General features: G+C 46.6%; 3 protein-coding genes and 2 pseudogenes across 16 annotated transcripts; 3 read left to right on the plus strand and 2 right to left on the minus strand.

Annotated features, from left to right (window-relative positions):
• The first annotated feature begins 12,091 nt into the window (after positions 1 to 12,091).
• On the plus strand, positions 12,092 to 88,418 carry IL20RB (interleukin 20 receptor subunit beta). Of its 5 annotated transcripts, none has more exons than XM_090024554.1 (8): positions 12,092 to 12,420; positions 48,564 to 48,690; positions 50,526 to 50,716; positions 59,677 to 59,801; positions 64,946 to 65,099; positions 65,694 to 65,839; positions 86,314 to 86,375; positions 87,731 to 87,862. In XM_090024554.1, coding segments are annotated over exons 1-8 (876 nt in total). In that variant the 5' UTR covers positions 12,092 to 12,350; the 3' UTR covers positions 87,732 to 87,862. The 5 variants fall into 5 exon arrangements, with proteins under 5 accessions (XP_089880680.1, XP_089880682.1, XP_089880678.1 ...); XM_090024556.1 differs by having other exon boundaries at positions 12,094 to 12,420; positions 64,946 to 65,096; positions 65,694 to 65,710; XM_090024552.1 differs by lacking the exon at positions 86,314 to 86,375 and having other exon boundaries at positions 12,094 to 12,420; positions 87,731 to 88,418.
• On the minus strand, positions 69,367 to 70,672 carry LOC149854733 (uncharacterized; annotated as a pseudogene).
• A 65,341-nt stretch (positions 88,419 to 153,759) lies between the features above and the next one.
• Positions 153,760 to 288,022, minus strand: KATNIP (katanin interacting protein). Of its 6 annotated transcripts, none has more exons than XM_090024850.1 (13): positions 287,848 to 287,924; positions 286,898 to 287,021; positions 278,280 to 278,356; positions 265,436 to 265,612; positions 256,584 to 256,678; positions 235,837 to 235,971; positions 217,248 to 217,370; positions 198,747 to 198,996; positions 194,420 to 194,503; positions 186,712 to 186,884; positions 163,388 to 163,500; positions 161,458 to 161,600; positions 153,762 to 158,894 (listed from the first exon to the last, which is right to left on the minus strand). In XM_090024850.1, exons 4-12 carry the CDS (start codon positions 265,443 to 265,445, stop codon positions 161,477 to 161,479), a joined length of 1,107 nt encoding a protein of 368 aa, XP_089880976.1. In that variant the 5' UTR covers positions 265,446 to 265,612; positions 278,280 to 278,356; positions 286,898 to 287,021; positions 287,848 to 287,924; the 3' UTR covers positions 153,762 to 158,894; positions 161,458 to 161,476. The 6 variants fall into 6 exon arrangements, with proteins under 6 accessions (XP_089880974.1, XP_089880976.1, XP_089880970.1 ...); XM_090024847.1 differs by having other exon boundaries at positions 153,764 to 158,894; positions 265,443 to 265,612; positions 287,903 to 288,022; XM_090024846.1 differs by having other exon boundaries at positions 153,764 to 158,894; positions 265,443 to 265,612; positions 287,859 to 287,945.
• On the plus strand, positions 198,004 to 198,076 carry LOC149854735 (small nucleolar RNA U3; annotated as a pseudogene).
• Positions 287,980 to 442,860, plus strand: GTF3C1 (general transcription factor IIIC subunit 1). 5 transcript variants are annotated; one of them, XM_090024838.1, is made up of 37 exons: positions 287,984 to 288,279; positions 290,985 to 291,194; positions 298,213 to 298,389; positions 298,966 to 299,109; positions 300,838 to 300,934; positions 302,009 to 302,132; positions 307,538 to 307,696; positions 313,125 to 313,240; positions 314,341 to 314,659; positions 315,482 to 315,693; positions 323,467 to 323,609; positions 325,761 to 325,914; positions 332,012 to 332,115; positions 333,315 to 333,502; positions 336,212 to 336,499; positions 345,588 to 345,733; positions 346,136 to 346,233; positions 349,074 to 349,170; positions 349,995 to 350,172; positions 352,701 to 352,842; positions 356,865 to 357,000; positions 363,841 to 363,922; positions 368,044 to 368,229; positions 382,583 to 382,740; positions 382,884 to 383,026; positions 387,106 to 387,187; positions 388,649 to 388,761; positions 389,872 to 389,934; positions 394,104 to 394,197; positions 403,463 to 403,635; positions 405,994 to 406,278; positions 408,282 to 408,535; positions 416,222 to 416,508; positions 418,446 to 419,088; positions 422,109 to 422,148; positions 433,822 to 434,014; positions 442,511 to 442,860. In XM_090024838.1, the coding sequence occupies exons 1-37, from the start codon at positions 288,059 to 288,061 to the stop codon at positions 442,730 to 442,732; spliced, it is 6,471 nt and encodes a 2,156-aa protein (XP_089880964.1). In that variant the 5' UTR covers positions 287,984 to 288,058; the 3' UTR covers positions 442,733 to 442,860. The 5 variants fall into 5 exon arrangements, with proteins under 5 accessions (XP_089880968.1, XP_089880967.1, XP_089880964.1 ...); XM_090024839.1 differs by having other exon boundaries at positions 323,470 to 323,609; XM_090024840.1 differs by having other exon boundaries at positions 442,500 to 442,695.
• The last annotated feature ends 20,338 nt before the right edge of the window (positions 442,861 to 463,198 follow it).

Raw genomic sequence — 463,198 nt, forward strand, 5'->3', positions numbered from 1 at the left:
TCAGGGAACTGGTTAGCAGGGTACTAGGAGCTAAGAACTTGGATGTGTTGAGGGTCCAGGATGGCTGGACATCCCTCAAGGAAACCATTCTTTGGGCTCAGAGTGAGTCAATCCCATGGCAGAGAAAAGGGGCAAGAGGGCCAGGAAGCCCGTTTGGGCAAAAAAAAGAGGCGTACAGGAAATGGAAGCAGGGGGTAGCTAGCAAAGAGGAGTATACTTCCTTGGCCTGCACCTGCAGGGAGTCAGTCAGGAAGGCCAAGGCAACTCCAGAACTCAGGCTAGTGTCAGGGATTAAGGGCAATAAAAAAGTCCTTCTTTAGGTATGTTGGGAGTAAAAAGAGGGTGTGGGTTAGCGTAGGACCCATACAGGATGGGCAGGGGTGCTTAGTGATGGATAGTAGGGACAAAGCAGAGCTCTTCAATGATTTTTTTGTCTTCTTAAAAAGGAATCTGGATGAACCCTCAACATACATCATGGACACCAACAAAGGGAACATTAGCCGACCAACAGTCAGTGCCAACACAGTAAGTAAAAAGACACTTGGAGGGACTGGATGTATTCAAATCACCAGGGCCAGAGGAACTCCACCCAGGGGTAATGAAGGAATTAGCGGAGGTCAGATCTGAACCACTAGCAAGGATATATGAGCACTCATGGTACTTGGGTCAGGTCCTGGAGGATTGGAAGAGGGCCAGTGTCATCCCAATCCTTAAGAAGGGAGGAAGGAGGACCTGGGGAACTATATAGATGAGTCAGCCTTACCTCTAGCCCTGGGAAAATCCTAGAAAATATTATTAAGAAGCACATCTGTGGGAACCCTCTGGCTAATGTGACGCAGAGGGGTTACCAACATGGGTTTTTAGCAGGCAGACCCTGCCTGACTAACCTCATTTCCTTTTATGACAAGGCCACCAAATGTTTAGATGCAGGAGTTGAGGTGGATATTATCTATCTGGACTTCAAGAAGGGCTTTGACAAGGTATCCCATACCATCCTTAAAAATAAACTCAGAGGATTTGCCTTGGATGATTACATAGTAGAATGGGTAGCAAATTGGCTCAAAGGTTACACTCAGAGGGTGGTAGTGGATGGATTGGTGACAACCTGGAAAGATGTGGACAGTGGTGTCCCTTGGGGCTTAGTTCTGGGACTGGTGCTGTTCAACATCTTCATCAGGGATCTGGATGAGGGGGTGGGAATCAGCCTGTCCATATTCGCAGATGACACAAAATTATGGGGTGCAGCTAACACCCTGGAAAGAGGGACCAGATCCAGGCTGGGAAAGTGGGCAGAGAGCAACAGGATGCAATTCAATAAGGACAAGTGCAAAGTGCTGCATCTAGGGAGGAAGAACTAACATTATGCCTACAAGCTGAGGGATGACCTTCTCAGCTCCACTGAGGCAGAAAAAAGATCTTGGAGTCACGGTTCACTCCAGGATGAACATGATTCACCAGTGTGATGAAGCAGTTGGCAGAGCTAATTGCACCTTGTTGTGCATCCATAGGTACTTCACAAACAGGCCCAGGGAAGTGATTCGCCCCCTATACGTGGCACTGGTCAGACCACAGCTGGAGTTCTGTCCAGTTCTGGATGCTGCAGTTCAAGCAGGATATGGACAACCTGGAGAGGTTCCAAAGAAGGGCCACTCAACTGATGAGAGGCCTGCAGGGAAGGCCCTATGAGGAAAGACTAAGGGACCTTAACCTCTTCAGCCTCTCCAAGAAAAGGCTGAGAGGGGACCTTGTGGTGGTATACAAATTCATAAGGGGAGAGCAACATGAAGTAGGTGACAATCTGTTTACCAGGACACCCCCTGGAATGACAATGAACAGTGGCCATAAGCTACTACATAGAAGGTTTAGGCTGGACATTAGGAGAAAGTTCTTCATGGTCAGGGTTGCCAGAATCTGGAATGGGCTCCCAAGGGAGGTGGTGCTTGCCCCATCCCTGGAGGTTTTCAAGAGGAGCCTGGACAGGCACCTGACTGGGATCACATGATCCTAGGTTTTGTGACTCTTTTCTTGCCTGCTAGGGGCAGATTAGATGGCCCACTGAGGTCCCTTCTGACTCTATGAATCTAGTGTATAGTGAATAGTGAATAATAGTACCTGGTGTATAGTATATCTAGACCAGCCTCACCAGTTATTTGGGAAGAGAGGGGAAACACAAAGTCCCTCCCTTGATGAGAATGTTGCTTGCCTAGAGTGTAAGTGCTAGGGTAGTGGAGAATAAGAAACAATAAAAGTCCAGAGGGTTGCAGATGCACAGGAAAGGGGTACTTGAAAGGGAAACAAAAGTGACAAGAACGTGCTGAATGTGGTATAGATAAAGACCTTTAGCAATTGCTTAGCAATGACAAAGGGAACCACTGCTCAAAGTATGGGGGGAAAATAAAATACCATATAGGGGTTATCACAGTATGCAAAGCAGGTAAACAGTAAACAGGGATGGGTTCATAGAATGGGAGGGAAAAAGGCAGGAGATGGGAGGAAACAAGGTGGGGTATATGTTAATTAAGTTTAATAAAAGACTGTTGAGAAGAATGCACTGGATCACTCCGGTTTTGAGTGTCCCAAGTGCTGTCATGCAATAAACCACAGTTTTGATAATCCAGTGAGTGTACCAGCCTGCTGCCATCTAGTCATTGGACATCACATGGACTCAGGGTCTAACAGTAAGTATGAATGTATGCATGTGTTAGGGTGACAATATTTGGATCTTGGGGAGCACTGGGTGTGCAGCTTCATAGAGTGGTGTACTTGGTAGCTTTTTCCTGTGTCTCATCAAAAGCTGCTAGTCACAAGGCAGGATGATATATTAAAAGTAACTAACTTTGGAAATGCTTAAGCAAGCAGTTTCCTAACAAAAGGATAGCGTGCAAGATGCACAATATGTTGTGTAAGAAGAACAAGATGCAGCCCACCAGCTATCGTTAGGAGATAAAGCAGAAGCAGGACCTTGGAGATGATGCTGAATTCAGCAAGAAACCAGAAAGAATCAGCATGAAACCACAATTGAACGGGAGAAGATGGGGTCAAAATCTTAGGCATGCGCTCTTAGCAAAGAGGCATGTAAATGAATGAAGTGCATAGACAATACCACGCTAATGATGCAAACAGTAAACAGATCTGGAGCTTGAGATCGGAGAAGAATTGGGCAGAATCAAAGGAGAGACATAGGCAGAGTAAATGTTAATGAGTATGAACCAAGGGGTATAAATATGGAAAGAACTTTGTTTGGGGCTTCTCCTCCGGTTTTACAGGCTTTGTGTCTGTGAGGGAGCTTGCCCGAAGCCGACTCCATTCTGAATAAAGCCACAAGGCAAGATGATATATTAAAAGTAACTAACTTTGGACATGTTCTGGGTGTTTGCTCCCTGCTTGCTCTGGCTAATGAGTAATAGGATTCATGAGCGATTGGATCGTGGTCTCCCTAATCATTGGGCACTGTATGGAGTTGGGGGTCTAACAGTATGTATGTATGAATTTGAATGTATGGAAAGGTAGGACCTGAACCAGAAGCAGGCCTGCCCACCCACCACCCCAACTTGAGCATGCTGACCAGACAGACCAAAGATGGTAGTGCTCCACAAGCTACAAAGGAGTGAGTTCATTCATTACTAAGATGCGGTGGCTAGAGTATTGTTATTATCAGTTAAGATTTTTACTAGTATAATTATTAATTTAATTATTACTGTAAACAGAATTACTTGGGCTCATTGTCCTCACAAGATACATATGAGCACAATCATTAGGCAAGGTTTTTCAGTATAATGACTCTAAGGATAATACGAGTAGCAATAGGCACCTGGCAGTGACAGTCCCAGCATTGCAAGTTGAAACAATGCAACTGTGTAGAAGGAAGTGGAGTAAGGTGTCCTTCTCAGACGTTGTAAGTGTAGTCTTCTCTTCTACTCAGTTCAGTGGGGTTGGGTTCCTCCAGTTCCCAAATCAGTCATACACACAAACACACACAGATTAACGTGATGCCTCACCTGGCCGGGTTGATCAGCATGGACAGGCTGACATCCTCATATGCCAAGAATCGGTTCATGAGAGCAACAATAACCACAGTCAGACACAAGCACACAGTTAAACAGAATACCTCTGTGTGGCAGGATGCTCTCTAGGGGTGCCATGAACTCCCCTTCTACTGGGGAGCTCCCTTGAGGCCTCCTCCACCCCTACAGCCTCACCCGGTCCTCCGGTGTAACATCATACCCAAAACCGAAACTCAAAGCCAGGCCAACCGGCCGTAACCCAAAATCAGCCTGCTGGCTATAACATTCCATGCCACCCTGGCTCTCCTTCGAGCCTCCCTGTCAGAGGCCTCTTCATCCCATACCAACACACAGCCGCTCAAACACTCAGGCTGCCCTGCCCTGCCCTGCCCTGCCCTGCCCTGCCGCAGAGCTCCTGCTTCTCAGCCTGCTTGAGGGGAACCACCTCCTGGCCTCAGCCTGACTGCTTATATAGGCCAGGCCCTGCCCCCTGGCGGTCAGCTGACCCAATCAGTTGCCCCGGCAACCTGCACCTGTGCTGCTTGGGTGACTGGCAGCTAAGCCCATCACCATTATCAGTAGCAGGCACCTTAGTGCCCTGCTACACTCTGAATCTGGCTGGGTGTCCAGATGACACCCTCATGGGCCAGCATTCAGTTCATTAGGGCATGTCTGAGCCAAACTGGGTCAATCAGCCTGTACAAGCTGATCCCCTTATGTGTTTTAAACTCAGCCCATCCCAATCTTTTAGCCTCTTGATGAGCAGACCCCACAGTATTTTTGGGCTTCACAGGGATCTTTAGCTTAGGTAAAAGAAGCGTTGCTGCAGAGCAAGTGGGGAAGGAAAAGTAAAGAAGGAAAAATATACCCAGTTACCACCAGTTTGACTATAAAAGTTATTTATTGCCAAGTATATGAAATATACAACGGCACTAACAGTAGTAGACATGCAAAGGAAAAACAAACACAAACAATCACAATATACCCTGGTTTCACTAAGTATTTGGGGAAACTTAGCTCAAGTTTAACTAATACAGTTCAGATTCAGAACTCTGTGCTTAGAGAGAGAGAAGAGAAGAGAGAGCGAGCTGGGATCTCACCAGTCCAAGGCGCTTGGGTTGCAAAGCTGACAGGTTAAAGTTCTCAGCACGATCCTTGAAGGGAGACAATCTGCCTCCTGCAGCCTCTCCAGAAGAAAGTGGGTGGTGTCAGCACACACACACTGCTGCTTCTTTTCCAGATGTCTAGACCCTCAGTTCAGCTTCTTTCAAGCATTCTCAATAGTGTAAATCAAATTGTCTTTTCTCTTGACAAGGGGTTATCTGGTTGGAACATCTCAGGAACCTGATTGATACTCAGGAAACACATACTTAGGAGCCAGCTTGACATTCCTACTGATGGGACATCTCCTGGTGTCTTCAGAAACAATAGATAGCTTGCAGCATCAGGGTTTTGGATTCTTACTTGCTGTGAACAAGCCTCAGCTTAGCATGACTTTACTATAGTCTTTACTATACTTTACTATAGATCTTACTACAGTCTTTTAACAGACTTAAGGAAATTATTGGACTGTTCATAACCTGTTATGGAGGAGACTTCCACCAGTCGATTCAGGAAAAGTATGACAACACTTGTGGACAGAGCTCCAACAGGCTGGACGCTGTGATGAACCCTGTACCATTGTTCAAATGTTGCCCATACCCCCTCTGACTCGATCTATTGCCTCAGCATTCCCTAACCCGGCAACCGAGTTTTAGCCAATTAAGTTTACATAGGCCTTTCATAGTGGGACTGGGGAATGTACAGCCCAAGATGCCTAGTAAACTTACTTCTGTTTAGAGGTGGTGGGGGAGGAAAATCCTTTGTAAATCCAGATTAGAACTTGTCTGATAAATGCTGAGCTGGGTGTGTGGGTTGATTAGCATTTGGAGCACAGATTCCCCATCATGCAGTGCTCCCCTGCTTTGCTGATCCCAGAATTCACTGCAGTCTCTGCTTCAGGTTTTCTGTTCTCCATCTCTCATGTAAATGAATGGTCATCTGGTCCCATCTCAGATGCAAATGAGACCTTGGGCAGTTGTTTCACTTTTGTCACCCTTCTCTGGAGGGCTTTAGGTGTGTCTCTCACTGCATTTTAATCAGTTTCTGTTTAGGTAGAGGAGGTGGGAGGGGCATTCTTTGTGAGTCAGACAGTCTGCGTCCTGTGTCAGGGTTCCCCAAGAACAGGTTGCTGACAGGTAACAGCTGACGGTTCTTCACTTATCCAGACTTGATCTTCTGCCTGGGTTTTTGGCTCCTCCCTCACTTTTCCCTGTGGTTCTAGGTCTTCCATCTTGCCCTCCATGAATGTGGCTCACTCCTCAGGCTTGCATCATTCTCTCAGGAGTTTTATGTGGTAGATCTGTCTTTCACGTTGGTGCCCTGGCCTGTGGATCTTGTAATCTACCAGGCTAATCTGAGTATCACCTCGAAAGGGCTTGCTTGTGGATATAGGTAGGAGCACCAGAATCCTCTGACCAGGCCTAAACTCCCTTTCCCTCATGTGCACATTACATCTTTCTGGTGCTGTTGTGCTTCCTGAAGGTGATCTCTGGCTAAGTTCTGCGCTGTTTGTATGTGTTGTTGGAATTCCTGTTGGTAGGTGGCTGGGGTCCTCATGTTACCCTTATCTTGTTCCCAGCCTGCTCTCAGTGCCTGCAGCAGACCTCAGGGGTGGTGTCCCAAGATGATCTTGAATGGTGATTACTTTGACAAGTCCTGTGGGGTGTCTTGGATAGTGAATAATATCAAGGGGAGATGTAAGTCCCACTTCTGAAAGTCACCCTGTATGCACCATTGCAACATCCTCTTTATGGTGGCGTTGAGATGCTCCATGAGACTGTTGGTCTGTGGATGGTACACAGATGTCTTTAAGTGCTTTATCTGCAGGGCATGGCATATGATTCGTAATTCTCTGGACATAAAATTCCACTCTTGGTCAGTCATGATCTCCTTGGGTATCCCTACCTGTGCGATCCACTTTATCAACTCCTCAGTGATTTGCAGTGCTGTCACTACCTGGAGTGGGATCACCTCTGGGTAACAGGTGGCATAATCAATGAACACCAGGCGAACCACCAGGCCACCTTGGTTATAGTTTTGCCACAGCCCAGGTGCCCCCCTGTGGGGCTCACTTGGGCCAGCCACCATATTAGCCAGCAGAACTGAGTGGCCACTACCAATTGGGCCTCCTCCTGCCCCATCTGCCACCCCAATACAGCAACTGGTTCCTTACCTCATATTGCAAGGCCCCCATGGCCATTCCTGGCTGGTCATCCTCCTCTCTGAGGACTCATGCCTGGATTGCTCAGAGTTCCTCATCTTCTTCTTGGGCTCCTTGCCAGCTTTTATTTCATCCAGGAGGTGCTTTTCAATGACATCATCTGCCCACACCACTCCCAGCTGGCAATAAAAACAGATGATGAACCACATGGGCAATCCATCCCAGTGTGGTTTGTCTGTCTCCCTTTTTCCTGAAAAAGGTAAGCTTGCTCTGTCTTCACAGTTTTTCTCTTTCTTGTTGGGATGGGTCAGCCCTGCCCCAGGTTCTGCCATGGGAGGGGTCTTCAGGCTCTCTGCCTGCATCCCCTTGCGACACACACTCAGAATAAGAGAATGGCCTGAGGAGCAGAGCCAGCCATTGCTGCAGGGATGCTGCCAAGTTAATATCACCAACTAGAGCTCTTCTGTTCCCAGGTACATCTGGAATTTGAGGGTAGGAACTATGGGGGTGGAGGAGGCTCTTAGGGACCCAGTGGGTCCCAAGTCCAGAGGAGAAGGCTTTGGGCCTAGGGAAGAGTGAGGCCAGCCTTTCAAAAGGGACTTAGAGTTGTGGACCTACACAGAGGCTAGGCAAGCCCCTGATGAAAACTGGCAGAGATGAGGTCAGGGGCTCACATCAGCCCAGTTGAGTGAGGGGATGCCTCATATAAGATCTCTGGGGCAACAGACCTTCCCAGGAAAAGATGGCTCTATGGAGGGGCCCTTAGGGAATAAGGAGATCAGCTGCTGCTGCACTGATACCAGGGAATCTAGACTGGTCATAGCAAGGCTGAAAGGCAATTAAGTCCACTATCGGGGCAGGCCAGGGCTGCAGATAATCAGCTGGCACCCCAACTAACCTGGAGGTGGGGAGAGAGCCTAAAGAAGCTGAAGGTACCTTTGATGTGGGGAGGCATCACTAACAGAGAATAGGCAGTCAGACAGTCAGCAAGCTGTAATGACAGAGACAGAAGTGCAGCCTCCTGATGGGAGGCATCCAATAAGAGTGCCTGAATGAGTTGGGGTCAGCAAGAGAGAGTCTTGAGATAGAGGCTGCAGTAGAGTACTGGAGTGAGTAGCCCAGAGAGAACACCCAGGAGCCCACAGGGGCAAAGAAGGACCAGGGCAGGTAGGCCTGCAATGGTCCTGAGGAATGATCTAAAAACACACCCTGCTGGGGAGAATAGTGTAGTGGGGTTGCCAATGGCAGTGCAATCCTCAGTAAATACTATGCCAGCACCTCCCTAGTGAACAAGTATGGGGTGCTGGAAAGCCTCAGCCCTTGCTGCTTTGTGGTGACCCTGAGGAGGGTAAAGGCTAAGGGAGCACACCCTGACAGAAAAGTACCAGGCTTGGGCAAGATCATGGAGGCCAGGAGGGCCTGAGATCCAAAGCCTGAGACTGAGGCTGGGGCAACAGCACAGGAGCCAGGAGGGCCTGAAGCCCAAGGCTGAAATGAGAGTGGGGTCTAGTGGGAGGTCTGAATGAGAGTGAAGTTCAGGTATGTTGGAAGATGCCTGAGGCCTGAATGGGCCATAGCAGAGAGTGAGATCCAGGCATGTTGACAGACACTTGAGGCCTAAGGGGTGTAAGGCCCTATAGCCCCATTGAGCGGGCAGAGTAGTTAGCCTAGTGAAGGGAAAGAATGAGAGGCTAGAAGCCTAAGGAGCGACAAGAAGCCCATGGTGCATGTGAGTAGAGGCCCCAGAGAGAGGGCATGAAGACAAGATAAGTCTTCAGATGCCTGAGGCCAAGTTTGGGGCAGAGGCCAAGTGTGGCCCAGCAATGGGGTTGGGGGAGTAATAGTTGATTTTGGATGCCATCTGCAAGACATGGAACATGGTATAAGGGAAGGTTCAGAGCTGTGTGTAATGCCGTAGGCATCAGGGCATTAAATGGGCAGCCTCCTGCATTGTTATATCTGGTATTATTACAGCAAAGTGTGGTGGGAGAATCAGGGTGAACTGCCCTAGATGGGTGGGTGGACTGACATTATGACTGGCCTTGAGACAGTCCCCATCACACAGACTGAAACAGCAACCTTGGATTAATTTGATCAACTTGGGCCAGTCCAGACTCCTCTGCATTAATCAGAAAAAGTCAGTCCAGACCAGAGATCTCATGATTTGATGGGTCAAATCAGGGCAGTCTAGCAATTTAGGTTTCATTTAAATTAGGCTACTCCAATGATTTTGGGATTTACTGGGGTCAAATCAAGCTAATCTGTCAATTTTAGATTTAATTGGTTGGGATGAGGACAATCCAGTGATTTGGGGATCAAGGGATCGTGTTGGATGGGTCCTGGACCCTCAGGATTATTCATGTTAAACTAGGCCTGTTTGGCCACTTTAGGATTAATCAGGTCAAGTAGGGTTAACCTAGGGATTATTTGGGTCAAGTTGGGCCAGCTCTTTATGCTCAGGATTATTTAGCTCAAATGGAGCCTGTCTGTTAACCTTGGAATTATCCAGGTTGTACTGGGCCAGGCCAGAAACCTAAGGAATATCGAACCTACGTGGCCTTACTCAGAATGAATACAAGGTGGTTGGACCTGGAATAACCCCACATGGCCTAGTTCTGTTTGAACTCCATATGACCTGAATCAGTGTGGTCTGACTCATCTTGAACTGATGTGGCCCCTCTCAGCATGACCAGTTTGGAATGACCTTGTGTGGCCAGACTTGGCATGACCCATGTGTTTTGACTTGGCATGGTAATCATGTGCCCCAACTTGTCATGGCTCCTTTGTGAGGTCTGACTCAGTGTGGTCTAACTTGACATAATCATGTGTGCCTGAATTTAACATAATCTTAGTGTGTCCTGACCATATGTGGCTGCACTCAGCATAAGTTCTGTGTAGCCTGATTTGGCATTACTGCCAGATGCCACAAATTTGTGAAATCCTGTGTTGCCTGACATGGCCTCGGAAATATTGCCCCTGACCCTCTCCCAGTGGCCTAAGTCAGTGTGGCCTGACCTGGCACAGTATGGGAACTTTGAATTGCAGGCCTTGGAGTCAACCTAACTTGGTTGTGCGGAGACAAAATATTTGAGCTACATTTATTGAAAATGGGGGAGGAAGCCCTTCCTTAATAATGTGAAGGCCTTAGTAGAAGCCCCACCAATCAAGGAAAAATAAAAATGAAAGTGTTCCTTGGACAGGCCAGTTATTATTGATGTTTTTGTTCACAGTTCTCCTCTGTTGGATAAACTGTGCATTACGGCACCCTGGTTGTAGCATATCCTGGCATCCTGGCATGTGCAGGAACATTTGGAGAAATCAAAAGGCTACTGTGCACTGCTCCAGTTTTGTGCAGCCTGGACTTTGATGCCTGGTTTATCTTACAAATGGATGCCACAGAGCGATCTGTTCTTTCACAGAAATTTGAAGATGGAAAACACCCCTTCTTCTTTATGAGCTAGAAGATCCTGACCTGAGAGCAAAACCATTTAGTCATTGTAAAGTGTCTCACAATAAAAGTGGGAAGTTGAGGCCTTTTGCTATTATTGTCTGGGGGTCCCCTTCACCATCATTACTTATTATTCCCATCTAACCTGGTGGAAGGCAATGCATAGCACCAACTCCAGACACATACATTGGCACCTGGTTTTGCAGCCATATACTTTTGAGGTATGTCCTTTACCTGGAACCACACAGACAAATGCAAACTTCTTCTCATACGAGGGAAGGGGTTAAGCACAGAAAAGCAAGTCCTCAACTTCACTTTTATGTGAGGAAGTATGTAGCAAGATGGTCTGTCTCCTTAAGAACAGTTAACCAGCCTGGCTAAGTTGCTACAGGTGTGAGAAGGCTACCAATGAGGGAGTAGCTTGCTGGGAGTTACAAATCCCAGAAAGCTGAGCCACTTGATGTGAAAGGAGGGAGAAGGAGTGGTGAGCTGAAGGGTGTGAAGGGAAAGTCTTCGATGTGGAGGCCAGAGACATAGGGGACCACTCCCGGTGCCTGGGGCAGGACATTTTATTTATTTTCTTTGTTTGTTAATGCTAGAGCCAGTTCAGAAGCTGCCCAGGGAAGAAAAGCCTGCCTGAAGAAGCTCACAGGTGGTAACATGCCTACAGTCATGAATCATCCCAGGACTCTCCAGAAAGAAGCCTTGACCTGTCTCCTTCCCAAAGCACCCCCTGAAGCCAACCCTGATGTGGCTTCCGGAGGGGCAATCTTCTGGCTTCAAGGCTGGCTTTTATTTGTCCCTGACTCCCTCAGAAATCCATAGCAGCTCCCACCTCAGATCTTTGCTCAGCTACTGGGAACAGGGGCATTTTTCTTTTAAACAGGATTCAGAATGCTTACATCCTAAACAGTATATCCAACAAGGCCACTCCAAACAAACAATCTTTAATAAATTGCACTTGTAAATGCTCCCAGTAGTATTAACATGGGGCGTAATATCCAACCACAAGAAACATAATACTGTGGAGAGCTAATCAAGGAGCAGTCTCTTTGACCTGCTGTCTGATCCAGCCTAGCATCTCCCTCATTAAACTATTTACAGAAGCTATTTATAAAATATATCCTCACTCTGAGCCAACCAAAATCTTCCCCACAAGAACAGCAAACTTAAATGCAATCCACATAGCCTCTTCTGTCAGATTACTGGGATAGCAGATTGCATCAGCAGAAAGCTGAGACATTAGAGGATTATGAACATTTGGAAAGAACAGACAAAGGAATCTGGTTCTACCTGTGCAACGGCCTACCTTAATTTCCTGCCCATATTAAATAGGGCAGCACTGACTATTGCAGTTGAGCAACTGCATAGGCTTTTAAAGTGATAACTGTATGAATTATCCCAATACCTTTGTGGCCACACCCTCCAAAGAAAAGCAGATGACTGATTAGGCATTGTGTAGTGTCAGCTCTGAGTGTTAAAGCAGCAGTTTTCACATTACAGTGACTCTGGCAAGGTCTCTATTGAGATTCAAAAGCTCCATTTTTTTCAAAGCATGGATGAACTGGATGGGTGTCCTTATCTGGGAAGAGGAAATTTAAAGCCAAACTTCATGACATGAACCTGGAGAAAGACAATGTGTGTCAGCAAAGGGAACATAAGTTTCATCATCTTCCTCTGCTCTTTCATTCTACCTATGCACTCAGGTAAATGCTTAAAATATTCAAAGGTGATGGGAATTTGAATAAGTCTGTGGGGACAAATATTTGTTAATTTTTAAGTTATTTTAATTAAAAATATTAAATTAAAACCACTTTGCAATGGTTTAAGACAAAGTACTTTTGAATTTGAAATATTTGTGTTCAAAATCCAGGGGTTAAGAGCTCCCTGAGGTGCCTAAAATTAATGTGGAGGAGACAGGAAACTGCAAAGGCACAATAAAGCCTTTGCTTGGAGTGGACCTGTTGTCTGTACTGTTTGGGCTGTCAGCACTCTTGGCTCCTTCCACCTGTTTGAAGAGAAAAACATGACCTTAGTGTTACAATCTCATTAAAAGGAAAATTCATGAACAAAAACCAGAAAGAAACTATAAAATATAAAGGATATTTTCAATTTTGGTGAAAGGAAATTAGGCAGCTAATATTTTACTAAAATTATGTTATATTAGTCCCAGATTTTTACTGCTCATGTCTACATGTACAAATGCTGCAGGATGAGTTTACTGCTGAGTAATTTGTTCTGGAACAAACCCACCCTGGGCAGGTGTCTATACATGTGCAAATTTGGGAGCAGTTTGTTGCTCTTGCCAGTATTTGCTCCTTCCCCCTCCACCTCTGCACAGGCCCCATGAAGTAGCCAGGGGGAGCCAGAGGCTCCAACCACAGATGCCTGTGGCCAGCAGCCATCTGGAAAAGGCAGCTCTGCTCTCTGATCCCTGGCTACCTGTCTTCCTGACCTGGAGCAGCCTGTAGTATGCTGACACAGTGCTCTGCTGTCAGACTGTGTGCCCACCAGAGTCTGTGCTGCTCCACTTCCAGGGCCAGGGAGTGAATTCCAATGTCCCAGGTTCCTGCTGGCCACGCTGGTCCCTGTGCTGTGCTGCCATGATGACCACAACCTGGGTCAGATCAGCAGGAGCCCTAGTAGCCCTACACACACAGTGTGGCCCCCTGCCCAGGCTCACCATGGCATTACAGGTCACCTGGCACCACATTGCTGCCAGCTGGACCCTGGCAGGGACTCTGAAGATGCACACCTGGATGCCACCAATGATGCTGTCCATGCACTCCTGGGGCTCCAACCCCCACCACCTGTGGGCCCACCTGGCTAACAAGGACTGGTAGCTGCATATTGCCCAGAGCACCTGGGACAGTGGCTGGCCTCCTTCTGCATGACCCAAGCCATCTTCAAGGACCTCCTCAAGTAGCTCTGCCCACACCATGTGGTGGCCCCTACTCGTTGACACCCAGTTGGCCATTACCCTGCTCAAACTGCCCACACCAGCCAGCCTGCATTTCGTTGTGCCCCCGCTCACCCAAAGTGATCCCCAACAGCCACAGAGCACCCTGCCAAACCCCAGCACAGTCGGAGGTAACTGGGGCCCACGGTGGGAGGGGGCTAACCCCAGGCAGTGGGAGGAGGCGACTGAGTGGGCTGAGGAGGGTCTCACCCCACCCCAGCCCCTACTTGGCCCAGCCCCCCAGCGAGAGAGTAGTGAAGGGGAAAAGGTACTTACCACTCCCTCTCTGATGGGGCAGGGTCTCCTAAATCCTGGGTAGGGTCCCCCAGCCCAGGAAAAGCAAACCACCGAGGGTGGGCCCACTGCACATGCACGCAGTTTAAAAGGGTCTGCCAAACCAAAAAACCCATCAGGCTCTGGGAGTGGTGAGAGACACACGGGTGAAAGCCTGCTGTGCCCCTGCTCCCCCGAAGCCCCCTAGTGACCCCCAACAGCTGTAGAGCACCCCGCCACCCCCCCAGAACAGCCAGAGGCAAGCAGGGCCTGTGGTAGGAGGGGTTTAACCCCAGGCAGTGGGAGGAGGTGACTGAGTGGGCAGATGAGGGTCTCACCTCACCCTGGCTCCTACTGGGCCCAGCCCCCCCAGGGAAAGAGTAGTGAAGGGGAGAAGGTACTTACCAGTCCCTCTCTGGTGGGGCAGGATCCCCTAAATCCTGGGTAGGGTCCCTCCTAGCCCAGGAACAGCATACCACCGATGGCGGGCCCACTGCACATGCATGCAGTTTAAAAGGGCCCGCCAAACCAAAAAAAAACAGTCAGGCTTCAGGAGCAGTGAGAGATGCGCGGGTGAAAGCCCACTGTGCCCCTGCTCCCCTTAAGCCCCCCAGCAACCCCCAACAGCCATGGAGCACCCCACCAACCCCCAGCACAGCCAGAAATAAGCAGGGCCCATGGTGGAAGGGGGTTAACTCCAGGCAGTGGGAGAGGCGGCTGAGTGGGCTGTGGAGGGTCTCATCCTACCCTGGCCCCTACTTTGCCCTGCCCCCAAGGGAGCCATGGGACTGGAGCCTTGCACACAGGCCATGAAAACAGGTACATGTATCTGCCCGGTGCATGAGTTAGCATGGAGTTTGCACAGGAGGGTGAGCAGAAGGGCCCGGGACCCTGCCTGTGTGCCCTCTTGGGTAGGCATTCCCAGCTGTAGCTGGCCTACCAGCGGCATGCCATGGATGGGCACACACCGCGACCCAAGGGTCCTCTTGGGGCCTGCAGCACCCCCCTCTGGCTCCTCAGAGGCCTCTACCCAGACAGAGCCCATGGTTCCGGGCTCCATGCAGATGGAGCCTCTCACTCTCAGCTGCGGGAGCTGCCTGTCACTTTTTCAGGCTCTGGGGTCTGGGAGCATAGCCATCTCCCCTTGTGAGCTCTGCTCCCTTTTGAGGTCTCTGGTGCACCAGCTGGAGGAGCGCTAGGCTGCAGTCCAGAGAATGAGTGCCATCAGGGACGGTGAGCAGGAGATCAACTCCTACTGCCAGGCCTTTCTGCTCCAGGAGATGGAGGGTAGACCACAGTCTCCCTCCAGGACAAGGGAGGACTCGGGGACCTCCCATTCTGTCCAGCAAAGGAGATGGAACAAGGTGGTCAAGGTCCGCCACACCACTGGAGCTTTGCAACAGGTCTGAACCTCTTGCAGCCCCAGCAGAGCCTGATAAGCTTCCAGCTCCCACAGACCACATGGGCTCTTCTGTAGCTACCGCCCCCACTCTCCCTAAGACCAAATGCAAAGTGTTTGTTGTAGGAGACTCCATCCTGAGAGGGACTGAAGGGGCAATCTGCCACCCTGTCCCCTTAGCCTAGGAAGTTTGCTGTTTCCTGGTAGCCTGTATCTGAGACATTGTGGAGAGGATCCCTAAGCTCCTCCAGCCCACTGACCACTATCCTATGCTCCTTATCCATGTGGGCACCGATGACATGGCTCAGAGCCAGGTCGTGAAGCACTACTGGGATTTGGGAGTGGGGCTAAAGGGTCTGGGAGTGTAGGTGGTGTTTTCTTTGATCCTCCCAGTCTTGGGCTACAGGCTGAGGGAGAGGAGTATCCAGGTTGTAGACCAAAGACTGCGGCACTGGTGTCATTGGGAAGGCTTTGGCTTCCATGACCACAGTCTGCTCTTTGGTGAGAGAGGCAGAGAGCTGCTGAGAAGGGATGGCCTCCACCTCTCTCCACTTGGGAGGAGGCTCTTCTTAGCCAAACTGGCTGACCTGCTCCACCAGGCTTTAAACTAAGCCTGCCAGGGGACAGGGGGACTACTGCCACTGCTGGCCCACTGAGCAACCCTTGCAAAGCCAGCAGGCCAAGGCACTTATGGCAGTCCACCCCTGCCCCAGCCCTAGAATAAACTGTAGGCAAGGCATGGGCAGACACTTGCCTGCCTGTAGGCTAATGCCAGGAGCTTGGGGAATAAACAGGAAGAACTTGTCCTCCTGCTTAACACAAATAATTACAATGTCATAGGGATAATGGAGACCTGGTGGGACTCCAGCCATGACTGGACCATGGGTATAGATGGCTATACCCTGTACAGGAGAGATTGAGTGGACAAAAGGGGCAGGGGTGTACCTCTCTACGTCAAAGAGAGCTACATGTCCCTGCAAACTGATATTGGTGACCAGGGTGGATGACTGGAGACCCTCTGGGTTAAAATCCATGGGGAACATGGCACAGGGGACACAATGGTGGGCGTCTACTACAGACCTCTCACCCAAAGTTAAGAGCTTAATCAGGATTTCACCAAGGAATTGGCTGAGGCAGCATGCTGCTGGTCCATGGTTGTCATGGGAGACTTCAACTACCAAGACATCTCGTGGGAAGAGCGCTTGGCTAAATTTGAGCAGTGACAAAGCTTCCTCTCATGCGTGCATAACCTCTATCTGACACAAGAACTCTATGGGCCAATGAGAGGTAAAGCACTGCTCGACCTGGTACTGGCAACTGGGGACAACCTAATCAGCAACCTGATGATCAAAGGGAAGCTGGGTGACAGCAACCAAAAGCTGATCACCTTCTCCATCCGCTGTAAAGCTGTCAAGTCAGTCAGCAATACAGAAGTACTCAACTTCAGGAAAGCTGACTTTGACAAGCTCAGGAGGCTTGTTGGTGAGTCCCTAAGGGACCACAACCCCAAGAGGAGGGGAGCTCAGGAAGCGTGGTTGCTCCTCAGGGGAACAATCCTCGATGCACAAGCTAATGCTATTATGCCTTGGAGGAAAGGCAGAAAAGGGCACAGCAGCCCCCTTGGCTCTCCAGGGAACTAGCAGATCTCCTGCGACTAAAAAGAAAGGCCTACAAAGGATGGAGGATGGGACCCACCTCCAAGGAGGAATATTCTGCACTGGTCCAGACCTACAGGGAGTGAACCAGGAACGTCAAATCTGTGACTGAACTTTATCTAGCTACAAGTATCAAGGATAATAAAAAGTCCTTTTTTAGACATGTGGGGAGGTGAAGGAAAAGCAAGGGCAACATTAGACCTCTGCTAACCAAATGGGATGATTGACAATCAACGCCCAGGAAAAAGCCAACCCACTAAATAGGTACTTTGCGTTGGTCTTCCATCAGGATGCCCCTGCCCATTATGGGACAGGGAGGTCTGCGTGAGGGAGATTCTTTGCCCTTCATCAATGCTGACCTTGTGACTGAATACCTTGAGAGGCTGGACACCTTCAAGTCAGCCAGCCTCTGACAATCTATACCCCAGGGTACTCAAGGAGTTGGCTAGCGTCATAGCTCAGCCCCTGACATGGGTCTTCGAGAACTGCTGGTGCTCTGGCAAAGTGCCCAAAGTTTGGAACAAGGCCAATATGGTGACTACCTTCAAGAAAGGGAGGAAAGTGGATCTGGAGAACTACAGGCCCATCAGCCTGACCTCTATCCTGGGAATGGTTTCATAGTTTCATAGTTCGTAAGGTCGGAAGGGACCTGAGCAGGTAACCAAGTTCAACCCCCTGCCACGGCAGGAAAAAGTACTGGTGTCAAATGACCCCAGCAAGGTGTTTGTCTAGCCTCATCTTAAAGACCCCCAGGGTAGGACCCAGCACCACTTCTCTTGGAAGTTGGTTCCAGATCCTAGCCACTCTTACAGTGAAGTAGCGCCTCTTGTTGGCTAGTCTGAATGTACCCTCTGCCAGCTTGTGACCGCTATTTCTATTCCTGGTAGTGCTCAGGGGAACAGGGACTCCCCCAGTGTTTGCTGGTCCCCTCTGACTAGTTTGTAATAGGCCACTAGACCCCCCCTCAGCCTTCTCTTGTGGAGGCTGAACAGGTTCAGGTCCCTTAGCCTCTCCTCATAGGGCCTGCCCTGTTGTCCCCGATCATGTGAGTTGCCCTCCTCTGGACCCTCTCCATGTTGTCCACATCCCTCTTGAAGTGCGGCACCCAGAACTGGATGCAGTACTCCAACTGCGGCCTGACCAGTGTCACATAGAGGGGGAGGATCACCTCCTTGGACCTGCTCAAGATGCATCTGTGGATGCAAGACAAGGTATGGTTGGTCTTCCTGACTACATCCCCACACTGCCGGCCTATGTTCATTCTGACATCAATAATGATTCCAAGATCCTTTTCTGCCTCTGCAGTGACAAGAAGGGAGTTCCCCAGCCTGTAGGTATGCTGCTGGTTCTTCCTCCCCAAGTGCATCACCTTGCATTTGTCAGTGTTGAAACCCATCCTGTTCTCATCTGCCCACCCCTGTAACCTGTCTAGGTCTGATTGCAGCCTATTCCTCCCTTCTAGTGTGCCCACATCCCCCCAAATCTTAGTGTCATCTGTGAATTTGAACAGGGTGCTTTTTACACCCTCATCCAAGTCACTGATGAAGATGTTGAACAGTGCGGGCCTGAGGACCGAGCCCTGGGGGACCCCACTGCCCACATCCCTCCAGATCAAAAATGACCCATCCACCACCACTCTCTGGGTGCGGCCCTCCAGCCAGTTAGTGACCCATTTGACTGTATAGGTGTCGACACCACAGTCCCATAGTTTTTTAATGAGAATGGGGTGAGAGACAATGTCGAAGGCCTTCCTAAAGTCCAGAAAGACTACGTCCACTGTTACCCCTGCATCTAAGGATTTTGTGACCTGGTCACAGAAGGCCACCGTGTTGGTCTGGCCGGACCTGCCTCTAATGAACCCATGTTGGTTGCCCCTAAGCATAACCTCCCCCGCTGGCCCCTCGTGGGCATGCACCAGGATAATTATCTCAAAAAGCTTACCAAGGATTGAGGTAAGACTAACTGGCCTATAGTCTCCTGGGTCCTCCTTCCTCCCTTTTTTGAAAATGGGAACCACGTTGGCCCTCTTCCAGGCATTTGGCACCTCTCCAGAGCACCATGAGTGCTTGTAAAGCTGTGCCATGGGTCTTGCAATGACCTCAGCTAATTCCCTCATCACTCTGGGGTGGAGATCATCAGGACCAGCTGATTTAAATACGTCCAGTCCATCCAGAAGTTCCCTGACTAGATCCTCAGTGAGCCTTGGCCTGGGTGCGCCTCCCCTGGGGCCTGAGGGGGTCCTGGTGGGGGGGGTCCTTGCTCAGGAAAATGGAGGCAAAGAAGCTGTTAAATAGGTTAGCTTTGTTGTCTGGTGTGATGACCAAATTTCCCAGCGTGTCTTGCAGGGGCCCCACGTTACCAGGTACCTTCTTTTTGCCTCCTGTGTGTTTAGAAAAGGATTTCTTGTTGTCCTTGATTCAGGTAGCTAGTCCCAGTTCCATCTCAGCCTTGGCCTTCCTGACCGCCCCCCTGCAGCTCCGGGCAACCAAGGTATAGTCCTCCCTGGTGATGGCCCCTCCCTTCCATTGGGTGTATGCCTCCTTTTTAGCTAGGAGATGTTCCCAGATGCTTTTGGTGAGCCATGGGGGCTTTTGCACCCTCTTGCCCCTTTTGATACATGTTGGGATTACCCCCCTTTGGGCTTGGAGGATCGTCTTCTTAAGGAGTGACCACTGTTCTTGGACACCCGACTCCCCTCCCCTCCAGGACCTCAGCTCCTCCCTGACTATTCTCCTTAGCTCATTGAAGTCCACCCTCCTGAAGTCTAGGGCTGCTGCCTTGCTGCAGGCCTTTGCCGCCTTGCGCTGGATGGTGAATTCCAGCAGGCGATGATCGCTGTTGCCCAGGTGGTCAAGCACCCGCACCCCCTCACCAGCCCATCACCTATGGCCAGCACCAGGTCCAACAAGGTTTCTTCCCTGGTGGGGCTCTGCACTTCCTGGGTTAGATGGAGGTCTTGTATTTTGGCTAGGAAACTACATGAACAGTCAGACCTGGCTGACTGCTCTTCACAGGAAATGTTTGGAAAGTTCAGGTCACCCATGATGACCATGTCTTTTGACCTAACTACTTCCATGAGCTGACTTAAGAATTCCCTTCTTTAGCTCTTCCCCTTGGTTGGGTGGTCTGTAGTAGACCCCCACCATTAAGCCCCTTTCCCCTCAACTGCCTTGTATTCTAACCCAGAGAAATTCAGTGTGCCTCTCCTCTGATCTTGTGCTACTTGAGGAGGATGTGTATTCTTCCTTGATGGAGAGAGCCACACCCCAACTTTTCCTCCTTGTCCTGTCCCTCCTGTACAGCCTATAGGCCTTGATATTCACTGCTCAGTCATGTGTTGGGTCCCACCACTTTAGAAAAGATTATCAAAGAGGCCATTTTTAATGGACTGCCTCATGGCAACATACTGAGGGATAGCCAGTATGGGTTTGTTGTGGGTAGGTGTTGCTTGACCAATCTTATTTCCTTTTACGACCAGGTGACCTATCACCTGGACAAGGGAGAGGAGATTGATGTCGTATATCTTGACTTCAAAAAAGGCTTTGATTTGGTATCCCATGATCACCTCTTGGCAAAACTGGCCAAATGCAGCCTGAGGTCCACCACAATCCGTTGGCTGGAGAATTGGCTCTGTGGTTGGACCCAGTGGGTGGTGGTTGACGGAAATCGATCATAATGGTGCCTTGTGACCAGTGGAGTCCCTCAAGGCTCTGTCCTTGGACCTATATTGTTCAATATCTTCATTAATAATACAGACATTGGAGTCAGAAGTGGACTGGCCAAGTTCGCCAATGATACCAAACTTTGGGGTAAAGCATCCACACCTGAGGACAGGACGATGATCTAGGCTGACCTTGACAGGCTCAGAAAATGGGTGGATGAGAACCTGATGGTGTTTAACACTGAAAAATGCACCTTGGGAGGAAAAACCTGAAGCATCCTGATAGGCTTGGCAGTGCTATGCTGGCTAGCACTACTGATGAAAGGGACTTGGGGGTTATGATAGACCACAAGATGAACATGAGCCTTCAAGGTGATGCTACAGATAGTAAAGTGAGCAAAACACTGGGTTGCATCCATAGAAGCTTCTCAAGCAAATCCCAGGACATCATTATCCCATTGTACTGGGCTTTGGTGAGGCCACAGCTGGAGTACTAAATCCAGTTTTGGGCTCCACAATTCAAAAAGGATGTGGAGAAGCTTGACAGAGTCCAGAGAAGAGCCACGTGCATGATCGGAGGTCAGGAAAACAGACCTTGTGATGACAGGCTGAGAGCCATGGGACTCTTCAGCCTGGAAAAGCACAGGCTCAGGGGTGATCTGATGGCCACCTATAAGTTTATTAGGTGTGTTCACCAAGATCTGGGGGAATGATTGTTCACCAGAGCTCCCCAAGGTATGGAAAGGTCAAATGATTATAAACTCCTGCAAGACTGCTGAGCCCCCAAGGTCTGGAAATTTGGATGCTTATCTTGCTGGGATCCTATGACAAACAAACCTGTGCTGGCTATCCCTCAGGATGTTGCCATTGACCTGTCCATTAAAAATGGCCTCTTTGATTATCTCTTCTAAGACCTTTCCCAGGATAGAGGTCAGGACCCACATCCTCATCACTTGGCTGCCTATCAGCAACCACCCCTACTACAGCCAGCAGGGCTTCCACTTTGTTTTGCTCCAGGCCATTTTTGACCACTGTGGTGCCTTTACTAATGTTGGTGTTTGCTGGGCAAATGACCACAATGCCTGCATGTTCAGCAACTCTAGCCTGCCATCCCCAGTGGAGAGCAGGGACTTCACACCAGGGGTGCTGGACCTCCAGCTGGGTATGGTGTTGGTGCTGCCCCTCCTTATCAGGTACTCACCTACCCTCTCCTCCCCTGGCTCATGTGGCCCTACACCAACCAGCTGGAGCCCTCACCAGGCACACCTTAGTAGGTGCCTGGGCTGGACCTGTATGCTGGTGAAGTGTGCCTTTGGCTGTCTGAAGACATGCTGCTGCACCCTCACTACTCACCTTAAGGTCACCCGGTACACATACCACAGTGAGACCAGCAGGCTTGGGGCTCATCCGAGAACAACAGCAGCCACTGCACTGCTGGCATGTGCAGCTCCCCCTCCTGCAGGCAGTGGGCTGGGCTAGCAGAACTCATTCATGGTGCTGTCCCCACTGCAGGAAGTTCCTGCTCCAGGGCCTCATAGAGCCAGGATGAGTCACAGAGCAGGGCCCAGGCAGATAGTCTGGCTAGCCCCAGGGTGGAAGCTGTGGCAGGGGCACGTGGCTGGTGAAGGTGCTGCTGCAGCTCAGTCCAGGTCCCCTCAGAGGCCTTCTGCTGGATGGTGACTGGCTGCCAGGAGACAGGTAGGGCTGCTGGGTGCTGGCCACAGGCAGCTTGACTTCCCTGCTACCTTCCCAGACTGGGACAGGCCTGGGTCCTGGCAGCATCTTCTGCTGAAGCTTCAAAACAACTTCCCTTGCTTTTCCTGTAGGCCACCCTGTCTCCTGCACTGCCAACCAGGCCCACAGCACTTGGGCTCATGGGGCAAGGGGCTCCTAGCCAACTGGGGCACACAGCTGATGGTGTTCCTGGCTTCCCACCAAGGGGGCCTGTTCAGAGGGACACCTTGGGCCACACCCCCTCCCTGCATGAGCCTGACTGTGTCCCTGCTGAGAGTGCCCTTCACGATGAGTGTGTCCCTGCTGAGGGTGTCATGGGCAAAACACAAGGAGCTGTTTGCATGGACCAAAGGGCACACCTGAGAACCTGGTGTGGGACCATGAACTTCAGTGGTGTGGCAAACAAGCCTGTGCTGCCTCAACCTCCACCACCACCTGGTGGCTGAACTACATGCCCCTGCCCTCCACAGCCAAGGATGACATCTCCACCAGTATTGATGCATTCATCCATGTGAGAGAAGCCCATACCTTCCTAACTAAGGGGCAACAGGCTGCTCTCAATTTTGCACTCCCTCCCTCCTTGCTGTTGGAAGGAATCTGAAGGCAGAGGCAGGGAGGACCCTCTCACTAGTACAAGGCTTACCATATGGGCATGACAGGTGTTCCAGGTGGCCCGAGTCCACCCCCACTGGCAGTGAGGACATGCAGCTCCTGGGGTGCAGGGGCATGGTGCCCGGCTGCCCAGGCAAAAGCCCCCTCCAAGGAAGAGCTGGGAGCTGGAGCTGGAGAGGGCAGGTAGTTCCATGGCCAGACTGGCCTCCTGGGCAAAGCTGCACACCTGGAGTTGGCAGAGCAGATGCTGGAACTGCTTGATAAGGCTGTGGGTGGCGAATGCAGTGTGACAGACTCCTGACACCATGAAGGGATGAACCCTGCTGATGCCTCATCATAGCTACCAGGCTACAGCAGAATCTCAGGCAGGATGCCCATGCAACTGCTGCATAAAGGTCATGCATTTGTGGGTAGCCCCCAGCTGCTGGTTATGGTGTGTGATGGTGACCCATTGTGTCCGCAAGGCCTTGAATTTATATAGCAGTGGTATGCCAACCAGTTATGACCCATGCTTCTGCATGTGTCCTGTCAGGCCACCATAGTCATGTGTGTTGCAGCACCTGCTCCAGGAAATTGGCTGAGGTCCTCAGCCTTGCCCCACAGCACCATGAGGTCTTCAGGCTCTTCCTGGGACCTGATGCAGCTGCAGGAGGTGGCATGCACCACTGGAGTTGATCCCAGTGTGGCTCCCCCAACAGCCCACTGGGACTCTGTGTGACAGTCCAGGTGCTGGTGGACTTTGACAGATGCATCCAGTGGCCAGAATAGAGGGATGGCATAGGATAGGCAGACATGCAGCAATGCTGTGCTGGGCACCAGTGGCAGGGTCCAGGCAGGCTGCTGCAGCTGGTTGGGGGCCACTGGTGTGGGATCTAGTGGCCAGGGGCTGGGTGCAGGTGGCCCAGGACCCTGATGTTCCCACAGGTTTTTAAGGACCAGGGTCTGGGGCAGGCAAAGAGCTGCCCCATCCCTGAGAATGGAGAAGATCCCAGCCTGAGGGCTATGGGGCTGGGAGGAGGGTAGCCCCCGGTGATGGAGCTGACCAGGAGCAAATTTGTTCCTGGTCAGCATCTACACATGCATTGCTGTGCAGTAAGTACTCAGGAGTTAAATTTGCTACTTGTATTTGCTGGCTGCAAATTAACTTACAAATAGACCAAATTACTGCTCAGTGGGCACATCTACAAATGACGCTATGTCCATGGGCAAGTACTGTGATGCTGCAGCTATGTTGCTGTAGTGACATGCTACCTCATAGTGTGTCACTACGGTGACATAATGTCTAAAAATAACCGTGGGCAGCACTCATGGCACAGGAAGGGGTGTTACTGCTCTGTCTTTTAGTAATTCCAAAAGGAAGTACTACCTGATAGTGCAATAATGACAGCACCATAGAGATGCATGTAGACATGCCAAGTAAGTCAAGTAAGCATCTGCACATGTAAACAATGATGCTTGCTGCACAGAAATTTGGTCTATTGCACAGTAAAGTATTGCATGTAGATGCACCCAGAGGACACATCTACACAAGACCCTTATTGCACATTAGCCTAGTAACACTGTGCAGCACGCATGGCACAGTATGGGCTATTACAGCTCTGTCTCTTAGTAATTACAAACCATGTAAGCCTACTGCACAGTATTATTAGATTAATGTGCAGTAAGTCTCACTAAATAACCATGCAGCAGTACTACTGCACAGTAACTCTAGCTACTGCACACTTAGTACTTTATTAAACAAGCACTAAATTAAATGTGCAGTATCTAAGGCATGTCCACTGTAGACATGCCCACTGATACCCAAGATTCTTTAAGCTTCTCACCTAAAACTAAAACCCTAGCATCGATAAACTCTCTGCAGGAAAAACTTCCTCCTCTGTTCTTCTTTTGGATTGACCCATGTTAGAGTCGTTGAGGTCGGAGATATAGAGATAGATTTGTTTTTAGGGTAAACATTAGTTGAAAAGATAAATACAAGCCAGGAGAAAGACCCTGGGCGAGTTAGCATTTTACAGCCTGTTTCCCTCTGGTGCTTCTTCAAAGATGATAATCAGTTCCTTAATATTTGGGCCCCAAATATCTCACACCAAAGAAAATATGTTGAATGATCCCATTGACCAAAGTGTTATTTGGACCTCCTTTTTTTTTAAGCCATGTATTCCTAAGATTTTTGACCCCACTGGGAAAAATCTTTACATACCTCTGTGTTCTGAGATTCTTTGGGTTGTCTTTCTGAAATCCTTCTGCCAGGTACTAGATGGTTGTAACAAGGGGTAAAGGTCAACTAAGGGGTTTTTACACAAATTGATTGTCTTTGGTCAAGCCCCCACCCAGAGAAATCTGGAAAAAGAATTCCTGCTTGGGGGTTGCAATGTGAACTAATTTCCCTGAATCACAAGTAACATTCAATTATGACAGGGTTTATTAACAGGGGAAACAAAAAGTTAGATGAAAAACAGATTTAGGAAAACCCATCTGGTACCAGAGACTGAGTTCACCCAAAGTTCACTGGTGTATTTCTTGGTAGGGACCCATGAACATGTTTACCCATTATGGGCCCTGGGTTTTATAGTCATGCTAAGTGTTGACTGTTTTTATTCAGTTTAACAATGGGTTTCCATTACTAAATGCATACTGCTTTTGGCAGCAGATTAATGGTAAAAGGAAACCTCATTAAATAGATTTTCATATGAATGTAAAATGAGGGCCTTTTCCCCCTAAGCTAATAGAGGGGGAAATATTGCCTTGCATTGAAGTAAATATAGTAATCAATAGCCTACTTCAGCTCACTATTAACAGTTTAGCCTGCTCAGTATCTTCAGAGTTCTCTCTTAGTCCCACACAGGGCGAACAGTGTAGCCCGTATAGCCAGTGTAGCTGCTAGTCCAAAGTTTCTTATGTCTCACCACCACTGGAGACACGACTCCAAGGCACTCCTCCACTGCTGCTCATCACCACCAGAAGTGAGGAGGGGGCACAACTGCACTGCTGTTGTACCTAATCCTTGCCACTGTTGGCAAGGGTGTGCAGCTCCTCCTCTGGTTTGAGAATCAAGTCATTTCTTTTAGACATTGAGAAACTGCAAGGATCTCAGCTCTTTCATAATCTAGTTGGTACAGGTTTCACCTAACATGTTAGTACCCCAAGGATTTCAGTTCTTTAGAAACAAATGGGCAACAGGTTCAGACTGAACTCACTATAGGGATTTGCACAATATCACCAGTATTTATCTCCTTACAGCTGGATGGTGAAACACAACACCATTCCCTTATAAGAACTCCAACCTAGAGCATCTCCTCCTCCCTTGGGGATCTCTGCTGAAGGTACTTTCACTTTAGACAAGTCACAGTGAACATTGACTCTTCCAGAACATTTATTCATGTTTTTTCTAAACAGGATCAGTCCCCATACGAATTTTATAATTTTAGAAGGCAGGACCAGTGCACAAATCGGACTTTCCTGGTCTCTAATGTTTTAACTGCTTTTAACAATTTGACTATATCATCACTGTCAAAATAAACACAAAAGAGTTTTTAACTCTCTCACTCATGCATAGCCATCATGGTGGGGCAGAGGGAGTGGGTCTCCATGGATGGCTGTGATGACCCTAGGGCTCCATGACTGTGCCTGCTCCGCCCTGCAGGTGCCTTCTAATCTTGCCTGTCAAATCTTGTTGGTTGAAATAATAAGTTGGGAGGCTTCCCACAAGTTTGTGTGGTTATGGTCCTGGTCCTGCTGAACCCTACTGGACTCTGCTGGTCTTGGATCCCTTGCCAGGTCAGTGCCTCCTGAGGCACCCTAAGCCATATGGGCTAGATGCATAGCTCCAAAACCCCCACCTTTATCACGCCCCATGCCTCACAGGTGGTATTTAAACCTTGTTCCTTCTTGATGAGGCCTCAGTCTGGCTCAGCCTCCTATTATCACTGGGTCTTTGGCCCCTGTCTCTGCATCCTCTCCAGTGCAGGGGTTCTCTGCACACCCGTCTCTACAGTCTTTCCAGCACTGGGGCTCTACATGGTAGTGTGCCCCAGTGAGGCCTCCTCCTCTCCAGTTAGCCTCATCTTAGTCCACTGGTCCAAATAATAATGTAAATATGAGCCCCTGGGCTACATAGCCATGACAATAATAACGACCTTGGAGGCCACACTCTTCCACTTTAAGAAGGCAAGCTTCTTCCTCTGCAATGTGTGTACCTCTGAGCCCCAGGTACTTTAGGAGCTTCTAGAGACCAGTCTTACCAGCAGAGCAGGCAACCCAGCATCTTTAAGTAACTTTTTTCTGGAAGCACTCCTTCCCTCAAGGCTGCTGCCAGCAAACTACCCCCTGCCATCCCCAGCTCTGGGGCTTTTATGTTCCCAAGTCCCTATCTTCTTTCAGTAAGTTGACTGGGTGCAGGTGCTACCTAATTCCCTCGTTAGCCTGCTGCCAAGGCTACCTGCAGCTGTGGAACATTGTGTAGCTGTCAGGGCTCTCTAGCTAGGCTGCTTCTGCTCATAAAGGAGCAAGCACACCTTAGTTCCCTGTGACAATACCAATGAAGGATATGCAGATAAGAGACACAGTCCCATAATCTGCCTTTGCATGCCAATGGTGGTATGCAAGTAAACCCCACAAAAAGATTATCGCACAGAGTAACATCCTTAAGACTGAAATCTCAGTTTCTGATTCATGTTATATCCTGTCTAGCTTATTTCTGCTCCAGGCAACAAGCAGAAGTGGCTTACAGATTTTGCATGAGTCAGAAGCATATTTTCCTGTGGATTCATTGATTACACACTGGGCACATCTACATGAGATATTTACTGCTCAGCAAACTAATTATCTGTGCAGTAAATACCTCAGCATCTCTGCATGTGTCCCTATTAGGCTGGAGTAAACTAATTTATTCTTGTATTTAAAAGTACTATCCTGATGCTGAGTGAAAAACTCTGCAGCAGCGCATGTGTATAAGCTGCCCTGGCTGGCTGAGGCACAAGGGCACTTCACTTCAGGGGCTGTCTGCTGATTAGTCCCATGCTGAAGTACCTCATGCCCCAGCTAGCCCCTCTGTAAAACACTGAGCTGGGGAGGAGCAGCCCTGGGCTGGGAGGCTGACCCTCTGTGTCCCTTGCCAGCCAGGGCTGCTCCAACTTGTCTCAACACGATGTGGTCCAAGTTGCATGTGTAAACTTGGTGCCTGGGAGAAGTAGACTCTGGTGTGATATGTGCCAGTTTGTTGTATTGCATGAATATGCATGTGTAGACATGCTTTTGAAGTGGCATTCTATTCCCCTTTGGTTGTCTACATCAGGGTGGCTAATCTGTGGTATGTATGCCACAAGTGTCATGGTAGCTTCTGTATATGGCAAGCAGCAGACTGAGGAGGGGAGAGGCAGCATAGTGGCACATAGGTTATGGAGCATAAAACAGAGCAGCAGTTTGGACTGGGAGCAGAAGGAAGGAACCAGAAAGCACAACAGCCAATTTAAAAATAAGAAAAATATATAACTTCTATATAACAGACATATAAGCTACAGAAAACAATTCCACAAGGCTTGGTGAGTTGAAGACATAGATAAAATAAGGTTATAGATCATTAAAATCTCCACAGTGACAATAGACAGAATATTGTTTTTGTGTAATACAGGAAACCCTCATATTTCAGGATTAAAATTGACCACTGGCTCACAAAGGGTTGGGGGTTCGGGAGAAATCTCTGTGAAGGTCATTCCATACTGATCACTTTTAAATTTCCCTACAAAACTGACAAGTTTCTCACTTTTTAAAGAAGTCATGGTATTCTTTTTTGTTTCATTTTCAGTGGGCGTGTCCACACATGCACTAACACACATTAAATCTAGTACCTCTGAGCATTTTTACACATACTCCAGGGGTGAGGGGGGGGAAGCACTTTAATTTGCTCTGAGAGCCACTCTAATTAAAGCACCCACAGCATCCCATATATCAGCATCCCTGCACTTCAGAATGGCAGCAGGAACACTTTAGATAAAGCACCCTTATTTAAGTGCCATTTTGAAGCATAGGGATGCTGATACATAAGATGCAGAGGCTAGCTGGAATGAACTAATTAGCATGCTCCAGCAGACTTGATTAATCAAGTTCACTCTGATGCACTGTAGTTATAGAACTTTGGAGCAACCTCCAGGCATGTCTATAGGCATCCTCCTCCATTGTGATGTACTAGGGAAATGCTTATTAGCCTGTCTTAATTAACTAAAGAGCACAGGGCATTTTTACATGTGCTCTGGGAGGTGCAGGGGGGGGGATGTGGTGCTTTAATTAGTGAGCTGCGCTAATTAAAAGTGCCTGAGCGTCACGTGTATCAGCATCCCCTGTGCTGAAAACCAGCGGTGGAGTGCTTTGAACTAAAGCTCATTGAACAAGGTTCAGTTCAAAGCATCCCACCACCATTTTTCAGCACAGGGGATGCTGATACATCTGACTCTAGAGTATGATGAAGAACATTTATTTCCATGCTCCAGCAGACTCAATTAATTGTGTTTGCTCCAATGCACTGGGTTTGCAGCATGTCAGAGCTAGCTCCCTGCACATCTATATTGGACCTCACGGTTTTTAAGTGTTGCTTAATGCTCATTAGTCTATTTTAATGTGCATTAACTAAATGGAACTTTCTTTTAGTGACATTGTGACAGGGGGCTGTCCCAGGGTTAATCACAGTATCAGCCCACCTACCTTTCTAGGGCAATCCACCCTGGTTCACCCACCACACTTTGATGTAACTAAAACAGATGAAAAATAAGGGAGATTGCCCATTTAATGTCCTGACACCAAGGATGTTATACACAGCTCTGACCATCCCTTTACCATGTCCTGTGCCTCGCAGATGGCATCCAAAATAACTCTATTACTCCCCCAACCCCATTGCTGAGCCCCACTTGGCCTCTGGCCCAAACTCAGCCTCAGGCATCCAGGGAATTACCTTGGCCACATTCCCCTTCACTGGGGCCTCAACTCATGGCTGCACTCTGGGCTTCCTACCTCTCATTAGGCTCCTAGCTCTTCTAACTCTAACCTTTCTCTGGGGTCACCACTCTGCCCTGTCATGGGGGCTGCAGGACCGTATGCCCCTTAGGCTTCAGGCATCTGTCAATGTGCTTGGACCTCACTCTTGGCCTATGGCCCACTCAGGCCTTAGGCATCCATCAACATACTTGGACCTCACTTTCCTTGCGGTCACCCACTAGGCCCCACTCTCCTTCAGGCCTCCCACTAGGCCCCACTTGGCCTTCCTGGCCCCTGTGCTATTGCCTAAGCCTCACTCTCAGGCTTTGGGTCTCAGGCCTCCATATTGTTGCTGTGGAAGAAATCAAACTTTGTGTTGTGTTTTGGTATTAGAATTAACAGACTCAGTCTGAGTTTATTCGTGTTCATACCATATGATTGTACGGAGGAGATCTAAACAGAACTCCCCTCTACAAGTTAACATACCTTTTTATACTGAAAATTGTGAAAACAAAGACATGATTTAAACAAAGCATCCTTGAAAAGAGACTCAAAGGTAGATCATAACAGTTGCTTGCTCAGCAACACATTTTGTTTTGAGAACTCTTATCACCTTTTTGTTTTTAGGAAAGAGAGAAACATTTGTTCTCAAGGACCTGTGCATGGAGACATAATAAGCAGAAGGGTTTTTCTTATCTTAAAACATTTTAAAATATGAAGCAAGAGCATTTTTTTTTCTTCACTCTGAAGTCAAGTTAGAGGCCTGGATAAATATATAGTCAAGTTAGAGGCCTGGATAAATCTACATTGCCCAATGTACCCGCCTCCACTCTATGGTTCATTCCCATGCCGCCTTCGCCCAGGCAATCCATCTTGTCTGCCTCGGCCTCATGTACAGGCCCCAGAGGATACTCCGGTCATCTTCCTGGAGACCCCCAACTCACCTGCCATGACTTTGGATGACTCAGGGGGGACCTGGTGGCTGTCTATAAACTCACTAGAGGGAACCAGCAGGGTTTGGGAGAGAACTTGTTCCCTCTAGCATCTCCTGGGGTAACAAGAAATAACAGCCACAAGTTGTTAGAGAGTAGGTTTAGACTAGACATCCAAAGGCACTACTTCACAGTCAGGTCGGCTAGGATCTGGAACCAACTTCCAAGGGAAGTGGTGCTGGCTCCTACCCTAGGGGTCTTTAAGAGGAGTCTTGACCCCTGGCTGGGGTCATTTGAGCCCGGTTTTCTCTCCTGCCCAGGGCAGGGAGTTGGACCTGATGATCTACAAGGTCCCTTCTGACCCTACTTCTATGAATTTTTTAATAGAGCCCTCTGCCCCCCCCCCCCAGCCTATCACCCGCAGCCCAGCCTTGGCAATACTGAGGAACCTCTGAAAGAAAGGGCTGAAGAAATTCTAGGAGGGCCATATAAAAATAAAGAAATGTAAAGAGTTAGCTCACAAACTGATGTGCTAGCCCAGAATCTATAACAGCATTGTGAACATAGTTAAAAACTCTTAACAGCTGTTTAAAATTTCAGCCATTTCATATCAGTAGGCCAACTGCTACAGCCTCTTCCAGGGCACATGAAAAAAGTTAGTGTTGATTTATTTATATGGAATTCAGAGACTTGTTTAATAGTTACACACTATTATTCCTTGTATCTAGAAGGATGCGCTGCATCTAGTACTACTGGGAAATTACTGATATCCAACCTGAAGACCATATTTGCAAGGCATAAGATTCTACAGGAATTTTTTAGACAAAATGGGCATTGATTCTTTGGTTTTGAATTTAAACAATTTGCTGAGGACTGGGACTTCTGGCATAGTACATCAAGTCCTAATTATCTCCAATCAAATGATCTTATGAAATGCTCTGTTAAGGTCATAAAAAGCCTACTAAATATATTATTTCAGTGAGGGTGATTTTCTGAAAGTATTGTTAGTGTATAAAAGTACACAACTGGCAAATGACTCATTCCCAGAACAGCAATTTGCTATTCATGGGTCAATGGATACATTCTAATTCACCAATCTGTGACAGCTTAGTGAAAGATCAGCAGGGATCCAGGTTTTCCATTTCCCACAGAAAAACAAGAATTTTCCCCTTTAAAGGAGAAATGCATGGGTCTGTGGGTCAGATGAAATTCATGTGGCTGGGGGAGCCAAGGCCTGCGGGGAGAGCCAGAAGGGCAGGCAGAGAGCAAGGCAGGAGTGTGTGGGCAGCAATTACCCTGTCCTATGCCACAGATCAGTGTTAGGACAGGTGTGGGCTGCCTTGTCCCTGGCCATGCTACCTCTTTCCACTATGGCTTATCCCAGCTCAGCTCAGGCTGGGGCTGAGGGAACTGCAGAGCTGGGGTGGTGGTAGCAGTGGCAGCAGCTTGGTGCAAGAGGGAGGGGGAGGGCGTGTTGTGCCCCTGACTGCCAGGCCAGTTACCCTTGAAGAAGTGTTGGGGGCACTCCCCAGTGGGGGTTAGGGCACTGGGGGTGAGTCTTGCCCATCTTCCATGCCTGTAACTTCATGGCTTCAGTGTTGGGGGGCCTACCAGTTAGCCCCACACTGAAGTTCTCTTGTGCCCTAGCCAGCCCCTCTGTCACATGTCGAGCTGGGGGGAGCAGTCCTGACCTGGCCAACTGACCCCTAGGGCCCCCTTCCAACCAGGGCTGCTCCAACCCAGGTCAATGTGCTCTATTCCCAGGAAGTTCCCTTGGAGTTTACTGCACTCCCAGGTACACATTCAGACTATGCCTGGGAGCTATAAACTCTAGAGCAATAAACTACAGAGTTTATTGCTTTGCATTAATTGCACATATAGACTCACCTCTAGAGAATAAAAATGAATGGTTCAGGAATGCAGAAGAGGAGGAATCATGGCTTACCTTGAAACAAAAGCTCATGCAAGAGTGCATCCTAAAATTCTATATTCCTGCAAAATCCATAAAAAATATTTTGTCAGATGCATCACAGCCAGAATTTGATTCAGTTATTTTGCAAAAGTATGATGATGATTAGCAACTAGTGGCCTATTTATCCAAATCAGTGACCCTGACAGAAATCAGATATGCACAGATTGAAAAGGGTTTACTGGGAATATTGTTTGCCTATGAGAGCTTTCACTAATATAGCTATCGTCAGACTGTGTATGTGGAAACAGACCACAAACCCCTAATACCATTGTTTAACAAGACATTATATGAATGTACTTTGAGGATTCAAAGAATCATGCTCAAGCTGCAAAAGTATGACTTAGTTTTGACCTACATACCAAGTAAATTTATGTTTACTGCAGATGCACTCTGGAGCTATACATCCTTCTATAAAATCAGAATGATAGAAAAGTAGGGCTGTAAGGAGGGAGGGAGGGTGTGCTGTGCTCCTGCCTACCAAGCCAGGCATCCTTGGGGAAGAATTGGGGGCACTCCCCAGTGGGGGTTGGGGCACTGGGGGTAAGCCTTGCCCAAATGCAAAAATCTGTACCTCCCAAATACAGTATTAAATTTACATAATTTAGAAAAAAAAATTGTGAGTTTCTTCTGAGAAAATCCAAAGGAAACATCCAATTTAATTAAAAATCATGCATTTGTGGTTTGGGATTCTCTTGGTGGCAATTTAAAAATGTTCCTGTTTGATAGCCTTGTTAAAGCATCTCAGATCAAGATATTTATGCAACTTGCCATTACTTTTTTCTGCAATAACTATGGAATTTACCCATTCTGTATGTTCCTGGATTTTCTGTTGCACTTGTAAATTTTCCATTCTTGCTAACACCCTCTTAAATCTACCACACAGAGCAAAATGAACTTTTCTGTTGCATGAATAACAGGAGGCACTTGCTTATTTATCTGCATTGCATGTTCAGTTGGCATACAACCTAGTCATTAAAATAAATCCTTGTACTATGACATGAGTGCCTCATATCCTGGGCCTGTGTCTTCCTGTATTGGAAGCAAACGCTTAATGAAATTAAGTATTCCCAAGAACCTGCCAAGGTCCACTAAGCCAGCTGACTTACTGGGTACTTATGGGGGTGGAACAGAGGATGGAAGGGGTAGGATCCAAAAGCCACAATTCAAGAGCCTAATACCAAGCCAGGGCTAGGAGCTGGGAAACAGAAGTTACCAAAACCAAAGGATAATCCACAGGATGAAGTACAGAAGCAAGCCAAACCAGGGTCAGGAGCCAGGAAAAAGGTCTTCAGGAGAAATCCAAAGCTGAAATCTAGGAAGAGGGTCAGGAAAAAGGAAAACCAGAAACAGTGTTAAGACAGGAGATGATCAGAGATGGAAAATCATAGCAGAGTGCATCAAGGCTCAGGTAATGAAGATGTTCCTTAAAAGCAGCCCCAGAACCATTCAGAACAGAGGAGGGAAATATTTGGGGTCCAGGGCCACTGAAGGAGCTTTGGTGAACTGTTGTGGGGGGGAGCGTACTGACTGGATATGGTGAGTGGAGAAGGTGCTGACAAGGCACAGTGAACAGTAGGGTCAATTGATCCTATCCAGCCCTGAGCCTGTCCATGCCATGCCCTCTGCTGGGGGTGATGGATGAAGCAGGTGAAATGTGCATGGAAACTAGTACAGGACCTCCGCAGGGAGGATGCGCTCAGTGTGCAGATGGAATGGAGCCATGGGCAGATGGGGAGCAGCATCTGACAGCAGGATAGGTGGGAGAAGCTGGGATCATAGGGCAGTGACAGTGAGAGCTTGGGGCCTGTACCAAAGTCATGATCTTCTCCCCACATGTTCCTGTGATGGTTTTATCTGGTTTCATGAAAAGGGACATGTGGGAAGTAGACATGGTTTCATGGGAAGGGACATGTGGCCTGGACTCAGCACTGTCACTACCCCATGATTCTGGCCCTAACCCTTCCCACCCATCCTGCTTTTGGATGCTGCTCCTCACCTCCTCAAAGCCCCATCCCATCTGCCCAGCCAAGTACATCCTGCCTGTGGGGGTCCCAAGTTGGTCTCCATGGAGACCCTGTCTACCTGCTCCGTCTTTCACCCCTGGCTGTGGGTGTGGGCTGGAGGGGCCAAGGTGCCTGTTCAGTGGGGCCAGGTCTGGTGTCAATGGTGGAGATACTGGCAGTGACAGCTGGGCAGAGTGATCTGCCACTGTGGGGGCCGCCAGGAAGCTAAGTCCATCCACTTTACTGTCCGCACCTAGCATGCATCTGGGGACAGCAGGAGCAGCAGCACATCCCATGGCCCAGGATTCCACCCCCCTCATCCACACCTGGGCTTGGCAGGGCCGAGGGACCTGCAATGGGCCATATAGAATCCCTTGGTGGGCCAAATCTGGCCCACAGGCTGTATTTTGCTCACCTCTAACTCAGAGGGAAGGGGAGGGAGATCATTTGGCCATGATTAGTTCTAACTGGGTTAGCCACACTTAACAAAGACTGCACAGCAGGAGCTACCTGAGCTTTACATGGTAGACCAGGGGTGGGCAATTATTTCAGCTGCAGGGATACTTAATGAGTTTTGGTGAGTTGTGAAGGGCCACAAGGGTAGCCCAGTTACCATCTTGGGACCAGAAGTCCTGCCCCAACCTTTGACCTTTACTGCCAGAAGTCCCTCCCCTTGCCCCTGGAAGTACTCCTTTTAGAAAAGGGGTTTACCATCCTGAAACTAGAAAATATATATATATATTAAAAATCAAACGTATGCAATAACATCTTTTTATTTTATTTTTAAAAATAGGGTTTTTTATTTGTGTGTATTTGCATAATGTACATAGAGGTACACTACATAATATAGCTGAAAATGAAGTCTTATTCTTGTATATTGTGGGGTGGTATGGAGGGACATGAGGGGTAAGAGTGGGTCAGTATGGGGCTAGTGGTGGGATGTGGGTGCATGTGTATGTGGGGTGAGGGAACATGTAGGTGGGGTATGTGGATGTGTGGGGGTTTGGGTGTGTATGGGGTTTGTGAGGGGCTGTGGATGTGGGATGTGCATGGGTGGGGGGTTGCCTGCATGTGTATGGTAGTGAGTGTGAGTGTGAGTGGTGGGTGCATGTGTATGGTGCATGTGGGATCACCCACTACAAACACACCCGCCTTGCACATGCCTCTGCTTTGCACACAGCCCTTGGCCACCAGTGGCAGCAGCAGGCAGTGAAACCTCAGGGTGGTCAGGACCCATGGCAGGTGGAGCTCACAGGCAGTTCATGGTCCCAGAATTATATGTGGCTGGGCTGCCAGCTCCATCACATGGGTCTCACATGCCTGAGCCCCATGCTGTCAGGGGGAGCCCTGCATGATGAAACTATTAGTGCAAATCATGGGGCTCAGCTCAGTGACAGGGAGAAGGACAGAGCGAGCCCAGCTCTATAGCACAGAGCTCCCTGCCATTTGCCATGACCTATGCATGGCAGTGAACGGGGTTGGGCTGCTGGCTCCATCATGCAGGGCTCCCCCTGGAGGTGCGTGGCTCAGGTGGAGAACCAAGGAACTGGATGTGAGCTCTGTGGAGCCCCACATGATGGAGCCAGGTGGGCCCCACACCCCTGGTCTCCATGCTCCTGCTGCCCTGCACTCCCACCCAGATGCCACTCCACTCCCACTCACTGCGACTGACCCTGCCTGACACCCTGCTTCCCCCCACCCCTGCTCCACCCATCCACCACCACTGTTGTCACTTTCCCCAACCCTACCCACCACCACTGCCATTCCCCAGCTGTTTCCCTACCTCCCCACCCACTGCCACTCACCTCTGCCCACCGCTGCTTCCCACCCACCCACCACTGCTGCTGCTTTCCCCCCACCATCCTTCCCCCATCTGCTGCCACTGCTTCCCTACCTGTAGGGATGGGGTCAGGGCCATCCCATGGCAGAGGGTGGAAGCACAGTGTGTGCTGCTCCCATGTGAGTGAACAGGGCTCAGCCTCATGCAAGCACAGCAGAGGCACCCCGGAGCTGGCCCAGATACAATTAATCAGTAGGCACCTGCCTGTGGGCTGCGAAAAATCACCTAGTGGGCTGGGTCTGGCTCAGGAGCCATATTTGTCCTGCCCCTGTGTCAGACCCAGGCTGTAGGGTAGAAGTCTTATACTGCCAGACCACAAATTGGTGTCACTCCTTAGGTACCACAATAAATGGATATTTATTCATACTTTTATACTGAATGCTAACAATGTATCTCCCTTTCACTGGTATATTTGTTCCTCAATAGCCACTTATTTTTATGCTTGATGGACTCATCTTTCATCTCAGTTTTAAATTTCCTATATTAATCTGTGGTAAAATATTAACCTGTGCTCTAGTGAAGATGTAAATTATACTGTTGTCCCATGCACTCCCACTGGCAAAATCCAGTTATTCTTATTGGTTTTAGTTCATTCTACCTTAGAAACATAGAGGGCTGCGAAGGTACTGTTAGACCCCAACTCCATGCAGTGCCCAACGACTAGGAAAATGACAGTCCAGTTGCTCATGGATCCTGGTACTCATTAGCCAGAGCAAGCAGGGAGCAAATACCAGCACACATTGCTTGCAACAGCTTTATTTAGAATGAAGACAGCTACAGGCGAGCTCCCTCACAGACACCCAGTCTATGAACATGGGGAGTAGCCCTGAACAATAGTTTTTTTCCCACATTTATACACTGGTTTATACTCATTAACATTCACTCCACCTCTCACCCTCCATCTGTTCCACCCATTTCTCCTTCCATCTCAATCTTCACCTCTGTTTATTTTTTGCTTCATTAGCATGGAATTGCCTATGCATTTCATTCATTTACATGTCTTTTTGCTATGAGCACATGTCTAAGACCTTGACTCCTGCTCTTTGGTCAATGGGTGGATTTTGACCAAAACCTGGAACCTTCTGGAGACTTCTTTATCAATCATCATTCACCTTTTTGCATATGTTCATCTCAGATTCTGTTACCAATTACATGTTGTTTTTCACATTCCAGTCTGTTTTTTAGTCTCAGGTTGTACCATCTTCCACATTCCTAAAATGTTACCTCATTCACAGCACACAGACTCACACAGATTCACTTGCTACATTTTCCTCAGAAAATGGTTGACACAGTTAAGATGGTTACTTAGCATAAGCAAATTGCTTGCTTAGATATCATTCTGCCTTGTGGTTAGCATTTTTTGCTAGCCACAGGTTAAAGCCTTGTTCCAGCTGCAGATTCAATGCTCCCCAAACATCCACATAGTGTTTCCCTAATAGGTACCTCCATAGGTCATCTAGTCCAGTGCCCTGCCTAAAGTAGGACCATCCCATACTAATCCATAATCTAACCTCTTAGCAAAACAGCTGATGCAACAGAAAACATAACGCCCTAACCTGCCACAGTAAAGCAAGGGGCCCATGGCGGCCAATATCCTGCTGGTGCAAGGTGGTTAATATATGCTTAAGAGACCTCAGAAACAGGACCACACCCCCTACTACAGGGGAAGGCAAAACTCCTTACAGTCCATATCAATCTGAATGGGGTAAAATTCCTTCCTGACCTCAAATATAGCAATTGGTCTGACCCTGATCAGAGGCAAGGCAAGACCCTCTAGTTGGGATCCTCCAGGTTAAGTTCCACCAAAAGCACTGGCACACCACTGGCTGAGGATGTCATCATCCCTCTACTTTGCCTTGGTGAGACCACAGCTAGAGTTCTGGGCACCACACTTCAGGAAGGATGTGGAAAAGCTCAAGAGAGTCCAAAGGAGGGTCACATGCATGATTAGAGGCCTTAGAGACCAGATCATATGAGAAGAGGCTGAAAGATTTGGGACTGTTCAGTTTGGAGAAGAGAAGACTCAGAGATGACTTGGTGGAAGCCTATATGTATATCAAGGGCATCGATCAGGGCTTGGGGGAGCATCTGTTCACCAAGGCCCCTGGGGAGGACAAGAAACAATGGGCACAAACTGATTGAGGATTGCTTCAGGCTAGACTTAAGGAAAATCTTATTTCCAAGCTGAGTGCTGAGGGTTTGGAACAGGCTTCCCCCAGAAGTGGTACAGCCATCCACCCTGGCAACCATCAAAAAGCATCTTGATGCCCATCTTGCTGGGGTCACCTAATCCCAACAGTCTTTCCTACCCAAGTAAAGGGGGGCTGGACCTGATGATCTACAAGGTCCCTTTCAGCCCCTAACAATTATGAAACTACATCCACAGCATTCCCATCACCCACCCTGGTACTTAGTTTGTAAAAGAAAGAGATTGTGTCTGTTTTACACAAATTGTTCTTAGTAAATCTATGCTGTGATCAACCTTTCCTTTCCAGATGCTTGCAAATGGACTCACTTAAGATATGCTCCAGTAACTTCCTGGGTATTGAGGTGAGGCTAACTAGTCTGTAGTTCCCTGGATGCTCTTCTTTTCCTGCCTTTTTAAAGTTGGGCAATATGTTGGCCCTTTTCTAGTCCTCTGGTACCTCACCCATCTCCCACCATTTCATGAACATCATTGCCAGGGGCTCCAAAATCTCTTTCACCAGTTCCTTCAGCACCCTTGGTAATAACAGAGATTTTCAAATATAGCACAATGTTTAGGGCCGTGTTGCTATCCGCATGTTGCTGCATGTGCACCTATAAGATTTTTCTCTTAGCATGTCCTTTGCCAGTGGAAAACCCTGTGGCAGAAAGCCACCTTGGTTTCTCCCTAAAATCTCTGCCCTGTGACAATGTGATAAAATCTCTGTGCTGTGACCATTTGAGTAGGGTGGGCTCAGCAGAGGAGACCACACCCTTACCTTGTCTCTTTAGGTAACTTGAGCTGGCTGCATTCCTGAGGGAGGGGGGAAACCTGCTCCCTCTGCCTACGTGACTGGTACCTGGGTGAGGGGCATCTACCTGGTGGGCTGGAATCTGCCCGGTAACAGGTGATGTATTTCAAATTGGTTGGCTGACAGCCAACCGGGGCTGGCCTCCACTGGACCAGGTGAATGAGGTCACAGGGGCTATATAAGTTAGGACGGGCGAGGAGGCAGGCTCTTCGGCCGTGAGGTGAGGCTGGAGCCATGAGGGGGGGACTCAGAGGAGCATAAACATCTGAAAGGGCCCTCTCCCCCAAAAACTCATGAACCAGGAACAGCTGGATGCTAGAAAGGATCTCACCAGCATCTGGATGAAGTGTGTGAGTAAGCTACTCGAGATCTGATAGATATCTAGCTGGCAGTGGCTCAGGTGCATGATCAAAAGGCTATCACAGCCAGACTGTTTGCTCTTTAGGATTTCTAGGATATTGCTCAATCTTGTACCCTATTTTCACCCTACCCCTGTAACCAATAAAGTCCTCCTTTGTGACTGGTGTGGGAGACTTATTGAGGGGTGGGTCTAAATTATGCCTAAGAGACCCCTTAAGTCTGTGGACTAAGGGAGACTGTACTTTTTGCCCCCAGACTTGGGGAAGTGCCCAAGTGCCTGTACTGGGTCGAGTACCCATAGGACATTAGGCCTGTGTTTCCCCAAGGACACAGGGCCGGGAGTGAGTCCATTCTTGGGGTGGTGGTGGCGACGTTACCCCCAGGCTAGCGTATGTGCTCCAGGAAGGGGTCGGGCCGAACATAAGGCGCCCCTAGGGAGGCATTCGGAGCCTGGCAGGTGGTCAGGCACAGGGAGGTGGGTGGCTCAACGCAAGAGCACCCCCTACTGGCCCACCACAAACCCCACCCTATAATCTGGCTTCCTGCCAGCAGAAAATTCCCTTATGAAATGACTTTCTCTGTCCATGCCTACAACCTTTTGTGGTGCATCTAGCTCTTCATCCTGGGCTTTCAAAATCTCTGCTTTCCTTCAGATTTGTTTAATCTTTTCTAGGGACAAATTTCCCTCACGCAATAGCCTTTCTTGTGATGCAGTGTCTGCAATGCCACAAATAATCCTATTTCTAATAATAGATTCTGTCAAGGTCCCAAAAGCACAGTTCTTATTCAATCTCTTTGTTCACTAACATATTGATCTATACTTTCTCCTGTTCTTAGTTTGCACATAAAAAAATCTGTCCCTTTTAAGGGTTTCATTCTTTTTTAGCACGTAGTACTCCACAAATGTTGACATTATTACAGTTGACTTCACATTTTGTCCTTCTGCAAAGGTGAAGGTCTTATAAATAGCCACAACTTTCTTCTCCATGGGTGCAGCTACACGAGATGCTAACTCTGTAGTAGCCTAATAACACTGCACAATAGCATGCTGGGCAAAATCCATGTTAATACCCTACTGCACAGTAGTATTAGGCTACTGCACAGTTAGCATCTGTAAAAACCCATGTGCCAACGCTACTGTCCAGTAGCACCAGTTACTGTAAACTGATTTAGTACTTGGTTATGCAAGTACAAAACTTAATGTGCAATAACTATGGCACATTAGTGAATGTGTAGATGCACCTCATGATGTACAAGATGACTGAGGATTTGACTTTATCATTTTTGTCTTATGCCCCTATGCCTGCTAAGTACCATACAAAACTGTGTGTGAATGCCCTCCAGTTCTCTGCCATATTGCCTGATAACAGAAGGGAAGGTAGAGGTTGCAATGCTTATATGAATAACTGTCCTTTTATTTAGACTATATGTCTGTGAAGATCCGTAACAAGGCCTTTGTTTTTCCATATGGCTATGTTGTACCACTTGCTTTCAGTTTCCAACTTCTTTTTTAGTCTGGAATTCAAATTCTTTCACTTCTTTGTCATTCACCACTGCTGACACCATGTAATGATCATCAGGTTCAATGAAGACAACTGGGAATGAATTAGATGAACTAAACTAATTTTACTGTAGAACAGTAGACAAGACTCTGCAATACTTTAGTGTCTCTAACTGGTTATTCCCTGAGGGACCATCTCACAATTCCCAACTCTTCTAAATTAGAGAATGTGCTCAAAGTATAACTTTTATCCTTACACACAGCTGTGTGCCTGAGGACATGCCAAGAGGCTGCTCCAGTGTGCTGTAATTACAGCACATCAGAGCAGACTCAATTGATTGTCTTTTACAGCATGCTAATTAGCACATTTTGGCCAGCCTCCATGTCTCATGTATCAGTGTCCCCACACTTCAAAATAGTGACAGTGGCACTTTAACTAAAACTTGTTCGATGAGCTTTAGTTCAAGCATCTCTCCTGCCATTTTGAAGCATGGGGTTGCTGATACATGAGATGCTGCAGCACTTTAATTAGAGTGGCTCTCAGAGCTGCTCAAAGCACCCATGGGCCACAGAGAACATGTAAAAATGCTCCATGTTACCCTGTTGAGGAAGCTAAGACAAGCCATTTTCACCCCATGCTACTTGAGGTCCCTCCAAGCCCTATTATTGGTTGATGTGAAATGGCATAATATTGGAGGCCCTGTTCTGGAGAAACTGTTCTAGATCTGTTTAACATATTTATTAATAAATCATGTGTAGGACTAAAGAGCTTCCTGGTCAAGTTGACAGATAATATATAACTGGAAAGGTTTGCAAATTTTTGGAGGATATGATCAGAAGTCAAAAGAATATTAGAGAACTGGGCTATTAACAAATGAAATTTTATTTCTGGCATGTAGAAGACTATATACCCATGCAGACTGGGTAAGCGGAGTAGGATATATGTGCCCCTGGCTACATGTATGTAGCTTTTGTTTGGAATCTAGGGCCTGACAAACATAGTTAGCTGAAATGCACAACTAGAAAGTGTTGAACAGAGAAGAAAGGCATTTCTGTCATCCTTCTGTCAGGAGGAGGGGAGCTCATCCTCCTGCTCAGTGCAAAGAAATACGATGTCATTGGGATAACAGAGACCTGGTGGGACTCCACCCATGACTGGACCACGGGTATAGAGGGCTATACCCTGTACAGGAGGGATCGTGTTGACAAAAGGGGCGGGGGTGTAGCTCTCTATGTGAAGGAAAGCTACATGTCCCTGCAAGCTGATGTTGGCGACCGGCATGGACAACTAGAGACACTCTGGGTAAAAATTCGTGGGGAATATGGCACAGGGGACACAACGGTGGGAGTCTACTACAGACCTCCCACTCAAAGTCCTGAGCTTGACCAGGAGTTCACGTGGGAACTGACTGAGGCCGCTTGCTCCAGGACCTTGCTTGTCATGGGTGACTTCAATTACCCGGACATCTCGTGGGAAGATCACTCAGCAAAATCCGAGCGGTCACAAAGCTTTTTCTTGTGCATGGATGACCTCTACCTGACTCAAGAAGTCTATGGGCCAACGAGAGGCAAAGCGCTGCTCGACCTGGTACTGGCTACGGGGACGACCTAATCGGAGACCTAGTGATCTATGGGAAGCTGGGTGACAGTGACCGTGAACTGATCACCTTCACCATCCACCGTAAAGCTGGCAAGTCAGTCAGCAACACAGAAGTCCTTGACTTCAGAAAAGCCGACTCTGACAAGCTCAAGAGGCTTGTCGGTCAGGCCCTTAGGGACCATGACCCCAGGGAGATGGGAGTTCAAGAAAAGTGGTTGCTTCTTAAGGAAGCAATCCTCAATGCACAAGCTAAATCTATTCCAACACGGAGGAAAGGCAGCAAGAAGGCACAGCAGCCCCCCTGGCTCTCCAGAGACCTAGCGGACCTCCTGCGGCTAAAAAGGAAAGCCTACAAAAGATAGAGGATGGGATTCACCTCCAAGGAGGATTATTCTGCACTGGTCCGGTCCTGCAGGGACCAAACCAGGAAAGCCAAGGCTGCAACTGAACTCCAACTAGCTTCAAGCATCAAGGACAACAAAAAGTCCTTTTTCAGATATGTGGGGAGCCGGAGGAAAAGCAAGGGCAATGTTGGACCCCTGCTAAACCAGATGGGGCAACTGACAACTGACGCCCAGGAAAAAGCCAACCTATTAAATAGGTATTTTGCGTCAATCTTTCATCAGTCCCATGGGACACCCATGCCTGCTATGGGACAGGGAGATCCGGGTGATGGGGATCCCCTACCCTCCATAAATGCTGACCTCATGAAGGAACATCTTGAGAAGCTGGACACCTTCAAGTCAGCTGGCCCTGAGAATCTGCACCCCAGGGTACTCAAGGAGCTGGCGAGGATCATAGCCCAGCCTCTGGCACAGATCTTTGAAAACTCCTGGCGCTCTGGTGTAGTGCCCAAAGACTGGAAGAAAGCCAACAGTGTGCCTATCTTCAAGCAAGCGAGGAAAGTGGATCAGGCTAACTATAGGCCCATCAGCCTGACCTCTATCCTGGGGAAGATCTTAGAAAAGTTTATTAAAGAGGCCATCCTTAATGGACTGGCCAACATCAACATCCTAAGGGATAGCCAGCACAGGTTTGTTGCAGGTAGGTCTTGCTTGACCAATCTCATTTCCTTCTATGACCAGGTGACCTATCACCTGGACTACGGAGAAGAGATTGATGTCATATATCTTGACTTCAAAAAATCCTTCGATTTGGTATCCCATGATCACCTCTTGGTGAAACTGGCCAGTTGTGGTCTTGGGTCAACCACGATCCACTGGCTGGGAAATTGGCTCTGTGTTTGGACCCAGAGGGTAGTAATTGATGGAAGTCAATCATCATGGTGTCCTGTGACCAGTGGGGTCCCCCAAGGCTCTGTTCTTGGACCCATATTGTTTGACATCTTCATTAATGATGTGGACATTGGAGTCAGAAGCGGACTGGCTCAGTTCACTGATGACACCAAACTTTGGGGCAAAGCATCCACACCTGAAGACAGGCAGATGATCCAGGTTGACCTTGACAGGCTCAGCAAATGGGCGGACAAGAACCTGATGGTGTTCAACACCAAAAAATGCAAGGTTCTCTACCTTGGGAGGAAAAATCTGCAGCATCCTTATAGTTTCAGCAGTGCTACGCTGGCTAGCACTACAGAAGAAAGAGACTTGGGGGTCATCATTGACCACAAGATGAACATGAGCCTGCAATGCAATTCTGCAGCTAGTAAAGCAACCAAAATGCTGACTTGCATCCATAGATGCTTCTCAAGCAAATCCCAGGACATCATTGTCCCCTTATACTCAGCCTTGGTGAGGCCGCGGCTGGAGTACTGCGTCCAGTTTTGGGCTCCACAATTCAAAAAGGATGTGGAGAAGCTTGAGAGAGTCTAGGGGAGAGTCACGCTCATGATCAGAGGTCAGGAAAACAGACCTTATGACGACAGGCTGAGAGCCATGGGGCTCTTTAGTCTGGAAAAGTGCAGGCTCAGGGGTGATCTGATGGCCACCTATAAGTTTATCAGGGGTGACCACCAGTATCTGGGGGAATGTTTGTTCACCAGAGCGCCCCAAGGGATGACGAGGTCAAATGGTCATAAACTACTGCAAGTCCAGTTCAGGCTGGATGTAAGGAAGAATTTCTTTACTGTCCGAGCCCCCAAGGTCTGGAACAGCCTGCCATTGGAGGTGGTTCAATCACCTACACTGAACACCTTCAAAAGTAAATTGGATGCTTATCTTGCTGGGATCCTATGACCCCAGCTGACTTCCTGCCCTTTGGGTGGGGGGTTGGACTTGATGATCTTCCCAGGTCCCTTCCAGCTCTAATGTCTATGAAATCTATGAAAGCTATGAAAAGATGAAAAGTGGGACCAGGAGAAACAAGAAAGTCAGAGTGTGTGAAGCTTGGTGTGTTGGCTGTTAGCCCTCTTAAAGAGAGAGCTCTGGGTTCTATTTTCGAGCCTGTTCCCAGTGAAGCCAAATGTTCTCTGTATTCCCTTCCACCCATTCTTTCCAATTATTATTAAATGCAATGCTTATCTTCAAAAGAAGCACAAGAGAAGGCACTACTAGGGTTACCGTCTGTCCCAGTTTTCCCAGACGTGTCCTCTTTTTGGGTCCTCTGATCTCTATTCAAGCAGCTTTTTGAAATCTGAACAAATGCCCAGGATTTTTCTCTGCTCCGCTGCTGGGAGCAGAGGGGGAGAGTGATTGGAGGCAGGAGTCACCACGTGTGTGCACATATGCATGAGGCTGGCATACAGCCAGGCAAGGTGTTGGGAACATTCTCAGCAGCTGGATGCAGGTAAGTCTATGGGAAGTGGGGATTGAAGGACCAGGGCTTGAGGACTGTCTGGGGTGTGTGTGTATGATGGGCCAGCTGGTGGTGGCTTGGCCTGGAGGTTTTCAAAAGTTCAAAAATGGTTGGGGGGGGGATGGATTTACTTCTCCCCACCAATCAGGCCCCAGAAAAGCCAGGTAGGGAAGCTGGACCTGAGAGTAGATTCACCTCTCATGTTGCCTGATTGGTCCCACCAGCCAGCTGGAGGGGGATAAAAGGGGCAGTGCACCAGGCCCTAGAGAGAGAGATCACTGAGGAATGAAGAAGAGGGGCCCTTAAGAGCTGGTGAGATGTGCCCAGGGGGTGAGAAGCGGTTGCTCCACAGGAGCTCAGAAGCCAGAAGAGGGTCCAAGCTGCAGGCAGTGGCTCAGCTCATCTCAGCAGCAGTAGCATGCACAGCGGATCCTCTGCTTGGATCAAAACCCCAAGCCACAGGCAGTGGCTCAGGCATCCGACCCTCTGGCATTGGGAGACCAGGCAGGTTAGCATGCAGATGGCATGTGGAGGATTCAAGCCCCAAGCTGCCCCCTGGCAGCGAGGCCAGGCTGCTTGGAGTGCAGATGACATGTGGAGGATCCCAGGGGGGTGAGAGCCTGGAATCACAAGCAGCTGCCCAGGCATTGATAGCTCAGTGGTAGAGCTTTCATCTTCCCTGTGGGAGCCCCAGGCTCAATCCTTGGCTAAGACACTGAGAGGGTAAGGTGTTAGGGAGAGGAAATCCCCACTGGATTGAAAGGTTTCCCCTCTCTGGGGTGCCTGCATCTTGAATCTGTTGTACCTGACATTTTGTGAAACCCTGTGCCTCAAGCTTGTTGTTGATTTGCCTCTGCTAGATGTATATGTGTATCTTACCTTTACTGAATCTCCTCTTGTTCTCCTGCACCTATTGCCTTCCCCACCTGTGTCATATCTTAACATGATATGACATGTTAACCCATATATGATTAAATTCCAACTGGTCTTGGCTCTAGTCTATAGGGGATAGGAGGGAAACAGCTACCCCTCCCAACAGAGTACTAGCACTTGCTAAATCCCTTCAATTGGAGAGGGGGTACTTTGTCTGAGTACCACCTGGGTTACATACATGTGTATGTCAGGGGAGTGTGGAGTGGATGGGTGTGTGTGAAGGGGAGGGTGCCTAGCAGTGCTGAAGGAAACTATCCAGGAACTGATACTGTGGCAGGACAGAGGGAGCAGCGGAGGAGGCACCTGCTCTTCCAGCGGGGAAAGGGGAAGTGGGGCTCTTTGAGGGCAGCAGAGAGCTCTGTGACTGTGGTGACAGCACCAGGGCCAGTGCCCATGCTTGTAGGGGCAGGGTGGTGACCAAAAAACACTGCCTGGGAAAGGCATGGCCAGGCCATCTGTTGCAGTACTGGAGCCCCAGCCCAGGGTGGGGGGGTGCCACAGGCCTCCTGTCCTCTTCCCTCCCACCCATGCCAGGGCCAGACATGCTCTGCTGCTGCTCAAAGGAATTGGAGTTGCCATGCACCAGCCTGGTTGCCAGCAGGCCTGGGGCGGGTGGGGGGGCAAGGGGCTGTGGGGTTGGGAGTGAGAGTTACTGGTGTGGCTGGAGGGACTGTGCCTTCGGAGTGAGGAGCACAGGCAGTGAGGGGCTGTGGATTGGGATTGCAGGGCACTGGCAGCACCAAGGGGTTGCACGTCAGGAGTGAGGGGCACCAGCAGGGATGGAGGGATGCAGGTTGGGAGTAAGGGTCACTGGCAGGGACAGGGGGCTGTGGGCTGGGAGTGAGGTCTCCCCCTGACAGGTGTCCTCTTTTTTGGAACTGGATACATGGTAACCCTAGGCACTACCTAATATCGGAGTGGTGGTTAGCACACTGTGTTAGAAAGTCACAAGGGTGTAAGAAAGTCTGAAAGGAAAATGGCTGAGGAGAAATAGAAAAGGAAGAGATGGTACATGGTGTTTTGTGACAAAGAGATGCTAGTTAAAGACATACAGATACATACATGAACTGGGAAGAGAAAGAGAATGTTTTGGCTTCAGTTTCAGTTTTTGTTGTGGGATGACAGAAGCATTAGCTATTGATGGGTGATAAATGAGAATGTAAGCATGGAAATACGAAGTGTGATGTAATAATTCTGTCATGATGCCGGAATGTGAAACTAAATATCTGACGATACAGATTGTGTTGATATTTTTTATTTTAATTATAGTGAAAATAATGAAATAGTGAAACAAAATGTTACTTCAAAATTTCCTTCCAAAAATGTAATATTTGTCTTGACTGAAATTTTCAGGTCTTTTCCCTGATCTGCTCTCTTTATTTTTGACTGAAAGGTTCTCCTTTACTTACTGGTTTATGAATGTGCTTCAAGAACTCGTAAATAACAAAGATGCATGGTTTTTATTTTAAAAAGCCAAGCTGACCTAGGTGTTCTGTGTTCCTCCCATCAGTAATCATTATGGCCTGTTTGTTTATTGTTAAATGCTTTCACAACTCTTGAGTGTCAATGACAAAGATAAATGATGAAGTATATTCATTAGTTCAGCGGGTAACATTCCATAATCCTCCTAAACTGTGATATTCATTTATCAAATTGTAATATGTAGGGTTTTTTCTTACTTTTTTTGTGGAAATCCTAGATAAAGAAGCTCTGCTGCCAGCTCCTCAGAATATCTCTATTTTTTCTACCAACATGAAGCACTTCTTAACCTGGAGTCCGGTGATCATCCCTGGAGAAACTGTGAGATACTCTGTTGAGTTTCAGGGGTAAATTTCATTTGTTTTTTTTCTCTTCACTGAACACTGCATTGACTATACATGTTTACATCATTAAAGTTGTCTCCATTATATGCTAGTGTTTTCCACACATACATGAAAGTACTACTTTTGGCACATAATTTTGGATTCTATTTTTGGCACATTGCAGACACACAGCATACATATACCAACTGAGCACAGGCAACATGGCTGCCTTCCGGATCAGGCACAATATTCTTGCAGTCTTGGAAACTCCCATGACTAATGGGTGACTGATACCAGAGGAAGAAAAGGACCCTCTTATGATTTAGCCTACTAACCAAGTGGTTGGCCACCTACCCCACATATAAAAGGGGTTTAAATCTGTATTTCCCAGCATAATGCAGGTGATAGCAATGCAAGTGGAAGTAGAATCTAAACTCTGTGTAAGTGCCAGAAATTGCACTTACATAACTACATAAATACCATTTAGGTACAGAACACTGCAAGTGAGTGTAGATGTGTAGGGAGGCTGCTTGCTCTGACATCCGGTAATTGAGTCTGCTGCAGTGTGTTAATTAGCATGCCTCCAACAGCCTTTGCATCTTGTGTATCAGCATCCCCACACTTCAAAATGGTGGCAGGGGCACTTTAACTAAACCTCTTTTGATGAGCTTTAGTTAAAGCATCCCCCACTGCTATTTTGAAGCACAGGGATGCTGATACATGAGATGCTATTTTGAAGCACAGCGGCTCTTGTAACCACTGTAATTAAAGTGCCCCTCCCCAACCCCAGAGCATAGGTACAAACACCCTGAAATTATATTTGATCATTCAAATGTTAGCTATGTTTACATGTTACACATTCACATTACAGGAGAAAAACATTGGAGAAGGCAGGTTCCTTTTGCAGGCTGGCAGAGTTCCAGCCTGTAAGGGGCTGTTTGGAGCTGGAGGGAACAGGATACAGGGGACAGAGGGTGCCATGTGCATGTGCGTGCACACACATGCATGTGGCAGCCAGGCAGCACAGAAAAACACAATACACTCATACAGAACAACACAGCACAGCAAACACTTGAACAGTGCAACGCAACAGAGCACAGCAAATACAAACAGCATAGTACAGCACAGCAGAGCACAAAGCACACATGCACAGTGCAGCACAGCACAATACAATACACACACTTGCACAACACAACACAGGGTAGCGCACACATCCCCAGAGCAGCACAGCAGAACACACATACTCACACAGTACAATGCAGCACAGCACAATACACACAAAGAGCACAGTGCATGCACTGGACAGCACAGCACTACCTATACACACAGAGCACAGTTCAGCACATCACACATATTCTCACAGCAGAGCAAAACACAACCAGCACAATATACACAGTGCAGCACACACACTCCCACAGAGTAGCAGAATACAGCACAGAAACAGCACAACACATACACAGCACCCACCCCCTCGCAGAGCACACATATACAGTGTAACGCAGCACAGCACACTCTATAAACAGTGCCGCACAGTACATACACAGAGCACAGCATGCTGAGTGCATCACAGCACATGCACTTGCACACTGCAGCACAGCACACTCATACAGCCCATCACAACATAGCGCAACACACACACTTGCAAATAGTAAACATTAGTGTTCTGTCTACACCAGAATTTTATCACAACTTAAAATGTGACTGAAAATTTCACCTATGTCCTCATAAATTCCTTATACGTGTGGGGAAGCTGATGCTTGATACAGCCCTTAGAAAATATAGCCTGATTAAGGGGCTGGATTACAGAACTACTTATGTGTTTTAAATCATTGTGTGGTATCTGCCTTTGCTTTCTCCAGGGAGTATGAAAGATATTATGCCAATGAGAGCTGGATTCCCATCAGTGAGTGCACATTCATCATTGTTACTCAGTGTAATGTGACAGAGGACATCTCTGCTACTGTGCCCTATAATCTGCGTGTTAGGGCAGATGCTGGTACTCAGGGTTCAGAGTGGGGCACCCTGAAAGGTCTCTTCAATCGCAATACAAGTAAGCTCCTTGGCTGCATTTGTTAGGCATATCACTACTTCATCTAAGCATGATAAACGGTGTTCATTTTTTAAATAATATTTTTTTTCATGCTCAAACAAGCAATCAAATCACAGTACTAGTGTATAAATGCTACAGTCTACAATCTAGTTACTATTTTAACTGTAATGGATAATTATGGCTACAAACAAACCAATTACTTGTTGTTTACTAAATAATCACTTTGTATGACTTAAAATCAATGCATAGTAACAAATGTTATTTTAAAATTAAATCTCTTAAGAAAAGATTAATACATAAGAAATTACTGAATAATTTACCTTTCTGCTTAAGCAAGGACAGGTGACATTACAATTACACATTACACTGATTAAACATTACATTAGATCTTGTTAAGGGCATTTAAAACTTGTAGGATTGCAATTTCAAGCTCCTTAACAAATGTTAAGTACCCACTAGGCATCCTGAAGTTATACCACATCAAGTGAGGATTATCTTTGAGCTGTGCTAGGTAGCTCAGCTTAAAGAGTGTGTTTACATGTTAAAATTAGCATCTGCTAACTTTAAGGAATGTTAGATTTTTGTTAAAATTAGCTTGTGCTGGGAGCTGTGTGAGAATGTATTCAGGGTTAATCCCCTCTGGGATGTGTACAGCTCTGAGCTCTCTTCAGGGGGCTGGCTGTACTATTCGTGCCTCCTGCGCAATGTGAATGTGTGTGTGCTGTACTGTGTATGCTCTGCTGTGCTAGTTTCCACTGCATGAGTGTAAGCTGTGCAGCACTGTGTAAGTGAGTGGATGTTGTGCTGTGCTGTATGTGTTGTGCTGCAATGTGCAAGTGTGTGTGCTGTGCTTAGCAAGTGTGTGTGTTGCGCTATGTTGTGATGGGCTGTATGAGTGAGTGCTGTGCTGCTGTGTACAAGTGCATGTGCTGTGATGCACTCAGTGTGCTGTGTTATGTGTATGTACTATGCTACACTGTTTATTGAGTGTGCTGTGCTATGCTGTATATGTGTGCTGTACGAGGGGGTGGGTGCTGTGCATGTGTTGTGCTGTTTGTGTGCTGTGTTCTGCTACTCTGTGGGAGTGTATGTGCTGCACTGTGTATATTGTGCTGGTTGTGTTTTGCTCTGCTGTGAGAATATGTGTGATGTGCTGAACTGTGCTCTGTGTGTATAGGTAGTGCTGTGCTGTCCAGTGCATGCACTGTGCTCTTTGTGTGTATTGTGCTGTGCTGCATTGTACTGTGTGAGTATGTGTGTTCTGCTGTGCTGCTCTGGGGATGTGTGCGCTACCCTGTGTTGTGTTGTGCAAGTGTGTGTATTGTATTGTGCTGTGCTGCACTGTGCATGTGTGCTTTGTGCTCTGCTGTGCTGTACTATGCTGTTTGTATTTGCTGTGTTCTGTTGCGTTGCACTGTTCAAGTGTTTGCTGTGCTGTGTTGTTCTGTATGAGTGTATTGTGTTTTGCTGTGCTGAGGGTGTGTTGTACAGTGCTCTGTGTGTGTCTGTATTGTGTTCTGCTATGCATTTGCTGTTTGTGTGCTGTGCTGCTGTGTATTTTAGTATTTGGGACTGTCTCTGTGTGTGTTGCTGTTTGGGGCTTTATGTTTTTGTGTGTTTTGGGAGTTGGGGCTGTCCGTGTTGAAGGTTAGGGTTGGGCGTGTACTGGGGGTTGTGTGTGTGTTGGGTGTATGTGTTGGGAGTTGGGGCTGTGGATATCTGTGTAGATTTTGGAGGATGTGTCTGTGTGCCTGTTGAAGCTTGGAGCTGTGTTCATGTGTGTGGTAGGGGTTGGGTCTCTGTGGCGGGACCGTACACCTGCAGGGAAGCTGCTCTGATGTGCTGTAATTACACTGCATTGGAGCAGACTCGATTAATTGAGTCAGTTACAGTGTGCCAATTAGGGTGCTCCAACCAGCCTCTGTGTCTCCCTGTATCAGTGTCCCCACATTTCAAAATGGCACTGGGGTGCTTTAAGTAAAGCTTATTCAACAAGCTAAAGCGCCCTGCCATCATTTTGAAGCATAGGGACACTGCAGGCACTTAAATTAGGGCAGCTCTTGGAGCCGCTCTAATTTAAAGCATCCTCCCCCCCACACACTCCAAGAACATATGTAAAATGGCCCAGTGTGTCAGAGGTTTAGGGCTCTGTGTGTGCTGGGGTTTGGGGCTATGTGTGGGGGTCAGGCTGGAGCTGTGTGTGTGTGCTTTGAGGGGTCGTTGCTGTGGAAGTCTGTGTGTGGGTGTCTGGTGTTGTGGCTGTGTATGTTTTTGCATCTGCTGGAGATTGAGACTGCATGTTTGGTGTTCGGCTTGTGTGTGGCTGGGGCTGGAATTATGTGTGTGTGCGTGCATGTTGGGTGTTGGGGCTGTGAATGTCTCTCTGTATGTTGAGGGATGTGTTTGTGTGTGTTGTTGAGAGTAGGTGCTGTGTGTGTGTCTTGGTGGTTTGCACTGTGTGGGTTTGTGTCAGGGCTTGGGGCACTTTTTGTGTACTGGAGTTCTGTTCATTTATTGGGATCAGAGGCATTGTGTGTGTTGGAAGTTAAGGCTGTGTGTGTGCATGGTGGGGATGGGGATATGTGTACTTCTTGCAGATTATGTCTGTGTCTGCATGTTTTGGGTGGTGTGCATGTGTGTGTCCATGTATGCTGAGGATTCAGGCTCTCAGTGTGTGGGTCAGAGGATTGGACTCTGTATCTCTGGTAGTGGTGATGGTGTGTGCATGTATAAGGGCTTGTGGCTCTGTGTGTGTGTTGGTTGTATTGGGGTTTGGGCTGTATGCATATGTTGTGGGGTTCTGGCTGTCTCTGTGCATGTATTAGGGGTGTGCAAAATGGGCCATATTCAATTCAGCTTTGGATTTGGCCTGAATTGGGGGCAGTGATTCGATTTGTTAATTTGAATCACGGTCCCTAATTCGGCCAAATCCAAATCTGAAGATTCAATGCTGATTTGCAGAATCAGCGATTTGGCCATGGACACAGCTTCAAATGTTTTTTCTACATACCTCAAGGTACCAGGCGCAGCTCATGAATGCTGTGATGTTTGGGAGGATGGAGTGTCCCACAGAAAAGCAAGGGGCCCCCCGTGTTCTTGGCAGCTAACCCAAAAGTGGACCAGAAGTACTTCCAGTCCACTTCTGGGCGCACTGGGGAGCAAGCTGGGGGGCCCTCCTGCACCCCCCTGGTTCAGCGATCAGCTGCAGGGGGATGCTGGGTGCCCCCCAAACCCAAGAGGCACCCGTTGCTGAGCCAGGGAGGCATGGAGGCGCCCCCCAGAACACTCCCCGAAGGACCCAGAAGTGGACCAGAAGTGCTTCTGGTCCACTTCTGGGTCTGCTGCTGAGCATGCTGGGGAGCCCCCCACACTCCTGTGGGATGCTCCATGCACCCCAGCATCTCAGCATTCACAAGCTGCCTGGTACTTTGAGGTATGTAGAAAAAAACATTGAAAACTGTGTCTATGTCTGAATTGCTGAATCTCTCTGAATGGATGCGGAGGATTCAGATTCATAGAGATTAAAGGGTCTCCTGATTCGATTCAGATTCAGAGATTTGGCCACTGAATCGGGCTGAATTGCCGTCGAATCAAATTGGGGACCTTAGCTTTGCAAAGCCCTAGCGTGTATGTATTGGGGATGTGTGTTTGCCTTTCAGGATTAGGCTCTATATAGGTTTGTGCTGGGGGATCAGGCTGTGTTTGTGTATTGGTGGCTATGTGTGTGTCAGAGGGGTTGGGACTTTCTGTGTTTTGGGACTTGGGGCTTTGTGTTACAGTTTGCGGCTGTTTGTGTGGCAAGGGTTCAGGGTGGTGTGCATGTATATGCCTCTGTGTGTGTGTTAGGGTTTGAAGCTCTGCATACATGTTTGGGTTGTAACTGTGTATTTTTGAGGGGTTTGACTATTTGTGTGTGTATGTCTTGAAGTATTGAGCTGTGTGGGTCTGTTGCGGGTAGGGACTCTGCTTTTGTCTTGCAGGTTGAGGCCCTGAGTAGTTTTGTGTTGAGGGTTGGTGCTTTGCACTTTTGTTGGGGTTTGGGGCTCTGCATGTGTGTGCTGGGGGGCTGTGACTCTCTGGGCTTGTGTCAGGGTTGGGGCTGTGTGTGTTGGTCTTGGGGGTTATGTGTGTATTTTGTTTGTGTGTTGGCTGCTGGGGCTGTGGATGTCTTTGTGTGTTGGGGATGTAGATGTATGTGGTTTTGTGTTAGGAATTGGTATTGTGTCTGGGGGTTGCATGTTTGCATTGTGAAATATCTGTGTGTGTTTTAGGATGAGTCTGTGTATGTTTCTTGCAGGTTGTGGCTGTGTGTGCATTTGTGTTGGGGGGGGTGTGCCCATGTAGGGTGTTGGAGCCTGGTATGTGTCTGTTGTGGATTGGGGCTCTGTTGGGGTCTGGGGCTTTTTGAGAACCATACCTCAAAGTACCATGTGTTTATGTTGTGCTGTGTGTGTTGTGCAGTGGGAGTGCCTGAGTTTGTTGGGCTTTGTGGTGTGTCTGGTGGTTGGGGCTTTGTGTGGGGGGTTGTGATTGTGTGTGTGTTTGTGTTGCAGGGTCTGCTGTATGTATTGCAGAGTTTTGCATGTTTGTGTGTTGTGGGTCTGCGGTGTATGTCTATTTCTGTTAGGGGTTAAGACTCTCCAATTTGTGTGTGTTGTTTTGTGGTGTGCTATTTTGTTTCTTGTGCTCTATGTGTGTTGTTTTCTGCTGTGCAAGTGTGTGTTCTGTTCTCTATGCATTGTGCTGTGCTGTGTCAGTGTGTGTTGTTTTATACTGTGCTGCAAGTGTGTGTTGGAGGTTGGAGCTGTGTGTCCATTGTGTTTGTGTGTGTTCTTTGGTTTGGGGCTGTGTGTATTTGTATATGTGTGTGGGAGGGAAGGTATCCAGGTTGTGGCCGTATTGGTCTAGAGGCAAAAGAAATCTACCAGGACGCATGGTCGAGGTGATATCTTTTATTAGACCAACTAGATTTTTGCAAAAATAAATTCTTTAATTGAAAACTTTCGGGCATAAACACCCTTCTTCAGGGATAGGAGAAAAGATTGTAAAAGTTTTCCTGGGTAGAAATAAAGGTTCATATTTCATAGGAGAGTTGAAGGTGTGGTAAAAACTCCTATTTGGAACAGTTAATTTTCTATGCAGATTAGGCTCAGAGAAAAATTGGAATAGTCTGTTTACCTCAAAGTTGTTTAGTGGTAAGCAGGATGTGGGTGCATTTTTCTGATTGCTGGGACTGGGTGGATGTGTTTCTGCTAGCGAGCCAGGCAGAAATGGAGCAGACTTGTCAACTCCCTAGCCATGCCCCTCCTCTCTAGCCCTCTAGCTACAGCTCAAAGCTGTGAATGTTATAGAGTGCTTTAACCCCACACATGCAATTTATCACAGCATGGTGGTATCTTTAAAGAGTGGTAGGCTCTTGTTTGAAGTTAGTATATGATAATTGTAACTTGTAAGCACATTCTCAGAGCAGGACACAGATTGAACAAGGCCTAGGAGACCCCATTTGGAAATACAGGTTTCCCTCACCAACCACTGAGGTTAGGTTCCTGGAAGTTCCCATGGCTGGCAAAACTGTGGTTAGCAAGACAAAAGGCTTATGGGAAAATGGCAGGTGGTGGGCTGATGTGTGGCCATGGAAAACCATGGTTACTCAAAACTGTATACTGTGCTAGCCAAAATGGTAAATAGAATATTAAGCGTGAGTACTCAAAACTGTGGTTGGCAAAACCGTGGTTGGTGAGGGGAACCTGTAATATGTTCTTCAAATTCTCACCTGAATTTTTAAACATGAAAAGTAATTCTCTTCTCCTTCCATTTATGGGGTAACTGCACATTGCTTAGTGTGTGCTTTCTTTTATGTTATCACAGCAGTGGGAGTAGAACTAATTACATCAAACACCTCTGCTCTAATAGCCTTGCTACACATTCAAATGAAAGATGGATAGAAACCAGTTGCAGAGTTGTTACACTTTTTCAAGCACTAATTTTATAGCTGGTTGGTTCTTTTTATAGCTGATTAGGCATTTTCATTTTGTAAAAATTACTTTGCACTTGTGGCCCATCTAAATTTATTGAGGAATTTACCATTGAATTGCATGATATTCAAACCTGTAACAGGGGTGTATGTTTGGCTGTACTCTTAGAGATGCCCTCCTCCTTTTGCTGGAGTGGATTTGAACGAGATTTTCAACTACTATAGCCAAAATGCATAGTGTGAAAACTTTAGACTGCAGAGTCTGCAGCAGTAACTTAGAGGTACTTTTTAATACAGGTGTTTTCAACTTCTTTTAGTAAGTGTACCCCCAGTGGCCAGGAGATGGGGAGTGGCGCACAGCTGGGGTGGGGGTGGTGCATGGCTGGACTCAGAGCGGGGGGGGTACACTTACTAAAAAATGAACAGAGCAGTGGCAGCATGGGGTGGTGGGAAGCGGTAGCATGGGGGAAGCTTCCCATTCCTGCATCTGGCTGGCCAGGCAGTGCCTGTGTGGCCCACAGAGAGGCGCCACCGCCCTCGCCCATTCCCAGCTGTGCTCCTAGGAGGTGGTGGTACTCCGTCCCCACCTGCCCACACACACCCCTTACCGCCCTCCCAAGCACTCCCAGAGGTGAACGTACCCCCGGTTGACAACCTCTGTTCTAATATCTTGATCTCACACCCAGTAACACAAGCTGTGAATTTCCCATGTTTGTTTCTGTATTTAGTGATGATATCCTGCTCATGTTTCACTCCTATAATATTGATGAAATGGAAATCTGAAATCAGACCAAACCATGAGTATTATAGTAAGCAAGAAAAGAAATAATTTACAATAGTACTTAGATACAGGAAAGAGACTATAAAAGTCACAGGCAGCTGACAGGGAACAGCCTGATTGATTTCCATTGATAATTCCCATCAGGGCCACTTGAGAGCTACATGCTTGAGAATCAAGGCAATAGAAAACAATGTCAGAGAAAGAAAAAATGATAAATATTTCCCTAAAATGAATCTTAGTTCTATATTTAAGAGGCAAGGATTTCTTAGAATGATATTTTTTTATTAGACCAACTAGGCATTTTATTTGGGATTAAGTTAGACAAGCTTTCAAATGCAAAATATTCTTCCGCAGTGGGTGCATCTACACAAGACACTTACTGCTCATTAGCCTAATAATACTGTGCAGTAACATATCACAGAACAAACCATGCTAATAGCATACTGCACAATCTTATCAGACTAATGTGCAGTAAGCGTCATTAAATAATCATGTGAGCTACTATGCAGGAAGTACTAAACTCAATGCACAGTATCTAAGGTCCATTAATGCATGTGTAGCTGCACTCAGTCTGATCACAAGCAGCCAGGCACAGCATAAACTAGGTGCCTGGCTCCTTGTGATCAGACCTGAGGAAGAATGTCATGAATTCAAAAACTTGTCTAGCTCTATCCCAGCTACATAGTTGGTCCAATAAAAGATATCACACTAAGAAATCCTTGCCTCTTGCATAATTTCTGGATTATTGTGGCTACAACATCTTTCTTAGGTCTACAAATACTCATTAATCAAGGCTCAGGATGAGAGCCAGTTTTAGGAAGAAGCAGCCAGGGTAATGTCTGAGGGTCCACAAGTGCTAGGAAGGTGCTCATTCCTATGAGTTAATTCATGTAATCTAAAATGTAGGTAGGAGGAGTCCATGCACTAGCCTCAAGTTTAGGGCCAACATGGACTTTTCTAAGTGCAGAGCATTTTCAGAGGTATAGTATCAAGCCTTCATTCTCCAGGGGGTCTAAGACTGTCTCAGTGAAGTATTTCTGGTTTGGGAGTGTACTAGAAGGTGCAACTGAGCACATACTATGAGTTTAGGGCCCTCAGTGCTGGGACTCAGTTAGGGTGACCACCTTTTCAAAGTGAAAAGGGGGGAGATATGCCTGCCTCTCTCACCTCCCCCACCCTCCCAGCTGGCAGTGCAGCCAGTGCAGGGCTCCTGGGAGAAGCATAGCAGAGCATGACACCTGAAGTCCACAGCAGGTAGCCTGCATCCACCCCTACCCCATGCATAAATCTGGGAGGCATGTGCCCTTCATACCCCCCGGGAGTGTGCTTAGCAGCAAGGAACCACCCACTAGCCCCCTGGTTGAGCCGCTCATGGCTGCAACCTTCTTCATGGGGCCTGGGGCTGGGTAGTGCCTCAGCCCCAGGCCCCATGCACTACCCTGGCTGGGCAGTGCTCACAGCCCCAGCCCCTGCCCCACTCCCTCTGTCACTGCGGGGACCTTAATCTGCCCCCCACACCTCTATACCCCCTTCTCCTTCCCCTTATAGACTTACCTGCAGGGAACTGCTCTCCATGCTTCCTGTCTATATTCCCAGCTGTGTGCATGTGTGCAGGAGCACACATGCATGTGGCGCCCCTTGCATCCCACTCCTGGCAGCCCCAAGCAGCCCCTTGCAGGCTGGAATACTGCCAGCCTGCAACAGGAAACCTGCCATTTCCTGCAAGGAATGGTTATGGATCCCTGAATGATACTGAAAATCCAATGCTGTCCCAAAGTTATGCAGCTGAGGACTGGGACATGATCTGATTTTCTCAGCTTCCTGTGCCCTCCTCCCTAGCTGGTTTTACTGATATTTCTAATATGGGGCCTATAGGAAAAGTAGGTCCTCCACTACAAAGAAAATATTTCCAGTCTATATAGTTCAACTATTGCTAAATGCCTGAACATGCTGAAAGAACCAAATTTCCCCTCCTCCTCAAAGGTTTTGCAGTTACTCCTGAAACATAACCAAAATGGTAAGGTAGACAGGGAAGAAAACTAAGGGTAAGCACTCAAATTAAGCAACTAGCTGCTATGTTATACATGAAAGGTTCTGTGTTTCATTATGTGATATAATTTTCTGCTGGTACTAGGTGATGACAGTTGCTGAGACAGAGGAGTATTGTTGGTGGTTGTAATGGTACTGTTTCTGTGTTGTTGACAGCTTTGCTCACCCCTCCCATGATAAAAGTTATTGCAGATGGTTATCATTTACTGGTAGAGCTGGAAGACATGGGGCCAGCCTTTCAGTTCCACATACTCTATTGGAAGAATGGGCAGGAACATTGGGTGAGTCTAGCCTTTGCTTTCTGCATGAGAATGGAGAACATCATGCATGCCAAAGGGAGAGGGCACAGAATATTTTTTGGAGATCAATGTTCCCTTCACCTTTTCTGTAACCATGCTGTAGCAATTACAACCATAACTTTATTACAGTGTATGCTACTAGAATGGAAGTCCTCTCTGTCTTGTTGCACTCTATTTTACAGAAGTCATAGAATGCATTATTTTCATTCTCAGACAAAATTAGTTAAACGTTTTTGTTAAATATGGTTAAAATTTTTATTTCAAAAGTTCATTCTGGGTTTATTTTTTTCCCTTAATGAGGTAAAAGTCATCCAGACTAATGTGTATTCTGTTCTTTTCATGTGTGAAACCTAGCAACCCATAATACATATCTATGAATACAATCATCAGAAGAAGAATCACATTGTAAGATGGTTGTTCCCACAATTCCTATCCATGCTTAGTAAGGCTGATTTACCCCTTTGCCAAGGTAGGCCAGGTTAGTTCTTCTTCAGTCAGTTCCTCAGCAATTATATGGACCATACAATTGGTTTATCAACAAGATCATTTTTTTAAACTATAGTTTTATGTGGGGCTAGGATTGTATACCACAATAATGGTAATAATATTGGAACCTGAATACGAGAGACACTTCAAGACTAATTCTTTTTGGAAATGCATCATTTTTGGAGGTTTTATGTTGTAGTGGATGAATACATCACACAAAAAAGCGAACATGGAGCCAGGCTCAAGAATTTCTAAACTATGTGTCATCACCTTGCTAAATGGATAACTATCTGAATCTTGTTTCATCTGCAGCTGTGCATGCTAAGTTATTCTGCAGCTTAGACCATGAGCTTTTGAATGCAGCACGCAGAAAATAAGGAACACACAAATAATAAACACCGGTGAAAAGTTTCATTCAGATAACTCTCCCAGTATAACACAAGATCTGTAGGATAGGCACAGATATAGAATACCTTATTTACTAGAATACAAGATGAGGCTTTTCTCCCCAGCTGGCATGGGGGAAAAAGCCCCTTGTCTTATAATCACGTGGAAGGAATTCTCACTAAATACGTTGTCAATCACTAAACTGCTGTCAAAGCAGCATGTGCTCATCAATGGAAATCAACTATGAAATTGATTACATGCAGTCAACACTGAGCACAACTGTAAAACACATAGCCCACACTAGGAAAACATTCTGATGGGAAAAATTTTTTGTTTTTTGTGTGGCCTTTAAAAAGTGGGCAGTTGCTCCCTCAAGGAGAGAATAGGTCCTGGGCCTGGAAGTACTGCAATACTAGGCTGGCACTCAAAGAGGCTGGAGAAAGCTCCAACACCCTCCCATGGTGCCAAAAATGTGATAGGAACCTACCACAAAGATAGGTGAATTCAGCCTCTTTTTTAAATTTCATATCTTAGCAGTGGCGAAGCATAGGGGGTGCATGGGGGTGCAAATGCATCCCCTGAGAGTGCTGGTGCAACTCCTGACAGCCAGCATTCCTAGGCAGGGAGGGTGGGTGAGAGTGCTGGTGCCCCCCTGACAGTGCCAGCTGAGGAGTGGGGGCACCAGGAGACGTGGTCCCCACCACAGCTGATCACACTCACTGGAAGTGCCAGCGGTGCTGCTGGAAGTGCCAATGGTGTGCTGCTGTCACTTGCAGGTTGGCAGGATCAGCTGTGGGGAACCCCCTGCCCCCCTGGGCTGTGGGATTAGCTGCAGTGGAACACCCCCCTGGTCGCTGACTGCCCAGTGGGGGACTGGGGCAAATGCCCCCCCAACTCAGCAGGCACCAGTTGCCCATGCATATTAGGTCAAATTAACTAAAGCAGTTCCATATTCTATTGACTGAACAGAGCACTGAAGTCTGAACGGTGCTACCACCGGCAAGCATCCTACCTCCCAGGTTCTTCATCCTGGGGTTTCAGATATTCCCAAATCCATGACAGATACCTATGTGCAAACCCCAAAGCCAAAGGGCTTGGTGTTCAGATGTCCCTTAGTTTTTCTTGCCCCTAACCAAAACACCATAGGAACAAGCTAGAGAAAAAGCCAGAAAACAGTCTCCCATCTCCATAAATTGTGTAGCTGAAATCCTTCCACTGACAGCCTATAGTAGATTGTCATATGGGGGCCTGCCTGCAGTGCAATTGACAAGTCTCCACTCCCAACTACACCACATCATTCAAGGCTGAGAAGAAGGTACCTCCTCTGCCAGCACAATGCCATCTAGCCCACTTTTTTTTCATGACATCATTTTTTTTGGTAAATGTTTTTGTATTCCACATCAGATTAGCCAAATCAGTTCAAAATCTTCTTGATTGAGCAACACTCAATAATTCAAACACCATATGTGGTGCTACAACCAGCAAGTATCCTCCACCCCAGACTTTTCAGCCTGGGGCTTCAGATACTCCCAAATCCATTGGCAGGCATCCTATGTGCAGGCCAAAGCCTGGAGGCTTGGGGTTCAGATGTCCCCAAGTATCACTTGCCAATGACTGCTCCACACTCCCCTGTCTCTTTCCAGATGTCCTCCCATGTCAGGTTAGGAGGCAGTAGTCCAAGAAATAGACAGGTGTGGAGTGGGCCTTCTTCACCTTCTACCCCTTGGAGAGGAAGACAAAGTCTACCCTGGACTTGGTGTTTCCTTCAGGGTCCCCTCGGGTGAAGTTTCCTCTAATTAGTCCTCTAGGTTCTTGGGCATCCTTCCCTGAGCACTAGGCCATGGTCACAAACAAGCTGTTTCAGCTGCCTGAAGGACCTATCCATGCCTGTCCTTTGGGGTCTGCTGACTCTATCCCCCTCGCTGATGATGCAGTTGAAGTCCCTGCAATCATCGCTGACTGGCCAGTAGGCATTGTTATGGCTATGTTGTCCAGGAAACTGCACCTCGCCTCTTTGTTGGCTTGTGCATACACCAGCAGAAATTTAAAAACAGTCCCCTTTGCTTTCAGGGTGACTTGAAACAGCCTGCCTGCAAGTATTTCTTTATACTGTAAGGGGTGCATGATGACTCCTTTCAGAAGTACTGCCACACCAGCTGCTCTATTGTCCTCAGCCTTGCTCCACATGTCTGCTCCATGTGGCCAGCCTTTGGAAAACAAAGGGTTCCTTGTATTGCTAGGGAACCCATATTCCTACAGGCAGATAATGTCTGCCTCTATTTGTTCTAGAGTCTGTAAAACCTGGCCCCATTTCCTTTCCCTACAAGGCTTCTTACACTGACAGAAGCTATGCTAATGTTTTTCATTGTGCTTGGTGTGTGGCGGGGAGGGGAGGTGGGGCTTTCTGGTTTCAGTTTTTCTTCCCCAGCCTCAGGCTTGAATCTTTGTGCTTCAGAGCCCAGGTTCTTGGCTTTACCAATCCTGCTGTGCTGTTTTGCTACTGAAAGGAGGTCCTTTTTGTGAAAGGAGTTGTTTTGCCGTCTCCTTGGTTTATTTACCACTTTCCAATCACTTGTCTCTAGGTTTTCTGATTGGATAATGGTAGGATTTCCTTATTTCCAGTTCCAAAAAAGAGGACACCTCTAGTGCATGTGGGGGTTGAGGATGGGTAGGGGTATATGATTGTGAGGGACAATGATAGAATGGTGGCCTGGCCCTGCCCATTCTGTTGCCCCTCACTTCCAAGCCACAAGCCCCCTGCTCCTTCCATCTCCCAGCAGCCCACCCCTGCTAACTTTTTCACACAGTGGGCTTCTGCCTACAACCCAGTCCCCTCCACAAGTTGCAGTCCCACACCTCATATTGATCAGATGCTGCTTCAAGAGGAATATATAGAAAAAGGCAGGTGCTAGGATCCTGGGGGTGCCTTCTGTCCAGAGGCAGAGAAACTTAACTGGAACATGGTAGGTGCTAGGACTGTGTGAAACAGCACCATTTCATTTCAATGGGACAGTGTTTCATTTCAAGTTTCATTTTGTTTTGAAAGCACTGTTCCATTTTGTTTCATCGAAACTGTTTTGCTGTTTCAACACTGTTTCAACACTGTTTTGATGTTTCGCCCATAGGTTATAATGGGGAACCATAAAACTGCCTATAACTTTGTCAGTTCTTGCCTGATTTGGATGGAACTTGCAGCAATGATAGCTCCTTGTGAGGCCATGAAGCCTGCAAGCTTTCAAAGAGAGAGGTGCAGGGGTTTCTGGGAAACTGCACCTCAGGCTGCTGACAAGCAAAACTCGTGACATGTGTGACTGTATGTGTGTTAGGGCACAGGGGGGTGAAAAATGCAGGAATGGTAGCCCCTGCTGCAGCCATGAAGCCTGCCAGGTTTCAAGTAGATAGGTGCCAGGGGTTCTGGGAAACTGCACCTCAGGCTGCTGACAAGCAAAACTCATGACATGGGTGACAGAAAGCGGGCCAGTTCAAACAATGCTGATTTTTATGCTGTTTTTTCCATCCCTCCCCCAGAGCACTGGGACTGGAAGGCACCTCAGGGAAGGACCACAGTCACTGGCCAGCTACACAGTCAATATGAGAGCAGTCCTTTTTAGCCTATCCTTCTTCTTACTGCTTTCCCTCTTCCTTCTAACATCATACTCCCCAAATTCAACAGGACGTGTTCCTATAACCACCAGGCCTTGATGAGAAAGTTTTGGCCACATGGTTAATTAACAATATACCTAGTGGGTGCAGGGGCCATGGAATTCAGGAAGCAACTTTGGCTCAGAAATCCATTCTAGAGCCTTCCTGGTCCCATAGAGGCATCTGCCCAAGGTCTGAAAAGGGCACCTGCTCCAAAGGAGCCAAGTACATGAGAGCCTGAGGGCCCTGGCCCCCCTTGGCTTTCACCTGAAATGCATAAAACTTTCCATATGTCCACCATCTTAGGCCCCCATCAGCAAAAATAAAAGTCATTCCCTATGATCTGCTCAGTTTGCTACTGAATGATAATGCTTTACCCCATGCCCATGTATCCATGCAGACCTTCAGCTGTACAGACCTGCTCTCCATTTGGCCATGTTTCCCACCCTGTCCCTCTACTTTCATTGTAAAGTTTCCCTCTCCCTTTTAGCCACTCCTCCCTGACTTCCTCTGTCCTGTTCTCCCTTAGCTTCACCTTGTGCTAAAAGCAAGTCTAATATTGATTTTGGAGCCCTATGATCTCATTTGGTTACTGATATTGTCTGTCACAGGTGCAAAAGATGGTGGTGAAGGAGATTACCTCTGCTGTTCATCTGGACACAGTGGAAGCAGGAACTGACTACTGTGTCAAAGTCCAGACATATGTAGAGGCCGTTAACAGGAGCAGCAACTTCAGCCAGACGCAGTGTATCAGGGTGCAAGGTAGCAGTAAGACTTCCTCATCATTTTCATCTAACAGCATTATGCAGTGGCTCCTCAGATATTACCTTCGATTTGTCTGTCATTCTGTTCACAAAGACCCTGCAAAGATTTTTTTTCTTGAGGAAAATAAATGATTCATTCATTTTCTCACTGATGCCTCTGCTTGAATTGACACCCAACATTTCTGATTAATATTGTACTGCTAGAAGTTATTAATTAAAGATGCTCCCTAACAGGAGACTGATGGAGTTGAGAATTGGGAGATTGTCCCTCAGTTAGGAAGCAGCTAGCCATTCTGTCAGTGCCAGACAAAGTGTTTGCAGAGCTTTCCCACAGCTGCACAATAAAGCTTGTTTTAATTCTTCTCATTCATGTACACCTGTGTTTATTGGACCAGGTGGTCACTACAGATTTGGACCTTGTGGCTTCTACTGAAGTCACTGGTAAGAACAGTTGAAGGACCTCTTTCAGGACTGGGTGCTGAATCTGGACCTGGGAAGCTTGATTCAAAGTTTCTCTGCTAAAATACTCTGCTACTATAAGGTGCTACACTGCCCTACTTTCTGCTAACATTCTGTCTTTTTTGTTTGTCTTTAGATGCCAGATCTACATGGGTAACTATTACTCTTGTCTCCTTTGCTGGTTTTATTTTGGCTGCTTTGGTCCTGCCTTTTCTTATCTGGAAAATAAGTCGAATCTTCGTGTACTCCTGTTGTCCAGTTGTTATCCTGCCGGAGACTCTGGTAATTTCTTTGTCTTCCTTGTTGTTTCTGTGATGAAATACAGGAACAAACTGATGGATTAAAAGAGAAGAGGAAGATGTTTCAGAAATTGTTTCTTCCAACATTGAAGTCCAGGTCAAACCCTGTAGGAAATAATTGTAACACATTGTCCAAACTGAATGCCTAAAGCTAGGTGGCTAGATACAAGCTGAGGCCTCAGTCAGCAATGAGACTGTCAGAGCAGGCAAGCACCCTGACTTAACTGGCAGGGATTCAGGAGCTTTCCAAATCAAGCCACTCACTGAGGCTCCTAAACATGGATTTAGGTCAGTATTAGGCTTTGGATTTAAAAATATTGTTCTGTTTCATGCCCCTGTTTGTGTGAATCTTTCTTAATTATATGGAGCGCACACTGGCAATGGCCTGGAAAACCTGAGCATGCCTATTTCTTCTCTCAAGCCAGGAAAGAGGAAATACTGTATTTACCTAAATCCAAGATAACGTTGAATTTAAGATTATCCCCACAATAATTAGATTCTATAAATGGAAAGTTATAGTTTTCCATGTATAGAATACAACTAGTAGAAAGCTATCTTTAATTTTGCCCTCATGTTGCTGTGGTAGGGAAAGGAGCCCTCTCCCTTAGCCCACCCATGTCTACCCTCCTGCTGCCTTTCCACCACTGCACCTGGCACCCCCCTGCAATGTGACCCATGTCCGTGCCTGCCTCCCCCACCATCTGCTGCCACATACAGCTTGACCACCTGTCCCCAATGCCATGCTTCCTCCCTGACCACTCTCCCCTCTTATCTTATGCTGCAGCCTCTGCTTCACATCTCACTCAACAGCAGCAGTGGCCCCATCCACCTTAGTCCAGCCCAGCCAGGTAGAAGTTGCAGCAGCTGGGCTGGATCAGGGCAAGAGGGACCGAAGGAAGGTAACAAGGGGAGGGGGCATCTAGGTGGAAGAAGCTGTCAGTGGAGGGAACAGGAGGTAGAGGGCAGACACAGTCATGGGGAACATGGGGTAGAGGTGCAGTTTGCAGGTTTCACCTCCCTCTGCACAGTCCCCGCTGTCACAGGCCCCCTCCCCCACCAAATCAGTAATTCAATCCTAGGGTAGGTAGCAGCTCATCTCTAACTTGGGCCTCAAATTCAGGCCCAAAGCCAGAGATGACCCACCCCCTGTCCTGGGCTCATACTTAAATCCAAGACAAAGGCTACATTTTCCCCAGGCAGATTGGAAAAACAAACCCTCATAGATTTAATAGATTTTTAGGGTCAGAATAGACCTCAGCAGATCATTGAGTCCAACCCCCTACCCTGGGCAGGAAAGAGCATTGGGGTCAGACGACCCCAGCCAGGTGCTTGTCCAGTCTCCTCTTGAAGACCTCCAAGGTAGGGGAGAGCACCACCTCCCTTGGAAGCCTTCTCTTGTGGAGGTGAAGAGATCCAGGTCCCTCAATCTCTCTTTGTAGGCCCTGCAGGCCCCTAACCATATGAGTGGCCCTCATCTGGATGCTCTCAAGGTTATCCACATCCTTCTTGAAGTGCGGCACCAAAATCTGGACACAGTACTCCAGCTGTGGCCTTACCAGTGATGCATAAAGGGGAAGTATCACCTCCTTAGACCTGTTTGTGATGCACCTGTTAATGCATTATAAAGTGTGCTTATTTCTATTGATCACTTCATCATGTTGTTGACTCATGTTAATCCTTTAGTCAACTGTGACTCCAAGATCCTTTTCTGCTGCTGTGCTGCTAGAAAGTCATCTCCCAGTCTGTATGTGTTGGTGATTCCTTCACCCTAGGTGCAGTACTTTGCACTGATCTTTGTTAAACTGCATCCTATTTTGCTCTGCCCACTTTTCCAGCCTATCCAAATCCACCTGAATCTGTTCCCTAGCCACTGGTGTTTACTTGGTCCCATAAATTGGTGTCATCTGCAAATTTGGACAGAGCACTCTTCACACCCTTGTCCATGTCACTGATGAAGATATTGAACAGCAGTCCAAGGACCGAGCCTTGAGGGACACCATTGCCCACATCTTTCAAGGTTAAGACCAACCCATTTACCACCACTCTCTGGGTGCATCCCGTAAGTCAATTCACCACCCACCTGACTGTGTAATCATCTATATCACATTTAGTTTATTTATGAGAACGGGATGAGACACCATATTCAGAGGCTTTTTTAAAATCCAAGTATTACCTCTACTCCTGCATCTAAGCAGTTTGTGACCTGGTCATGAAGGTTTGTCAGGCAGGATCTCCCTGCTATAAATCTGCCATGCTGGTTGCCCTTCAGCATTCTTTTTCCTGATGGGCTCCTACAAATGTAATTCTTACTAATGTTTTTAAATGTTTTCCCAAGGATAGAGGTGAGACTATAGTTACCCAGATTCTCCTCCCTCTCCTTTTTGAAAATAGGGACCACACTGGCTCTTTTCCAGTCCTCTAGGACTTGTCCTGAGTGCCATGAGTCCTCATATAGTCTTGCCAGTGGTTCTGCTATGACACTGGCTAAATCTTCCAGCACCCTTGGATAAAGATCATTTGGGCCTGCTGACTTAAACACATCAAGCCCCTCCAAGTGTCCCTTCACAAGGTCGGTGCTAACTGTTGCTGGGCTGGTGTCCCTCCTATGCCTGTCTATAGTCTAATTTGGAGATATGTCTTTATCCACGTTCAGGAATACTGATGGAAAGAATTTATTGAAGAGCTCAGCTTTGTCCCTCCTATCTGTCACTAACTGCCCTACCTGTCCTGTAGGGGTCTTATGTTACTATGCACCTTCTTTTTGCTTCTTGTATACCTGAAGGGCTTTTTGTTGTCTTTAATTTGTATTGTCAGCCTGAGTTCCATTGCTGCCTTGGCCTTTCTAATCAACTCCCTGCAAGTGTGAGCCAAGTAGGTATATTCCTCCTTGGTGGCTAACCCCTGCTTCCACAGTCTGTATGCCTCTTTTTTCATCCCTAGGCTTTGCTGGGTTCCCCTGTTCAGCCAAGAGGGTTTCTTGGCCCCTTTGCCCCCTCACCCCTTTATGTACAATGGGATTGTCTCCTTCTGTGCTCAAAAGATCATTCCCTCGAGGAATGACCACCCTTCCTGGAATCCCATCTCACAAAGGTCCTTGCCCTTCAGTGCCTCACTTACTAACCTCCTGAGCTCATTGAAGGTAGCCTTTCAGAAGTTTAGCACTTCTGCCCTACTGGTTATCTTTTCCACCTTTTGACGGATACTGAATTCTAACAATTGGTGGTCACTATCTCCTAGATTACCCTGTATCTACAGATCTCCCACCAGGTCATCCCCTGTAGCAAACACTAAGTCCAGTAAGGCATTTCCCCTAGTGGGACCGTATACCTCCTGTGTTAGGTGAAAGTCCTGTCTGCAGGTTAAGAACCTATGTGAACGGTTGGATCTAGCTGACTGCTCCTCCCAGCAGATGTCAGGGAGGTTAAGGTCACTCAGGGAGGTTAAGGTCACCCAGGACAACCATGCTCCTTGAGTGTACTACCTCTGAGAGCTGCCTTGAGAATTCCAGGTCTAGCTCATCCTGGTGTGGCAGTCTGTAATAGACTCCCACAACCAAGTCCCGCTCACCCCGACCCCCTTGCATTCTGACCCACAGTATCTCAATTTGCCCATCTTGATTATTGAAGAAGTTTATTGCTCTTTAACAGAGAGAGCAACACATCCCGCCCCTTTTTTCCCCATTCTATCACATTTATACAGAACTATAACCCTCAATACCTACTGCCCAGTCGTGGGTAAGGTCCTACCAGGTTTCAGTTAATCCAACCAGGTCAAAGTCTTTGTCTGCAAGAAGGAATGTGAGTTCCTCCTTCTTGTTACCCATACTCCTCACATTAGCAGAGACACTTAAGTCCCCCAATAGGTGTCTTTGGTACCCCCCCTGTCCTGGTGCCTATTGGGCCCCTCAGTACTAATGTGTATTGTTCCAGTGCATGGTTTGTGGTTCATTGTTCCTAGGCTCTCTCAGTCTTCTTCATCCCCATCCCCTGACAAACCTAGTTTAAAGCCCTGTGTAGGAGATCAGCCAACCTGTAAGAGAACAGACTCTTATATTTTGAAGAGAGATGGAGATCATCACATCCCAGCATGCCCCTTTCATGAAAGTGCAGATCATGGTCAAAGAAGCCAAAACCTGCACAATAGCACTAACTCTGGAGCTGCAAGTTGACTTTTCTAATACAGCTGTCTCGATGCTGGCCATGACTGCTGACCAGGAGTATGGATTAGAAGACCACCTGTGCCCCCGATCTCTTAAGCCTGGCCCCTAGAGCCTGTAGTCACTCATGATTTGGCCTGGACTACTCCTGGCCATATCATTTGGATGGAAGACCATGGGATAGTAGTCGGAGGGCCAGAGGAGGTCAGGAATCCTCGCAATGAGATCCTGAATCCGGGCTCTGGGCAGGCAGCATACCTCCCATGCCACGGGATCTGGGTCACAGATGACTCCCTCCATTCCTCTTATGAGGGAGTCACCCACCACAATAACTCAATGTCAATTGTCCCTCAGTCTGCATGGGGGTGGCTGTGGATGTGGCTTCCTCTGCTGCACTCTCCTCTAGTGTTGCCAGGGCCTCATATCTGTTCCCCGGTTGCACTGGGGAAGTTGCCTCAGCAGTGTGATGTCTGGTTTTGGAGGTGGCAGTCTTCAACATGTCTGCATTGGGTCCCTCCCACATTGACTTCCTGCTAGTTGTGTGGGCCTGCAGAGAATGAAAGTACCCATCGATCTTATCCTTTGCAGCCCTGATCCCCTGCAGACTGCTAATCTCTGCCTGGAGTTCCCTCACCTGCCTCTCCAGGGCTTCAAGCTGTGCACATGTGGAACAGGTGAGGGGATTCCTGCTCCCCCCCCAAACACACACACACAGACCACAGGGGCCCCACTAGGCGGGTCTTACAGGCAGGGGGCCAGGGTGCTGCTGACATTCCCCCACCAAGTGCTCTGTCTGGGTGGAGGCTTCAGAGGAGCCCCAGGTGGGGGGCACGATAGGGGAAGGGTTATTGTATTAAAGTTTCATAGTTTCATAGTTTCATAGTAGCTAGAGTCGGAAGGGACCTAGGTAGATCATCTAGTCCGACCCCCTGCCTTAGCAGGAAAGAGCCCCGGGGTCAGATGACCCCGGCAAGGTGCTCATCTAACTTCCTTTTAAAAATCCCCAGGCTAGGAGCCTGCACCACTTCCCCTGGAAGCTGGTTCCAGGCCCTAGCCACCCTGACTGTGAAGTAGCGCCTCCTAATATCTAATCTAAACTTACCCTCCGCCAGTTTGTGACCGTTATTCCTGGTCACTCCTGGCAGCGCACGGGGGAACAGGGACTCCCCCAATACCTGCTGATCCCCCCTGACCAGTTTGTAGCAGGCCACAAGGTCCCCCCTTAGCCTTCTCTTGTGGAGGCTAAACAGGTTCAGGTCCCGTAGCCTATCCTCATAAGGCCTGCCCTGCTGACCCCTGATCATACGAGTGGCCCTCCTCTGAACTCTTTCCATATTGTCCACGTCCCTCTTGAAGTGTGGCGCCCAGAACTGGACGCAGTACTCCAGCTGCGGCCTGACCAGTGCCGCATAGAGGGGGAGGATCACCTCCCTGGACCTGCTCGAGATGCATCTGTGGATGCATGACAGGGTACGATTGGCCTTCTTGACTGCCTCCCCACACTGCCGGCCCATGTTCATCGTGGAGTCAATGACGACTCCAAGATCCTTTTCCGTCTCCGTGCTGGCAAGAGGGGAGTTCCCCAACCTGTAAGTGTGGTGCCGGTTCTTCCTCCCCATGTGCAACACCTTGCACTTATCAGTGTTAAACCCCATCCTATTCTCATCCGCCCACCGTTGCAACCTGTCAAGGTCAGCTTGTAGCCTATTGCACCCTTCTAGTGCACCCACATCCCCCCACATCTTAGTATCATCAGCAAACTTGAACAGGGTGCTTTCTACCCCCTCATCCAAGTCACTGATGAAGATGTTGAACAGTGCGGGCCCGAGGACCGAGCCCTGCGGAACCCCACTGCCCACATCCTTCCAGGTCGAGAAGAACCCATCCACTACCACCCTCTGGGTGCGGCCCTCCAACCAGTTGGCGACCCATTTGACCGTGTGGGCATCGACACCACAGTCTCCCAGCTTTTTGATGAGGACAGGGTGAGAGACAGTGTCGAAAGCCTTCCGGAAGTCCAAAAAGACTACATCCACAGCAACCCTTGCGTCTAATGATTTGGTGACCTGATCGTAAAAGGCCACCAGGTTGGTCTGACAAGACCTGCCACTGATAAACCCATGTTGGTTGCCCCTGAGCATGGATTCCCCCGCAAGGCCCTCCTGGATGTGTGCCAGGATAATTTTTTCAAAGAGCTTACCCGCGATTGAGGTCAGACTAACTGGCCTGTAATTTCCCGGGTCCTCTTTTTTTCCCTTTTTGAAGATAGGGACCACATTGGCCCTCTTCCAGTCCTCCGGCACCTCGCCAGAGCACCACGAGTGCTCATAGAGCCGTGCCAGGGGTCCCGTAATGACCTCAGCCAGTTCCTGTAGAACCCTAGGGTGAAGATCGTCCGGACCAGCGGACTTGAACACGTCCAGCCTCTCCAGAAGTACCCTAACTAACTCCTCGCTAACCCTTGGCCCAGGCATGTCTCTCTCGGGGCCCGAGGGGGGCCCAGCAGGGAGGTGGCTGAACTGGTCCCTACTTAGGAAGACAGAGGCAAAGAAATCGTTAAATATGTTAGCTTTGTCATCTGGCGTGATGACTAAGTTGCCCATCGTGTCCTGCAGGGGCCCCACATTACCCGGGACCCTCTTTTTACCCCCTATGTATTTGAAGAAGGACTTCTTATTGTCCTTAATCCGGGAAGCTAGTCCTATCTCCAACTCTGCCTTGGCCCTCCTGACTGCCCCCCTACATCCTCGGGCGACTATAACATAGTCCTTCTTGGCGATGACCCCATCTCTCCATTGGGTATATGCCTCCCTTTTAGCAAGGAGACATTCCCGGATGCTCTTAGTGAGCCATGGGGGTTTATGTGCCCTCCTGCTCCCTTTGACCCTTGTTGGGATTACCTCCCTTTGGGCATGGAGGATCGTCTCCTTAAGGAGCAACCACTCACCTTCGACATCTGATGCCCTTCCCCTCTGGGTCCTCAGCGCTTCCCCAACTATCCTCCTTAGCTTGTTGAAGTCAGCCCTCCTAAAGTCTAGGGCTGTTGCCTTGCTGCAGCCCTTTGCCACCTTACGCTGGATGGTGAATTCCAGCAAGCGATGATCACTGTCTCCCAGGTGGCCCATCACCCGCAGCCCCCTCACCAGGTCATCACCCGTGGCCAGCACTAGGTCCAACAAGGCGTCTCCCCTGGTGGGACTGTGCACCTCCTGGGTTAGATGGAGGTCCTGCAGTCTGGCTAAGAACCGACGTGAGCGATCAGACTTGGCTGACTGCTCCTCCCAGCAGATGTCTGGGAAGTTCAGGTCCCCCATGATGACCACATCCTTAGCCCTCACTGCCTCTGTAAGCTGACCTAAGAATTCCAGGTCGAGCTCTTCTCCCTGGTTGGGAGGTCTATAGTAGACTCCCACCGTTAAGTCTCTCTCCCCTGGACTGCCTTTTACTCTAACCCAGAGCACCTCAGAGTGCCCCCCCTCTACCCCCATGCTAATTAACGAGGAAGTATATTCCTCCTTGATGTAGAGTGCTACTCCTCCACCTTTCCTTCCTATCCTGTCCTTCCTGTATAGCCTATAGCCCTTGACACTCACCGCCCAGTCATGCGATGAGTCCCACCACGTTTCTGTGATCCCTACTATGTCAGGGCTGGTGACAGCTAGGAGGAGGGCGAGTTCCTCCTGCTTCTTCCCCATACTTCGAGCATTCGTGTAGAGGCATTTGAGGCCTTCAGCGGTTGTGCCCACTGACCCCCTAGTCTCAGCAATGCCCCGTCCCCCATCGCTTACCTGTTTCTCCCTTTTGACCATTGGTCTGGGCTCGCTGGCTGTTGCTGGGCCTGGTATCTCATCGTCTCCTCCGCCCTCATCTTCCCCCTCCCCCGACGAGCCTAGTTTAAAGCCCGCCGAAGGAGGTTCACCAACCTGGAAGAGAACACACGCTTACCTTTAGGGGAAAGGTGGAGCCCATCCCATCCCAGTAGTAAATACAACATATGGATATCTTGAGAAGTGGAGTCTGCCTCCAGAATATCAACCAGAGAATTGTTGGTATCATTGTGGGGGGAGGAGAGAGGAGTACAGTCGAGGATCAAAACTGGCAACTGGGGCTGCTCTCCCTGACTCAGTGTGCTGCAGAGGGTCTAGCTGGGGCATGAGGGAGCTTCAGAGTGGGGCTAGCCAGCAGGCAGCCCCCACAATAAAGCATCTTTGTGCCTCAGTCAGCTGTGGCAGTACCTACACGTGCACTGTAATGGAGTAAATTAGTTTACTCCAGCCTAATAGGGGCATACCTGTAGTACTGAAATGTTTACTGAGCAGGTAATTAATCAACTACGCAGTAAGCATCTTGTGTAGATGCGCTCAACAACACCCATTCCATAAAGACCCTATGTCTCTTGAAACCAAGACAACCACAATCCCTTACCTCCTTGTGTCAGTCTCACATGTCTCAAGGGACCTGGCCCTTTTCCTTTTTAGTTTTGACTACCTTTCTTTGACAATTTCATCCCTTACATCAACTGTTGAAACTACAGATGGATCACCTTGCTGTCCTCAAGGCCAACTTAAAAAAATGCAGTGTTGATGTCACCTCCTGAGATACTATTGCCCAGGACCTCTCCAAATGGAGGAATAGTCTGCTGCAGGGTTCTCAGTACTTTGAAGCCTCAAAATCAATAGGAGATGGAAAAGTGGGAGTGGTAGAAACAATGTTTCATGAGACAAATAAAAATTCCAGTGCCACCCCCTTACAGGGAAATGCATATCCAAGCTGCAGTAGAGTTTGCTGATCCCAGATTATTTTATCTGTGTGTCTGAAGATGGCTGATAAGGCCTATCATGGAAGACAAGCATCCTTGACTGCAATGGATTGCCAAAGAAGAAGCTGTATGGCTATGGGGTTCCTGTGCAACAAGGGCCCTATTCTCATGGACTACCTGCTTCTACTTCCTTGGCCAGTCCCTGGACTGGCTGCTCTGGGATCTACACTAACACCAAAACCAATCAGGACTGCAGCAACAGTAGTCATTACTAACGGAAAACTGCTGTGCAGGAAATATTGTTAACAACTGAACTATGGCAGTATAAGTGTGCAAATGCTACACAATAGCCTACATGTAACTCTGCAAATGCTGTACTGTACCCCTTCCAGTGAAAAAGTGCTAATGCTTCACTAATGGGGGATTTCTATGGTGAGAGCACACTAATAAGCTCAGGGAACTAGTGGGCATAATTCCCTGGGTTGCAAATTTGAGGGTGAAAAGCATCCAGGAAAACTGGCTGTTCTTTAAGGACCAAGCCATCCTTATGTGACAAAAGAATGGGGAGTACAACAGGAGACCATCTTAACTATATAGCAGTCTCTTCAATATGTTGAAACTCAAAAAGGAATTCTCCAAAAAATGGAAATCTGGTCATAGTATTAGGGAACAATATCCACAAGCATGTAGGGAGAAAATAAGGAAGGTCAAGGCATAATTTAAGATGCAGCTTCAAGAGACATAGAAGACAATAGAAAGGGATTTTAAAAGTACATCAAAAGTAAGAGGAAGACCAGAGGAACTATAGATCCCTTGCAATCTAGTTATGGGTGATGCAGAGAAGGCTAACATCTTTTTTACTTCAGTTATCACAAATTGGGGCATGTAACAGGGAACCCTTGCCCTGTCACCAGAAGACAGGACCACCCCTTTTTGGGCACGGAGTGCTGGTAAGGAAGGGGTTAAATGCTGAGCCTGGGCAGCTAGTCAGCTGACTGGAAGGGGCAGGCCAGGACTATAAAAACCCTGGGCAGAGTAGCAGTGAGGGGCCAGCAGCCCAAGGGGAAGGAGAGCATCCCAGAGCTCCATGGAGAGGCTTGGTGAGCGGTCCAAAGGTGGGAAGAAGGGAACTACGGAAGCCCCGGAGAGGCGTCAGCTGCACCACAGCAAGGCCTGTAGCTGATGGTGGGGAGCCAAAGCACAAACCCTGCAAATGTAAGCTGGCATGCTGCTTTCCTTAATCACATTTTTTTTGTGGCAGTGATTGCCCACAGACAGGACTGTTTATTTTTCTTTTGGGTATTGAATAAGTCTGGTGGTTTGGGTGAGGCTATTAGGGGAAGGAAGTGGCCTCATTTGGGGACCCACTACAGAGTGGGGACCCCGGTGCCTGTGAGAGCAAGGGTTTTGGAGGTACATAGGCCCTGGTGCTAATGAGGGCATAGGATTTTTGGGTGCACTGGCCCCAGTGCCAGAGGGCGTGATGTTAAAAGGCCAGGGTGGCCTGGGGTGCAATCTTTTATTTATTTATATTTTTTGTGGACTGGGGTGGCCTGAGTTCAAGGCTTTTTCTCAGATTTGAATCTGTAGCCCCCCGGCTGTGGGGCTAGTGACTGGGCCTCTGGGCCAGGGAGGCCAGGCTCCAGATTGGAGTGGAAAAGAGGGCCACAAGCCTCAAGTCACCAGAAAAGGCTAGAGCCCTGGAGTCAAACCCTGTGTGGTGGGTTTACACAGGGAGGCCTAGCTAGAGAGAGACAGGGGTCAGGCCCGTGTAGGCGAACGGCCCCAACATACAAAATACAATAGGCAGTTGCCCACTCGCAAGAACATCGGTATAATAATTTCCATCAAGACATGGCAGGAGAGTAGAGGGTGGGACATAAGGCCTTCAAAGAAGACTCCAAGTGCGCCCCACATAGGGAAGATGGTGCTGGGGAGGTGACCTGCTACAGGCCAGTTATTAGATGATGAGTCCAGTTGGTAGGAAAGACAGAGAAGGAGACAAATAGCTTAGAATAATGACAGAGCTACTAGGACTAGGGAAGCTAAATACTTTGATACATAACGGCCAGATGGAGTACAACCTAGGGTACTGAATTGGCTGAAGTAATTTTATGAGCCATTGGCTATCCTCTTTAAGAATTTGTGGAAGTCGAGGTCCCAGGTGACTGCATAAAAGCAAATATAGTGCCCTTCCTTAAGAAAGGCAAGGAGAAGGATCCAGGGAATTAAGGCCAGTCAGCCTGACCTCAATACTTGTAAAGACCATGGTGCAGGTTCTCACAGAATCTACTGTGAAGCATCTAGAGCAGAACAAGGAGATCAGGAACAGCCAGCATTGTTTCACCAAGAGCAAGTCATGACTGACCAACTTTGATTTCCTTCTATGATAAGGAAATGGGCTCTGGGAATGGGGGCAGAGCAGTGGACATGAAATGCCTAGAACTTAGCACAGCTTGTGACATGGTCTCTCTCAACATTCTCATTAACATGCTAGGAAATACAGACTAGATAAAAGTACTGTAAAGGTGTCTACATAACTGCTTATGTTGAACTAGTAGTCATTAATGGCTTGATGTCTTTCTGGGAGGAAGTATCAAGTGGGGCTCCCCAAGGGTCTGTTTTGGGTATGATATTATTTAATATCTTCATTACGGATTTTGGTGATGGGATCAAATACATGTTTAGCAAATTTGCACACAACACTAAGTTGTGTGGGGTTGCAGTTATTCCAGAGTCTAGGGCATTGATCCAGAATGACCTGAATAGGATGGAGAAATGGTCCGCAGTCTATGAGATGAGATTCAACAAGGACAAGTTCAAAGTCCTGCACTTGAGCTGGAATAACCATATGCACAAATATAGAGTTGGGAATGGCTGGATGGGCTGCACTATTACAGAGAATGACCTGGGGGTTACAGTGGACCATAAGCTGAATATGAGCCAAAACAGGAAAAAAAAAAACAAACACAACATGCTGGGTTGTATTAAACCTGTCACTTGCAAATCAAGGGAAGTGATTCTTCCACTCTAATCACCACTGACAAGGCTTCACCTGGAGTCCTGAGTATACAAACTTTCAACTCAATCTCCTAGAGTAAGTGTACTAGTACAGCACCAGAATACCCCAGTTCAAGTGTGCAAATTATAATCTCCATTTCAACTGTGAAACTGCAGCTCACTACTAAGGTGGATGTGTAGACACTGTAACATTCCCAACTGTGAAGATGCAATCACTGTACCATGACTCTGTCATGAATGTTTAAATGCTACACTACAACCCTAATTATGTATGTGCAAAAGCTAGAGGCCATGACCACTCTTACCCAGAGTGCATGTGTGTATAAATGCTGTGCTGTGGTCCCTCATGTGATCATGAGAGTTCTGAATCATACTACTGGTAGGAGTGTGCAAATACTGCCATCCACAGAGTGAGCTTCAAATGCTGTACCACAGCCTCAAGTGTAAGTGATCAAAGACTGTGCCATAAATTCCAGTTGTCATGTATAAGCACTAGAGCTGTGTGAAGGCTTGGTCCCTGATTTGATTCGGTGGAGATTCAGCCTGATTAGGTGGCCAAATCTCCAAATCTGAATCAAATCAGAGGACCCTTTAATCTCTCCAAATATATCCAAAGAGATGCAAACAGATTCAGTGATTTGGCTGTAGATACAGCTTTAAATGTTTTTTCTATATACCTCTAGGTAGCAGGTGCTCTGAACCCTGCGGCGTTGGGGCAGATGCAGCATCCTACAAAAACATGGAGCGCTCCCCAGTGTGTTCAGCAGCAGACCCAGAAGTGGACCAGAAGCACTTCCGAGTCCACTGGGGAGCATGCCAGGGGGGCCCCCCCACACCCTGCCCGGCTTGGTGACTGGTGCCTCCTACGTCTGGGAGGGCACCCAGGGTCCTCCTGTGGCTGATTTCTGGGATGAGGAACGGGGTGCGGGGGGAGCACTGCACGCTCCCCGACAGACCCGTAAGTGGTTCTGGTTTCACTGCCGAGCCCCCTGTGCTTCTGTGGGATGCTCTGTCTGCCCTAGCACCGCAGTGGTCATGAGCCATGCAGCTACATGAAGGTATGTAGAAAAAAATTTTAAGCAGATTTGGCCAATTTGAATTGGTGACAGTGATCCAAATCAATCGATCGAATCTCTGTCCCCAATTCAGACTGAATCTGAATCGAATAGGGCCCGTTTTGCACACCGCTAATAAGTGCGGCATAGGAGTCACATAGCTAGCGTGCAGACATTGGACTTTGATCATCCATTGTGAACTGATAAATTCTGCACAGTGTGAATGTTCAAATGATGCACACTTAAGTCTCTGGTGCTATGGGTAAAACTGTGCAACAGCTGACTACTGCGAATATGGAAATGCTGCACCATGGGTCTCAATAGAAATGTGCAAATTCTGCCCCAGTTAATGTGGCCCAAGGGGTGTACACTGCTCCCCCACCTCCAGCCACTTAGAAGTTGGACAGCCCTGAGCTAGTATTTAGAGGAATTGCCTAGGATAAGAGAAACATGATTTACTTTCTCCATCCCCTTGGGAAGGTTTGAACCTACATCTTGTATATTTTAATAGTGTCTCCAGAAGTATTGTAATGGAGAATGGCATGCAAAGAATTTCTCAATAGTGTAGTCTGGGCATCTGTTCCAGCCCCTCGGGGAGGGAGTTTATTGGTGGAAAAGAAGACTGCTGTCTGCTCCCAGTGCTATTTTTGCACTTTTGTTCAGTGACTCGTTAATGTAAAAAACAGTGAAAGCCAAGGTTCATCACCCCTCCTCACCTCACCCTACCACATCCCCTTTCTAGGGCAGTAACTGTACCCCTGCAAAGTCAAGTTCCCTCTTGCCTGCGTTCTTTCTTTTCCCACTGTATTGTTCACTTTGGCTGCTCAGCATCCTAGTCTTATAATGAAAGTATTATAAGACCTGCCTGGGCTTTGGCCTGGTGATCATCAGGGATCCTAGTTTTCTGTTCACCATGGAAAACCACTGAAAAAACACAGAATCCATATTTTCCCATGACCTACTGAAAGTGCAGTGGCATCCCACAACAGCACCATTTCTTCTCTCTAATTTTTGTCACAGTTTTTGCTTCTTGGCCACTCAGTGGCTGAATGGCTTCTCAGGTGCTTCCCACTTTTTGCCTTAGTTCAGTTCACTGGAATTGCTTGCCCCCTTGTTCACAGTCTCTGAGCATCCAGTAGCCTCCTATCACAGTCCCTAGGTAGCCATTGTGTCTACTTCCCCTGACCAGCCCCTCCCTGAGTCAGCAGTTTTTCACAGGGTTTGAAATTAGCCCACAGATCAATTCTTTCTGCACAGCCAGCACTAATTTTTGCCTCTTGGGCCTAATCACAGCCTGTAGTCTTCCCCCATAGCCATGCCTATGCTTTTCAGGTCTTACTTTAACTCCATTCAGTCAGACTGCTAACCCTACACTGCCTTCAGCTGACCAGGTCCTTGACCCTTGAAGGGTTAAAAGCGTAGACCACTTTCCCTCCCCACACCATCCTTGGTCTTCAATGACCCCTTTAGCCACTCTGTAGGCCTCCAGTTAAACTCAAACAAGAATAACACAAACCACTTAGCTGCATATGGGCCTTTCTGCAAAGCTCCTTTTTTTCCACAGATCATGGCCAGACTGTACCTCAAACACCAGAGCTCTGTAAATATCCCCAGCCTGGCTCCACTGGTCAGCAGGCTCTTCTTAACTGGGTGCAGGGGTTGCTAATTACCTCTTCTACCCTCTCCCATTCTGCTACCTGCAATTATCCAGCCAGCACTGTTGACTGAGGTTTTACAGCCTGGACTAGGCTAAAACAGTTTTTCTGTTGGAAGTTTTCAATTAGCCATGTGTTGTGTTGTGCATCTGTGTCACAAATCCATCTGTGGGGGATCCCCGAACCCCAAATTTTCTCCCCACTGTGCTGCCACATTTTCCAAGGAACAGATCAAAGTTGCCCTGAGAGTTCCCTATCCCGGTACCTTTATTTCTTTTACCCTTACACCAGACTCTGCAGCTGCAGTGAAGGATCCTTGCCAGCCCTGTGTGATTTCCACTTCTGGTTGTGGAAGAGAATATAGGTCCCCCTCTTTCATGGAGAGCGTCATCCTGGAATATCACTTGCCCAGAAATCATTCTTTCTGCTGGCAAGTAGTAAGAAGTCAAACAGCAAAATGGTTTATTGCATAGGATGAAAGAATTTCACAAACAAAATAGGCTATAGGCTTGGAGTCAGAAAAAGAAAACAAATACAGATTTTTCACCCTCTCATCTTGCTACTCCTAGTCTCCCATAAGAGTCCTTGCCGGAGTTCTAGAGATCAGCCTTTCTGCTGACTCTTCCAGTCCTGGTAACTGGGGCCAGTGAACCCCCAAAGCCTGAGATTCAAAGACAAATATTCTATCTTAGATAATCTCTACATATCCTGCAAGCCATGCCCCCAATTACCATTATTCTGATGATCATGAATCGCCACAATCCTCCAAAATTCCTAGTGGCCTGATGGGACGTCACTCCAGATCCTTTGCTATTGTAGACTGGATTGCACCCATAATAGGTGGAAAATGCCCAGGGATGCCCACTTTACAAGTGGTCCCTTCCATCTCTTATTGAGCAATAATTTTCCTGGCACTAGAACACAATGGTAAGGGTTTGTTAGCAGTTCTGCCTGCTCCCTGAATTCCCTGGCTAAACTATTTTCAAACTCATAGCAATATTCATAGCCAGAATAACATAAAAGATACAGTGACAACAATAGCATGAATGGATACAGCATAGCATAGGCTTTCCAACAAGACCACACATGTTGTAGCAGGAAGCCACCTTTGTTTCTCCCCAAAATCTCTGTGCTGGGACAACTTGATTAAGATGGGCCCAGCAGAGGAGCCTTTACCCTATCTCTTTAGGTAACCTGAGAGAGCTACATTCCTGAGGGGGGGGGGAACCTGCTCCCTCTGCCTATGTGACTGGTATCAGCTACCTGGGTGAGGGGCATCTACCTGGTGGGCTAGAGTCTGCCCAGCAACTAGTAATGTATTTCAAATTGGTTGGCCGACAGGCAACAGGTGCTGGCCTCCATTGGATCAGGTGCTATATAAGTTAAGACTCCCCAGGAGGAGGGGGCAGCAGCCATGCAGGGGACTCAGACTTAGGAGCTTTACCAACTGGCTCTCTCCCCCATAACTCATGAGCTAGGAACGGCCTACCTCCAGAGGGGATCTCCAACAGCCTCTGGATGATGCTTGTGAGTAAGCTACTCAAGATCTGATTAGATATATAGTTGGCAGTAACTCAGGTGCGTGATCAAAAGACTACCTCAGTCAGACTGTTTTGCTCTATGGGATTTCTATGATATTGCTCTGTCTTGTACCCTATTTTCACCCTATCCCCTGTAATCAATTAAATTCTCCTTTGTCTCCGGTGTAGGAGACTTATTGAGGGATGGGTCTAAATTTATGCCTAAGAGGCCCCTTAGATCTGCAGACTAAGGGAGACTTTCCTTTTTGGCCCCTGATTTGGGGAAGTGCCCCAGGTGCATGTACTGGGTCAAGTACCTGTAGAACAATTAGGCCTGTGTTTTCCCGAGGACACAGGGCTGAGAGAGTCCCTTCTCGGGGTGGTGGCAGCTTACGTTACCCCCAGGCTAGCGAGTGTACTCCAGGAAGGGGGTCAGCCAGACGCGAGGCCTCCGTAGGGAGACACTCAGAGCCTGTAAGGTGGTTGGGCGCAGTGAGGTGGGTGGCTCAACACAGGAGCGCCCCCTATTGGTCTGCCACACATGTCATATCAGTAAAAATAAAACAGACACAAAAATATGATACGATATGCTGCAAACCCCCCAAACCATAATAGGGTTCATGATACTATGTCCTTGTGAAAACTTACAATTCTGGGAGAGAGGACTTCTTATCTCTCTCCTTCCCAATCTGGGAATGTTGCTGGACACGTTCTGTTTCTTCTACTTTGCTGACTGGGTTAGTTGTAACAGTTGCAAAAAGTCACTCTGGAACAGGCTTTGCAGCTTTCTACTTTAGCTGCACTTCTGCAGCTTTGCATAAATCCATTGAAAGTGGCCAAGACTGATAAGAAGTTAATAGAGACAGGGATTATTTCAATAGATTCTACTTGACTGCATACAATTCCATTCTTACTTTAGATTCTATTAAGCAGTTTTTGTAGAAGCAATTTATTCAGATTTGGCCTAGCCTAGCATTGATGAACAGACTCAAATTTTACTTTCCCAGGGTACTGCTCATACTTTAAATGTAAGGTTGCTGATTTATGGATTGTATACCAGCTTAAACACATTCATAACTGAAGCTTTTGCTCAGCCTATAGACCGTCTGTCATTCTGGTGCGTCAGTAACTGACCATGTCTACAGCCTATACTGTGCTTCTGTGCATTCATGGTAGAGCTGAACCCACAACTGAACATAAATGAACTTAAGCACTTCCAGGGCAGTACTGAATTGCTTTTGAGAATGCACAGTACTGTGATTTATCTCTAATTCAGAGGTGAAATAGAATGCTGTTGGGTGACTCACCTGAAGACTGCGTAAGTGACCCTTAAGTGTTCTAGGAGGGAAATAGAATTTAAGTCTCGGGTGTCTCCCACTTGCAGTGTAGGTAGGCAAATACCACACATGCCCCTGCATAGATGTGTACACATTGCATAGCACCCCTTCCCTTCAACTATATAAGTATGATGCTGTTGACAGGCATGTTATCTTCTCCTGATTTCCCCATGCAGACAAAATCTGCGTGTGAGCAGAGACAGCAGACCTTACATCAGTCCCAGATTTTAGTAGACTCAGTGTGTAGGGTTTGGTTTGGTACACAGCTGAATTCAATGTCTGACCCCAAGTGCAGTAGGGAGCAAGCTAAGGCTTCAGACTATTTACCTAGGTCTTTAATACTGAAGAGTATCAAAGCAGCATACCACCACCAAGGCTTGTCCAGCCCATCAGGGGTTGCTAATCTTTTACTTTGGGTTGCTAATCTCTTACTGCAATAAGGCAAGATCACTGGTGCAGTTGTATTGGGACCAACTAACTAAATGTGGACAGTATTCTTGAAACCTGTGAGAAGAGCTCCCTGAAGGCACACACATTATCTGGTATGTTATTCACTGAGTGCAGGGACAGCATCATCCTGGCTCCTTAAGATCATAGGGAAGTTGTGCTGGAAAAGACTTTGGAGGTCATCTAGTTCAAATTCCTGCTCGGGGAAGGATCAGCCCTGAATAAACCATCCCAGTCGAGTCTAACCTGTTCCTGAAAATATACATGTGGAGATCCCATAACTTTTCTATGTAGCTTGTTCCAGTGCCTAACTACCCACAAAGGAAGAAAGCTTTACCTAATCTTCAACCAAAAATTCCTCTCTTGCACTTTGAGGCCATTTTTCCTAGTCCTGTCCCCTACAGTCACAGAGATGTAATCTGTCTCCATCCTTTTAAATTTCCTTCAGGTATCTGAAGATTGTCATCAAAACTCTCTTCAGACTCCTATTCTCCAGACCCTAGTTCTTTCAACAAGTTCTCACAAGGCATGGTTCCCAGAACTCTAATAATTTTTGTAGCTCTCTTCTGGACTCTTCAATTTGTCGAAATCCTTTTTGAAAGTGTGGGGGCAAAACTGGGCACAGTATTCCAGGGGAGGCCTTACCAGCATTTAGTAAAGTAGAAGAATTGCTTCCCTTGACTTGCAAGTGACACTCTTATTAGTACACCCCAGCACACTGTTGGCTTTTTTTTTTTTTTTTTTTTTTTTTTGAAACAGGAGCACCCATTAGGATCATATTAGCTTATGGTCCACTGTAACCCCCAGGTCCTTCTCTGCAGTACTGCAGCATAGTCAGTCCCTCTCCAGTCTGCATTTGTGCATGCAATTATTTTGTCTCGAGTGCAAGACTTGGCATTTGTTCTTGCTGAATCTCATCTGATCTATTGTAGACCACTTCTCCAGTTTATCCAGGTTATTCTGGATCGTAGGCCTACCTTTCTGAGTGTCTGTACCTCTAACTGACTTGGTTCTTTCTTCCTCCTACATTTATTGTGAGGCTCAGCAATTCTTCCACTGCACCTTCTGGTTTGTGTGCCAGGGTGAGGTGTTCACCCTGTCACAAAATTCCAAGAAGGCAAAGAACAAAGGAATACTTACTGTACCAGCCAACCCAGCCAGGGAAAAACCCAAGCTGAGATCCCCTGATGTTAATTAGCCCAATCAGCTGGGAGAGCTGGCTAAGTGGGGAATGAGATGCTGTAACCGGCTTACAACTGATCAATGTGAAGGAATTGAAAGGAGAGCTGAGCAGGCAGTCAGTGTTGGCTGGGGACAGAAATCCCCAGAAGGAAACCCAAGGGAACGTGGGGAGATGGCAATGAGGGACCGACCAAGGGTACTCGGGAGAGAGGATCCTGAAGACTGGCTTACCTGCAGACATAGGCGACTGGTAGGGAGTGCTCAGGGGTGCATGTTCCCTCCCCTGACAAGGCTGGTGCCCTCCCTGATGGCCAACTGATACTGTTGGTAGGGCTAGTGCCCCCCCTGACAGGACTGCCACCATTGGTGGCTTCTGTAGGTGCCCCCCAAGATTCAGGAGACACCAGTCACTTGTGTGCGGAGGCAGGGAGATGAGGCAGCTGCAACATCTACATGGGTGAGTCCAAGCCCAATGGGTGTGGGCAGCCATGCCAGGGCGCTTACTGGATGGAATAGTAAAGTAGCAAGAAGCCAGTATATATGCAAGAAATCCAGTCAGTGAAAATATAAATTGAGGTAGTCCATGGGTGGGAGACAGGTTGGGGTGGAGAGAAGGGAAATGAATATAGCTGGTAAAAAGTGGAGAGGTTACTTGGAGTCCGATGTTAGGCAGGTTATAATGTGTCATAAATCCAATGTCTATATTTAGTCCATTATTTCTTTTTTCCAGTAGATTAAAGTGAAATTCATAGGCTCACATGTGAAAGGTGTTTTATAAATTCCCTTTGAGGATTAAAACAGAGAACAGGGAGAGAGTGGTTTTTCTTGTGAGAAATGTTCCCCCACATGTAATTGGGTATTCTTGTCTTTTGATAGATTTTTGGTATGTGTGCATTCTGGTATGCAGTTGTCTGGCTTCTTCTACATATCTTCCATCAGGGCATTTGGTGCACTGGAAGAGAGAGATTACATTTCTGAAGGTACAGGTGTAAGATCCAGGAATGTTGATGGTTCTTTTGTGGGGTGTAGTAACTGTGGGGGCAGTAGAAATGTGTTGGCAAGTTTTTTGCATTTCTTGTCATGGCATGGTCTGGATCCATTTGGTGTGTTTTGGGCCATAGGAAGTTTACTTCTGGTGATGAGGTTGGCGAGGTTTGGTTCTTGTTTAAAAGCTAGGATATCTTTCTGGGAAGATCCCCTTAAGAACTGGGTCGTCTTCTAGTATGGGTTGCAATTGTTCAAGGATTTTCTGTATTATCCCAGGGAGGGATGAGATGTCATAACTAGGGGTGTGCAATTCATGGGGTTCTTCTGTACTTCCACAGTTCTTCATGTGGTATCCATGTGGCTCTCTCAAAAGTGCAGTCTCTCTGGAGGAATGTCCTTGGTGAGTGAAATTTCTTTTGAGATTTGTGAGGTGACCATCACAAGTGTTCTCCTCAGTGCAAATTCAGTGGTATCTGAGGGCTTGGCTGTATATTACAGTTTTCTGGGTGTGTTTAGGGTGATTGCTGCTTCTGTACAGATATGTATGCTGATCTCTGGGTTTCTTGTATGTGGTCTGTATTTTACCATTCTGGATAGTGATCATCATGTCTAAAAAGGAAATGTTGGTGATGGAGTATTCAAGAGAGAGTCTGATGGAGGGGTGCTGCTTGTTGATTTTTCTGATGGACGTCAATCGGAGATTGCAGGTTTTAAGTCCAAAATGATGACTCCTCAGGTTACCTCTCTACTTTACCAGCTACATTCATTTCTCCCCCACCTGCCTATCACTCGTGGACTACCTTAGTTAACATTTTTACTCACTGGCTTTCTTGCATATGTACTGGCCTCTGGCTGCTTTACTATTCCATTCAGGAGAGCACAGACCAACTGCAGATGCTTTCTCAGCCTGACAAAGGGTATCTCTACCTGAAAACTTGCAAATTAATTTTTCCAGCTATTTGACTTGGTCTAATAAAAGATATTGGATTTACCCAAAGAACCTTATCTGCCTATGTCCTTAGACCAGTACAGCTACAACCTGCACCCCTGATATAAGCATGCACCCATGATATAAACATGCAAGCATTTTTAAAATTCTCTGGGCTTTCCAGGCAGACCCTTGACTAACTCCTGGACTAAGCCAACATCGGGAGCATAGCCTCTGATTTTGCTCCGCTCTGGCTGTCATCCTTCCCACCCCACACTTCCCCTTTCAAAAGTAGGGGACCTTTTGGTGGGCTTTTCTGACTTTTTTTTTTTTTTTTCTCCCCCCCCCCCCCCCCCGACTGCCCCACTTCAGGAGATGGGCAGTGTACCTTTTTTCTCTCTTTGCTCCTGTCCCCTCCCCACATCTTTCTATGAACTTTTTGCTGGCTCTTTGCCAGGTTTTTTAACGTGGCTGGTTTCTTGTGAAAGCACGGAGAACTGGCTTTATTTCATGGGAGACTTCCAATTATAAGATTTCATGGATTTTACAGAAATAGTGTATTTGTTAGGTTCCTAAAAATAAACAAGGGTTTTTGCTCCTGAGGCTGTAAAGTTGTCTTTTTAAAGGAGGCATCTAGTTTAAGTCATTTGAAACTGAAAAAGGCACTAGAAATTTAGACCATGGAAAGTTTCTAGTTTGGACAAGAGTTCCCTAAATAAACTATAGGGAGGATTAAGGAAGAAAATGTTCCAATTTTGGAAATCCTAAGAGGGTAACACAACATGTCTGTGTGGCCTGCACCAATGTATTTTATATTTCTTTTTCAGAAAGTAGCAGAGCCCCCCACAAAGTTATTCCTGCGTGGAACTGAGAAAGCTGAATACTGTGATGTGTCTCTGTGTGTGATGCCCCCTGAAGAGGTCCTCCAACTGTGGATTCAGGACACACTTTAATATGACTTATGAAGAATTGACCCGTAAAAAGCCTCTCCAAAAGCATCCAACACAAAGAGCTAGTCATATAATCCTACAGGTACTTGGTGATCTCGGAGACACCTGGTGCTGGCTGAAAGGACTTGGAACAATGACAGAACTGTAAGAAATAGATTTGCTCTCGTTCAAAGTGGAATGTGGAGCTTTACTTCCTTTGAAAATGTGAGCATCATACCACTGTCAATAAACAAAAAACAACAAAACACATTGCCTCTTCTGTTCAGGTAGGTAGTCAGGAAAGGTCACATAGTTAGTGGGCAAAGTCCAAAAACTGATTCCTACCCCCTTATGGACCCAATCCAGGGTCACAGTAAGCCAGGAAGTAAGACCAGCATTCCAAGTAAGCTAGGACTTAAAGCCCCTTCTACATGTTACAGGTATTGTGCAATAACTGGTTAATTTATACAACTACCTGAAGACCAGCTACACATGCAAAGAAGCTATCACACAATAAAAAGTTCCAACCAGCTATACAATTAGTATATTTTTGAGGTCTAACTTTATGCCTGGTTGCTATCAAGCTTTAATTTACAGATGTAGGAGGGTACATAACACCCCCTGGCCCTAGGGATCACAGCTGCAATGATCCTTGGAGCTCCAGGGTGCAGGAAACCCCTAGGGCCAAAGGAGTGCCACAATGTGCCCTCCCCCTGCCCCCCCCCAATCCAGAGATGCAGGAGATACTGTGGGCTGGAGGATTGCCATGATTTTCCAGACCCAGACTTCTGCACGCCCCTGGAGTGGGGAAGGGAGGAAATAACCCCTTCAGTGATCCTTCTGTTCCCCCAGGATTTCCTGAACCCCCTGGGGTGCAGGGGGACATCATCTTTGTGGTGATCCTCCAGTCCTGGGGGCTCTATACAGTGACAGGGCAGGAGGAAGTCAGTGCTGTGGCTATTCATCCTCTGCCCTGCAAAAGGGTTTCACATACCCATGGAACAGGGAGATCACCACACTTGTGATTTGGGGGCCCCTCAACTGGGGCACATGGGACCCCACCAGTCCCAGCCTTCCTGGGTATTTGAACTAATGATTGGATTGTTTTGATTAGAACAGACCTTGCTCAAGCATTCAGTTGGACTGTATGACCTCCTAAAGTCCCTTCCAATCACATATTCATTGATTCTATTATATGACCCCCAGCAATGTAGTAGCAGCAACTCAGGTCTGGGCCTAACTTGCACTTGCCACTTTTGACTGGTGTTGGTGGTAGAGCCCTGAAGTAAATGAATGACCTCTGGTGGTGAGGAGCAGTGCATTGTAATTTGTTCCCTCTCAGGATCAGGCCTAAGAGACTGGAGGCGGAGTGTTGTTTTTTTGTTTTGTTTTTTTTTGGTGAGGAATGTGCCCCTACAGTTAATTGGGTTTTGTTGTCTTTGATAGATTCTGGTGTGTAGTTTGTGGGGGTACTGGAGGTAGTTGGCAGCTTTTGTGTCTTGAGCTGTAGGAAATTGGCTTCAGTTCTGGTGATGAGGTTAGGTGCTTGTTTGAACATACAAACCACTTTTCAGAGCTGGACCTCTGAACTGAACTTCATCAGCCTCCTAGGTAGTAGGTACAGTAACTCATGGACTCGGTATAGACAGTGGAGTTCTGGTACGCTGTGACCAGCCAGACATCTGACATCCCAGGCACCTCTGCACTTCTACCTGTGCTGCTACATCCCCCACTACCCCTACCCCAGCCTGTCCCTCACCCCCTGATGCCTCCATTTCCATTTTCACTGACTGGCTATCTTGCCTGCATTGCATGCCAGGCCAGCCTCTGGCTTCTTTACTATTCTTTCCATCCAGGACCAACTGCAGGTACTTCCTTAGCCTGACAAAGGGGTTTTCAATCCTAAAGCTTCCAAAGATACATAATTTTTTTTTTTTAAGTACTTTTTTTTTTTCATAATATACACACAAACCTAAAAACACAAGATAAGCTGTCACACACCATGAATAACATCATATGTCCAGCACAACACAACATCTTTATTTCTTGCTGTTCATTCCTTTATAAAATGACAGGCTGTGTGACAGTTCCATTTGGGTACCTTTGATGCTGATGCTACTGGTGTTGAGCCAGCTAAATTATTGTACCTGTTGTCATGTAAAGTGGAGGACCAGGCATGAGGCTGTAGGGGAGGAGGAAGCCTCACTGGGGCACACTGCCATGTTGAGCAGAGGCCTCAGTACCAGGAAGGGTTCACCTTAACACACACACAGTGTCACCCACCCACATCATGAGTTTTGCCTAGCAGCAGCTTGGGGTGTTGGGCCCTGTTGCAGGGCTCTCAGGCACTCTGCAACTGGGAGCAGTAGTGGCTCAGGAGAGACCCCTAGTGTTGGGAAGAGGGAAGCACAGCTGCCAGTCATCAGGACTGCGCAGGTGCTGGTTGCCCTAGCAACTGGGGAAACCTAGGGACAGGAAGGGGCGGAGCTTAGCCCTTCTTAAGCCCAAGCAGAAGGCTAGGAGGGCAGTTCCCCTCCGGCCGCCGAGGGAGGAGAAACTCAGCCAGAACAAAGGTATCAATGAAGGTAATAATATCATCCAGATTTACCAGTATGAACTGGTTTAGGATGTCCCTAAAGATGTCATTAACATATTGCTGGAAGGTAGCATAGGTATTGGAGAGGCTGATGGGCATGAAAAGTTATTCATAATGGCCACATCAGGTGTGGACCACCATCTTCCATTCTTCCCCCTCATAGACACCAATTAAGTTTTAGGTCCCCCTCACTTAACTCAGCTCATGTAGTCAGGGGTTTGCTCTTGAAGTGTTTCTTGTAGGGGCTCTTCAGCCAGTCCTTTCAAATAAAACAGTCTTTAAATAAAGAAAACAAAAATCATACCATCCTGTCCCAAACACTGGGAGAGGAACCCCTTTATTTTTTACTCCAGCACAACAATCTGGTTTCTCCACACAGTAAATGGTTCACAGTGGCGTACTGACAGGGTGAGGGATGGGGTAGAGATGCCAGCCAGACCCTCCAGGGGGTACTTGATCCCCCAGCAGCACTTCTGGTTTCTCCACTGGTTATGTCACCAGTATTTCTAGACTCGGTGATCGGCTGGGGGGGGCACAAATGCAAGTATTGGCTTCCGGGTGCCAGAGACCCATGGTGTGCCACTGATGGTTCATCCTGCATCTTGCTTCCCCTTCTGCTGTTTCCCCTGGAGTTTTAAATTGCCAGTGGGATACTTCGTCATTATCCAAATGCCCTAAAGTTGGGTTTTCTCAACATGGTTAAATTTTCCCTCTTAAAGGGACAGATTGCCCTTTTACCCACCCTCAGATCCAATTTTCTGCATATATGTACTTGCCCCAGTCTTTGATTAGTGAAAGAAGTGCCCCATTCTCCAGTTTCTAATGCCTACATCTCCATACTTTCACAAGAATTCCATAACCTTTTTGGCTACAAAAATTCTAGTTTATTGGATGGATGAAAATGTCAAACCACAAACCTTGGTGCTGATCCCCTCAAACACACACACATTCACACACACACACACACACACACTCACAGTAGCTATCTCTGAACACTAAGCACTGGTGTCAAGATATACCTATCCCCAAGTGCTGGAGTCCGCTGTCAATGGCCAGTCAAGTCTTCTTTCAGTACAATGTTGCTGCAGAAGAGGGTCACTGGCTGGTCCTTTTAGCTGGACAGGCAGGGTGCTGGTCAGGTCAAAGAGGGTACCATTGGGGGTCATTCTTCGCTGCCTTTTATCCCTCTCTGGCAAACTTTGATGACTCCCCAATTCTTGGGCTTACCCAATCCAGGGATAGTTGACCTCGAGGGACATCCCTCTTGGTAGCTGCTGGATGGCATCTGTCAGCCCCAGAGGTCATGTCCACACATACGTGCAGTCTCAGGAGTCCATTGATGAATTTTGATTGATTCACTGGCGTGATGAATAGAGCTCTGGAAGTGGTTGATCAGGGGTATTTCAGCCCCAAGGGTCTGTTTCCAGCATTGATTAGTTCAAACAAAGGCTTCTGTACCTTTAACAATGAAGTTTCTGTGAATTCCTGGCTCTTTATTGATTCTTTCTTCTCCTTGGTCTCTGATTTTGTAGGTGTTAATTGCTGCTCATTAACATACTTATCTAGACTAGCTACTGTGTTACACAATCAATTCATTCAGAGACCTGCTCCATACAGAGATTCCTGATCTTGCTAATATTGTTACATGGTACAACTTACTTTTAAACTTAAAGTAAATTTGTAAAAGCATCTACAAGCTCTATTTTCACTACAAATACACCTTATATAAAAATAATAATGATATGATAAAAGAAAGAGAGAGAGAGGAAGGAAGAAAAGGTAGAAAAGAGAAAGCATCCCCAAAAGGGGGCAAATACTAAAAGAGGGGTTTTTGCCATATGTAGGAGCTTCCCACTTGAGTGGGGGCAGACAAAAGGGTTTCTTGGTACATTATTCCCCACCTTGACATCAGCTGTCAGGGTGATGTCACTATAATATTCAGCCTAATGCTTTAGCCTCATCTATGCTACACCCTTATCTGAGATCCTGTTTTCCAAGCCCCAGCTCTCCCTTCATGGGGTGGGCTCTAAGGGAATTCTGCAATAATGAAAAGTATCTGGGAATGCAGGTAAACAAAGGGCCAGATGAAAGCAGTAGTGATCCTCATCCACTTGGCACCTCCTCTGTGTTGAAAGGTGACTCTGTCATTATCTGAGCACTTAGCTATTGCTTTGCTTGTTTGTTTGTCTTTTCATTATTTCTGGAATCCTGCCCCAGCCATAGGCAAAACAAAGATGCACTGTGTGGAATGAAAGAGAGAGCAAGCCCTGAGCAGAACAGCTGACCCGTGGAGTTTGGTTCCTGTCAGTGTCAACACTTGGAGGCTGAAGAAACAGTTTCTTGGAGCTGTACTCACTCTGTGGGGTGAGCATGATTCCCCAAGTCTAAAGGTTTGTGGTTTCATTCTTCATTTGTGAGAACACCTGGCATGACCAATTCTCCATGTATGGGATTACCGTGTCACATGCATATATGCAAATCACTTGCCAGAGTGTCAAATAAGACAGGGCCAAGTGAAAGTTGAAGCAGACTACAGGGAGATGAGCTGTGGCTCCACTGAGTTTTGAACTCAGATTGCTGGATTCAAAATTCAGAGTGCAAACCATTATACCATGGAGCTTCATCTTAGCTCATTTGTTTACTTCACTGGAGGGTGAGTGCAGGATGGAGGATGCAGGATGGAGCTCTTTCAGAAGAGATTCAAGCAGATGAATAGTTCCCTGTGGTAGGAAGGCCCTGGAAGATTGGTAAGAGGCAAGGATATAGGCAGGACCACCACAACAGAGGGGTGTAGCTCAGTGGTACAGTGTCTCCTTATGTCTGAGATCTTGACTTCAATCCTGGTAGTATCCCTCCACTCCTGTTGAAGGAAGCTGTAGGATCCCCTACGTGGGAGATTTCCAAGCAGAGGTATATGGTTTGTGACAAGGCATCTTGCAGCTGAGGTTTGGCCTGTACCAAGTGGTCCTCAATGTTACTCTGACACAAACCTCTGTTGGAAATGGAGAACAGCCTGAATTCCTTCACGTTTTGCACCTTTGCCAACAATACCACACCTAAGCATGTTCTCCAGATGACAAAGTGAAAGTGCAAAGAGATCCCAGGATCTTAGGGGCACAATATTTTGAACAAATTGATAAATTAAATACTAGTAAGTCATCAGGACTGGATGGAATTCACCCAACAGTTATGAAGGAACACTCAAAAGTGAATTTGAAAAACTGTTGACAATAGTATGTAATCTGCCATTACAAATGCCCCCCCATGACAGAAGACTGGCAGGTTGCCAACATAAACACTTATCTTCATAAAGGGCTTCAGAGGCAATACTGGGAACTACAGACCAGTGAATCTCACTTCTGTCCCTGCCAAGTTGGTATAATTTATAATAAAGTATGAAAATCAGTCACATGGAAAATATGTTCACTGGGGAGGAGTCAGCATGGTTTTTGTCAAGGGAAATCCTCTCTTACTGCTTTTCTGGAGTTCTTTGAGGGTGTTAAGTGTGTGGACAATGGGAATCCAGCCGACATATATTTGGACTTCCAAAAATCTTTCAATGTGGTCTCTAACCTAAGGTTTTTAAAGAAACTGTGTCACCATGGAATTGAATTTTTTTTTTGTGGATTGACAACTGGATAAAAGGTAGGTGACAAGGGTAGGGCTAATGTTCCCTCTTTGGGATGGAAGGAGGTCAGAAGTAGGGTCCTAAAGGGATCTGTTTTGTTCCAAGTTTTTCTCACTGACCTGAAAATGGAGGTACACAGTGAAACCTCTGCCACCTAACCAGACGGCAGGGTGTAGGCTGCATATAAGCCTAGGGCCTGACTTTGGGAGAAGGATAGCTCAAGTTTTCTGCTCTTGCTGGCCAGATGACCAGGTCTCTTACCTGTCTATCACTACAGGCTAGAGGATTTCTTAGCAGCTATGTGTGAAATCTCAGGTATGAGGGAAGGGACTTAAACCCCTATTGTCTTAGCAAGGACCTCATGACTGGGAGGGGGGCTGGAGCTAGTCTATCCGGCAACCAGTGATGCATTTCCAATTGATTGGCTTGTAGCCAACTTTAGCTAGTCTCCATTGGACCCCAGAGTGAGGTCATAAGGTCTATATAAGTTAAAGGCTGCCCAGGAGAAGGGGTGGCATCCATGATGAAGACACTGAGAAGAGTTAAACTTCTATAGCTCTCTAGCTCTCTCTGTTGAAACACATGGACACACTATGAACTTCCTGCCTCCAGAGGAAAGCTCTATCAGCCTCTAAATGATACTTGTAAGCTACTAGATCTAACTAGATCTAGTTATATCTAACTAGATATATAGCTTGCAGTAACACAGATGCACGATCAAAGGCTACTCCAGCCAGCCTGTTTGCTCTAAGGTATTTCTCTGATATTGCTCTATCCTGTACCCTATGCCTAAACATACTCCTTGTAATCAATAAGGTTCCCCTCTGTACCTAGCATGGGAGACTTACTGGGAGAGGGTCTAGATTATGCTTCAGGAAGGGGGTCGGTTGGATGTAAGGCACCCCCAGGGAGGCACTCAGAGCCTGGAAGGTGGATGGGGGCAGTGATGTGAGTGGCTCAGTGCAGGAGCACCCCCTCCTGGCCCACCACATGAACTTCCTATGCACAGGACCTTTTTGATGTAGGCAAGAGAAATATCTGGCAGGGTAGGCTTTACCTCCTGGAGCAAGAGGTAGGGTTCATGAAGTATGGGCATCTCCATGCACTGGACCAGCACAGGGGGATTCACCCATGCCTGTCTGGCACAGCTTAGGAGGTCCCCAATACAAGTGATGTAGGCCAGGGAACTTCTGGCATACCCAGGGCACCTCTGTTGCCAGCACCACCAGCCACAGGTCTTTCAGGAGGGGCTCAGCTAGGAGGTCCGTACCCTGGGTAGCCATATCTGGGGGCCTGAAGGAGAAGATAAGCCTCCAGGCTTTGAGAAGGTCCTGGTAGAACTCCAGAAGTTCTTCTAGATCCTGCCTGGGGAGGCCTCATGGGTAGATGAGCTGCCAGATACATTGGAACCCTCAGAAGGTGTATTTGCAAATAGGGTCAGAGCAGAGTCAAAAACTCAGATTACTCTGAGTTCACCAAGGAATTTTTGCAGGCTGTATTATCTTTTTCCTCCTGAGCACGTGTGCAGAAACAGGAACTCTTACAGCTCATTTCCGTTTCATACAAACATATATGTGGTTACATCACTACATCCATCGCATGTATATTATAATTAACTACTTAAGTATGCAGGGCAGAGAGGTAAATATGCATCAGCTAATCAAGCATGCTCAGAGAATACTATAGGTCACCAAGAGTTTAAACCCCCCCCCCTTTCAAGGACACAGTCAGTTGAATTCCAGCTTCTGTAATCTGCATGAGAAAGGCTAGGGAGAAGCTGGGGGAGAGTCTGCGATTTAGTATAAGAGAAGCTGTGGCAAGGCTGGCCAAGGAGAAAAGTCCTTGGCAGTGTTTCTTTCTTATCAGGTGCAAGATGCAAGCTGTGCATTTCTAACAATACTCCATTTCTAACAATAACGCTTCCCCGTGAGGCACGCAAAATTGCAAAACTTCTTGCAGTGTAAAAAAAGGGTCAGATTTGCAGGGCAGCTTCCCAGGCCAGAATGCTTATCCACTGGATGCATACGATTGTGGAAATCCTTGTCCTGGTGAAACAGCCCAGCTATGCGGGGTATCTTCCTGGGCCAGAATGCTAACCCACATGTTGCAGAAAATTGTGAAAATCCTAGTCCTGGGGAAAAGGTCCCAGATATGCATGATAACTTCCTGGGCCAAAATGGTCACCTGTGGAGCAGAGAAAAAGGTGAAAATCCTTCTCCTGGGAAAGGGGACCAGACATGGAGGGACAATTGCCAGACCAAAAGGCTGACCCCAAGTGGGGGGGGAGTCAGAAACTGAAAATCCTTGTCCTAGGGAAGCACCAAGATTTGCAAGGCAGCTTCATGGAGCAAAATGCTGATCCACAGGGAGCACAACATTGCCGAAATCCTTCTCTTGGTGAAAAGGTTCTAGATTTACAGTCAGCACCCCAGGCTAGAAGGTTGACAATTTATGTGCAGAAAATTATGAAAATCCTTGCAGTACAGAAAAGGGCTCAGAATTTCATTGCAGATTCCCACACCAAAAAAATTGACCCAGTGTTTGCAGCCAATTGGCAACCTTGTCATGGAGAATAGGGACTAGATTTGCAGGCCAGCTTCCCTGGCCAGAACCCTGACCAGATGATGTAGAATATTGACACAATTCTTGGGTTGGGGATTTGGCCCACATTTGTAAAGCGGACTCCTGGGCCAGAAGGTGCAGTGTGCAGAACATTGTAAAAATTCTTGCAGTGGGGAAATGGGTCCACATTTGAAAGGCACATTTCTGGGGGTCCTGAATATTGCAAAAACCTTTGAGGAGAGTTAAAGAGTGCACACTTGCAAGCCACTTTGCCAGGCACAAAGACTAACCGGGGGGTGTGCAGAATATTGCAAATATTCTTCAGGTGGTGGAAGGCCCCAGATTTGCACAGAAGCTTCCTGGGTGAAAATATACCTGCAGGGTACATAGAATTGTGGAAACTCTTGCAATGGAGAACTGGGCACAATTGTGCAGGACAACTTTCTGAGCCAGAATGCCTACCTGCAGGATGCACAAAATAGCAAAAATAATTTTCCTGGAGAAAAGGGAACACTTTGCAGGTCAGTTTCTAGAGCCAAAACAATGACCAGAGGTGTGCAGAAAATTGGAAACATTCTTGCAGTGTGGAAAAAGGCTCATATTTGTAGGGTAGGTTCACGGACCAAAACGCTAAAATTCTTGCACTGAGGAATAGGGCACAGATTTCCTAGACTGCTTCTAGCAAAATACTTTGTAGTGGGGAGATGGGTCCAGATTTCAAAGGGCAGATTTCTGAGCCAGAACCAGTGGGTTGCATAAGATTGTGAAAATTCTTGTGGAGGGGGAAAGGGCCCAGATTTCTAGGGCAGCTTCCCCAATCAAAATGCTGAGCAGACAATCATGAAAAGGCCCTAGATTTGCAGTGTAGCTTCTGGGGCCATAACACTGACCCCCAGGATACAGAAAATACTGCAAATCCTTGTCCTAGGTAAAAGGGCCCAGATTTGCATGGCAGCCTCCTGGACCAAAATGCTGACATCAGGGCACACAGAATTGTGCAAATGATAGACATGGGGGAATAGGGCAGAGTTTTGCAGGCCTTCTTCCCAGGCCAAAATGGATACCTGTGGTGTACAGAAAATTCTTGTTGTGGGGAAAAGGCCCCAGATTGGCAGGTCAGCTTCCCAGGCAAGAATGCCTCCCTACTGGATGCAGGAAATTGCAAAAATCTTTGTCCTGGGGAAAAGGGCCTGGATTTTCAGGTCATCGTCCCGAGCTAAAAGACTGAACCAGTGGGTGCAGGAAATTGGGAAAACTCTTGCTTTGTGGGAAATGGCCCAGATTTGCAGGGTAGCTTCCTGGGCCAAAATGCTGACTCATGCAATATCTACAATTGCTAAATGTTCAGCATTGAGAAATAGGGGACAGATTTCCAGGCCTGCTTCTACACAAAAACAATGGATGCAAAAAAATGCAGAATCTCTTGCAGTGGGGAAATGGGTCCAGATTCCCAGGTCAGCTTCCCCAGCCAAAATATTGACCTGTGGGGGGTGCAAAATCTTGCAAATATTCTTGCAGTAAGGAAATGGATCCAGATTTCCAGTGCAAATTCTGAAGCCAAACAGCAGACCCATGAGTTGCAGAAAATTGTGCACATCCTTGTCCTGGGGAAGAGGGTCCAGACTTCCAGGTCACCTTCACAGGACAAAATCCTGACCCACGGGGTGCAGCAAATAGCATAAATCCTTCTCCTGGGGAAACAGACCCAGCTTGCCAGGGTGGATTCCCAGGCCATAACGAAGACCCACATGGTGCAGAAAACTGCAAACATTCTGGAGGTGAGGAAATGTGCCCTGCAAATCTAGACCCATTCTTGAGCAAAACGACTGACCCACAGGGTGTAGATAATTGCTAAAATTCTTGTGGTGTGGAAAAGGTTTGGAGGGCACCTTCCCAGGCCAAAATGCTGACTGGTGGGGTGCAAAACATTGTGAATATTTTTGAGGAGGGGAAAGGCCCCATATTTGCAGGGAAACTTTGTGGGTGAGAGTGCTATGGGGTTCAGAAAATTGTGAAAAGTCTTGTGGTGCATAAAAGTGCCTGGATTTCCAGGGCAGCATCCTAGGCCAAAATGCTACCCTGGGTGCAAAACATATCTAAAGTTCTTGAGGTGGAGAAATGGTTCCAATTTAGTATTGAGCCTCCTGGGTTAATGTTGTCAGGGACTCGAACCCCAACTTCCCAGGTCCATTGTCTGACCGCAAGAGACAGGCAACACCAGCAAAGTCTTATCTCAAGCTGTTTATTGAAGCGTGCACACAACAACAAAGAGTAGCCCGTCTTCTCCAAGAACCAGCTCCCCTTTGTTAGAAATATTATTAGAAACGCATAATGAATAGAGTGTTGTTAGAACTGCACAGTTTGCATCTCGTACCTGATAAGAAGAAACACCACCAAGGACATTCCTTCCCCCTCTTGGCCAATTTACTATCTTTTTCTTATACTAAATCACTCTCTTTTCTTCTTCCCCTGACAATTCACATGCAGATTACAGAAGCTGGAATTCAACTAACTGTGTCCTTGAAAGGGGGCAGGATTTCAACTCTTGGTGACCTAGAGAGCTTTCTGAGCGTGCGTAATTAGCTGATGCATATATGCCTATCCGCCCCACATACTTAAGTAGTTAATTATAATGCACATGCGACGGATGACGTGACGTAATCACATGTATGTTTGTATGAACCAGAAATGAGTTGTAAGAGTTCCTGTTTCTGCACACGTGCCCAGGAGGAAAGAGATAAAAGCCAGCTAAGAGTTTTCCTCGGTGGCAGAGTAATCTGAGATTTTCTGTCTCTGCTCTGACCCTATTTGTAAATACACCTTTTGTTCTGCTAATAGTGTGTGTCTGAGAGTTCTTCGCCTCCCGAGAAATGAACCGCAACATTTTTGCAACACCTTGATAACAAGTAAGCAAGTTTATATAGACAGTTTTGCATCACAGATTCTACACCTAATTGACTCAACCTCCATGGCTAATTAGAAACTTTTAGTGAGCATGACAAGATACGCGTGCAGGTGGGAATTTTCCACTGTGAAAGAAAGCAAGATATCAGATCAGTGTGAGAGAACTCCTAATTAGTTCAAACTGGCTTTTGGCTACAATGCTTGTTTTGATATGCTAAATAGTAGGGAAGAGGACTACATTTTCGGTTGTTTCAGCTCTGTCTTTGAAGCACTGAGTCTGCTTTGTAGTTAATTTCTACACTACTATTTATGGTTTTGTTAGTTTAATTTCTACAGGTACACAATAAGAGGCTTTGAGCAGTTCTTACATATAAGCATTTTCCTTATTATCAAACATGCAACTTTCTTTTCGGCACTGTTACTTATGCTAGTGGGTTCAAGGTAGGTTCAGTTTGTACCATCTCTGTTTATCAGTTCACATTGCAATTGTCATACTGCATACAGAGAGCTCATGATTATCCTGTTTGTGGCCTTTCAGCAGTATTTTTCTTTGTGGGCTTTTGGGCCTGCTCTCAAACATCCTATATCTCAATGTTGAAAAGTGGGCTACATACAATTGTGAACATTTTTGCACGTGGAAATGGGTCACAGTTCTTCAGGCCAGCTTCCCAGGCCAAAATGCTAAGCAGCGGGTGCAGAATATTGACAAAATTCTTGGGTTGGGGATAAAGGTCCATATTTGCAATGCATATTCCTGGGCCAGAAGCTGCAATGTGCAGAATATTGTGAAAATTTTTGCAGTGGGAAAATGGGTCCAGATTTGAAAGGCACATTCCTAGGGGTCCTGAATATTGCAAAAATTCCTGGAGAGAGCGAATGGGAACATGCATGCAGAGCAGGTTCCTGGGTTAAAACTCTGACCCATGGGGTGCAGAATAGTGGAAAAATCCTCTTCCTTGGGGGGGCCCAATTTTCTAGGGCAGCTTCCTGGGCAAAAGTGCTGAACAGCGGGCTACAGAGAATTGCTAAAATTCTTGTAGTAGGGAAAAGGAGGCACGTTCGCAGGCCAGTTTCCCAGACAAGAAGACTGAGCGGGGATGACCAGAATATTGTGAAAAGTCTTGTGCTGGGGAAAAGGGCCCACATTTGCGAGGCATATTCCTGAGCCAAAAGTCTGCCCCACACTGTGAATAATATAGTCAAAATTCTTGCAGTGGGGAAATGGGTCTAAATTTGCAGGCCAGCTTCACAGATCAAATGATGACCCACAGGGTGCAGAAAAATGCAATTAGTAATAAGGGTAAGACTTTGGAGGCAGTCCCTACAAGCAAATGCCTTATCACAAGAGAAATTTGAACATGACCCCTGGAGAGTCAGGAGAAACAAAGATGGAGGCAGTCACATGGTCTGTGCTTGAGGATCGTAGTGCTGTGGTATCATTAAAGGTCTTTTCTCTTCCTCTTTTCTAGTTGACAATATTCACTGCAGGACCCATATCATTACAGGGGGGAAATGGGCCCAGATTTGCAAGGCACCTTCCTGGCCAAAACATTAACGGATGGGGTGCAGCAAAATGGGAAAATTCTTGTGTTGTGGAAAATGGCCCAGATTTGAAGAGCAGTGTCTTAAGCAAAAAGCCGGCCCTAACTGTCCTGGTGATGCTTACTCACTCGCAACGGGGGAAATTGGATGGACCCACAGCACAAAGATGGCAATTCAGGATCTGCAAAGTCACAAGAGGTCCCCAAACCCTGATAGGGATCTTCAAATGCCTCCAATCCCTCCCTCTACTTGCTAATGCCCATAACTTGCCTGTAATACCTCCAGCCCTGCTGATGAGGCTTATTCACCCTTAAGCCCACTTTGAGCCCTGCTCATGCCCCTCCCACATGCTGACAAAGGAAAATTCCACACTCTTCTCATGTGTGTTGTAGATATAAATTTACCTAGGCCTCTAACTTGCCTAAGAACAAAAGAATGTAGAAAAAAAAATTGGAAAAGATGCTGATACTGTATGTTTAAGAATATTCTAAGATAAGAAAAACCCTTCTGCTTTATTATGTCTTTTACAGTGCTTTGGGAACAAATGTTTCTTCCTTTCCTAAAAACAAAAAGGTGATCACAGTTCTAAAAACAAAATGTGTTGCTGAGCAAGCAACTATGTGTAACAACTGAATGATCTACCTTTGACTCTCTTTCAAGGTTGCTTTGTTTAAACTATTTTCACAGTTTTAGGTATAAAAAGGTGTGTTAACTTGTAGAAGGGAGGAGTTCTGTTTAGACCCCTCCCTGCTATCACTTGTATGAGCTCCAATAAACTCAGACTCAGACTGGGTCTGTTAATTCTATACCAAAACACAAAGCAAAGTATGATTTCTTCTACAGTGTAATTTGAACATGATCCCTAGGGAGACGGTAAGGCTTAATCAAGATGGAGGGAGCCACAGGCTCTGTGATGGATGTACACTGTCCTGAGGTCTCTTCATCTAAGGCCTGTACTCTCCTTCCATTCTAGTAGTCATTATTCACAGAGCAAACTTCAGCAATACATGCTGTCAGAAGTGGTAAAGTGGAAAGATTGAATGGCATGGCAACAGAAACAAAGTAATTATGAGGTAGGAAGACCCAAACAGGCTCCAAGGCCCTGACACTGGCCACCAGTGCCCTCCAATCTATCCCCAAGCCCTGCACTTGCCCCTAACCTACCCCCAACTCTGTTGCTGAGGCTTTTTCACCCTGTGAGTCCAACCCCCTAGAATCCCTGCACTTGCCCCTAACCTACCCCCAACTCTTTGCTGAGGCTTTTTCACCCTGTGAGTCCAACCCCTACAATCCCAAGCCCTGCACTTGCCCATAAACCCTCAACCCTGCTGCTGAGGCATAGTCATGCCCTGAGCCCAACCAAGACCTTCTATAGGCCTGAAAACTGCCCCATCCCCAGTGGTGAGGCTTATTTACACTCCAAAAGAGTAAGATTTGATGGACCCACAGCATAAAGATTGCAGTCCAAAATTTGTAAGTCACAAGAGGTCCTGGAGGCCTCATAGGGATGTTAACACCCTATAAATCTATCCCCTATGCTGGCTAAAGCACCTCACTTGCCCATAACCCCCCACAGCCCTGATCATGAGGCTTATTAAGCCCTTGAGCCTACCCAGACCCTGCTGATACCCCTACCACATGCTGACCAGGGGAAATTCCACATACTTCTTAAGTGTGGAATTTCAACATGATCCCTGCAGGGGGAAAATCCACATGCTTCTCATGTGTGGAATTTGTACATGATCCCTTGGGATCTTAAACAAAATGGAGGCAGATATGAACTCTGAGCGGAAGGGACCCTTTTAGTGGGGTTTCTGCATTCCAGGCCTCTGTTCTATTTCATTTCTAGTTGCTGTTCTTCATAGTGGGAATTTGAAGAATATAGGGTGCAAGCAGAGCTGAAAGGACAACATTGGATGGCACTGCAGCAGAAAGAAGGTAATTAACAGGTAACAAAGCCCCAGTAGGCCCTAAAATCTCTCCCCCAGCTCTGCAATTACTCTTCACTACCTCCAACCCTGCTACTCAGGATTTTTCACCCTGAGTGCCAGCAAGCCCTTTAGAGACATGAAACCCAGACCTATTCCTTGTGGTGAGCTTCCCCACCCCAAAATGGTTCTGCAGTTCAAAGATGGCAGTTTAAAATTCACATCACTAGAGCTCTTGCAGGCCTTACAGGGACCTTAGTGCCCCTGCAATCCCTGCCCAAGGCCTGGTAATGCACTTCACTAGCCTGTAACACCCCCCCCCACACACAGACCTGCTCATGTGGCTTATTCAGCCCTTGAGCACACCCAGGCCCAAATGATGACCCTCACACATGCTGAACAGGGTAAATTGCGTACTCTTCTCACGTGTGGAATTTGCACGTGCTCCCTTGTGATATTAAACAATATGGCAGAAGCCACAAAATCTTAGCTGCATGGACTTTGTGCTAGGTTCTTTTCATTCCAGGCCTCTATTCACCTTCCTTTTTAGTTAGCATAGTTGACAGCAAGAATTCCAATAATACAGGGTGTCAGAAGACCAGAAAGGGTAAGATTGGAGGGTACTGCAGCAGAAAGAAGGAAATTACCGGGTTACAAAACCCCAAGAGGCACTCCAAACCTCTACAAACTCTCCCCCAGCTCTGACATTACCTCTCAACCTGCGCCCCTGCAGCTCTGCTGCTCAGGATTTTTCACCCCCTGAGCCCAACCTAGACCTTCAGAGCCACAATTCCTTGTTGTGAGGCTTCCTCACTGTCATGTATTGCAGTCCCTTGTGGACCTGTAGGGCGCCACCTCCTGCTCGACTAGGGTGTTATCAGTTCTAATTAAGGATTTACACACCCACCTTTCTCCTGCCACGACTTGGTGTTAATGGAGTTGGTTCATATACCTGCACGTGTAGTCCAATTAGTAGTCTCACCGATGTCCCGTGAGGTCCTGAGTTTCTGAGGGCTCCACCACCCCTACACCCTCACCGTTCCACCGGGTACTGGCCAGCCAGTTGATCCGACTATGTGTCTTCTGTTCCACACAAACGATCAACAAAAGGTCAAAAAGAAAACAGAGAAGGCTCTCCTGGCCTGTGTCACTGCTCCTACTGTTTGCAGCCACTATCTAAACTGAAATTGACCTTCATGTGTTCGGTCCCTCTTTGTTAGCTCTCACTTTCTGTGAGCTTCTCTTGTGGAGATTGCCATGATTTCCTTTAACAGCCTGAGTCCATCTTATTGGCTTTTGCCACTATTACATGTATTACGGTACACCAAAGTCAATAGTGCCCCTCTGTTAGGGTTATTATGGTACCCTTCTCACGCCGGGCTCAGCCAGCTCCCCCCCCACCGTAAACAACCAGTTCTACTCCCTGCAGAGGCCAGTAGACTTGGTTCTAAACCCCCGCTGGGGTTTTTACTCTCTGCCAGAGTCTCCTACCAGCACTCCACGTTGATTCCAGAGTTGCCTTCAGCGTGTGCCAGCTCGCTCCACCTCCTCCTCCTCCTCTTTCCGGTTTTGCATTCCTCCTGCTTTCCTGTCCTGGGCTCTTCTTTATACCGGCACAGGAGTTCTCGGCCCCTCCCTTCCCGACACACCTGGGTAAGGGAGATTTCTGCCGGGCTTCTTGGGGCTGTGGACCTGGGGCCGCTGAGCCTTCGATTAGCCCGGGAGCCTTGGAGCCTGGTGGCTCCTTCTCTCTCTCACACTTGCCCCAAAATTGTTTTACAGTAGAAAGATGACAGTTTAAATTTCACGAGTCACTAGAGCTCTGGCAGGACTCACAGGAACCTTACCACCCCTCCTATCCCTGCCCGAGGCCTGGTAATGCACCTCATGTACCCATAACCCCCCATGGACCTGCTCATGAGGCTCATTTAGCCCTTGGGCACAGCCAGGCTAAGCTGGTCTTCTCTCATGTGCTGACCAGGGGAAATTGCTCTCTTCTTCAGTGTGGAATTTCAACATGATCCCTCGAGGGGAAACTTCCAGTCTTCTCATATGTGAAATTTGAAAATTATCCCTTGGTAACTTAAACAACATGGCGGTAGCCAAGAACTCTGAGCTGGATAGACCCTGTGCTAGGGTTGCTTCATTCCAGGCCTCTATTCTCATTCCATTCTTGTTGCCATTGTTCACGGCAGGAATTCCAAAAATCCAGGGTGTCAGAAGAGCTGAAAGGACAAGCTTGGATGGCACTGCAGCAGAAAGAAGGTAATGAATGGGTTACAAAGCCTCAACAGGCCCTCCAAACCCCTACACTCTGTGCCCTAGCTCTGCCATTGCCCCTCACACCCCCAATCCTGATCAGGATTTTTCTCCCCCTGAGCAAAGACAAGACCTTCAGAGCCACGAATCCTAGTCCCATTCCTTGTGGTGAGGCTTCCTCACCCTAAGAGGGTCCTGCTGAAGCAAAGTGGCAGTATAAATGTCACGAGTCACTAGAGCCCTTGCAGGCCTCACAGGTCACCTTAACACCCGTCCTATCCCTGCCTGAGGCCTGGTAATGCACTTCGCTTGCCTGTAACCCTCCTCCCCAACCTGCTTATGAGGGATATTCATCCCTTGAGCGCACCGAGGCCTAATCACTTCCAGTTTTCAAGCAGGCTCTTAGTTGTCTAGTGTGTAACTATATGAAATGTCTATTCTTGAGTATGTTAAATATTTCTATTGCAACTAACTCATGCAGGAAGAGACATTCTCCATAGATATCTCCTTCTTATTGAGTACATTTTTTCTGGCTGTTAATGTTTCAAACTGGATTACCTCTTGTTTTCCAAAATGTTAATTGTTAATATCAAATAAACAATTTCTGATTACTAGTAATAAGCAGGTTTTTCCTTTCAAGTACTGATTGGGACTCCTTGATACACAACTAAAAGAGTGCTTTGACTTTAACTGGGGGTATACAAAGACAGTAAAACAACAAACAGCGTGCGTGCTACAAGAGTGAGGAATTGCTCTGACATCAGTTGCTAATCCACCCGACTTACTCAAGAAGGTGAAGAGAAACACACTGCCTCTTGATTGGATCCTTTTATGGGCAAAACGAGGCTGGAGAACATCTGATAGCAAGCCATGGAAAGAAATTACACTACGTTTGAATGCTAGCAAAACAAAGACCAGGGACTACAGAGTAAAGTGAAATCAAACCCAAAGTCTTGATGCCCAGTATAAGCGGATGAATTGGCAAAGGCAGGAGACTAGTTGCAATCCAAAGTAAACAGCTTCCTGATTTAAAATTTTTATAGGACTCAGATGTCCAAGTTCAAAAACTGGAAAAGCAAAGGAACCAGGGAAATTGGAAAAGATACCAAAGGCTTGGGACTAGCCAAAAACGAAGGAGATAATAATGTGTGGGTAAAAAAAAGAAATGATTGAACTAGCACAAAGATATGGACATTTTTGGGATTAAAAAAAACACTTGAGTGATTAAAAACAGCCGGATGGGGGCCCAGCATAAGCGAGGATGTGGAGCATTTTATCTATAACTGCTTACTTGGTGTTGCAAATAACCCCGATGCAAAAAGAATAAAAAGGCCACTGAGAACTTCCCCGCAGTTAAGAGGATTCAAATACTGCCTTGTAATTGTAGATGCCTTCACCAAGTGGGTTGAAGCAATTCCCAGTCGAAAAAATGATCCCGTGACTACTGTCAAGGTACAGGTAAATGAAATCTTATCCTGATATGGCTTGCCTGATGAAATTGATTCAGATCCAGGTTCTCATTTTACTGCTGAATGCCTTAAAATTCTGTGAGAGACCCAAAACATCAAACAGTGATTTAATATTGCACACCACCCACAATCCTCAGGACAAATTGAAGGAACAAACCAAACAGTGAAACTAGCACTGAAAAAGGTGCCTGAGCAGCAAGGAACAGACTGGGATAGAAAACTTGCTCTTGGATAAATGGCTGTGCGAGGATCTATGGCTGCGCATAGCTTCATGCCACATTGCACAGGTCGGAAAATGTTGGGGATCAGGTCGTGTATCAATCCCCAGATACAGATAACTTTGCTCCTATCTGGAAGGGTCCACTGTATAGCATCAAGTAAGTTAGCCACACTTTATATCAACTATGTATCCCTGAGGCAAAAAGAAAAATCCAAAAATGGTTCCACTCTTCACAGTTAAAAGACTGGAAAGGAAGCTGAAGGAAATACTATGATTATGCTGTATTATTAATTGGATCTGTTAGGCCTGATTTCAGATATTATTAAGATGTGGACTCTGTGGCTCAAGATTATCACACTACTGCTGATGCTTGTACCTCTGGTGCAAGGAGACATCCAAAAAGGAGAAAGCAGAGATTTCCACTTAGGCCTAGGAGTCTATGAGCAAGGCTATCATGGTTGTATAGTACTCCATTATTGTTGGAAACTACCACAGGAAATGCATTGTGATGCAGTTAAAACCCAAGTAGTATAATAATTAATGGATTGGCATCCAGCTGGACTAAATCTAACACCAGTCAAAGGAACTGAATACAGGGTATGGATTACCTGATTCAGCATAATTTGGTCGGGTGCTTAGGAATGATATTTCAGTGTAATGGAAATTGCACTTATGCTAAGCTAATATTTACTGATGATTATCCAAGTCTTGACATAGGACTCTATGCAAATCTAAAGAGAGCTCCAGATAATGAACCATCCTGTGCTACATACTGTACTACCAAAATGATCCCAACATCAAGCAGATTCAAGACCTTTTCCTAGAAAAAAAATCCAAATGATATCCTGGCTTTATGGTTTAAATAAGATCTCTCTCTATTAGACGTGCTTATATATCCTGCCATTGGTCCATGGTTCCCTGCTGGATTCCAGCTGGTAAATTCAATGCATCTTTCACAATGACTACCAATTCTTCTCAATCCAATTTGTTCAGAGATTATTCTAACCAAATATGTACCAAGATTTATCTGATGAATATAATATTGTTGACATAGCAGAGGGATGTGTATGCTTTAGAACCCTGTGTGATGAAGTGTTAGTTAAATCACAAGATATATCTTTAGAAGAATGTTCTAACTGTTTTTGTAAAATTGTCGAAATTTCAGGAGGTGACTTTAATTTCAGTAGACAACAGTTTAATCAAGAGTCTTTTACTTCGGATGTTCGTATGTTTGATAACATTTTCATATTTAGGAATTTCTTCAGAAGAGTTACAAAAATTAATCCAACATCCAGATTTATATTGAAAAGTTCAAGAGGTACAAAATTAAGCAAAGAACACTGTTGGCACAGGACAGCTTATAAGTAAGAGAGGAATCAATCAGCTGATTAGACAAGCTTAAAGAAGTTATGCAACATGGGTGGTGGGAAAACCACCCTGGATGGTCACCTACTGCTACTGATATTCTCAATCAACTTAGCAACTCTTTGTGGTAACTTTCATTATCGCCATACTGCTAGCAATATTACAGGCTTGTCTGGTGAGAAGATGTGCCCTAAGAGAGACCTGCTGAGGTATTTGCTTTGATGGTAATGCCAAAATGTCTAAGTAATGCCACATAAACGCACTGAGCATAAAGAGGAGTGAACTTGGGCCTACTCACAAAAGTTAAAATACAGAATGGTAATGCTAACTGTGTATTGCAAAAGGATCCAAGTTCATGGGTAGGCCATCTTAGAAGGACTATTGAAGTATCACTTCCAGCTTATCTTGCTATATTCAGAATGATTTCAAGCAGGCTCTTAGTTGTCTGGTGTGAAAACATGTAAGTAAGTTCTTGTGCAACTATTTCTTTTGCAACTAAAGGTTCAGGGAGAGCTATAGATATTGCCTTCATAGTGATTATGTTTTTCTTGGCTGTTAATCAGTTTCCTAGTATGTTTCAAATGGGATAACCTCTTGTTACTAAAGAAGTTAATTGTTAATTTCAAATTAAAAATTTCTGATTACCAGTAATGAGCGAGTTTTTCCTTTCAATTACTGCTTGGGACTGCTTAGGGATTTAGAAAATTAAAAGAATTGAATTAAAAGAATGAAGCTGGTACAAAGACAGTAAAACAGCAGACATCCTACAAGAGTGAGAAATCACTCTGACACCAGTTGCTAATGCGCTCGACTTACTCAAAGATGAAGAAAAACAGACTGCCTCTTGACTGGATCCCTTTACAGGCAAAACGAGGCTAGAGAACATCAGATGGCAAGCCAGTTATACATGCAAAGCAATTTTTGGAAGCTAGCAAAACAAAGAGCTTGGTAAAGTGAAATCACACCAAAAAACCCAAAGTATTGAAGCCCAGTATAATGCACAAGCAAATGAATTGGCAAAAGCAGGACCAAAAAAGGCCGAATATGTACTTGTTGCTCGCATAACTGCAATCCAAGGTAAACAGACACTGCTTCATGATTTAAAAACTTGAAAAGGCTTTACAACTTTACAAAAATTTTACCAAAGAATTGGTAAAACTAATTTATACTAGGTGACAGGGTGAAAGGGAATTGGGGAAAATATATTGGATAGCTTGGTGCCCAGGCAGGGGAAAATTTGTTAAAAGATGGGAAAAGGTTTAAGGGCCAGGTTTTTCTACCATGATCTCGTGAAATCGGGCTGGCTTGCTGCACTAGGGCACCTTGCTGGAGTAAATTATAGGCATCTGGACTCTGCTGCAGTTGGAAAGTGATATTGTCAGCAGGGCAGTGTTTACTCCTTCTACTTTTTCAAGGACATTACTCTTCCCACAATCTAATCTTGATTGGGCCCAAACTTCTGAAACGGCATTTGCAATACTTTGACCATCAGAGAATCATTCAGGTCTATTTAATATTTTAGGCTCAATAAGGGCTGAACTATGATGTACTGAATGGATAGATATGGTCTCTATGTCTCTATGATATATTTGCAGCTGTCCTACCAGTCTTAAAAAAAAGCTGTTAAAATCAGGTTTAATGCCTCTTGTAATAAATCTTGAAACTACAGTTTAACCATTGTTTTACCTCGTTCTTCAAAGATGAGTAAAAAGACAACTAAAATGGATTTCAATATAACACTTTTTGTATAACTATTACTAAAATTTTTATTCCAAGATATAGCAACACTGATATCAAAACAGCAAGAGAAACTGTACTTTCTCCAATTGTAGTAGGAGCCCGGCAGGCTGCAAAACCCAAAAACCGGATCCCGGGAAGGGATCCAGAGCCCGGCAGGCCACAAAACCCGGAAACCAGAGCCAGGGAAGGGATCCGGAGCCGGGTAGGCCGCCAAACCCAGAAATTGGATCCCGGGAAGGGATCTGGAGCCCGTCAGGCCGCAAAACCCGGAAAGCGGAGCCCGGAAAGGGATCCGGATCCCGGCAGGCCACAAAACATGGGAAGTGCAGCTGGGGAAGGGATCCAGAGACCGGCAGGCTGCGAAACCCGGAAAGCAGATCCTGGGAAGGGATCCTTACCCCGGCAGGCTGGTAAACCCAGAAAGCGGAGCCCCGGAAGGGATCTGGAGCCCAGCAGGCCACAAAACCCTGAAAACGGAGCTGGGGAAGGGATCCAGAGACCGTCAGGCCGCAAAACCCAGAAACTGGATCCGTGGAAGGGATCTGGAGCCCAGAACGCCACAAAACCCGGAAAGTGGAGCCCAGGAAGGGATCTGGAGTCGGGCAGGCTGCAAAACCCGGAATGCGGATCCCGTGAAGGGATCCTTAGCCCACCAGGCCACAAAACCCAGGGCGAAGCCGGAATCATGCCCGGGCTCCTGGAACTCCCATGCCCTCGACCTTACCACACCAGGCCCCTTCAGTAACGGTTCCTGGTATGGATTTTGTTACCTTATCTTAACCGCTATAGTTAACCATGCAATTTGTACAAACTCTAACCTACCTTTTAGTCAAAAAATACTCAGATACACCCAAGGAACTTTTTATCCAAAAGTTAAATGGTGCAAAACTAACCACGCCCGCCCCCCACCTAGAATTATTTTAGGCCTGTAATGATGGCCTGCTTCGCACGAATTTACCGGCCACACTAGACGGTATTCAATGTTTTCTTAGTATAGTACCATTCTGTCCGCCCCCTTTAAGCTACCACATCCCATCCTAGCAGCCCAACACTGCCGGTATAAATGGGCAGCTGTTTGGAGCACCCTAACGTGGCAGGAACGGTTTCAACAATACACAGAGTGGTGAATAGAGGACATCTTCCTCTGGACGTTTGGGATATAACAGATTTATTAGCAATTTTACGATCATTTGTAAAAGCAGTTTTTGAACGGTTGTAATTGCAGTTTTTAATAAAAGTTTGAATTTCAATTGATATAGTTATTATTAGCGATTAACGATTGCATTAAAACTACGACTACCAGATTTAACAGCAGTTGAAATAATATTACTAAGAAAAGAAATGTTCGATTTTTCTAGTACTCTACTAGAAGTTCTGATGACATTTTAAATAGATGTTGTTCTATCCGGTGTAACTTCATTAGTAATAGGACTTGCAGTATTTTTTGCTCCTGAAATACAGCAAACGTATTAGCAGTGATAGGACAAGTTTTATGAATAGCTGAGGGCGCAGTGGTTTTACCAGATATAAACGCTTGTCACGGAGTCACGGAAGTGCCCCGTGACTGTGAGGGTGATTGGCAGAGCTGCCAATCACCTGGGCAGCTCAGGTGCTGGTTACCAGGGCGACCAGGTGGTCACATGGCCAGAAGGGGGCAGGGCCAGGCCTTTATAAACAGCTTAGGCCGGAGCCTGACCCGCAGTTCCCTTCTGGCTGCCACAGGAGCAGGAGCTCTGCGGCTGAGCTGAGTGGCCTGAGTTAGTGGTCGCAGCCTTACCACACTAATCGGCTGCAATGATGCGGGGAACAAGATCGCCCTGAAGGGAGGTAGGACTGAGAGCCCTGGCGGGGCTTGGAGTTATGGTTAGGCATACGGAGCCTCTGTGTTTATGTTGCAGCCAGAGGGCTTGAGTTTACGTTACAGTTTGCACCGGAGGACCGGGTGAGGCTGTAGGGGAGCGAGGAGGCCTCACGGGGGCTCCCCAACAGCTTGGGGGTTCCCAGTGCCCAGTAGGGGCACAGGTGCCAGCGGGGCACTATTGTCTGTGCCGGGGAGGCACCGTATTGCGCCGGGGAGGCGCGGTGTGCGGGGTTGCAGGCCCCAGCCCATAAGGGCGGTGTTTGCCCCGTTGGGCAAATGGACCCAGAGAAGGGTCAAGGGGACAGGCACGGCGGTGAGCGCCTGTGCCCCTAGCATGAGGCATGCAGTGTCAGCCCTAGAGAGGGCAAGGCCCCAGAGCAGGGCAGAGACAGAGCGCGAGGCGCACAGCGTGTCGGCCCCAGAGGGGGCAAGGCCCCAGAGGGGGCGAAGCGCAGAGAGTGTGGTAGAGGCCCCAGAGGGGCGAGGCCCCGGAGCGGGCAAGGCGCAGTGAGCGCAGTGCAGGCCTCAGAGGGGGCGAAGTGCAGAGGGCGCGGTACAGGCCCCCAGAGGGGGCGAGGACCCAGAGCGGGGCAGAATAAGCAGTGATAGCGAGCCACCCAATGGCGCCGAGACTAGGGCGGCGATAGCGCCGGCCCAAGGGCGCCGAGACTAGGGCGGCAATAGCGCCGGCCCAAGGGCGCCGGGATTGGGGCGGCGATAGCGCCGGCCCAAGCGCGCTGGTAGAGAGGGCGGCAAGAGCGGAGCCGGCCCAAGGGCGTCGAGACTAGGGCGGCGATAGCGCCGGCCCAAGGGTGCCGGGATTAGGGTGGCGAGAGTGAGCCGGCCCCAGGGCGCCGAGACTAGGGCGGCGATAGCGCCGGCCCAAGCGCGCCGGTAGAGAGGGCGGTGAGAGCGGAGCTGGCCCAAGGGCGCCGAGACTAGGGCGGTGATAGTGCCGGCCCCAGGACGCCGAGACTAGGGCGGCAAGAGCGAGCCGGCCCCAGGGCGCCGAGACTAGGGCGGCGAGAGCGAGCCGGCCCCAGGGCGCCGAGACTAGGGCGGCGAGAGCAAGCCGGCCCCAGGGCGCCGGTAGAGAGGGCGGCAGTAACGCTCTAGACCCAAGGGGGAGCCGGCGATTAGCTGGACGCCGGCGAGAACCCGGCCCAGGGGGCGCCAGTATTAGGTGGCGCTAGCAAGCCGGATCCAGGGGGCGCCAGCGATTAGCTGGATGCCAGTGAGACAGGCCCAGAGCACAGGGAGCGGGCTGGAGATAGGAGCCCGACCCAAGGGGGCGCCAGGTGGGCGAGGAGCCCCGGGGGCCCGGGAGAGAGAACAAGGGCACCCAAGGGGCGAGGGACTATACAAACATCCCCCAGAACAGCTGCGAGGCTTGGGGCGTGCTGAAGGGGAGGTTTGGAGGCACGCATAGCCCTTAAGGCGGGACGCATATAGATACCCCAATCTGGAATAGGGACAGGAACACCAGTACCGTCCACTAGGGAAACAGGCAGCCTCCATACTATATATTAGTCATCAAAGTCGTGGCGGGCGAGATTCTGAGGGTGCTACGTTCACCCTAACGTGACGGTAGGGGGCGCTAGGGAGTTCACGGCCGCCCCTAGGCCCCGCTCCCTCACAACGCTCCTGTTCTAGCTCTCCTAATAAAGCTATAAAAATCTAGTGTCATGCTTCTTGTAATACGCATGAACATTACAGACGCTCCTTCTGGTCTGATATCACGCTTGCCAATTGGAATACCAATTTTAATAATAGTTATACTAAAAGTAACATATTGAATTAGACCTCTTACAATCCATTTTAGTTGTCTTTAAATTAGTCGTTAAAGGATGAGCTGAGACTGCTTATAGCAGTTGCAGTAAGAGTTCTACAATTATTTGCAAATGCAAATGGCTTGACAAATTTTTCTTAATAGTTGATGTAAGAGATGTAATACAAATAAATTTACCAATCCAAAGAAAACAATATTCTGATTACAATTTATCAGTTGCAAGAAAAGTGTTAACAGCAGTTGCAATGAACCTAGTTAAATCAGGTTAATAGGAGATTAAAAAAATTTGTGATATAATTGGTCAGAGAAATATTACTAATATGCAGAAGACATGCATGTAGTCATGTCTGACAGCCTTTGAAGAAACACTTGCAATTGTATTCAAACGATTCTTATAGCCGTTGACGTTGTATTTGTACTAAAAGTCAAAGGAACTTTTGTAATTACAGTCGCAGCACATGTTTTACCAAATACTTGATACAAATTTTTTTATACGATGTATAAGTACAGTTGTCTTCGTAGGTTAAATGGCATTTTTAATTGCAGTTAACTATTACTCAGTAATTACTAAATAAAAGTTGTGACTCCAGGTGCAATAAAGCTAGGATTGCCAAATTTACTAGGATGTGAAATAATAGTTATATTAAAAGAATATATTTAATAACTGTAGCAGCCATTCTAATGTTCATTTAACTGCAGTTTTTATACAGTTGCGCTATGACGTGTCCTAGCAGAAATCCTTTCATTTAAAATAGACGTCGAAAGAAAAGTGTAATTAGCTATAGGATTCTTGCCGTAATTAAACTTACAAGTGAATTCCTCTTTTAGAAATCCATATACCTACCGTCGAGAAGCACTTGTCCTTGAAGTATAGTTGAAATAATTCTTTTAGCTGTTGAAATATAATTGCCATAAAAAAATGCAGAGCACTTGTATATGTAGTGGAAGCAGCAAATTTTCCGCATAATGGCTAGAAGAGGTTTATTAGAAGGAGAAAGAGCAGTTGTTTTAACTGTTTGGATTAGCAGTTTTAATTGCAGGGAAAAGATATCGTTCTCAGTTGTTATAACAAGTATGAAAACAATTATAATAAAGTGAAGTTCAATTAATAATTGTAGCAGCCTGTCTAATAATTCTTTCAATGCTAGATTTCTAGAGTTGATCTATGACGTGTCCTAGCAGAAATCGTTTCATTTAAAATTGTTAAAATTACTGTTTATCCTTTTATCCATTAGTCAAGCCATTCTAATAGTTATTGCAATACCCGTTGACTAATGTCTTACTCTGATTGAAATATAGCAGTTGAAATAAAAGCTACAGAATTGCCGATGTAGTTCCAGTTAAAACTAGTCTTTTGAACTACTCTTTTGCCAATCCATTTACGTGACGCTGAAGAAACACTTGTCCTTGAAGGTTGAGATGAACTATGCATTTTAGCTTTTCAAATAACAATAATAGTAGCAAAGGAAAAAAACGTGCATTTCTCGTGGAATCAACAAATTCTCCAAAAACCATAGAGAAGAGGTCTATTTGCATGGGAAACTGGAGTGGTTTTAGCTATTTGGCCTAGTAGTTGTAATTGCAGGAAAAAGAAACATTTCTCAGTTGTAATAAAAATTATGAAAACAGTAGCTATGAGACTGGGAAAACCACGTGATTAGGAGTTCAAGCAATACTTACACTAAAAGTGGTCAGAGACGTTGACTTGGTAGATGTATAAGGCTTTCCTGTATTCATTGCACCAGTAATGCAATATAATTCTTTTGTCAGTTGAAGCAAGAAGTGTCGCTGAATGATCAGTTGAAATAATTCTTATAGTGTTTGAAATTACAATTGTGTTAAACTTGCAGAAACTTTTGTTATTTTATTGGCAGCACAAATTTTCCTGAAGCGTTGATATATGCAGTTCATTAGGAGTTGTAATACCACATGAAGCAGCATCTGTTTTGCATGTATTTAATACCAGTTGTTATTGCAGTTAACAGAATGATTTCTTTTTGACCGCAGTTTCAATAAATGTAGGAAAACTAGGGAAAACTAGGTTATTAGACTTTGTAAAAATACTTAGTCAATCTGTTCACAGAACTTGACTTTTTTGACTTATAAGTCAATCCTGTAGGTGTTGCAATAGGAAGTCAATAAAATTTTTAATGACCGTTGAAGAAACACTTGTCTTTCAAAGATTGGTTGAAATAATTCCTACTGTAGCTGTAATGAGAATTGTAATAGAACCTGTAGAAGCTTTTATAGTTGCAATGGCAGCAAAATTTTTTCCAAACAGTGCAGAAACAATTATTTAAGTAAGGACTTGCTGTTGCACGAGTAATCGCAGCTGTTGTTTTAATAGCATTTTTTAATTGAAGTTAAAATTCATGTTACTCAGTTGTGAAAACCTTTATGAATGCTGATGGTAAAAGACTAGGCATACCAGATTCACCAAGAGTTGACTAAGATTTATAATAAACGTGAAGTTCAGTTATTAACTGTAGTAGCCAGTCTATGATTCTGTGGACTTGGTGTTTTTGAACTGCTGTAGTAGCCCGTGTCCTAAAGTTATTGTTTTACCAGCAGTGGAAATTGCAATGCTGACAATAGCTGTAGTAAGTGTTCTAATACTTTTAATAAAACTTGTTCAAGGAGTTAAAATATTCATTGCTCAAGATATTCTAGTAATAATTGTACTGAAATAGAAGTTATAATTACATTTTTAAATCAATTTTGTTGTAGCCGGTTTAGTTACAGTAGAAATCGCAATTGCAATAACTGATATTATTGCAGTTGTTATCGTTCTTGTAATACGTCCCATTTCTTATGGCAGTCATGACAGGAGGGGTTGCCCCACATTACTTAAAGCTGAGATCAGTTTTAGAAGGAGTCGTACTGCCCAATATATTCGCAGCTGTCCTACCAGTCTTAAAAAAAGCTGTTAAAATCAGGTTTAATGCCTCTTGTAATAAATCTTGAAACTACAGTTTAACCATTGTTTTACCTCGTTCTTCAAAGATGAGTAAAAAGACAACTAAAATGGATTTCAATATAACACTTTTCGTATAACTATTACTAAAATTTTTATTCCAAGATATAGCAACACTGATATCAAAACAGCAAGAGAAACTGTACTTTCTCCAATTGTAGTAGGAGACCAGCAGGCTGCAAAACCCAAAAACCGGATCCTGGGAAGGGATCCAGAGCCCAGCAGGCTGCAAAACCCAGAAACCGGAGCCAGGGAAGGGATCCAGAGCCGGGTAGGCCGCAAAACCCAGAAATCGGATCCCAGGAAGGGATCTGGAGCCCGGCAGGCCGCGAAATCCAGAAAAAGGAGGTGGGGAAGGGATCCGGAGCCCGTCAGGCCGCAAAACCCAGAAAGCGGATCCCGGGAAGGGATCTGGAGCCCGTCAGGCCTCAAAACCTGGGAAGCGGATCCCGGGAAGGGATTCTTACACCGGCAGGCCAGAAAACCCGGAAAGCGGAGCCCTGGAAGGGATCCGGAGCATGGCAGGCCACAAAACCCTGAAAACGGAGCTGGGGAAGGGATCCAGAAACCGTCAGGCTGCAAAACCCGGAAAGCAGAGCCCAGGAAGGGATTCGGAGTCGGGCAAGCTGCAAAACCCGGAATGCTGACCCCGTGAAGGGATCCTTAGCCCGCCAGGCCGCAAAACCCGGGGCGAAGCCGGAATTGTGCCCGGGCTCCTGGAACTCCCGCCTGGCCTGGCCTGGGGATCGGGCCCGCCGCGGCGTTCCGGGTTGACATACACTCGCGGAGGGCTGCCTGGGCCCCTGCTGCCTCGGGCTGGGCCAGCCGCTCCTTGCCGGGGTAGCTGGGGGAAAGATTGGAGGGCAGAAGATATTTCAGTAGCCAGGAGGCAGGATTGAGTAACTTCTTTGTTTGTTTGGCTTGAAAGGGCAGTTCTGCTACTACAGAGTAAGAATAAACTGTTTACCTTTCTTTTTTTTTTGATCAGCTGCAAACTCCCCTCGACAGCCGCAGCGTCTGTCACTTTTTTTGAATCATCTGCAGTTCTGTTCAGCTGCTGAAGGATAACATTTTTACCTTTTAATTTTTTAAATATTTTGAAAGCAATGTTTGGTTTGAAATGGTCGTTATAATGTGATAACATAGATCTCGACAGTGTGTTTTCTCTTTTTTTCTTTGTTTTTTTAGCTTGCTCCACAACACACTTGGATGAAACCTTGGCAAACTGTTCATCTTGGTTTTTTCCGTTGGAACTGGATTCAGGTTGCAAATGGCAGTGCTGAGCATATTTCTCTTTCCTTTGTTACCTGTGCCTAAAACCCGCTTCAATTGCCAGAGAGCAGTGCTGAGCAAAAATGTTTTGAACTTGCATGACAGCCGTAATTCCTGGGTAGAACTGTACAGTTTTCATTTTTCTTTTTTTTTCAATTGCTTGGAAAGTAACTTATTATAGCAGAAGGAAGCACTAAATTCAAGATCATAAATAATAGTGTAGCAGTTAACTATATAGCAGACTCAGCCTCTGAGGACAGGCTGATAAGACTCTGCAATGACTGAATCCTAGTCACTTTGAAGTCTGAAGTATAAGCAAAGATATAATTTTTCTCGCTATTAGTTAGTCTTTCAAAACAAACATGTAGCCAAAAACCAGTTTTGAAATAATTACAAGTTTTCTCACACTGACCTAATATCTTGTTTTCTGTTACAGTGGAAAATTCCCACCTGCGTGCGCATCTTGTCTGTAAATTATAAATCGCCTCTAACAGTTTTATTCAGGGTCTCTGAGCTCACTCAGGGTGCCCAGCATGCTGGATAAATTTTGAGACTGACAGTGACTCTGTGTCTTTGGGAATAGTTCCGCAAGGGGTCATGAACTACTCAACACAGCCACCAGACATTATCAATATGTTTTTGACTGGTGCCTCTCACTTGCAACCTCCAGCCCCCCAGCCTAGGGGCTGCAGATGGGGAGTGAGGGGCAGCAAGGAGGCTGGGGGGCTGGGGGCCTGGAGGTTGCAAGTGAGAGGCACCAGCAGGGCTTGGGACTGTGGGTCATGAGTGAGGGGTACCTCTGGCCCCACCCTATCCTTCAGGCCCCCTCAGATCCCACCCCCTCATGTCCCACCCAGTCCCTCCTCCACCCCTGGCATCTCAGCAGGGAAAGTCTCACTGCTCTTGGCCAGTGCCTGCTGGGGAGGACAGACAAGCCCAGATCACAGATTTTAAAGTCCCACCCCAACCATAGATTTCATAGATATTAGGGGCTGGAAGAGACATCATAACACTATTTAATCCAGTTCCCCTGCCATAGGCAGGAACTCTGCTGGGGTCAAATTACCCCTGCAAAATAAGCATCCAAATGCCATTTGAATGAGTTCAGAGTAGGTGTTTGCACCACCTCTTGGGGAAGTCTGTTCCAGATCCTGGACACTCAAATCATAAAGAAGTTTTCCCTTATGTCTAGTCTAAATTTTACCTTCCAGAAATTTGTGGCCGTTAGACCTTGTTATCCCTTGGGGAGCCCTGGTGAACATCTGTTCTCTCAGATCCTGGTGCACCCCACTTATATACTTATAGGCTGCCACCAAGTTCCCCCTGAGCCTTCTCTTCCCCAGACTAAAGAGTCCCATTTCCCTCAGCCTCTCCTCATAAGATTTGCTCTCCTGGCCTTTGATCATGAGGGTGGCTCTCCTTTTGACACACTGAAGTTTATCCACATCCCTCCTGAAGTGGGGGTCCCAACACTGGACAGCTGCAGCCTCACAAAGGCTAAATAAAGTGGGAGGGAGTACAGGCCTGAGTACTGAGCCCTGAGCTCCATGTTGCTTGCTCCATGTTGATTTGCTTCCATCAACTATTACACTTTGGGTCTGACCCCAGAGCCAGTTTCCCAGCCATTGGACCATGAGATCATTGAGGTGGCAGTTCCCCAGCTTAAACATGAGGACATCATGGGAGACCAAATCAAATGCTTTCCTGAAATCCAGATATATGACATCAACCTCATCTCCCTTGTCCAGGCACTGCATCACCTGGTCATAGGAGACAAGGTTGGTCAGGCAAGATCTTCTAGCAAAAAAACCATGTTGGCTAGCACATAGAAAATTGCCTTCTGTTAACCTGTTGCTGATGGAACCTTTGATGATTTTCTCCAGGATCTTTCCTGGGATGGATGTCAAACTGATTGACCTTTAACTCCCTGGGCCTTCCTTCCTTCCTTCCTTTCTTGAAGATGGGACCACATTGGCAATTATCCAGCCTTCCACCTCTCCCAAACACCATGATAGTTCTCAAATATCTTTTCCATAGGACATGCTATGATGTCCACCAACTCCTTCAGGACTCTTAGGTGCATTCCATCCAGGCCTGCAGACTTATGGATGTCGAGCCTCTCAAGGTGTTACCTCACTTGATCTATTTCAATTGTGGGCCCATCTCCCACACTCTGTATGTTTTGCATCCTGTCTGACAGGGGGACCCCTTGGGTAAGTGGAAGACTGATGCAAAGTAATCATTTAGAGGACTGGCCTTTTCCTGAGCATCAGACGTCAGCTGCCCCATTTGATTTAGCTTCGTACAACAAGTACGATGTTGTATTCGTTCTTTCTCTGACTTTCCACATATCTGAAGAAGGACTTTTTGTTGTCCTTGATTCCCATGGCTAGCTTGAGTTCAGTTTCTGCCTTAGTTTTTATAGTCCGCTCTCTACAGGTGTGGGCTAGTGCTGTAGAGTCCTCTTTGGTGATGATTCCCACTTTTCATCTGATGTAGGCTTCTATTTTTAGTTTCAGGAGGTCCAAAAATTCCTTACTGAGCCAAGGGGGGTCCCAGACCATTGACTGCATTTCCTGAGGGATGGAATGGGCTTTCCTTGTGCTTCAAGGATTCCATTCCTAAGGAACAACAATTTCTTGTGGACTCCCCTTTCTGAGGGACCATGCTATCTTAATGCCTAACTGACCAGTCTTCTGAGTTTGTTAAAGTCAGCCTTCCCAAAGTTCAAGATATCTGTTTTACCTAGAGATTTGCCTACCCTAGTTGGACAGAGAAAGTGATCAGTTCATGGTCGCTGTTACCAAGCTTCCCCTTGACCCTCAGATCTTTCACCAGGCCAACCCCAAGTCTGTGCCTCTCTGATGGCCCCAACTGTACCCCATGAATCCAGGGTACCCCGCCATTCCCAAGCCCCAGAATACAGCCACCAGACCAAGCCACACACCTCTCCCCAAATGCAAAGTCTCCCTAAGCACCTCAGCCACTTACCACCCAATCTCCTGGCTACATCCAACCAGGCCAGGTCCCCTTTTCCCAAAAGCTGAGCCCCTAAGCAGCACTCAGAGCAGTCACAACCCCTTAAGTCTCCACATTCCTTCTGACCATGGCAGGCTGCATTGCACCAACCCAAACAAAATCCATATCCAAAAAAACCAACGGGTCCTCTCTCAAGCCCTCTCTCCATTCCTCCTGTCACAGTCTCACAGTCTTCTGTTTAAACCTTCCACTTGAATACCTACTATCCACCCAGTCTGATTCATTCTTGTCCAGGCCACATCACAAACACACCATGCCATGACACCTGGCCCTCAGATCTGTAGCCATCCAAGCCAAATGTGACCTGACCCACAAGTCTTCTACCAACCCAATCAACTGGGACCTTCCTCCCAAGCCATGGCAGTAGAGGCTCCACACTTACCCCCAGCTAAGGCTACATTCCATCATGCAACCACATCAATTCTGTAATTGTTCATATCAGTCAACTGCACCCAAGACAGAGAGCCCCAGGTGACTTCATCTAGACACAACCAGGCTTCAGCCAACAAGCTAAAACCCACCTATCTGAAGACCAAGGCAGCACCAAATAATTCTGGCTCACACTGCCCCAAGTTGAAGTAGGTACCCTGAATCTTCACAAGGCCATGACAGGTCATCCAAGACAGAAGCCAGTCAAGACACTCCCACCATCCAATTGCAGCCAACCCAGCCAACTGATTTAGAGCACTGTCCTAATATCCAAGATGCAGCCAGCCAACAACATCAGGGTTCAGACACCCCATGCTTACTTCCCAGCACATGCAAACAAAGTAAGCCTTTGTGCCCCAGAAAAACAGCCAGACACACTATACCAAACTCTGCCTCCCCACACACACATTTCAGTGAACACAAACTGGAGTTACCCCCATATTTGGCAACATCCAAGGCAGGCACTAAAGAAAAGGAGGCACTAAGGCTGTAGAGCTATTCCTAGGAGAGCACTGTGACAGAGCAGCCACTGCATTTCTATTGTTGTTATATCTTACTAAGAGAGGAGATGGGTGTTCTGCATCCTGTTTCCTTTCCCCTTTCTTCTGGGAGTGCAATAACTGGTGGTGAGCAGCCCCAACAGATACTGTAGTTGGCACAGCCTGCTCCCCATGAGAGACACTTTTGGCACGTCTATGGATGTAGCCTGGAGGAGTGATACCATGACTCTCATATGGCTCTGTTGTAAAAGCTGCTGACTTGACTGCTAACCAGTACTGTTGTAAAAGGTATTGACTCCCCTGCTAACCAGCACTTCCATCTAGTGCCTTAGGGAGTCTTTACATGTGTGCTCTGAGGATGGGGCAGGTGCTTTCACTACAGTGGGTCTTGGGTGCCATTCAACAAGCTTTAGTTAAAATGCCTCTGTGGCAGAATACCACCATTGTCTCTCCCCAAACTCTGCTGTCTGACATTTTGGTTACCATGGTCACTGGAAAAGCCAGACATCTTTGCTCAGTCCAGAATCTGGGTGGTGGCAGCATTGAACATATGAGAAGTCAAGGCTGCTGGAGAGTGCTAATTAGTCAAGTCTTCTCTGATGCACTGTAATTACAAGCATCTTGGATGATTTCATAGATTTCATAGACATCAGGGCTGGAAGGGACCTCGGGAGATCATCGAGTCCAGCCCCCTGCCCAAAGGGCAGGAAGTCAGCTGGGGTCATAGGATCCCAGCAAGATAAGCATCCAATTTACTCTTGAAGGTGTTCAATGTAAGTGCTTCAACCACCTCCGCTGGCAGACTGTTCCAGACCTTGGGGGCTTGGACAGTAAAGAAATTCTTCCTTATGTCCAGCCTGAAACGGTCTTGCAGGAGTTTGTGACCGTTCAACCTCGTCATCCCTTGGGGCGCTCTGGTGAACAAACGTTCCCCAAGATCCTGGTGGTCACCCTTGATAATCTTATAGGTGGCCATCAGATCACCCCTGAGCCTACGCTTTTCCAGGCTAAAGAGTCCCATGGCTCTCAGCCTGTCACCGTAAGATCTGTTTTCCTGACCTCTGATCATGCACGTGGCTCTCCTCTGCACTCTCTCAAGCTTCTCCACATCCTTTTTGAATTGTGGAGCCCAAAACTGGATGCAGTACTCCAGCTGTGGCCTCCCCAAGGCCGAGTACAAGGGGAGAATGACGTCCCGGGATTTGCTTGAGAAGCATCTATGGATGCAAGCCAGCATTTTGGTCACTTTATTAGCTGCTGCATCGCATTGCAGGCTCATGTTCATCTTGTGGTCGATGATGACCCCCAAGTCTCTTTCTTCTGTAGTGCTATCCAACGTAGCACTGCCGAGCCTATAAGGATGCTGCAGGTTTTTCCTCCCAAGGTGGAGAACCTTGCATTTTTCGGTGTTAAACACCATCAGGTTCTCATCTGCCCATTTGCTGAGCTTGTCCAGGTCAGCCTGGATCACCCGCCTATCTTCTGGCATGGATGCTTTGCCCCAAAGTTTGGTGTCATCGGCAAACTTGGCCAGTCCACTCCTGACTCCAGTGTCCACATCATTAATGAAGATGTTGAACAGTATGGGTCCAAGGACAGAGCCTTGAGGGACCCCACTGGTCACAGGGCACCATGATGAGTGACTGCCATCAATTACAACCCTCTGGGTCCGACCACGAAGCCAATTTCCCAGCCAGCAGATCGTGGTGGAGCCAAAGCCACAACTGGCCAGTTTGGCCAAGAGGTGATCATGGGATACCAGATCAAAAGCTTTTTTGAAGTCAAGATATATGACATCAATCTCTTCTCCCTCGTCCAGGTGATAGGTCACCCGGTCATAGAAGGAAATGAGATTGGTCAAACAAGACCTACCCGCAACAAACCTGTGCTGGCTATCCATTTAGAATGTTAGCTTGGGCCAATCCCTCAAGGATGGCCTCCTTAATAAACTTTTCTAAGATCTTCCCCAGGATAGAAGTCAGGCTAATGGGCCTGTAGTTAGCCAGATCTACTCTCCTCCCTTTCTTTAAGATCGCCACCACATTGGCCTTTTTCCAGTCTTCAGGCACTACACCAGAGTGCCAGGAGTTTTCAAAGATCCGTGCCAGGGGCTGGGCTATGACGCTCGCCAGCTCCTTGAGTACCCTGGGGTGCAGGTTGTCAGGGCCAGCTGACTTGAAGGTATCCAGCTTCTCAAGGTGTTCCTTCACGAGGTCAGCATTTATGGAGGGTAGGGGATCCCCATCACCCGGATCTCCCTGTCCCATAGCAGGCATGGGCATCCCGTGTGACTGATGAAAGACTGACGCAAAGTACCTATTTAATAGGTTGGCTTTTTCCTGGGTGTCAGTTGTTCAGTTGTCCCATCTGGTTTAGCAGGTGTCCAACGTTGCCCTTGCTTTTCCTCCGGCTCCCTACATATCTGAAAAAGGACTTTTTGTTGTCCTTGATGCTTGAAGCTAGTTGGAGTTCAGTTGCAGCCTTGGCTTTCCTGGTTTACTCCCTGCAGGACCGGACCAGCGCAGAATAATTCTCCTTGGAAGTGAATCCCGTCCTCCATCCTTTGTAGGCTTTCCTTTTCAGCTGCAGGAGGTCCGCTAGGTCCCTGGAGAGCCAGGAGGGCTGCTGTGCCTTCTTGCTGCCTTTCCTCCATGTTGGAATAGATTTAGCTTGTGCATTGAGGATCGCTTCCTTGAGAAGCAACCACTCTTCTTGAACTCCCATCTCCCTGGGGTCCCTTCTGACCCTACTTCTATGATTCTATGATTCAATAACATCTGTTCCATCATTTGCCTGGGGACATTGTTAAGATCACTAAGATTATTCTATTTATTTATCCTTTTAAAATATTGGCCAGCTTTTCCAATAATCTGATGCAATAATAAATCCAGATTTATTAAAAAGTCAGCATTAACAGTAAAATTTGCTTCTCTTAAAACTCTTGGGAGAAAATAACAGGACGTATATAACTGATTACACTGTTACAATGTAATATGTTGTATAGAAAATATACATTACATTATGTTGGTTGGTTAGTGCACAAGACTGGGGACTACACTATTTGGACACAGACTGGCAAAAATTGTCAGAGGGCAGCAGCTTGGAGGAAGGATGTAGATACTCATTTAGACTCAGATCCTGGTTCACTGCTAAGTCATATGTGATTTTTTTGGCATTTGTTTACAGCTAACACAACCAGGAACCAGGAGGTGATCTATTTCACCTGTGGAAGTATATAGCTTTCCTGTTCTTTTAAGGGGGGATCTAATTTTGTTGTGGAGGCAGTGCTTAGGGTACTTGCCCAAGAAGTTGTGGAAATCCAGATTCTAGGCCCCCCTCACCCACAGGTGTTTGGAACCTACATCTTTTTGACCAGTGCTCAACCTACTACATATCAGATCAGGCATTAATACTCTTCCTTTCTAACATTCCTTTTAAAGCTGGGCAATTGCCCCTTGCATTTAACAATCATTGGTTAAAATGGATTGAGTGCACTCCAGAAGTTTCTACCTCACCAGGAGCAAATGCCCAGAGTAGAATCAGACTTTTTAAGGCCAGTATCTATTTCAGTGAACTATACATTCTCCATCCAGCTGGGTGATCCTGGATCCACATATATTCCTCTCTTGGTTACCTAAAGAGCCAACTTCAAAAGGAGGGCTGGAGAACAACCTGGCCACATCTACATGAGATGCTGACTGTGCAGTCATCACTGTGCAGTCATTTAGTACTTGTATAAACAAGTACTAAATGATTGTGCAGTAACCCAAGTTATTGCACAGTAGCACCAGAAGGCTTTTCAGTGATGCTGACTGTACAGTAGCCTGAGACTATTGCAGAGTAGCACCACATCACAGTTGCTGCCATGCAATGCTACTGAGCAGTAATCTTTGGCTGCTGCACAGTTAGCATCTTGTGTAGACATAGCCCCATATTAGTATATGATCTGTGATGTGGTTATTTGACCATTTTGGGGTAGGGAAGCAGAAAGACGGTGGTTTCCTGCTTTACTTTCTGCCCTGCATTTCTTGCTTGATTTGCTGCTTTGTTTTTTGCTTCCTGTCCTAGCCACCACTGTGTCATCTGCCCCCTCCCTGATTTGCTTTGTGTCACACTCAGTTGTCCATGTCACTTGTGGCATATGTGCCACAGGTTGGTGATCCCTGTCTATCCTGTAGTACACAAGGTGAAAGAAAATGTATCATCCATATTTAGTATGGCCTCTTCACTCACTCTTGGTATGGTGGATCACAGATGAGAAGTGTCATGAGAAAAGTGTGGTTTCAGGAGAGAACCTGCAGTTAAGAGTAGGGTGACGTTCTATATCATGGTGAGGGCTAACAACAGAAGGCTGGATAATGTTTATTATACATATGTAGACTTTATTTTTCCAAAAGGAAACTTAGATACTTTGAGGCATGCTATTAACAATTCATCAGGGTTTATTTTCCTCTGTTCAAACATAAGTTCCTTCTAAGTAATCTTGCTAATGTTTTGCAACAACTCTTTCCTATTTGAAGTAATTAGGACTACCTTAGAAGACTTTTCACTTAGTATAGAATGGACATATATTACAGATCTACTGGCAGGAGTTCTGAACACATAGGAGCACCATGTGAAGAAGCCTTAACTTTGCTCCCAGTGTTGCTTATGTATTTTTTCCAACCTGAGTCACCAAACCAGGGGATCAGGCAGAGAATAGAGTAGGAAATCAAGCCAGGTGATGAAGCTAGAGATCAAGCAGACAGCACAGTTGGAGACCAAGCCAAGTTGAGAAGCCAGGTGATCAAGCAGAAAGCAGAATCAGAAAGCGCAAGCCAGAGCGAAAAGCAAGTAGCTTGGGTCAGGTCGAACCTAGTTGCCTAGAAAATTTCTGTTCCATATCACAGGTTTATATAGGGGGACATGGAAGGTCAGCGGACCCCAGCTGACCCTCCGGTTAGGTCCTGCTGGAGGCTTCACACCAGCATTGACCAGCCTGGGTAGTTAGCCACAGGGTGGCAAGCTGAGATAAGCAACTGCAGGCTAAGCCTGCAGGCTGGAGGCTGAGGCCCTCTGCAGAAGTAGGATGGCAGCAGAACAATGGGAATAATGACAGAAAAGGTACAGAGGGTGGATGACTAGTGCATAAGACAGTGGGAGCTTGGTAACACTGGTGGGAAGGATTTAAGGAGAACGTTATCCACCAACTGAAAAAACAGCGAGGTTGTGTCCCCAAAACTTAGTGGCAAGTTCTGGCAAGGAAGAAGCACACAGAGTGGGCATAACAGGCTCTATTTCCTCTTCAAAAATGACAACACTGCTTTTAAATTACCCTTCAAATAAATGGGTTTAAAGTTTGAAATCCCTACACTAAATAGAAAAATCATGTGAAAATGTTCAGTTGCATTGGCTGAAAGAATCTTGACTGCATGCCTTGTGATTGTCTCTGTTCCACAAATAAACAAAGCGTATTGAGTTATTTTAAAACACTTACGTGTGAGCACTTTCTTGACCTTACCTGTGACAGGTTAAGGTGCTTTTGGTATCTTTGGGCAATATGCTTTGTAACTGTGTGTAACAGAGTTGATTGTGTAGTTTAAGGAATAGGTTAGATGAGGACTTGTATGAGATGTTTGGATAGGTGTCCAATTGCCCCATTGCCTCTGAGTAGTGTGGTACCTGAGGTTCTGGCTGCATCTTTCTCTGTAATGCAAAAGTCAGTGGCAGCCATCTCTTTCTGGACCATTCATAGCCTTTCTTCCTACTTCTGCTGGATTCTGAACTAGCTGTTATGATTCAGAAAAGAATACAAAGTGCAGTTCTGGTTCCCACATCTCAGAAAGGATGTAGTGAAATTAAAAAAGGCACAGAAAAAGTCAGCCAACATGATGAGGAGCCTCGAGCAGGTGCTATACCAGGAGAGACTAAAAAGGCTAGGATACTTTATTTTGGAAAGGAGAAGGCTGAGGAGGGATACTATAGAAGTCTATAAATTCATAAAGGGTATGGACCCAGTGAACAGGGAACTGTTTTTCACCAAGTCCCAGAATACTAGAATTAGTAGGCACCTGCTGAAATGATTGGTGACAGGTTTAAACTAACAAGAGAAAATACTGTCTTACATAATGTATAGTAAACTTGTGGAATTCATTGCCACAGCAGGTGGTGAAGGCAGATAGCATAGCCTGGTTCAAAAAAGGGACTGGATAAATTCATGAAAGATAGATCTATTAGGGTGGGGTGGGCCAAATATGGCCCATGGGTTGGATTTGGCCCTCCAGACACTTTAATTCAGCCTGCGGCGCCCACCAATGAATTATGCCCCACTCAGCCCTTCCATCCATGTTGTGGCGAAATGCCGGGCTAGCGGCTCTGGCACAGTTTAGGGGAGCCGCGGGCTTTGCGGAGTTGTGTGAGCGCGCGACTTGTGGGGCGGGATTGAGGTAGCTCTTAGCTGCCCTCGAAGTTCGCCGAGTTGGCACAAGTAGACGACTTAGAGTAAGTAGTTAGTGTCTCTTAATCTATAGGGTGTCCGTTGGTTCACGAGGTTCCAGAGCGAGCCCTTGCGTTCCAACAGCGGAGCTAGTCCAAAGCTAGGTGCGGCTGCCGACTCCTTAAGTCCCAGAACTGGTCAACGGCTCATTGATATGGAATGTTAGTCATAAAAGTTATTACGGAGTAGATATAGAGTAAAATGAAAAGATTTATTCACTCACCTGGCCTCACCCTCTTACAAGTAAGAGGGGAGGCCGGTTGGAACGAAGTTGCAGTAAATACAAGTATAGCGAGCGTAGATATGCTGTCTAAGCTACGATGAGAGGCAGTCGAGAAGCGGAGTCTCCGATGTTTCTTCAGTTACAGTATGCCAGATACTAAAGGGGTCTGTTGGTTCACGGGGTTCCAGAGCCAGCAGCTGCTGACTCCGTAGTCCCAGAACTGGTCAACAGCTCATGAAAGGGATATTCTATAGGGTGTCCGTTGGTTCACGAGGTTCCAGAGCCAGCCCTTGCGTTCCAACAGTGGAGCTAGTCCAAAGCTAGGTGCGGCTGCCGGCTCCTTAAGTCCCAGAACTGGTCAACGGCTCATGAATGGGAAATACAAAGCAATACTGTAACACAGTGAATCGTTGTCAGTTGTCGGATTTCTGAGGCCTTTATCTTCGCTGGGATACGCCCAGGAGGGGAGGCTGAGAACCGGTCTGTGGGGTGATCAGGCCCACAGAGTTTTCCAGTTGTCGTCTCTGCTGCTTCCTGCTTTTTTGCCTCTTTTATAGATGTTTGTTGGACTGCCTCTATGACACTAACTATAGTATACAGATAGGATAATTTTCTTTTACATAATTATTTCTAGGCAGATTTTCTACATAAGTTTCATTTCTGTAGAAATGACACTTTTAGATAAGAAATTAAATTTACAGAATGCGCATGTGTAGCTTAATGCCAGTGGAGAAAAGTACAAAGCGTTCATTTTGATTAACAGTCGACTTCAAGGTTACATAAATGTGAGAGTGCCGCGCGGCAGTTATACAGAAAAGGGAAAATAATATAAAGTCTTTGCTAAAAACTATAAGATAGTTACACATGTGAGTGGGAGTGAGGTGCCCACATGTACACCTGCCCCAAACATAACCAGGGAGAAGAGCTAGAAAGAAAGGATGACATATCCACAATCTGCATATCTCTGAGTGAGTGTAATTTGTTTCCTCCCTAGTTCTTTTCCTGCAATTGTTTTCTTCTTGAGTGGTCAGTGACTCCATTCTCTCATTGAAGGCAACAGCATAGTGGCATGGACATTAAGTGCAGAAAGAATGTGGGCTTTGATCCACCTGAGGCTCAAGTGTCCTCACCATAGGAAGTCACATTTGGCTTCCAAAGAGCCGTGTTTTGTTTTTGCTGACAGACTCAACGAGTCCTTCAAACTGAGCAATACAGTGCTCAGCCCATACGTGGAATATCCTGGGTGTCTTTTTTTTCTTTTTACTTGGATATGTCCAGACAAATGCCCTAGTTAGCTTGTAATTAGCTCTTGGAGATACTGGATGTGGACTGTAACCAGTAACACTAGCCTAAGGTGATGGAAGCTGCAAAGAGGCTGGGGCAGTGTGTTTTTTTCTTTCTTTATTGTTTCACCCATGAGGTAAGTAATAGGGTGAGGATGTTATTTATTTTCCAGACAACAACATTGCAATGGTATGGAATGGGCAGGGAGTGTAGGGGAAGGAGGAGTCCCCAGAAGAGAAAGTGTAGAATCTCAGGATTGAACCTATCTGCACACACTTCCTCCTGATTCATTTAGTTATACCATCAAGTCATAGCAGGTGACAGCATGAGAGTTTAGTCCAGCAGCAGATATGGACATCCTGAGGACTTCTAGCAATCATATCATGTGAAGCCATGACACCCAGACACACATCCACACCCCCTTACTGCCCTCCCAACCTCCCACACACATATCCCATGCCCCACCACACACACACCCCACCATACACACACACACTCCACTCCACTGTGGTCATGTGTCTGCTGCACTCACTATCTCCCCTCAGGGTCTCACCTGCCATGGAATTAAAGATAGGAAAAATGGTTAGATGTTAATACCTGAGGGGATAAAACACCACAGACCACCCAGGAGTTGATTAACAAGGTGTGATGTTTTATTGTGCATTGGCTCACTGCTCCTAATTACCTCATTAACTAGGAAGCCACCATGCTGCTGCCCTTCTGAGCAGCATCTTCTCCGCTCTCCTCCCCGATCAACATCTCTTCACTGCCATCTCCCCTGTGGGAATTACTTGGCTCTGGGGCTTCCCTGCAACAGATCCCCTGGTTCCCATGAGTCCTGCTGGTGCCCTGCTGTCCACTCCCCATTGGGTAAGTATCCCCCAGCTCACACCGTCTCCTTGGATCTGGTGCTCATTTGCTGGGGGGTTTTGCTTGCTGCTCTGCCACTCCCCATGGCTCCTTCCTCTTCTCTGGTGCCCTGTGGGCATGGTCCCAGTTCTCCAATCCTGCCTTTTGAGCATGGCAGTGTCCTAATTCACCTAATCTTTCCCTGGTGTGCTAACCCTGCACTGCTGTGATCCCAGTTCCTCTGGTTGTCTGGGGCTTGGGCTACTTAGTAACAGCGCTTCAGCTTCAGTCCGTTACACACACCATCCACACATACACAAATCCAACCACACCCCTCCACACAATGTAAAAGACTAAGAGTAACCTTCTCCCCCACCAAATGTGTATTTCTGGGGGGCAAGGAGGGAGAATTCCAGTGGCAAAGGTCAGGGGTTAGGGGTGGGACTTCTTATCCCAATATGGTGACCAGAGGGCAGGGCAACTGTTGTGGGGTGGGGCTACCCATGTAGCCCTTGACAGCTCTCCAAACCTTGTTAAGTGGCCCTCCACCCAAAATAATTGCCCATCCCGGTTTAATATCTGGTACTTCAGCTCCTCAATAGTGTCAGCCCTGATCAGCCATGGCTCTCCAACCCTTTGCTATAGCACCTCCTGGATTAATTTAGCTGAGCTGTCTCACTCACCTTGCACCCACTTGCCCACTTAGTCTCAGTGCTGAGTCTGGAGCTTTAGCAGTCACTTTCCTTTGCTTTTGCTCTTCTTTGGCCCAAGCATTCTCTCCTCTACCCAGGAAAAAATATTTTCCTCCCTGACATCAGCTTTGCGGGTAGGAAACGTACCAAATGTATTTTCCCAGCTAATGTACCAAGTGTAACAAGACCCTATCTCTGAAGGTTAATGTGGCTCCATTAATCCTATATCACTCTGGCTCTCTAGGCTACTTCTCTGTCCTCACTTGCAATGCACTGCTCATCATTTGCCTGTTGTCTTGGGGGGGTCTGGCCAACTCGTAGGACCTCAGTACTGTGCTGTTATACAGGAGGGTGTGACACAATTGCACATATACAAACACACAAATAAATTAGGTGCACACACACACGCACGCACGCGCGCGCGCACACACACACACACTACCAACTCAGGCATATACACATCCAAACCAGCCTAGGCACATGCCTATCTATCACCAGTTCAGACAAGGTTCTTGGGGTGAATCTGATATCTTTTATTAGACCAACTTAAATAGTTGGAGAAAAAATTTTAAGCAAGCTTTTGGGTTCAAAAACCCTTCAGCAGTTGATGTGTGCTCTTCCTGGATGGAATGAAAAGTGAAAAAGCCAGGGGCTGGGCTAGTATGCATACAAGACAGGCAGTTGGTGAAAATGTAGATTGAGGAGTCAATGGGTGAGAGACAGGCTGGGGGCAGGGAGAGAAGGGGGATGAATAGTGGAGAAGTAACTGGGACGTCAGCTGTCAGGTAGGTTATAATGTGTCATAAATCCAACATCTATATTTAGTGTATGATTTTTAGTATCCAGGAGGTTGATGAGGTGGATTTCATAGGCTCATCTCTGGGAAACGTTTTGTAAGTTTCCTTTGTGGATCAGGACTGAGAGGTTGAAGAGAGAGTGGTTTTCTTGTGAGAAATATGTCCCCACAGGTAATTGGGTATTCCTGTCTTTGAAAGTTTTCCAGTGTGCATTCATTCTGGTGCACAGTTGTTCAAGCACAGACACAATACACACCAAAAATTAGACAACAAACAGTTGTCAATACCCACACACTCCGTACACATACACAGATCACTAATTCATATATCACACACATGTTGGCATGTATATATATATGTGTGTGTGGGTGTATTCACCAGTTCACACACATACCACCCACCTACACATACACACAGGTAAGTTCTTAACTTGGATGATATAGTATGTATGTGTGTGTTTGGGGTACTTGGGATACCTGAGGAAAGATAAAGGGTGAGAGAGAAAGTGTAAGGAGTGAAAATTGCTGGAACTTGGATTAGAACCAGTAGGCTAGAGGGAAGCTGAGGCACAAGCACCCATGTCATAGGATCAGGGACGGAAGGGACCTTGTACATCTTCAAGTCCAACCCCCTACCTAGGCAGGAGAAAAACTGGGCTCAAATGATCCTGGCTAGGTAGACATCAAGCCTCCTCTTAAAGACCCCCAGGGTAGGAGCCAGCACCACTTCCCTTGGAAGTTGGTTACAGATCCTAGTCTCCCTGACTGTGAAGTAGTTCTTACGGATGTCTAATCTAAACCTACTCTCCAACAACTTGTGGCCATTAGTCCTTGTTATGCCAGGGGGTGCTAGGGGAAACAAGGTCTCTTCCAAAGCCTTCTGGTCCCCCCAGTGAGTTTATAGATGGTCATGAGGTCTACATATTTTTTTAAAATAAAATTATGATACATTATAGTCAATGTTTGATTTTTTTTTTAGTATACAATATGTTTTTTTTTTCCAGTTTCAAGTTGGCAGCACCCTCCCTCACAACAGAAATACATCTGGAGCAAGGGGAGGGACTTCCAGTAGTAAAGGTCAGGGTTAGAAGTGGGACTTCCAGTCTCAAGTTGGCAACCGGGGGTGGGGCACTCATCAAGGGGCAGAGCTACCCTTGTGGCCCTCAACAGCTCACCAAAACTGATTAAGCGGTCCTCCAGCTGAAGTAATTGCTTACCCCTGGACTAGATTAAAAAGAAGTACCAGAGAAGTTATTCCCCTGTGGTGTGCTGATTGAGGTGCTATGCTTTGAAGTTAGACAAAGGTTCATATGCCCTCTGGGTAAGGGAAATCTAGAACCTGCATTTCCAGTTGCCCAGGAAGTCCTCTAAACACTCAGCTCTTAGAGTTCAACATGAGAGGGCCTATTTCTTCCATCTAACATCTGCTGCTCATGGGTTTGAGCCATCAACCATTTTGTGCCTTAGACAAAGATACGCATCCACAAGACCACATGCATACAGCTGCATATATCCCAGACCATAAACTCGTGATCAGGCTTATTTATGCATTCACACCGCTGAAAACAACTGTTACCTGCATGTAAGTGTCAAAAACGGATGTATATTAAATTTGTAGCACTATATATGCTATAAAAAGTTGGCATGCATACATTCAGGCTGTCTGTATTGCCACAAAGATGGAGGATTGCCACAAAGATGATAGATTTGCCACAAAAAAGTTCCCGTCTCATTCTCTGTAGAGCTACATTTTGTACCACAATATATATTGTGTAGACAGGTCCCTTAGCATTCCATAAATACTTTTCTCTCCCTACCTCCCTTCCTCCAAGAGGGAGGGAGAAAGAACTATTGGCTCCCTGACAGCCCTTAGAGAGCACAGCTGCAGCTTAGCCAGGACTAGGGCTGCAGCTTGGTTCATAGAACTCTATTCTGTTACCTGTCAGCTCCATGTTCTGGGGGAACCCTGACACAGGACACAGACTGTCTGACTCACAAAGAATTCCCCCCCCACCTAAACAGAAACTGATTAAGATACAGTGAGAGACACACCTAAAAACCTCCAGATCAGGGTGACAAAAATGAAACAACTGCCCTAGGTCTCATTTGCATCTGAGATGGGACAGATGACCATTCATTTACATGAGAGATGGAGAACAGAAAGCATGAAGCAGAGACTGCAGTGAATTCTGGGATCAGCACTGCATGATGGGGAATCTGTGTTCCAAATGCTAATCAACCGTCACACCCAGCTCAGCACTTATCAGACCAGTTCTAATCTGGATTTACAAAGGACTTTTCCTTCCCCCCACCACCTCTAAGCAAGAGTAAGTTTATTAGGCATCTGGGCCATACATTCTCCGGTCCCACTATGGGAGGCCTATGTAAACTTAATTGGCTACAACTCAGTTGCCGGGTTAGGGAATGCTGAGGCAATAGACCAAGTCAGAGGAGTATGGGCAACATTTGAACAATGGTACAGGGTTCATCACAGCATCCAGCCTGTTGGAGCCCTGTCTACAAGTGTTGTCATACTTTTCCCGAGATGACTGGTGGAAGTCCTTTCCACAACAGGTTATGAACACTCCAATAATTGCCTTAAGTCTGGAAAGTCATGCTAAGCTGAGGCTTGTTCACAGCAAGTAAAAATCCAAAACCCTGATGCTGCAATCTATGGTTTCTGAAGACACCAGGAGATATCCCATCAAGTATATGTGCTATCCATAGGAACGTCAAGCTGGCTCCCAAGTAGGTGTTTCCTGAGTATCAATCAGTTTCCTGAGATGTTCCAATCAGATAACCCGTTGTCAATAGAAAGGACAATTTGATTTACACTATTGAGAATGCTTGAAAGAATCTGAACTGAGGGTATAAAAATCTGTAAAAGAAGCAGCAGTGTGTGTGTTGACACCACTCTCTTTCTTCTGGAGAGGCTGCAGGATCATCTCCCTTCAAGGATCGTGCTGAGAACTTTGACCTGTCAGCTTTGCAACCCGAGTGCCTTGGACTGGTGAGATCCCAGCTCTCTCTCTCTCTCTCTCTCTCTCTTCTCTTCTCTCTCTCTAAGCATAGATTTCTGAACTTGAACTGTATTAGTTAAGCTTGAGCTAAGTTTCCCCAAATACTTAGTGAAACCAGGGTATGCTGTGACTGTTTGTGGTTTTTTTCCCTTTGCATGTCTATTACTACTAGTGTCAATATATATTTCATCTACTTAGCAAACTGGTGGTAATTGGGTATATTTTGCCTTCTTTACTTCTCTTTCCCCCACTTGCTCTTACCTAAGCTAAAGATCCCTGTGAAGCCCAGAAATACTGTGGGGTCTGCTCATCAAGAGGCTAAAAGATTGGGACATGCTGAGTTGGAAACACATAAGGGGGTCAGCTTATACAGGCTGATTGACCCAGTTTGGCTCAGACGTGCCCTAACGAACTGAATGCTGGCCCATGAGGGTGTCATCTGGACACCCAGCCAGATTCAGAAGTATTCTGTTTAACTGTGTGCTTGTGTCTGACTCTGGTTTATTGTTGCTCTGATGAGCTGATTTTTGGCATATGAGGGTGTCAGCCTGTCCATGCTGATCAACCCGGCCAGGTCAGGCATGTCACGTTAATCTGTGTGTGTTTGTGTATATGACTGATTTGGGGACTGGAGAACCCAGCCCCACTGAACTGAGTCCTGCAAGATAGCTCCATTGGGGGTGAGGGCTTGCAGAAGGGAGAGATACAGCTCCGTATAGAAACACAAGTAACACAAGCAGCACATTAATAGAATTACCAAGACCCTAGCCATAATAAATGAGCACACCCCAAAGTAGCGGGCAAATCTGGTAACAACTCACTGTGCTTACCTGTCTCAGCTACTGCTGTGCTGGGAAGCACCAGCTCTGCTCAGGGGCCCTGCTACTAGTATCATGGCAGCAGGAACCCATGCTATTGCCTGTCTGGTGGTGGTGTCAGAAAAGGCTCTTGCCACTGTGCTAGTACCATGAGAAGTTGCTACCCCAGCAGTGGCAGAGAGGGCTGGAGATACTTGGGGGGAAGGTGAGGAGAGATAAGTCATGTGTAATAATAATATTTATTAATGACTTGGATGAGCGGGGTGGAAAGATCAGTTATTAAGTTTGTGGATAATACTAAGCTGTGGGGAAACATGAGCACATCAGAGGATACGGTAAAGATCCAGGATGACCTTCACAGACTGGTTTTATGGGTGGCACAGAATCAGATGACATTTAACAGGGAGAAGTTCAGGGTTCTTCACCTGGGTAGGAAGAACCTTCACCATAACTACATGATGGGTGATGGGTCCACTAGCTGACACAGCATCTGAATGGGACCTGGGGCTTATAATCTATCAGAAGATGAACATGAATCAACAGTGCAATGAAGTTGTCAGAAGGGCAAATAGAACTCTGGAGTGCATCAGCCAATGTGTTGCCAATAGATCCATGGAGGTGCTTCTCCCTCTCTATTTGGCTTTGGTGAGGCCACAGGTGGAGTACTGTGTCCAGGTCTGGGCACTGTCCTTCAGGAAGGATGTGGATAAGCTTGAGAGGGTACAAAGGAGGGCCATTAGGGGCCTGGAGGATAGGCCCTATGAGGAGAGACTCCAGGAACTGGGCCTGTTCAGTCTGAGTAAGAGAAGACTAAGAGGTGACTCGATAGCTACCTACAAGTATGTTAGGGGTAAGCATCAAGATCTAGGAAAGCAACTCTTTGGGAAGGCACCTCAAGGGAGGATGAGGACCAAGGCACAAGCTAATAGAGGGAAAATTTAGGCTGGATATAAGAAAGAACTTTTCTTCTGTAAGGGTTACCAGAATCTGGAAGGCACTCTCAGCAGAGCTGGTGCAGTCATCATCCTTGGAGATGTTCAAAATGAGGCTGGATAAGCACCTTGTTGAGCTCATTTAAGTCCGATAACTTTCTGCCTATGGCAGGGGACTGGACTACATGATTCAAATGAGCTTTAGTTAAAATGCTCCCACTGCCATCCAAAGTTTATTTTTTTTAATTCATGCAGCTCTTTTATTTCATTCTTTTGCCTACCATCCCCTGAGTTGATAGGGGCCTGCAGCATGGTGTGAGGCAGCTGCCAGGGGGCTTATGATGCTAGGGATGGAGGCCAGACAGTGGCAGAATGGTGTCCAGGGCCTGATGGTCATCATCCGTGGCCTGCATGGTCTCACCCAGAATGGTATTTTGGTTCTGCAGAACTTGGATCTGCTCCCACTCTAGGGCCAGGAGCTGAGCCTAGAACATCTCCTCCCAGGCCAAGTCCTCTTCCCACCAGGCCCAGGCAGTCTCCTCCCCCTCCTCAGCCACCACCACCAGCTACTGGAAGAGGAGAATCCAATCCACGGTGTGCCTCTGGCACAGCCAGTGGATCTGGAGGGCCCTGGCGGTGGGCAGCGCAAACCTGAGCCAGTATCCACGCTGGCCCCTATGGCCCCTCCCCCATGTCCAGATGCTGAGTCTGCAGAGCCATGAGGCAGAAGTGTTTTGTGAGTTTGCAACATTTCAGAAAAAAGATGTTCTGCACCAGGGACCATGCACTGCCCAGCCTCAAATCAGGGGTTAGCTGTGCATGGGTGCCCAGGGACCATGGTAAGTTGGGCTCGGTAGGCCCAGGCAGCTGCTGACTGAGTCCCCCAACCCATTCTCTCCTGCAGCTGGCAGGCCACTGGGTGCTGGCTGCAGGAAGTCTGCCTCCCCCTCCCCATACTGCTCCTGTCAGTACCTGCTGCTGCGGCTCCAGCAGCCCCACTCCCCTGCCTCTTGCCCTGCAGGCCAATCACTCTGCTGCACTGCTGCCCTGCCCATGGCATCTGGGCTTGGAGCATGTGGGGCTCCTGGGCAACTGGGACAAAGAGCTGGCCATGCCCCCGCCCTCCCCACAGGGGACCTTTTCAGGGAGGAACCCTGGGATCAGCCCCCTCCTGCACTGCTACTGTGCCCTGAGCATGCTCCTTCTGTGTGTGCCCTGGCCAAAGCACAATGAGTTATTTGTACAGGCTGAGGGGTGCCTGACTCACTATGCCCTGCTAATGATGATCCTTATGGTACCCTGGGCCCATCTACACTCCTGGTAAGGGACTATGGGCTATGACGGCACAAGGGAGAAGGCCAGACTTTCCCGCAACCTCCACCACTTCCTGAAGGGCTACCTGTGGCAGCACTACACATTCTTGCCCCCTTCTATCTAGGAAGACATCACTGCTGGCATCAATGGATATCTTAACATGTGAGAGGCCCATGAGCACCCAGCTGCAGGATATGGACTGCTCAATAAAGTTTGCCTGTCTGCGTGCTGCATGTGTGTGTGTGTGGTGAGGGGGAGAAACCCAGGGTCAGGGAAGTGTGGTTGGGCCAGGCAGCGAGGGGTGGAGATGGCAAGGGCATGGGCAGGGGCCATATCTGGGAGCAACGGTAGGGAGAACCCTCCCTACCAGTGTGGGACTTAACACATGTCCAGGGATGGCATGGCTGGCAACTTGGCATGGTCCTCCCAGCAGGTGAAGGCATGTGGGCACTCCTGGTTTCTTCAGCCTGCGGGGTGCAGTCTGCAGGGGCTCAGCCTGCCCCTCCCCCAGGGAGGAGCTGGTGCTGCAGACAACTGGTGGTGACAAGAAGGTGGCCTGAGTCAGCCAGAACATGTCCAGCCACTGCTCATCATCCCTGATCTGCTGGCAGGCCCAGAGGCAGGCCCAAAGGCAATGGGGTTGGAGGCCCATGAGAGGAACAGTGGCCCCAGAGGTGGCATCCAGAAGCCCTTCATCAGTGTCCCTGGCAGCGGCAGCTGCGTGGTGGAAGTGGTGGCCCTGGGACAGTGTGCGGCAGGCTGGCAGGTGGTCACTGGTCATGGAGGAACCTGGGATAGACAGCCATTTTTGGTTTGGTGGGTCAGCAGGGCAATCACAGCAGCCAGAAGGGGCCTGGGGCACTGGTCGTCACTGCCAGGGCCTGGGGCAGGGGTAGTCATAAAAAGGGGATGCAGAGTGGCCACAGAGAAAGCTGCCACATGCTGCCTCTGTGCTTGCTACACTGCTCCTGAGCAAGGGAGAGGCTGCACAAAGAGCAGAGAGTGGGGATGGTTTTTAAATATGGCTGCCAGATGCTGGCAGCTTCAGCCACAGCCTGGAGCTCCTCCCAACCACAGTGGTGCATTGTAGGTCTGCAGGGACCTGGGAGTAAATCTGCTCCCTAATCTCTGCATGTGTAGTCACCTATTCAAAAACCTTTACTGGCCGTGTCTACACAAGACACGTTACTGCACAGTTGTCTAATTTACTGTGCGGTAAGCGCACACGTCTACACATGCACATGCTTACTGCACAATAAAATCCCTAAACAGTAAAGAAATTTGCTACCTGCAAAAGCAGGTAGCAAATTTAAGTGCAATTAAAATTAAGTGTGATTAACTGTGAGTAGTATATAGGGTACACCTCTTGTCAAACTGACAAGCCCCGCCCACTGATGGGTGCCCCACCCCCTTAACTCCGCCCCTGACCCCACCCTAGCTCTGCCCCAACCCCATCCCTTGACACACCCTCTGCCCGCCATCTTAGCCACCATCTTGCAGCCAGAAGTCCCACCCCTAACGCCTGACCTTTGCCCCCAGAAACTCCACCCCTGAACCCTGTGACAGCCACGTTGGTGGCAATCTTACCCGCCATGTTGCATCCCAGAACACCCTGTTCCCATCCCATGGCCTGTGACCTCACCACCCCGACCCCACTGGCAGCCATGTTGGTGGCCATCTTGGCTGCCATGTTGTATCCCAGAATACCTTGTCCCCATCACATGGCCTGTGACATCAGAATGGTTGCTCCTTAACTAGGAAACTCCTCCACCCGAGAATGCTGCTGAGCCAGTAGGGAGGCAAGTATAGGGGTGGGGGGAGGACTTACACTGGCAGTCCCTGGCCTTCCTCTTGTCTAAATCCTGTTGGGAAAACCCTCCAAACCAGGCCATGTGTTTTCTGAGGCCACACTAATACAGGCAGAAGCAAATATGGATTCTTACACTTTGGAAGCCTCAGGCACTGTTCAGACCTCTCTCAGCAGCATTATGGGTGAGATTTCAGTGGTTGAGACATATTCCCAGACTCCCAAAACAGATCCGGGGACCATGGCAGACCCCCAACAGACCGCATCAGAGCCACAGGCAGAGAGCCTGGGAGTGGCAGACAACCTAAACCCCAAGGACTCTGCTGAGGTAAGTAGCCTAGAATTATTTTGGAGGGGCAGCTTTCTACAGTAACAGGGTGGGCCTGTGTTAACTCTTTTGTCTCTTTGCAGGGGGCAAGTATGGATTTTTACACCACACCTGGAAGGCCTTATCATGAAGACCGGATCGATGTCTGCCAAAAAAACACTATCGTAGTGACAGTTCTGAAGAGGGGGAGATTAAGAAGAATAGCCCCCTAGCCCAAACATTTCCTGAGATGTTTGGTGGCCAAGGGCCCAGAGCAGATGCTGGTGAATCTGGAGAATAGGGGTGCTGAGGGAGAAGAAGATGTCTCTTCTGGGGCAGAGGCACTGGTGAGTGTTTTGAACATGGAGAGGAGCTGGTGTGTGTGTGTGGGGGAGATTTTAGGGGGGGTATTAGTGGCAGGAAGGGGATCAGGAATTGACTATTGACTCCTTAAACAGAGGGTAACCAGAGTTTTTCCTTTAAAATTCCTCTGCAGCTTGATGAAGCCTTTCTCAAGACATCAGAAAGACAACGCAGCAACAGCTCTATAACCTTGGTACTTGGAAACAGAAGCTGCTTTTGTGGCAATCAGAGTCCTGGTACTTCAGAAGAAGAGGGTGCTGTGGCCTTTAGAAAACAACTAGGATTGAACGAACTGGACCTGTCTCACCACAGAGTTGTAGAAGACTTGTGAAATTTCTTGTACGTGTTTGTTGTTATGGCATACTGAAATATTGTTTGAGAGAGAGATATTTTTTGAAGCATGCAGGGGTTGCCTCATAAATGCACCAGGTCAAGGAAGCCACGAATGTTTGGACAGGACAGATGAGGACATAAACCAGACAATTTGGGCACTTTGTATTGAATTGTGTATGCAGCATTACTAAATGCTGTAATGGCATTAGGGTACTCTATGGATTGTCTATGCCTCACTGAGAAACATTTAGTTCAGGGTGTGGCAAATATAAACCATATTCATCTAGCTGGAGACCCACAAGCTGCTTTACATGGTGTTATTCATGAGGAGGATAAACCTCTGGTACCCTACACTGAACGTTTAATTGGAACAAGGAATTATAAATTCCTGCTCCAGAGAACAAATATAGCCAGGATATAGTATAAAACTAGCAAAAGGTATAAATTTTGTACAGAGAGTGATGACTGTCTTCCTAAGTAGGGACCAGAACGGCCACCTCCCTGCTGGGCCCCCCTCGGGCCCCGGGGCAAGCACACCTGGGCCATGGGTTAGCGAGGATTTAGTTAGGGAGCTTCTGGAGGGGTTGGACATATTCAAGTCAGCTGGCCTGGATGATCTCCACCCTAGAGTACTAAAGGAACTGGCCGGGGTCATTGCAAGTCCCCTGGCACAACTTTATGAGCACTTATGGTGCTCTGGTGAGGTACCGGAGGACTGGAAGAGGGCCAACGTGGTCCCCATCTTCAAAAAAGGCAGGAAGGAGGACCCGGGAAACTATAGGTTGGTTAGTCTCACCTCGACCCTAGGCAAGCTGTTCGAGAAAATTATGCTGGCACACATCCAGGAGGGGCCAGCAGGAGACTGCATGCTTAGGGGCAACCAACGTGAGTTCATCAGTGGAAGGTCCTGTCAGACAAACCTGGTGGCCTTTTACGATCAGATCACCAGATCGTTAGACGCAGGGGTAGCAGTGGATATAATCTTCCTGGACTTCCGGAAGGCTTTTGACACTGTCTCTCACCCTGTTCTCATTAAGAAACTGGGGGGCTGTGGTGTAGACACCCACACAGTCAATTGGGTCCCCAACTGGCTGGAGGGCCGCACCCAGAGGGTGGTAGTGGATGGGTCCTTCTCAACCTGGAAGGACGTGGGCAGTGGGGTTCCGCAGGGCTCAGTCCTCGGGCCCGCACTGTTCAACATCTTCATCAGCGATTTGGATGAGGGGGTAAAAAGCACCCTGTTCAAATTTGCTGATGACACTAAGATGTGGGGGAACGTGGGTACATTGGAAGGATGCAACAGGCTACAATCAGACCTGGACAGGTTACAAGGGTGGGCGGATAAGACTAGGATGGGTTTCAACACAGACAAGTGCAAGGTGATGCACCTCGGGAGGAACAACCGGCACCATACTTACAGGTTAGGGAACTCCCCTCTTGTCAGCACGGAGGCGGAAAGGGATCTGGGGGTCATCATTGACTCCAAGATGAACATGGGCCGGCAGTGCGGGGAGGCAGTCAGGAAGGCCAACCGTACCTTGGCATGCATCCACAGATGCATCTTGAGCAGGTCCAAGGAGGTGACCCTCCCCCTCTATGCAGCACTGGTCAGGCCGCAGCTGGAGTATTGCGTCCAATTCTGGGCGCTGCACTTCAAGAGGGATGTGGACAGCATGGAGAGGGTCCAGAGGAGGGCCACTCATATGATCAGGGGACAACAGGGCAGGCCCTATGAGGACAGGCTGCGGGACCTGAACCTGTTCAGCCTCCAAAAGAGAAGGCTGAGGGGGGATCTTGTGGCCTGTTATAAACTAGTCAAGGGGGATCAGCAGGCATTGGGGAAGTCACTGTTTCCCCGAGCACCGCCAGGAGCGACCAGGAATAACGGTCACAAGCTGGCAGAGGGTAGATTTAGGTTAGATATCAGGAGGCGCTACTTCACAGTCAGGGCGGCTAGGGTCTGGAACCAGCTTCCAAGAGAAGTGGTGCAGGCTCCTACCCTGGGGGTGTTTAAGAGGAGGTTAGATGAACATCTTGCTGGGGTCATTTGACCCCAGTATTCTTTCCTGCCATGGCAGGGGGTCGGACTAGATGATCTGCTGAGGTCCCTTACGACCCTACAAACTATGAAACTATGAAACTATGAAAATAAAACTTATTAGAAACACAGCCTTACAGATGTCATTCTTTAATGGTGGGTATAGAGGGTTGTTCGTTATGAGGGGTCACAGCTAAGGACATGTTGGAACAGGCCTAAAGAACAATCTATGGAGCCATACAGGAGAGCTGTAACTTGATGGCTGCAACAAGGTGTTGTCTTCACACCTAAGAACCTTAGAAAAAAGACTGGCTGGGTGTGTGCCCTCAAAACTGAATAGGTGTTGGATCCATCACAATGGGTCTACAGGAACGAATCAAAGGGCAGGATGCAAAAACCAGGGCCGTCCTTCACCACAAGGGAAGAATTAAAGGCCAGTGTGCAATACCCTGGGCAGTCCTTGACAATGATCTGCCAATCCATGAGAGAAGCCTCATACATATTCAAATTAGAAGTCATCAGGATATAAACCTGAGAAGGGCAGAAAACACCCTTTTCTCAGGATTCTGGAACTGTTCCCAGACAGGATCTAAGTATGTACTCATATATTTTATATCTTTTTTTTTTGTTAATGCTTCATTTACTTCTTTCTGTATAGATATTGTCTCTGTTTCATTATAGTATCTTTTACTTACTGCTTTTTGGGGGGTCTTCTTTACAGTAGAAACAGCCCAACTTTACACCAGAAAAACTTCAAAGGGGGCAGAAGAAGACAGGGGTGGTACGTACATAACCATTTTTAACTCTCTGTACATAGAGATATTTGGGGTGTGTTAATATGAAGCTTGTGTCAGAACACCATTTTATAACTGTTTACTCCAAACAGAAAACCCATCTTGAAGAATGGAAAACCAGAGCAAGCACGTCCCATCTTGCCTTTATCCTGTAGTGAAAGTGATTTTTCTGAAATCAAGCTTTTGAAACTCTTAAGTGTTTTTGGGGTGGTGGGGTTAACTTTGCTAGGAGTCTTTTAAAGCATGGGTGTTTCAGCCTTGTAGCTTTTAAAATTGTATGCATTTTGGGGTAGGGTGGAGGGGTAGGGCTAGCTGTGTTATTGCGGGGTGATGGGGTCAAATTTGCTATGGGCCTTTTAAAGCATGGGTGTTCAGCCTTGAAGCTTTTAAAACTGTGTGCATTTTGGGGATAGGGCTGAGGGTCAGCACGTGTGTGTTTTAGGGTTAGGAGATAGGTTAAGGGTTAGGTACAGAGTGTGTGTTTATCTTGGCAGTGGATTGTTGATGCTGAGATGTCAATGTTATATTTCCCAAGTGATCTCACGCAAGACCCCCCGAGAGAGACACTGTTCCAGAAACACCAGAGGAACAGGCGCCATTTCGAAGGTTTCTAGCAGCACTCATTGAAAATCACAGAAACTCCCACCCTGAGGATCAGAAAGCCCATGGACCAGACCCCACCCAAACCAGAGGAGAAGGACACGGTAAAAAAAAGAAAAGACCACATGGGTCCTCAGAAGAAAATACACCACCAAACCCTGAGAGAGCCATGTGTGAAAACACAAACATTCACAGTTCCAAAGCTGCTGTTTTGGGGTCTGTGAATAAGAAACACAAGACTGATTACTCACACACTTTAGAGAAACCTGAGGAGGTTCTCCCCATGTGTTTGAAGGATCATGATTATTTCTCAAGTGAAAAGAGGAAACTTTCGGGGGTTGCTGGCACTCATAGACCCTTGAAAGATCATGATTATTGTGCAATCAAAAGGGCGCATGTTGTACGGAGGGGAAGTGGGCTGTATGGTCCTGACACGAGGCGTAGTATGCATCATAAGAGGGGAGGCACTGATAAACCTGAGAACAAGTGGCTTGCAGATCAAAAAGTAAGGGCCTGTTTAAAGTTGAGGGTGAAAAAGGCTAAGTGCATATTGAGAAAAAATAAGAGAACCCCTACTAAGAACCCCACAATTGCCCCAAACCTCCCCAAGCCTGTGGAGCCAGAGAGTAGGTCTGATGAATGTGATGTTGAAGACCCTCTAAAGCAGTGGTCCCCAATCTTTTTTGATCGCACACCCCATCAGTAAAAAAATTTTGAGCACGCACTCCCAATATTAAATATTAGTAAAGCTTAATTTTTTCTTATTTTTTAAGATAAAAATAAATATATATATATATATTTATTTATTTATTTATATTTATACCACTGCTCTAGAGGGCCCCTCAAAAACACCCCCCGAAGCCTGTGGTGTCAGAGAGCCGTGTTGGTGAAAATGAATTAGAAGACCCTCTAGAGGGGCCCTCAAAAACCCCAGCTCCTTCTGGGTCTGTGGAATCAGACAGTGAAAATGGTGAAAGCGATTTAGAAGATGCCTCAGAGGTTTCCTTGAATGTAGACCCTCCTGAGCCTGTGGAAGATGTCATGCTGGCTGTAGAAATGGTATGGGTGAAAAGGCAGGAGTGGCCTATAGCTAGGTTTGGAGCCCAGAGGTATATAGAGGAATTTCATTTTAGGGATCTCGAACTTGTACTGGTACACATGGCTTTTGAAGGCATAAGAAGGGGGGTATTGTAAGAATTGTAGAAAATCTCTGCTGTTTATTCACGCCTGCTGATTATGCCCAGCTCCATATTGAAGCAAATGGCATGCACAACTGTTTATATTCCACAACTATTAATTTAAATGACATGTCCGCTGACCTGTTTTTAGAGTGGATCAGCAAGCTCTTACGGAGTCAGAGAGAAATACTCTTTGATTCAACATTTCAGTTGATTGTGGTAGTTGTAAGAGGTGTGGGTGGTGGTGCCCGGAGAGTGATAAGTTCTATCCCCAAATAACTGCCAAAAAGAGATGGTATTTAATTGATCTTAACACCTTTGATACTAAGCTCTGTTTTGCTGGCAGTCTACTTGCTCTGACCACTCTTAGAGGAGCCACAGATACAGAACTGCTACATGGTGCAAGCCAACTGCACGAGAAATTGGGGTGGTCAGCACAAAAGCAGGTTATGTTGAAGGATACAGCATTGTTTGAAGATCTTGTAAAGGTTAACATCCATATAGTTATGCATAAGGAGAAAACGGGGTGGAGTTTCTTTAAAACACACAGCACACCCCAGTACCCAAACATCTGTTTCCTTATGTTGCACAATGAGCATTATTATGGGGTTCTGGATGTGAAAAAGTTTTTTAGGGCAAGAAATATTGCAATCTTTGTCAGGCGTTGTACAGCCATAGTCACGCGTGCAGATTCTGGTGCCGCCCCATCTGACCCCAGACTGCACAGATAATGTGAGTGAGGCAGAGAGGTGTCCTAACTGTAAACTGGTCTATCAGTCCTCAGGGTGTTTCGAGAGACACAGAGTTCTGGCTTCTGTGAAAAGGGTTGATTGTTTGTCTAAAACGTTGTGCTATGAATGTAAATCTTATGTGGACAAAAACTACGAATGTAAGGGCAGGCAATGCAAACAGTGCTATGGGTAGATCAAGGTTGTAGACAAGCACCAGTGCTTTATGGCCTGGATTACTAAATCTGAAATAGGGGTGGGTTACATTTTTTTATGATTTTTGAATGTATGCAGGAGACTGCAATGCACATACCGAATTATGTTTTTGCAATGGAGTTAGCTCTAGCAAACCCCCTGGGAGAATAAGAGTCAAGAGACAGAGCAGACTTGGGAATTTAAGGGTGAAGAATGCCTCTCAGACTTTATTAAGGTCTTTATCGATAAAAAGTATCAGGGCTACACATTCATAGCTCACAACGCCAAGGGCTATGATGGCTACTTCATTGTTCGCCAACTATTAAAAGAAAAAATGGCTGTGAATCTCATCACCCAGGGAGGTAAACTCATGTGTACAGAAGTCACCAGCCTGGATATCCATTTCAGAGATTCTTTACATTTTCTGCCTATGAAACTTAGCAAATTCCCCCAGGCCATGGGTTCTGAAGAATGCGAAGGTCATTTCCCACATTTTTTTAACACGCAGGAAAATCAGAATTATGTGGGGCCTCTCCCTGAAGCACAGGACTATGGGGTTGAAAGCATGATGCCTAGTGAGTGAGAGCAATTTTTAGATTGGTACTGGGACAACCATGATAAGACCTTTGATATACAAAAAGAGCTGGCCTATTATTGTCGGGGGGATGTAAAACTTTTGAAGGAGGCCTGTCACCTCTATAGGAATGAGATCATGAAAATGACTTGGTGGGTAGAGATGGTGAAAAAGGAGGGTAAACTAAAATGTGTAAATCTCTGCATAGAGCCTTTCCAATATACCATGCTGGCTTCTGTGTGCATGGCCATGTACAGATTTATGTTTTTGAAAGACCAGACCATTGCACTACTTCCCCCAGACAACTACCACAGACAAAGAGATTTTCGCCTCCTGCTATCCAGTGGCTCATCTCTCTGAAAAAGAAAATATTCACATACAGCATGCCTTACAGGGTGGGGAATTTCAGGTGGGGGGGCTATCTTTTAGATGGCTATGCCATCATTGATGAGAAACCCACAGCCTTTGAATTTAATGGTTGTTATTTCCATGGCTGTGTCACCTGCTACAGTGAAAATCAGTGGAACCCTTTGACAGGGACAACTTACGGGTTTCTGAATTATCAGACGCAGCACAAGGTCAATTACCTTAAGAGAGTGGGGTTTACCGTCAAGACCATTTGATGGACTCTGCTTGTCAGAGTGGTGAAATAGAGAAAGCTTTTACCAAGTATGTACATCACAGGAACCTTAGCATCAAGTATATAGTTCAGAACATTTTCTGCCAAGGGAAAAGGAGCTACACCATCACCCTCAACACAAAATACATAGTTCTGTTACAAAACCCCAGGGATAAGCTGCAGGTGGTATCTCTGGCAAGACAGATGTACCCAGGCAAGACCCAATTCTTTCTAGAAGCTTTTGAGGATGCCACTAAAGAACCTTACGGGTACCTGGTGATAGTCTTAAACACTTCTACCCCGAGGCTTTTAGATTAAGAACCAGGCTTTTCCCTCCTGACCACCCAGCGGTTTACACTTTGAAAAAAGCGGTGGGTGGAAATAAAAAGAGATGATGTAGCAGCGGGGCCTTTTTTAGCTCCTGAGCCTGCAGAAGGGAACATGTCTAACTGCATGAAGAGAAATTTGGCTGCCTTAAAACTGCTTGTTCAATCCTCCCCCCAATAGAGGAAAGCTATATTCCACTTGGCCTCTGAGGATTTAGTAGTCACCATTTCAGAAATTGCCCTGAACACCCTAAAAGAAAACATCCCTTTGACACCCCACCAAATCCATGTACTGAAAAAGAGACACAGAATCATAAAAAACCTAAGTAACAAAAGTCTCTCTCTCAAAAAAAAAGAAAACAGCTGATGAAACAGTCTGGGGGATTTATTAAGTTTTTGTTAGGTTTTTGCCATCCCTCTGATCACGGGACTTTTGACTAATTGGTGTTGAAGTATACGGAAAAAATGTACCTGGTGCCCAGCCACCAGCTGGAGCAATTAAGGACTCCTCCACTACCTCAGGAAAATATCAGAACAGAGGCAACCCATTTACTGGATGCTGAAATGAGGACATTCTCCAAAGGCCAGGTTTAACAGAATATGATAAAGCTAAACTGTATGCCGCAGTGCTTCAAAAATACCTGGTGCACGTGAAGCAAGGTGATCTGGATAAAGGGAAATTAACCCTGTTTATGCCAGAACAGAAGCCCTTAGAAATGGCAAAACCCCTGGATACACCAACAAATCCTGACCCCACTGTTCAGGAAGTGTTGGATAACGTGCCCATCCGATACAGGAAAAATGCTAGCATTGCTCAGCAAACTGAGTCTGCAAAAACATATTTCTTCTTAGGATGATCAAGGGGGGGTTGTATACAATGGGGTTCTAACTTGTTTGACTTAGTCTGGGGAGGGCCTCCAGACTCATGCCGGTTCTAGTAAACAGCCACCTAAAGGCTGGGACATCTTTATGAAAGCCCTGGCAGAGCTGAACGTACCGTCTTCTCTTACGGGCAATACTGCAAATCGGGCTCATCTGGAACACCTGAAAACCTCTGCTGCTGGCCAAGAAACACCATCACCAAAGAAGCAAAAGGTTGTCTCTAAAATCAAGTGGATTAGCATGTAGAGTTTTACACTTGCAATAAACTATTCTACACTGCTTCCAAATTTTGTCTACAATGTGTTTTTTAACGTGATATGGTGTAAAAGTACATACACATGTTTTCTTTTTTTTTAAAAAAACCCCACCAGAAGAGGTGGCGGGTTCTTTATTTAAATAACATTTTTGTGGAAGTCACTGCAAGAGATGCATGTCTGGGCACGCTGAAACAGGTTTTGGGCAGGTCCAGACACATGGAAAGACTTGTATTTACTATTTACAAACTGCATCACCATGCAGTCATTTTGTCCTAAATCATCAGAATTTTAAAATGTGTTCAGATGACAACCCCTTGTTCCAGTGGTGCAGGAAAAACACACAGTGGTATCCACAGGCAAAAGAGGTGGGGTCTTGTAATTGTTTCATCTGAAAAGCATTGCTGGTAGCATTTTTATTTAAAAAGAACGTAATACTTTGAGGAAACAGAGCGCTGTTTGGGGGGTGACCGTACGAATCAAAAAACTCTCTGTGGTTCCTATCTGCCAGGTAAACAGCCAGCCAGTGTTCTCCAGGTTGGTTATGCGAGTGCGTATTGACCACCAGGCTCAGGGGTCTTTGAGACAGCCGAGCCTTAGGGAGCCAGTCACAGGAGAACACATCTAAAAAAAGTCTTTTTGGGGTAAGGGTCTGCAGATAAAACTCTGGAGAGCTGTTTGCTGTCCATCTTCACATGTAGTCAAACAGCACGTTTCTCCTCTGGTTTATCTCTATAATATTGTCAAAGACCCCATACACGATCATGTTGACAGTGATGGGCAAAGCCCCTGCAAAGTGTAGTTCTGCTCTCAGGTTGCTGGTTTTAATCAAGGAATAATGGTCAGCACATTCCTGGTCAGGAGACAGGTCAAAGGCAAACAAGGTGTACCCCCAGGCAAACTCCTCACAGTTGATCAATAGGGAACGGTCTTTCATACGCTTACCAGCAGTCTGTACCAGCTGCATATATTCTCTCACACAGTTACCATTCTCAAAATCAGGTTGTAGCGGTTTTGCTGGGATTTGTTCTCTATCAACCTACAGGGCAACAAAAGTAATATTGTAATGTTTAAAGTTGAAGGGGTTCTTAGAATCATTCCTGCTTAAGGTGTCGTTATCCAGAAACTCAGTAACTATGAACTTGGGCAACTGTCCCAGAAACAGATTCTCCTGATTACTGACCTGACTGCCAGCAGGGATGCTAAACACTTTCAGACCTGCGTGGTCTATGGGGTATTTAGCATTGCCTGTAAGCAAGGCCTCCACATGACCCAACCGGACACCCGGTGCCACCTTCACTTTCTTCACAAAAAGTGAGGCATACATGATTTGTAGTTTACATTGTCCAACCGCCGGGGCACCCATCAAACAGAAGGCGTCTTTACTGTGAGTCAGTTTAATTTTCACATCCACACCATTCAAGAAAAGTTTTTCTTGAAAAAACAAATCGCTGTGGAGGTGGCCTAGCAGCTCTACCTTTCTGCTCCCAGCAGGCTTGCCCGTCTCCTAAACCCGTGGTTCTCACCATCCAGGGTGACCACTTCATGATGTCCGGGGGTGTCTTTTTAAAGCAGACCAGCCAAAAACAGAGTGGCAAGTGTGTCATCACTGTAGTTGAGCACCGATTCAATGAAGGCTCTGTAAGGGCAACAGTCATTGCTCTGGCTTATGAGACGATCTCCCAGAGTGACATCCAGCTGGCTGAAAACAGAGGCTAAGGGGTAATTCACTCACCCCACTGCAGCCCCATCATCACGATCAGTTCCATCACCTTTTACAAGCTTGCAACAAAGGTACAGCAACGTGTTGCTCAAATCTATATAATCTTCACCATTCCCAGGAACGAAAAAGTCAAGGAGGGCAGACTCTGTAATAGCTGAGAGTGGGGGGGGTCTCAATGTACAGACTTTTCTCAATGCTGGTCTGTGTGGCGGCTATCTGAAACAAATCCAGCTCAGATTTGCTACAGTCTTCAGATCCAACATGAACAAAAGCCATGGCAGTTAAAATATATTTCTTTTTCTTCCAGAATAGTGCCCTTCTTCCTCCCAGACAGCTGCTTCTTGGTTTTTCATTTCTGTCTGACTTGGCGCCTTAGCTTCTTTCTTTTAAAGGGTTGGGGCAGGCCTGTACACAAGGGATGTGACACAGTTCTCTTTCTTTTAAGGCTCTTTTTTTTAATATACACAAGACCAGACTTGCCCTGATTTGTTAACTGGCCCACCTTACCCAGAACAGCTTGGAAGACATGGCCAATCACATCCTGGGCTATGTTTCGAGCAGCGTTCTTAATGTGGGATTTAATAATCCCCTTTTCAAAAGAGGGATGGCTTTTCCAAACAGACTGCGGAATATGCCCCCCACATGAGCCCCATACATCACAGGCATCCCCTGATACCTGGGGAGACCACACCCAGCCTAAGCTTTGTAATAATTTCTGTACAAGGCTGGATCCCCATAATTTTTTACCACCACCATTGTGCTTTTTCTTATTTCAAAACACCAAAGTCCTTCGGGGATGCAGGTAGAGCTTAATGATTACCTTGCTAAAACGAAATGAGACATGTCTATTCTGATCTGTCTTTATTTCAATGCTGATTGTGTCAATGTGGTGCTGGCTCACGGGGACATAATGAGGCTTGTCATATGTGATAGTGACAAATTCACTGTTTTTTCCACGGGTAGGTATGCAGCGTAGCAAGGGAACCGAAAAGTCCCCAACAAGCTGGTGTTCAACAATGTCTGTGTAGAGGTACAATGATTTGATAATATCAGCTGTAAAGGTTTTTTTTTTTTAAACAGTGGACCTGGGTAGTAACCCCAAAATATAGACTAGTTCACCACCAGTAGAAAAAGCATAAGAGTTATCACTGGCTTTCAGTCTAATTTTTCTGCTCGCTTGAACATAGAAGATAACTCATTCAGGCGGGGTACGGTGCCTGGCAATGATATCATTCATAAGATCCAACAACTCTGTGATGGATGAATAATATCCCCGGTGCAGTACATACCCCTATTTTTTAGCTTCAGAAAAGATTTCAAAAGGGTGTGTCTTCATTGATGTTGTTCCAGCTGTGCAGGTATTGTATTTCTCCTAACCCTACCTCCTATTTCCCCAAAAGATCCAGAGGTTTAAGCAACTGTATGGTAAAGTTCGAGCTGGTGTTCGGCGGGAAAACCTTGGCGCAGGCATTACTGGATAGAGTGATGTAAAAACCACCATCACTCATCTTGGTCTTTCAGTAGCAGTAATGGCTTGTCTTTTATTCTAAATGTTACAGGTTTGGGAGGCTTCTACCCAGCTATTAAATTTAGCTGGCCACCCTAACCATTTCACAAGTAACCATTTCTTTCTCCCCTTTTGTTTCTCTGCTAGGACTTTTTCAATCCTGTAAACTTTGTCCTGTTTTGGGTTCACTTTCTGTAATTCTTCAGGATAAAAAGAACCCTCTATTTGCTCATCTATGTAATCTTTTAGGAAGTAGACACGGGTCTGCACTCGCGTAATGACTTGATCCACTATGAAAATTTCATCGGTGAATGTTTGTTCATAACCTTTTTCAAATCTCCCTTTGGTTCTAGACACCCTTACATAGTCTCCTTTTCTGAACAGGGATGTTGCTGTTTTTGTTTTGAAGTCATCTCTGTACAATGTTTTCCACACGTGGGGAGAGTTTGAGGAGTTCACATCAGCAGGCCTGGCCCAGATAGTTCTGTGAAAGCTGTGGTTGTAGCTCTTTAGAAACTCTGGTAACACATCAATGTAGCAAAAGGTGTTGTGGGCTGTAAAATACCTCCACATCTTTGATTTTAACGTTCTATTAAACCTTTCTACAACTGTTGCTTTCACTTCATTATTTGTAACAAAATGGTGGACATTATACTGTTTTAGCAGTTTGCTTAAAGGCTTATTTAAAAATTCTTTGCCCTGGTCACTCTATAGTTTTTCAGGCATGCGACCCATTGAGAAAATGCTTTTAAAGGCCTTGGATATTTCACCCGCTGATTTGTCTTTTAGACTCAAAGCCCAGGCATGCTTGGATATTATGTCTATCACTGTTAAGATGTACTTAAAACCACTGTTGTGTTTGGAGAACTGTTGCATATCCACCAGATCTGCCTGCCATTATGCATCCACATCTGAAACAACAGTCTTGTTTCTTTTAAAATGTCTTCTTGCTGATTTCTGTAGAGTGTAAGCATCCTGATCTGAAAGCCAGGCAGTTACCTGGCTTCTATTCAGATTCTTATTCTCACTTCTGGCTGCTTCAAAAAGCGAGTTCACCCCACCAAAACTTCCCGCTACCCCAGGGGTGTAATAAATTTCCTTTAACAAAGACCCCCCTGTAGACATGACTGGTAACCGTGGTACCAACCTCACCAACACACTTATGGAGGATTTAAGTGGACAAATTTAAATAGTGGCAAAACAAGATTTATTAGTGAAAAGCAGCACATACAGGGTTATTCAGCCATGTCTTGAACTATTCTCTGTTAGATGCAAAGAAAACCCTTCTCTGAACAGGTAGGATGCTCCGTAACCTCCAAAGGTTCATACCCCTGCTCCACAGGGCTCTGGGGACTCAGACAAAACTGATACTTGCATCTTCAGTCTTGTCTTGAAACCCTCTCTTTTAGACATGAACAAAACCAGTTCACACGAGAACTTTATTCTCATAGGTCCACCAATGTATATGTTTTGAAAGTTCTCCATCAAGACATCACCTACCTGTGAAGCGATGAAAGAGTTAACACAGGCCCACCCTGTTACCATAGAAAGCCACCCCCTCCAAAATAATTCTAGGCTACTTACCTCAGCAGAGTCTTTGGGGTTTAGGTTGTCTGCCACTCCCAGGCTCTCTGCCTGTGGCTCTGATGCGGTCTGTTGGGGGTCTGCCCTGGTCCCTGGATCTGTTTTGGGAGTCCAGGAATCTGTCTCAACCACTGAAATCTTACCCATAATGCTGCTGAGAGAGGTCTGAACAGTGCCTGAGGCTTCCAAAGTGTAAGAATCCATATTTGCTTCTGTCTGTATTAGCAAGGTCTCAGAAAACACGCAGCCTGGTTTGAAGGGTTTTCCCAACAGGATTTAGACAAGAGGCAGGCCAGGGCAGCCTAGGCCCTACCCCCCACCCCTATACTTGTCCCCCTATTGGCTCAGCGGCGTTCTCAGGTGGAAGAGTTTCCCAGTTAAGGAACGATTGTTCTGATGTCACAGGCCATGTGATGGGGACAAGATGTTCTGGGATGCAACATGGCAGCCAAGATGGCCACCAACATGGCTGTCAGGAGGGTTGGGAGTGCTGAGGCCACAGACCATGTGATGGGAACAGGGTGTTCTGGGACATAACATGGCAGCCAAGATGGTCGCCAACATAGCTGCCGGGGGGGTTGGGCCTGGTGAGGTCACAGGCCATGTGATGGGAACAGGGTGTTCTGGGATGCAACATGGCAGCCAAGATAGCCACCAACATGGCTGCCAGGGGTTTGGGGGTGGAATTTCTGGTGGCAAAGTTCCGGGGCTAGGGACAGGACTTCTGGCCGCAAGATGGCGGCCAAGATGGTGGGCAGGTGGCGTATCTAGGGGCAAGGTCGGGGTGGAGCTAGGGCAGGGTCACCTGGCAGTGGGCGGGACTTGTCAGTTTGACAAGAGGTGTACCCTATATACTACTACTGTGCAGTAACTCACATATAGGCACGACCCAGAAACAAGTTTGTGGGGCTAGTGGAGGGAGCCTCCCCTGCTCCAGGGCTGATCTGCCTTAATGGCAGCCCCTGCCTGAAGGGTATAGAAGCCTGCAGCCATTATGTGCTCTGGGACACATATCACTGGCACCTTGAGAGCTCTGGAGGTTCTGAATGTCATCTTGGGCACAGGCCACAGCTAAGCTGTACATGCCTTCCTGGAGCCTGTGTTTCTGCTTGGCCCTGAACAACCTTGTGGCTGCCAGGGACCTGCTGCTGTCAGGCAGGTGGGTACACAGCAGTTGCTGAAGGCTGGTTCAGCCCCTGGCCAGCCTGTCAACACCCCAGGGCTGCCTGCACAGGACCTAGTGAGGATGTGGGCTCAGGGACACCACCTGCTACTGGAGCTCTTTGGATGCACCAGCTGCACCAGAGGTCCATCCAGGATTGGATCCTCCTCCTCCAGCAGCTGGTGGTGGTGGCAGAGGAAAGGGCAGATGATGTTCAGGTCTGGTGGCAGGAGGACCTGGCCCAGGAGGGGAGGTGGCAGAAGGAAGACCTGGCCCACCAGAATAGGTGGTGTCAGGAGGACATTGCCTGGGAGGAGGCACAGGACCAGGCAGACAGAGAACACTAGGTCAAGCTCCTGGCCTTGAAGCAGATTCAGGACCTGAGGGACCAAAATACCATCCTGAGCTGGGCTGTGGAGGCCACAAATGATGACCGTTGCACCCTGGACACTGTCCTGGACCTGGCAGTCTTGTGCATGCACCCTGCTGTCTGGTCCCGGGCCCTAGCCCTGCAGGCTGCTCGGCAGTGGCCTGCAGCAGGTCCCTGCCTCGGCCTGGGGAGAGGTCCTCTGCCACCTCCTACCAGCAGGAGCCCCTGGCCTGGCCCCCATCTCATGTCTACTACCACCCATCCAGGCCAAACCCCAGTGCTCACCCTGGCTGCATTCAGGCATGGAGCTGGAAGTGCCTGGAGCACCTCCCCCTCCAGCTGCCTGCCAGCTGGAGGGGGAGCTGCTCACCTGGGAGGAGCACTGGCCACCTTCACACCTGGGCAAGCCCCCACTCGCTGCAGTTGCCATGGTGTGTGCATCCATGGGGCAACAGACCAAAGCTGGGTTTCTGGCCACCTGCCCCTGGGCTCTGCCCCTTAGGTGCCCCAACCCATAACCCCTCCCAGATTTTGTATCTGGGACACAAAATCACAGAATCTGTACATAGTTTTCAAACTAGGAAGAAGGCTTTTTATTGTTGGTGGGTGGGGAGGGTAGTGGAAGGGCTCTCTTTGTTGGGAAGGGAGTGAGGAGGAGGCTTTATGTATTGGGGAGGGAGGGGGGTGTTCTGTACTGTTGGGGAAATAAAGGAGGCCTGGCATGAGTGGTGCTGGGGGTGGGTAGGGAGTAGGGGGTCTGTGGGTGGTGGGGCAGGTGGGCTAGAGGGGGAGTGCTCCAGAAGGCGGCTCACCAGAGCTTTCTGCACCCAGTGCCCTGGTCCCCAGTGGCAGATGCATGGTTCTCCTGGGGCCTTGGTCAGAGGCAACCCACTGCTGCTGCTGCTGCAGGTTGCACTTCCGCTGCAAAGCTGTCTCCACCCACCCTGCCTCCTCTGTCCAGTCCTCATGTAACAACTCTCCCTGGGCCTTGCACATATTATGTAGCACATCAGCTGCAATGATGACTCAGGGGAGATTTGCAGCAATTTCGAGGTGGGCAGTGAGGGAGCCAAAGGTGCACTCCAATAGGGCATAGGTTTGGTCCCGACAACGGTTAAAGTGGGCCTGGTGGGGGTCCAGGTGGCTGGTGTAGGACCTCAACAGCCAGGGCAGGAGTGGGTAGGCAGGGTCCCCAATGAGCAAGGATGGGATGATGATGGCACCCAGCTTCAGGTCTGCCACCCCAGTGTGAAGCACCAGCATGGTCAGGTCGGAGTTTCAAAACACACAGATATTGTGCACACTGCCCACCCAGCCAGCACTCACATGCATGAATGTCCCCCAGTGGTCTATGATGGTCTGTGAGATCATGGAGTGATACCCCTTGCAGCTATAATAGGGGCAGTCTCCATGGGATGGGCAGGTGACCTGTATGTGGGTCCCATCCAGGGCTCCAATACACTGGGGGAACCCCAGTGCATGAAACCCTACCACCACTGCCTGGGGCTCATGCACAGGGAGGACAGTGTCTGTCAGCACACCCTGGAGGGTGCCACACACCTCCAAGGCAGCCTCCCAAGCAGTGGCCTTACCCACACCAAACAGGTGGCCCACATACCAGACACTGGCAGGCATGGCCACCTTAAGCAGCGCCAGGGCCAGATGGATGTTGGTGATGAGGGGCAGACACATATTGTTGTCCTGGCATTCCAAGTGAGGCCAGAGCTGGTGGATCAAGTCCTCAAAAGTGGTCCAGTTCCGCTTAAAGGCATCCAGCCACTGCTCATCATTCCAGTTCTGCTGGACAAAGTGCTGCCACCAGTACCAGCTGGCACAGTGGGCCCAGAGTGTGGTGGGGCTGGAGGCCAAGGAGGATGATAGCGGCCCCAGGAGTGACCTCAAGGAGCCCCTTGTTGATGTCCCTGGTGGCAGGAGCTGCATGGTAGCGGGGGCCCTGGGAGGGTACACTGTGGGCAGGAAGATGGTTACTCTATGTGGGAGAACCAGGTGGGGTGAGATGGCCATGGGCAAGTGACAGTTGGTGGGGCAGGCCAGCAGGGACTGAGGCATCCAGCAGGATCCTGGGACCCTGTTCCTTGCTGCCAGGGGCTGGGGCAGCCATAATGGAGGAAGGCACAGTAGACATGAACACAGCTGCCACGTGCTAGCTCTGAATGTGCCACTCTGCTCCTCTGAGCATAGGAGCTGGCTGTCTAGAGAGCACAGAGCAGGGCTGGGTTTTAAAGAAGGCTGCCAGGCTGCTAGCGGCTGAAGCCAAAGCCTGGAACTCCCCCTAGTGGCCACAGGGGAGCATAGCAGAGCTGGAGGGAACCTGGCAGCAAATTTGCTGCCAGGTCCCTCTAGATGTCTGATCTGGCTAGATGTCTGCACATGTAGATATCCACCCAAAATCGCTTACTGCATAGTAGCTTACTATACAGTAAATCTAGGCTGGGGTAAATTCATGTGTAGATACATACACTAAAGATTTGAAAAGGTGATCTGTAAGGTGATCACATTTTCACACAGAATGTGACAGATTTATTCTGGTTAATCAGTAAAGGATACAGTGATAAAGCACAGAAAGGTCACAAAACTTTCCAAAATAAGTTTATCCTGGCACACATACATTATATTCTATTTTTTTTAGAAATGGAATGTGATCCTGTAATTAAAAATTATATCCTAAGCAAAAACAAGGGCACAGCATTAAGGGTTCCTGACCTTTGAGTGCCTAATTCAGGAATATCATAGCATTCAAAATTAATTTACTCAAGCTAGTTTTCTTTGATGGTACAAATTATACATTGAACACTGCTTTTTTGGACATAGAGCTGCATTACTGTTGCTAATAAACAATGTGTATGTGTACGTGTATACACACACACAAATATATTCTCAAATCACTGAATAAATTTTAAAGAAAAGGAGGTTTATAATTCAGTCATTTTTTAAAAGGAAGGAACTCATAGAGAGGTAATAAAATATTAAGGAAGTTACTGAAATGAAGAAGAGTTACATGTGTGAAACAGAAACAGCTTACATTCAGGTTCCTATTGATTAGACAATGCAGGTCCCTTGGTGTGTCATTATTTCAGATGTCCACATCATGAGGAGACACAAACATCTTGACATTATGTAAATCAAAAAATTCCACCTCTGTCAAGCCCATATTGACCAGATTCCCCCAGCTGGAGAGGATTTCCATAGTCACATAACCAGTATCCTGAACTTTTGCCTAAAAGAAACATTGTTTATGTATATAAGATTACATGTATGCACAAAAAAACAACTGAAAACATAAACGAGTATTAAATTTATGAAGTCAAACATTCAGAAGTTAGGAAAGCAAGAACTAAGGCTACCTGGATAGTTTTGATTTTGACACTGAATGTGTTATAACAGTATGGAGTAGAATTGCCGAGCCCCAGCATGTCCCAACCCTTAAATGCAATAGAACTTCGCTTCCTGCAACTGCCTTATTTAAATTTTATACTATGCACTAAATGAAACAGGTTGTTCAGCAAGATAAACAGTAAGATATAGGCTCTCTTTAACCTATAGGTATCTACCTGAACTTAGATACTTAGCGTGATTCAATTCCACCCTGTTAAAGTCCCTGAAAATCCACATTGCATTTACTTTTCTAACACACTATTTTCTTACTCCTAAGTCTGAGTTTAAAAATAAAGGAGCGAGGAGTAGGATGACCTACCTGTCATTTGCATTAATAGTTTTTCAAGACCTTCAGTACAGCAAAATAAAGTCACACTTAGATACCTACATCCACTTATGCACCCACACTTTCTTGAGCCTCCCAACCCCACCTCAGGGCATAAAAGGGAGCTAGGGGCACAGTGATCCCTTTTTTCTTTTGCTAATATACAATTCCACCAGAGCAGAACTCTAGTTATAGGAAAATAGGACAAGTCATGGAATCTGGGTAGGCAACACATCTCAAAAAAACATAGATACTGTAAAATAAGTAACTAGTCATTCTTTTTTGAATAACTGCCCATATGAAGTTTGCTCTTGCTGACTAACAAGTAGCTACCAATTTGTTTGGAAGTATTAGTAGTCCTGCTTAAACAATGATTTCAGGAGAGTCTCACTAATGCAGATCTCAACCAGTACTCTAAGTGATGTTGTAACCATGCTGGTCCAGAAATTATGTGAGAAGCAAAGATTTCTTGGGGTGATATATTTTACGGACCAACTGTGTGGTTGGGATAAAGTTAGACAAGTTTTCAAATGCAAGGCATTCTTCATCAGCTGAGCCTGGTTCCTGGCAAAGAATATTTTGCATGTGAAGGCTTGTTTAACTTTATCCTGACCTCTACCAGCAAAGTAGTGTCCCTTCAATTTGTGAACTGAGCTGCACTACATAATTCAGAAATAGGTACATTTTTAAACAGAGACCTTAAGTTAACTGAGGTCTTGTGTGGTTAGGTGGATATAAACAGGCAAAACTAAACTGTATCTTTACATAAGGTCTGAGAAAACCTAATTCTTAAATTCTCTCTACCAAGGCCACAAACAGCCTGGGTTTATTTTTCTCTCTCTCTTTTTTGTCCTGTCAAAAGTAAAAAGACTGTGCTCTTATTATATCAAGGCAGACAAGGTTCTTTGAGTAGATGTGATATATTTTATTAGACCAACTGAGTAGCTGGAAAAAAGATCTTAGCAAGCTTTAGGGTGCAGTCACCCTTCTTCAGGCATAGGAAGGCTCATAATGGTCAGCTTCCCCTTAGTCTTAGGAATTAAAATTGGTTCCCATGGATTTTTGAATAATTTAGATGACAAGAAATTCTGAAGCAACACTTGACAGGAATTTGAGATAAAGCCTGCGAGTGACCCTGTCCTTATTAAACACCTTGTAAAGGGACTTTTTATGAGGACCTGTATTTCCCCTAACTTTCTGCTTGACAGAATTACCACCAGGTTGCTAAGGACTTAAAAGGCTGAGCCATCAAGCCTTCTAATAATGTATCATGGTTCCAAGTGGGAGAAGAGGAAGGAAAGTTTCTAAAGTGAGGAGAAAATGTGAATAAGGCCTCACCAATGTAGTGTAGAACAAAAAGTATAGTTTAGGATAGGAGGCACTTGTCACTATAGGGCCCACCACAGAGTTGATAGAAACTCCAAGTAATCCAATATCAAGGAAAGGATTGATGTCAAGGGTAACAAAATACTCAAAATGCAGTTGATGACATGTTCAAGCAAAAAAGCCTCTCTACCATTATAAGCCAGCCTGGTTGAGGGTGATCTGCTTTGAAACTAAATGCTCTGAACAGCTTCTTTCCTTGGATGTCAGCTGCCAGCATCTCAGCTATCAGATATAATGAACCTAGTGACTCATAAACCAGAACTGTCCCATTCTGATGGTATGAGAATCGTCAGTTATGCATTCAAAAACAAGATGCACATCTTATTTGGGGGCACGTGGTATGCAAGAAAATATGGTATGATGCAACATTAGCTATAAGTGTTACTATAAACTACAAGTGCAATGTATCATCTCTCTCTCTGAAATCACTGATCATCTGGAAAGACAGAAGATGTTCAGGTAGGATCTTTCTACCCTATGATTATATAATTCAGCAAGTGTGGTAAAACAGTAGCAAGCTCCTAGGTCAGCCTCCCACTAAAAGAGACCCTTTCAATTTGGTATCTAAGCCCCAAGCTCACAGCTATTCCCTGATGTCTGATTAGGCCCTGGTTTTTTCAGCCTTTCCCCAACAGAGAAATGTCACTCAATTACATTTTGTTTTCTTGTAAGATCTGGGTAGCAAAACAGTTACCATATTTTAGCTTCCATATTTAGTCCATCAGTACTGCCATCACAGGATCTGACTCTGGCTCCTCAATGTCTATGACTATGTGATCATGGCAAACTGCAAGGCTCTCAAACTTTTGCAGAACTTTCAAAAGTTTCTTCTGTTGCCTGAAATAAATACACACTCAACCATAAAATTAAAGAATAATACTGTTTTGTAAAAATTAATTTGTATGAAGTATCACATAGGAATTATGGTAGAGAGAAGACTGGATGAAAAACACCCATGAAAGGATACTTTAACATAAAAACCCTAACAATTAAAAGCCAGGAAATTTGAACAAAGATGCATTAAAAAAGAAAAGGAAAAAAAAAAACAAGAAAAAAGAAAATCCTCCACAAACACTGGAATGTATGGAAATATATAGGTAAGGTTACTCAAACACTTTAGCTCTTCCTCCTATACCAACATCAGAATCATATTTTCTCTTTTTTCTCATACGTATTTTGTAAGATATCTTATTTTTAGAGAAATTACTTTCCTAAACATTTACCCAGAGAAAGTTTAGAGGGAGTTTAATGTCAATGTGTAAGCACATGGGGAAGTTGAGACTAGAAGGTTCTTTAACCTATCAGACAAAACCATAATGGGCATGTTTATACATGCATTAATCCACTTTTCCTAATGTGCATATTTAGTACATATGGAGCTCCTATACACATGCGCAGAGCTTGTTCCAATGCGCTGGAAATTCAGCGTGTCAGAGGAGAATCAATTAATCAGCAGACTGAAAAAATGGCAGTGTGGCGCTTTGAAATAAAACAGATTGGATGAGCTTTAATTCAAAGTGCCCCACCACCATTTTTTCAGCATGGAAATGCACAGGGACGCTGATCCACATGATGCATTGGCACTTTTAATTAGTGCAGCTTGCTAATTTAAGTGCCTGGTGCCGCATCTCGTAACACATATAAAAATGCCCTTCAACGTGAGGTACTACATAAATGCGTATTAGGCTGCCCTAATGTGCAGTAGCAAAAGTGCACACATTTTTTGTGACACAATGCACAGTGTGCTATTTTACTGTGCATTAGTGTATTTGCATGTTTTTTAACATGACGCTTTAATGCACGATAAAATAGTCTACAGCACATTAAAACATGCATACAGACACACCCAATGAGATTCAATTGCAAGTTAATATGGATTTGTGCATGTAAGATACTTCATCTCTTTTGAAAACTCACAGAGGAATTGACATATGAACAACATAAAGTGGAATCAAAGGTGGGGCTTTATCCATGTGTCAAATATATCATGGTATCATGTGTCAAATGTGCCTCTGTGTTTGCTGTTACCCTACAGAATGTGGAAGCTTGTTTATTGAAGCTGAGTCTCCTTTCACTGATGGCTAAAGTACTGTAGTTTAGTTTCCAATTACCACAGGATAAAAACATGCCTATGGGTATTTACCATGGAATAGTTGACAAACAGTGGTACTTCCCCTTGTATTCTACAGTAAATTGTTTTTATACTTCATAGATAAGCAGAGGGCAGTGAAGGAAAACAAAATATATAACAATCGATAATCATCATCCAAAACTTCTTTCTATTGCTCAGTACATCTTGGCTTCTCAAAAAGTTCCACTCAGGCTTCTCTAAGGAAAGAATCCCAGGATGTCTAATACCAAACCACAGATGCAGCAACATTAGCCTTGTATACATGGCTTCCAGTGAAAATCTTTGAACCCTATTTCTCTATTAGGGACATCTATAGGGAGCTAGGAACAGTTCCCTGGCCTAAGTTAGAGTAGAACAACTCCTCATGTTGTTGCTGGCACTGCCAGTGTAAGTTCTTATATGTCAGCCAACAATTGTATCTACTGGAGCTCAGCTTCACAACGTCCCCTTCTGCCCATAACTAAGGAAGCCATTCTTTAATTCAAATAACTACCTGCTCCCCAAAAGGGCAATTCTTTCAATAGCTTCAGTGATTACAGTTGTTTCTTGATGTTTTTCTGAAGGCTCAGTAGTTGCAGAAAAAGCTGAAGTTGAAACAGAAGGCAGCTGTGAAAGAAAATAAATAAATTTCAATAGAATTTCCCCTGTATTCATAGAATAACATGGTGGTTTATTGAATAAGAGTTTTGGCCAAAATTTGATGTAAGCAAGCTGATATAAATTTTATACTGATTGTATTATATTTCATACAGCTATTCTGGATTCACACCAATAGCACTGAGATTGGAATTTTGTCATTTGTAAGTAATACTATAAACAAAAAATATATATAGATATGAAATTTTAAGTATATATCAAATGCTGGAAATCAGGTGTTTTCAGTTTCAGGATGAACTAGTCTAATTTGTTTTCATTAAACAAGCTACTGTTAGGGTTTCCCAACTGGCTGCTGGAGAGAGCATCCTCCCCATTTAAGTCTACCTGTGGCAGCAGATTGCAGGCTGGTAACAGTTCTGTCTAAAGGTCCACTGTAGTAAGCCTCTCTGAATCTTGTTCTCTTTGGTTTTCTGGCTTCTGGCCCTGTTTAGCTCTGCTTCTGGCTTCCAGGACCTCTACTTATCTTTGGTAATTTGGTCCCTGACTCCAGAACCCTGACTTGGCCTTTGGCTTGGACTCTGCCTCTGGATTTCCCCCTTGGATTTAGTAACTTTGTCTCACTCTAGAAACATGACTTGGCCTGTCACTTGGATTCTGCTGCTGGCTCCTGCCTTTCTCTAGAGGCCTAACCACTAGGCAAGACTACCTAGGACCTGGTCCTTACAGAGATGGCCACTTTGAATATCTTTTTATGCCCTTCAGTCTTTCTAGCACCCCTGCCACATGCCAGAACTTTTTAGTAACATCTTCCAGTATCAGTTTGTGTTGGCATCTCTGGAGGATATTCTCATTTTCTCTGAATCCCATTTGCCTGGTCATCAGATAGATCTGCCAGGACCACCTGTATACAAAATCAGAGGAGTGTGAATTTGACTGCACCACTGTGGAATTCCTGAGATACCTTTCAAGGATCCATTCTCAGTCCTTCTAGGCTAACAGCTGTGCTAGACTGAGCCCCTCCAACAGATGTGCAGAGAATCCAACAGTTTCTGGGTTTTGCAAGTTTCTACCACAGATTCAATTTCCCCCATAACAACACTCCTCAAAAAGGACGTCTGGGTCCAGTGGTCCCCAGATGCTCGATCCTCATATGACCACTTAAAGCATGTCTTTACCTCTGCACTAGTTTCTGTACATCCAGACCTGTTTCTTCCCTTTCACAATGGAGACAAGATGCTTCCAATTTCACTTTTCGAGCAATACTGTATCAGCACTGGTGGGTTAAGGAACCACTGCTTCCATGTGCTATTCCACTCCCAGAAGATGACCCTTACTAACATTAATTATGATATTTTTATAAGGAAATATTGGTCAATTAGGAGGTCATCACATAGCGGTGCCACCATTTGGAAGGAACCCTACACTCAGTACAGTTTCTGACTGACCACATGAATCCGAAGTATCTCTGTTCATTACGAAATCAGTGACAGGTTTGCTGGCCCTTCTTCTTTTCCAGATTCAGTTTTACAATTATTTAGAGACCAGGAACTTGCAATGGCAAGCTCAACATCCTACCTACAAAGGAGGAATATATAAGCCATACCATATAATGTATCCATGATCCTGAAGCCTACAAAGTTTGCATGTGATACAAAGAAAAAGGGCCTATTGGACTCTTTTTCAATCAAGCTCCTCTTCTGGCTAGATTTGCACCCAGCTTACTGAATTCAGGGCCTCAACCTGACCAGGATTTTAAACTTGAAGGAGGCATCATCTACCACCAGGGGCATATCTTGTGTTCCATAAGGGCAGCTGCTCCAGGATCTCTGGAATTTGTGCCAGAAATGCACGGCACAGAGACTTGGAGTTTCCCCCAGTGCCCTCCTTACTTATAAGTAATCAAACTTAGTTATGACATCCTAGTGGTGGGTGACTTTGGTGATGCCATAATTGAGAGACTCTTTGTGACCCATCAGATCATACATCATCTCCTGTGTAACTTCCTCTTGCACCAAATCAAGCCCTACCCACTGTGCATCAACCTTGGGCTACAATATCCCTGGCTTTCATCACTGACCTCCCTCCCTCCCTCCCAAGACTACACCTCAGGCCTAGTGGTGGTAGAATCACTAACCAATATAGCTCAGTTCATCCCCAGTTATGGTGTGCCTACTGCCTGAGAAACAGCCCAGCTCTTCCTGGCAAAGATTTTCTGGCTCCTTCTAGCATTGCTTCAAACTGAGGACCCCAATTTGTAGCTCATTTCTGGCAGTTCTTTTAAAGGTTATTCTACATACGGATGGAACTAGAGGGGGTTCAGTGGCATGGTCACACCCCCCTTTCCCACTTTGCCTGTGCACCACATGCACAATGAATTCTCTGCTGGGTGCTCTGCATGTGCTGCAAGCTCTATGAGGTTACCAGCTAGTCAGTAACTATCTCTCTCCTATCCAAGAAGTCTTAAATTTTCCCTGATGGCATACAGTGTAGATACCTTTGCTTCCAATCATTTTGTCTTTTCCTCCAGGATAGACACCAGCTTATATCTGATGCAAATAAAATGTTATCAATCTTCTGGGAGGAACCCAAATGCAGCAAATTCCATGCCAGTAATAACTGCTGGTCTAGTTTCTATTTATACCACTTAGGTTGTAGAAAACAAAACAAAAACAGACCGATATATTTACACAAACCCACACACACACACACACACACACACACACACAGAGCTTCCTGCTCCCTGGTTCAATCTGCAAATGAACTCCCAGGCAAACTCCCTGTATTAGGTTCTCTTATGTTAGCTGCTCCCTCTATTTGCAAGGGGTTGTATTTTATAATGCTGCCTAATGTGGGCCTGCCTAGCCCCACTTCTCAAATAGGTAGACCAGCCCCTCCTGAAGCAAAACATTCCACACAGAGCTGCAAGCAGGGCCTGCAAGTGTCCCTGATAATATAAATTGCATAAAGCCATCTTCTATTCATCTCCTTCACAGATATGAACCAAGCTGTATGCTCCCTGTGCTCATCTGGCCTCGAACATCTGGTCACGTGTCACTCTGGCCTGGATGTTCGGTGGTATTCATCTGTCCATCCCAGATGTTCCACTGAGTAGGGGTTTACCTCTGGTGTAGTCTTCCCCAATCTCACCTGCGACGACTTTGAATCTTGCTTCAGTGGAGGGTCCGACCACTGCGAGTCTCTAGATGGTGGGACATCTTTCTGGTGGTCTTCTGCGAGGCTCCACCTCCCCTCTACCCTGCCCTTACACCCAGCCTTGATGAGTCACAGATATCCTTCTGGCCAGATCCCCGACCATTGAGTCCCTGATTATGTTCACTGAGATAGTCTTCTCAGCCTACCCGATTCCCCCCACTAGATACTAGGGGTCTAAGTTTGGCTGTATATGTGGGGTGGATACCTTTAGGTTTCGTTGGACCCACTGTGGTCCTCCAGCGGACAACTGTCCCCACGTCATCCACTAGGTCATATCTATGCCTTCGAGGGTTGTGTTTCACAGCCTCTCATGCTGCTCTTGCCTCCCGTCTCCCACCTGGTATGCCTCTTCAGCTCTCCCAGTGCCTTCGACAGTCCCACCTGTTCTGGTGTCTCAAAATGTGCTGGCCTCTCCAGCTCCCTTGCTGTGGTCTCTGGCGTTGGGATCCTCCTGCTCCATTCTGCCCTCTCGTTTGGATTTCTGGTTTCTGGCTCCCGGCTTCTCATGTTGCAGCCAGCATCATTCTTCCTGCAATGTGCTCTGCCGTGTCCTCCCCTGCTGGAAGAAGCAGCTTCCAGCTCTTCTTGCCCCCACAGAGGCTTCGAGAAGACCTCTCCTGCCGGTGCCCCCGCTGGCATCAGACTGCCCCCCTTTGCTTTTCCGGCAACCTGTTTGATTTCCACCAGCCGGCAGTTGCGGCTGACGTCATTGGCTGGCTGCAACTGTATTAAGGCACGGCTAATGAGCTGCGCAGGTCCCTCCTCAGGCTCCAGCTTCACCGTGGGTCTCACTGTAGATAAATATTTCCCTTTTTCTTTTCTTTTACTTTCACTTCCCTCCAAGGGTTCCTGTCCCCAGGGTTCCCCCTGGCATTTTGGGGTCCTTCCTTCTGTTCCTCTCTGTGACACTCCCCTTAGAACCAAATTTGTGAAGACAAATTCTTTCAAACAGTTCATTTGATAAAAGGGAGTAAATACCAGTTCCCGATAGTGATGGTGTTCATGGCTTGACTGTCCATGCACTGGCATAGGGAACTGTCCTTTTTCTTCACAAAGAGGACAGATGCACCAGTTGGGGAAACAGGGGGTTGGATCTTTAGCCAAGGTCTTTTAGAGGTAGTCTTTTAAAGCTCCCATCTCTCTGTAAGACACACAGGGCATGTCTACATGTTCATTAATGCACCTTAGATACTACACATTTAGTTTAGTACTTCCATAATGAAGTACTAACTGAATGCACAGTAAATAGAGTTAATGCACAGTGACACTGGCACACTGTTACTATATGACAATTATTGCACATTAGTCTAATAGCACTGTAGGATATTAACATGGGTTTTAACTGCCACACTACTGTGAAATGTTATTGTTACACAGTAACCATCTTGTGTAACTGCACCCAGAGTATTGATGACCAAAGGGAACCACTACTCCTGGATGGAGGACAATGGGCAGTCATACATGGCCACACTTCTTTTGTCAAATACATCTGCAAAATCCCAGTACTCAGGGGTTACCTTCTGCAAGGATGCTTGCAAGACTGGCTGTTCTGGAATTGTTGGGTATGCAGGGTTTCACATGAGTGAATTCCAGTGTTGGCAGGGCAGTGGCCCTTAGTGGATCTCTGAGTTGTGAAGGGCAAGGCAGGAAATTCCTAGCACCATAAGGAAATGGGCAGACCAAATCAGTTAAAACTGGAAGAAGAGGTAATAGGCTGTTAAGTGAGGGGTGAGCTGTCAATGGACTTAGTTGCTGTGGGGTTGGCCCCGTGTGGCATGGGCACATGGAATGCTCTGGCAAACTCCAAGTCCATAAAATTGTCTGAGGCACCCAAAGCCACTAAAGCAACTTGCTGCACCTGGGCCATGGCTGGATGAGACAGCTGTAGCCTTAACAAAGGTGGACAGGGAGGGGACCCTATAGTGGCACTTACTCCCAGGGGGAAGGTAGCAAAATGGCTATGACATTGAGAAGTGTGTGTATTGCTTGGTCCAGATCCTTCTATTCTAGCTGAGCCCCACATGGTCCCAAATGGCAGGGTTCCCTTGTGTTTAGTAAGGCATGCAGCTCTAAAGTGACCAGGCTCACCATAGCACAGGCCTCTGCATTGTGGACAGGCCTGTGGATTACCACCTACACTTTTCTACTTCAAATGGGTGTTCTCACTTGCCCTTAACCTGTGTGGCTTCTTAACTGTTTCTCTCAGGGAGTAGGAATCATGACCTGGGGACCTCCTCTTGGGCCTCGTCTTCTCTAGTCTGTTTGGGGAGGTGGAGGTGATTGGTAGTGTCTGTGTTTAACTTGTGCTTATTTTGGACTGATTGCTTGAGAGGTTTTTTGCTTGCAGCTCTGTATAGAATGTTTTGCCTGAGGTGGGGCTAGTTTACCTATTTGAGGAGTGGGACTAGGCAGGCCCACATTAGGCAGTATTATAAAATACAACCCCTTGCAAAATAGAGGGAGCAGCAAGCCATGTACGTACAAGACAAAAACAGACAGACATACTTAAAAACACATGTACATAGGTTTTTAAGTATGTATGTCTGTTTTTGTTTTGTTTTCTGCCACCCAAGTATTGTCCAGGGAGCATAGGTGGTATAGATAGAAGCTGGATCAGTGGTTATTACTGGCGTGGAATTTGCTACATTTGTGTTCCTCCCAGAAGACTGATGATGATAAAATTCTCAAATAAAAGTTGGTGTCCATTCTAGAGGAAAAAGACAGAAGGATTGAAAGCAAAGGTATCTACAGTGTATGCTATTAGGGAAAAATTAAGACTTCTTGGATAAGAGAGAGGTAGTCACTGTGTTAGTTTGAAGCTGGTAAGAAGGCAGAGTAGATATGCATCTTTTAGACTAATTAAATAAGATCTATTTATCTATTGAGACAGACCACAAGCTTGGATAAGAGTCATGGTAAGGTAGCACAGGAGACCAAAGAGTAAAGACAACAAGTGGCAGCATATGGCTGTTAGAAGAAGGAGGATCCCCAGACATAAAGAAGTACAAATTGAAGTCAGCACCAGAACCAGAAGGAAATATGACTCTACATCCTGCTTGCCACCAAATAACTTGCCTAATCTGCATAACATGAACAGTTTCAAACAGGAGATTTTACCACACCTTCAACTCTCCTATGAAATATAAACTTTCATTTCTACCTAGGAGAACTTTTACAATATTTTCTCCTATGCCTGAAAGCTTGCAAATAAAGATTTTTTTTGCAAACATCTAGTTGGTCTAATAAAAATATCACTTCTACCACAAGTTCTGATTCCTTTTGCTTCGAGACCAATATGGCTATAATCTGGATACCTGGCACTTCTTTCATGTACTCTCCAGTGAAATACCTGGGGAAAAGGCAGAAGAAAAGATAGCATCAGGCAAAGAACAGAGGACCCAAAAGTCTAGAAGTGAAAGGTCCCAGCGTTGGAGACACCAAGACTATCTAAATTGATACTCTCACAGTGCCCAGCTGGCCTGTGACAGATGGGCAGGCCACCAAGGAGGCATACCAGGAAAGAACTTACAAGTGAATGTAAGAATTGGCCAGGAAAGTTAAGACAATTCGAATAGGTTCTATAGACCAAGGAAGCTGTTGGTCCACTGTTAAACAGCCAGGGTGAGCTCTAAGAAGATGCAAGGAAGGAGGAGCTGTTTCACAGCTGCTTTGCCTTCACAAAATTCACAAAAAAAAAGTAATCTGTAATTAGACAGCAAATAAGGATTATATGACTAAAGGGGACAAGTTGAGGGTTGAGATAACAAATCTGCAAGGGATCTGCAAATGTATTCTTGTCCAACTGCACTACAGGGGTAGGATCAAACCTTCCTATACAAATTCATTGTTCAATATATTAGTAAGACTACACAGTCAACCCTGACACAACCACAAGTTGCAACACTGTAGCCTGCCACAGGTAAAGCAGGGAGACTACAGCAGCCAATATCCTCAGTAATATAGCAGGTACACCTGTAATCAAACTGCTAATCCCCACCCCTGGTGACCATCTTGAGACCAGAAATCCTGCCCCTAACCCCTAACCTTTACCATTGGAAGGCCCACCCCCTGCCCAGGAAGTACTCCTTTTCGGAGGGGGGTTTGCAGCTTTTTAACCAGAAGTTCCACCCTGGCATGTGGTCCATGACATCAGAAGATCCACTGTTACACAAATTGCCAAGTGCTCAAGATCACAAGCAAGACTTTATAAAGGGGGATAAGACAAGGTGCCACGTTTATTGATCACGAGTTAGACATAGAAGTTTGGGCATACCATTCTTACAAACACACACACATCATCGTACACATCATTCCACACAGGCATACACATACACAGAACCACCATTTCATCCACACATGCACCAGATATAGTTACCAGCAATAGTTGCTCAGTATCAGCCCAGGATGACCAACCCAGGCTTATTGAGTAGATGATGATGATTTGAAGATAACAGCTGGAGCAGGGTAAACAGATGCATCTGTGCTCTGATGAAACAGCAGGAGTGTCCGCGTGTCCGACTGTGATAGTGCTCGTCCGGGCGTCCGCGGATATTGGTCTCATGCAATTTCCGGATGTAGCCCTGCTCCGGGTGCGCTCACGCCAGGTCCACCTGCCACGACTTTGATGTTCCTTGGTTCAGTGACGCGCGCACGTCCAGAAGCGGGACCACCCGTCGGGTCTAGTCCAGGGTCCCTGAGGGCTCCTTCCTCCCCTACACCGTCGCCTGGGCCTCCGTAGGTCAGTCCAAGCTGTCCAATGTTTTCCCCCCTCTGATGAGGTGAGGGACAACTCCTCAACGGAAACTCAAAGTTAACCCCCCCACCGGGGTCTGCCGGCCGTGGTCGAACCTTGCGGCCAAGGACCGCCAATGGCCGCTACCCACTACCGGCTGAGCCGGCGGGTGCTGGGGTGGGGAGCTCTCCCCAGCCTTCTCAATCCTGTCAATGCCTTCGGGGCCCTTCGCCCCTCGCGGCTTGCCCCTGCGGGGCCTTACCCTTGCCCCAGAACACTCTCGCTGGGCGCGGGTCTGCAGTCCTCTGCCGCTCCAAACTTCCGCCGTGGCTTCGCCTCCTCCCCGGCTCTTACGGGTCTCCTCTTCTCGGCGCCGCTTTAGTGCCCGCCAGCCCCCGCACCCACCTGGGGAAGGTAATTAGGCCTCCTGCCTCGAGGCGCCGCGGGGGGCTCGCAGTCCGAGCCGAACCCACTCGGCAACTGGGGCGTGCTCTCGCCCCAAGTTCGGCTGTGCTGCCGCTATCGCGCCCCGCGTCCTGCCGCTGCCGACACTTTCCAGGCATGCTCGGACCAGCCCTGCTAGTCCCAGGGCTGTCTGGGGCCGGGGCTCTTTCACAAGGACTGAAACAGACTCACCCAACTTGGCATTTTCAAAGTGTTCTTTTATAGGGATTGGCATCCTTTGTTTCAGTGCTTTGGGGTTTTTCCATACTCAGCTTCTGTTTTTGCGGTAGTTCCTCTTTTGTCTTCAGCTTATCTGAGCCTTGGAGTGTTTTTGCTGCCCGTCTGGCAGAATGGATGCATTTCTTCTCCCGGTTATCTTCTTTGTGTCCTAGGCCTAAAAGGGATTCTTCAGCCATTCATTAATTAGTTTACTGACTGGTAACTTACATTTGGCACCATGTTGCTTACATAAACAGTTAAATCTTCTTCTCCCATCTCTATACCATTCTCTCATCATTCACCCTTTTACGCTCACTCATACATAAAGGCTATACAGAGTTAATTCATTTACGTTGAGCAGAAGGATACACAATGGAGTTTTCAAGTTGCTTAGAGGACAAGACTAACATGGTTACAGTTCACTATTATTATACTATGTTAACATCAACTACATTAGTTTAGTTTAGTTCGTGCTACACCACCCCCTTGCCATGTTTGCCACTATCTTGATCCCAGAATCCTCTGCCCCCACTCGCATCATATGGTCTGTAACATCAGAAATCCCACCACCCTCACTGTCATGTTGGTCCCAGAATCTCTCACCCCCATTACAGCCTGTGACATCAGAAGTTCTACCCATCCTGCCCCAAAATCCACCTCCCACCACCATGTTGGCTTCCAAGTTGATCCTAGAATCCCTTGCCCCATCATATGGACCGTGTCATCAGAAAGTCCACACCTTGACTGTGAAACACTGCCCCTCATGCTGCATGACCTGCTGTAAGGCCCCAGAAGTTCCATGAAGCCATAAAGCACAGGTATAACCTATCAAGTAGCAAGGGGTTGCAACCTCTCTAATAACTTGCCCCATCACCCTCAACCAATTGAAAGGGTTTCGGGGCCACTGGACCTCCTACAGAATGGCACCAAACCAAATGGAACAAGACCTAGACTGGAAGTCCCAGGCTTGCCGCCTTTCCAAATCCTGTTGGGAAACTCTCCAAAGCAGGCCACATGTTTTCTGAGATGAGTCTAATGCAGGACAAACCAAATATGGATTCTTATGCTACAGAAGCCACAGACACTATTTCAGTATCTCAGCAGCAGTATAGATGAGATTTTGGTGGTTGAGACAGATTCCCGGACTCCCAAAAAAGGCCTGGAGACCATGGCAGAAGCAAATATGGATTCTTATACTACACCAGTAAGGCCCTTCATTCCTGCTTTACCATCAAGGCTTGCCAGACACCTGCCAAGAAAATGCTACCATAGCAATAGCTCTGAGGACTGAGAGATTCAGGAGAGTAGCCCCTTAGCCTAAGAGTTGCCAGAGATGCTTGAACCAGGGCAGGAGGCCCATGCTAGCATGCAGCAGTCCAGTGAACCTGATGCACAGACTCCCAGAGCAGATGCTGAGGATCCTGGATAGGAGGGGTGTCTTGTGCTGGACCCTGAGTGGAAAGAAGATGTCCCCAAGGGAACAGACATACTGGTAAATGCCTTCAAACATGGATGTGTGCCCTTAGGGGAGTTGGTGTAGGAGTTTGGGGGGACGGACCTTGATGGGGTTGGAATTAGCTAAAACTCCTGATATAGTGGCTAACTAGAGTTTTTCCTTTGAAATCCCTCTGTTGCTAGAAGAAGCCTGGCAATTGGGCATTGAAAGGGCAGTCTCTCACCTGGAAACAACTTTTTATTACATCAAAGGTGTGGCAGATGAGCAAGGTGGGCAGACTGCCCCTAGACAGGTGAGCAGGCCAATGTTGAGAGACATACACCTGTCACCATACATATTATGGTTACATTTTCTGTTTGATTGGACACTATCTTTACTCACTTGCCTTTTGGTCTTCATTACAGATGATCTATCTAGTGGGGAAACCACAAGCACCATATACAATTTTGGCACAGAAAGGGAAAAAATGATTTAAAAATGGAGGGGCCATCTGTGCACACGCACGCATGTATTATCTTTTCTATAAATCAAGCTTTTGAAATGCTGTGTGTGCTTTGAGCATGCGCTTTTTAAGCGGGAGGGGTTTTCTTTCAGACTTGTAGTATTTATATGAATTTAAGCTTAGTCATTCGTTTTCTGAAATTAAACTTTTGAAACTGTGTTTGTGTGGGGGGGGGTATTCATTTACTGAAATCAAGCTTTTGAAATGCTGGGTGTGCTTTGAGGATGTGCTCCTCCTCTTTTAATATATAGTCTGGGGTGTACAGTTGTGTGGTTTAATTTTGCTACAGGCTATTTATAGCATGGAATTTCTTTCAGACTTATAGCATTTATATGAAGTTAAGCTTTCTTTATATGAAAGTTAAGCTTTCATTTTTGTGGCCGACCCGAGGCCCCGCACGCCTGCCGGGGCCCTCACAGCCGCCCCCGGCCCGCCCGGCTCCAGGGCAGGTCAGCGGGACGAAGCTGGAATCGTGCCCGGGCTCCTGGAACTCCCGCCCGGCCTGGCCCTGCCAAGATCAGACCCCCAGTTGACAAGGCACTGGGGCACCGAACACGGACACCACTGCCCGGAGCAGCCTGGCACTTGAAGGGCTTAAGCATGCAGCAGACCCCCCTGCAGGTGAGAGCAGATCCAATCAGGCAGTCACATGACACATAGGGTATAAGACAGGGACAGGCAAAGGTCTGGCTCATGGGCTGGATCTGTCTGGCAGTGGAATCCATTTCTTAGTACCCCTGCCCGTGTATCTGGGGCCGGTCTCCATGGAGACCCCAGACACAGCTATGCTGTGACAGTGCAAAGCTGGAGTTGCCATGGAGGCCAGTCCCAGCCACACTGGCATGGCATGCAGCATGTGAAAGAAACTTGTCTGTTTGGAAATACTCACACCAAATCATGTGAAAGAGTAGAGAAGCTTGTCTCAATCCAGGCAAACCTTCAGTTTTTAGAAGTCCATGAAGATGATGAAAATGAAGGATAAGTATAAGCAGAAACTGCTAATACTGATAGCTCAGAATATTAGACTTGATTAGACAAAGTTTCATGTGGCAAAATTTGTATTCAGTGAGTCTTTGTTCCCCCCCACCTTTTCTTTTTCTCAGCTCTTTTTCTAAAAATGAGTGCTTTCTCTATCTACTTGACACTGTGGAGGAGACTAAGTCCAGAATCCATAATCACTTTTTTTGTTTTACTATAACATTGATAGTTTCTTCTATTTTCAACTTTAATATTTGCCTGCTTTTCATAAATTGGCAAAAACTAAGAGATGCTAGGTTCCTTTGAGTTCAGCAGCTCGTAGCTCCATTTGTAACAAAAATTAAAAACATTTTGAAGTAAATTTAATTAGTAAATTTGCAATTATTGTCTGAATAAACTATCTTTTTAAATTTAATAAGTATACCAAACATGATCATTTTATGAGCAAACCAAGTTATACATAATACATTTTATGTTCTTAAATACCAAAGTGAATTTAGATCTATAAAAGGGTGCTAAGAAAATACATATTGCATATATTTAATATTTTCCCCAAATTTCCATTTTTTCTTGAAAAAAAACCCTCGGAAAAAAACCCATTTTTTTCCTCATGGTTTCAAAATTTTCAGAAATGTTACATCTCTAATTAGTACTCTCTGAGTCCTACCCCACAGCCAGTTCCCCACCCACCTGTCTTGGAGTTAAGCCCACTATCCTCCAATTTTCTGTGAGGACATTGTGGTATACCAGATCAAAGGGCTTTTGGAAGTCAATGTCAACCTTCTCTCTCTTGTCCAGGTGGCGAGTTACCTGGTCGTAAAAGGAGATGAGGTTGGCGAGACAAGACCTGTCCCTGATGAAGCCATGCTGGCTGTCATTTAGAATCCTACCTTCTGCAAGCTTATTGCAGATAGACTCCTTGATGAATTTTTCTAAGATTTTCCCTAATATAGAAGTTAGGCTATCTGGCCTATAGTTACCCGAGTCCTCCTTCCTCCCCTTCTTGTAGATGGGCACAACATTGGCCCTCTTCCAGTCCTCAGTGACCTTTCCAGAGCACGAGTTGTGGAAAAGTTTCGTCAGGGGTTCAGCCAGCTCCTTCAGCACTCTTGGATAAAGTTCATCTGGTCCTGCTGACTTTTTTATGTCTAATGTTTTTAATTGATCACACACCAGTTCTATGGCAATAGTTGGAAGGTGGTAATTCCTACCCTGCTCATTCTGTACCCTACCTGGCATGATTTTCCCCTTTGCCTGGTGAAATACCAAGGCAAAGTAGTCATTCAGGAGTTCAGTGTTCTCTTGAGTGCCGGTAACCAGCTGTCCTGAGTTGTTGAGCAATGGCCCCACTCTCCCATTTGTTTTCCTCTTGTTCTCTACATACCTAAAGGACTTCTTGTTGTCCTCGATTCCCATTGCTACTTTAAGTTCAGTTGCCACTTTACCCTTTCTAATCTGTTCCCTAAAAGTGTGGGCTGTTGTTGTATAGTCCTCCTTGGTGCCTGCCCTGAGCTTCCATTGTTTATAAGCCTCTTTCTTCTTTCTTAAGAGGACCATATTTTCCTTGTTTAGCCAAAAGGGCTTCCCAGCCAATCTGCTACCTTTTCTCCACATGGGAATGGACTTCCTTTGTGTGCTTGACCCAGATTGTTTCAAGCTGTTCTTCTTTGGAGCTGATGTCAGCCTCCAGGGAGGTGTACTGCTCTTTAATGTAGAGAGCAACACCTCCATCATTCTTTCCTACACCGTCCCTTCTATGCAGGGCGTAGCCCTGTATGGCTATGCTCCAATAATGTCAGGAGTCCCACCAAGTCACCGTGATCCCTACTAGGTCGTACTGCCCGCTGGAGAATCAGAGGGCTAGCTCCTCCTGCTTGTTCCCCATGTTCCTGGCACTACTGTACAGGCACCTGAGTCCTTCTATTGAGACCCTTGGCTTCCTGTCATGCTGAAGGATAACTATTCCCTCAGCTCCTGCAAAGGTGGGTCTCCTAGTATCCCTGTGTCTGTGGAACTTCCTTGTATGTCTGTCCCCAACATTAGACTGGTCTCAGACAACGTAGCATATTTTGGAGGGTTTCCCAATAGGATTTGGAAAAGAGGTAGACCAGCGGCTTCCAGTCTAGGTCCCACCCCTATACTTGCTCCAGGTGGTTTGGTGCCATTCTCAGGGAGTTCCGATGGGAATGAAGCCCCTGATGATTGGTCAAGGGTGATGGAGGAAGTTGTTGGAAGGGTCATGGCCTCTTGCTACTTGATAGATCATGTCTGTGCCTCATGGCCTAAGAGGCCAGAATTTCTGGGGCCCCTGGGTGGGCAATATAGCATGAGAGATGGTGTTTCCCAGTCAAGGTGTGAACCTTCTGATGTCCCAGTCCATAGAATCATAGAATCATAGAAAATTAGGATTGGAAGGGACCTCAGGAGGTCATCTGGTCCAAACCCCTGCTCAAGGCAGGGCCATCCCCAACTACATCATCCCAGCTAAAGCTTTGTCTAACTGGATCTTAAAAACCTCCAAGGAAGAAGATTCAATTACCTCTCTGGGTAACCTATGTGGCAGAATGCCACCTCTGTCTTTTCCCAAAAGTCTGCTGACAATTTGGTTACCATGGTCACTGCAAAGCGGCAGACTCCTCTGCCCTCTCTCTTCAGGTAACCCTGAGTTATAACCTGAGCTGGATACATTCCTGAGGGAGTGGGGGAAACCTGCTCCCTCTGCCTACATGACTGGTATCACACACCTGGGTGGGGGGCTAAGGACCCTGCCAGTCTACCTGGCAACCAGTGATGCATTTCAAATTGGTTGGCTGGCACCTAACAGTTGCTGGCCTTCATTGGATCAGGTAAATGAGGTCATAAGGTCTATATAAGTTAAGGACTGCCCAGGAGGAGGAGAAGTAGCCATTATGAAAACTCACAGAGAGAAGCTGGACCATCTGAAGCTCACTCTCTCTCTTGAAACTCATAATCAGTGAACTGTTTGCCTCCAGAGGGAATCTCCACCTGCCTCTGGATGATACCTGTGAGTAAGCTACCCGAAATCTAACTAGATATATAGCTTGCAGTAACTCAGATGCGTGATCAAAGGCTACTCCAGCCAGCCTGTTTGCTCTATGGGATTTCTCTGATACGGCTCTACCCTGTACCCTATTCCAAACCTACTTCTTGTAACCACTAAAGTTCTCCTTTGTACCTAGCATGGGAGACTCATTGGGAGAGGGTCTAAATTATGCCTTTGGGTCCTCTTGGTTTGGCTGACTAAGGGAGAACACTATTTGTGCTCCAGACTAAGAGAAGCACATCAAGCTCTTGTAGGGGGTAAGGGCTAATAGGCCTGTTTCCCAGAGGGCACAGGTCCAGGATCAGTCCAGACTCCGGTTGGTGGCAACATTACCCCCAGGCTAGTGGGTGTGCTCAAGGAAGGGGGTTGGCCAGACTTCAGGCTCCCCCATGGAGGCTCTCAAAGCCTGGAAGGTGGTTGGGCACAGTGAGGTGGGTAGCTCAGTGCAGAAGCACCCCCTACTGGCCCGCCACAACCTGTTCCGGTGTTTTCCTATCCTTCGACTGAGAAAATTCTTCCTAATATCTAATCTAAACTTACCTTACTGCAGCTTGAGACCGTTGCTCTTTGTTCTGTCATCTGCCACCAGTGAAAACAGTCTAGCTCCATCCTATTTTGAATGCCCCTTCAGGTAGTTGAAGGATGCTATCAATTCCCCTCTCAGTCTCCTCTTCTGTAGACTAAATAAGCCCAGTTTCCTCAGCCTCTCCTCATAAGTCATGTGCCCCAGTCACCTCACCATTTTTGTTGTCCTCTGAAGGACTCTCTCCAGTTTGTCCACATCCTTTCTGTAGTACGGGGGTGGAGAACTGAACACAGTACTCCAGACATGCTCTCACCAGTGCTGAATAGAGGGGAATAATCACTTCCTTGGACCTACTGGCAACACACCTACCAATGCAGCCCAGAATGTTGTTAGTCTTCTTGGCAATGAGGGCATACTGCTGGCTCAGATTCAGCTTATTGTCCACTGTAACCCTCAGGTACATTTCTGCAGAGCTGTTGCCCAAACAGTCAGACCCCAGCCTGTACTGGTGCATGGGATTGTTCTGTCCTAAGTGCAGGAATTTGCCCCTGTCATTGTTGAATCTCATGAGATTTTTTTGGTCCAATTTTCCAATTTGTCTAGGTCACTCTGAATCCGAGCCCAACCCTCCAATGTATCTACTACCCCCAGCTCGGTGTCATCTGCAAATTTCCACGTTGTTGATGAAGATATTGAACAAAACCAGCCCCAGGACTGTCTCCTGGTGCACTCCATTTGATAGAGGCTGCCAACTGGCATTGAGCCATTGATTATTACCCTCTGAGCCTGCTGCTCCAGCCAGTTTTCTATCCACCTTATAGTCCATTCATACAACCCATACTTCCTTAGCTTACCTGCGAGAATGTTTGAGACTGTATAAGAAGCCTTGATAAAATCAAGGTATATCATATTCACTGATCTCCCCGCATTCACAGAGACAGTCATTTCATTGTAGAAGGCAATCAGGTTGGTCAGACATTACTTGTCCCCCGTGAGTGGATGCAGGTGTTGCCATAGATGTAGTCTTTCTGAACTTCAGCAAAGCCTTTGACACCGTTTCCCACCCCATCCTCATTAAAAAATTGGGCGGCTGTGGCATTGATGCCTACACAGTCAGATGGATTGCATATTGGCTGAAGGGTTGTACTCAGAGGGTGGTAGTGGATGGGTCATATTCAACATGGGGAAAAGTGGGCAGCGGAGTCCCCCAGGGCTCGGTCCTTGGGCCCGCGCTGTTCAATTTCTTTATCAGCGATTTGGACAATGGGGTGAAAAGCAACCTGTTTAAATTCGCTGATGATACCAAAATTTGGGGTGAGGTGAGCACGCTAGTAGGGAAGGAAAGACTGCAGCAAGACCTGGATAGGTTATAGGGGTGGGCTAGCAAAAGCACTTGGGCAGTAGTAACCAACAGCACACTTATAAGATAGGAAACTCCCTTCTTGAGAGCACGGAGGCAGAAAGGGATCTTGGAGTCATTATTGACTCCAAGATGAACATGGGCCGACAATGTGAGGTCACGGTTGGCAGGGCGAACCAGACCTTGTCATGCATCCACAGGCACATCTCTAGCAGGGACAAGTAGGTGATTCTCCCCCTCTATGCAACACTGGTCAGGCCACAGCTGGAGTACTGTGTCCAGTTCTGTGTGCCCCACTTCAGGAGGGATCTGGACAACATTGAAGGGGTCCAGAGGAGGGCCATCCGCATGATCTGGGGACAACAGGGCAGACCCTACAATGAGAGACTGTGGGACCTGAACAGGTTCAGCTTTCACAAGCGAAGACTGAGGGGGAACCTGGTGACCATCTGTAAACTCACTGGGGGGACCAGAAGGGTTTGGGAGAGACCTTGTTTCCCCTAGCGCCCCCTGGCATAACAAGGAATAACGGACACAAGTTGTTGGAGGGTAGGTTTAAATTAGACATCCATAAGAACTACTTCACAGTTAGGGCGGCTAGGAGCTGGAACCAACTTCCAAGGGAAGTGGGGCTGGCTCCTACTCTGGGGGTCTTTAAGAGGAGGCTTGATGCCTACCTAGCTAGGATAATTTGAGCCCAGTTTTTTCTCCTGCCCAGGCATGGGGTTGGACTTAAAGATCTACAAGGTCCCTCCTGACCCTACTTCTATGATTCTATGATTCTTTGAGTCCATGCTGACTGTTCCTAATCACCTTCTTCTCCTCCTCCAAGTGCTACAAGATGGATTCCTTGAGGATCTACTCCATGATTTTTCCAGGGACTGAGGTGAGGCTGACTGGTCTGTAGTTCCCTGGATCCTCCTCTCCCCCTTTCTAAGATATGGGCACTATATTTGCCCTTTTCCAATCATCCAGGACCTCTCCAGATCACCATGGCCAGTGGCATTGCAATCACATCAGCCAACTCCCTCAGCACACTTGGGTGCATCCCATACAGCCCCATGGACTTCTATATGTCCAGGTTTTCTAAATAGTCCCTAACCTGTTGTTTTGCCACTATTGGCTGCTCATCTCTTCCCCAAACTGTGCTGCCCGGTGCAGTAGTCTGGGAGCTGACGTTCCCTGTGAAGACTGAGGTGAAGAACACATTGAACACTTAGGCCTTTTCTCCATCCTCTGTCACAAGTTTGCATTGCACATTCAGTAAGCTTTCCCTCATCCTCCTCTTGCTACTGACATACTTGTAGAAAACCTTCTTGTTACCCTTCATATTCCTTGCTAGCTGCAACTCCAATTGTGCTTTGGCCCTCGTGATATCATCCATGTATGCCCAAGCAATGCTCTTATATTCTTCCCAGTTATTTGTCCATGTTTCCACTTCTCATAAGCTTCCTTTTTGTGATTTAGTTTACTGATGAGGTCCCTGGTCTTCTGCTGTACTTGATAGTCTTCCTGCACATTGGGATGGTTTGTTTCTGCATTGTCAGTAAAGTACAGCCAGCTCTCCTGGGCTCCCCTCCCACTCAGTCTTGCTTCCCAGGGGATCCTGCCTATGAGTTCCCTAAGCAAGTCAAAGTCTGCTTTTCTGAAGCCCAGGGTCCTTACTCTCCTGCTCTCCACCTTTCCTTTCATCAGGATCCTAAACACTATCATCTCGTGGTTGCTCCTGCCCAAGCTGTTATCCACTACTACATTCCCCACCAAGTCTTCCCTGTTTGTGAGCAGCAGGTCAAGAAAAGCATGGCCCTTAGTTGGCCGCTTCAGCACTTGCACCAGGAAGTTGTCATGAACACTCTCCAAAAACTTCCTGGATTGCCTGTGCACCGCTATATTGTTCTTTCAGCAGATATCAGGGTGACTGGAATCCCCCATGAGAATCAGGGCCTGTGATTGGGACACTTCTGCTAGCTGTTTGAAGAAAGCCTCATCCACCATTTCCTCCTGTTCTGGTGATCTATATCAGACCCCCCCACCACAACATTACCCTTGGTTCTCTTCCCTCTAACCTTAACCCAGAAACTTTCAACAGGCCTATCTCCAGTTTCAGAGTGAAGCTCTGAGCAACCATATGGCAGTTTTACATATAGTGTTACTCCTCCTCTTCTTAATAAACTTAAAGTGCAACTCTTTTGCTTTTCTTAGTAAGGAGGGTTTAAAGCCCTCCTCACTAGGTTAGCAAGCCTGTCTGCAAAGACACTCTTTCCTCTCTTTGTCAAGTGGATCCCACCTCTTCACAGCATTCATTCTTCTTGGAAAACATCCCATGATCAAAGAATCCAAAGCCCTGCTGGCAACATCGCCTGTGCAGGCAGGTGTTGATCTTCAGGATGCACCTGCTCCTGCTTGGGCCATTTCTCTTGACCAGAAGGATAGATGAGAACACGACCTGAGCCCCAGACTCCATCACCCTTGCACCCAGAGCCCTGTAGTCACTTTTGATATACTCAGGGTCTCCCCTGAAAGTATCATTGGCGCCTACATGGATGAGCAGCATGGGGTAGTAGTAAGAGGGCTGGATGAGTCTCAGTAATCCCTCCATGACATCTCTGATCCATGCTCCAGGCAAGCAGCAGGCTTCCCAATACAACAGATCAGGTCAGAAGATGGGTCCCTCCGTCCCCTGCACAAGGGAGTCTCCAACCACCACCACTGATCGCTTCTTCTTGGTAGCAATTGTCTCAGTCCATCCCATCTTGGTGAGTTGTGGTCTGTCTTCCTCCACCAATGGAATGTGCTGCTCCCTCTGTGCTGCTAGGGCTGTATATCTGTTCTCTAGACAAACCACTGCAGGTGGAGGTGAAGATCTCTGCATGCTGCCAGAAGTCACAAGCTGCCAGATTCCACCGTCTTGGGTGTCCATGTCCTCTCACTGTAGTACCCTCATGCCCCAGCCATCCCCAGTCACCACGTACACATGCATTTCGCTGTAGGATATAGTAAATCACTCCGGTGTAAGATAGTACCTGTCCTGGATAATACTATCCTACAGCAGGATTAATTAATTTACTGCACCATAATAGGGGTGCACATGTAGACAGTGACACTTTACTGCAGAGCTAATTAGTCAACCCTGCAGTAAGATGTAAATGCACCCAGTGGGCACGTCTATACAAGATGCTAACTGCACAGTAGCCAAATAATACTGTACAGTAGCACATCACAGTACCAACGGTGCTAACATGCTACTACTGTACAGTATTATTAAGCTACTGCACAGTAGCATCACTTAAAAGGTGTTCACTGGCCCTACTGTGCAGTGGCTATGGTTACTGCACATTTATTTAGTATGTGATTATACAAGTATCTATCAAATAGAGAAAGGCAATATCAAGCTTGCTCTCTGCTTCTTGGTCCTATATATCTGCATCTCTTGACTGAATAATGTCTAAGCTGTGGCCTAATCATAGTACACTGTACTGGGCAGTACATCCAAAACATCTCTGGGTGAGGAGGGCCTAGAATCTGGGTCTTCTGCTTCCCGAGCAGGTGTCATTACCACTAGGCTACTGGGATAAAATATGGAGGTCTCTCCTTGTTATGATGTTCTGGCTACAATTTTAGGCTCACCCAGGTACACATGTACAGAACTGCATACCTGCCCAGCTAGAATGCATATTACTAAGCATGCTCAGTAGTTGGGTGGAAGTTTGCGCATCCATATTGCACATGGAATAGGATCACTAACTGTACATAAGTGCCCAAAACAGGTAGTTATGCAGCTCTGTAACAGTCATCAATGTGAGTAAAGCAAAAAAGGATTCTGTCCTATGTATATAAAGTGAAATACATCGCCTTCTTGATTCTGGCCATCTACATTAGAATCTTGCCAGAACCTATATATTAGATATATAGTAGGTAAAACAGGATTTAGACCTTTGTCTTATCTCTCTCATACCTTTTTCTTACAAGTTTCTGCTAAGTTCCACTTGACTCAAGCTTCCCACTTCTGGGCTGGGGAGGACAGACAACCCTGAAGCATTCCCTGTGTCTCTCCCTTTTGTCACAGATTTCATAGACATTATGGCTGGAAGAGACCTCATAAGATCACTGGATCCAGCCCTCTGCCCAAGGGGTAGGAAGTCAGCTACGGTCAAAGGACCCCAGCAAGATAGGCAACCAAATATTTCTTGAAAGTGTCCAGAGTAGGTGCTTGCACTACCTCTGGGGGGAGTCTATTCCAGGCCTTCGGAGCTTGGACAGTAAAGAAGTTTTTCCTTATGTTCAGCCTAAAATGGTCTTTCAGGAGTTTGTGACCATTGGACCTTGTCTTCCCTCGGGGTGCTCTGGTGAACAGGCATTCCCCCAGACCCTAATGCACACTCCTGGGGTACTTACAGGCTGCCACCAAGTCACCTCTGAGCCTGCACTTCTCCAGGCTGAAGAATCCCATGGCTCTCAGCCTCTCTTCATCAGGTCTGTTCTCTTGCTCTCTGATCATGCATGTAGCTCTCCTCCAGACTCTTTCAAGCTTCTCCACATCCTTTCTGAATTGTGGAGCCCAGAATTGTACACAGTACTCCAGCTGTGGCCTCATCAAGGCCGAGTACAGTGGAAGGATGACATCCTGGGTCTTGCTTGAGATGCATCAGTAGATGCAAGCCAGAGTTTTGTTCATTTTGCTGGCTGCAGTATCGGATTGGTAGCTCATGTTCATCTTGTGGTCATTCATAACCCCCAAGTCTCTTTCAGCTGTGGTGCTAGTGAGAGTAGCACTGCTGAGCCTATAAGTGTGATGCAGGTTTTTTCCCCCCCAAAGGTGGAGTACCTTGCATTTCTCTGTACTGAATGTCATCAGGTTTTCATCCACCCACCTTGCAAGTCTATCGAGTTCAGCCTGGATCAACAGCCAATCCTCAAGTGTGAAAACACTTCCCCAAACTTTGGTGTTGTTAGCAAACTTAGCCAGTTTGCTTCTGACGCCAGAGTCCAGATTATTTATAAAGATATTGTGAGAGAGAGAAGGAGCCAGCAGGCTCTAAAGCTCCCAGGCTAAGCAGAGGGTCAGCGGCCCCAGGTCTGCAGTGCCAAGGAGACCGACAGAAATTCCCCTTACCCAGGTGTGTTGGGAAGGGAGGGGCCGATATTTCCCCCACTGGTATAAAGAAGAGGCCAGGACTGGAAAGTGGCAGCAACGCAGAACCAGAAAGAGGAGGAGGAGGAGGTGGAGCACACCGGTGCACACTGCAGGGAATGCTGAAAGTAACATTGAGTGCTGGTAGGAGCCTCTGGCAGACAGCAAAACCCCAGCGGGGTTTTGGAACCCAGTTTACTGGCCCCTGCGGGGAGTAGAATTGTTTGTTTACTGGCTGGGAGCTGGCTGAGCCCGGCAGGAGAAGGGTACCATAATAACCCTAATAGAGGGGCACTACTGACTTTGGGGTACCGTAGTCCCTGTAATAGGGGCACAGTCCAATAGTGAACATAAGCGGTTAAAAAGGAATCTCGTCAAGCCCTATAAGGGGGCTCTCTGAGAGCCAACAAAGGGGTGCTTGACCCCTCGAAGGTCAAGTTTGACTTGGAAGGTGGCTGCAGACAGACAGAGCAGCTACACAGATCAGGGGAGCCTTCTTGGTTGTCGTGTTTGTTTTGATTGACCTTTCTTTTGTGGATTATCTAGGAGGAACTGAGGATACGTGGCCGGACCAGCTGGTTGGCCTCCACCCGGTGGAATGGGTGAAGGTGTAGGGGTGGCGGAGCCCTCAGAAACTCGGGACCTCGCAAGACGCCGGGGAGACTCATAATTGGACTACACACGAAGGCATCTGAACCAACTCCATTAATATCAAGTTGTGGCAGACAAAGCGTATGCGTGTGAGACCCTAATTATAGCTGATGACACCCTAGGCAAGTAGCAGGCAGTGCCTGTTAGGTCCACAGGGGATCCCCGACAGACATTAAAGAGTACAGGTCTGAGAACGGAGCCTTGGGGGAGTGCCATCACCGAGTGCTGTGTTGATTCTGTTCCATCAACTACCACTCTCTGGGCCTGACCTCAGAGCCAGTTCCCTAGGCATCGGACTGTAGGGTAGTTGAGGCTGCAGTTGACCAATTTTTCCATGAGGACATCATGGGACACCAGGTCAAGGGCTTTTTGAAAGTCCAAATATATGATACCTCTCACACTATTCCTCCTCTGAGCAGTTGCAACCTGCTTCTCCCCTTCTTCCTGTCTAGGAAGAAGCCTTGAAGAATTTAGCATCCCTTGACTCCTAGCCTTGTGCCCAGGGCAATAAAAATAAAAGCTAAGTAATAAATCAACTCATTACAATGGAAGTTAGATCAGCTCATAAGTGATTAGTGACAATCTTTTTTCCGATGCCTGAAGAAGGGTGTTTGTGCCTGAAAGCTTGCAATTTTTTGTTGTTGTTGTTGCAAAAATGTAGTCTAATAAAAGATATCATCTCTACCATGAGTCCTGGTGACTATGATTGCATTGGGTAAACACTGAAAACATAGTTTTCCCTATTGCTGAAATCAAGGTATCTCAAGAAAACACGTGGAAAAATAACCCTGAGAAGGACAATTTAAGAAGTATTAAGACACACCTGCATCCACTGTTTAAGATCTTGAACTAAAGCAGTTCCTGATCTGTGTTTAGGGAATAGAAATCATCTAGCTAATGAGGCCCTTGGATTAATCTTTTTCTAGTTCAGTACTCTAACATACCCTTTGATGACTCTCAGAAGTCTCCTGCCTCCTACAAAGGATTGCTTTTTGCAGTACATCATTTTCAAGCTGCATAGCTTCAATAATAGAAGAAGCAGAATGTTCACGGTTCTTCTTCTGGCACACATTCTTTTGAGTTGCTGACAATGGCCCATCCAGTTGACTTAATGGCCCTGAGAACAAAAAGAAGCATATAATATTTGCTGATCTCCTGATTCAAATATGGAACACTATAAAAAAAAACAACCCTGTGGCTGAAATATGTGATTTAATGACTAACAATGGACTGAAGCACTGCCTTGCAACCAAGGCCAAGTAACAGACAACATGTGTTTAGCACTGTTTTTATATTACAATTCCAGGTTTTATTCACCCTGCACTACTGATGAAATAAAGGCATTGTAAGAGAGTGAAAGCTAACTAATTGAGAAGCCAGGGATTTTTTGTTCAAAACTCTTTTTTTGTCTTTTTTCACAATTATTTCATGAAGATACCTAATAAACATTTAATCAATAGGAAGACTAAGGGTTCTGGCAAATGTTACATTTGCAGCATGATAAATGTCTTTTTAATAACTGAAATTATGCAAGAAATCTTCCACTGCCCAAAAAAGAATATCTCTGCTTTGCAACTAATCACAGTCACCCAAAGTTATTGTCTGGATTATAGAGAACTACCATTTATTGAGTTATTCTGAAGATCTAATAGTTGATTTAGAGATGCTGCATTCCTGTCAGCACCTTTACACCACAGAGAATACGTCTTCTTAAAGAAAAAGGGTAAACACAGGAAAGGAGGAACATAGAAAGGGAAAGGAAGAAATTTTCATCCAATAGGGAAAGGGGGACAGGTGGCATGTAGAGACAATGGGCTTCCTCCTATTCCCACTGGAGTCAATGAAAGTTTGAGGTTGGCTGACATAGAGAAATAGGCACCAGCAAAGAAAAATATCACCCTCAGGATATTAGGGACGTAAGTTTACAGTAGAGACACCTTCTGAACCAAGGCAGGGAAGAAGAGTGGAAACTGAATGCATGAATGACGTGTACTCCCGGAGGCTGTGGGGGCATGGCAGCAGCTATGTCAGCAGCAGGGGTGTGGCAGTGGCAAGCAGGGACCACCCACAGGTGGCTGCACTGACATCAGCAGCAAGGGCAGGCTGAGTGGGGACTGCCCGCAGGCGGCGATGGCAGTGTTGGCAGCGAGGGGGAGGGTGTTACCCATCAGCTCTGTGTTCTTGGAGAACCCTGGCATAGGATGCAGCATGTCTGACTCACAAAGAACTCTGCCCCTCCCCACCTCTGCCTGAACAAGAACTGATTAGAGGAAGGACTTACAAAAGACAAGGAAGATGCAGTGGGAGACACACCTAAACCCCTCCAGACAAAGTTGATAGGAGTGAAACTCCCCTGGTCTCATTTGCATCAGAGACAGAACCAGATGACAATTCATTTAAATGGGAGATGGGACAGGCATGCACCTTCATTAGCATTGAGGTTGGAGAACAGAGATTCCAAGGCAAGGACCGCACTGAATTCTGGGATCAGAAAAGCAGGGGAGCCCTGCATGATGGGGAATCCTTGCTCCAAATGCTAATCAACCCACATTTACACACAGCTCAGCATTTATCAGACCAATTCTAGTAATGACTCCTCTGCTGGTATCCAAAACACTGAATCTGCCTTTCTGTATTGTGACCTCCCTCAGGGTATTGCCACCCATAGCCAGGAGTGATCAATTCCTATTATCCACCATATGAGCCATTGTTTACCCATAAACAAACCTATTGTTCTCCCTTGAGCCATTGTTAGTTCTCTCCAAAACCCCTATCCAAACCTCAAGTTTCTGTACTGGTGCTTGGATCCAAAAGCTGCACTAGTTCCACTCCTTTTCTGCCTGTAATTTATCCATTGATCATGTTCAGAACTCTGCCCATCTGCAAGCTCTAACAAACACCTGGGAACATCAACTGGTTCAAGCTTCACTGAGTGGTGAGACCCCAACTCTCTCTCTCTCTCTCTCTGACTCCAGGAACCTGACTTTTATTCTCTTACTGCAGGCACAGATTTCTAAACCTGACTTTTGCTTTCTCATTCCAGAAACAGCTTTCTAAACCGGACTTCTACTGATCTTTCTCTCTCTCTCTCTCTCTCTCTCTCTAACTCCAGGAACCTGACTTTTATTCTCTTACTCCAGACACAGCTTTCTAAACCTGACTTCCACCAATCAAACTCGAGCTAGAGTTCCCCCAAAAGCTAACTGTAACTAGGTAATATTGTAACTGCTTATTTATCTCTCTTGTATGGCTGTTATTACTGGTATCATCATAAGTTCATACACCTGGCAATAAATAACTTTTGTGGTCAAGCTGGTTGCTTCACTCTCTCTGAACCTCACTTACTCTTTCTTCCCCTTGAATTCACCATTTGCTCTGCAGCAGTGCTTCTTTTACCTAAGCCAAAGATCCCTGTAAAGCCCAATACTACAGTGGGGTTTGCTCATCAAGGGGGTTTGTCCCAGCTACCAGTGGAGGGTTCGGGATTGAGAGTATGGTCGGGGGTAGAAAGGTAAGAAAGGTTTATTGACCTAACAAAAACACAACTACGTGAAGTATACTAAGACAGATAATGACAGACAATAATAATTTGCATCAGCAACTTATCGGCAGTCCCCTCTGATGCCTGATGTATGACAAGTTTCTTTTTCCACAAAGCTCAGCAAAGTCAGGCATCCCCAATTAGCACTGTCCGAGAGGTACCGCAAAGGACCCTGGTATTCAGTCCTTGGTGTCCTTGAGATCCACGGACCCACTGATCCAGGTCAACAGCTAATTACTTGTTTCTTTCATAGAGCTGTAATTTCTTTCTAAATGATTTCCAGATGTGCCAGCCAATTTATAACTTCTGAGCTATGTTGATAACTTACAGCCATTCAGATTATTTTTACTTTAACTGTCCTTAGGACTGACCAATAACAGTATAAGCCTTTCATTCTTTTGATAAGGTTAATTTTAACTACGCCACAGGGCCTCACTACTTCAAGGCTTTGCTAAATTTACTAGGCCTCATTACTACATACAAGGCCTCACTACATCTTAGACTTTAATTAGGCTCCTAGCAACAACATATAGCTTAACAGCTGAACAAATGACAGAAAAACACTTGGTTTAATCTTCATAAAGCCTTCAGCAAGCACCTTTATCACACAGACATAATTTTCAGCTGTCATGGGGTTACTACTAGGACCATTGTGATGTGCTGACATTTGAGGTGCATGAGGGTATCAGCTGAAAGTACTGATTGGACCCAGCCTGTTCAGACGTACTCTGTTAGCGTGTGTGTATTTGTGTCTAACTGCATTTATTATATTGTCCTGCTGAAATAAGGGATGAACTGAGTTTGAGGGTGTCAGCCTATCAATGCTGAATAGTCCAGCCTGACTCAGATGTGCTCTGTTAACCTACGTGCTTGTGTCTGACTGCATTTTATTGTTGCCCTGAGTTCAAGGAATATGAGGATGTTAGCCTGTCCTGTTGATCTGTGTGTTTATGTATGTACATATGTTTGACTGATTTGGTGGTTGGAGGAACCCAGCCCCATTGAAATTGAGTCCTGCAAGATAGCTTCATTGGGGGTGAGGACTTGCAGAAGAGAGAGGTACAGCTCCAAACAGAAACACAAGTAACAGAAGCAGCACATTGACAAAATTACAGAGACCCCAGAAACATACAGCAGAGCCCACGCAGGCAACCCAGGCTCGACCGCAGCTACTGGCCCCGCTCTCCCCAAGACAAAGCGTAAGGTGTTTGTTGTGGGAGACTCCATCCTGCGGGGCACTGAGGGGGCAATCTGCCGCCCCAACCCCTTAGCCCGGGAAGTCTGCTGCTTCCCGGGGGCCCGCATCCGAGACATTGCGGAGAGGATCCCGCAGCTCCTCCGGCCCACAGACCACTACCCCATGCTCCTTATTCATGTGGGCACCAATGACACGGCTCGGAGCACCCCCAGCCAGGTCATGAGGCGCTACAGGGAGTTGGGAGCGGGGCTTAGGGGTCTGGGAGCTCAGGTGGTGTTTTCGTCGATCCTCCCAGTCTCGGGGTATGGGCTGAGGAGGGAGAGGAGGATCCACGTGGTGAACCAAAGACTGCGGCGCTGGTGTTATTGGGAAGGCTTTGGCTTCCATGACCACAGCCCGCTCTTTGGCGAGAGAGGCAGCGAGCTGCTGGGAAGAGATGGCCTCCACCTCTCTCCCCTGGGGAGGAGGCTCTTCTCAGCCAGGCTGGCTGACCTGCTCCACCGGGCTTTAAACTAAGCCCACTGGGGGATGGGGGGACTACTGCCCCTGCTGGCCCGCTGAACGGCCCTTGCAAAGCCAGTGGACCAAGGCACTTAAGGGGGCACTTAAGGGAGCCCACCCCTGCCCCAGCCCTGGCACAATCTGTGGGCAAGGCAAGAGCCCCCAAGGGCACACTTTCCTGCCTGTACACTAATGCCAGGAGCCTGGGCAACAAGCAGGACGAGCTCGTCCTCCTGCTCAGTGCAAAGAAATATGATGTCATTGGGATAACGGAGACCTGGTGCGACTTCACCCATGACTGGACCACGGGTATAGAGGGCTATAGCCTGTACAGGAGGGATCGTGTTGACAAAAGGGGTGGGGGTGTAGCTCTCTATGTGAAGGAAAGCTACATGTCCCTGCAAGCTGATGTTGGCGACCAACATGGACAGCTAGAGACCCTCTGGGTAAAAATTCATGGGGAATTCGGCACAGGGGACACAACGGTGGGAGTCTACTACAGACCTCCCACTCAAAGTCCTGAGCTTGACCAGGAGTTCGCCCAGGAACTGACTGAGGCCGCTTGTTCCAGGACCTTGGTTGTCATGGGTGACTTCAATTACCCGGACATCTTGTGGGAAGATCACTCAGCTAAATCTGAGCGGGCGCAAAGCTTTCTCTCGTGCGTGGATGACCTCTACCTGACTCAAGAAGTCTATGGGCCAACGAGAGGCAAAGCGCTGCTTGACCTGGTACTGGCTACGGGGGACGACCTAATCGGCGACCTAGTGATTGATGGGAAGTTGGGTGACAGCGACCACGAGCTGATCACCTTCACCATCTGCCGTAAAGCTGGCAAGTCAGTCAGCAACACAGAGGTCCTTGACTTCAGAAAAGCCGACTTTGACAAGCTCAAGAGGCTAGACGGTCAGGCCCTCAGGGACCATGACCCCAGGGAGATGGGAGTTCAAGAAGAGTGGTTGCTTCTCAAGGAAGCGATCCTCAGTGCACAAGCTAAATCTGTTCCAACATGGAGGAAAGGCAGCAAGAAGGCACAGCAGCCCTCCTGGCTCTCCAGGGACCTAGCGGACCTACTGTGGCTAAAAAGGAAAGCCTACAAAGGATGGAGGACGGGATTCACCTCCAAGGAGGATTACTCCACGCTGGTCCGGTCCTGCAGGGAGCAAACCAGGAAAGCCAAGGCTGCAACTGAACTCCAACTAGCTTCAGGCATCAAGGACAACAAAAAGTCCTTTTTCAGATATGTGGGGAGCTGGAGGAAAAGCAAGGGCAATGTTGGACCCCTGCTAAACCAGATGGGGCAACCTGACAACTGACACCCAGGAAAAAGCCAACCTATTAAATAGGTACTTTGCGTCAGTCTTTCATCAGTCACATGGGATGCCCATGCCTGCTATGGGACAGGGAAATCTGGGTGAGGGGGATCCCCTACCCTCCATCAATGCTGACCTCGTGAAGGAACACCTTGAGAAGCTGGATACCTTCAAGTCAGCTGGCCCTGACAACCTGCACCCCAGGGTACTCAAGGAGCTGGCGAGCGTCATAGCCCAGCCCCTGGCACGGATCTTTGAAAACTCCTGGCGCTCTGGTGTAGTGTCCGAAGACTGGAAGAAGGCCAATGTGGTGCTGATCTTCAAGAAAGGGAGGAGAGTGGATCCCGGTAAACTACAGGCCTGTTAGCCTGACTTCTATCCTGGGGAAGATCTTAGAAAAGTGTTTTAAGGAGGCCATCCTTGAGGGACTGGCCCAGGCTAACATTCTAAGGGACAGCCAGCACGGGTTTGTTATGGGTAGGTCTTGTTTGACCAATCTCATTTCCTTCTATGACCAGGTGGCCTATCACCTGGACAAGGGAGAAGAGATTGATGTCATATATCTTGACTTCAAAAAAGCTTTTGATCTGGTATCCCATGATCACCTCTTGGCCAAACTGCCCAGTTGTGGCCTTAGCTCCACCACGATCCGCTGGCTGGGAAATTGGCTTCGTGGTCGGACCCAGAGGGTTGTGATTGATGGCAGTCACTCATCATGGTGCCCTGTGACCAGTGGGGTCCCTCAAGGCTCTGTCCTGGGACCCATACTGTTCAACATCTTCATTAACAATGTGGACATTGGAGTCAGGAGTGGACTGGCCAAGTTCGCCGATGACACCAAACTTTGGGGCAAAGCATCCATGCCAGAAGATAGGCGGGTGATCCAGGCTGACCTGGACAAGCTCAGCAAATGGGCAGATGAGAACCTGATGGTGTTTAACACCGAAAAATGCAAGGTTCTCCACCTTGGGAGGAAAAACCTGCAGCACCCTTATAGGCTCGGCCGTGCTACGTTGGTTAGCACTACAGAAGAAAAAGACTTGGGGGTCATCATTGACCACAAGATGAACATAAGCCTGCAATGCGATGCTGCGGCTAGTAAAGCGACCAAAATGCTGGCATGCATCCATAGATGCTTCTCAAGCAAATCCCGGGACGTCATTCTCCCCTTGTACTCGGCCTTGGTGAGGCCGCAGCTGGAGTACTGCGTCCAGTTTTGGGCTCCACAATTCAAAAAGGATGTGGAGAAGCTTGAGAGAGTCCAGAGGAGAGCCACGCACATGATCAGAGGTCAGGAAAACAGATCTTACGATGACAGGCTGAGAGCCATGGGACTGTTTAGCCTGGAAAAGCGTAGGCTCAGGGGTGATCTGATGGCCACCTATAAGTTTATCAGGGGTGACCACCAGGATCTGGGGGAACATCTGTTCACCAGAGCGCCCCAAGGGATGACGAGGTCGAACGGTCACAAACTCCTGCAAGACCGTTTCAGGCTGGACATAAGGAAGAATTTCTTTATTGTCCGAGCCCCCAAGGTCTGGAACAGTCTGCCAGCGGAGGTGGTTCAAGCACCTACATTGAACACCTTCAAGAGTAAATTGGATGCTTATCTTGCTGGGATCCTATGACCCCAGCTGACTTCCTGCCCTTTGGGCAGGGGGCTGGACTCGATGATCTCCTGAGGTCCCTTCCAGCCCTAACGTCTATGAAATCTATGAAATCTATGAAATATCCCTAATAAATGAGCAACCCCCAAAGTCATGGGCAAACCTGGTAGCAGCGGAGTAGAGAATGGTGGGTGGTGAGTGGGGACCGCCTGCTGCCAGCGTCCACACTGTCAGCAGCGGCAAGTGGAGACCGGCCACAGCTGCCAGCAGCTGCGTCGATGGCAGAGCGGGGGGTGGTGACTGCCTGCAGAAAATGGCGACGGCTTTGGCAGCAGGCAATTTCAGCAGGGGCGCATGTCCCCCTGTGACTCCCCTATGTGTCGTCTATGTCTGAATGCAAAAGTTAATTATGCTTCCCTGTTTTACTGAAGCATGTTCTTTTCTGCCCCTCCTGCTGCAGGGATTCTGTAGAGAGTGGTTGAGCCATTTTACCTTTGATCGTAATAGGTCTGATAGGAATATAGCTTTCAGCATCATCTTTCCTTTTTGAAGAAAGATTTTTTTCTGGTTTCTCACCTGTAGGACAATAAATGAGAAATATAAGGGAAATAGTCAAATTTATCTGTATTTTAAGAACAACAAATCAGTGATAATCCACTGGTCCTTAAAAATTAAAGTTTTATCACATTAACTATGTTAGCATAATTAAAATGACACCCCTCCCCATTCTCACCACATATATGGAGTTCTACCAAAATAGAAGTGTCTACGGGCAGATTATCCTCATTCTGGGCATGTCTACATGAGATGTTTATTGAGCTGATGACTAATTAGCTGAGCAGTAAACACCTTGGCATCTAAACATGTGCCCCTACTGGGCTGGAGTAAATTAATTTACTCTGCAGCAGGATAATACTTGTAAATGCAAGCACTATCCTGCTGTGGAATAAAAAAAATTTGCAGCAGCTTATGTGTAGATACTGAAGGAGCTGGCTGGGGCATGAGGATGCTTCAATGTGGCAGCCGCTTGCTGGCTAGCCCTGTGCTGAAGCTCCCTTGTACTCCAGCCAGCCCTCTACAGCACACTGAGCCAGGGGGAGCAGCCTCAGGCTGGCAGGGGGACCCTTAGGTCCCCCTCCCAGCCAGGGCTGATCTGACCCAGCTCCATGTGCTACACATTAATAAATTCCAGATCTTAACATTCTGGAGTTAATTGCTCCTATGTGCAAATTTTACAGCACACCAGAAGCAGTAAGCTCTAGAGTTTATTACTTATACTGGTATAACTTATTTTGCTCCAGAGGATGCATCTACACTTGCTATTAGTGTTCATTCATGCACACTAATAGCAGGTATAGATGCACCTTCTGAGAAGCAAAATAAGTTATACCAGTATAATGTACCTTATAGCAACTGCCTTCATACCTCTGGAACCACATCAGTAAAAGCAAAAATCACTCTCCTTACTGACAGTTACGCCAACATTTTAAAAAAAATGTAGATAGGTATTCAGACACATTTACAGGTGCAGGGAAGCTGATATATATCTTTAAGTTGCCGAACTCTGCATGCAATATAGGAAGTATGTGACCTTGAGAATCATTAGGACCTACAGTTTGAATCAAGTCACTGATGTTCACCAGAAAAAAGCTTTCATTTCCTTTGTCTGTGAAATTCCTTTCAACTTTTAAATAGAACTTTTTAAAAAAAGAGAAGGATGCGAAGTTTGAAGACAAAGTGTATTATTTTATAGGCAAATAACTGATCTGGGGGATTTACAGTTGAACATATAAAGCAAAATATGAAGATTTTACTTACTAACAGTTGAGAGATGCCTCTATGCATTCATCTTTGTAGAATATGGCATCCCTGGCACTGAGATAAAGAACTGCCTTTCAAAACCAAATGTAAAAGACTGGATTCCCCTACCTTCTCCCTAGGTTCTAGATTTTTCTTTACATTGGGGACATTTACACGTGCACCTTAATGCACAGTAGCCTATTCTACTTTGCATTAAAGTCGTGCATAAAAATACATACTAATATACTAATGCACAGTAGAACAGGCTACTGCGCATTGTCACCTAAAAAGCATGTGCTTGTGCTGCTGTGCATTAGTGCAGCCTAATGTTCATTTATTACCTCATATTGAAAGTATTAAATTTAATGTGCATTAGTAAAAGCACATTAAGGCATGTGTAGACATGCCCACTGAGTAGAACTCTGAAGTAGAGGCAGTGTGAAAAGGTAATAAAGGTAGCAAAAGAAGTAAAGGTGGACAGACAGTGTGACTATTCAGATGTAACTCTTAAAACACCTCCCTTTCTTCTTTGAGGGGGCTAGCTGTATTTTTATTTGTATTAGATAAGTATTAAATGGAAGGTGAATGAGAATTCTAGTTAAATATGGACTGCACCATACTGTGAGAGTACTAAATCCAGAGAATGTGATTTGATAAATGTGTTCACAGATTTCCATGCTCCAGGGAGGTAGGGTATATAGGAGATAACTGCTCCTGTTCAGAAAGAATGCATCTACAATAGATCTTTTATTTCTGTCTGTCTTTGTATAGTATAGATGACCTCCTTTGTTCTCTTCTGATGCAAGTACTTGACCCCCAGTTGTGAAAAACAGATGGGTTACTGATTGTTTTAGTAACCAGCTGTTTATACCTGATATACATCAGGGCTTGGGGGAACATCTATTCACTAAGGCCTGCCAGAGAAAGACAAGAAATAATGGGCACAAATTGATTGAAAATCACTTCAGGCTAGACATAAGGAAAAATTTCTTTACAAGTCGAGTGCCGAGGGTTTGGAACAGACTTCCCACAGATGTGGTATAGTCATCCCTGGCAATCTTCAAAAAACATTGTGCTGCCCATCTTGCTGGGATCATCTGATCTCAGCAGTCTTTCCTGCCTGAGAGCAGGGGAGCTGGACCCAATGATTTGTAAGTTCCCTTCCAGCCCCTAATAACTATGAAACTATGAGATTTTCTATTGAGAGCTTTCTCTGGTGCTCCTTCTGAAGCTGACTTGTTCAGCAGTCAGAAGAGAGATTTGTGGAACCAGGCAGCAACAAGATGCATGGTTGTCAAGTTGTGGCCTCAGACCCAGGGTTATGGCTTGCCTGGTGGCTCATCCTAATCTGCCACCTCCCAGCTGACCATCCAGACTGGAAACATTTGGTCAGACCCAGGGGAAAGGGAAGTGTCTGGGTGACAGGGTTCAGCCTCTATCCAAGCTGTTCTGTTGTTCTTTATGCTGCTCTCTACTTGATATCTTGGCTCCCTGGCCCAGTTTGCCCTCTGACTCCATGCACTGCTTGACCTTTTGGCTTCCTAACTCAGCTTTTCCTTAGACTTGGCTCCTTGCTTGATATCTTGGCTACTCACCAGTCTGCTTCCAAACACCCCATTGCCACCAGCTACACACAGCAGTGGTCCATATGCTTCACAATCCTGTCCTTGTATCCTTCCCAGACACCAAGTGGTGGAACACCCTTGATAAAGGCATGGGTTCCCAACTGTATTCCACCCTCATCCCATGAGTCACTGAGGCCTTCAGCTGGTAGCTCCTCCATGAAACTATTGCCACAAGTGTATATCTGATGCATTTCAGACACCCCTGACACCTGCCCCTTCTGTAATCACAGTGTATCAAGTTGCAGCCTCTTCACTGCCTCCTCAAGAACCTTTTGATGAGGTTATGGCTGCACTACTTTCCACACCTTCTTGTTTATTCACTCCCTGTCCATGCCCCCCCCCCTCCCCCCCCCTTCCTGGGACCTCCTGGTCAACCTTCTGACCTCCTCCTGACACTAGCTAAGCTGGCTGTCTATCTGACCAGGACGGAGGCCACCCTTCTCCTCCTCTGTTTTATTTCTGGGACTAATGCCCAGGTACACACATAATGCTCATCACACACCTATCTGAAAGTGGAATGGCTATGTGCACATAAGTGAAGTAGAATGCTGCCCAAAGTATACAACTACTAGATGGATATGATGTTGAATGAGCTGGTGTCAGAGATGTCTTGCTTTTGTGGACAGGATCTTAAGAGTGTGCTTTTCCTTGTAGACTGTACTTTCAGGGATCGTTTCTGTAGTTGGTGACTAGAGATGTCCAAAAGTGATTGTCTATGAACATTTTTTCTATGCAATTTTTTCAGGACACATGGAGGTTTTCATAGTACACTCACTGTCCTAAACTCCCAGGCATTGAGACAGAGTCTAGGGGCATTTTTACATGTGCTTCAGGGGCTGGGGGGGAGGGGATGCTTTAATTAGAGTGGCTCTTGGAGTGTCTCATGTATCAGCATCCCCACACTTCAAAATGGCAGCGAGGGCACTTTAACTAAAGCTTGTCAAATAAGCTTTAGTTAAAGCACCGTGCCTGCCACGATTTTGAAGCATGGGGATGCTGATACACAAGATGTGGGTGCTGGCTGGAGCACACTAATAAGCATACTCCATCTGACTTGATCGAGTCTGCTCTGATGCACTGTAATTACAGTGCATTGGAGCAGCCTCCCTGCTCATGTACAGGAACTCCAGCATTCCAGGTGTTTCCCCAACTGTATACAAAAAGGTCCTAACAATGCATACCTCAGCCCATACTGAAATCACTGGTCAAAACCAAATAATCATCTGGAGTTGGAAATGGTTTACAGGGAGGATTTTTAGAGCCTACAACTACTCATGTATTCCAAAATGGACAAATCTTTTAAAAGCAGTTCTGAAGCTTATACCATAACCCCGCAAAGGATAGCTAAAAATGCTATTTATTGCACTGGTATAGAAATGATAAGCAAGGCTTACTTTGACTTCTAAATTCAAGCACAGGAAGAGCATCAAGGTCACAGCATGTCCCAGTCGCCTGGTCCTTGATAACATCCTTTTTCAATGACTCATTGCTGTGTAACTGAAGGCTTGCAAAACTTGAAATTGTTTCTTCCATCAGAGATGGCTCTGACAGCATGTCCTCTTCAACAAAGTCATAGTCATCACTAGAACAATCCTTTTCCATCCTTTTTTGACTGACATTGAGTTCCAAACTTCTTCTCAGTTCCTGATATAATCCAGATTGATTTATATTTGTAAGAAAAGTCTCAAAATAAACCAAACCACTCCCTTCCTCAAGAGAAAACACATACATGTGTTTGATAAATACACACACCTTAAGCAGCTAAAAAGCAGCACAGACCAGAACTTGGGAGAGCTCATTTCCCTGAGATAATGAGCCACACTATCTCTCTCACTAGCATGCATTTTTCCGGCCTTACGTATTTTCCTTTCTTAGTTGCCCAGTAGGTCAGTTTCTAGCCCATTGCTTTCTAGTTAAGGTACTTTATTAGAAAATGGGAGACAGATTCAAACTCTACCTAAGCAGAGAGACATCTATAATATGAATCTTCTACTTTCTTGGTACGGACCACTAGGCTACTTTGCTAAAAGATTCTTTTTTAAACAGCTGCTAATTGTGGTTTTACAATTTTGAGGACTTAAATGAAGTATGGGCTTTGTCAGATGGAACAGAATTGCAACAGTGGGAATGGCTATAGTGCAGGAGGGGGCAATTATTTTGGTGGAGGGCCACTTAACACATTTTGGTGAGCTGTCAGGGGCTGCATAGGTAGCCCTGCCTCCTGGTCACCACACTGGGACCAGAAGCCCTGCCCCCTAACCCCTGATCTTTGCTACCAGATGTCCCCCCTTTCTTGCCCCCCCATACTCATTTTGGGAGGGGGGGTTGCCATCTTAGAACCAGAAAAAAACCCAAATCATACACTAGAAGTCAAGCACCTACTATATTTTAATTTTATTGCAAAAAATATGTCATGCCTTGAGATTGTCTACTGTATATAGAAGGGATTGCATAATGAACTCAAAAATAAAGTGTCACTCTTTGATATTGTGTCTGTATGGTGGGGGTGGGGGTGTGTGTGTGTATGTGTGTGTGTGGTGGGGTATGATGGTCTGGGGGGGTTGTGAGAAGGTGTGGCTGTGTAGGGGCATAGGGTACTTTGGGGTATATGCATGTGTCATTGGGGCTGTGGGGGTAGGCTGTAGCTGTGTGGCATGTGAGGGAGGGTGGACGGTGTAGGTGTGCTTGGTGTGCAGTTCCCGCTGCCTACTGGCAGCAGCAGCAGGTGGGGAGGTCAGGGCTCTTGTGCCTGGTGCAAGTGCCCATTGGACCATCCCCTGGCTCTCATGCCCCCTGCAGCAGCCAGGGGAAGCTGGAGGATCTGGCCACAGCTGCCTGGGGCCAGGGGCCCTCTTTAAAAGTCAGCCCTGCATGGTACTCCCTGGCCATCTGTGTTTCTGGCCTGGAGTAGTCTGTAGCATGCTGGCACAACCCTCTCCAACTCTGTCACCAAAGCCTATGCCCACTGTGCAATGGTTGCTCCACACCTAGGCCCCAGGAGCGATGACCCATGCCCTGGGCTCCTGCTTGCCACCACGGCAACTACTGCTTGGCCTGAGTCAGTCTCAGCCCTGCCTGCCCCCACATGCTGTGCAACTGCACAGCCAGGCTCACTGCTATGTCTGAGGCCCCCTGCCCCATGGTGACCCTGCCCAGCCCCTGGGCTGTCACCCAGGCCTCAACAGGGACACTGATGATGTGCACGTGGACACTGTTACCGGTCATAATACTGGTGTCATCCACAAGCTCCAGGACTGGTGGCTGCACATCGTCTACTGCACCTGGGGTAATGAGCAGTGGCTGGAGTTCTTTCGAATGACCCAGGCCACCTTCCAGGAGTTCCTTGATCAACTCTGCCTGAACCTGGAGTGGCAGGCCACCACCATGTGGTTGTCCCTTCCCACAGACACCCAGCCGGCCATTGCCCTCCTCAAGCTGGCCATGCCTGCTTGCCTATGCTATGCTGACCGCCTCTTTAGAATGGGCAAGTTGACCACCAGGGAAGCCACCCTAGAGGTCTGAGGTGCCTTCCAGGATGTGCTAGGGTATACTGTGCTCTGCGTTCATGAGCCCCTGGAGGTGGTGGCAGGGTTCTGTGCCCTTGGCTTCCCACCCCCACCCCAGTCCCCCCCAGTCCATTGGGGCCCTGGATGGGATGTACAACCCCATCAGCTGCCCATCCCATGGTAAACTGGACTTCAGGAAGGTCTTTGACACTGTCTCCCACCCCATTCTCATTAAAAAGCTAGGTGACTGTGGCACTGAGGCCTACACAGTCAGATGGGTCACAAATTGGCTAGCAGGCCGCACTCAGAGAGTGGCAGTGGATGGGTCATATTTGACTTGGAGGGAGGCGGGCAGTGGAGTATCCCAGGGCTCAGTCCTCGGGCCTGTACTTTTCAATTTCTTTATCAGTGACTTGGATGAGGGGGTGAAAAACACCCTGTTCAAATTCGCTGACACTACCAAGATTTGGGGCATGGTGGGCATGCTAGAAGGAAGAAACAGGATACAACTGGGCCTGGACAGGTTACAGGGATGGGCAAATGTGAATAGGATGGGATTCAATACTGACAAGTGCAAGGTACTGTACTTGGGCAGGAAGAACCAGCAGCATACCTATAGGCTGGGGATCTCCCATCTTGAAAGCACAGTGGCAGAAGGAGATCTTGGAGTCATTATCGATTCCAAAATGAACATGGGCCGCCAATGTGAGGACGCGGTCAGCAAGGCTAACCGCACCTTGTCATGTATCCACAGATGCATCACAAGCAGGTCCAAGGAGGTGATCCTCCCCCTCTGTGCGACACTGGTCAGGCCACAGTTGGAGTACTGTGTCCAGTTCTGGGTGCCACACTTCAGGAGGGATGAGGCCAGCATTGAGAGGATCCAGAGGAGGGCCACTCGCATGATCAGGGGGCAGCAGGACAGGCCCTATGAGGAGAGGCTAAGGGACCTGAACTTGTTCAGCCTTCACAAGAGAAGGCTGAGAGGGGATCTAGTGGCTGTCTATAAACTTACCGGGGGGACCAGAGGGGATTGGGTGAGATCCTGTTCCCCCGAGCACCTCCCAGAGTAACAAGGAACAACGGCCACAATTTGATTGAGAGTAGGTTCAGGCTAGATATCAGGAGGCACTACTTCACAATCAGGGTGGCCAGGATCTGGAACCAGCTTCCAAGGGAAGTGGTGCTGGCTCCTACCTTTGGGGTCTTTAAAAGGAAGCTTGATAACTACCTAGTTGGGGTCATTTGAGTTTAAACTTAGTGAGGGTCATAAGAGTCCCGTATTCATTCCTGCCCAGGGCAGGGAGTCAGACTTGATGATCTGCTCAGGTCCCCTCTGACCCTACTTCCTTCCCCATACTTCTTCTAAACCATCCATGATACATGCAGTGGGACTGCCATTCTGTCATGCTGTAAGCCATCATCAACCACCATGGTGACTTCACCAATGTGAGTGCCAGCTGGACTGGCAGTGCCCATGATGCCTGTATGTTCCGCCACTCCATCCAGCCAGATCTGATGGACAGCAGGGAGTTCCTGCCAGAGGTAGCAGACCTCCAGCTGGTTGAGGTGGTAGTCCTGCCCCTCCTCACTGGGGACCCTGCCTACCTGCTCCTCCCCTTGCTCATACAGCCCTACATCAGCCACTTGGACCCCTGCCAGGCACATTTCAACAGGTGCCCAGGCTGAACCCATGCACCTGTGGAATGAGCCTTCAGCTGCCTGAAGGGATGCTGATACACCCTTCCTGCCCACCTTGAGGTCAGAGGACAATATTCTCCAGGTCAGAGGTCTCTGCCTGCCTAGCTGAGGGGACACTGGCTGCTCAATAAAGTTTTACACTGCCTCCTGCCTCCCTGCATGCTGCGGGGGGAAACTGTGGGGGTCAGGAGGCAGCTCGGCCGGGCTGGGTTTGGAGGGGGGCCAGAGGCAGGGACAGGGGCAGGCCCACCTTGCAGTGCAGGGCTTACCAGGTAGGTGTGGCAGGCATGCCCAGTGGTCTGAGTCTGTCCCTGATGGTGGCAATGATGTACAGCTTCCGACAGTGTCCTAAGCTGAAGGAGCACAGTGCCTGGATGGCCTGGCAGGGGCCCCCACCAAGGAGAAGCTGGAGCTTGTGAGGTCAGACGGTGCCATCCTTGGGCTGGCCTCCTGGGCAGGCAGGGCTGTGCACCTGTAGCTGGTGGGGCAGGTGCTGGCCCAGGCTGCCAGAGCTGCTGAATGATTCATAGATGTTAGGGTCAGAAGGGGCCTCAATAGATCATCGAGTCCAACCCCCTGCATAGGCAGGAAAGAGTGCTGGGTTCAGATGACCCCAGCTAGATGCCTATCTAACCTCCTCTTGAAGACCCCCAGGGTAGGGGAGAGCACCACCTCCCTTGGGAATCTATTCCAGATTTTGGCCACTCTAACTGTAAAGAAGTTCTTCTTAATGTCCAGTCTAAATCTGCTCTCTGCTAGCTTATGGCCATTATTTCTTGTAACCCCCAGGCGCGCCTTGGTGAATAGAGCCTCACCAATTCCCTTCTGTACCCCCATGATGAATTTATAGGCAGCCACAAGGTCACCTCTCAACCTTCTCTTGTGGAGGCTGAAGAGGTCCAGGTGCCCTAGTCTCTCCTCGTAGAGCTTGGTCTGAAAGCCCTTAACCATACAAGTGACCCTTCTCTGGACCCTCTCCAGGTCATCCGCATCCCTCTTAAAGTGTGGCACCCAAAACTGGACGCAGTGTTCCAACTACGGTCTGACCACTGCCCAATAGAGGGGAAGTATCACCTCCTTGGTTCTGTTTGTGAAGTGCAGTTAGCTTTGCTGATGACTTCGTCACACTGACGACTCATGCTCAACTTGGAGTCCACTTGGACTCTGAGATCTCTTTCCGCTTCCATGTTGCCAAGCAGGTCATTTCCTAGGCAGTAGGTGTGCTGGACATTTTTCCTCCCTAGGTGCAGCACTTTTCATTTCTCCTTGTTAAATTGCATTCTATTGTTTTCTGCCCATTTGTCCAGCCTGTTCAGGTCTGCCTGTAGTTGTTCCCTGCCCTCTGATGTGTCCACTTCTCCCCACGGTTTTGTATCATCTGCAAACTTGGACAGAGTACACTTCATTCCCTCGTCCAAGTCATTGATGAAGACATTGAAGAGTACTGATCCAAGGACCGAGCCCCACTGCCCACATCCTTCCAGATTGATACCGACCCATCTACCACCACTCTCTGGGTATGACCCTCTAGCCAATTTGCCACCCACCAGATTGTGTAATCATCCAGATCACAGCCTCTTAATTTGTATGGGGTGAGATACCATATCAAAAGCCCTCCTGAAGTCCAAGTAAACGATACCTACCCCTACTCCTGCGTCCAGCTGTTTTGTAACCTGATTATAAAAAGAGACTAGATTAGTCAGGCATGATCTACCTGCTACTAACCCGTGCTGGTTTCCCCTCAGCATAATTTTTCCTGCAGGCTCTCACATATATGAGCCTTAATAATCTTTACAAAGACTTTACCAAGGATGGAGGTGAGACTGACTGGCCTGTAGTTGCCTGGATCCTCCTTCCTTCCCTTCTTGAATATAGGGACCACATTGGCTCTTTTCCAGTCCTCCAGGACCTGGCCTGTGTGCCAAGAGTGCTCAAATATTCTTGCCAGTGGCTGTGCAATGACATCAGCCAGTGCCTTCAGTACCCTCGGATGGAGCTCATCCGGGCCTGCCGACTGAAACGCATTCAGTCCTTCCAAATGATTCTGCACCATATCAGGGTCAACACTTGGTAGTCTGGTGCCCTGCTATAGCCTCTCTACAATCCTATTGTGAGACTTGTTTCGCCCCTTGTTTAGGAACACTGAGGCAAAGAACTCATTGAGGAGTTCAGCCTTGTCCCCCCTGTCTGTCACCAATTGCTTTTGCCTGCTCAGTAGTGGTCCTATACCACCCTGGGCCTTTTACTCCCTATATATCTGGAAAAAAAAATTTTGTTATCCTTAACTTGGAAAGCCATCCTTAGCTCATGGTAGCTTTGGCCTTTCTAACTGCCTCCCTACAACTGCGAGCTGAGGAGGCATACTTCTCTTTAGTAATTTCTCCCTGTATCCACTGCTTATTCCCCTTTTTGCCCTTAGGCTACTCTGGATTTTTCTGGTCAGCCAAGGAAGCCTTTTGGCCCCTGTGGCAGGAGTCCTACTCGCAGAGCCTCTCTGGATGTGTGGCTCCGCCCTCCTGCAATGGGCCAACTGACTGCTTACTCGCCTGCCATGCCTTGATCTTACTTTTGATTAATAGATGATTGGAATCAGCAGGAGGCTGCCCATTTTTATGCACCCCGATGACAGGGGGCGCTGCCTGCGGCTCCTTTTCCTCCCGTACACCGCAGCCCAAGCCTCGCAGATGGTGCTGGTGTGATCTGACTTGGGCCCTGTTATTATGTCTCGGCCCTTCGTTTGCTCTCGGGGCTCCTCGCTACCCCCTAACTCCAGGGCTGGGGCCCACACACTCCAAACAATGCTGTGCCCTCTCCAGCGCCAGGAACCTCCACACTACTGTGGAGTCCCTATGAGGCCTCCTCCAACCCCTTATAGCCTCACCCAGTCCTCCGGTTAAACAGTAAACACAAAACACAAAGCCCCCGGGCTATAACATAAAGCTAAACCGTTCTGGTCAAAAATACGAATCCATCCCTACCAGAGAGAGAGGGAGAGAGCGCATCAACCCCCCTCCCCAGAAACCAGGGGATGTTCTGATCGTCAGAGTTCTCCCCTTTGTTCTGGCTGAGTTCCTCCTCCCTCAGCTGCCAGAGGGGAACTGCCCTCCTGGCCTTCTGCCTGGGCTTAAGAAGGGCTAAGTGCCGACCCTTCCTGTCTCTAGGTTTCCCTGGTTGCTAGGGCAACCAGCACCTGTGCAGTCCTGGTGACTGGCAGCTGTGCTTCCCACTTCCTGCCACTAGGGGTCTCTCCCGAGCCATTTCTGCTCTCAGTTTCAGGGCACCTGAGAGCTCTGCGACACACCTCCCCCCACTTCAACTCCAGACTCACCAAGCCGATCTTCATTCTTGCAGGTGTTATCTCTGCCTGGGCTCCTCTCTGGGCCTGTCCTCTGGCACCCGACAACCTGGATATAGGAGGCGGAGGTTTTCCCCAAAGGCGCACAATGTGGGATTTGTTGGGAGTTACCCGCCACAGGTAGTCCCCCGACATTAGCCAGCCTTGGTAGGGTGCCCCTCGGCCTGTAAAACCCCAGGCCCAATATACCCTTCAGCTGGGACGTTAGCTGCTGCATCGTTGCTCAGGGTGGGGGCTGTCCCTCTGAGGGAGGCCCTCTCCCTTATTCTCTCTCCTGACAGGCCGGCCCCAGCTGGAACGGTTGATACTTAGAGTGATCACCCTGCCTCCCCATAACAGGGTTTGCTTTCCCTGCCATCCAACCCCCCTTCTTCTTTCTTGTCTGGGGTCCTCCTGATTATCCAGGCCCCTCTTCTTCCTCGTATTGCCTTGAGAAGAAGTCAGCATTTGTATTCAGGGCCCCCGAGCGATGTTTCATCTCAAAACAATACGGTTGTAGACTCAGAGCCCACCTCATCAGCCTAGCATCGTCCGTCTTCATATTTTGTAACCAGCATAAGGGCGCGTGATCAGTAATCAGTGTGAACTGACGTCCTAATAGATAATACCGGAATGTTTCGACAGCCCATTTAATTGCCAAACACTCCTTTTCTGTAGTGGCATAATTTCATGCTGGAGGATGCAACTTCCTACTTATGTAGGCTATGGGTCGTTCTTCTTCACCCTCTCTGCATCAACACCGCTTCAACACCTTTGAGGCATCTGTCTGTACTTGGAAGGATTTATTAAAGTCTGGTGTATATAAAACGGGTTGCAAGCACAGTGCGTCCTTTACTGCTCGAAAAGCTTCTTCCGCAGCTGGTGTCCATCTCACCTCGGTCGGAGCTTCTGCCTTTGTCATCTCGGTCAAAGGTTCCACCACCTCTGCAAAATGAGGTACAAACCTCCTATAATAATTGACTAACCCCAAAAAGGCTCTCACTTGCCTTTTAGTATGAGAGCCTGATACCTCTGTAATGCCTCCACCTTGCTCAACAATGGTCTTACCTGTCCACTTCCTACTAGGAATCCCAGATATTGGGTTTCTTCTTTCCCTATTGTGCATTTCTTCGGGTTGGCTGTCACCCTGACCCTTCTCAGGTCCTGCACTACCGCTCTCAGTGCTGTGAGGTGTTCTGCCCGGCTTGTGGTGTAGATTACAATATCATCAATGTAAGCTGCTGTGTAGCCCCCGTGTGGAGCCAAGACTCTGTCCATCAGACGTTGAAATGTAGCTGCAGCTCCATGTAATCCGAATGGCATACGACAGAATTGGAAAAGACTCCAGGGGGTAGGAAACGCTGTCTTTTCTTGATCCTCGGGGGGCACTGGGATCTGCCAGTACCCTTCTGTCAGGTCTAGGGTGGAGATATAGCGAGCTTGTTCTCTATCAGCTCGTCTATTCTTGGCATTGGGTATGCATCGAACCTAGCTACTGCATTCACCTTCTGGAAATCAATGCAGAGGTGAATTTTCCCATCGGGCTTAGGTACTGCCACGATAGGGCTCCGCCAGTCACTGTGTGATTTGCATATAATGCCTCTCTCCAGCATCATTGTGATTTTCATTTTTATTTGGATCTGCAGTCATTGGGGAATCCGCCGCCAGTGCTCACGGACCACCTGGCCCAAAGGAGTTCTTATTCGATGCACCACACCCCGAGCTTCCCCAGGTGTTTCCTGGAATACATCTCTATACTCCTTGATTAGCTCGGTAGCCTGTCTTCTCTGCACTTTTGATAATCATGGGGCCAGTTCCACATCCCCCAGTCCACTCTCCTCAGTCAATGAGGGTCCCAATTCCAATTCCTCGGGATGGATGGATAGGTACATGTATTCCTGGTCCTCCCACTTCTTTAGCATGTTAATGTGGTATACTTGCTTTTTCTTCTGTTCATCTATCTGGAACACGTTGTAGTTTACGGGCCCCACTTGGCGTACCACTTTGTAGGGTCCTTGCCACTGCGCAAGCAGCTTACTTTCTCGGTTGGGCAATAGAACCAAGACATGGTCTCCCACCTCCAATTTTCTTGCCCGTGCACTTCGGTTATAATATCTCGTTTGACGCTGTTGCGCCTCCTTGAGATTTTCTTGGGCCGCACTTTGGGCTGCTTCCAGACGTTCCTGCAGATGTATGACATAGTGGATTAAGTTCTGGTCTCTACTCTGCTGTTCCTCCCAACTTTCTTTAATCAGATCCAGGATTCCTCTTGGTTGGCAGCCGTATAATAATTCAAAGGGTGAAAACCCCGTTGAGGCTTGCGGTGCCTCCCTTACCGCAAACAACGGTGGTATCATTTTGTCCCACTCCTGGGGTCTCTTGACCATGAACTTCTTCAACATTTGCTTCAGCGTCTGATTGAATCGTTCTACGAGCCCGTCCGTTTGGGGGTGGTATACTGCTGTTCTCAGATGTTTAATTCCTAAGGCCTTGCTCACTCCCTCAAACACCCGGGATGTGAAATTCGTTCCCTGATCTGTTAGTATTTCTTTAGGGAGTCTGACGCGGGAAAATACCTTCACCAGCTCATTTGCCACTTTTGGGGCAGTTACGGTTCGCATCGGCATGGTTTCCGGATATCTTGTAGCATAATCCAGTAGCACTAAAATATACTGGTTCCCGGTGCTACTTCGGGGAAGCGGCCCAACGATGTCCAATGCCACTCGCTCAAAGGGAACTTTCACCAAAGGTATTGGAACTAAAGGAGCTTTTGGGGGTGGTCTTGGATTCACTTTTTGGCACACAGGACATGAAGCACAATACTTCACCACTTCTTGCAACAGTCCTGGCCAAAAAAACCTTGCCCAAACACGGGCTTCAATCTTATCCCTGCCCAGATGTTCCCCCATAGGGAGCTCGTAAGCCACCTTCAATAAAGCTTGTTGATAGCACCGAGACACCAGCAACTGTGCAACCTCCTCCCCTTCCGGCTTCCCCAACTCCACTCGATACAGGAGGTCATTCCTGATCTCGAACCTTGGCGTTGTGTTCATCAGCGCCAGCTGTAAGATCTCTCCATTTCTTTGGGCCAGATATTCTCGTAATGTTGGCTGAAAATCCGGCTCTCGACTTTGCTCCAGCTGGAAATGCCCGTTTTCCCATAGGTGTGAGATGTCCATTTCTTGCTCACCCCTTTAGTCGAGATTCCATTTCTTGTTCACCCCTTTTGGTTGTGCCTATGAATACTTCTGCCTTCTCCCCTAGCCTCACATTGGTTATCTCCTCCAACAATTAAGGCCAGTCGCAGCCCAACACTACTGGATAAGGCAAATGTTCAGCAACTCCAACCAGCATCTGTCAGGTCTTCTTGCCCACTTGCAGGGTGGCCCTCACCCTGTCGATCTAGAGGGGGTCTCCACACCAACACTGCACTGTCACCTGATCGGCTATCCCCTTTTCTTTTGTTGGTACCACATCCTCCCATACCATAGTCTGTAGTGAGCCGGAATCTAACATAGCTTGTACATTCCTCCCCTCGACTATCACCTCCACTGTTAGTGCGGGAAGTTCATTTCTTGCCTCAGTGTCAACTTGGGTCTCGTAGCCACACATCCCTACCCAAGTCGTTGGTCACGGGTGGGCGCCCCTCTTCATGTTGGCTACCAGTGCCCTTCGTCCTACGTCATGGCTTAGTGTTCTCTGGTAGGGCTGACCCTCGACTTGCTGTTGCGGCTCGGTGTCTGGCATTGGTATCCATTCCCATCGCACTCTCCAGATGGACCCAAGGGCTCGTCTCTTCACACGGACCCACCAGCCTTTTAGGATGGCTGCACAAAAGTGTCCTGGCCAATGCACCACTGTGGCAGAAGTCCTACTCTCAGAGCCTCTCTGGACATGTGGCTCCGCCCTCCTGCAATGGGCCAACTGCCTGTTTACTCGCCTGCCATGCCTTGATCTTACTTTTGATTAATAGATGATTCGAATCAGCGGGAGGCTGCCCATTTTTATGCGCCCCGATGACAGGGGGCACTGCCTGCGGCTCCTTTTCTTCCCCTACACCGCAACCCAAATCTCACAGATGGTGCTGGTGTGATCTGACTTGGGCCTTTTTATTATGTTTCGGCCCTTCATTTGCTCTCGGGGCATTCTGGTCAAAAATACAAATCCGTTCCTACCAGAGAGAAAGGGAGAGAGCACATCAACCCCCCCCCCCATAGGAACCAGGGGATGTTCCGACCGTCAGAGTTCTCCCCTTTGTTCTGGCTGAGTTCCTCCTCCCTCGGCCGCTGGAGGGGAACTGCCCTCCTGGCCTTCTGCCTGGGCTTAAGAAGGGCTAAGTGCCGACCCTTCCTGTCTCTAGGTTTCCCTGGTTGCTAGGGCAACCAGCACCTGTGCAGTCCTGGTGACTGGCAGCTGTGCTTCCCCCTTCCTGCCACTAGGGGTCTCTCCTGAGCTGTTTCTGCTCTCAGTCGCAGGGCACCTGAGAGCTCTGTGACAGCCCCATTCCCCCTTTCCCCCTGCATCAGGATTGTCTCCCGCTGTGCCTGAAGGATCACTTCCTTAAGGCACAGCCACCCTTCCTGGGCTCCCATCCCAACAAAACTCTTACTCTTCAGTGTGTCATTGACTAAACACCTGAGCTCGCTGAAGTCAGCCTTCCTAAAGTCTAGTACTTCCACCCTACTAGTTACCTTTCCCACTCTATACCTTATGGTGAATTCTATTATTTGGTGGTCACTGTCCCCTAGGTGACCACTGATCTGTAGGTCCCCTACCTTGTCATCCCCCGTTGCCAATACCAGGTTCAGTAAGGTATTCCCCCTAGTGGGACCATGTACCTCCTGCATCAGTTGGAGGTCCTGTACACAGGATAGTAACCTGCGTGAACAGTAGAAATTTGCTGTCTATGTCTCCCAGCAGATGTCAGGGTAGTTTAGGTCCCCTAAACTGGGTGTGGGGACCACAGTGGGATGGGTTCTTGGAGCCCTGAGGAGCCCTTCCCTGCTCATGGATCATCACCGCTGCCAGGTTGTGGCACAGGCTCTGGCAGCACTTGCTGGAATACATGGTGTGGCACTACCCAGGGTCCCAGGACACGAGGATGCGGTCCAGCTGCTGCATAAAGGGCATGGTACTACAAGTAGCTCCCAACCAGTGGCTGTGGTCAGTGATGCAGACCCACTGTGCCCATAGGGCTTTAACCTTTATGCAGAACTGGAATGCTGACCAGTTGTGCCCATGCTCCACATGTGGGCCACCAGGCCCTCACAGATGTGGGCATTAGAGCACCTGTCCTGGGCGAACTGGCTCTAGACCTCCACCTCGTCCCACAGTGCAACAAGGTCCACAATGTATCTATACAATGAGTGCACCTTAGTATCATCTTGGGACCAGTTAGGCCCCTGGGAAGTGGTGTGTAGTGTTAGGGACAATGCCAGCGTGGCTGGCTCCCTTAACAGCTCTCAGGAGCTGCAGGAGAAGTCCAGGCCTGGGTAGATGGCTGCAGTACATGACAGATAGGCAGGTGATGGGGCTAGGCCTCAGGAATACTGATGTGAAGTAATTATTAAGGAGCTCTGCCTTTTCATGGGGGTCAACTGTGGGCTTCCCCTCCATATTCAGTAGGAGTGCCACAGTGGAGCTTGATTTTTTCTTGTTCCCTATGTACCTACAGAAGGATCTTTTGTTGTCTTTAATTTTGGTTGCCAGCTGGAATTCCACGGATGCCTTGGTTTTCCTTGTCTCTTGTCTGCAAACTCTGGCTGCATGAGCATACTTTTCTCTGGATCTGGAACCATTTTTCCATTGCATGTACACTTCTTTTTGCTTTTTTGAGAAATTTCCTAATATTTCTGTTGAGTTGGGTAGGTCTCTTGGCCCCTCTCCCTCTTTTTGATCACATTTGGATGGCTTCTTTTTAAGCAGTAAGTATAGCCTCCTTGAGGAAGTGCCATCTTTTGTGAGCTCTCAAGTCATCCAGTCACTGGTCCTTTCCAACTAGACTCCTGAGTTTACCAAAGTCTGCCCATCTGAAGTCTAGGACCTTTGTACTGCTGGTAGAATTCACAGCCTTTTGGTGGATGGTAAATATAATCAGATCGTGGTTGCTGTCATCCAGGGCACCTCCAATCACCAGGTCACTTACCATGTCTTCCCCTTTGGCCAGCACCAAGTCCAGAGTGGCTTTACTTCTAGTCAGCCCCTCCACAGCCTGTGTCAAATGTTTGGTCATTCTCCTCTTCTTAGTGGAGAGTCCTCTAGCAGACCCCCACCATCAGGTTCCCTGCTCCCAAGTATCTTGACCCAGAGGGTCTCAAGGGATTTCCCCCGCCATCAAATGTGACCTGCAGGTAGGAGTACCGCTCCTTCACTTAGAGGGCCACCCCTCCACCCTTCTTTCTGACTCTGTCCTTCCTATAGAGCCTGTAGCCTTCAATATCCACTGCCAAGTCATATGTATGGTCCCACCAAGTCTCCGTCAATCCAATGTGGTCAAAATCCTTGTCTGCCAGAAGTAGTGTCAGTTCATCCTGTTTGTTGTTCATGCTTCTGGCATTCCCATAAAGACAGCTGAGCTCACCCCTAGTCGTCTCAGGTTTTATACCTCTCTGCACGTGTCTCTGGGCATTGGTAGCAATCTGGGTGCCCCCTGCATGAATACCCTCTTCTGAGTCCTCTTGATCAGTGGATTTATACCCAGTGATGGGTTTGTGCTCATTAGTAGTCTTCCCCCTCTCCCCTGGGCTTGTCTAGTTTAAAGCCCTCCTCAGCAAGTCTGCAATTCTCGTGGAGAAGAGTTTCTTCCCTCTGCCCATGAGGTGGATACCATCTCTTGCATGTGGTCCAGTGTCATTAAACTGCATACCAAAGTCAAAGAATCCAAAGCCAGCACAGTAACACCATCTCCAAAGCCTTTGGTTGATTTTATCGATGCATTCCTCCCTCCAACAACCTTGGCCTCTAACTGGGAGGATTTAGGAGAAAGACACTTGCGCTCCTAGTTCCTTTAGCTTCTCCACCACGGCCTTGTAATCCCTCATAAATCTCCCAGGGTTGTTTCTCACTATGTCGTTGGTGCCCTGAGCACAAAAGTACTTGTTGGGAGGAGGCCCAGTAAATTGAGAGAGAAGCTTGCCTTCTAAAAGAGGATAGAGTGTGGACTCTATGTTATTGTTGTGTTGTACACCAGGGGCTTGTGCTTTCTGTTGTTTAAACTGGTGGACCAGACTGAGGCTACTGGGTGGAGGAGGCCTCATTGGGGCACACTACAGTGAGCAGACCCGAGCACCAGAGAGGGCACAGTGGCAAAGGGGTGAGCAGACCACAGAACCAGAGGGTGCAGTTACTGAGGCCAGACTAAACTGAGGCCTCAACACAAGAAGACAATATCTACATATCATCTGTGAGGCATGGGGCATGATAAAGGGGTGGTTTAGGAGTCATGCATCTAGCCCATAAGGCTTAGGGATATTGTAAGGTACTTCCTGAGTGTGTGACCCAATAAAGAGGTCCAGCAACTCACAGGATTTAGAGGAGTCTGGTAGGACTGTGACTGACAGCAATTCGAGGGCAGCCTCCCAATTCATCATTTATATCAGCAAGATATGGCAGTCAAGTTTAGTAGGTGCTCGTAGAGCAGAGCTGGCATGGTCACAATGCCCTAGGGACATCATGGCCATGTCAGGGGTGGCTGTATTGTGACAGTCCACCTGTAACTGTAACCTATATTCAAGCATGACCATGCTCCCCCATAACTTTGTGTTGTTCATGAACTTGGCCAGTGAGCTCTTCACCCCCACATCCAAATCATTAATAAAGATATTGAAAAGTACTGGACCAACCCCTACGGGACACTGCTGCCCATTTCTCACCAGGATGGCACAGATCCATTCACTACGACTCTCTGTGTTCTATCCTGCAGCCAGTTTCTCACCCACCTAACTGTCTCGGAGTTCTGCCTCTCTACCCTCCTTATCTGCTGCCATGACAGCGGATTCACCTCTCCTGTGCAAAGAATGATCACAGCCATTTTACCCTTGAAAAATAATGTTCTGCCACTACAGGATCCCAATATCTGTCTCACACTTATATCTAACTTCTCCTACACCTTTGTTTCTTTCCCTTTGGCATCCATCCTCACCTACTTTGCCACCCTCCATTATTTCCCACTAAATATGTCTCTATTACATCTGTCCACAGACATTGCCAATAATTTTCATAGAATTCCACCAGAAGTCTGCCTCTTCCCAGTGCCTTCCCTCTCTTGCAAGCTTTTAAACAGTCCTCCACCTCTCTCATACTTAACTCTTCTTTCAATTTTTGTTTCCTTCCATCTTATATTACTTCCTTTATCCCCTCAAGGAACACCTTCATTTTTCTACCATCCACTCCTTTCTTTTGTACAACTTTTTATTCTCTTCCCTCCATCCCTTCTCCTATCTCACTCAATAATGCAACTGAAATTGTGCACCAGAATTTGCTGCCTACTTCTGCCTACATGCACCTCTAATTTCTTAAACAGGGCAATCCTTCCTTTTCTTCCAACTGGTCTATATATATTATAAATCTTTAACACTTTCTTTTCAAACTCTACTACCCTCCATTGAACCACCTTTCTACAATCACTTGCAATAGTTGCACTTCTATGTTCTCATTCTTGACCAAAAGCTATTATATTACAAAACATATTATATCCACTTTTAACCCACTCAATATTGGCATAATCTTATCCCACCTGTTCCTCAATAACACACTTCTGACATTTAGGGTGCATCCTCACTAGCAAGAATGTATGTTTCCCTGGGGACAAGTAGCAGAGGCACACCTTGTTCCATGGTGTGTGGCACGTTACCCTGGGTGGGATAGGGGAGGCTAGGGCCAGCAACTGTGCTGGTCCCAGCAGCCTTACCTGGGGTCCTGGGGTCTCTGGGAGCTCCAGTCATGGAACTCCTGCAGCATGGAGCCTGACCAGCATCCAGAGTGTGGTTCTAGCTGGCCAGGCTCCAGTTTTGGATGCATCGAGTTTTTTGACTCTGGGATCTCCAGGGTAAACCCCCGCCACTGTGTTGCAAAGTAATAGTATGAGGAATGCCTGCATGTGCAGGCTGTGTGGCAGGCAACACTGCAGACGGGTCTGTGTGCCACATATCACATGTCCACACTTGTCTAGATGCACCCTTATAGATGCAATACACAAAGTCATGCGTCTCCATTTAAATTCCATATCTCTACCACTTTACAAATCTTCTACGCTGCTGCATGATGCTGGGGGCAGGGGGGTGCCAGATATCCACCTGTTCCTGCAGGCACAGTATATGAGCCAGATCTGCAAGCCAGTGACCTGGCCAGCAACCAAAACAGCCTGTCTTGTCAAGTACTTTACAGGTCACCTCCTGAGACCATGTGGGGTGTACACACCAGCCAAAGGGAGACCGTGCATCATGGAACACCCCTGGTTCTACAGTGTGCTGAACGAGTTCCGGAGCAAGTATGGGCTATAGAAGGAAAACCCAGAGACCATGTCCAACCACAGGAAGATACAAAAAGCAGTCAGAAACAGAGACATGGAGCTGCTCCTTGATGACGAGTGCCAGGCCATGTGGGACGGATCGTCCACAAAGAACTATGAAAAGACCACAGAGACTTGAATTGGCTTATAGCTTACTGCATACTCCCAGTGAAGGCATAGAGGCACAGGGTGAGGTGAGAGACTAAACCGAGCTGCCCATGGGGAAGCTGCCAAGGTGAGAATGAGACCATCGACCACTTCCTCTGGCTCTGCCTCTATGCCAAAGGAGTGTGGAAAAAGGTAAGCCGGCTCCTTGAGGAAGTGACAGGAGTCAGGCTAATGACAAAGGAGGCGGTGCTGTATGGACACCTGACTGAATATCAGGGGTCCCTGACAATCTGCTTTGACCAGTTTGTGTCCTGCGTCAGTAGTGTCCTGTGGCAATGCAGGAATTTACTGATATACAGTCACACTGAGCTCAAGCAAACAGACTATGTTAAAATGTTTCTGAGCTAATTCCAGTCCTACGACCGGAAAGTGGTGGGAGAGGATGGAGAGAATGCAGCCAACTCCACCTGGAAAAGAGACACTTGGCACAGGCTGTTCAAAGCCTCCCCAGGAAGGGAAGTGGACAAGGAGAAAGAAAAAGACAGCAATGCAACTGGACCTGGAGACAGCGACAAGGACAGCAACAGGATCATCATCAGTGGAAGTGACAGTGACATTGACAGTGACAAAGACTGTGAATGAACTGAGAGTGTTAAACTTCAAATTGGGGCCTGGACTAAGGGACTGCGTTTGGGCTAGGGAAGGGAAGAGGGTGGGAGTGCGGGGGCACAGGGGAAAGGGTACGTTTACTGTAACAGGTGCACCATTTTTTTAATGTGGTTTGAGAGGTGTGATGGAAAGCTTATGATAAGATTTTTATATATATAACTTTATAATATATATATTATTTAAAAAAAAGTTGTGTCCTTTATTTGCTGGGTAGGCTGGCCCATGTGAGTTTCCCCAAATACAGAAAACTCAACTGTACAATTTTGTGGTAATGGAAGACTATGCTCTGACTTTCCCCCTGGCTTGCTCCTTGGTCTTTTGACTAGGGTGCAACCAAACCCCAAGGCCTTTGAGCCTGGGGTTTGTACATAGGATGTCTGTCATGGATTTGAAGCATCCAAAGCCCCAGACTGATGGGTCTGAGAGGGAGGAGGAGACGTGCAGTACAGCCACACACACTTGATGACTGAGTTCTGCTCAGTTGTAAGTTGGAACTCGGCTACTGGGCTTTGCCTAATTGAACCTGAAACTGATTTGGCCCTTGAAATAAAATATCACACACACACTAGATATAAGTAGGTGCCAAAGTGCTACTCAAAAGTGTGTTTATGAAACACCTGTACTGAAACATGCAATGGTTTAAAAAAAAAAGAAGGTAATATGCACAAATTATAAATGAATTAAGTTTATGGGTACTGTATGCAAATTCCTACTACAAAGTTTAATTTCATGGTTGTTATTTTTAAATTTGCTCCTCACTTCCACATGCTCAGGGAAAGCAGGGTCTGACAGTAGAGGGAGGGGTAGGGGCTGCCAGGGGAAAAAGCTGGGTGGAAGCAAAGAGATATCTGATCCCCCAGATATTCCCTGCTGTAGCAGCAGAAGGGAGACCAATTCAAAACAAACCTCCAGTAATTAGATTATATACTTGGAAAATGATAACAAATTTATAAATTTTCCATATATAGAATCTAATTATTCAGGAATCATCTTATAATCAGGGTTATCTTCTATTTGAGTAAATATGGTACCTATAGAGTTAGGTAAAACATAAAAGGATATTCCATACCTTTACATCATCAATACTTAAAAGTATTCTTTCCTTTTCCACACTGCTGGATACTTGCAGATCTGAACTCAGGTTTGAGAATCTAATGCCACTGGGAGAACTGTTGCTAGGAGACTTAATATTCTGGAAGCAAAAATAGAGAACAATTCACTGCAGCTCCACTTACAGATAAAATCTCCACACAGAGAAGTAACTCACCAAGGGCAGGCAGGAAAAAAGAAAAAGAAAAGTAATGGTAAGATCACTTCTGTAACTTCCAAAATATCACAGAAGCTTTACTTTAATGAAATATAGAATGTTTAAAGAGATTATCTTAAAGATCCCAACTAATTAAACCACTTTAAACCTATAAAATATTAATTTAAAAACAAGCCAGAAAAGAGGAACATTCAAGCTCTGGCTTATGTATTGTAAGGACATGAATAATATTGGTATGGGCAGACATAACATTTATATTACTTTTAAATGGCTTAAAGGTGTAGGAGTTCCAATTATGCTAAGCCATAGCTAAACTAAAATGCCAAAACTTGCTTGGGAAGAAAGTTTCTTACTGACCATTGAGGCTGCTTGAAGACATTAAAAAAAAGAACACACTTTGCCAGAAGAAGTAGTGCATTACTTCAACCTGGATCTGCAGCATCTGTAAAGATTGAGCGCTTTAATGGGGCTTTTTGGCACTTTCAGCTAAAGCTGATTTCAATCAGCTATTAGAAAAAAATGCAAAAAAACTCCACTAAAGCACCTGATCTTTATAGACATCGGGTGAGCTGGGTTGAAGTAATACACTCACTCTTATGGTCATGCATGGGGCTCAATGTGAGAACGTATAATAAAGTGCTGTTTTGGGGGGAGGGTTAAGCCTGCAAACACCCCGACCTGATAAGAAAGACAAGCACATGAATGAGCAAAAACTGATTCAAAGAAGGAAGTAAAAAACCCCCCAAACAACCAGTAACACTTATAGCTGCAGGTATGCAGACTTGCTAAAGCAAATACTAAATGACTGCATAATACCAACTGTGCAGTGGGGCGCACATGTAGACACAACCAGCATCTACTTGTGCAAACTTATTAGACCACAGGAAACTAATAAACTTCTCAGGAGGGTAATACTTATAAATATAAGTACTTTCGTGCTGCAGAGTTTTTTTACTCCACAGCACTGCATGTGTAAATGCTAACGTGGCTAGCTGGGGCATGAGGGTGCTTCAGTGCAGGGGCTACCTGATGGCTAGCCCTGCACTGGAGCACACTTGTGCCCCAGCCAGATCTGCCTTGGGCCTTCTTCCAATTAAGACTGCTCTGACCCAGATCAACATGTTGTGGTCCCAAGTGCACAGGTAAACACAACAACTGAGAGCAATATGCACTCCTTAATTGTATTGCATTAATATACAAATAAAGATGCACCCACTTAGTAGTTAGAAGAAGCTACATAAGCTGTACAGCACTGGAAGTTGAAGATTTTATTGGCAAGACAGCAGGCCTTGAAACACATAGCATGCTGCAACAAGTACAGTAACAAAATAAAATTTTGTAAATGATAGTTGAAATTCTGCAACAAAGAAAAGTATCACCCTTTTGTAACAGGTTTTAATGGTCAGCAACAGCCAGCAAACACTTACATATTACTAGTGGTGTGGGGGCAGAAATGGAAAAAGTGGCTATGACAAAATTCAAAGAAGAAGCCTGACTGTGATGACTGCGGGAATGAAGAACCAGACCCAAACCAGTTGCCACCCTTTAATCCCCGAACAGAAGCCACAGCACTACAACCATGTCTGTATGAGAACTAGGTATCACAAAAGCCCACTCCAAAACCTTAAACAATTCCTGTAGAAGTAAGAGAAACAAATAAAAGGAGCAAGAAAGGAGAAAACAGACTGTTACAAAAAGGAACACACAGTCATTGAAACTTATGGAACAGCTTGAATGGATGAGACTACAAACTATTTACCATCTGACATTCAGCTAACTAGGCAACAAAGGAGAGATGGGGAAGTAAAGATAAGCATAGTGCAGGGGTGCTCAGCCTCAGACTGTGGCCCAGGTCTGTGGCCCAGATCTGACCCACTATGCCATGTCATCTAGCCTACAGGACTCCCCACAAGTCCAGAAATTTGGCAGCGGGAAAACGGTGGCACTGCTCCTCTGCTGCTAAATCTCTGGACCACAGGTCACCCCAGGTCCTGTGGGCATCTATACATGTGCTCCATGGTGGAGGGAGGGTGCTTTAATTAGAGCGGCTCTGAGAGCCACTCTAGTTAAAGTGTCCTCAGCATCACATGAATTCAATAAAACATGGGCATACCTACACCTAGATCATGCCCAACCAGTGGCTGCCCAAAGTCTTCTTGAATACCTCTAGTGATGGAGAGTCCATAACTTCCCTAGGTAGTTTATTCCACTGCCTCACTAATCTAATAATGAAGTTTTTTTCCTGGATATCCAATCTAAACCTACTTTGCTGCAACTCGAAACCATGGTCGGCATCCTCCTCTCTTCAGCAAGGAAAAAACAGTGCTTTCCCCCTTCTTTAGGGCAGCCCTTCAAGTATTTGAAGACTGATATCATGGCCTTATACCATATTATAGTAGAATACTGACACTCCTAGAAAGTAAACTAGGGTCTTGTGAGCAAACAGCTCTGGTAGCTTAATGGACTTCGCAGAAAGCACAGGCTATTCAGTTTATGGTTAAAATTCATCATGCTTTGGGAAAACTGCTCAGCCAGGAAAACTTATCAAAAGGAAATGTGAGAATGGATAAAATATGCTTAGGGCTTTTGCTCTTATGAGAAAGACTGTACAGCTAGTAACCCTGAAAGCGAGACTTAGTTGGCTGTGGTCAGGTTGAAGTCAGACAGAAAGCAGGGTAGATTTGCACCTTATAGACTAACTAAAGTAGATATAATATATAGCATGAGGTTTTGTGAGCTGAAGCTCACTTCATGAGATGAAGTGCATCATTTACTTTTCTTGGTGGATAACCGTGAATTTCATAAGCACAGATGAGCTGGAAACTGCAGTCTGTGAAAAGAACTGGTCTGATTGGCATTACAGAGACCTGGTGGGACAGTTCCTAGGACTGTAATGTCAACACTGAGGGTTACGATTTGTTTCAGAAGGACAGGATTGGGAGAAAAGGTGGTGGTGTCACCTTGTATGTCAAAAACACACACACTTGTTCCCTGGTTCAGGAGGAAGAAGACAGCATTTGGGTGAAGGTGAAATGTGAAAGATGCAGGACTAATGTAATGGGAGGGATTTATTATAGGTCACCAAATCAGGAACAGGAGGTGGATGAAGCCATGCAGATGGTGGAGGAGGATGGGATCAGTGAGGGAGTATGTTTTCTGTGTATCTTGAACAGGGACATATGAAAGACCAGTGGATTTCCAGTTTTGGGGGTAGCTATAATTTGAAGGTGACTGGATTTGATGGGTGATATGGAAGGAGCTGACATACTTGTGATCCAGTTTCTGCGAGGGCTGGTGAGTGCAGAGGTGTTCTGTTGATAGCCAAACTCTTTGTTCTAAGCAGTAAGCAGATTCTGAGCTTTTAGTTCCTTTTGGACTTCCTACACATATTGTACCCAGTCTTTGGCTGCAGGGTTGTCAGAGGCAATGGATTGAGCAGGGTATAGCTGAGATGGAATCCATCATGGGTTGCCCATTTGAGGCACGTGTGTTGTTGTTACAGGCAAAATCAACAAGTGTTAGCAAAGGAGCCCGGTTTTCATGTTGGACACTGAGGTAGCACTTGGGGTACTGCTGCAGGACCTGCTTTGTTCCCTCTGTTTGACCATTCTTTTTGTGGATGGTATGTGGATGAGAGCTGGGCATGGACTCCCAGCAGATGCAAGACCTTGTGCCAGAACTTGGAAATGAACTACGACCCAGTAATTCGGAGAATCAAAGGTTATGTGGTCTGGGAGACCACTAAGGCAAACGACATGGTCCAACCATTGTATCCTTAGTTGAGGGCAGGTCTGTGCATGGAATAACGTGGGCCATTTTGGTTAACAGGTTTGTCACCATCAGGATTGTGGAATATCTATTAGATTTGGGCATCTCTACAATAAAGTCTAGAGAAATGGCACACCAGGGTTAGAGCAGAACAGAAAGAGTCTGGTGGAGCCCACAGTTTCTGTGTGGGTCTTTTAGAGCAGACACAAAGATCATAGGAGCGGACAAAGTCTTGGACTGTCTCACACAGCATATCCACAAGAAATATCAAGCAACCGGTTGATAGGTCCTTTCTGTTCCTGGAGGGCCTGTTAACAGTGAATTGTGGCTTACACAGAGTACGGTCAGTCTGGCCAAATCCAGAGGCACAAAGATTCTCTCTTGAGCAAATACGAACCCCTCCTGTACATGATAGAGCTGTCAGGAGACTGGCCTTCCCCTCAGGGCGAATTTCTTCTTGGGTGGCAGCTTGAAGCAGGGTCAGCAAGTCTATGGGCCACATGGCATTGATGACATTGTGCTGCTTTAGAATAGGGATGTGTTCCACTAGCACCTGCATGAGGTCAGCATCAAATTCTATCTTCCAGAATAGTGTATCTGCCTTTCTGTTTCTGGACTCAGGTTGGTATGTGATTTGGAAATCAAAACAGGAGAAAAAAAGCACCCAGCACTTTTTTTCAGCAGCTGTCTCTGGCTGAAAGCTTTTTACCTTATGGAAACATTTTAAGTTCTTGTGGTCTGTGATGACCTGCATCTTGTCTCATGCTCTTTGAAGGTAGTGCTGCCATTCCCCAGTGGCCACAGAAATGGCCAGGAGTTCCAAATCCAGGATCTCATAATTCTGTTCACTTGGGTAAGTTTTCTGGAGAAGAAACTGCAGGGCTGTAGGGTCTGTTCTGGGCCCTACCATTGGGAAAGTTCTGCACCTATGATGATGCTAGATGCATCCGTCTTTACCACAAATGGTAGGGCAGGGTCTGGATGGGCAAGCACAAGGACAGAGATGAAGGCCTGTTTCAGGTGTCCGAATGCTTGCTGGGCATTCTTGAACCTACAGAACTGTTGGTCTGTCTTTTGCAATAGCATAGTGAGGGGACTTAATACCTGGGCAAAGCTTGTAATGAGCCTGAAGTAAAAGTTTGGAAACCCTAGGAATCTTTGGATTTCTCTGATATTCTTGGGGAGGAAAGGGGGTGCTTTCCACTCATGAAAAGCCTGAACCATCCTTGGATCCATTTTCAGGCCTTCAGGAGATAGAAGAAATCTGAGGAACTCAATCGTTGTTTGGTTGAACACACACTTTTCTAATTTTGCAAACTGGACGTGTTGATGTAGCCTTTCTAGTACTGTTCTGATGTGCATCACATGTTGGTCAGGTTCTTTTGAAATGATCAGTATGTTGTCCAGGTAGGCGATTACAGATTGGTCCAGTAGGTTCCTTAGTGCATCATTGATAAAAGTATTGGGCAAGCAATTATTTCAAGGTGGAGGGCCACTTAATGAGTTTTGGTGAGCTGTCGAGAGCCACATGGGTAGTCCTGCCCCTTGACAGTGTAGAAATAAATTTATCCAGGCCTCTAACTTGACTAAGAAAAAGAGAGTGAAGAAAAAAAAATTGAAAAAGATGCTGATGCTGTATGTTTAAGAATATTCTAAGATACGAAAAACCCTTCTGCTTTATTATGTCTTTTACAGTTCTTTGGGAACAAATGTTTCTTCCTTTCCTAAAAACAAAAAGGTGATAGTAATGGTCTGGGCAACTTGTCATGCTGGGCTATGGGCATTCAAGCCTGGGGGGTCACCTCAGGGCCATGAGAAGCCAAGAAGTAACAATCCAGGAGATCTGTGTGGGGAACTGAGTTGGGGATTCAAAGAGTCTGCCACAGCACAAGGTTAGGAAGCTACCCAGGTCACGTATCTGAGAGATCAGGCCAGAGCTGGGTCGGGTATCCAGACAGCAGTCAGGAGGATAGCTTGGTCAAGTATCGAAGGAGTCCATTAGTCAGTAGCACCACAAGTCAAGGGTACAGCAGCCTAAGTACAAGATTAAGTCTCGCTGCCTAGACACTTCCTCTTCTGGATCAAAGATTTCCATAGGAATGGGTAGGAAGTCAGCTGGCCTCTTGCCTGGCCACTTGCATTAGGCGAAAGACACAGGAGCTAACAGTGCCTATCTACTCAGAACTGGTTAGGCCTCATCTCAAATACTGCGTGCAGTTCTGGGTTCCACATTTTAAAAAGAATGTGAAGAGGGTCCAGAGGTGGGCAACAAAGATGATGATGGGCTTGGAAGGCAAGTCATATAAGGAGCCATGTGAACAGACCATACAAACAGGCAGCTCTACAGTTTGCACAGGAGTGCACGCAGAGGGGTGCACAGAAGGCACCTGGAGGGCTGGTCTGAGCGAGGAGCCAAGGCCGGAACCCTGAAAAGGAGATGCTGGGACCAGGCAGAGGCATGAACTCACTTGCAGCCACGGTGGTGTCTTGTCGTGCCCATGGGTGTCCTGGCACTGTCAAGATCTCCACCCAGACAGAGTCCAAGACTGCCCCCCACCTAGTCCTGGTACACACTAACTGGCCATGGACTGTGGGGGATGCCTGGCACAGCTGCTGCCAGCTGGCCAGGGGGGCACCCCCATTTGCGGGGTGTGCTCCCTAGTGGAGTCTCTGGAGGGCTGGGTGCGGGAGCTCAAGGAGGAGATATGCCAGCTATCTACCATCAGAGCCCACACAGACTTCATTTATGGCTACTGCCAGACCCTTTTCCAGAAGAAGGAAGAAGAGAAGGAGATACAGATGGTGGCCAGCAGAAAGGCTGACCATGAAGACCCACCTGGAGCTACCTGGAAGACAGTCACCTCTTGCTTCAGAAAACCCAGAACCATGGCTGCTCTTCCCCTGGCCCTGCACAACAGGTACACTCCCCTTCCCATGCATAAGGAGGCTCCAATGGTGACACCAGATGAGAAGGAAGGTAAGCAGCAAGCTTCCACCCCCAAGAGGAGGTGCACGGTGGTGGTGGAGGACTCCCTCCTGTGGGGCACTGAGGGAACCATGTGACATCTGGACTCCCTGGCCTGTGAGGTCTGCTGCCTCCCTGGGGCTTGCATCCAAGATGTTGCGGAGAGAATCCCCAGGGCCATCCAGCCCTCTGATTACTAGTCCATGTTCCGCATCCATGTGGGAACAAATGTCACGACCAGGATTACTCCTGACTGGGTCATGATTGACTACAGGGCTCTGGGGCTAGGTTCAAGAGGTCAGGCGCCCAGGTAGTCTTTTCTTCTGCTCTCCCTGCTGCAGGCCATGGTTCTAGGAGGGAAGGATGCATCAAGGAAGTGAACCAAAGACTCTGACGGTGGTGCTACAGAGAGGGCTTTGGATTCTTCAACCACAGTGTGCACGTCAGAGAGAGAGGACTCCTGGGAAGGGACAACATCCACCTCACACAGAAAGATAAGTCCCTGTTCTCGGCCAGGATGGCCAATCTTCTGGACAGGGCTTGAAACTAAGATTGCTGGGGGACAGGGATACACTAACACGAACATGCCCAGGGAGAGTCATACAAGAAATCTCCATATATAGGAACACTCGGAGAACCACTATTGCAGGAACTGAAGGAATAATTCTTCAATGTGACAGGAAGTTAAGGGCCTCAGAAGGAGGACTCAGGTGCCTGACACTAATGCCAGGAACATAGGCAACAAGCAGGAGGAGCTAGCCCTCCTACTCTCCAGTGGACATTACAATCTAGTAGGGATTATGGAGATCTGGTGGGACTCTTCATACAATTGGAGCATAGCCATGGAGGGCTACACCCTGCATAGAAGCAACTGAGTAGGAAACAAAGGTGGAGGTGTAGTTCTCTACATCCAGAAGTAGTACACCTCCTTGGAGGTGAACATCAGCTCCAAAGAAGGACGGCCTGAAAACCTCTGGGTCAAACTGTGGGAGGAGGGAGGTACACAGCAAGAGAGACCTAACTGTAGATATATACTACAGACCACCAAACCAGGGGAAGGAACTCCATCTGGAGTTTGCCCGAGAACTGACAGAGGCCACACGAGCACAGGACATGGTCATCATGGGCGACTTCAATTATCCAGATATCTCTTGGGAGAAACACTCAGCCAAGTCAGATTGGTCACATTCCTTCCTGACATGGATTGAAGAGCTTTTCCTGACTCAGGAGGTGCACAAACCAGCCAGAGGTTATGCTATATTAAACTTGGTCCTGGCTAAGGGGGATGACCTGGTGACCAACTTAAAAACAGAAGATAGCCTGGGTGACAGTGACCATGAAATCATCATGTTCACTGTCTGTCACAAGGCAGACAGATAGCAGGACTGAAGTTTTGGACTTAAAAATGCAAATTTTAATCAACTCAGGTCACTAGTAGGGAAAAGGGCTGCGGGACCAGGTGCCAAAGGTGAAAGGAGTGCATGAAGAATGGTCGCTCCTTAAAGACAGGATCCTCAAAGCACAAAGGAAGTCCATTCCTACACAGAAGAAAGATAACAAAAGGGCTGGGAAGCCCTCTTGGCTAAACAGGGATATCATGGTCCTTTTAAGAAAGAAAAAAGAGGCATACAAACAATGGAAGCTTGGGGCATGCCTCAAGGAGGACTATATGACAATGGCCCACACATGTAGGGAACAGATTCAAAGGGCTAAGGCGGCAACCAAACTAAAATTAGCAACAGGAGTCAAGGACAACAAGAAGCCCTTCTTTGGTTACATAGGGAACATGAGGAAAACAAATGAGAGTGTGGGGCCACTGCTCAACAACTCAGTACAGCTGGTTACTGGCATTCAGGAGAAAACTGAACTCCTGAATGACTACTTTGCTTTGGTCTTTCACCAAAGAGTGGCTGGGGGGGGAGGTGTGGGCCTGGACGCAGGGGAGAGGGGGGTACAGCTTGCACGTGGCCAGATGTGGAGCGGTAGCAGCATGGGGTGATGGTAGTGGTGGCGGCCACGTAGAAGGTCCTCTCTTTACCATTCCTGGGAAGCAGTGCTCCATCCCCACTCACCCCTCCCCCTGTCATTCTTGATGGGCACTGGACTAGTTATATATAATATCAATGGTATAGTCATATGTTTAAGTGAAGTAGAGAAACTGGAAGCCCACCTCCTACAAGTTGAATTTATTTGCAGTCCCAGAACTAAACATTCCCTGGCCTCAAATATATGGGACTGATAAAATTGGACCATGCAGTCCATGAACATGTGAAAATATGCAGCTCAGAAGGTAGATTAATGAAGCATGAATGTATGGAGGAATGCTAATGGGTGATAACCAAGCATCAACTAGCCAACTGGATTCCATGACCCGTGTGCATTATGCTTTTCCAGGACAATGGGTAAGCCAGCTTCCTCTTAAATAGATAAAAACTAGGGAAGGTAGGAGTTTCAGTTATGCTAATTTATAGTTACGGTATAGTTAAGCTAAGGTGCCAAAAAGGAGCTTTGGAAGAACAGGATTCACTGACCACTGAATGACCTGACAGGTAAGCATGTGAATAAGCAAAAAAGCTGATTCAAAGAAGAAAATAAGGAAAAAAAATGCCTGAAGCTGCAGGTGTGAGAACTTGGCAGAGAGGCAAGTAGAAGTGAGTATCTGGTACAAAGAAATAGATAAAAACTGGCAGAAGGCAAGGGTATTTTGGGTAAATATAGGGACTTGCTTTTTGTAGCAGCCAGGGGGAGCGTGAATACGTAACAGAAGTTGCTACCATTGTTTCTGGAAGTTTCTCTAAGTTGGGTGATTGCTGGACAGAACAGCTGATGTATTCTCTAAAAGAAAATAAACCTCTTTGAGCTTTTCCAACTGAACTTGAATTTCAGTCTGTGATGGCAGGAGATGCCTGCGGGGGTTGGAAGTGCCATACACTGGCAGTAGTCCTGGCAATACTGCCCCATGGCAGAGAAGTGGGGGCAGTAGCTGGCCCCCAGCTGGGAACAGACAGTTCCTGGCCCTGGAGCAATAGGGCTCCAAGGCGGTGATTCTCTCTAAAAGAATCACCTGACTCTATCAGCTCAGATCCTGAAGCCAGAATCTTGAGCCTCATGGTTGACTTCAGGACGAATGTGGCCAGCTGGATTGTCGGTACCCAAGCTGGACCCACAGTTGTGGGGCAGACACCCTTTTGGGGATGATACATGTGCCTTAGCCTTAACTTGGGGTGAGAGCACAAAGACCTGAGCAGCTGGTTAGGGGGTGGGATGTAGGGGAGGCAGAGCCCCAAGGACCACAGCAGGGAAACCAGTGAGTACCCTGTCTTTGGGTCAAGGGGGAAGGAACACCACTGAACCTCCTCTTCTTTACATTTTCCATCAAGTTGTGGCAGGCAAGTTGAGGGACCCCGACTATGGGGCGGGACTATACTCACAGCGCCAACTGGGGGTGCCACACAATCATTCTTTCTAAACCTCAGAATAAGAAAAGGCATTATAAAAACAAACAAGTTACAAATGCTCACTGCTATAGCTCTACATATTGGCTTGTGCTGTATAAAAATGATCTTGGATGAAACAGAAATAATTGTGAAGCACTTCACTATGAAGAATTTCAATTTACATTTGCCTGCTCTGCCAGAGAAAACAGGGAGATGGTCGTCCCAGCAGCATCCCATAGTACTTTTCTTTCCCTACTTCTCTGATTTACTTGCAACTCTACTGCCCTCAGGACAATTTTTACATGTGACCTGAACTTTTAAAAACTAAGCACAATGGTACGCTATTGCCACCTTTTTCTGAACTTCTACCTAAGAAATATGATTTCTAAAGAGTGGTAAACTGCTTTTTGAACCCTCATTTCTGTGCCACATTTCCAACACTGCCAAAGAATAAGCATGTCCACAAAATGCTCCACCAATTGGAGGTAAGACACATCCTCTTCTATATAGGATGAGGTGAGCACCCAGTGATGCCTAAGAATCAGCCATCAAAACCAGGCCATTTATGAACAAATCATGGCAGACACGGCTGCTCACGGGTATAACCAGCACTAGCATCAATGCTAGGCCAAAGTGAAGGCTCTGAGGAGTGGTGTATGAGGGCTTGTGATGCCAAGTAGTAGAGGTGCACCAATACATCGTTACATATCATACTGGCACTGATAAAAGGAAAACTGACATTACTGGCTATCAACTTTTCTTCGGACATGCCCCCCGGATCTGTGTGTGAGGCAATGGCAGGCTGCCTCTGCAGGCTAGAACTGGGGACAGTGCTGGGATCTGGCAGGGGAGTTGGGCCCAGGTTGTACTCGGGACAGGCAGTGCTGGAAGCAGGGCTATGGGGGGGGCGCTACAGCCACCCAACATTTGCCCTAGTCCTTCAGGCCCCCCCCTTCCCAGTGCCACCACCACCCACCCCAAGCACAGCCCCAGCCCAACCCCCCTGCTGGGAAGAGCCAGGTGCCACCCCTGGCCCCAGCCTGCAGTGGCAGCCCATCCTCACCCTGCACACAGATCTGGGGGGCACATGCACCCTATGCCTCCTCCAGGGGTGCACACAGTGCTAGGAGCCCCCCCTCCTCCCTATGCCTCCCTGGATGAGCCGCTTATGACTCTGTCCCACACCCCACTCCACCCTGGCTGGGCAGTGCCTGCCTCTGCCCTGGCCCCACTCTCTCCCTCACTGTGGGGGCCTCGATCTGCCCCCCATGTCCCTTCCCTTCCCACAGCCCCTTCCCCGCTATGGACTTACTGACTGGATGCTGCTCTTGAAGCTGCCAGGCTGCATATCAGCAATCAGATCAGTATCAGCCAATATAGCTTGTTAATAACCATCCATCAGTATTGGCCCAAAAAATCTTTATCAGTGCACCCCTACCCAATAGGTTTTGGGAGTGCCCTCCCCAATCTCATCCCCCCAGCCACTCCCACCAGGGCCACCAGCTGGATTTGGCCTTCAGTCAAACACTTGATAGACTAGGGGTTTACCTACTACCACCTGTGTTTGAACACAGCCATGTAGCAATATCAAGCATGAAATCATCTGACAACCTGCAAATACAGATTATACAGACAAAGCAAGGAAGGCAAAAAATGATATTGTTTTAGCATGGATTCAGGAGATTTTTGGCTTGAATAAAGGACATAGTTACAGTTGTTTTTACTTTTGCAAGGTTTTATTTAAGGATACTCGCAGAAGCAGGTGATAGAACACAGCAGAGAGGACGGTTATGTTACATTGACTTTAGGCAACAACCATTACTTCGCATGGTTCTTTTGGCTTTAGAGTGTTTTGATTTTGGGGATGTGATAGCCTGCACTGGGGCTCCACACAAGTCAGAACTCTTGCTAGAGCTGAGGAACTCATTGTAACTTAAAAATGTACAACTTATATAGTTTGAAGTAAACAATGTTATCTTGAGGTAAAGATTTGGTTATCTAAAGCTAGGAATTTGGGGATAAGTCATGATCTAACGCACCTGGTGTTTACCACATTCCTCTGTCTTATAACATTCTACTATTTAGGTTCATGGTTTGGTCACGCTCACAAAGCAGGAGGCTACGTGCCACTTCACTGGCCTACTATGGAATTAGCGTGCAAAACTCTTGCTCTTAGCAAAGCTCATACTATTACAGATATTCTATAAAATTCTATTATTATAAATGCCTTAATCTGTCTATATGTCTGTAACGCTTTATTTGCACTCTGAAACAACCAATCAGAGTGGGAATACAGCATTGGGACAAGAGGTGGCAGTGCAGCAGAGCGCTGCCATGATGGTGGGACACAGGGAACAGAGGAGCGGGGTGGGCCAGTGCAGCTGGCCTTGCCTCCTCCACCCTGCTCCCTGGAGGCGGCAGCAACAGGGTGAACAGAACAGGGGATGTGAGGCCAGCAGAGGTGCAGTAGCAGCAGCGAAGCCAGCAGCAGCTGCAGGCAGCGAGGATGAAGTGGAGGTGCTCCTTGGAAGTAGCAGCAGTGGTGTGGGGGGAAGCAAGGTCAGGATGCCATGGGGGGGCGAGGCCCCTCTCCTGTTCCATCGTCCCCTGCAGGGGCTGTGACAGCTGAAATTATGTCTGTGTGACACAGATGCTTGCTGAAGGCTCTATGAAGATTAGACTAAGTGTTTTCCTGTATTTGTTTAGATATTAAGTTATATGTTGTTGCTAAAAGCCTAATTAAAGTTTAAGATGTAGTCAGACCTTGTATAAAGTAAAGCCTAGTAAATTTAACAAAGCCTAAAAGTAGTAAAGCCCTGTGGTGCAGATAAAATTACCTTATCAAAAGAATGCAAGGCTTGTACTTCTATTGGTCAGTGTGAGAGAGAGAAGGAGCCACTGGGCTCCAAAGCACATGGGCTAAACAAAGGCCCAGTGGCCCCAGGTCTGCAGCCCTAAGGAGCCCAGAAGAAATCTCCCTTACCCAGGTGTTTCAGGAGGGGACGGGCAGAGAACTCCCACACTGGTATAAAGAAGAGCCCAGGACAGGGAAGCAGGAGAAGCCAGAAAAAGGAGGAGGAGGAGGAAGAGGAGGAGGAGGAGTGAGCCGGCATATGCTGCAGGGAACTCTAAAGGCAACATGGAGTGCTGGTAGGAGACTCTTGCAGAGAGTAAAACCCACAGCGGGGACTGAGAGCCAAGCCTACTGACTCTGCGGGGGCGCAGAACTTTTTGTTTACGCGCCGGGCGCTGGCGGAGCCTGGCAGGGAGAGTGGTACCGTAATAACCCTAATAGAGGGGCACTATAGACTTTCATGGTACCGTAATACATGTAAAAGTGGCACAAGCCAATAAGATGGGGTTATAGATGGACTTAAGGTGCTAAAAGAAGTTGTGGCAGCTTCCACAAGAGGCTCTGAGAGAGAGAGAGAGCCACCAAGGAGGGACTGACTGCACGAAGGTCAATTTTGATTTAGATATTGTCTGCAAACAGCAGGAACAGTGACACAGGCCAGGAGAGCCTTCTCTGTTTTCTTGTTTTCTTTTTTTGGTCTTTTGGTTGTTTGCCTGGCGCCAAGGACACGTGGCAGGACCAATTGGCTGGTCAGACCCCGGTGGAATGGGCGAGGGTGTAGGGGTGGCGGAGCCCTCAGGAATGCAGCACCCTGAGGGATGACAGTGAGACTACTAATTGGACTACATGTGCAGGTAATGAACCAATTCCGTTAACATCAAGTTGTGACAGGTGAAATGTGGGCTTGTAGATCATCAATTAGAAGCAATAACATCTTGGTCGAGCAGCAGGTGGCGTCCTACAGGTCTGCAAGGGATGCAATACCTGAGTCAGTCTAAGGACAGTTGAAGTAAAAGGAATCTGAGTGCTTGTATGTTATCAGAACCATTCAGAAGCTATAAATTAGCTAGAATATCTAAAAACCAGAAGGAAGATACAGTTCTGTGAAAAGGATTAGTTAGCTGTTGCCTGGGTCAGTGGGCTCATGGACCTTGAGGAGCCCAAGAACTGCATTCCAGGGTCCTTCCCGGTACCTCTCAGACAGAGCTGATCGAGGACACCTGACTTCGCTGAACTTTGTGGAAAGAGAAACTTGCTGTGCATCAGGCATCAGAGGGGACTGTCGATAAATTGCCGACGGGAATTTGTTTTTGTCTGTCATTGTTTGTCTTGTTACTACGCATAGTTGTGTCTTTGTTAAGTCAATAAACCTTTCTTACTTTTCTACCCCCGACCATACTCTCAGTCCCAAACCCTCCGCAGGCAGCTGGGACAGGGGCAACTCAGGTATGCCACAGAGGCGGGGGGGAGGAATCAGGCCACTGCAGCTGTGGTAGGGGGAGGCAAATAATGGACCCAGGCCCAATGCAGGGCAGGGAGGAGCCCACCCAAGTGGGGGAGGGCCGGTCTGCTGTTGTGAGGGGGGAGAGGGGAGACAGTGGGCCTGATCCAATGCAGCAGCGGTAGGGAGGGGAACACAGGGCTCCATCCCCACTCACTCCTCCCTATCATTCTTGATAGGCAATTGGCTAGTCCTTCAGTAAAGTTAAAAAATTAAATGTCCCCTCAAGACCATATGCTATTTATCTCCCAAATTCAAGTCAGCAAGGCCTGATGAACTGCATCTCAAGGTACTGAAGAAATGGGAAGAGAGGATCTGAGATCCCTTGGCAATTAATATTTATGAAGTTGCAGGATACACCTGAGGTACCTGAGGATTGGAAAGGGGCCAACATAAAGCCCATCTTTAAAAATGGCAAAAATGAGGACTTAAGGAACTACAGACCTGTTGACCTCACTTTGATACACAGGAAATTACTAGAACATATCATAAGGAAATCCATTTACAAGTATCTGGAGGAGGAAACATGAATATCAACATGAACAGCCAGACAGGCTGCACCAAAGAAACTTGACCTTCTTCAACAAGATCATTAATTGGGTGAATGAAGGAAACAGTAGATATAGTGTATCTGGGCTTCAGCAAGGCTTCAGACAAAGTCACACATGACCTTCTCATAAACAAAGGAATATCGGCTAGAACAAGCTACTATAACATGAATAAACAAGTGACTCAATAACCACAAAGAAAGGGTAATTACTGTATTTATTCAAGAATGAGGGGTTTCCTCCATTTAACATGGGAGGAAAAGCCCCTCATCTTGGATTCAAGTACAAGGCAGTGAAAGGCAGGCAGCTGCTGTGGACCAGGCCCAGGCCCAGGCCCAGCCCCTATTCTTGCTCTGCTCCAGCAGCTTCAGCTCCTCTCCAGGCTGGGGCCCAGAGCACAGCCCCACCCAGGCCTAGTAGCAGCAGCTGTAGCATTTTACAGCAGCAGCAGCAACAGCAGTGTCTATTCCTGCCCCACTCCCTCCCTCACCACAAGGGGCATTGATCTGCCTCCTCCATGCTTCTTTCCTCCCCCCTCCCCATCCACCACAATGGCTTACCAGCTGTACACAGCTGTATTGGAAATCGGATTGGTATTAGCTGATATGCATCCTTAAAAACGAGCCATTCGTATCAGCCCCCAAAATGTCTATTGGTGCACCCCTAACCACAATAGATGGTTTTAACAAAAATCTGCTGGGTACACATTTGCATCAATGGAAATATACATTAAGTTGTGGTATATTTAACAAAGGATGTCAAAAAATTGGAAGTGATACCATATTGGTCTGATGTCTGAAAGAATTATATAAAGAACACAAAACTTAAGGAGCTCAGTCTAGTTACTTAATTTTAAAAAGGGGCTTAGTGTCTAGAAGTATCTACGTGGTAGGAATATTTCTGATTGTATAGAGTCATGGTAGGTGGTCCCCTGATCACAGTTTGCCCACCCACCTTTCAGTTAAAAGGTTGATGATATGTATAGGGTTGATAGTAGTCTATTGGTCAAAAAAGATTGAGAAGTACTACCACAGAGGGCCCTTTAATTTGGCAGACAAGAATATCCAGCTTCTGGAAGCTGAAGTGTGGCAGAGCACCTTTGGGGGTGCTCGCCACTTGAGGGCTTTCACAGACTCTGAGAGGAGCCTGCTTTGGAAGAGCAGCAGGGAAAACCTCCCCCAGGAACTATTTTAAGGGGGAAGGTGTTTGGCAGGACACTGTTGGTGCCTGCCACTTTAAAAGCGGCACCAAGCAGCCAGCAGGTGCTTGACTGCAGCGGCCATTTTAGACCTCTGGCCACCAATATAAAGAGAGCAGTTCACCGCTGGCAGGCCAGGCAGTAACATTGCCTGGCTACAAGACTTCATGCAACACCCTGGCGGTAAGGGCAGGACCTGTAGGGGATGAATTGGAGGCTCCTGGTCCTGGGCATGACCTAAAACTGTACCCTGCTGGGAATGGGTGACCTGGTGGGGCTCTCAGTGGTGCGGGAGCCCCCAGAAAATGCCAGAACAGTTACCACCCTGCTGAAAGGTGGGTAGGGGTGTCTTAACCCCAGCTCTCACCTTCAGGTGGGTCACGTAACATTGGAGGTAGTTGGGACCAGACACAGCTGTGGTTACCTGAGCCCTGTGGGGTGCAAGACCCTGAGGAATAAGAGTGGGGGCCAGGCATTGCTATGGCCACCTGAGCCCACTGGGGAGGGAAGCCCTGTGGCCCCAGTAAGGAGGTGGTGTGGAGCCCCAGTGAGGGGGGACAGAGATGAGGGTCCCCACTGAGGGGGCAGCCCCAGTGAGGAAAGGTCTTCGGATGCCTGAGGCTACAGTTTGGGCCAAAGGCTGAGTAAGGGGGGCTCAGTCCGAGAGAGAGGGGTGATCCTGACCCCGGTAAGTCCTCCACTGCTGGGAGGCTGAAAGTGGGTCTAAAGTAAGAGCTATAATAGAGCACAATGACCTGCTGCTCTGGGGGGGGGAGTGAGAATCTCCATGAGACCCTGGAGCATCAGTCATGGTGTGGGTTAATAATGCCCAGGTGAGGAGTAGCCCCAAAAAGTGGGGCAGAGAGGTGAAGCCCTAGTGAGGGGGCAGCCCCAGTGAGGGGGTGGTGTAAGGGAAAACCAGAGGGCGGGGAGCCCAGTATTGTTTGAGAGTACAGAGTTGCCCTGGGAAGGGGCCAAGGCAAGCTTAGACCTGGTTGGATAATTGGCTGGCCACTACCCAAGTGAGGGTCATGGGAGAGGCCCAAAAGATGGTACGTATGCCACCCAAGGTATGAGCTAGGCTTAAGGGGCCTGTTCCAAGAGGGAGCAGGGCACTGCAAGTTGTCGACGCGTTAAAGAGACCCTGTGAGACAGGGTGGAATGTGAGAGGCCCTAGTGAGAGGAGGGCGATATGAATGTGCATGTCTGTGGTCTGACAACAAGGGCTAAACTTGGTCTGGCTGTAGGCTGAGAGCATTGTCATCTGGCTGCCATCTGCGAGGCTTAGGCTGTGATGTAGTGGAGGAATGGAGCCACAGATAATGCCTCCTGACATCAGAGCAAGAATGAAAAGTCTCCTGCCTTAATTAACAACATAATTCGTTAACAACAAGGCATGGCAGGAGAGACAGGTGGGTGCCATGCCCAAAGGCAGGTGGGGAAACTAGCACTATGGCTAGTCGGGGAGCCCCACTTTGCCACATGAAGTTAGACAAAATGAGTTGGGATACAGGAAGTACATTTTTAACAGTAAGGATAATTCACTATTGGATGAGTTTACTTAGGTATGTGGTGAATTCTTCATCTGTTGTAGTCTCTAAATCACTCTTGGAAACTCACCCCGACCCTCACTGAGCTACTTCTTGGGAAGATGGAAGACAGATTCTCTGCTATATAACTCTTCCAAATGAGGGACAGTCATAGCTGAAATATTCCATTTGCAAATTGCACAGGTCCGTATGGGAGACAACTCTCTTGCCTGGCTAGGTGATGGTTTCATAGTGGGTTTCACAGTGGTTTCCCTAAGCCTTTCCAGGCATATGAGTCCACAAGTACAAATCAGATATCATGAGTGTCCATCATACTCAATACCACATAACAGAAGGGGAAGAAATTAACAAGTGTTATTTAGGCACATTCTACTTGAATGGATTTATGCTGAAGCAAAGTCATATTTTACCAGAAGGGGGAAATCATATTATATCATCTGGTAAAATATTCTAGTTATCCAAATACTTCATAATAATTTTATGTTCATGAGCCACTTTTGGAGTTGGGACCGCTTTTATTTTAGTTTCTGTGCCATGATTAAAAACAATAAAGCAAGAGTCTAGCTGTACCTGGAAGTAAACAGCAGGATGATCATCATTCTCCTCCATGTTCAAGCTTTCATAAGGTTCAAAATCATCAGAGTACTCAGAAGGAGGTTCAATGCAGAGCATTGATTCACTTTCTGTTTTAATTTGCAGGGTCTTCTATAGAAAGAAACATTTAAATAATTCAGATTTTTTTCTGTTACTAATGTAAATTAGTATGCAGTTATCATGCTTAATAGAATCCACTATTCATGCACATTTGCTATAGCTAAGCTTTTTAACAGAATTGGAAAATACTCTTCCTGAAAGTTAAAGGACACTTCATTATTTTGAAATCATTCTTCTACATGAAACTGAATGACAGAAAACATTGTTAAATCAGAATTGAAATTACCTGGTTGTACCTGACATCCTTTCAGAACACTGAGTTCAGCAAAACTCAAACTTCTGAAAACCAGAAACAGATTGCTGTCAGGAACTCCAGAATTCTGGCTAACAAAGGGAGCAAGGCCTCCCTCACAAGCATGATGTTACATGTGTGCATGGGGAACTAGATGTGGTATCCTCTGCTGAATGTGGAAACAGTCCAAGCAGAGAAATAAAGCTTGAATCAATACTTCTTTAGGAACAAGGAAGTCTGAGGGCCAAATGCAGCCTGCAGAACCATGCATTTGGGCCATGGGGCTTCCAACAAGTCAAGAAATTTGATGGTGGCAATTAAAACTGCCACCCTCTTCTGCTGCAAAATTCCCATGCCCCCTCCCTCCACACAGCCAGATTCAGGCTGGGAAACACCCCTTTCTCTTGCTTGGCTGACCCCCTTCCCTCTGCATGATTGATTTGGGCCTGGACTGAATCCCCTTCCCCCTGTGGGGCTGAATTGGGCTTGGGCTGCCCCATGCTCCTCTCCATATGGCTGGATGGGGCCCTGCTGCACCCACACTGGAAGCCAGATCAGGGCCACCAGCTGGATCTGGTCTGCAGATGGACTGGGCATTGCCCATCCAACCCACTGGGGAAAAAGATTGAGCACCCCTGTTATAGGAGAACTATTACTCTCCCCACCAAACAAAAAAAGCAACTAAAAGTTGAAAATTTCTATCAACAGTTTTTGTCTATTAAACACCTGGAGACTAAACCATAACTCTGATTAGACCAAGCTTTATTCTGTTTGACTCCAGGGGGACACTGTTGTTGTTAGGGCAGACTCCACCAATGCTGTGACACTGTCAGTGTTGTTCGGGGTTAGATGTTACTAGTCACTTTAGGCTCCCTTAGTTTAGATGGTCTGTGCACATATACTTTGCCCCTAACAACCTCATTGTTAAAAGAAAGAAACAGCAAGCATTGGTTCTTAGTGATAAAAAGCTTGGCCAGGTTTATTGTCCATAAATATGTGCAGATACTAACATCCATGACTAGCTGATCCATGATGCTATCCAGGATATTTAAAGGCATTACAAAAAGTCCTAAGCCCAGTACAAAGTATTAAGTTCACCCTGATCAGAACATCTTCATGTTTACAGCATATGCACTCTTGCTTTCGCCAAATGCTGAAACACCTTTAGGTAATATCATCCACACTTTACATCAATGAGTGCAACATTCCCACCAGGCAGGGATACCTACTGTATTTACTTGAAGCCAAGATGAGGCTTTTTTCCTAAGCCATTCAACATGGGGGGAGAAAAAACTTATCTTGGACTTGAGTACCAGCCTGAGGCAGGCAGCTGATGCAGCTGCAGCCCTGATCTGGGGCTGGGGCTGGGGCTGGAGCTGGAACTGCTGCCTTGCCCTTGGCTAGGGCCTAAGCTATCACTACTGCTGCTGCCTGGCCAGAGCCAGGGTGGCTTGTGCTGGTTCATGCAGCTGGGAAGGTTGTGAAATACTGGGGAGGGAGGGCAAGGGAGACCATGCAATGAGAATTGGGGAGGAGCATGGGGGAGACCAGGCAGGGGAGATTGCAGGGAAGATTGCATGGGGCAGAGGGAGCATGGGGAAAACAACATAGTGCAGCAGGAGAGATCTTGGAGGAGACTGCACAGCAGCATGAGACATAAGTTGCAGGGACCGGTGGTAAGGGGTCAGACACCAGGGGGCATAGGCACCAGAGGGATGCAGGGGAGCAAGTAAGGGAGACGTAGGCAAGGGGTGGGAATCAGATCGCCTCCTCTCCCTTCCCCCTCGCCTCTGCTTTCCCTGCCACAGCAGTGGGAGGGACAAATTTAAAATAACCTTCCATTCTATACATGGACAATTATAATAACATTATAATTGTCCATGTATAGGATTAATTATTGGAGGGTCATCTGAAATTCAAAGTAGTCTTGGACTCAGGTAAATACCATATTTTCCAGGTCCCTCTGATCTTTGGTGTCCTAGAACAGTGGCTCTCAACCTTTTTTGTACCAGGACCCATTCATAGGTATCAATGGCCAGTCCCGACCCAGTAAATAGTTTAAGTAGAAAACAGCCGCCTGGCCTTGCTGGTTCCTTTCACTCCTGAGTTGCTGCTCCCTACCTCCAGCCCCGCTGTGTGTGGGGTGGGGGAGCCTCAAGCAGCTTCTTGCAGGATGGAACTCTGCCAGCCTGCAAGGGAAAACCCATGTTTTTTCTCCTTTGAAGAAGATTCCATTTTTAAAATTTGTTCATGATCCTTTCATATATTCTTGCGACCCTCTTTTGGGTCATGACCCGTGGGTTGAGAAATTCTGTCCTAGAATACTGCATGCAGTTGTGGGCTTCAAATTTCAAAAAGGACATAGAGTAGTTAAAGCCGACCCAGAGACAGGTGACAAAAATGACCAAGGGTTTAGAAGGCAAGCTATATGTGGAGAGGTTGAAAGAAACAGGCATGGTCAACTTGTAGAAAAGGCAATTAAGAGGGGATATGATAATAGTCTTCAAGTATCTGAAGGGCTGCCATCAAAAAAAGGCAGGACACCTTTCTGTTGCTGCAGAGAGCAGGACATGGACCAATGTTTTGAAGTTGCAGCAAGGTAGTCTGATTATCAGGAAAATGTCTTCACTGTTGTAACAGAGTCAGTGGAATACACTGCCTAGGGAAGTTGTGGAATATCCTCCATTAAAGATTTTCAAAGAAAAAGCTGGATAAGGATTGATTAGTATAGCAGAGCACTAGGGTGCTCGCTACTAGTAATAGTAATAAGGACAGCTGCCAATCAACAGGACAGCACAGGTGAGGGTTGCTGGGGCAACTAATGTTGGTCAGCTGGCTAGAAGGGGGCAGGGCCTGGCCTTTATAAGCGACCAGGCTGAGGCCAGAGCTAGTTCCCTTCTGGCAGCTTGAGGTGCAGGAGCTCTGCAGAACAGCCCAGCAGAGCAGAGATGAGCTGTGTAGCCTGAGCACCTAAGGGGCTGCAGCATGGTGAGGGCAGAGAGTATCCTGATGGAGAGGCCTCTGCAAGAGGGCCAGTTTGGGCCTGGACCCTTATGTTATAGCCGGTATGCTTATTTTGAGTTAGAGCTGGTTGGCTAGTAGTTTGCTTTGCAGTAGGGCTGTTTGTGTGAATACGGGAGGACTGGGTGTGAGGAGGCCTCACGGGAGCTCCCCAATAATTCGGGGATTCCTGGTGCCCAGTAAGGGCACAGAAGTGGTGCCAGGGCGGCACAGTGATTGGTGCTGGAGCTGGCACTATGGGTGAGCGCCAGAGAGAGGTGTGACGTGACCCCGGCCCCGTAAGGGGGCAGTATTCTGCCCAGTGGGGTATACGACCCAGAAGAAGGTTCAGGGGCCAGGCACGGCTACGGGCCACCTGAGCCCCAAGTGTGGGAAGCGCGCGAGCTAGGCCCAAGAAGGCAGGTCTGGGGGCCAGGTAAGGCTAAGGCTGCCTGAGCCCCAACCACGGGAAGCCCTGAGTGCGGGCGGGGAGCGCGGGCAGCGCGGCACAGGCCCCAGAGAGGGCGGGGAGCGCGGGCAGCGCGGCACAGGCCCCAGAGAGGGCAGACACATGGGAACAGGATGCCAGGGGGGCATGCAGGAAAAGTCCTGGAGAGGGGGTGGCATGCGAGGACAAGCCCGGAGGGTAGGTTAAAATAAGAGGCTCCAGGGTGAGCAACTGGCACCCTACTGACACTAAGCCCCGGAGAAGGGCAGGCGCGTGGTGGAAGTCCCGGAGAGGGGCAGGCATGCGAGAATAAGCCTGGAGAGGGGGTGGATGTGCGGACAGGGGCCTGACCAATGGGAGCTCGACAGAGCCGGGCGCGCGTTTAGAGGTTGGGAAGGACCGAGCGCGTGACTAAAAGCCCAGAAAAGGGCGAGAGGGGGAACAGAAGCCGGGAGGAGCGAGTATACGACACAAAAACGTCCGGTACAGCTGCGAGGCTTGGGGCGTCCTAAAGGGGAGGTTGGAGGCACGCGCGGACTGAAGGCTGGGGTGCACCAGGTCGGTACACAAGGGGACAACTAGGCAGCCTCCCATATAGAACCAGATACCATCAAAGACGTGGCGGGCGAGACAGAGGGTGCTACATCGCCCTACTTGGCACGGTAGGGGTGCCAGAGGGATCACGGCCGCCCCTGTGACCCACCCCGTGACAATCAGGAATGTTTTGGGGGTAACTATGCCTGGAATGCTCTGTAAAGAACAACCGTTAGAAGCTAGGAGTCTACTCGCACACAGATTGCTGGGTGAACATGAGAAGATCTCTGTACCCTAAAGCAGGTGGATACTGGACTCTACCATACTCAGCAGCAGGAGAATGAAGCAGAGATCCACAGATGGCTTAGTTATGAAAGAAGATTAAAGGAACTGGGATAAAATTATGGAAAGGATACAGAAAGGGGAGTTCTGGCTGTGTGACAGGTGGAGTTGTGCTTGTTGTCCTCAGGGGATAGAAGAGAATGGAGGGTGTTTAACATTTCCCATACTTCTTGCTTTTCTGGTTGCCACATCTAACCAAGAAGGATTTTTTCCCCCCCTCCTGTTGGTATAGGTGTCAGGATTTATTATGGCCTTCCTCAGGATCATTGTGTGTTGGTTGCACCCAAAGCTGACAGTTTGAGGTATGCCAGTGCTCCTGCTGGGACTAAATCAGGAGGTTCCTGGCCAGAGAGTCTTACCCCTCTGCTCAGTATCAGACTGATCATCACATTTGGGATTAAGAGGGAATTTTACTGAATGATCAGATTGGTATGGACTATTGGGGGGGGGGGCAGGGGAAAGCTTCCTTTTTAGTGTAGGGCATGGCCCTACTCTTAGATCTCTCATGCATGACTATCATTGTCCCTTGCTTTACCTGTGGCAGATTAGGGTGCTATACCTTGTAGCTGTGCAACAGGGTTGATTTTTGTATCTTCAATAATAGATTAGACAAGGATTTGTATAAAATGGTTTGGATAGGGTCAATCTTGCTTCAGGCAGGGGATTGGACTAGCTGACTTCCAGAGGTCCCTTCTAGCATTATTCTTCTATGTTTCTGTTGTTTATCACTTCAAATACAGAGGAACTTTCATAACTTCCTACTTTCCCCTTATTTTCAAGTATTATTTAATCTCACCAAACCCTGCCCCCCCAACTAAAAAATGGAAAACAGTGGAACAGATTGCCATGAACATTGTGACCTAACACAGAAGGGGCCAACCTAGAAATGTTTCCAGATATAATTTCCTTACAGATCTACAGAAAGATGTAAACAAAATAGTTAAGATGCAGATGTAAAATGGATTATATAAGTACAGATTTAAACTATTTGAATTTATATTTTAATTTAAATATAGTTTTAGAACTATTTATCAAAATGCATAATAAAGTTCACAGAAAAAGAGCAGTTTTTATTAAAATGAATCAATGCATTGTGCAATTTTTTTCAGCAAAAGTAGGATTTGGTTCATGTTACGTACAGTCCACAATGTATTACGAAGGATAAAAAAAAAATCACAAAAGAATTTTACTGCCTGAATTCCTGGGATAACTACCGATACTTAACAAAGCAGTGATGCTGAAAAGCACTTTTGCACATATTTAAATAAACTATATGAATAGCCCTTGGGAATATATGTGTGAGGAACTACAGCACCAACTGAGAATGAGTCATCCTTCTGGCAGTTAGTCTCTGACTGCTGTGCTAGAAGCTGACTCTATCCCAAATGCAGCCTTCAAGAGAGCAGGATAGATGATGATAAATAGCCTGTATAAATTTCCTAGGCTGTGGGGTGCTCAAGCTCTGAACCACAAACTAAATGCAGCCTGTGGAGCTCCCCATGGGTTGAGCATTTGGTGGCAGGGGAAACGGTAATACTGCCACTCTCCTCCACTGCCAAATTCCTAAGTCCTGCACAATCAGGTTAGGGCTGGGTGGTAGACAAGCCAGATCTGCAAGCTGGCAACTGGGCCAGCAACCAACACAGCCTGTCTTCTCAAGTATTTCATAGGTCACCTCCTGAGTCTGTGGGGGTGAATGCAACAGCCAAAGGGAGACTATGCACCATGGAATATACCTGGTTCTACAGTGTGCTGAATGAGTTCTGGAGCAAGTACAGGCTACAGAGGGAAAGACCAGAGACCATGTTCAATGACAGGAAGATACAGAAGCCAGTCAGAGACAAAGATGGGCTATAGACTGTGGAACTGCTCCTTGACGATGACTGCCAGGCCATCTGGCATCAGATCTTCCACAAGGAACTACATAAAGACCACAAAGACCTGAACTGGCTTATAGCTCACTGTGCATTCCCAGTGAAGGCGTGGAGGCACAGAAGAGGCAAGAGACTAGACTCAGCTGCCCCAGGGAAAGCTGCCAAGGTGAGAATGAGACCATCGACCACCTCCTGTGGCTCTGCCAAGGGAGCATGAGAAAAGGTAAACTGGCTCTTGGAGGAAGTGACAGGAGTCAGGCTGATGACAAGAGAGGCAGCACTGTACGGACACCTGACTAAACATCAGGAGACCTAGACAACCTGTTTTGACCAGGTTGTGTTCCATGCAAAGAGCACTCTGTGGCAATGCAGGAACCTTCTGTTGTACAGACATGCCGAGCTCAAGTAAACAGACTGTGTTAAAATGTTTCTAAGTGAACTCCAATCCTACTACCAGAAATCAGTGGGAGAGGATGGAGAAAACGCAGCCAACTGCACCTGGAAAAGGGACATGTGGCACAGGCTGTTCAAAAACTCCTGGGGAGGGGAAGTGGAAAAGGAAAACAGAGAGGACAGCGATGCAACTGGACCTGCAGACAGCGAGAAGAACAACAGGATCAGCGGCAGCAGAAGTGACAGCAACAAGGACTGTGAATGAACTGAGACTGGAAACCCCAACCAGGGCTAGGACTAAGGAACTGTGATTGGGTTAGGGAAGGGCAATGGGTGAGTGTGTGGGGGAGTGGGTGCGTTCTTTGTAAAGGGTGCACGGGTTTCTTAATGTGGTTTGATATGTGTGATGGAAAGTTTATGACGGAGGAAATATATATATTTATCCCAAAAAATGGGGGGCTGAGCCATGCCCCCTTTCCCCATGTAGCTGGATCAGGGCTGGGCCACACCCTCTTCCCCCCCCTCCAACACACAGCTATATCAGGGCCAGACCATGCCTCCTTCCCCTGCAGGGCCCGATCAGGAGTAGGCTACTCCCAGACTACCCGCTCCCATATTAGGCCTGCCTCCTCACCTTGAATCAGGCCTACCAGCTGGATCAGGCCCATGGATTAACAGAGCATCTTTCATCCATCCCAAGATGGAAAAAGGTTGGGCAGCATTATCCTAGGCTATAAAAAAAATGTGCTGCTGTACCCCAACTTGGGGCACCCCTCTGCCAATGGGGGCCTGCACTCTCCCACCATAAAGCAAATAGATGTCCACTGCAAAAAAGCAGTACAAATGTATACCATCTATGCCGCAGCCACACATTTTGGGCATTTGTAGAACAACAAAGGGCATGGATGTCTGTTTGCTGGGCCTTTATACCACAATAAAAATTGTTATGGCTGCAAAAAGGCAATGTCTGGTTCCAGAGCTAGTGAGTTTGTAAACTACCCTGTTCTCAATACTCAGATCCCTACTCTTGCTCCCTTTTCATGTGCTGCTGGTATCCCTAATCTGGCTTCTGAGCTTTTACTTGCTCCTGACCCCAACTCTAATTTCCTGATACCAGAATTAATTCTGATCCTGGCCTTACTTAAGCTTCTGTCTCTTGGCTCCTGATTCTGGCCCCTAGTTAAGGTCCTAACAGCTAGGGCTGACTGTCTGTGTCCCAGTTGCTAATAATATGTACTGAGACTTAAGTAGACATTTGAGTGTTCTGTTGGTAAAAGCAGGGCCTATTTCATTCATGGAGGGCCTCAAATTTAGACTTTTGACATTATCTCCAAATGAGATTATACATACAGACAGAGATACACTGACAGGACTGAAAGAAGACGATGTTAATCATACAACTTTAAATTTGTGTCCCATTACTGGGCCACATTGCCTGTAGTGCATTATGAATGAATATTTTTTTGATATACTGGGAGCCTCAAAAACTGGAACTGGCCCGGGCCTCTCTTGACCTCTGAGAGGGACTGGGTAAAAGTATTAGAACCCCTTATTTTTAGGGATAAGTTCTGCACAGCCTCTCCACAGATACACAGGAAAGAGGATGGCAGAGTATAACAGTCACTCTAGCCATGACATTCTATTTCCCTCTGGTAATCTACGCTTCAGGTTTTGAGTAATTTACATGGTATTTTTTACACTTATGTGCACACAGAGATTCTGTTTTCCAGAACTGTGGATGTGTAGGTGGGCATGAGTTATGCCACTGGCCACATACATGCACCCCTTCTGGAAGCACTCTGATGTCTATGGCCTGGAAATGTGGGTGGTCTAAAACCATGACTAGCAGTTGTTAGACTCAGAAGGAGAACAGGGGCTCTACCAGGTTTTAGCCCAAAGCAGGGGCAACACATAGCAGATGCACATGCACCCCCCAGGTGTGGTGGTGCACCCCCTGCAAAACTTTAGTCCCGAGTCATATATCTTGACTTTAAAAAAGCCTTCAATCTGGTATCCCAAGATCACCTCTTGGCAAAAATGGCTAACTGCAGAATCAGGTCCACCACGATCTGCCAACTGGGGAACTGGTTCTGTGGTCAGACCCAGAGGGTTGTGGTTGATGGAAGTCAATCATTGTGGTGCTCTGTGACCAATGGGGTCCCTCAAGGCTCTGTCCTTGGACCTATTTTGTTCATCTTCATCAATGATGTAGACATTGGTATCAGAAGTGGACTGGCCAAGTTCACCGATGACACCAAACTCTGGGGTAAAACATCCACACCTGAGGATAGGAGGGCAATCCAGGCTAACTTTGACAGGCTCAGGAAATGGGCGGATGAGAACCTGGTGGTGTTTAACACCAAAAAATGCAAGGTTCTCCACCTTGGGAGGAAAAATCTGTAGCATCCTTATAGGCTCAGCAGTGCTACGCTGGCTAGCACTACGGATGAAAGGGACTTGGGGGTCATGATTGAACACAAGATGAACATGAGCCTTCAATGTGATGCTGCTGCTAGTAAAGCAAGCAAAATACTGGCTTGCATCCATAGATGTTTCTCAAGCAAATCCCAGGACGTCATTCTCCTGTTGTACTTGGCCTTGGTGAGGTCACAGCTGGAATACTGTATCCAGTTTTGGGCTCCAAAGTTCAAAAAGGATGTGGAGAAACATGAGAGAGTCCAGAGAAGAGCTACGCACATGATCAGAGATCAGGAAAATACACCTTATAATGAGAGGCTGAGGGCTACGGGACTCTTTAGCCTGGAAAAGCGCAGGCTCGGAGGCAATTTGATAGCCACCTATGTGTTTATCAGGGGTGTACATTTGTTCACCAGAGCACCCAAGGGATGACAAGGTCAAACAGTTATAAACTCCTCCAAGACCGTTTCAGGCTGGACATAAGGAAGAACTTCTTTACTGTCCAAGTCCCCAAGGTCTGGAATAGCCTGCCATCGGAGGAGGTTCAAGCACCTACTTTTGTAGCAAAATCCTTTTGCTTTTCTTTTTTAATACATATACATATATATGATAGAAATGCATTCCCTTCCCTTCCCCAATTATTTCTGGCTTTTCTTTCTCTTCCTCTCTATTCCCTACAGACAAGCAAAAGCGAGCTCAGACTTAGGATAAGCTTTAACATTTTTATTTTGGTAGCAAGTTTTTGGCTTTGGATATCCACTGTTTTATATTGTATTATTATTAGGTTTGTATCGATTCTTACTGTTATATATTGTATTATCATTTTTGTATTGATTTTTATTGTTTCATATGCATATTGTATGGTTTAGGCCTGTGTTGGTATGTGAACCAATGTCAAGTTTCCATTTTGTATGTCAAGCCTCCATCTTGTGTCCTCTGCCCAAGCATCCCGTGTTGCAACTGTATGAGTCACAAACGCCTCCCATGTCAATTGGTTCCCGGATGAATGAGAGTGATTGGGAATGATTGAAATATAATGGTAGCAAACCCCGTTTCTTTGCCACTGTCTTATCCCCACTGCCTTTTCCTTTTCCCCTGAGCAACGAGGTTTCTGTCCCAGTTTCTTTCCTGGCTGTCTCCTCTTTGCCACCACTTATCTGCACCCCACCCCTCAATATCTCGGGAAACTATAGGCTAGTTAGTCTTACCTCGATCCTAGGCAAGCTGTTTGAGAAAATTATTCTGGCACACATCCATGAGGGGCCAGCAGGGGATTTCATGCTTAGGGGCAACCAACATGGGTTCATCAGTGGCAGGTCCTGCAGACCAACCTGGTGACCTTCTATGATCAGATCACCAAATCATTAGATGCAGGGGTAGCAGTGGACATAGTCTTTCTGGACTTTCAGAAGGCCTTCGACACTGTCTCTCACCCTGTTCTCATTAACAAATTGGGGGACTGTGGTATCGACATCCACACAGTCAATTGGGTCGTCAATTGGCTGGAGGGCCACACCCAGAGAGTGGTGGTGGATGGGTCAACCTGGAGGGATGTGGGTACTGGGGTTCCGGAGGGCTCGGCCCTTCAGCCCGCACTGTTCAACATCTTCATCAGTGACTTGGACGAGGGGGTAAAAAGCACCCTGTTCAAATTTGCTCATGACATGAAGATGTGGGGGGATGTGGGCACGCTAGATGGGAGGAATAGGCTGCAATTGGACCTAGACAGGTTACAAGGGTGGAGGGATGAGAACAGGATGGGATTCAACACCGACAAGTGCAAAGTGATACACCTTGGGAGGAACAACCAGCGCCATACCTACAGGCTGGGGAACTCCCTTCTTGTCAGTACAGAGGCAGAAAAGGATCTTGGAGTCATCACTGACTCCAAGATGAACATGGGCCGGCAGTGTGGGGAAGCAGTCAGGAAGGCCAACCGTACCTTGTCATGCGTCCACAGATGCATCTCGAGCAGGTCCAAGGAGGTGATCCTCCCCCTCTATGCAGCACTGGTCAGGCCACAGTTGGAGTACTGCTTCCAGTTCTGGGTGCCGCACTTCAAGAGGGATGTGGACAACATAGAGAGGGTCCAGAGGAGGGCCACTTGCATGATCGGAGGCAGCAGGGCAGGCCCTACGAGGAAAGGCTATGGGACCTGAACCTGTTCATCCTCCACAAGAGAAGGCTGAGGGGGGATCTAGTGGCCTGTTACAAACTAGTCAGGGGGGATCAGCAGGCATTGGGGGAAGTCACTGTTTCTCTGAGCACTGCCAGGAGTGACCAGGAATAACGGTCACAAGCTGGCAGAGGGTAGATTTAGGCTAGATATCAGGAGGCGCTACTTCACAGTCAGGGTGGCTAGGATCTGGAACCAGCTTCCAAGAGAAGTGGTGCTGGCTCCTACCCTGGGGGTCTTTAAGAGGAGGTTAGATGTACACCTTGCTGGGGTCGTTTGACCCCAGTAATCTTTCCTGCCACGGCAGGGGGTCGGATCAGATCATCTACTCAGGTCCCTTCCAACCCTAAAAACTATGAAACTATCTCAGCTGTCTGCCTCAGTTTCCAGCCCCAGTCTACCTTAAGTAAACCCAAGCCTCAGTTCCTCAGCCAGCTTCTCTGTAGTCCAGCAGTTCTAATCCTGGTTCTGGCAACTTTCACTCCCTACACTTCAACTCTCTCTCTCTCTCTCACCTGAACCTTCCCCCAAGTATCCCAGGTACCCTACACACACATATACACACTGTACCATCCAACTTAGGAACTTACCTGTGTGTATGTGTCAGTGGGTTGTATACGTGTGAACTGGTGAGTGTGTGTGTGTGTATGTGGCATTGTGTGCATGATATACAAATTTGTGATCTGTGTCTAACTTTTGGGGTGTATAGTGTATGTGCTTGAACTGGTGATAGGTATGCATGTGCCTAGGCTGGTTTGGATGTGTATGTGCCTGAGCTGGTAGGTAGAGAGAGAGAAAGAGTGTGTGTGTGTGTGTGTCACACCCTCCTGTCTAACAGCGCAATATTGAGATCCTGAGAGTTGGCCTGACCCCACAGGACATTTCTGAATGCCTTCAAGAGAAATTTGAATGTTTATCTTGCTGGGATCCTATGACCCCATCTGACTTCCTGCCCCTGGAGCAGGGAGCTGGACTCAATGATCTTCCAAGGTCCCTTCCAGCCCTAATGTCTATGAAATCTATGAAGTCAGTCCACACACAGTGTTAATGTGCTTTAATGGCTACATGTATAGACACCAGCCTATTACTGCTTACTGCGCAGTAACTTACCACACAGTAAATTCAAGACGGCATAAATGCACATGTGGACACACCCAGTGGGTGCCTAGACACAAGCAGTGAGGCCATTTCAATGTGCTGTAATTACAGTGTGTTGGAGCAGGCTCGATTAATCAACCCTGGAGGAGTATGGTAATTACTATGCTCCAGCAGACTCCAGCATCTTGTGTAACAGCATACCTGGGCTTAAAAATGGCGGTGGGTATGTGTTCTGTTGTTCTGCCCAATTGTCTCTGGTGAGGGGTTTTTTGGCTGACTCTTTAAAGAACAGTACCTGACAATCATGTCTCTCTTCCTATATGTCAGGTATTGCAGTCCCTTCTAAACCTGTAGGGTGCCGCCTGCCACTCAACTAGGGTGTTATTGGTTCTAATTGATGATCTACACACCATGTTTTGTCTGTCATGACTTGATGTTAACGGAGTTGGTTCATGTACCTGCACATGTAGTCCAATTAGTCGTCTCACCGACATCCCACAGGGTCCCACGTTCCTGAGCGCTCCGCCACCCCTACACCCTCACCCGTTCCACCGGGTTCTGGCCAGCCGGTTGGTCCGGCCACGTGTCCTCTGTTCCAATCAAACAACCAACAAAAGACCAAAAAGAAAACAAGGAAACAAAGAAGGCTCTCCTGGCCTGTGTTACCGCTCCTGCTGTTTGCAGCCACGATCTAAACCAAAATTGACCTTCGTGTGGTCAGTCCCTCTTTGGTGGCTTTCTCTCTCTCTCTCTCTGAGAGCCTCTTGTGGAGATTGCCACGATTTATTTTAGCACCTTCAGTCCATCTTATTGGCTTGTGCCTCTTTTACATGCATTATGGTACCACGAAAGTCAATAGTGCCTCTCTGTTAGGGTTATTACTGTACCATTCTCCCTGCCGGGCTCCACCAGCTCCTGGCATGTAAACAAACAGTTCTGCTCCCTGCAGGACCAGTAGACTTGGCCCTAAACACCCGCTGGGGTTTTTACTCTCTGCAAGAGTCTCCTACCAGCACTCCACGTCGCTTTCAGAGTTCCCTGCAGCGTGTGCCGGTTCGCTCCTCCTCCTCCTCTTTCCGGTTCTGTGCTCCTCCAGCTTTCCCGTCCCGGACTCTTCTTTATACCAGCGTGGGAGTTCTCTGCCCCTCCCTTCCCGACACACCTGGGTAAGGGAGATTTCTGCCGGGCTCCTTGGTGCTGCGGACCTGGGGCCGCTGAGCCTTTGATTAGCCAGGGAGCGTTGAAGCCTGGTGGCTCCTTCTCTCTCTCACATATCCCGCCCCTCAAGATGCCACAAGGCATTTCACCTTCTTGCCTTACTATGTTCTCATTTACTTTGTCGCCTTCTTCTTCTTCCTCTTCCCTTATCCCCGCATTCAGGTTTTCTTCATCACAACATGATAGGAAGTCCGCCACTGTATTCACCTTTCCTGGCTTGTATGTAACGTAGAATTGAAAAGGTTGGAGAGCCAAGGCCCACCTTGTTATGCGGGCGTTATCTGTTTTTGCAGTGTTTAACCATCTCAAAGGTGCATGGTCAGTTATCAACTTAAATTCGCGACCCAACAGGTAATAACAAAAATAGTCCATCCCCAACGGATAGTGAGACATTCACGTTCCACAGTGGAATGCCTTTTCTCTTGTTCGTTCAATTTCCGACTAGCGTAAGCTATTGGCTGCTCCACTCCATCGATGTCCTGGGATAAAACTGCTCCTAGCGTGAACGCCGATGGATCAGTCTGCAGAGTGAAGGGCGGTGCGAAATTGGGGGTATGGAGAATTACCTCTTGGCACAAGGCCTGCTTAAGGTCTTCAAAGGCTCTCTGTCAATCCGCGTTCCATTCGATGCCATACGACCTCCTGCCCTTAATCGTCTCAACTAAAGGGGTTGTTATCTCTGCAAACTTAGGTTTAAACCTCCAGTAGTAACTTAGAAGCCCTAAGAAGGCCTGCATTTGCTTCTTTGTCGTAGGAGCCGAATATTCTCTAATCGCTTTCACTTTGTCAGTGAGGGGTCTCACTTGTCCTTGCCCCACTAAAAATCCTAAATATTTGGTTTCCCTCTTTCCCAGCACACACTTCTTTGGGTTCGCCATCAGTCCTGTTTGCCTAAGCTTGAGTAAGATAGCCCTTAAAGCCCTTAGATGTTGTTCCCATGATTCTGTCTAAATTATGATGTCATCAATATATGCGGAAGTGTAACCTTGATGTGGAGCAAGTACTCAGTCAATCAGCCTCTGGAAAGTGGCTGCCGCCCCATTAAGCCCAAATGGCATGCTTTTAAATTCAAAAAGGCCCCATGGTGTACCGAAGGTGGTCTTGGGTTGGTCTTCCTTTCTCAAAGGCACTTGCCAATAGCCTTTAGATAAATCTAACGTTGATATAAACTTCGCCTGACCTATACACTCTACTAATTCGCTCACCTGCGGCATGGGAAACGCATCAAATTGCATCAGGGCATTTAGTTTACGAAAATCTATGCATAGCGGCAGACTCCCATCGAGTTTGGTCATGGCTACTAATGGACTACGCCATGGACTGCATGATGGTGTGATGATCCCCTGAGCTCTTCTTTAATCGGTTGGTACATATATGGTATGGGATCCTCTGCCATTTCTCTCATACTACCTGACCCTCTTTGGTCACAATTTTATGTTCAACCCTTGCAGCTTTCCCCAGCCTATCCGTGAAGACATCCCCAAACTCTTTGATTAAGCCTTGCAGCTGTTTCTGCTGTCCTACCTCCAATTGTCTCCCCACGAGGACCCTATCACCATCTCTGGAGTCTCCTGGATTGTCTGTAACCTGGCGCCCAAATTCCTCTGGCTCGGGATCAGGAGAAATCAATAGGCCCTCCGGCTCATGCCACTCTTTTAGAAGATTTATGTGATATACCTGTTTCTCTCTCTTGGCCCCTGTGCGTAATTCCTTGTAATCTACAGGTCCTACCCTTCTTAGTACCGTGAAAGGGCCTTGCCAACAGGTCAAGAATTTACTTGTTGAGTTGGGCAACAGCACCAACACTGTTTGCCCCACTTTTAACTCCCTCTCCTTAGCATGCATATCATATCTCTCCTTTTGTTTGCTTTGTGCCTATTTCAAGTTCTCTTGTGCCACCTCCCTTATCAACTGGAGGCGCTCTTTTAAAACCCACACATACTCCAATGCCCCTCTTCCTGCGTTCGGGTCTGCCTCCCACCCTTCTCTCACTACGTCTAACAGACACCTGGGCCTGTGTCCAAAGGTTAATTCAAAAGGGGAATACCCCAGCGATACTTGCGGGGCATCCCTAATTGCAAACAGCAAAGAGGGGACCATCGAGTTCCATTTTTTCGGTTCTAGCTGGGCATATCGGCGCAACATCCCTTTAAGGGTACCGTTAAAGCATTCCACCAGACCATTTGTTTGGGGGTGGTACACTGCTGTCCTTAAATGACTGATCTGTAACACTTTACACATGGAACCCAATACTAGGGACATAAAATTAGACCCCAGGTCAGTAATAATCTCCCTAGGGATACCAAATTTTGCCACCCATTTCATTAGTTCTTCCGCAACCCTGGATCCTGTCACTGCTTGCAACGGGATAGCCTCCGGGAACCTAGTCGCATAATCTACTAGCACTAAAACAAACTGGTGTCCCGCTACACTTCGAGGCAAAGGGCCTACTACGTCTAAAGCCACCCTAGCAAAAGGCTCTCTAACCACCGGCATCAGCTGCAATGGTGCCTTGGGGGGCTTATAAGCGCTCACCTTCTGACATATTTCACAGACTCGACAGAATCCTTCCATTTCCTCATACATGTGGGGCCAAAAACACCATCTAGCTAGGCAGGCTTCGGTCTTATTTTTGCCTAGATGTCCCCCCAAGGGATTCCTATGAGCTAAGTGTAGAAGTGGCTCTCCGTAAGGTCTGGGTATAATTAACTGTGCCGCCTCCTCCCCTTCAGCTTTACCCCGCTTAATCCAGTATAATAGACAGTTACATATCTCACACCGGGACACTGGGTTATTTTGTTCAGGGAGCATTACCTGCTGGTCGATTCTCGCTTGCTCGGTGTCGCAGGGCACTTCCGCGCCCCGCTCCTAGTAAGACTCAAACTTGAGAGAGGGAGATGTGTCACAGGGCACTGGAGTGCCTGCTCCTAGAGAAGGACAGGTGTGGGTTGCTGGGGCAACCCCGGAGGTCAGCTGACCAGAAAGGGGCAGGGCCTGGCCCATATAAAAAGCCTGGGCTGAGGAAGAAGGCAGTTCCCTTCTGGCAGTCATAGAAGATGGAGGTCTGCTAGGAGTAGGCAGAGGTGGGGAAGCGTGATGACCTGAGCAGTTCATGAGTGAGAATACCAGGCAGAGGAGCCCCTGGTAGGGATTTGGGGGGAAGATAAAGAGCATGATGGTGTAGGGTTTATGTTTGGCCAGGAGGCCTGAGTTTGAGTTGGGGCCAGACGGTCAATGGTTTTGTTTGTTGTGTTACACCGGAGGACCAGGTGAGGCCGTAGGGGTTGGAGGAGGCCTCATGGGAGCTCCCCAGTAGCGCTGGAGTTCCTGGCACCGAAGAGGGTGCTGTGTTTTGGGGTGGCATAGACCCCGGCCCCAGCGGGGCAGTGTCGTGTGGGGCGAGGAGCCCAGTGCAGGTGAGTGATCTGAGAAGGCGGGTCTGGGGGCCAGGCACAGCTAAGGCCCCCTGAGCCCCGATCGTGAGCGTGAGCATAGAAGCCCCAGAGGGGGCGCTCGGGAATAAGAAGCCCCAAGGAGGGCGACTGGCACTCGTATCGGGATAAGCCCCAGGGAGGGCGACTGGCACTCATATCGGGATAAGCCCCAGGGAGGGCATACTGAAATAAGAAGCCCGGAGAGGGCGAGCGTACGGGTAGAAGCCCGGAGAGGGCGAGTACAGGAATAAGAAGCCCGAGGGAGGGCGAGTACAGGAATAAGAAACCTGGGGAGGATGAGCGTATGGGTAGAGGCCTTGGAGAGGGCCGCTAAGGAAAGACCATAGATACAACAACATCCGGGACAACTGAGAGGCTTGGGGCATGGTATTAAGGGTGGTAGGAGCCACGCACAGCCCACAGGGCTGGATGCACTAGATTGACCTACACGGGACAAAGGGCACCGTGCTCAAGAGGGTAAAAGGCAGCCTCCCTTTTATAATATTTACCAGCAAGGCATGGCAGGAAAGATAACGAGGGTGCATAGACACCTACTTGGCACGGTAGGGGGCGCCAGGAGAGATCACAGCCGCTCCTGGGTCCCCGCCCTATGACACTTGTGTTCCGTTAAGGCCCTCAGTTCTTCATCACTCTCCTGGGCCTCATGGAATTGACTGCTACTGGCCAGTGCTTATCTCCAGTTCTTCTTCCGTCTCTTGACCTGCCCCAACTAATCCTTCCCTAGTGCCCTCGGAGTTATGGAGCGATGCTAAAACTTCAAAAATTTCTGGCCAGTCTCTACCCAATATCATAGGGTACAAAATCTTTTCTTCCAAGCCCACCAGGATTCTTCTGCTGACCCCATTGACCTGCATGTGCAATAAACAACTTCCATAGTATGCCTTTTGTCTATGGAGGCAGACCATCTGCATGCCGGCATAACTCGGGGCTTGTTTCCAGACAATCAACGATGGGCGAACCATATATTGGGCGCACCCAGTATCAACCATGGCCTGGACCATCTGGCCTTCCACCCACACAGTCACCTCGGGTAGGGGTTGTACCATACCTGTCGAACTGTCAGTCCCCACACCACAGTCCATCTGTTCCGCCTCCTGTGCTTCCCCTGGCCCTGTATAATGGTCTGCGGGTTCTGTTGTGGTTCCTCTTGGTCCTGGTATCTGCCGTAAACCCCGGGAACAGTTTCAGGCTATATGACCCCTTCTCCCGCAGGTGAAGCAGACCGGCCCTGCAGGACTTCCTTTCTTGTTTCCTTTATTCTCTTTTTCACCTTTTTGGTTTGCTTCTTGCTGATAGCCTGTCCCTGTCCCTCTTGTACCTCAATCCTGCTGCATTTCTCCTTGGGCCATATCAAAGTGTTCCACCGATTGCAGGGCTTCTTGGGAAGACTTGGGGCAATGGCATATCACCCATCTCTGGGTGTCTTCCTCCAAGTCCGCTATAAACTGTTCCAACAATATTTGGTCGCAAATTTCTTCTTTCGAATTGACCTCGGGTTTAAGCCATTTATTCATGAGAGCTATAAGGCTTTGCCACAGAAGTCGGGGTATTTTTTCTTCTCTTCATTTCCACTCTCTAAACGCCTGCCGGTGTCTTTCTGGGGTTATATTAAGCCTTTGTAATATCTCGCTCTTCACCCTATCATAGTCCTGGGTGTCTAACCAGATCATGGCCCTATAGGCCACCTGAGCCTGTCCAATCAACAGGACCCCTAATTGTCCAGTCCATCTCACCTTTTCCAGTCCAGACGCTATGGCTGTCCTTTCAAAAATTTCTAAAAAGGCCTCTGGATCATCCTCTTTAGTTATTTTGGGCATCCTCATGTCTCACGGGCCTCTTTGTGCCCAACCCTGTTGCTGGAGCAGGTGCTCCTGTATAGCTGTCTGCCTTGATGCCTGCTGCGGCTTCTGCTGTAGTACCTGTGCCATCAGGCTCATGGTCTGTTGCGGGGATTCTGTCCCTGTCAATACTGTTTGATGCTCTATTTTTATCCCTCTTTGGAGACCACTGCCGACTTCTGGGCCAATGCACCAATGTCAGGTATTGCCGTCCCTTGTAGACCTGTAGGGCGCCACCTGCCACTCAACTAGGGTGTTATTGGTTCTAATTGATGATCTACACACCATGTTTTTCCTGCCATGACCTGATGTTAATGGAGTTGTTTCATGTACCTGCACGTGTAGTCCAATTAGTAGTCTCACCGACATCCCGCAGGGTCCCACGTTCCTGAGCTCTCCGCCACCCCTACACCCTCGCCTGTTCCACCGGGTTCTGGCCAGCCAGTTGGTCCGGCCATGTGTCCTCTGATCCAATCAAACAACCAACAAAAGACCAAAAAGAAAACGAGGTAACAAAGAAGGCTCTCCTGGCCTGTGTTACCGCTCCTGCTGTTTGCAGCCACGATCTAAACCAAAATTGACCTTCGTGTGGTCAGTCCCTCTTTGGTGGCTCTCTCTCTCTCTGAGAGCCTCTTGTGGAGATCGCCATGATTTATTTTAGCACCTTCAGTCCATCTTATTGGCTTGTGCCTCTTTTATATTCATTATGGTACCACGAAAGTCAATAGTGCCTCTCTATTAGGGTTATTACTGTACCATTCTCCCTGCCGGGCTCCACCAGCTCCCGGCATGTAAACAAACAGTTCTGCTCCCTGCAGGGCCAGTAGACTTGGCCCTAAACCCCTGCTGGGGTTTTTACTCTCTGCAAGAGTCTCCTACCAGCACTCCACGTTGCTTTCAGAGTTCCCTGCAGCGTGTGCCGGTTCGCTCCTCCTCCTCCTCTTTCCGGTTCTGTGCTCCTCCAGCTTTCCCGTCCCGGACTCTTCTTTATACCAGCGCGGGAGTTCTCTGCCCCTCCCTTCCTGACACACCTGGGTAAGGAAGATTTCTGCCGGGCTCCTTGGGGCTGCGGACCTGGGGCCGCTGAGCCTTTGATTAGCCTGGAAGCTTTGGAGCCTGGTGGCTCCTTCTCTGTCTCACACTATAAAGATATCATTAAAAATACTATTAGTCCTGAGCACTCATATTTTATTTGAGTTATGCCATAGAAACTACAGACACCAACTGCTTATGGTAAGGGTAGCCATCTTGTTGCAAGTGTCTCCAAAAACACTCTACCACATTGTATTTCATTTAAAATTTACCAGCATATTGAGTTAATTTGATTATGTGCAAGTTTTTAGAAGTTACTGTTTTCCAATGTAAAGCAAACAACTGTGAGGCTGCTGATGAGACTCTTCCCTGGAGACAGAATGTCAACCACCAATATGTAATATGGGCTGCTGTGCAATGATGCAAGAATGACATACTGATTACAGCTCAGGCTAAGGAAACTGTACTTATATAGACCTAACACTAGAGCAAGGAGCACTACTAGAGATAGGAATAATAATACATTTTTCTGCACTACCCCGTACCTGAAGCCATCCTTTACGTTGAATTTTGCTTGGTGCAGTCTGTGCTCTGCATTCTAACGGTTTAAGTTCTTTTATTTGAACTGGTGGTACAGAATCTGAAACATGAATTAGAAAGATGGTATTTGATAATACATGGCCTCACTAAAATTCTTTCAGACTAGTTATAAGATTTCTTAGATATTAAGTATATTAACTTTTTGTGAAACACAAATTAAAATATAAACTGGTCAGAACAAAATTACTAGTGTCAAATTACCAACAAATTTCTTTAATTACCTCAGAATACCCAAGTTAATATTACAGTACATGAAGATCATTGAATTTCATCCTCTTTGAAGTGAATGAAAGGAAGAAGTAAAGGCAACACGTTGAAAATTTAAATAAAACTGCTGCCATCCAAAATGAGTGTCTACAAATCTGACTCAGCAAATCAGCATCTCTCTCTCCTGTTCATAAGAAAAATCATCAAAAGGCCCAGTTTCAAAGACTGTCCTAGTTTTAGGAGGATTGTCTCAGATCTACTGTGGCTGGGGCTTGATTCATTTCCCTCTACAACTGCCTCTTTACACTGGGAATGTCTACACATAAATTTTAATGAGCACTAGCCTATTTCGCCAAATTAAAGCATCATGTAAAAAAAGTGCTATTACATAAAAATATAATGTAAAAAACCATGCACATTAAGTGTCATTTAAAAACTGAGCACATTTGTTACTGCACATTAAGCAGCCTAATGTACATTTCTTTAGTACAGGGGTGGGCAAAATATGGCCCATGGGCCATTCTACCCAGTCTGCAAGGCCCCTTAAAAATTTAGAAAATTAATATTCATCTATCTTTGGTTCCTGTCAAAAATGACAGGAAACAGGAGCAGTAGGACCCAGAGGAAGTCTGGCAGGCTCCCGCAACAGCAGGGCCCACCCAGCCCCACCCCCACAGCTGGAAGCTTAAGAAGGGGCTTCTGCCTGGGACCACGTGGCTGCACTGGTGCCAGAAACTCAGGTAAGGGGTGGAGAGGAGGGCAGGGAAGGAGACTGGGAAAAAGCAGCCCGGGGAAAAGCGGCCCCCTCCCCTGCCACTTGCTGCGCCAGGCAGTGCTTGCTACTGCTGCTGCTCACCTGGAGCTCATGCACTGGCCAGCCCAGAGGTGGTGGTGGCAAACGCTGCCCAGTGTGGTAAGCGGGAGGGCCACAGCTGCTGCCGTCGCAGCGCAGCCCCACGGGCGAGCCCAGAGCCGGCATGGGGCCCAGGCTGGCAGCTGTGGCAGGTTACAAGCTGGTGCTGAGCGCAGGGAAAAACAGCCCTCCCCCGCCATGTGGCCAGCGCCCCACGCTACAGCCACTTGCAGCCCACGTGGGGCTGCTTGCACCTGCTAAGGACAGGCTTGTGCAGGCTGTAAATGGCTGCAGCAGGGAGCGCTGGCCATGGGGCGGGGGAGGGGCTGCTTTTCCCCCATGCTCAGCACCAGCTCGTTCCCTGCTGGGAAGCAGGGGGTCAGGGCTGCACACTGCCCCCCACCTGTACTGCAGGGCAGGGGGACACTGGGAGTGAGCGGGTGCATGGGGCTCCCACCGGTGTCCCGGGGCCAGAGCGAGCAGAGCCCAGAGCAGGGTGGCAGGAGTACAGGGTCCCAGCCAGCAGGAGCTCCATGGAGCTGGGCTAGCTCCCCCCTCTTCCTGCTGGTGCAGCCCAGCCCAGCTCCACAGACCCCTGCCAGCCTGTGCCCCATTCTGGGTCCCACCAGTGCTGACCCTGAGACATTGGTCCCAAGATGGTGACATGGGGTCAGGGCACCTGTCAAGGTGCAGGGCTACCCATGCAGCCCTCAACAGCTTGCCAAAACTGAGTAAATGGCCCCTGCCCAAAATAACTGCCTGCCCTTGCTTTAGTACCTCATATTGGACGTATTAAATTTAATGTGCACTAGGAAAAGTGCCTTAATGCACATGTAGACACACTCCTTGTGTCCTTATATAATAATCCTTATTCTACTTTTATACTGATCCAGGGCCAAAGACATGTGTTCAAGACCATACTATAGAATACAGGCAACTGCTGATTTTTTTTTTAAGTGTAGAAATTTTTGTAAGGTAGTTGACAGAGTCGGGCATGTAGATAGAATTTTGTGGTACACCAGGGGCAGCTTGACCTTAGGGTGTTTCTACAGCTTCCACACCCTTCTGAGAGCTCTGCCAAGAGGAAAAGATTATTCAAAAGAGCAAACACTGCTTCCACTCTACATGCACTAAAATGAGGTAGTGATATCTAACTGAGGGTGCCCTCTGCAGTGCACTCAGACAAGCCAGAGCCCAAGCTTGAGGTAACTAAACTAACTAGAGATACGACTTGGAAATAATTTAGTTGCTTTCGTTCCTGTTTGTAGACGGATCTTGTTATACCAGGCCATAGGCAGCCATGTCTTAGGGTCATCCAGGGACAAGAGAAGCAGCCAAGATGTGAGGGGAGTGTGCAGATTCCATGCGCTGGGAAGCCAGAAAGCCAAAAGCCAAGAGATCTGTCTGTGGAACCAAGTCAGAGATCCAGAGGGTCAGGCAGAGCACAAGGTCAGGAGTCTAGTCAGGTTAGGTATCCAAGAGATCATACCAGAGTTTGGTCAGGGAGCCAAAAGGTCAGGCCAAACTCAGGGTCCATGGGCAAGCTGGGTCAGCTATCCAGTGAGTTTATCAGTATAGGCAGCACAGACCAAGGATGAACAGTCTAGATATAAAGTTCAGCCTCATTGCCCATGCACATCCTTGTCTGGGCCTGGGATTTATGCTGGAAGGGATGAAGGTTTAGCTGACCCTAACTGACCATTCAGGTGGCAAGAAGTATGTATCATAGCTCCTTCAATGGCCTTCGGAGGCTCTGCTTGAGACTCTGGGTGCTGACAGGCCTCTGCACGTGCCTGCAGCCTAGGGGCACAGCATGGGGGAGGTGGTGAAGCTGGCTCGGGGGCAACCTCTGGGTCCTGTGAGCCTGCTGCTGTGGAACCCAATGGCCAGAGGCAGGCAGCAGGTGGCACAGGCCCCAGGGGTATGCCAGGAGTTTAAAGGCTAGGGGCAGGCAAAGAGCTCTCTCAGCCCTGGCGTGGAGAAACTCCAAGCTCATGCCTCTGGGGCAAGCCTGAGGGTGGCCCCCTGGTGGGGGGCTGACTAGGAGCAAATCTGCTCCCAGTCAGCATCTACACGTGTATTTGCAGGCTGTAAACTAACTGCACAATAGAGTAATTTACTGTGCAGTAACTGCCTGCTTGGTTGCTGATGTTTTACTGTGCACTAAAGTGTCTCATGTAGATGCACCCAGTCAGCCCCAGAATGTATTAGAGCAGCAATATAGGGTGGAGTTAGGTCATGAACATATTTAAAGGTGAAGACAAATAGTTATACACATCCTCTACCAGCAGGATGGAGTCAGGAGGGGCAGGGTGAAATGCTCTGGGTTAGGATACAGGGGGCTCGTGGGGAAAGGGACTTAATGGTGGGGGTCTACTACAGACCTCCCAACCAAGGGGAAGAGCTGGACCGTGAATTCTCGGGTCAGCTTGCGGAAGCACTTAAGGCAAGGGATATAGTTGTCATGGGTGATCTAAATTACCTGGACACTCCTGGAAGGAGCAGTCAGCCAAGTCAGACCACTCACAGAGGTTCCTGGCCGAGATACAGGACCTCCACTTAACCCAGGAGGTGCACAGTCCTACCAGGGGGAATGCCCTGCTGCACCTGGGCCTGGCCACAGGTGACGACCTGGTAAGAGGGCTCCAGGTCCTCGACCATCTGGGCGATAGCAATCATCGCTTGCTGGAATTTACCATCCGGCGCAGGGTATCAAGGGCCTGCAGCAAGGCAGTAGCCCTAGACTTTAAGAGGGCCAACTTCAATGAGTTGAGATTAGTGGGAGAGGCAATGAGGTCCTACAGAGTAGGGGAACTCAGGGCCCGAGATGAGTGATCGTTCCTTAAAGAGACGATACTCAGAGCCCAAGGGGTGACAATCCCAACAAGAAGCAAAGGGGGCAAGAGTGCCCAAAAGCCCCCCTGGCTCAGCAAGGACATTCGTGAATGCCTGATTGCCAAAAAGGAGGGGTACACCCGCTGGAAGGGAGGGGCCATCACCAAAGAGGAGTATGCCTCCACTGCTCAGGTTTGTAGGGGGGCTGTTAGACAAGCTAAGGCAGATACGGAGCTAGGGCTAGCATCAAGGATCAAAGATAATAAAAAGTCCTTTTTTAAATATATAGGGAGAATGAAGAAGGCACCGGGTAATGTGGCGCCCCTGCAGGATATGCTTGGCAATCTGGTGGTTGCACCAGAGGAGAAAGAAGACCTCTCAAACAAATTCTTCGCCACCATTTTTGTGTGCAGGGACCGGGACTCCCAGACCAAGGTTCCAGATGGACTTAGGAGAAACGCCGCCAGGCCTAAGGTTGGGGAGGACTGGGTTAGAGAGCTTCTGGAGAGGCTGGACATGTTCAAATCAGCAGGTCCAGATGCTCTCCACCCCAGGGTGTTGAGGGAATTGGCAGGGGTTATTGCGGGGCCCCTGTCACGGCTTTACGAGCACTCGTGGTGCTCTGACCAGGTGCCATGTGACTGGAAGAAGGCCAACGTGGTCCCCATCTTTAAAAAAGGGAAGAGGGAGGACCTGGGTAACTATAGGCCCATTAGTCTTACTTCAATCCTGGGGAAACTCTTTGAGAAGATTATCAAGGAGCACATCTGTGATGGGCCAGCAGCAGGGATGATGCTCAAGGGCAACCAGCACAGTTTCATTAGGGGCAGGTCCTGTCAGACCAACCTGGATGCCTTCTATGATCAGGTCACAAAGGCATTGGATGCAGGTGTCGCAGTGGATATAGTCTTTCTAGACTTCAGCAAGGCCTTTAACACCGTCTCCCACCCCATTCTCATTAAAAAACTAGGTGGCTGTGGTATTGATGCCTACACAGTCAGATGGATTGCAAATTGGCTGAAGGGTCATACTCAGAGGATAGTGGTGGATGGGTCTTTTTCGACCTGGAAGGAAGTGGGCAGTGGAATCCCCCAGGGCTCGGTCCTTGGGCCTGCACTGTTCAATTTCTTTATTAGTGACTTGGATGACGGGGTGAAAAGCAGCCTGTTTAAATTTGTTGATGATACCAAGATTTGGGGTGAGGTGGGCACGCTAGTAGGGAAGGACAGATTACAGCAGGACCTAGACAGGTTACGGGGTGGACTAATGAAAATAGGATGGGTTTCAATACTGATAAGTGCAGGGTGCTGCACTTGGGCAGTAGGAACCAGCAGCACACTTATAAGCTGGGAAACAACATTCTCAGGAGCACGGTGGCAGAAAGAGCTCTTGGAGTCATTACTGACTCCAAGGTGAACATGGACCAACAATGCAAGGTTACGGTCAGTAGGGCTAACTGTACCTTGTTGTGCATCCACATATGCATCTCATGTAGGGCCAAGGAGGTGATCCTCCCCCTCCATGCGATACTGGTCAGGCCATAGCTGGAGTACTGTGTTCAGTTCTGGGCACCACACTTCAGGAGGGATGTGGACAGCATTGAGAGGGTCCAGAGGAGGGCCACCTGCATGATCCAGGGAAAGCAGGGCAGACCCTACGAAGAAAGGCTATGGGACCTTAATCTGTTCAGCCTTCGCAAGAGAAGGCTGAGGGGGGACCTGGTGGCCATCTACAAACTCACTAGGGGAGACCAGCAGGGTTTGGGAGAGAACTTGTTCCCCCTAGCGCCCCTTGGGGTAACAAGGAAATAATGGCCACAAGTTGTTAGAGAGTAGGTTTAGACTGGACATCCGAAGGCACTACTTCACAGTCAGGGCTGTTAGGATCTGGAACCAACTTCCAAGGGAAGTGGTGATGGCTCCTGCCCTGAGGGTCTTTAAGAGGAGACTTGATGTCTACCTGGCTGGGGTCATTTGAGCCCGGTTTTCTCTCCTGCCCAGGGCAGGGGGTTGGACCTGACAAGGTCCCTTCCGACCCTACTTCTATGAATCTATGCTTTTGGATAGTAGAGAAAGAGGAGTCAGTGAAGGACACAGAGAGAGGTGATGTGGCCAGATCAATGACTAATAAAATTATTTTAGTAGCAGTAATTTATCTAGCCAGATTGGCCAGATCTAATAGAACTTTAATCCTACTGGATTCATACATTCTAAGTACAAAAATATATAATTTAACTGCTCAAATGAAAATATGGGCAGGTAGGTCAATAGGTGTATTGTAATAGCCTGCTAACAGATGCAATCCTTCCCCTAGGAAAAAAGGTGTAACCATTCTGTGGAATACAGGCTTGGATATCCCACCTTCCACTAAGAGACATAAGGAGCTCAATCAACTTCAGTGTACCAACTTCTGATACAAAATCTGTGCATCAGGATTCATTATTTATGAAGTGGTTTTATTGGTCAGTAAGCACCTACTTGAAAAGAAGATTGATAATACAGAACTCTGAATTTGAGCTTCAGCTTCCATCTTTTCAATTTCATTATGGCTTTATCTGCAAAGTATGTAGGCTCAAAGAGAGGAAAGGACCTCACAGGCCATCAAGTCCAGTCCTCCCATCCTGGGTGATAAAATCCAGTCTACAGCTTGGAAATATGATGCCCATTTTTAAGTGAGGCTAACGGACCATTATAACAACGTATTAAAGGATGTGGTAGATTTTCCATTACTTGACATCTTTAAATAGTTGTAAGTCTTTCTAACAGTTCACTCTCAACCAGAATTTACGGAGCTAATGCAGCAAGAGCAGGGTGAAATCTGATGGCTCTATGTTATGTAGATGTTCTTAATAGAGGATTATGATAATACTTCCTGACTTTAAAAAAATCTATTAAACTGAATAGCAGTACACTGGGAAGAGGAACAGGTAGGTATTTCGTACTACAAGACTGTAAGTGTAGCAGGGCACTGAGGTGCCTGCTACTGGTGAATCAGTAAGTAGGGAGCCCAGCTGCTGGTTGCCAGGGTAACCAGGGGAAGTCAGCTGACCGGAAGGGGCAGGGTCTGGCTCTTACATAAGTCCCAGGCTGAGGCCAGGCTGGCAGAGTTCCTGCTGGCAGCCCAGGAGGAAGGAACTCCGCTGGAGTGAATAATGAGTAGAGGTCAAACTGCAGGGACGGCCCGAGATTGGGGACGGATGGAACATCTCTGATGTGGCGAGAGGAAGGCTGGAGCCAGAGCGTTTAGAGTTATGTTATAGCCAAGGAGCTTGTGTGTTGTTTACTGTTTGACCGGAGGACTGGGTGAGGCTAGAAGGGGACGGAGGAGGCCTCATAGGGGAGCCATGACAGTGTGGGAGCCCCAGCCCCGAGTGTGGGCAGTAAGAAACCCCAAGTGTGGGCAGTGTGAGAAGCCCCAGAGCAAGGGGGTGGTGAGAGATGAGGGCCCGAGCGCCGGAGGGTGCCGCGAGTGATGAGGGCTGCAGCTAAGACCAAACAATGTCTGGTAGATCTGCAAGGCTTGGGGCGTGGTACAGGGTTACAGCCACGCATAGCTCATAAGGCTGGGGTGTTTGGAGCCCCGTTATATAAACAAGGATCGGGGTAGGAGGAATGGTGACCAGGAGAACAAGAGGCAACCTCCCTTTAATTTTTACAAGATCAAGACGTGGTGGGCAAGAATGAGGGTGCTTTAACCCAAAGTTGCCATGGTAGGGGGTACTAGGGGAGAGCATGGCAACCCTAGGATGTTTTCCCCACCTGGTACAATAAGTATGTCCATTCTTGTGGTCCAGCTACAGTGAAGTATGAAAGGGGGCAGGGATGGAAAGAAGGGGAGGAAATCTGTACCCTGTGTATACTGCAAATACAATTATATCAGTCCAGGAAGTAGCAAATTAGGTACCCAAGTTTATTTAATAACGTTAGCTTGGTTATGAATATATTTAATATCCAGTCTGCATTTAATATTTGAATCAGCTAAAGGTCAGCTGAATAATAACCAGGCTTCTAGCTGAATTGTATCTATACTCTATACAGGGGTCTTGAGGAAACAGCACCATGGAGCCTCTTACACCAGATTCAGCTGCCACTGTGGCTGTGTACACACATTCAAATCATCCAGGGCAACTCTCCCAGGTTTGTCTTCCTGAGAGAAAAAAACTGACCTGTACAGAAGTTCAGACAGTGGAGCAAAGAGCCTGCAGTATGGACACTTGGCTGCCAGAAGTCCTTAAAGCATGCAGCCCAGAGAGCTTTGCAGGCTTTTTTGTAAGTGAATGTAGGCAGGGATTGTCAGGGAAAATGAGGGCAGGATCTGTGCTGTGCACAGAAGAGCCTTTCCCCACCCACATTCTGTGCTGGGGCCTAGCTAAGACTGGGCAGAGCATATGCTTGTATACTTCCCTACACTCAAGTGCTGCAATGTGATTCAGGCAGGAAACAAGCCAGGAGCAGAACATGCCCTAGCATTTCTAGCTTAAAGCATTCAGGGGGTATGTTCTGCTCCCTGTTTGGCTAAGACTCTCTCTCCCCTCTGTCAGAATGAGGAGAAGTAACCTAAGCACACTGGGATTGAGGAGGTCAGCCCTGTGTCTGCTGTTTGTACAAAAGTTCTGTCTCCAGAGAGATGTCCTCTGGGAAGCTACTTCACTTAGGTTGTTCCCAAGTTATTTCTGTCCCCAAGTGGCTATTTTTACTCTGAGAGAAAAGTTATGAATTTCTGTATACTTGTGGTTTCTCCGGAGAGAGCAGTCACTCTCCCTGGAGAAACTGAACATCTGTCCAAACCCTGTCTCTCTGCCACAGTGTGACCTCCATGCAGCTCAGTAGTCATGCCAATAATAAATGTATTGTTTTAAAAAGTAAATATTTAAAATAATACTGGGAAATTATATTTACTTACCACTCACCATTTCTCTTTGCACTCTTTAACTCACTTCTGAGAGAGGCTTGTGAGCTGGATTTTCCAGGGTAGTTTCTCAGCTCTAAATTAGCACCATTTACATAGAGAGAAAATCCTTGTTCTAAATGCTCCAGTTTGAGTTGCATGGGATCTTTTTTTTTTAAATGCCTCAATATGCTAAAATAGAAAGAAAAGTCATTTTTGTATATGAAATTCTCTGAAGGCCATACTAAAAAGGAATATACACACACAGAGTCTGTTCAAAGAGAGGCATATATTCACAATCAGAATAATATAAATTGTGTTTCTAGGTATGACCACCAGCAGCTGTACCATCTGTACAGTCCCTTTATAATTACAGACATTGTGACATTTGTAGATGATTGAGAAAAATTATATCCAAATAAATAATTCTTAATTTCTTGTAATTTTTTCAATGTTCTATCTTTTCAGCTGAAAAGTCGTGTAGATAAGTTGGATCACAGAGCACTTTTTCCTGAAAATGTAACTCAGGATGGCTGGTGATTTTTATTTTTATTTTTTAAATAAAGTTAAAAAGCAGAAATTTGCTGCTAAGTTGTATTAATTAAGGAATGCTTTACAACATCAGTTACAGGTAAAGAGAACAATGTTTGATATGGAAATCAACCCAAACATCATAAAGGTTTTTTTCCCCCCGCACTAGTCCAGAGAATATCAGTTTTGATTCAGCTAAGTCAAATGAGTTCCAAGTAAAATGTATCCTGGATATCCATATAACTAATTTGAAAGCATTCTATATTTTAAACAGTACTGCCAGACTCAAATTAAAAATCATGAGTCAGACCATACCAAAATTGTGATATTAGCCTGAAAATGAGACTAAAGACCAAACAAAAATTGATTTTTTTTTTTGGATTTTTTTTTGTGGAGAGAGAGAGGGAATTCACTTCCCATGCTTGCCAGCTTTTGCATATTTAGAGGAACCACGTTATCCTTAGCTCCTGATACAGGAGCTCTGTATAACGGCCAAGGATGATCAGGTCCTGGCTTCAGCATGAGACGAACAGGTGAAAATCCGCTACACCCCCATGAGCCCAAGAGAGACCCCAGGATCCCTGACGAGCCCCGGCCTGCCTGCCGGTAAGCAGGGGCCCATGGTGGGAGGGACGTAGCCAGCAGGGAGGCAGCTGAGTGGGAGCTGAGGAGAGTCATGCCCCCCTCCGGCTCCTACTTTGCCCAGCCCCCCAAGGAGCTGTGCAACCAGAGCCTTGTAAACAGGACGCGCAAACAGGCATGCTTCTGGTGCTGGTGCATGAGTTAGTGCAGGAGTTTGCGCAGGAGGGCCATTGGCCCTACCAGTGAGCTCCCTAGAGTAGGCAGTCCCATCAGTAGCCAGCCTACAGTGGCACAATGCAGATGAGCACATACCACACCCCGAGGGGCCCCTCAGAGTCTGTGGCCTCCCCCTCTGGCACCTCAGAGGCCTCCACCCAGACAGAACCCATGGTTCCAGGCTCCAAGCAAATGGAGTCCCTGGCTCTTGGCTGCAAGGGACCAGGAACATGGCCACCTCCCCTTGCTGGGTTTGCTCTACTTTGAAGTCTCTGGGGCACCAGATAGAGGAGCTCCAGGCTGCAGTCCACAGACTGCATGCCATCAGGGAGGGCGAGCAGGAGATCAACTCCTACTGCCAGGCCCTTCACCCCTTGGAAGCGAAGGGTAGACCAATGTCACCACCCAGGACAAGGGAGGACTTGGAGAACTCCCATACTATCCAACCAGGGGGTTGAACCAAGGTGGTCAAAGGCCCCGAGGCCCGCTGCACCAAGGTCCCCTCCCCTCTGGGGCTTTGCAACAGATATGAACCTCTTGCAGCCCCAGCTGAGCCTGCAGAGATGCCAGCTCCTGCAGTCAAGGGAGGATCACTCACCCCTACTCTCCCTAAGACAAAATGTAAAGTGGTCATTCTGGGAGACTCCCTCCTGAGGGGGACTGAGGGAGCAATCTGCTGCCCCAACACCCTAGCCTGGGAGGTCTGCTACTTCCCAGGGGCCCACATCAAGGACATGGCAGAGAGGATACCAAAGATTATCCAGCCCTTTGACCACTACCCTATGCTCTTTATCTATGTGGTCACAAATGACAAGGCTCAGAGCAATACCAGCTGGGTCATGAGAGACTACAGGGCTCTGGGAGAGGGGCTTAGGGGTGCAGGTGGTCTTTTCCTCACTCCTCCCGGTTGTGGATCATGGGCTGAGGAGGGAGAGACGGGTTGAGGTAGTCAATCAAAGTTACTGCAGTGCTGGTGTCATCATGAAGGATTCAGCTTTCATGATCACAGTCTGCTCTTTGGTGAGAGAGGTGGTGGTCTGCTAGGGAGAGACGGCCTTCACCTCACTGTGCTGGGGAGGAGGCTCTTCTCAGCCAGACTGGCTGACCAGCTCGACCAGGCTTTAAACTAAGCTCACCAAGGGTTGGGGGGGATTATTGTCACTGCTATCCCACTAGGCAACCCTTGTAAATCTAGCAGGCTAAAGCACTTAAGCGAACCTACCCGTACCCTAGCCCTGGAAGGATCTGTGGGGAAGGCAAGGCCCCCCAATGGAAAAACTTGCCTGCCTGTACACCAATGCCAAGAGTTTGGGGAATAAACAGGAGGAACTGGTCCTGCTGCTAAATAAGAATGACTATGACCTCATAGGGATAACAGAGACCTAGTGGGATTCCACCTATGACTGGGTATAGATGGCTATACCCTGTACAGGCATAATCATGCAGATAAAAGGGGTGGGGGTATAACTCTCTATGTCAAGGACAGCTATACATCCCTCCAAATTGACACTGGCACCCAGGAGGGATGACTGGAGTCTCTCTGGGTCAAAATGTGAGGAACATGGCTCAGGGGACATCATAGTAGTAGTCTACTACAGACCTCCTAACCAAAACAAGAGCTGGACCACGAGTTCACCACGGAACTGGCTGATGTTGTAAACTCTTGGTGCATGGTTGTCATGGGAGACTTCAACAACCTGGACATCTCATGGGAAGAGCACTCGGCCAAATCCGAGAGGTCGTTAAGCTTCCTCACATGCGTGGACAAGCTCTACCTGACTCAAAAAGTCTATGGGCCGACGAGAGGTAAAGCATTGTTGGACCTGGTATTGGCCAAAGGGGATAACATAGTCAGTGACCTAAGAATCAATTGAAAGCTGGGTGATAGTGACCACAAGCTGATCACCTTTACTATTCATTGCAAAGCTGGCTAGTCAGTCAGCAATACTGAAGTCCTCAACTTCAGGATAGCTGACTTCAAGAAAGGGTGGAAAGCAGATCCTGGGAATTACAGGACAATTAGCTTGACTTCAATCCCTGCTAAGATTCACAAGAAAATTATCAAGGAGACCCTTCTTGATAAGATGGCTGAGGGCAACATCTTGAGGTATTGCCAGCACACGTTTGCCATGGATAGTTCTTGCCTGACCAAGCTCATCTCCTTCTATGATCAGGTGATGTATCACCTGGACCTGGGAGAAGAGATTGATGTCATATACCTGGACTTCAAAAAAAAGCCTTTGATTTGGTGTCCCATGACTTCCTCATGGAAAAATTGGCCAACTGTGGCCTCGGTTACACCAGAGTCTGATGGCTGGGAAATTGGATCTGAGATCAGACACAGAGAGTAGTGGTCAATGGCAGTGAGTCATTATGGCACTCTGTAACCAGTGGCGTCCCCCAAGGCTCTGTCCTTGGACCAGTTCTCTTCAACATCTTTATCAATGATGTGGACATTGGTGTCAGAAGCGCATCGGCTAAGTTTAGTGTCATCGCATAGCATCCACACCTGAGGGTAGGCTAGTAATCCAGGCTGATTTGGATAAGCTTAGTAAGTGAATGGATACAAACCTGACGACGTTCAATACTGATAAATTCAAGGTACTCCACACCTCAGGGGAAAAAAACCCGCAGCATACTTATAGCCTTGGCAGTGCTATGCTTGCTAGCACCACTGCTGAAAGAGACTTGGGGGTCATGACCGACCACAAGATGAACACAAGCCACCAATGCAATGTCGCAGCTGATAAAGCAAACAAAACCCTGGCTTGCGTCCATAGATGCTTCTCAAATAAATCTCAGGATGTCATCTTCCTGTTGTATTCGGCCTTGGTGAGGCCGCAGCTGGAGTACTGCATCCAATTCTGGGCTCTACAGTTCAACAAGGATGTCGAGAAGCTTGGGAGTCCAGAGGAGAGTCACACACATAATCAGAGGGCAAAAGAACAGGCCTTACAAAGAGAGGCTGAGCCATGGGACTCTTCAGTCTGGAAAAGTACAGGCTCAGGGGGGACCTGGTGACTGTCTATAAGTACACAAGGGGTGTTCATCAGGACCTGGGAGAATATCTGTTCACCAGTGCACCCCAAGGAAAAACAAGGACCAATGATCATAAATTCCTACAAGACCGTTTTAGTCTGGACATAAGAAAAAATTTCTTTACTATCCAAGCCCCCAAGACCTGGAATAGACTCCCCTCCAGATGTGGTGCAGGCACCTACTCTGGACTTATTCAAGAAACACTTGGATGCTTATCTTGCTGGGGTCCTTTGACCCTAGCTGACTTCCTGCCCCTGGGGCAGGGGGCTGGACTTGGTGATCTTTGAGGTCCCTTCCAGCCCTAACATCTATGAAATAGATGAAATCTATAATCAGGATGCCATTTTGCTGGATACCTCTCAGCTTTGTCATCTATAAACTTCATAAGCACACATATAGCTTTTACATAAAGGTCACTTCTTAAAATGTTAAATAGCATATGCCCCAAGACCAATCCAAAAAACCCCACTAGAAACCAGTCACAAATATGAAAAGTCTCTCCCCACTTAGCCTTGGCCCCAACTGTAGCTGCCTGTCTTCCCTGGAAAATACCTTATTGCAGGTGCATCTACACATGTGCTTTACTGCAGTTGACTAATTAGCTCTGCAGTAAAGTGTCACAGTCTATATGTGTGCCAGTATTAGGGTTCAGAAATTAATTAATTCTACCATAGGATGGTACTCTCAGGGACAGTACTATCCTGCAGCGGAATAATTTACTCCACCAGAATGCAAGTGTACTCAGTGACAGGGGCTGGCCTGGGGCACGAGGGTGCTAAAGTGCAGGGGCTGCCTGCCACCTAGGCCAGGGGTGGGCAATTATTTCAGGCAGAGGGCCACTTACTGAGTTTTGGCAAGCCATCAAGGGCCATATGACAGGCAGCCCGGGCAGATAAATATAAATTTTCTAAATTTTTTCGGAGCCCTGCAGGCTGGATAGAATGGCCTGGTGGGCCACATCCAGGCCCTGGGCCGCATTTTGCCCTCCTCTGACCTAGACCCTCACTTTAGCACCCTTGTGCCCAAGCCAGTCCCTCCATTGCCTGATGTCACCACCCAGAGCTTGGGGCTGAGCACCAGGGCCCCCTGCCAGCCTGGGGCTGCTCTGTTCAAGCTCAAACTGCTATGGTCCCAGGACATGTGTAAACACTGTGCCCAGGAGCAGTTTTCTCTGGTGCAAACTTCACTCAAGTTTATCTTGTCATTTTAATCACATGTAGGTGCACACATTATGTTCAAGGAAAAATCATCACCCCACCACCAATTCCCGCTTCATTCTGCCCCTCAAAAACAGTATGTGTTTTTTATTTGGGGGTATATTGCATGCCAGAAAGTACAGTATTCATTCACTTCCCAGCATGCCTTGCAGGGAGGGGCCCAATCTGTAAAGATTCCTGAGGATAGCCAAGCACAGAGGGAAGGGATGATTGGCTGTCCACCCACATTTCTGCCTCCCCACCCCCAACCTTGTACTGGTTACTTTCATCTCCAGAAGGCTTGTCAGTTATACCAGAAAGCACACAATGGTCACACAGTGTTGTGAAGCCTTGCCCCTGCTGCACTGCTGATCAGGGACCTGGTGTACCCGCTCCTCTCCTGGCTCCTATATACAGGGCACTTGGATTCCAGAAAGAATCTGTCTAACTACTGCCTCAGTAGCTGTTGCATGACCATGGAGTGTGCCTTTGGGTGCCTTAAGGTGCCTGGATCTGACTGTATGTCTCTCTTTAAGTGCTACAAGTCTTTTTTTGTCCTCTCTGCCTGCATCCTGCCTAACATCTGCAAAAGCAAGAGGGAGGCCTTCCACAATGAACAAATCATCACAACCAGCAAGCTGCTCTGGTACTACTGTGGCTGAGCACCCAGAATAAAACAACCATTTGAGCATATTTGTAAGGGATACCCCAGGAGACAACTTCAAGAAATTCTGGGACACAGGGCATGAGTAGGACAAGGAAGGAGGAAGTAGGTAATAGAGCATGTTACATTTACAAAGAAAAAAAAATCCTTTTATTCATTAACCAGTGCAACTATAACCAAACTTTCATAAAGTGTTTAACAAATGGGGGTGGGTGGAAGGGTGACAACTTGGATGCCTATACATTGAGGAGTGGTTAAGGAGCCATGGGTTGTGGTATGCCTTCAAATCATGGGGGTCTGGAGAGGTCAAGTAAGGAAAAAAGAATAAGGTTTGGGGGCATATTTAATCTCTGTAAACATAACAAAATCTTTTATTAAGCAGTATAAATGTAACTGAACTTTCATAAGGTATTTAATGAATGTAGTGGGGGAGTTGGATAAGTCATTGCACCCAGAGTCCCAAGGTGAGCCCTCTTACAATGTACCCAAGGGAGATGGGCTGTCCACTGATGTGGAATATGGTGGGACTATTCCCCCATGACCACTTGGGTAAGTCAAAGGAGCTGTAGTCACTGTGTACTGACTTGTCCCCATTCATAAATAGGGGTAAGATCTCAGGGAGGGGGAGAGGGGTGCTGCACATTCCAACTACCCAACTTCTCTGTGAAGGTCAGGGTCTTAGCACTGGAGCCTAAGAAGGGACAAGGGGTGGATGACCTTCTGTTGGAGTTGGAAGGGTGCATAGGTCCCTGGAACTTCAAGGAAAGACACTGGGAACACATTTCAGGGGTTCAGCAGGACTGCTGCTGCCACTGACCACAGATGGGCACTATTGCCTGCAATGATGGATGGGACTGAAGGCTTAACTGCTAGCCCAGGTGAGGCTGCTGTTAGTAGCAGCATCCTGGGAAAGGCAGCCCTCCCAATGGTAGGCTGCTAAGTAGGGGCTGACTAGGAAAACAGTGCTTGTGCAATGTCTAAGAGACAGAGGGCTGGGAAGGGTAGCTCTCTCAATGTGCCGCTAAGCAAGGGGTTGTCCAGGAAAATAGTGCTCTCAGGCAGGGCCTGCCAGTACCCTTGGCACTGGGGAGCCAGTGCAGAGGGTGCTGCAGGAACCCTGGACCCTGCAGGCAGTTTTGGTAGCCCATGTCAGGGGGTGGACAAGTCAGGAGCTGTGGAGTTGGGGCATGGACTTTGGATGTCATATGGAGAGTACACAGAATGCTTTCAGTCTGCATATTGATGGTGGGCAGGAGGTAGTCCAAAGACTCTTGCTCCAACCTCAGGCTGTTGTGATGGCCAAAACCAAAGGAATTAATAAGCAATAAATATGTGCTTCTTAGAGGCATTTGGAACTTTTGTCTAATATAAAAGCTTGCATTTTTGTAACCTGCAAATATAACTTGTAACTGTTTGTGGAACTGACTAGGCCTCAAAGACAAAGCTAGAGTTGTGAAATTAGCTGACCTAATAGTTCTTTCTTGCTCAAAATATAGCCTTGATGATGATAAAAAACTGGATTCAACTGCCTAGCTTATCCAGCACATTCCAGGAAATGACGTCTCAAAAAAGCATAGTCAGAGAGTTCTGAAGGGGCTGGATTTAGGCAGGGTAATGTTAATTTCAAACCTGAAGATGCTGTGTTGCAATTTGCTTATTGGATAAACCCAAGTTGAGTTTATAATAATTTTAATACCTTTTAATCCCATAGGGTAATAGCTATAAAACAAGATTCTGAATGGCCCTAAGGCCAGCAGATTAGCATAAGACTAGGTATAAAAAGTGCATGAGTCAGGTGACCAACAGGAAAGGGAAAAAGGGGGAACAGGACAGAAATTGCTGTTCCAAGCCTAGACTCTGGACTCTCGGTGTGAGTGAGGATTGGATCCTGACCAAGGGACATTTCCTGGTAATCCTTCAGACAGCATTGATCGGGGTTGCCTGATTCCACTGGAATCACCTGGTGCTCACCTGGCACTGAGGGACTGCCAATAAGTTGCCAACCCATGTCTGTCTATTTGTTGTTTTAAACAGCCCAGGGGCTGATATTCTCGCAGTGCCTAGCTGGCCTGTGACAGATTGATTTGTTTATCTGTTGTTATTATTTACTATTAGGTCTTTAATATTGCATTATCTGCTTATTGCATTTATCTTTCTGTTAACTGTTGTGTGTATATAAGCTATAATAAATTTGCCATTGTTTTACTCCCAACTCTGCCTCCTCAATCCCGAATGAAACAGCCAAGTGGCTAAATTGATATACTCACAGTGCCCAGCTGGCCTGTGACAGGCTGTCAAGAAGCACCTTTATCTTCTGACTCGCCAATACAACTGTCTCAATGATGGCATACATATTACTCCTTGACTGGAACATGGCAATGTGCCAACCTGCAAGATACCCCTCCTTACCAGGATGGCATAGCAGTCCTGGTAGAACTCTATCCAGACCCTCCAGCCTTCTGCAACTGCAGCCCTGTACTCAGATAAGGTGATAACAATTGACAGCATCTCAGTTTCACTCTGCAGTGGTGCCCTTTGTGCCTGGCCACCTTCAGTGCTATTGTCTCCTATACGGCCTTGGGATATTTTTGGATCCAGACAAAGCAGACCCAGTAGCCACAAGTGAACAGCAGAAAGGGTATTCATTGTTAAGCTCCTGACTGTTTATAAAAGATGACAAAAGCCTTACAACTGTTGCTGGAGTTCTCATTCCACTGCCAGGTTGTCATGGTGGTTAAGTACATGATCCTCTCTGCTCCCCATTTGGGCCAGGCCCTAGGCTCTTTCCCCATTAATTCTTCTCTTTTAACATTCCTGGGGACTGTTCTCTTGAGTGGGGCAAATGTAACCTTTTTAAAGGAGGGAGAAGGAGTATGTTGCCCCAGGAGAGGCACTGACTAGCACATATCACTACCCAATCCCTCATGCCCCACACAGGGATATGGAATGCTGCATGCTGCAGGTACTCCCAGATTACCACCTGGCAGACACAGTGGGGAAACCTTAAAACTTCTCACTTGCCACTGCATTAATTCTACTTTTCCCCCCCCACAATGTGTCCCTGGTAACACTGGCCCTATGCTATATACAGGAGCTGTTCATCTCCACGAAAGAGATCATCTTTCAACACATTCTTTCTCCTGGAGGACATGGATGTGCCTACTTGATTTCCAGTTATGGAAGGGGTAAACACACTATCCCAAGTTAATGGAGAGGAGACCCATCCCTTTGAATATGAGGTCCAGACTCATAGGCTACTTGAGTACATTACCAGCTTCTCCTGCCAAATGACCAGGCACACAAGCAAAAGAACCATCAACTTGGTATTTGCCTAGTGCACATTTTGTGCACCCTTCCCCTACCCTTGGAACCGCACCTGCTGCAACATACTGGGGGAATACACTTTTGAAATGACTCCTTTGAGAATACTACAAGCATTTATCCCTTGGCATCTCTTTCCTCTTTCTCCACTGTGACCTATAAATGTTCAGACAGTCCAAAAAACAGGCTAAAAAGGCCTGTCAGTAAGAAAAAAAATGGAGGCGTCAGTAAATAAACACTAAATAATTGGGAGCTTGATCTAAACATCCCTCATGAGAAAGGAGATGAATGCAAGTTTGATAGACAGACAGAACAGAGCAGCACCATGGTTCTCCAGCACTATCAGAGTGGGAACACAAAACATCAGGGAGCACTGCCTCAAGGCTGCGTAGCTCCTTTACCCCTTTCCCAGCTGTGTGTTGCTGCTGTTGTGTCTCACTGCTTGCCTCTTACTCTGCTAGGTTACAGGTAGGCAGACAGTAGTCCTTTGGGGGAAGAGGGGAGGGGCAGTAGGGGTAAAGCTGCAGGGCAGGGTGGGGGAGCATCAGGGTGTAGGCGTAAGTAGTGGGGGGGAGGGGCCTTGGACAAGTCATAGCACCCACTGAACCCCAAGATGAGCCCCTCTCATCAAGTCTGCAGATTACTGGTAATATCCATCTATCTGTCTGTCTGTCTATCCATCCATCTAATTACCAATAATCTGCAAACTATTTACTGATAACCAACCATCTTTATTAGGGTTAGTTTTAAACCCCAAAATTTGAACCTGGCCTTTGCCCAGGACCTGACAGAAGGGTTACATTTATACCATGTAAGACATGCCAGTAAAAAAATATGGTTGTTATTAAAAAGTTTTCAGATTGTCAGTAATAAATATTTGTCTTGCATTGGCATCCCTGACACCTTAGAGCTATGCTCTGAACAAAGCTGGCACTGGGGAGTAGGTGGAAAACTCCTGGGCCCATCTGAAGAGGACATTTCTGAATTTCTCCTGCAACTCCCTAACTTGCCAGTCTTGGACACTAAATGAAAAACACCCCAGGGATTTTGATCACCTCAGTAGAAAATGAACAGGCCTTGCTGTGACCCCAGGCCACCTCCACAACCATTAATACTACAGGCAGCAGTGATATAGGACTGTGACAGATGTCTTTGTGAGATTTGGATCTTGCAACATTTATGAAAGATGCTGCAGCTTTGACTCTTACTTCAGAAACTACATGTTGGAGAGAGAACCAAGAGAGAGAACCTGCTAAAAGGGGGGAGGGGGAAGCGTGGCAGGAAAAACCGAGTTGGTCCTAAGCCTATGGCCCATGTCTGGTAAATGGGTTGGGAAGGGCATGTTCATGATGAGGTTTTTTGGCATTGTACAGAAAGGGGTTGGGTTTGGGAGTTAGCCATGGATACTACTGGTGCAAGACCAGCCTCTGCCATACTCTTTTTACTTGTGTTCCTGTCTGGGACCTTAGCTAGCTTTCTGGATATTCAGCCAAACCTTACAGTGGGGAGGGGCTTGGTAAGGCTCTGCTCTCCATTAATCTATTGGTGCCCTGCAGAAATGAGTAGTGAGTTGGAGCTTAAGACTACATGCTTGTCAACTGCAGGTGAACTCAAGGGGAAACACTATACAATGGACATCTGATCTCCATGAAGGACACAATTTGTTCGCACAACAGACTGCCTAAATTGCCTTTTTCATCTTCACTACTCCTCCCCACCAGCATTAAAAACTGGCTATCAGGGGAAGGGAAATTGATGCAGACACCCAAGTTAGCTACAATCAGGGACATTTTGGGGAACCATGAGGTTCAGTGGTAGTAGTATCCCACACACAGACTGCGAGAGCTAGTCTACCCCAAATCAGATAGGTACTATTGCATTATGATACTACCATAAGCCAAAGGACATGGCAGGGTGAAGAGGCAAGACCTTGATGCCACCGCCTAGCACAATGTCAAGAGTACAGGTTCCTGAGATGCTGATCGCATCATTCTTTGCCCACAGGGGAGGGAGGTAAGGCCCTAGTTGTGGTGGCTTTTCCTGAATTCTGGCTGAGTTTCCTCATCACTCCCAATGGAGAGTACGCTCAGTGCCTCTTCCAAACTCTAATTTGTGGCACATCATGAGGATGCATTGAAAAAGGATGGTGAGGACATTATGGCTGCTGGCTTTATATAATAGGCATAATCCAAATGGGTCCTTAAACCTGTGCCAGTGCAGGCCTCAACTCTGTCATTGGGAAGTACGGCACAGAATGGCTGGTGTGCTTTTGCACAGAGAAGTGAGTACATAGGTGAGGCTACACGTGACCCCTGTAACTCCAGGGGGCAGGAACCAGGGGTGGAGGGGTTAGATCCCGGGGTGCCCTTTACTTACAAAAAGTGATCTTCACCAGAAGAAGTTTGGAGACCACTGCACTAGATTCTACACCTGTAGTAGTATCCCTGCCCTACAGGGTATGTTTGTATGTTTCCCCTTAAAGACGACCCCAGTTGTGCCTTAGGAACAATAATTGTGATCTCTAGCTGCCCCCATAGTCATGCCCATGCCTTGCAGATGTCAGCCAGCATTTGGGGAGGGGTGGGGGGGCTTTGGCCCCAGCTCCACATTTGGACCCTCAAGCCTTGAACCACATTCAACAAAATGATGTACAGCAAAAGCTTTGTTATCCGGCACCCATGGGAAATGAGGGGGCCAGATAACCAAATATGCTGGTTACCTGAGAGGCCCAAACAAGCATCTTTGCTTGTTCAGGCCATCACCCCTCCTGTCATGTCTGGTGTGCCACTGCCCCTCTCACCCATGTTAGTGTGCTGGGGAACAAGGAGGGGGGGCTCCACACAGGCTGCTATGGCCCAGGCCGGGGGGGGACTCTGGCGAAACCAGAAGTGCCACAGTGGGCATTTCCAGTTTCGCTTTTGCCTTGTCAACCGGCAAGCCAGTTAATAGAGCATGCCGGTTTGTAAGGTGCCAGATAACGTGGCTTTTGCTGTACACGCACAAAATTCTTTGATCCTGCAAACTGGTCTTCTAAGAAAGACCATTATACAATGTTAACTGATTTCAAATCACAGTCAGAAATAAAGTAAGTACTGGTAATTTCATTTTAAATTATTTGGTGTTCATCTAAGGGGCATTGTATTTCCCTTGAACAAGAATACAGAGACAAGGTTCTTAGTAAATAATAGCAGATAAGGGAATGACTGTGATACTTCAAGACAATACAGAAGCTAAATTACAGTCCACTTTTAAAGTTCAATATTAGACCATTTTCTATATTATAAATGGTGTTGGTGATTCTACAACTTACCGGTTTCTCTGCTGAAGGAATATTAAATATTCATCATGCTTCTCAGCAAAATCAGTTATCATGTCCTTAGCAGAAGGCTGAAACAAGAAAATACAATTTTAAAAGTGGGGTAATGAAATCATTCACAACAGAAACTGTAGGCTTTTAAAACAAGGAATAAAGAACTTACAGGCAACTCCACCTAATGCTGTTTCGCTTAGCGCTATTTCACGATAGCGCTCATTTCACATTGATACCCAATTTAACTTAGCACTCAGTAAGTTTCGCTATAACACTCATGGGTATTAAGCAGGGAGCATTAACGGTGTGCAGCCCCATTGCCATCTTGCTTCATCAAAAACTTTAGTGCATGCTCTGTGCTATTTCATGCTTGTGTTGCCATCTTGCTTCATTTTTTGAGCTCGATCTTGAAATCAATCATCTTGAGTCAGAACCGTGCAACTGACTCAATGACTACAAGTGCTGAGAAAAAAAAAAGTGCAAAAAGTGTAATGCTGGAGCTTAAATTGGATGTCCTGAAGCGAACTGAAGCAGGGGAATACCAGAATGAGGTCTGTAGAGCATTGAATTTGTCTGGGTCAACTGTTAGGACCATATTGAAAAATAAAGACAAAATAAAAGAATGTGGTAAAATTGCAACTCCTCTGAATGCTCTGAAACTCAGTAGGAGTAGAGCTCCAATTGTGTTAGAAATGGAGAGGCTGTTAAGTGTGTGGATTGAGGGTACAACTGAACACCATATGCTCTTGAGTATGCTGCTTATTCAGAAGAATGCCAAAAGTCTATATGATAATTTACAGAAAAATTTGACTGAGGGATCTGCTTCTGAATCTTTTTATTGACAGTAATGGGTGGTTTGAGAGATTTAAGAGGTGCAGTAACTTGCATAACGTTTCTATATGGGGGAAGCTGCTACTGCTGACACCCAAGCAGCTTTCAGTTATAAAAATAAACTTGTGGAAATCATTGAGGAGGGGGGTTATACACCTCAACAAATCTTCAAAGCTGATGAGACAGGCCTATTCTGGAAGAGGATGCCTTCTAGGACTTACACTTCCAGGGAGGAGAAGTCGATGCCAAGTTTTAAGGTGTCCAAGGATCGACTTACTTTATCGCTTGGTGGTAATGCTGCAGGGGATTTTAAATTGAAAACTATTGCTTGTATACCACTCAGAAAATCCAGGGCTCTCAAGGGGCATCTTAAAAGCAGTTTGCCAATCATTTGGAAGTCTAACAAGAAGGCCTGGGTGACAATGTCAGTCTTTCAGAGTTGATTCAAGAATTATTTTTGTCCTGCAGTTGAGAAATATTGTGCTGAGAACAATCTGTCCCATAAGGCACATCTCATTTTAGACAATGCAACAGGAAATCCTACCACACTTGACGACCTTGGTGATAATGTAAAAGTTGTTTTCCTGCCTCTCAAAACCACTTACTTCCATTATACAACTGATGGACCAGGGTCTCATTGCTGCCTTTAAGGCTTATTCAATAAAGAAAACATTTGCTCAGGCAGTCAGGGTTACAGATGAAGAGGGTGCTCTGACCCTAAAAGAATTTTGTAAGGGCTATTATATCTCCAAGCCAATAGATAACATTTCAAGTGCCTGGGATGAAGTTGCTTCCAAAACAATGAATGGTATCTGGTGAAAGCTTTGGGAGGACTGTGTCCAGGATTCCCCAGAGTTTGAGGAACCAGTGGTGACAATTCAGGACAATATTGTTGAGCTTGGAAGGAAAATCGGAGGGACAGCGAGGAACTAAGCAACGAGGACCTCATTCAACTAGAACAGCAGAGAAGCCATGAAGAGGAGGAAGATGCTGAGGAAGATGTTCAGCCAGCTACGGCCTTAACCTGCAAAGGCATGGCTGAAGCTTTCAAACATCCTGAAGCTTTTCTTTCCTACTTTGATGAGAATGACCCTGACATGCAGCACAGTTCCGTAGTTGCAAGAAGAGTTGACAATAAAGTAAATTGTCACAGGCTGCTTTATGATGAAAAGAAGAAACCTGAAGTTCAGCTAACAATGGATTCCTTCTTCAGGAAGTACACAACTCCTGTTTCAACCCCTGCAACCACCCTTCAAAAAAGTCCTCAGCCAAGCACTTCAAAATCCCCTGAAACTGAGACTAACCCTGACAGCCTTTATTCTGAGTGCTGAAGGAAGCCAAAAGAGCAAAAAGGGAAAGTGCATCTGTGCATACAGTTCATTACTTTATTTTGTAATTGTATACATTATTTTGAAGTACAAAGTGTTAAATAAAATCTTAAATAAAGCATTTACATACATTTACATGTCTGAATTCATTGATTTTATAGTAATAGTGCGGGATTTCAGTTACATTATAGTATGAGTGGGGAGCCCTGGGAATGAATTATATTTATTTACATTCATTCCTATGGGAAAATCGGTTTCACTTAACACTGTTCCACTTAGCACTCTTAATTGGTTCCAGAAAAAACAAGTGCTAAGTGGGGGTAGCCTATATAAGCCACAGAAGGTGAAAAGAAATAATCATAGGAACTGCAGGTCTTTTCCTGTATTGCCTCCTGTAACAAAAGGAGTCCGAGAGACCCTACGAGCAACCCCAGGAACCCCATATTGGCTGAGCAAGCCCCCAACAAAACAAAAAACTTACCTCTTGGGCAGGAAGTGGCACAGCCACGGCGGCACATGGCGCTGCCACCGCAGTCTAAGGTCCAACTGTCAATCAAATTGGGCGGCGCTAGGCTGATGATGTCAGCCACCGGCACCGCTGCAGGAGATTTAAAAGGCAACCAGAGTGCCGGGGAGGAGGAGGGAAAGCCTGCCTCTGTGTTAGCTATGGCAGAGACAGTGATAGACGACAGACACCTAGGCAGGGAAGTGTCAAAACCCAGGGCTCAGACTATATAGAGCTGAGCACGTTTTGGGATCCTGAGGCTAGGGAGCGAAGCCTTAATTAGCAAGCTAATCTAGAAGATTTCGGGAGCTGGGATTGTTGCCTGCAGGCTAATAAGGGCATTGGCCAGCAAGAAGCAACCCTTCAGAAAATAAGCTCCTCTTCACTTCTTTCTTTTCTGTTGTTGTTTTTGTTGTTGTTGGAAGGACAGTTACGACCAAGACATGTTGGAGTCCTGAAGTCAGGGCTTAACCCAAAGGTTAACCCCTTGCCTGCAAGAGGCAAGCTAGCAATCCTGATAAGGCTAGGAAGTGCCATCAGGATTGCCTCAGGTCAAAATGACACTAAGATGTGGGGGGACGTGGGCACATTGGAAGGATGCAACAGGCTACAATCAGACCTAGACAAATTACAAGGCTGGGTGGACGAGAATAGGATGGGTTTCAACACAGACAACTGCAAGGTGATGCACCTTGGGAGGAACAACCGGCACCATACCTACAGGTTGGGGAACTCCCCTCTTGTCAGCACAGAGGCGGAAAAGGATCTTGGGGTTATCATTGACTCCAAGATGAACATGGGCCGGCAGCATGGGGAGGCAGTTAGGAAGGCCAGCCGCACCTTGTCATGCATCCACAGATGCATCTTGAGCAGGTCCAAGGAAGTGATCCTCCCCCTCTATGCGGCACTGGTCAGGCTGCAGCTGGAGTATTGCGTTCAGTTCTGGGCGCCGCACTTCAAGAGGGATGTCGACAGCATGGAGAGGGTCCAGAGGAGGGCCACTCGTATGATCAGGGGACAGGAGGGCAGGCCCTATGAGGAGAGGCTACGGGACCTGAACCTGTTCAGCCTCCAAAAGAGAAGGCTGAGGGGGGATCTTGTGGCCTGTTATAAACTAGTCAGGGGGGATCAGCAGGCACTGGGGGAGTCACTGTTTCCCTGAGCACTGCCAGGAGTGACCAGGAATAACGGTCACAAGCTGGCAGAGGGTAGGTTTAGGTTAGATATCAGGAGGCGCTACTTCACAGTCAGGGCGGCTAGGGTCTGGAACCAACTTCCAAGAGAAGTGGTGCAGGCTTCTACCCTGGGGGTGTTTAAAAGGAGGTTAGATGAACATCTTGCTGGGGTCATTTGACCCCAGTATTCTTTCCTGCCATGGCAGGGGGTCGGACTAGATGATCTGCTCAGGTCCCTTCCGACCCTAGAAACTATGAAACTATGAAAATCCAGATCAGGCCAGAATCCTGGAGCATTTCCCACCGTCTCAATATTGATGGCTGGCATGTGGCTGGGGGCGTAGGGGAAGTAGAGCCCCCCTTCATCGAATCCATGAGTACCCCAAGTGGGACCCCTGTATTAAGAACACTGAACCTCTCCTATTCAATTTGTTATCATCAAAGTCATGGCAGGTGAGTTGAGGGGAGGCCTAGCTTGGTGGAGACTCAAGAAAATCTGACTATTGGATAATTGGGAGCATTTCATCTCCTATGAGACCTCCTCTAGCAAGGAATTAAATAATTCAAACTCGTTTTTAAAATGAAATTTCTTAAAATAGTTCACACTAGTGGCCTACTTTATAAGAACATATTGTTTTATTGCTCTTCCAGCATAAAAGTATACACATCAGAAAAAAAGAAAGTGGCTTGAATGAGGAGCCACATGCTGCATTTACAGTACGCAAAAAGAAAGATGCGTCAGAAATATGTTCAGGTGTGTTGATTATAACCGTGTTGGTCTAAGAAATTATTTCATATTTTTAAATGATGAAAAGCAGGAGAGCACACAAGCCTCCGTGGCTCACCAAAAGCATCCGGGAATGTCTCCTTGCTAAAAAGGAGGCTTACACCCAATGGAAGGAAGGGGTCATCACCAGGGAGGACTATTCTGTAGTTCCTCGGTGATGTAGGGGGGTAGTTAGGAAGGCCAAGGCAGAGATGGAACTGGGACTAGCTTCCCGGATTAAGGACAATAAGAAGTCCTTCTTTAAATACATAGGGGGTAAAAAGAAGGTCCCGGGTAATGCGGGGCCCTTGCAGGATGCGTTGGGAAACTTGGTCGTCACACCAGACGGCAAAGCTAACATGTTTAACGATTTCTTTGCCTCCGTCTTCCTAAGTAAGGACCAGGACAGCCACCTCTCTGCTGGGCGCCCCTGGGGAGGCACACCTGGACCACGGGTTAGCAAGGATTTAGTTAGGGAGCTTCTGGAGGGGTTGGACGTATTCAAAACAGCCACTCCGGATGATCTCCACCCTAGAGTTCTAAAGAAACTGGCCGAGGTTGTTGCAAGTCCCCTGGCACGGCTTTATAAGCACTCATGGTGCTCTGGTGAGGTACCGGAGGACTGGAAGAGGGCCAACATGGACCCCATCTTCAAAAAAGGCAGGAAGGAGGACCCAGGAAACTATAGGCCGGTTAGTCTTACCTCGATCCTAGGCAAGCTGTTTGAGAAAATTATGCTGGCACACATCCAGGAGGGGCCAGCAGGGGACTGCATGCTTAGGGGCAACCAACACGGGTTCATCAGTGGCAGGTCCTGTCAGACCAACGTGGTGGCCTTTTACGATCAGACCACCAGATCATTAGATGCAGGGGTAGCAGTGGATATAGTCTTCCTGGACTTCCGGAAGGCTTTTGACACTGTCTCTCACCCTGTTCTCATTAAGAAACTGGGGGGCTGTGGTGTAGACACCCACACAGTCAAATGGGTCACCAACTGTTAGTGGGCCACACCCAGAGGGTGGTAGTGGATGGGTCCTTCTCAACCTGGAAGGACGTGGGCAGTGGGGTTCCGCAGGGCTCGGTCTTCGGGCCCGCGCTGTTCAACATCTTCATCAGCGATTTGGATGAGGGGGTAAAAAGCACCCTGTTCAAATTTGTTGATGACACTAAGATGTGGGGGGATGTGGGCACACTGGAAGGGTGCAACAGGCTACAATCAGACATGGACAGGTTACAAGGGTGGGAGGATGAGAATAGGATGGGATTCAACACAGACAAGTGCAAAGCGATGCACCTGGGGAGGAATAACCAGCACCATACCTACAGGTTGGGGAACTCCCCTCTTGTCAGCACGGAGGCGGAAAAGGATCTTGGGGTCATCATTGACTCCAAGATGAACATGGGCCAGCAGTGTGGGGAGGCAGTTAGGAAGGCCAACCGCACCTTGTCATGCATCCACATCTCAAGCAGGCCCAAAGAGGTGACCCTCCCCCTCTATGCAGCACTGGTCAGGCCGCAGTTGGAGTACTGCGTCCAGTTCTGGGTGCCACACTTCAAGAGGGATGTTGACAGCATGGAGAGGGTCCAGAGGAGGGCCACTCATATGATCAGGGGATAAGAGGGCAGGCCCTATGAGGAGAGGCTACGGGACCTGAACCTATTCAGCCTCCAAAAGAGAAGGCTGAGGGGGGATCTTGTGGCCTGTTTTAAACTAGTCAGGGGGGATCAGCAGGCATTGGGGGAAGTCACTGTTCCCCCAAGCACCGCCAGGAGTGACCAGGAATAACGGTCACAAGCTGGCAGAGGGTAGGTTTAGGTTAGATATCAGGAGGTGCTACTTCACAGTCAGGTCGGCTAGGGTCTGGAACCAACTTCCAGGAGAAGTGGTGCAGGCTCCTACCCTGGGGGTCTTTAAGAGGAGGTTAGATGAACACCTTGCTGGGGTCATTTGACCCCAGTATTCTTTCCTGCCATGGCAGGGGGTCAGACATGATGATCTGCTCAGGTCCCTTCCGACCCTAGAAACTATGAAACTTCCCTTTATCCTTTTTGTCAAATGAGTACCAAGTAGTCTATGATTTGATTTCTATTTTATGATTCGCAATGAAACAGGAATGTGGTTCTTCTAAGCATGGGTAAACCAACTTCTATTGAAGCCAATGTAATTTTCATTAGAAGTGCACCGATAAATCGGTTGCATATCAGATCAGCACCAATAAAAGGAAAATTAACATTATCAGCTATTGGGGTTTTTTGGCCAGTGTAGCTGACAATTCTAACTGATGAATATAATAAGTCTTCTGGCCAGGGCCCAGATACCACATGCATGCATGTGGCCAGGAATGCAGCCGGGCAGTGTGGAGAACAGCGTCCTGCGGGTAAGTCTGTGGAGAGGAAGGGGCGTAGGAAAAGAAAGGGGTGTGGTGAGGAGTAGACGGAGGCCCCCACAGTGAGGAGGGAATGAGGCAAGGGCAGGGGCTGGGGGCACTGCCCAGCGAGGGCAATGAATGGGACCCGGGGCCAAGGAGTGGGATGGAGCCACAGGCAGCTTGTCCAGTGGGCGTCGGCGAGGGGTGGGGTGAGGTAGCAGCTCTCTACTGCTGTGTGCAACCCCCAGGAGAGGCATGTGCACCCCCAGATGTGTGTGGGGGTCAGATGCAGGCTGCCTGCTGTAGTCTCAGGTCTCTCTCCCATGCTGCCCTTGCCCTGGGGACCCTGCATTGGCTATGTGTCCCCTGCCCATGTGGCAGCAGTAGAAGTGGCGAGTTGTGACTTCTGCTGCCAGGTAGACAAAGGATGGATGGCCAGAGTTTGGCTCCCGGGGCAAAGGTAGCAGGACAGAAAGCCCCAAGTCTGCAGTGGGCAGACTACTTCCACCCTCACCCCACTCAGCTCCACTCCTAAAAGCATCCCTGCACTTAAAAATGGTGGCGGCAGTGCTTAAACTAAAGTTTTAGGCTTAGGTGGTGAATGGGACCCAGGGGCTGGGGTGGGGATCAGGACAGAGCCATGGGCAGCTCATTCAGGGGATCAGTGTCCTGGCACTTCAAAAATGGTGGTGGGGATCCTTGAACTAGTGCCAGGACACTGATCCCCTGGATAAGCTGCCCATGGCTCTGTCCCACTCTCCACCGCGGCCCCAGCCCCAGCGTCCCATTCACCACCCTGACTGGGCAACACACCCCAGCCCCTGTCCCTGCCTCGCCCTCCCTCCCTATGAAGGCCTTGATCTGCACCCCCATACCCGTTCCTCCCGCCCCCCAAAGACTTACCTTCAGGGAGCTACTCTCCATGCTGCCTGGCTGTGCTCCTGTAAATTGGTTATTGGATCAGTCTTGGCCGATATATCTGATGAATAATTGGCTATTGGTGTTGGCCAAGAAAATCTTTATCAGGGCACCCCTAATTTTTATTATTCATTTTAACAAGAGTTGAATTGGACCTCAGAAGAGATGCTCTGAGACACTTTAAAACATCTAGAAAATACACAAAAGTACAGTTTCACAAGCTGCTGTATGCTGAGCTGCTGTATGCAGTATACTAGGAAATAAAAGGTGAATTACCTAGTAGCAAAATAACACATATGCAATCATGTTTTGTTGATATTACTGTTAGATGACTATATTCCCACTTAAATATTTCTGTTCTATTTTTTAACTGCAAAAATAATTGTTTTGAAATGGGATGATGGGGGGAAAAGGGAAATCGCACAACAAAATAAAATAGTAAAATGTATAAATGCTATATTTTTTGTGAAGATTTGTGGTCTAGGAACTTTTCTATATCTTATTTCTAAGGAAAATATTAAACAATATTGCCATTATAGCTTTATCCAACTAAAAGTAGGAGCTCAAAGTGGTTATATTATTACAACATCGAAAGCTCTCCTTGACTAACTGAGGAGAAGAGGAAGTAGAAGTTTAAAGTTCCACAAGCCCACTTAGCTTCTCTTCCTCAACACCTGAGAAAGAAACCAGCTTCCAGTTTGGGCTAAACAGTAAATTTAAACTTACATGCGACTTGTTTCCCCCAGGACTGGTTGTGAGAGGAAATTTGTAGTTCTCTTAGAAACCCTGCTGCTCTTTCCCCAGCAAGACATCACTTTGATATGCAGTATGTGTTACTCTCTAAGAGGGACTGAAAAGAAATGCAACACGAGGAAAATAAAACTTTCAAAAACTAGTGTTTGGCTGACAACTGAACAAGAATAGAATTCAAGAATAGATACAAGAATATAATTCAAATGACAGGCTTTCCACAATAGTTCTAGTACAGGGTGATTTTTTTAAAGTGTCAACAATATTTCTCAATCAAATCAAAAGCCTACATACACACACATCTAAAACACTTGGTTACATATTATGCCTCTTTTATCCCCTTGTGAGTGGTATCCATCCAGTTTGTCCCACTTCCTGTAGCAGCTGAAAAGCACAGCTAAAGATAATAGCTACCCAGATACTTTTTTACACATTGACAAAAATAACTTGGTGAAATATGTATTTTGTTTAGTGTTCTATGAAGAAATAATTCATTGTTGTTTCTCCTACCTTGCAAGATATCTCTCATAACATAATCCTACAAATTCAAATTCAAATACCCTGAAATTTCCAGGAAATGCAAATTCCTTTCTTTCTCATATTGCTTATCTGCAGTTTAGGACAAGACCCCCAACGTTACAGGACCTATTGGGCTGGGCGGGAAAAGATAAGTCTTCAATCTATTTAGTTGGACGCTAAAACTGTCCGATGGCCTGCACGGGAGGGAGGCAGGTGGCACAGCTGCTGGAGCTGGAAATCAATCGCACATACCCTAGAGACCGCCCCCGAGCCAAGCGGAGCCCACCGCCTCCCTACGCCCGCGCTTCCCCGTCCGGCTTCCTGCAGCCCCTCCCAGTCCGCACTAGGACCCTCTACCGCACTCCACGGGGCGCCCAGCCCAGCCCGCCTAAGCCTCCCGCACTCACTTCCATCTTACCGCACAGACTTCCACTAATTGCAAACACCGCGCTCCCTTTTTACCGGTTTCCTGGGTTACCGTCGCGAGGAGTTGCCTCATTTCCGGAGCCACGAGTTACAAACCCGGAAGTAGAAGCGTGCGCGCTTCCCTCTTCTTCTTCCTTGCAGTTCGCGGCGTTAGCCGCTGGTTGGATTCCGCGCCGCCGCCGCCGCCGCGGTATGGAGGCATTTTGGGCCCTATTGGACGAGGTGGCCTTAGAGGGCCTAGATGGGATTACGCTGGGCACTTTGTGGCACCGCCTGGGGACCCGTCTTCCGCCCTTCCCGCTGCCTGTGGACACCTCCACCCAGCAGCTCCTGTGGGCTACGCTCAGTACCCGCGCCGACCTCAGCTTCTACCTCTTACCCAGCGACCGCCCCCCACTCCGCCTGCATGACCGGTGAGGAAAGGGGCAGGCAGCAGCGTGTTAGTTGGAGGATGGCGGGTGGGTAGCGCACCTGGCGGGGCCGGGGCACGGGGGGTGCTAATGCGGGCTCCAGTTCACAGGCGCCTCTCTGAGGCATGCAAGTGTGGCCCTGTCCCTGCTGCCACCTGTGGTTGAGAAGCACCATCTCTTTCTTTGGGGGAACCAAGAGATGCCCAGCAGCTTCCATGGAGCTCATGGCTTTCTGGGTGCAAAAGAACATTAAAAAAAAATCTTTGGTGGCTGAGGAGCAAGTGGATCCACTCAATGCACAGCTTTGTTTAGAATATTCTGAAATAAAGTAACATACGCTGGATGCAATAATCAAGCCACACATGCAAGGGACAGTGGTTACTCATGTATTTGGTTCCCTATCCTTTGCCTCTCCTTGGATTCTTCCCCCTTCCCCCCCCCCATCTTAAAGTTAGAAACAAACTTTTCGGGGTGTAGGTGGTATCCTCTAAGAACATAGGTGGACAAGGTTTCATAGTTTCTAGGGTTGGAAGGGACCTGAGTAGATCATCTAGTCTGACCCCCTGCCGTGGCAGGAAATAATACTGGGGTCAAACGACCCCAGCAAGATGTTCATCCAGCCTCCTCTTAAACACCCCCAGGGTAGGAGCCAGCACCACTTCTCTTGGAAGTTGGTTCTTTAAGTAAATCATTTATTAGACTACCTCACATAGTTGGAAACATTCTTCTTTCAAGCTTTTAGGTACAATTGCCCTTCATCAGGCAGAGGAAGTGTCTGCAGATGGTCTGTGTTCTTCCTGGATGTAGTAAAACAACCAGAGGCCAGTAGTATGCAAGAAAGCCAGTTAGTTAAAATGTATATTGAGGTCAATAGATGAGAGAGAGAGGTTGGGAGGGGAAGGGGAAAGAATGTAGCTGTAGTCAATGGATAAGGGGAAAGGAATGAATATAGCTAATAAAAAGTGGAGGTTTACCTGGGGAGTCGGATGTTAGGCAGGTTATAATGTGTCATAAATCCAATGTCTATATTTATTCCATGATTTTTTGTATCCAGTAGACTGATGAAAAGAAGTTCATTAGGCTCGCCTGTGAAAGGTGGTGATTCTTTTGGAGATCTGGTGCTTTTTAGGGCCTGTCTGTACTGCAAAACCTGTTTATACAGTTCCATTGGCACTGCTGTGCTGTCAGAGCCATGTAGTGAAGCAGCAGCTTATGCCTAGAGAGAGTTTTTTTCCTACCATTATAAATTGGCTTATTCAAGAAATCAGAAGCATTTATCATTGACATTTACACCTGAGGTTTTGCTGGCGTAACCGTTGGGTTGGATATGTTATCTTTTCATGTCTGTGACTGACATAACTAAACCAGCAAAACCTTATAGTATGAATTTGCTGAAGTTCAGAATTAAAATCCACAACACTTGTACTCTGCTGTTGTCTTTCTTTGCATGCCCTAAAGTCTGTAGTTGCGTAAGTTTTCAACACTAAAGTTCTTGAGATATCTAAAATTTGGATTCTGGGCATTCCCAATAGTTTTCCAGGTGCTTGAGCATCTAATATTTTCAATTCTGTCTTGTGCCTGCATCCCAAATGAATTTCTTTTCAAGATATTTGTCTCCATCTCTTGCTACAGGGGCCACTCAGGTATTCTGTGAGCACAGCTATCAAATCAGACTGTAGAACGCAACAGTGGTTGTTGCTTTCCTTCAAGCAGGGCCAGAGGAGATTCTGTAATGCCTCTCCCCCCCATGTAATAACTCAGTTGTTAGAATGCTCACCCAGGAAGTGGAAGACTGCGCTGTAAATCCTTCATCTTCCCAAGGGGATTCTAACCTTTGAGGAGAGTGCAGTAACCATAAGCTAAAAGCTCTGCAGGAACAGGTGCATTCTTGATCCTTCTGCTGAGATTGTTTTGATATTTTTATGGCATACTTAAAAATGATTGAGCCAAAGAGGGCAACATTGCGTATAACTAATGTGGTGGCTGAGGCATTCATTTGGGAATTCCCAAGGACTAATTTATTTTTATCCAATTTATTATTTTACCCGACATCTTTTCATGTTTTGGAGTAGGGACCAGAACCCAGGACTCTTGACCCCCCCTTCCCTCCCCCCCACCAACAAAATGCAGGGCCTATGAAATAATATCATCAGATTCCTACTAGCTTTGGTAGTTCCCATTCTTAGGCATCTAATTCTCCTTGTATTGTACTGGGATCTTAGGTGCTTAACTCAAGACTGTGAATTCCAGTAGACACTACAACACTGAGCATTAGGGCTGAGGTCTCTTGTCATTTTAGCTCTGGGTTAATCCAATATGCCCATCTAAAACACAAAATATATATACATACAGAAGGTAGGGTCAAATTAATGTGACAGAAGTGAATATTGTTTTCCTTCTAAGAAATGTACGTCTTTGCTCCTGTCACTTCAGGGTAAAATTGGAAGAATAAATAGGCCTTTACAGTAGGTCCAAATGTTGAAAAGGTTTGACTTGTCATTTTGTCTTGTCTGAAAAGTGTAACTCCCCATCTTAATTTCCTGTGTTTCTAGCTTCAACATCTGTAAGACCTTTTAATTCATATTTCTTTGCAAGACTTCTGTTAAGACTGCTCCAGCATTTCAGTGGCTCGAACAAAGATTTAAGTTTCTTTTGGCTGATGACTTTAAAATTATAAATATTGGCTCACTCTCTGCTTTGACTTTTAGGTATGAAGAAATTGATCTTGAAACAGGAATATTGGAGACAAAGAGAGACCCTATCCCTCTAGATGATATTTATCCTGTCCATATGATTTTGGATAATAAAGATGGCATTCAGGGTTCATGTCAGCACTTTAATGAAAGAATAAATATTACTGATCAGATCAGAAGTAAGGATTTGAAGCCTTGTTATAATTGCACAGAAGCTTATGAACAGTAAGTAAGATTACAGTATTTGAGAATGTTCTATTTTAAAAGTTAATTGCCCTGCTATTCTGAAACAATTTCCTTTTACAAGAGGTTAAATGTGTGGCTCCTTGACTTCCTTTGGACTTGTTTCATTGTTTAGATATATATAAATCATGGAGGAAGGTCCATATAAAAAACCCATTTGCTGTGGATGGTAGTGTAAGTGATGTAGCTATGATGGTCTGGAAAGTAAATGATAGGCAAGGATTTCTTAAGGTGATTTCATTGGACCAACTATCATTGAGATAAAGTTAGACAAGCTTTCAAATCCAAGTCGTCCTTCCTCAGGTCTCTTTAGAAAGAGCTTTTTGCTGTAGATAGAGTGCAAATACATCTTCAAAGCCATCTTCTGAGATTTCTAGTGGCTTGGGTTTTCAAGCAGTCCCTCTCCTCACACTTGCTAAAACACAGGAGTGACTAAAGTTTCTTTACTGAATCTGAGTTAAAACTGTGGCCTCAAATTTCAATTATATGAACTTTTCTACCTATTTTATTTTTCATTCATCTCGCCCTAAATACATTTTCCTCTTCCTTGTTATCTCTGCATTCAAATACTTGCAAACAGCTATACTTTCCCCCTCAAAATTTAGCTCATTCAAAGGTTCATATTTTACCCTATCACAAGGACACTCAATTAACACAAATACTTCTGTTTTCAGTTGTTGCAACATTATCAAACTTTTGTGCCCATCTCATGGCAGCTTCCTTTTCTTTTTTTTCTTTAAAGAATTTTCAGAGAAAAGATTTAGCTGTTCCTGAGAGAATTAGTGGAAAATATTTAGTTTAAACAACACAAATTTATTTTTCAGTCTTTTTGAAAATTTGTAGCATCTTTGCAGTTTGGAGAAGGACATTGACATATAGAGTATGGAAGAAATAACGTTGAGGATTGTGTGCGGTTTTTCTGGCTTCCAGAAAATCTGACCATGTATGGCCAAGTTATAAATTTTACAGAAAATGCTTTTGAACATGAACTGAAGGGAAACTGTTGATTGCTGGGTTAAATTTGTATAATCATCCACCTGTTTCAAACCTCCTGAAAAAATCTGTATGGATGAGAAAACGCTTTGTCTTGCCTTGGAGGACCTGGGCATCAGATGCACGGAGATCTTGTTCTGACTAACAGACAAGAACTGGTATAGGATGTGACGGTATTGGATGATTTGAGAGGAAGCATTCACAATACAATAGAATTCCGAATCCTGCGACAGAAAAAGCATGAAGTTAGGCAAATTAGGACACTAGATTTCAAAAAGGTAGATTTCATCTGACTCAAGGAGTGAATAGACATAGTGCTGTGGGAAGATAGACTGAAAGACAAAGGTGCCCAGGAAATTTGGGAGCTTCTAAGTGGCACAGTATTGGAAACCCAACAAGAAACTATCCCGACACAATAAAAGCACAAGAAGACTAGCAAGAGACCAATATGGCTGCACAAGGAGCTCCTAAAATGCCTCAAATACAGGCAGTGGTTACCAAGAAAGTATACCTCCAAATAGCTAGAATCTTCAGGGACAAAATCAGGAAGGCAAAGATAAAGCTGCACCTGGCAAAGGAGGTTAAGGTCAACAAGAAGAGGTTCTTTAAGTATACTGCTCAGAAAAGAAGGACCAGGGAAGCGGTGGGTCCTCTGTTAACAAACCAAGGGGAACTCCTAACAGTAGGGGTGCACTGATAGAGATTTTTGGGGCTGATACCGATATCTGATTTTTAAGGAGGAATGTCGGCCAGTACCGATCCTATTACCAATACAGCATGGAAGTATGGAGAGCTGCCTCCCTCTCGTAAGTCCATTGTGGTAGAAGAGGAGTGGGGAGGAAAGGGGTGTCTGGAGGCAGATCAACCCCTGTGGTGAGGGACGGGTCAGGGCCAGGCGCTGCCTAGTTGGGGCAGAGCACTCATGTGGCGGAGCGGGGGGGCATGGCTCCCACTGCTGTTTATACCCCAGGAGGGAAGGGGGGGGTCATATGCCCCCATATCTACATGGGGCGGGGCAGGTGGGCTGCAGCTACAGACTGGAGCTACAGTCGAGCTGGGGCTGCACCAGGCTCTTCTCGCCAGGGGGCTACGAAGGGGGCTACAGCCACCCCAGACTTCACTGTAGTTTCCTCCCAGTGCTGCCACTACCGCCTGCCCACCTGGCACAGTCCTGGCTCTTCCCAGTGCATGAAAGGGAGGTGGAGGTTGAGCTGGGGCTGCACTGGGTAGACAGGCAGTGGCGCTGGGAGAGAACTATGGTGAAATTTGAGGTGGCTGCAGCCCCCTCTGTAGCCCCTGCCCTGAGCCCAGCTCCTGGCGAGAAGATCCCTGTGCAGCCCCAGGTCCAGTCTGCAGCTGCAGCCTGCCTGCCCTGCCCTGCACAGATCGAGAGGCACATGCCTCCCCCCGCCCTCCCAGGGTGCAAGCAGTGGCAGGAGCCACCCCACCCCAGCTGGGCAGTGCTTGCCCCTGCCCTCTCCCTCACTGCAGGTGGGGTTGATCTACCCCCCATGTCCCTTCCCTTCTCCCTCCCCTTCCATTATAACAGACTTACCAGCTGGAGGCAACTCTCCATGCTGCCAGGCTCTTCTTCTTGCTTGCATGCTGCGCTGCAGCTGCACGCATGCATGAGCATTTATTAGCCAAATTATTCATCCCATTGGGCTGATTTCCAATGCAACCAACTTTCTTTATATCACTACTGATCAGATATCGGACCTATGTATCGGTGCACCTCTACCTAACAGAAGATGCAAAGAAGGCAAAGCTACACAACAGCTACTTTGCCTCAGTCTTCACAAAAATATTATGCTGCAGCCAGGTATCTAATAAGGATACCTGGATAAGGGTGGATGCAAGCTGAGTGAGAAGATAACAAATCAGACAGAGAGCTTTTGATGGGTCTGAATGAATTCAGATCAGCAGGAGTGCATTAACTTCATCCCAGGGTACTAAAGGAACTGGCAGGAGAGGTTTCTGAGTCCTTGTCCATGTATTACATGAAATTGTGGAAGATGGGTGAGGTACCAAAGGACTGGAAAAGGACCAACATTGTACTTTCTTTAAAAAAGGACCCAGGGAACTACAGATTGGTTAGCCTCATCTCAATTCATGGGAAGTTACTGGAACATATCCTGAGGAAGTTCATTTGCAAAGCATCTGGAAGAAGAAATGCTGGTCACAAGTAGCTAGCATGGATTTATGCAAAACAAATAGCGTCAAACAAACTTGATTTCCTTCCTAGGCAAAATAACTACTTGGGTGGATGAAGGGAATGCTGTGGATATAGTGCATCTGGACTTAGCAAAGCCTTAGACAAGGTTTTACGTCACCTTCTCGTAGACAGATTGGAGAAACGTGGGTTGGACAAAACTACTGTAAGACTGATGGATAGATAACTGGCTCAATCGCTGCAAGTAAAGGGTAATTGTTAATGGAACCATGTCCAAATGGGAGGCAGTTTCAAATGGAGCCTCTCCTGGGCCCCATGCTATTTGTCAAGTTAATGTTTTGGGTGCTGGCATAGAAAGCTTGAGCACATTTGTAGATGACACAAAACTGAAGGATTGCAAACACAGAGGATGTGAACATAATTCAGAAGGATCTAACAATATTGGAAAGTTGGCCTAGAGCTAATGAGATGAAGTGCAAAGTGGGCAAGTTGTTAACACCTCAGAAAAAAAAATCAAAAACATGAATATAAAATGGATGACATCTGGCTGGATGGCAACACTATGAAAAAGCATTTGGGCATCTTGGTACATCAGAGACTCAGTATGAGTCTAATGTGATGCAGCTGCACAAAAGGCAAATATGGTTTTGGAATGCATCAGTAGAAGCATTAAGACACTGGAGATGATAATGCCTCTCTACTTGGTAATGTTTATGCTTCATCTGGAGTATTCTGTGCATTTCTGGGCTCCACATTTGAAAGAGAATGTGGAGAAGTTAGGCTCCAGAGACAGGCAACAAAGATGATCAAGTGCTTGGAAGTCAAGTCTTATGAGGAGAGGCTAAAGGAACTAGGAGTGTGTTCAGCTTGTGGAAAAAGATGGTTGGAATGATCCTACCTCAGGCAGGGAGCTGAACTAAGTGACCACTGGAGGTCCCTTCTAGCCCTACTTCTCTGTGAAACCCAAGTTGTTTAAGATATACTTCAGAAGTTTTAGAAACAGGAGTGGAAGGGGCAGCATGGATTATTAAGTCCAGTTCTCTGTGGCTGCTTGAGTTGTATCATTATGCTACTAGTAAAGATCTGGCAAGTCAAATACAGCGCTATTGCTGTGACATGATACAGCAATGGAAGTATGTTATTTGGGTTAAAATATGCTTAGGTGATCCTAGAAAGAGGACCATGTTCTGCATTACAGAGCAAAGCAACCCCCTCCCCCAACTCGCCAAACAACAGCAAAAAGAACCCATCTCCTCTTGCCCCCTTCTGCCTCCCTCCCCACCCCCCCATCAAAAAACCCCCACACCCATATGTGGGGGCAGGTTTCTGATTCCAAACGGCAGGGAGTCTGACATACCACATAGAGGTTTCCATGTACCATTATGAGTACCAGTGCACCCCTGTGTACTCTAGCTAGGGCTGTTGTTCAGTACTTCAGAAGAAGGAGGACTAAAAAAGCTTAGAAGCCAAATAATGTATTAATTGGGGTTTGAATTTCTTTCATGATGTTACATGTAGCAGAGAGGCCCTGAATCATGGGATTTTTCTGGACCTTCCACCCAGAGATCAGGCTTTTTTTCAATCCCTGCATAGAGATGCCAGATACTTAAATCCATCTGACACATTTGGGTTACTACAGCAAGAACAACCCCTGCCGTACTTTCCAGTCCACAGATTTGTCAAGTTCTGTTATAGTCTATATTAGCACTCCGGGCTACCACTACCTTTTTGGAAAATCATTCTAAAACTTTGCTGCTCTAATAGTTACAAATCTTTTTGTAATTTCCAGTCTAAAATTGTTGTGACCCATTTGGGTCCATTTGATCTTGTGCTGATGCTATTCTTAAATTTAAATCTCTCCCTCATATTTACACTGTGAAAGTATTTAGTTTATAAAGAGTAGTCATAGTTTAGACCTCTTTCAACCTTTTATTTTACAAGGGTAGATGAGCTGTGGTCTTTTAATCTTTTTTCACAAGTTATATTCTGTCCACTTCCCTAACCTTCCTAGTAGTCCTTTTCTATCTCTGTTCCAGTTTAGTCCTGTTCCATTTAATCCTTTTGAATCTAGGTGGCCAGAATTGTATACAGTATTTTAAATGGGGTCTAACTATTTCTATTGCTCCACTCCACAAAGTTACATAATTCTCTCTGTATAATTATTCCCCTTTGTCCATATTGGCAATATTCCTCCACATTGCCAACTGCTCCCCTTCCCACACGTGCTTAGTGTCATTACAGATTTTGTAAGTAAACATCTAAGTTTTGCACAAAAGTCTCTAACGTCAACGTTAAATAGGATGGTTCCCAATAAAATCCCCAAGGAACACCACTAAAAACTTCTCTGCAACCTAGTAATACCCCTGTCAGCATAAACCATTGTAGTCTGTTAGCCAGTTCCTTCCCACCAGTTTACAGTTAATCCCTGTTTTCTCCAGTTTAGCTCATTGCCTAAAAGGCACTACCAAATGATGTGCATAAATCCAAATCGAGTCTGCTATACTGTCCATGACTTAGAAATTAATCTTCCATAGATAAAACCATGTTGCATTTTGTCCCTTTTGTATTTGTTGCTATATCCTTGACTCTTTTCTTTTTTGCTATGCTTATGTCTCAAATAATATTGAAATCAAATCAGTGGTCCTGTTTTTGCTTGTGTCATTTCCCCCCTTCTCTGACTACAGGCATTACATTTACTTTTTTTCAAACACAGGGTACTGTGCTGCCCCCAGTTCAGATTCATTAAAGGTCCGTAACAAACGTTATTTTGGGCCACAAGTTTGTGCCCAAGATTCATGTCACTTTAATACAGTGGGTTACTGGCTGTGTGTCATAGAATGGTTCTTTTCTATAAGACATTTTTGTATATAGTAACCATGAAATGAAGAACAAAATGAAAAAGTAATATCCTTCTGGATGTATTTAATTTTTGCTATCAGTGTGTGACTGGCTGTAAAGAGGTCTAAACTAAATGATATCAAATTTATCAGGATGCTTAAACTTATAATACGTATGAGTAATGCATGTAAGTCATTTGAGCAATGCAAATGGCACAAGTCTTTTGCTAAATCCTCTTGGTTTTTGTAGTGATGGTATTGCTTGAAATGAAAAATGCATGCATGCTGTGCTGTGTTGGAATGTGCTGCAATCAGTGTGTACCTCCCTGTTACTATCTAATCAAGGCTGGTTAAATTGTAATTCAATGTCAGAGGCTTGACAGAAGCAATTCATCAGGTATCTACTTACACTTTGTCTGACAGCTAGTGAAGCCACTTGGCCCCTGCTGTGCTGAGGTATATAGCTGAGTCTGTTTAGTTTACAAACTTTTGCTGGCAGAATGTGAATGTCTCTGCACTCAAAATCTGTGGTTTCAGACCTCTTTCCTCTGCCAACTGAGTTACTTCACCCTTGCTGGCTCCTCATATTCACATTGGTAAATTTCTTGGCTTCCAGATAATCTTTCCGTATATAACTTAGATTGTATAACTAAATCTTTCTAAATGCTGCAAGTTTACTTCTGTTAATTATGTTATTGACTTGTGAATACACAAATCGGCTTGCTTTAATGACTTTGACTAACTTTCAATCTATCACTTCAGCACTTAGAGGGGTGTTATAAAACTAAAGAATGTCTGTTACAGAGTGGTATTGCGTCTTCATATTGCTGATATAGGATTTTTTTTATATACTTGAGCATGACATGTAATTCAGTCTTGTGAAAATTCAGTTATCATTTACGGATCATTTTTTATCCTGAAAAGGAATGGAAGGAGTGGTTAGACTGAGGATTTATGGGAGCCCAGTTTCTATCTTATTCTTGTTTCTGTTTTGTAGGTGGGGAGAGAAACTAGTTATTGTTGCCTCCCAGGATCTGCGGTATAGAGCCTTGATTGGCTGGGAGGGGGATCCAGACTTAAAGCTCCCAGATTTCTCCTACTGCATTTTGGAACGATTAGGTCGTGCTAGATGGCAAGGGGAGCTTCAAAGAGATTTACATAGTGGAGCTTTCAAGTAAGTTCAGCACTTGCTGCTCTGTATAAATTAAGTCAAAGCTAAGTAGATTCTTATAACTTACTTCCAAGTCTCTGGCCTTAATGTTTTGGGATCCCTCTGCTTCCCTGTGTCAGGAATGTTTTGTTGTAAAGTTGGAGGGGTAAGTGACTTAGGCAGCATCCTGGAAAAAAAACTGTGAGCAAGGATAGGATCCAGTTTACCAGGACAGCATCTGTTTCCTTCTTCTGGTTCTAGCTCTATTTCTACAATTGGGGTTTTACAAACAAGAACTTTGTCTGGTACGTGTTCCTGATTCACTTCCTGTGCTCGTAAACATGGCATTAAAGATGTTAAAATAATATATACACACAAAAGGGTTGAATGAAAGTTGTGCAGGCACTCTTAGTTTTCGCATGTCCTAATATTTCAGTGCTTGACTTAGCAATCTTAATGTTCTTTTAATATAGTTTTGTTATTTGTATAGTAAAGAATATTGGGATGACAGATCCTGTGTGTGTGTGTGTGTGTGTGTGTATTATATATACATTCTTTATTTGCAGAATCTAACATGATATTTATAAATGTCTTCTGTAGGGTAGATGCTGGGAAACTTCATTATCATAGAAGAGTGTTAGACAAAAATGGTCTCATTTCAATGCAGTCCCATGTCATAAGGCTACCAAGTGGAGCTCAGCAGCACTCTATTCTTCTGCTTCTGAACCGCTTTCATGTGGATAGGTTTGTACCACAGATGTTAAGAGTTTTTTTTTTTTTCAGGATGGCTTGTGTAATTTCCTACTCTTAAGAAATGTCTTGATGCTACTGCGGCATTGCTGCTTTCTTGGAAGCAGTGCCAGATTAAATCATTTAGCAATTTGAACTTTCAGAAATAGATGTTACATACAGAATGGGATTTTTTTCCTCTAGCCATGGACTGTAAAGTACCTGTTTTCTCACCACAGACACTTCAGCCTTTTTACAGGTAGTTCTAAAGACTAAGTTTTTTTGGGGTTTTTTAATGCCTTATTTCTTTAAGCAACATCTAGTGAGCTTTTACTTTCTCCTCTGTTGCATAACTAAATCCTGTGCTAGCTTTGGGTTTATGTTGATGAAATAATAGCCTGGGTTCTGTCTGTCTCTTTCTGGACTTCAGCAAGACCTTTGACACCGTCTCCCACCCTATCCTCATTAAAAAAAACTAGAGGACTGTGGCATTGATGCCTACACAGTCAGATGGATTGCAGATTGGCTGAAGGGGCATACTCAGAGGGTGGTTGTAGACGGACAGGTCATATTCGACTTGGGGGGTGGTGGGCAGCAGAGTCCCACAGAGCTCGGTCCTTGGGCCTGCACTGTTCAATTTCTTTATCGGCGATTTGGACGACGGCGTGAAAAGCAACCTGTTTAAATTTGCTCATGATACCAAAATTTGGGGTGAGGTGAGCACGCTAGTAGGGAGGAAAAGACTGCAGCAAGACCTGGATAGGTTACAGGGGTGAGCTAACAAAAACAGGATGCGTCTCAATACTGACAAGTGCAGGGTGCTGCACTTGGGCAGTAGAAACCAGCAGCAAGATGGGAAACTCCCTTCTTGAGAGCACGGAGGCAGAAAGGGATCTCGGAGACATTACTGATGCCAAGATGAACATGGGCCGACAATGCGAGGTCATGGTTGGCAGGGCTAACTGAACCTTGTCGTGCATCCACAGGTGCATCTCTAGCAGGGCCAAGGAGGTGATCCTCCCCCTCTACGTGACACTGGTCAGGCCACAGCTGGAGTACTGTGTCCAGTTCTGTGCACCCCACTTCAGGAGGGATGTGGACAGCCTTGAGAGGGTCCAGAGGAGGGCCACCCGAATGATCCAGGGACAACAGGGCAGACCCTACAGTGAGAGACTGCGGGACCTAAACCTGTGCAGCCTTCACAAGAGAAGGCTGAGGAGGGACCTGGTGACAGTCTATAAACTCACTAGGGGGGGACCAGAAGGGTTTGGGAGAGACCTTGTTTCCCCTAGCGCCCCCTGGCATAACAAGGAATAACGGCCATAAGTTGTTGGGGAGTAGGTTTAGACTGGACATCCGAAGGCACTACTTCACAGTCAGGGCGGCTAGGATCTGGAACCAACTTCCAAGGGAAGTGGTGCTGGCTCCTACCCTGGGGGTCTTTAGAGGCTTGATGCCTACCTGGCTGGAATCATTTGAGCCCAGTTTTTCTCCTGCCCAGGCAGGGGGTTGGACTTGAAGATCTACAAGGTCCCTTCTGACCCTGCTTCTCTGTTTGTATGATTCTGTGAAGCCTACTGTCATACACAACCCTGTCTCCCTTGAATGTTACGAAAATGTTTGTTTTTGTTTTTCAGTTTACCTGCTGTGTCAACTGAGTTACTTCACCCTTGCTGTTTTATTTATAGATATATGTGTAAGGACTTGTGAAGGGCATGTGTTAAATTCCCTTTCTTATTTTAGGAGGAGTAAATACGATATTCTGATGGAGAAGCTCTCAAGTATGCTGAGTTCTCGACCAAACCAAATGGAAACATTAGGAAATCTGAGGGAAGAATTGGTGAGGTTCTCATTTGGTTTCAGGTTCTTGTACTGCTGATAATATAATCCAAACAATCTGCATTTGAGGACTAGTTGATGACACCACCTGTTAAGGTTGTTGTACACTTACTCTTGTAAGACCTTGTGTTCATTTGCTTCTAAATGTCAAAAATTTTAATGCTTCAGGGGGATGGCTGTTGACAAGGAACTGGGAGCGGAGCAGTAGACTGAAAGTTGGATAGATATCTGGGAAAAGAAGGATGGGGAAGCAAGACAGAAAAAAGAGTGTTATTCCCTCCAGAGCCTGGGCTGAAACCCAAGGTCTGTAGAATCATAGAAAATTAGGGTTGGAAGGGACCTCAGGAGGCCTTCTAGTCCAGTGGTCTCCAAACTTTTTTGATCGCACACCCCATTAGTAAAAAAATTTTTGAGCATGCACTCCCAATATACGTATATTTATATAACTATAACTAGAAGTTCTAACATTTTCTTCCTGCACCCCAGTGGATTGTTTTGCACACCCCCTGGGGTTGCGTACACCCCACTTTGGAGACCACTGATCTAGTCCAACCTCCTGCACAAACCAGGACCATCTCCAGCTAGGTCATCCCAGCCAAAGCTTTGTCTATTTGGGTCTTAAAAAACTTCCAAGGTTGGAGATTCTACCACTTGTCTGGGTAACCTGTTCCAGTGCTTTACTACCCTTCTAGTGAGACAATTTTTCCTGATATCTAACCAAAATATCCCTTGCTGCAACCATTGCTCCTTGTTCTCTGCTTCTCACACCGGAGTCCCTGGTGTAAAAGTAGACAGGGACTTTGCCCTGTTGCTTCAGTTCTCCTGGGAATCAGGGGAGTGGAACTGCCCACTCTTACTCAAGATCAGGATCACCCCAGTCTTGGGAAGGTACTAGGACCAGGAGAGAAGGGACTTTTGCAGACTGGAATGTCTCTCCTGGAATCATTTCTAGCGGTGAAAAATTTCCACCATTAGAAATGAATGTTTGCACATAGCCTTAGTTGCAGTAAGCTTCCCAATTTATTAAGTCCTGACTACACTAGTGATTTTCATATTTCGCGCTCTTGCTCTGCAGGGCCTCTGTGAAAGAACTTTCAAACGCCTGTATCAATATATGATGAATGCTGGTCTGGCCAAAGTAATATCAACCCCATTACAAGACATACAGCCTGACGGAGGACCCTACAAAACAAAAAGAGGTAATTGTAGCAATATCACTATTTCTTAGTTGTATATGTTGAGCCTGCTCTGGGCTGCCCTGTGCTGTCACCGCCACCTTCAGGCTGCCCTGTGGGGCAGTGTAGAGGAGTCTCAAGGCAACCCAGTGTGGGCTCTGTGGGCTGCTGCAGGAAGCACTGGGCAGTGCTGAGGGGGAGGGGCCACTTTTCCCGTGTGTGGAGCACACTTCTGCCCTGCCGATTCTACTGACCTGCAACAGCAGCAGGGGCGGGCCTGCACGCAGGCTGCCAGTGCCACAGGGCAGGGCCAGCAGCTGCTGCTGCCTGGAAAGGCAGTCTAGCACAGAACTGCCCCAACCCCAATGTATGCCCCAGGAGCAGCAGGATGCAGCACTGTGGGATGATGCCTGGGCCAGGTGGAACCAAGGAACCTGTTGCAGGCCAGACGAAGCCCCTTTGTAGGCCAGATCTGGCCCACAAGCTATTTTTTGCCTACTCCTGCTCAGCACCCTCAGGTGCATCCCATTCAGCCCCATGGGCTTGTACACATCCATTTTTCTAAGTAGTCCTTGCCCTTTTCTTTCAAACTGTGCAGCCAGGTTCAGTAGTCTGGGAGCTGACCTTGCCTGTGAAGACTGAGGCAAAGAAGGTATTGAGCACTTCAGCCTTTTCTGCATCTTCTATCACAAGGTTGCCTCCTCCATTCAGTAAGGCAGTGGTCTCCAAAGTGGGGTGCACAAGATGATCCATTGGGGTGCGGGAAGAAAATATAGAAATAGAAGTTCTAATAAATATACATATATTGGGGGTACATGCTCAAAAATTTTTTACTGATAGGGGTGCGTGATCAAAGAAGTTTGGAGACCACTGCTGTAAGGGACCCACAGTTTCCCTGATCCTCCTTTTGCTACTGACATACTTGTAGAAACCCTTCTTGTTACCCTTCACATGCCTTCCTAGCTGCATCTCCAACTATGCTCTGGCCTTACTGACTTCATCCCTGGATGCCCGAGCAATACTCTTATATTCTTCCCAAGTTATTTGTCCAAGTTTTCACTTCTTATAAGCTTCCTTTTTGTGATATAGTTTACTGAAGAGTTCCTTGCTAAGCCAAACTGGTCTTTTGCTGTACTTGCCAGTCTTCCTGTACATTGGGATGGTTTGTTCCTGCACTCTCAGTAAGGCTTCTTTGAAGTACAGCCAGCTCTCCTGGACTCCTCTCCCCCTCGGTTTGGCTTCCCAGGGGATCCTGACCATGATTTCCCTGAGCGAGTCAAAATCTGCTTTTCTGAAGCCCAGGGTCCTTACTCTGCTGCTCTCCATCCTTCCTTTCCTCAGGATCCTGAACTCAGTCATGTCATGGTCACTGCTGCCCAAGTTGCCATCCACTGCTACATTCTCCACCAATTCTTCCCTGCATGTCGAGGAGAGTATGGCCCCTAATTGGCCATTCCAGCACTTGCACCAGGAAGCTGTCCCCAACACTCTCCAAAAACTTCCTGGATTGTCTCCACACTGCTGTATTCCACTCCCAGTGGATGTCAGGGTGATTGAAATCCCCCATGAGAACCAGGACCTGTGATCAGGAAACTTCTGCTAGCTGTTTGAAGAAAGCCTCATCCTCCACTTCCTCCTTGTTGGGTGATCTGTAGCAGGCCCCCACCACAACAACACTTTTGTTGCTCTCCCCTCTTACCCTAACCCAGAGACTCTACAGGCCCATTTCATTTCAGATTGGAGCTCTGAGTAGTCATTTGGCTCTTTTATGTAATGCAACTCTTCCTTCTCTTCTTCCCTGCCTGTCCTCCCTGAACAGTTTGTACCTATCCATGACAGTACTCTAATCATGTGAGCAAGCTCCCACCAAGTCTGTTATTCCAATCACATCATAGTTCCATGACTATGCAAGGACTTCCTATTCTTTCTGCTTGTTTCCCAGGCTCCATGTGCTTGTGTACAGGCACCTGAGATAATTAGTTGATTGCCCTGATTTCTCAGGAAGCATGAGAGCACCTCCCCTGTTGCCCTCTCCTACCTCTCCACGCACCTCAGGCTTTGGTATCCATCCCCTGGCAAGCCTAGTTTAAAGCCCTTGCTAGGTTAGCGAGCCTGTCTGTAAAGACGCTCTTCTAAGTGACAGCCCCTTACCTGGGGACAGTACCTTTGCTGCATTGGATAGGTTTGAATGTTCAAGTGACCTAACAAGCTATTTCTACAGGAGCTCTGATTTTGTCTAGGGCTACTGGGGTGCACCATGCATGTTTAAAGTAAATGCAGTCTTAAAAAACAAAAACAAAAAAAAAAAAACATTCAGCAGAGCTACTAATGTTGAGCAGATGAATTTGTTTGACCTTTTGCTATTTAACAATACCATTGTCTCCACTTTTTAATAAAATGATGGCTGAGGATGACCTGTTTTCAACACCATTATCATTGAAAATCTGTATTTGAGAAGATCTATACATGGGAATTCAGAGCATCAAAAATTCAGCCTTTTTGTCTTTCTGAGTTCTTTACAAAAGAAGAATTGCTTTGTTATTTTTCTATTCTTAAAAAAAGAGTGAAAACTAAGAGTTAGCATTTTTAAGAGGTGCCTCAAGAGTGTGCAAGAGTATAAGTTTTCATGAACCCATTTTCACCTCACAAGATGCTGTGAAAGGACTACACTATCAGCCATCCTTGTGTGCATCAATCTTAGAAAAGTTCTCCTTGTTCTACCCAAAAAATCAGTGTGCTCATCATTCATGTTAACGTATTTAGCCATTCCAAGATGAAGAGTATCTTGTTCTCCACCGTTTCATGGCTACGGAGTCTAAACTTTCCATTAACTTTCCACTTAAGGTAAGATTTTTTTTTTCTTTTTAGAGAACCAAAAAATGTTTTGCACAGTTCGCAGATCAAAGATAACATTCCTTTGTCAGACCCTGTGATTCAGTTTAGATTTCACAAGAGATATTTCAGGAGATTATTACTGACTCACCTTCCTGCCTAGAGAGCTAAGGGTGCCCTAACTTCATTTGAGGCTAAGAACTTTTTTCCAACTACTCAGTTGGTCTAATAAAAGATATCACATCTCGTCAAAGAACGTTGCCTGCCTATGTCTTTCGACCAACACAGCTACAACCAAAAACCCAGCTAACTTCATCTGCACATTTTTCTTTTGTTATCAAAATGTGTTCACATCCTATATTAGCGTACTAAGGATCCCCTAAGGGCACAAACAGAAGTAACAATTTTCGCCCAGTCTGGACGCAGAAAGCAGTTTCTCGCTATTGACGAAACACAAGTGAATAAGTACAGATAGCTTTAAAAATGGCCCATCTGGTGAAAATCTGACCCCTCATTGCATGAGGATCCAATGAAGAGGTTTTAAATGTAGCAACTTCTGTAACTTGTCGCAGAGCTCCCAGCCTGTCACTGGTTTCAGAATGGGAGAGGGGAAAGGGAGTGGAGGCAGTCCAGTCTGGGGGGTTTTCAGTCCCCCTTGGAAGGGGGATTGGGTGTATTGGACCCCCTCCTCCCTGAAGGTGTGGGGCTCCAATTCACCTACCCCATCCTTGAGCAGCAGCTGGGGAGCTCCAAGAATGAGCTCCCTCCACTGCCTTTCCCCACTCCCATTCTGAAAACTGTAAGCACTGGCAGAGAGCTGTGGCTGTTGCTGTGGGAACCTGCTTGAGATGCATCTGTGGATGCATGACAAGGTACGGTTAGCCTTCCTGACTGCATCCCCACACTGCCGGCCCATGTTCATCTTGGAGTCAATGATGACTCCAAGATCCTTTTCCGCCTCTGTACTGACAAGAAGGGAGTTCCCCAACCTGTAGGTATGATGCCGGTTGTTCCTCCCCAGGTGCATCACTTTGTGCTTGTCGGTGTTGAATCCCATCCTAGTCTCATCCGCCCACCCTTGCAACCTGTCTAGGTCCGATTGCGGCCTATTCCTCCCTTCTAGCATGCCTACATCCCCCCCACATCTTCGTGTCATGAGCAGATTTGAACAGGGTGCTTTTTACCCCCTCATCCAAGTCACTGATGAAGATGTTGAACAATGCGGGCCCAAGGACCGAGCCCTGCGGAACCCCACTGCCCACATCCCTCCAGGCCAAAAATGACCCATCCACCACCACTCTCTGGGTGCGGTCCTCCAGCCAGTTGGCAACCAAATTGACTGTGTGGGTGTCTACAGCACAGTCCCCTAGTTTTTTAATGAGAACAGGGTGACAGACAGTGTCGAAGGCCTTCTGAAAGTCCAGGAAGACTATGTCCACTGCTACCCCTGCATCTAACGATTTGGTGATCTGATCATAGAAGACCACCAAGTTGGTCTGACAGGACCTGCCACTGATGAACCCATGTTGATTGCCCCTAAGCATGAAATCCCCTCTGGCCCCTCGTGGATGTGTGCCAGAATAATTTTCTCAAACAGCTTGCCTAGGATCAAGGTAAGACTAACTGGCGTATAGTTTCCCGGGTCCTCCTTCTTACCCTTTTTGAAGATGGGGACCACGTTGGCCCTCTTCCAGTCCTCTGGCACCACACCAGAGCACCACGAGTGCTTGTAAAGCCATGCCAGAGGTCCCGCCATGACCTCGGCCAATTCCTTTAGTACTCTAGGGTGGAGATCATGAAGACCAGCTGACTTGAATACATCCAGTCCCTCCAGAAGTTCCGTAACTAGTGCCTCACTAACCCTTGGCCTAGGTGCACCTCCCCTGGGGCCTGAGGGGGGCCCAGTGGTGGGTGACTATTCCGGTCCCTGCTTAGGAAAATGGAGGTAAAGAAATCGTTAAATATGTTGGCTTTGTTGTCTGGTGTGACAACCAAATTTCCTAACGTGTCCTGCAGGGGTGCCACATTACCCGGAAATATATAATAATATGATATAATTTACTGTGCTGAAACCCATGTGTGGTTGTTGACCATGGTTGTAAATTGTGTCCAGTCAGCCCAGCCATCTGGGGGCCTGCTCTGCCCTGGCAAATTACTGCTGTCCTAGGCACACTTGCAGATGTTGTGCTCAGGAGCAGTTTACTGTGGCTCCAACTGTTCCAGAGTTTATTGCTTTGTATTAATTGCATGTGTAGATACACCAGTAGAGATTAATCATCATAGGAATAAATGTAATTTGGGGGACTATCCATGCCTGCCACACAGTGAACCCCAAAGGCAACTTGGTTTTGGGGTGAATCTGTGACAGTCAAGCCTACAGAAATGTTTTGGCACCAATGTATGGCACTAATGCATTAAAATATATATTTCAGAGGAAAAGGAATTGCAAGCAGTAATTTCCTCCTTGGAAATGGGCAGCTTCCCTGTCATGTTATTGAAATTGTTCTCTCCTCCTGCTGCAAGAAGACAGTTAACTTGGTTTACACCTACCTGTTATATTCTTGGTTATTTTACTAATGGTACTCATGCATTTTCAGGGACTGATGTCATGGTCCGATGCCTTAAACTATTAAAAGAATTTCGAAAGAAAATGGATGATTACCAGGATGATGATGAAGAAGAGATCATCACAAAAGCTGTCCAACCTGTCGATATTATTTATGAGAGGGATATGCTTACGCAGGCTTATGAAATAAGTAAGTAATGTGATCAGATTCTGCATGCATGCGTGGTTCAGTCAGTGCATTAACTGCATGACAGTGAACTGATTTTGACTGGTTTAGTTTAGAAATTTTCATTGCCTTGTACATAATTATTTGTTGCATTCTGGTATGACATGGAAAGATAAAATATTTGAATTGTTCCATGTGCCTCTAAAGTACTTCAAAAAGTGATGATGCAGTGTGTTTAGGCAATGAAGCACTCCAAAAATAACCTCAGAAAAACTGGAACAACTTTGAAATGCTTCACTGTGAAGCACACTCTGGCAGGGTACAGTAGGGAATTGATTAGTCATCCCGCATCTCACAGTGTTCTTTCTTACCATCTCCCTCTTCCCCTCTTGCTGTTCTAAGGAGCTGCCTCTGGTACTCACACCAAACTCCATCGTTCCAGGATCACAAGATCTGCTTAGCTTGTGATCCCCACTATTTACTGCCAGGAACAAAGGCATTCCACACCCTCATTTTGCTGGACATGCACCCTGAGGACTCAACCTCCTGTGTAATGAAAAGGTGTTGAACAGCCTTTTGGAATATATCAATAGCATCCTGCACTCATGATGCTCTTCTGCAGCATCCATGAGGTGGTATAACAACTGGAGTTAAGTAGAGCTAATGAACCTCCTTGCTGCGTGCTCAGGCATGCTGGGATCTTTGCTCTTGAGCCCACTAGATGCAGAGCTCTGCCATAGCGTGTTCTTATCGCCATGCGTGAAGCACTCCAAATTTGAAGTACTTTAATTGGAGAGAGACTTGAAGCACCACAAAGGAATGTCTGTCCATGCCCTTAAGTTTCACTATTCTGGGCTGAGGACTTTAATATCTTAGTTGTAACCTGCAGAGGATTTTTAAATTGGCACTTCTGCTCTTTTTCTCTTTTATGATGTACAGAACAACATTTTTTCTTTTTAAATTTTAATGGATTTTTTTTGTTCATTTTATCTAACAGTGAATATACAGTCTGTTCTTAGCTGTGTTTTGTGGGACAAAGGATAGGCTTTGCATTTTACAGAGAGGAAGTTGAAAGATCTGGATTCATGTTTAACTGTGCTTCAGACTTCTCATATGATTTTGATAGAGTTATTTGATGTCTTCATACCTCAGTTAATCTGTAAAATTAAGGATTTTTCCTAATTTAGGAAATCAGGTGTTTAAAACAAGTTACTTTTAGCTAACCTGATTGTAAAGAGGTTATATGCAATTTATACTAATGTTTTAAAAATGTGTTGGCAAGTATGGTGTTAAATATAGCCTGTTTTCTTAGTTTTAGGTTTTGGCTTTGCTCCCTTATGCTGGCCTTGACACTGCTCTCCAGTTTCCACCCCAACTTCAAGTCTTTCTTACAGAGTAGCTTCCAGGGTTACAATGAATGGAGTTTTATAGACATTATGCTTTTCTAGGTTTAATCCAGACTACAGCCATCACTATATACACAGGGTTGTCTGTAGTCCAAATTAACCAGTCCTCTTTGTATGAGGATTAAAATTAATGCAGACTAGGGCAGTCTGAATTAGGCAAGTTAAACTGTATTAATTAGCATGTATATATTCCATTGCATTTAGGAAAAACAGTCTTTAGGAATGCAGATAAGCAGAGAAGCATTGCAAATATGTTCCCTCAGCAGAAACTCAGTTCGGTTTTTGTAACACAGCAGAGACAAACTGTTAAAAAGTCTGATGTGCCAGCAACACCTCACCTGGACTAAGTATCAGGTCACTTTAGATAACTACAGCAATGTAGCTATGTTTAAACAGGCTTATTATCTCCTCCCAACTGATTCTAACCACATTGAATTGTGTCTGTTAAAGGGCTATCAATGATAGTCTATTAATCCTTAATTCGAATTGAAATTTGATTGGAACTGTCTCATGCAAATCAGTTAAAACGTGATTTAGAAAATGCTGAGCTTGTCTACAAACAGCCAATATATGACCAGTGGGCTAAAAGGAAATGGGGTCCCCCACTCTATTTCAATGTTTCCGACCTTTCTTGTATATTGGTAAAATTTTTTCAAGGTCGAAGTGAGGGGTACTAAGGTAAGAATGGGGGCATAAGATGAGGAAAAAAAAAGGCGGGGGGTACCCTTTGTCCTTTCTTACTCCTTTCCCCTTTCAGAATGAAAAACTGACAGTTAGAGTGCAAGGTGAGAGAAAAATAACCAGTGTTCTCAGTCCATGTCTCCTCTTCAAATCTTACTCTACCAGACCCTCCTTTCTACTGCCTCGTACTTTATCAAAACACCCACAGGAATTTTTCAGATTGTGTATTCCCCTACACTCAGTTTGAACACAACTTCTTGTTCAGGCAAAAAACCTATTATAACTCCTTGCAGTCCCTCTTTTTACTCCCATGCATCAGAAACTCCTACTGTCATTGGACACAGAACTTCTCTTCCTGCTAACTTGTTAGAACTTTCAACTCTATTCTGAAAAATCGCTTGTCTAATGCACCCAAGTTTGGAACACCTATCTACCCACGCTTCCTTCCAGACAGAAAACCTTTCTCCTTACAGATTATGACCATAATTCCCAGCACCTGGCTAAGAATCACTGCTCAGCTCTTACTTTCTCTGTTACCCATAGCCTTGGAGAAGTTGAAATAGGGGATTTTTACATGTGTTCTGGGATGCGGCACTGGGCACTTAAATTAATGAGCTGTGCTAATTAAAAGCACCTGTGTGTCATATGCATCAGTGTCCCTATGCATCCCTGGGCTGAAAAAAAATAGTGGCAGATGCTTTGAATGAAAGCTCATCAAATGTGTTTTATTTCAAAGTGCCTTGCCGCCATTTTTTCAGTGCAGGGCCACACAGGGATGCTGATGCATGTAATGCAGAAGGCTGTGGGAGAGCATCAGTTTCCACGCTCCAGCCAACTCGATTAATTGAGTCTGCTCCAACACACTGGATTTCCAGCACTTCGGAGCAGGCTCCATGGACATCAATAGGATCCCATAGAGGCAGCAGAAAAGTCTTGTCCCTTTTGAAGAGCCCCACAGAAGCCAGTACTGTTTGGTGTATGCTTCTTTGTTTTTCTACTACAGCATATATGTTAGAGGACAAGAAGGGCCTCAGGAACAATAGGATGCAACAATGATTCAACAATTGCATTGTTCCCCATGAGTTACGCCATATAGCTTATAGTAGTTATAGTGATGAAGCTAAGTTTCTAATGATCAGCTGCTGTGCTCATAAAGAAATCAAAAAGGTATTCAACTTAATTTTTTTATTCCATGTTGCCTTCAAGAATATCTGCCTGCCTGCTTCTACAGTGCATTTGTATCTACATATGCATTTAGGGACAAAAAGAATATTAAATATTTCTTCCATGGCATTTTGAGGCTTAATCTCATTATTACCAAGTAATGATTGCTGGATAATGTGATAAATATCTTGGGCCAAATTTCAAAACGGCTTCTTTTAGCCTTCCGCTTGCATCTGGGCTCAACTCTGGATGCCCAGGAGCACAGGCTATAAGCTAGTGAAGCAAAACTAGTTTACAGAATAGCTGATAGAAACTGTAAGCTGTTGCAGGTAAACATGGCAGGTTTGAAGAAGCCAAACAATTCTGCCCATTGCACATATGAATTATAGTGGTATTATAATATTTTAATTATTATTTCTCAAATACAAAGTAGCAGAAATCTTTATTTTTTTCCATAATTATACATGCATGCAATCCTATACACTCTGTATGCCAGTGAAAATAATTTCTAACAAACATCGAAGCAGGTTTCATAGTAGTTAGGGTCAGGAGGGACCTGAACAGATCATCTAGCCTGACCCCCTGCCACAGGCAGGAATGAATGCTGGGTTCACAAGACCCCAGACAGGTGATCATCCAACCTCCTCTTGAATTTGCCCAAGGTAGGGTTGAGGACCACTTCCCTGGGAAGTTGGTTCCAGATTTTGGCCAACCTAACTGTAAAAAAATTGCCTTCTGATCTCTAACCTAACCCCATTCTCCATCAGCTTATTACCATTGTTCCTTGTCACCCCAGGTGGTGCTGGGGAGAAAAGGGCTCTACCTATTTGTTGTTGATCTCCCCTGATGAGTTTGTAGGCAGCTACCAGGTGCCCCCTCAGCAGCTTCTTGCTGAGGCTGAACAGGTTCAGGTCCCTCAGTCTCTCCTCAGAGGGCCTGTCCTGCTGCCCTCTCACCAAGCGGGTGGCCCTTCTGTGAACCCTCTCCAGGCTGGCCACATCCCTCTTGAAGTGCGGCACCCAGTACTGGACGCAGTACTCCAGCTGCGGCCTGACCAAAGTCGCATAGAGGGGGAGTATCACCTCTCTAAACCGGCTTGAGATGCATCTTTGGATGCATGACAACGTATGGCCTTGCTGGCGGCCATCTGGCATTGGCAGCTTATGTTCATCTTCGAGTCAGTAATGACTCCAAGATCCTGTTCTGCCTCTGTGCTTTCAAGAGGGGCATGCTTTCAAGAGGGGCACTCACCAGCCTGTATGTATGCTGTGGATTCCTTCTCCCAAGGTACAGCACCCTGCATTTGTCTATGTTGAACTCTATCTTGTTCTCATCTGCCCACTTCTGTAGTCTGTCTAAATCTATTTGCAGCCTCTCTCTCCCTTCAAGTGTGTCAATCTTGCCCCACATCTTAGTGTCATCAGCAAACTTGGACAGCGTGCTTTCCAGCCCCTCATCCAAGTCGCTGATAAAGATGTTAAACAGTGCAGACCCAAGGACCAAGCCCTGGGGTACCCCACTTCTCGCATCTCGCCAGGTTGAGTACAACCCATCCACCACTACTCTCCGGGTGTGCCCCATCAGCCAATTTTTTACCCATCCAACTGTGTAGGCATCAATGCCACAGTTGCTTAATTTATTGATGAGGATGGGGTGAGAGACCGTGTCAAAGGCCTTTTAAAGTCTAGAAAGACTACGTCCACGGTGAAACCATCATCCAAGGATTTGATCACCTGGTCATAAAAGGCAACCAGGTTGGTCAGGCAGGACCTGCCTTTGATGAACCCATGCTGATTGCCCCTGAGTATGATCTCCCCTGCTGGCCCCCCACAGATGTGCTCCTTGATTCTCTCCAAGATCTTCCCGAACACCGAGGTGAGGCTTACAGGCCTGTAGTTACCTGGGTCCTTCCTCCTCCCTTTATTGAAAATTGGGACCACATTAGCCAGTTTCCAATCCCCCAGCACCTGGCCAAATGACCATGAATGCTCATACAGCCAGGCCAAGGGCTCCGCGATGACCCCTGCCAGCTCTCTCAACACCTTGGGTATTTTGGTTTATACTTTAAAAGCATTTAGCTTCTACAACAGTAAGGTTCAACATGGTGATAATTGTTTAGGCCATGTTTGATGACTGTTCCCTTTCAAGATGATTCCTTTAAACTTAGGTTTCATGTTTGGTCTTTTTCTATGTCAAAACAGTTGAAAGTAGAGGAACCAAAGGTATCTCTCAGGCAGAAATTCGGTTGGCTATGAATGTGGGAAAGCTAGAAGCACGCATGCTCTGTCGTCTTTTGGAGCGATACAAAGTTGTCAAGGTAATGTGAAAATACCATTTGTATTTAAACAGTGGGTTGCAATTGTCATCATTTTGGAAATTATGCTTTATTGATCATCCTCTTAAAAGAGACAGTAGAAATAGATGGGATTCAGTGATGTGCAGTAAAAAAAATAAAAAAGGGGAAGGGGCCTGGAGAGACTGAAAAAGACTGACTTTGCTTAAGAGAGGGGACAAGAAAGAAAGAATATACAAAAAGTATTCAGAGGCTGCTTATACACATGACGGGGGTTTAGTCCCCTGAATTGAAAGGGTGGGTTTTTAATTGTGATGATTAAAAACTTACCATCTCAATTTAGGGGCTTCTGTCACTGCTACAGTGAAGGGCCCGATCTTTTTTGTTTCAACCAATTTACCACATAAGGATTATGAGTCTGTAAGTGCCTAACTCACAGCATAGTAATTTCTAAATAGAACCTAGGCAAGCATGGTTCTTTGAGTGGAAGTGATCTTTTATTAGAGCAGCTGAGTAGTTGGAAAAAAGTTCTCAGCAAGCTTTCGGGTGCAATAACTCTTCTTCAGGCATAGGGAGTCTTCGCTCTTCTGAGACTCCAAGGAATGAGAGAAGCTAAAAGTGTGGCAGGAAGTCAGTGAGAATGTAAATAGGCAGAAATTAGAAAAACAAAAGGTGAAGGGCGGGGGGGAAAGCAGGGGAGAAAAAGGCCAAAGGTGAGTGAGGGAGACACTACAGTGGTAGTAATTCAAGGTAGAAAAGAGACTGTATGTGAAAAAGGAAATTAGGAAGACAAAGGGCAGAAAAGTAGGGGAGGAAAGAAAAATGTAAGAGGTCAGGTTTGGCAGGTAGCTGGTGAATCAGATGGCAAGTCGGTTGTAACCTTGCCCACCTATGTCCTTAGACCAACATGACTACAACCAAAAACCCATCTAAATAGAAACTTTTTTCTGTAATTTTAGTTGATCAAAAATACTGTATTCATTTAAAATGCAGATTAAACTTTGAGTAGCAAGAGAAGCACAATACCCCTAGTGCAGACTTCCAGGTTAGCAGAACATGTATATAGTAGAGGGAAAGATTTGAAAAACATAAATTTGCCAGAATTGTGCTCTCAACCGTTTCAGGGATTTATGGAAGACGAAGGTCGGCAACGAACAACAAAATACATTTCACATATTTTTGCAGAAGAGAGTGATTTAAACCGTCAGTTTGAGAGGGAGAAGGCTCGGAGTGAGCAGCTAGCTACAGTCAGCTTGGCTCTGTTGCCCGAAGACACGTTACCCACAGATGATCTTTCTCCTGTGGAAGAAGGCGCATTCCTCTTAGTGTCTGATAATGAGGAAGAGATGAAATACAACAAGAAAGGAGGAAAGGGCCAGAAGGCCAATTCTGTTTCCCTGGTGAAATTCAGTTTCACAGATGGCCCACGTCACTTAACACCAGGTAAAAGTAGGGAATGGTTTATTGGAGAATTGGGTAGGGTTGGCTTTCTCTTGTATGCTTCCCTTAAACAGGAAACTGAAAAATAATGAGATTGAAGAATGTTTTTAATTGCTTTCCCTCCAGTGCTGCTTTGACCTTCTATTTCTATGTTCCCTCCCAGAAGTCTACTACATATTTAGAGAGTGAGGGTGACATTGTTCTGTTCCTCGTCCCTTGGCCCCTTCCTTATGTTGGGAGATTGGAACACCTTCCTTGGAACACCTAGGGCTGCAAGACCCTTGGGAAACTTGCAGAAGTAAATAATTACTTCTTCTTGGGTAGCTGGACATTCCCACCTATCTTTTCAGTGAGCTTTGGAAGGGAAGTAATCTGAGCTTCCAAAAATGTATTTAACTGGGGGACTAGAGGAGCAGCAGAGCCAATTATTCTCATCATATTCTGCAGGAGGGGTTCTTTGAATTGGGCACCATCTTCTCCTTGAGGTAGCAGCTGATGGCCCAACTAATCCCTGCTACAGAGTAGAAATCTGTCTGAAGAGGTTTCTGTCTGCTATTGTAAAGGAAAAAAAGTATCATTTGGATGCCTTAAGTGTCCAAAATTTTTCAGTTTTTGAGAAGTGAAAATAGCTGGCTTAGTCCTGTTTACAAGTGACCTTACTAAATAGAACAATGTGTGAAGTGTGGCAGGAGATATGTTAAGTGAGTCTAACTGCAGAGACTTGGGTGGACACGACTCATCTAGGGAACAGTTGTGCTTTGTGGGAAAGGACAAGAACTGGGCAGTGGAATGACCAGCCTTCTTGGGCATCTATTCTTAAACTAGGCTTGAGCTTGCCAGCTGTGAAGAACCAAGTGAAGAAATTGCCTTCACCTCGCATTCTTGAAGACCCTGAGGAACTCCCTGATGGCTTTTCGGAGGAGAATTCTACTTCAGACATGCTAAAGCAGAAATCCAATCTTTCTACATCCACTCATTCCACAGATGAAAATGGGGGTACAACTGTGATAGAGGAGTTTAGGCTAGACTACTCCAAGGTAAGGTCCTTGGCTTGTTATCTGATGTTTTGTTGTTGTTGTTGGTAGAGCTGCTTTGTATACACTCATCTCTGCGATTTTGACCCTGATTACTCTGATGGTTTTATTCTTTTCTTAGTAAGAGGCTCTGCTTTTGTCCCTTTATTTCACTTTTCTCATTTTGTCCATCCCAATCTTCATCTCCATGCACATATTCAACCTGGTTTCATATAAAGGTTATGGGAAGCCTAGTAAAGTTATGCAACTGTAAGTTTAAATGTTGGAATAGGTAACAAATACTCCATTGTGTTATTGGGATGTGGGTTGTAGCTGTGTTGGTCTAAGGATATTGATAGACAAGGTTCTTTGGGTGAATCTGTTATCTTTTATTAGACCAACTTAAATAGTTAGAAAAAAATTTCTTAGCGAGCTTTTGGGTTTAAAAACCCTTCGTCAGGCTGAGGAAGCACCTGCAGTTGGTATGTGCTCTTCCTGGATGGAATGAATAGTAAAGAGGCCAGAGGCTGGTATGTATGCAAGAAAGGCAGTCAGTGAAGATGTAAACTGAGAAGTTAGCAGGTGAGAGAGAGGCTGGGGAAGGGGAGGGGAAGGGAATGTAGCAGGCAAATAGTGGAGAGGTACCTGGGAGTCAGATGTCAGGCAGGTTATAATGTGTCATAAAACCAATGTCTATATTTAGTTCATGATTTTTTGTATCCAGGAGGTTCATGAAATGAAGTTCATAGGCTCATCTGTGAAAGTGTTTTGTAAGTTCCCTTTGAGGATTAGAACTGAGAGATTTTAGAGAGAGTGGTTTTCTTGTGAGAAATGTGCCCCCACAGGTAATCGGGTATTCTTGTCTTTTAATAAATTTCTGGTGTGCATCCATTCTGGTGCTCAGTTGTTGTTTGGTCTCTCCTACATATTTTCCATCAGGGCATTTGATGCATTGGATGAGATGTATCACTTTTCTGGATGGGCAGCTGTAAGATCCAGGAATGCTGATGGTTCTGTTGTGGGGTATAGTAATTGTGGGGGGTTGTGGAGATATGTTGGCAGATTTTGCATTTCTGGTCATGGCATGGTCTGGATCCATTCGGTGTGTTCTGGGCCATAGGACATTTGCTTCTGGTGATGAGGTTAATGAGGTTCGGTGCTTGTTTGAAGGCTAGGATGGGTGGTTCTGGAAAGATCTCTTTAAAAATTAGGTCTCCTAGTAGTAGTGCGGGTTGCAATTGTTTTAGGATTTTCTGTATGGGCTGAGGGAGGGGTGATATGTCATATCCAGCAGTGTGCGATTCATGGAGGGTTTTCTTCTGTACTGCAGCAATTCTTCAGGTGGTATGCGAATGGCTCTTTCAAATGTGTGATCTAAGTGTCCTTGTTGAGTGAAAGCCTTTTTAAGATTAGTAAGGTGGTAATCCCGGGTGTTCCCTTTAGTGCAACTTCGGTGGTATCTGATGGCTTGGCTGTATATCACAACTTTCTTGGTGTGTTTAGGGTGACTGCTAATTCTGTGAAGATATGTATGTTGGTCTGTGGGTTTCTTGTATAACGTGGTCTGTATTTTACTTTCTGGATACTGATCGCCATGTCTAAAAACGAGATGTTGGTGCTGGAGTATTCAAGAGATAATTGGATGGAGGGATGATGATTGTTAAATTTCTGATGGAACTCAATCAAATTGCAGGTTTTCAGTCCAAATGATGAAGATACCATCCATCTATCTCAAGTATAGCAAGGGCTTGATGGTGCAGCCCTTGAGGAATTCTTCTTCCAGGTGGCTTATAAAAGAGTTGGCATACTGTGGCCCCCTCCGCTTCACCTTTTGTTTTTCTAATTTCTGCCTATTTACATTCTCACTGACTTCCTGCCACACTTTTAGCTTCTCTCATTCCTTGGGGCCATCTTGGTGCCCATAGTTGTGCCCATGGTCTGGAGGAAGTGTTGGTTATTAAACATGAAATTGTTGTGTGTGAGGATGAATATAAAAGGTCAGTAATATCTTTGGGTCTGTACTCTGAGTTGTCATCTTACTCTCGTAGGCATGCAAGGCAGGCTTGGATGCCATCATGATGTTGGATGTTGGTATATAAATTGGTAACATCCATAGTGGCTAGGAGGATGTTGCTGGGAAAGTGGTCTGTGGTTTTTAAGCTTTCGTAGAAAGTCTGTATGGTCTCGGACAGAACTTGCTCCTTGGGTGAGAAGCGTTTTTCCAAACAGAGGTATAGATATGGCCTTATTCCACCTTATTCAAGTGCCCCTGGAAATCTATTAATGCATCCCTCTCTCCCTCTCGTAATATGATCATGTCACCCTTAAAATTAAGTTACAGAAACAGTTAAAAAATAAATAAATAAATAAATAAAAGGAAACAGGTAGGCATACTTTTGTGTTAGTTTTTCAATGACTCAAGCAGTGTAGAATAGGATCACACTTAAGCACCTACTTGACAGAATAAGATGTAGCCCAGACTGTATAGGGGAAACCTGCTTTATGACGGCTTCAGATGTTAAGGGTGGTAGCAGTTGTTCCTTTGATGAGGCAAGATAGTTTGCTAAGTCAGGCTGGGGGCTGCTGTTGCTTATGTTAAAAGTTTGGTTCAGCTTCCTTTAAGACAGACCAAAACAACAGAAAGAAAAGAACAGCAAAACAGAAAATGCAGCCTATGACTGGTGCTAAGCCTGACTTCCATTCCTGCTTCTGGAGAAGCATGAGCACAGCACATGTCTTACCCAACTTTGAGGTCTAGCAAAGTTGTAGCAGTGACCTAAGATATTTATTTTGGTTGCTTTTCTGGTTACAGTTTTACAGCATTGTTAAAAAAACAAACAAAAAACACAGTGTTAAAAACAAAACAGAAAAAAGTCTTGACCAGCTAAGCCAGACGCTAATTAGTAGGGCTGTGCAAAATGGCTGTGTTTTGTTTCGGTTTTGGAGGGACAGTGATTCGTATCGGTGTTTCGGATCGCTGTCCTGTGTCATTTTGGCCAAAACTGTTTCAGAATTTCTTCAGTGTTTCAGCCATAAGCTATAATGGGGAATCATAAAGCTGCCTATAACTGTCATTTCTTGACTGATTCAGATGAAACTTGCAGGGATGCTAGTCCCTTCTGAGGCCACGAAGCCTGCCAAGTTTCAAGGAGATAGGTGCAGGGGTTTCTTGGAAACTGCACCTCAAACTGCTGAAAAACATAACTCATGACATGTGACTTTGCATGTGCGCTAAGGCGCAGTGGGATGAAAATTGCAGATGTGATAGTTCCTCACAACTCGGCTGCAACCAGTAAGCCTCGGGCCTCTCAAAGATCTTACAGGTATGGGTTTTCCCCAGCCAGGACTGTGCCGTGGCTGGAGGTTATTAGGTGCCTCCTACTCACCTTTCACTAAGAAGGTTTATGGTCCTGGCATTTTCTGAGGTTGCCGTGCCACCAGCAGTCCCACTCAGGCTTCCCTACCCTGGCAGGGTGCAGTTTTAGGTCATGCCTAGGATGATGTGGGGCTGCCCTCCTCCCCATATAGCCCCAATCCTTATACCTCCAAGTTCTTCCTGGCACGGGAGCTCAGCAGGAAGATGTTCTTCCCCTGCTGGCTGGTGAGAAACTAAACTGCTGCCTCCAGCTCTGAGAGAGGGGTATTAAATGGCTGCCCTGATTAGCACCTGTCCTGCCGCATACATCGCCCCTCGTGCAGGCATGATGCCTGCCAGTCTTCAGGCAGAGTGGTGCAAGGATTTCTGTGAAACTGCACCTCAAATTGCTGAAAGCAAAACTCATGTCACTTGTGTGTGTTAAGGGGTATAGGTTGTAACCATGTTGGTCTAAGGACATAGCTCAAACAGGGTTCTTGGGGTCAATCTGATATCTGTTATTAGACCAACTGAATAGTTGGAGAAATTCTTCTTTGCAAGCTTTCAGGTGTAAAAACCCTTCATCAGGCTGAGGAAGCATCTGCAGTTGCTGTGTGTGCTCTTCCTAGATGGAAGGAATAGTGAAGAAGCCAGAGGCTGGCCTGCAATGCAGGCAAGAAAGCCAGTCAGTGAAAATGTAAATTGAGGTGTCAGGGGGAAGGGACAGGCTGGGAAGGGGGAGCAGGGAGGAAAGGGGATGTAGCAGGTAAAAGTGGGGAGGAACCTGCTACCTGGGGAGTCAGATGTCAGGCAGGTTGTAGTGTGTCATAAATCCAATGTCTATATTTTGTCCATGAGTTTCTGTATCTAGGAGGTTGATGAAATGAAGTTCATAGGCCCATCTGTTCCTTTGCACATGGAGCTCCCTTTCTTCAACAGCCAGGTGCATTTGATTATTACCATGGCAAATACAATAGAATCCAGACTTTTCATATAAGGATGGCTCATAACCTGCTTATTTTACAGCAGATTGCTAAATTAAGAATGAACTATTCAGCTTCTTGCTGTATTATTTACTTCAAAGGATGCTGCTGCTTTGGTCAGCTGCATCACTGCTAGTCCAACACAGCTAACTGAGAAGTGACACCCTTAGAAATAAGATGCAGTAAACAGCTAACAGTCACCTACTGCTCTTTACTATGACTATATGTAGCCAAAACTAGTTCACAAACACTCTTCTTCAGAGGGAGGGGAGGATAAGCTTGAAAGCTAACTATGTGAAAAATCCAGGATCTACTGTGCTGTTGAACTCAACCCATGACATTTGGCTGTAATTAAAACTGAGTGAAACCCTGAGGGGAAACCTCTAGTATACATTAAGATATGTCTACACTGATGTCAGAGGTGCATTTTCAGCTTGTACAGGCAAAACAAAACTATCTGTAAGGTAGCACATGTGGATATTGCTGCCAGTGTAGCTGCAGCAGCATGGAGTTCAGTATGGGCTACAAAACCTGCCCATGATGGATTGATACTCTTGACAGTTAGCCCATTCTTGTCTCCATGGGCACTTATGTGCAGACACCCGCTCCAGTGTGCTAATTAGCAGACAGAGCAGACTCAATTAATTGAGTCTGTTGGAGTGTGTTACTTAGCATGCTCACTCCATCAGCCTCAGTGTCATGTGTATTCAGCATCCCCATACTTCAAAATGGTGATGGGGAGAATTTAACTAAGGCTTGTTCGATGAGTTTTAGTTAAAGTGCCCCTGCTACCATTTTTAAGCGCAGGATGATGAATACAGGAGAAGCTGCGGGCACTTTAATTAGAGTAGCTCCCAAGAGTCACTCGAATTAAAATGCCCCACTCTGGAGCATGTGTAAAGACACCTTATAGTGCCACAACTACACTGCTAGACATGCTCAAGCTGATCAGCTTAAAGTTAGCTTGGGTAAAACTACACAAGCAGTGGTCAACCATTGACTACAGTGTAGACGTAGTCTTCACCTTAGTTTTGCATGTAGCAAAAGGGGTATATATCTTAGCTGTGTTACCAAAGGCTCATGACTTAAACCCTGATGATGCATGATGAGATGGTGATTGTACCAGTCTGGAGGCAAGTGGCCAGTTGTTTGGTATGCTAGTTTGGTGTTTGCTGAACCTGCATTCCATTATCTAGTGCAGGGGCAGGCAGTTATTTTGGGCGGAGGGCCACTTATTGAGTTTTGGCAAACTGTTGAGGGCCGCACTTCCCTCTGCAGCACAGGGAAGTAGGAACAGCCCCATGGTCCCAAGCCAGAAGCCTCTGCTATGCAGCAGTTTCTGGCTGGGTGGGGGCAAGGCTGGGCAGACCTTGCTACTGGGTCCTGCCACTAGGTTCCTCTGGGTTCTACTGCCCCTGGCTCCTGTCATCTTTGCTAGAAGCAAATAAATATTAATTTTCTAAATGTTTTAGGGGCCCTACGGGATGGATAGAATTGCCTGGTGGGCCAGATTCAGCCCCTGGGCTGTGTTTTGCCCACCCCTGATCTAGTGCCTCACAAAAATCTTGTATGATCATGGACAAGTCACATAGCCTCAATTCCCCTCCTGTAAAAGAGAGATAAATGGCAATTTCCTACCTCACAAGGGTGTTTTAAGGATGAATTCACTAAATGTGTGAGATGTTCTGTACAGTGATGAGCAGGGGCCCTGTTTGTCTCTGTTTTTTTTTTTTAAATAAGAGAATTTGTGATTTTTAAAAAGGGAGAGAGAAAAGTTTGTAGATTCTCTGACTTTAAAATCCCAAATGCATGTTTTTTCTGCTACTAAAAATCAAACACTACTGTGTGTGTGCGCGTGTGTGAGAGAGAGAGTGTGTATGTGTATACACATACATGTATCAGTTGAGCGCAATGTTTTAAAATGCATCAATAAAACTATTTGGTATATTATATATTTGATATTTGATATATCAACATATTTTTAAACAAATTTAAAACCGTTTGGAAGCCTACCAGTGCCTCAGTCCCTATAATAAAACATGATTTTATAAATACCTATACATTTAGGCATTTGATTTTCAGGTTTCTTATCACGAAATATTAGAGCCCCCCTGCCCCCTTTGCTCACCAGGACACAGGTCCAGCTGTGGTTAGCCCCCTTGCCCCAGCTGCTTTGTGGTGCTGAGCAGCCCTGATATACTGGTGCCCTGCCAATGCCATTGCCCCTCACTCCCAAACCACAGCCCCTCAGCCTTGCTTGTGCTCCTCACTCCAAGCCCACAGCCCCCTGGCCCTGCCTCATTTCCCGCCCCCCCTCAGACCTGCTGAAGGGGGCCCCCAGCTGCCAGAGCTGTAGGGCCAGGGACTGGGGTCTGCAGCCCCTTCTCCCCACTGCCCCCGGCAGCACCAGAGCCCCAGCTGCTGAACATGAGAAGCAATGGCTGCTGCAGCTAGAGCAGATGCAGGCTCCCCCTCCCCCACAGATAGCATGGCTGGAGAGGTGCCCGTGAGGGGGGCAGCTGGAGGCTATGGGCTTGGGATCTCTGCTCTGCTGCCCTACCCCAGGGCCTCTGCAGCCCAGCAGGTGTGACCCTGCAAGACAGGGAAGCTTGGTGCTGCCGTCGAGAGCCCCATGCTGCCATGGTGAGGCACTCCCTACTTGCCCAGCAGCAGTGGGGGACGTAACTCCGTGCCAGCACCCCCACTGCTGCTGGGTGAGCAGGGGGCACCTTGCCATGGCATTATGGAGCTCCTGATGGTAGCACTTAGCTTCCCCTCCCTACTTTGCCCTGCCATGCCAGGTCCCACCCAGTAGGCCATGGAGGTCCCAGGGGAGGGCAACAGGGCAGAGAGCCTCGAGCCTGCATCCACCCCCACCCTGTGTATAAATCTGGGGCATGTGCCCATGCCATTACCTCCCCAGGAGTGCATGCAGTGGTGGAGAGCCAGCACCCCACTGCCCCCTGATGAGCCACCTGTGGCTCTGGCCCACTCTGCAGCTGGGTCCTGCAGCCATACATTCCTGTCTGGGCCCCAAGCCTCAGACCCCACACACTGCCCAAGCTGGGCAATGCCCCCAGCCCCAGGCATGCCCAATTCCCTTCTTCACTGAGGGCCTCAATCCTGCCCCCACCTCTAACCTGCGGGGAGCTTCTCTCCATGTTGCCTGGCTGCCATGTGCATGTGGTGCCCCCTGCCTGATTGCCCTCCTCCCGCTCCCCCCAGCCCCTTGCAGGCTGGAACTCTCCCAGCCTGCAGGGGGAAATGTGCTGTTTCCCACGTTTTTCTCCTTTAAAGCAGAAAAGTCTGTGTTTTTCTCCCTTAAAGAGAAAATCCATGATACCACATTTTTCAGTGGCAAACAGAAAACCCAGATCCCTGCTGATGAGGATCATAAGTGCTTTGTGGAGCATATTGAATTGTACATGGTGAATTACTTTTCTCTTTGTTCTTCACTAGAAGACCTGTGACCAAAAGAAGAAGGAAAAGCATTCCAGGACCTCATCAGTGGAGAGATGTCATGAAACTTACCGGCTGCTGAAGCGACGGAATCTCATTGTAGAAGCTGTCCGGAACCTCCGCTTAATAGAAAGCTTGTTCACGTAAGATGGTGGTCAACGAGATGTTTGTTTAGTGGTTGTCTAGTGCATTGTGGAGCTACAATCGGTGCTTGGACTTACTTATACAATGGAAGTGATGCTGATTACATGGATGGCCATGTACAAGATAGTGCCTTAAAGTAAAATCATATTAATCAAATTTTATCTCACAATAGATATCACTCATAGCCAGTTTATGTAGAACAGTGGTCTCCAACCTTTTTACATAGGCGATCGCCTTTGACATTTAAAATAAACCCAAGATCTACTGTGCGCCGCTGCCACCCCCCCGCCCCCTCCCCAACAGCATGAATGATGCATGCCCCTGGCAGCTGTGGGGGCATGGGTGCACTGGTGATAGCGGGAGCGTGGTGGTCGTAAGTGCGGAGCTCCTGCATATGCTGCCAGCGCTGTCGGCAGCGGGGGGGTGGCAAGTGCTGACTTCGGGTCGGCGACCACCCACAGAGACCACTGGTAATGTCATCAGCGGTGATTGTGGACTGCCCGCAGATGCCGTCAGTGCCAGGGTGGCGAGCAGCGACCACCCACAGGTGCCACTGACACTGTCAGCGGCGCCTTTTTCTAGTGGGTGCACCACCATGCTCAGGGTTCACATGCACCTGGGTGTACTTCCTACTCATAGTCCCTGCCCAGCAGGGAAGTCTGTGGGGAGGTAAGGTGGGGTGGGCAGATCAAGGCAGAGGGAGAAAAAATTATTTGGGGGTGTGCCTCCCCAGCAGGTAAGTCCCACATGGCCAGGGCCCCTCTCAACTTACCCCCGCTCCTGCCTCTGTGGCACTGTCCCTCATTGCGGGGATCTTGATCTAGCCCCTGCCCCTTCCCACTCCCATGGATTGACCTGCTTGGCTGGGGCACGTGCGTGCATGCACGCAGGCACTCAACCCCCCACCCCAGACTTGGATTGATTCCAAGAGGCTCCAAGCTCTACTGGTGGATCAAGATCCACTGATTGGTGACCACTAATATAGAATATGATCACATAGGCTGTGCTGGGTTCACTTTTGTGGGACTTCATATATAGTATTGGAGAGTCGGCATTAAGGCATAAGCACAATTCCCCTTTTAGCAGTTACAAATATTGTGTATTTGTTCCTCGGGTGCAAAGGAAAAATTGAAAAAATATAATACACCATATATTTTTTATAAAACACACACCTTTTTTTAAAGAAAAAGAAGCTGCTGGGGTACGCACTCTGAAAGGAAATATAGTAATAGAAGTTTATGTATCTTGAGCTGCTGGGAAAAGTAGCATTGCATATCCTCCACAGGGAGCAGCACAATGAGCAAACTAGGCTTCTTAGCCTTTGCTGCTTAGTCATTTATTACTACTTACCAGTATTTTCAAGGAAAGATCTTTTTTTTTCCTTCTGTCTTTCAAAAATAAAGGACATATCTTATTCTGGGGTGTGTTGTATGCAAGAAAATGCCATGGCTTATTTAGTCTTGTCTGGTGATAGCCTCCAGTAGAGAGAGTAGTACCTGTTAGAGCAAGAGAAAAACACCTTAGAATGTGTAGGGTCACCTTGAAAGTCATGGTGCAGGGTGAAGAGCTGGCTAGTTGGGCAGTTAGAAGCCCTGTGAGGCTTTTCATGATTGGTACCTGCTTGGGACTATTCAGCCTGAAGAAGAGAAGACTCAGGGGTGACTTGGCAGCCTGTAAGTATATAAAAGGGATGCATCAGGATCTGGAAGAACAGTTGTTCACCAGGGTTCCCCCAAGTGATAACAAGGTCTAATGGCCACAAACCCCTGGAAGGCTGATTTAGACTGGACGGAAGGAAAAACTTCTTTATTCTCCAAGTGTCCAGGGTCTGGAACAAACTCCCCCCAGAGGTGGTGCAATCATCTATATTGGACTGTTTCGAAAGGAATTTGGATGTTTATCTTGCTGGGATCATTTAACCCAGCAGACTGCCTGCCCTGGCGGGGGGGCTGGACTCAATTATCTCTCAAGGTCCCTTCTAGCCCCTAATGTCTATGAAATCTATGAAATTCAGGTGCTTCCTGGGTTCTTCTCTTTCTTCTCTCTCTTTAACCCTTCAGTGGACTATAAATTGCAGAATCTAGTGAATTTTAAGCAGCACTGAAATGCCACTGTTGTTATGAAGTAATTTAGTCTGTTTTATGTTCTAGGCTTCAGAAAATGGTCATGGATCAGGAGAAACAAGAAGGTGTTATTACCAAGTGCTGTAAAAAGTCCATTATTCGATTGGTGCAAAAGCTTTCCCAAGAAGGGCTCCTCAGGCTGTACCGTACAACAGTCATTCAAGATGGCATTAGGAAAAAGGTAACTTTATTTTTCTGAGCTGTTGGTGCTAGGAGTAGTGGCAGTATATGTGCCTTTTCATACTGTACATTATCAAGTAAGTCTTAACCATTCTTTGATGCACAAGTAAATAGCAGTAGTCTCTCTCAGCAGGTTATTCTAAACTTGTATTGAAGCCAGTTGCATTTTAAACAATACCCATGGCAAAATTACCCAGAGATCGCACTCAAGGCCCCTGACACAAGTTGCATGTATTGTGCAATGTATTTAGGCATGCTGCACATGCAAAGTAATTATCATACAATAATGGCCAGTGAGCCTCGAAAATATTGCTTGAATAAAATAGAACATTTTAGTATCTGATTTCTATCAAGCTTTAATTTGAATGTGTGACATGTCATATATAGGGTGATAGTGTTTGGCCAGGTCCTCCATCTTCTCCCCACCTCTTTTCCTCCCACTTCCTGCAAGGAATCTTTCTGTGATTAGTGCTCAACTCTGGTGCACCAGGAAACAGTAGCAGGGAGAGGTAATGAATCAGGGTCCCTCTTCCCTTTCTTCAACCAGCCTTTAAGGCTGCTTCCTGAAGAAGTCATTAACACCTCTTTGTGGAAGCTAAGGTGTAAACAAACACTTTTATTTGTCTGACACAGAGCCTAGGGATAGAAGTTACACACAAATCAGTATAAGTGATTGGAAACTGGTTCAAATCTGGAACGTAGAGGAAGTTCAGTGCACATAAACCACATTCAAAATGACTGAAACAAGTTTAAGAAAAACCTGGATGGAAGTAATATCAGACTTTACACTGATTTAGGTTAAATCAATGTATTGAACTTCTGTCCCAGATCCCCTCCAAATTCAAGTTAATTCACAGCCCCCCATGATCCCAAGATGTTTTGGACCTCCCTGCAAGCCCCACCCCCACCCCTGCTTTGCAGGGTGGGGGGGGTTAGCCTTGGTCCAAGCTGTTTGCTTCATCCCAGCAGGGAGGCATGCTCTAGCCCCTCAGCTTCTGGCCTGGGCAACTGGAGGTATGCGGCTGCATTTCCAGAATCAAAAGTGAATGCCTGTTTACTTGCTTATCGTTTCAGAACACAGAAAGCTAACCTGCTAAGTCTGAATCAATTCAACCTCAGGCTTTTTGACTGTCTGTACTTAGCCAGGGAGAAATGGGGGAAAGAATTTGTTCATACACTTGTGGGCAGGACTAGCACATACACAAAAGCACTCACAGGCCACGTCCACACAAGCACAGATGTTTGGTTCCCCAGGGACAACTAGCAGTGGTGCACGGCAGGTTACCCGGGGTAGGGGAGAGGAGGCTGGGGCCAAGGTGCTGTGGTGCTCCAGCAGGTCAAGCTCCAGTTTTAGGTGGTGCGTGCTGTCCCCTCCCCCTGCTTTTCTTCTGCATGGGTTTTTTTTTTTTACTTCAGGGATCAAAAAAAACCCATCCCTGTTCTGCAATGTACCAGCATGGAAAATACTTGAGTGTGCAGTAGGTGGCATCACAGACAGGTCTGCAGCACCACATATTACCGTGCAGCCGCATTCATCTGGATGTGGCCATAAGGTTCCTGGAGACTTTGAGCCCTGCTGCTCCTGCCCCCTCCACCCCAGTCCTTCAGTAGGTTACCAAAAAACAGCATGAAGTTTGGGGGAGCAGCTCCTTTGCCTGTCGGGAGCACAGCTAGACTCTTCTCATTCCCAGCTGAAAAGAGAGCTGATAGCCCTTGCCAGCAACTCTCTAGCACTAGGGCTAGGGACAGATATTCAGAAAGCCTGACCCCGAATTGATTCAGTCTTTACAGGTTGGTCCAACCTGGCTAGGCTGAACCAGTTTGCAACTGTACAGACATTCCAACAAGACCTGAAGAAATGCATGCATATGTCTACAGTGGCTCAGGCTAGAAGCTGGGGAGTGCTGGAGCAGCCCGCCCTTCCCATCAATGGTTCTGAGCTGGGCTGAGCGGGGCAGGGCGCTCTGATTAGGGAGGGGTTCCCCACCCCTCACTGTTCCTGACCAGCCCAGCAAGGAGTTGATAATAGAGCATTTATTAGCCCATCAAGAAAACAAAAGCCTCTTTCTCATTAGTTCATGCTCTTCTTAAACACCTTTTTCCAAGGAAGGAATGGAAGGATATTACTAGCTACCTGTGGATTAGCTCCAAAAAGCCCTAAGCTGACACTGTCCTGTCTGCTGTACACAGACACCTCTCAGCATTAGCTAGCATACCATATGCTGGCTATGGTCTGGTCTGGTCTGGTCTGTGCTGGGGGGGAGGAACCCTGCTTCAGAAGAGAGTAGGGGGTGGGGGGACACAGGGAAGCCAGGCAGACCCTGCTGTGCCTGGAGTCTGTCAGAGCTTCAGCTAGGGAGCAGAGGGGTGGGGCTAGCCCTGCTGTGGAGCAGAGACCCCTGCCCAGGGCTACAATGCATCTGGAGTGGTGGGGGACTCTGGTTTAAGTTAAACCGGGGAAGACTCTCGGACAGACATAACATAAACTGGTTTGACCCAAATCAGTTAAGTCTGATACTAAATTCAGGTTTATCTCAAACCAGTTTCAGCCATTTTCAAACTGGTTTATGTGCACTAAACGTCTGTTCTGATACAGGTTTAAAAGAGTTTCTGATCACTTAAACTGGTTTATGTGTAATGTCTGTCCCTAGCCTAGCAGAGCAAGTTCCTCAAACCATTTTTTTCCTCCTCTGGGTAGCTTGCTCTCTGAATGTGAAGCAAGTTGCAGGGCATGACAAGCTCTATCAAGTGATATTACTTGTTGCTTGGTAAGTCAAGCTACCACCAGACATTAACACTTTTTCTGGTAATTCCAGATAACTGTAGGCCACAAGAGTAGTTCAGAAATTAAAGCCAAAATACATCTCTTTCAGAGTGGTTTTGTTCATTGTTAAATACTGTATTTTTTCACAAGCAGCATGCCCTAGAATAAGATATGCAGCTTGTTTTTGAACTAAAAAATGAAGAAATAAGATCTTTTCTTGTAGTAACTAACTAAGTAACAGGAGCTAGGGAACCAAGTCTGCTCGTTGTTCTGCTCCCCATGGATGATGTGCAGACTTTATTTTCATTTTTCCCAGTAAACAGTAAAAACTGCTCTTTCTGTATTTCCACATTCCAATTTCCAGCAACTGGCTTTTGGTTTTTTAAAAAACCGCTCTTTTTCATATGCATGAAAATCAATATATACTTCATTTTCAACGTCTGCTGTCTGCAAGTCCAGGCTGTTCAAACTCTTCCCATTTTTAATTTCTATTTGAAAATTAAGAGAAGATGAAAACTGCACTAATTGGCCTTTTTAACTGAAATTTGATAAGACTGATTTTTCACCAAAAATTTGTGTGCTTAGTAAAATCCCTACTTCTGTTCTGAAGTTCTGTGGAAATATAAAACAGCCAAGACTGATTGTTATGCAAGGAGTCCTCAGTGTAGAGTTGGTTCTCAACAAGTTATTTCCACTTCTGATTTAATAACTGTCTCTTGAAAATCATCTCTCATATATGCACGGTAAAAAAAACTTACAAAATCTTACAATCTGACTTGAAAGATGCACCCTAAAGTGTACTGTAACATATTAATAGGAATTTGTTAGCTATATTGACTTTTGGGTCCAGGATCAGCAACACTTTTTTCCCCTAAGGCTAACGAATTTGACTGGGGTGTGCCAGTGTTCCTCCTGAGAGTACAAAATGTGGAGTTTTCTGGCTCAAGGTTCTTGCTACTACACTCAGATTCAGACCAAATGCCATCAGCATTTGGGATCCAAAAGGAATTTTACCCCATGGTCTGATCACTAAGGACCATGGAGGATTTTGCCTTTCTCTCTAGTGGACAGCATGGTCTTCTTCCTCAAATCTATTGAACGTATTTTAACAAACTACTTTTTGCCCTTGCAGTGGCAGTATATGGGCAATGCCCTCATTCCCTTAACTTACTTGTAGCAGGTTAGGGTGTTCTTGGTGTTCAGGGGTATTGCCTGGCAGTTTTAGTTGTGTGAGAAGATTGTTCATGCAGTTTTAATATTAAGTTATATATATGCTTGTCTAGGGTGGTTAAGATTAAGGATGATCTTGTATTGAATAGTGGTAATGGACTAGATGACCCTCTGAGGTCCCTTCCAGCTGTACTTTTCTGCCATTCAGTGATAGAATCATTACGAGCTTTCAAGTAAACTAAATACATTTCAACCCAAAAATATTTTTTTTAAAAGGTAAAGGTTTTAATGTTTGTGACAGCTTTAACTTTTCATTGTGTCTTACTTGTTTTGTTCTGCTTGAAGCCCTATTCGGTATCTTGAAATGCATCATTTATCAACTATAGCACAGACCATGCTGTATGTACCTAATGGATATGTCCTCTTCTGAGAGCATTTTTTCATGAACCACCTTCCCTTCCTACTGCCAAGTGCTGTGTGGCAGTTAAATAACCTTACAACGCCTAGGGTTCCAATGACTTCAGGCAGAAGAGTGCCTTAGAGGAGCTACTAGTCTTACCCCTGGGAGAGGAAATGCTGCCAAAAGCTTGTGGAACTGAGGTCCACTCCCATGATATGTTAGACTGTATTCTCTCTGCCCCTGCTCGGTAGCCAGTCTAGGAGTGGAGCCCCAATAGGCAAATGGATGATCTCCTTTGCTCCTGTAGCCAGGCTGGTTCCAAATGTACTGGCACTTGCTTTTCCTTTGGATTAAACCAGCACGGCCAAGAGGGGGACACTAGTGTGTCTCGGGCAACTAGTGTCTACATACACTGCTCAGGATTTTGCTCCCTGGAGAGATCACTCCAACTTCACTTTCTTTCAAGCAAGGATTCAACATAGGAGGCAGCAGTTACAAGTTTAGCCTATTTGGTAAAGAAAAGGACGCTATGGATTGCTGATGGGAGAAATGATTGCATCACAGTTATCACCCGCATAAAGCTGGGCAGCCCCCATCCAGAAAGAGGCTGATCTGCCATGGTCTGCCTTCTCCATTGGGTGCTTGGAACCAAGAGAAAACTTAAAAAGCAGACTGTATCATTGAACCAGGCAAAAAGAGAAAGTCAGTACTCTGCATTTGAACTTGGAATCTTAGGACTGGTCTGACTGACCATCTTGAGAATAATTCTGATGCTCATAAGACAGCTGTTATAGATACGAAATTAAATGAGTTGAACATTTTATTGACATTGCAGCACAGCAAGAAACGCACCTGGCCTCAAAAATACTACACATTCTTCTAGCAAAGGAAGGCTCCCAAACTTGCACGTAAACATGGCATAGGCTTTGCTGTTAGAAACAGTCTTCTCAGAATGATCAAGAATCTACTGAATGGTTCTGAGAGGGTCTTTATGCTCTACCTTTTATACTGAAGAAGACACAGTCACCTTAGTGAGTACCTATGCTCCAACACTTTACTTTTCTGCTGAGGTTAAAGACAAGTTTTACAAAGAACTGGCGAGTGTTATTGATAAGATCTCAAGCACTGCAAACTTGTATCTCCTTGGGGACTTCCATGCTGCTCCTGATGAATCCTGGCCAATTTGCTTGGGCTCATGTAACACAGGAAGTATGAACAATAACTGATTACTTGCTTGTGGTCCCTAAGATGAAACTGAAACCAAAGAAAATCTGCTCTAAGTATCAGTGTTTATCATGCATTAACATCATCAGAATATCTTGCATCTTATGAAGGCTCTGGATGAGGCAAGTGCCCTACTGACCTTAGGCTGGGAGAACATTAAGACTGGAGAAAAAGCCCTAAATATTTAACAGTGAAGACAAATAATCACTGGAACTGTTTTCTGTGTATTCTCCATTACTATGATTTTTCAGTCAAGAATGGATGACTTTTCTATTTAAAAAAAACAAAAAACAAAACTTGGATTAAATATGGTTCATGAAATTAATAAAGAGGTGCCATGGGTTCCATGCCACCATGGAGAAGGTCAGCCAGATAATCATGTTGGTCCCTTTAGGTCTTAAAATATCATGTTAAATGTTGCATAAAACATGTGATGTTCAGAGCATTAGTTAATGTTACTCTTCTGTGTGGATTTTAGTCTCTATGTTAATTAATATTAATAAATTAAATCCTGTCTATATAATGCTGTCTGTTATACAGGTAGAATTTGTAGTGCACCCTTCAGTGAATCCTAATGACCCCCTGGTAAAAAGTGCCATTGAACAGGTGCGTTTCCGAATCTCCAACTCAAGCTCAGCGAACAGGCAAGTTGCAAGTACAGTCTAATTTTTATTATTTCTTGTCCAGGCTCTTCCATGCTTCCTCTTGTAATGAAAAAAGGGAAAAAATAGCTTTCATGTAGAGCTGGAGAAACTGAAACATGGATTCATTGAATTGTTGAAGATTATTCAAAGTCCTAATAGGGAGAGGAATTGAACGTTGATCTCCTGAAGCCAAAGCTGTAACTTTAGCACCAACCTGCCTTAGGCACACGTCCCTTTGGAAGTTTGTCTGTGAGAGGAACTCAGTGGCTTTCTTACTGATTCAGAAGTGGTGGGGAAAAGCACTTCTTCCTTTTGTATGCAAAATAAGTGATCCTCAAACAAGGAAGGAAGTCATTCCTAACGTATCACTACACAGGGATTTGGTTTGACCCTGACAATTATACATACCCAGGCAACAACTGAGGCTTCAGCTTCAGATGAGGAATATCTTTCCTTACAGAGATTTCCTATGCCTTAGATGGAGAGGACTGACTACAATATATTATTCATATGTTTGGAATTGTATTGAGATCACATCTGAGATCACAGAAGCATTTTCTCCCATGTCAGAGTGGCATGGACCTTGTTATTTTTCTTCATCCTTTGTAGCATGGGGTATGATTCACCTGTTAGGATTATCTGAGAAAGTTCTACACTGAAACATTTGCAGATTTTTCCATTCACTGTGCCATTTTCATTTGGGTAATACATTCTCATCTGTTCAGCAAAGAAGTCACACTTCACTTTCTTAATCATTTCTCACATTTGCTATGATCTACAGTGTACAAAACCCCTAATATCTATAGGAGACTCCCAGCTCTGAGCCAGCCACACCTTGAAATATACCGTTTCAGCTTTTATCTGCTGCTTTATTTGTTTGAGATTTGACACTTTACTCCTGTAGTATCCCTGAGGAGCTCATTGGATGGCATTGGCACAACAGACTGTAATATTAATCTTCCCCCAGTGAAATCTTCTCTTGTTTAGTCTCTTCTACAAATAAACTCATACTTAGCTACTCACTACTTCTCTTCCTGAGAGTGACTGTCTAATGCCCATGTTCAAGGCTTCATTTGCAGAGAGATGATTTTCTTTTAACATAATGACAGCATCATGTTAACATGTTCAGAACATGAATTTAGAGGGTCTTATTTAACTATCCAGTTAACTTATTTAACTTCTGTGTGCTTGTAACATAGGATTAAAGTTCCTCATACACCAACATCCCAAGTACATGCAGAAGATGAAAGTCTGGGCCAAGAGACTGCTGCAAATTTGGGGGAAGTAAAAGAAAGCTCTCCTTGTAAAGCTGAAAATAATGGTCAGGCAAAGAAAACGGATGAGAAAATGGGTGTAACACAGCTTAAAAATTATCACCCTGTTACAGGTACAACTTTTGCTCCTTTTTTTAAACATTCAGGCTGTTAGAGAGCTTTCCATTTCTCGATTGTGCAAAATGATCAGGCTTTGGATTTGAGCTCCCAAGTGCAATGTAGGTGGAACTTCATACATTTGGTATTCTAAAGCATTTTGACCTAGCCATAGACAGCTGTGCCTAGTTCTTCAGTGACAAGTACAGCATATAGATAGACATAACAGTTGTGCACATAGGGGAAAAGTATGTTTGTCCATACCCAGAGTTGACATTTACATGTACAGCTGTGTGGGTAACTGGTCAAGAGGGATGTTAATACTGACATCCCTGTTGATCATTTAAACTGTATACTGTGGTCTTACACTTGAAAAATAGTAACAGTATTCTGAACAGCACTTTGGGATGCTATTTTATGTTACTGATGCACAGCAGGAACGTGTAGTACACAATGCAAAAAAAAGGTTGTAAATGAAGCAGAATGCTTCTAGGCAGAGCCGACTGCAACTCTTAAGAGTTGAGATCTCTTAACACTGTACAAAGATATTTACTGAACACATCAGCATCATTAAACATTTTGCTGTCTGACACATTTGCAACAATGTGTGGTGTTCTTTTACACCAACATAGAAAGAGGCAATCCATAACACTTAGTCTTGTACAGGTCTAAGTTACTAGAATCCAGTATAGAGTTTCCCCTAGGAGAATCATGGCAGTACAAATAACATGTCTCTGCAGTTATCCTGGGATAGTCTTTCGTTCAGAGTGAGCAAGCTCCCCCACCACCTAGCGTCAAGTTGCTATAATAGTGCCTACTGTCATAGCTAACTTAGGCCCCTGACAGGCATTATACTTAAGATGCAATTAACCAGATAATCATGTCCTGAGTAGTAACCCAGCCACACATTCATGCAATTAGTTGTGTGACAAAACAGAGAATAAGCCACAAAATCATTGCACAAATATATGTAATGACTTTGTGGCTGGTTCCCATCATGCCTTAAATTGAACATGCACTGATAAGCGCTCACAGCCTTGGTAGACTAGAAGTTTTAAGGGCTCCAGTGCACTCCCAGCTCCAGAAACACACTGGAATTTTTAACGGCTTTGGTGTGCTCCCACAATTGAGGACCAGTCAGCTGATCGGTGCCCCCACAGCTGGGAGCACTAGTCACCAGATTGGCACTCCCAGCCATGGGAGTGCACTGGAGCTCTTCAGGACTCCAGTCTCCCAAGGCTGGGCGTACTGATCAGCCAGCTGGCACTCGCAGCCACACCAGGCCCCTAGTTTGCTACTTGCCAGTGTGGGGGGAGCCTGGGGTGATTAATCCTTAGGGCGCAATTGGCATCTGATCCAAGACCCTACAATTGCCATGCAACTGTGGCCTCCTGCCATGCAACTGTGGCACAGCAGGAGGCACTATTGTTGGGTCCCATCACTCCTTTAATTGAGCATGTATCATTGGCCTCAAGATAACTGGTTATCAGTCTGCTACAAATCCCTTTGTAGGGCCCCCTCTTCAAGTTAAATGCATTATGCAATTACCTGGTTAATTGCACAATTAATTTAGACTGGCTACATGTGCAGATAAACTATAGCACCATAAAAGGGTCCAACCAAGCTATAAAGTTATTGCTGGAAAATATGTAATAACTTTAGAGCTGTTTTCTACCCACCTTTAATTTGCACATGTAGCCTATGCTCCCATGGCTAGGAGCCCCATCAGCTGATCAGAGCTCCCAGCTGGGGGGCCCAGGTGCACCTCCGAGCCTGAGAGCTCTTAGTGATGCTGGCTTCGCAGGAATATATGTCCCTGCAGCTGGGAGCCTCATCACCTGACAGGGCTCCCAGCCACGGGGGTGCCTCAGGCCCCAGCGTGGCTGGGAAACCGTACCTACTGTGATCTCCCCACTGTGGGGGTACATCACACTCTGTGGCTGGGAGATGGCAGCAGCCATGGTCTCCCAACCATGGGGTGCATGATGTGACTGGGAGCCCCATCAGGTGAGAAGGCTCCCACCTGTCAGAACTTACTTCTTGCCAGGGCAGCGGGAACCTGGATTCAGACTCCTCCTGCACTGGCAATAAGGCATGATGGAATCGAATTTGTGATCCCACAATCACGCCTCTTGCCATGCACATGTGGATTATATCCCATCATGCATTAGATCCCATTGTGCCTTTACCTGTACATGTAGACAGGCTCTTTATTTACATTTCCATATATACCCTAAGTAAGTTGATCTGGTTTTAGCATAGATGTCCATGTGTCCCAACTAGTAATGGGCCTATACTATTGTTAGGATTTTTGTGTTACTTTAAACTTGGCCTTGTCAGGCATTATTCTCCACCCACACCCCCTTTTGATTTTAGTTTCCATTATCACTTTTTTGTGTTTTATAAGTTTTAATTTACTTTGGTGGTTCTCCTCTTACATTTGTTGATATATTACTTTTATATTTCAAGTAACTGTATTTGGTTCTCCGCTTGAACATGATAGGCTTTTTACCAACATTTTTGTGATTTATGGAATTGTAACTCATTCAGTGAACTCCTCCTAACCAATCGATGTACTTCAACATTTTGTCCATCCAAACTTATCTTTCCAATCATTTTTATATGAATTTTCCCTCAGTATTGGAACACGAGCCATTTTATCTTTTTAATCCTTTTTGTTTTGTTTTTTATTGAATACTTAATTTTTAAAACATTTTTCCTCTCAGTTCCAGGACTTGGGCGTTCTCTTGGCTTTCTTCCCAAAATGCCTCGTTTAAGAATGGTCCACATCTTTCTCTGGTATCTCGTTTATGGGCATCCTTTAACTGGGACACAGCAAAAAATGACTAGTGATGATGAGAATCAAGGCAGTCAGCAAGGGCTAGATACTCACAATGCTGTATCACAAACCTATCCAAATGTAGCAGGAGATGAGGCTACACCAGCAACTACATGCATAAGGAATCCTGAAATCTCTGCAGCGGAGCCTGAAGCAGAAGTTTGTAATGACGCAGGTAAGAACTGGATCTTTCAGACCAGATCTGTGTAATATTTAGAGAATCTGGTTAGTGGGGGGAAAATAAGTTTCCCTCCCATCACTTAGCATTGTTCCTTTTACTTGCAGAAATCAGAGTACATTTGCACCTTATATATCTACTTTGGTTAGTTATGTATGAGAGTGTGTGTGTGTATGATTAGCAGGGAGTCTGCATCAGGATCAGGATCAGGCCCTAGGCTGGCGGGGACCAGGCATTGGGGACCCCAGAAAAGTCAGGATTAGCCCAATGGAGTCCCTGAGTGAGCAAGCAGCAAGGTGCAGTGGAATGTGGCAGGCTGCCTGGCCAGCTGGAAGACAGACACCAGGGACTGTGAAGAAGTCAGGATTGGGTCCTGTGGAGCTCCCTGAGCAGTGAGAGGCAACAGGGCCACCTGGTCATCTGGACAGCCCAGTCTCAGGCACCAGGAACCCTGGGGAAGCCAGGACTGGGCCTCATGAGCAGCAGGTGTGGCTGGCTGCCTGCTCAGCCTTGGGCTGGGCAGTAGGAACCTGTCAGGATCAAGCCCTGTGGAGTTCCCCAAGTGGCAGTAGCAGTGGCAGCTGGCTATCTTCACTACATGGGAGAGCATTTGTAATATTCACACCTTCAAGCTTCAGCATAAACCCTCAATTAATTATTGATGTTGTCAGGTTTCAGAATTTCACGCTTTTCTTTCGCATGATTTAGCCATAATTAAAATATGGGACACATTTTAGCAGTGGAATGTATGTATTTTTGCCAAACTCAAGAGAGAGGGGAAAATTTCCCCAAAACCTTCCTTTTTAGGACTAATTAATCAGAATGTTAAAGTGCTTTTCATCTACGGACCATAGAGAAAGGGAATTTACTGCATATCTTCTATGCCAGGGTAATGAGCTCATGTTCTAGGTTTCCTACAGCATTGGTTCAACCTATTGGGTGCTTAAGCACAGTGGAATAGGATTGCACTTAAGTCACTGAAAAACTGTTAATAGGAAAGACAGGTGAATTCTCAACCACTTTGATTTTTGTGACTTGCCTTTAAGGCATACATGACAGACTGTCACAAAACTTCATGCTTTAATGGATTTTCAGGAGAATTTGGACAGAGTAAAATAGAATCACACTTGGGCACCTAGAGCAGGGTCTGGCCCACAGCATCTGTATTTTTGTTTTGGGTTTTTTTTTTAATTGTTCTTGCTAGACTTTGTAGAATCATAGAAAAGCAGAACTGAAAGAGATGTCAGGAGATCTAGTCCAACCCCATGCTCAAATCAAGACCTTCCTTGTCCAAATTACCCCATACAAGTCCTTGTCTAATCCATTCCTGGAACTACGCAAATCAACTCTGCTGCATAATCACTGCATATTGTCCAAAACACTGAAAGCACCCTGACCTGCCACAGCGAAAGCAGGGGGACAAGGACTGTCAGTATCCCACCACTGTAAGGATTATTAAAACACACTTGAGATCCAAGGAAGAAGGCCAGCCCTCTTGCCCCTGAGGAAGGTAAAAACTTCTACAGTCCATAAAAAGCCCTTCCTGATTCTCAATGTAGTGATCAGGCTGGTCTTGAGGAGAGGGGCAAGTTCCTCTAACCATAAATCTTCCAACAGGTTTTAGTCCCAGCAAGAGCACTGGCACAACCCAGTCAAAATCCTGAGATTTGGCTGCATCCAACAACCAATGCATCTGAGGAAGGTGTGGGGAGAAAAAACCCTCACCCCTGCAGCTACACATGGCGGGGGGGAGGGGAGGAAATCCTTCTTGGCCCCATGTGGCAACCAACAAAGCTAGAAGCTTGAGGAATAAACAGCTTCATCTGTACTATCTTCAACTCTGGGTGACATTGATAAATCATTTCATTAAATATCAAATAAGACAGGGGTGGGCAAAATATGGCCCACGGGCCAGATCCGGCCTGCCAGACCATTCTATCTGGCCTGCAGGTCCCCTAAAACATTTCATAGACATTAGGGATGGAAGGGACCTCAGAAGATCATTGAGTTCAGCCCCCTGCCCAAAGGGCAGGAAGTCAGCTGGGGTCATAGGATCCTAGCAAGGTAAGCATCCAATTTTTTCTTGAAGGTGTTCAATGTAGATGCTTGAACCACCTCCGATGGCAGGCTATTCCAGACCTTGGGGGCTCGGCCAGTAAAGAAATTCTTCCTTATGTCCATCCTGAAACGGTCTTACAGTAGTTTATGACTGTTCGACCTCGTCATCCCTTGGGGCGATCTGGTGAACAAATGTTCCTTCAGATACTGGTGGTCACCCCGATAAACTTATAGGTGGCTATCAGGTCACCCCTGAGCCTGTGCTTTTCCAGGCTAAAAAGCCCCATAGCTCTCAGCCTGTTGTCGTAAGGTCTGTTTTCCTGACCTCTCATCATGCCCATGGCTCTTTAGAAAATTAATATTTATCTGCCTCTGGCCAACTGTCAAAGATGAAAGGAACCAGGGGCACTAGGACCCAGGGGAAGCCACGGCAGGCTTCTGCAACAGCAAGGCCTGCTTAGCCTCACCCTCCCCGCAGCCAGAATCCCCTGCCTAGCAAAGGCTTCTCACCTGGGACGGTGCTACTGTTGGTGCCTGCGCTAGAGTAGAAAATTCAGTTAAGAGTGGGGGGACAGAGGAGGACCCTGGGCGATTGCCCCAGTCCTCGGGGCCGGGCCAGCTCCTGCTGAGTCCCATGGTCTGGCCATGCAGCCAGGAGCTACATGGTGCAAAGTGGCCAGCAGGTGGACAGAAAAGTGGTGGCAGGGGGGTGGAAGTAAGCCGCGTGCTTTCTGCCCTCTGCTACTGGCACAGCCGAGCCCAGCTCCATAGACGCTTGCCATCCCATACCCTGCGCTCCTGCCGCCTCGCTTTGGGTCCTACTGGCACTGGTCCCAAGACACCAGCATGGGCCCTGCGCTCCTGTCTAACTGTTGCTAGCTCCTGCACGCCTGCTCACTTCCACTCCCTGACCCAGCCCCACCATACAGGCAGGGACGCGAGCGCGCAGCCCCAACCCGGTGCCCCTGTGGTCACCCATCTGGGCTGAACAACAGCAGCGTGGAACAAACTGCTGCTCAGCGTGGGAGGGAAAAGCAGTCCCACCCCGTCCTCTGGCCAGTGCTTCCTGGTGCAGCCACCCGGAGCCCGCATGGGGCTGCCTGCATCTCTGCTGCATCACTGCTGCCTCTGGGCTGTCCCACAGGGTAGCAGTGGCAGTGGAGAGCAGGCATAGGCAGCCATGCGCAGGCTCCAAGCGCCTGCACCAGGGAGTGCTGGCAGCAGGAGGGGCTGCTCTTCCCCCATGCTAAACAGCAGTTTGTCTTATGCTGCCACTGCTCCACCTGGGCCCCATGCTGGCTCTGGGCTCACCCCTCAGGGCCCACTGAGTGGCGGCAGCAGCAGCAGCTGGGCACAAACTGCTGCTTCAGATAGAGGAAAGCGCCCCTGCCCTCACAGCCGCTGTCAGCCCATGCTGCACCAGGCTGGGATGAGGCTCCTTCACCACCGCTTATGAGCTGCCCTGCGTGGAGCAGCCACACAGCCACTGCTGCTGCGCTGGGCAGCTCACAAGCGGTGGTGAAGGAGCCTCATCCCAGCCTACTGTGACATGGGTGGCCGCAGCAAACATTACCCAGTGGTTGGTGGGGGGGTGGGAACGACTTTCCTCTGCACCGAGCACCAGTTTGCCCAGCTGTTGCTGCTGCTGCTGCTGCTCAGCCCCAACAGGTGAGCCCAGTGCTGGTGCTGGGCCCAGGCAGAGCAGTGGCAGCATGGGACGAACAGGTGTTCAGTGCAGGGGGGAAAAGCAGCCCCTCCTCCTCCAGTCACTTCCTGGTTTAGCTGCTGTAATCCAACTTTGGGACAGCCTTCCTGAGTTTCCAGTGCCCTGTGCCACATCCCTGCCAGCTCGTGCTGCCCCTGGGGACTCCCTATGCTGCCCCCAGGGCCAGCCAGGCCCTTCCCTGGCAACTCCCAGTATCCTGGCAGCTGCAGGAGCCTCCGGAATGGAAAAGCAGCTGCAGGCCTAGTCCTGCTCCTAATGGAGCCTCCCTGCTCATCCCAAGGCCATGGGTGATCTGCTGGCGGGCTGCCAGGCCCCTGCTATGCGGAGGGGACTGGGCCTTTGCCTGAGGTGGCACCACCCCCTGGGGCCAGCTGTGGGGGGAGCCTGTTGCTACCCCAAGCCTTGGGAGCCCAGTCCCACTTTTGCGTCATCTCCCTGGGCTTCCAGCACCCTATACTGGGTCCCTTCTGGCTTGTACTGCCCCCAGCAGCCTTGGGACCCCCCCTTACACCCTCTTGTGCTCCCCCAGAGTCAGGAAGGAGCTACCCTGGTGGCCCCCGGCTTCCTGATAGCTGCAGGAGCCCCCAGGATGCAAAAGTGGAAGCAGGCCTGATCCTGTTTTTTGCTTCAGGGCCGATCCGATTCTCCGCAGGTGCCTACACCCAGACCAGGCTGCCAGGGAGGCAGGCATCTGCCTGGGCAGCCTGAGTCCCAATCCTTTCACCTACAGGATCCTTTTCCCCAGACAGGTGAGCACAGGATCAGGGCTGCGTGTGCTTATCTCTGCCTGTACCATGGGGCTGGGGTGAGGGGAACTGGGAGCGAGCAAGAGCCAGTGACAGCCAGATGGGAGCGTGGGGCCAGCGCGGGCCAGGGTTCTATGGAGCCAGGGTAGTTCTCCTGTATCCCTACTGGCCAGCCCAGCCCAGCTTCATAGACCCCTGCCAGCCTGTGCCCCATGCTCCTGCTGCCCTGCTGGTACAGGTCCTACACTCCCACACCCCTGCTCACTTACGTTCCCCCTGTGCCCACCGCCACTTTCTCCGCTTTCCTGCCCACCTGCCAGCTGCTCTGCACCACAGAAAAAACTGCACCGCAGAGGAAAGCGGCTCTGTACCTCATACCCACAGTACCATATCCACACACGCATCCCTATATCCACCCACCCATAGCCCCAACATCCGTGTACACTCCACACAACTTATGAGTAGGACTACATTTTGAGCTATTATGCAGTCACTTCTACATATATAGCACAAACGCACACAAATCAGGACAAAAATATTTTTTTTAAATTCAATTAAAATATATTATGGGTATTTGATTTTTAGTATATAATTTGTTTTTCCCCCTAAGATGGCAAACACTCTTCCCCAAAGGAGTACTTCCAGGGGCAAAGGGAGGGACTTCTGGTGGCAAAGGTCAGAAGCTAGGAGGCAGGACTTCTAGTCTCAAGATGGTGCCTGGGGGTGGGGCACCTGTCAAGGGGCAGGGATACCCATGCAGTCCTTGACAGCTTTCCAAAACTGAGTAAGCGGCCCTCTGCCCAAAATAATTGCCTGGCTCTGAATTAAGATGTGTTGAAGAATCGTTGCCTAAGTGTTGGAAGGGACCTCTTAGTTAATCTTTGTATGAATTAAGGAATATTATTCCTAAATCATCTCTATCTAATGCCTATCCAGTTTCCCCTTGAAATCCTCCAACGAAAGACATTCTACAACTTCCCAGGGCAGTCTAGTCTGTTTCACTCTGTCACTGTTCTAACAGTAAGGCAGTTTTTTTTTTCTGGAGATGTTTTATACCCATCTTATTTATTCTCATGTAAAGAAAGTTCAATTCAACATTCGCTCACTTTCTTACTTCCATGATCACCAAGTCTGATGATAATCACGGATGAAGTGCTAGACTTCAGAAAGGCTAACTTCAGTGTGCTCAGGAGATTAGTCAATGAAACGTTAAAGCTCAAGAGCAGTGGTGAAATGGGGGTCCAGGAAGGGTGGTTGTTCCTCAAGGGAGCAATCCTAAGGGTGCAGAAGGAGACAATTCCATTATGCATAAAAGGGGGTAAAGGGGCCAAGAAGCCCTCTTGGCTGAACAAGGAAATCCAGGAAAGCCTAAGGGCAAAGAAAGAGAGATACAGGCTGTGGAAGCAGAGTAGCTACCAAGGAAGAGTACACCTCCCTGGCTCACACTTGCAGGGAATCAGGAAGGCCAAAGCAGGATCAGAAGTTAGGCTTGGGACAAAAATTAAGGACAGTAAAAAGTCCTTCAGGTATATAGGGAGCAAGAAGAAGGCACAGGATAGCATAGGGCCATGACAGGACAAACTAGGGCAATTGGTGACAGCGAGAGGGGAGAATGCTGAGCTCTTCAATGAGTTCTTTGCATCTATATTCCTAGACACAGACCAAGACAAATCTCCCAATTGGATCATAGGTAGACACAAGAGGTACACCAGCCCACCAACTGTTAGCACAAATTTAGTGAATGGGCACTTGGAGGGGCTGCATGTGTTCAAATCAGCAGGCCCAGATGAACTTCATCCAAGGGTGCTGAAGGAATTGGCCAGTGTTATAGCAGAGCCGCTGGTACGGCTGTTTGAGCACTCATGGTGTTCTGGTCAGGTCCCAGAGGACTGGAAAAGGGCCAGTGTGGTCCCTATTTTCAAGAAGGAGAGGCAGAATGAACCAGGAAACTATAGGCCAGTTAGTCTCACCTCTATCCTTGGGAAAACTCTGGAAAAAATCTTTAAGGATCACATTTGTGGGAGCCCTGCAGGGGAAATAATGCTGAAAGGAAATCAGCATGGGTTCATTGCAAGTAGATCCTGCCTGACCTTGTTTCTTTTTATGACCAGGTCACAAAATGCTTAAATGCAGGAGTTGAGGTAGATGTCACCTACCTAGACTTTAAGAACACCTTCAATATGGCATCACATTCCATACGGTGCGACACCCAGAATATTGACCTGGAAAGATGTAGGCAATGGGGCTCAGTCCTTGGACTGGTGCTGTTCAATATCTTCATCATTGACTTGGACAAGGGTGTAGAGAGCACCCTGTCCAAGTTCACAGCTTATACCAAATTATGGGGCAAAGTTAACACAGCAAAGGGTAGGGAATGGATCCAGGCAGATCTGGGTAGGTTGCAAAAATGGGCAGAATGAAATAGGGTGTAGTTCAACAAAGACAAGTGTAAAATACTGCACCTGGGCAAAAATAACCATGAAGCAGTTGACTAGTAGTTGATTACAAGACAAACACGAGTCATCAATGTGATGAAGTGATCAACAAAGCTAACTGCATTTTATCATGCATTAGCAGATGCATGATGAACAGGTTCAGGGAGGTGATGCTTCCCTTCTGTGTGGCACTGGTGAGGCTGCAGTTGAAGTACTGCATCCAGTTTTGAGTACCACACTTCAAGAGGGATGTGGAGAATCTTGAGAGGGTTCAGAGGAGGGTCATTCACTCATATGGTGAGAGGCCTGCAGGCAAGGCCTTACGAGGAGAGACTGAGGGACCTAGATCTTGTCAGCCTTCGCAAGAGAAGGCTGAGATGTGATCCTGTGGCTGCCTATAAATTCATTAGGGGAGGGTAGCAGAGATTAGGAGATGGTCTCTTTACTAGGGCTCCCTCTGGAGTAACTAGGAACAATGGCCACAAATTGATGGAGAGCAGGTTTAGGTTGGACATCAGACAGAACTTCTTCACAGTAAGTGTTGCCAGAATCTGGAATGGGCTTCCAAAGGAGATGGTGCTTTCCTCTACCTTGGGGGTCTTTAAGAGAAGGCTGGACAAGCACCTAGCTGGGGTTGTTTGACCCCAGCGCTCTTTCTTGCCCAGGGCAGGGGGTCAGACTCAATGACCTACTGAGGTCCCTTCCAACCCTAACATCATTCCCTTCCAACCCTAACATCTATGACTCTATGAGGAAGAGGTTCAGCTCAAAGGGAGGGACAAAAAGGAAGAGAAGGAGGGACCCTTTGTTATTCTCGAGTCTGCTTTTGTATTCTCCTTTTGTCTTGATGACTCTTGATCTGTGGCTGTCCATGGTTGGTTGTCTTTCTGTGGTTACACTATTCACATACTGTGTCATCAACACATTCCAAATCCATTACATTCCCACATACTAATTTTGTCTTTCCAGGCCTTCTCTTAATGTTCCCCCAAAACCAGGACTCGGACCTCCCCACCCCACAGCTCTGAAGCCTGGTTAGCTGGTGCCACTTTTATCTTGTGTTATGTGCAGTATGGTAGAGCTGTGCAAAGCAGTATAGTAGAGCTGTGCGAAACAGTACTGTTTCATTTTGACTTCCATTTTGAAGGGATGGTGTTTTGTTTTGTTGTTTCAAAGCACTGTTCCATCTCATTTTGTCAAAATGGTTTATCTGTTTCGACGCATTTCGATGTTTCACCCATAGGCTATAATGGGGAATCTTGAAAATGCCTATAACTTTGTCATTCCTTGCCTGATTCAGATAAATATTGAAGGGATGGTAGCCCCTTCTGGGGGCATGAAGCCTGCCATGTTTCAAGGAGATGGGGAAACTGCACCTCGAACTGTTGAAAGCAAAACTCATATCACTTGCTGGCAGCAGCAGCCTGCTGTCATCCCATGCATACATTTGGGGGCCTGTGCCTCCCGGGAGGGCTGTAGGGCTGTGCCGGACTCTTCTCACGCAGGATGACATCAGGCTGCCATGGCCAGTTGGAGCCAGCAACAGCACCAGTCTTCCTGGCGCTTGGCATGGGCTGCTCCCAGTGCCAGTCCCAGCCAGTAGCGACAACCTGCTGTCATCTTTCGTGCAGATCCGGGGGCCCGTGCCCCCCGGGAGGAGACTGGCACAGCCGTGCAGCCTTTCCAGGGGGCGTGGGCCCTTGGATCTGCGTGTGGGGGTTCAGCATGTGGGGGGAAATAGCCATCATCAGGTGGCAGCAGCAACCTACTGTCATCCCACATCATCTGGGAGCCCAGAAAGAGCTGGGGAAAAGATTGGGGAGCTGGCAAATCCGACTGGGAATGTTCAGGTCCCTGAACATTCCCCCAGCCCATGGTTCGGTTTCCCAGCTCTCTGATTGCTTCCCCACTCTTCCCAGGGGGCACGGACCCCCAGATCTGAGCGCCGGTTTTCAGCAGGCTGCCACTGCAGGACTAAACACACCAAGTCTGTTGCCATTCCTATGCTTCCATTTACAAAATTTAATTTTAGATTTCCAGTACTGCACACATCCCAAGGTGATGCAGGAAGCGAGTCCTAAAGGTTTTGTTCTGCGACTAAACTAACTTTCTTTCTCTAGTGTATGTGGATGATGCTTCATGGATGCGCTATATTCCTCCTCTGCCAGTACACAGGGAATTTGGATATGGCTGGGCTCTTGTCAGTGACATTCTTCTCTGCCTACCTCTCTCTATCTTTGTCCAGATAGTGCAAGTCAGTTACAAGGTATTGTGCTTCCTTCTGCTTCATATTTGGTATAATGTAATATTCAGTGTTAATGACAGTACCTTACAAAGCGGGGCAAGTGCACTTAGCTCATGCTGTCATAGTTAATAGAAACCTTTTCGTTTCTCTGGTTTTCTGGAAGAAGATAATCACTTGTCAGTGACTGGATGATGTCCAGCCCTGCAGAGTTTCTGGTTCTTAACTTAATGCTTTGTATGTGGATTACTTTGATCTTGTAGAACCTTCCTTTTGCAAAGTAAGATGGCTAGAAAGCTGCATTGTATATACCAGTACTGGTATTTGTTTTAACTAATTTCTGAATGTAGTCATCAGCTGACCATGTTCTCATTTAAATTTTAGTCAGTTGTCTTATTTGGTTAATTTTCTATTAAATAACTCTAGGTGGATGGTCTCGAGGATTTTCTAAATGATCCATTGAAAAAACACATGTTGATCAGATTTCTTCCAAGGCCAGTTCGACAACAGCTTCTCTATAAGAGGCAAGTATTCAGATGATTTCACTGGGAGGTGGGGAGAGAAATAAGGATGATTAGTTGATCTCCTAGTACAATTATTTTCAACCAGGGTGTCAAGAGATTCTTTAAGGGCTCTATAGGTTATTATGTAATATTAACGTTGTTAAGTGTGGAAACACCTACACAATTTGCAAAATCAGCCTAGAGATTTCAAATAGGACTCCATAGTATCAAAACCTTTCTGACCTGTTATGTATAGTCTGTCTGAGTTCTTTGCAGCAGAAAAATTGCAGCAATTTTTATGTCAAAAAATAATGACAGCTAAGAGTGGATTTTTGCTGAGGGGTTCCATGAACCTAAAAATGTTGAGAACCTCTGTCATAATGAATATACTGAGTCCCTATGGGAACTTTTATCAATCTAAAAGATTGTTTTAAAAAACGTAGGGTGCAGAAGAAGCAGTGATTGGGGAGTTGGGCAAATTAGTTTCACTGATGAAGAAAGACTTAGTTCTAAGAGGAGGTCATTTCCATAGATGCCAATTTAATTGGTTGGAGGTTCACTGAAGCTAACTGTGAATCCATGCACAATGTCCATGATGGAGAGGTGTTTATAGTATCGCTTGATCAGAATTTTGGCTCATTTTCCTAAGGCCCCAGGTTTGTCACCTCACAGAAGCATCCAGGTCTGGCAGACAATTACTGTGAAATAACAGGAAAAAAAGTGGCAAAAACGGCTTATGTTTGCTCTTTCCTAACCTTTGAATTCTTGATTTTGGAACTATAACATTCTAGTTTTTCTAAACTGAAATCTGGATTTAAATTTGCAGAGCAGAAATTTATTAATGTAGAAATGTATTGACCCGCAACAGTTATCAGATAGATTGGAACCTTTTACATTTACTGCACAAATCTCTGCTACATGAGATAATGGATAACAGATAACAGTAGTAGCTTATTTATCGTCTGAACCAGCCAGCAGGGAAAGATGAGGCAGTTTGCCATTGTGTTTCATAGTAGAAGAATGTTTAGTCTTGGGAATCCTGATTTCTATTCCATGCTATTAAGTGTGTGCCCTGGTGGCTATGACTTTCTGCCATCTTTTAATGCTCTTGTTTCTGCTGCTTTCTTATCCAGCCTGTCAATATTCACTTCCTTCTGTTTACTCTTCTTTATTCCTGTTAACTACCTTGTTCTTCTCCATGCTTCTTGAGTTCCAGAAAAGGGACTGTTGCAAGCACAGAAGAGATATGTCCCTGCTTTTAATTCTGGAGTTTTGCCACTATAGTAATTGGCCATCGTTAGCTCGTAGGATCAGTTGTACTTGTCACACCTGCAAACCTGGACAGAAACCAGCTTAGTGCAGATGAAATGTGTATATTTCTGTTGTGCATATTGTTATGAATTACGCTCTTAAAGCCATGTGCAGTTCGCTCTAGGCTGGGGTAATAATCACGCAGAGCAAGTATTCAAAATCAAATACAGAATCTTTATTCACTTAAGCGAGGTGCCTCTTTGAGAGAGGGACCCCGCTTGCTAATTATCATACTTTTTTATACTTTGCAAGGCGACAGCATTAGTTCGTGATTAGCTCGTGCTCATAAAAATACCCAATCATCTATTAACTAAATCACTATTTTATCCAGTCAAGCATCACTGTGAGCGTGAAGACCGAAGTTTAACTCTCGTGAATTATATGCCTCATATATTTTGTCTCAAGATGTTTCTTTATCTTACAAACACAATCCATGCCCCACTTTCAGGGTTTCCCTGTTGACGAGACTCCCCGGTTGACTGGATTCAGCTGGCTTCATATCTTATCAGTAACCCTCACACAGTACCAGTACCCCTCTTCCCTCCCAGCCGTCTTGTAAGTGCTGTGTCCGCTTTTATGAAATAGAGACGAAAGGACAAAGAAATGGCCTCACTTTTAGCATTACAAAGTCTTGCTTTTAGCCCTACAAGATTCATATACAACAGTCCCCCCTTTTCTTTTGCTCGTCAGAGAGTTATATAGGAATAGAGGAAAGCTATAGCCATGGACTACGTTCATAATAGTCTTACAACACATGCAACCACATTGTAGGGGAACAAACGGTACAACAAAAATTACTATTACAAGGATAAAGATTTTCGTACAACAATATGCAAGATACAACTCTTCCCTTTCCCCCCTCCTCCCAAGGTTTAAAATTTTTATTGGAATGCCAAAACAATTTTCTGATACCAGATGGACACTCTGACATATTCTGAGTCCTTGGCATTACAGAGCGGAGACATTATAGTTTCTCAGAGACAGAGGAGAATTTTCATCGCATGGAAAACTACATTGTTTTGTCTAGCCTAATTCTTGGAAACAGTTATATTTTTCTGAATTATTTTGCCTTCACCAGACACAACATAGAAAAACAGCCAACCTGAAACATTTTATGCCATACTGTTATGTAGGCTTAACTTTAAAATCTTTGCTAGCTCTTGCTGTGAAACAATGTATCCCCTTCTATTTTAGTCTTTTTTTCAAGTTATGCAAAATTGTCTGCAAACATGGAGATGCTGCTGCTTTTACTTAAGTGTCAGAGAAGGTTAAACTTCTTGCAGATTTTTTCCTGAAAATATAGGTTTGGTTCTTATTAGATATGATGGAAAAGTAGGCTTTCTGTTTTCTGGAAGATTATTATAATTTGGTTTTGGTGCAGACTGGACTAAAAACAAACGTTTTCAAAATTTCCTACAAACTGGAAATTCAGAGAATTTCATTTCAAAAACACCACTGAAACCCTGCAGCAATTCATTAACAATAACTTCTCGTCAATTTTGCTTCTACTACATATTTATCATGAATATAAAATGTAACTCTTGTTGTAGGAGATATATCTTTTCAGTGGTGGAAAACCTGCAGAGGTTATGTTACATGGGCTTGGTACAGTTTGGTCCAACTGAGAAGTTTCAAGACAAAGATCAGGTAATTCAAAACTTAAGTGTTACCGTGTGCTTTCTTTTGTTCTCTCTGATAATACAGATAGTCATGAAATAAGAATTTCCAAATTTGCTATTAGCTTAAAAATTGAATATTAGTGTTTAGATTATGTTTGCAACTATGCAGTTCTTAATGATGTAATGGAATTCATATGGATAATTTCTGTCTTTTTCCGTAGAAAAAGACCACTTAGAAATGGATCCAGGCCCAAATAACTTACTTGAGCAAAATATGGACTCAGCCAGATAGCATATTCTGCTACAGAACAGTTAAACAATTTCCGGATTTTTCCCCTGATTCTAGACATTGGGGGTGATAGGTCATCCCTGGAACCCAGAACTGTTTCCTTAATCAGAATAAAATTATCCCAATCCAAATAGCTGTTATTTTGACTCATCCCATTTGTTATAAGCATGGATAACTTGAGTACAGAAAACAGTCATACTTTCTTGTAGGAACTAGAGCAGAATACACAGTCTAATGTATTCAACTATTTAAAGTCTTAGTTTCTTAGGGAGAATTTGTTTTTAAGGAACATGAGACAGTTGTTATATAGGCCCTTTCTGTACAGTTCTGAAGTAGTACTAGTGCAAAACTGTTTCAGCTATCTTAGAAGTATAGGAAAAAACAGTTTGTCAGATGGCAAAATAAATCTGGACATGATAACTCTTTCATCAGGATACCAAGGAACTAAAGACTGAAAGAGTCCTAGCCAGTCAGAATAAGTGGAGTCACATGTCCAGCTAATAAAACTGTTTCAGTGGTGTTTTTTATTGACTCTTTCTCTTGAAATGTCATGTCTTTGACAGGTGTTTGTATATATGAAGAGAAATGCAGTGATTGTTGATACGACTATCTGTGACCCTCACTATAACCTGGCTCAAAGCAGCCGTCCGTTTGAAAGACGTTTGTATGTTTTGAACACTATACAGGATGTAGAGAACTTCTGGTTTGATTTACAATGCGTCTGCCTCAATACTCCATTAGGTATAATATGTTTCAACATCCTCTCTTTCATTTCTACTTTTATCCTCTAGTTCAGGGATCAGCAGTCTACAGCCCACAGGCTGGTTCTGGCCCACAAAGAAGGCTGATCTGGCCTACAGAGGTCTGATCCAGCGCAGGGGATCAGTGGCACAGAGCTGTAATATGCTTCCCATTCTTTCCAGAGCGCTCCTCTCTGCTGTAGAGCGTCCTGCTTCACCATATCTGTGCTTACCCTTGCAGCAGAAGAGCTGGGAATATGCAGTGAGGTTATAGGCGTGCAGCTGGCCACTGGTAAAAGGTTCCCAACTTCTGCTCTAGCCTACTCCTGTCACACCTTTTCCATTTACCCCTTTTAGATAAGTTCTTTCTTGTCACCTCTAACCTGCCGTCTCTAACTTCACTGGTATAGCAACTTATTGAGTAAGTTTTTTAAGCACTAATATTTTCTGTAAATTTTTGCAATAGATTCTGTGTGGGATCTGAATGATCTGAAACTGACTGATAGGAAGTCTCCATGAAAGGGCCTGTTTTTAAGCTTAGAATGAAGCCTGATCATTTGTGCAGGGTATCTTGCAGTCCTTTGAAAGTTTCCACCCATGTTTTGTTATGGAGCTGAGATATAAGAATAAGAAACTAAGTTATAAAAAATAGTGCATCCATACCCCCTTTAAGATCTTGTTTGGTCCTGGTCATATTGGATATTAATGCTGTTAAAAACTCAGTATGCTCAAAAATCACTTATTGGTATGTTTTTAATATCATTTACTGAACATTACTAATAAGAGTTTCCTGAGCAAATTTGTAGACAACACGCAGGAAACAACATGAAACGGCAACTGAAGAATTGCAAATACACTGGAAGATAGGAGCACAATTCAGAAGGTTTTTACAGATTAGAGCGGTAGACTAGATCCAACAGCATGAAGTTCAGTGCTAACCAGTGTCAGGTGCTGCACCTCAAGAAGATTAATCAAAAGCACATACAACCTGGGTGGCAACTGGCTGGCTGGCAGTGCTCCAGAGGTTATAGGAATCCTGGTGGATCATGGACTCCATATGAGTGTGCAGCATGACATAGTTGCAAAATATTGGCTGATGCGGTTTTGGGCTTCATCAATAGAAACATTAAGTGTAAGACATAGGTGATAATGCCTCTTTGCTCAGCAGTACTTGGGTCTCATCTAGAGCAGTGGTCTCCAAAGTGGGGTGGGCAAGACAAGGGTTGAGGGAAGAAAATAATAATATTTTTTTTGGGAGAGCAAAAAGGTTTTTTGTACCGTTATATAATTTATAAATAAATATATATATATTGTGGTGTGTGCTCAAAAATTTTTTACTGATGGGGTGCTCAGTCAAAAAAGTTTGGAGACCACTGATTTAGAGTACTGTGTGGGATTTTGGACTCCACATTTTAAAAAAGACGCAGAGAAGTTAGGGTCCAGAGGCAGACAACAAAAATGATAAAGGCATATGTGAAGAGGTTGTAAGAAACAGGCATGTTCAGCTTGTGGAAAAGGTGATTAAGAAGGGATATGATTGCACTCGTCAGATATCTGAAGGGCTGCCATCAAGAAGAAAGAAAACCCTTTTTCTCTGTTGCTGCACAGAGTAGGATACATACCAATGGCTTGAAACTGCAGCAGGGTAGGTTTAGATTGGATATCAGCCAAAGCTACTTCTTCACTTTTAGAACAGTGAGACAGTAGATCTGGCTCCCCGGGGAAGTCATGGAATCTCCTTCACTGGATGTTTTCAAAAGAGGTTAGAAAAGCATTGGTCATGGAAGATCTAGGACAGGATGATCCAGCCTCTAAACGGGCTGCATGTTTACAGCCTCTAAATGGCTACATGGGCTGCATGTTTACATTGTTTGCCCTGCCTTTGGTTTGCATGAACTTCAGGAAATGTTACAGTTAGAAGGCATACAAAGATGGAATATGAGGTTTTATTTATTGTCACCAGGTTTAGAATTTTTAGAAAACCTGGTATTTACTGGTTAAAAAAAAAAAAGAAAAGATTATTAGTTATATTAATATGAGTGCTGCCATACAGTGCCCGTCCCCCCGGTTTTGTTTTTCTAGCCTGCCAGCACGCCATCACCTTACAAGGTAGACATTGCAGTTTTTTCAGCACTCCGGCCAAAAATGTTTCCTACTCCTGGACCAGATTCTGTCTTACGTTCTAGTTTATTATATGGACAGCACAGGATGGCTAAAAAACAACTTGGTCTGGCCAGTGACAGTTTCCCCAATGTGAGAAACTTTTCTCAGCTGCTGTTATGAAAGTACATGCTTTATATGTAGAGAAATGGTTAAGAAGGTGTTACCAACAGTAGTGTAGGGGGCGCACCTCTTGTCAAACTGTTAAGCCCTGCTCTACCAACTCTTAATTTTTGTACTATAAAAAATGCATCTACCTTACTCATTTGCCAACACTTTGCCATGATGGCCTCAAACCACCAAAAGCAGGGGGGAATTGGAAGTCATCATTAGAATGTAGAACTGAGTTAAATACATTTGTATGTTTAGGTGTTGTCCGCTATCCTCGTGCAAAGAGAAGTAATCTTCAAGGGGAGGAGACCAAAACTGCCCTGGATATGGAAATGGAACAGGAGTCAGCCGTGGATAAACATAATCTTGAACGAAAGTGTGCAATGTTGGAATACACCACGTATGTTGTCTTTTCACCATGTTCTCTCACTGAATGGACAGGTTAAAATGAACAGTTCTGCTTGTAAGGATATCTGCAGCCACAGTCTAACAGATGATACATTGTTGAGGAAACAAAATATGCACATCCCCTTTAATGCTATAAAAAGGTCTGAAGCACTACAGAAATGTTCTTTGAAATAGACAAGTAGATGGAAGTGCTGGCTCTGTTACTGCCCACTGGGGATGCTGGCTCTATTACTGGGATGTGCTGGCTCTATTACTGCCCACAGAGCTGCAGCCCAATGAAGACCAGGTTCTGCTGTTCTACTTATCATTACAGTGGGGACCCTGTTGCCACTACCACAGTAGAGGACAGGACTAGTGCTGCTGCCCTGGTGGTGTCAGAAGCAGATTGCTGCTGCCAAAATTGCAGTGCCTTCCAATCACTGTCAACGAATGGCTTCCCTCAGATCATTTGCAGCTTGCCGGGTGGTTCCCCTTCCCTGCGGGGAAGAGAGAAGTTTGAATTAAGCCCACAGACATGCTCCCCTGGAGCAGGGGAGCAAAGGAAGAGGTGTTTCCCTCTGTGGGAACAAAATTAGGGAAATAGGAAGTGGTTTATTGTATTGCTTTTTTATTATTTAAATTTTGGATAATATGTTTCCTTGGGGAAAATTAGTGAGTTTTGGGACAGCCACAAGCTACTTTGAGAATGGAAGGAATGAGCTTGGGAGAGACAGTAAGGAAGGGAGGGGATTCCCTTGGTTGTGATCCAGGGGAGCAGAAGAGGGTAGAAATAGGAGGGAATTGTATATGTTGTGGGGGAGAGGAATTGTTGCTTTCGTTTATGAAGGTAGTGAATGTGGGTTGGGAAAAAAGGTTGGATTGGGTGAGGGAGATACTGTCCTTTGTCAGAAACGGGAGTGCAGGAAGGAGTAGGTTGGGGTGGATTGCTTTTGAATGTTTTTTTGTGGGGGGGAAATGTTTTGGTTGTATATTCTTATTTTAATATTTTATTTTGTTTAATATTTTATTTTGTTTATATAACTTTTTATGTTTTATAAGAAGTCATCCTGAGCTCTCTGGGGGAAAGATGGCAAATACATCAAACAAATAGAAACACCTACTACCCTTAGCTGTACAGCATACCTTTGCAGAGACTTTGTAGCATTCCACCCAGGAACCTGTGAATGTATGTACACTAGGGCTGTGCGAAGCTTTGGGCCCTGATTCGATTCAGCCCAATTTGGTGGCCGAATCTCCAAATCTGAATCGAATCGGAGGACCCTTCAATCTCTCTGAATCAAATCGAAACCCTCTGAATTGATTTGGAGAGATTCAGCAATTCGGACACAGACACAGCTTTAAATGTTTTTTCTACATACCTCTAGGTAGCAGGCAGCTCATAAATGCTACGGTGCTGGGGCTCATGGAGTGTCACACAGAAGCGCGGGGGGGTTCCCCAGCGCACTCAGCAGCAGACCTGAAAGTGAACCAGAAACACTTCCGGTCCACTTCCAGGTCTGCCGCAGAGCGCGCTGCCCCCCACAGGCCCCTGTGGCTCAGCGACTGGTGCCTCCTGGGTCTGGGTGGGGCACCTGGGGTCCCCCTGCAGCCAATTGCTGAGCTGGGGGGATGCAAGGGGGCCAGCCACGTGCTCCCCAGCAGACCTGGAAGTACTTCTAGTCTACTTCTGGGTCTGCTGGCGAGTGCGCTTGGGGACCCCCTGCACTTTTGTGGGACACTCCATGCGTCCGAGCATCGCAGCACTTATGAGCCACGCTGGTACTTCGAGATATGTAGAAAAAACTTCTGAAGCTGTGTCTGTGTCCGAATCCCCGATTCCCCAAATCAGCATTGAATATTCAGATTTGGATTCAGCCGAATTGGATCGGGGACAGTGATCTGAATCAACAAATTGAATCACTGTCCCTGATTCACACCAAATCCAAATCAAATAGGACCCGCTTTGCACACCCCTAATGTACACCCCTTGACACTGTTTTTGTAGCACTACAAAGTGCTGAGATATTTCTAGTGCTACAAATTTATGTCTCTCCACAGCCTAAAGCAACATGTAATTTAAAATTATAATATTTAGCCTGGTAGAGTTCCCATCTTGGAGTCCACAACTATCTGCTCTTTCAGGTAGATGATCTTTCCTTTGTTTTCAGTTGACAGCTGTAGTTCGAAGACCAGTTTTGTGACCAAGTGACAGTGCTTTGCATTGCCTGAGCTGTAACCAAAACTCTAACCAATTTTCCTCCCTAAGCCAGCAGCAGAGAGAAGCTCTTCTTAATATTTTTACGTGATATTTAAGAAGTATACTTGAAGCAACAATGAAATATAGAATCTTCAAATACTGACAGCTTTATATCCCTTTGAGCACTACACAGCTTGGACATAGTTAGTTTTCAGAAAATGCTTGGAAACACTTCCTTGATTTGGTTTGTGTAAGCATACTGCTGTGTATCTGTTGGTATGTAACTGCATACTTTCTGGCCTGTGGTATGTACATAAACACTCATAAGCATTATATTTTATTTTATTTGTGTACTCTGAAAAAAATGCAGGCAAGGTGTCAATTTTCATTTCCCTGTAATAAACTAGAAACAGAACCTTTAAGAGATTAGTCAATATTTTCAAATAGTTGAACCCTAAGGGTACAGTTTACAAAACTGTTTTGAAAATCAATGATATTTGTGCTTCTAAGTCACTTGAGTTCTTTTGTAAACCCTGCACAATCTTATTTTTAATAAGCAATAATACTTTTTTCTACTAAAATTGCAGGACCCAATTCCAGGGAACCATTTTGTAAGGCTGAATTTTTTTTAATCCGTTTGGTCATCTCCACTTTGGCTTCCATCATACTTTGAGAGGCTATTAAACTTCATTTCCGCCTGACCATGACTTATAACTATCTAGAGATGTCTGTGACAATTTAGCTTAAAGTAGAAGCATATGTATTATCAGGAATTCCAACAAGATTTTCATTAAATAAAATTGTAACTGGCATTACTTTTTCCATACCAAATTAATTGATACAGAGAGAACTGGGAATCTCAAAATCACTCTGACATTTGAAATGGACTGTCTTCTTTGTATATCCATCTTGAAATAAATCCGTTATTCATGTTTTCTAAAAGAGTTGACAGACAATATCAGTCATAGGAAGAGGTAACTCTTGTCTCATGATCTATCACTTTTTTTCATTACATATGAAAATTGCATATGCAATGTTCTGTTTAAGTATATATGCCGCTTTGTTTATACTAGAAGTCATGGGGAAGAAGTGTGCCTGGCACTTACAGCAGAATATGGTGAGGTTTATAATAGTCTTTACATTCTCAGTCATATACCATCCCCAGAGAAAACCCTGTTTCCTATATATGACACACCTACTCACTGGAGAAAAACTTCCCTTTGTCTTGGAGAGAACCATTAAATTCCACTGTAACCTAGAGGAAACTTATTTTGCTCATAGTCAGGAGACTGTAAGTTCAGGTCTCACTTCTAATGACTTTTGTACCACACACCTCCCTTATTGGCCAAGGTCATCAACTCCAGGCATAAACTGCTCCCAGCCCCCATTTTACAGATGGGGTAACATACAAGACTGAAAGAACAGCACAATTAAAGACTTTTTAAGTTTAATTATAGCTTCTGTTTTACTTAGCATTCTTTCTAGATCAGTGACCCAGATGGTAGCAAGAGTAGTATTTAACACTGCATTTGGAATGTAGTTAACTATTTTGCAGTCACTTTGGTTGCAGCATCAGGTATTCAGTTCTGTTCTTCAACACTGAAAATCCAATTCCTACATCCTGGGTAACAAAATTTAATAGAAAATCAGTATTCTTGCCAGGCTGCTTCAAGGTGAGGGTTGAAGAAGCATGCACATGCACTTTTTTCTGCAGTTCTACACCAGCTCTAGTTGTTGGTCATTTTGCTCTTTTTGCTGTGCACATGCATCCATTAGCAATGGTCTTGTCAGATGTTCTCATAAGATAGTTATTGTTTATTTTTGTCTCTTTCCCTTAGAGGAAGTCGAGAAGCAGTGGATGATGGAACTATTCCTGGGGATGGCTTGGGAGCTGGAGGTCTAGATTCCAGCTTCTATGGCCATTTAAAACGCAATTGGATTTGGACAAGTTACATCATTAACAAAACTAGGAAGGTGAATATTTTAAAGTGACGATTTAATATTTTTTAAAAATGCTAAAAGTTAAAATAGTTCACTTTATAGGAATATTTGCCACTTTACCTGTGTGTGTTCTCAGTGGTATGTGTCCTTACGAGGCTTTGTTTTACCAGCGCATTAGACGAACCATAATTAATGACATATGATTAGTTACTTTGCTAACTTCTAATACAAGTCAATTACATATTTGGATCTGGGTTCTGTATGTATTTCTATGCATTTCTCTGAACTGTGTAGCTCAAGTGCATGTTTTATTTTTATCTATTTTAATGACACATTCAGTCAAAAGACAATTCAGTACACATCATAGGTAAAAAGCTAAGATTTCTAAATTGCTGTAGTAGCCTCATACTCACCGTAACATAAAAGTTGGCAGCTAAGGGCCATCCAGGCTGACCTTGACAGGCTCAGGAAATGGGGGGACAAGAACCTGATGGTGCTTAACACTGAAAAATTCGAGGTTCTCCACCTTGGGAAGAAAAACCTGCAGCATCCTTATAGGCTCAGCAGTGCTACGCTGGCTAGCACTATGGATGAAAGGGACTTGGGGGTCATGATTGACCACAAGATGAACATGAGCCTTCAGTGTGATGCTGCAGCTAATAAAGCGACCAAAATGATGCTGGCTTGCATCCATAGATGCTTCTCAAGCAAATCCCGGGATGTCATTCTCCCCTTGTATTTGGCCTTGGTGAGGCCGCAGCTGGAGTACTGCATCCAGTTTTGGGCTCCGCAATTCAAAAAGGATGTGGAGAAGCTTGAGAGAGTCCAGAGAAGAGGACTCAGAGCATGATCAGAGGTCAGAAAAACAGATCTTACAACAACAGGCTGAGAGCCCTGGGTCTCTTCAGCCTGGAAAAGTGCAGGCTCAGAGACGATCTGATGGCCACCTATAAGCTTATCAGGGGTGTTCACCAGGATCTGGGGGAATGATTGTTCACCAGAGCAGCCCAAGGAATAACGAGGTCGAATGGTTATAAACTCCTGCAAAACCGTTTCAGGCTGGACATAAGGAAGAATTTCTTTACTGTCCGAGCCCCCAAGGTCTGGAATAGCCTGCCATTGGAGGTGGTTCAAGCACCTACATTGAACACCTTCAAGAGAAATGTGGATGCTTATCTTGCTGGGTTCCTATGACCCCAGCTGACTTCCAGCCCCCTGGCCCTAGGGGCAGGACTCAATGATCTTCCGAGGTTCCTTCCAGCCCTAATGTCTATGAAATCTATGAAAATTTAAACCTCCAAAAAATCTCCACACAAGGTTTGGAGGCAATGCTGTATTGCCAGGCAGCACAGGGTCTTCTGTGCTCTTCTCCCACCTAAATGTACCTCTTCACTTGGTAATCATAGAAAATTATGGTTGGACGAGACTTTAAGGAGATCATCTAGTCCAAACCCCTGACCAAGCAGAACCACCCCCAACTATATCAACCAACCCAAGGCTTGTCTAGCCAGGTCTTACAAACCTCCAAGAATGGAGATTCCACTACCTCTCTGGGTGACATGTTTCAGTACTTTTTTACCCTCCTAATGAGAGAGTTTGCAAATATCTAACCTAAAGTTCCTTTGCTGCAACTTAAGACCATTGCTCCTTAATCTGTCATCTGCCACCACAGATCAGTCTAGCTCCATCCTCCTTGGAACCACAGTTCAGGAAGTTGAAGGCTGCTATTAAATCCCCCTTAGTCTTCTCTTGTCCAGGCTACATAAGCTCAGTTCCCTGAACTTCACTGCATAAGTCCTGTACCCCGGCCCCCATTTTTGTTGCCTTCCGCTGAAATTTCTCCAATTTGTCGACCACTTCTCTGTAGTGGCGGGGCCCAGAACTGGACATAGTACTGCAGATTTGGCCTCAGCAGTGCCAAATATAGGGTAATAATTACTTTCCTTGATCTCCTGGCAATGCCTCCACTAATACAGCCCAGTACACAACAGTAGCACACTGTTGGCTCATATTCAGCTTACTGTCCACTGTAACCCCCAGGTCATTTTCTTCACAGCTGCTGCTTAGCCAATTAGTCCCACACCTGTAGCAGCACATGCAATTCTTCTGTCCAAAGTGCAGAATCCTGCACTTGCCCTTATTGAACCTCATGAGATTTCTTTTGGCCCAATCCTCCAATTTGTCTAGGTCACTCTGAATTGTAGCCCTTCCCTCCAGCATATCTGTTACACCCACGAGCTTGATGTCATACGTGAACTTCTTTAGGGTACAATCCATCCCATCTTCCAGATTGTTAATGAAGATACTGAACAAAACCGGACTCAGAACTGACCTCTGGTGCACCCCACTTTATACTGGCTGCCAACTAGACCTTGAAACATTGAGCACTACCCATTGAGGCCAACGATCCAGCCAGCTTTCTATCCACCTTACAGTCCATTCAACCAAACAACCCATACTTCCTTAGCTTGCTTGCAAGAATGCTGTGGGATGCTGTATCAAAAGCCTTGCTAAAGTCAAGGTACATCACATCCACTGTTTTCCCTGCATCCACAGAGTCAGTCATCTCATCGTAGAAGGCAATCAGGTTGGTCAGGCATGACTGGCCCCTGGTAAATCCATGCTGACTATTCCTAATCACTTTCTTCTCCTTCACGTGCTTAGAAATGGATTCCTTGAGGACCTGCTGCATGATTTTTCCAGGAACAGAGGTGGGGCTTATTGGTCTGTAGGTCCCTGAATCCTTCTTCCATTTCTTAAAGATAGGCACAAAATATTTGCCCTCTTCTAGGGGTGCACTGTTAGAGATTTTGAGGCTAATACCAATAGCTGATATTTAAGGAGGCATATCGGCTGGTACAGATTCAATACCCAGTACAGCTGCTATTAGCTGGTAAGTCCATTGTGGTGGAAGGGGCTGGGGGGGAGGGAAGGGGCATGGGTGGGAAGATACTGCTGTGAGGGAGGAGGCAGGGACAGACACTGTTCAGCTGGTGCAGATAGGGGTGCAGGAAGGAGGTGCAGCTCATGGAGTGGAGGCGGCTCCCGCTGCTGCTTGGACCCCAGGAGGGTGGTGGGGTATGTGCCCCCAGTTCTGTGCAGTGCAGTGTGCTGCGAGTGGCAGCTGCAGGGTGGAGCCAGCGCTATGCGGGGCTGTTTTTGCCAGGGGTTAGGCTTGGAGCAGGCACCAGCGGCACTGGGAGGAAGCTGCAGCCAACCCACATTTTGCTGCAACTCCACTCCCAGCCCTGCACCACCGCCCACCGCAGCCTCAGCTTTTCCCGGCACTTGGGTGGAGGCGGGATGTTCAGTCAGGACTGCAATGGTGCAGGGCTGGGAGCAGAGCTGTGGCAAAATTTGGGGTGGCTGTAGGCTCCTCTCAGTGCTGCTGGAGCCCACTCTGAGCCCAGTTCCCAACAAGAAGAGCCCTGCACAAAATCAGCTCTGGCTTCTCCCCCCAGCTGCAGCCCATGCCATGCCGCGCAGATCTAGGGGCACAGGGCCATCCCCACCCTCCCAGGATGCAAGCAGTGGCAGGAGCTGCCGCCACCCCACGAACTGTGCCTCCCCCCTGCCCCGACTAGGCGATGCTTGCCCATGCCCCTGCCCCCTCACTGCGGGGGGCATTTATCTGCCCCCTCCCCCCCCGACTCCTTCCATCCCTCCTCCCCTTCCGATTTACCAGCTGGAGGGAGCTCTTCATGCTGTCGTCTCTGTTTTGTGCTGTGCTGTGGCTGCACACAACATGGGCATTTGTCAGCCATATTAACAGCCCCATAGGGCCAATATCCAGTATAGACAATTTTCTTCATATTGGTACCAATCTGATATCGGACTGATATACCCTTTTCCCTCTATCCTTTTCCAGTCATCTGGGACCACCCCAATTGCCACAGGTTTTCAAAGATAATGGCCAGTAGCTCTGCAGTCATATTGGTCAATTCCCTCAGCACTCTTAGATACACTGCGTCCAGACCCATGGACTTGTACATGTTCAGCTTTTCTAAATATTCCCTAACCTGTTCTTTCAGCACTGAGGGTTGCTCATTTTCTCCTGAAACTGCTGCCCAGTGTAGTAGTCTGCGAGCTGACCTTGAATGTGAAGACCAAAGTAAAAAAGGCATTGAGCACTTCAACATTTTCCTCATCTGTCACTAGGTTGCTTTCCCCATTCAGTAAGGGACCCACACTTTCCCTAATCTTCCTCTTGTTGCTGACATGAAACCCTTCTTGTTACCCTTCACATTCCTAGCTAGCTGCAAGTCCAGTTGCACTTTGGCCTTCCTGATTTCATTCTTGCATGCCCACGCAATACTCTCATACTCCTCCCTGCTCATCTGTCCAGGCTTCCATTTCTTGTAAGCTTACTTTTTGTGTTTAAACTCTTCAAAGGGTTCTCTGCTAAGCCAAGCTGGCCATCTGCTATATTTGCTATTCTTCCTACACATCGGTATAGTTTATTGCTGCACCCCACGTAAGCTTTCTTTAAAATACAGCCAGCTCTCTTGGACTTCTTTCCTCCTCAGACTGGCCTCCCAGGGGATTCTGCCCATCAGTTCCCTGTGGGTGTCAAAGTCTGATTTTTCTGAAGTGCAGCATCCATACTTGGCTGCTATCCTTTCTTCTTTTGTCAGGATCCTGAACTCGATCATCTCATGGGCACTGCTGCCCAAATTGACATCCACTACTAGCCTCTCCACCAATTCTTCCCTGTTTTGTGAGCAGTAGGTCAAGAGCAGCACAGCCTCTAGTTGGTCTCTCCAAGACTGGCACCAGGAAGTTGTCTCCAACACTCTCCAGAAGCTTCCTGGATTGCCTGTGCAGTGCTGTATTGCCATCCTAGTAGATGTTGGTGTGATTGAAGTCCCCCATGAGAACCAGGGCTGGTGATCTGGAAACTTCCACTAGTTGTCTAAGTAAAATCTTATCCTCCTAGTCTGGTGGGCTATAGCAGACCCCCACCACACCATCACCCTTGTTGCTTTCCCCTCTTATCTTAACCGAGAGACTTTCAATAGGCCTATCTCCAGTTTCATACTGGAGCTCTGAGCAATCATACAGCTCTTTTATGTACAGCACAACTCCTCCTCCTCTTCTCCCCTACCTGTCCTTCCTGAACTGTTTGTACCCATCCATGACAGTGTTCCAGCCATGCAAGCTATCCCACCAGGTCTCTGTTATTCCAGTTGCATCATAGTTCCTTGACTGTGCAAGGACTTCCAATTCTTCCTGCTTGTTTCCCAGTCTCCATGCATTTATGTAAGGACACCTGAGGTGATTTAGCTGGTTGCCCTACTTTCTCAAGAAGAAGGCCTCCCTTGCTGTCCCCTCCTGCTTCTGCTTTCTCCAGATCCCCCACTTCCCCACTTACCTCAGGGCTTTGTTCTCCATCCCCCAGCAAACCTAGTTTAAAGTCCTCCTCACTAGGTTAGCAAGCAAGTTTGCAAAGATGCTTATCCCTCTTGTCAGGTAGATCCCATCTCTTCCTCGCAAGCCTTCTTCTTGGAACAGCAGCCCATGGTCAAAGAAGCCAAATCTCTGCTGGTAACACTACCTGTGTAGCCATGCATTGATCTGCAGGTTGCATCCACTCCTGCTAGGGCCTTCCCCTTATCTAGAAGCATTGAGGAGAACATAACCTGTCCCCTTCACCTTTGCACCCAGAGCCCTGTACCTAATGTTGATCTGCTCATATTCAGTCCTGGCAGTATCATTGGTGCCCACATGGACGAGCAACACGGGGTAATAATCAGAGGGCCAGACAGATGAATCCTTCCATGACATCTCAGGTCCAGCTTCCCAGACAAGCAGCAGACTTCCTGAGACAAAAGGTTAGGCTGGCAGATGGATGCCTCCATCCCCTACAGAGGAGAGTCTCCAACTACCACCACCCATCGCTTCTTGGTGGCAGTGGTCTTGATCCTTCCAACCTGGTGATGACTGACCTGACGTCCTCCTCCAATGGAACGAGCTGCTCCTCTGTTTCTAGGGTTCTATATCTGTTCTCCAGGCAAACTGCTGTAGGTGAAGATGGAGTTTTAGTGGTGCCTTGAAAAATCTCTGGTAGAGGTAATAATACTACACAGACTTTTTGAGGTGCAGAAGTTAAGGTAGAGAGTAAGGAATAGTGGTATGGAAAGTGTGATGCATTTAAGCCCTTTAATCATTCTGTGAGACTTTTTGCCCAAAGTGGGTTTTTCTACCCAGTACTAATACTGCTTTGATTAATAGTGCAACATAAAGGGCCTCTGGGTCTGTGCAAGTACAAGTGAAGATTTGAAGCAGTGGCAGCTAGACCTAAAATAACAGTTATAGTTAAGGATGACTAAGATTCTGCTGTGTGATATCAGCTTTAAAGATAAGGTTGAGTAGAGAATGTGGGAGTGGCTGTTTCAGAAAATTATTTTCTGATAATTTTTTTGTGCATGCATTTCATGGGGTGTTGTTTTCTTTTTTGGAAACGCATGTGGAATTTAGAGCACTCTGAAAAACTAACTTAAATGGAGATGTCCACTCGACTATGATGCAGCCCAGAAGCCACTGTATTAGAATGTGGTTAGGAGCTTAAAGGATTTCTTCCAAAAATGTTATTTGATGGAATTAGTAGAAAGTTCAGAAATTTTCAGCAGTGGTGGTGGTGTCAGTACAGCTTAAAAGTTCTGAAACGGTCTCAATATTTAGTAGCAAGTACATGAATATATCTTGTCCAGCTCATTGCCAGCTATGCCACCATTATTCACCATTATGTTAAAAATCTCTTAAAGAACAGAATGCTGTGATCTGTTGTTCAAAGAAATTGTGGATGTATTACTATTAAAATCTATGTACTGTCTGATGTCTGTATGCCATCTTGGATGTTTTTGTTGCTTTTAGGAGAATGCAATTTCTGAAAACGGACTTACGCTGAGACTCCAGACTTTCTTAACCAAGCACCCCCTTCCGCTCAGTACTGGAGGTAATATAATGATATATATTGAATATGTAACTGCAGTTGAACTGAAACCCTTTGATCAAAACTATAACTATAACATAAGTTCTTCTAATCCATACCATATTAAAAGACACCTTGGGTCACCGCTGGGACAGTGAAAAAAGTTTATAACATTTTTCTTTCCTATTTCTGAATATATTTGACAGTCATTTGCCCTTAATCTGGAAGGGTATAAAGATACAGACAAACATACTTCTTCACCACTTTAAAAGGAGAGACAGAGCTACTGCTCTGGACCCCATCAGCTGTTACATTGCAGCTGTTATGTCTCTCTGATATTGTACCAGTATACATTAGCTGTAACACCAGAAGTGTGACCTTGAATTAAGCGGGGTTATATATGAAGCAGTTTGGCTTTACTTGTTATTACTTCAGAATCATGCAGACATGAAAATTGCATCGTAACAGTTTATCAGGGGTCAACAGCATACAGTCTGTGGGCTGGATCTGGCTCACAGAGCTTCAGAGCTTTGTGTGTCCATGTCTGTCCACACAAGTTGAGCAGCAAGCAGCTGATCCAGGGCCAGGGAGCTTGAAGCTGTGCCCATACCCCAGCTGAGGCATAGGGGTCTAGAAGAAGCAAGAGCATGGGCATAGCTCCCAGGTGGAGGGGAGCTGCCCCAGGGCTGCAGAGCTGGATTCTGCTTTCACACTACTAAGGCTTCTCCCCACACTTACCCTTTTCCCCATCCCTGCTCTAGGTCAGTCTTGGCACAGCTCCCCTTCAGCTGAAAACTGCACTCTCGCTGCAGCCACAGAGCAGGAGAGTGGGAGAAGCAGCAACAGTACAAGCCTGGCTCCCAGCTATGTGGCTCCAGTGGGAGTGCACACCAGAGCTGGATTGTTCCAGGCTACAGCTTGAAAAAGGTTGCTGGCCTCTGGCTTATATCAATATCCTTTTGATATCAATAGAATTATTACATTCATCTGTACCCTAAGAAGTGCAACTTGCAAGAAGGCTAGACAGGTTAATATTGTACTGACTGCAAGCCAGTTTTGCTTCAGGCCTCTGAAATAGCTTTCATACTTTGCTATGATTTTTTTTAATTGTGAAGTGAAATTGGTGACAGTTTTGTAACTAACTTATTTGAGGCCAGGATTTCTACCTAGGGTTCAGTCCAAAGATGAAGGTATGGATATATTCCCCCTTTTTTGAGTTTTTAAAAAAGTTCCTTCAGCAGTTTGGAAGTCACTTTTTTTCCATTTTAAGGAGATGTTAATACTTTTACATGAGTACAGCAAAAATGGTTGAAAAATGAAACTTTACTTGAGCACAGTCCTCTGTTTAGTTTGAAAAATAGCTTTTTAAAATAAAAATATTAGCCAACTCTGGCAAGAGAAATTGCTGGTGATAAGTGCCATAATTTCTTTGTAGAAGAGACTGTTTTCTTTTGCAAAAAAACCCTTGGGCTTTTTTGCAAAAAGTATGGTAACTTTTTGTGCTGGAAAAAATGCAGTTTGTGTCCAAGTGTAGCTAGACTAATATATACTTTTGAAAACTGACTTGCTGCATTTAAATGTTCAGAACTGTAAAACCTCTCTATTTCCTTGATTCCTAGCTTCTCTTGTAGCAAAACGGTCAAAATCATGTCACATTTGAAGAAAATCTCTGTGTGTGTGTGTTTATAAAATCTTCACACTGAAACTTTTTTTAATTGCCAAATTGAAGTAACATGGTCTACTTCCCAACTTTGAGTTTTCATAATTTTGAAACTTTCAAACCATTTTCTTCCAACTTAGTTTGATTCAATTCCCAAAAAGTCAGAAGACATTAATTAAGCTATATTAATGCAACATTGAGTTTGTATAGTTAAGACCTACAGTTTAGGAAACATGAGATCAAAAGTTGAATATATCTTTACATTTGGCTACTTTATATATGTAGATCACTGTAGCAGAAGGCTTGGTGCTCTTGCTACTTTGAGAAAGCAGGGTGCCGGAGAAGCAGCCTTAAGATGTGCCAGGGGGCAGTTAGGAGTCACATGATCTCCAGGGGCTTGGCTATCAGGATATAAGCCCCAGAGCTGGAGCTGGACACATAGTCTAGCCCTGAGAGCCATGGTGCAAAGAGCTGCTGGGCAGCCAAGCTGTAGCAGGGCTCCTGGTTAAATTCTGAGCTGAGGTAAGCAACACTGATGGTTTGTGGAGAGGACTAAGGGGAGGTAAGGAGGTCCCAGCTGGCCCAGGGAGAGAACAGAAGGTTGGAGTGCCTTTTAGGTTTCACTGGCCTAGGAGTGAGGCCAGGGCTCAGGAAGGGCTGAAGGCCAAGAGCCACAGCTGGAGACTGGCAGGGCTGGAGGGCCTGTGTGACTCAACTGGCCTAGGAGCAGGGCCAGGGTGTAAAAAGGTGTGAAGGCCAGAGGGCTACAGCCACAGACTGTGGAGTGCCAGAGTGCTTATAGCCCAGAGAGGGGCTGATGTAAGGATGAACAGAGCCTTCTGCTACAGTAGTCCACATAGGAGTGGTTAAGATTTGATTAGTATGTGTGACATTAATGAGGTATGGATGTGAGTATTGGGGACAGTGGCGCCCACATAATTGTCCCTTAAGTCTAAGAATAAAGACACCTGTGTTCATGAGTGTGAGACCAGGCTTGGGGAGGCCTGTAGAGGGCCTCTCTTTTTCTAAAAGATAAATACATTAGGCCATGGTAGGCAAGTGGAAGGGGATATTGCCCAAAAGAGAATGAAGTTGATGAGAACTGAGGGGGCCCCAAGGGTATTACGGCCACCCCTGGAGTGGGACCCCAGTACAATCACATTATAGTCTTTACACAATCACCTCTTTCTTTATATGCAGATATCAAGTGTGTAGAAACACTATGGAGAGGTGTTCAGTTCCAACACTAAGAATTTCCAAGAAATTCTTACCACTGGAAAAATAAGCCAGGATCTGGGGACCACAGGCATTCTAGCCCCCAGGCTGGTGAGCTACACAAATGACTCGAAGGTGATCTTGCCAGACAGGGGACTATAGCAAGCTGTTTCTTGAGTCCCTGCCCCAGGGGAGCCCAATGACTGAGTTTGGGAAAGGGGGAAAGCTGCTAGTGAGCAGCTGGCATGTGCTGAAAAGTAGCAGATGCCAAGGACAGCCCCTTGCTCTATAGGAGTGTCAGGAACAAGGGGAACTGCTTTCCTTGCCCCTTTCACACCATGGTAGTGCTGCTGCCAGAGCTCCATCTCTTGCCAGGACCCTTGTACTGTGTGTGGTGGGAAGAATTCCATACCCTAAACAACCCCAACCCCATCCTGGTCCTGCTATTATTCCATTGATTGGCAGAACAGGCAAAAGAGAAGTTGGATTAGGGTAGGGGAAATCCTGCCACCCCATGATAAGTCCTCAGGGAAACCTGGAATTGTTCATGCAATGGAGGGAATGCCTGGAGCCCTTGAATAGTCCCTGTGTCTGTTCAAGGGGCATTGATGGCTTTACCCATCCCATGGAGACCCCAGAATGGTTTGAGTCATAGGAGAATGCCTCGTCCCCTTGGATACAGTCTTGGGGGCCATTGATTTCACCACGTATACAGTCCTGGGATTCTCTGGGAGTGTTTGTGTAGTGGCAGGAATCACTACCACAGCCTGAATAGTCTGGATGCTGGTCAAGCATGGGAGCTGGGCCCCCGCAGGGTTTCTTGACAAGTCACCGCTAGCCAGTGCTCTCTCTCCCTCACCCTTGGAAGGGGTGGGAAAGTGGAGAACTGTGGGATACTGGGGTCCTGGGAGAAACATATAGCTGTCCAAGGTTATTCTAGAAAACTTCTCTGATTGCTGGTATAAGTGTGTGTTTTGTGTGAAAGAGCTGGTTTTCTTCCACTGGAAAAAAAAACTCCTTAAATGCCTATATACTGGCTCTTTAGGCCAGGAAAATTGCTTTTTTCTTCGTACAAATGTGTAATGCCTGTTCATGGCCACTGTCACTGAGAAATAATATGTGATGACATGACAGTACTAAACATTTCAGAGAGTCACAGTTCAAGTCTAATGTTATGCAACTTTACCTGTTTGATATTTTTTTAATAACTTACTATTGTGTTGCAGACTTTGCTATAAAATTCCACTAATGTAAATGTACTCCTTTTTAGGCAATAAAATGAATATTTTGGGAGATACGAGGGTAGGATCAGAGACTCCAGCACAGAGGGAAGAGTGTATCGAAATTGACAAAGAAGCAGCACAGGACAGAACCAAGAAAGTCAGGGGTGGAAAAAGTCAGAAAAGGAAGAGGCTTAAAAAAGACACTGGAAAGAAGGCAAAGAAAAGAAAGAGAGGTAAGTTACTGTATGGGTTGCCATTAAGAGTCCATTAAAACAAAGCTTCTCTGTGTGCTGCCACATCAATTCAGATGAGCCATGTTGAATGTAGATGAGGCATTGAGAGTCAAAAACCGATACTGCCCTCCAGATGAAGAGAGTTAGAGTTATCCAGTGCCATGTGGTTTTGTGATACCAAAGGAGAGGCATAGTACCGTGCTGGAGCCAACATTCTTTAGCTTAGTTCTTTCATATTTCTATTGCTCTTTTGTACCAGCTGCAGAATTGCACACCCTAGCCTGGATTAAGCTAATTTTTTTGTCATTCCACCTTAGTTTTGTAGTCACATATTGAGCCTATTCTCCTATGGAGGGCCTTAAGACAGTCATCTGCCTTTTTTGTAGAAATCTTTCCGGGGTTCCATTTTCTGTTTTCTGCACTCGCTTGCATCATCTTCCCTCGCCTCACTTGCATTCATATTTCACTTTCCCAACCATTGGTGTCTGTCACTTCCTCTACCTCCACTTTCTCATTTTCTCAAACCTTTTTACATTCTTCAATTTTCTTCCCAGCCTCCTTGGCATACCACTTTTCCCTCTCTCACTCTGGAATCTTGATTCATGTAATCCTGATGACTTGTCTTGATCCACTACATGTTTCTGAGGCTTACGTTCTCTCTCCCTTACCCCGGAAGCTGGGTTGAAGATACCAGACCTCTCCTAAAAGACTACTACATCTAGCTCTTCTCTTCCTTTTTTATTTTGATGGCTTTTATCTCGTATCTCTTTCTGCTGACTATTGTCTGATGCTTTACTGCCTCAATTTTTTTGTGGAAAATGCAGTTTCCTTGCAAACAAAAATCCCAACCTGTAGAGTTAGCTGAATGATAGTGTTTTGTGCCAGGAAAAATGCAGTTTACATTCAAGCATAGCCAGATTAATATGTATATTTGAAAACTGACTTGAAGCATTTAAATGTTCAGAACTGTAAAACTTCTCCATAGTGTTCTCTTGTCTCCTAATATTGTGGATGTGTCTAACACCCATGTGCTTCAGTCAGAAACATTTTGCCTTAACAGTTCCCTCTCCTCATGCCTTTGTACCAAAGAGACAAAGGTAGTTCTTTCAACTCCTTGGATGGAAATGGAGCATTCTTCTCTTGCTATTCCTAATGGCCTTTGAACCTCAAGAAAATGCTTGATCTTACCTATGTTTCCCGTCTTTCTCAACACGGCCCTAGGAAGCATTTGGGAGTCTTTTTTCAGTTGTACTACTTTTAAGTCTATTTGGATTTTCGCTGACCAGGGCAACAGGTAGCATTTAGGCTGTGGCTTGGTGTCTGTTTCCTGCATCCCTTCACCTCCACCTCAGCAATAAAAGTATTCAGTCGGGCCCCTTCCACACTTTACAGTTAAGGCATGATTAACCAGTTAATCAGTCCTTAAGTTGTGACCCAGCTATACAGTCAATCAATTAATGGCATGATAAAATGAGGAATAAGCCACAAAGTTATTCCACAGAAAATTTATTATAACTTGGACTCATTCCTATCATTCCATGAATTGAACATGTAGCTAGGGGTTCTCCTGTGGCAGGGAACCCCAACAACTGATGGTGTACCCCTATGTCTGGAATCCCTATGCAATCAGCTGATGGACTCTCAGCCATGGGGTCACCCTATACTCTCCTGCAGCTGGGAGTCCTATCAACACATGGGGCTCACAGCTGCAGCCCCATGCTGCAGGCTGTCATCTGTGGACTCCCGTCCATGGGACTTTGCTGTTTCCTAGTTCAGGGAGAGAAAAATCAGGCTCCTCTTGCACTAGCAGTAGGGTGTGATTGGATCTGATGCTGGATCCCACAGTCACGACATATATGGCATGGCAGGAGGTGTGATTGTATGGATCACACATCAGATCCTATCCCACCTTTACCGAAACTCTAGCAGGGGCCTCAGAGTCCATTTGGCAGCAGTCTCAGCCTTTTACCCAGCAGTCTGAGGGTGGCAGGTGTCTACTTGGAGTTGTAAGCAGTAGGAGACTGCAGTTTGGAAGAAACTGAGTAACGGGAAAGTAAGTACCACAATCTATCCCCCTTTGATGCAGAAATACAAAGAGATACAGAATTGGAACATACTCTGTATATACTAAGGCAGATATGTCCTTGAGCTTAGATCAGAGGTTAAGACATACAAGTGGGATTGTGTTTGAAGACAGTATATTTTCAAAGACTCCAGTTACAGACCAGTAACTTTTTTTATTGGTGAGTAGTCATGTTCCACTTTGTCTCATAGGAGCACCGGTCCCATTCGGTCCTCAGGTCATAGACACTAGTCCTATATCACAGACACCACATCGTATAATCCCACAAGAATGTAATGTGTCATAATGGGTCATAGAATCATAGAAAATTAGGCTTGAAGGGGACCTCAGGAGGTCATCTAGTCCAACCCTCTGCTCGAAAAAGAGCCATCCCCAACTAGATCAACCCAGCTAAAGCTTTATCTAGCCAGGTCTTGAAAACCTCCAAGGATGGAGATTCCACAACCTCTCTGGGTAACCTATTCCAGTGTTTTACTACTTGCCTAGTGATAAAATTCTTCCTAGTATCTAACTTAAACTGCCTTTGCTGAAACTTGAGACCGTCGCTGCTTGTTCTGTCATCTGCTACCCGGAGAACAATCTAGCTCCATCTTCTTTCAAACCTCCCTTCAGGTAGTCGAAGGCTGCTATTAAATCCATTCTCAGTCTTTTCTTGAAACTAAATAAGCCCAGTTCCTTCAGCCTCTCCTCATAAGTCATGTGCAGCATTCCCTCTAAGCTGCATGGCCGTGCAGGTGCACCTGGCAGTGTGACATGAGCATGCTTGCACAGCCTCACACATGACACAGCCTAGAGAGAATGCTGGTCATGTGCCCCAGCCCCCAAACTATTTCTGTTGTCCTCCAGTGGACTCTCTCCAATTTGTCCATATCATTTCTGTAGTGGAGGGTCCAAAACTGAAACCGGTACTCCACAAATGACCTCACCAGTGGTGAATAGAGGGGAATAATCACTTCCCTTGACCTGCTGGCAGCACACCTGCCAATACAGCCCAGTATACCATTGGCCTTCTTTGCAACAAGGGCACACTATTGGCTCATATTCACCTTGTTGTCCACTGTAACCCCCAGGTCCTTTTCTGCAGAGCTGCTACCCAGCCAGTCAGCCCCCAGCTCATACTGGTGCATGGGATTGTTCTGTCCTAAGTGCAGGACTTTGCAATTTATATAGGTCGTTCTTAGCCTTACCCTCCAATGCATCTACTACTCCCCCTCCCCAGCTTGGTGTCATCTGCAAATTTGCTGAGCGTGCACTCTATGCCATCTTCCAGGTCGTTAATGAAGACATTGAACAAAACCGGCCCCAAGACTGACCTCCAGGGCACTCCTCTTAATACTGGCTGCCAACTAAATATCAAGTTATTGATTACTACCCTCTGAGCCTGATGCTTCAGCTGGTTTTCTATCCATCTTACAGTCCATTCATCCAGCCCATACTTCCTTAGCTTGCCTGTGAGAATGTTGTGATCAGACCAATGGTTCACCGAGCCCAGCTGCCTGTCTCCACCAAGGGGAGCCACCATTTCCTCCTGAAGCAGTGGTGGGGAAAATATGGCCCAAGGCCTCGATATGGCCTCCCAAGAGATTTTGTCCAGCCCACGGCAGGTCTCAGTCCCACCCGACCAAGGCATGAAGGACAGCCCAGGCTATGGTGCATACAGCTGGTCCTGCTGCCCCAGGCGTGCTGTGGGGCTGGGGCAGCCTGCTGGACAGACTCCATTTCCCAGCAGCCCCTGCAGTGGCAGCTCCTTCCAGCTACCACTGCCAGCCCCAGCCCCATTGCCCAGGCACCCTCGCCCATCTGTCCTGCACCCACCACTGAGGATGGGACCTGTGTGGGTAGGGCATTCAGCTGAGCAGCTGGCAGGGAGCAGCATCTAGGAGCAAGACAGTGGTCGGGGCCGGGGAAACCCCAGGATCTTAGTTTGGCTACTCTCTTCGTGGCCCACAGGCCCAAATAATTACCCATCCCTGTTGTGAAGGTTCTGTAAGCTGGCCGGGTCCAGGAGTAGGAGTTCTTCAGACATGCCACAGGCTCCTGCACCGCTTCTGGGCTCACAACCATACTGCCTTGCCCTGTCAGGGAGAGCATGAAGCTGCTTCCTTCTGCTCCTGCTTCTACTGATTTGGAGCTAGAGGGGACTCTAACATCATTAGCAGGGCACCTCCACCTTTCCACCAGTGCCAGCTGCTCCAGCAGCACCCCCATGTCTCTTTCCTTTGGTGGTAAGTCCTGTGATCCATCCCCCCTTTTCCCCTGTGTTTGCGTTTGATACTCTTCCATCTTGTCCTGAGTAAGCCAGCAGTGTGCCTCCCTGCTCACTCCTGTGTGTGTCTGAGTTTGTGTGTTTATCTGTCTCACAGTCCAAGCAGAGGAGACATCACTATACAACCTCCTTGCAAGCCACTATCCCTGCTTCAGACAGACGGGGAGCCCAAGACTTCGCACCATTCCAGTCACCCCTCCCCACTAGTCCCATATGGAACAACAAGAAAGCAGTCAGTGAGATGAGGGGAGCAAGCAGGGCCAGCAGGCTCAACCTGGACAGTCTCCTCTGGAAGGTGTGTGGCCCCCACCCCCCCATATCAAATCAGGGCAGGAAGGGATCCTCAGCTTCTTTTTATACAGCAGGGGAAAAAGGAAAGGGGCCCAATTCTAAGCCAAAAGCACCAACATTTTCAGCCCGGCTGCCCAGTAGAGCAGCCACAACTACACCTAGGCAGCTGTGGTGAAACCCACAACCCCCGAGACTGGGACCTCCACCCCCTCTGCCCTTCCATCTTGGGAAGGGCTGGCAGCTGGAGCAAGGAAACAGGGTCTAATTTAGCTTCCTCATGGAGACATCCTGTGGGGTGGCCAGCCTGTTCTTCAGATCCTCCAGGCCATTGAGATGGTGATGGGCTACCTGTTTCATCTCCCAGATCCAGATATGGGGGTTCCCCTTGAACTTTATCAACATCTATGCCTCTCTGCAAAACTTAGAGATGACCCTGCTCTACTGGCAGGTGGCCACCCATCTCTGCACTGTAAGCCCTTTTGAGTGCCTGGTCCTCAATGGGGACTTGAACATCATCGTCAAAGTGCTGGACCTCACCAGCAGGGAGTAGAACCTGACTGCAAGATGTTCTCTTGGGAGTCATTTCTGTCTACTCCCTGATGGACATGTGGTATGCCCACCACCATGATGACACCACCACCTTCACTTTTGTCAGAGTACAGGAACATCAGGAACAACACTTTTGGCTGGACAGGATCTACATATCCATGCTGAACACTAACCAAGTTCATGCCTCCAGCATCAGGCCAGCAGGTCAGCAACCACATCCTTGTCTACTCTCAGGTCAGTCTGTGGCCCAAGCACCTGGCACCAGCCTACTGCCACTTCAACAACTGCGCCCTGGAGAATGTGGGCTTCACACCAGTCTTCCAGGAGTTCTGGCTGGCCTGGTGCAAGCAGCAGCAGGGCTTTCCCTTTGACAAGGAGGTGGAACATGACAGAAGGTCCGTGACCAGCTTTTTTGCTAGAACTTCCTGCCAGAGGGCACACCTCATGAGAGGGCACTGGTCATCAACCAGCTCAGAGGCAACAGAGGGAGCAGCTTGAGAGGGAGGTATTGGAACTGGAGAAGCACCTGGCCACCCACCCATATAACCAATCCCTCTGCAGTGTGTCAGGAAAGGTGAGGACAGCCCAGGGCTCTGGACAACAGTCACACCCAAGGTGCATTTTTTTCCAATCACAGGACAAACTCCTCTGGGAGATGGACTGTAGCTCCCCCTTTTTTTACACTCTGGAGATGTTCCAGGAAGTAAATCATATGCTTCCTGGCAGCAGACAGCAACCACCTCACAGATCCAAGCCATCTGTGTGCAAGCATGAGGGTCTTATGCGGTGTTCTTCTTGCTGGATCTGGCTAACACTGACTCCTGCCAAGTTGGTGTGGGAGACCAGGGCTGGATGGAGGGTCATCTTGCCCTAGCTGAGCTTTCAGACACTGTCTGCCTGATGTACACTTAACAAGTCTCCAGGCATCAGTGAGTTGATAGTGGAATTCTGCTGCACTCTCTGGGACAACCTCAGCCCAGACCTTACCACAGTCTAGACCAAGTCTGAAGGGGACAGAAAGCTCCCTCTGTTGAGCAAGAGGGCTGTGCTCACCCTGATGCTCAAGAGGGAGGACTTAAGGAGCTTGCACTCAGTCTCTCTCCTGTGCACAGACTACACCATAATCTATCATGAAGCCCATCTTCATGCACCTAAAGTCCATACTAATGGACATTAATCCACCCCAACCAGACATATACAGTGCTGGGACCTAGCATCTTCAATAACCTGTAGCTGGTCTATCATCTCTTTGAGCTCACTTGTAGGAACAGCCTGTCATTCACCCTTCTGCTATCTACCTCCACAGAGTGCCTTGTCAAGCTCAGTTGGATGCTGATGGAGCCCTTCCCTTTGAGGCATGGAGTGCATCAAGGCTACCTGTTGCTGGGCCAGCCCTACACTGTTGCCCTCAAGCCTTTCCCATGCCTCCTGAACAAGCGGATGATGGCGTTAGTGCTTAGGGAGCCAGTTATGGGAGTGGTCTTCTTGGCATATGCCAACAACATACTCCTCACTGTACAAGCTTCAAGTGACCTGACACAGGTGGAGGCCTGCCAGTCCATGTACTTGGTGGCATCTTCTGCCTAGGTCAGCTGGGTCAAGAGCTCTGGCCTGACAGTGGATGACGGGTGGTGTCTGGCTCCACTACAAATGGCATACATGGCCGAGCCTGAATAGACTGAGAGTGGGTCTTGGAAGATGCAACTGTCTCATGAAATCATGGTGCTTCTATGTAGGGCCCTGAGAAAATTGTGGATTTCTTGTAAAAAAAAAAAAAAAAAAAAAAAAATTTGCAGCACATGTGCAGGTAAAATATCATTTTTCATGGAATATTCACAGAACTACCACTGATATTGGCAAATGGGTCCTGGTAGTTCCGTGAATATTCTGTGACAAATGATACTTTACCCACACACATGTGGCAGGCAAGCACACAGCCATAGGTGGTGGACAGCCAGGGATAACGGGGTTTAGCCCTCCAAATGTGGGACAGCACAGAGGGCCACAGGGCAGCCCAGGCAGGGGCTCCAGGCAGCTGCAGCAGGGGGCAGGTGCAGGTTGGGGAGGGGTGTGCACAGACGGACCCAGAGCCTGCATGGATTGCAGCCAGAAGGCATGTGGAGCACTGCCCACCACAGCAGGGAAGTTGGGGAGGAGTATGGGGGGAGTAGATCAAGGCTCACACAGTGAGGGAGGGAGGGAGGCAGGGGTGAACAGGGTCCTGGGGCAGGATGCTCAGAGCCCAGGTGGCTTGTACAGGGACTGGGGGGGGGGCTCCTGCCACTGCACACACCTCAGGAGAGGCCTGGGGGGCACTTGCCCCCTGGATCTGTGTGGAGCAGGGACAGCTGTCTGCTGCTCCAGGAGTCAGCTGCCACATTTGACACCATGTGCCTGCCACCACTGGCTCCCAGGGCAGCAGTACACAAAGCCCAGCTCACAGCAATAGCCCACCTCTGTCCCACACACAGATCTGGGGGGCAACCCAGGCCTTTCCCCCCAGGGCTCTCCCAAGGTACGTGCAGTGGGAGGAGCCCCTTCCCCCAGCCCCAGGACAAGCCACCTGGGCTCCGAGCATCCCACCACCCACCCCGGGGCCCCATTCACCCCTGTGTCTGCTCCACTTCCTCACTGTGAGATCCTTGATCTGCCCTACCCCACCCTACCCCTTCTCCAGCTTACCTGCTGTGGTGGGCTGTGCTCTGGGTGCTGTCTGTCTGTCTATGCACAGCCCTCTCCCCACCCCCACTCTCCTTGCTGCAGCCACCTGGAGCCAGTACCTGGGCTGCCCTGTGGCCCTCTGTGCAACCCCATGTTTGGAGGGGTGGGGCTAAGCCCCATTAACCACCTTTCCTCCAGCACCAAATTTCTTAGCTCCATGGGCCAGCTGACATGGCCATGCACATGCAATCCCACCTGCCTTCACAGGGATGGGCATTGGGGCCCCATCAGGCATGCACAGGACTGGTTCATGCGCACATGGGCTAGGGGCAAGCAGCATGGCCAGTTCTGTCTGTGTGGAGCAGCTTGGCCCAATCTGAAGTGTGTGGGGGAGGCTCCCAGGTGATGGGCACAATCCAAAGTGTGTGGGGCTGGTATCTGGGTGATGGGGTCCAGAACTGCATGCTCAGGGCAGCTTGGCCTATCCAGAGCACACAGGCAGGGAGACCAGGCCAATCCTGCATGCATATGGGGTGGCAGGCCATATCCTGTAGAGGGCAAAGACTGTGGCCACTGTATCGTATGGGTGACCAGGGCCCGATTTGGGTCCCAGACCCAAGTGCTAGATCCCTTGGATCCACCTGGCACTAGTCTATGAAATCTATGAATCTGGTTTACAGAGCTGAAAAATTGGACACCACCAGTCTAGAGAAGTGGTGTTCAACCTTTTTCATGTCAGACCAGATGGGTGGTACCTGGTCTGACTGCAGGCCAGATGGTTGTTCTGATCCAGACCCACAGTGGTGACCACCATCTGGCCGCTCAGAGGGGAACAGGGGCCAACCTGTCCTGAGCCCAGCCCTGCAAGGGGGAAGGAAGGGTCTTCACGTGGCCCTGCAGTAGGGAGGGGGCCTGAGCCAATCCCATGGTGAGTCTAAGGGACATGGCCTGGCCTTGTGGGGGGAAAGGGGCATGGCTAGGCCTCAGCCAAGCCCCCTAGGGAAAAGAGGGCATGGCCTGGCCTTGCAGCGGGGAAGGGGGCTTGGCCCAATCCCATTCCAGCCCTGTGGGGAGGAAAGGAAGCATAGCCCAGCCTTGTGGAGGGGGGAGGTGTGTGAAAGGGGGCATGGCCTGGCTCTGCCAGGGAGATGGGAGCACAGCTTAACTTTGCCTGGGTGCACAGGACTTGACATTTGGGAATTTGGCAGGGGGGAGGGTAACCATGTTAAAGGCTACTGCTTCTTCGCTGCCGAATTTACAGACCCTGGGGAGCCCCATGGGTCAGATGTGATAGCTTCATGGGCCACATTTGGCCTGCAGCCCAGGGATTGAGCACCCTGATCTACAATGATCTAGCCTGTATTCATTAACCTCCCTGGCATCCACCATTGTTGGTTTAGAGATGCCAGAGGAAACATCTCCAAGCATTCAGTTCAACAGCTACTCTCATTTGTCTACTTGCTTTTTGAATCTAGCTATTCTGTCTGCTGTTGTCATCTCCTGTGGAAATTAACTGCATGAGTTAACTACATGTTGCATAAAAAAATTACTTTCTCATATTGGTTTTAAACCTGTCCCCTGCTAATTTCAGTGAGTGCCCCTTAGTTCTAGTATTCTGGGACTTGGTGAACATCTGTTTACTGCCTACTTGTTCTACATTCTTTGTGATTTTATAGACCTCTATCTTATCCTTCCCTCATCTTTCTCCTTTCCAAACTGGAGTTCTAGGCTTTTTCAGTCTCTCCTGGTATGGCAGCTGATCCATACTTCATACTCTGGATCATTTTCATTGCCATTTTCATTGTACCGGTTACAAGTCTACTGTATCCTTTCTGAGATGCAGACATAGTTGCCACATACATGGCAACCTGAGGGCCTGCCCCCCCCCTTGGGAAAAGGGTAAGGTGACCACCCATCCCTAATTAGGTGAGAGTCCCAAAATGGGAACATCAAGTCCCAGTCCCAGGCTGCATGACTCTGGAACAGCGTTTGTCCCAGATTCCCAGTATCTTGCAGGGATCTGGGTTTTCCGTTCACCACAGAAAAACATGGGAAATGGCAGGTTTTCCCTTGCAGCCTGGTAGAGTTCCAGCCTTCAGGGGGCTGTGGGGAGCGTGACTCAGGGGGCTCAATGTTCATGTGTGTGCATGCATTGCACATGGCCAGGAATACAGCCCCAAGCACCTCCCCCAGCTGTCTGCAGGTAAGTCTGTGGAGGGGCAGGGGTAGATTGAAGTCCCCCACAGTGAGGGAGAGAGTGGGGCAGGGGCTGAGCCTGGGGGTGTTGCCCAGCCTGGGCAGTGCATGGGGCTGGGACAGGGAATTGAGACAGAGCTACAGGTGGCTTATCCAGGGGGCAGGGAGCAGCTCCCTGCTGCTGCTTGCAGAAGAGGAAAATGGCAGGGGGCACATGCCCCCCAGACTTATGAACGGGGCAAATGCAGACTCCCCACCCTGCTGCCCTCCTCCCAGGAGTCCTACTCTGGCTGTGCCGTAATGGCAAGGCACCCCTTACCCACCTGGCAAGAGTGGGAGTGACAGCCTGGTGTGGTGTTGTGCCCTCCACTGCTACCAGACAGGCAGGGATTGCCTTGCCATGGAGAGGCACCATGGTAGGGAGCCCCAAGCCTGCAATGGGCTGCCTACATCTGCCCCTGCCCCCTCCCACCAGCAAAAATAAAAGCCAACACCTATGGATGCAGAGGCCAGGTATGTACACAGTATTCAAGATGTGGGTGCACCCTGGATTTGTATAAATGCATAATAATATTCTCTATTTTGTTTTCTATTCACTTTGTAATGATACTTAACATTTTGTTGGCTTTTTTGGTTGCAGCTACACACTGAGCTGACTTTTTTGAGAACTATCCACAAAACTACCTTGAAGTGTCATTTTCAGGAGGAATCAGAGATCATTAATAATGTCTAAGGTTAAGCAACAGAATCCCTCTGGTTGTCACTTACAACTCCCTGCTTGAACATCTTTAGATCTGTGGTTTTCAACTTTGTTGGGCTCGAGGCACCCATTGGAAAATGACAGCCCTTAGTTTTCACCATTTTTACTACAAAAATAATAGAGCAGCTCTTCTGTTGCAAAGAATTCAGAAAACTTATAACAGGTCAAAATGATTGTAATACTATGGATTCCTATTTGAAGTCCCTGGGTTTATCTTGTGAAACATGTTTGCACATGTAACAGTGTTAACATCCCACATTAGCCTTGAAAGGATCTCAAGGCACCTCAGGGTGTCATGGCTGAAAATCTCAGCTTTAGATGTATCACTAATGACCTCCAGCCACTGGGGGTGAGAAACCTAAATTACTTCAAGACTCAGCTTGATGAGTTTATGTAAAAAATATTATGATAGGATTGAAGCATTTGTGGAATAGTACATTAGAGCATATGATATGAAGTTTCAAGTGTTTTATATCCTCATGAGAGGGTTGAAAGGAAACCATGTATGTTGCTCCCATATGTGGAGGTGTCTGGTAGGATAGAACTTTTTCACTTCAGTTTTGTGGTGAGGACAGGATTTGGAAAGCAGTGTTTGAAGCTAGAGAAGGTTGTCTGCGAAGTGATACATGGCTTCATAGTACTTGGAGGAGGTCAGTCATTTGAGCAGTTTTGCACTGGGGTGGTAGGGTTAGTTTCCTAGGGTTCTTGAAGTACATTTTTATTTGAAGCCAAATATTGGTTTAGATTACAGGGAATTCTGTGGTTTTGCATGGAAGAAAGGAAGGTCAGATTTAATAATTGTGATTTTTTTCTGATTAGTTTTCCTTGTTTATCATCTGGTCTTTTGTATTTTCACTATGCTTACAGAAATCTTTGCACTATATTAGACTGTATTAATCCCATGTTTTGGGGCTTTTGTTTTGCAGCACCCAGGAAGAATTTTTCTCCCTTGCATTTGCATTATTTGGCTTCTAGGAAAGTAGGTTCTGTCTTCCACAGAAGACCAAGGAAGCCAGGGCTACATATGAGAGAGAAATTGAATGGGTTATGCTGGTGCTTCTGATGGTATTGTCAAACCTTTCTCAGATTCCTGAATGGTTTTGCTCAAATGATCAGGTTTGCTAGATTTGGAGTTGGGCAAGAATTTATTCCAGGGAAGATGAACAAAATAAAACCTCTAATGGTTCTTGCCTTCCTCTGTTGTGTGGGGTTATTTCTTAAGGTCATCACAGAGACCCATGGTATCAGTGGATCCCTTATCTTTTGTATTGTCTTCCTTTGGAGCATGTAGGTTTGTTGTTATTTTTAGTAAAGACCCTACATTTATTATTACTTTGCTTGTTTTGTAGCTTGGTATTTAAGAGCAGATGGAGTGGATATTCTTTTGATCAAGGTGTGAACCCTTTTGAACAAACACTATAGTTTTGCTTGTAATCATAAAAACCTAATCTAGATGTCCCTTCTGTTTCTGTGTGCCTTTCTGAACTTGGCATTTACTAATTTCTCCTCCTCTTCATAGAGTATTTGTTTCTGAATTCTCTAGCTCATCCCAGCTATTCTGCTGCACTTAGCTTTTTCCTTCCTGATCTTGCAGCCCTTTGACTTTTGTTCTGCATTTTCTATTATCTTGTGTTTTATTGTTGGAACTTTTCCCATTCCTGTTGTTCTCAATTATGACTACCTTGTTCTTCTTCCCGCCCCTACATTGCCAAGCCCATTTCTTTCTAATAATGGTAACTGCTGCTCCCTGTTCTATTACTTTTTTTTCTACTACTTCTCTGCTTCTGATCTTTTCAGTATTTTTCACAAATAAAATTTGGCTACATGAAGAGATTCTGGTTTCTATTTCCTTCATTCTTCTTTCATTCCCTATTAACTATTGTGTATTTCGTATGTTATATTAAAACCTAGTGACCATGGAGGGGGGAGGATGGTGTTCCTGGTACTCTTGACATGTTCTGCAAGAATCTCTGTCCCAAAGAGTTTACCATCTAAACCAGGGCTGTCCAACTTGTGGCCCACGAGCCCATGCAGCTCACTAAGGGTTAATTTGCAGCCCCTGGACTCATACCTAGCCACTGCTCTCCTACTGTCCCTCTGGCTACAGCAGCAGCTGGGGTCTCTGGGCTCCCCTTCCCTTCTCTGGATTCTGTTTTGTCTCTCCATCTCACAGGGCTGGGCAGCATAGTACAGCCTGCAATGCTGGGAGTACCCAGTGTGATCTGAACCTAGGGAGCTGAAGGTCAGAGCTGGGGCACAATGCAACAGGGGAGTACCTGAGCAGTTCAGGGCATGGATCTGTGGCCCCTGTGGCATGCAGTGCCTGTTGCTTAGAAGTCAGACAGCCCTGACAGTAGGCAAGGTAGACATACTGTGAGAAGGCAAAGGAAGAGAGGTGCTGGAGTTTGTCTGAGGTCACAGAGCAGGTCAATGTCACAGCTGGGAATTAATTAGAATTTACAGTAGGTTTCTACCTGTTCTGACTCCCTTTAAGCTTCCTACTGAACTAGCCTGTTAATTTTGCATGAGGCAAGCAAATTAAATATCTAACTGCAAGTAGTTACATGCCTGAGGCTGTGAATTCCTTCCTAAAGAGCAGGAACAGTCCTTAGTTTGTTGGAAAGCACATTACACATAGTGGGCCCCGTCACAGATGCATCAAAGAAAGCACTACTTGGGGAAAAGTGCTACCCATGCTTTTAGACACTCAGCATCTCACTTTACCCATCTGTAAGAGGTATTCTTTGTCTCACCTTTTTATCTATCCAGATAACACATTTTTGAAACCAGCATGAATGATCCTTTATACCAAGGGTTTTCAACCTTTTGAGATTCAGGTCATTCCTTAGTAGCTTTTTTGAATTTGGCAGGATGTCATTTGAGAACCATTGTTGTACTGCCTCAGGTTACCTCAGGGCCCTCAACTGGGTTGCTGCCACTGCCATCATGTCCAGGTAAAAGTGTCCCACATACTTCATCAACAGCCACACCAGGCAGGGCACATGTACAGACTTCTTCCTGCTAAGGGTCATCCAGTGAACCGAAAGCAGGCAAGAGCGCCTGCTCTTATCACAGCCTTTTCTTGTTGCTTCCTCATCATTCCTGGATACAGGCACCTGGGCTGGCCCCATGCACTTGTGTTTCCAGGAGATGCCAGACCAGGCAGAACTTCAGCAAAAGTGACTGCTCATGTCTGTTTTAGGCTTGTCTGTCTTAGATTTGCCTGTTAATGCAGGTGGAAGTCTGTGCTTACGCCATAGTCCTTCTGGTGTTGGCTGTGCATGAGGGGATCTGCTGCAGCAGCAACACCTGAATATAGCACCTCTGAAAGTGTCTTGAAGCACCATGGGGTGTCATGGGACCTCAGCTGACAACCACTGGTTTGTATTGTGACCATTGCAAGGGGATGCCAACCTCACTGTTGCCTCTAGGAGTTGCTGTAATACAAATAAATAATAATTACTTGCTAGAAATATAAATTTTTGTGAGCACATTGTACTAATATATTTGATTTTTTTTTTTTTTTTTCTTCTGGGTTCATTTGAAGAAGAGACATCTATGGAAAAAAGTAAAAGGTTGCGCTACCATGATGAAGCTGATCAGAGTGCCCTGCAGAGAATGACACGCCTGCGTGTCACCTGGACAGTGCAAGAAGACAGCTTACTCATGCTCTGTCGAATTGCTAGCAATGTGCTAAATGCAAAGGTATCACTTCTCTAGTTAATGTGTACTCAGTAGATTCGATTATAATATTGGCGCTGATGGTGGCTACTGGTGCCAACTGTCACAAGTACCTATAAAGGTCAAACTAAGCTATTCCGACTGTTTGGTTTTGTGTCTTGATCCAGGTGAAAGGACCCTTTGTTCCATGGCAGGTAGTCCGGGACATCATGCATGCTAGTTTTGAAGACTCTCTAGATAAGACTTCTCATTCTGTTGGACGTAGAGCTCGCTACATTGTCAAAAATCCACAGACTTATCTTAATTACAAGTAAGAAGTTTTTTGCTTCAATCCTTTATAATTTAACTGTAGACTAAATCCTTATGAAATGAAATTAAGGTTTTCACTCCTGCAAATCTGACTCCAACTTTTGTACCACTTTTACCATACTAAAACAAATCTCCAATGCCATTTTCTCAGCAGCCTTTTACCAACTAGTCTGGAATGCTGTGTGATCTGGGTATCCCAAAGAAGAGGCAGAATACCAATAATACTGAAGTCAAAATTGGGGCTGTAATAACCAGGGATCCTGGTTTTCTCTGATTTAAAAAAAACCCCCAAATCCATGATTAAATTTAAAGGCCCCTCACTCTCCCCCACAACCCCCCCACCAGCCCTGCTCGTGTCTCTCATTTCCCACCCCCACACCAGTCCTACTGGTGCCTCTCACTCCCCTCCACATGCCCTGCAGCTGCCATGCTGTGCCAGCTTGCACCTGCCATGCTGCAGAGGCCCCAGAGGAGGGCAGCAGGGCAAGAGCCCACACCAGGCAGTGTGTACTTGCCCCCATCTCATGCACAGATCTGGGGGGAATGTGCCCCTGTGCTGCCCTGGGAGTGTGTGCAGTGGCAAAGAGCTGGTCCTGCTCCCCTGCCCTCAGACAAGCCTCCCGCAGGCCTGTCCCATTCCCCACCAGGGCTCTGCGGCTGTGCATTGCAGCTCCAGGCCCCAAACCCCATGAACTACCCAGCTGGGCAGCAGCCCTGCCCAACTCCCTCCCTTTCTTCCTCCATATAGGGCCCTCAGTCCCACCCCCCACTTACCTGCAGGAGCTGCGCTTCAGTCTGCCTGAGGCCACGTGCACATACATGCACATTATGGCCCCTACCTGACCACCAGGGATCTGGATTTTCCATTTCCCAGAAAAACAAAACTGCAGATTTCCCTATTTTATCAAAGAAAAAATGGATTTTACCTTTTAGCAGAGAAACCTGCAGATTTCCCAGTTTTGAAAAGAGCTCTGCAGGCTGGCACAATTCCTGCAACAGCTGATTGAAAAAAGGGCAGGAACCCCCCAATCCTGTCTGGAGGAGGAGGGAGGGGGAAAAAGGGTGGGGCCTGAGGCTCTTTGTTACCTAAGGCTTTCCTTCATGGAGCCTGTGACGTAAGTGGAGCTTGCAGGGGGCTAGGGGACTGCAGGTCAAGGCTGGCTGTGGGGGAAGCTGGCTGGGGCCTGAGGGAGTGGGGAGATGTTGGGGAAAGACACAGAGTGCCCGACCAGCTGGCGGCACGTGGACCACAATCAGCATGGTATCAGCCAGAGCGGGCTCCACCTCCACCTACAGCTTCCCTAAAGGCACGCCGTCCATGCTCCTCTAGCCATGTGGGCACTCCTGCTGGAAGCTGGCTGGGGCCTGAGGGAGCGGGGAGGTGTTGGGGAAAGCCCCCCCATGGAGTGCTTGCCCAGCTGGTGGGGTGTGGACCCGAAGCAGCACACTGTTGGCCCTTCAGGGAAGGCACACAGGAAAATGCACAGCCTTCTCAGGCCGATAGCACACTGCTCTCGGTCCATGCACCACTGGCTGGGCGGACACTCACAAGAAGCTGGTTGAGGGAGTGGGGAGGTGTTGGAGAAAGAAAGCCGCACATGAAGTGCCCGCCTGGCTGGCAGCACGTGGACCTGGAGTGGCGCAGTCTTGACCTGAGTGAGCTGCCTCCATGTGCACCTTCCCTGAAGAGCCAGTACTGCACCACTCGGGGTCCATGCACTGCCAGCCAGGCAGGCACTCTGTATGGGGCTTTCTTCAACACCTACCCACTTCCTCAGCCCCCAGCCAGCTTCCCGCAGGAGTGCCCAGCCAGCTGATGGTGCATGGACCCAGAGCAGCACGCTATCAGCCCTTCAGGGAAGCCACACACAGCGTGCACAAGCCCTGCCCCCACCCCCACTCCCCACACAGCTCTGGGGGGTGCAGATCCTCCCTGCCCCCCAGGAGTGCGCACTGCTGCTGGACGCCGGCCCTTGCCCCCGCCTCAGCCCACAGCAGGCAACGGGAGGAGTCACCTCTATGTTTCACTATGTGGGGGGCCTTTAATTTTAATCACGGATTTTAGGCTTTTTATCAGAGAATTTGCGATTATCAGGGAAAACTAGGATCCCTGACCACCCTCCTTGTGCTCCCTCCCAGCCCCTTGCAGCCTGCCAGGAACTCTGCCAGCCTGCAGGGAGCTCACTTCAAAACTGCAAAATCTGTGCGTTTCTCTGTTAAGATGAGACACTTACATTTTACTCCAGTAAAGGGGAAAATCCATGTTTCACTCTGTTTTTCCGTGGGAAATAGAAAACCTGGATCCCTCGTAATAATTCTTGCTCCTTTATCTCTTTCCTGAGTTCTCGAGTCCTGCTCTGCTTTATTGAAGTAGTTGTAGCCTGTGTCATCTTCCTTTGTAATTCAAGTAGAATTTCTTGTTGTATAGCTGAAAATACCTTCTAGGATAAATTGAGCTAGGGAACTAACCTGAAGTCATTTAAGGTTTGGGGAGGAATATAATACAGTAAGAAAGCAAAAATATATATTGGGGAACGCTGTGTTTGGTTGGTTGGTTTTGGTTTTTGGAAGCCACACACAGCGTGCACAAGCCCTGCCCCCACCCCTACTCCCCACACAGCTCTGGGGGGTGCAGATCTGTTCCAGGTCGCTTGTTGCTTTTTGTTTCTTTATATGTAAAACAGTAACATTAAAGGTGGAAAATCTAGCACTCTGAATTCAGGTAATGCCAGAATTAAATATGCCAATACAATTCTGTGTCCTGAAAAAGCAGAGGCATACTGCATGACGGTTGCCGTGGCAAACTTAGTACTGGCTTCTTTTTTTTTTCCTTTTGCCCATTCAGCTTTGCAACTTTGTTGTTAATTTAATGTGCTTTGCTATGTGTAACTTCCTAGGTATGTAAAAAAGCAAATTAAATCATAGAAATTCCATCTTGTGGCAGAATATCAATATTTATAATCTCAACAGCAGGGGTGATGTCATTTAGTCTACCCCACAGATGTCTGCTATTTGAGTTTACAAAATAGTAGTAGATATTTGTTATCTTTGTAGTTCTAGACTTAAAGAAATGTACATTTTGAGGGATTTCAACAGGGGAGGGGGAGTGCTGCTCCTGACCCTACATCAGCTGCTATGCTCTAATTTAACCATGCAGCACCTTGGGGTACTTTGAGATCCTTTTAAAGATGGGCAGTATTAACACTGTTAGGTGTGCAAACTTTCACACAATTCACAAGATAAACCCAGAATTTTCAAATAGAAACCCACAGTGTCAAAAACATTCTCGCTTATTGTGGCCTTTCTGAGCTCTTTGCAACAGAAGAATTGCTCTTCTATTTTTCCCTTGTTAGAAAAGGAGTGAAAGCTAGGAGCTGGCATTTTCTGAGGGGTGCCTTGAGTCTAAAACAGTTGAGACTATACAAATGTAGCTATGCAAATATTGCAAAACAGCTCCAACTTTAACCCTGCAAAGATGATGAAATATCACAAGCAACCATTATTGGCAGGAGTGTTTCTTGCATGTGTCTTGGTTGGACCAGGCTGCTGAAAAAATGTCTTGTTTTAGATTGCAGCTACCATTCTCTCAAAAACAGATTTCTTTCCTTCCTTTTTATCCCTAAGAGATGAAATGGTAATCCCTGTTATGTGGGGTACTTTATACTCTGTTCTCCATATGTACTCATGCTTTGTAGCAGTACTGTATCAAAGGAAATTTGACGTTTGGCATTTGTCAACTTTTCTTCTCCCCCAACCCCTTTTTCAGTGCAGAACTTGAAATCATGAGATGTGCTTGGAGGTTCTGTGCTGTGACTCCAAGTGAAAAAATTCTGAGAACTGTATTCTCTAGTTTCATATTATCTTAGTCTGAGAAATGGATGTTACATGAAGAAAAGGTGCTGTGAAGATGTTGGCATGTGTATGATCCATTATGTAGGCTTTCTAATGTTTTTTCTGTTCTCTGGGGTAAATAGAAACAGTAACTCACACAACTGTCAATGGGCTTATTTCCTGAGCCATGCTGAATTGTGAAGAACAGTGATATTTAGTACTCAATCACATTGTAAGTATCTGTTGCAGAGTTTGCCTTGCTGAAGTTTACCAAGATAAAGTTCTTATTGAGGATTTCATGAATAGAGAAAACAACTACCAAGACCCACAGGTAAGAGAAGTATCATAAAAGAGTTATCATAACATTTCCATGGAATGCTATTTTGAGTTCTGCAGTTCACATGCTTAGTTTTCCCTTGCATTGTCAGGCTCCTACCAATATTCTCATGTGCCACATCTCTCTTAATTTTTGAGTAAGATAAATATAGGCATCCATCTAAAGGGCAAAAAAGCAGCACATCTGGACAGCAAGCCAGTATACCTTTAGTCATTGAATTTTATGTACATTGTCTGTGCTACAGACCTCTTCTTACAGCTAGGGTTCATTAGACACCTTTTAAGTCTTTAGCTTCACATTTTAATTTCATGTTAAACTACACTAGGTTTTCCTTCATTCATCTACTTGGGTATGCAGTATTTCTTAGGTTCTAACAGTTAGGTGTGCACAAGCCAGAAGTGATACAGTTCCAACTGCTTCATCCAGGGCTTTGCTACATTTGTATCACTCCCAGCTTGTGCACATTTAACTGTTAGAACTTAATGCTGCACACTCCCAGTCAGTAGCTCCCCATTTGAAATGGCTCCATATTTATATTTGTGCATACCCCTTGCTACAGCAGGAAACTGTGTGTCCTTTGATTTGGGACATTTAAAAAAATTCCAACTAGAACAAAACATCTAAACTGTAAAATTGCAAACCAATAAAATAATTATTGGGGTTCGGTCTGTATTTCATGTTGGCTTTAGACATCCAGTGTAAATTAACTACAGTTGCAAAATATAAAATTTAGTTTTGAAAATGTCAAAATGGAATATAATAACAAGTGCAACACTTCCTTTGAATTAGGGCCCTTTCCCAGTTTGTTTGATGAATGGCTGTTTTCTGATGAGAAATTATTTAATCAGAAAATTGATGACCAACTCTATTATGATGTAACATTTGCTTTCACTTATCAAAGAACATCTCCCAGTCTCCAGTTACAGAGCAGAAGGTGGACCATAGCTGAAAGTTGAAAAGGAACAGATTCTGCCATGGTTTGGTTTTTTGGTTTGGTTGGTTGGTTTTGGTTTTTTTTAACGCCCTTTGCCTCAACAGGCCTGACTGCCGTGCTTTATAAATGACTGGATGGCTTATTACAAGCCCTGTAAGTAGTGTAGGCCAAACAGTTATGAAATCCGTAAGAATGGGGGCTTGGTTAAGACTAGCTCTCATACTGGTATTGAAGTGGGGGGTTTTTTCCAAAATATCTTCTTGATGAGACTTGTAGTTATGAGAGATCAAATTAAAAAAACAGTTAATTGTTTACCCAATGAACAGCCATACAAAATACTTTTATGATGTAATATCATAACTAGTTAACTGTGCTGCTGCTGCTTCTTCCCCTGTATGATAAATCACAAACAAACCATTTGCAATAGGCCTCCTAGCTATTAATATGAAACGGAAGAATTTTTGCCCCTTTCCAGCATAAGGAACAAAATGGGTTAACATTTCAATCTCTTGTTTTAAAAGGTTTGTGCAAAAGAGTTTAAAGAGTTTGTAGAGAAATTGAGAGAGAAATTCAGTTCAACCTTGGGAAATCCCAAAGTAGAAATTCCAGATACATTGCAGGAGCTGTATGGCAGGTACTTCACTTGTGATTTCTTCATGTTATATATAGGACTCTGGGCAAAACTAGCTCTAGAATATATTCTACATGTTTCTGTATTCTGAATGCACGTGAATGGATGTTGTATCAAGGAACTGTGTTAATATGCAACTTTTCTATGAATGCTTTGCTTTTGAAATAAATTCTTATATTTAAATTAGTCATGAATACTTGTCCACATATTACTAATTAGCATTTTATGTTAGAAACTTCTGTTCTGCAGTTAGGTGTGGCATTTATTAATGTAATATGTAACTATCCTTTACAAACCACTTAACATTTTCCACCTGTTGTGGTATATCATGACTTCACACCAGGATTTGTAGCCGAAGTCTTGATTAAAAAATTGTCTAAGCATTAATGCCATTTCCTATTTAAGTGGCTGTATAATAGCCATACATGTTGTAATAGTACTTGTACAGATTTTTCATCCATAGATTGCAAAGTATTTTTTCAAGAAAGAATAAATACTAGTGTGGCCTTTTACAGATGGGAAATCTAAGTAACTAAGCATGCAGACTTAGGCCTTGATTATTCTTTACCCCAAGGTTACACTGGTAACATTTCAGACTTTGAGATGAGTGGCACATCCATAGCAAGCCCTGAGAGTATGTGTGGCAAGTGGCAGTTCAACCATCCAATAAAACTTTGTCCTTTCTTTCCAAATGCACCAGGCAAGGGCGAAGAGAAGATACTCTCCTCCCTAACAGAAAGTTTCTGTCTTGTATATATATCAGTCCTATATCCTGTTGCTTATGAAAGTTCTTGTATCTCTGATTTCATTAGTCTATAAGATGCAACTCTATCCTGCCTTCTGTCCTCTTTACCAGACAGCATGAGCAGTGATTCCAAACTGCCTTCTGCCCAAATGTTCATTCTGGATGTGGACAAACAGTTTTGTACAAAAAGGGGAATTCTTCTAGATTGCTGTCAGCAGGGAGATGAGTACAGGTGTAGTCCACCATTGTTTTATTAGTTTGTGTTATGACAGATGTCAGACTTATGTTTTCAAGGGTTAATATAAAATTGGGGCGTTTGTTGCATTTTATTTTCTGTGTTTAAATTTCCTTTTTGCTCTCATAACCAGATTTCACATTTTGGCAATTGGAGATGACCAAAATCAAAGCACCAAAAATGATGATCTCAATAGGTAAGAAGGGAGCAGGCTTTATCACTGAAAGAGATAGGTAGATGGGTGAATGGATGGATAGATAAGATTTTTAATATGGCACGGGGACAGCTCAGAATCTTTTTCTTATGTGCACTTACTGCAACCTAAAAAATATTAATAGAATGATGCTTGTCTTGAAGCTCTGGTTACTTCTGATGTGGTATATATATGAGAGTTTAATAAACTAGCAGCCAGCAAAGAATATCACAAAACTTACCAGCAGAGGCCAACATCAAAAGTGCTACCCAATGATAGGCATGCAGCAGGAAGACAGTAAGCCCAAGTTGTCTCAAAATAAGAGGGCAGGGGGTTCCAAATATGAAGGCTTTTCACAGAAGTCACTTTGGCAACAACCTTATTTTTTTTCTTAAATCTTAACAACCTCCCTTGATTGCAGTTCAGTAACATGATCTTAAAGGAGATGTAGTCCTTCAAGTGATCAGATTCCTGAGCCACTTGGGAGTCTGTTGGCCACAAAATCATAGAAAAGAAGGGTTGCAAGGGACCTCCGGCAGTTATCTAATCCAGTCCAATCTAGGGCCATCCATATCCAAAACATCATCATATGCAGGACCCATGTCTTGAGATGACATAAAAGTCTAATCCTTGAACCACAGATCTGTTCGCAGAAGTTGCAGGGCTTTCTACAGGGAATGGTGGGCTGCAGGACATGCCCCTGTACAGAGGAATGCAAATAACCTCACAGATCTGACCATGAGGTAAATTCCTTCATGAGCCCAAATGTGGCTTTTGGGCTGAACCTGAGTAAACAGGCAAGGCTATCTAATGAAGGACCTCCTTGCATTTGTCAGCACTGCCATTCTGACATGGATCCTTTTATAAATACCCTTTTCTTGTGGGTGTTGACCTGGTTGTCTACCTACATTGTAGCAGTTTCATCTAGCCCACATTTGTCCAATCTGTTTGAGAAGGTCATATGGAACTTTTGTCAAAAGCTTTATTGAGTCTACATATATACTGAATTCTCTTCATCCACCCAGCAAGTTATTCTTAAAATGAAAAGTTGTTTTGTTTGGGGGGGGGAAGGGGGGAGTTGGTCACAATTTGTTCTTAACAATTTCGTGTTGGCTGCTTGTGATCAGCCTTTCCTCCAGATGCTTGCAAATGGATTTTGATAAGTAACTTTCTCAGTATTGGGGTAAGGTTAACCAGGCTAATTACCTAGGCCCTCCTTTTTTCCCTGTTTTAAAGAGGAGGCACTGTGTGGACCCTTTTCCAATCCTCTGGTACTTCATCTGTCTCCCATGACATGGTAAAGAGTATTGCCAAAGGCTCCAAGATCTGCTCTGCCAGTTCTTTACTACCCTGAAATTAAGGTCATCAGCAGGGATCTGGGTTTTCCACGGGGAAAAATGTGGATTTTCCCCTTTATAGGGGAAGAATGTGGAAAATGTCAGGATTGCCCTTGTAGGCTAGCAGCAAATGGGGGTCAGGGGAGTGAGAGATGGGGTGCGGGGAGGGAGAAACTGTGGAAAGAAAGGGAGAAATGTGGGAGGGAGGGAGGGAGAAACCAGGGAGAGAGAAGGAAAAAAGGGGAGAGACGGGTGGAGAGAGAGTGGGGGTGGGGAGAGTGAGAGAGAGATGGGGGAGAGAGGAAGAGATGGGGAGACAGGGGTAGAGAGAGACGTGGCGGAGAACGGGAGAGGCGGAAGAGAGACGGGAATGAGAGGGTGAGGGGGAGCTAGAAAGGGGGTAAATGGGGAGGGAGCAGGGAGATGGGGGAAGGGGAGAAAGATATAGGGAGGGAGGGGGAGAAAGGGGGAAGGAGTGGGAGGGAGATGGGGAAGGAAGGAGGGGAGAGAGAGAGAGATGGGAGGAGAAGGGAGACAGGAGAGAGAAGGAGAGATGCATGGGGAGAAATAGGGGAGAGCTGGAGATGAAGAGAAGGAGAGACGGAGAGAGAGACGGGGAGGAAAGAGAGGGAGAGATGGCAGAAGACGGAGACAAGGAAAGAGAGAGATGGGGAGAGTTAGATACAGGGGGAGGGAGATGGGAGAGGGACAGCGGAAGCTGGGGAGGCGGACAGATACAAAGGGGGAGAGGGAGAGAGAGAGACACTGGGTAGGGGGAACAGACAGACTGGGGGGAGAGAGAGTGGGACTTGGGTGAGAGAGAGAGTGTGTCCGGGTGGGGGGAAAGAGGGGGGAGAGAGAGCCCAGCAGGGGCTGGGAGAGAGAGAGAGAGAGAGAGAGAGAGAGAGAGCAAGCGAGCCTGGCAGGTGGGGGGAGAGGGAGAGAGACTGGGGGGAGAGAGAGAATGATAGCAGAGAAAGCTATTGCGGTGGGTAGAGAGTTACTGAGAGGGAGAGAGTCTGAGCAGAGAGGGGGTGAGATGGTCTGAGAGGACAGAGGGGATGAGAGAGTCTGAGTGAAAAGAGAAAGATGGAAAGGAGAGAGGGGGAGACTGAGAGGGAGGGGAGGAAGGGAGTTTGAGAGGAGAGGGAGAAGGGGGAAAGGGAGAGATGGAGAGGGGAGAGGGAACAAGAAGGGGGAGAGATGGTGAGAGGGGAAGAAAGAGCAAGAGAGACTGAGAGGAAGACAGAAGGAGAAACTGAGAGACACGGAGAGAGGGAAGAGATGAACAGACAGAGATGGATGTGGCCCTTGACATGTCCCTAAACTTATTAAGTTGGCCTCCAGCCAAAATAATTGTCCACCACTGTGTTAGAACATCCTTGTACAGCCGCATAGGCCTCTCTTCACTCTTCTTTTGCTTCTATCTAGTTAAAATACTGTCTTGTTGGGCTTTTAATGCTGTGCCTTTGGGAAGCTTCCATCCCTCTTAGGCCCCTTTGTTCTTTAGTCTGTTCTCCCATGGCACCATGCCTGCTATCATATGTCAGTTGAAATTTATGTTTTTGGAATCCATTGTCTTAGTTCTGCTGACCTCATGCTTTCGTAGCCTCAGATTCATGAATTTTATCAGAATCACTTCCTCCCAATTTCCCTATAAACTTCATATCCTCCATCAATTCATCCCTGTTGATCAGGACAAGATCTCCAGAGATGGATGATCCCCTAGTTATATGCTCAACTCGGCTTTCTGGAACAGAAATCTGTCCTCCATGAAGAACTTGCTTAGCATTTTATGTTTGGCTATATTATTCTTCCAGCAGACATCTGGAAAATAGCAGACCACCACCTGGACAGCCCTGCATTAGGGTTTTAATACAGGGGTATCAAACTCATCTGACACCTTAGGCTGCAGATGGAAGGCACAGGCTGGATTGTCCTGGATTGTGTCCGAAGACATCCCTTCCCCTACCCCCCCATGACGGATGCATTGCATGCAACACCTGCTCAGGCCCATCCAGGACCTGCCAGGAAGAGACCCAGAGTTCCAGGTGCCAACCTGTAGCTAGAGGACCAACCCATAGTGTCTCCTCTTCCCTCAGTGCTGCTTGGGGCTTCAGTGTTGCTACCGCCCAAGTGCTTGGCAGTCAAGCCAGTGAGAGCCACAGCACTGGAGGTCCAACAGTACTAAGGCTTCTTCCTCACAGCATCAGGTGGGCTTCCATAATGCTGGGCTTCTTCCTGCGGTGCTGCTGGGCTTACAGCATCATAGCTCTTGCCCAGGTAGTTGGCTGCCACCAAGGGAAGGTCCCTCATCAAGTCTCTGGGCCAGGTGACCCAGCTCTGTGGGTTGGATCCAAAAGCTGAATGTTTGTCACTTCTGGTTCTAGCATAACAAATGTTCCCCTCCCCTTTTAAAGCAGCAAAAATGTACAGTTGTCCAGACCCAAAAGCATTCTGTCAAACGCCATTAAGATGGTGTAATGGTGTCAGTTCTCTTTATTGGGACTGCTCGTGAATCATTCAACTGAAGACAGAATAGTTACATTTTTATGTAGATGCAATGTTGTCAGAGAAAACTTAGTCTGCATCAGGTGGTTGGGGAAATCAGTATAAAGGTTCTTAGAAAAAGAAAAACTTTTAGCTAGGGAAGATGCCTACCTCTGTTTGATTAAGGATTCAATATTCTGTTTTGATACATTTTCCATTTACACACATCTGTATTTACATACACATTAGGAGCAAGTGGTTCACTTTAATCATGATTACATTAGTTCAGGTGAGCATTTCATACTCAAGATCTGCCTTGTATAACCTTTTTATTTTTTCTTTCAGTATCTATGATATTCACTTCCTTGTGCTTCAGAACCTGATTCAGAGCACTTTGGCGCTCTCAGATAATCAGATGAAGTCTTGCCAGTCATTTCAGGTACTGTGTGTTTATGCTTTTATATTTCACTTTTTTCTGCATTGCATTGTAAAGAAATACCTAGAAAGTCATATAAATGTTAGTCAATATGTGTGCAGGATTGGCTTGGTTTTGGCTAGCAATGCCCATAAAAGCTGCTTGTCAATATGGTTTCATACAAAGGCATAAAAATGAGAAGGCTGCAAATCATACTGCTGCCCATAGCAGTAAGACAGACACTCACCAGTTCTGGACCTGCTCATTCTTAGTGCCAGCTAAATATCTTTGGTATCTTTTGTGACCCCTTCTGATTTTTTTTTTGTCTGGGTCACCATACTCTGAGCACCAGTTGTCTAGACCAGCCCTCACTGATCATACCCTTCTGCACAGCTGGTCTTTTTCCAGTGCATACTTCTCAAAGGAGTGCGTTTATAACTTGCATACTTCAAGACCTATCCATCCTATGGTGGACGAGTTCCCTGAAGGATAAGCATAATAGATATCCCTTCTGGAGGGAAAATGCACAAAATCAAAAGCTGTTTATGTTTCTCCTTCCTCAAGAAAGTCTTGCTAAACCCAAGAGGAAACGCATTCCAGAATCATCCTAACAGTTAAGCTACGATCTATATTCAATTTAGCAGACTGAAGAGTACATGCATGAAGAAGGTCCAAATTGATACTAATCCTGAAGCCAGCCTCTGCTTCAATACCAAAAGCAGTACTAGCACTTCAGGTGTCACGGTAAAGCATTGAATGATGGCCACCAAGGCACAAATTCAGGAAGAACTTAGGGCCAGACACAGATTGGTTCCATATGCAGTTAAACTCTAGTTTCATTCTGTGCCTCTGCTTTAGAACGCAAAAGTTTCTGGGTTCCTGGACTTGGACTTCTGAGCATGCAGAGAAGCAACACAGTTTGTGTAGCTAGGCATCTGAGTTGCATAGGCAAAAGCATGTGGCCAGAAGAAATGGTGGTAATTGGAGCACTAACCCAGAATGCAGAAGACCTGTATTCTAGGCCTTCTTCACCAAGGGGGATTCAAACCTATATCCCCTACTTCCCAGGAAAATGTCCCAACTACCAGATCAGGAAAAGATCTCTATGAAGGCATCTACCCTTTTCCTTTAAAAGCTGTTCACTGAGCAAACAAAATGGAAACATCATGGCATTGGAGAGCAAACAAGAAAGACCCAGATTCTGTAGCCAAGCGATGACCGTGAAGATGAATTTGAGAAGTACCACTGAGTGCATCTAAACATGCATGTAACTAACATGTCAGAGTACCAGGGGCAGGCTGACCATGCCCTCTCTGCCCTAGAGTGCCTTCCTATCTCGCCTGCCGTACCTTGATGGCATAATAATAAATAAGGCCTTTGCATGGCCCCGATTCTGCTGAACCCTGTTTAGGATTCCCTGGCACCCCACTAGTCCTTGCTGGGTCTCAGGCCCCCTTGCTGGGCCTCACTCTATAACTGTGCTGCTTAGGGCACCTCAAGCCTTATGGACTAATTGCATGGCTCCAGATCCTCTCCTACACCATGCCTCATGCCTCATGGGTGTTACAGTAATGTTGTTCACCTGTTGGGGGCTTGGCCTCCTCGAGCTCAACCTCTTTAATCTCACTAGGTCTTCTGCATCAGCCCTGGCTTTAAGGCACTAACTTTAATCTGTCACCTTCAGTCACCGGGCCTCTGGCTCCTAGCTATTTGGCCCTGGTGTGGCTGTACCCCTCTGGCATTGGGCCCCTGACCCCTATCTCATTGTGTTCCTGCACTCTGCCCGTCTCTGAGCTCAACAACAGCTCTGGCCTTGAGCGTGCCCCTGGCATGACTCAAGGCAGTTGCATTCCTCTCAGGCACTAATGGGACCTCTGTAACCACCCCTCACAATCGCAACCCAAACCCCCAAACTAAACAGTAACATAAGCCATAAACCCCTGGGCTATAACAGAAACATGTATAACAGCATCAGTCCTCCACTCCCTTACGAGAGCAAACCTTCCTTATCTCCCAGCAGGTATACCTTCCAGCCCGGGGCTATCCTCTAGCCTATACACTTGGCCTGCTTGGGCTGTTGGACCTTCTGGTCCTGGCTCAGGCCTTCGCTGGGCACATGGACCACTGGTATGCACCTCCAAACCCTCTATGTGTAACATAAAACAAAGGCCACTTGCCTATAAACCAGTCTTTCACTGCCCAGGGAACTTGCCTCTGTTCCCAGGCCTGCAGAGATGTTTAGCTCAATCCAGGTCCCTTTAGGAGACCTGCTGCCCTGCGGCCAGGAGCTCCTCACTTTGTAGTTGCTGGAGAGAGAGACTACCAGACCCATGTAGCTCAAGCCTCTTCCAGTTATGTGAGTCCGTCATTAACTCCCCCGCACATGCACATACCTCTTAAAGGAGCAGGCACATGCCAGTGCCCTGCAATAGTACAATTGATGTAAAGCAATAAACTCTGGAGTTCATTGCTATTTGAATGTGCACCTAGGAGTGCAGCACATTGATCTGGGTTGGAGCAGCCCCAACTAGCACAGGACATATGAGATGAGCCTGCCAGCCTAGGGCTGCTCCCCACCAGCTAAGTGTGTTGCAGAGGGGTTAGCGGGGGCACAAGGGTGCTTTGGTGCAGGGCTACCTGTGAACGAGTCCAGTTACCCAATGGTCTCTACTCGTCCGGACAATAATCTCTGGCCGGAAGTGCACTGTCTCTGGAGCTGCGTACATCAGAATCCGCCTGCCACGACTTTGATGGTTCCTTGGTTCAGTTTTTTCCTTCTGATGCGCGCAGGTCCAAAAATAAGACTTCCGGTTATTTCAGGTGTGGGGTCCTTGAGGGCTCCTTCCTCCCCTACACCCTCACCCGGGCCTCCGTTACAAATCGTAGTTGTCCTTCTAGTCTCCCCCTCTAGGGAGAGTGAAGGCAAATGCCTCAAATATAAGAGTCCAGAAATCAACAACCGTGAGCCAAACAAACAGTTCCATTCCCAGACGTTTGGCCCCGGGCTCCTATGTTAGTTGGCTTTATTAAAGTTCAAAAGTCCTTTATCAGGGAGCTCCTTTCTGTCCCCTTCCCGAGGATGGCTGTCTGCCCCCTCAGAGTCCGTCCCCTCCTGGGGTGAGCCCGTCTCTTGCTTGGGGTGCACTGTGGCTGGGATTAACAGCCCTATAACCGGAGCTGCCTGCCGTGCATTCCCAGCTGGGGTTAGGCACCTCCAGCCACCACGACTCCCGCGACCACCTTCGGAGCCTATCGCCCCCGTAATCTCGCCCCTCCGGGGCCTTACCCTTGCCCCAGAATGTACGCGCCGGCCGTGTGTCAGCGTGCCTCTACTGCGCTGGGCTTCCGCCGGCGATCTGCTCCCAAAGCGGCACGTCCGGTTCTCCTTCTTTCCGGCCTGGCTTTTAAGCCAGCTAGGGCAGCGTCTACACTTCACTTCACAGCAGGATAGTAATTGTATTCACAAATACTATCCTACTGCAGAGTAAAGTAGTATACTCCAGCCTAATAGGGCACACATGTAGAAGCTGAGGCTTTTTTTGCACAGCTAATTAGTGTTCTGTGCAGTAAATGTCATGTGTAGCTGCACCCAGTTGTTACCAGCTCATCCTGATTAGCTCATCTATCTGGTCAGGAGGTCAGTTTTTGCCTTGAAGCCAAATGCTTTTCTTTTACCTGTAGTATCCATACTGAAGCTGCCTTGTCTGCCACAAAGTTCCATCAGAGCCATGTGGCTTCACTCAGCAGCTGTGCTAGCACAGTGTAGAGTGCACCTTTGAGGGCACTAGTCACTGAAGGAAATGACTTGTGACAGCCTGCAGTAGACACAGGAACCTTACATAGATGTACCATCATCCAGCTGTTAGGTGGTATCAGAACGATTATTTTGCTTGAGAGGTGAAGTATTCTGCCAACAGACAGGAAAGTTCTGCTGCTGCAGGGAAGCCTTGTATGTGGAAGAATTCAATGTTCTGCTGGCAAAACTTCCTATTGTGTACCAGAGCAGAGGTGAGGGTTAAGTAGCTTAAGTACCTGACAGAGAGAAATACAGCAGGTGTTTCTGCCAGGATTGTAATGTAACCAGCCTTGATTAAGTACAAACAAGGAGGCTTACACTGAACATGCAGTGTTCCAGACATACTTAATTCAGTTTTAATTAGTGTCTTTCATATAGAAAGTAATAGAATGTACCTTTGTAAACTTTAAATTGCTGCCTTTATTATCCTCAAGCATCTCAAGTGGCTTGCATTGTATTTCCTTCTATTGTCAATTAGCTAGTGAGTCTTTCCCTCCAAATATGAAGTATAAGCAACATATTCCTACTTCACAGACTTTTCAGTTTGAGACACGCTAGGCAGCTTTTGTTTAAATATTATGCATTTGGCAGTACTTCAATCATTGTTTGATGGATGTGACAAACTTTTCATATTTCTATTGCATTGCCATTTGCAGAAGGTTCTGTACTAATACTCGATACTCTAGGAACAGTTATTTACCCTTCAGTAATGGTAGTTCTTTGGGATATGGCTAGTGCATCTTGCTCTCTGTTTTGTATTTCTTAGTGTCCATAGCATCCCAGCCTTTGGAGTACAGGGAAACTGAGAAGGGGGCAGTTGCTCTGTCCTTAGGCCAGTGGTTCTCCCTTTTAAGGCTCAAGGCACACTTTGTTGAACTTGATGCACCCCTTGGAAAATGCCAGATCTTAGTTTTCACTTATTTTTGACAATGAAAATATAATTGAACAATTCTGTTGCAAATGATTCATCCCACAACAGGATGGAACATTTTTTAATACTATGCATTCCTATTTGAAATCTCTGGTTTATCTTGTAAATTGTGTTCACACCTAACACTGCTAACATTGAATGGCACCTCACAGCACCCTGGTTGAGAAGCACTACCTTATGAACTTGTACAGAAGCATAAGGGCAAATGGGGCACAGCCCCAACAGACACTGGGGAACAGTGTATAGGAATAGATTTAGATGTAGTTAGGTTTTTTTTGTTGTTTTTTGTTAACCAGACATAAGTAGGGTTAACATCATTCTCTTCAATCCAGCCTGCTGGCAGCTGGGGCGCAAGTGCTAAGGCACATGGCTGACAGCTCAGAACTTGCAAATGGTTGCAAGTTCAGGGCCATAACAGAAGCATTCATAGTGTGGCCCTGTCAGATTCCAACAAGTCTGCAAATTCTGCTAAATACCTTGCCACAATGAGGACAGAAGAAGGAAGGAAGCATCCAGTGTGACATCCAGAGCTTTCAAGTGCAGATGTAAACTTTAGGAAGGAAATTTAAAATATACTTTGTGTTGCTCAAAGTTGCAAATTATTAGTGTGATGCAGGTGATTCTAGAAGTAATTATCCTAATGCAGAATTGAATGAAAATTATAGTTTCATAGTTAGTAGCATCAGAAGGGACCTGAGCAGATCATCAAGTCCAACCCCCTGCCATGACAGGCAGAGTACTGGGGTCAAACAGCCTCAGGAAGGTGATCATCTAGCCTCCTCTTAAAGACTCCCAGGGTAGGAGCCAGCACCACTTCTCTTGGAAGTTGGTTCCAGACCCTAGCCACCCTGACCGTGAAGTAGCGCCTCCTGATATCTAACCTAAACCTACCCTCTGCCAGCTTGTGATTCTTTACTCCTAGTCACTCCTGGCAGTGCTTGGGGGAACAGGGACTCCCCCAATGCCTGCTGGTCCTCTCTGACTAGTTTGTAACAGGCCACTAGATCCCCCCCTCAGCCTTCTCTTGTGGAGGCTGAATAGGTTCAGGTCCCTTAGCCTGGCCTAGTAGGGCCTGCCCTGCTGCCCCCTGATCATGCGAGTGGCCTTCCTCTGGACCCTCTCCATGTTGTCCACATCCCTCCTGAAGTGTGGCGCCCAGAACTGGACACAGTACTCCAGCTCCAGCATGACCAGTGCTGCATAGAGGGGGAGTATCACCTCCTTGGAGCTGCTCAAGATGCATCTGTGGATGCATGACAAGGTACAGTTGGCCTTCCTGACTCCATCCCCACACTGCCGGCCCATGTTCATCTTGGCATCAATGATGACTCCAAGATCCTTTTCTGCCTCTGTACTAACAAGAAGGGAGTTCCCCAACCTGTAGGTATGCTGCTGGTTCTTCCTCCCCAGGTGCATCACCTTGCACTTGTCAGTGTTGAATCCCATCCTATTCTCATCCGCCCACCCCTGTAACCTGTCTAGGTCCGATTGTAGCCTATTCCTCTCTTCTAGCATACCCACATCCCCCCACATCTTAGCGTCATCAGCAAATTTGAACAGGGTGCTTTTTACCCCCTCGTCCAAGTCACTGATGAAGATGTTGAACAGCACGGGCCTGAGGACCGAACCCTGCGGAACCCCACTGCCCACATCCCTCCAGGTTGAAAATGGTCCATCCACTACCACTCTCTGGATGCGGCCCTCCAGCCAGTTGGCGACCCATTTGACTGTGGGTGTCAACACCACAGTCCCCCAGTTTCTTAATGTGAACGGGGTGAGAGACAGTGTCGAAGGCCTTCCTAAAGTCCAGGAAGACTATGTCCACTGCTACCCCTGCATCTAAGGATTTGGTGATCTGGTCGTAGAAGGCCACCAGATTGGTCTGACAGGACCTGCCTCTAATGAACCCGTGTTGGTTTCCCCTAAGCATAATCTCCCCTGCTGGTCCCTCATGGACATGTGCCAGAATAATTCTCTCAAACTTAATAGCTCTAATTAGACTTAATAGCTCTAATTATTTGTTTCCTTCAACAAACATTGTGTTAAATATTTTATAAAATATAAAATATTCTGGGAATATGAATGGGACATTGGAAATGCTAAGATTATTTTAATGAATCATATAATCCTAGCAGGAACTACTCTCAGTATTTACCTCTTAAAATACCAAAAAGGGTATGTGTACACATTCAATTAATGTGCTTTGGATAATGCACGTTAAATCTAGTGCCTCTATGGTGAGGTACTAGAAAAATGTGCATTAGGCTATTTTAATGCATGTGTTTTTTGTGATGCCTTTAAAGTGCATTAGCCTATTCTAATGTGCATTAAGTGCGCATACCCAGTCACTATGCAAAGAAGGTTCTATAGAATTTGGCTACATAATTTGAATTTACTGTTTTTTGGCTTCTGGGGAAGCCTTTAAATGCAACATAAACTCGTTTTTTATATAAATTGTAACAAATTAAGAGGCTGGATCAAATTGGCAAAAGGGCCTATTCATAAACTGGAAGTTTAGACTAGCCAACTATGAGACTCTTTTAGCCTGAAAACTCAATCAAGATGTTCTGTATTAACAGACAAGGAAGTGACTGCTTCAACTTGGGCAGAAGTAATCAGGTTATGCCAGTGGTACAGAGGCTACAAGATACATCAGCCTGGAGTACACTTATATTGTCTCCAGAACACATCTGCAAACCACCTAAACAGGGTGACCTTCCTTTATCATGGCTGGGATATCAAAATGGGATCCCCTGACTATAGACTTCTTTGCAAGGAAAGTGAACAGAAAATGCCCTTCCTTTTGCTCCAGGAAGAGGGCATAACCTAGGCTTTTTCAAATGGTACTATGCTTAGAGTTTACTGTTTGGAATTCCTTCCACTCCTGAACATTTTTTGCAGGGTCATACAGGACTGGGTACTAGTAATACTCATAACACTTACATGGGTCAAAAGTTTTGGTATCAGAATTTCCTATTCCTGCTGGCACGAGATGACAAAATACAGTTGCTGATTCTGGACCTGCTAATGCAAGGAGAGGAGGAGAGGCTCTTCAACCAGTGTCTTCTCCTTCCATCTTGGAGGCTGAATATTGAATGGCCCACAATGATAAAGTAAAAATGTTTGACCCAAGTCGGACGCATTTTTGTCCATAGCTGAAAGGACTAAACTAGATGTGCATTCATAGTAAAATGGACTGAGTGTTTTCCTTGTGCTGGATGAGGAACTTTAACTTGGCTAGTCAATCACAGGGGTCAGAAACTTATGGCCTGCAGGCTGGCTTCAGCCCACAAAGAGGTCCAATCCAACCCGCAAGGATTAAATCCTTCTAATCCAATCCTGCCACAGGACGCTGGTGTCACAGAGGTATACTCTGCCTCTCATCCTCTCTGCTGTTCAGCTGGTTGCTTCACTGTGTCTGCACTTCTGTCACTGCAAAGGGGGCAGAAATTTGCAATGAGGGTGAGTGCAGGCAGCTGGCTGCTATGGAGAGTGGAGACTTCTAGCCCACAACCAGGGCTGGTTTGCAAGCTCTGACGTCTGTAGCAAAAGGCTACCAATCCCTTGTCTGCCATATCATACACATTAAACTATCTACTACCTCTCAAGCATAGTGAATTTTCCATTAGCTAAAGGTCCATCTGGCAGTAGTCTTGCCCTTTCAGCCTTCAGTCAAGGGATTGCATGTGTTTTTCTACGTGACAGCTCTCAAATTTCTTATGACTCTAGGGTTTTTCTCTAGGTAAAGGATTGTCTCACAATGGAGTCTGTATTTGGTCCTGATGTTTGTAGCAGGAGCACCATTTGAACCTATGGAAACATGTTTTCCCTTCATTTACAACCTACTCTCTCCTTTCCCTCTTACTAGGACTCAAAAGCAACATAGGACTCTGCGATAGAGAAAAAACTGAAGAGCAGAAAGTGTACATCACCCCTTATCTATCTGGCATGGGGACATGAGTAGAAGCAGGGCTAGAATTTATTCTTTGAATACTGAGGAGGCGATAATATATCTGGTTCAAGCACAGGGTATAAGCCATCAACCAGTTTGAATACATATATAGATAATACACCTCAAACTTCAGTTAGCAATAACTTAATTTTCCCTATTCGTCAACAAAAGAATGAAATGTTGTTTATGTTAAGATATTTTTTTTTCCATAAATGGACAAATAAATGTTTTTCTTGTGAGGATAATAACTAGGGTCCTAGATAGTGTTCAGGTCAGAACCCCAGACTATCCATGAAACATGTTTCGGTATTAAAGTTATTCTGTCAGTCATAGTAAACAGCTCTGTAAACCAATTTCTATACAAATCAAAACAGTAATTAAAGCCACATTAGATAGAGAACAAATTCATATCATTATATCCAGATGCTCTTGCGCTGGAGTTTTAGAAATATAGTGATGTTTGTTTGTTTTGATTTGTTTGTTTGATGTTTGTTTTTGTTTGATTTATATTCCGCCCTTTCCTACAAATGCTCAGGGTGGCCTACAATAAGAAGACAGAATATTAAGAGAGCTGTTATTTTGGCACTTAATGTTTTGGGGGGTTTTTCAGACTTTTCGTCTGTACCGTGAATACAGAGATGACATTCTTGTGAAGGCTTTCTTAGAATGTCAGCAGAGAAGTTTGGTCAACCGTCGTCGAGTTAACCATAGCCTGGGTCCAAAGAAAAGCCGTGCTTTGCCCTTTGTGCCTATGTCATATCAACTCTCTCAAAGCTATTACAGGTGAGTGTTTGGTGAAGCCTATTATACGACCTAAACCAGAGCCACCAACTTATTTTGCCCATGAGCCAGACCATGAGGCTTCCCACACACCAGGAATCTCACCTCCTTCAGACTGTTGTCAGTAGGGCGGTGTAAAACAACCATTTCGTTTTGACATCCGTTTCACTGTTTCGAAGGGACAGTGTTTCATTTCATTTTGAAGCACTGTTCTATTTCGTTTCGTCGAAACTATTTTGATGTATTTCAACATTTTGCCCATAGGCGGAATCATGAAAATGCCTGAAACTTTGTCATTTGTTGCCTGATTCAAATGAAAATTGCAGAGATGGTAGCCCCTTATGAGGGCATGAAGCCTGCCAAGATTCAAGGAGATAGGTCCAGAGGTTTCTGAGAAACTCCAACTCAAACTGTTCAAAGGAAAACTCATGACACTTGCCAGCAGTGGCAGCTTCCTGTCATCTGTCGTGCAGATCTGGGGGCCTGCACCCCCAGGTGGGCTGCAGGACAGTGCAGGCCCCCAGGTCTGAATGACAGATGACAGGAGTCTGTCGCTGCCGTCTGGGGCCAGCGGCAGCAGCAATCTTCCTGGCGCTGGGTGTGGGCTACACCCAGCACCGGTCACAGGTGGCAGCAGCAGCCTCCTGTCATCCAGCACACAGATCTGGTGGCCCGCACCCCTGGGAGGAGTCCAGTAGCATTGGGAGAGCAGGTTGAGCTCCATACGGCTGGCAGAGCCAGTCGGAGCGCAGCCCTGGTTCTCCCCGCTTCCCACTGCCAGACTGCGCTCCGATCAGCTCCACTAGCCCCATTGAGCTCAGCCTGGTGCCGGAGGCAGAGCGCAGCCCTGACTCTCCCCTCCCACTGCTGGGCTGGGCTGCGGTCCGAGTGGCTCCTCCAGCCCTACGGAGCTCAGCCTGGTACTGCCCTGGCTCTCCCCACCTCCTACCAGCCCCATGGAGTACAGCCTGAGGCAGGGAAAGTCAGGGCTGCGCTCTGCCTTCCGCCACCGGCCTGAGCTCCATGGGGCTGGTGGAGCCGGTCAGAGCACAGCCTCGCAGTGGGAGGCAGGGAGAGCCAGGGCTGCGCTCCAACCAGCTCCACCAGCCCCACAGAGCTCAGCCCAGTGGCGAGAAGCAGGGAGAGCCAGGGCTGTGCTCTGCTTCCCGCTGCTGGGCTCTGCTCTATGGGGCTGGCGGAGCTGCTCAGAGCGCAGCCCTGGCTCTCCCCACCACCCAGCACCAGGCTGCTTCAAAACATTTTGAAAGTTTCAAAATGTTTCGAGTACACTCAGTTTGTTTCAAAGCTTTTTGCTTCATTTCTATTTCACTGTTTTGAGCTTAACACGTGTTGAAACAGCTTTGAAACGAAACACTAAGTGAAATTTCGCTCAGCCGTAGTTGTCATTACTCTTCTAGAACCCAGGAGGTGCAGGCTGCTGCCACTCTTCCCCATTTTTCCCCTATCATTGATTTTTCCCCTATCATTGATTTGAGTCACCAACAATAACCACATTTAGTGGTAGGCAGAGATGTCCAGGGACAAGCGCCAGTGTTCGCTCCCTGCGTTCCAGAGACACTGACCAGCACATGAACAGCCCTGTCCTAATCAAATACATAACTAAATGTGTTTTGAACAGTGATGAAGAAAGACAAGGGATCAGGGTCACTTCTGTGGCTGTTGAACTTGAATAAAAAGTTGTGGATGTGCAAATGGCATGAATGTTTGTTTGGGTCAGGTATAGGTTAGAATCACAGGATTTCCTGTTCCTGCAGTGTTCTAAACAAATCCCTATCCAGCCCTTGTTGGCAACCTCTAATGAAAAATATTCCACAAATTCCTTAGTCACCTTGTTCTGTTCCATTCCATTCCATTAAAGCATTATGACACCTAAACTGCGAACCAAGTACTGTAGTAGTCAACCCCCTTTCTTCTTGCTACAACCTTTCAGCTGGAAAATGGTCTGCTGTAAGGGGAAACAAAAACTCTAAATTGCTGGAAAGATTTCACTTCTAGGGATTTCACTTGTACTGGAAAAATCTTGCTGTTGTGGGTTATACAAGCCAGTAGTCATCCCTCATGCTGTGCTGCATTGTAATCCTGCATTTCTGTACTGTAGTAGTTGTACCTGTACTGTCACCTGTGGATCAGGGCATCATTATGCACTAACCGTGTCACAGTTCCCAATCCTAGATGGTTTGTAGTCTGGATCTATCAATATTAAGATTGTGGGAACAAATATGGGACTTTTTAGCCATCGGTGATAATATGGAACTAGTATTGTTGCATTTATTTTTGTTGAGAATCTATTGGAATTTCAGCCCAGTAATGGAAAAACTATACCTCTGTCATTGTCTCCAGAGTTTTTACATGGAGGTTTCCCAGCACGATTTGTACAGAATCCTTCCAGTTCCTGGAGAAACTCAAGAATCATGGAAAGTCAGATCAACCAGATAACTTTTCATTCAAGGATCAAGAAGCCAGATCTTCATTAGGCACAGTTGCTTTCCCCATGGATGGCCCTGGAGGCCATTGTGTAGCAATGCTTTCCCTCATCTCCCTTGGGTTTGTTTCTGTAGACGTGACAATCCCAGAGCAAATAGTTGTGGTAGACAGCACTATGGTGGAGAATGAGGTAATCAAAAGGTAAGTGCTGTTATACTGTAATCTGATCAAAAGAAGACTTTTGTATAACTTAAAGTAATCATAGAACCAGGAACATTCCGCTCTTTATTTAAGCACATGTTCAAGAGGGAACATTGGATGTTTGTCAGGGATCAACCTGAAGAATTAGCAGCACTTGGCAGCACCTGTCATCAAAAGCATTCCCTTTTATTTTGCCCTGAAACATACATATATGAACTAATAAGTACTAAAAAGGTAAGTGGGGCATTTTGGCATAACTGTGCCAGTTGCACATGATCATCACTGTTGATTATACCTACTCAATCCCCTATGGATTGTTTGGGAAGTTTGTTTTGATTTGGTTTTTTTGAACATTTCTGCTTTACTTAAGATTTATAACAGAGGTGGCTGTTGGTCTGGGATTTATGATCCAGATACCTTGTTCTGGGCGGACCCAAACCCTCAGACTGACCATGACCTTTCCATTCAATAATAGTCTAATTTTATTGATACGCGGTGATAGCAGATAAGAATAATGCAAACAATTCTATATCTGCCAATCCCAGGGCTATCATCAGAGGGAGGGTATGTCTGGCCAGTACATGGGTTTCGTTTTGAGGTTCTCTTGAATGTAAAATATCAGCAGTCTGGAGGTCGGAGGCCGAGGGCCGCCCACCCCCTCCAGACCCTCCACCTCCCCTCTCCCCACGGGTTGGGTGAGATGGGCTGGTGATGTGCCCTCTGTTCATGATGGCCTCAGGTTCTCCTCTCAGGGACCCTTGGATTTTCTGAAATCCCTCTTTTTTTGTATCTTTTTCCCCTCTGTGATGACTCTTCATCTTTGGCCATCACCGACTGGTTTCTCTATGGTCATCATACTGTCCATGTTCTGTCCTGTCAGCATATTCCATTGTTTCACAAACCCTTCACATGTATACATCCTAATTTGGTTCTTTCCAGTCTCCTCCTAATTTGATCCATCTTCCAAAACTGGAAATCCCAAGGGCTCTGTGGCCTGGTGCCAATGCTGCAGAATCCCTTATCTCTGTCATGGAACAGTGTGGTACATTTCTTCAGTTTCCCAGCCTGAGTGTCTGCATGCTGGTTCTTTGTGTCAGACACAGTGGGCCTTGAAGAAACCATCACAGTCCATCTTTTAGAAATCAGCTAACCCTTGCCATTACCCTGAACCATTGTTCTAATGCATATCTACTTTACCTACAAGCCAATTCCCAAAAACAAACCCCTGAATACCATTTTCTAGCCATCAGTGGCTAGCTTATTAGTCTGAACTCAGGAAGAAGGTAGGACAGGGTAGCACCTTAGAAAACCAGGTTTAGAGAGGCATGAGCTTTTGTAGGCAACAGCCTAATTAATCAGATGCTAACAGTAGCAATGAATTGTTGTCTGTCAAAGCTCATGAACTAGACTAACTAGTTCAGTCCCTCACCAGGTTCCTGGATTCTGCTGCAGGCTATACCAACCACTAGCCATACTAACAAATTCTGTGGCTCACTATTAGCCTGGCAGGTCAAGTGAAGCAGCTCCATGGGCTGGGTCCATCCCCTAGGACATATGTTTGATACCCCTGGCCTAGAGATTAATAAATGAGAGTATTTGCAAGGAGGGAAGAGGGAACTGTCTCTGTCATATTTACTTCATGTATTGCTTTAGCTGCTAAAGATTGAATATCAGACGGATAATACCAGAGACCAGCTATCATTTCTCTGTGTTGAAAGGACAAGGCAGCTGGTGAAAATGGGAACTCTGCCATAGTGTGTTTAAAACAACTTTTTATCAATAGACTGCTTTATATCCCAAAATGCAGATTTGGGGATATATATACAAATAATTGGGAACCTCAGATCTGAATTTCCTAATTTTGTAGTTCAAATCATAGTCGTAACATTGTAGTATAGTAGCATTTGTGCTTATCTATTTTTGGTTAATTTATTTTAAAATAAAATTACTATAAAAGACCTGTGTTGGAAAAAAACCCGAAGTTAATAGTACCTTTCCTACAGCTTGGGAAAAGATGGTCTTGAGGATGACTTTGAAGATGATGATGACTTGGATGAGAGCTCTGGAAACAAAAGAAGAATAGAAGTAAAAGCTCGTCAAGCCTCTCATACTAATTATTTACTAATGAGAGGGTACTATGCACCAGGAATTGTTAACACTCGCAATTTGAGTCCCAGTGACAACATTGTGGTCAACTCCTGTCAAGTGAAGGTCAAGCTGCGATGTACCCCAACTCCAGGAAGCCTGATCTCCCAAGGTTAGTGTAATCTTGGCATAATTTGTATGTAAAAAGATGAGAAAGGGTGCCATTTTGGGTTTGCAGACCTAGGAGGAGATTAAATAATTAAATCCTCAGTCTTTTAACAGGAGCATTCCTCCACATTCATACTAAACCTCTAACTATACTGTATGCTTCTACTTATTGAACTATCTCATTCTGCTATGTTTCCTGTATATCTATATCTGTCATATGGAGGCCCCTTAGTAACAAGATGGAAATCATAGAAAATGAGGGTTAGGAGGGATCTCAGGATTTCATCTAGTCCAACCCCTTTGCTCAAAGCAGGGCCATCCCCAACTAGATCATCCAGCCAAAGCTTTGCCTCACCGGGTCATAAAAACCTCCAAGGATAGAAATTCCACCACCTCTCTGGGTAACCAGTTCCAGTGTTTTATTATCCTTACAGTGAAAAAAATCTTCCTAATATCTACCCTAAACTCTAAATATCTAACTTAATATCTAAATACCTAACCTAATACTTTCCTAATATCTAACGTAATTCTGAAGAATTTTAAAAAATTCTTCTGACGATCTAACCTAAACTTCCGTTGCTGCAGCTTGAGACCATTGCTCCTTGTTCTGTCATCTGCCACCACTGAAAACAGTTTACCTCCATCTTCTTTCAAATCTCCCTTCATGTACTTGAAGGCTGCTATTAAATCCCCTCTCAGTCTTTTCTCCAAACTAAATAAGCCCAGTTCCTTCAGCCTCTCCTCATAAGTCATGAGCAGCGTTCCCTCTAAGCTGCATGGCCACGCAGGTGTGCCTGGCAGCATGGCATGAGCATGCCTGCACAGCCACACAAACCACACAGCTTAGAAAAAACGCTGGTCATGTGCCCCAGCCACCAAACTATTTCTGTTACCCTCCGCTGGACTCTCTCCAATTTGCCCACATCCTTTTTGCAGTGAGGGGCCCAAAACTGAACACAGTATTCCAGATGTGGCCTTACCACTGGTGAATAGTAAGGAATAATCACTTCTCTTGACCTGCTGGCAACACATCTACCAATACAGCCCAGTATACCATTGGCCTTCTTTGCAACAAGGGCACACTGTTGGCTCATATTCAGTTTATTGTCCACTGTAACCCCCAGGTCCTTTTCTGTCTTTTCTTCTCCAAACTAAATAAGCCCAGTTCCCTCAGCCTCTCCTCATAAGTCATGTGCCCCAACCCCAAAACCTTTTTTGTTGCCCTTGAATTTATCCACATCCTTTTTGTAGTGGGAAGCCCAAAACTGAACACATTACTCCAGATGTGGCCTCACCGGTGATGAATAGGGATAACGGAGAAGTGGTAGGACTCCACCCATAACTGGGCTACAGGTATAGGTGGCTATACCTTTTACAGGAGAGATCGAGTAGATAAAAGTGGTGGGGGTGTAGATCTCTATGTTAAGGAAAGCTATGCATCCTTGCCAGCTGTTGGCGACCAGAGTGGATGACTGGAGACCCTGTGGGTTAAAGTCCGTGGGGAACATGGCACAAGGGACACAACGGTAGGAGCCTACTACAGACTTCCCACCCAAAGTCAAGAGCTTGACAAGGAGTTTTCCTGGGAACTGGCTGAGGCCGCAAGCTCCAGGACCATGGTTGTTGTGGGTGACTTCAATTACTCGGACATCTCGTGGGAGGATCACTCAGCAAAATCCGAGCAGTCGCAAAGCTTCCTCTTGTGCGTGGATGACCTCCTACCTGACTCGAAGTCTACGGGGCAACAAGAGGTAAAGGGCTGCTCGACCTGGTACTGGCTACTGGGGATGACCTAATCAGCGACCTAGTGATCGATGGGAAGCTGGGTGACAGCAACCACAAGCTGATCACCTTTACCATCCACCATAAAGCTGGCAAGTCAGTCAGTGACATGGAAGTCCTTGACTTCAGGAAAGCTGACTTTGATAAACTCAGGAGGCTTGTCAGTGAGGCCCTAAGGGACCATGACCCCAGGGGAAGGGGAGTTCAGGAAGAGTGGTTGCTCCTCAAGGGAGCTAACCTCAATGCACAAGCTAATTCTATTCCATCTTGGAGGAAAGGCAGGAAGAGGGCACAGCAGCCCCCCTGGCTCTCCAGGGATCTAGCAGACCTCCAGAGTCTAAAAAGAAAGGCTTACAAAGGATGGAGGAATATTCTGCACTGGTCTGGTCCTGCAGGGAGCAAACCAGGAAAGCCAAGGCTGCAACTGAACTCCAACTAGCTTTGAGCGTCAAGGACAATAAAAAGTCCTTTTTCAGACACATGGAGAGCTGGAGGAAAAGCAAGGGCAACATTGGACGGCCCTGACAATCTACACCCCAGGGTACTCAAGGAGCTGGCTAGCATCATAGCCCAGCCTCTGGCACGGATCTTTGAAAACTCCTGGCTCTCTGATGTAGTGTCCAAAGACTGGAAGAAGGCGGAAAGTGGATCCAGCTAACTATAGGCCTATCAGTCTGACTTCTATCCCGGGGAAGAACTTAGAAAAGTTTATTAAGGGTGCCATCCTTAATTGACTGGCAGATGCCAGCATCCTGAGAGAGAGCCAGCACGGGTTTGTTGCAGGTAGGTCTTACTTGACCAAAATCATTACCTTCTACAACCAGGTGACCTATCATCTGGACAAGGGAGAAGAGATTGATGTCATATATCTTGACTTCAAAAAAGCCTTTGATCTGGTATCCCGTGATCACCTCTTTGCGAAACTGGTCAATTGTGGCCTTGGGTCCACCGCAATGCACTGGGTAAAGAACTGGCTCCGTGGTCAGACTCGGAGGGTGGTAATTGATGGAAGTCAACCGTCATGGTGCCCTGTGACCAGTGGGGTCCCCCAAGGCTTTGTCCTTAGACCTATATTGTTCAACGTGTTCATTAATGATGTGGACATTGGAGTCCGAAGTGGATTGGCCAAGTTTGCCAGTGACACCAAACTTTGGGGCATAGCATCCACACCAGAAAAAAAGGAGGGCGATCCAGGCTGACCTAGACAAGCTCAGCAAATGGGTGGATGATAACCTGGTGGTGCTTAATGCTGAAAAATGCAGGGTTCTCCACCTTGGTAGGAAAAACCTGCAGCATCCTTATAGGCTTGGGAGTGCTACACTGGCTAGCGCCATGGAAGGAAGAGACTTGGGGGTCATCATTGACCACAAGATGAACATGACCCTGCAATGTGATGCTGCAGCTAGTAAAGTGACCAAAATGCTGGCTTGCATCCATAGATGCTTCTCAGGCAAATCCTGGGACGTCATTCTCCCCTTGTACTCGGCCTTGGTGAGGCTGCAGCTGGAGTACCGCGTCCAGTTTTGGGCTCCACAATTCAAAAAGGATGTGGAGAAGCTTGAGAGAGTCCAGAGAAGAGCCACGCACATGATCGGAGGTCAGGAAAACAGACCTTATGATGACAGGCTGAGAGCCATGGGGCTTTTTAGCCTGGAAAAGCGCAGGCTCGGGGGTGATCTGATGACCACCTATAAGTTTATCGGGGTGACCACCAGTACCTGGGGGAACGTTTGTTCACCAGAGCGCCCCAGGGGATGACGAGCTCAAACTGTTATAAACTCCTGCAAGACCGTTTCAGGCTGGACATAAGGAAGGACTTCCTTACTGTCCAAGCCCCCAAGGTCTGGAATAGCCTGCCATTGGAGGTGGTTCAAGCACCTACATTGAACACCTTCAAGAGCAAATTGGATGCTTATCTTGCTGGGATCCTATGACCGCAGCTGATTTCCTGCCCTTTGGGCAGGGGGCTGGACTCGATGATCTTCTGAGGTCCCTTCCAGCCCTAATACCTATGAATAGAGGAGCATAATCACTTTCCTTGTCCTGCTGGCAACACACCTACCAATGCAGCCCAGTGTGCCTTTTTCACAACAGGGGCACACTGCTGGCTACATTCAGCTTATTGTCCAATGCAACCCCCAGGTCCTTTTCTGCAGAGCTGCTGCCCAGCCAGTCAGGCCCCAGCCTCTACCGGTGTATGGGATTGTTCCATCCTAAGTACAAGACTTTGCGCTTGTCCTTTTTGAACCTCATGAGATTTGTTTTGGCCCAATCCTCAAATTTCTGTAGATCACTCTGAATCCTAGTCCTATTCTCCAGTGTATCTACTACTCCCCCCAGCTTGGTGGCATTTGCAGACTTGCTGAAGGTGCACTCTATGCCATCTTCCAGGTCATTGATGAAGATATTGAACAAAACCCGCCCCAGGACTGACCCCTGGGGCACTCCATTGACTACTACCCTCTGAGCCTGATGCTCCAACCAGTTTTCTGTCCACCTTAAAGTCTGTTCATCCAGCCCATACTTACTTACCTTGCCTGTAAGAAGGTTGTCGGAGATCGTATCAAAAGCCTTGCTAAAATCATGATACACCATATTCATTAGTCTCCCTGCATCTACAAAGCCAGTCATCTAATCATAGAAGGCAATTAGGTTGGTCAGTCATGACTTGCCTTTGGTGAATCCATGCTGACTATTCCTAATCACCTTCTACAAATACTTAGAACTCGATTCCTTAAGGATCTGCTCCGTGATTTTTCCAGCCACAAGGTGAGACCAACTGGTCTATAGTTCCCTGGATCCTCCTATTTCCCTTTCTCAAATATAAGCACTATGTTTGCGCTTTTCCAGTAATTCAGGACCTCTTCTAAATAGTCCCTAACCTGTTCTTTCACCACTGAGGGCTGCTCACCTCCTCCCCAAACTGTGTTGCCCAATGCAATAGTCTGGGAGCTGACCTTGCCTGTGAAGACTGAGGCGAAGAAGGCATTGAGCACTTCAGCCTTTTCTGCATCCTCCATCACAAGGTTGCCTCCCCCGTTCCATAAAGGACCTTTTCCCTGATACTCATTTTGCTACTTACATACTTGTAGAAATCCTTCTTGTTACTCTTCACATCCCTTGCTAGCTGCAACTCCAATTGCACTTTGGCCCTCCTGACTTCACCCCTGCATGCCCGAGCAGTGCTCTTATATTCTTCCCTAGTTATTTGTCCAAGTTTCCACTTCTTATAAGCTTCCTTTTTGTGATTTAGTTTGCTGAAGAATTCCCTGCTAAACCAAGTTGGTCTTCTGCCATACTTGCTAGTCTTACTGCACCTCGGGATGACTTGTTCCTGCACTCTCAGTAAGACTTCTTTGAAATACAGCCAGCTGTCCTGGATTCCTCTCTTCCTCAGTCTGGCTTCCCAAGGGATCCTTCCCACAAGTTTCCTGAGCAAATCATTGTTTGCTTTTCTGAAGGTTTCTTGCCTGTTCCCTGAGAGACATCACCAAGAGGCACTGCTCACATCAGAGGCACCCCTGATCTGTTTGTCACCGGAAGGAACCTTCAAGCCACAATCTCCACAGCACCAAATCCGGCCCTGGGTGGAAGCCTCAATGCTGAGCTGTCCTATCTGGACAAATCTCACAGGTGGAAGGAGAGGCAGTGGCTCTGGCATTGCAGTGTCTTCCAGCTATTTCCCTGGGACTCTTAATTAATCTGCCTTCTCCCTCTCACTGCCACTCTTCCAAGCACACCTTCCCTAGTGAACTCACCTGGAAACTTCCATGTTTACTGCTTATTGGCCTCAAAAGATTCCATTTTTCCTGCTTCCTCATACCAAGCTAAAAGGCTGTCCCTTCAAAAGGGGGTGGGGGAGAGGCAAAATGACTTGGAAACTGCTTACCCTGTTTGTAGCCCTTGTTCACTCACTGCTTGGTTGCTGGCTGAGGAAAAGGAAAGCTGTCCAGGAAAGATTCATCATTTTTGTAATTGAAGGCCTGTTGCTGTTCTTGCCTGTTCTATTCACCTAAACCACAACAGGAATCTAAAACACACACCATAGGAACCTATTATTTATACACCTACCCTTTGGTCATTAGTGATTTTTATCCTGAGCTTCCTTATCAAGGCATTCTGTAAAGGCTGCCTGCAAAACCCAAAAAAGGAAATAGGAAGAAAAAGATATATTTAACAGCATTGTCAGATGTGTCCCTCGCATCATTCTGGATCAAAAATAGGGTGTGGAATTCTACTGCTAACTTTGAAATTAGCATAGAATCAAAGCCAAATTCTGGTACAGACTCTTTCAATAAGGCAAAAACCATTCAGCCCATGATGTACATCCTCTCTATGCCCAAACTGCCTGTTTCCTGTATGGCATGATGATGGTAATCTTCCATTCCATGATCTTTATCAGGTTGCATCAACAGCTTTCTACACTGATCAGCCATTCTTCAGATCTGACTGAAGAATTATTTTCTTTTGTCATTCCCGATGGAGGAGTTCTCCAGTATTTTTTATTATCCCTGGGGATATTAGTAACCTTCTCCAAAGGAAAAAAAGTAGTCTCTCTTGAACCTGTTCATTGATAACAGGGGTGGGCAATTATTTCGGCTCGAAGGTCACTTAACAATTTTTGGTGAGCTGTCAAGGGCCTTGAGGGTAGCCCCACCCCTTCACAGGTGCCCCGCCCCCTGGTTGCCATCTTAGGACTGGAAGTCCCACCCCTAACCCGTGACCTTTGCCACCAGAAGTCCCTTCCCTTGCCCCCAAAAGTACTCCTTTAGGTGAGGGTGTTTGCCATCTTAGAACTGGGAAAAAACCAAATTGTATACTAAAAAAATCTACAATAACATTTTAATTTTAATTTAAATAAAAATAATTTTAATGTTTTAATTTTATTTTTAAAAATGCTTTTGTCCTGTTTTGTGTGTTTGCATCATGTACATAGAGGTGATTGCATAATAGCTAAAAATTGACTCTTACTCTCGTATATTTTGGGGGTGAGGGAGTACAGGTAGGTGGGTATAGGGTTTGTGGGGGCTATGGGTATGTGTTTGTGGATGTATGTGGTTTGTGGAGGAGTGTGTGGATATGGGTAGGTGGGTGGGTATAGGGTTTGTGGAATGCTGTGGGGGTGTGTGGATGTATGGGAGGAGTGGTTGTGTGGGTTCTTATGGGGGTTGTGGGATATGTGAGGGTGGTTGGGTGTATACATGGGGGAGTGTGGTGGGGTATGCATATGGAACCCCCCCTCCCAACAAACACACCTCCCTATTGCACATAGCCCCTGCCTACCAGCAGCAGGCATCAGGCCCATGGCAGGCAGAGCCCCACAGTGGCACATGGTCCCAGCAAACCCCAGGATTGCATGTGGCCAGGCCGCTGGCTCCATTGCACCGGGCTCACATGCCTGAGCCCTGTGCTGCCAGGGGAAACACTGCATGATGAAGCCAGCAATGCAGGTTAAGGGGCTCGGCAGAGAGAGGGGTGGAGCCAGTCCAGCTCCATAGCACAAAGCTCCCTGCTGTTCCCCATGACCTGTGCATAGCAGTGAGTGGGGTTGGGTCTCTGGCTCCATTGCACAGAGCTCCTCGCAGAGGTGTGCTGTTCAGGCGGAGATCCCGGTAACTGCATACAAGCCCAGGGAGCCCTGCATGATGGAGCCAGGCAGACTCTGTGCTCTCACTGGCCTGAGCTCCATGCTCCTGCCACCCTGCCCAATTGAATTCTTTTTTTTTTTTTTTTTTTTCAATCTCCTTCAGTAGTCAAACCATGTAGAAAGAGAGAACTACATTGGTGTATACAGAATAGTGCTGTATTTTTCATTTAAATTTTAAATTATTTTTGAGCCTACCTAATTTGTTGTATAATAGCATTGATGTATGGTAACATTCTGTCCTCATTCTGTTTTGTGTTACAGTTCCTTCTGTGCTTGACAGCATGGTTGTAGGTGTCTCTTGCCTCCCTGACATTTTCACCAGGCTGATAGAAATCCAGGAAGAAACCTACAAGGTAGAACAGTTTCTTCATCAGTGTACAGAGTGTTACGAGTATAGCCCAAAAGATGTGTCTGCCATCTTGGAGATCCGTAATGCCATTGAGGGATCTTCCTACTTTGGGATTGACAAAGTAGAACTGGGCAAGAAGTTCCAGTACTATGAAGACACTGATCCTGAGCGCACCAGGAGTTTACAACAGTATATTCAGGTTGGTTTTTGACTCTGTCAACAATAATTATGTGCAAACTCATTGACATTCTTTTTTAATGGAAAAAACGTATAACCTATGTGAAACAAACGTAAACTGAACAAAATTACTTTTTGGGAGCATGTGGCAGAGCACAGGTTGTATCTGCCATTTTAAGAGGTTTGGGCAGTCTGTAGAGCAGCCATCAGGTATGAGGAGGCCTAATTGAGTGATCACATGACCACAAGAAAACACCCTAGGGATAAGACCAGGCACTGAGGAACAGCTGGCATTTGCTGCAGGGAGCCAAAAGGATGTCATTGCCCAGCCAGAGATCTGCTCCTCACAGAACAGCCTGAGGGTTAAGGGTAGGAACTATGGAGATGGAGAAGGTTCCTGGTCCTGGGGCATGAACTGAAACTACACGCTGCTATGGTTGGGTGATATGGTGGTGGGGCAGTCTCCAGGAAATGCCTCACCTGTGCCTCCCTAGTGAAAGGCAAGTATGGGGCACCAGAAAGCCTCAGATCCCACTGCCTTGTTGGTGACCTTGTGAAGGGGAAACGCTAGGGGAGTGCACCCCAACAGAAAATCACAGAGCCAAAGCCCATAGAAGTGGGGCTTGAGGCCCACATAACTTAAGACTAGGTGCCCCAGTGAGAGGGCGAAGTAGTTGCCCCAGTGAGGGGGTGGAATTAAGGCCCAGTAGGGTGGAACAGTGGGCCCGGGAGGGGTCCAGGCTGACTGTGGCCCACAAGGTTGGAGAGTAGGAATAGTGAGTGTGGAGGTACCTGAGAAAGCAGACCCATATGGGAGAGGGCTAGTGGCTCAGGAACCTAGCCAGAAAAACCCTCAACTAATCAATACTGGGGCCACGACCAGGACAGTCGAAGGGCAAAAGCACCCACCACGAGAGATGGCCAGAGCCAGTTACCTGGAGTCCCAGTTAGCCTAGAGGTGAGGCCAAGGCCTTCGAGACCAAAGGTCCCAAGGGGGCCACTTCCGAGAGGGGAAAAAGGTCTAGGGAGTTTGCCACCCTAAGTGACAGGGGAGGTTAGGCCAACTGACTAGGAGGGATCCAGGTTGGGGTCCGAAATGTCAGTCTGGAATATAGTAGGGACCAGCGTGGGGCTGGAGCCATATAGTGATGCCATCTGTGAGGCATGGAACTCGGTAAAGAGGAATTTGGAGCTGTGTATTATGCCCTTGGCATTGGGCAGTAAATGGGCAGCCTCCCACCTATAAACAACTTCTGAAGTTCATCAAAGGCATGGCAGGAAAAGCAAGTGGCCAGACTGCCCTTTCCAGGTGGGTGGGCCAGTTATTGGACTGGCCTTGAGACGGCCCCTGTTACAGGGCAGTAGATCTAGTAACTAGATTTCCAGCCAGTAACAAATGATAATCTTGCCGTGTACATACTGTTTTTCTTGCTGAAGAAAAGACAGTAGTATTAAACTAATGCTAGAGTTAAAAGTCCACAGCCATCCCAGAAGTCCCAAGATTGATCTTTGAGGGTAGAAGATCATTCCCAAGTTACCTCTTCCTTCTAAGGTATACAGGAGGATTTCAGGATATTTGATGAATTTAAGAGAAGCTTATACAGAAAAAAAATCTTTCTTCCTTTACCACTATGGACCAGGGAAGTTGAAAAGAGACCAACTATGACAAGGCATCCTTACTACCAGTTACAATGCCTGGAATTCTAGTAAGTTTTAAATATTTAGGTGATACTGGTATTCTACAATGATAGCCAGTAATTTAACTGGGGGTGGACAAGTGGGGAGCCAATTTGGAGGGGGTGCGAGAATGGTAGTCCTTAGGATGACTCTGTGGCAGTAGCAGCAGCAACTCAGTGCTCTCCAAACCTCCCCTTAAACTGGCCTTGCTCAAGGTATGAAAGTGAAAATGCTAGTTACAGCTGTGATGATAACTAACAATAAAACAGGTGTTTTTTTCAGGACCTCCTCAACATGGAGCAGGTATTAGAAGTAGGAGGCAACTCCATACGTTTGGTTACAGTGATATTTGCTAAGCCGTGGCTGTTGCATTCAGTATGCCTGAAGACTAAAGGTAATGATGCTGGCATGCAAGGCACTCAGTTGGACTTACAACAGGACTCTGTGCACATAGGGCCAAAGAAAATGGAGGAGTCTTCAGGAGAGAAGGGAGAAGCTAGAAGAGCCATACAATCTGTCAGCGATGAAGGATCCACAAGGAAAAGACTGAAGACTCAACACACTGAGCTTCAGGACAACAGCTCAGTCTGTCACAACCAAAAATCCTGTTTGGAAGAAATAACTGAAACTGCCTTTGATGCAAATTTTACTGACCCCATCACAATGAAAAAGATATTAAGCACATATGAAGAACCAGGTCCTTTTGGGAGGCAGACAGTGCATCCAGTGAATACATCAGAATCTCTTGTTACTGACTCACAGAAAGATGCAGAGAAAGCTAACTCTCAGGCAAAAGAATCTATGGTAAAGGAGGACAGTTATGCAGCTAATGAACTGAAAAAGCAGATTCCCAACCTTGATTATCCAACCAAAGAGCAGCCTGATGATGCATGGCACTCGCAGGAAAATTCTGAAGTCTTTAAAAGTAAGATGTTTGTTTGTTAAATCATTTATTTAATTTATTTGGGATTAGATTACTTGGCAAGAAATACGTTTTTAACTGAGAAGACTATTACATTTGAAGACCATTCCATTTCTCTCAGAACATTTCACTAGTGATTTAGTAGTCCATGCAGGCCTAGAAAACAAGGATGGAAAAGACTCCTTCCCAGGTCCAATGCAGGTTTCTTTATTCTTTTTTCACAACGACATTTTCACAGCAAATTAATTTTGTCCCTCATATTTTGAGAAATAGATATTCTGGAGATTAAGTTTTGCATTCAGAACAGAGATTAGACTTTTAAAACGCTTGTGCTCCCAGAGTGCAATTCTGTTTCCCTTTGGTCAGGCCTTTTTAATGGCATAAATGGTATTTTTGTCACTTACCTACTGTTAGAGAATTCTCCTTCCTAGGTACACAATTCTGCATTTCATAGGCAACAACATATGCATGTCCTGAAGACAAAATGGAAGAGGACACTCTCATATTTTAGTTAGTTTAGGAAAGCCAGAGACGCAGGCTCTAGGCATAGCCCTTCCCTTCCCTCTCTTTGGGCATAGGAGTGTGCATCTGCACCTCACTGACTTCCCAGCACAGTGCTCTAACCACCATACTGCAGGTCAGACATTATCCACTCCCCTTCCACTACTCCATTTAAAGCTGAACTACAAACCCTAGTGATTATTGCATTTAATAGTCGCTAGAAAAAAATGGGTTGGGGGCAATGCTGTAGGGAAGTTTCTGCCCTATCAAGAGCTGCCTAGAACAGGGTTGTCAACCAGGGGTAGGTGGGAAGCCCCTAAGGAGTACGCACAGACAGGTGGTGACAGAATGCCGCCACCCACCACTCCACTCTGTGTCCAGCTGCCGGGGGTACGCATATTAAAAAGATTGAAAACCCCTGGCCTAGAACGCAGCCCCCACCCTGCGAGGACAGCAGCCATCTTGCTAAGCTACACACCTTGTGGTTTACTTTGTTCTTCTGGTGCCATCTGCCTCCCATCCTTGATTGTCCATGGGGCTAGCTTCAAAAATAGTGCAAGAAAAGAACCTAAATTATGTCTGATCTGTGGCATTGATGGTTGTGCTAGAACAGGGGTCAGCAAGCCCCGGCATGTGTGCCAAGCATGGCATGCAAGGCCATTTTGGTCGGCACACCACTGCCAGTCTGGGCTCTAAGCAGCTGCTGCCAGTTTAATTTTTTATTTTATTATCTATCTGGCTGTTGGGCCTGTGGTCATTTAATCTCAAAAGTCAAGGCTCTCAAAACTCTAGCCTCCTCAAATGAATGTATAGTTTGAGCAGAAGCTCATCCTTAAAATCTTGGAGCACAAATTTTTGGTTCCATGGTACAAACTTGCTGGGTGAGCAGACTTAGGACTGTAGCCTGTTACTTTTATAGCAGAAGTTTTCAGTCTTTTTAATAAATGTACCCCTGGCTGCCAGATGTGCAGTGTCAGCAGCTTGGGGTGATGGGAGGCAGTGGCCATGTGCAGACTTCCTCCCCCCGCAACTGGCTGTCTGGGTGGCACCTGTGCAACCCACAGAGGGGTACTGCTGCCCTTGCACACACCCCTCCCCCCACCAGGCCTGCTCCTGGGAGGCAGCAGCGCAGGGTGGTGGGTGGTGGTTCTCCATCCCTGCCTGCCCACGCATAACCCCTAGGGCCTTCCCAGGTACCCCGGTTGACCACCTCTGCTTTATAGGTAGACCTTCAACAACTCTGAACATGTTAGCAATCATTTTTTGATTTTCTTTTTTTTCCCTTTTTTTGGGCAAGGAAATGAGCAAATCTAGACTGTTTGTCTTGCCAAAGTTCCAGGTTCTGTTGGCTTCTGTGGTGAACTGGTACCCTCTACATCCAGTATACACTTAACAAGAAGCATATGTGGCATGATGTTTCTGTAAATTTTAACATTTTATTATATATATTTAGTATTAAATGATGCATCCTATACATTGATTAAGATAGGAGAAAAGGAACTGTAAAGTGATTATATACATGGGCAACTGGTGCCTCCAGAGGCAAAACCAGAAGTGCACTTCCACTGGCACATTTTTTGGCTGGTATTTCCAGGTGTGCGGCCAGTCTCAGGTGGTGCATGTGCACCCCGTACATCTCGCCAATGATTGTATAAGTAAAGTATATCACAATACAAAATACCTCAAGCAGGGACAGGTTCATTCCAGCCCTACTTCTGTATGACTGATTCTACACACATACAAGAGCAGAATGAAATGTACAGCTTCAACTTAGGAAATACCAAGGTTTTCAATGCTTGAATTTGCCACCTCACACCCTAATACTTTAAGAATTTATATATATAACTTTTCCCATGAGTGTCCATATTGTAAAGTACTTGCATGAATGTTTTGAGACTTTAATGATCTTCGTAGTATTCTTTTTGTAAAACTTAAGTTTCTCCCTAAAATAGTTGTCTGCACACATTCTCTCATGGGTGGGTTCAAGCCCCGTGCCTTTTATCCAGAGATTTTATTGCCTTAGCATAGTATGTATACGGATTGTTTCTGCCCCTCCGTACATTTGGTCTATCCCAACCATACATTTGATCCAATAAAAGATTCCACCCACAAAAAATCTTGTCTTTCACATTGTTTCCCTTTATTTTGATTTATTTATTCTGCTGCCCCTTATAGAGTACTATTGACATAAAAGTTCCTATTACAGTTTTTGAAAAAACTAGATAATAATCCTGAATCTTCTCTCACCAATTAAGCATCTGAACATGTGAAAGAATGTGTTAGGAAATGGGAAGGAAGATGATCATTCAAAGACAGATAAATAATATAAATTAAAACCCTAAATCCTATTGTGCAATTAAAGCCTAACCTTTAGGTTCCTTGTGCTCTATTTTAAACTTTTCTCTTACATAGGAACCTACATATTATTATCTTCCATTGGATACAGCCATGGGGGAATCTATTTAAAATCTGCATGTTCTTTTCTCTCTGATTCTAATGATATATTTTATGATCTTTTTCAGTAAGTTCTATGACAGATCTATCCCAGACAGCACGGGAAAGGTCAGTACAGAAATCGATCCTTAAACAATTGGTATTGTTCATATTAAAATGAAAACTGTAAAAGAATATGCTGTTTGACATGAACAGGGATGCAAGTTCATTGCTTTGATGGGTTTAGATAGTATGGAAACTTAGCACTGTTGTACTGCCTGTTCTTCTTCCTACTACAGACAGTGCCTCTTGGCATATGGAGTTTCTGAAAAAATTGTTACCTGAATTACAGGTGAACTCATAGCTTGGCTCTTGATAAAAGGGCAAGAGGCAGGACTACAGTTTAACATTTTATTGCTTGCTCCCCAAAGCACAAGAATAAACATTTATCTACTGTGTATCTATCTACATGTGACAATGCTACACAGACTTTTACCTACTGGGAGGACTCGGGATGAGGAGGAGGATGGCACACAGAATAGCGACAGGTCTTCTTGAATTTGCCAGGGATTCCAGTTTTCTCTCCTGTCTACATGCTATATTTGTAGACGTGGCATATCTTGATATTCTAACAAATATTCTCTGATATCTTTGTCTCACTGAGACTTTAGGAACTGATTTTCCTATGGACTTGAAGGATGATAATTAGTTGAGATTTATATCCTTGCAAAAATCGTGGTGGTGTGAAAATCATGATGTTATAGCTGTGATGGTCCAGGAAATATGCTAGAGGCAAGCATATGTTGGAGGTGATGTCTTTTATTGGACCGACAGCATGGCCAAGAGAGATTTTAGATATTTCAAACACAAAATACCCTTCTTCAGGTCTAAGAAGTAGATGCAGCTTGAGTAACAATAGATCAAATAGCTTATGTAAAACTCCATATTTCATAGTTTCTAGGGTCGGAAGGGACCTGAGTAGTTAATCTAGTCTGAACCCCTGCCATGGCAGGAAAGAGTACTGGGGTCAAACGACCCCAGCAAGGTATACATCTAACCTCCTCTTAAAGACCCCCAGGGCAGGAGCCAGCACCACTTCTCTTGGAAGCTGGTTCCAGATCCTAGCTGCCCTGACCGTGAAGTAGCGCCTCCTGATATCTAGCCTAAACCTACCCTCTGCCAGCTTGTGACCGTTATTCCTGGTCACTCCTGGCGGTGCTTGGGGGAACAGGGACTCCCCCAGTGCCTGCTGATCCCCCTGACTAGTTTGTAACAGGCCACTAGATCCCCCCTCAGCCTTCTCTTGTGGAGACTGAACAGGTTCAGGTCCCATAGCTTTTCCTCATAAGGCCTTCCCTGCTGCCCCCTGATCCATGCGAGTGGCCCTCCTCTGGACCCTCTCCATGTTTCCCACATCCCTTTTGAAGTGCAGCGCCCAGAACTGGATGCAGTACTCCAGCTACGGCCTGACCAGTGCCGCATAGAGGAGGAGTATCACCTCCTTGGACCTGCTTGAGATGCGTCTGTGGATGCATGACAAGGTACGGTTGGCTTTCCTGACTGCACCACCACACTGCCAGCCCATGTTCATCTTGGAGTCGATGATGACTCCAAGATCCTTTTCTGCCTCTGTATTGACAAGAATTGAGTTCCCCAGCCTGTAGGTATGGTGCCGGTTGTTCTTCCCCAGGGAGAAATATTTATTATTTAAATAAAAACAGTCTGTTTAAAGGGAATGGAGCGGAGCCATAAAAAAAAAAAAAGAACAAAGAGACATGAACAAGATTAGCTGAAAGACTTGTGAATTACAGTTCTGAAAAGGAGACTTTCTTATCTCCTTCCTTCATCATCTTGGGATGCTACTTTCCACCACTGTGTTTTATTTTTACCTTAGTTTATTATCTTCACTGAGAAGACTTTTTGTTTTTACAGGTAATCTGAGCAACTTGGATTTGAATATTATATACCTTGACTTTAACAAGGTTTTTAACGCTCCACTCTGACATTCTCATTAAGAAGCTTAGGAAATAGACTAGATGCGAGTACTGTATGGTGTATACATAACTGATTGGATCATCATACTCAGTAGTCCTCAATGGCTCAATATTTAGTTGGAAGGAGGCGTCAGATGGGTTTCCCCAAGGGTCTGACCTGAGTCAAGTATTGTTCAACATCTTCATCAATTATTTGGATGATGGGATCGAGTGCACATGTAGCAAATTTGTAGATGATGCCAAGTTGCATGGAATTGCAGACACTCCAGAGACTAGGGCTAGGATTCAGAGTGACCCAGGTAGACTGGAGAAAAGGTTCACACTCAATCAGTTGAGATTCAGCAAAGATAAGTGCAAAGTCCTGTACTTGGGATGGAATAATTGCATATAAAATACAGACTAGAATGACTGGTTAGGCTGTGCTATGTCAGAGAAGGACAATGAACCATAAGCTGAATATGAGCCAATAGTGTGCTTTTGTTTCACAAAAAGCCAGCAGCATCCTGAGTTGCATTAACAGGAGTGTCACTTGCAAATCAAAGCATGTGATTCTTCTCTTTTCAGCACTGGTAAGATCTCACCTGGAATACTGTGTCCAGTTTTGGGCCCCACACTTCAAGAAGGATATGGTCAGGTTGAAAAGAGACGAGCACAGAGAAACACAGAATGATTAGGTGGCTGGGAGCCAAGACTTATGAGAAGAACTGGATTTATGTAGTCTAGAGAAGAGAAGGCTGAGGGGGGATTTGATAAAAGTCTTCAAATACCTGAAAGGTGATTACAGAGACGATGGAGATGGGCTTTTTCTCTGTGGCCGCAAGGGACAGGACCAGAAGCAATGGCCTCAAAATGTATCAGGGAAAATGTATGTTGGAGATTAGGAGGAATTTCCTGACTATATGAGGATGGTCAGTCATTGGAGCAGGCTGCCCAGAGAAGTTGTGAAATCTCCACGCGTGGGCAATCAAAAGCAGGTTGGATGGGATGGTTTAGTCTTGGCTGGGATGGTTTAGTCAGGGATGATCCTGCCTTGAGTAAGAGGCTGGATTAGATGACCTCATGAGGTCCCTTCCAACCCTACTTTCCTATGATCCTATAAGCTTAATAAGATGCATCTATTATGGAAGAACTATACATAATGCATTTGGTTATATTTCACACTAGTAACAATGATAAGCTAGAGCAGGGGTGTCCAACCTTTTTGAATGTGGGGTCGAATTACAAACTTTTTATAACCCAGTGGGCCGGCGAGCCGTATTCAAAGACCTCACAGGAAGTGGTATCACATCAGGAAGTGATGTCATGTGACCTTTGACACCAATAAAGTTGCAGGAAGTGACGATGAAATGGGTCTGGAAATGTGGTTTAAAATCCAAAATAAAAACAATAAAAACAGTACCTGACCTGGACCCCATCAGGCAGCAGGCATCCTGCCACCAGTCAAACAAGACCTTCGGAAGAAATTTCCAACAGCTTCTTGCCAATGGGAGAAGGTAGAAATTAAAGAGAGAACCTCTTCCCCTTTTCTTTTTGTCCATGTGTTAACTGACAAGGCACAGAACAGAGCCTGAAAACCTCGCTGTATTTCCAGTACCAGCCCTCTGTTCAGAGAGGTTAGAACAGCGAGGGAGTGGAACAGACTGGTTAGGGCAGTTGTGGACTCTCCATCATCGGAGGTGTTCAAAAAGATGTTGGACAGCACTGGTTGGGCATGATCTAGGCCAGTGTTTCTCAAAACATGGGTTGCAACCCAAAAATAGGTCTCAAGAATATATGAAAGGGTCACGAGCAAACTTTTTAAAAATGGGTTCTCCTTTAAAGGAGAAAAACATAACTGTGGCTTTTCTCTTGTGAGCTGACAGAGTTCCAGCCTGCAAGTGGTTACTTGGGGGCCCCCCACACACTAGGGCACTGGGGTCTGGAGGAAAGAGCAATGAGGGACACTGGGTCAGGACTGACCATCTGTGTTTACAAATGGGTCCTGGTACAAGAAAAGTTTGAGAACCACTGATCTGTACCGGGCTGGGCATTATTTGAGGCAGAGTGAAGCAACACAGGGCACAGCCCTTGCCCTGAGCCTCCCTCCCCTGTGAAAGGCAGGGACCCCGCCACACACACACAGGTGCCGGGAGCCCACAGTCACCGACCCGGCCCTGGGGGAGGCGCCATCTTCCTGGCCCAGCCCTACCTGCGGTGCCCCGGCTGGACAGGAGGCGACAGAGGCAAACGATGAGGGTGAGCCCAGCTGCTGCGCCCCCTCTGCAGGTCCACATCACCGCGCTGCGCCAGGCTGGAGGGAACCAGAGCTGGGGCCAGGGCCAGGCAGCACCTCAGGGTGCAGCAAGCGCAGGCTCTTCCTGAGCCCAGGGCCGCCCCGCACAGCGCGACCAATGCCAAGAGCCCAGTGGGAGGGGGCACCTGCCCGTGCCGCTCTGCCTCCACCTCAGCCAGCGACCTGGGGCCGGGTGGCCAAGCTGGGCTGCCTCTTGCCTGCAGGCGGGGAGCGGAAAGCTGCTCAGGCCGGGAAGCAGTGGCTTCCCCACATAGTGCTGGAGATGGGAGGAGGCGGGCCAGGTCTGCACTCCTCTTCCCACATGCACCACATCGGCAACATCAAGCTGCCACACAGTGTGTGTGGGAACCTTGTCCCTTCAGCAGCCATTAGGAAGCTGCTGAGGGGCTGGGGGAGGGACAAGGGGCGGGAACAAAATAAACTGTGTTTATTTTTGTTTCCTGTCACAGCACCGAAAGCCACCAAAAATGCCTTGGCGGGCCGCATGGCAGCCCACGGGCCATATGTTGGACAAGCCTGAGCTAGAGCTATGGTACAGTGTATTTGGATCATCTATTCTAAGGTTTTCTTTAAAAATGATGGAGTCTGACTTGAATCTATCCCACACCTGTGATTCTGTGCATCTTTAACAGAATCTATTGCATAAAATCAGTCAGTAAAGCCAAAAGCTGATGAGAGGTCTGACAGAAGCAACATAGACATCTGAATCATAATATCATATAACAGCAGGTTTGGAAGAGCCCTTGGGGGTCATCTATGCCAACTCCTTGCTCAGGACAAGCTCATCCCTGACTAAAGCATCCAGTGTCTGTCTAACCTGCTGTTAAAAAAAATTCAAGAATGGAGATTTCACAACCTTCCTAGGTAGCCTGTTTCACTGTTTATTATTTAACTACCTTCATAAGCAGAAAATTCTTCCTAATCACAAACCTAAATTTACTCTACTGTAATATGAGACCATTACTCCTAGTCTATCTCCATCCTCTGTATCAGGGGTGGCCAGTCCTCAGTGCCCTAAGTAGCATGAGCAGCCTCTGTGTGGCGCATGGCAGATTGGGGAGGGAGCAGGAAACACAGTAACAAATAAAGCAGTGATCAGAATAACAGACCGCATAGGGGAAGGGGATTGCATTGGCACTCAGGGAAGATGCTGGCCTGCAAAAAAGTTGGTCCTCACTGCTCTATATAATCACCCTTCAAGTACTTGAAGACTCCTATCTCAAATCTCCTATCAGTCTTTAGTTTTGCAAACTAAATAACCCTAGGTCTTTCAGGTTTTTTCTCAAATCATGTTTTTCAGGCCTCTAATCATTTCTGTCACTGTCCACTAGACATTCTAATCTGTCAACATTGTTCTTGAAGTGCAGGCCCAAAACTAAACATGGTACTCCAGGTTGAGAAACGCTGCCCTAGGAATCCTGCTTGAATACGTCTTCCCAACTAGACATCGAGCAATTGATTACTTTGAGCAGTTGTCTCCACCGTACAGTACTTTCATCAACTGTATAGTTATTTAGCTTATTGATAAGAATACCATGGGAGTTAGTGTCACATCCACTGTGCCCACCTTTGCCCCCTCATGTCTTTGGCTTAGAAGGAAATCAAGTTCTTCTTGGTGAATCCACATTGGCTGTTCATAATCACCTTGTTCTCCTCTAGATGCTTAGAAATAAACTCCTTAATTACTTCCTTTCTAATCCTGGTTCCTCCTCCTTCCCTTTCTTAAAGAAGGGCATGATATTTGCCCCTTTCCAATCACTCAGATCTCCACAAGTTCCCAAGGATGATAGTCAGTTGTTCTGAAACTTCATCACCCGGTTTCTTCAGTATTCTAGGGTGCATCCCATCTCATCCTGCTGACTTGAAAGCATGCAGCTGCTCTAAGTAATCCCTAAGTTGGTCTTCTGCTGCCCTAGCCTGTTCATCTTCCCTCCTATCGTTGCTGCCAACTGCACTTTTCATCTGGTAGTTAACTTGCTTGTGAAGGATGAAGTTAAAAAGGCATTGAATACTTCAGCCTTCTCTGAATCATCTGTAATTATATTGCCTTCTGCAAAATTGAGACATATGATATGAAATGCTCTTAAAGGCTAATACCCAGAAATTTGCTATAAAATGGGGTCCCCTGCTAGAGGTGACAGAGGAAGGGAGTAACCTGGATCTATTGGTCTATGAGCTGCCACTAGTTTGCATTAGGTCTCATGCAATTCTAAGAAGTATTAAGCTTTCTATTTTAGTAGAGTAAATTAGTAGTAGTAATTAGTAGATTTCTTTCTGTATTTGTAACACTTTCCTTAGTCTGACATACTAATAGAATCTTCTTTTTCTTATTGCCTTTTACATTCGTTGCTAGTTGCATCTCCTGATTTTTCTCCCTGCTTGCTCTTGAGTTACTTTTATACTCTTCCCTAATAATATGGTCAAATTTCAACTTTTTGTAAGACTCCTTTTTGAAGTTCAACTCACTCAAGTACACTATTTGCCTCTCTTTGTACTATTCTTCTTTGCATCAGGAAAGTTTGTTTCTGTGCCCTCAGTAAGATCTCTTTGTTGTCCGCACAGGGCATACAGTGTGAATTAAAAACAAGCAGGAATCTTATCAGGGGATGAGGCACAATGCCACATTTATTGGAATATAAAACACACAATATAAAAAGAATAAAAAACAGTAAAGTTATCTGCTTCACTTATTCCCATACATACTCATTCGCTCATACAAAAGAAACAAGCACACACAGAGATAGACAGCCCTGCTGATAGTTGTAGGTTAAGGTGTTACCAAGTTCTAAAGTTGCTGAGGTTGGTCTGGTGGCTAGCCAGACCAACAACAAGGAATGGAGTCAGGACTTGTTGGACGCACCCAAAATTCCTTCTTGCAGACCCAAAGCCTTTTCTTTGTGTTTATTCTTTGTAGTGATAACTGTCCATACAAGCCTATGGATTCTGCTGAGTCAGATGCGAAAGTCATCCTCCATGTCCCATTGGCAGGCTGGGATTGGTAGGACGTGATCTGCTGGCCTTGTGGTCTGCAGTCTTCAAGGAGGACTGTTGCTTGTCTTCCACCATCAGGGTGAAGGCATGATTTAGTATTTGGTAGTCCTTAACTGCTAACTCAACATTGCTACAACCTTTAACTGTTAAACCACAGAAGGTTATTTACACCTGCTGCAAGAGGACTGTCTTCCTTCACATTGTTACATACATCATTCATTTTTTCACTACCTCTTTTCAGACATGCCAGATATACCACAGACCTTACATAAGCATTTTTCTTATACTAAATTTAAGTTCTAAAATCATGAGACCTACAGGTCAGATATATATGCTAAGCAATTGGGAATTTAAACTAGATAGTTAATTCCATGGTTATTTAATATTTGATACAGAATAATAATGACTGATTAAAATATTATGAAAAATAAATCATAACAAGATTCATTATAAAAATAGCAATATAAAGCAATTACGGCTACTGCAGTACAGTATCTTTTAACGTACAACCAGTACTCTTGGACTCCAGTTCCCCTCAGACTTGCCTCTAAGGAGCTCCTGCCTGCCAGTTCCCTGAATTTGTTGAAATATGCTTTTCTGAATTCCAGTCTTTATTCTTCCACCTGCCTTCCTTCATTTCCTTAGAATCCTGAACTCCATCATTTTGTGGTCACTGCCACTAGAGCTGTGTGAAGCTTTGGGTGCTTATTCGCTTTGGAAGAGATTCAGCCGGATTTGGTGGCTGAATCTCTGAATTGAATCGGGACCAATTAAAAGGTCCAAATCGATTTGAAGCACTCCAAATCGATTCAGAAAAGATTTGGAGAGCTTCAGCAATTCGAGCAGTCCCTGCAGGCTGCAGCAGGGAGGTGGACCCCTGACTCTGTGCCGGTAAGTAGGGGCGGGGGAGGGGAGGCTAAAGGACCAGGGAGGGAACCATGGGGGGACCTGTGCCAGGCCCCATCCCCTGCCTGCTCCCCTGAGTGTCCCCTGACCCCTGCCAGTTGTCCCAGCCCCGCCCCCACCATGGCTGCCCCACCTACCCCAGCTCCTGGCCCTTTTAAAAAAAAAAAAAAAAAAAAAGGCCCCATTCACCAGGTACTGCTTGGTGATCCCCACTGCCCCCATGCCATATGGGGGGGCTCTGCCACGAGCCCACAAACCCCTGTCCACTGTTCCAGCTCCCACCCCCCACCCCAGCATCCCCACCTGTCCCAGCTCTGGCCCTTTAAGAAAAAAACAACAAAAACCCACATTCACCAGCTCCTGCAGTGGCCTTGGGGCTTCGGGGCGCTCATGCAGAGCCCCCCCATGCAGTGGGGGACATCAGGGATCGCCCCCTGCTGGGCAGGAGCAAGTAAACCCAGAGTATTTTGTTGTTTGGTTTTTGGTTTTTTGGGTTTTTTTAAAGGGCCAGGAGCTGGGGCAGGTGAGGGGGCAGGGGGAGCAGGCAGGAGTTGGGGGGCTCATGGCAGAGCCCCCCATATGGCATGGGGCAGTGAGGACAGCCCCCCTACCCAGCAGCAGCTCATGAGTGGGAGCTTTTCCCCCCCCCCCCCCCCCAGATTGGAAGCTAGGGTGGGTGGTGCAGCCATTGAGAGCAGGTGGGGGATGGGGCCTGTGTGATTCAGCTGATTCGGCAACAGCTGAATCTCTGAATCAGATTCAGCGGAATTGATTCGGGACAATGATTTGAATCACCAAATCGAATCATTGTCCCCCGAATTGGCCAAATCAAAAGTGAATACTAGTTGCTTTGCACAGGCCTAACTGCCACACGTGTTGCCTTCTACCTTTGTATGCCCAACCAATTCCTCCCTGTTCATGAGTAGCAAATTGAGAAGAGCTCCCTACCCTCCAAAAAAGTTGACCTCTCTACCATTTATTCCAAAATGTTATCCTTGACAGTCCCGCCAAGTCTGTTATCCCAATTGCCCTGGAATTCCCTAATTGTACTAGGACTTGCAATTCTTCATATTTATTCCCCATGATTGTCAATTCAGTATACAGACATTTGAAGCAAGTAAGCAATTGCTCAACTTTCTCTCTGAGAACATTAAGGCTTCCTTTATTGCTTCCTCTTACTTGGTTTTATCAATGTCCTCTGGCTCTTTACTTACCTCTGGACTTTTGTTGTGTGTATGTAAGTGAAGACATTCTTCCCTCTATCAGGTGGACCCCATCTCTTCCCAACAATCTTTCTTTCTTGAACATAACCCTATGGTCAAAGAAGCCAGAGCTACACTGACAACACCATCTACATAGCCATGTGTTGATCTTCTTGATGTGGATGCTCCTGCCTTGACCCTTGATCCTTTCACCCTTGCATCAAGAACCCCATAGTCACTTTTGATCTGCTCAGGGTCACCTTTGGCAGTATTATTAGTGTCCAGATGAATGACCATTATGGGTTGTCATCAGAGGGCTGGATGAACCTCAGCAATTTCTCTATGATCTTTCAGATACAGGATCCTAGCAAGCAGCAGACCTGAGCCAACCAGTGAGGCTGGCAGATGGAGGACTCAAGGGTCTGCAGAAGGGATTCATCAACCACCACCGCTTATCACTTCTTTTTGGTCATAGTAGTCTCGGGCCTCTCAGCTTCAGGGTGCAGGGATATGGTCTGGGATTTAATCTGCCACTGATGAGTAGTTTCTGTACCATATCCATGCCAAATTTGGGTAATGGATAAAGGAAATTCAAAACTTGTAGATAATACAGAGCTATGTCCCAACCTTCTTTCATCCCTGGCCTATGGAGAATAAGTGCAGCATGTACAATAAAAGCTTTGTTATCCAGCACCCAAGGGGAATGGGGGGTGCTGGATAACAAAATATGCCAGTTAACTGAGCAGCCCGAACAGGCATCTTTGCCTGTTTGGGCTGCCGCTTCTCCCACCGCATCCAGGATGTCGCCGCCCCTCCGGCAGCGTTGCCGCCCCTCGCACAGGCCCCAAGGGACAGAGGTGGGCCCCATGCAGCCTGCTATGCCCCGGGCCATCGGGGCTCAGCAGTATAGGCTGCTTTGCCCCAGGCCGTGGGGGCTCTGAGAAACCGAAAGTACCACAGTGGGCACTTCCAGTTTCACTTTACCTTACAAGCCAGCAGGCTGGTTAATAGAACATGCTGGCTTGTAAGGTGCTGGTTAACAGAGCTTTTACTGTAGTAGAAAGCCCTGTCAGTGGTGCTATCTGCCTTCCCCACCTAGAAACAGACAACCGATAATAAGCTTTTGTTTCTGTGCACCCATGCAGAAATCATAATTCTAATATAATAAAAAGCTTTGTCTGTCTGTCTGTGTACCTGTCTGCCTGTCCATTTGTAATGCTTCTGGCCAACTGCGCCAAGAGGGCGGGTAGCAATTGTCCAAGCAGCCTGCGCTGCATGGGCCCAAATCTGCACTGCTGCCGGGGAAGTTTTGCAGTGGGAAACATGCCCCATCCTTCCAAGCAGCAGGGCTTCCCCCTGTCTCCCTGCTTGAGGGCAAAGGGAGTATCACAGTGACTGTGCCCCCTCCCCTGCCCAGCCCTGATGCCCCCCAGAACAGCTGGCAAGTAGGGGGAGGCAGCAGGGAGGAAGGGAGAGAGGGGAGCAGGAAGGCAGCTGGATGTGAGCCAGATGGACCCAAAGTGGCGGGGGGGGGGCCTGGGGTTGGACCCAAAGTTGCGGGGGAGGAGGGGGACTGGGGTCAGACCCAAAGCAGCGGAAGTGGTGTGGGGGGTAGAGAAGGGCCAGACAAGGAGCGGCAGGGGGTGGGGGTGGAGCAGGGCTGGATCCAGAGCAGTGGGGATGTGGAGCAGGGCTAGATGAGCAGCGGGGAGGGGTGCGCAGGGCCAGACATGGGGCTCTGTCCCTGCCAGGCCCCCACATCATTCTTGATGGGCAATTTACTAATATAGGAATAGGGCCTTTTCCAGACCTCATCTTCTAAACTTGCACTGTAGTGAAAGACATCCAGCAAGGTTTCTAGTCTATTTAATTACATCCCATGCAGCTGTGTTTATTCTATCTAGCTCTGGTATCAAATGATTACAAAAAACTCAGTGTAGCTTAGCCCACTGTTAAATAGAAAACATTGTAACTGGCCACATCTACATGAGACTGTGACTGCACAGTAGTCAGACAAAAAAGCCATTCATCCATTTATACAAGTACTAAATGACTGCACAGTAATGACTGTACAGTCAGCATCTCATGTGGATGCAGCCAACTCCATTATCAGGATATTTATATACCACCCATGATAAACTCCCCTTCTGGAACAGTCTCTGGAGTATGGCTAGCAAGCAGCACTTCTGACTTCGGAAGCCCTGGTAGTCGCATGAACATTTCTTTCAGTACTTCTATGCAAAGACTAAGGAGTGATCAGCAGCTGTTTGTCCCAAGTTATGGAACGATTGACTTGTATGTGAATTACATTAATTTACTTCTTTCAGTTCTTTACTAGCACAGAGAAGTGAAAGAGAAGATAGTCAGCAATTTGCATTTTTCACCTGACTGAGCTAAAATTACATTCTCTTTGCAGAGCATGTGAGAATGTCTGCTTCATTGGGAGGCCATGGCGGATTGTGGATGGGAGCCTGAATAAACCAGTGTGCAAGGGAATGATGGAAGCTGTGCTGTACCACGTCATGACAAAGCCTGGCATAATGGAAAACAGCATAATACAGCATTATAAAGGTGTACTGCAGCCTGTTGCTGTCTTAGAGATATTGCAGGTAACTGTCATCAAATGTTTACGATTACCTTATTTTAGTGCTCAGCTGAGCCCCTGAGCCATATCATCCAGCATTTTGTGCTGCCTCTGGGTCTTTGGGCAACCCACAGGTAGCATATGGGATGTGCCACTTGGCTCCATACACTGCACACTATGAGCTAAGCAGCAGCTACTCTGTAGCTCCAGGGCTGTGCTGCATGCAGTGGCCCCTCTGTGGCTATGCAGCACAGCCTCAAGGCAGTGGAGCTACCACTATGTGTGGTACATCCCCAAAGCAGGCAGAGCAGGACCTTACCGGACACAATGGCTTCTCCTGGGCACTCACTGGATCTGGAATATGGGGGTGGTTTGTGTGTCTAATGTAGCCCTGAGACTGATCCAATGCTACTTGCACAGGGCTGGAGAAGTTTGACACCCTTGGCTTAGTGTAATTGTTCTACCAAAAGCCTTCTGCCTGACTTCAGACTAACATGGCTAACTATCTCTCTGTGTTCCACCCAAGTGATACAGAGGTGGTCTCAAGCATCTACACTGTTGTAATAGGTTATCTTGTTTGAAGTCACAGGAGGGAGGTCAACTGTGAAAGGACCACAAACTCCTTTTACTGAGGAGAAACTCCTTCCTGCCCCTAAAGCAAACTGATCCTAGCTCAGGGTGGGGAATGCCAGCTGGCAGTACCTGTTCTCTTGAATTCCTGTGGTAGTGATTGCAACTAGGATTTCCTTGTAAAATGAGACCTAAATTTCTGTTGAACTGGAATCCTGTTCTTAAAGCTCCTATGGGTATGGAATTTCACCTGCATTATTTATGCCTTTTCACTGTTAATTGACTGTACATGGGGTGTGGGAAGTGCAGTCCACAAATCAGTTTGGGAATGATGGCTGTAAACTGTACCAGTGTCAGTTTCTCATAAAGAACAAACAAGCTTTTTATTAGAGGTGCACCAACATATATTGGGTGCCTATTAGATTGGCACCGATAAAAGGGAAATCATATTATCAGCTGTTTTTTGGCCATTGTAGACTATAATGTTTACCGATAATTATGCCTTCTGGCTGGGGCCCTGGACACCTGGGTTCCCTCTTGCAAGCCAGGGTGACCTTTAGTGTGGAGGGCCCGATCCGGATACAGGGGCCTGAGCCACTTCCCACCCCTACCCTCAACCCCTCACTGGCAGTCCAGACTGGGCTGGAGCAGAGCAGTTGGTGCAGTGTCCCAGGCACGGGCATAATGTAGACTGAGAGCTGGGGCTGGGGCACGTGCTGTGCCACAGAGATGTGACTGGGGCAGGGAAGGGTCTCTGGCCCTGGCCCAGCTCAGCCTGCATGATTCAGCCCACAATGCCCAGGAGTTCATGCCCTGAGGGCAGAGGGTAAGGAAGCCATTCCTCCCTGCTGTGTGCAGCAGGATCCTCCCCTGGCCCCTCATCTAGGGTGACCACCTATCCCTAACTGGGACAAGTCCCAGTCCCGGGCTGCATGACTCTGGCATAGCATTTGTCCTGGATTCACAGTGTACTGCAGGGATTGCGAAACTGCAGGCAGGCAGCGAGGGGATGCTGGGAGCAGGATGCAGGGGGTGCCACATGCACTTGGCCAGGTAGCATTGAGACCACTTCTCTGCAGGTAGGTCTGTGTGTGGGAGGGACCATTTGGGGATAGATCGAGGCTCCCATGGTGAGGAAAGGAGTGGGGCAAGGCGAGGGGTGCTGCCCAGCCAAGGCAGTACATGGGACCCAGGACTGGGAAGAGTGGCAGGCATGTGTCACCCTACCCTCAGCCCAGCCAAGTCCTGCCCTTCCTGGGGCTGGGGTCAGGTCCATTCAGCCTGCCCCTGGTAGCAGCGGCACCAGCACCAGGAAGGGAAGGGGCCCCAGCCCCGTCCCCCTCAACCACTGAAGTCCAGATTCCGGGACCTGGGGTCCAACTGTGGGGGAGGAGTGGTCTGGTTTCTCTTACCCTGGAAAAGTCCCCTGGCCCTACCCCGGACAGAGTGAGGAGCATAGGCAGAGGGAGAAAATATTAGTCAGTGGGGCTGAGTAAAACTTAAATTTAAAAGATACTTCTTTTGTGGTGCTTTTGCTGATCCAAATGATATGTGCCTACTCAAATATACTTACACAATGCATTTATCATAGTATTAACTATACTGTAGCAAGCTTGTAAAAATGAGAATGAGCCCATTTTGTATTAAATGTGTGTAGATCAAGCTGTAATATACAGCCAAGCCCTCAGATATCACCTAATATGCACTGAGGACAACACCCAAGATTGCCACCTCACAAATCTTCAAAATGCTTTCACTCAACAAGGGCACTCCTCCAAAGAGAGAGATCGCATTTGAAATAGCATGTTTGAAAGAGCCACCCAGATACCACATGAAAAATTGCTAGAGTACAGAAGAAAACCCCCCATGAATCTCATACCACTGCGATTATGGTTATGACATATCACCCCACCCTCAAACCTATATGGAAAATCCTCATACATCTGTAACCCATACTAGAAGAAGACCCAAGTCTTAAAGAGATCTTTCCAGAACCATCCATCCTACCCTTCAAACAAGCATTGAACCTTGCCAACCTCATCACCAGAATGAAACTTCCTACAGTCCAAAACGCACCAAATGGATCCAGACCATGCCATGACAAGACATGTAAAACCTGCCAACATCCCCAGCACCCCCACAATTACTACACCCCACAACAGAACCATCAGCATTCCTGGATCTTACAGCTGCACATCCAGAAATGTGATATATCTTCATCCAATGCACCAGACGCCTTGATGGAAAATATATAGATGAGACCAAACAACAACTGTCCACCAGAATGATAGATGTGTGCTTAAAGACAAGAATACCTAACTACCTGTGAAGGCACATTTCTCACATGAAAACCACTTTCTCTCCAGTCTCTCAGTTCTAATCCTCAAAGGGAGTTTACAAAACTCTTTTCACAGATAAGCCTATGTATTTCATCAAGCTCCTAGATGCAAACAATCATGGACTAAATATAGACATTGGATTTATGACATAACCTGCCTAACATCTGACTCCCCAGGTACCTATCCACTGTGTATCAGCTACATTCATTCCCCTCACCCGCCAGCCTTTCTTTCACCCACTGACTTCTCAATTTACATTTTCACCTTGGCTTTCTTGCATGCATACCAGCCTTTGGCTTCTTTACTATTCATTCCATCCAGGAAGAGCACACACCAACTGCATATGCTTCCCCAGCCTGACAAAGGGTATTTAAACCCAAAGCTTGCTAGGAAGAATTTTTCCAACTATTTAAGTTGGTCTAATAAAAGATACCAGATTAACCCTAAGAACCTTGTCTGCCTTTTGAATTAAATGGCATTTTCACTCAGATTTTATTAACAGCTTATGGCAACACAATAAACAGCAAAAGGCTGACACTTCGCATATCACCCACAGCCCAAACCCCTCTCCCTGCAGTCTCTGGCTCTTTCCTTTTATTGGGAAATCCAAACTCACTCCACAACTAGAGTTAGCCTATAAAGGGACACCATTAAGAACTGATGCTATCGGGCAAGCTCAACTGAACTCTTCCTATTGCTATTTCATTATAACTTCTGTTTGCCTGGGTTGAGTACGTTCTCACAATCTCTGCAGGGCTGAGGTTTCTTGTAATATCCGGCTCAATGTTCAGAATGGATAATGCAGAAAAATATTTCTGACTCATTGTTCTTAAGTAGGTTTTAATCCAACACATTGCAGTAAAAGATGCTTCAGATTTCACAGAGCCAACACGTAGTATAAGAGCTCACTGAAGAAGCTTGACAAAATTGGGGTTATCTAGAGCTGTCACCATGGATCTTAAATTTTCTAGCCCCACAACCCATCTGGAGGATTCAGTATCAGTGTGTGTGATCTGCATTTCCAAATTAGCTAAACTTGAATTGACTCTCACAATTTTCCCATATATTTCCAGTATCTTACCAACTCCTTGAGGTTCACAGACTAGAATGCCAATTAGACTTCTGGCAAGTGTTAAAGACTCCTCAGAAAACCTCTTTTTAATTTCCCTGTTAGAGCACTGACAATTGGGGGGGGGGGGGAAAAAAAAAAGCTGAACATACCAATTTGCTTATTATTTTGTGGTTCTGGGGAAAGATGCTCTCTTGCACCACAGCTTGAGTCCACAACGAAGTTGCCCGGTTTTAAAGTCTTCCTAGGAGACTGAGCAAGTTCGTTTCTGTCCTCCTCAATCATTATTCCTACATTTTCCCCATATTACAGGACATCATCCCAGACACCGTTCCAGGCTTGTTCATTTTTCATATTTTCCAAAGTTGTGGCAGTGCTAATAACTACTTTTGCTGCTGTGGAGAGTGTGGCCTTTTCAGACTGCAGTGCTTTTTGAGCGACATGCAATAATGACTCAAAAACAACAAGACGGATGACAAAATCTGTTTTTGCACTTGGTACAGCAATCCATTTGCCTCAACAAAATTCCAGTTACTTCCATGCTGAGAGAGATCAGTTAGGCGTTGGATAATAACCTTTAAATTAGACTTGCGTTCTTTGACATTTCTCCACCCACACACCCAGTGTGTATCACTTAAGACTTGTCAACTCGATGGATTTTATGCCTCAGTGTGACAGGGGCACCTTCATGGCCAGATCCCAAAGTGGCCCACCCACTTGCCTAGGGCAGTCTGCTCTGACTTGCCTGCCGCGACTTGATTGTGAACTTGATTTATTAAGTAGGAAGCTGCCCATTCCTTACCTCGATGCCAGGGGGGTGCTATCCATGGCTCCGAACCTCCCTTATACCATGGCCTGTGCCTCGCCTATGGCATCCTGATTATGATTACTTCCCGTGGTCTGAGGCTGGGACAAATTCATTCCATAACTGGGCTCCATTCACTCTCACACTCACTCCGCCCCTCTCACAGGGGGCCTCTTGCAGTCCACCCCCTTCTCACAGGGGCCTCTTGCACTCTGCCCATCCCCGGCCACACTCCACTGTTCTTGAGCAACCCCTTGTGGGCCTTTGGGCTTAGCTGCTCTCTCACTGGTACCACCATGCAGCAACTTTGGTTCCTGTAAGTTCCCCTACTCTATGTGGTGTAGCTTTAGACCAATGTTGGGCTGCATTTGCCCCTCACCGGGCAACTCTACACTATGCACCATCCTGGGGTCCCCTTATTATACTTACAACTACCTACTCATGGGTCTGGCCCTTGTGCTGGCCTTCAGGCTTACTCCCAGTTTGACTCTACTCAGCACGCCCCGGGACTGTCCTACAGGCCTGCTCCCAGTTCAGCCTTACTCTGTGCAGGGCCTAACAACAGTCATCACTGTTGTTTACTTTACAAGCATCCACAAGAACAAGATTAAGTTTATGTGCCATAGAATGGATTTAGATAGCTGTTGGCTGGTCATTAGTAATTTTTCGCTGGACCCCATTTGTGTTGAGTTATGCTCCATAACATGACTCCATAACATTCACTCTATCCTATGCTTGACCCACTATTGGAACAGCACTTAGTCCAGCTTCCTCTTTATCTTCTTTGAGACCATTATAGATCCCCTCTGCATTTCTAAACTGTGAACAGACTTTAAACAAGAGAAATTGCTCGTACAAATTTAAGTCAGCATCCACGTAATGCACACAGATCAAAAGTTGCTTTTGTTTAAAAGGCCACCTTTCATCAGCAGTCAGGCAATAAAATCCTTCGTGTCTTCAACTATTTGTTTCCTTACCAGATCAGTTGCAATGTACAGGAGCTCGTTTTGAATTTCCTGGCCTGTCAAGCTAAATGTATCATGCAGTTTCCTCTGAAATTGCTCCTCATATTTTGCAAAAAGGGAGTATAACTCAGAAAACAGAGGGAATTTTCTTGACTTTTCATTTTCATCAGGACCCCTAAGGGCCAATCCCTGGCATGAAACATAGAGCAGCAAGTTAGTAATTTTTCAAGCATATTCTCTGAACAGTCATCTTATGGGAGTTCGACAGGTGACATGCAACTGAGCTCGATTTACTTGCTGCCTGGCAATTTTTTCATTTACTCAGACATTCCAAGTGAACCTTACAATTAGAATGACTATTCAGCTTTTCATTTATCTTTTTCCAGTTTCGCAACCCCTTTTCTATAAAAACCATTATCGTTGTACAGGCAGTCCTCAACTTGCAACATTTCAAGCTACAACGTTTCGCACTTACAACGTTTATAAATTGACACCCTGTTTCAACTTTATGATGTCAGTTTTGACTTTACAACGCTTGATCCAATGCGACGCTTTGTCAGCAAACAAGTTCGCTACATCGCTCATGTTCCTGGAGAACATCTGTCCAAACTTCCTTGGACACTTTCTTTAAGAAAGACAAGACTCCTGAGAAGACTGTAGCCAAGAACCCTTCAAAAAGTCCAACCAAGAGCCTTTCAGAAAGTCCAGCAAAGTCACCTCAAATAAGTCCTTCCAAATCAGTATGATTGCTATTTAGAATATAAATACATTAATGTAGTCATCTATAATTGATTGAGTACAAAATTCTTGGGTATTTTTGGTGAAAATAGATTATCAGGCCTTGGTTCAGGAACAAATCTCCCATTTATAACGTTTCTTATGAGAAAATTGGTTCCGAGTTGCAACGTTTTGATTTAAGATGCAGTTTTTAGGAACCAGTTGTGTCTTCTGAGGACTGCCTGTATTCAGAAGAACTGTAAAAAAAAAAAAAATATATATATATATAATTCTACAGGGATAGCAAAATACAGCATTGGCCAGTACACTGTATTTATAAAGGGAATCGAACACCGATGATGAGAATGATTGATTGATTTTGTTTGCCAAAAGGATTTTTGGGATAATTACTAAATTTCACCTGTACAGGCCCACTTGATCGGTCCCCTAATTTCAAATTCATTGAAACACTAGCAGCAGCACAGGCATTTATATTCTTATCAGCAATGTGCATTTTGTCTACGTTTTTTTTTCTGTCTCATGTTGATGAGCAATTTCCACACTGATTGTTTCCTTATTTTCCAAACAACATTGTAAAATCAATGTCAGCTAAATTTCCTCTTCATCTGTTTGTGTTTGCACAAATTAACTGTCTGAGTTTAAAACATCTCCTTATTATCTTCAGCCATTGTACCACCTCATATGCAGAACACACACCACGCCACTGTAAAGAGTTTATAAAACAAACTGAAGCATGCATCATTACATCAAAAGCTAACACCTGCGTATAGTAACACAGACTGTTGCACGATGCACAGTTAGTGATTTTGAGTGGGCATTCGTTATGGGTCATTAATAATCATTTGTGCCAAGACTTTAAAAGTTTGTAAATTAGTAGGGCTGTTAAACAATTAAAGAATTTGATTGTGATTAGTTGTGCAATTAAAAAAAATTATTTGCGATTAATTGTGATTTTAAATGCACAGCTAAAAATTCGAAATTATGCACGGAAAAAGTTATGAAAAATTATGCAGGTATTTTGTGTGCTTGGGGGGGTGTGGGGGGTGTGGTGCGTGGGGGAAGATATGTGGGGATGGGTGTGTGGGGTTTGGAGTCTGGGGGGAGAGATTTCCTGCATACCCTGTCAGGATGTGGGGTACTGTGGGTTAGGCCTGAGCGGCAGCAGCAGGGCTGGGGGGGAGGGCTGTGGCTTGGGAGTGAGGGGCAGATGCACACATACACACAGATGCAGACACAGAAACACGCACACAGATGCAGACAGAAATGCACACCCAGCAGGTAAGTGTGTGGGGGGGGGAGGGATGGGGCAGGGGAGAGGGAAGGGGCTTGGGGGGGCACATCAAGACCACCACAGTGCAGGAGGGAATGAGGCAGGGGTTAATGGGGCCCTGGCTGGGCTGGGTCTTGGGACAATTGGAACTTGGTGGTGCATCCATGGTCAGAGGCAAGGAGGGGTTCCTGCTATTGCATGCACTGCAGGGGAGCCAAGGTGAGGGGCACTTACTCCCCCGATCTGTATGCTGGGTGAGGATGGGCTGCTGTTGCAGGCTGGGCTCTACTCTGCCTCTAAGCCTCGCTGCCACTGTTTTGAGAGTGTAATGCTGCTCTTGAAGCAGCGGCAGTGAGGTGCAGAGGTGCAGCAGAACCCAGCCCACAGCGGCAGCCCACACTCACCTCCATGCACAGATCAGAAGGGCATGTGCCTCCCTGCCTTGGGTCCCCCATGATGCATGCAGTGATGGGACCTCATGCCCCCAGATGTACCGCCAGGCTCCAATTTGTCCCATTACCCAGTCTAGCTGGGGCTCCATTCACTCCTGCCCCACTCCCTCCTGCACTGTGTGGGGTCTCGATCTGGCTGGCTAATAATCAGCTGTCAGTATCAGCCAAGAAAATCTTTATTGGTACACCCCTACTTTTTATTAGGTTAATTCTTGATCTGTAAAAATACCCTTCACAGAATAATTTTACTGGGCTTTAGAATTGTGTGTGTGTAACTTTTTTATCCAGCTAAAATATGTCAGCTTTTCAACAGGGCCTGGAAGTTCTTGGATGCATCAGGAGATTCTTCATGAAAAAGCCATCAGCAGTATCTCTCTTTTCTTACCCAGCTCCAGGAGAAGAGCTATCTAATCCCAAACTGAGTGAGACCACAATAATATTTTATGAGCCTACCATAGACTGTACTCTCAGACTTGGTAAAGTGTTTCCAGATGAAGTCAACTGGAACAGATGGGTACAGATGCTCCATCTATAAATGAAAGATAACTTCTCTAGCTCACACTGTTGAAAACTAATATAGATGGAACTTCAAATGTATCCCAGGATTTATGCTCTGCGTGTCATATTTGTTATCATGGCTTGTTAAATAAACTTTTTCTTGTACTTTCTTCTTTGGAATCATTTTAGGCCAGGGATAATGCAGAGATTGTGATTGTGGTACGTGTATCTTAGTCTTCTAACAGCACTCTGAGGAGAAAAACTACATAAGCCTAGGCTGAGACACTGGATTTAGACTTCAACACCTAGGAATCTCCAAGTATACACATCTAATGGATTTAATGCCTCAAGTAGTAGTATATGCAATCAGAGAAATTGCCTCTCCTCACTACTCTGTTGTTGCTGCCATACTGTCAGACTCTACTTTAGTGGTCACCAACCATTGGATCTCAGTCCACTGGTAGATCTTTGAGCCTCTTGTGGTAGATCTTGGAGCCTCTGGGAGTCCATCCAAGGCTGGAGTAGGGGGCTTAGTGCATGTGTGCATGCATGCGCATGCCCCAGCCCAGCAGATCAGTCCATGGGGGAGGGAAGGGGTGGGAGCTAGATCAAGGCCCTTGCAGTGAGGGACAGTGCCACAGAGGCAGGAGCAGGGGTAAGTTGAACAGGGCCCCGGCCAGGTGAGACTTACCTGCTGGGGAGGCGCACCCCAAAATAATTTTTTCTCCCTCTGCCTCGATCTGTCCTCCCCTTCCCTCTCCACAGATTTACCTGCTGAGTGAGGAAGTGGAGGGGTAGCAGCAGTGCATGGTAGATCTTGGGTTGTTTTTAAATATTAGAGGTGATCTCCTACTTAAAAAAAGTTGGTGACCACTGCTATACTTAGCGCAGTGTGCAGATGAGTTAATGTAAAAAGCAAAAGCATCTAAGCTAGAACAAAGTATTACAGTTGTCTTGGCTGACTTGTTTTAATTGAAATAGAGCAGATCTCTTGAATATGCAACTTTAGAGAATTTTCTATCTTCCTTGGTAATCTCCCCAACTAGTTAGTTCCCCTTACTAATTATAGATTCATAGATGTAGGGTCGGAAGGGACCTTGTAGATCTTCTAGTCTGACCCCCTGCCCTGGGCAGGAGAGAAAACTGGGCACAAATGACCCCAGATAGGTAAACGTCAAGCCTACTCTTAAAGACCCCCAAGGTAGGAGCCAGTACCACTTCTCTTGGAAGTTGGTTCCAGATCCTAACCATCCTGACTGTGAAGTAGTGCCTTCTAATGTCTAGCCTAAACCTACTCTCTAACAACTTATGGCTGTTATTCCTTGTTACTGTGGGAGGCGCTCGGGGGAGCAAGGTCTCTGCCAATCACTGCCAGTCCCCCCAGTAAGTTTATAGATGGCCACCAGGTCCCCCCTTAGGCTTCTCTTGTGATGTACATCTTTCCAATGTACATCACCCAGATTCTGCATCTGGTGCGAACAACTAATGGCCATATACCCTACACAATGGCTCAAATTTTGTGACATCTTCACTGAGCCCATCAATGACTTCTAATACCATTATAAATGGTAATGTGCTAATGTAACTGGAACTGGGTTTGAATTGCTAGTTGTACTAGCTTTTCTACCATGCATGTATTTCTTGAATCTAACCGTGTCCATAAGAAGTGGGTGGCCATTGCATTGGGAACTTGGCAACCCCCAGTAGCTTTCAACCTGTTGCAGCCATTTTGGTGTGGACAAGTCTAAGGCTGAATCTGCTATCCAGGAAGTGTGCTGTGCCATCCAAAAGGGGCTAGCATTTCCAAACTGAGGCACGGGGTGCTGGAGGGCTCCAAATTGAGGCATGAAAGCTAGATAGAGCACTCTATGAAGCACTGTCTCTACCATAGAAGCTGTCTATTTTTAATTCCAACATTAAAAAGCATTTTTAAGCAATTGTTTTAAAAGATTTACAAACGATATTTCAACAGCGTTAAAGAAACTAATGGAAACATTTAAAAAAAAACGAACATGCAAGGTGCAAACTGTACCATGTCTTCAAGTATCAGGAGGTGGTTTGGGGTCCCATGCACCCCAGGAACTGCCTAATGCTCACCCATTTGGCAGGGAGTGTCCCAGAGCATAGAGTGCCACTTCAGCATGCCCCAATCGGACCCAGAAGGCTCAAAGGAGTGGATAGCTGCAGAGCTGTATCTGTGCTTCAGGTCCAAATCTGTGCTGCTGGGGAATTGCAAGGGAGTGAAGTAACATGGTCCATGTTCCTGATGCCTCTGAAAAAGTTGGGGACTTCTCGTGATGCTGGTACCAAGAAGAAGTTAACCAGGAGCCACACTGATTATGGAGAGGTAGCGTGAAGGAAGGTGAATGCTCCCCCAAAATCACTGATGCCCTGTTGCTGGGGCCCAGGCAACTGCAAGGGTAGGGACATTTGCCATTGGCCCCAGGTAGGGAAGGGGCCAATGCTGCATGGCATTAGATGGAGCAGGTGAATGGCAGTCCTGGGTTGGTGTACAGCCATATATTGGAGGGTGGAAGCTGGCAGGAAGGAAGGCTCCAGGCAGACAGCAGCTGGCAGAGAGATTTGTATCCATGCCCATGCTCCAAGGGCTGCCACTAGCTGCCCAACGCTGGGTGCTGGCCAAGGTAATACTGGGGGGCACACCCCTGCTGGGATGAGGCTGCTGGCCTTGCCTGGGATTGGATGGAGCAGGTGATGGTAAAAAGGCACAGACAGTTCCTGCTTGGATGCAAGCAGCCTGCACCCTGCCAGCCCCACCCCCTTTCCCACATGACCCTGCAGAAATTGGCAGTCTTGGAAAGAGCTGGATGTTCCTCATCAAGCTTTGGGTGCAATCCTGATGCCAATTATACACAGCAAGCCAGCTCTCCGTTGCTGCCAGTCAACTGTGGAAGAGGCAACAAGCTTCTCAAACTCTTCTGATCTGACTTCATCTGCTTAGTTCTTGCCATCTAGTGTACAGACATCTCTGTTGCCATCTTTGGCCCGGAATTGTTGTTGGATCTCCCTGAAGGCTGCGGGGCAGGTGCATAATCTGTTGAAGGAAAAGAAAGTGCCCTTGAAAAATTGTATAAAACTTTGCAGATAATGTGTGCAAATGAACATAGGCCATGGGCTTCCAGCTTAATTCTTCTGGACTGTATCATGTTATGAAGATTCAGCTACCCATTCCTCCCTGCTAGTGACTGGTAATTTACCTCCCTGCTAACTTCTGTCCCCTTGTTTCAGAAGAAACTCATCTGGCTAATGTCTCACTGGCTAAAATCTGGAGCCTTCCAAGCCCTCCACACTGTCCCTGCTCCCCTCTGTGAGCCTTAGTTTCCCCCATGATCCCTCCAGCCCCCCATGCCTTACTTTCCTGCCACAAGCTCTACAGCCTCTGTACTGCCGCATGCTCAAACTCTCCAACATCTCTATCCCTCAGTTTTCCCCATAAGCCTGCCAGCTCCATGAGTCTCAGCTTCTCTCCTCAAGCTACCATAAGCAACTGAAACTTACTGGTAAGTGCAGCATGGTTGGGATGGTTCTTGTGAACCATGGAACATGATGGAGGCTCATAGGTGTCTGACACATTGACAGTCTTCATCTGCTTCTCGTCACCTCAAAGGCTCAGATCAAATGTAGCTCTTCCCATACCCTTGCCCATTCTGGGTCCCAAACATGTCCAAGGAGCACACACCTTGCATGTCTTTCAGGGCTATTCCAGGGGTGGTAGCAGGTAGAAAAAGGGGGATGGGACACAATTCTTGGAGATGTTGGAGTTTTCATCACACCACTCTGGTCCTATGAGAATGCAGATAATGGTGTGGCACAGGATGATGGTATGGTCCTTTAAGAGGAGCTCCTCATACTAGGGGCTTGTGGTCATACATGCACCTGAGACCTGTTTGGCATCCTTGGCCCCAAATGTAATTGGACTTCATGCCCTTTATTTTGCTGCAGCATTGATGCCAGCCCCTTTAGTGGCCCCACACTGCCCCTTGGTGACCTCTACGCATACACAATCTGTTTTTTCCTGCTGCACTTTAGGGAGGACTGGTTTGTTCCTTACCCCAGATTGTGATGAGGTCCAGCACCTCTGTACAACACTAACTGAATGTCCTCCTGGAGGGTTGAAGAGAGAGCAGTTCATTCTGCGATGCTGAAGGACAGTGATATTTTTGGGGAGTGGGCACACATTCAATGTTTATGTCAAAGATCCCTAAATTATCACTCTCCCTAGATAATCCTCAGCCTTGCAATGTTACAAATGGATTGAATGTATCTGCTTGCACTTTGGGAAGTTGCAAATGCACTTGAAACAGGATCTGTGGCAGTGGAAAACGGGAGTGCAGTTCTGCATGATTACTGCATACCTTACAGTTTACTGAATGTAATTCTGTTTAGCCCAAAAATGCTGACCCTGCTTTCTCCCATGGTGAGCAACTGCTGTTGGGGTCAGGAAGGATGGTGTGGGACTGTAAACAAAACTTCTGTTAATGCTCTATCCCCTCCCAATCTAGTATTATTGCTTGTGATTGTCAAAATTGGGTGCATTAATGCACATTAGCCTAATTTAATGCACATTACAGGTTCCCATGTACACTGTTAATGTGCATTAAAAATGGCAATCTTGGGCTAATCACACCTACGTTTAATACCTGTAAATACAGGTATTAAATTTAGACATGATTAGTTAAGGTGCATTAACTCTCATATAGGTATGCCCTGGCACTAAGGGGCCACCCTGACCCCAACCCCAGGTCTCATGGCTGGGTGCCTCTCTTCCCCTAGTGCTGCTCTGTGGCAGCATCTAGCTGCAGGGTACAGGTTTCCCTCAATTTATGAGGGTTCCATATATGCAAATTTGCTCTTATGCAATTACCCTTTTTCTACCCAAAATTCCTTATATGCGAGGTAAATTCAATCTTATGCAATTGAGGCTTGGCTTGTCCCCACTCACCCCGGCCCCTGGGCTGCACCCTGCTGTGGTGCAGGCAGGTGGTGTCAGCTGCTCCCAGGTCTGCTGCAGCAGCTGGGGTGAGTAGGGAGAAGTGGAGCCCCGGGAGGTTTGTGGCATGGTGCAGTTCAGTGGCCCCCTCTCCCCACCCCAACAGGCCACAGGCTGTCTCTGTCTGTGTCTGGCCTGTCCCCTTCCAGAGGGATGAGTGTTGCAAAGGGCTACAGCTTGCTCCACCCCTTGCCCAGCCCTCAAATCCCCCAGGGCTGCTGCCTGGCTGTCTCTGGCAGCAAAGACAGCACCTTCTCCCTGCTGCTGCTCACCCCCAGCTGCCCCCTTCACTTGCAGGGCTTGTGATGAAGTGCTTCTGCTGTGCATTCCCTAGCCATGCCCCTGGCCAGAGTGCTGCATCCAGGGCTGGCATCACAGGGACAGCCGTGCAGGGGACCAGAAAGCAGGTGTGGGAATCATGTCCATCACATCCTCCCCATTGAGCCCCAGCCATGCTTGCATGGTCAAGCCCGTCCCAACTGCCTGGGACCCCAGCTAGACCCAGAAGGAGGTGCACAACCATGAGGCCATGCCGATGTGCAGAGGCAGTTCAAGTGGGGCAGATGCTCCAATGCCCACATTTACAAGGCCATCTCAGGCAGGATGCATGCATGAGGACACTCCCAGATGGCGCAGCAGTGCTGGGTAAAGGTCAAGGTCTTGGTGGGCACAGTGGATGGCTGTGCCTAACTTCAATTGGCTGTCTGGTCATGCCCAAAAGACTATGTCCTTCATGCAGGAGCTGTCCCGCATTTTGGTGCCCCAAGACCCAGGCCATACCCCTGTGAGTGCCACCAGCAGGGGTGGCCCGCCCACACGCAAGCCCCACCCTGACGCCTCCAGTGACACATCACTGGAGGAGGGGTCTTCAGCCCTTCAGTGCCCCACTCCACCCTGCCCTCTTCCCCAGTTGCTGCATCCATTGGCAGCTCAGGGAGCCCTGGCTTGTGGCTGCCTTGCCCTCAGCCCAGCCCCACACCTTGCCACAAGGAACAGCCAGCCACACCAGTGCCAGATCCTCCCCTGGCAAGGCATTGATGCCAGTAGCAATGTTCTCCTTGGCAGTAGGGGGCAGGAAACGTAGTGCTGCCACAGGTAGCCTTCCAGGTGGTGGCGGAAGCTGTGCAGCAGCCCTAGCTTGCCTCCTGTGTTGTCATACCTCAGGGTCCTGAACCAGGAGCACAGGTGTGCCCAGGATCATCAGCAGCAGGGCATAGTGGCTCAGGCACCCCTCAACCTGCACAAACAGTTCATCTTGCACCACCTGGGGCACACACAGCAGGGGCACACTTGGGGTACAGAGGCAGGAAGAGGGGGCAGCCCCAGCGTACCTCTTCAGAGAGGCCCCCAGCAGGGAGGGCAGTGACATGGCTAGACCCTCACCCCAGTTTTCTGGAAGCCCCACACACCCTGAGGCCAGGCACCATGCACTGACCTGCAGGGAGAGAGGGGTCTGGAACCAGGAAGCAGATGCTTCCAGCAGCCTGTCCTGTCCTGCCCTGGGTTGCCTGCATCCAGTGGCCCACTGACCTGAGGGGAGCAAGCAGGGATGTGGGCCTCAGCCAGCAGCTGCCTAGGCCCAGGCCTTCCCGACCAGCTTAGAATGATCCCTGGGCACCCATGTATGGCCTACCCCTGATATGAGGCCAGACAGCACAGGGCCCCTGGTGCAGAACATCTTATCTCTGAAATGTTGCAAACTCTCACAAAAGGCTTCTGACTCTTGCCTCTGCAGGGCTAACACCTGGATGCAGGGGAGAGCCCATCAATCCCAGTGGGAATGCCAGCTGAGGGATGCCTCCACCCAACATCAAAGCCCACTGCATGCATCAGCTGCGCCAGCACCAGGCACATAATTCATCCCACCTGCTCCAGTACCTGGTGGAGCTAGAGAGCTGAAGGTGAGGGCCTTGTGGGTGGAGAACGTTGTCCAGAAGGAGGTGTTCTGGGCCTGGCTTATGGCACTGGAGGAGGAGTTCCTGGAGGATGTGGAGTATGAAGGTCAGGTCCTGGACACCATCCTGGTCCTGGCAATCACATGCCTCCTCCCCACTGCCCAGCACCCATCTCTGGCCCCACAGGCCTCCCAGCAGCCGGCCCCTGCTCCAGATCCCCTGCCACCTGCCTGGGCCCAGCCCCACCACTCACACACAGGCCACACCCCTGAGGACCTGGAGGTGCCAGGCAAGGCATCACCAGGGGTTACTGGCCCTGCCCCTGGGTAGCCAGAGGGGGAGCCACCCAACCCAGAGCAGCACTGGCCGCTGTCGCCAATGGAGGAGCCTGCCACCACCCTCAGGCCTGAGGGGAAACAGCTCAAGGCTGATGCGCTGGCCACTTGCTCTTTGGGCTCTGCCCCCCCCCCCACCTCATGGCCCCCCCTCTCTGGAGCGATAACAGACTGAGCAACTGTTGTATATAGTTTGAACATTGGGACAGCGGGTTATTTATTGTTGGAGGGTGGGGAGGATGGTGGAAGGGCTCTTTTGTTGAGGGGGCTCTGTGTGCTGGAGTGGGAGAGGCAATAGGGCTCTGTGTTGAGGGAGAAGAGAGGAGGGATGGGGGTGAGTGTTATAAGGGGAATAAAGTTGTTTTGTTTAACCTTGTGCATGTCCTGAGAATGGTGCTGGGGGTGGGCAGGGTATGGGGGGGGCTGAGTGGTAGGGCAGGCTGGCAGGAGCAGGGAGTGCAGGAGGAGAGGGTTAAGCAGGGCCTCCCACAGCTAGTGCCCTGGTCCCTGCTGGCAAATGTGTGGCTCTCCTGGGGCCTGGACGGGGTGGGGGATGGGAGTGGGGCATGCTGGGGCAGCATCACAGCCAGCAGCAGATATATAGAATCCTGTATTTACAATCCCTACTATTGACTGGGCATGAGAGGGATTTCACCTTACTCTGAGACATTGGGGTATAGGCCACAGCTAGAGCTGAGGATTTTTTAATAAGGGGTACAGATATTCTAGCCCATACTAGAAAAGCCAGAGGTTCCTGGATAGTTTACACTTTTCCACACAGGGTTATATCTATTACCAAATTAGGGGTAAGGACTGAATTTTTCTTTAGGGTAGATTGGGACGTACTAGAGCAGGGATAAGTGCAGTTTCCTCTGTGGCGTGAAGCATGGTCTTTTTCCTAGGTTCTTCTAAGCATACATGAGAAAAATATTTTCAAGATGTTTTTTCATGGAAGCCAGTAAGGACTAAGCTAAAGTGGATGAGGCAGTTGTTATTTCCAATTGTCATTTTAACCAAACACCATAAAAGTCACCCCGTGTTAGTTGTTCATACCAGAGACTCTTTGTTATTACTTCAGCAGGGTCCAGTGCAATTTCTATGCCTTCAATGCCATTCCTTTTTGCTTCTGTCAGATGAAGCTTATGGTTTGAGGAGCCATGCCATGACAGAAATCCCTAAGCTCTTGTCCCTCAAGCATGTCATAAATTAAATGCCATTTGGTAGGACAATCTATAACTAGGTATTTTTACCAGTATTGCTGGGATTCTCAATTTTTAAGATACACATTGGGCTTTATGAAGCGTATGTTCCTTCAGTGACTCTCACACTGCGTCATACAGTGGATAGGCAGAACATCCACCTCTGTTACACAAGTAGCTTCAACAGGTATATAAAGTCCAGTTTCTTCAACCATTTGAACCAAATTACTGTAATCTGGGTCCATATCTTCTTCCTGACAAGCTTCCCCAGAGAGTACATTTTCTGTTTCCTCTTTGTTCTGATTTGTTGTTCTGCTTCCTCATTTTCCTGGGCTTCAATCATTAACCAGTTTTCAGCACGTGCTCTCTATTACCTGTTGTAATACTATATGTGTCTTAGTGGGATTCCATCCATAGTAAGAACTTTAACAATCAGTGACTTTATATATTCAAATGAGTGTTTCTGTATTCTCTTTAATTGCAAGAGTTTGAAGAACAATTTGTCTGCAACAATAAACTGAAAGCTAATCCATAAAAGTGATCAACCAAGTCATGTGATACCATTCACTTTCAATGACACTAGACTTCCTTCAGTTTGTTTTGATTCCTTCCCCTATGGTAGTAACTATCTCTGATAGTTTCAGCATTCACTGCATGTTTTGTCCCCAAGCCTTCTAGAATGGGGTTAGCAATATTGTGAAATCCTGAATCTTTCATCAACTGAAATGGTTTTCCATTTATAGCAACTAATTTTCAGCAAACATCCAATAAGTAGCTTCATCAATCTTATTGTAATTTCCTTGGTTTTTAACAAGGAGTCCAAAGTAGCTTACATTATAGTAAACGTCTGGGGACTCATTGGGACTGTATGAATGTTGTGGTGTTTATTTTTATTTTGTAATTTAACCTTTTGCTAAACAAAGTATAGCGTACTCTTTGGGATGATGTCTTTAAATGGGCCTTTCCAGATTGGCAGTATTGTTCCCAGTCATAACTGAACTGCACCCTGGCTCCCCAGTTTGACAGATATGTCTTTGTCATATTTGATACATTTTCTCACAGGATTTTTTTGCTTTCTCCCTGTGATTAATTATCAACCACTGTAATAAATACTGGATCAGTACTGATATAAAGAAAGCTTGGTGTATCGGATATCAGCCCAATGGGGCCGATAATTTGGCCAATAAATGCTCATGCTGCGCGCAGCCATAGCACAGCACTCAGGCAGTGAAGAGCACAGCCAGCAGCGTGGAGAGCTGCCTCGAACTGGTCACTCCATCAGTCTGTTGTAGTAGAAGGGAAGGGGGGAGGGAAGGGGCATGGGGGAGCAGATCAATGCCCCTGTGGTGAGGGAAGGGGCCGGGGCAGGGGGAACAGCTTCTACCACTGCTTGCACCCTGGAATGGTGGGTGGGGAGTGTGCCCCTGGATTTGTGTGGGGTGGGGCACGGTGGGGCAGGCGTCAGCCAGGGCTGTGCATGGCTCTTCTCAGTGGCGGCTGGACTTGGAGCAGGCACTGGCAGCACTGGGAGGATGTTGCATCCACCCCAAATTTTGCTGCAGTTCCACTCCCAGCACTGCTGCTACCAGCTGCCTGGTGCTTCCCCAGCTCTACCTAGTGCATGGGTGGACATGGGGCATTGAGCTGGAGTTGTATGGGTGACTGGTGGCAGCAGCATCCTCCCAGCACCACCAAACCTAGCTCCCACTGAGAAGAGCCCTGTGCAGCCCCAGCTGCAGCCCACCCCACCCCATGCAGATCTTGGGGCACACGCCCCTCCATGCCTTCCCAGGGTGTAAGCAGCAGCAGAAGCCACCACCCCACAGCTATGGCTCTGCCTGCTGCTGCCCATCCTGGGCAGTGCCTGCCCCAGCCCCAGCCCCCCTCACTATGGGAGGGCATTGATTTGCCACCCCCCTGCCCCCTCTTCTCCCCTTCCACCATACCAGACTTACTAGCTGGAGGCAGCTGTATCGGAAATCAGACCAGTATCGGCCAATATGCCTCCTTAAATATCGGCTATTGGTATCGGCCCCCAAAATCTCTATCGGTGCGCCCCTAGTAATAAATGTTGTATTTTTAAGTGAAGGAGAGAGACTTCTTTTTGTATATGTTGAGAGTCATTTCTCCATCCAGGTGACAGTAGCAAAATCAAACAGGCTCATTATTTCACTAAAGCCCACTCATTGAACAGTTAAGTAGTTGGCTTTGTGGAAGCAGGGGAAGGGACACAACAGATCCTGGAAGGATCTGTAAAGATCACATGAATACTACCTTCTAAAACTAGTTAGTTGCTCATTCATTTTTATTTATTAGTTTGTCAGAAGAAAACACAGCAAAGATATCTCCTACTTTTCCCCTGCCTGCCTCCCCCTTTATGGTTCCCTTTGGTTCACATTCTGTTACCTTATAGTTCGAGAAAATGTGCTACAATTACAGGAAGTATGAAACAAGTGTAACCCAGGCGGTACTCCAAGAAGTACCCCCTCTCCAACTGAAGGGATCAAAGCAGGTGCACAAGCCCTGTGGGAGGTCTAGGGACTCTCCTCCCCTGTAGAACAGAGCCAAACCACCAATGGGGACTTAACCATATACTTTTTAATACTGGGAACATAACAAGCATAAATCAGAGGGTATAGTGGACACTACAATGCCCCAAGGGGGGCAGGATTCAACAAAAGTTAGACACTTACAATCATTGACAAAACAGGGTTAACAAAATACAAAACTCAAAGAGCAGAACAAACAATACAGGTTGGTAAAATATACAAAGGGCACAAAATGCAAAGTGTCAAATGACAAGCAAACATAGGGCCTTGGTACCTGGAGGGGGAGAAAGGGGGAAAACACAGTGGCCCCTTTTCACTGCAAGAAGATTTGCTTCTCGTTATCTCACTCACCCCAAGTCACCTCAGATCTCCCATGTGGTAGGCAGGAATGCTGCCACACAGCCACCACTGGTGGCACTGCTCCAGCCTGCTAGGGGTCTTGAACTTCCTGGAGCCCTGGCCTCACTTTGAGCTGCCTGGCCTCTGATTGGAGGAGCTGGAAGCAGAGCTGGGAACCCCTTGGGTCGCTGCTCAGATCCTTGCTGGAGCGGGGGGAGCCTCTTCTGCTGGCTGCAGCCTCTGGTAGGGGATCCTGGAGCCCAGTGGGGAGCCTCTCCTGCCAGCCACACGCCGCACTGCTGAGGGTCCCACTGCTGCTCTTTCAGGCTCTTCCGGAGCACTGCTCCTGCCCCGCTGGCTCAGCTCTGTGAAGCCCCTTCCTTGTTGTCCCTCCCCTGAGTCAGCCCATGCTGCCCCTTTTATCTCCCTCCAGGTGACCCAAGGGGCCAATCAGGACACAGGGGGGTGAGTCTCTGGGGCCTGATTGGTGTGGAGAGGGAATCCCAAGTTCTCCAATCATCTTTTGCTCTTTCAAAACCCCTGAGCCAGGTCACTGCCAGCCAGCCGGTCACATAAGCTATGGCAATAGACATTTGAAACTAAATAGTTGGTGTAACATAAAACAGTAGTTAAGATAATAGGAATTAATAATGAGTCCACCAATTAAGAAAGCAGTGGTATTTAAAGCTATTCACATATATTTAACTCAATTTTCTGTTAATAATATAGACTAAGGAACCAAAACAAACAAACAAAACAATAGAAATGGCAAGTTCAGAGAAAATCCTGAGGATTCATTATAGAGCTGTGAGGCATGAGGAATTTCATGTCTACATGCTATTTTATTGTTGTGTGTCATAATAAACTAGTATTTTTTGTACCTATAGTTAATACCTTATAGGCTAATTCAGTGGTGCTTAAATTTTTGGCCCTGTTGACCAGATGAGCAGTGTGGAGCTAGATTGGGCCCTCAAAATGAGATTGGGCCCTGGGGCCCATCCCCACCTCCATCCAACCCTATGTACCAAGACTAGCCCAGGGCCTGGGATTTCCCACAAGCCAGATGACAGTACTGGGGGCCAGATCTGGCCTGTGGGCTGGGGGTTGAGCACTCTAGTTCTCAACCCCCAGTTGTTTAGGGTTAAGATACCTTTGAAAAGTGCATACTAACTTACATAGTGAAGTTACCATAGAATTGAAGGACCTGCAAGATCATTGAGTCTAGTCCCCTGACATGGGCAGGAAGTTATTGGGCTCAAAGGAGCTCAACAAGGTGCTTATTCAGCCTCATCTTAAACACCTCCAAGGATGGTGAGTGCACCACATCTGCAGGGAGTATGTTCCAGATTCTAGTAACCTTTGCAGAAAAATGTGTCACATGTCTTTACTCATCTCGTCTCTCACCCAGTGGCCAAGTCTTATAATAGAGCAGGCAACTAACTTGGAAGAGCTTACCACATGATGATTCCTATGGATAACTTTACTACAGCATAAAAGGTAAATTACTCTATAACAGTTGTGTCACATGTCCATACCCTCAATCCATGTTCTGGAGGTTAGCTGTCAGCCCCAATTTTTAGGAGATCTACTCACTTCAAATCTAATCTGTGGGAACAAAACCCTACTTCTTGTGGTAGAAAAAGACTGCTTCACCACACAGGGTTGATTCACCCCTGGACTGTGCAAGTCAACTGTCAAGGCTGTACACTGAATGAGGCAAATATCCTGTTATTGTCTATAAATGGGCAGTAAAAAGACAGTATCACAATATATACACATAAAGGGCTGAATTAAGAACTATCAGAATTAAAGGCTGTATGTGCTATCTTAACTTTTGAATGCGTTTTTTCAACCTGAATAATATATTAATGTTTATATTGCAACTTATGTTATCTCAGCCATCACACCCATAAACACAATCAACAGCCTTTGTAAATCAAATCCACCATGCACCTAGAACATTCTCAATTTCAACCACAGCTGCCTTAGATTTGAACTAAGCTAGTTTTAGTCTACATTTCACTTACCCTTTTAACTGCTGCACATTCTTCAAATGGATTAGAGTAGGGTGTCAAAGATATGGCCAGCTATCATTCAGTCCATGGTGCTGCCAGCCATCTTGGACCAGTCTGCAGGCCACACTGCAGCACAGTGGCCCTAGTCCCAACTCCATTCACTGTACGTGGTATATAGGGCCAGTCTGGCATGTGATATACGTGGCATGCAGGACAGAGGTTGGAGCCAGCATATGTGGTGCTTGAAGCCAGACTAACCCCGCTTGCTGGATCTGATGTGTGGAGCTGGTCTGTAGGCCCAATCCAGCCTGCAAACTGGTCCCCTTCCTGCTGATCCAGCCCACAGAGTCTGATGGAATTTAACAGCCCTGGATTAAATTAATCTCTGCATCTCTGCCAATTATTTTATCCAACCTCAGCTAAGTTCACAGCTTTTTTTTTCCATCCATTCCATGAACTCTGTTTTTATCTCCCTGCACAAGATCTATCAACAGACAGAGAAGCAAATCTATATACTACTCTTCAATTTGAGCTCCACCTTGGGCATGGCTAGGAAACAAGGCTAGGAGTATAATTTTTTATGATAATATGCACAGAAAACCCAAAAAGATTCCAATGTACACTGAGGTCACAGTAAGTTTTACTATTTTTTCCTCCAAAATAGCCAATACAGCTGTGAAACAGAAGTTGGATTTTACTGTAGGTCATGTATCAACAGAGTTGTACCCCAAGTTAACAACAGCATTTTTAAGGAGGATTCCAGAGTTGAAGAAAACTGCCGGACTAATGGCTGGATGAATTTCCAGAGCTAGCAGTGTAAAAGTCCTTTTACTTGTAAGTCTGTTCACACTGATGCAAGGTAACTGAAAGATAAAATGGAGCCTCATCTAGCCACTTTCCAGAGCTGCACTGTAGGCACTATCAAACACTTTTAGATGCATCTAAGCAGTAAAAGGCCATAGTAACTTCATCCAAAAGCAGTCACATATGAATACAAAGCTTCAAAAATAGAATCTGCTATTAATATACCGCCCTTCTGTCCCAGGAACACAAGAATGTAGCTTTTCTTTCACCATGTACATTTTTTCAGAGCACAGACCAGAAAAAAAAATTACAAGGCTATTAGTTCTGAATTCAAACCACATGGTTACTTTACAATGAAGTAAGATGGGAACGTGTCCATCTCTATACTGAATCAAGTTTAAAGAAGCTGAAAAGCCAACTGAGTAAAACTACTAGACACTCTTAATTTGACTTAAACCTGTTTTTTACTTGGTCAAAAACCAAATTAATATACATGAAAATGAGCCAGTTTCACTTTCTTCTTCCTTTACATGCACCTTTAGTTAAACCAGTATAGCTTTGAACAGACAAAGCCTCAGTTTATATAAGACTGAAAACAATGTTATAGCCTTACTACCAACTAGTTAGGTCCTTCATTGCAAATCGGAGGATACTGCCTCCAATAGTGCAAAGCACCTTCTCCATGCCCAAACACAAGTTACCGTCTTAGTTGGAGTGTTTTAAAATACTGGTGCTCAATCTTTTGGTCCAATGGGCCAGATGATTAGGGGGGGGAGGGTGTGTTGGGGGGGGGGTCCACAGTCCCTGTCAAAATTAAACCCAGTTTAATTAAATTAAGCTGTCAAATTAAGCCGAGTGCCACTCCCACCAGGCCCCAAGCCACCTCTGCTCAATCTAGCATGCAGGGACACTCTATCAAGGCTGAAGGAGTTCTCACAGGTCTGGAAAACTGGCAGGAGAGAAGCAACAACTAATGTAGCTACTGCCCCTCCCTGCCAAATTTTTGGATTCACAGGGAGCCCAGCGGGCCAGTCAGAGTAACTCCATGGGCCAGATGCAACTTGTGAACTGGAGGTTGAGCACCCATTTTAAAATCACCCTTAGGGTTACTAGAAATAACGGCCACAAACTAAAGGAAAGTAAATTTAGATTGGATTTTTGAAAGAAATTCTTTACGGTGAGGGTTGCCAAAATATGGAATGGGCTTCCAAGGAGGTGGTGCTCTCCCCTACCTTGGAGGTGGTTCAAGAAGAGATTAGACAGGCACCTAGCTGGGGTTATTTAACCCCAGCGCTCTTTCCTGCCTAGAGCAGGGAGTCGGACTCGATGATCTACCAGGTCCCTTCCGACCTAGAAATCTATTAAATGTTATTTATCAACAGAGATGTGGGTTTTCTGGAAAATTTTGAGTTGGAATTTTCCAGAAAATTTTCAAATAACCTAAATAGAGCGTGATCTGATTTAACATGTTTATTTGACTTATATTTAGTAAGCAAAACTAAAAAACTACCTCCATGTTAATTTTATGTCCCGAACTGAAATATTTGATTAGGAAAAAACTTAAATGCAGCACACTTAGTGTGGTTTAAATGTTATATTCAAACAAATTCAAAGCTTTATGTGGAAATAAATTATTTTTATTGAAATACTTGTAAAAATGTAAAAACAATACACAATAGCATGTACTTCCCTTACATTGTTTGTTTAAATTTAAGGGAAAAAACAAAGGCGCTGAAAACTGTTGACACACCAATTTTAGCACACCCAAAAAACTGTGATATGCTGTGGTTGTCCATTCACCTACTTCAACAGAGTTGAACTCTCTTCCACTGACGTCATTGTGGCACCTCTAGTTTCACTGTCACTATCTGCAGAATCACTTGCACTACTTATTAGTTCCATTTCAGAATCAGTTTGAAGCAAATCTGATTCAGAACTATTTGAACCACGTTCTCTTTTGCTAAAGGATGGTTTTACCAATGAGCCTTTGGGCAAGGGCAACTTATCATCACACTGCATCTTCTTCACTAATTGCTCTTCTGGCTGATTCTGTAAAAGCAAGAGATTTTAATAAATAGAAACAAGCTTAGTGGTGCGCTCATTTGTTAGTCTATACCTCTTTTTTGTCTTGACTGAGCTGAAAGCCTTCCAGTTTCGTTCACAAGAAGCTGCTGTTGGTGGAATGCTTAGAATCCTTAGAGCAATCCTGCACAGCAGTCAAGTGTTACAGTATCCCTTTCTCCATGTGAAAGGAGACAATCTCTGCTGCCTGCCAAATTATGTTTTTACTCCAAAGTTTTTCTTTTGCATGGTATTTGGCAATGTCTGTCAGCATGCCTATTTCAGCAATGCTGGGGACATTCTTAGCTACTTCCATAATTTTATTGAGAGCAGTAGATAATCTGTCTTCTGATAAATGTTGTCCTCTGTGTTAATGATCCAAAAAGTTTGCTGCCAGATGAACTGGATGAAAGCAAAAATCAGATCTCTTAGTAAACATTAGTTTTAATTACTACCATTTCTTTTTTGGATAGAGGTGAAGAAGGCAAAAGCTCAATTAGATTTTCAGACCATTAAGTGGTCTGAATATCTCTGGAATATTTGAAAGGCTTGGTGTATCTCCTTCAGGTTTCTTGATAGCTGCTGAAACTGGTTGTAGCAAATTGGATGCTCCTTGAACTCAATCCCAGAACACATCGTTGTTGAGAACCTGTTTCCAAATGTTCACGGTAATAATCTGGGCTACTGTGTCATCTATTGAAGCACACTGCAAACAGTTCTTTGTGCACAGCAAACTGTGTAAACACTTTGTAGCCGAGCCCCATCTAGTTTCCCCTGGCAATAAAAGTGCACTTTCCTTCCCCTGCTTCTCTTTCTGTAATTTCTTTAAAGTCTGATTAGCAACATGATTATTGCTGAATACCTTCACAATCGCTTTGCAGTTTGCCAATATTGTCTTCATTGTATTCACATTTACTATGTCCTTCACCAAAAGATTCAACCTATGAGCAAGACGGTCAAATACTATTAAATGAGGATATTTTGCCTTTAATATTTGCTATGCAGCTTTCATATTACTTGCATTATCAGTCACAAGGGCTTGTACCCTGCAGGGACCTGCACTTTCAATCTCTTCTCTCAGTAATTTGGCAATGTATTCACCTGTACGATGAGAAGATTTGATGGCAATTGCTTTCAGGAATATTGGTTCACATGTTCGGGAATATTGGTTCGTTGAACTTAATGTTCAATAATGCATTTCCTTGTATATCAGTCTATCCATCTCACATCAGGATCAGTGATTCTGCTTCACCAATCCTTTGAATAACCGTTGTTTGAACTCTGTCATACTCTCTCTAAGACAGAATGTGATAAGCAATAACGTGACAGTAACTTATATGATGCGCGAATTAGTTTATAATGTTCCTTCCTGTATTGATTTTCATTTATGGAAAGAGGTGTACCACTTGCAATTATAGCTCAAGCTAATATCCCATCTGCTTTTTCTTGATCTTCTTTTGACATTTTGTACACAACACTTGATAAAAAGCTTGACTGTCTTGAACAGCTACTCATGCTGAATCACATATCTGGTGACAGCAATCTTGAAAGCGAGGATCCTGCTTCTTCCCCCAGACCTGGCAGCTCAACATTTTCATTATCCATTTTTTCTGCAAACCTGCTATTTCACTTGAGCTACCAAGTTCCTGCAACAAAAGGGGGAAAAGATTTTTATTTTGGCCTATTCTAGTCTGGCCTCATCCATCAGGAGAAGTGGCAGGGAACTTGCTTCCCGTCTCCCTACCATGAAGAAGCCTCTGCTGCTCAACTTGCTGCTCAGTTGCCCTGGGACTGCAGAGCCAAAGGGAAGTATAATCTGGCCTCTGCCATCAGCTTGAGGAATAAGCTCCCTCCGCTGGGTTGAAATAATTAACTATTTATGTTTTATGTAATTTAAAAAAATATATTGTTAAACCTAAGCCACTTTGGTGCTTAGTGTAAGCAGAAAAACAGGATACAGATATGTTAAATAAATAAATATATAAATAAATAGTCCAGAGTTCCACTAACAACTTTTTAAAGTCATAATATTTTAAAACAATATAGATGGTAGTCTATACCATGTGTTGCTTAACATATTAATATGTTTACTTACACAGGATTCCTGAAGTAGGCTTTTCTCAGATGATGTTCCACCTCTTCGTTGTATAAGTTTTTTGTATATGGCTTGCAGTCTTTCAGGACAGTTTCTACATATTATTAATTTTTGTTTTCATTTTTGTTGCATTGTTAGCATACTCCTGCCTGCAATATTTACATCTACCAACATTCTTCTTTCCTTCAGTGGCTTCAACTTCACTATAATGATGCCACATGCTATTTTTTCTGATTAGGCATTATTATGACTATTTCAAGCCAAAAGCAATAAAAAACCTAACAGATCTTAATACAAATGCTTCCAACTTCCCCAACTCAAGAAATGAAATGTGACACTGCTGTGTGTTTGCTTAATTGAAAGTGAAACAAAAATTAATCACAGTTTTAGTTTTACTTTTGCTTTCACTTGCAGTCTGAGACAAAATTAGGATCTTAGCTTTGGTTTTCATTTGACCTGCACAGCCAATTAGGTGAATTCATAACTTGATTTTTGGTTGGGATTATTATGTGAGTGTATTTACCCTCCTGTTTACAAATCAATAAAACATATGTGTACTCTCGCACACACTTCCTAGGGATAATCACCAGACAATCATTAATTACAACTTTGAGACTGCCAAGCTTGCCTAATATTGTATTGTCATCCATTCATTGTTACTAATGAATTTCACGAAACAATGAATTTTTGGAAATGGAAAATTTCCAACACAAAAATAAAGCACCCCACATCTCTGTTTATCAATCATTTCTGTTATTGTAATTGTCAAAGACTCACCAAGAGGATACACAAACAGAGTAGCAGATGGTCTCTGCCCCCAAAGAGCTGTTGTTTGTCATACAAAATGACAGTGAGAGAAATATTTGAAAATATAACCAGAGCAAATAATGTGACAGTAGCAACCAGAAAGTACCACATTTTCCCCCCAAAACCACACTGAACTGGAAAGAAAATGAAAGAAGTGGGGGAGAGTAATGGGGAAGCTGTAGAATGAAGCCAAGGGGGAGAAAAGTGAACGGGTAGAAGATAAGAACTGGAATGAGCAGTCACTGATGCCAAGGCAGAAAGAGTTCTGTCAAAATTACAAAATCTGAATGTCTAGAATAGTGTTGGTAGTTCTCAACCCTGTTAGACTCAAGGTAACCTTCAGAAGATGCCAGCTCTTAGCTGTCACATGTCTTTTGGCTAAGCAGAAATTAATAGAGCAATTCTTCTGTTGCAAAGACCTCAAAAAGACCACAACTATTCTGAATATTTTTACACTATGGATTCCTATGCAAAATGTCTGGGGTTACCTTGTGAATCACAAGTAAGTGTTTGCACAGCTAGCAGTGTTAATATGCATGGCATTCCAAAGCACCCTTAAAAGAATGTCATGACACATCGGGGGGCCCAAGGTGGTTGAGCATCACATAACTCGATGGGTTAAAATACATGGGGAACGTGACACAGGGGATGCAATGGTAGGAGTCTAATACAGACCCCCTAACCAGGAAGAAGAGCTCAACCAAGAATTCGCCAGGGAACTGGCTGAAGCTACATGCTCTCGGTGCATGGTTGTCATGGGAGACTTCAACTACCCGGACATCTTGTGGGAAGAGCACTCAGCCAAATCCAAACAGTTACAAAGCTTCCTCGTGTGTGGAACAAGCTCTACCTGACCCAAGAAGTCTATGGACAAACAAGAGGTAAAGCGCTGCTGGACCTGGTACTGGCCAAAGGGGGTGATCTAGTCAGCAACCTAAAAATTAAAGGAAAGCTGGGAGACGGTGACCACGAGTTGATCAGTTTTACTATCCATCGCAAAGCTGGCAAGTCAGTCAGCAATACAGAAGTCCTCAACTTTAGGAAAGCTGACTTTGATAAGTTCAGGAGGCTTGTTGTTGAGGCCCTTAAGGGGCCATGACTCAACAGGGAGAGGAGTCAAAGAGGAGTGGTTGATCCTTAAGGGAGCAATCCTGGAAGTACAAGAGATGTCCATCCCATCTCGGAAGAAAGGTAGCAAAAGGGCACAGCCACCCCCTTGGCTCAGCAGGGAACCCATGGACCTCCTACGCCAAAAAAGAGAGGCTTATAAAGGATGGAAGATAGGAATCACCACAGAGGAGGAGTATTCTGCACTAGTCCGTACCTGTAGGGAGTGAACCAGGAAAGCCAAGGCTGAAACCGAACTCCACCTGACTACACATATCAAGGACAA

The sequence above is a fragment of the Crocodylus siamensis genome, chromosome 12 (genome assembly GCF_052110815.1).
Source record: "Crocodylus siamensis isolate JL-2025a chromosome 12, ASM5211081v1, whole genome shotgun sequence".
Classification (NCBI taxonomy): domain Eukaryota; kingdom Metazoa; phylum Chordata; order Crocodylia; family Crocodylidae; genus Crocodylus; species Crocodylus siamensis.

Excerpts from the sequence above, each read along its gene's own strand:
- IL20RB (XM_090024552.1), top strand. The coding sequence starts at position 12,351 with ATGTGTGTCAGCAAAGGGAACATAAGTTTCATCATCTTCCTCTGCTCT. Across the intron at positions 50,717-59,676 it reads TCTCTTCAATCGCAATACAA|CTTTGCTCACCCCTCCCATG; the intron begins GTAAGCTCCTTG and ends TGTTGTTGACAG. Across the intron at positions 65,100-65,693 it reads GTGTATCAGGGTGCAAGGTA|ATGCCAGATCTACATGGGTA; the intron begins GCAGTAAGACTT and ends GTTTGTCTTTAG.
- KATNIP (XM_090024844.1), bottom strand. The coding sequence starts at position 287,939 with ATGAGGCAACTCCTCGCGACGGTAACCCAGGAAACCGGTAAAAAGGGA. Across the intron at positions 235,972-256,583 it reads AACGTAAAGGATGGCTTCAG|AAGACCCTGCAAATTAAAAC; the intron begins GTACGGGGTAGT and ends TTCTTTCTATAG. Across the intron at positions 217,371-235,836 it reads ATCCTGCTGTTTACTTCCAG|AATATTAAGTCTCCTAGCAA; the intron begins GTACAGCTAGAC and ends TTTTGCTTCCAG.
- GTF3C1 (XM_090024838.1), top strand. The coding sequence starts at position 288,059 with ATGGAGGCATTTTGGGCCCTATTGGACGAGGTGGCCTTAGAGGGCCTA. Across the intron at positions 388,762-389,871 it reads TTGCAGGAGCTGTATGGCAG|ATTTCACATTTTGGCAATTG; the intron begins GTACTTCACTTG and ends TCTCATAACCAG. Across the intron at positions 434,015-442,510 it reads CTGTCTTAGAGATATTGCAG|GGCCTGGAAGTTCTTGGATG; the intron begins GTAACTGTCATC and ends GCTTTTCAACAG.